The sequence below is a fragment of the Tamandua tetradactyla genome, chromosome 5 (assembly GCF_023851605.1).
Source record: "Tamandua tetradactyla isolate mTamTet1 chromosome 5, mTamTet1.pri, whole genome shotgun sequence".
Taxonomy (NCBI): domain Eukaryota; kingdom Metazoa; phylum Chordata; class Mammalia; order Pilosa; family Myrmecophagidae; genus Tamandua; species Tamandua tetradactyla.
This window is the reverse complement of record NC_135331.1, coordinates 97,255,487-97,831,339: the sequence shown is the minus strand read 5'-3', so window position 1 is coordinate 97,831,339 and position 575,853 is coordinate 97,255,487. Positions and strand designations below refer to the sequence as shown.

The 575,853-nt window shown below is 43.5% G+C and overlaps 2 protein-coding genes, 5 long non-coding RNA genes and 1 pseudogene across 17 annotated transcripts; 5 read left to right on the top strand and 3 right to left on the bottom strand.

Annotated features, from left to right (window-relative positions):
- Positions 1–4,869: 4,869 nt before the first annotated feature.
- Positions 4,870–8,317, bottom strand: LOC143684613 (uncharacterized). Of its 2 annotated transcripts, XR_013176108.1 has the most exons (4): positions 8,136–8,317; positions 7,759–7,895; positions 7,056–7,355; positions 4,870–6,911 (listed from the first exon to the last, which is right to left on the bottom strand). It is a non-coding gene; the product is annotated as an uncharacterized LOC143684613 (long non-coding RNA). The 2 variants fall into 2 exon arrangements; XR_013176107.1 differs by having other exon boundaries at positions 4,870–7,355; positions 8,136–8,307.
- Positions 8,217–63,959, top strand: LOC143684614 (uncharacterized). 2 transcript variants are annotated; one of them, XR_013176110.1, is made up of 5 exons: positions 8,217–8,447; positions 56,293–56,461; positions 57,418–57,512; positions 63,098–63,171; positions 63,315–63,959. It is a non-coding gene; the product is annotated as an uncharacterized LOC143684614 (long non-coding RNA). The 2 variants fall into 2 exon arrangements; XR_013176109.1 differs by lacking the exon at positions 56,293–56,461.
- A 169,139-nt stretch (positions 63,960–233,098) lies between these two features.
- On the bottom strand, positions 233,099–234,513 carry LOC143683252 (tubulin alpha-1 chain pseudogene; annotated as a pseudogene).
- Positions 234,514–318,113: 83,600 nt separating this feature from the next.
- Positions 318,114–327,017, top strand: LOC143682638 (uncharacterized). Its single transcript, XR_013175204.1, has 4 exons — positions 318,114–318,227; positions 318,932–319,073; positions 322,238–322,303; positions 326,632–327,017. It is a non-coding gene; the product is annotated as an uncharacterized LOC143682638 (long non-coding RNA).
- Positions 327,018–328,807: 1,790 nt separating this feature from the next.
- LOC143682637 (uncharacterized) lies at positions 328,808–373,714 on the top strand. Its single transcript, XR_013175203.1, has 3 exons — positions 328,808–328,900; positions 373,043–373,100; positions 373,502–373,714. It is a non-coding gene; the product is annotated as an uncharacterized LOC143682637 (long non-coding RNA).
- A 23,716-nt stretch (positions 373,715–397,430) lies between these two features.
- Positions 397,431–435,791, top strand: MOCS1 (molybdenum cofactor synthesis 1). 3 transcript variants are annotated; one of them, XM_077161716.1, is made up of 11 exons: positions 397,431–397,607; positions 404,467–404,593; positions 406,091–406,258; positions 420,023–420,187; positions 422,747–422,808; positions 423,137–423,248; positions 423,706–423,818; positions 424,331–424,441; positions 429,471–429,591; positions 430,117–430,164; positions 432,332–435,791. In XM_077161716.1, the coding sequence occupies exons 1-11, from the start codon at positions 397,485–397,487 to the stop codon at positions 433,081–433,083; spliced, it is 1,902 nt and encodes a 633-aa protein (XP_077017831.1). In that variant the 5' UTR covers positions 397,431–397,484; the 3' UTR covers positions 433,084–435,791. The 3 variants fall into 3 exon arrangements, with proteins under 3 accessions (XP_077017831.1, XP_077017833.1, XP_077017832.1); XM_077161718.1 differs by having other exon boundaries at positions 430,117–430,179; positions 432,332–432,443; XM_077161717.1 differs by lacking the exon at positions 430,117–430,164.
- On the bottom strand, positions 428,481–574,968 carry DAAM2 (dishevelled associated activator of morphogenesis 2). 7 transcript variants are annotated; one of them, XM_077161710.1, is made up of 27 exons: positions 574,862–574,952; positions 497,643–497,777; positions 494,463–494,691; positions 490,596–490,685; positions 488,480–488,554; positions 487,894–487,988; positions 484,843–485,176; positions 483,664–483,774; positions 482,239–482,342; positions 480,829–480,895; positions 479,635–479,752; positions 477,538–477,676; positions 474,578–474,636; positions 474,252–474,436; positions 473,355–473,654; positions 469,132–469,239; positions 466,700–466,723; positions 465,552–465,658; positions 464,276–464,360; positions 462,594–462,700; positions 462,343–462,431; positions 441,322–441,490; positions 441,027–441,134; positions 440,028–440,088; positions 438,831–438,962; positions 437,804–437,974; positions 428,482–437,444 (listed from the first exon to the last, which is right to left on the bottom strand). In XM_077161710.1, exons 3-27 carry the CDS (start codon positions 494,628–494,630, stop codon positions 437,223–437,225), a joined length of 3,228 nt encoding a protein of 1,075 aa, XP_077017825.1. In that variant the 5' UTR covers positions 494,631–494,691; positions 497,643–497,777; positions 574,862–574,952; the 3' UTR covers positions 428,482–437,222. The 7 variants fall into 7 exon arrangements, with proteins under 7 accessions (XP_077017828.1, XP_077017825.1, XP_077017826.1 ...); XM_077161711.1 differs by lacking the exon at positions 574,862–574,952 and adding an exon at positions 522,747–523,510; XM_077161713.1 differs by lacking the exon at positions 497,643–497,777 and having other exon boundaries at positions 428,481–437,444; positions 488,480–488,548; positions 574,862–574,968.
- Positions 515,526–517,386, top strand: LOC143682636 (uncharacterized). The gene is made up of 3 exons (XR_013175202.1): positions 515,526–515,857; positions 515,946–516,050; positions 516,506–517,386. It is a non-coding gene; the product is annotated as an uncharacterized LOC143682636 (long non-coding RNA).
- Positions 574,969–575,853: the final 885 nt, after the last annotated feature.

The following is a 575,853-nucleotide window of genomic DNA, read 5'->3' as shown; positions in this document are numbered from 1 at the left end:
GCATATCCTGTTCCCGCAGCCCTCATTACCTTTGTTAACTTACCTTCCTGACACTGTTACTGCTTTTTCAGGAAGTAAAACTCAGAACCCCACTCCCGTCCCCTCCACCCCCGATTCCACATCCCTGCTAACAGGCAAGTATCTTGCTCACCTTTTGAGAAAGAAAATCGTCAAGAAGAAGGGATTTAAGTTCTCTGTTCCATCCACTAGTCCTGAATATTTCCCCCACCCCAGGTTCTGGTTCATGTGCTTCCCACCAATTCCTTAGGGAGTCTCTTGTGGACATGATTCTGCCTGTCCTCCAAGGCTGGGCTGGTTGCCTTACCTACCCAGACTAAGTTATGGGTATTTCTTATCCTTTCACTAGGTTAACACAAGGTTGGCATTTTTCAAATGGATACCGAAGTTGCAAAATTAAATTGATAACCACAGCTGATGTTTATTGAGAGTTTCCTATGTACCAGGCACTGTGGTAAGAGCTTTGAATAGAGTATCTCACTTGCTTGTCCATACAACCTAATGGAACAGGTAGGTACTATCATTACCCTCATCCTTTTTTGAGGAAGCTAAAGTAGGAAGGGGCTAAGCATCTTGCCCAAGAGCAGTGGAGTTGGGCAAACACTCAAGAAATGGATTTGCTTTGAGGTTACCTGAAGTGCTGCAAAGATGATAAAAATGCAGAGTGGTCTGGGTTATATGTCAAAGGCCTGACTTCTGACATGTGAGCCTTGGCTTTTAGAAGACCGAATTGGGCAGAAAAAGTGAAAGAGGTGGAGAAATCAGTGCCACACTCACTGAGCATGCATTTGCAGACCTGCCAGGTCCACTGATGGGTCTGCTGAAGAGAAGGAAAACAAAACGGGGGGAGGACATTCTGCCTGCCCTTAAGAGCCTTATACATCTCCCTGAGGGGAAAAGCTTGTTTGTAGGTCTCTAAGCTTACAAAGATAGGTGAGTTTTCACTCATCTCAAGCTTATCTATGCCTCTGGGGAGCCCATTCTGCAGGAAAAGATGGAGGGATGGATCAGCTAAAAGCTACATAGCTCAAGGTGGCACCTTTGGCTGGAAGAATTCACTGGGTTTTAAATTCCAAAGGGGTCTTGACCATTTTACAGAGGAGAAAATGAAAACCTGGGATGGGGAAGTGACTGGCTTTGTGTTAAACGGAGTCCAGTTAGGACTGGAAACCTGTACATGAACAAGCAGGGATTGAAGGAGACAACTCTAGGCATACCAGCAGTTTCTGAAGTGGGAGTGGTGGTGGGGGTATGGACCAGGCAGGCCTGGGAAAGGGGCAGCTGCAGAGAAACGGAGGGTCCTGAGTAACCCAAAGCAAGTGCAGTTGCTCCTAGGGTTGAGGGGCTGTAGGAGAAGTTGGATGAGAACCTGTTTTGCAGTCTCAGTTTACTTTTTGGTAAAGTATCAGTGGTTAAGTATTGAATTCAGTAAGAACACCTGTGGAGTATTATGTAGTTACACGGATCACATATCAGATTGGAAATGGCAGAGTGATAACATCTATTATTATTAATGATATGCATCATTGATAATGTTGTTATAAATGATACCATATTAATGATAATATTGGGTATGTCAGGCTCTTAGAATATCAGAGCTGCCAAAAGATTTCTGAGGTCATCTATTCTAGCCTCTCTCAAATGGTATTAGAATTCCCTGTTCAATATCCATGAAAAGTGTTATTAATTTTATTACAAGCAAAATTGTACATGATGAATTTCAGAATTCACCCAAGGCAGGAAGTGGCTCTCTGTGCTCCTTTTAGATTAAGGCTTGCTGGTTATGGCTCCATATTCTTGGTGGAGCTTTATGAATCTATATAATTCCTGCCTTTACAGGAATCCACAGCTCAGACAGAAAGCAGTTCCCAGAGCCTGCTGAGGTCAAAACAGGGTTAGAAAACTAAGCACAGAGCCAGGGCGCTGGCTGGGAAAATCTCAGGGATGTCTATTCTTCCCTACAAATCAGCTTTAGTCTCCATAACACTGAGAGAAGGGAGGAGGCTGGAAAGGGGCAGAAAGTACATGATCACCTCTGCAGCCCACAATACTCCTTTGTGTTCTAGGATCCACTTATCCAGCAAAAGCTAGAAGGACTTGGAAATTCCAGGTTTCACCTGTGGGATACAGTGAAGTCAACCAGAAGACATTAATACTCTTCTATTTACACACACATAATCTAGCGAGGATGGTCATTATGCCCTTCAGTTATCTGTTCCCGAGTCCCTGCTCAGCTGCCACCTTTGTTCCGGATCTGGCAGGATAGCCAAAATATTACAAACGAGACTCTGGAATGACCCAAACACTGCCACCAAAACCCTCACACTGGCTTCCTTCATTCTTTTGGGTTAAGGTACTTTGTTCCCACTTGAGACAGGGGATGAGCACCTCCCAAAGGGGGTGTGGGATGATTTTGGGCAGCTCTCCCTGCTTCCCTGTAATGCCCATTCTCTTCTAGCCCAAACACCATCCACTTGCTTGAGGACAGTAGATTAAAATTGGCTTCTAGTATGGTCTTCCCAACATAAAGGAGGGAAGAATGTCAGAAAGACCTTTTCTCCCCATCTTGAGGTCAGAGAGTATTTGCTGGAATATGCATGGCTGGACAGGCCCCATACACCTTATGGGTGGAAGCTAGCATGTCAGAGATTTCCTCAGGGTAGCACCAAGCTGCAATAGGACATGCTGCTGAGGGTTAAGGCGACCCAGGTACATGAAGAACCTGGCTTCCATGGTGGAGGTAAATGGTGAAGACTGTGGGTCACCCATGAAATCTGGAGGAGGATGGGAAGGGCCTCAACAGTGATCAAATGAAGGGGCCCAATTCTTTCCTGGTCTTCACTGCCTTTTAGAGCCCAGGCAAGATTATACCTTCCAAGGAATCATGTAAACAGTTTTTAATTAGTTGAGCCTTGAATTGTGAGAGAATCAGAGGCTGAAGCTTCTCTTGGGATTTTGCTCTTCAAACCTAGGCCCTTCCACCCTCCCTCAGGTTTATGGATAATGGGGATCTGTGGCAGGCTGGAGAAAATGACAGCAGGATGCCACCTACTTTCTACCTCAAACTAAAGATGGAGGGGGCTTGGGCGAGAGGGCCTGATTCCAGGGGTGCTCAAACAGTGTCCTTGCCCTAGACGCCACCTTGTCTGTAGAATGTTGGGCTCTCATTGTTTAAGGGGAAGAAACATAATTGGAGACATTGGATATATACAAATTCAGCAGCTAAGGCAGCAAGATTGTATGGCATCTCACTGCTCCCCCCAAAATTCTTTCACATGAATTATCATTTCAATCATTCCCCCCAATTCTGATTCACACATTCTTGCTTTCCTTATTTATATTATGTCCTTAGTGCTGCTGAAACAAATAACCACAAACTGGGTGCCTTAAAACAACAAAATGTCATTCTCTCACAGTTCTGGAGCCTCGAAGTCTGAAATCAAGGTGTCGGCAGGGTCTTGGGCCTTCTGAAAGTTTAAGGGAACTTGCCACAATCTCTGCCTGCATCATCATATGATCTTCTTCTCTGTGTGTCTTCTTCTCTTCTTATAAGGACACTGGTCATCGGGTTCATGATCCACCCCAATCCAGTACAATCTATCTTTACTTAACTAATTATATCTGCAGAAGACCTATTTTCAAATAAGATCATATTCTGAGTTTCTGGGTAGACGTGAATTTTGTGGGCCACTACTGAACTTACTACATCATTCAGCAGGTTTTCCAAACTGAGTTTCAGTCAGTTATTTACTCTTTTGAAGCTCTTATAGACCTTAGGGAGCAGGACTGGGTCACAAACTTTAAATCTTTTAACCCCAGAACTGGAGTTCCATTCATATCACACCCTCCATACTTAACCATTACAGCAACAGCTGGGTACATCAGGAAAGAGGACAGGCATTGAGGCTGAGATGGCAGCCCAGAGGTAGGAAAGAAAATATCCATACCAGGGAGAGGAGAATCAGGTCTGAGAGAGGTGAATAGAGTGTACAGACCCTGAAGACTTTGGAGATGGGGCTGAGAAGGGCATCTCTGCTGGGGATTTACCACAGACACAGGATCTCTCAGCTCTCCGTGGCCAGTTCAGGTAGGACTGTGGTCAGAGACCGTCTTTCAGTTGGGCTATCCAGAAAAGGGAAATGACAGAGGTCTAGTCAAGGACAAGCAGGGAAGGGGAGGGGTGGAAACAAAGGAGTCTGGTTGGGAAAACACAAGCTGTCCAGGTTGAGGATGTGGGTCTAGCCCACCCATTGTCCATAGCTAAAGTTGGGGGGAAAGGAGCAGAGTACTGGGGTAGGCTCTGCCTGGAGTGCCCTTGTGGTGAAGTAAAGAGGTGATCAGGGTTCATCCAAGAGCACCGGTCATTCTCAGGATGACGGTGTTTGTCCTTGGAGGCTTTATTTCCTCACTGTGGGAGGGCAAAGACTCCCAACCCCATGTACAGAGAGAGGTATGCGGGAAAATCATAGTTGCGTCTGCTGCATTTCAAGGCCTTGTAGAGGAAGGGCTGCTTCTCCACGTACACTGGACGCTTCAGGGCACAGCCCCACCCATCACGACCCAGCACCACTGATCTATTCCAGGTCTGAGGAGATGGCTGAAGAATGGCTGAAGGTAATAAGACATGGGTCTTCCCATTCCAGAAGTTCTAGGGCACATTAATATGCCATATCCAGTCTCTTGGTGTGAAGACTGTTGCTTAAAAGGATAAGGTCTTTCAGAAAGTTTCCTGGAACCTGGATTGGCCTTGAACTGCCACCAGCACTAGACTCAAGACTCTTTTCCCTTTCCGTTGTAAGGCACGATGAGTAGGAATACTCTTGGCAGAAGAAAAAGGACAGTCCAAGCAGGGAAGAGGGAACTTACTTTAATTACCAAGCAGTGTAGTAAGCACCCACTCATATTTCACAAATATATTCACATATATTTCACATGAGTTATTTCTCATACTGTTCACCAATTTCTATCATGCAGGGGTCAGAGCACCCATTTTACAGCTGAGAAAACAGACACAGGGAGAATAAGTAAGTTGCTGAAAGTCAAACAACTAGTTAAGAGGAGAGTTGGATAATTACTTAATAACTAGATTTGCCATGAAGTCACTTAAAGAACAGCAAGAGACATTAGAATGTCAGTGAATTTTCTGGAAGGAATAACAACATGTGAGCAATGAGGGTTAAAAGAGTGAACCTAACATAAGAAAGAAGACATGGGAAAACCCATTGAACAAATAGGCATTTCTCTGTGTCTGTCCTACCTCATATGGTGAGGAATAAAAGGTCCTTAAAATGTGTATCCACAAACCAGGCATTAAATAGTTCCTGGGTCACTTTTGTTCATGTTAAGTGTGGGGGTTGGAAGTGGGGGGGTTAGGAAGCAGACCCTGAGAGAGTACACCTGAGGAGGCGCCCTCTCCCAACCACAGCAAGTAGACTGCATACCCCCTGCCCCTTCAAGGGGGTTGAGAGTCTTTTTCCTGGCTTAGGAATCTTCATCTGTAAAATGGCCATGGTAGGTATCTATTGCAAAGGATTTCTGTATTGGAAAATTACAGAGATCAAGATAGCTACACATAAACACCTCAGGATTTGAGAAGCCACTGACTCAAGATGACTAATGTAATGGATCAATGATAACACTGTTATAAATTACAGACATCAATGATTATTATATATGTATTAGGACCATAGAGTCTCAGGGATGGAAAAAACGAGAGGTCTTCAAATACCCCCCTCCTCTCATCAATATCCCTGTCAAGTGGTATTATTCTGATTACAAATGATTCCATAGTTTTAATCCTCAATTCCCCCAAGGAAGAGAACACATTTAAGAGGCCTGTGAGGTCAGTGCACCATGGTGGTTCAGGTTGTTACAGACTCCACCACTTCTGCTTCTTTGAAGATGGCAGAGCCATGACAGAAGACAACTCTCACAATTTTCTATAGCTACTACTGGGATAAAAAAAGAAAGAAAAAGCCAGGGACCCAGCTTGGAAGTTCTCTCAGCAAATCAGCTACAGCCTTCTCAGCACAAAATACAAAGCAAGAAAGAAAGGTGGGCAGGAGCTCTGAGCAAACTCTGAGGCCCCATTTGATTTGGGTTCTGCTATGACTTTTCACTAACAACTGTTAAGTTCTGGAAAGTTCCCCACCAATTCACTAGTGTACAGTGTAGGCTAACGATGGGATATCAATGTTCTTGTATTCACACTCTGAGGGCTAGAACCCCCTACCACCAGTATTGTGTTCCCTAACAAGTCTCCCTTTTATCCTCATTCAAGAACCAGGAAAAAGTGATAAAACAAATAATATTCCAGAACCTCAATATGACTATCTATCCCCTTCAAAGCAACCTGGCATGCTCATGGACAAATTTATTCCTTTAGTTTTCACCCTACTATAACAAAAACACTCAGAGAAAATTGTCAGACATCTAGTAAACTAACCAGGTTCAGAGTGTGGGCCAGACATCTCTCCCTGAGCTAGAGAGGAGCACTGCTCAAAAGGGGCAAGGGTGGGGTGGTGGGGGTGGTAGGTGGGGGGCGGTGGGGCAGGGTAACTCTTTTAACAGTGCTCTCACCCTCCCCTCTTGGCCCATCTTCCTCTAGCACACAGTCCACCTTGTTTGGGTAGAAAGGAAAAATAGGATCAAGATTTTCCTGAATCATCACACCATATACAATTTGGAGCTGAGAAGAATGACATAAAGCCCTTCAATAAAGAAAATTTCCACTATGAAGCATAACAGGCTTTACTGGGACCCCACAGACCTCTTTCATAGACATGCAGTTTTGAGGAATAAGATGATGCACAAAAGACGGGAGCATACCCACATGAAGAGCCAAGTTTCTACGTTGATGGTAAGTGGAAAAGCTTTGGAGTCAGAGCTGTGGTCTGAGACAAAAATAGAAAAGAAGAGTGATGAAGGGAAGGGATCCACTTTCTCTTTACTGATTATAGAGCCCAAAGTGAGATACCCGCTCTCAGTCCAGCCCTCTCTACTGGGGCTGTGGACTTTGACCTGTGAGGGGACATCACCTGTGAGGCTTTTCTCTTGGAGCTTAAAACTTCATTTTCTCCCTAAAGGTAGAGTACTGGATATTCTGAGGAGGAAAAAGGGTGGGGTGCAAGAACAAAAGTTCCAGGTGCTACTAGCAGATCCTTTTCCAGGTGGCTAGAGCTCAGCAAAGGCTGGAAAGGAGGGTAGGCAGGGCTCCCAGTGCTATGGGCGCTTCTGAAAGGTGGCCCCCCAGTTCCTAGAAAATAGCAGTGTGGACCAGTAGATTGACTCGTTGCTCTGTGTTATACTTGAATGATAATTCCAGGCAGGGCCCATTCCTGTAAAAGAAAGAAACAAAGCAAAAAAGAAATCAAAAGCTTGATATATAGAACAGCAGCAGCAGGGAAAGCCCACAAACGAAGCAAAAGTAATTTGTAGCACAGCTGTTTCCAAGACATTCACATAATCACTTCCCCTTCTGAATTAGGCATTATTATTTTGTTCATTTTTCAGATGAGAAGACTGATGCTCACAAAACGGTCAGGTGTATCTGCCATGATTATACAGAGCTTAGATGGAAAACAATGGACTTAAAAGCCAGGTTTTCTGGTCCCAGGCCCGGAGTTCCATCCATCCACAAACCCCAGCCCTTCACCAACCACAAAAACACGCAATGAACAAAGTAGGAACGGAGGTGAGACATGGGATTGAGAAGAAAGCGTGCGCCAAGTAGGAAAATACCTGCGAACTCCGAAGACGAATCAGGCCTGCGAGAGGCAAGCAAGGGGCACAGATCCCGGAGACCTCCAAAGTGGGCTGGAGAGGGCAGCTTTGCCAGGCTTGTTCTTGTCCTCGCAGTCCCCAGCTCTTTCACTGAGCTGAAATGGAATGGGAGAATGGAATACTTCTTCCATGAAAGAACAATTTTAAAGGTAAAGGCTGAAATGCTAGGGGTGAGGCCCCGGACAAGAGGGGAGGGGGCTTGGGGGGCGGGACTGGGGTGGCTCCTGCAAATGGCTCATCTCCTGCTTGGGTGGGCAGGACCCACGCTCCACACCTCGAGGAGGGGATGGGTGGTGGCCCTGGGGGTTGCTCCGGCTGTAACTTCCATAACCAACCTGGGGAGTTTGCCTAGCCTCAGGAGTGTCCTTACAAGCAGCTCTTGTCATCCTTGGCAGAGTCCCTATGATGGCATTTACCAACTGGAACCATTGCTCAGAGCCTTGTCACAGAAAGAAGCAGAACTGCACCGTCCCCAAAATAACCGCCAACGGGCGGCTACCGTTGGCCCCGCCCCCCACCCCCCTCACAGGCTTCCTCCAATCAGAGACCTGCTCTTCCTCCGCCCACTCAGGGGAGAAAAGCCCGGGCTCTCTAGAATGTTCCAGAGCCACGGCATGGACCGAGGCCGCCAGCCTTTTTGGCAGGAGGTGGGTGGGGGTGGGGGGCGGGGATCTTGGAGAAGAGGGAGAAATGAGTTAGTCTGATAGAGCCCTGCTTGTTGGGAAGCTGGTGGAGCGGCCTGGGGTATGGGGTGGTCGTGGTCCTCGGGCTGCAGGCTTGGGATGTGAGCCCCCAGGTCTTTCAGAATATACGTCAGCCGTTGGCCTGGCCTCTTGAGGGGAGAGGCCTGAGTGCGGGCATCATACTTTATATTTACCAAGCCACCGAATCACAGGAACCTAGGATCCTGGGATCCCATTTTACCCTAGAAGCAAGCAGGGTATGGAAAGCATTTGGCCTGAGGCCAAGAGTTAGGGGCGGACTGTAGTCTCTACGTCTGCCCTTCCTTTTCCTACCAACCAAAGCCCTTTAACTAGAGTGAAAGACTTGAAGGAATGCATTCAGCTCGTAGACACGACCCAGGCTCCTCAAGGAGCGTCTGCCCCACCTCACCCCGCCTTCTTCCTGTCCTTGCTGCAGGAACTGGAGACGCCAGTCGTCATCCAAGGATGCAGCCAATGGGAAAGAACTGCGGGGCCGGGGCGGGAGGCCGCTGACCAATGAGAAGAGGAGGATGTCTTCAGGGCCAGTTAGGGGAAGCCTGTGCTTTAATATTTGTTGTCTTGACTTTAAATACATCATCATATCTAAGCCACTATTTTTAATTGACATAAAGTTCACATAAAGTGAAATTTACCATTTTAACCATTTGGAAGTTTACAATTCAGTGGTTTTTTAGTACATTCAGGATGTTCTGCAACCATCACACATTAATTACAGAACATTTTCACAACCCCAAAAGAAAGCCCATGCCCATTAAGCAGTCACTCTCATTACCCTCTTCCTCAGCCCCTGACAGTCTCTAGCCTGTTGCCTGTCTCTATGGATTTGACTGTTCTGGATACTTAATGAAATGGAATCATTTAATATTTAGCTTTTTGTGTCTGACTGCTTTCACTTAGCATAATGTTTTCAAAGTTCATCCTTTTATGGCTAAATAATATCCCATGTGTCTCTATAGCATATTTTGTTAATCCGTTCATTTATTGATGGACATTTGGATTATTTCTACTTTTTGGTTACTAGGAATAATGCTGCTATAAACATTCATGTACAAGTTTTTGTTTGTTCTTTTGGATTTGCTGGGTTGTATGATAATTTTGTGTTTAACTTTTTGTGGATTGTCAAACTGCTTTCCACAGTGGCTCCACCATGTTACATTCCCATTAGTGATGTATGAAGGTCCCAGTTTTTCCGCATCTTTTCCAATACTTGTTTTCAGTCTTTTGATTCTAGAGATCCTAGAAAGTGGTGAGTATATCTCTTTGTGGTTTTGATTTGCATTCTCCTAATGACTAATTATGTAGAGCATCTTTACGTATGCTTATTGGGCTATTTATATATCTTCTTTGGAAAAATATCTATTCAAGCCCTTTGCTCATTTTTAAATTAGGGTGTCTTTTGTTGTTAAGTTGTAAGATTTCTTTATATATTCTGGATATTAAATCATTATCAGATACACTATGTGCCAATATTTTCTCCCATTCTGTGGATTGCCTTTTCATTCCCTTGATTTAGTCCTTTGTTGTACAAAAGTTTTTAATTCAGATAAAGTTCAATTCATCTATTTTATATTTTGTTGATTGTATTTTTGGTGTCATATTTAAGAAACAGTTGTCTTATTCAAAGTTATGAAGATTTACACCTATGCTTCCTTCTAAGAGTTACTAGTCTTAGTTCTTAGATTCTTTTTTTTTTTTTTTTTACATGAACAGGCACTGGGAATCGAACCTGGGTCTCCGGCCTGGAAGAACTCTGCCTGCTGAGCCACTGTGGCAAAGCCATTTGATCCATTTTGAATTAAGTTTTTTTTTTTTTGTATATAGTGTGAGGTATGGGTCCAAATTCATTATTTTGCATATGGATATTCAGTTATCCCAGTACCATTTGTTGAAAAGATGATCCTTTGTCCATTGAATGGCCTTGGTGTCCTTGTTAAAAATTAACTGATTGTGGATGTATGGGTTATTTCTTGACTCTCAGTTTTCATTCACTGATCCACATGCCTATCCTTATATCAATACCACACTGTTTTGATTACTGTAGTTTGTAGTAAGTTTTGAAATTGGGAAATGTGCATCTTCCAACTTTCTTCTTCTTTAATATCTTTTTGGCTTTTCAGAATAACTTGTAATTCCTTAAAACTTCTAGGATCTCCTTGTCCATTTCTGCAAAAAAGGCAGTTGGGATTTTTATAGATATTGCATTGAATCGGAAGATCCATTTTGGAAGTATTGTCATCCTAACAACATTAAATCTTCTGATGTGTGAAAATGAGATTTCTGTCTATTTACTTGTCTACATTAATTTCTATCAACTGTGTTTTGTAGTTTTCAGTGTACAAGTCTTGTACCTTCTTGGTTAAATTTATTTGTAATTATTTTATTTGTTTATGTTATCATAAATGGGATTATGATGTTATCTTTTATGCCTGGGATAAACCACACCTGGTTATATTGTATAATCCTTTTACTACTATGCTAGATTCAATTTTCTAGAATTTTGTTGAGGATTTTTACATCTATATTACCAGGGATATTGATCTGTAGTTGTCTTTTCTTGTGATGTTTTTGTCTGGTTTTTGTATCAGAATAATACTGGCATCATAGAATGACTTGCAAAGAGTTCTCTCTTTTACTTTTTTGGAAGAGTTTAAGATGGATTGGTATTAATTCTTGAAATGTTTGGTAGAATTCACCAGTGAAGCCATATTTTCATGAACTTTTTTGTTGGAAGTTTTTTTGATTGCTGATTTAATCTCTTTACTTGTTAGAAGTCTATTCAGGTATTCTATTTCTTCTGGAGTCAGTCTTGGTAATTTGTGTGTTTCTAGGAATCTGTCTTTTCATCTAGATTATCTAATTTATTGGCATACAATTGTTGATAGAATTCTCTTAAAATCCTTTTTATTTCTATATCATTGGTAGTGATGTCCCCACTTCTTTTTCTGTTTTCTTAAAGTGGAAGGTTATTGATTTGAGATTTTTCTTTTTTTTAAATATAAGTATTTTCAAGTATAAATTTTCCTCTGAACATTGCTTCCACTACATCATATATCTTGTGTGTTTTTGCGTCCACTTTTATCAAAGTACTGTTTAACTTACCTTTTTATTTATTCTTTGATCAATTGATTGTTTAAGAGGGTGTGGCCTAATTTTCATATATTTTTGAATTTTCCTTACTTTCTCCTATTAGTAACTTTGAATTTCATTCCATTATAGTTCAAGAAGATACTTTGTATGATATCCATCATTTTAAATTTAATGAAACTTGTTTTGTGGTCTTACATATAGTCTCTTCTGAAGAATGTGTCATATGCACTTGAGAAAAATGTATGTTCTGCTATTCTGGAGGAGTGTTCTACTTAAGTTTCTTGGGTCTAGTTGTTTATAATATTGTTCACATCTTCAGTTTCCCTGTTCATCTTCTGTTTAACTGTTGTAATCCATCACTGAAAATAGGAATCTTGATGCCTATTATTGAATTATCTATTTCTCCCTTCAATCTGTCAGCTTCGTATATTTTGGGGCACTTTGTTAGGTGCATATATATTTATAATTGATACATATTCATGATGGTTTGGCTTTTTAATCATTACACAATGTCCTTATTTGTCTTTCAACTATTTTTGTCCATTTTGTCTGATGTTAGTATAATCATGTCAGCTCTTATTTCATTACCATTTGCATCAAATATTTTTTTCAATCCTTTCATATTGATTCTATTTTTTTAATCTAAAATGAGTCTCTTATAGTCAGTATATGGTGTCATCATTTTTAAAAATCCATTCTATCTCTGCTTTTAATTGGAGATTTTAATCCATTTATACTTAATGTAATTAGTGATAAGTAACAACTTCAGCATTTTGCTGTTTTTTCTGTCATATAAATTTTGTTTATTTACTTATCTTACTTTTTTTTCTGAATCCTCTGATAGTTGCATTACATCCAGCTTTTTAACCTTTCATGTATTTCCTAAGAATAAGGACAGTCTCTTACATAAACACAGGATAATTATCAATTCAGCAAGTTAACATCTATGCAATGCTCATATCTAACCAACAGTTCATAATCTAATTTTCTCCACTGTTCCAGTAGTATCCTTCTATAGCAATTAAGTTTTGTAGTTTAGGACTCAATCCAGCATCATACCTTGAATTTAATTGTCATGTCTCTTCAATCTCAAACAGTTTCCTCATTCTTCCTTTGTATTGCATAACATTGGCATTTTTAAAGACTATAAGCAAACTGTTTTTAAGACTGTGCCACAATTTTAACCAGCCTGATGTCTCCTGTGAATTAGATTCAGTTAATGCATTCTTGGAAGAGACACTACTGTTTTGATTTGCTAAAGCTGCTGGAATGCAATATGCCAGAAATGAGTTGGTTTTTACAATGCAGATTTATAAGCTTACAAATTTCCAGTTCTAAGGCCATGAAAATGTCCCAATTAAGGTATCAACAGGACAGTATCTTCTCTGAAGACCAGTTACCCAAGCTTTGGCTCCTCTGTCAGATAGCAAGGCATGTATGTCTGCTGGTCCTTCTGTCCCAGATTTCATTGTTCAGCTTCTAGTTTCTCCGTTTTTGGCTTTTTCTCTAAACTTCTCTGGGTGTTTCTCTGAATTTCATCTCTTAGTTTTTGTGTCTCTTAGCTTCTGTCTTTAATCCTCTTAAAAAGAACTCCAGTAAGAGGACTAAGATACACCCTGGGGCAGGCCTCAACTGAAATAACCTAATCAGAAGGTCCCATCTACAATTGGTCCTTACCCCCAGGAATGGATTAAAAGAATACAGCCTTTTCTGGGGCACATAACAGCTTCAAGCTACCACAACTACTTAAATAATTTTTGTCTTTCTCATTGTATTACTGACATGATGTTGTTTTGTCCCATTATTGGTGACAACTTTTATCACCTCATTAAGATGTTTCAAACAGATTTCTCCATTGTAATTTTTTGGTAAGTGATCTTTTTAGAAGATGCTTAGAAATGATGTAAATATTCTTTCTCTCATGTTGATTCAGTTTTGTTATTTGAATGTGTAAAATTTTACCATGATTTCAAATGTCAAACTATACAAAAATGTGTAATTAGTGCACTTTCATTCATCTTTTACTCCTTTCACCTAGTTTATTTTATAGAGATGTGGAATGTAGTCTTATATCCTCTATGTTGATAGTTAATTTCTTCTTTGTCAATTCTTATTATGTGTATTCATGTTTTCTTATTTTTCTGAATTGCTAGCTACTTTTTTTGTCTATACTGTTATTTTTTTCTATAACAAACTAGTTTTTAGTTCACCATGTAGAGTTACTATTTTCCTGTTCTCTATTTCATTTACTTATGTATTTAGATTTATTATTTCCATTTTTGTATACTTTTTCATAAAATGTATGTATTTTTTCAGTTTTTGAGGTAAAAATTTAATTCAGTTATTTCTTTCTTCCATTTTTAGAGATATGTATATATGACCATGAATTTTCCTCTCATCACTGCTTTAAATATATCTTATAGATGGAATATTTAAGGATTTTATCATGTTTTTTTTCTGAATTCTCTGATTCCTATTCGTCTCTTCATTAAAACCCAAGACTTTTAAAATAGATTGTTTTAAAATCCCAGTTGGAAGGTCTTCTTTAAAATTTTTATTTTTATTTGAAAGTCCTTTAAACAGATTTTTTTGGGGGGAGGGGGGTGCATGGTCCGGGAATTGAACCCAGGTTTCCCACATGGAAGGTGGGCATTCTAACCACTAAACTACCCATGTACCCTTTAAACAGCTTTTTGAAATATAATGTATGTATAATGAACTGCAAATATTTTTAAAACGCATGATGTGATAAATTCTGAATTTATAAATACCAGCAAAACTATCACCACAATTAAGATGGTGAACATATCAATAACCCCCAAAAGTTTCTTTGTGCTCTTTTGTGATCTCTCCCTCTCGCCCCTATTCTTCTGCAAGCAACCATTGACCTGTTTGCTGTCACTGTAGGTTGGTTTGCATTTCCTCAAGTTTTATGTGAATGAAATCATACAGTATTTCTTTTTTTTTTTTTTTTGCCAGACTTCTTTCACTTGGTGTAGTTATTTTGAGATTTATTTATGTTTTGGTGTTTGTATTAGTCAGGGTTCTCTAGAGAAACAGAACCAACAGGACATATCTGTAAATATGAGATTTCCAGTGTCTCATGAAACCATGGGAATGGAAGAGACCAGAATCCACAGGGCAGGCTGTGAAGCTGGCAGCTCCAATGAAGGATCTGGACAGACTCCATAGGAGAGGGTTGCTGGCTGAAGAAGCAATAAAAAAGTCTCTCTTCTTCCTTAAAAACCTTCAACTGATCGAATTACATCTAGTTGGTGGTAGATATGCCTTAGTTGATTGCAGATGCAATCAGCAACAGATGCAGTCAACTGACTGATGATTTAATACACCAGCCTTCCAGTTTATCAACCAGCCATGAAATATCCCTGCAGCAATGGTCAGGCCAGTGCTTGTCTGACCAGACAACTGGGCATCATTGACACCAGAACCTAGCCATCACATTGTTCCATTTTTTATTGCTGAATAGTGTTCCATAGTGTTGATGTACACCATTTATCTCTTTACCTGATCATGGACATTTGGGGTGTTTCCAGGTTTTGTTGATTCAGTATAGTTGTTATGAGCATTGGTGCACATTTGTGAGGGCACCTGCTTTCATTCTTTTGGCTAAATATCTAGGAATAGGCTGGCTGTATCATATGGTATATAGGTATATGATTAACCTTAAGAAATTGCCAAGCTTCTTTCCAAAGTGATTATACCATTTTACATTTTGAAGAGCAGTATATGTGAATTTCATTTTCTTCCCATCCTCTCCAACACTTAATATACTCAATCTTTCTAAAATTTATCCATTCTAAAAGGTAAGTAGGGGCATCGCATTGTGGTTTTAATTTGCATTTCTCTTAATGATTACTGATGTCAAGCATCTTTTCATATGCCTATTTAACATCTGTATATCTTCTTTGGTGAAGAATTGGTCCAGTTATTTTGCCCATTTTCTTATTGAGTTGTATGGCTTGTTGTTATTGAGTTCTTATATGATCTGGACACAAATCCCTTCCGAGGAGTGTGATTAACAAGTAATTTCTCTCAGCTTGTAGCTTGTCTTTTCATTCTTTTTTTTTTTTACATGGGCAGGCACCGGGAATCGAACCCGGGTCCTCGGGCTTGGCAGGCAAGCATTCTTACCTGCTGAGCCACCGTGGCCCACCCTCTTTTCATTCTTTTAACAGTATACTTTGAAAAACAGAAGATTGTAGTTTTGACGAAGTTCAGTTTATCAGTTTGTTCACTTATGGGTGATGATTTTTGTGTTGTTTCTAATAAATTTTTACCTAACCCAGATTGCAAATGCTTTCTCCTGTATTTTTAAAGAAGTCCTATATTTTTAGGTTTTACATTTATGCCTCAAATCTATTTTCAGTTAATTTTTATATGGTGCATGGTATGGATAGTGTCCCAGTTTGAAAGGATTACATACCCTAGAAAAGCCATGTTTTAATTCTGATCCATCTTGTAGAGGCAACTGTCTATTTTAATCCCTATTCAGTATTGTAGGCTGGAAACTTGATTAGTTATCTCCACAAAGATGTGATACACCCAATTGTGGGTATTAACCTTTGATTAGAGGGTGATGTTTCCTCTTTTAAAGGATTCCAGTAAACTAATCAAGACCCACCTGTAATGGATGGAGTCACATTTTGGAGAGACCCATGAGAGCCCATGCAGCCAGAGACCTTTGTAGATGAAGAAGCAATATGCCCCTGGGGGAGCCTCATGAAACAAGGAGCCCAGAGAGGAAGCTAGCAGATATTTCCATGCTTGCCACATGCCCTTCCAGTTGAGAGAGAAACCCTGAACTTCATCAGTCTTTCATGAGTGAAGGTACTCTCTTGTTGGTTCCTTAATTTGGACATTTTTATAGACTTGCTTTAATTGGGACATTTTCAGGATCTTAGAACTGTAAACTTACAACTTAATAAATTCCCCTTTTTAAAAACCATTCCTTTTCTGGTATATAGCATTCCTGCAGCTTGTAAACTAGAACAGATGGAAATTCAAATTTTGAATGTTGATATCCAATTATTCCAGGCCCATTTTCAAAAAGGCTATTGTCTGTCCTCTGAATTTTATTTACACCTTTGTGGCTATTCAGTCATCTGTATATGCATGGACCTATTTCTAGACTATATTTTATTCTTTTGATTTATTTGCCTCTCTTTATGCCACACTGTTTTGATTACTTTAGCTTTATTGTAAGTCTTGAAATCAGGTAGCATTAATCCTTTGGTTTTGTTCTTTTTCAAAATCATTTTGGGGTATTCCAGGTCCTTTGATTTCAATATGAATTTTAAGTTCAGCCTCTCAATTTTTATAAAAATTAAGCTGCTGAAATTTTTGTTAGGATACATGGACTCTATAGGCAAATTTGAGGAGAATTCACATCTTAACAATATTGAGTTTTTAAAATCATGAACATGATATACCTCTCTATTTGTTTAGGTCTTCTTTAATTTCTTTCAGCAGTGATTTTTAGTTTTCATTGTACAGATCTTGCATCTCTTTTGTCAGATTTATCACTAGTATTTTATATTTTTCATGCTATTATAAAATTTTTAGTTTTCATTGTACAGATCTTGCATATCTTATGTCAGATTTATCACTAGTATTTTATATTTTTGATCCTATTGTAAATAGTATCTATTTAACTTCAATTTCTGATTGTTTACTATTATCTTAGTTTCCCAAGCTGCTGTGACAAACACCACAATAGGTAGGCATAAATGACAAGAATTTATTGGCTCAGGGTTTTAGAGGCCAGATGTCCAAACCCAGGTGTCAGTTGGACTGTTTTATTCTGGGGTTGGTAGCATTCTGGAGATAGCAGTCCTCCATAACATGGCAATATCCTTGGTCTCTGTGGTAGTTTGGAGGTGGTAAGTACCTGAGAAAGTATCATGTTCTTTTTTTGTGTATGTACATGGCTGGAAATCGAATGGGGTCTCCCACTTGGAAGGCAAGCATTCTACCACTGAACCAACCATGCACCCAGGATCATGTTCTTTTAATCCATTCTTGTGGGTGAAAATCTCTTGTAGGTGGGACCTTTTGATTAGGTTATTTCAGTTGAGACCTGCCCCAGAATGGGTCTTAGGCCTTTTACTGGAATTCTTTTTGTGGTAGTTAGATTCAGTTGTCAACTTGGCCAGGTGAAGGCACCTAGTTTTGTTGCTGTGGACATAAGCCAATGGTACATGAACCTCATCTCTTGTTAATTACATCTGCAGTCAGTTAGGAGGCGTGTCTGCTGCAATGAGTGATGTTTGACTTAATTGGCTGGTGCTTAAATGAGAGAGCACAAAGTAGCACAGCTAAGCAGCTCGGCATTCCTCATCTCAGCACTTGCAACTCGGCCCAGGCCTTTGGAGATGCAGAAAGAAGTCACCCCAGGGAAAGTTGTTGGAACCCAGGGGCCTGGAGAGAAGACCAGCAGAGACCATCCTGTGCCTTCCATATAAGAAAGAACCTCAGTGGAAAGTTAGCTGCCTTTCCTCTGAAGAACGAACAAAATGAATCCCCTTTTATTAAAAGCTAGTCCGTCTCTGGTGTGTTGCATTCCGGCAGCAAGCAAACTAGAACATTTTTAAGAGGACTAAAGACAGGAAAATCCCAGAGAAGTTTAGAGAAAAGCTCTGGAGAAGCTAAGAAAGACCCACAGAAAACAGAGAGGAAACCACTGAAGCCAGAAGCTGAAAGCAACAAAACTTGGGAGAGAAGGACAGCAGACACTGGCCATGTGCCTTCCATGTGGCAGAGGGGTCCTGGATGCTTGTGGCCTTTCTTCAGAGTCCAATTATCATCCTGTAGATGCCTTGAGTTGCACATTTCCACAGCCTAAGAACTATAAATTCTAAGTTAATAAATCCCTATTGTTAAAAGACAACTGTATTAGTTAGGGTTCTCTAGAGAAACAGAATCAACAGGAAACACTCGCAAATATAAAATTTATAAAAGTGTCTCACATACCCGTGGGAATGCAGAGTCCAAAATCTGCAGGGCAGAATGTGAAACCAACAATTCTGATGGAGGGTCTGGATGAATTCCACAGGAGACCCTCACCAGCTGAGGCAGGAAGGAAGCCTGTCTCTTCTGAATCCTCCTTAAAAGGCTTCCGGTGATTAGATTAAGCATCACTCATTGCAGAAGACACTCCCCTTGGTTGATTACAATTGGAATCAGCTGTGAATGCAGATGACATGATCATGATTTAACTCTATGAAATGTCCTCATCGCAACAGACAGGCCAGTACTTGCCCAACCAGACAAACAGGTACCACCACTTGGCCAAGTTGACACATGAACCTGACCATAAAAGTCCACCCCTTGTCAACTTGGCAGTTATACATAACACCTTAAACCATACCTAATTTCTAAATAAAAAGCAATAAAACACAGATTTTTTTCTTTCACCTAACGATACTCAACTGCCCTGCATATGACTGGAAACACATTAAATCTCTCCAGATTAGGCTGCAAGTCCTTGGGTAATATTTGTTCTTGAACTTGATATCTTACAACTTAAATAGTATAACATGAACAAAACAGCATTACAGTCCTCATTTCTGTGACTGATCACGTGGTCATAGTTCATATTTATCACTGCCTTCTCCCACTACCCATTCCGTGTTCCCTTTACCCTCAGCAAACACTTCACCTGGCCGTGGTTCTTTGCTTGGTGGGGTGAACCAAACCTTCATTCCTGAAGTTTCAGAGCCATTGGTAGTCCTGCCTGGATTGGGTTGTTGCAGTTTTCCATTGATTTTAATCACAGGGCATGGTAGTACTAAAAGACACCCTAGGGGATCGCCTATATTCTAAGAAAACTCTTCTTTACCTCCATTGTGTAGTTGCAGTCCTATTTCCCCCTGATAGTCAGAGTCAATCACCCAGCCAATAATGTAATCTCCTTCTTGGCTTGCTGATCCAGGGGCATGAGTAGCCCAAAGTGACCAGGTGGCAGTCTTAGATTCCATTTCAGTAGACTCATTGTTGTTTCTCCTGGTGGAAGCACTCCCCCTTTTGGAACTAAAACCTGTAGACCAGCAGAGCTCAGGGTCGCAGGGACAGGAAGCAGAAATTTTCCTAGTGGATCACTAGGGATAATAGTGAGTGGTACCACTCCCATTTCCACTCCTTGGTTCCTGGACCCATGGAGCCTGGCTATAGGAGAAGTAATGCCATACGGCAGATGCTGATTCAGAGCATATACAGCTTCCTAGAGAACATTACCCCAGCCTTTCAAGGTATTGCCACCTAATTGGCACCATAATTGAGTTTTCAAAAGGCCATTACACCATTCTGTCAATCGAGCTGCTTCTGGATGATGGGGAACATGGTAAGACCAGAGAATTCCATAAGCATATGCCCATTCCCGCACTTAATTTGCTGTGAAGTGTGTTCCTTGATCAGAAGCAATGCTGTGTGGAATACCATGACAATGGCTAAGGCACTCTGTAAGCCCAAGGATAGTAGTTTTGGCAGAAGCATTGCTTGCAGGGAAAGCAAACCCATATCCAGAGTATGTGTTTATTCCAGTTAGAACAAATCGTTGCCCTTTCATGAAGGGAGTTGCCCAATGTAATCAACCTGCCACCACATAGCTGGCTGGTCACCTCGGGGAATGGTGCCATATTGGGGGCTGAGTGTGGGTCTCTGCTGCTGGCAGATTGGGCACTCAGCAGTGGCTGTAGCCAAGTCAGCCTTGGTGAATGGAATGCATGTTGCTGAGCCCATGCATAAGCTCCATCATTACCACCATGACCACTTTGTTCATGAGCCCATTGGGCAATGACAGGAGTTGCTGGTGAAAGAGGCTGACTGGTATCTACAGAATGGGTCATCTTATCCACTTGATTATTAAAACCTTCCTCTGTTGAAATCACCCTCTAGTGCACATACACATGGGACACAAATACGTTCATGTTTTTAGCCCACTTAAAAGGGCTATCCACATATTTCTTCCCCAGACCTCTTTGTCACCAGTTTTCCAATGATGGTCTTTCCAAGTCCCTGACCATTCAGCCAAACCATTACCAACAGCCCATGAGTCACTATGCAAATGCACCTCTGGCCAGTTTTCCTTCCAAGCAAAATGAACAATCAGGTGCACTGCTCGAAGTTCTGCCTACTGGGAGGATTTCCCCTCACCACTGTCCTTCAAGGACACCTCAGAAAGGGGTTGTAGTGCTACAGCTGTCTACTTTCGGGTGGTACCTGCTTATTGTGCTGAACCATCTGTAAACCAGGCCTGAGTTTTCTCTTCCTCAGCCAATTCACTGTAAGGAACTCCCCAGGAGGCCATAGCTCTGGTCTGGGAAAGAAAGGTCATGTGGCAGGAGTGGAGACCATGGGTATTTGGGCCCCTTCCTCATGTAACTTACTTTTGCCTTCAGAACCTGCTCTGGCCCTATCTCGTATATACCATTTCCATTTTACAATAGAGTGCTGCTGTACACACCCAACTTTGTGGCTTGGTGGGTCAGACAACACCCAGCTCATGATAGGCAACTCAGGTCTCATGGTAACTTGGTGGCCTGTGGTTAAGTGTTCAGTCTCTACTAAGGCCCAGTAGCAGGTCAAAAGCTGTTTCTCTAAAGGAGAGTAGTTATCTGCAGCAGATGGTAAGGTTTTGCTCCAAAATCCTAAGGGTCTGCATTGTGATTCTCCTATAGGAGCCTGCCAAAGGTTCCAGACAGCATCTCTATTTGCCACTGACACTTCCAGCACCATTGGATCTGCTAGATCATATGGCCCAAGTGGCAGAGCAGCTTGTACAGCAGCCTGGACCTGTCACAGAACCTCCTCTTGTTCAGGTCCCCACTCAAAATTAGCAGCTTTCCTGGTCATTCAATAAATGGGCTGGAGTAGCACACCCAAATGAGAATATGGTGTCACCAAAATCCAAAGAGACCAACTAGGCATTGTGCCTAATCATAGGAGGGTCCAGATGCAGCAACTTATCCTTCACCTTAGAAGGGATATCTTGACATGCCCCATACCACTGGACACCTAGAAATTTTACTGAGGTGGAAGGCCCTGTATTTTGGTTGGATTTATCTCCCATCTGCTGACACGCAATTCTAGAGTAGTAATTACTTCTAGTAGTAATTCTAGAGTAGTTGCTACTTCTTGCTCACTAGGCCCAATCAACATGATATCATCAATATAATGGATGAGTGTGATGTCTTGTGGGAGGGAGAAACAATCAACGCCCCTGCAGACAAGATTATGACATAGGGCTGGAGAGCTGATATACCCCTGAGGTAGGGCCATGAAAGTATATTGCTGACCTTGCCAGTTGAAAGCAAACTGTTTCTGGTGGTCCTTACTAACAGCTATTGAGAAAAAAGCATTTGCCACATCAGTAGCTGCATACCAGGTACCAGGGGATGTATTGATTTGATTAAGCAATGATACCACATCTGGAGCAGCAGCTGCAATTGGAATTGCCACCTGGTTGAGCTTATGATAATCCACTGTCATCCTCTAAAACCATCTGTCTTCTGCATAGGCCAAATATGAGAGTTGAATGGGGACGTGGTGGGAATCACCACCCCTGTATCCTTCAAGTCCTTAAGAGTGACAATAATTTCTGCAATCCCTCCATGAATCTGGTATTGCTTCTGATTTACTATTTTCCTAGGTAGGTGAAGTTCTAGTGGCTTCCACTTGGCCTTTCCCACCATGGTAGCCCTCACTTCACGAGGTAGAGAGGCAATCTGGGGATTCTGCCAGTTGCTCAGTATGTCTATTCCAATTATACATTCTGGAACTGGGGAAATAACTACAGAATGGGTCTGGGGGCCCACTGGACCCACTATGAGATGGACCTGAGCTAAAACTCCATTGATCACCTCGTCCCCATAAGCCCCCACTCTGACTGGTGGACCAGAGTGATGTTTTGGGTCCTGTGGAATTTATGTCACTTCTAAACCAATGTCTGATAATCCCCGAAATATCTGATCATTTCCTTTTCCCCAGTGCACAGTTACCCTGGTAAAAGGACGTTGGTTTCCTTGGGGAAGGCTTGGAAGAAGATTAACAGTATAAATTTGTGGCAGTATAACAGGGTTCTCCCTGAAAGGGACCTGGCTTCCCCTTCATTCAGGGGGCTCTAGGTCTGTAAACTATCTCAAGTCTGGAAATTGATTAAGGGGCCGTGACTCTGTGTTTTTGTAATTCAGGTTAGACTTCTGTTCACTTGACCTAGAACTCTTTTGTTTATATAGCTTGAACAAGAATTTAGTAGACTGCCCATCTATTGTATTCTAGGTACCCCATGATTTACTAGCCAATGCCACAAATCTCTGTGAGTCATATAATTTTGATTCTTGCTTTGATTTTGCTGTCTATTATAATAGCCCCATTTACCCTATCTTTGGCGATTAAGTTCTGCCACCTGGCTTCTGCCAACTCGGGATCCAGTCATCCCCATTGTGTTTAAGGATTCCAGCTCAGTGACAGCAGTTCCTACAGTAATATCTGACCTACAGAGAAGTGCAACTACAGAGCTCTTCAGGGGTGATGGCGCTAGTCTCACAAATTTATACCTCACTCTTCTGGTATAAGGTGCATCCTCTGGATAGTCCTGGGGTGTAAGAGCAGGCTTTGCATGATAAGCCTCTGGATCCCCTCATCTACGTTATACCAGGGCAGTTCTGGCATTTCAATCTCAGGTGATGTCGGCCACCTTTTGATCCATACTTCAAACAACCATCCAAGAAAACTGTTAATACCTTTTCTAACCCCTCAAGCTATAACATTGAATGTAGAATCTCTGCTTAGTGGGCCCATATCAATAAATTCAGCTTGATCCAGCCTTATATTCCTCCCACCATTATCTCACACCCTTAAAATCCATTGCCACACATATTCTCCTGATTTCTGTCTATATAAGTTGGAAAAATCACACAGTTCTTTTGGAGTAAAATGTACCTCCTTATGTGTGATACTTTGTACATCACCTTTAGGGGCCTGTTGGGACTTTAGCCTATTATAGGTCTGGAAGAAATGAGGGGTGATGGGGATGGGTCATGAAAAGAATTAGAAATATCTTCCAAGCCATTTGCTTCAGGGTATTCATTTGCAGTTTCATCTGGTGAAACAGGATTAATAACTCTAGGGCTAATCCCTTCAGGAGGAGGTTGGGTGGTCAACTCCTCAAGGCTGGCTGGAGGTGGGGCAGCAATGTCCTCAGGGCAGACTTACAGGGTTATCTAGAGAAGACTCAACATGACCTAGGGTTTCAACCTCACCCCTGACATCCTTATCAATCCCGTTCTTCAGGGTCCCACTCCTTTCTAATCAATGCCCTCACTGTAATGGCAGACACCACGCAACATTGAGATTTCAGTTTACATTGTAAAGTTGCTACTCTAACAGTAAGATTCTGAGTCTGATTTTCAGAGGTCTCAAGTCTACAGCTACAGGAAATAAGATTTTCCTTCAGGATACTCATAGAAACTTCTACATCTGTCAGATGGCACGTAGGCTTCTCATTTGAAGCCTTAAGCCCATCCCTTTCACTCCTTAATGTATCCAGTGTATCTAACAACCAGCCAACAGATCTATATCTTTTATTTCCACAAAACTCCATAAAGGTGTCAAAAACATTATCCCCCAGAGCCTGGCTTTGTACAAGCCAAGCCTTAGGAGAATCTAATGGTGATATTTTTACTATCTCTTTTGCCAACTCACTCCATGGATTGGGAGTGTTATTCTGATTATGGGAATCAGAGTCCTTAGTGCCTTTGAGTCCAGTCAGAGTAGAAAACCATTCATAAAAACCCATTTTTGAGATTCTATTTCTTAAGAACCACTCCTGGTACCAAGTTGTATTAGTTAGGGTTCTCTAGAGAAATAGAATCAACAGGAAACACTTGCAAATATAAAATTTATAAAAGTGTCTCATGTAACCATGGGAATGCAGAGTCCAAACTCCACAGGGCAGCCTGTGAAGCTGAAGATTCTGATGGAGGGTCTGGACGAATTCTGTAGGAGAGGCTCACTGGCCAAAGCAGGAAGGAAGCCTATCTTTTCTGAATCCTCCTTAAAAGGCCTCCAGTGATTAGATTAAGCATCCCTCATTGCAGAAGACACTTCCCTTGGCTGATTACAAATGGAATCAGTTGTTGATGCAACTGACGTGATCATGATTTAATTCTATGAAATGTCCTCATCACAACAGACAGGCTCAACCAGACAAACAGGTACTACCACTTGGCCAAGTTGACGCATGAACCTGACCATGACACCAACTCATTTCTGGTATATTGCATTCTGGCAACTTTATCAAACCAAATAGATTTTGGCACTGAGAAGTGAAGTGCTGTGATTTGCAAATACCAGAAATGCTAGGACATTTTTATAAGTGGATGTAAGGGGAAGATTCTGGAAGAACTGTGAGGAGCTTGATAGAAAAGGCCTACATTGCTTTGAAGAGTTTGTTGGTAGGAATATGGACACTAATGGTACTTCCAGAGGTACTATCATTTAGACAAAAGTGATTAAAGTGTCATTACTACCTGGAAGAAAGTTGACCCTTGTTTTAAAGTGGCAGAGAACTTGGCAAAATTAAGTCCTGATGTCAGATGGAAGGTAGAATTTGAAAATGATGAACTTGTATATTTAGCTGAAGATATTTCCTGATTAAATGTAGAAATTTCAGCCTGGCTTCTCTTTGCAGTGTATAGTAAAATGCAAGAGGAAAGGGAAAGCTGAGAACTGAACTCATGGGTAAGAAGAAATCAGAAATTGATGGTTTGGAAGATTCTGAGTTTCTGGAAAGCAAGTCCCCAGAGAATTGAGCCCTGGGAGAGGATTAAACTGAAGTCAGCCATTTCAGTGCAAGTCAGAATTGGAAATGAAGGTATCCAAAAAGGATTCGTGGAAAATCCTATTGTCTGATGGTTGGTTTTGCATGTGCTGCATGCAAAAATGTTGAGTTTTTTGTGATATCTGTGTGAACAGAACCACTGCCAGCCTGGACTAAAAGACATAAAAGGGGCAGTTTGAAGGAAAAATGACTTCAAAGGCAGTACCATGGAAGCTGAGGTTGGGATGAAAATACCTTGGGCCAGGAGAGCAGACCCATTCACGTACATGGAAAGGGTGAGTTTGACCTAGAGCTTATAAATGGCAGGTCTTCTGCCTGTGTTGCTCAAGAAGAATATTACTGCCCCAGGATTCTCAGATGCCTAGAGGATTGAGGAGAGCTTTGCCACCTGGTTATTTAGGAAGAGTACTGCTACCCCAGGCTTCAGAGAGGGTGGAGCACATTTCTGGAGATTGGGGAGTGTCTGGTCACCATCCCACTGTTCTGAGGGTGTTGAGTCTATGCCCCAGAGATTGGTTAGAGTCTGACTGCCACCTCAGTGTTCTGAGATGGTTGACCCTGTGCCCTGGAAATGACAGTGCCCAGCTGCCATCTCAGTGCTTAAGGAGTGTGAGACCTAGAGTTCACCTCCCTCCATGATGCTTGAAAAGAGTGGAATCAAGAGCATGGCCCTCTCCCCAAAGCTTGGAGATGTTGGAGCCCTCACCCCAGTGTTTGGAGAGCAGGGCCCTTGGAAACAGTGGGGCTGCTGCCTTATCAACCCCTGAGGAGAAAAGCATCTAGCTTCACTATGAAATGTTTTATTGTTTGTAAGTATTTCAAAGATATTCTTCATCAGATTGAGGAAGGTCCCTTCCATTGCTAGTTTGCTGAAAGTTTTTATCAGGAACGGATGTCAAATTATTTCCAAGTGATTTCTCTGCATCTATACAGAGGACAATATGGTTTTCCGTCCTCTGTTTCTTAACATAGTAAACTATATTGATATTTTTAAAGGTTAAGCCATCCTTGAATTCCCAGGATAAATCCTACCTGGTCATTATATATTATGTCTTTATTATTTTGTTGGTCTTTATAAAATTGTGTTAAGAATTTTTGCATCTGTGTTTACAAGGGATATTGTTTTGCAGGTTTCTTTTCTTGCAATGCCTTTGACTGGTTTTGTGTTAGGGTAATGCTGGGCTCAGTAAATGAGTTGGGAAGTATTCCTTGCTTTTCAATATTCTGAAAAGTTTTGAGTTGAATTGGTGTTATTTGTTATTTCTTCCTTACATGTTTTGTAGAGTTCACCAATGAAGTCATTTGGTTCAGAAGTTTTCTTTGTTTGGAGGTTTCTAAGTATAAGTTAAATTTCTTTAATAAGTATAGGGTATTCAGGTTATCTATTTATTTGCACATGGTTTGTAAGTTTATGTCTTTCAAGTAATTTATCATTTCATCCAAGGTGTCAAATTTATTGGCCTGAAATTGTTCAAAATAGTCTCTTATTATCCTTTTGAGATCTGTAGAATCTGTAACCTTTCTTGTTCCTGATATTGATAATTTATGTTTTCTCCTTTTGTCCTGATCTGTTTGGAGTCTTATTGATTTGAGATTAATTTTCTCTTTTAATATGGGTTTCTAGAGCTATAAGATTTCCTCTGCATAATGCTTTAGCATATTTTACAAATTTAAATAATTTTCGCTGTCATTTTCATTTAGTTCAAAATACTTTCTAATTTATTTATTTTTTTAAATTTCTTCCTTGGCTTACTTAGAAGTGTTTTTCTTTTCTTATTTTTCAAATATATGGAGATTTTCAGTGATCTTTCTGCTATTGATTTCTTCTCTAATTCTACTGTGACCAGAGAATATACTTTGACTTGAATCTTTTAAATGGTATTTTAAAAGTCTCAACATGAGACTGGTATTGTGGCTCAAATTACCTGGTAAATGTAAATTTCAAATTCTAGTACAATATTGAAAGAGAAACAAATCTTTAAAGACATATAAAGAATAAGGGGAAAACATATATTTCTTCATATAGTTACAAATTCCAGTCTCTTTATTCCTTTGTGTAGTATTATAGGTCTATCTGGTATCATTTTCCTGTTACTGAATGGCTTCCTTTAGCATTTTTTTCTAGTATGGTTCTGCTGAGCATAATTCTTTCAGTCGTTACATGTGTAAACAGTATTTGCATTGGTTTTTGAAAAATATTTTCACTGGGCTTAGAAGTCTAGATTGACAGTTTACTTCTTACAGTAGTTTAAAGATGTTACTCTGTGATCTTTTTGTTTTATGCTGTTTGGTGGGGGTCACATTTCATTCTCTTTCCATGTGACTATCCCATTATTGCAGCACCATTTGTTAATTTTTTTGTGTGTGGTGGGGGGACAGAAGTTCATGGGCTGGGAATCAAACTGGTGTCTCCCACATGGCAGGTGAGAATTCTACCACTGAACGACCCTTGCACCCCAGTGCTGTCTTTTCATTTACATTTTTTTCTGACTAGAAATCTGCTATCATCATTGTCTTTGTTCTTCTTTATGTGAAGTATTTCCCCCTCTGGTTGTTTTTAAAGTTTCTTCTTTATCATTGGTGTTGAGTAATTTGATTATGATATGACTTGATATTGTTTTCTTTGTGATTTGTGTGCTTGGGATTTGCCAAGCTTCTTGTATCTGTGGAGTAATGCTTTTCATCAAATTTAAAGTATTTTGAACCATTATTTCAATGTCAGATAGTGTGCCAGTACTCCTACTTTCTTCTTCTTCAATACTATGTTGGCTATTCTAGGTCTTTTTCATTTCCATACAAACTTTAGAAACAATTTAATGATATACATAAGGTAACTTGCTGGTGTTTTGATTGAGATTGCATTGAATCTATAGGTCAAGATGTGAAGAACTGACACCTTAACAATATTGGGTCTTCCTATCGAAGAACATGGGATATCTATCCATTTATTTAGATCTCCTTTGATTTCTTTCATCAGAGTTTTGTAATTTTCATCATTTAAATCTTGTACATATTTATAGCTTTGTCTGCCTGCCTGCCTGCCTGCCTTCCCTTCTCCCTTTCTTCCTCCTTCCCTCCCTCCCTTCCTCCTTCCTTCTTTTTTTTTTGGGTGCTAATGTAGATAGTGTTGTGGTTTTAATTTCTAATTCCAGTTGTTCATTGCTGGAATATAAGAAATCAATTGAAATTTTTATATTAACCTTATACCTTGCTATAATCATTTTTTTGGTCTAGGAGTTTTTTATTTATTTATTTATTTATTTAGGTCAGTTCTTTGGAATTTTCTACATAGACATTTGTGTTAGTTAGATTCAGTTGTCAACTTGGCCAGGTGAGCATACCTAGTCTTGTTGCTGCAGACTTAAGCCAGCGATACGTGAACCTCATCTGTTGCCAATTACATCTGCAGTCAGCTAGGAGGCATGTCTGCTGCAATGAGTGATGTTTGACTTAATTGGCTGGTGCTTAAATGAGAGATTGCAACGTAGCACTGCAAGCAGCTTGGCATTCCTCATCTCAGCGCTAGCAGCTCAGCCCAGGCCTTTGGAGATGCAGAAAGAAGTCACCCCGGGGAAAGTTGTTGGAACCCGGGGGCCTGGAAAGAAGACCGGCAGAGACCATCTTGTGCCTTCCACGTAAGAAAGAACCTCAGTGGAAAGTTAGCTGCCTTTCCTCTGAAGAACCAACAAAAATAAATCCCCTTTTATTAAAATCCAATCCGTTTCTGGTGTGTTGCATTCCAGCAGCTAGCAAACTAGAACAACATTCATCTCATTTGTAAAAAAAGATAGTTTCATTTCTACCTTCCCAGTGTGTATCCTTTTACTTCTTTTCCTTGTCTTATTGTATTAGCTAGGACTTACAGTATGATGTTAAATAGGAGATGTAAGAGGAGCTATCCTTGCTTTGTTCCTCATCATAGGGAGAAGGTATCTAGTTTCTTATCATTAAATATTATTATTACCTATAGGTTTATTGTAGATATTCTTTATCAGGTTGAAGAAGTTCCTCTCTATTCCTAGTTGCTGAGAGGCTTTATCATGAATGGATGCTGGATTTTGTCAGATGCATTTTCTGCATCTATTGATATGATCACACAATTTTTCTCCTTTAGCCTGATGATGGGATGGATTATTTTAATGTTTTTGAATGTTGAACCAGCCTTGTATATCTGGAATAAATCCCATGTGGTCGTGATGTATAATTCTTTTTTACACACTGTTGGAGTTAGTGTATTAATATTTTACTTAGGATTTTTTATCTATGTTTGTAAGTTTTCCTTTCTTGTAATATTTTTGGGTTTGATATTAAGGTAATTCCAGCATCATAGAATGAGTTAGGAAATATTTCCTCTGTTTCTATTTTCTAGAACAGATTGTGGAGATTAGTATCATTTATCCTTTAAATGTTTGATAGAATTCACTAGTGACGACATCTACGCCTGGCGCTTTCTGGTTTGGAACATTATTCATTATTGATCCATTTTCTTTAATAGATATAGCACTATTAAGATAATCTATTTCTCTTTGTATGTGTTTTGGTCGATTGTGTCTCTCAAGGAATTGATTTATTTCATTTAAGTCACCAAGTTTGTGAGTAACATTCATGGTATTCACTTATAATACTTTCTTTTATATTATATTTATATATATCTATAATATAGAAATATATTATTCTATAATGTCAATAGTAGTGTCCCAACTTTCATTCCTGATTTTAGTAATTTGCCTTTTCTATTTTTTCCTTAGTCAGTCTAGCTAAATGGTTGTCAATTTTATTGATTTTTTTTCAAAGAAAAAGTTTTTGGTTTTGTTGATTTTCTCTATTGTTTTGCTACTTTCAGTTTCATTGCTTTATGTCCTAATTTTTATTATTTTTTCTTCTGCTTATTTTGGATTTAATTTGCTATTCTACTAATTTCCTAAAAGTTAGCTTAGATTTGATTTTAGACTTATTTTCTTTTCTAATATATACATGCAAAGCTGTTGGTCTTCCTCTAAACATAGCTTTCACTGCATCCCACAAATTTTGATAAGTTGTATTTTCATTTTCATTTAGCTCAAAAAAAAATTTTTTTAATTTCTCTTTAGAGTTTTTCTTTGACTGATGTACTATTTTGAACTGTGTTGGTTAATCTCAAAATATTTTGGGATTTCCCAGCTATCTTTCTGTTATTGATAACTAGCTTAATTCCATTGTAGTTTGAGAACATATTTTGTATGATTTCTATTCTTTTAAATTTGCCATGGTGTGTTTTAGGGTCCAGAATGGGGTCTAGCTTGGTGGATAGTACATATGAGCTTGAGAAGAATGTGTATTCTGCTGTTGTTGTATGAAGTATTCTGTAAACATCAAATATATATAATGGGTTGATGGTATTGTTCAACCATATACTTACAGATCTTCTGGCTATGTAAATTACTGATAAAGGGGTATTAAAATCTCCAGATATAATAGTGGATTTTTGTTTTTCTCCGTGTAGCTCTATCAGTTTTTGTCTCATGTATGTTGATACTCTGTTGTTAGATACACACACAACAAGAATTGTGTGTTCTTGGAGAACTAACCCTTTTATTATTATGTAATTCCTTTCTTTATCCCTGACAGTTTCCCTTGCTCTGAAGTCTGCTTTGCCTGGAATTAATATGACTGCTTCAGTTTTCTTTTGATTAGCTTAGCATACTAGATTTTTCTCTATCCCTTTACTTTTATTCTCTCTTTATATTTATAGTTAAAGTAAATATATACTTTAATATATTTACATATATTTAAAGTATGCTTCTTGTAGACAACTTACAGTTGGGTCATATTTTATCCACTCTGTCAGTCTCTATCTTTTGATTGGAATGTTTATACCATTTACATTTAAGTGATTATTGATATCTACCATATTTATAACTGTTTTCTAGTTGCTGCCTTTTATTTCTTTTATCTTACCTTCCACTCCTTTTTTGGTTTCATCTGAGCATTTTAAATGATTCTGTTTTCTCTCTTAGCATGTCAATTATATTTTTAATTTTAATTTCTTCCTCTAGGGTCTGCAATATACATTTACAACCAACCTACATCCACTTCAAATAACACTATACTGCTTCATGGGTAGTGTCAGTAGCTTATTAACAGAGTATTCTCAGTTCCTGCCTCCTGTACCTTATGACATTGCTGTCATTCACTTCACTTATTCACATGCTATAGTAACCCAATATGCTGTTATTATTTTGAATAAACTGTTATCTATTAGATTATTTAAAATAAGAAAAATATAAGGATGTATTTTACCTTCATTATCCTTTCTTTAATGAATGGTCTTCCTTTCTTTGTGTATGATCTCAGTTTCTGACCTTCATAATTTTTTTCTCTCTGAAGAATTTCTTTTAACATTTCTCACAAGGCAGTTCTATTGGCAACAAATTCCCTTAATTTTTGTTTGTCTGAGAAAATCTTTATTTCTCTTTCACTTATAAGAATAATTTCACTGAATACAGAATCCTAGGTTGTTGATTTCTTTTTTCTTTCAACATTTAAAATACTTCACTCTCCTCTCTTTGTGCTTGCAAGGTTTCTGATGTAATTCTTATTGTTGTTGTTCTATAGGTAAGATGGTTTTTCCTCTGGCTTCTTTCAAGATTTTCTCTTTGTTGATTTCTGCAGTTTGAATATGATATGCCTAGGTGTAGATTTAACCTGTCCAATATTATCTGAGCTCCCTAGTCTGTGGTTTTGTCTCTGTCATTACTTTTGAAAAACCTCAGCTATTATCACTTCAAATATTTTTTTTCTGTTTCCTTCTCTTCTTCTCATCTTTCAGGTATTTCCATTGCATGTATGTTATACCTTTAGTATATGTCTCAGAGCCAGAATGCTTAGATATTCTGTTCCATTTTTAAAAATTCTTTTTTTATCCTTGATTTCCAATCTGGGAAGTTTCTATTGACATATCTTCAAGGTCTAGAATTCTTTCCTGGGTGGTGTCCAGTTTACTGATGAGACAGTCAGAGGCATTCTTCATATCTACTGATTGTATTTTTTTTTTATTTCTAGCAATTTCCTTTCGATTACTTGTTTGAGTTTCCATCCCTCTACTTACATTACTCACGTGTTTAAGTTTCTTAGGCTGCTCAAAGCAAATACCATGACATGGATTGGGTTAAAAAATAGGAATTTATTCACTAATGGTTTTGAGACCAAGAAAATGTCCAAATCAAGGCATCATCAAGGCAATGCTTTCTTCCCAAAGACTGGCTGCAGTGTCCCTGGCTCCTTTGTCACATGGAAAGGCACATGGCAGTATTTGCTGGTCTCTCCCTTCTGTTCCAAGTTTCACTGATTTCAGCTTCTTGCTTCTGTGGCTCTCTCTCTCTCTCTCTCTCTCTGTCTGAATTTCATTATTTTATAAATAACTCCAGTAATAGGGTTAAGACCCATCCTGATTGAGGTGGGTCACACCCTAACTGAAGTAACAGAAGGTCCTGTTACTTACAATGTGTTCACATTCACAGGAATCAATTAGATTTAAGAACATGTTTATCTGGGGTACATAGTTTCAAACCACCATACTCCACCTTCTGGACCCCAAAAAGACATATTCTTTTTATGTGAAAGATGCATTCATCTCATCATAGTATTCCAAAAACCGTAAGTAATTTCAGAAACAATGCTTTGTACAAAGTCTCATCAAAATCACCTGTGGGTGTGGTCTGTCCTTAGACATAATTCCCCTCTGTCTGTGGACCTGTGAAACCTAGGGAAGTTATATGCCTTTATTATACCAAGGAGGGACAGGCTTAAGATAAACATCAGCATTCCAGAAGATGTTTGCTTGTTTATTTATTTTAAAACAGTGGATAGGGTTCCAAACAATTCTGAAACCCAGCAGAGTTTCAGAGTCTAAACATTAAATTTCAAGGTCTGTGAGTCTTCTATGGAACAATGTTTTGTCCTTGGGCCTCATGAAGCAGCAGCCCCAACTCTTTTAAGCACTTGCACAAAGTGGCCATGTTCTTCTGAAGGCTCTACCCTCTCAAAGCTTGGGATTAAGATAAGACTCTCCATGATCCCCAGGGCATAGGCTCAGACCCTCTCAGAGCACAGGGGTCACAGCATTCCTTATGAACATTTGGGCAGAAGGCCTCCCCTCTCTAAGCAATGGGGCAAACTTACCCTTTCTTCACATGTGTGTGGGCCCACTCTCTTGGTCCAAGAAGATGTCAAATGTCTTGGCACAGACCTCATCTTCCATGGTTCTGCCCTTGATGTGATTTTTCCTTCATTTTTTTTCTTCTCTACCCTCTTAGTGCAGGCTGGCCAGTCATTTCATTCAACAGCTCTCACAAAAATCTTGGCAGTTTTGCGTACCAGGGGTCCAAACCATCAGACAAAGAACTTTCCACAGATACTTCCCAAACAACTACATTTCCAATCCTGACTTGCCCTGAAATGAATGACTGGATCTATGTCCAGTTAAATCTTCACATGGAGCACTCTTTCTTGTGGACTCATTTTCTGGAAATTCAGAATTTTCAAACCCATCAATTTCTGATTTCTTTATGCCCAGGAGTTCAGTTCTCAGCTTATTCTTTTCCTCTTATATTCTACTATAAGCTGCAAGGAGAAACCAGGTTTCACTTTCTCTCTTATCTTTAAAATCTCCTCAGGTAAATATCCAAGATCATCACTCTCAAGTTCTGCCTTCTACCTGACATCAGAACTCAATTTTGACAAGTTCTCTGCTATTTTAAAACAAGTGTTCTTGCCTTTTCTCCAGTTTTCAATAACACATTCATCATTTCTGTCTAAGCCCTCCTTGGAAGTACCTTTAGCATCCATAGTTCTACATATAATATCTTCGAGGCAATCCAGGCCTTTTCTATCAAGTGCCTCACAGTTTTCCAACCTCTACCCATTTTCTAAATTCTAAAGCCATTTTCATATTTTGGCATTTGCAATAGCAGCTCCCCACTCTCATGGTTCGAAGATCTGTTTTAGTTTCCTAGGCTGCTCAAAGTAAATACCATGAAATGGGGTGGTTTAAACAATGGGAATGTATCCACTCACTGTTTTGAGGTTGGAAAAATGTCCAAATCAAGGCATCATTAAGGCAATGTTTTCTTCCCAAAGACTGGCTGCTGGACATCCTTGGCTTCTCTGTTACATGGTAAGGCACATGGCAGCATCTGCTGTTTTCCCCCTTCTCTTCCTAGTTTCATTGATTTCAGCTTCTTGCTTCTGTGGCTTTCTCTGTCTCTCTGATTATAAAGGATTTCTGATTGAAATGGGTCACACACTAACTGAAGTCACTTCATCAAAAGTTGCTACTTACAATGGGTTTATACCCACAGAAATCAATTACATTAACAACATGTTTCTCTGGGTTATACACAGCTTCAAACCAACATGCTATCTATTCTTGCATGTTACCCACTTTTCCTATTACAGCCTTTAGCATATTAACCATTGTTATTTTAAATCTCATCTGATAATTCAAAAATGTTTGCCAAATATGGATCTGGTTCTGATGCTTGTTTGTCTCTTCAGACTATTTTTTTAGCATGCATTTTAATTTTTGTTGAAAGTGGGACATGAATCAAGTACAAGGAATTACTTTAGGAAAGGAATTGAATAGGCCTCTAATGTGAAATTTTATGTTCATCTGGCCGAGAATTAGGCTGTGTTTACTGTGTGCTGTCACAGTGGTGGGAAAAGCTAATCTTCTATTTGTTTGCCATGTTGTCTTTGGGTTTATCCTAGAGACTCCTTCTTAAATAGGATCTGAAGCTTGCAGTTCTTTCATCCATAATCCCATTATTTATTATAGAGAAGCTCTACTTATATTTTAAGTTATAGGGAGTGGGGATGCATTATGTAATCCTATGATTATGTCTCAGTCGTTTAGTAAGTCTATGTCCCTGGGCTGTGGCTTTCACAGGTGCTTCTCAGATTGTTCCTCCCCTTTTAGTGAAACAGGAAAGGTAGAGGAGGCTGGAGTTGGGTATTTCTCTTCCCTCACATCAAAGGCTTGAGTGGACTAAAGTTGAGTATTTCTCTTCCAGCAGATCAGTTAGGCTCTGGTAAATTGTCTCCCTTGAGAGCAGGCTGTTTTTAAAGAGAAGAGTGCACTGGCCATATTTCCCCTCCTTCATCAGAAGCATGAGGGGATTTTTCTCCAGTCTTCACCCTGAAAACTTGGTGTGGCTCCTGGAGGTAAAATTCATGAAAGCATGGGACCTCCTCCCCACCGTGACTGGGTCCTCAAGAGTTTTTATCCCTCAGGGTAGCCTTCATTCAGTCTCCAGAAGTTAGTTAATAATCCTTTAAATGTTCCTACCAGGCTCCATATGCAGCTTCTCCTCATAGTGAACTCTGATTCTCTGTTTTCATCGGTCTCTCCAGTTTCTGGTGTGGCAATGTTTTGGTTTGGTAAAGCTGATGAAATGCATTTACCAGAAATGGGTTGGCTTTTACAACGGGGATTTATTAGCTTATGTGTTTATAGTTCTTAGCTTGTGAAAATGTTCCATTTAAGGCATCAGCAGGACAATACCTTCTCTGAAGATCAGTTAGCAGCAAGCTTGGGCTCCTTTGTCACATAGCAAGGTGTATGGTGACGTCTGTTAGTCCTTCTCTCCCGGGTTTCATTGCTTCAGCTTCTGGCTTCAGAGGCTTCCTCTCATATTCTTTGGGGCTTTTTCTGTGAGCCTCTCTTAATTTCATCTCTTAGCTTCTTTATGTATTTTATTTTCTTATAAAGAACTGAAAGAGGATTAAGACATACCTTAAATGAGGTGGGCCACATCTCAACTGCAATAACCTAATCAATAGGTGCCACCCACAGGAATGTATTAAAAAGAACATTATCCTTTCTGGGGTACATACAGCCTCCAAACTACCACAGGCAGTATGCCCTATGACCTTGATGTTCTGATGGATATGAGAAGGGTTGTTGATTGTCAGTTTGTTCAGCTTTTTTCTTTTCGTGAGGATAGTTGCAATAGCTTTCAAGCTTTTTCCATGTCAGATGGGAAGTACAAACTGTTTAATACTCTTTGCTTTAAATTTTACATTGTCTTTTAACAGGATTGATAATCCTGCTTTGTATTTGTTCCCATTTGTCTGGCATAACTTTTCCCATTTCTTTATTTCTGTTTTTTTATCCTTTTAAAAAATCACTTTGTTTTAAATGTCTCCTTCATGTAGAATAGGTTTGGGTTTGTTTTAAAATATATTTTCTTTTACTGTCCAAGTTTAGTGTATTCACATTTATTCGTATGACTAATATATTTCATCTTAACTCCCTATGTCATTTCATATTGTAATTATTCTATATTGTGTTATGTTACTGTGTTTCTCTATATGATGCATATTGTTGGGTCTTTAATTTTTTTGATATATACAAACATGCACATTTTTGTTCTAGTGCTTACCTTTGCATTAGTACCTTCTAATATGCCCTTATTCTCCTTTTTACTCAATCCTTTACTTAGCTTTTTAAACTTAAACTCTTTCTTACTTACCATCAATTTTAAGTAGTATCATTTGAGGCCTACCTATTTCCTATGCACCAGTGAACTCATTCCCATTTTCTCTTTTTGTCTCTGTTCTAGTTTGCTACCTGCCAGAATGCACATACCAGGGACGGATTGGCATTTAATAAAAGGGGATTTATTTTGTTAGTTCTTCAGAGGAAAGGCAGCTAACTTTCAGCTGAGATTCTTTCTTATGTGGGAAGGCACAGGATGGTCTCTGCTGGCCTTCTCTCCAGGCCTGTGGGTTCCAACAGCTTTCCCCGGGGTGATTTTCCTTCTTCATCTCCAAAAGTCACTGGCTGGTGGACTCTCTGCTTTGTGGTGCTGCAACATTCTCTGCTCTCTCTGAATCTCTTTCTTTCTCCAAAATGTTTCCTCTTTTATAGGACTCCAAAAAACCAATCAAGACCCACCCAAATGGGTGGAGACATGTTGTCACCTAATCCAGTTTAACAAACACTCTTGACTAAATCACATCATCCAGGGAGAGGATCTGATTACAGTTTCAAACATACAGTATTGAATAGGGATTATTCTACTTTTATGAAATGGGATTTTGATTAAAACATGGCTTTTCTAGGGGGCATACATCCTTTCAAACCAGCGCTTTCCACCCGCTGACCCCTAAAAAAGACATGTTTTTCCCATATACAAAATGCATTAATTTCATAACAATATCAGAAATCCTTAAACCATTTCAGTAGCAGTACAAATGAAATACAAAGTTAGAAACAGTATAGACTCCTATCAAAGTTAGTTACTGGCATGGTCTGTTCTAAGGCAAAGTTCTCTGCATACAAAGGAGGACTAGTCATGGGATACATATACACATTTCCATAGGGAGGAAAGAGCACAGGGTCACTGGACCCATACAGTTTCGAAAACCTGCAGGGCAAAGTCCATTAGATTCACAGCCTGAGAATCATTTATCTTCAGGGCTTTAGAAAGCGGCAGTCCCTCCCTTTCTAAGGGCCTACGCAGAGGCCTGCCTCTCTCCGAACGCAACCTTAGAGGACACTGGGGAGACCACCTATTTCTTGGCTCCACCCTCTCCAAGCATTGGGGCTACACCTGGGCTCTCTGCCATCTCCGGGGCACATACTCAACCCCGCCATGTGGTGGCAGCCAGGCTCTCCTCAAACCCCAAGGAATGTACTTCACCCTCTCCAAGACCTGAAGCGGCATGACTCTTCTACTGCAATGAGTTGGAAGGTCCATCCTCTGCCTTTGGGGCAAATTCACCCTCTCAACGGGCTTGGGTGGATCCGCTCTCCTGGTCTGAGGTTTCTTGACTTCAGACCTCAGCCTCCATGGTTTTGCCTCTGAAGTTATTTTTCCTCCAATGTGTCCCTTCTCTGAAGCCCTCTGTCCAGACTGGCAGCAGCTCTGTTTATGCAGGTCCCATAGCACTCTTGTTGGCTTTCTATGCAGTAGCCTTGGATCATGCCCATCAGATATAAGGAGTTTCCACAAATCCTTCCTGGATAACTCCATGTCCGATCCTGGCCGTCTCTGAAATGGCTGACTGGTTCCACATTTGGTTAAGTTCTCATGTGGCACACTGTTCTCTGGTGTCTCCCTTCCAGGAAGCCCAGAATTCTCCAGAACATCAACTTCTGGTTTCTTTGTACCCAAAAGTTCAGCTTATCTCTTTCCTGTCGCATTTCCCTATAAACTGTGAGGAGAAACCAGTCTGCATTTTCCACATTTAATTTGGAGATCTCTTATGCTAAATATCCAAGTTCATGGCTTTTAAAATCTGCCTTCTACCCAAAGCCACTAGTCAGTTTTGTCAGATCATCTTCCATTTTAAAACAAGGCTCATCTTCCTTCTAGTCTGAAATAATACATGCCTCATTTCTGCTAAGTCTTTATCAGAATAGTCTTTAGAGTCCACATTTCTACCAACAATCTCTTCAAAGCATTCTAGGCCTTCTCTATCAGGCTTCTCACAACTCTTCCAGAATCCTCCCCTTATCCATTTGAAAAGCTTTGGTATTTGCAAACCTCAGCAGCACCCAGCTCTCGGTACCAAAATCTGTTTCCTCTATTATAGGACTGCAGTAAACCAATCAAGATTCACCCAAATGGGTGGAGACATGTTGTCACCTAATCCAGTTTAACAACCACTCTTGACTGAGTCACATCATCCAGGGAGATGATCTGATTGTAATTTCAAACATACAGTATTGAATAGGGATTATTCTACTTTTATGAAATAGGATTTTGATTAAAACATGGCTTTTTTAGGGGGCATACATCCTTTAAACCAGCACTGTCCCCCTTCTCCTCTCAAATATTAAGCTACATTTTTCTTCATCAGACATATGACATTCATGTTATTTTTTACCCTTGTCTTTGATTCTTGTTTAAATCTTAAATTATCCTTAACTACAGTATAGAGTCTCATCATTTCCTTTGCCAGTTTCCACAGACAGGTTTTGGTTGGATGGAATTCATCCTTTAGATTATCCAGGAAGGGTCTGTGTGTACAAAATTAGCTTATATCTGCACATATAATTTGTTGTCCTATAGCCTTGATAATTGAATGATGGCTTTGCTTCATATAAAGTCCTTGGCTCATACAAAGATTTGCTTTCCTGTGGTACTTGAAAATAATACTCCATTCTTGCTTTGCTTTGCATGTTGCTCTTAAGTATCCTGATACCAATGTAATTTTAATAGCCTTGTAGGTATGATGGGTGTTGTGCATGGCGGCCTTTAGTATGCTTCTTTGTCTTTAAAGTTTTATAGACTATGTCTCAGAGTTGGTCACTCTCAGTCAATTTTACCAGGTCCATGGTTAACCCTTATATAAATTTAGTGTTTTTTCTTATTTCAAAAAGTTTTTTAGATTGCATTTTAAAAATGTTCTATTCAATTAAAAATATTAACTCTATTCCATTGTTCCTCATATTTTTTTGGGAGCACTAATGTTCCTGACTATGATAGAAGGTATGGAATGTAGTAGACAAGTATTTGAACTGGCTTTAGTAGGAGCACAGATACTTCATTTATGGGCAGTAAAGCAGTGAGTGTGTACAAATGGAGATAGGTGGGAAGACATGGAGGAGGTTGTCGAAGGAAGTGCTCTTCTAATTGCTTTGTTTTTTCAGTGATAGGGAAGCAAGATCTAAGCTGACTTTCAACATCTCCCCACATGTACAAAGGATTCACATTAGTGCATTTGCCAAATGTAAATCACTTACCAAATTCCTTAAACAGTTTTCTAGAAGGAGCTCAGGGTACAATTAGTACCTCTTCCTTCTACTTAGTAAAAGACCCCTAGCTACTTCCTCCTGAGATTTGTTAATGTCTAGAGGTACTAAAATCAGCATTGGTGGGAAATGTGAATTGAAAAGGAGACGAGATACTGGGAAAACCTTGGAAACCTATCTCTTTTTTCTCGGGAATCTGAAAGATTGCCTCATAGAAAGTGGTGGAGACCTGATCTGTATTGCTTTAGGAACAGTAAGATAGAGATGCAGGAAGGTGAATTTTGAGTATGTATAAAAAAGAACTTTAAAGGACCGTGTACTGGTTTGAAATGATGTATGTACCCTAGAAAAGCCATGTTTTAATCCTAATTCCATTTTGTAAAGGCAGTCGTTTCATCTAATCCCTATTCAGTATTGTGTTTGAAACTGTAATTAGATCATCTCCCTGGAGATGTGATTTAATCAAGAGTGGTTGTTAAACTGGATTAGGTAGAGGCTTGTCTCCACCCTTTTGGGAATATTCATTAAGTGACTGGATGTCATGATGCCAGGAATGTGGGGAGGGGATTCCTGGTTCAGCCAGGTGATTGCCAGATGATCTCCATGGTAACTCCATGTTGACTCTTCACCTTTTTTCTCTACCCAGACCTACTCTGTAAACACATCTTGTTCTCTGTACCTTTCAACATATATTCAGAAACCAACCACTTCTAACTTCCCCCACTTGAATCATTCTGGACCAATACATAGTTTTCTCTCATGAATTATCTCAATAGCTTCTCATATGACTTCTTGGTGGATCCTATTCTCCTACTCCAGTCTATTCTTGAAACAGCAGTCGATTGATCCTGCTAAATTGAATGACAACAGTCCTCTGTGCCAAACTCCACATTGGTTCCCAAAGTCAGAGTGAAAGCCAAAATCCTGACAAAGTCATATGTGATCTGCCTCCCTGACTTCATCCTTAACTACACTTTCCTTGCACCTATTATCTATGCTTTCTCTGGCCTCCTGGCTGTTCCTCAGATATGCCAGCATGTTCTATGTTTTGAAATTTTGAAAATTCAAAGGGCTTGTCTTTTGAGAAGGCCTTTGAAATTTCATATTCCTAGAATGCTTCTGGTTCAGATATTTGGAGAACTCACTTTTTCTCTTTCTACCTTAGATGCTGTTTTGGTTTGCTAAAGCTGCTGGAATGCAATATATCAGAAGTGGAACAGCTTTTAAAAAGGGAATTTTATTAAGTTGCAAGCTTTACAGTTCTAAGCCTATAATAATGTCCAAACTCAGGCATCCAGGGAAAGATGCTATGACTCAAGAAAGGCCAGTGGGTCCAGAACATCTTAGTCAGCTAGGAAGGCAAATGACAACATCTGCTAGCTTTCCTTCCTGGTTTCTCCTTTCAAATGGCTTCCCAGGGGCCATTTTCCTTCTGTATCTCCAAAGGTCTCTTGTCTGTGTCAGCTCTGAAGCTTTTTCCAAAATGGTTCCCCCCTAAATGACTCTAGTAAACAACCCATCTTGAATGAGTGGAGACATACTACCATGGAAACCACCTAATCAAATGGTCCCACCTACAATTGGATGGGTCACATCTACATGGAAACAACTTCATCAGTAAGATCCCACCCAATAATATTGAATAAGGGTTAAAGAGCATGGCTTTTCTGGGGGTACACAACAGTTCAAACCAGCAGAGATACCATTATCTATTCTAAATATCTATGCCTTTCTACCACTTATTAAAAAGCACTTCTATCCTTTTACTTTTCTTAATTTTTCACGATAGCATGTATCACTACAAATTATATATTTAATTATTCATCTGTATTTTGAGCATCCTATCTGACAGTGACCTTGTCTTTTATTTACTTGCTGTATCTTTAATGTCTAGAAGAGGCCTAGCACAAAAGAGGAACTCAAAAAAATATTTCTTGAATGAGTAAATGAATGTGTGTGGTTGGATTTTTATGGGAATAGAGGGCAATGTGACAATAAGCCAAGATTTGTCTCCTTCTCTTGATAGGGAGAGTTTTAGAACTTGATAGGGCTTTAAAATCTTATAGTATTCTGATTCCAAATAAGATGAGGCAAATGCATGTGACTATAAAATATAGACAGAGGCATAATGCAGTTCTTTGAAGTATCTGAGCAGTAAAAACTAGGTGGATTGGGGGAGAAAATCAGAATTCCAAATACCACCAAACTGGCCGTGACTCTACCATATATCTTTCTCCAGTAATCTCCAGTCTGAACTCAATGCAGTCCCAAACCCAGTAGTGATCAGAGACAGAAAGAGATATAGGAGAAACTCTCTATGGCTCAAGGAGTGAAAAAGGAAGCTCCTGAAAGTCCAAGACAGTGAGGAGAAGCTTCCATTCTTTTCTTTCCTATTTTCCATCTCTCCTGCTCCAGCCACCACGGAAACCTTGATGGGAGCAGCAACAGCAGCAAAAGTGGTTGGCAACAAAAAAAAAAAATTCAAGAGCCAAAACTCTAATGGACACAAACTTTACTCTCTTTTTGGTGGAGCGGTGGCCCCAAGAGTGCAGGTCCAAACCCCATTGCTTTTATTCCCCTCTGTTCTCTTGTGGTTCAATCATGGAAGTGGCAGTTTCTAAAGGATAAGGTTTAGGGTACCAGAGAGGGCCTGCAAGATAGCCAGAAAGGGATACCTCAGGATAGCAATCACATAAAGCTGTTCATAAACATGTGAGATCACTCCTGACCTGTGCAAGTGTGGATCTGATTCTAATTAGCGTGCCAGACACCTTAACAATAGATGACCTCTGCTCAGATCCCAGATTGACCACTGGGTGGGGCACTTGCTGAACAGAACTGAAAAGCATTACAAAGACGCTGATGGGAGATCCAGGTTCAAGTCTCAGCCAGCACTTTCGAAAACAAATAAAAGAAACCAACAAAAACCAACAAACAACAAGAGCAAAAATTCAACAAATGGTGCTGCAATAATAGGATACTTACATGGAAAAAGAATGAAATATAAACCCGCCATACAGCATCCAAAAAACAAACAAAACAAAAAAACTGAACTGACATTGGAACCACAGCCTATACTAGATGGGTTAGAACTTGCAGCATGAACATAACCAGGTCAAGTGCCAGCTAAAATAAAACATATAATCATTACCCATAAAATTTTTTAAAGTCCAAGAGTCTCACAACATAATACTTTAAATGTCCAAGATACATTCCAAAATTAATTTGCCTACAAGGAACCACAGAAATTTTAGCTCACATGGGAATAGACAATCAGCAGATGCCAATGACAGATGTTGGAATTACCTGACAAAGATATTAAGCAGGTTTTATGAAAGTGCTTAACAAATAATCATGAACAATTTGAAACCAATTTTTTAAAATAGAAAATCTCAACAAATAAATAGAGGATATAAAGAAGAACCAAATGGAAGTTTTAGAATTGAAAAATACAATAACCAAAACTAAAAACTCACTGAATGGGCTCAGTAGCATAATGGAGATAACAGAAGAAAGAATCAATAAACATGAATAGAGATAAATAAAAATTATTCCTGAACAACAGAGAGAGAGAGAGAATGAACTGAAACAATAAGCAGACCTTCAAGAACCTATACAATAACAAAAATCTAATGTTTATGTCATTGGAATCCCAAAAGGAGAGGAGAAATAAAATGATGCTGGAACAATATTTAAAGAAATAATAGCTGCTACTTCCCACCTTTAGCAAAAGACACAAACCTACAGATTCAAGAAGCTGAGGGAACCCCAAAATAGAATAAACCCAAATTACCTATGCCTAGAGACATCATAATCAAACTGTTGAAAACTAAAAAATAAAAATTCCTAAAAGTATCTAGATACAAATGATACCTTACATACAGGAATATAATGATTCAAATAATAGCAGACTTCTCATTAGAAATCATGAAGGCTGAAAGGAATGGCACAAAAATTTTAAATTGCTAAATAAAAAAATTTTCAACTCAGAATTCTCTATCCAACAACAATAATCTTATAAGAAATGAAGGTGCAATAGAGATATACTCAGGTGAAGGAAATTAAGAGAATGTGTAGCCGGTAGACTTGTTCTAAAAGAATTGTTAAAGGAAGTTCTTCATATAAAAAGGAAATTATAACAGAAGGTGTTCTAGTTTGCTAGCTGCCAGAATGCAACACACCAGAGACGGATTGGCTTTTAATAAAAGGGGATTTATTTAATTAGTTCTTCAGAGGAAAGGCAGCTAACTTTCATCTGAGGTTCTTTTTTTTTGTGGGAAGGCACAGGGTGATCTCTGCTGGCCTTCTCTCCAGGCCTCTGGGTTCCAACAACTTTCCCCAGGGTGATTCCTTTCTGCATCTCCAAAGGTCTGGGCTTAGCTGCGAGTGCTGAGATGAGGTATGATGAGCTGCTTGGGCTGTGTTACATTGCAGTCTCTCATTTAAGCACCAGCCAATTAAGTCAAATGTCATTCACTGCAGCAGGTACGCCTCCTAGCCGACTGCAGATGTAATCAGCAACAGATGAAGTTCATGTACCATTGGCTCATGTCCACAGAGCCAATTGGCTCATGTCCACCTAGCAACAGAACTAGGTGCCTTCACCTGGCCAAGTTGACAACTGAATTTAACTACCACAGAGGGAAACTTAGAACATCAGAAATAAAAGAACAGAAGGAGGCAAATAGATAGGTAAATATAATAGAGTATTAGTCTCTAGAAATTTTTAAAATATATTTGATGATTAAAAGCAAAATGTATAACATTGATAGGGTTTTCAGTGTTTGCAGATATAATAAAGACAACTATAACATTAATATAAATAAACATAAATAAGACAACTATAGCATAAAAGAGGAAAGTCAAAGGGATCTATATGCTGGTAAGATTTCTGCATTCCATTTGAAGTAGTAAAATATTGACTTTAAATATACTGTTAAAAACTAAGCACGTATTTTGTAATCCTTAGTGCAGTCGTTTTTTAAAAAAAACATAACAAAGCCGTACAATGTGCTTGTGGCTCTCTGTACTCTGGGTCTCCCAGGAAGTGACATGTAATGAAAGCCCCTTTTCCTGAACAGAAACCTGAAAATCAGGGATAAGAAGAAAACTAGGACATTGAAGAATTGTAGCCCAGGGTTGGCTTTTAAAGGAAGATTTCCTTCTTCCTTTGGTGACTTGACCTGCCCACCAATGCATGTGGGGAAGGGGTCTAGGAAAGAGGGTCCCAGGTAAGATTCACCTCAGATGGCCCGTGGTACAGGTAGAAAGTTCTGGTCTATATTCTCGCCTCAGTGTACACTTTTTCTTCCTGTTTTGGGATCATATCCAACTCCTGGATACTCCAGTCCCTATTGCTCCTGACCCCTATTGCTCGTACCAGTTACTTTTGTCCTATGATCAGTGCATGTAGGGGTGCATATGGCCCATACTCTTGAGTGTACAGCAGTTGTCATATCTGAGCCTAGGTCAAAACATCTGTGGCTTTAGACCCCTCTATAGCTACCCTGCAGCCAAGCCTGCCCATCACCCTACTCAGGTGCTAGCTTTCTCAAATAAGGAGCTGATCCCAGCCCACTAGGCCAAAATGGACAATAAGGGAGCAGTGAGCCACCAGCCTTCTAGAAACTGTTATGGTCCCTGGGTCAGCCATTACACCCCCCAGCTGTGAGGCATGGAATAAAGCTGGAGCTCAGAGGAGTTGGGGTCAGTCTGGGGGAGGGGAGCAGAGGAAGGGCTCTGAGATGTGGCCTTATAGATTGTTCCAAGAGAACTGGCTGAGCCAAGCCATGGCCCCTATGAAGAAAGAGCTATCTATCTACCTGTTTCTGTTCTTTTCCCTTTATTTCTGATGTTCTATGTTTCCTTCTGGTATAATTTCCCTTTTGTATGGAGAACTTCCTTTAGCAGTTCTTGTAGAGAAGATCTAATGGCTACACATTCTCTTAGTAGGCCAGTGGGTGGGGCCCCTGCTAATTTTACTTGAGTATTCTGGGGTTCCATGAAGAGGAAGGTTCTTAGCAAAGTAGAAAGGGCTTTATATGTAGGGAAGGGGAAATATGATGTTTATTTAAAAAGTTTCTGCTAAGAGCTTCATATATATTATGCTAATTAATCTTCACTAAGCCCTGTGACAAGAAGGGTAGGGTACCCATTTTTCAGATAAGCAAGCTTAGATATAGAGTTTAAACAGTGTCCAAGGCCCCACTCCTGGTAAGTGACAAGGCTTGAATAAACACATTTGTCTGCATGGAGTTGATATGAGACCCAGAAAATTCCTTAATTCCTCAAATCTTGAATCCTAATGTGGGCCATGAGCTTTACAAAGGAAGTGCAAAAGGGGACCTTCAACACAAACCTAAGCAAAAATAAAACCTTAGATGAGTGAAGGAAACTAACTTGCAAAACAACCTCATCTTGATAATCAAATGCCCCAAATGCAACAGAAAATCACAAAGTACTTGAAGATTCAGGAAGATACGGCCCAGCTGAATGATCAGATTAAAACACCAGAGGGGACATAGGATTTGTATCAACTAATCAAGGATGTTCATAAGGACACAAAGGAGATCAGAAGACACTGGAAGAGTATAAAGAATTTGAAAGAATAAATTAAAAAATGGCAGATATCACAGAGATGAATGATACTGTAGAACAAATTAAAAATATAATAGAGACAACAGCAGATTTAAAGAGACAGAAGAAAGAATAAGTGAGCTAGAAGATAGGACAATTGAACTTGAGTGAAAAAAAGAACAAATAGCAAGAAAGATGGAAAAATGGAACAGGATTTGAGGGAAATGACAACACAAAGAGCACAAATATGAATCATTGGTGTCCCAGAAAAAGAAGAGAAGAGTAAAGGGCTAGGAAGATTATTGAAAAGATAATTTTCTAACTTTTATAAAAAACAAATATGCAAATTGAAGGACCCCAAGAACCGCAAATAGAATAAATCCAAATAGGCCTACTCCAAGACACATACTAATCTGATTGTCAAATGTTGATGAGAAGCAGAAAGTCCTGAAAGCAGCAAGAAAAAAAGTGATTCAATGATTATAAGGGGAACCACATAAGACTGAATTCAGGCTACTCAGCAGGCACCATGGAGATGAAAAGGCAGTGGTATGATATATTTAAGAACCTGGATGAGAAAATCTTCCAGTCAAGAATTCTGTATCCAGCCAAACTGTCCTTCAAAACTGAGGGAGAGATTAAAATTTTCTCAGACAAAGGCTAAGAGGATTTGTCAACAAGATGCCTGCCCTACAAGAAAAGCTAAAGGAAGTTCTGTTTGTTGAAAAAGAGACAGGAAAGGGAGGTCTGGAGGAGAGCACAGAATGAAGAATATCAGTAAGGGTGATTTGAAGAATAAAAAGAGAGAGGGAAAAGAATATATAAATCTCACAAAAACTAAAGGGTAAGATGGTAGACTCAAGAACTGCTCTTACAATAATCACTTTGAATGTGAACAGACTAAACTCACCAACTAAAAGATACAGATTGGCACAATGGATTAAAGACATAATCATCTGTACGCTGCTTATAAGAGACTCATCCTAGACTCAAGGATACAAATAGATCGAAACTGAAAGGATGGAAAAAGAGCTATAACCAAAAGAAAGCAGGGGTAGCTATACTAATATCAGCTGTAACAGATGTTAAATGCAAAGACATCATAAGAGACAAGGAAGGACACTACATATTAATAAAAGGGTCAGTTCACCAAAGGAAATAACAATCATAAATGTAAACATTTATTGCTTCCAATCATGGAGCTCCATAGTACATGAGGCAAATATTGGCAAAACTGAAGGAATGATAGATGTTTCTACTCATAGAACAACCAGACAGAGGGTCAACAATAAAATAGAGAACCTAAACAATGTGGTAAAAGAATTCATTCTACTAGGCATATGTAGATTGTTACACCCACCAAACACTAGGATATACATTCTCCTCTAGTACACATGGAATGTTCTCCAGAATACATCATATGCTGGGACACAAATTAGGTCTTTATAAATTTAATAAAATTGAAATTATTCTAAGTACTTTCTCTGGCCACAATGGAATGAAGCTGGAAATTAATAACCACCAAAGAACCAGAAGTTTCACACAATACATGGAGATTAAACAACATACTCTGAATTCGGACTACATGAAGGCACCATGGAGGTAAGAAGGCAGTGGTATGATATATTTAAGATCCTCAATGAAAAGGCTTCCAACCAAGAATTCTTTGTCCAGCCAAGTTATCCTTCAAAATTGAAAGAAAGATTAAAATCTTCAAAGACAAAGACTGAGAGAGTTAGTACTTTGTTATTTCTCTTCTTCTATAGTACTGTACTATAACAAACCAGTACTATAAGAAATACTAAAGGGAGTCCTGTCAGCTGAAAAGAAAAAAAAGACAAGAGAGGGGGGTCTGGAGCAGGGCACAGATTTGAAGAGTACCAGTAAGGATAATTTAAAGAATAAAAAGAGAGAAGGAAAAGAATGTATAGATCTGACAAATAAAGGATAAGATGGTAGATTCAAGAACTTCTTTTACAGTGATAACTTTGAATGTTAGTGGACTAAACTCATCAATTAAAATATATAGATGGGCAGAATGGATTAAGAAATATAATACATGTATGTACTGTTTACAAGAGATGCATCTTAGACCCAGAGACACATATAGATTGAAAATGAAAGGATGGAAAAGGATATTCTATGCAAATTGTAACCAAAAGAAAGCAGGAGTAACTATACCAATAACAGGTAAAATAGAGTTTAAATGTAGAGATGTCATAAGGGACAAAAAAGGATACTACATATTAATAAAAGGGACAATTTACCAAGAAGAAATAACAATCATAAATGTTTGTATGCCCAATCAAGGAGCTCCAAAGTACATGAAGCAAACATTGGCAAAACTGAAGGGAGCTATAAACATTTCAACAGTAATAGTTGGAGACATCAATACACTATTCTCCACTATAGATAGAATAACCAGTCAGAGGATCAACAAGGAAATAGAGAAACTAAACAATTTAATGAATGAATGAAACGTAATAGATATATATAGATCATTACACCTCCAAAACACCAGGATATGCATTGTTCTCTAGTGCACATGGAATGTTCTCTAGGATAGATCATATTCTGAGACACAAAATCAGTATTTATAAATTTAATAAGATTGAAATTATCCAAAGCACTTTCTTTAACCACAACAGAATCAAGTTGGATATTAATAATCACCAAAGAACCAGAGCTTTCACAAATATATGGAGATTAAACAACACTCATAAATAAAATCAGTGGGTCAAAGAAGAAATTGCTAGAGAAATTTGTAAATACCTGGAGATGAATGAAAATGAGAATACAACATATCAGAACTTATGGGATGTGGCAAAGGCAGTGCTGAGAGGGAAATTTGTTGCCCTAAATGCCTATATTAAAAAAGAAGAATGAGCACAAATCAAGGACTTAACTGCTCACCTGGGGAACTAGAGAAAGAACAGCAAACTAATCCCAAAGCAAATAGAAGAAGAGAAATAACAAAGATTAAAGCAGAAATAAATGAACTGGAGAACAAAAAAACAATGGAAAGAGTCAACAAAATAAAAAATTAGTTCCTTGAGAAAATCAGTAAAACGATGGACCCCTTACTTGAAAGAGAGAGGATGCAAATAAATGAAATCAGAAATGGGATTGGAGGGTCATTACCATGAATCCTGAAGAGATTTTAAAAATCATAAAAGGATACTATAAGCAACTATATGCCAATAAACTAAACAACTTAGATGAAATGGACAAATTCCTAGAAACACATGAACAACCTTCACTGACTGGAGAAGAAATAGAAGATTTCAACAAACCAATTACAAGTAAAGAGATTCAATCAGTCATCAAAAATATTCCTACAAACAGAAGCCCAGGGCCAGATGGCTTCACAGGGGAATTTTATCAAACATTCCAAAAAGCATTAATACCAATCCAAAAAACTGAGGAAAAAGGAATGCTATCTAACATTTTATGAAGCTAACATCACTCTAATCCCAAAACCAGATAAAGACGCTACAGAAAAGGAAAACTATAGACTAATCTACCTAATGAACATAGATGCAAAATTTTTCAACGAAATACTAGCAAATTGAATCCAACAACACATAAAAATAATTAGACATCATGACCAAATGGGGTTTATACCAGGAATGAAAGGGTAGTTCACCCCAAGATAATCAATCAATGTAATACAGCATAGTAACAAAAGGGAAAAATCACATGATCATATTAATTGATACTAAAAAAGCATTCAACCAAATTCAGCATCCTTTTCTAATAAAAAATACTTCAAAAGGTGGAAATCAAGGGAAACTTCCTCAATATCATGAACAGCATATATGAAAAGCCATATCCAGCATCATACTTAAAACACTGAGAGATAGAAAACCTTCCCCTAAGATCAGGAATGAGAAAAGAATACATTGTCACCACTATTCAACATTGTACTAGAAGTTCTAATTAGCGTGATCAGGCAAGAGAAAGGAATAAAAAGCATCCGTATAGGAAAGGAAGAAGTAAAACTTTCATTATTTGCAGTTGACATGATTCTATACTTGGAAAATCCTGAGAAATCTATGACAGAGCTACTTGAGCTAATAAACAAATTCAGCAAAATCGCAAATGGTTCTATACTCAAGTAATGACCTATCTGAGGAGACAATTAAGGAAAAAATTCCATTCAAAATAGCAACTAAAAGAATCAAGTAGCTAGGAGTAAACTTAATCAGGGAGGTTAAGGACCTATACATAGAAAACTATAAAACATTGCTTAAAGACATCAAAGAAGATCTAAATAGGTGGAAAGACATTCTCTGCTTGTATATGGGAAGTTGAATGTTGTTAAGATGCCAAATTGATCTATAGATTCAATGAAATACCAATCAAAATCCCAATAGCCTATTTTGAAGACTTGGAAAAGCTAGTTATTATATTTATTTGGAAGGGAAAGAGCCCTCAAATAGCTAAAACTATCCTTTAAAAAAAAGTGAAGTGAATGGACTAATACTTCCTGACTTTAAAGCTTATTATAAACCACAGTGGTCAAAACAGCATGGTACTGGCACAGAAATAGTGACCAACAGAATTGAATCAAGAGTGCAGAGATAGACCACCAAATTTATAGTCAATTGATCTTTGACAAGGCTCCCAATCCATTGAACTGAGACAAAATAATCTTTTCAATAAATGAGCATGGGAGAGCTGCATATCAATAACCAAAAGAATGAAAGAGGAGTCCTATCTTACACTCTATACAAAAATCAATTCAAAATGATCAAAGGCCTAAATATAAGGGCAGCCATAAAAATCCTAGAAGAAAATAGAGGTACATATCTTCAAGAGTTAGTAATGGGGGTAGCTTCTTAAACTTTATACCTAAAGCATAAACAATGAAAAAAAAATAGATAAATGGGTGCTCCTCAAAATCAAAAGCTTTTGTGCTTCAAAGGACTTTATCAAAAAGGCGAAGAGGCCATCACCTGAGTGGGAGAAAATATTTGGAAACCATGTATCAAAGGTTTGCTATCCTGTGTACATAAAGAAATTATACAACTCAACCACAAAAGAACAGCCCAATTATAAAATTGGCAAAGGATATGGATAGACATTTTTTTTCCAAAGAGCAAATACAAATGATTAAAGAGCATGTGAAAAGATGCTCGTCTTCATTAGCTATAAGGGAAATGCAAATCAAGACTACAATGAGATATCATCTCATACCTATGAGAATAACTGTTATTAAACAAATAGAAAATTACAAATGTCGGAGAATATATGGAGAAATTGGAACACTTATTATTGCTGGTGGGAAAGTATAATGAATGTACATCTGCTGTGGAAGACTGCTTGGCAAATTCCCCAGAAAACTAAATGTAGATTTGCCCTATGACCCGGCAGTACTAATACTTGGCATAAACCCAAGAAAGCTGAAAGCAATGACACGAGTAGACATTTGCACATTGATGTTCATGGCGCTGCTACTTACAATTGACCAAAAGATGGAAAAAATTTAAGTATGCATCAACATATGAGTGGATAAGCAAAATGTGGTATGTACATACAATGGAATATTATGCAGCAATAATGAAATGAGGTCCTGAAACATATGAGAACATGAATAAGCTTTAATGATTATAGTGCTGTACAAAATGAGCCAGACACAAAAGGATAGATACTGTATGATTTCGCTATTATGACTTTGGTAAAAAACTCATAAGCTTACAGTGTAGATTATAGGGGACTTAGAGGTACACAGAAGCTAGAGATGGATGGGTGGTAACCCCAGAAGTTGAACTTAAATTTAAGGGTGGTTAGAAGTGAAGGTAGCTCATTAGTGGGGTCAATGTTAGCATTGTTATATTGAGGGTGAATAAGATTGAAAGGGGTCATAGAGTCATGTATCCCACCAATTAACTCTACAATTATAAATAAGTTCTTGTGCAAACTATTTCAAAGGCTTTATCTTATACGAAGAGTTAACAACAGAAGGGTATAGGGGAAAACTAATATTGCATTCTATGGCCTGTATTTAACAGGAAGACATCAATTGTACTATAGCAAAACTGGGGGTAAATAATTGGGGTGGAGGGGCAAATAAGAAGGGGAGATTTAGATTTAATATTTGGTGAGGCTGTGTTTATCAATTCTTTATCTCTTTGGATCAGTGTAAATTGTCTAAAATTGAGAGTGCTGGTGATTGCACAACTAAGTGTGGATACTGTAAGATATGGACTGTTTAATTTTGGCATCCATGCCAAAATGATGCCAAAATGATGCCCAATAGGCAGAGGGGACTGAGAAGCAGAATGGTGAACTGTGGCATATACATACGATGGACTGTTGTGTGGCTACAAAAGGAATGAAGTCATGAGGCATGCAACAAAGTGAATGAACCTTGGGAACATCGTCTTGTGAAAAATAAGCCAGAAACGAAAGCACAAATATGGCATGGTCTTCAGTAGAAAATTGGAGCCTAGATTGTAAGCTTTTCTAGAAGTTGCACTAAGTCCAGAGTTATAAGTGTATTTTCAGATTCTGAGATGCTGTGCCATATGTATATAAGCTCATACTTCCCTGGAACCTTGGGTACCTCTGTGACAACTAAGACTCAGAGACGGATTTCTGTAGCTCTGAAAGTCAGCATTGCTACATACAACAACTGTTAAAGTAAACGAAAAAGAGGCCAGGCTTCAATTAGAGATAAAAATGAAGTTGATTTGGTTGGGGTTAAATTAAATCAAAATACAGGACAAAGGATGGTAATGTATGTATTCTAGAATTTCATCTATTATATGAGACCAAAGGCAGAGATGTTTATTATGTGTAGAGCCTAAATCTTCTGTAATACACAACCTAAATCAACTTGCCTAGATAGGTCATTTAAACAACTGAAACATATGGAGCCCAGAACGGGAACAAAGCCTGGTAATTCTCTATAGTTTAATACCTGGATACAACCCAGGCTATGGTGGACTGGTAATTAAAAAGTATTGGTAGGGTCCCATAAGAGAGTAGAGAAAAGATATGGAACTGCTAAACTTTTCTACCTGGGAAATCCCTGGTATTCTCTCAAATATTAGGGACTCCCAAGAAGATAGACCAAGCCCTTGATTTTGAAATTATTATTTTTATTAATAAATTTATTATGAAATTTATTTTTGTAGCAGAGAAGCTGAGACTACTTATAATTATGCCTAAGAGTTGCTTCCCGGAAACCACTTTTGTTGTTCAAATGCGGCCTCTGTCTCTGTAAACCCAACTCTTCAAGAATAATCATTGCCCTCCCCCTATGTGGGATGAAAATCTCCCTGACAATGTGGAGCATGACTCCCAGGAATGAGCCTGGTCCTGGCACTGTAGGATCGACATTGCCTTCTGGACCAAAAAGGGGGGAAAAAAGTAACACAGTAAGGTATCAGTAGCTAAAAGAGTTCAAATGAAGTTGAGAGGCTGTTCTAGAGACTACTCTTATGAAAGCTTAAGCTAGATATTGCTAATTGTCACAGTTTGCCAAACCCCAACCAACATCATTCCTGTTAACCCTAAAGAATACCCAGGGCTCTATCTGAGATCCTACAAAAGTTTCATTCACTAAGTTTACTTTTCAGAATCCTACAATCTCCAGACAAGTTCTTAGGCAGGTAAATCCTGAAACCCAGATGGGTCATTCTCTCCGAGAACATCACTCAGTTCCATCTACTTATCCCATATTGTTGACAACCCCTTTTCAACATGAAAAAATTTGAATGGACATAGCCCAAATATCCCTAAAGATTGAGAGATAGGAGGAGTTACAACAGAGAAGTTAGGACTTGTATTAGTTAGGGTTCTGTAGAGAAACAGAATCAACAGGAAACACTCACAAATATAAAATTTTTAAAAGTGTCTCACATGTGGGAATGCAGAGTCCAAAATCCGCAGGGTAGGCTGTGAAGCTGACGATTGCGATGGAGGGTCTGGATGAACTCTACAGGAGAGGCTTGCCAGCTGAAGCAGGAAGACAACCTGTCTCTTCTGAATCCTCCTTAAAAGGCTTCCAGTGATTAGATTAAGCATCCCTCATTGCAGAAGACACGCCCCTTGGCTGATTACAAATGGAATCAGCTGTGGATGAAGCTGACGTGATCATGATTTAATTCTATGAAATGTCCTCATTGCAACAGACAGGCCAGCACTTGCTCAACCAGACAAACAGGTACCACAATTTGACCAAGTTGACACATGAACCTGACCATGACAGGACTTAGCAGTTGTGTATGACTGCTGACTCATTATATTGATATTTCCTTTTAGTCTTCAGAGTCTTGGAGCAGCCAGAAGGAAAAACCTGAAATTGTATCATTGTGTCCCATACGAAATTTTGAAATCTGTTCTATAACTACTTGTTAAAATGTACTTTAAAATTTACTGCTTTATATATATATATGTTATATCTCATAATAAAAAATGTTTTAAAAAATTGCCAAAATAGGGGGTACAAGGGTAGCTCAGGGGTAGAATCCACGCCTGCCATGCAGGAGACCAGAGTTCAATTCCAATGTACTATTCCTTCACCCCCACTCCCCCCAAAAAAGAATTCAACCAGTGGTGCTGTAATAACAGGATAGCCACATGGAAAAAGAGTGAAATGTGACCCCCATCACACAGCATATAAAACAAATAGCTGAAATGGCAATGGAGAAAGCTCTCACTTAAAGTGCTGCATATTTGTTTACTGAGAAGTACTTAATAACTAAATGCATGACACAAAGAACCATAGAAGTGTAACTGCTGAGTCTCCACTATACTAATTGTGTACATCATGAAGCACCTTGTAATCAATTACAGAATATTAAGAATAGAATTAGAAATATTGGGTTCTAGAAGTACTGGGCTGGTCACCCAGCCAGTCTCCCTCATCTGATGTTAGAATTCTCTGTTCACTATCTGTGCCAAGGAGTACTGATCTTGTCCCACATAATAATGGGCATGTTAAATTTCAGAATTTATCCATGGACTGGAATAGGGGGTTCTCATGCTCAGGATAAACCAGGTTTCTTGTTTTCCCCCTTGAATCCCTGAGTACAGACAGATTTGATATCCAGACAGGCTGTGGCCACTATCTGAATAGGAAAACCATCTTTGGGTCGGGGCCTGCACTGGAAAAAATTTCTGTGATGTCTACTCTGATCTTACCCCACACCAAGAGAAGAACAGAAAGGAGTATGGGCACAGGGGGCAGAGGCAGCTGCTAAATTCCCCAAGCCCAGAAGGAAACTGTGCTCCACTATCTCAATAAGCTAAAATGCCCCTACAGAGCTCTGAGTTGTGCTCCAGAGATACTGGTCCGAGGACAGGGTCCCGATTCCCTGAAAACAACACTTCCCATCAACACGAGGACACTTGCCTTTTACCTGGGAGTCATCCTCTTCACCATTGTAGGCACAGTCACCAAGAAGTTACACCAGTGAACAGCACTGCCCTACTCCTACCCCAGCCTCACCCAGTACCTGACACTGGTGGACAGGCCCATTTCTTTGTGTTAATAGAACCTCTTCCACAAAATGTAATCACTGGAAGATTTTCCGTATCCCCTCAAGTGTGTTGTGTGTCTGCTCTGAGCACTGAGGGCACCAGGAAGTGACCACTACTCAAGAAGGAAGAAAAAGTCCTCCTGGGCCAGGACCTCTTCCCATAGTGCCTGTCTCCCTTCTTAAGGTAGGAAATAGAAATAGACTTCTGCCATAATCTTCATCACTTCTAGCACAACCCCATTGCAGTAAGAAGTAAGATATTAAAATACTTCTTCAAAGAAACCTTTGCACCCCAGCCTGATGCAAGAGGAACTCCGTTGGACCCTGGGTGCTGGCCGGGCCTCCTGGGGATAGGTGAAGCAGGCATTCCAGGGTCAGCCTCCAGCAGGACTGGGGAGCATCTGGACCTTCTCTGAGGAACGTGACTTCCATGCGGATATAAGTAGAGTCATAGCTGGGCTCCGGAACAGGGAAGGGAAGAAGAGGAATAGCACTGAAGGGAGGGGCCCACCTGCTTCTCACTCTGGGCTACCAGCTAACAGCCCAGCACCCCCTTCTGAGAAATCAGGTGAGCCCTCACCTGAGAGCTGGGTTGTTCTCTGGGTGCCCGGGCTGCCCTCCTTGCTGAAGTTGGGGGCTGGCGCTGTGAGGTAGTGGTGGAACCTTTCCTGAATAGCTGGGGCTTAGAAGGTGCAGGGCATGAAGAAACCTGGGAAGAGTCAGGGAGGGCTATGCACTCCTGGAGGTGGGGCTCCCCAGACCTTAGATAATGTCTGCATTCATCTCTTTGTATTCATCCCTTTATTTATTTTTCCTGCATTCATCTGTAGCATGCAGTGGTCTCCTGCTCCATGTTCTCACTGGACTGATAATCATGGGCTTTGATTCCCATGAAAGAAAAGGAAAATCAGGAGACACTTGATAGCAAGACAGCAGCAGGGAGAGCAGACAGAGATGAGGTATCTGGGACAGTCACAGTCCATCTTACTGTACCCTGGTTAGGCAATCACATGGATTATCACTCACAAAAACACAGAATTAGGGAATTAGACATTGTTAGGGAATTAGAAATCATTAAGTTGTGATCAACTTAAAGGAGAGGATAATGTGACTTAGAGAGGTTTGGGTGTTTTGCTTCAGGTCACACAGAGCTTAGATGGCAGAACAAGAACAAGGAATCAGCTCTTTTGAACCCAGGCCCACCCCTACCCCTTCACCCATCATAGTCAAAGCAGGTAAGCACACAGGAGAGAAGGTAAGGAGGAGACCCTGAGACAAGGAGGAACATACTTGCAAACTCTGAAGGAGGTGGTCAAGGGCATAACCCTGGAGACTTTAAAATCAGCTGGGAAGGATGGCTCTGCCAGGCACATACTTGTTCTCTGAGTCCCTGACTCTTTCATGGCACTGAAATGGAATGGGAGAATGGAATCCTTCTTCTGTAACAGAAAAATTAAAGAAGTAAATGGAGAAAAGAGGAGAGAAATGAAAGTGGTGAGGCCTGAGACAAGTGGGAGATGGGGTCCTGGAGGGACCCTGGGTGGGTGGGGGGTGCTCTTGCAAATCATTCCATCCCCTGCCTGGGTGGGAAAGAGCCAAGGTCTGGTTCACAGGTAGGAGAGGATGATGAAGAGGGTCGCTGAGGAGGCTCCCCTCCCCATGGGTGAACCACATAGGGCAAAGGTAGGGTACCCCAGTTCCCATGGGCATTAATCAGCCGTGTCCTGGCCTGTGAAGGGGTGCTGGTGTCAGAGTCTGGGGCTGTTGCACTAGACAAAGTATACTGAAGGCAGCTGCCTTGGGGCACTTTGAGCAAGTAGGGAGCAATAGTAACATACATGGACACATATCCTTCCAATAGGAATGCCAACTCACATTTTTCAAAGAGGGCAAAGAGAAAGAGATAAGGATTTATGGCAAATGTTCAAAGTACTGTTTTGGTTGATACACTGGCCTGTGGGCTTTACTTTTGTTTCTCATTTCATCCTCAACAACTCTCTGAGGAGGGTGTTATTATTCTCATTTTCCCAGAGGTCCCCGATCTTAGGGACCAGGGTTGGGCTGGACCACAGGCATCTGGCCCAAGCTGGTTATTGATGCTCTGCTACTGGGCAGAGAATCTCAGGTCACAAGAGTGGGTGTTCCCTAGACTATCCCTGCTGCCAACTTCTCACCTCTAGCCAGGGCTTTCTGGTGTGCTGAGAAAATAGGGCATGGCCGGGGGACATTCCCTGAGGATAGGAAAGAGGTTTGGGGAACCGGAAGCTCCAAAGGCTGAGACTGACCAAAGGACAAGAACGTAGGGCTTAGCCAAATGTCTTGGGGGCCTGAGCTCTGCGTGCCCTCTGCTCTAGAGAACTTGGCCCAGTCCCTGTGGCCAGTATGTGATTCTGAGAATATTTCTACTTGGAAATAGAGGCTTTGGAGAGTTGTCAGGCCAGTGAGGACCAATCTGCCCCATGTTCATTAGTGACACTTGTGTGTGCTCCCACCTGTGCCCCAAGCCTGTGCCCTGTGTCACCATCATATATGTAACTTCTTGACCTTTAACCAGGCTGGGGGTGGGTGGGTAGAGTACAGTTGATTACTCCTACTGTCTGAATCACCCCCTTCACTGCCACGCGTACAAGCAAGAGGGCTTTAGCAGCAATGGAATTGATAAGCCCTGAATGTAATAGAATAAGGGCTACATCTGCTTGAGTTTTGCTGTACTTGGATCACCAGAGAACACACAGTGCATGATCCTGTACTTCCCGAACACCAGCCATCTAGAATGTAATGCCCTGGTTTGGGTCAGGCACTGGGTCCGGACATCTATAAGCTTAAATACCTGCTGCCCCTCTCCCTCTGTCTTCTTCTCAAGGACTGGTGCTCTCCTTCTAATCTTATTCCCCCAGACTAGGTCTGAAAGTGGTAAGGTGGGGAGAATGGAGCCAGGATGGGGGAGCCCCTCCACCCTATCTGATTTCAGACATGCCTCCTCAGTTCCCTGCACCTGGCCCAGCTATTTTTGTGAGCTCAACTCAGTAAGTGCAGCACCTGGACCACCCCACTTCTGTCCTTCCTAGGATTCTGGAGAGGTAGGTTTCTCATACCTTTTAATCAAATCTTCTATTTCTTCAAGCAACTGACACAAAAGGCCTGGACCAATTGGTAGAGATACTCGGTCTCCCACACAGGGGTTCTGTTTTCTGTTCTGCGTTCTTCCAGGCTAGATAATTATGAATCCATCCTCAGCAGAATTCTGTTTCTTCACATTGGCTATTAGAAAGCCCATTTATGTCAAGCTGGTCTTTTCACTTCTCTCTGTTGTTAAACAACAGCATACTATGTCACAAAACAGCATGCATCGGTGGCCTGATGTCAGCGTGTTTGAGCATACACACCAGTGTATGCAGTGTGTATGTGTGTGTGTGTGTGTTGGAGTGAATAGAGCACTCATTGATCAACAAATCTATGTGTGCCAGGCTGAGGTGTGCTGGGTACAGGGCACACTGCAGTGAGGTAGAGGGGTGAGATTGCTGCATGCATGGAGTTTATATTCTAATGGTGGAGAGAAATAGTAAACAATAGACCATGGGTTCTGGGGCCAGATTACCTAGACTCACTCACTAGCTGGGTGACCTTGGGCAAGTTACTTAACCTCTCTGGGACTCTGAGTGTAATGACAGTAACTTCAGAAGAGAGTTGTGAGGATTGAATGAATTAACACATATAAAGGGTTTAGAACATTGCCCAGCACATAGTAGGTGTATTATAAATGTCAGCTATTGTTATTCATAAGTACTGTTTTTATCAGTAGGATTAGTATCAGAAGAAAGGAGTGGAGATTTTAAGAGTTGTGAGTGTGTCTGCTGGGACAAGTTCTAAATGGAAATTAGGAGAGATCTGAATTTTACCCCCTATTCTATCATCAAATCCATGGGTGTCCAATCTCTTTAAGGGGCACCAGACAGTCCTGTGGGGCCTCAGCTAAATGACTGACATTGAAGTTGGGTTCTAAGGATGGGGTCTTAACCAGAGGATGAAATTATTACCCATGGATTGAGTTCAAATCTTGCTCAAGAGAGTGTCATGGGCAAATTAAAGCTCAAAGAACATAACTGAGCCCTGGGTGTGTGGTAGTCCTGGGGATTAAATGCTTGTTGGAGATGAAGGAGATAGTATCAGTGTCTGTGGTCAGAGGCCTGCCCTATGACCAGGCCTCTTAGATGGGCAGCCAACCAGCTCTGGGGAAGACATCCATCTGAAAAGCCCAGCCCCACTCCAAAAAACTAGATAAAGAGAGGTGCTGACAAGTTTTGCATAGTTACAAACACATACCTCTACCACTAAAATGTGTGGGCTTCTGGAAATTTACAGGCAAATCATACTTTTACAAATCAAACTCCATTTTCAATGCACTTTGGTTTCTTGGCATTTAAAGGAACCCTGTTATGGAAGACATCAGCAATATCACAGCACCACCAGGGACAATTGCTTGGGGGGAAGGAGGGGTAGTTTTGATTTGATGTTTGTTGACGCTGTGTTTGTCAGTTCTTTGTTTCTACGGACCAGTGAAAATTGTCTAAAACTGAGAGTGCTGCTGATTGTACAACCAAATGAGGACACTGTAAGACACAGATTGTTTATTTTGGACATTATCCATGATGCCCAATAGATGAAGGGAGCCAAAAGGGTACAATGACAGAAGCAGAATGGCAACTGTGATACATTTATATGATGGAATATGATGTGGCTACAAGAAAGGAAGGATATCAAGAGGCACGCAACAAAGTGAATAAATCTTGGGAACAATGTGTTGTGCAAAGTAAGCCAGAAACAAAAGAACAAATATGCTAAGGTCACTTTCAGAAAATACTTATAAGAAAATTGGAGCCAAGATTGTAAGCACTTACAGCAACCACACTTAATCTAAAATTGTAAAGGTAACTCTAGATTCTGAGACACTGAGCTATATATGTGTATCGGGTGGTATTTCCCTGAAACTTTGAGTATTCTGTAACACCTAAGACCCAGAAATGGAGTTCCACAGCCCTGAAAGTTAGCATAGCTATGTGCAATAACAGCTAAAGTAATGGAAAAAGAGATCAGATTTCAGTTAGAGATAAAAAAGAAGCCAGTCTGCTGGGGCTAAGGTATATCAGAATGCAGGGTCGAAGATGATGATGTGTGTGCTCTAGACCTTCCCCTATTCTATGAGACCAAAGGCAGAGAGGGTTATTTTGTCTAGAACCTAATTTTTCTGTAACACACAATCTAAATCTACCTGTCTGGATAGCACATTTAAACAACCCAAATTCCTGGAGTCCAAATGGGAATGAGGCCTTGTAATTCCACACAGCTTAGTATAATATTCATCTCAGACTATCGTGGGCTGATAATTAAAAGTATTGGTAGAGTTCCTTGAGGATCCGAAGGGGAAAAAGAAAAAGGAACTATTAAACTTTCCCATTTGGTAAACTCTGAGCACCCTTTCAACCACTAGGGACTCCCAAGAAAATAGGCTAAGCCCTTGATTTTGAGCCTTGCCCATATGAAACTTATTTCTGTAGTGAGGTAACTATGACTACTTATAATGAGGCCTAAGAGTCACTTCAAGGAAACCTCTTGTTGCTCAGATGTGGCCTAGCTCTCTTCTAATACAACTCTGCAAGGAAAATCATACTCTTCCCCTACATGGAACATGGCATTTGGGGATGAAAGTCTCCCTGACAACATGGGGCATGACTCCCAGGAATGAGTCTGGCCCTGGCACTGTGTGACTGACAATGCCTTCCTGACCAAAAGGGGGAAAGGAAGTGTAATAAAATAAGGCATCAGTGGCTAAGAGAGATCAAATAGAGTCAACAGACTATTCTGGAGGCTATTTTTATGCAAACTAGATAGTGCTAATTGCCATGGTTTGCTAAATCCAAACCAATATCACACCTTAACTCTTATGAACACCTAATCTTGAAGACAATTGTATAAAAATATAACTTTTACATTGTCACTGTGTGATTGTGAAAACTTTGTGTCCGATGACTCTTTTATCCAGGGTGTGGACAGATGAGTAAAAAAAATATATGGATAAAAATAAATAATAGGGGGGATAAGGGGTAAAATAAATTGGGTAGATGGAAATACTAGTTGTCAATGAGAGGAAGGGGTAAAGGGTATGCAATGTATGATTTTTTTCTTTTTTCTTTTTATTCCTTTTTCTGGAGTGATACAATGTTCTAAAAAATGATCATGGTGATGAATACATAACTATGTAATGATTGTGAGGCACTGATTGTATACCATTATAGACATTATGTGTATGAAGATTTGTCGATTAAAATATAAAAAAAAAAGAAAGAAAGAAAAAGAAGCTAAGAACACCTAAGGCTCAAACTTAGTCTCGATAAAAGTTTCATGTACTAAAGTTTGCTTTCCTGGAATCTATAATTTCCAGAGGGTTCCTAGGCCAGATAAATCCTGAAACCCAGAGGGACCTCCTATCCAAGATTATCAGCTAATTCCATCCCCCTATCCTTTAGTGTCAATACCCCTTCTCAGCATGAGAAGGTCAGAACGGGCTTTGCCAAAAGATCCCTGTAGATTGGGAGAAGGATCGAAGGAGAAGGAGGAGTTATAACGGAGAAAATGGGATTTAACACATATCAGTATATTGATATTTCCTTTAGCCTCTAGTGTTTTGGAGCAACTAGAAGGAAAAATCTGAACTAGTGGAATAGTAACCCATAACAAACTCTGAAATCTATTCTCTTATTGAAGTGTACTTTGAAAATTATTGCTTCTTCCCACTTTTTTATGTATATATGTTTTATTTCAGAATAAAAAAAAGTTTTTTAGGAAAGAAGCCCTGTTACAATTCCGTTTGTGAAGCAATGTTTCTCCCCCATAAATGTAAGTGTTCATATTTAGGCCTTCAAAGTGTGGCAGCAGCTGTCTGTTCGTGTGTGTGTGTGTGTGTGTGTGTGTGTGGTGTGCATTTGCATGAACTCTGGCACATAAAAGGATCCATGGACATTTTTTTCTTTCTTTCCCAGGCGCCACTCCTCGAGCTTTACAGTTGCCTGTTGTGAGAGGTTGCTGGAAAAAGACAAGCAAAGGGCAGACCCTGAGAGGCTCAGAACTCTGAGTGTGCCACTCATTCTTCCTGGCAGCTGAGGGCTGCTCTCCGTGGGCACCATCCAGCCAAGGAACCTCTGGAAAGGCTCTTATTTATCATTTATTAAGATTCCCTGGCCTTGTCCCTGAAATAATGAGGGTCGGGATATTTTCATGTCATGCAGTTGACTGCCATCATTACCTAACAAGTCAGGGCACTGGGTAGTGATCTGGTGGCCAGACAAGGACCGTGGGGATGGGACGTGAGTCATGGTGTTGGCTGCCACTGCCTGGGGGTGGGCGATGTGGGAGGTGCCAGGGGCTTGCGCTAGGCCACCTCATCCCTCATGTTCACAAGGCAAGTGCTAAGAGCCAGCTTCTCCTCTGGGAGGAGGAGAGTGAGACTAATTCCTGGCAGAAAGCGAGGTTCTCACAATAGACACCCACTGGATGCCCCTGGGACTGTCTCAGGCTTATCCAGATCTGTGATCAGAAGCCCTGAGTTGTAGCCCTTTGTTTCTGGTTCCCTTGCTGCAGAGTCAGAGATGGGCATTCTTGTGTGTGTGGTTGGTGGAGGCAGTGCTCTCAGGGGAAACTGTGAGGCTGTAAGGGAAGCAGGAGTGGGTGGGGAGCTGGAACTTTGCAGTGTTGTCAAAGATGTCACTTCAGGTGAAGTAAGCCTCAGCCTGATTCTGCAAGGAATTCCGGAGTGTCACTGGCATCATGGAGTTTGTTCCTCCTTAAGATAAGGGGGCACAGGGGCTATTGGCTATCAGAAAGGGATCTGGATAAAGGAGGCAGATCAAAGTCCACCAAAATGATGGGGGACAGCAGCATGAAGGAGAAGAAAGAGGGAAGTACACAGGTAAAGGAACTGAGTCAACAAAAGTTCGGTGGCAGGAAGGAGAGAGGGTGGCCTGGCTGGGAGAAAAGATTTCCTTGGGGAATGATCATCCTTCTTATCAGTACCTACTATGTGCCAGGCACCATTCTTGGAGCTTATTTACATATTGACTCATGTTATACTCACCACAACCCACTGAGGTTACAGAGGAAGAAACAGGCCCAGAAAGGCTAAGTAACATGCACAAGGTCACACAGCCAATGAGTGGCAGAACCAGTGCCTCTACTAACCAATATACCTCTATACAAGCCAGCATACACTGAGCACTTACCAGTATCAGGTGCCATTCTGAGTCCCCTATTCAATGATTCTTCATTATTAAGCCCAATTTACTGATAAGAAAACACAGACATAGAAAAGTTAGGTAAATTACTCAAGGTCCCACAGAGAGTAACTGTATTAGTTTCCTGTGGTTGCTGTAACAAACTACCACAAGCCTGTTGGCTTAAAACACTAGAAATGTATTCTCTCACAGTTTTAGAGGCCACAAGTTCAAAATAAGTTTCACTGGGCTGAAATCAAGGTGTCAGCAGAGCCATACTCCCTTGGTGTGCTGTAGGGGAGAATCCTTCCTTGCCTCTTTCAACTTCTGGTGGCTGCCAGCACCTCTTGGCTTGTAGCCCCATCACTCCATTTTCTGCCTCCATGGCCAGCTTGCCTTTCCTGTATGTGTGTGTCTGCAGCCCAATCTCCCTCTACTTTCTTTTCATAAGGATATATATGATGATGTTGAGAGTCCACCCTGATAATCCACGCTAATCTTACCATCTCAAGAGTCTTAATTCCATCACAGCTGCAAAGCCTTTGCCACATAAAGTAACATTTACAGGTTCCTGATTTTAGGACCTGATGCCCTGGAGAGTCACTATTTAGCCAGCATGTGATTCCCTCCAATAAGGCACTTGGAGTCCTTAATGACCATTGCCATGTGGCCTGGGAGGGGGAGGTAAGAGGGGTGGGTGAAGGCTTTGGACATCATACTCAGGTACTAGGAGCTCTGGTGGGCTTTGATGGACAAGAGGGAGCTAAGAATGCGCCAAGGGGCTGCTCATTATGTGCAGGCTGGAGACACAGCCCAGAGATGAGCTTATTAACAGAAAGTGAAGCCTCTTCTGGAGACCCCATTCACTCAGACTCTCTCCTCTCTCCTCTAACTCAGGCTTCACTCCCTGGGAGCTATCTGAGGCTGGGGCCGGGGGTAGGGCCTGCCTTCTCTGTGAATCCTGTGGCCTATTTTCCAGGCAGCTGTCAGGTACTGGGGCCTGGCAGGCCAGTTATAAATATCTCCGATTGACAGCAAGGCCTCTGCTCTGACGCTGATGTGGATTAAGCTGGATGTGCAGCCTCAAGGCTGCTGGCTTCAGTGTTGCTGTGGATGCTCTGGAAGGGGTCTGGTTGAAAGGGGATGTAATGAGGAGATGGCAGAAGTGCCCGATCCTCAGCATGGAGGTCCAGCCCAGCTCAGGTCATGGCTGCTCCTCATATGTCATCCAAGTTCTTTACTTCTGACCTGTCTGCCAAGAGTTTCTCTCCAAATTCCTCACCCCCACCCTCCTCTTCCTTCCCCCTACCCTGTCCTCGGAAGGCTTCCTCAGCCCACTCAGGGCCTGAAGAACTTCAAGCACTTGGGGGGAGGGGATGGGTCATCAGATGGGGCAGTTTCTGGCCTCTCTTAACTCCTGCTTCGGCCACACCCCCTCCCCCAGCAGCTGTCTTCAACCCCCCCCCCCCCCTTCCAGAGCTGAGTTGCACATTGACTTCAAATTGACCCGTAAGGCTATGCCCAGCTCCCTGGGGACCAGCCATGTTTTTTTTTGTTTGTGTGTGCGTGTGTGTGTGTGCATGCACGTGTGTGCATGTGTGTGACCACATCCACTCTCCTTAGAAAAAAGATATTTAGAAGTCTGAGTCTCACCACTAGATATGACCTAAGGGAAGGAATTAGTCTGAAATTGAGGCTCAGAGAGGGCACTTGATGTATATATAACTAATGCCCAGGATTTCTGAGCTTTCTGATCCCCAGGCCAGTGCTTTCTCTGCAGTAACAGCCCTGTTGGATTGGTTTCATGCCTTAGGAGTCTCAGGCAGGCCCAGGCACCTAGGCTGGAGTTGGGTGGACCTAGGCTTAAGGAGATGGCTATAGGTGGGGAAAGGATGGGACTGGGGCTTCATACTGGCTAAGTGACAGTGGCTACTGGGACCCATGCAGCAGAGGCAGGACATTTGGACAGGAGTCTGGGTAATAACCACTGCCTTGGGTAGGTCTAATACCAGGCTTGGATGGAGGCCCAACTGGAGGCTGAGGAATTCTGGATATTGTCCATCAGCACTGGGCATCCATGTCCAACCCCTTTTTCATTCTCTCTGTATAGAGAGCCTAAAAGCGTAAAAATGACATTTCCCAGAGTTCCTTGGTGCTAGAATTCTGACTGTAATTTGGGTTATGCCAACGAGATGCATCCATGTGAGATTTGGAAGGTGGCAGGGAGGGGAGGCAGAGACCATTTCCTCTGCGGAGGTGTGGGATGGTGAGTGGGCTCACCCAGCGTGAAGGTTCCCAGCAGTGGGTACATGCATGGTCTTATCACCAGCTTCCGGGGTGTGGGACAGCTGTGGCTGCATGAATGGTCATAGCAGTGGCAGCCACTGTCTCCTCGTTACTGGCTCACAGCCAGGGAGATGCGGTCTTAAGCCAAAAGTCCAGCAGTGGTCCCTGGCCTCTGGGATGATGTTGTAAGCCTTATTAAATTAATTTGCCTTATAAAATCCCTTTCTGTTTGTAAAGTTCAGGTTTCTATACTGAACACGGACACATGGGATATGTCTGGTTCAAGTGGACGCTGGGCTAGACAAGATGCTTGCCTGCACTGGGGCCTGTCTCAGAGGCCACGGTAGATGCTGAGCCGGGCACATCAGTGTGGAGGTGATATGCTTGAGAAGAAATGTGAGCTGCAGGTATATGGTGAACTAGGGAGGGACCGCAAACTTGGCTTCAGAGACATGATACGGACACTGCAGGAGATGGACAGAGATCACAGCAGGGCCTTTCAAAGACAGCTTAGCCTTGCCCTTGTTCAGAGACCAGCACGTGCTCTGGCAGCCCTTCCTCCTGAGACTTGAAGGGGATGGGAAAACAAATCCAGGCCGCATGTCCCCAGAGCCTGGGAGCCAGTCGGGTCAGGCTGGGGAGACAATTCTGGTACACCCAAGGGAGGACGAGTGGCCCTCTTCGAGATCGACTGAGTGGCCAAATGCACAGACGGTCAAGAATATTTCCTGGAGAAATTGCCAGGCTGCGTGGGCCCTCTATGACTCATCTCCACCCTCTTCTGGACTCCAGGCAACCCAGAGAGCAGGTCAGCCAGGAAAGAGAAGGAGCTGCAGCAGCTCCAGCAGCTTAATGGTGAGGGTCAGGCCTGGCACACCTGCCCAACTGAGGCCTGCACCCAAGAGGAAGGAGAGGCTGAGGCTGCCCCAGGAAGTGCCAGCTTTCTGCCAGACCCACATCTGAGCTCTTCACATATCTCCAAAGAAAAATAAAAAACAAAAGAATGTGAGAGGATCAAATGACTTGGATGATAGAGTTAGGTGTGAGCTATGCTGTACCTAGCAATGTATGAAATTGGCATGGATGCCCTTCAAGCATGCAGTGCTCCCTCCATGTTGGACTGAAGAGCCCCCCATGCAGCCCACCTGGTTCCAAGCCTGAGCCCCCCAGCTCTGAGTCTGCTTACACCCCTTGTGCTTTACAAAAGGGGGTAATAGACCTACCACCCAGGGTGGAACTGAGGAATAAATCTGAGGATTAAAGGTTAAATGCTTAGAACAGCACCTGGCCGTAGCAAATGCCTAATAAACGTAAGCAGCCAATATTACTACTAATGTTATTAATTGAGCCAATTAATCAGATGATTGCCCTAACTCTCCATTATCCCTGATCAGTGAAGTTACAGTATTTGAACATTCTCTGGCTTTCTCTCCACAGGAGATCAAACCTCGAATCAGAGATCCAAGGTAAAGACTTAGTATCCTCACCATGCATTGCGCCACCCATTGCTGGGCATGTCCAGTTGGACCCTTGCCAATAGCAGTGTCCTTGTAGTGGGTAGAAATCAGAGATATTACTTGTTGAGAGCTTACCACCTGCCAAGTGACCTAAGGTACCATGCCACTCAGTCCTAAATGAGTGTACAGAAGAGGAGACTGAGGCTCAGGGAAAAGTTTACAAAGGTCACAGAACTAGTGAGCTGGGATTTGACCATGTGTGGTCTGGACACCCAGGCATAACCACTTGGCTGTACTGCTAAACAGAGCAGGGTCTTCTGGGTGCCTGCATGAGAGTCTGTGAGCTCGTGTCAGCACCTCCTCCTGACCTCTCTGCCGCCACCTCCCTTCCCCTGCCATTTTCTTCCCAGACGCCTTCCAGCCTGTGCAGAGCAGGTGAGAAGTGACTGTGGAAAGGGAATGCTTTGCTCTTCCCTTCTGGCCTAGCTTGGAGGAAACTGAGTCACTTTTTTGTTTTGTTTTCTCTTCCCTCCTCTCTTCTCTCCTCTTCTTTCCCCTTTCCCCTTTCCTCTCCTCTCTCCTCTCCCATCTCTCTCTTCTTTCCTCTTTCTTTCTCTCCTCTCTCTCTCAGCTGGTAACTATCATGCCACTCTGATATCATCTGCTGACATTTAAGTCCCAAGTCTAGTTTCTAAATATGGAAAGTCAGGGGACTGGGCTCGGCTTGTGCTGGGGGAGATGGCTACCAGCCAAAGCTGGCTGCAGCCTGCCTGGATTCCCTTTGAGAAGAGCAGGGGAAGAAAGAGGAGGCCGCAAGGAGTCAGCTTTTTATATGCTGGTTTGGGAGATTTGGAGCTGTCCTAGCCTGATCTGAAGGTGGAGGCAGGTGCTGCTACCCACCCAAGCTCATCCCACAGCCCAGACTTCTGGCACTCTAGCCTCCCATGGTCTCAGGGATAACAAATGGGAGGCTCATAGCCAGAGATTTATTTGGGCCATTATAGTGTTTAAAACATCAGAATGTGAATGCATGTGATCTCTAATTATCTCTGATCTTCTTCACCCCTTGCTGCCCTACTTCTATAAGTGCCCACCTTGTACATAGTAACATCTCCAAAGTTCTTTCTTGTAAATGCAGGTATACCTGGGAGCAGCAGAACATGTTAAGTCTCATAAATTAGACTGTGTGGGGACTAATTAATTAGCAGCCACCCTCTGACAACTCCAGTTGACTAGGGTCTGTGGTTTGGTCATCTGGAGCCTGGGGCACTGCCTGGTGTGGAGCATGGGGTACAGGAAGGAAGGAGTGGGACCTGGGCAGGGAGAAGTGGGAGACTCCGGGCCACCTTTGCCATATTTCCAGGCTCTCAGTGGGTTCTCTGCCACCCGTTTTTAAGCACACACCATGGGCACTTCAGAGGCTTCATCTAAGCTGATTCTCAGAGGTAGGGTATCTTCACCCTATGGATGGACAACTGAGGCACAGAAAGGAGGAGCCACTTGTTCAAATCCCACTGAGCCCGTGCTCGCCATCACCAAGCCCCTGCACCCCGCATGGCGTCTCTGGGATGCATCATCGTCCACACAGCAGTGTCTCTCTCACTGAGCCATCAGAGTGGGTTGACTGTCTGCCCCTTGCCAGGAGCCAGGCTGGATACAGTGGCTGCCCCTGACCAGTGCCCAAGCTGACAGGAGAGGCAAGATGGGCAGGCAAGAACATCCCAGCCCCAGGAGGTGGATGCTGGACTTTCCTCTGTGTCCACAACTGCCAGCATTTCCTGAGGGCTCTCCGTCCATGTGCCTCGCTGTCCTAGGGCTTTGTACGGACTAACTCGCTTAATCCTCTCACCACCAGGGAGGTACTGATACCATCTCTGTTTTCAAGGGAGCTGAAAGAGTCTCAGAGAGGTTCAGTCATTTGCCCACCACCACACAACTAATAAGTGGCAGGCCCAGGATTTGAGCACAGGTCCTTAACCGCTATGCTACCTGACAGAGGTAGTCACCTAACACAGTGCAGGAGATAGAGCAACTGCACAGCAAATCCCCCAGTGGAAAGATGAACTAACCAAGACCCGGAACAGGTAAATGGTTGGGTTTTCAACTCAGTTCTTCTGTCCGGAAGACCTTGTCCATCCCTTTACTTGGAAGGACTCGTTGGCCCTCAGGGAGGAGGACGTGAAGTGCTACCAAACAGAGGTGCTTCTAGAAATTCTCAGCTCTGCTGTCTGTAGGGAAGGTTCCCATAATTGGGTTTATGACGTGCTGGGCATGCCGACCACAGTCTGTTGCAGGGGGCTTTTGCGGCAGCCTCCGTCCCTGGTTTGAGATGTGCAGCCTGCCTCTGACTCATGCCGCCTGAGCCTCTCAATCCCCAAGAGTGATTCCGTCTCATGGATGAGAGCCTCCGACATCTGTATCTGGCGGGCAACAAATCCGGACGCACACTGCCTGTCTGGTTAGAGATGCATCAGGTCTGATTAGGCCGGCGAACCTGCCTGCTGCTCACGGATCCCTTCAACTGAAAGCCGCAGAGATAAATGAAGATCGGGAGCAATTCATGCTGGGAAGTTGTCAGGTGATGTGTTGTGAAGGGTCTAGTTTTGGGGACATGAAAGTTGGGGGTGGTAAAAGGACACCGCCAGTGTGAAGCTGGGGTGGAGTGAATGATAGACCGCACAGTGCAATGCAAGGGGGCCCTGCACCCCAAACCCCCAGGCCCCACTGTGTGCCTGAAATCCCGGCATTGGTATCTTCCACCTCTGGTGAGTCCGCTAGAGACTGTGCTTGTCTTTTATGGCCCTGCTCTCAATTTAGCCAGGAGGACCTGCCAGGAAAATAGGCAGCTTGAGCAGAAGCACCTTAGGAGAGAAATCTGGTGACATGTGCCACAGCCACCCTGCCCTGCTTCAGTCCTTTAATCCATGGATTCCATGCCCTCAGTTTGCATCCCCCCCTTTTATTTGGGTGTGTGAGCATGGGCTAGGAATTAAACCTCGGTATCCCACATGGCAGGTGAGCATTCTACCACTGAACCCTTCGTACATCCCTGGCTCCCTTTTTAACCAGCCAGTGCTCTTAGGGACAGCCCTGCCACTCTCTTCCCTTTGCCCCTCTTCTCCAGGACTGCCCAGCTCCCTGCAGAAGGTAAGATGCAAGTGGAAGGATGCCAAGGGTGAATGTTACCTGCTTCTCAGTGGCACACAGGGCTATGCTGCATTCAGCCCGCCTTGTTCTCACTGGGTAACCCTGAACTGCCTCAGCAGTGCCCTCATCCTGCCTGATGGCAGGAGCCCTCAGCTTCCCCTAGTGATATGTTAATATGTGCACTACAGCAGCTGCCAATGATGGAGGCACTTCCAGTCTATTCTACAAAGCAGCCCTTTTCCTGAGTGCAGGAAGCCTGCCTAATATACCTGGTCTGCACTCTCTGTACAAAGGGCTGGAATAAGTGAGGGAAGGGGATTGGTTCAGTGGGTGATGGCTTTGCTAAATGCTGTTCCCAGTCTGCTCCCACACCCTACAGTAGGCAGGGAGCCCCTTGCTACCTGTAGAGGACATCTGGCTTGCTTTCTGGCCACCCATATCTGTTGAATGCCCTTCCTCTGCTTGGAACTCCCCCCCTCTGTGAGCTCTGCCTCTTGAAGCAAGGACTCTCTTTGCTGGCCTCTCTTGCAGCCAGGCCTGGATAGAAAGTCTGCCAGTAGAACCCACCTAAGGAGTGTGAAGCCACACTCATGGAGCCTGTTTTCCGGCAGGAGAGGAGGCACAGGCGGCTGACCCTGGGGCCACGTGATGGAGGTTCCAGCTGTGATGTGTGTGCCCAACAGCTGTAGCAGTAAGGTCTCTAGGAGCAGAACCAAGGGGTGATTTGGGTGTCATTCCTGACCGTGCAGCGCCATCCCTGAGTCTGGTTGCCCAAAAGGTTGAATGTATTCATTTTCTGCTTAAACTAGCCAGAGTAGATTTGCAAACTCCCCAAGTGATAGAACATGTCCCTCCCTTCCATCTCCCCCACCCCCACCATGGTGGGTCTGGGATCTCGTCGATAGAAAGTGTGTGGGGCCGCAGAGATGAGTGAGCTACAACCCCCTGGGAACTGCAGGCAGCAAAAAGGTAATGGTGATGATGATGATGATGATGAAGATGATAAGAATAGCGAAACTGTCTTGATGAGAAGGAAGAATAGAGCAGGAGGAGGCAAAAGAATATGGCCTAATATCAGCAAGAAAGAACTCTGCAGCTCTCTGCTCCAGGCAAACCGGACAGCGGCCCATCTGGAAATGAGAGGGAGAAGTGAGCATGTCAGAGGTGGAGCAAGATGGGCACACGGGGGTATGGGGCACACTGGTTGCCCTACCCAGCTGGACATGTTCCCACCAGCGAACTCCTCGCCCTGCTCCCCAGGTCTGGACCTCTCTGACACAGCCACCCTCCTGCCTGCAGAGCTGCTCTCCCAAGCTCTCTAAGGTCCACCTTCTTAGAAGGGAACTGAGCTGGAAGCTTCTGGTGGAGGTTTAGCTTATGGGACCGCCCGGCCCAGGAAACTGGATGTTCTGGAAACATGACTGCCATCCCCACGGAGACACCTCCACTCAGTAAGGCTGCAGGGGCAGTGGCTGTTGCTGGACAGAGTCCCCTCAATGGCCTCTCCCTTAAGCACTAGAATTGCCCAGGGGCTCTACTGGCTCTGAAACATGGATCTGGAGAGGCAGCTCTGGGTCTCTCTCACCTTCTCCTCTTCCCTTTGCCCCACCCCCACCTCAGGGTCTCCCATCTCTCTCCCTCTGGCATTCCCTCTTCATCTCCCTCTCTCTCACCTTCCCCTCATCTATCCCACATCAGCCCTCTCAGACCTCCTTCTCCCTTCCCTTTCCTTCTCTCCCTTCCCTGTCCCCACGTACTTTAGCCTCTTCTCTGCCGCTGACTTTCCTCTCGGCCCCAGTCCCAGATATCCCTCCTTTTCCCTCCCCAGCTATTTCTTCAACATGCCAAGTGACGGTTCTCAGAGGACACAGCTAATCTCTACCATTCCCTGGGGAACGGGACAAGGATTTTGGCAGAAAGAATGTAAGATAAGCATTAAGATAGAAGGAAGAACAGTGCAGACTGGGAGATGCAATTCAGAGAGCTGTGCCTCAGGAGAGCCCTCTTCCCCCCTAAACAGGCAAAAGGGGATTCCTGCAGTGGGAGGGCTGGGAAGGCTTGTGGGGAAAAGCCTCTCAAGCTTTGCTAAGGGGTCATTTGCATGTCTCTCTCTCTCTCTCTCTTTCCATCTCACTATTTACTGCTTCCGTTTATCTCCGTCTTAGGCTTTCTCTGTGTCTAATTCCATCTCTTGGCCTCTTTCGGTCTCTGTCTCTGCACTGGGAAAGGGTGAGCCGGAATAACACCAGTATTAACCACCGCTTCTGTGCAGGGAGTGTTATCTTAATTGAGTCTCAGCTTGTTCACAGACACTCAACTGCCATAAATAATGGATGTCCAAATGAACTGTAAACCCGAAGGGCTGAGCAATGCCACACGATGAAATCGCCACTGGCTTCAGCCTTCTGCAAGGAGCCCAGCCTCCCTCTTAATTATGCATGCTCCAAGCCCAAAACGCCAGGAGGCACCCAGAGATTCCCAATTAGGAGCCTTGTTACACTAGGGACCAAAGTGAAACTGGGGGAAAGAATCGGGATCTGTGCCCACCCACCTATGATTTTAGGATGAGGGCAGTGAGACCCCCAAGGATAGGTTTTGATGTCACAGGATAGGTGTTCTGGGCAAAACGACCCTGCTGGCAATGCCACTTGGCAAAGAGCTGACCCTCCTATGTGCATTGGCAGATGGCCTTTTGGTGTGTGGCTTAATCCTGGGGCACAAATACTACAGCCTTCTGCTCACCAGGTCCCTGATGACTGCACCGTTTTCTGTGTATAGAACAAGCTTCTGTTCAGAGAGTCTGAAACTACTGAATACATATGTGCTGTTTGCAGAGCCTCCCTCTGTTTGTAGAGCTTGCTGATGATTGCAGAAGAGCACTGTTTGCAGTCTCTGATGCTGTCTGTTACCTCTGCCCCCTGGGATTTTCACAGTTGATTCCTTTGATCACATGCCTCGAGGGTTCCTGTGCCCCTGTATCCCAGTTCCTGCTTGGTTCTCCCCCTCCTGGCCCAGGGTCTTCAACTCTGACCCATCAACTACTCATATGAAAGGATCCCCCACACACCACCTCCACTACGGCTGGACTCAGAGATGTCCTCTGACAGTGGCTCCTGAATGTGTGCCTTGAGCCTGAGGTTTTCTGGGGGTGAAGGTGCTCAACAGTGCCCGTGTGGCTGGTACTCTAATGCCGGGGGGCTTGCTTTAAAAACTGCGAAAACACAAGAGATTAATAAATCTCAGTATCCACTTTATCCTAACCTGCTTCTGTTAGTTTTGTTTTGGATGCCTGTGGGGTGAGTGATGGGAAGCAAGCTGTGGTTGTTTAGTGGTTTTTAATGTTAATAGCTTTGGTAATGTAGCTGAAGTCTGTTCAACCTCTACTGTTACTGGTAACCGCATGCTTCAGGCGTATCATTTCGGGGTCACGTGGTGTGGTAGTTAGATTCAGTTGTCAACTTGGCCAGGTGAAGGCACCTAGTTTTGTTGCTGCAGACATAAGCCAATGGTACGTGAACCTCATCTGTTGCTAATTACATCTGCAATCGGTTAGGAGGCGGGCCTGCGGCAATGAATGATGTTTGACTTAATTGGCTGGTGCTTAAATGAGAGACTGCAATGTAGCACAGCCCAAGCAGCTTGGCATACCTCATCTCAGCACTCGCAGCTCAGCCCAGACCTTTGAAGATGCAGAAAGGAATCACCCCAGGGAAAGTTGTTAGAACCCAGAGGCCTGGAGAAAAGGCCAATAGAAATTACCCTGAGCCTTCCCATGTAAGAAAGAACCTCAGATGAAAGTTAGCTTCCTTTCCTCTGAAGAACTAACAAAATAAATCCCCTTTTATTAAAAGCCAATCCATCTCTAGTGTGTTGCATTCTGGCCGCTAGCAAACTAGAACACCTGGTTATCTCTCTAACTGTCCAGGCTTAAAGTTCCAAGACCCTTGGGTTATTTGAAGTCCTGCGAGGGGCCGGGCAATCTTCTCTGTGGCTGGAGTGAACGGGATCGCTTCCTTCTCCTGGGATAACCTTCCTTTAATATTGTCTCAGCATCCATGGACTCATTTTGTCACATTCAGATTTGAGATTGTCAATATAGTGGCTAATGGTGCTACTAATAACAACTAGCTTTCATATAGGACTTTACAGGTAACAACCTTTTCACAAACATTACTATATTGGCTGTTCATGAAACAGGTGAGGGAAAGAAGCTGCATGGATGTTTGGTTACTTCTCCAAGGGGCAAGTCTACCTAAACTCCAAATTAAATGTTCTTTTTCTGTACCAGGGCTTCTTAACTTGGGTTGCAAAGAGAACTCAGCTTTTGCAGGCGTTTCTGTGAACTCCCTGACATTGTTTGCATTGAATACAGAATACTGCACTGAGGAAGAGGGATGCTCAGAAAGGTGCAGAAACGTTTGGGACCAGTGGTGCATATCAGGCTTTGTCTCCTTCATCATGAAAGTGGTGCCACTCTGATGCTCATTAAGTCATTCAACAAACGTTTATAGAGAGTCCACTTGGTGCCAGGCACTATTTTTGGCACTGGGGGCCCAGAGATGAGCCTCTACCATCATGGAGTTTTCATACTAATTGGGGAGGAGAAAGACAAGCCAGTTATAATAAATGAAAGGGGAGATAACTGGTTGTGAGAAGTTCTATGGAGGCAATAAATAGGACAGAGTGACAGGAGGAGGGTGGGGTCAGGAAAGTTTCTTCAGGGAGGTGATGTGAGAGGATATCCCTCCTCCATCAGACTGGGGGTCCTTGAGGGTCAGTGCTATGTCTCCCTCATCGGAGGATAGACTGGGAGATCTGGAGTTGGGTCTAGTAGGGAATAAGGGAGGGAGCCTCAGTCATCTGTCATCTGGAAATCTTGAAGGATCTGAAAATGTTCTTTAATTTGGGGTTGGTTAACGCAGTGATTTAACAGAGGCCTTCCCAGTATTGCCATCTCTGACCTCAAAACCCTGATCTTTCCCTCCCTTTGAAAAAAGGTTACATCCTTTTCAGTCCTTCCAGTTTCTCTCCCAGCATCACATTCTAAGAATAAAGATATATGGGCTTGAGCTGACCAGCGCCTCCAGCTCTCTGCCCTCCAATATATCTGTCCCTCATCCCAGTACCTCACCCTCTCACCCATTTTAGACAGCTGCAGCATCCTGGCCCATTCCCCCTTTACTGCCTGAGCATGTAACCAAAATTGGCTGCTGTGATGGCAGACTAAACGATGCCCTAATACCTAGGTCAGTTTTCCTGTGAAGTAACTCATTATTCAGGCTCCAATTGCAGGGGATGGAGTTAAGACCGGAACAGCTGGACGAGGATCTACAGCCCCAGGCAGCTTAGGGACATGCAGGCTGAGGCTCAGGAGACAAGGACAGAGAGGGAGAGGCTGGGTCTCCGGGAGAATCACAGGCGGGGCTCTGAGGAGGGCAGTCAGCTAGAGACATTTCCCCTTTCCTAGAGGGAAGAGGAGGTCGGGATGGGGTGCTCCCTTTGCAGTACTAACAGGCAGAGCCAGCAACAAGCTAAAGGGTTCCAAACACGGATCACTTGGTTTCAGGCAGCCGTGCCGAGTGCCAGCTGCCAGTGGAGAAGGCCAGGACACGCGGCTCTGAGATGACAGCGGGCCACACAGCCAAGGGCCCAGGCCATCACTTTGTACGAATCAACTTTAGTCTCTGAGAATGGGCTTCGCAGAGGACAATGGAAATGGCCTTTATACTCATGGAGCAGATGGAGGAAGAGAGAACACTGACTCCTCCAGCTTCCAGGGAAGTGGCCACAGGCAAGGCTATCAGTGCTGACCTCAGCAGTGGAGAAAGGCCTCACTGAGGACCCACAGGCAGGAAGGGTTTACCCTCCTCACACCTGCCCCCTCCTTTCACAGTGGTCACAAGGGACTTGAGAAAAAGAGATATGAGGTTGCTTAGGCGACTCTCCCTCCCAAAAGCTTCATACAAAAAATATTTATTGGTCTGCTATGTTTCTACCAGCCTGCCTCAGGGGATGCTGTAATGAAAAGAACATGAAACTGAGCTGGGGAGCCCAGGTTCTCATCCTAGCACTTTGACCTTGAGACAATCTCCTCTGTCTCCTGGACCTTGGTCTTCTTGTCTTAAAAGCAAGGAGGCTGGAATAGAGCAGGGGCTGCAAGGGGCCCATCTGGTCCTGATGCTTGAGTGTCCCCAAGGCTGAGCCTGGAGGCCACCTGGAAGCACGAAGCCTTGACATGTGTTTGGAGCAGATGGGGGTGGCCATGCTTCAGGGAAGAGGCAGCCAGGGGAAATAGTGCATGTGTCAGTTTGAAGGCTTGAGCAGGGAAAGGGATTGAAAGAGAGTGGGTGAAATAAAAAAAGAGAGGAAGACAGCGGGAGGGGAAAGAAGTAGAATAAATGCCACTGAGAGAGGCTGCTCATGTGCAGATGAGGAAACAATTCAGTTCTACCCAGCTCTAGTCAGCATCACTAATCGGGCCCCTACCACGCACCATGCGCCGTTCTAAGCACTAGGGAGCAAAGGCAAATAAGACAGTGGCTTCCGGCCACCACGGAACTCAGGATCATATGACAAAGCAGACAATGAGCAAAATAAAAAAAAATCATCCATGACAGAGCTTCTATTGCCAGGGGGTCCTCACCTAGAATCCATGGAAAGTAGTAATTACTAATTTAGTCTAGTTTAATCTTCACAGCAACCCTGTGAGATAGGTATAATTATTATGTATTTTATAGAGCGGAAACTGAGGCATGGAGAGGTTAAGCAAGTTTTCCAAAGTTACACAGATAATAATCAGTGGAACCAGGATTCAAACCGGAGCAGACTGTTTTCAGAGCCTCTGCTTAACCACTACCCTCTACCCTTTCAGGCAAGGAAGTGGGTCTGGGAAAATGGAAGCCTCCCTCCCTTCAAAGATAGGCAAATTGGAAACACCTCACCTCCTACCAGGCAGCTTCACCCCAAAGGGGATTGATTCTTTCCCCTGCATTTACTTTGTATGATAATGAGAAGTCTGGTGCTTTACAAGTAAATGCACCTCAGAAGAGAAGGAGAAAAGAACAGAGCTTTAAGACAGACTCTGATTCCTACAGTCAAGACTAGCTCTTGGAAAGACTAGAAAATTATGTTGGGATTTTTCTCTAATGTTCTCCAAAGCTCTCTCTAAGCAATAGTGGAACAGTGGGTAGAGGCAGATAAATCTGGCATCAAATCCTGGATTTTCCACTTTTTGGTTCTGTGACTATGAACTAATAATTTATTCTCTCTGACACTCAGTGGCCTGTCTATAAAGTGAACAGAGAAGACTAGATCCATACTCTCTTAATCCTGTGTTCCAGGCCCCTCTTTCCCTCTCTTGTGCCCCTGTCCTTCATTCTCATTTGGTGCCAGATCCATAAATGTTGCATTAGAAACTGGTTCAGGCAGAGGGCTTGGCAGGCAAGTAGCTCTCATTAGGCAGATCAAGAAAGAGGTAAATGGCTGGGTGTACATCAGTTAGGAATCAATTTGGTTGCCTGTATCTGAAAAACACAAAATAACAGTGGCTAAAACAAAACAGAAGCTTACTACTCACTTAGGTAAAAGAAATTCAGAGGTGGACCAGCCATGCAGACAGATAGATCCTTAGTGTCAGGGACCCAGGCTTCTTCTCTCTTGTGTCTCTCTCAACCTCAGCATGTAGTTTCTATCTCATGGTCTAAGATGACTGCTGGAGTTCCAGCTTTTTCATCCATATTCCAGCTAGTAGGTAAGACGAAAGGGATTAAAGTGCCTTCTCCCTGTTAGAAAGACTTCCCAGAAATCCCACCCAACACTTCCAATTAGCTCTCATTAGCCGTTTGTCATTTGGTATAGCTAGCTGTGAGACGGAGGCTGGGAAACATAGCTTTATAGGTAAGCTGTGCTCAGTTATAACACGGCTGCTTTGCTGCCTGCCTAGAACTTTTCAACTTCCTGTGCCACAAGCAGGAGCAGACCCACCTGGGGTTTAGGGGGTCTAAAAGGCCCAGCTGTGGGGGGTTGGGAGCCAGGGGACAGGGAGCCAGGCAGCTAATTACCCTGGGCTCGTGGCCTGGGAGAAAAGGAGAGTGAACAAATGAAAATGTCAGGTGCTTGGATCAAGGACCGAAAAGCCTGGCCTCCTTGTCAGGAGCTGACTCACAGCCTGCGGGCAGTTTCCCACGGAGGACAGAGCTGGACCACTTCTGGGGAACAGGCACAAGAGGGTCCCAGAAGCTGGCTAATGGCAAGCTCCCCCTCCCCACACACAATGGAAATGGTATTCTAAACAGGAGAATAAAGATTGGGAGGCAAAACAAAGCTATTCCAGTGAATAAATGCTCTGCATTAAAGCAGCGAGGAAAGCGATGAATTAAACATCAGGTCTGAATGAAGGGAAAATGCCATGATTTATAATTGCTTCAGGCGGGAGGCAGGTTGGGAAGAAAGATTGAGGCTCCATGGGGCCTGTTTTCCCCACCCAGCGAAGAAGCCCCCAGAGGAGATAGGATAGGATGGAGGAGACAGGATGGAGTCCACTAGAAGAGGGGGCACATGGGGAGACGGGAAGGACGTGCTGAAGCAGACAGGAGTCCTAGCTGCCGGTCTTAGCTCCGTGTGACCTGAGCTAAGTCACTCGGTGTCTCAGGCTTCCTCTCTTCCATCGGGTGGGGAGAATAATACCTACCAACCTCATCTTACTTCATTCTTGGGAGAATGAAGGGAGATAAATGGATGATAAAGAGTTTTTCAAATGGAATGTGCAGCTGTTACTTTCCGGTCTCAACGCCGCTGGGAAAGCAGTGGTGCCACTAACACTTGAGTTCTCGCTGCTTCTCTAGGGTGAGCCCACTTTGGGGAGGCAGAAGGCAGGGGGTGAAGCGAGCAGTACTGGCGTGTTGTGCTCGGCAATGCCACTCTGGAAATGTCTGACAGCTCTCCGCCAAGCAAGACGGTCTCCCTGCAGGGGTAGTGTGGTGCAGTGGTTAAGACCTGGGGGCCTGGATTTGAATCCCAGCTCACCTGTGCGTTGGATGCAAGCTCGGTCATGTTAGTTAACTTCTCTGCACCTAGGTTTCTTCACCTGTAAAATCAGTAAGGTAATGCTAACTCATCTCATCGTGTCCTTGTAAGGATCAAATGAGTGAGCACAAGTAAAGCACTTGCGATGCTGCCTGGCACACAGCAGATTCCCAGAAACTGCCAGATCTTAGTAAGTTTGTAATACTGCGTACATTAACTAAATGTCTAGAAAAGAAGTCGCACCCTGGCACTCTAGGCCCTAAGTACTGCCAAGGCCTTGCTACTCATAGTTTATATGCAGATGTATGCCCTTGGGAGCTTGTTAAAATGTGGATTATGATTCAGTAGGTCTGGGCTGGGGGCTGAGAGGCTTCCTTTCTAACCAGCTCTCGGGTGATGCTGGGACCACACAATTGAGTGGCGAGCCTAAAGCAAGCTACTGGTTGGATCCTGGCGGCACCTGCCTCCCTTGGCCCAGATGTTTGGCTATTTCAGGTGGCTGTTGGGTCAGCAGATCTGGGCTCCTGCACTCCGCCCCCACCCCCCACCCCCAAGGAGCTGCTCTGCAAAGCCTCCTTCCTGAAGAATGAGCCTTCTCTATACCAGAGGGATGAGCCCAGGTTTTAAACTGACAGGACTTTATCAGCCTACAGAAATCCACCCAAAAGGCTCGGGCAATCTGTCTTGCTGAGATATTCTGATCTATTACAAATGACACAGAAATCCATTCCTAAAAATTCCAGGCAGCTGATGATGGTGCGAAGGCTGCTGGGAGGAAAGTGGTGAGTGGGAGGGTGTAAGTGTGGGCAGCTCCCCACTGGCTGCCCCAGATCCTGGTGGACTGACCTCAGCTCAAGTTCTGACTCTGCCCTTTGTGAGCGGCATGGCCTGGGGGAGGTCACCTTCCCTGAGTCTGGCTTTCTCCGTGATCAGTGGGGTTTGCAAAGAGACTCTGCCTTAAAAATCAAAGCGTATGGATATAAAATTGCCCAAGATTGTCACAGATTGGACTAAGTGAAGAAAACAAGTTGCAGAAAAGCTCAGTTCCAGTTTTTAAAAATGTACAATAATAAAAAAAAAAAGTGCAATCATGGAAAGCCTGAAGCTTATATGCCAAACTGTTAGTGCTAGTTATCTTGGGGAGGGAGAGGTAGGCTTATGGGCGGGCTTTCTTTTACTTTCAATATGGTGAATTTCTATGTCGTCGATTTTTAAAAAATGAGCGTGAATTTCTTTTGTCATCAGAAAACCACCAGTTAGAGAATCTTCTTGAGAGTGACTGTGCTAGCTTTTAGACCATCGTGTGGGACTGCCCAGGGCCTCACTGCTGGCCAGCACCAGGGCACAGGGTCTGGGGTTCAAAGGCCTGGATTTGAGCCCCAGCTCACTAGCCGTGTGACCTCGGGCAGGTCACTAAACCTCAATGAGCCCCAGGTTCCTTCTCAGCAAAACGGGAATCACAGTGAAATCTAAACCAAGGGGTCAGCTTCCAGGCAGCACCAGTGAAGAGGAGTGAGGGCCTGGGGCCCACCCAGAGAGAGGAAAGGGCAGGGCTGTGGGAGGACCTGGACTGACGAGGTTTTTTAGAGCTATCAGGTTCTGCTTGAAATCTCACAGACCAGCAGAGGAGTGGATCAGGGTGTTGCCCAGCCTGTGCTGAAGTTTTCAATGACCCTACGCTCCCGTGGAAACCTCTCATGCCTTTGTGCCTCATCCTGACGCTGCTGCTCCCTGGAATGACCTTCCCTCCTTTGTCTGCCCGCTTCCTCCTCACCCTTCAAAACTTGGCTCCGGGGCTACTTCCTCTAGGGATCTTCCCTGAGCACCCAGCCAGCTACGTCTCTCTCCATCCCCGGGCTCACCACAGTGTACAATAATGACCTGGTTCCTGGTCTCTCCCCATTGAGACTGAGAAGCAGGCAGGTAGGTTCTGGTCTCATTCACCCTGTAATCCCCGGCATCTGACACAGAGCGGGTCATGCATTGTTACCTCTATTGTGACTTTGGTGCACCGTTTAATGAAGCCCCTTAGAATACCCCTGGCTTTCCTAGTCTGTTCCTTTCTGCCAAGTTGAATCTGGCTAGTTTGTGAGTGGGGGGAAGTAGAAGAGGGCTGGAAGCCTGGGGAGGTGGTGAGGGCATGGCGCCCTCTACTGGCCAGGTGTAGGGGCCTGCAGCTTTCCTGCTGGGAAAAGAGAGCAGCAGCCCCATAAACTGAGCCGTTCCTAGGAACTAACAAATGAGTGGATGAGTGGAGGGGTTGATGAATTTGCCATTTCTCCAGCATAGTTGGGAGTGGTTCTCTTCCAGGGATCCATGTGGGCCTTGGCTTCCCTCAAGGCCCCAGGAAAGCTGGAAGAAGCCCAAAGACTGCCCCTGGTGGAGGGCAGGATGTAGCCCCGTGGGCAAGAGGATGGACGTGGAGCTCTGAGGGGTGAGGGTGCCAGTAGAGGGACACGGCACATGTCTTCTGCTCATGCACTGATGTGGTCCAAGAGCTGGGAGGCCCTTCAGCTGGATGGATGAAGCCAGCTTTCTCCTGCACAGATATTGTATTTGAAAGCCCCTTGCTCCTCTCTCTCTCTGCCCCACTGCTCCCAAGATCAGGCCTTCAGCATGGGGGGATCCTTTTGTGGCTTTGAGATGCTGGCCAGAGACCTCATCAAGGTCCAGGCACCCTCTGGGCTGTATACATGTCTTCAGGCAGCACCGCCAGGGCACCTGTTCCCATCACAGCCCATTTGCACAGTCCAGAATCCAACTTTTTGTGATTCCTGCAGTTAACTGGGGAAAGGGCCAGTTGGAAATGTCAAGAGAAGGGATGGAATCCGGGAGATGGATGCAGATGCAGCCCTCCAGCTTGGAAGGTGCCGGCCTCAACAGAGGCCCCTACCGGGGGAGCCCCCCTCTCAGCAGCCGTGCCCAGACATCCTGCCTTCTGCCCGCACTTCTCTTCAGAACAACAGAAAACCTTGCCTGGCTCCACCACTCAGCCCAAGAGAGCAAGAGGCTTTCTTCTGCCCTCTCTTTCCTGCCCCTTCATTGTGTCCAACCCTAATACCCCTTTTCCAGGCTGCCATCCTCCATTCTCTTTCTCCTGCCCCTGGCTTGCACCCCCAACCCTGGTCCCCTAGCTCTCAGTTTGAGGTTCAAACTTAGGGTGGCAGGAGGAGCATGGGGTCAGAAGTCCAGACATCTGGGTTTTCCTGCTGATTTCGCCACTGTTTGCATAATTCTGGAAAGTAATATCAATCTCAGGGGCTCAGTGTTTTCATCTTCAAATGAGGGTTTGGATTAGATCAACCACCAGCATCCTTTCTGCTCTGACATCCTGCTGTGCATTAGGCTCTCCTGCTCCTCTGTGGCCAAGAGCCCATCCTGGGGTCAAAGCTACAACATATCCGCTTGCTTTTTTCCCAGTCCCCTTGAGGAATCCCACAGAAGTCATCTGATCCAGCCCCCTGCCTCAGGCCCATCAACCAGAGCTGGCAGACCATGGGCCAGGCTCCTCTCCTTTCTTGTCACCTCACTCCAGTGACATTATCAGGTTTCTCCTGCCTTTACACAGCTCTAGGACCTCACATGCATCATCATCCCTTATGCCTGGTCCAGGCAGAGTGGACCAGAGAGGGGCCCAGAAGGGCCTCCTGAGAAGAGGGGCAGAGGGGCAGGTAAGAGAAGTGTTTACTTCACCAGAAGTCAGACCTGCCTCCTCCAATGTTAGCACTCCCTTCAACCAAGGCTCACTTCCTGGAGTCTGACTTAAATCTTTCTTGCTGCAATGTAAACCTACGTCCCCTGGAACTAGAAGGCAGCTTGTTAGCATCCACCTTCCTCCTTCAGCCCCATTTAACTCCCACTCCCCTAAGCTTTTCCTACAGGTTCTATTTTTCCAATCTTTCTTCATTTCTCCTATTGGCTCTGGCCGCTCTCCAGAACCTCCAAATCCCTCTTAAATGTGACAGTTAAAATTAGATGCTGGGAGAAGGCCAGGTGTGGTGGGATGAGCACACCCTGGCTTGTATGTGTCGCTTCCTTCTTTCTGGGGCTTGTCCCAGCGTGTTAGAGGCTGGCCCTTCCCTGAGAATCTTATTCTGCCTCTGGTCCCCTCTGATCGGGGTCTCCTCAGTTCCCCTCCCCTCCCCACCCCACCCCCCGCTGCCTCCTCTGGGATTGGTGGGGCTCGTGTTTCACTGCTGAAAGATTTGCCTGGGCTTTCACCCATCCTGAAAGGATTACTTTCTAATCTGTCAAGGTTCTCCCAAAATTATATTCCTGCTTCTTCAGACTGGTTGTTTTCCTTCCGGTCCTCCAATATAAGCCAGAATTTGGTCTAAGGTGCTCTAGCCACTCTGGGTTTACTCATTTGTTCATTCATTCATTCATTCACGTAGTCCACAGCGGTTGATTGAGTCCCTCCGTGGTGCTGGCTGCTGTGCTAGGCTTGGAGATCTGCCATGAGTCAGCCGGTCCCTGGCCTCCGTGGAGATTTCATTCTTAGCAAGGAAAACTGTAATTGAACAAGGGCTTCCCACGGTCCTCAGGGAAATGAGAAGGCCTTGTGGTTTTCCTGAGATTCACGATAGCAAACAGCATTTTGGTAATGCCAGGCTATATGCTGTGATAAAAAAATTAACCTTCAAATCTCAGTGGCATAACACAATAAAGATTGGTTTCTCACAATGCAAATTCTGGTGCAGGTCGTGGGACTCTCCAGGGCAGCCATCCTCTCTCTGGGATCCAGGCGCTTCTGTGTGGTGACGCATCAGCACATGGCTCTCAGCTTCCTGTGGCAGCGAAGGGAGAACTGGGGAACTGGCACCTGCCTTGAGTGCCTTGGACGGGCGGAGGTCCTGGTCACCACTGCGCCATCCCATGGGCCACAGATGGTTGCATGACCCCGAGTTACCCTCACGGGGGCCAGGAAATCTAACCTTCCTGCGCACTCAGCAAGAGGAAATAGGTGGTGAGTCCATAGCTTTGTGTGTGCCACAGCAACTGGCATGACGGAGCCCCAGAAAGAAGAGGTCAGTGGGTTACACCATCGCTGCCCAAGCTGTGAAGAGGATGGAAAGAGTCAGGGGACAAGGGTTGGGAAGGGCAGGGGAGAAGGGGCACTGTCGCCACAGCCTCAGCCCCCCACACCATGCTGACTGGTTGCGGGAGCCACCTTGGGGCTCTATAATCAGCAGCCCGGGGCAACACATCTCTCTCCTGCCATCTATCCCAGAGCAGAGCTCTTGGTCCTAAAGAAGAGAGCCAGGGACAGAAGGCCTGATATGTCCTACCCCAAGGAATGCCATCCTGGGGTCGCATCCTTGGCAGTGAGGTCTTGGTTCTAATTAGCTGTAAGAGCTCAAATGAGGAGCTTCAAAATCTTAGTACGAGGTGGTCCAGCCACACCCAATGCATCGGTTTTGGGCTGTTGAGCCTCAAATCCATTCCTTGCCCTTCGCTGGCTCTGTATCTCAGGGCATCTGACCCCTGCCTTCCACAGACTCTTGTGTAGGCCAAATTCAGTCTCCCTGGTGGAAGGGAGCAGGAGAATTGAGAAACAGCAGCAAGGTATTGGCCCCCACCCTCCCTGCCGGGGTTTGTGGGGCTTCTCTAGCAGTGGCTGAGTCTCCTCCTTGGCCTTAGTTCCTGCTCCAGAAGCTTGCTATGGTTATAGCTCCCACCTGGTGACCCCCAGATCCCAGGCTCTCTTAATACCCCCTCTTTCCTCTAGCTCTCCAGCCTTAGAACTGGCCTAGCTTCCCGAGGCTGCTTATTTCTAAGTCACTTCATCTCTGTGACCGGGTCCTACATTGCATTCCCTGCATTGTAAACCTGAATTGATTTCTGTTTTCCTGCTTAGACCCTGACGAATACATCATTTACTTGGTGGGACCCTGGGGTGAGTGTGGGTGTGGGTGGGAGTGGATGCTAAGTGGGGTAGAGAAGATGAAAAATATAAATCAGGCGCAAATGGTTGTCTCCTTCCCATCCCCTCTTGGTGGAACAGCACATATATTCCCCTCTCCAAGGGCTGTGTCCTCCAGATTGGTCCTTCGCCATAGCAGGGTGGGATAAGTACACAGCAGGACAAGTTCTGGCTGCTATCTTCCTGGGTTTAAACCCAGGGAAATGGTAAAATAACCAGAATTGACCCCTCCAAGGTAGAACAGCATTTTTCTGGAGCCTCCTGTAGGCAAGCCCTGTGTTGTCCCAACCATTAATAACGCCGTGTTGGGAAGCTTGTGGGGAGATATTTTGGTGCAGGCAAGGCCTTGCTGCATCACATAAATCACCCCCAGGAAGGCACCCGGCTTCTCAGCCAGCATGATGGGCTAACTCTGCCCATCCGTCCAAGCTCAGCTCACGGCAGCCCTAGCACTGCAGGCAGCAGACAGCCTGTGTTCTCTGTGTGCAGAGGAACAGCCTGAGACTGGGAAATAAATAAAATCAGAAACCATAAATAAACCTGCTGGCCTCACACGGGGCAAGCAAGCAGCCCCCTGGGGAGCTGGGCTCTACTCCTAAGGAAGTGATTAAATTCCAGACCAACCCAGCCCTATCCACTGGAAAGGGAGAGCCAGGGCTCAGGGGCTGAGGAGAGAAATAGCATCATAAATATTAGAAAAACAAGGGATTTCGGAGTGATGATCAGAACTTCTAAAATTGTAAGGAACATTGCCAGGGGCTCTCTACCTTGACTGCGTATTGGAATCATCTGAGCTGCTTTTTTGAAAACTAGAAAATCCAGCTGCCTCCCTCTCCAGTCCCTGAAGATGCCAATTCAGTAAAACTGGCCAGGAAGGAGGGGAAGTGGGGGTGGGTGCTGAGCGTTTGTTTTTTTCTTACAGCTCCTCAGATGATTTTAATATTCAGCCAGGGCAGAGAGCCACTGGTGAGGTCCCTTGCAATTTAAAACTTTTGATCTAAACTCCAGTCCAGCAGGAGACCCAGGTTCGATTCCTGGACCATGTACCACCACCCCCCCAAAAAGGAAAAAAAACCCTCCAGTCCAGAAGTTCCAGTCTCCACTGCTAAGTAACTCAAAGGTTCTGAGAGCAGGGCCAAGGGGTTCTTCCATTAAAATCAAATCTTGCCACGCTTTCCCCAATTCATAGAAGAATCAAGTTAATGAATAGAATGTTCTCTATTTAAAGATTCCCTATCATAATTTTTTTTGGTCTTCTTTTGGCAACTACTCCTGCATGCCTGTCAGTAATGGGTCAGAAACCTACATGAGCAGGAAATCTCAGAAGCTGTAGATCATGTCTGCTTTGACAGCTGTATATATATATATATATATAGGTGAGCCCATGTGCTTGAGCTTGTGTTTTTCTACCACATATTTAATTAAAGGTAGCATTTCTAGAAGAGAGCAGTGCCCCCCCCTCCCCGCCCATCCTCTTTAGAACAAAGTAAATGCATAAGTCTCTATCTCTCGGTGAGTCCCTAGGAGCCCCCAGGAGCCCTGGCTTCCAGGTGGGTGGTCCACACCGGCAGAGGCCCAGCCTGGCATGCTCTGCAAGACCACAGCCCAGGTGAGGACAGCTCCACGGCTAATGAGGCTCATGTGACCTTGAATAAAGCTAACTGACCTTCCTGTGCCATGATTTCCCCACATGTAGACCGGTGATAATAAATGGCATCCACCTCACTTGGCTGTTAACTATATGTACGTCTATATAGCTAAAGCTCTTTAAACAGCACCTGGCTCTTTAAATGCTATTGGCTAAACACATCTGAGGACTCAGTGGGGATATGGGATAGCAGAGTTTGTATCTTCAAACAGGAGGCTTTAATCAAAGGAATAATTTCTCCCCATTATTTTTAAATCACCCAATAATCCATGAATCATTCTCATTTAGAAAAATCCAACAATATAGCAGTATATAGAATTAAAGAGTACCATTCCCTGCCTGAAGCTAGCCTATCCCAATCCTCTTTCTTTCCAGAGAGGCACAACTGCTGTGTGTGTCCTGTCTTTTCTCAGTTCATTTACGACCTGCCCTGGGCCCTGGGAATCCACAGGTAACTCGTGAGGGACTGACCATCTGGTGCAGTTCATGTGCGAGGAGATAAGACATTTACCACACAGAGTGATGCCTGGGGAGGAGACATCTGAGATGAGGAAGTGGGTGTATTCCAATATTCCCTGTGAGGAGGGGAAGCAGAGGGGATTCTGGTGCCGGGTGATTCTGGAGATCAGTTGTTCTCGAAGTGTGGTCCTTGGACCAGTAGCCTGCCCTAATGAATCAAAAACTGTCAGGGTGGGGCAGCCTGAGTTTTGACAAGCCCATCAGGGGATCAGAATGTGCTCTGCAGTTTGAGAACCACTGTCCTAGAGAAACTAATGCCATCCAAAGTCATTCCCTGAGACCCCCTGTTCTCCACCCATAAAGCAAGAAGAAAGAAGAACGAAATGGCTGTGGAGCAGCCCATGGAAGGGGTACAGTCACTTAAGTCATTTCCCTTGCAGACCTGACCTTTTCCTGGGAGCCGTGTCTCAGCCCCTTCCCTTTGCTTAAGGAACGTGTGGCTGCAAACTGCTTATCCGACTTCTCTAGAGGACTCAGCAAAGTGCACACACCATCCATAATGAATGAGCCCATTTCCTGTGCAAATCAGGTGGGAGTCAGGACAGATTAGCCCTGGTAATGGAGTTAAAGTCAAGCTCATTTGTTTGCAAGATTATTGGGAAGTCAGAGTCCCTTTGTGCAGCTCTATCTGTTCCAAGTAGAGACGAGGAGGAGGTAGGAGGTTGTTTCCTTGGCTGGGAATGTGTTTTGCATGCCTGTGTGCTTAGATTCATCAATGCATGCATATGTGTATTTTTCCTAAAGACATTTTTAGAAGAGAAAGAAGAATATGAATGCCTTATTCCAGAGTCTGAGACCCTGACTTGATACACTCATCTCTGGGAACCTGAGACCCTTTGGCTTCCACCCCTGTCTCTCCCAGGACCCAGTTCTGGCCCTGACCCCCAGCCCAATTGGAATGAATTGCTTTTTCTTTCAAGAGTCACCAATTTTTGGATTCTCACATGTTAAGACCACAAAAGAACCATCATCTCCCATTAAAGAAAGTTTGGCTCCTCTAAAGAAACCCATCTCCTGGGAGGGGCTGTGAGACCTGAAGCCCCTGCCCTAGTCCCCAGCGTCATTTTCCTTTTGTGCTTTCCCAGTAATTGGCACTGTCACCACTTGACTAGCCTCGGGACACTGTGGCTCCAAGACTCTGCCCCCATCAGACTACCTTTCGCTTCATTCCCACCTAAGCTGAAACAGTTAAACAAGGAATTATTGGAAACTCAGGGATACAAAAAGAAGAAGAAAAATATACAGGGAGTGATGCGCAACCAGCCAGTCTAGCTCAGAGGGTTCTCCCTCTCTGGGTCAGCTTGACCCCTCTCCATCTCCACTTCCTGCCTGCCTCCTTGTGTTAGGCACCATCTCAGTACCCAGCAGTCAGAGTGTCTGCCTGAACAACAGCCCCGTGCAGTCTCGATGCAGGAAGACAAGGCCCAAACTCAAACAGAACCTGGTCCAGATTTGGGGTGGACTTACTCAGCCAACAGTATCAGCCAGGGCCCCCCCACCCCAAGGCCAGGTCCCAAGGAAGAGGGTCCAGGGGTTCAGAGCCCTGCTGTTCCTTCCTGGGGGAGCCCAGGTTTCAGGTGAACACATCCTGTTGATCACTGGGGAAGTTTCTTCCTGCTTAGGCTTAAAATCCTCTATGGCTCCCAACGCCTGCTTTAGATAAAGCTCAGACAGCTCAGCATGGCCCACAGTCCTTTTAGACTCTTGTCTATCCATTGGTAAAGCCACACCTCTAAGCTGGAGCCCTATCCCCTAAGCCATACCCACGCCACCCTCCACCTGCTGAACTCTCATCCATCCTACAAGACCTCTGTGCCCAGGAGGGGTTCTTCACTCTTTCCTGTACTGTCTCCCCACACCCACAGTTCCCTCATCAGCACAAGGCTTTTCTCACGCTTTGGTAATGACTTATCTACAAGCCTGACTCCCGCGTTGTGGCCCCTGGGGAGGTTTTAATAAATCCTTGTCTCCCTAACGCCCACACAGTGGGGGGCACACAGGGCAGGTGCCGAATGAAAAGGAACAGAATGAGGCTCAGCTAGCGCCCTGACCAGAAAAGCCCATGAGCTCCAGAGATCTTGGAATACCCAGGGACCCAGTACCTTGCAATGGCAGCTAAGTTTTTTTTACCTAGCTGAACCCACTTTCATCACCAGAGTTCCATTTCCTCCCAAAATGCTCAAGTAGAACCTGTGGGCAAAGGAAAAGCCTAGAAGCCCAATAGATGACTTTCCTTATTGTCTGTAAGTCAGGCTGCCCCGGAGGGGTCAGAGCCCACACTCTCCCCCTCCCACCTGCCAGATGGCGCCTTCCAAACAAGCAGGTCTAATTTTATAGCCAGAGGGAGGCTGCAAGGATGGAAAACTCCTGCTTCCGGGACTTTAATACCCTTGCATCTTACAGTATCAAGCACTGTGCTGGTTTTGAAAGTGTTGAGAAAAGCCATGCCCTTTAATCCTGATATAATATCGTAGGGTGGAAACCCTTTTGATTAGATTATCTCCACAGAAATGTCAAGCTCCCAGATGCGGGTGTGCCCTTTTGATGCAATTACCTTCATTCACAAAGATGAAATATGCCCATTTGTGAGTGTGGCCTTTTCGTTAGATGGAGATGTGACTCTACCAATAGGTGGGTCTTGGCTAGTTTACTGGAGTCCTTTTAAAGGGGAAACGTTTTGAAGAAACCTTAGATGCAGACGCTTGGAGCTCAGTTTCTTTAGAGCTGACAGAGACACAGATGTTTGGAGTTGCTTTGAGTGCTGACCGAGATAGCAAATGCCTAGACACGGGCAGAGCCCAGGAGATATTGCCATGTGTCTTCCTATGAAATGCTAAGTAAGCTGGAACCCAGAGCTGTGTCTTGGAGGAACTAAGTGAAGGCCCACAGATGCTTAGACAGGAAACCACTAGCATCAGAAGTTGGAAGCAATGGATCAGTGAACAGGGACCAGTAGATGTCAGCCATGTGCCTTCCCAGCTGACAGAGGTGTTCCATATGACATCAGCCTTTCTTGAGTGAAGGTAACTTCTTGTTGATGCCTCAGTTTGGACATTTTCATGGTCTTAGAACTGTAATCTTGTAACTTTTTAAATTCCCTTTTAAAAGGCTGTTCCATTTCTGGTATATTGCATTCCAGCAGCTTTAGCAACCCAATACAAACACCTTGCTGAGAGGGAGTCCTCAGAGTCCAGTGCCACGGCCACCTTCAGGAGAGGGTAGAGAAGGCTGTTGCCTAAGCAGTGGGATAAGGGAGGGGGGAGTCTTTTTCACAGAGTGGCATCACTTTTCCAAATCCCTTAAATACATCTACCCTCACTGACTATAGTGCTGCTCAAAGGCTTAATTAGCATTTCTTACTTTTGGAGCTTGGGTTTGGATAGCCTCTGGAATTCAAATATCCCTGGGAGAGATAACAATTTAAACAATTATCAGTAAATCCTTCAGGGGATATTATTCTAATAGATGATGAGAACAATGTCCTGCAAGAATAAAGGAACTAACCAAAGTCTCCTGGCCAGAATAATAAAGCAAACAAACCATCTATGTTTGCACAGTGCCTAAAATCCTGCAAACAGGGACATGTGTACTGTTGTTCAGGTTGTATACTGCATAACTCTAGTCATTGCCAGTTGTATCAGAGACCTTGTAGATTTAACAGCTTATTATGACCATTTTATGGCAGATGGCAGTGATGTGTCTTATTCTAGGAAAATCAGTATATTATAACAGATGTCCAATGGGTGGTAGTAAAGTGTCTTGAGAAAGTGTCTTTTTTTCTAATCCACACAAAAGTGCTATAGAAGCTAGATTAGCCCTTCTGCAAACTCCCCTTTTGGCGTTCTAACTCAAAATAGCCCAATAAGTAGGTCCTTTGGGTGCATTTTACAAGTGAGGAAGTTGATGTGGGCAGGCTCAAGCTTGCTCAGAAGATAAGAAACTAACTATCCTGTGATGCCCAAGACAGAATTGCCTTTCCACTACATTCTAGCCACTGCAGAAACACCCTAGACACAGCCTTGTGACTGATTCCACCCCTACTATGAAGATGTGTCTACTGTTGGTGCTGCTTCAGGAAATGCTATGCAGGGACTGGTCTCTCTACATCCTGCCTCTGCCAGGATCTGCTCCTCAGCTCAACCCAAGGAACTTCCAGCTCCTCCGGGCCATGCAGGAGGTATGGTGTGCTGAGATCTGGCACCCCTAACATTGACTGACTGATGGTCGAGCCCAGAAAAGGAGGCACCTCCTTTGGAACTTGGGGTTTGTTTTGTTGGGGTTGTGGGGCTGGGGTGAGGGGGTGGGGAGAACCCTTGAGTGGTGTCTCAAGTGAGGTCTCACTAAAGCAATGGTAGGGAGATACACCAAGAAATGGAGAGGGACTCCTATGTTGAACTGAGAAGGAGAATCCCTAGATTCTGTTTGGAAAATAAAATAAAATAAAGAATAACAAAACTTTGAAGTATCTGAAACTTCAGTCAATAAACTTGCAAATAAATAATTCTTGTTTTGCATTTATAAAATTAGGTATAGTATACATGCAATAAAGTACACAAAGCGTAAGGTGTACAGCTTATGACTTCTTATCTATATATATGCCTGTGTAACTGCTACCCGTATTGAGATAGAGCTTTCCAGCACCCCCACCCCTATCCCACAGGCTACCTAGTGCCCCTTCCCAGTCTCTAGCTCACCCCAGAGGTCACCACTCTTCTCATCTCTTTCACCAAAATTAGTTTCACCTATGCTTGAACTTCATATAAATGAACTCATATGGTATTTTCTCCTTTGTGTCACTTTGCTAACTCAACAAAATATCCATGAGATTCGTCCAGGTTGTTGCATGTAACAAAAGTTCTTCATTTTCTTTGCCATTTGGTATTCCATGGGTGAATGTGCCTCAAATTATTAGTCTACTCTATTGTTGATAGACATTTGGGATGTTTGGGGCCATTATGAATAAAGTTGCTATGAAAATTCTTATGCATGCTGTCTGGTGGACATATGCCCTCATTTCTCTAGGGAATATTCTTAGGAGTGGAATTGCTGGGTCTCAGAGAAGTTTTGACAGTATGGTTAGACTATTTTTGTGTGAAGGTTCAGAGAGACTTCGTCCAAGCACTGCCTGCCATACTGTGTGACTGTGGGTAACTCACTTGCCCTCTCTGAGTCTTAGTATTCTTCATCTGTAAAATGGGGCCAATAACACTTTGCTTAGGTGGTTAATATAAAGCTTAAAAGAGATAATATTTGTTAAGCACCTTGTATAGTGCCTGACACAATTAACAAAATGCTTGTTCCTTCCCACTTCCCTCTTCCATTCATGTTTCATTAACTCAGCACAGTATCCCTCCAGAAAAAGGGTGGCTTAGAAGTCATCTCTGTGCTCATCCTAACCATCCTCAGTTAGGTCTGTGGCTGAGGTACTACCACTACTTTCAGAGCTGTCCCTTGTGCTAGAAAATTTCTGTCCTGTGTGGTGAACACACACTATTCGTCCTGCCCAGAAAAGTATTTTCAGTTTTCTGGGGAAATATTGGGATGCAATATACCAGAAATGGATTGACTTTTATAAAGGGGACTCATTAAGTTACAAGTTACAATTCTAAGGCTATGAAAATGTCCCCATTAAGGCACCAATAAGAGGATACCTTCTCAGAGGAAAGGCAGCTGGCATCTGGGGTTACTCTGTTACCTGGGAAGGTATATTGCTTCGGATTTCAAAGGGCTCTCTCAGCTTCTGGCATTTCCTAGGGAATTTTCCTTCTGTATCTCCAAACATCTGTGTTCTCTCCAAAATGCCCCTCTCTTAAAGGACTACAGTGAGCAGATTAAGACCCACCTTGAATGGGCAGGGTCACATCTCCATGGAACAACCTAATCAAAAGGTCCCACCCAACAATGGGTCAGCCCCCACAAGATTGGATTGAAGGAAAATGGCTTTTATGGGTTACATAACAGTTTCAAACCAGCACACCCCCATGAGCAGTGTGTTTCTGATGAGGGCTACTAAGCAGGCTCCCTCTCCCAATTGCCACCACCAGGCTGGGATTGACCACCAGCCAACTAGATTCCCTCCCTAGGATTTTCAAACATGAGCTAGGAAGAGTGGGCACTTTTCTCTCTGGTTATAAAGTTTCCAGAAGGGTGTGAGTTCAGAACTGGTCATTGAGCAGTTCCTCCAGTCCCCACACCTCTAGCTACAGCATGAACAACATCAGTCCGTGAGATTAGAATTTACATAGAGAAAAGCTGAGAAGCAGAGGAGAGAGTGGGAAGGAGACAGAGCTGCCGACAGTCATGTCTTTGGTTCCAGGTGTTATTCCTGAGGGCAGCTTCTTTGCTGGCCTTCGTTACTTGGTCACATGAGATAATAAATTCTCTAGCTACCGTGAGCTGGGTTCCTGTCACTTTCTTGCATGAGAGTTCTGATAAATATGCTCTATACCAAAGGTTCAGACCAAAGGTCCTTGAGAATCTTCTCATTTTTCTGACCTGGCTCTATTCCTTACACAAAAACTCTATAAGTGGGCTTTCTGCTCAAGGCGTAACCAGGAGTCAAGGCCAGTAGTCACTTATTTTTTTTTTTTTTTTTTTTTTTTTAAAGAGAGAGGGAGGAAGGGAAGGAAAGACAGAGAAGGAAGGAAGGATGGAAGGAAGGAAGGGAGGAAGAAAGGGAAACATCTTTAAACATTTTCTTGTTTTATTATATTTTGTTTGTTTGTTTGTTTTTTACATGGGCTGGGGCCGGGAATCGAACCGGGGTCCTCCGGCACGGCAGGCAAGCACTCTTGCCCGCTGAGCCACCGCGGCCCAGTAGTCACTTATTAATCCCATATCTGGAGTGTGCTTGGGTGCCTGGAAGGCAAGTAGAAACCTGGCCCCTGACCTTGAGCTTTTCAATGGCCTTGCACAATTTCTCATAACTGCTCTCTGTATACCCTTTTCTTTGGCTTGGTATTGACTAATGGAAGACTTCATAGGTTCTCTACAGGTCATCTAATTAAGGTGTCCTTTATTAATGCAAGAAAGAAATGGTTAGATATTAAATGATCAAACTCCAGCCGCATTTAATTTTCAGCCAAATGTTCAAAGGCCTGAGTAGCTGCCCTGGCCTGAGTTGAATGATGGACTCATTGACCCAAGATTGACCCTGCCTTACTGCTGCCTTCCTAGTTGGTCTCTGAAAACTCTAAAATTGTGTTACTACCAGTTTAAACCAGGATCAGGCGCATTGTGAGCAAATCAGATACCTTGATTCTGATGCCAAGGACCAAACTAAGAAAGGAAGGAGGAGAAGTCTGCCCATCCTATTCCAGTGTTCAAAGGATACACTGAGGGCCACTAGTCCAGCTGCCTGACCATGCCACCTGTAAAAGGGATAACTGGACACCAGCAGTGGTAGATTGCATCATTGGGCCCCAATTCTTTACCCCTCCTGTATTCACAAACTTTGCCATGTAATTTGTTGAGCCCTTGCACTTGGGAGGGGTCGTCTGCCTCATCCCTCGTCTCTGAGCTTGCCATGTGATTTGCTTTGGCCAAGGAGATACTGTGGAAGAGACAGAGGCTGGAAAAGAACCTTCTTGCACCTCTGCCCTTGCCATGAGAATATGCCCAGGCTAGTCTGCTAGAGGTCAAGAGAGCGTGAGCCAAGACCCCCAGACCTTCTAGCCACAAGGCCAGCTTATACTAGCCAATAACCAATAAACCTTTAGCCGTGTAAGTGAATCCAGCTGAGCCCATCCTAAACCATTGATGCACCATTTAAACGTTTGTGGGTTAAAACCATTGAGTTTGAGATGGTTAATTCAGTAAAATTATTGTGGTAATAGGCAAATAATCCACCACCTTAAATGTGAAATGACACATGGATAGGCAAACCAGGTAGAAAATGATGTTAAACTCTGGAAGATCGGAGTTAGTTAAGATTTTTGAGAATTGCCACTTAGGACTTGTGATGCTTGTAGCTACGTACTGCAGAAAAACATATTCTTAAATTAATCCATTCCTGTGGGTGTGAACCCATTGTAAATAGGACCATTTGATAAGGTCACAGCAGTGAGAGTGTGTCCCAGCTGAATGAAGATGGGTCTCAATTCTATTACTGAAGGCCTTATACTTATAGGGAAAATCAGAGAGAGAGAGAAAAAGCCACAGGGAGCGGCCAGAAGCTGGAAGTCAGCGGGGACCCAAAGAAACCAGGGCAGGCCATCCTGTGTATTGCCACGTCACATAAAAAACAAGGACCAAGGATTGCTGGCAGCCAGCCCCAGAATGCCAGTCTTCTGGAAGAAAGCATTGTCTTGATGGCATCTTGATTTTTGGACTTCTTCTAGACTCAAAACCATGACTCCGTGGCCAAAACCACAAAAACAGGGCTTATAATAATTGAGGCAAGTGCTAACCAATTAAAAAGTTGAAGAGCCTACTTGAAGAAGAAGATAAAATTCCATTGCAATTAGCTTATTTTTATAGCCATGATAACTGCTAAATAATTTGGGAGACAGCTTTAGATATATTTTTCTTGCAATAAATACAAACCTAGGTGCAATTTTTTTTCATAAAATCTTTATATTTTGTTTGCTTTCGTGCATGTACTTTCCTTTTTTTAATGTTTACTCCTCTGTTCTAGTGACCCCTTTCCCTCTACAGCTACCCAGTGACCTAATGCTGCCTTGGATACTTCCAGTAAGAAACAGAGCAGTTAGGAAAACTAACAAAGGCTAAAATGTGGTGGACTTGTAAACATTGGGAAACAAATCAGAGTGGAGCAAGTTTTCTTTCCAAAATGCCTCTAACAGTGGAGGAGAGCGCAAAGTGGACTTTGGGGAACCTGGGGAAAACCTAATGTGGCCATGGTGTTGTGTCCTTCAAGATTCATATTTAATATAATAAATCCATGGAACTTTGTCAGTGATTCTGGACTGGTAGTGCTCCCAGGAGCTGGAGAGAAACACAAACCTTTTCTGAGGAACACACTTTAAATACAGATCTCAAAGGATTTCCATTGATAGTAATTGTGAAGAGCATGAGCTCACCATGTGAAATTACCAGACCCACAAGGAAACAAGTCACCATGAGCAAGGATTATTGGAAACAACAAAATGCAGGATCAGATCATCAAAAACAGCAACTACTGAAACAGATACCTGGTACAAAATAGGTATGTTTAATTCGCTAGAAGAGCTAAAGCAGGATTGAAAGTATGGCAAAGCACTTAAAAACGATCAGCATGGACCAGTTTGCAAAAGAACCAAGAATAATGTCTAGAAATGAAAAAAAAATAACCGAAGTGAAAAACACAGTAGAAGGGGTAAACAGCAGGTTTGGGCAAACTGAAGAGAGAATTTATGTACTGGAAGGCAGATTGGAATTGATCCCATAGCCTAGGAAACCAGGTCCTTGGCTTTCAGAACCTAGATTCCAGACGCATGGGAGGGTAGATGGATGGCAGCTGGGCCTCAGCCAAGGAGGACCCATTTCCTTCAGTGAGACGGGCAGATGAAGAAGAGACAGGAATTGTGGGGATGGAGAAGCTGGGGAGAAGTCTGGTCTAGTCTGGTAGACAAGCCAGTGTCCAGAGAGGATAAAGCAGACAGTAGTAAGACAGGCTGCACATCCAGAGTCAAGGGATGTCTCACGAGGCAGGCACAGAAAGTTCCTGCAGAGCAAACCACCCCAAAACTTAAGGGCTTAAAACAACATTTATTTTGCTAGGACTTGGTGAGGACAGCTTGCGTTGGCTCCATGTCAGCATCTACTAGGGTGGCTCATCCAAAAGCTGGAATGTCCACTTTTGAAGTGGCTCACTTGGCTGGCAAGATGGTGCTCCTGGTCAGCTAGGAGCTTGCTGGGGCCTCTTTTCCTCCTGGGAGGGGTCTCTTCAGAGGCTACATGCACTTCCTCAAAACAGACTGGCTGGGTTCTAAGTGCAGTATTACCAAAGAGAAAGACAGATGTGCATGGCATTTTTATGACCTAGCCTTGGGAATTATACAGTGTCACTTCTGCTATACTCTGCTGGTTGAGTCAGTCACCAGGGTCTGCCCAGGTCCCAGGAGGAGGTGGAAAGGGAAGGTTCTAGAAGATAATCATGGAATGGGAGATATTATTCTCCCATCTTTGGAAAATGAAATCTTCCACAGGTGATGCAAATCTAGGATCAAGTGAGGTTGGAGACCTAGACAGGTAACTAATTAAGCTGTCATCACTGGGACTGGAATTCAGTGGCAGAATTGAGTCCTTGAAAGGGCATTGGATAAGAGAAAGGCCAAGTTTGGAACCAGATTTTTAGCAGATGGTATAAAATAGTGGCTAATAGTAAAGATTCTGGAGTCAGACTGCCTGAGTTTGAATCCTGGCTTCGTCAATTAATAATCTTTGGTCAAGGAACTTAATCCCTCTTTGCCTCAGTTTCCCCATCTATTAAATGGGGGTAACAACAGTATTTATCTCATAGTGTTGTTGTGAAGATTAAGCAAGTTAATCTATGTAAAGAGCTTAGAACAGTGTCTGGCTCAGGGCAAGTGCTATGTGAAGATAAGCTAATATAATTAATAGGCTGTTTTTATAGAAAAGGACTAGGCACAGAAGAGGGAACAGAACTGTCAAATGGTGCATATCAGGACTCAGAAGTGAGGCAAAAGTCCAGTCATGAGAACTGGGGCACACTGCCTGGGCCCCTCAAAGCTCCCCTCCCTCCTATCAGGGTGGATCCCAGCCTGGGGCATCCTGAGCCCCTTGGGGGAGAGACGGCTACAGAGGCAGGAGGAGGCTCTGCAGGGAGCATGGAGTTCTGGGGAAGCAGAGACAGGGGCCCTTGGAGCAGCTGGAGGTCCTGCCAGCTCACAGGCAATACCAAGTTCAAACACTATAAAATTCTCTGCACTGTTGTTGCAGCAATAAAAATAGTGAGGAGTCCTGAGGCTACTTAGAAATAGAACAACTGCTTTCTCCTTAATGAGCCTCCGTATGCAGCATTTAATTAAAGCCATAGGAGCACCCCCGAACCCTGACTGAAGGCGTGGGGAGGGTTGTGGTTACATCTAGTTGTTTTTATTTTGGGGGGGTACTCCTTGGAGACGGGGCTCGGCCCCATCCTCTCTTCTCCCACCCCTTTCACGCAGGCCCCTGTGCCCCATGAAATGTCATAATCATCTTTACCCTCCTGCAGGAGGGCATCTGGTGAAGAGTCACTCCACTTGCTGCAAATATGTGTGAGGCAACACGGAACGAAATGATTCTACCTCTCTGGGCCTCAGTTTCCCCTTCCAGAAAATGAGGGTACTGTTTCCTCTGCCACAGGACTGTTGTGAAGCTCGGAAGAGAAACAGTGGATTCCCCTCCTCTGCAGTGGGTGTGTTCTATACAGTCACCAAGAGCATTGAATTAGCAACGGCAGGACCATTTCTCTGAGGGGAAAAAGATATATAGCTTAAGTTCCCATGAGCCTCTGATCCTCAACATTTTCACCAACCCACCAATGCAAAATCTTGCTTTGCAAGTGTTTCTGTTTAAAGACACCTTATTTAGTCTCTAGGGTGGATTCATTAACCTTGAACTCACAGCCGACAGCACTGTATTTTTCATGCCTAAATGAAGTGTGTCCCGACACGTGCGTTTTCTCCATAAGGCACGTGCAGCCTCCATGCAATTGGGAACACTAGACAGCACTGTAGCACTATACTTGGGGGCCATTTTGAACAGCGAAATCCCTGACAAAAAGCACAAAAATGCAAACAAGGCAGTATTAAATATTCCATGGGAAGGACTCTTGTTTACAGTATGACAGCAGGAAAAAAGGCAGCAGAATGTCATTTTGTTCCACCTCAGCTGGGAACAGGTGTGTAGGGAGACTCAATTTTTTTGTTGCTCTTTGCACGTCTGAGAATGGCTGTAAGTGCTTCTTTTTTTTGGCATGTGCAAGCTCCGGCAATCGAACCCAGGTCTCCTGCATGGCAGGCGAGAATTCTACCCCTGGGCTATCCTTGAATTGCCCTTGTAAGTGCTGTTAGTATTGATTTCGGGGTTTCAAATAAATTTTAGCAAGAAGGTGAATTCACAAATTACAAATCTGAGAATGACAAGGATCAACTGTACCTTAGGAGGGGCTGACATCAGCCCCCTCCCACCCCTCAGGCAGAACGACAGAGGCTGTAATCCATGCTTTGCCAGCCATTGTTTTCTTAGCCACTTCCTGTGAGATGCTCTTGTGAAAGGGGTTCCAAAGTCACATGAGTTTGGGAAATGACATGGTCCATATATACCCCTCCCCACTTGGAGTGTTGCAATGCTCATAGACATTTAAAAGCCTCTGAGAAGTTCTGCTTTGTTTAACCCAGTGTTTACCAACATTTCTGATGGTAGAAACTGTTTCATAGTGTTTTAGTTTTTAAGTTGCCTGAATGCAATATACCAGAAATGGAACGGCTTTAAAAAAGGAATTTACTGAGTTGCAAGTTTACAGTTCTAAAGCCATGAAAATGTCCAAATTAAGGCACCAACACGAGGTTACTTCACTCAAGAAAGGCTGATGCTGTCCAGAACACCTGTCCTTTGGGAAGGCTTGTGGCTGGCATCTTCTGGAAGCTTTGGCTTCTGGTCACCTCTCTCAGCTGGGAAAGCACATGGTGACATCTGCTAGCTTTCTCTCCTCATTTCATAAGTCTTCCCTGGGGTCACTTTCCTCCTGCATCTCCATAGGTCTCCGGCTGTGTGGGCTCTGTTGGTTCTCTGGGCTTTTTTCAAAACAGTTCCCTCTTAAGGGGCTCCAGTAAGCAACCCCACCTTGAATGGGTGGAGACACATCTCCATGGAAACCATCTAATCAAAAGACCCCATCCACAATTGGGTAGATCATATCTCCCTGGAAATAATAAAAAAAGATCCCACCCAGCAATACTGAATGAGGATTAAAGAACGTGACTTTTCCGGGGTCCACAACAGATTCAAATCAGCACACATAATGCATAAGATCAGTTAGCACCATGGGGGATTGTCTCTGGAAAACCTCGGGTGGTAGAAATCCCTTGTACAAATTGCTTAATCTCTCTTAACTTGTTTCTTGTCCATAAAAGGTTATGGTGACTTATAAACCTAGGGTGCAGATGCTAAAGGTAAGAACCGAGGCAGGCCCAGATTGTGAAGTTGGCCTGGGAGCAGCTGCAGGCCAGTGAACTTGAGGCCTAGGGATCCTTCAGCTCATGAGCCAGCCTTGGGATTGTTCCCAGCACTAGGACCAAAGTTGGGCCTGTGAGAGAGGGACATGCAGCCTTGCTGGGGGCTGGGAGGACTCCTGGGCACAGCGGCAGGGAGGGCGGTCATTTGTCATCTCCTGCTGGCCACAAATATTTGCTGAGAACCGACTACATGCCAGGCGCTCTTAGTCACATCAAGTGTCTGCCCTCCCTTCTTACACTGTAAACAAACAAATTAATGATTTATTAGGTGGTAAATGCAACAAAAAATAAAGCGGAAGAAAGGAGCAGAGAGTTTTGGAGGATTTTATTTTAAATAGGGTGGCCAGGGAAGGACTCTTTGAGGAGGTAGCATGAACCAAGAGTAGATAGAGGCAAGTGATTAGAGACTCACTGAATCATCATCATCATCACCATCCATATCACCACCTCTAAACACCTTATGCCTCCTTATCCACTTAGGACCGCAGAGGGCTACAGCGCCTCTCAGTACTTACCTTCCCCTGGATGCAGTTCCAGCAGTGGACACAAGGTGGAGCAGAGATCCTAGCCGGGTCCAGGGGCTTTGTTAATGAACCTGGAAGATTTGAATTCAAAGCCCGTGCATCTAGAATCCTCTACAAGGTTGAAGGCATTAACCTAGGGCTGTGTATAGCCACAGGAATCCCATAAAATTGGGTTGTAAGTATGCCCACCTATGGAGTGGGGATCTTTGGCTCTCTACCATCCAGTAATGGGTGCTGTTAGTATTGATTTCGGGGTTTCAAATAAATTTTAGCAAGAAGGTGAATTCACAGATTACAAATCTGAGAATGACAAGGATCAACTGTACCTTAGGAGGGGCTGACATCAGCCTAAGGGGATGGAGGAAGGAGACCTCCAAAGAACTTGCAGGCAAGTGGACCCAGGGAAGGCAGAGAGACCCCACAGCACAGGACGCAGGGAGACCAGAACTGCAGTTGGCGTGGCTGCCAGGAGAGCAGGCGGGACTCACACTTGTCTCTGTGATTGGCAGGACTTGATTCTGTCTCTAGCTGTGAGGAAAGCAGGTGAGAAAGCAGGACATGGAGAGGGAATTGGCTATAAATGCCTGAGCTGCGTGTGTAGCAGAGCCAGGCTGCAGGTGTAGCAGCCTATTGGTGTTTGGTTTATGTCCTGCTAACTGCTCCTGTATACTTGCTTGAGTACTGGAGGTGGGCAGCTATGAGCTTGCCAAGCGCCAAGGATTCTGGGAGAAGGGGACTGCCCCCAGGTCCCTGTCACCTTCCTCGCCTGTATGGGGGCTACGGTGTGGTTCCTGGTGGCAAAGCCAGCCCAGATCCCCTGTTTGGGGCCTTCCCCGAGTATCTACCAAAAAGGTCCCTTCCGCAGCCATGCCCGCTCACTACTCCTTCTTCCAGGCAAGGGATTGAGGATCTCCCAGACTCATTGCAGGGAGACGCCATTGCAATTTCCAATTTTCCTGCATCTTGCTCCCCAGCAGCATGTGGACTGATACTACAGGGTTCTCTCTGTGGATTCCAGGGAGAGAGGGCAAAGCCTTTACTCTGGAAGGAGAAAATCCATTTTGCGTTGCTCTGTGATTTCACTAACTTGTAAAGTGTAGAGTGGAAGGCAGATTTAAGGTCTAATTCCACCCCTGCCTGCCCTGGCTTGTCTCATCTGCAAATGGAGCGAATAATACATACCTTATAGGGTCATTACGAGGACTCAATAGGATAATACTCAAGCATCTGGCACCGAGTCAGGCTCAATAAATGGTAACTACTTTGATGTTTAGTAACGGCCAGGTACATTTTCACTCTGTGATCTCATTTACTCCACCACTCTTGGAGCCCTACTTTGTGCTTTTATGACACCTTTCCAATTGCATTCCTCCTTTTATTTAAAATTTATTAAATGTTTTTCACAAGAAACATCTGAATACATTCTCACTGTAATAGAATCAAACACAACATCAGTATTTGCAGTACAATATGCATGTCCTTCCTTACCAACCCCCAACAGACCCCACTCCACCCCCCCACAGGTACACACACACACACACACACTGCAGAGGTGACTACAGGCTTCGGTTTGGTATATTTCTTTCCAGACTGTATGTGTGTGTGTATACACACACACACACACACACACACACACATATATATATATGTATTTTTTTACCAATACATTTATTTGAGCTGTGAATTTGTTTCACATCAGAGAGAGTTAAAGATTATGCTTTGAATAAACTCACTGGGGAATTTGTAGACCCAATCGTTTCTCTCCAGCAGCATTTAGTTTCATATCAAAGCACAATGTGTTAATTGCAAGTGAGCTTTATTAAAATAGGCCCCCAGAAATGGACTTGGCAACAACTTGTAAACAATTAGTGTTAAGAACCAGAAAGTCATGGACACACTTGCGGGCGATCGTCTAACTCAGTTTTCTACTAAATGCTGTCGGCCCCTTCTCCACGCTTCCACTGGAGGGACGTGCCTACAGATCCTCCGGACGTGACTCTCCAGGCCCATTTTCCAACAGAATGAGGACCCAAACAGAGGGGAAATGCCTGGATGCGCGAAGCCAGGCCAAGGCACCCGACCCAGGAGCCTCGGTGCTGGGTTTTGAGCTCCGTTTGGGAAGGAAGGACAGTGCTCCATGGATCCAGGCATGTGTGTGTGTGGGGGGCGGGTGTCAAAGACCCGAAGCAGGCGACCCCCCAGCCCCCAGCCTGCCCACCGTCCCAGGTACCCGCACTTGCTGAGTGAGCATAGTTGGGTGGGTGCAGAGGGTGTTTGTCACGGGGCCGAACATGACATGCACGTTCTCTCACCCACTCCTCATGCCAACATTAGAAGATGGATACAGTTACTGGTAATCCCCTTTCTGGGTGACGAAACTAAGGTTGGCTGAGAACACACGGCGAGAAAGCCAAGGAAAGCTGTTGCCTCTGGAGCCTGCTCAAATTCCCACTTCCAACAGGGCGTTTGTCCTTCTGTTTTCTTTCCCTTTTTTGGGACACAAATGATAGGGGCACATGCTGATTATATGTAAAATAGTAATAAAACTATTTATTTCTTCACCCCCCAGTGGTCTCACTCCCTTCGCAACGGTAACCACCATTATTGATTCAGTGTGTCATTCCAGATTTCTGTCTCTATTCTCTGACACACACACACACACACACACACACACACACGGCTGCTGTTCTAAAAATATAAAAGAGATCGTATTATGTACACATTTCTTTGAGTTTTTTTTTTCTTAGCAATGTGTTTGGACATCTTTTCTCGATCCATGTATCTTTTTGTCTATATATATTTTTGTCCTATTAATGGCTGCACAGTGTTGCATAGAATGCCAACTCCATAACTTCTCTCTGCCCCTATTCATGATCAGTTTACTCATCTGTGAAATGGGGATAATAATAGAGCCCACCACAGAGAATTATCATGATAGGAAGTGAGAGGATACATGCAAATTGTTCAGAATCAACCCTGACATCCTTGACCTAACTGTTTGGCTGTCATGGGCTTTATGGCACCACTATTATTATTGATAGGCATTGATGATGTTTCCCAATTTTTTCCCTATTATAAACAATGCTACCATGAAGATGTTTCTACTCATATTTTTGTGTGCATGTGTGAGTTTTCCTATGGAATTGATTTCCGGAATCCAAACTGGGAGTTTGGAGGGCGGGAGGGGAGAGAGAGGTCAGGGTATTTCTTCTCTGGTGCGGGCTGCATGTCCCAGAACCACAGCTCCCACTGACTCAGGTATATCTATCATTTTGGTAGTCTCTAAATTGCCAATTCCTCTCCTATCCTTTGCTCATTTTCTATGGGAAATAACCATATTTGTATTTTATGTATCATATTTTCTCTTAGTGTTAGCTTAAAGTGTTTTGTAAATATAATTCATACTTTGGCTAAAAAGAAAGAAAGGAAATATGAACAGTACAGAAGGGTATAAAATGACCACAGATGTCCCCTGCCCCTGGAAGGAGCATCAGAGTCAAAGTGATTAGCTGAAAGACTGTCCACAGCACAACTGTGTGCCCAGCTGCTTCCAGCCTCATGCAAGTGGGTGATGGCAACTGGTATTTACTGCTGGGCTAAAACAGGGAAGTATTCTCTATATATACTGATTACAGAAGGCAAGGGTGGGTGTCAGCCTCACAGGCTGGACTTCAAGGAAAGAAGCCCTTCCTCGCCCCTGCAATCCTAGTGAGGTCTGGGTGGGAGGGAAGTGGGGGTCCCTCTGCTTGGAGTTCTCCACTGGTCTCACCCAGTCACTTTCTGTTCTCTTCTCAGAATCTCTGGCCCATTGTTGGCTCCCTCCTGTCTCTGAAAGTTATTTACTGCCATTTCAATGGGATTTGGAGGAGAGAAGGAGGTAAATGGATATGCTTAGTCCTCTGTTCTGAACAGTAAGCCTACTGACTCGAACCACACAAAACACAGAAACATTGGTGGCCCACGTAATAGCCAGTGTCTTCTCCATACTTATCCACTAGTCCCTTCCCAATGGCCACCTCCCCAGCACAGGCACTCAATCCCATCCTGCCTGTTGAGTTCCACCTCAGGCCTCTCCAATACCTGCAGGTTGGACCCTCTGCCTCCTACTGGAAATCATCCAGGCTCAGGGAGTTGGCATCATACTGTCTCCACTGTCTCTATGTGAAGGGGGTTTGACCAGTGCCAAGCTGCCATCCTGGCTTCTCTGTCACTGATGCCCACCTTGGACTCCTTCCCATCTCATGCTCTCTGCTTGAAGCCAGCACCCATCCTTCCCCCCTGAGATGCCTCCTTTCCAGGTTCCTTAACTCAAATGCTCTAAGCCAGGGATCTGCTTACTACAGCTCATGCCCAAATTCAGTCCAGCTCCTGTTTCTGTAAATCAAGTTTTCTTTGTTGTCTATTGTGACTTTCATGCTACAAGGGCAAAGTAGTTATGACAGAGACCTTAAGGCCCCCAAAACCTAAAATATTTACTCTCTGGCCATTTACAGAAGAACTTTGCCAATTGTACCTCCAGACACTCTACTCTGCAGTGTTGGAAAGGGAGAGAAACCATTTGGATCTCCTGTCCTTGGCTTTTTGACCTGGTCAATGGTTCCACCAGGAGAAGGAGGGAGGAGGCTGCTGACCCCAGCTCTGAGGTTGCAGTGACCTGAAGCCTTGGAGGCTATCCTCTGAGGACACAGACAGCCTGGGACCAGCTAACACACACCCCACTATAGGCCTCACCCTCACCCATTTAGGTCCTCCCTGCAGTGAAGCCCTATCACCCTGGTCCTCGGCCCTGACCTTTAGGACCTGAGAAAGCTCACCCTGTAGGCATTGCTGTCCAAAGAGGAAAGCAAGCAAGGTCAGTTCAGGAAGAGGGCTGGGGCTCTCGTTCCAGCTACACTGGCCTTGGGCAGGGGAGGGGGTGTGGAAGGGAGAGGTGGACGGTTCAGGGGAGGTCTCAGGAGGTGGGTAGCATCTCAGCAACTCTGGACGCTTAGCAATCCTTCTGTGAACGCTTGGACTCCCCCCATGTCCAGTGAACCTTTCCTGAGACATCAGAACATCACAAGCTTAGTCTTCATCCTGGCTCAGCCTGTATCTAATTCCTGATACCCTCACTCCATCCCTGTGGCTCCCCCAATGCCTCCTCCTTCACCCCTGCCCACTCTGACCCTGAGGTACCTATGAGGTAAATGCCTGGGGAACTTCCAGTTCCATTGCCCGTGGAAGCTGATCTTTTCAAGATCACTATTTACCTCCAGTTTGCTGAATCCAATTGGTCAGTGATCTTTCTTCACCCTGTTGGAGCTTTATTCATTGTTTGGCATGTGTTTTAATTCTCTTAATTCTTTTAAGAATCTCTCTTCTCTTGGCTTCCATGACCTCACTCGTGGCTCTCCCTCTGCCTCAGGGTACCTTCTTGTCCGCTCTTTGGCTGGAGCTTCCATGTCAGCTCTCCTTCAAATGTGTGGCTCTGACCGGGCTCCTCACTTTTCTATGGCCCCCTTTGGTCTCCTTTGGTCCCTGGCTCTAAATACCACCTTTGTGCCACCCCAATTTATGTCTCCAGCCCCACCTTCTCCTCTGGGATCCAGACTCCGATATAGACCCATCCACTTGACAACACTGCTGGGGGGCCGATGGCCTCTCAAACTCAGCAGATCCCAGAACAGAAATCTTGATCTCTATACCTCAGACCTATTTCTCTTATTGTCCTCTCAACCTCTACTGGAATAACCTCCCACCCTTTATTTATGACCCCGGAGGTAGGAGACAGTCCAGGTTCTTCCTTTCTCTCACCCTCACAACCACATAAACAATAAATCCAGTTCGAAGCACCACCTCAATCTCTGCTCTGACCTACATCTCTGCAGCCCCCACTCCACTCCAAGCCACCCATCATTGCTTGTAGGGACAATGGCAGGAGTCTCCTACCTGCTTTCTGCTTCTTCTCTTTTGCTTATAGGGTGATTTTGGGTTTTATACATGAATCACGGCAGTCATGACATGATGTGCAATGACTACCCATACTACTTAAAATAGCATCCATCCTCCTTGGTGTGGTCCATGAGCCTCACAGTCATGCCCATCTCTGTGCCCTCATGCTCCCACTCTTTGTCCCCAGCAGAGCATGACACATGGTCCCCCCTCTTTGCCTCGGATGTTCTCCTCCTGGGCAGACCCCTAGCTGGTTCTTCTCATCTTTCTTGTCTCAGGCCAGAAAGTGTCTCCTCTGGAGGTCTTCCTTGTCCATCCCAGCCAGGTGACCCCCCTCCCCTCGCTGCTATCACATCACACTCACGTTTTCTTCGTAGCAATTAGCACTACCTGAAATTACCTCAGTCACTGGTGTGTTGAGAGTTGAAGAGCTTAGATTCTGGAGCCAGACTCCCTGGGTGCAAATCTCAGCTTTGCCATTTTGAGTTCTGCAACCTCTGGCAAGCTCTAGAATCTCTCTGTGCCTCAGTTTCCACATCTGGGGGCTGGGGATAATATAAATCAGGGGTTGCCAAGCTATGGCCTGTGAGTCAAAATGACCTACTGCTTGTTTTTCCTCAACATGTGAGTTAAGATGGGCTTTACGTTTCTTAATGGTTGAACAAATTCTAGAGCAGAATGTTATGAGATGTGAAATTTATATAAAAGTAAAATTTTCCATTTCTGTAAGTCATCTTATTGGAACCCCATTGGAGGTCTCATGGGAGTGCCTGCTCATTCGTGTATTGTCTGTGATGCTTTCTTGCTGCAGCAGCTGAGTGGGGAGACTGCCTGGCTGACAGAGCCAAAAAATATATTTGCTATCTGGGCCTTTGCAGCAAAAAAATATTGCTGAACTCTGATATAAATAGCCACCATCTAGGATTGGTATAAATAAGTTAATATACGTAGAGTTCTTAGAACGATGCCTTGTCTGTATATTAGAAATATCAGCTATTGATGTTTGACATCTGCCTTTCCCTCTTCCAGCCTGTCCACTAGAATGAGGGAGATCTGCAAAGGGGGAGGGCTTAGTTGATGGAAATGTTCTCTATCTGTGCTGTCTAATGCAATCGCTATTAGCACCATAGGACTATTATTGTTGAGTACTTGAAATGTGGCTAATGTGCTTGAGGAATGAACTTTTCATTTTAGTTAATTTTAATTAAATTGAATTTGAATTTACAATGCTGCAGGGGGCAAGTGCGGCTGTCATATTGGACAGTGCTGCTCTAAAGCAAAAGTCCCATGGAAAATGAGCCCCTGGCATATGGGAGTTGCTCAGTGGACGTCAGCTATAGCAGCTTCTTCCCTTCTCTTCTCCCAATCACTCTTCTCCGATTCCCCTCTCTGCTCTCATCACCCTGTGCTTTTCCTTCCCTCCTTCCCCAACTTGCCCACTTGCTGTCCTCCCAACCCCACCCCAACCCCAGGCACCTACTCTCTCTCCTCCCCTCCTGCCCTCCCTCCCTCCCTTGCTCTAAACCTTCCCCCTTTGCAGACTTCCCTCCTTCAGACAGTGCCTGTTGGCATCCACATCCCATCTTCCATTGATTTAGCTGTAAATCAGCTCCGCTAAATCGCCATCTGGTCCCAGCCATTAGCAGAGAGCAGAGGGAGCCAGGCGGGTTCTGGCTGGAGGTGAGGTGGGTAGCCAGGCCCCTCGGTGCTGCGCCAGGGAAGCTCCATCATTTCAAAGCCTGGCGTGGCACTCCTGCAGCACCCGGTGCCAGACATCCGTGCCAGGTCTGAGTGGGGCCACCAATCACAGAGGATCCAGGGGCTGAGGAGGGTGTAGAGTGGCCGGGAGCCTGAGTGCAGGTGCCACGAGCAGGCAGCAGATGGATGGCTCAGAGGCAGTGGCAGTGAGAGGGCTGCTGGCAGCTTACCCGGGAACCTCATGTTCGGTACTTTAGAGTCTTGTTACCATCACTGCAGCTGCGAGGCCTTCAAGTCAGCTGCAGGAAAGGACATTGGGGAAGTGCTGTTGGAAAGCGAGTTCCCTTCCAGGACAGCCTGAGCCAGGCCGTCTTGCAGCCCTCAGCCCTTCCATCACACAGAGCCTTTGGCGACACATGACCCTGCTCCCCCAATCCAGTGGGGCGGGGATGCATGGGGATGGGCCTCGGCTCCTGTAGGACGACTCAAGGGTATAGAATATAAAGGGGTGACAAAGGCCTAGAGCTCAAAGAAGGCATTTAAATATTTTTTGATTAATGAGTGCATGGATATTGAATCATCTCAATCTTTTTTGTGTTTTGGAATGAGCAAATATGATGTCTTGGGAAATTTGAGTTCCAATCCTAGCTTAACCTCTCAGAATTAGCTGTGTGTTTCTGGATAAATCACTTTTTTTTTTTTTTGTGGGGCGGGGGGTGTCTCAATTCCTTCATCTGGAAAATGAATGGGGTTGGAGTAGATCAGTGGCTCTTAACTAAGGGGTGATTAGAAATGTGGGAGGGAGGGCACTTTTGGTTATGATGGACTAGGAAGACAGCCAACAATGCCAATATCTTACAAAGATCGACTGTCTCACACAAGAAATATTGTTCTTCCAAAATGCCAGTAGCCCCCGACTGCGACGATGGTTTCTGATCCCTCCAGCCAGGACATTCAATGTGTCTGTGGCAGCTGCTCTTGGTGCCCCACCCACATGCCCCTGCCTGGACCATTTTAGTGCATGTCCAGCTTAATTTTCAACTGGCAGTGTCAGCATTTCTTGGCCTGCAGACTTTGTCTGGCAGTTGGATCCCATTCTGCCTGCCTGTGTAGCAGCCAGAATGGTGGGGAATTAATACCCCTGGGAGCAGCCCCAGTCCCTTATCTCTTAGGTAGGTGACTCCTGGGACATGTTCTATGCAGTGTCCCAGAGGACCCCAGTGGGATCAAGCCTCAGTTTGCCCACAGTGCTACTGGGAATGATAATGCCTTGTGATGTATGGCTTGAAATTAAGACTCAATATTAAGTGCTGCCTAGACATTTGATAAATCAGGGAGGCCTCAAATAGCCTAATTGCAAGTTCTGCCCCCCCCCCCACTCCCACGAATGAGGTCCCTTTATCCCTGAGTAGTGGGCTTCAGTTCCCTACTAACCACAGAAGTATTAAAAAAAAAAACCAATTTTATCCTCGTGCAGGAACCAAGGGTCACCCTACCCTCTGGTCACTGCAAAGCCTGCCTCTTCCAGCTCCCCCCTAGCCCCAGGTCACTCTGCTCACGAGCACAACCCCACAGGGCCCTGCATGGCTTGCGCTGTTCTCCTCTCTTGGACTGTGAGTGTATGTGGGTAATAAACTGCTGATAATTTTATCTGCCTAGTGTCAGGAGTTATGAGTTCAGCCACCCCCATTACCCCAGGGTGAGGAGGCAAATAAAATACACACCCTCTGGATTTCCTTCCCTTCCTACCTCTTCTGCCTTCATCTCCCAGATAAACCGATTTCACTTGAATCCTTGTCGCAGGGTCAGCTTCCTAGACTGAGAAAATGACCATGAGAATACCCTTCTCGAGATAGCCAGGGAAGCTGGGAAGAAATATGCCTGCCCCACCTGGAAGCTGGAGAAAGCCTGAACAACCACTCAGGACTATGAATTTAGCTGAAGCCCACAAATCGATGGCTGCTATGTCAGGAGGTGGGGACGGTGGGAACCCCTGGACCTCCTGGTCTCCCAGTGGCCATAGACGACATGGGAACAGCTATGGGGCCTGAGATTCCATTTCTCTCAGTGACACAATTTTCTAGGCCCATCAACTGGCAAAATCACCCACTGGCCAGAGGAGGGGGACAAAGACATCATTTACCCTTGTGCCTGGTGTTGGGTCACAACTGAAATCAGATAGGGCTTGCTTCATTTGTACCCTGGGACTCCCCTTCTTTCAAAGGGGAGAGAAAAGTGAAGGGAAAAATGGAGTAGCTCATGGTTGTTTTCCATGCCACCTCCTCTGACTGGTCTCAGTGGAAATGCTCAGCATTCATCGGAAATGATTCCAATGACAAGGGCCACTCAAAGCCAGTGATATGGCATTGGAAGGAGAAAAAGCCACCTAATGGATAAAGGAGCCCTAGCTGTGTGGCCCCAGCACCAGTCAGAGGTTCTGAGTGATCATAGTTCTGACCAAATCTGCTGGAGGGTTTCTGGGAACAGTTTTTGCTGACTGATAAAGATGTCGCCCCCTCTACCACGCTTCTACCTTCCTCCTGCCGGAAATGCAAATATGGTGGTTAGAAACTGCAGCAGCCATCTGTACTCATCACTGAAAGACTCTGACTTTGGCACTGATGACATCCTTGAACCTGTGCCAGTAGCTGCCTACCTCTGGATTTTTTATCATGGGAGAAAAATAAACCTCTTTCTTTTTTGGGCACTGGAGCTGGGTTTTCTGATTACTCTGCTGAACATATTTCTAATTGATACAGTTGGCCATGCTTTCTTGCCCTTTCATGACTCAGTCCTCTAAGGATTCACAACCTCTCAGTCTAACTTCTCTTTCCAACCATTGCTATGGGAACCAGGTACGCATGGGTCCTCTGACAGCACCTTGCCTCAACTCTACTGTTTCTCTCTCTACCACGCTGATGGCAGCCTAGAGGAAACTGCCCAGCCATAGGCACAAGTCTGGAAGTGAAAGGATGCCAGTACCCCATTGTCATGGATTAGCCATTGCCCAAAGGTGGCCAGGAACTAAAGGATTAAAAGTCCCCTTTCCCCACTTTGGGTGGACATTTCTGAAAGCTTCAGAGGGCCCTAGTGCAATGGAACCCAAGCTGCCCGTGGCAGTGGCCAGCTTGATAAGGCATATTTGCATTGGCTTCATTGGCTTATTTTCCTTCATGTTTCACTCTTCCCAGACCCCTGGTTTGTTCCTTGAGAGCACTTTCCAAAATACTCCATTTCCATCCAAGACTTTGTCTCAGGTTTGGCTTTTGGGGGGACTCAGGCTTAGACTATTGTTAATCAGTGGGTGGTCTTAGGAAGCCTGCTCACCTTCTCTGGGTTTCAATCTTCCCCTCTGCACAGTGGGCAGAGAGTTGGTCCTGCTGCTCTCCCGCTGTGCATACCACTGCCCTGTCCTTGCCTCTAGGCTGGTGCTTTAGTCCCTTCTGAGGACTCTTTGGGTAAGGCCCACTCATCGGCCTGCGCGGGTTACTCAGTCCAGCCCAATCCACCATCATATGCAGTCAGTGGAGGAGTGAAGAGAACAGCCAGAGGAAAGTGTTAAATACAACATGAAGCTTATCAGAAAGGAAGAAAGAAAGAAAAAAAACCCCTCAGGCTTAAAGCTAAATCATGGAAGGAAGAGGCAAGGGAGGTTGCCAAGAGAGTGCTGAGCCCATTAAATGGGAATGAGCAGGGAGTGATGTGCGCCAGCCAGGGGCAGGGGTCAAGCACACAGCTGGGTGCTAATTAGTTGCAGTGGCTTTGGTCACAGGTCACTGAGAACAGGAAAAAGCTCAGTCCTGCCAGGACATTGCTGAGGGAGCTGGGGGCTGCGGGTGTGGGCAGGCAGAGAGCAGATGACTGAAGGGATGAGGGGAATGGGCTGGAGTTGAAAGACTGGAGTCTGTGGCTGGCACTGAGCTCTCCCATCTTTTTAAAGCCAGCCCTGGGCCCCCAAACTCTGGCCCCCAACTCTCAGCCGATCTTGTGGCTATTCAGAGGTAATTCAATGAGTCTTCCCTGCGCACCCACACATGCCAGCCTCCAAGATGGAAGGGACGCATCCCTGACCTTGCAGAGGCTACAAAGAGCTACTAGATGGGACGAGCATGATGTCTTGGGATCACCCACTCTGGGTGGGGCTTCAATAAGTTTCCATAAGAAGTGTTCTTTTTGGATTGTGGGAAACGATCCAGGCCAGCAGAATAGGTGGTGATAGGGGAGAGGGGAGAACATACGAGGCAGAAGTCACTGCATGTACAAAGGCCAGCAGGCAAGACAGAGAATGGCAGGTTCAGGAGCTGGTGGAAGTTTTGGATGACTCTCAGGCAAGTGCAGCAAGCCCTGCTCACTGGGGCATGTGCCTCTGGAGGGCCCCCCCATCTAAGCCCACAGCTTCCACCTCCCCCAGGCCTCCAGGTTACCCGAACAGAAAGGTGCAGGCTATTGGCCCACTCTAGGCCTCCAGCTTAGGATTCTATTGGGTCCTCTCTAAATAGGACCAGAAGGGTTAGGCTGTTAGGTCACCTCTCCAGGGGTCAGATGAGAATGAGGGTGTGTCATTCATTCATTTATTCAACAAACATTAAATGCCTACCAAATGAAAATCTGTGCTGGGTTCAGGAGCCACAAAGGTAAATGTCTTGTCAGTTCTCTGTCCCCCACCCCCACCCTGAGTCCCCAGCAGTGGAAAGACCGACACAGAAAATTATAGTAAACCCTAAACAACAGTGGTTTAAGCAAGACAGAAGTTTATTTCTGGCTTACGCTGATCTGTTGCAGCGGTGGGCAGCCTAGAGCTGGCATGGCAGCTCCATGCTTCTCTGCACCCCTTCCCCCTATTCTGTTCCTCCACACAGCTCACCACATCGCTTCTACCGTGCCGGGGCTCCAGCTCCCTCATCCACATTCCAGCCAGCAAAATGGAAGGAATGGGGAAGAAAAGGGTGCTCTTTCTTCCTTTAAGGACACTTCCCAAGAGTTGCCCACACCACTTCTGCTTATGTTCTATTGGCAAAATTTTATTCATATAACCACACTTAGCTGCAAGATGGGGTGGAAATATAGACTTTATTTCAGAAGCCCATGTGTCCAGCTAAAAACTGGGCATCTTGTCATTAAGGAAGATAGGGGAAATAGCTACTGGGGGCAGCTACTAGGCTCTGCCACAATTCAGAACCTCTCCTAGAAAAGAAGGGCAGAATTCTGAGCTAGGAGCTCCCACCACTGCATCTGTTTTGAGCCAAGGGGCCTCTGACATGTGAGCTTCATTGCAAAACCTTCAATTGCTGTTCAGGCCTAGTAGACCAGCTCCTTGCAGACTCTAGGTCTCAAAGCAGAGCATCCAGCCTGCTTTCTCCCTTTCCTCTTTCCAAGGGTTACTTCCAATGGGTCTTTCGCTTTCCTAATATTATCCAGCCTCTGCCTTGCAGAGAGTCTGATAGCAGAGGGGCCAGAAAACTCTGTGTGCGTGCATCACTTTAAATTGCTTGGCTCCGCCTCCCCCCTCCCCCCAGGCACAGCTATAGGTCCCACACAGGTGGGACCAGCTCCACACAGGTGCAACCCCATAGCACCTCATCCTTGCCTGTGCCAGCAACTCTCACTTCCTGCCCAGGGCTTCTGTGATACCACAACGTGGGACTCCCCTGGGTACCTGTTCAGTGTTCAGGCACCTGCAATGAGGAAATGTAGGCCACTGCCTAACTCTTATTTCAGAGTGAACTGGTTTATGACACAGGAAGTATAAAGGGGTCTTGCCCTCTCTCTGTTCCACTTCTTCCTACAGAACAGGAACCAAGGAGCACTTGGCCTGAATTCAGAAAACCCAGGTTCAAATCCTGGTCCTAGAGATTTTAGCTCAGAAAGCAAAACTCATTCCTCCCATCTGAGCTCTAGAACTAGGAAAAGGGAAAAGGCTGTAGCTTCCTAGGCTGGCATGCTCATTAGCAGTGTACAAAGAGTAAAGCTTTCTCCCAATTAAACACTACCAAGAGAAATTCAATTTCTTAATTGTCATGCTCTTACCAACAACAAAAAAAAATAGTGGTAATTTATTGCCCTGGCCATCAGAAAAATAATACTAACATCTCTCAAGGAAATAACTGGGCTGACATGGCAGCCAAAGCTGAAGCCCAGTCAATCAACCCCCTTCTAAGCGTCATTCCTGTACTCTTAACCTGGCACATGCACCCTCTTATTAATGTGCAGAAAAAAGCTGCCCAGCTCAGAGTCACTCTTGGACCTGAAAGATGGTCATTTCCTCCTCTTTTCCTGAGTCTCTCTTGGCTAAAGTCTCTCCTAAGCCTGCTCATTTTTATTCTTCTCTTGTATTAATTGACCCTTGCACCTTTAAACTTCTCACCAAATTTATTTCTTCCAGATTAGAAGCCTTCCATACCAACCCACTACTGATGAAAGAATTTTCAGCTGTTCCAACTACCCCTCTGGATCTCTCCCTTCTCAAATCAAACAAAACAGTCAGAAAGTTCAGAAAGTTCTTACACTCCCTGACAAGCCAGAAGCAGCTACAGAAGACAGACCATCATCCCTTAGCACCCGTTAAGATTAAGGATGAGAACTCGCTGAGGGGGAATGTGAGGCATGCTAGAACAGGGAGAGAAGGGAGAGAGAACACCGTGAAGGAGCCGTTGAGCAAGGATGTTCATCAAGGTCAGGAGGGCCTGGCACAGACACCCTGCCTGGGGGGCTTCCCACTACCAGAGACATACAGACCCATGAGAAGTCAAATGTCCTCCACATGAGTGAGTCATCTATGCAGAAGGGTGAAGCCAACCGACCTACCCAAATGCACCATCTACCCCCCTGGACTGCCCTGGAGAGACGGGGCGGGGGGGGGGGGGGCAGAAGAAAAAGCTCTGAACAAGGAAGCGGGTGGAGGATGGGGAGGGGACTGAATAAAAGCAATCTATAAAAGCAAATGGCCCCATGTTGCCTATTGCCTCTCACCTTCCTCATCTCTATCTTTAAGAGAGTGCCTGCTTTCCCCTTATGTGTGTTCTCAACAAATTTTCTGCCTGCTTACTCTGGAAAAAAAAAGAAAAATCCTGGCCCTGCCACTTTCGGGCTGTGACTCCTTGAGCTTAGCCCCCTGTGCAGCCTTAACCTTGTCTGTTGGTTGGGGCTAGGCACGCGCTCGCCCTGGCCCAGTGAGCTGCACTGTCCTCGTTGGGTTCTGTGTGGAGCTGTGCAGTGTAGGCCCTGCACACACTGCAGGGTAAATGGGAGCATGCAGGTGACAGTGCAGCAGGCTGCTTCGCACACAGTAGGCGCTTAGTGGGTTTTAGTTCCCTTCCTTCAGCCATTAGCCTGAGAGCTCCCTGAGATGGATGGATTATCAGACTGAGAGCTTTCTGGGGGCAGGTGCTGTGTCTCCCCTCAGACTGGGAGCAGGGAGGCTGAGAATAGATGTTAGTAGCTTTCTTTTTCCTTCTTCCAGCTTGTCAGCCTGTCTGCTTCCCTCTTCCTCCACCCGCTCCTGGGTCCTGTCTCAGATTCCTTTCTGCCAGGGCAGATCACTGCTCTCCTCCAGGCAGGACATGCCTTTCCCTGGTCTCTGCTTATAACGCTGCTCTGGCAGGGTCAGGTACTCCGCTCGTCCTGCTTTTTCTGCTCATCTCTGCCCTCCTGCCTGTGGGTATGAGGATTCACAGGCTGCACTATGCTAACTGTGAGTTTACCCTTTGGTAATTAAGAGGAACATCATGCTTCAGGCAGAGTAATCCTAATTAGAACCTGGAAATGAGTGCTTTTCACCAGGAGACAAGCAAGGACATTCTTTTTTATTTTCTAAGCCCAGTTGGTATGCAAAGCCAGCATAGACTTCCAGGAGGCCGGGTGGATGGAGGTCTCCGGTGAAGTTCCCAGGTCCCCTCTAGTCCACCTTAAGCTGACACAGAAACGTGGGGAGAAGAATATTCTTTGCACCGAGGAAATGAAACTCCTTGGTACACCAGGCTCCTTAACAGGCCTCGTGACCCAGAACCACCACCCTTTTCCCTGGGCAGGCACAGCGCCTGGGAGGAGCAGCATCCCAGGCCTCAGACTGAAGCAGGGGGGAGGTTCACAGAACCCCAGCAGGGCAGCAGCCCTGTTCACCTCACCCCTGACTCATCCCTGCAGGCCACCTCCACCCCCACAATGGCCAAGCTAAGGACCTGCCTTTCCACTGCCATTCAAGAGCCATATGGAACCCAGTGCCAGCGCTCTGCGGCTTTCCAGCCCACAGCTCCACTTTTTACATCCGTTTGCTCTCTCCCCACTCCCTCCACTGTTAAGCACCAACTTTACGCAGTGCTCAGGCCTGGGGGTGGTACAGGGAATAAGGAAGTTGGGATCTCCCCTCATGGAGCTTTTATTCTAAAAGAAGGGGCATGCATTAAACCAACAATTATTTACAATATCAATTAATATGATTGTGATGAGTATTACAAGGGGGAAAATACAGGCTTCCTCCCCTCATCTGGGATTAAAATCTTACATAATAAAGCTAGAGTTGTGCCGTTCATTCACTCATTCATTATTTATTGAGCTTCTACTGCCTGAGTGGCAAGGTCGCCAATAAGGAGCCTGCGCTCATGGAGCTCACCTCTAGCAGGGAGACAGCAGTAAATACCTTAAAATGTTAACTGGTTAAGATAATACCGAGTAGCAGTCTTGGTGCCGGGTTTTATATACTTGATGGACTTGATTCCTTGTGACAATCCTGGGAGACGTTCTTCTCAACTTCCCGATGAGGAACCTGTGCTTGCCACGAAGGCACGCAGTGTCTTTTAGATCTCTGTGCTGCCCAGAGCACTTGGAATAAAGAGAATAATAAATTCCACTAGGTCAAAACCAAATCTGACCCTTTGCTGGGGCAGGGAGTCACACATACGGCTGTTCAGTGTCGGTCTCTCCTGCTCCACTGCCCCTGGATAACCACGGCAGCGTGAATGGAGGAAAGAGGGTCTGCAGATCTGCAGGCACATATGCCCTCATGCATTTGCAGGCTCGCAGAGAGGCCCGGTTCTTTACTTGATAGCCACAGTTTCCAAGGCCTTCGGGGGAAATAATTTTAAATGCAATGATTTATTTTTACATATGTCTATTGACTTTTCTCTACGTTCCATTGGCGTTTTCCAGTAGTTAACCAACAGAACAGCCCTTTACACTAAGTCCAAGCAAACGAGGGTGTACATAGTCATCATGTCCATCTCTCTGCTCCAGCCTGGCAGGGTTCTACCTTGAAGCCAGCATCCTTTCTCAGGTGCAACACCCCGGCATTTCCTTCTCCTGCCTCCAGACCTTGCTTTGGGGGTAGTTCCTTGCTCCTGAGACCCCCAGTCAGGGTGGGAGGAGAAGGTACATAAACAGGACTCAACTCACATATGACTGTTGTGCTTCTCAAAGTCAAGGCAGATGAGTCAAGCCATTGAGTCAACTGAAGCCATTGAGTCAACTGAAGACTTCCTCTCATCCTTGAATTGAAATAACCCATGTTCAAATGTGTTAGGACTTGGGGAAGTGCATGGAACGAGGCTGCAGAGGTTAATTCTCAAGCCAGGGGCATGGAGAAGAAGGAACATCACCAGGTGTACCCAGGTTATTTCAGATCTTCAAGCACTCACTCCCCTGGGCCCACTTGTTTTCATGTCTGAGCCCAAGATGAGGATCCCTGTCCTCTTTGCATATCTAGATGGTCAGTGGCCATATGGGACACTATAGGGGCCCCACCCCTATCTCTCAAATACATACCATCTTCTTCCAACTGCCCGTATCTACATCTTCTTACCTGATGGCATTTCCTGGTTTCTGGTAGCCTGTAAGAGCTGGGGAATAAGCAGCCCCAGCAGCAATTCTCAACTAATGACTAATGGGAGTGTGTGTGTAAATACCCAGCTCCTTCACCCCCAGTAGAGGGGGCATAACTCCCAGGCTCCTGTCCTCCACTGGCCCTACAGCTCCTAGTGGGATGGAACTCCAGTTGCAGTGGGGGTAATTTGCTCTTTAATTATGCATATTGTATTGCCTTCCTTTCCTTTCCTTCCCTATCCTACATCCTACCCTCTTCCAGTGTTTCCTGGGTTCACCTGCTAAATAAACTACTTGCATTCAAATTCTCTTTAGGGTCTGTTTTCAGGGAGAACCCAAGAGAAGACTCACATTGTTAATTATGTGAGTTCAGTCCAAGTTCTGCCACTCAGACCTTGGGTCAGTCACTTCAGCTCTCTCTGCCTCAGTTACCTCACTTGTAAAATAGCAGATTTTACCTCGTAGAGTTATTCTGACAATGAGTTGGGTTAATACATGTAATACCTTTCAAAAGTAGCTGGCCTATACTGAATGCTCAGATGCTAGCCATGACCGAGCCACAAGCCCTGCAATATCAGGTATGTTACCAGCCTTGTGTACTCTGTTTGCTATTAGCTGTTTCTGGCCATAGGAGAGTGCTTGGTAAGCATTTACTGAATTGAATTCTTGGTCTGTCTCAGAACCTAGGTGTTCTGGTTACTTGACTTAGAGAACTTAATTTCTCCTTCATTTCTGGTTGCACATTCTATTGCTGAGTCTAAATCCCAGACCCTCACCTCTGTTACCCTCAATGCCCTGCTGTCTTTGCTCAAGTCAATCATTGTTGTTGGGCAAGGGTGTCTCAGACCATTGCCAGGTGACCCCACCCTCTGAAGGCACGCATCCAGGCTGGGGAGGAAAGCCTGTGGCCAGACCTGGTGGGCTTCGGGTGGAGATGTCTTCCTATTACATGAGGCCTATTCTCTGGCTTCCATTCCCTTCATCCCAGGTGGGCATGCTGGCAAGACGCCCAGGGCAGCTTCCCTCAGGACTGTGATTTCTAATTAGCCTCTGCTCTTCACAAAGAGTAAAATGCTACACCAATGTAAGCTGTTAATAAAAACAATTAATCTTGCTGGGGTTGAGGATAGATGGCAGGGCCTCTCTTCCTTCTTGGAGGAGGCAGCACATTTGAAAGCAGGACTAGAAGAAGGTGGACTGGAGTCCAGTCCCAGCCTGTTCCTAATCTTCTCCATGACCTTGGACAAGCCATGACCTTGGACAAGCCGTGTCCTCCCACTGGGCTTCAGTGTCCTCTCTCCCCATCTCTGATTACAGGGACATCTTACTGTGGGGGGCAGGGACACAGATACTTAACACCTATTTATGTGCCAGAGAATTTTCGCCCATGGACTAATAAGAGCTACACAGCAATCCTGTTATATAAGGGTTGCCTCCTGTTTTATAGATGAGGACACCAAGGTTGCAAGAAATTGCCCAACCTATCAATTGTCATGGAGTTAATGATGGAGGAGCTGGACTGTGGTCCCTTCTACTACAGCAGCTTCTCTCCCATCACCCCTGGCCATGGGGGGAAGAGTCCTCGTTTCCTCCCTGAAACTCACTCAAGGGATCACTAAGAATGAGCATGGGCTGGAAGGAGTCATTGTCAGTGAGTATATCCACATGCACGTGTGTTTGTGTGCTTTGTATATGTGGGTAAATGTGTTTGAGCGTTTACACATGCACCTGTGTGTGTGTGTATGCACACACAGGTGTGGCATCAGTGCCAATCTTCTTTTGGGATGCCTGGGCTGGCGGGCACCCCTCATCCAGTTCTTTCTTCCTCCTGCTGCCTCCTCTCTCTCCTTTCTTCTCTCCCTCCTTCCTTGAATCTCTGGGCAGAACCACCCGAAATGGTTTTCTTTGGCAAGGAAAATAAAGTCTGCATTTTCCAAATTCCAAATGCTTTTACCTGCTGGAAAAATTCATAACAATTAACCTGATCTGCTCCTTCTCCCACTGGAAAGAGAAACCGTGATAGCTCTGGCCAAAGTGGGGTGTTCTCCAGCACTGGAGAAAACTTTCATTAGGAGCACTGGCATATAACATGAGGCGCATTCTCCTACTAAACAGTTTTAGTGGGCCACAACTCAATTTGAACTGAAAGAATCCCTCCCCCACCCCATGACTCCTTATAAAGTTTTCTGAGCCCGGTGAATATAGAAGGGGCTGGTGAGGAGCAGCTATTGATTAGCTGTCTTTACCAATGAGCATGACAAGCCAAGGGGCTGGAGGGGAGTTGGGTGCAATGCTACATGGGTGGCCCCTGGTAAAATCAGCATCTGTGGATGGCTGTGCTGCTCCCCACATCCTAACAAAGGACGGCTGAAGCAGGGCCTGGGAGTGCATCAAATTCATTGGAACCCACTGTGGACAAATGAACCCAGCGTCCCCTCTCTCATCAGGCGGCACATAATAAGGGACCCAGAAGCCAAGTCTCCAGTAATTTTAAACCAGAATATCCTGGGGCATGAAATAAGGTCTGATCTTCTAAGAATTGAAGATTCATTGTGTTCTAACCAGTTTAGCCACCCAAGAAAAGAGAGAAGTTACTCCAATACTACACTTATCCTTTTGCCACTGATTTGGCAACCTCGGTTATATAAGAATATAAAAAGGACTCCAGAGTAAGAAAAAAATGGCTTCCAGGCATTAAAAAACTCTTCATGACTAAGTCTATGCACTGAAATAAATGAACTATTCAAGGAAGAGCAATTCAGAGCCTCACTCAGAACCTGCGAACACTTGCTTTATACACAGTTCTAATAAACTTGAAATTTCTGGACTCACATGCCATTTGGGGGCTAGTAAATAACAAATAGGATTTAAGTAGCTAAAAAATAGCTCTGTTAAAGGTAGCAACTTTGCCAATAGCAAGAGGTAATAGCTGACTGAAAAGGCTAAGCAGAGAAACTGTAAAACCAAAGTTTTGAACATTAAAATTTGAAATCATTCGGATCGAGGGCAAACCGTTCATATTCTTGATTCCCCAAGATGAGCAATGCCTAATGTGGTACAACAATTGAAGTTCATGAAGGTTATCAAGAGCAGCTTAAATCATATACAGTTATTTCTCTTTAATAAGTCAGGGAAATAAGGGATGCATATGATAAAGATTTCCCTTTACAGGGAAAGTGATACTTGCGAAAATATTAGGTTTTAAGGGAGCAAAACCTCAAGGGGATGTGTGGTACCCCAGTCTGGTGACAGTGTGGATGTCACACCCCTCTGCCTGAAGCCAGGTTACCCGGGTGCTGAGACAGAGAAGACCATGAGGGCAGGGCTGCCGACAAGAGTTAATCTCAACTCAAGGGAGATAGGAAGATAAACTGCACGCTCTCTCCACCCTCCCTCCCTCCAGGCTCCTTCAGGGGCTCCCCAGTTGATAAACCCAACCAGAAACCAGAAATCAAGGGAGCCCCTGGTTTGACTGCATGTTATAGGAGGCTAGAGAGTGGACACAGAAGAGGAAATTGAAGATGCCCTGGTGTCTTGCCTTTTCCAAGGTGCCCCTGGCACTGGGACAAGTCATCCAGTTCATTCCATCTCTTGGCAGGTACAGGGGCTGGAGACAATTAGCTCCTTTCCTGAACTCTGCCTCCTCCCAGCTCTGGCATTGATCGATTCCCTCATCTTTCACAAAGCAAGGGGAGAACTCACCTGAAGTGTTTCCCCAGCTCCAGCCCACAGTGTCCCATGATCAAACAGGGACATGCATGTCCCCTTCTTCAAAAAGAAGAGAAACTCATTTCACGCCATAAGGTGTTGCAGAAATGGAGCCCCATCGTTTCCCCAGGCCCCCGCTCAACCTGAGCTGGGGGTCCTGAGCTGCTGCCCCTGTGAGTGCTGAAAAGAACAGAACCGGCTTCCCCACACCTGCACCAACTGATTTGCACCAAACCGCTCTAATTAGCACATTGAAAGCTATGATTAGGCTTCCAGAGGAAGCATGCCAAATGCCATTAATTATGGATGTGATCTTAAATTATTCACTTGGAATGTTTTTTTCCTTTTCCTTGATATGCCCCTTTCATCTCCCACTAACTTTATGTTGCATCCAAGAATAGATCCAATTAAGCCTCCAAACACGGAAGTTTGTTATGTTATAGAAAAGTAAACTGAAAATTAATCTCCCTTTTTCCCCCAATAGCGGAGTTGGTGATGATCAGGAAGCAGCCAAAAGAAGGACAGAGGTATGCTTTTCTTCCCATTTCTCTCCACAGATCCATAATGGCCCCATTTTGGTCCATCGATTGCCATCTTTCTCATTTCTGATGGCAGCCTGGATGGGGGATCTCAAGCCAGTTCCCCGGAAGCAGACCCTGGAGTGAGGCTTCATGGGCAAGTGATTTAGGACACAGGAGGGAGCAGGGAAGCAGGACAGCAAGGTTTGATGTCAGGCAACATCCCCGCCTCCCCGATCCTGGAGAGAGTTCTGGAGGGTAAACCACACTCAGGGTGTGTGAGCCGGAGGAGCTGGGCTCCCCTACTCCTGCCCATTGCCATTGACTCTGCCGGCTGAGGATGGGAGGGGCTGTAACCTCCCAGACACTTGCCTGCTAACTGCAAGTGTGGGCTAAAGTGGTTCAGTCACCCAGAGCAGGTTTTGGAGGAGAGTTGCAGGTATGAGCCTTTAGAGGCAGAGTACACAGAAGCTGGGGAGCTGGCACATAGATACCATAAAAGAATCCTAAGGGATTTGGGCCAAGAACCCACAGTCTCCATTGCAGGGGGCTCAGTAACGAGAATGGAGAGCAATTCTGTTTCAGGCCCCCAAACATCAGTGTGACCGAGGTTGGCCCCGCACAGGGCCATGTGCCGTGGCAGAGTTCCGTGGAAATCCTGTGGACTTATACTCTAATTTCATAAGCTGGTCTAGCTAGCATAAATGAAAAAATAAAAGCCCTGTGGTTGAGTTAAAACTGCTAGGTGAGGTCATAAAAGTGGTGTTGGGCATTGCTGGAGTGGGCAGAGAGTTTCCTAGAAGGGCTGGGCTCAGAAGGATGTAAAGTGAAAATAACGATTTCTTACATATAATGTTTCATACTTCACACAATGCACCCTCCCATTTATTTGACTCTTGAAATAATGATATAATGTCTCCATTTTACAAATGAGAAAAACCTGAAACTCAGGTTATGGGACTGACTTGCCCACGTTGCACGAGTGCTTTGTGGTGAAGCCACACCTGTAACTCATGTCATCGGACTCGAAGGCCTCTGTCCTTTCCCTACATCCCACTGTTTCCCAGGAAGTAGGAGCTGGAAGGGCTTTCTGAGCAGGGGAAACACAGGAGCAAAGGCTCGGAGCCTGAAATGGACACATAAAGACCATGAGGAAATGAACCTTAGATTCATCCTGAGGAGGCAGGGTTGTAGCTAAGCTGCCCCACTGCTTTAACTGGCCCCTACCATTCAATATGGAGAAGGTTTTTCTCTCCCTAGAAGAAAGGGTCACTGGAGCTTCTCAGTGGAAGTGGCCTCCCCACTCCCCAGGCCTCTGTAGAGCAAGCAGGAGAAGGCTGGGCCATGGAGGAGGGTCTCTGCCCAAAGGGCGGCCGGCCGGCACTGCAGAGGAAACAGGGTGGGTGCCAGCAGTGTGCCAGGGGCAGGAAGGACACCTTCATCAGAGAGCCAAACCAGGGAAGTCTGAGAAAGGCCAAACCAGGGAAGTCTGAGAAAGGCCAGTACCCAAGCGCAGCCTGGAAGAGCTGGAGATGCCCAAGGGGAATACTGAGGTCTCCTGGCATTAGGTAAAGAGGGGCTGGCAGTACAATTTGACAAACATTTATTAAGCATCTACTACATACCGGACACTGGCATCAGCATGAGGATCCAGCAGCAGAGGGGAGAGTAACAGGTAAGCCCTGCCCTTAGGACCACACACCCAGTCTCCCCAAACCAGACACATATATGATGGCTGTGGCATCTTTAAATATGTCCACAGAACCACTGTCATATTTCCCTTTAAGGGAGCCCAATTCCCTTGAATGTGGGCCAGCTTTAGTGATCTGCTTCTTGTCCGTAGAAGGTGGCAGAGTTGACCATCTGTGTCTTCCAAAGCTAGGTTCTGAAAGTCACTGCTGCTTCCATCTCATTTGTTCTCTCAAATGGCTAATCTAGGGTGGGCTAGCCAGCATGCTGGGAAGACACTCATGCAACCCTGGAGGAGGCTGGGGTGAGGCGGAGCTGTAATCTCCCCCCAATGGCCGGCACCCAGCTGCCAGCCACGGGAGGGCACCATCTTGGATGACAGCGATCTTATGAGAGACTCAGAACCAGAACCACCCAGCCAAGCCACACCCAAATTCCTCACCCAGTAACCATGAGAGACAGTACTTGTCTTAAGCCACTAAGTTTTAAGATAATTTGTTACACAGCAATACATAATTGATACAATGACAGTTCAGAGTCTCAGTGACCCCAGTGAAAACGAGCCTTTGGATTCCACCTAAGGCACATATCCACACAGTGTCATGAGAAAAATAACCAAAAACCTGACTGCAAATGCTTTTGAAAATAATGGGCAGCTGTGCTGAAGGTTCTCTGGGTGGGGGAAGGGGGACTGAGGTGGGAATTATGTCTCACAGCAGAGAGCAAAACTTCCGGAAAATCTTTCCTCCCTCTTTCGGAAAATGCCCTCTATCTGCTTTTCCCACAGCCCCAGGCCACCTGGTTCTCGACCTCACACCTCTCGGATGTGTCCACCAGATGCATCTGTCCCGGTGCTCCTCCCCGACCGCTTACCCATGGCAGACATGAATCACCAAGCAGCACCAACACCCAGGGAGGGGAAGATGGTCATGATCCTTTCATGAATTGGGCCTTGTCACAACAGTAAGAGTGGCAATGGGCAAACATGCCAGGTCAGAGTCCAGAGGTGGTTACAGAAGCCTCTCAGAGGAAGAGCTCATGCGCTGAGATGTGAAGGGCGCTAGCAAGAGAAGAGGGCATTCTTGGCTGAGACTGCAGCCGGTACAAAGGTTAGCCAGGGCGGTATTTGAGGCCTGGTGCCTGGAGGAGGGAGCTCCAGGGTACAGAGGGTCCAGGCTGGCCCATCTGGCATGGATTGGCATTCTCAAAGCAACGTGAGCGTGCCCTAAACTTGGGGTGTTCTTCCCTTATTAGTAAACATCCTCTGTTTGGGGTTCAGCCTGGTCACTAAAGAGTGGTAAGTCCTTGCCTAGTGAGTTTTCCTTGCTGGGCTTCAGTTTTCTCCCCTGTAATAAAGGAGGCTATATGCCCAGTCATGGCCTCAAATGTTAAAGAGATGAGAATTACCAGGAGAACTAGCTGAACTGCTGATTCCTGAACCCCACCCCCAGAGGTTCTGAGGCCTCAGAGTCAAGACAGGGCCTAGGAATCCGCACTTCAACAAAGGTCTCAGGTGCTTTGGCTGCAGGTGGCCCTCAGTAGCTTCCTAAACTGTTTTGATCCTAAGAATCATCTGAGGGCCTGTGTAAAACAGACTGCAGATGCCTGCCCTGAGATTCCGGTTCAGCGAGGGGCCTTCCTTAGAGCAGGACCTGCAGCATCGGTGGCATCTGGGGATTCGGGACACGTGCAAATTCTCAGCCCCCCACCCCGGATCTGCTGAATCTGGAGCTCTGCTGGAGTGGCCCAGCTGTTTGTTTTAAGAAGCTCTCCAGGTGATTGTGATACCTGCTAAGGTAAGAACCCCCTGGCCTAGCATTTGTTTTGCAAACCCTTTGCTCTCTGAGAGTGATTCCTATCACCAGCAAAGATTGGGAAACTTTGTAATCACCAAAGACCCTTCCAGCTCTTGGTGCCTAAGGTTCCGGGAAGACCTGGATTCTCCCCAGCTTGCCCCTGGACCTCTCCAGCCAAAGCTGTTCCGGGGACATCCAGGGTCTCCCTCCATAAGCAATCATCTTCAGAAAAACGTAGGACTAGGTCATGAATTCCCCGATCTCACGACACGCAGCGCATCCAACCCTCTGCCCTTGGCCTCCAGGTGTTCCCCCAAGAAGCAGAGGCTGTAGAGAAACTTCCCAAACCTTAGATTTACTGCAAATGAGGGCAGGTCAGCAGGGTCCACTTCCTTTTATTAATTTACTCCCACCACCTGACATTGCATTTTCTGGAAGGCGACCCATGGAGCCTGGTTCCCTGCACCCCCCACAGCTCACCTTCTCCCTCTCTCCCTACTCCCAGGTGAGAGAATCCCTCTAAGAATAACAAGATCAGAGCAGACCGCTGGGCTCACCAGTCCTCAGAGAAATGAAACTGTTCTCTCTGCTCCTCTTCCAACGCATTGCTTTATTCTCCTGTATAGCCATTATCTCAAGGCTGAGTCAGGGAAGAGAGGCTCCTGGCCTCTTGCTCTTGTACTCCGCCAGATTGTGGCTTCTTCTCTTTTATAGGGGTACCTAAAATTCCACCAATAGTGCTGCATTCTTTCCATCCTCCTTCATCCACACACACCCACTCTTCATTTATTTATTCATTAATTCAACATTTATTTATCAAGCACATCTTTATGCTCTGCTAGGAGCAGAGGATGCCTGACATGGCATACGACCCTGAAAAGAAAATATTTCAAACCTTGGCAGACAAATCTTGACCCCAGTAATGTCGTCAGATCTTTCCAAAAGCTGACATTTTTGGCGGATGAAAGGAATGGAGCTTTGGGTGATTGGAGGAAGAGAGGGAGTTAGGGCATTGCAGAAAACTCATCTGACTTCAGCTTAGGATTGAGCAGTTGATGTGTTCCGGGAGCTTCACTCGGGACTCACACAGAGGCAAGGCCTAGTTTAATGTTCAGGTCTGTGTATCACCCCATGGAGTTCTTAGTTCTATGAGCAACTTCCCAGTACTGGGGGAAGGGCCCTGGTTTAGCAGCCAAAAGAATTGAATACTAGTTCAGGTCCTCTGGCTTCCTGTGGTCCTGAGAAGTTGCTTTAGCCTTTAAGCCTCAGAGATTCTTGGGTGGGGGTGGAGGAGAGGGGAGGGTTGTCCATAAAGTGGGGGGCATCATAGCTGCCCTGCCAAGAGCACAGCAGGTAACAGTCGTGGTTGCCCTTTGCAGTCCGCAGGGAGCTGTAGTTATTTATTCATTCTACAAATACTTAGCACCTACTATGTGCCAGACCCACTTTAGGCATTGGAGATGTGAGAACACAATGGACAGAATCTCTGCCTACATGGAGCTTTCATCCAGGGGCGGGAGCTGGACAATAAGCAAACACCCCTATAGCATGCCTGCTGGCCTTAAAGGCTCTGGTAAAAGCAAAGCAGAGTCGGGGTTAGGAAGCACCCAGGGGAAGGGGTGCTGCTGTTTTATATAGGTTGGCCAGAGAAGTCCCAATAACAAGTAGCAATGTGATATTTGAGCAGGAAGGAAGTGGGGAGGGAGTTACATGATTATCTGGAGAACGGACATGCCTGGCACAGGGGACTGCAGTGTAAAAGCTCCAAGGTGGAATTGTGCTTCAAAGAGAGGGAAGGTTACTGATGATGTGAGAGCTGATTGCTAAAGCTTCAGGAATTGTGTCAGCTGCTTGTTAAATGCAGCCGTTATTAAAAATTATACTATGTGAACTTACAATTCAATATACTCACATAAAGATAATAAATCCTAAAAATTCATCATCTCTAGTTGTTTAGCTACATGTTACTAATACCCATACTCTTGAGGTTATTTGCATCCAGTGCAGTACCTGGTGGAAATTCTGTCTAATGGGGCGCTTCTGTGCATCACCTCAATCCTGCATTTAGTGATGTCATGCTGGTAGCTTGAAGTCAACCATGGTTGGTGTATTTATACCATGAAAATTGGCAAACACTGCAAATCTCAATTGCTTCTCCTTTTCCCTAGAGATCCAATGGTTAAAAATTTCCAGCCCACCATTGCCTGAGTGGATGAGACTTGATGGGTCCTGGGGTCAGGCTGCGTGGGCTTCAAATCCGGGCTCTACCACCTCATAGCTGTGTGACTTGGGAAAGCTACTTTTCATCTGTAAAATGGTGTCACCATCGTACCTACCTAAGGAGGTTATTGCTCTGGTTATCTGCTGCTGTATGACACAGTAGAACAGACATTGTAATAGATCTCACAGTTCTGCAGTTCAGTTGAACAGGTAGGGCTTAGCTGGGTGATGCTTCTGCTCCACAGGGTATCAGGCGATGTCACTCAATATCCAGCTGGCCTGGAGGGTCCCAGATGGCATCATTCCCATGTCTGGTACCTTGGCTGGAAGGCTGGACCCAGCTGGGGGTTGTTGACCAGAGCCCTTACACATGGTCTCTCCAGCATGGCAGTCTCAGGCTGGTCCTGCATCATGCATGCAGCCCAGGGCTCCCAAAGAGAGAGTTTCAAGAGATGGGAGTTTGGTCCAGAAACTGCACAGTGTCACTTCCACCACCTTCTGTTAGTCAAGGCAGATACACGACCTGCCCAAATTCAGGGCGAGAGGACTTAAACCCCCTTCTCTCCATGGGAAAAGGAAAAGCATTTGTGGCCATTCTTTAACCACAGCTACACAAAGATTAAATGGGTTAATGCATGCAAAGCAGTTAAGCAGAAACTGGCAGCATGAGGGCCATGCAAGTGTTTGTTATTAGCACGCTTGAGCTGAGCCTTAAAAGACAGGCTTGGAGCTCCAGGAACAGGGAAGTGAACTGTTCCAGGTAGATGCTATGTCTTGTGCACACTCACATACTCACACAAGTTGTTTTACTGCCAACTTTATGAAAGTCCTGATCTTTGCTAATTTGAAGTGGATGATTTGATCAACATATGTAAAACATGTTAAGTTCCTGATAAGTAAGGGGTCTCAAATTCCTCCTGGGGATGTCCAGGAGCCCAGCCTGGTGGGAGATATGGGGGACCGAGTGTCACATGGAGGCCCCTCCCCCCACCCTAGCTCAAGGTGGGTCGGCTCTGAGCGTGGGTGGCTCCATGGGCTCGCAAGTCCCCGAACACGCACTCGCACGTGAGCAGAGACAGCGTTGGGCTGCCTGCCCGGGCTCTCCCTCCCAGAGTCGGCTTCCTAATTGGAAAGAGCCATTTCAACATCTTAGCAGAAAATGGAGTTTTTCTTTCCTTGATGCTGTGATTTGACTGGGAGTTAGTAAGGCATCAATAGAATCCTAAACATCTACTTTAAAACATCCAGCCTTCATCTCGGCCTGGCATGGGGCTCCCGCTCTCCCATTGTGGGAGGAAGATAAAACGCCTTCATGCGTGTCCTCCTGCCTGCAAAATCGGGCTGGTTAAACATCCCTGGTAATGGCTGAGCTCTGCCAAGGATTTTATCTCTTCCTAGTAACGGTTCCTGCCTTTAAACGGCTTTCGCAGGGAAAAGCTGTAAAGCACGTGCAGACACAAGCCAGAGAAAGGCTTCTCGGAGGAGGGGATTTCAGGGGGATGAGAATAGCCATAGTGTGGGCCTGAGGGCTGGTGCTGGGTCTGAAGGTGCTGTCCCTGTCTCCCCTTCCTTTGCTCTGGATGCAGATGTCTGCCAGTCCTGCACAGTAAGTGAGGCTATCCCTGCCAGTGCCACTGCCCTTCCTACAGCCCCCACTGGACAGTGCTCCATGAATGCCCTGCCCTTCCCCACACTGGTAATTACAGATTTGTTTCCCAGAGCTGCTCATTTCCTGCTCCTTGGCAAAATCTTAGTCAAGCCAGTTAGGAGAAGACCTCCCTGACCGGGGCTTGGATAGCAAACAGGGCGCCTCAGAAGTATGCTGCGGGACCGACTCTGGCAGACATGGCCCTCAATTCCTGACCGTCTCCCCACCCGGCCTTCATCTCCAGAAGCCCAGGCCACTTTCCTGCCTCCTCTCTACCCCCAAAGCACAGAGAACTTATAACAGACATTAACAAGTCAGGCCCCTCACAGATGGGCTGCTGAGAGGCCAGGCTGTGAAGTTACAATGACCTGTCATTGAACCTCAGCAACTTATTTAACCTCTCAGGTCCTCAGTCTTCCTCATCTGTAAAATGGGTATAATAATGGCCTGTACGTTGCAGGATTGCCATGAGGGTGAATTTAGGTAATAAATACATGAGAGGGAGCTCCATACAACATAATGGGTAACACTCTATGTCCTGTGTGCCAGGCGCTGTGCTTTTCTAAGCAATCTCTCATTTATTCCACATAAGTCAATGAGGAAGGCACATTATCATCCCCATTTCTCAAATGAGAAACCGAAGCACAGAGAGGACACACAGCTCTCCAGGAAGGCTACTGGGTAGTGGTTCTCAGCCAGGGATCATGCTGTCCGTCCACCAGGGAAAGGTTCGCGAAGCTTCCTGCAATGCCTGGAAGCATCCTCCACACAGAAAGCCTGGCAACCCCAGTGTCCACAGCGCCTGCCTGGAGAAGCACCAATTCCAGCACAGCACCTCCTGAGCAGTTGAGGGCTGCTTCCCGGGAAACACGGCGATGCGCCCAGGCCCACCTGGTGCATCGGGGCAAAGCCAGGGGCATGGTCTTCACCTTGACCCCCACAGCTGCCCACGCAGTGCCCAAGCCAGGGTGTGAACCACCCACAGGGGCAGGCCAGCTGCGAGCGCTGGTTCATGCTTCCCTTCAAAAAAATAAAAACACTGGGTTATAGGCCTGCGACTCCCCACTTTCCAGCTTAAGGAATGCCACCCCTACTCCCAGCCCATCCAGCCATCCAATCCGGCTTGAAAGGTGAACCCTGGGATCTTCTGCCAGGTTCTCAGATTTCGATTTCCCCACAATCATCTCCCAAAAAGAGAAGGTGTTGATAATCACATTTTTGCTCTCCATAAACTATAATTAATAATTGAGATTAATCTGGCACACTTAGTCAAATAACACAGGGCCTAATTGGCTGCCTCACCTTTCTCCTTCTGATTGAGACAATCCGTGTTCTGCAGCCAGCTGTGGTTAACTCAGCGGTACCTGTCAACTCTGCTGCATGGCAATTTGCATGACATTTAGGGAGGCAGAACTGAGCAAAGGGGTGGGGGAGCTGTGCCTTCTGATTTGGGAGCAGAGGAGCAAACAGTAAGAGTTCTGGGTCTTGGGCAGGATGTTAAAAAAATACCTATTTAACCCTTGATGCGTCCTGCAAGGCAGAGCACCTCCAGGTTTATCCTGGTGCCCGATGCAGAGGCCCCTACAGCTCCCTTCTCTTCTTGCCCCAGAGGGTAGCAGCTGGAAAGCAGCCACATAAGCCTGGGTTGGTTTTCCTGCACGGTGTGAAAACCACCACTGTAACCTTAGTTTTCGTCTAACCATGTCTGTTTGGTTATCTCTCTTAGGCCACAGGAGGATCCTAAAGGATGGAGGTCTGGATTGGGGAGCATACCCCTACCCCCAAATTCTTCTTGAGAGCTTGCCATTTATGGTGCCTGAAATTCTACCTTTGGGATATGGTAAGGGTTCTTAGTTTTTTTAATTTCCCATTTGTATCAGTGTTTTAGTTTCCTAGGCTACTTCAGCAAATACCACAAAATGGTTTGGCTTAAACAATGGGAATTTATTAACTTAAAGTTTTTAGACTGGGAAAATATCCAAATCAGGGCATCATTAAGGCAATGCCTTTTTTCCCAAAGACTGGCTGTTGCAATCCTTGACTCTTCTGCAGTATGGAAGGGCACATGGCAGCATCTGTTGGTCTCTCCCTTCTCTTCCAGGTTTCACTGATTTCAGCATCTTGCTTCCATGGCTTTCTCTCTTTTTGTCTGAGTTTCATTCTCCTAAAAAATATCTCATCCTGAATGAGATGGGTCATATTCATAAACAGCCTCATCAAAAAGTCCTACTTACAATGGGTTTATACCTGTTGGAATGGATTACATGTACGAATATGCCTTTTTGGGGGGTAACATTCAGCTCCAAATCACCACAATAAGATAGAATTCTTTTTGTTGTAAATGACAGAACATTTGGCTTGGTCTTAGGTATGCTGGTTTGAAATGATGTGTGGACCCTAGAAAAGCCATGCTTTAATCCTAATCCCATTGTGTAAAGGCAGCCATTTCTTCTAATCCGCATTTAGTATTGTACATTTGAAACCATAATTAGATCATCTCCCTGGAGATGTGGTTTGATCAAGAGTGGTTGTTAAGCTGGATTAGGTGGAGGCATGTCTCCATCCACCTGGGTGGGTCTTGATTAGTTTCTCAAGTCCTATAAAAGAGGAAACAGTTTGGAGAATGAAGGAGATTCTGAGAGAGCAGAATGACAATAGTCACTAGAAGCAGAGAGCCCACCAGCCAGCAACCTTTGGAAACGAAGAAGGAAAATGTCTGCCTGGGAGCTTCATGAAATGAAGCCAGGAGAGAAAGCTAGCAGATGATGCCATGTCTGCCACATGCCTCTCCAGATGAGAGAGAAACCCTGACCCTGTTCGCCATGTGCCTTCTCACTTGAGAGAGAGAGACCCCGAATTTCAGGCATCTTCTTAAACCGAGGCATCTTTCCCTGGATACCTTTGATTAGACATTTCCATAACTTGTTTTAATTGGGACATTATCTTGGCCTTAGAACTGTAAACTAGCAACTTATTAAATTCCCCTTTTTAAAAGCTGTTCTGTTTCTAGTATATTGCATTCCAGCAGCTAGCAAACTAGAACATTAGGTAAAATAACAACATATTACCTTTGTAATTGAGAAGTTCGGAGAGAGTGTAGCTTCAGGCATGGTTTGATGTAGAGGTTCCAGTTGTCTGCAGGGCTCTGGCCCCATTTCTCTGTGATTCCCCTGGTTCTGCACTACCTCTGGGTCAGTTTTCTCTTTTGGCCATCCTCCTCCACCATCATGGTAACAATAGTGGCTACAGCACCATCCAGAGATATACAGCTTCTCTCTTAGAGGTTCCTACAGAAGAAGTCCCCAGCAAACATCTGCTTACAACTTGTTGACCCAAACTGGGTTAAGTGTTCCCTCCACTTCCTTTTTCCAATATATCACAGTAGTATAGGGATGGGATGGGCTAACTCTCTCAGTCCCCTCAAAGCCCTACATAAGTTCCATCACACCCAAACCATATGGGAGATAAGGGAAGGAGCAGTGCCCCCAAAGGAAAGTCAAAATGCCATTTGTTAGGAGGGCAAGGAAAAGTATGTGGTAAAGCCACTAGCCAATGTCCTCAGTGGTATTATATTCATTTCATAGAACAGGCCTAAAGACATATTTTTGTAGACAGTTTTATTGGAACACAGCCACACTCATTTCTTTGTGGATTGTCTATGTCTGCTTCTGTGCTAAAAGAGTGGTTAGATAATTGCGAGAGACCAAAACTTAAAATATTTACTGTCTAGCCTTTTAGGGAAAGAGTTTGCAAATCTCAGCAAAGAATGTCAGAGCTAGAAGGAGAATTAGACATTATCTAACTCTGTACCGTTCCTCTCACAGGAAGCACCTGATGCCAGGAACTTAGAGCCTGGGCCCAGCGTGAGGATGTGGTCTGCTGCTGAGGCAGAATTGGGGTTAGAACTCTCCAGTTCTTACATGAACCAAAATCTTGGCTGAGAGTCACCAGAAGGGGCTGAGGACTTAGGTGGGACAGGCAAGTGGCAGAGGGTGTCCAGGAGAGGAGAGTGCAAAGGCACCAAGGGCAGCCTTTGCCTACTTCATAACCTTCCCCAGAGGGATCTGGGCCTTCACCAGGCCACAGCTGATGCTCAGGCTTCAGCCCATGCGGTGCCCAGGTGGTGGGGACGCTGCTGACTCTCAGGATCTGCCCCCCAGGAAAGAGACAGCCTCTGCTCAGCCCTGGCCCCCAGGGGATCTATAGCCAGACCCCAGTCCCTGCCCTCTGTCAGCTCCCCCAGTCACTGCTCAGGAAAGGAGAGAAGTTGAGTCTTGTGACCTTATCTCAATTGCATCCAGCAGTGTGCAGAACGATCCCAGGACTACAGTCTTGCTGAGTTCCTTTACTTCGGTGTAGGATCCCCTTCAACTGAAATCCATGAGCAAAGCAGGACTCCTCAGTGATAATATTGGCTTCCATGTACTGCGTGCTTACCTGTGCCCAGGTGCTGTTCTAGCCCTTTCATGGTTTTTTTTACTCCTTACAACCACCCTGGGAGACAGTTACAGCCATACACCCCAATTTACAGATAAGGAAAATGAAGGCTGGAAAGCTTAAACACCTCACCCAAGGTCATCTAGCTTGGATCATTTGGAAAGTAGACACTGAGATTTATTGGGGTTCATAGTTTTTTAGTTAATTCCTTTGAAAAATAAAAAAGGGAAAGGAAGCAGGATTGGACAGGAATAGCCTTCCGACTATAATGCAGATCTGAAACTGTGAAAGGGAAGGAGGCAGGGACAGCCTCCGTCCACCATACAGCTCTGACAGTGTGAGCCAGCCCAAGGCGGAGCCCGGGAACAAAGACAACCTGTCAGCAGCATCCTGCTTTGGGCACAAATGGCTGGGGCAATGGACCAGTATCCAAACTCCAGCAGGCTGGAGCCAGATGCCTGGGCTTACCCCTCTTTGCTTTAACCCTTGGCAGGCAGTGCAGGGGAGTATAAGGAGTCAGTACTAGTCCTGGATCTGCCACCACCAACTATGTGTGTGTGGGCAAGCCACTTCATTCATTCATTCAAACACTTACCGAGTGTTTGCTGGGTGCCAAGTCCTGTGCTAAACCTGGAAATGAAAATGCGGGCCACAATCTCCCAGTGCACTTCATGCAGGTAAGGAGGAACATAACAGCAATGCTGAACAATATAATAAGAACAGGTGAAGGACCCTTAGGGCATAACAGAGTACAGAGATGGGAACTATTGTGGGCCTCACTACTTTACCTGAAAAAGAAGCAGTTGAACTTGAGGATCTTAAAGGCCCATTTTTAATCTATAAAATCAGGTGCAGGTCAGATTTCCCAGGTCGGAGTTTGGGGAATCACTTGTCTGTTCCAGTAGATAAAGGGCCTGGGACTAAGGTGCAGGCCCAGCCAGGGAACCAGGCTGGGCTTATGCAAGGCCGGCAGAGCCACCGCTGCTCCATCCTGCTTCCTGCCCTGGTGGTCTGATCCACGCCCAAGCTGCCTCTGCTGTGAACACCCTCTGAATAAGTGACCTTGGGGTAGTGTTGATGGCCTCGGGGCCTGGATAAAATGCCTTTGGCACTCCAGTCTCCAGAGAGGGCCTCCATCTTTGCCTTTATCCAGGTACGACAGATCCAGGAGTACAGGCTGTGAGCCAGGTCTGCCAACCAGGAACCATCAGTTAAACAACAGACCTTCATCGACTGATGGACACATCCTGAAGAAGCCAGCAAACCCATTTAAAAAGCCAACAGGCCAGAATTTTCCCGAGTCCCTTTTCTTACATGGTTATGAGCCATACTCAGCCACATAACCTTGAGGAGCTCCCTTATTTTACTGCAAATTATTGCCAGGAAAATCTATGGCCAATTAAACAGGTAAATGTTCCTCTTGCACTTTTTACTTTCGCTCTCTTAAATAAGCACTGGCCTGACCTATGAAACAAGACACTAGACTTGCCTATTTTCTTCATCAGACTAAACGTCTTCCCCTATGGCACTGACTCCAGGGCTTTCTTAGTAAATCAGCAAAACCCGAATGTTCCCAAGATAAGCTCCTGATGATGCGATAATAGCAAATACCCTGGAGAGTTCCAATGGGTGCAAATCACCAGGGGAAATGTCAGCAGTGGCTAAAACAATTGAACAGGTAATTGGCTGGCTTATCACTCAGACAGTAAAACACGAAGGCAACAGGACTCTAGTGGCCGGTGGAAAGGCACAGAGAGTAGAAAATCCTTTTTGAAAACACTGAGACTCCCTGTTCTATAACCATCCTCTACTCTACCACTTTAGTCATTGTTTCCCAGTGTTAAGGAATATACGGACAGGGAAGGCTAAATTTCTTTTTCCCTAAAATTAACCAGATTCCCCTGCCCCACCATGCCCAGTAGGACAGGCATTTGATACTTCCCACTCCTCGTTGTACCCCCATCTTTCAAATATATGTGTTTGTTTCTCTGCTCTTCTCTTTCAGTCCCTGCCTTTCTCTCTTTCTCTCTCCCTTTCCCACACTGGGTCCTCTATGACTTGCCCTTCAATCCATGTGCCCTGTCACCCTCATGTCAGGAAGTTCTTCTTAAACCATCACCTAAGCCAGATTTGTGGGTGTCACATTTTCTCTCCCCACCCCTCAAAAATCCTCTCTTCTCTCTGGTGATCTCGGTCTGGGTCTAGGCCATGGTCAAGCTCCCCTAGGGGATGAATCTAGAGCATGGCCCAGAGTTGCTGCTCGCCCATGAAGCAGCTTTGTGAACATTAGAGAAAGGTGCCCCTTCCTTGGGGCAGATGCAGGTTCCATGTCAGGGTGCATGACCTGGTGGAGGTCACCCCCTCGCCCCTCGGGCCCGGCACCCTCGTGCTCAGTGGATGGAAGGCGGGCCTGGCAGGACCTATTTCCAATTCAGGCCGGAGAGGAGCACTCAGGTTCTGGAAGCTGCAGCTCTGGGGAGGGCAACCCAGAGGGGACGGCTGTGGGCTAAAAGGGAGCCCCCACTGGCACAGAGGCAAGGCCTCAAGTGCCCATTATCAAACTTTAGTGGGTATTTTTTTATATAAATATCAATTCAAAATGGATCAAACACCTTAATATAAGAGCCAGAACTATCAAACTCCTAGAAGAAAATATAGGGAAGCTTTTTTCAGGCAATGGTTCTTAGACTTTGCAACCAAAGCACAAGCAACAAAAGGAAAAACCAGATAAATGGCAACTCATAAAAATTAAAAACTTTTATGGATCAAAGGACTTTATCTTGAGAGTAAAGCAACAATATATACAATGGGGGAAAATATTTGGAAACTGGATACCTGATAAAGGTTTAATATCCAGAACATATAAAGAAGTTAAACCATGGACCATAGTTAATAGTACAATTTTTAAAATATGCTATCCTCAATTGTAACAAATGTTCCACACTGTGGTAGTTAGATTCAGTTGTCAACTTGGCTAGGTGAAGGTGCCTAGTTCTGTTGCTGTGGACATGAGCCAATGGTAAGTGAACCTCATCTGTTGCTGATTACATCTGCAGTCGGCTAGGAGGCATGCCTGCTGCAATGAATGATGTTTGACTTAATTGGATGGTGCTTAAATGAGAGAGTGCAATGTAGCACACACAGCCCAAGCAGCTCAGCATACCTCATCTCAGCACTTGTAGCTCAGTCTAGGCATTTAGAGAAGCAGAAAGAAATCACCCCGGGGAAAGTTGTTGGAACCCAGAAGCCTGGAGAGAAGGCCGGCAGAGACCATCCTGTGTCTTCCCACGTAAGAACGAACCTCAGTGGAAAGTTAGCTGCCTTTCTTCTGAAGAACTAACAAAATAAATCCCCTTTTATTAAAAGCCAATCCATCTCTGGTGTGTTGCATTCCAGCAGCTAGCAAACTAGAACATACACCAACCCAAAATGTTAATAATAGGGTGGTATGTGGGAACCCCATATTTCATGCATGCACTCATAACTTCTCTAATAAGGAAACAAAGAAAAACTTTAGTGGACAAAGACTTACCTGGTGAGCTTGTTTAACATGCAGATTCCTGGACCCCACCCCCAGGGAATCTTCCCCAGCAGGTTTGGCCTGGAGCCCCCGAGTCAAGCCCCCCAGATGATTCTGTTGCAGAACTCGCTGAAAATCCCTGGTTGCTCAGAGAAGTGCTCTAGAAACTTTTCTGATGTATACTCCAATGATAAGCATATTTTAGCTCTCACCACACGTACGGTTGGGTTCTGCTGTCAACTTGGCCAAGGGATGATGCCCAGTTGTCTGGTCAGGCAAGCACTGGCCTGATCGTTGCTGCAAGGGTATTTCATGGCTGGCCAATAAACTGGGGGGCTGGTGTATTAAATCATTGGTCAGTTGACTGCATCTGTGGCTGATTACATCTGCGGTCAACTAAGACATTTCTCCAATCAGCAGAAGACTTTTGAGAAAGAAGGGATTTGTCCAGTGCTTTTTCAGCCAGTGAGCCTCTCCTGTGGACTTCATCCAGAACCTTCATCAGAGCCTCTAACTTCACAGCCTGCCTATGGATTTTGGACTCTTTCATTCCCACAGTTGAGTGAGACACCTTTATAAATCTCATATTTACAGATATCTCCCTCCTGTTGTTTCCGCTTCTCTAGAGAACTGTGACTAATACAGCCCAAATTTAAGTAAATTGATTTGTAAGATTATATATGTAGTATTGAGAGTGAGAATATTAAGTAATAGAAGGAAAATTTTTTTATTAAAAATAGAAAAAAATATATGGAAGTTGCAGTATTTTCTTCTTGTCCCTTCCACCCACCCCATTTTCTGCCTTATAATTCTCAGACTATGTGTTCCCTACTTTGGAGACCATGGCCCCAGGGACTGGAAAGAAGCTTTAGGCAGTGGGAACATGAAGCAATCACTCCATTTTTGGGCCTTACCTGGTTCCACCCTCTACCTTCCTAGCCCCAATAAGCAATGCTGATTCTCAGGTGGAACACCTGCCCCTTATGATCAGGATGCAACCTCCAGCAGCCCTTCTCTCTGCTGTGAATTGCTCATGATTTCATCTCCTTCATAGGGTGATGGGTGCTCGGGAGGGTCATGGCCTGGCCCCTCTTGACTTTCGGGGTGTGCCCTTAAGGTGAATGCTGCAGATCTAGGCTCTCTGATTTTACCTTTTGCTGGAGGAGTGTTTGGAAGGTTCTCTCTGTAATGTTCAGCTTTGGCCAATGCACTGTGAATCAGGCCTGCATCAATTTAGTGGCCAGTCGTATTTCTGGCAACGTGTTTCCTCATCTGTAAAATGAGAGGGTTGGACTAATGATTGCTGAGGCCCCTTCCAGTTCCAATAAGCAAGGCTTCTGGAGAACCTGGCAACACCACCTGTGACAGAAGAGTAAGTGGCAGCACTTGGAAAAGACCAGGAAAAGGGGTGGGGGGAAGCCGATTAGTAAAGAGATAATCATCTTTCAGCCAATTCTCAGGGAGCGTCAGGGTCCCTGAAGAAAGGGTGGAGTGGGTCCTAGCCCTCTGTGAGCAGGACCAGTAGCGCCTGACCGGGTTCTGTGCAGACTCGATCTGAAACAATTGTCTTGGAGCAATTACTTATTTTCTTAACCTCAATTTCTTTTACGAAAAACAGGATTGGCCTAGAGGATCACTGTGATCTATGACCCTTTCATAGATGTGATCTAAAATAGTTGTTTTTTTTTTTAATAAAACAAGGGTCATGAAATACATTTTGCTGTTTGGTGACCAGTAATTTTATTTGAATGGTAGAGCATGGGATGGAGTAGAAGAGGACAGGATACAGCATAGGATGGAGTAGAAGAGGGCAGGATAGGGTATAGGAAGAATAGGAAGTTTTCTTGAAGCATTTGTTTCAGTTGTGTGTGTGTATGTGTGTGTGTATTTCTGTGTGTGTGCTTGTCACTGTACCAATTAGGTCCCAAGAAGAAATAGAAGGCACACTTATATTGGGATAACTTCAGAAGGGTTCAGTGGAGATACTAAACTCAAACCTAGAGGATACTGGTATCTAGTAACTAAACTAAGGGAGCCATTGGTACAGGATCCAGGATTAATGGCAGCAGAACTGTTACTACCTCTAGGGCAGAAAAAAACACAGGGAGGGAGTCCTTTCCAGAACTCAAAAGGAGAGATGTGTAGAAAAGACCACCTTGAGGGAAGTGATGAATTTAAGTTGAGGGGTAGCCAGACTACCACAACCCAGCAGGCAGAAAGCTGGGGGAGGAAACACTGCAGCCTCTCTGTCTTCTCCCACTTCCATTTCCTGCTGGAGTTCCCCACTGGCAGAGCCTCCCCAAAGCCAGAGGGCAAGAGAGCCATGGGTGCAGTGCCCCACTGCTCAGCCTACTGGTGCAGAGGGCAGTGGGTCCAGAGGGACAAAGGGATGACTCCAGGCACAGAGGAGATATAACATTAATTTCTACCATAGACTGCAGTAACAAATGCTGGCAAGTCATTGTCCATAAAGACACCCCGTAGCATTTAGAGCCAGCATGGTAGCATTTACAGTCAGCCAAAAGGAGGCTTGAATCCTGGGTCTGCTGCTTGCAAGCTGTGTGACCTGGGATAGGCTACTTAGCCCATCTGAGCCTCAGCTCCCACACATATATGAAGTGGCACAATAATGCCAACTGTATGGGCTTATCAAGTGCATTAGAAATACTAATTGAGAAAGGGCTGGCAAATGGGGATACTCAGTAGCGACAGCTATTAATCCTGTGCTCTAAGTCTAGTAATTATTTTCTGGGAATGAGCAGCCCCTTCAGAGCACTAGGGTTTGGAGTGAGGTTTGGTCAGCTTTGTTTCTTTAAACATCACCGTCATATTTGATGTACCTGCTTTCCTCTCTACCCTTTCTACCCAGCCCTTGGTTACTTTTCTTCTTCTGCAGGCAATTATTGATGAAATGATTTATAAATTAGGAAATGTTTATTGCTGCTGGAAAAGCACAAGCCAGTTGTTAGCAGAATTTACTGAGAAATTAAGTGGTAAGAGAGCCCAAGGAAGGAACTAGAGGAGTAGTAGCTTATCTGGGAAACCTGAGGTTGGTGCATATAATTTTCCATGTCATTCCATATGCAGTGGCAGATACTAAAAGCAAGAGGTCTGTTTAGTCTCAGAGGGGAGACAGCCAGGCATTCTCCTCAGTGCCTGTAGCCACAGCTCAGGCCCAACTGTGTTCTCCCCTGGCCCCTGTTTGGGGACCCTGGCCCTCAGGTTCCTATCTGGGGTCCCAGATTGTGGTAGAAAGTCACTCTTTAACAAATACTGGGTTTTTCCCTTGTCCTAATAAATTAAGCCAGACCTCTCAGGCTTCCCTTAATTGGCCACAAGATACTGGAGCCTCAGTTTCCTCATCTGGGAAATGGAGGTAACTCCTGCCTCAAGGGATTGCTGTGACGTCAGGAAAGAATATATGTGAAGGCCTGGGCCAAGTCAGTGAGTGGTAATTTCTGGTCTGGCTGGCCCTGGGTGAAGGTCATAGACAACAGTTCTGACCATCCTTTCCAAGCAGGCTTGATTTTTCCTCTGTAAGCAGGTCAGCCTGGTTTGCAGGAGTTTTCCCTGTTGTTATTAGAGCTGTTGATGCCAGGAAAGGCTTCCCGTGGCTCTGCTGAAAGACACTGATAATTATGCTTGGTGCTTGGCCTCGGGAACTCTGGAAAGGCAGGGGGAGAAGACTGCGCTGCTGAGCTTACAGTCCTGCTCTCATTTGCATGAAAATCATGGGCTTCACTCACATTCCAGTCACACCACGTGCACGCACACGCATGTGACACACACACACACATGCACACATGCATGTGTACAAGAGACTCCCTGGCTGCAGATCGGATTTGTAGTTGGGGCTTTGGTAACAGATGGAGAGGGTCGGGCATGTGACCCATACAGCATCTCCTACCTGACCGAGGACTGGCCCTGGCCCTCTACCCCCCGGCATCCCTCTCCACAACTCTGAGCTTTGTCTGCCATAGCCGTGAATACTGCCTGCCCCCAAGTCCATTTTGTTTTGAAAAAAAGAGCAGGTATCAGGATATTTTCACCAAATTTGCATACAAGCCCCTGGCATTTAACCACCTTTGCCCCCAACCATATATAATCTATAGAACAGTTACCATCAGTGTGGACAAATTCGAGTGAACTTCTGGCCAGTCTTGCTGTCTGGCACAACGGCTCACCCTGCTGTTCAATGCCTCTTTCTTTGGAATCACAACTGGCCCCACTGCACGGCAGTTTGGGGCAGTCCAGGCGCGGTCTCCTCCTGCTTCTTCTTTTGGGTGAGTCCTGCTTCTGGTTCAGCGGGACACCGCAGTCAGGGGAGCAAGCCAGGGGCACCGCCTTGGCGAGAATTACAACGCGGCGGCTGCAAGACCCCGGAGGGAAAGGATGAGGCGCCGGCGGAGAGCAGGGTTCTCCAACCAGACTACCTCGGCTCGACTCCGTACTCTACCACTTCCCAGCTGGAGAACCTGAGATAATATATTTAGCCTCTCTGGGCCTTTTTTTTTTTTTTCAGTTGAAAGTGGAGATAGAAATGCCTACCTCAAAGGGTTGTGATGGAACAACATAAATCAATACATGTTAAGGGCCTAGATTAAGGCCTGGCACATGGTAAGCGAGAGTTCCTTGTGTTTTAGCTTTCTCCCTTCCTCCTCTCCGTTCATCAGCAGCAGCATTATGTTCCTCATCTTCATCGTCTCCCTAAGACAAGGCAGCCTGGCGAGAGGCGGCATGTTTCACTCACTTCTCCTTTTTCTAAATGTATCATTCCAAGTAGGATTTGAGACACGTTATAAACATTCTTACACTTCACCAAAACAAACAAGTGTAAAGCACACGAGGGAACGTGGGTGAGGGGAAGTAAGGGTGTTCTAGTTTGCTAGCTGCCGGAATGCAACACACCAGAGATGGATTGGCTTTTAATAAAAGGGGATTTATTTTGTTGGTTCTTCAGAGGAAAGGCAGCTAACTTTCCACTGAGGTTCTTTCTTACGTGGAAGGCACAGGGTGATCTCTGCTGGTCTTCTCTCCAGGCCCCTGGGTTCCAACAACTTTCCCTGGGGTGACTTCTTTCTGCATCTCCAAAGGCCTGGGCTGAGCTGCTAGTGCTGAGAAGAGGAATGCCAAGCTGCTTAGCAGTGCTACGTTGTAATCTCTCATTTAGGCACCAGCCAATGAAGTCAAATGTCACTCATTGCAGCAGACACGCCTCCTAGCTGACTGCAGATGTAATTGGCAACAGATGAGGTTCATGTACCGTTGGCTTATGTCCACAGCAACAAGACTAGGTATGCTCACCTGGCCAAGTTGACAACTGAATCTAACTAACACAAAGGGCAAGGGAAGTGTGCAGAAAACCTCTCACGCGGCCCTGTGCAGTGTCTGGAGGGGCCGTAGTTTAACTCTGAGCTACACAGAAATATGATCAGTTGCAAAATTCCCAGACGAGTGTAAATCAGTTGCAAGATGGATGAACTTCCCAAACATAAGGTTGAGGGAAAGAGTCAGACATAAAAGAAGACATTCTTCCTGGGTTGAATGGGGGGGTCTCAAAATCTATGTCCCCATCAAATCCCTGGAACCTGTGAATTGACCTTATTTGGAAAACGGGTTTCTGTAGATATAATGAAGTTAAAGATTTTGAGATGAAGGGGTCGTCCTGGATTACCTGGGTGGACCCTAAACTTAGTGACAAGCGTCTTCCTAAGAGGTACACTGAGGAGATTTGTCAGGAGAGGAGAAGGTAACATGAGGACAGAGAAGAGACTGGAGTGATGTGGCCACAAGCCAGGGAAGAGAGTGCCACCGGCCAGCGGAAGCTACAGAGGCAAGGAGGGCCCCTTCCTTGAGGCTCTAGAGGGAGCACAGCGCTGCCAACACTTGGAGTCAGAATTCTGGACTCCAGAACTATAGGAGAACACATTTCTGTTATTTTAAGCCACCCAGTTGTGGTCATTCATTAAAGCCCTGGGAACCCTATACACTGGTGATTCCATTTATATAAAGTATAAAACAAGTAAAAGTCAGCCATGCTGTTAAACGTCAAGGGGCTTGTCATCCTCGGGGGTGGGACAGTGACTGGGAGGAGAGCTGGGTGCTCCTGGGACTGCCGGCCATGCTCTGTCTCTAGATTTGGGTGCAGATGACCTGGGTGTATTCCGTTTGCGAGAATTCATCAGTTGAACATTTAACACACATATTCCTTGAAAATTAAAATAAAAGCCAATTGCTTGGCAAAGATGTAGCTTTTCAGTACGCTGAGAAATTACTGAAAAACACTTTTCATTTTCTGAACTAAGCAGCATTTATTGTTAAGGACAGAAATAAATAGCTCACCTTTATTGGCAGCATGCTCTGCACTGAGTACTCTGCTGATGTGAGTGTTTGGGTACCCAGTCACGTCCCTGGACCCCCAGATCCCATGGTGATAGAACACACTGACTCCCGTCTGAGCCAACCCCCCACCCTGCAACCCCGATAGTGAACACCTTGAGGACACAGCACAGATGCCGGCATACAGCTGGTGCTCAATAGAAAAAATGCTCAAGGGAGGGAGAGAGGAAGGCATGTCACTGCATTGTCACCAGTCCCTCAGTCTTGACATTCTGAAATCCTTCTTGTCTCCCCTCTAATTCCTATTGCACTTCCAGGCAGCACAAACGGCGTCTAATTGCTTCCTGTTTCCAGGCCTAAAATATTCTGTCAATCAGGCCTGTGCCTCCCAGCTACACGATTTTCAGCGAGATTGAGGAATGAAGAAATACACTGCGGCTCCCACAGAGAACATCCTGATGGCAAGGGGCGGGGGAGTGGGGGAGAAGCCAAATAAGGAGGTGGTGTGGGGAAAGTCTGGGCTCCCTCCCACCTATCCAAACCCTTAGTTCTTATTAACACCTAGAAGTGAAAGTGAGTGAATACCTCCAAAATAGAGGCATTTCCTCCCAACAACCCCCCTTTCCCCCATCCCAGGGCCTTGGGGCTGTCCCTATACTGTCCCGTGGGCCTTTTCCCACCCTGCTGGATTCTTTGTCTGAAATAAAGCCAAAGGATACCCCAATTCATGGCCAGTTCACCACGGACCCTGCCTGTCCACGGTCCCTGCCCCAAAGTCCGATTCTTCTGAGGAGACTTAAGTCAGCACCAAAATCTCCAGAGTCCTGGAGAGACATCGGCTTCTTTTGATCCTGGAAACTCTTTTATGTTTCCTCTGGAATTGTCAGAGACATGCTTTCTGACCCTTTGGGAGTGTCGTGTCTTTCTGCCACTATTTGTGTTACAGTGAGTCAACATTCGATGAATAATGAATTATAATAATAACTTGAGGAAATTTATGCCCTAGCATAAAGGTCCAGAACGAAAAGGGAAAACGCACTGTAAATTATACCTTGGGACTAGCAAATGAATAACGTAGGCGTCTTTCCCCAGAGGCCTCCAGATCAACTCATTTAAATTAATAAATCCATCTTTCCTCTACGACTGGATAATGGGCTTATTTATGTCTTCGAATTGGCCAAAATATCCGAATGAGGAAACAGACCGTTTAGAGTTTCCTGCATTACACAGAGAGATTTTGAGACACTGTCTAAGCTTGCTAGCTCTTATTTTAGCTGAAAGTAGGAAAGGGGGAAAAAAAAAACATTGAATTGAATCTGACAAACGGATTGCTTCTAAATCTACATGGTACCAAGTAAACCAATTGACTGAATTTTTCACTTTCAAGTCATTTCTTTTGCATTTTCTGGGTACAGGCCTAAAACTCTGATGCAGACCACGAGACTGGAAATGTGGTTGTGTATTCTGACAGGTCCACATACAGAGACTTGGTGCAATCGGGGCTGAAATTAAAAGTATTTAACAAACTGGAGGGCTGGCACTGCCCAATCAGAATGAACAGGGCAGTGGTGGCCTGTAGGTTCCTGCTGTGCCAGCATTAACTCTTTAGTTTCTGGATCTCAGGGTGGTCAGTGTTGGGGAGGGTTCTGGGGGAGAGTCAGGGCAGTGTAACTGGAGACCCCAGGGTAGCAGCTCTTTACCAATGGGAATGGATATATATTAACATATTTTAACAGCTCATATGGCTGAATATCAGGCTTGGTCCCATCAGTACTCTGAACAGCCAGGATGCGAGAGAGATTCTAATCTGCTCTCTCTGCTCTGACCTTGATCTTGTCAGACTATCCCTAATTCGTCACCCCCTCTGTTTTAGTTTGCAAGCTGCCGGAATGTGATATACCAGAAACAGAATGGCTTTTAAGAAGGGAAATTTATTAAGTTACAAGTTTACGTGTTCTAAGGCTGTGAAAATGTCCACATTAAAGCAAGTCTATAGAAATGCCCAATCTAAGGCATCCAGGGAAAGATACCTTGGTTCAAGAAGGCCGATGAAGTTTAGGGTTTCTCTCTTAAATGGAAAGGCACATGGCAAACATGGTGACATCTGCTAGCTTTCTCTCCAGGCTTCTTGTTACATGAAGCTCCCCTGGGGGCATGTTCCTTCTTCATCTCCAAAGGTCTCTGGCTGTGTGGGTGGTATAGTTTTTTCCAAAATTGTTTCCTCTTAAAGGGCCCCAGCAAGCAACCCCACCTTGAATAGGTAGAGATACATCTCCATGGAACCCATCTAATCAAAAGTTACCACTCACAATTGGGTGGGTCACATTTCCATGGATAATCAAAAAGCTCCCACCCAGCAATATTGAATGAGAATTAAAGAACTTGGCTTTTCTGGGGTCCACAAGATTTAAACTGGCACATTCTCCGAGCTCACACATCTATGGTTTAAATGAACATACTTTAGCTGAGCCCTAAATTATGTATCCTGTAAGTCTGTCTTAGAATACAATCTGTGTGTGGGTGTGCATACACACACACACACACACACACACAGGGAGGTATCTGAGACAGTGGAAATAGTAAAGACTAAATGATGAATTAGAAAGAGTCTGTGATTAGAAGTTGAGTACTGAGTTTAAGTTCTAGTTGGGATGGAATGCTTTCATCAGGCAAGGCATGGACAGTGGTGGATCTGCCACCAAAAACAAGTGTGGGTCCTTAGGAAGAGTTTGGCCCCAAGCTGGAGGATAGAAGGACTGAGAAGGTCAGGGGTTGGAAGGAATTGGGGACAGGGAACATAGATAAGGACATCTTATGGGGAATGGAATATCAGAGTTGGAAGAGGCCTTTTCATCCAGTGTTTTGTGTGTAAATGTGTGTGTGTGTCTGTGTACACACTTGTGAACATGTGTGAAGGTGAAAGAGAAAGACAATTTCAGTTGGCAACACCCTCTAGAGGTAGAAGGCCACTTCCTAGGATATGAACTGAACCAATAGTTGATAAATGTTTCCCCTTCCATCCTCTCCCCAGTAAACCATTTAGAGATTTTGTGCTTCCTGGCTTTATCACCAGATTTCCAAGGAGGGAATACACTTCTACCAGAGGACACTGAAATTGAAGTTATGACCCAAAAATGGTCTCTTTGGGATCCTCCTGCTAGTGAACCAGTAGACAAACAGAGGAGTTACTCTGCAGGTTGGGGCAATTGACCCTGATCACCACGAGGAGCTGGGATTGCTGCTAATAGCTGAGGCAGGGATGAGATGATCATGTCTAGGAATTCAGAGCTGCCTCCTGGGCTTTCATGCCTGGGCATAATGGTAAAGACAACTGCTGCAGTCACAGCCTGATGAGGGCAAGGCAGCTAAGAGCTTGGAACCCTTGGGATGAGGCTGGACTCCACCTCAGCAAACACCCAGACCAGCTGGAATGCTGGAGAAGGGAGAGGCAAATCTAAGATGTGCATACAAGGAGGGAGATGATAAATATTAATTAAGGTCTCTGGACCAGTTGCAATCACCAGGACCATGGCTAGTTCCCACTAAGCTTCCTGTATTAAGTTTTGTCAGAGATTGCAGGTGAACACCACCCTAAAGGAAACTATGATGGATTAGACTTATTGGAGGGCCCAAGAAAGTTTGGGTGATTCAAGAAGTGGATGTATCAGCCACATTTTGTATACTACATTGTTCCCTCTTGACCCCATTTATTACTCCAGCCACTGCTAGGACAACCAGATCAGTGCAGACTTCCATCAGCTTCATTCTGGTTATACTTTAACAGCATCCTACCTAAACCCATGTCACGTGTCTCTGGCTTCTGGTGCTGGGAATTTTTAGACACTAAGGCCTGGACAATGGCAGGGGCCCACTCAGCATGTATACATGAGCAACCCAGATGTGTGTGGGGCCATGCTTGACCAGCGAGGGAAGGAAATCAGTGGAATGTACCTTCTATTTTCTTTCTTTCTCAGAGAGTTCTGAGATGTAGTTCATAAAGCTCCTCAATTTCAAACCCCAGTTGTGTGCCCTGTGATCAACCCATTAATGCATTCTCCTTTTATTTTTTTCCTCCTTCCAATTCCACTTCACCATGACTCACTCTTGCTTCCTGAGATCACATCCCAAATAAACCACCTGCATGCACGCCTATGTCTTGGGTTCAGGTTTTGGAGATAATACAGTCTAAGGCACTCCTCCTACTCTCTGCTCTCCATGCCTCAGCTAGAATGAGCCTTTAAAAAGGTGAGTCAGATCATGAAGCCTCTGCTCAGAGCCCTGCATTCATTCTTGAGTTCTACATATGCTTCTTCCTGCCCACACCACGTAGCAGCAACCCAAGCTCCTCAGGATAACTAGGGCCCGCCAGCCCCATCTGTATAGAAACTCCCCGCTTCCTCACAGTAGAAGCAAAAGCTGCGTGATTTGACTCCCCATTGCTACTTGGATCCTACTGCTGCCCCTCTCAGTTACTTCCCTCCAGCCACACTGGCCTCTTTGCTGTTCCTTGAACAGAGTTAAACTCTCACCTTTGGGTTTTGTACTGACTATCTCCTCTGCCTGGAGTGTACTTCCTCCAGATATCTGCATGGACCCCTGCCTCACTCTTTCCAGTCTCCCTTCCAGTAGCATCTCAATGTAGGGAGACTAGCCATTCTGGTGTTTGCCTGCAACTCAGAGGTTTTCTGGAATATGGGACTTTAGAAAGACTTTCTCTTTCTAAAACAGAGACTTACTAGGGCAAACAGAACCGATTGCTCACTCTATTTCAATGAGGCCTGACTCTTCTATTTAAAATTTCAACCCCTTCTCTTTCCCCACATTGCTAGTTCCCATTTATTCTGTGCTTATTTTTCTCTACTTTCTAAGCACTTATCACCTCTAACCTACTATATATTTATGTATTACATTTATTGCTTATAATATTCCCTGCTGTATCTCTAGCAACTAAATTGAGTACAGGGGTTCTCACAGCAGGGTCCCCAGATCAGAAACATCAGCATCACCAGGGAACCTGTTAGACCTACAAATTCTTGGGTTTCACCCCAGGTTTACTGGATCAGGAGTTCTGTCTGTGGGCCCCAGCCATCTGTGCATTAACAAGTCCTCCAAGGGATTCTGAGGCACACTCCAGTGAAGAAATTCTGCCCTGGGACATAGGCGATACTCAGCAAATGTTTGTTGAGAGAATGAATGACTCCCACGGGGCAAATCTTCATCCGATCGTGGAAACAGGTTCTTGGTGGGTTCTTTCTCAAATAGGACCTCTTCTGTATTGAAGGCATGTCACTTTTAGCCAAAGAGGAGTTTTTCTTCTAGGTTTTGAGACCCAGCAGGAAAGCCTTGGGTTCATCTTAATTAACCCAACTCAGGCTGCCGGTGTGCAGTGAAAGATATTTTTGTGCTTATTGTCTCAAAATGTAGATGGTGTTCAGAGAAATAGAAGTGCTCTCATATTTTCACATAACAACAGAGCTACTTTTCTCTTCTCTGACCAGGGAACCTCAATCAGCAATATTATGGAGACTTATTGCAAGGGGTCAGAAGAGGCTAGAACCAAAGAGAAGCATCTGATCTCCATCCTTACTGAGAAATAAAGCATATTCTTGAACTGCGCCAAGAGAAATTAAGGTATGGCCTCAGGAAGGACTTTCTGAAAGCCAGGGGAGCAAATTATAGGTAAGCGATAGGGACCTGAGGAAATAATGAAACTTATCTCATAAACACCCGAGTTGGGGTTGATCCTATCTGGGACAGAGGAATTGGCCACATGTCCTTTCAGAACTTGGGACTGAACTGAGGGGTGGCTGCCTTTCAATGAGGAGTCAGAGGGGGAGGTTTGTGCTTCCACTCATCAGCCATGTGGACCTGAATCTGCTTTTTTTTTTTTTTTTGGTGGTGGTGGTATGTGTGTGTGTTTGTGTGTGCATGGAGTTGAACCCGGGTCTCCCACATGGAAGGCAAACATTCTACCACTGAACCACCCGTGCACACTTGAATCTTCCTTCCCCTCAGTATCTCTACCTCCGCATTTCGCGACTGCAGCTGGATTGGCATATTGGACTGGAGAATTCTTTGTTGTGGAGGCTGAACTTCACATTGTGGGATGTTTAGTAGCACCCTTGGCCTCTACCCTCTAGATGCCAGTTATAACTGCCCCCGGACTCTGAGCTGTGACTATGAGAAATACCTTCAGACATTGCCAAATCTCCCCTGGGGGAATAATCACCCCCTGTTGAGAAGCACTACTCTACTTGTACAGCGAGTCCAGGAGGATCTGTGAGGTGCTACCAGCACTGATATCCCAGGTTCTATCAGATGGAGCAGACACCACTCCAAAGTGTATGGGGCAGTAGAAGAATTCTGGCAGGCCCTGAACCCTAGAGGTTCAGGTATGTGGCCACCATGTCCTATGCTCTGGGGCCCCCACGAGAGTTCTTATCTTCCAGACCAGCATCAGGGTCTTCAATATCCACCTAGTCTTGGGGATTTCAAATGTTTAGCTGGGCTGCTGGTGGAAGGGCCTGAAGCCACGCACTGGAACCACCATTCCCATTTGAAAACCACACTGTAGGCCAGAACCTCTCAGAAAACCAAGGACACAAGGTCACAGCTAACAAATGGAAGTATTGCCATCAGATTCACAATCATGTTATTTTTGAGATGGTCTCTCTAAAAGGTCTCGTTAGAATGAGGCAGGTGAGGCTGAATGGAGCAAGTTCAGGGTCCGTTTCTATTCTCATTTACGATTTTGATGATTTGCTCCATCATGGATATTCTGGCATTAATTTTGATTTTTGAAAAATTTACATTAAAATTATATTTGGTTACTGAGATTTTGGTGCCCCCTTCAATTTTGCACCCTAGGCAGGTGTCTCACTCGCCTCACCCTAGTCCTGGCCCTAAGGATTGGGGCTGTACGATGTGGAACAGCAGCCCCAGGGCTGAAAAGCTTGGCAAAGGGAGCAACCAAGGCCTAATCTGAAGGGCCCAGATACCTGGTGTTGCAGAAGCTCCCTGAAAGGGCTTCGCAGCATGAATGCACTGAACATAAACTGAACAGAGCCCCCCTAGCCCTAATTCTCAGTGAATGGATGGTTCCAGGATACCACACATCACCCATTTATTTATTCACAAGTCATCCCCCAAGGACTGGTTCTGGAGCAGATGTTGGAGAAAGCAATGGGATGGCACTCATTTCTCAGGAAGGAAGTATGGCTTGTAAACAAACTAAGCCTGTGATAAGGACTGTACAAAACACTAGGGGAGCCCGGGGAGAGCAGTGATTCATTTGATCTAATCTGCAGGCACCAAACCCAAATGCAAGATTCATTTTCGACCCAAGAGAGATTTTGTCAACCACGGGTCATTTTCCAAGTTTGCTAATAAGGCTGCCAGAGTCACAGTGGTGAGATATGAAATGGGGATTTACCTAGCTTCATTTCCTTCAGTCACTTAGGTAACAGTCTAGGGACTTTCTGCCCCCCTTCACATAGCCCAGGTTCAGTTAGTAGAAGCAATTAATGAAATTGTCCCCACATAATTAGAGGGCTTAATTGATGAAAAGTCAGAGTTTGGTGTTTTGCTGTCTACTCTCTTTGTTTTGTAGAGTAGAGAGAGAATATGTTTCAGAGAGGAAACAGAGAGAAAATAACACACTCATGACTAAAGGTCCAACTCCCCATTTTTCAGATGAAGAAACTGAGTCCCAGAGAAGACAAGTGATCTGTTCAGAGTCCCAGCCTTAAAAGAGAACTTAATTGCACAGGCCCTCACTTAAGAGTTGGTTGCTTCCTTTGCAAAGCTTCTCACCCCAGAGGCTGTGGGGAAAATGAGGGGAGGGCACTGTTTGCCTCTACTTCCCTAGTTGTGCAAGGGACCGGCTTTTTTCATTGAGAGATGAATTAAGCAATAGCTAATCCCTACAACAGTGAGAAATGGTGCTCATAACCAAGCGTTTGGTTTGTCACAGGGGATGGGACCATTTATGGCTGGTGTTCCACGCTCTGGAGAGGTGGATCTGGGGTTGCCCTGGGAATGGAGGCACTTCCAGGCCCCCTCCCCAGCCGGTGCATGTGCCCCTTGCTGTCTCTAAGTTCCCGCTGCTGAGGCACCTACTCTCTTTTATCTTACTCTCTTTTCCCGGAAAGGGGGAGGACAGGGAACACAATCAGTTCCATTTTATGAATGCGGACAATGACATTCAGCTGTGTTCTGTGGTTTGCCACGGGCATAGAGCAAATCCCTGGAACATCCTGCCTTGGAGCCCGGACCACTGTACTATCTGGCCCTCCTGGACACTCTCCCCCCATCCCACGGGTGGTTCCATTCTGGGCATATGCAGGGAGACCCTCTCCACCATTCAGTGAGGTGATGTCATCTCTACCATATGACCACCCACGCTCTATGGAGCTCTGCCGGTGCCCAGTGCTGGGGATTTCATTTGCTCTGGAGACCACACAATCTCTCTTTGGTCCCTTTTAGAAAGCTCTTTTGTGTAGTTTCCTTGGTTTATGTATAGAGAGAGACATAGCCCATCTCCTCTCCAAGGCTTCCTGCAATAAGAGCAAGCCTTTCCTCCCTGTTATCCAGGTGCCTAGGACATCACCAAGCTGAGTGGGTGTTTGGAAATGTTTGTTCCCTTCTCCTGCCCTTGCAATGCTGACCCTTGTAATACTCACTCTCAGGGATGATCAGTCTGGGATTTTCTGATTATCCACTGTATAGAAGTTCCATTTGGTGGAAGCTGCAATGGAAGGGCTTTCAGTTCTGAATGAGGATGTTGCAAAATCTATGCACGATATGTTAGGGAGAGCCACCTAAAGGAGAGAAGCCAGTCTGGTGGGACTTAGGGACCCTCCAGCACATGCCCCCACTAAGTGGGCAGCTCAACTCAGCTCAGTCCATGGTGCTCTCAGGAAGCTATGGCCCAATGCTGCAGAATTTTGGAGTTCTTTGTGAAAATCCCTGATTCGTTGGTGTGGGACAAATCACAAAGACGCTGTATGATCAGGTCAAACTATGATTTTAATCGATTTTTTTGTCCTAAGGCTGAAAAGCCCACAAAGAGAGGTAGGGTGGGTAGGGGTCTGCTGGAAAAAGACTCATGACATCTCCCCATTGTACAGGGGGAGCAGAGACAGAACCTGGCACCCTATACCCTGCATTGTCCTTTAGGTGCCCTGTATCCTAAACCACTACCTCCTGCCCTCATTTTTGGAGTCTCTCTCTCCTCTACCACACCACACTCCTTCCTGACTCATGGGTAAATGAGAGGAAAAACGATCAAGCCTGTGCTTTCCATGCTGGCAGTGTTCATATCAAATGTCTTCTCAGCAAAGCTCTGTGTTTTCAATTATCCACTAACACACCTCCAGGGAGCCCAGCCAAGCGGGAGGATTAGCAGAATAATGAGTTTAAATTATTGAGGTTTTTTTTTCTCCCTGTCTTTATTCCATGGCAATATTGAATATAATCTAGGTCCAGATGCATTGGATGATACATGACAGGTTAAGGCTAATAACTGATATTATTTTCAAATTAATATGCAAATTCTCATCAGGTTTGAGGAATGAAAGAAGCACATCGGGGGCAGCAGGTAAGAGAGGAAAGTAGGCAGGAAAGGAGCAAAGAAAAGAGACTACCTTTTCCCTTTTTTCCAAAAGTCTAATCTGAATTTTCATATGTGAGATAGGGAAAAGTAGATTTGGTAGCATGGAAAAATCTTTGATCAAGAGTGCCCAAATGACCTAGAATAGGGAATGGGATCTTATTATTTCTCTACAGGTTAATGTAATACCTGGATACATTCCAGAGTATTTTGAACAGAAAATAAGAAAGTATTTGCAAAGTTCCCTTGAGAGACTGGGGAAAAATGTGGATCTATTATACTTCCCCACCTGGGGAAATCCTGATATTCTCTCAGGCATTACGGACATGCAATTTAATAAGCCAAATTGAAGCTTGCCCTTATGAAATTTATTTCTGCAATGGTGAGGCTAGGCCTAAAAGGTAATTACACCTAAAAGTCACCCCCAGAGAGCCTCTTTGGTTGCTCAGATGTTGCCTCTCTCTTTAAGTCAACTATACAAATAAACTCACTACCTCCCCCCACCCCCAGCTACATGGGACATGACTCACGGGGATGAGTCTGGCCTTGGTATCATTCATGAGATTGAGAATGACCAAAATGGGGGGAGGGGGAGAACAAAATAAAATTACAGTGGCTCAGCGATTTCAAATAGAGTCAAGAGGTCATTCTGGAGGTTACTTTTATGAATGCTTTAGCCAGATATTTCAAACTACCACAGTAGGCCATGCCCCAACAAACAGCATTCCTGAAAACCTTAGGGAGTGCCCTGGGCTATCCATCTAAGTCTTTATAATAGTTTTTCTTAGTAAGTTTATTTTCTCAGGCCTCCAAGTTGATCTTAGGCCAGATAAGTCCTGAAACCCAGAGGCAACAGTCTCTCCCAGAACAACAACCAGGTTCTTCCTCTACTCCAAAAAGTCAACCCTCTTTCCAGAATGAAGAAGTTACAATGCTCACTGCCCAGATATCCCTGAAGATTGAGAGGAAGACTAAGTGAGAGGGAGGAGGTGTAACTGAAAAAGTAGGATTTAACAAGTGACTGTGACTACTGACTCATTATATAGATATTTCTTTTTAGAGTCTAGTGTTTTAGAATAGCCAGAAGGAAATACTTCAAGTTGTTCAACTGTAATCCAGTAGCCCTAATCTTTGATAATGATCATATAACTGTATTGCAAAAAAATAAAAAGTAGTTGGCCATGTTTGTATGGATCTACCTCTGGATGTTTTGTTTTGTTCCACTGATATATGTAGTTATCTGTCAATACTATACTGTCATTGTTAACCTACCTCTATTGTAAGTCTTCAAATTGGATAGATTGCAATACTAGTGGTCAATAAGAGGGAGGGGCAAGGGGTATGGGATGTGGGGATTTTCTTTTTTCTTTTAATTTCATTTCCTTGAGTTCTGCAAGTGTTCTAAAAATGATCATGGTAGGGCAGGCTATGGTGGCTCAGCAGGCAGAGTTCTCCCCTGCCATGTCGGAGACCTGGGTTGGATTCCCAGTGCCTGCCCATGCCAAAAAAAAAAAATCATATTATGGATATACAACTATCTGTGTGATGACATTGTGAACCTTGATTGTATATTTTGGATGGATTGTATAATGTGTGATGATAACTCAATAAAAATATACAAAAATTTAAAAAAAAAGGAGATCCTAAAAGTACTCACATCTCCCTCTACAGCAAGGCTGTAGGATCTTAAAATCTCAGAGCTAGAGAGGAATCCATCCCCATTTCACAGAGAAAGAAAGTGAGACCTGAGAATGCACAGTGTGCTGGGAGCAAAGCTATGGCCACAATCCAGAATACTGAGGACCATGCACCAGCAGGAAGGCAAATGAGAAGAACAGTCTTCTGAAGAGAGGGAAGCAGGAGAAATGGGACTCTTTCCACTTCCAGCTCTCCAGAGGTCCTGCTTTCTATTGACACCATTTACTCTCTTCTATCGAAATGTCTCATTTCCTCCCTCGTATCTGCCCCAGTCTTATGGATCCATCCAGGCCAACTTCAAGAAGACTTGCTCCACCAGGAAACCTACCTCAATTAATATGTTCAGCTGCACACATTTGGGACTTCTCAGCCCTCTACCCAATCGCCCACAGTAGGTCATGAATTAATGTGTATTTTTAGATTTTTACATATCTGAAAATCCTTCCCTTTGAGTTCCATAAGCAGGTTTTCTCTTTTAAGGGATTCTCTGTAAGGCTGTACACAGTACTCAGTGGGAGTGCCAACCATTCCTGATAATGACTGTTTGGATGACTGAATTAATCAAGGAAGTCATCAATATGGGCACATTATTGAGCATGTGCTATGTGCTAGTCATTATGCTAAGCACTAGTGAGAGGCATTTGTACTACATGTTAGTATAATCACCAACTCCAGGCAACAAGTGAGGAAACTGAGTCCCAACAAGATGTAATGACCTACCCAGAGGCAGAGATTTAATATCCAGGTGGAGTTAGATTCTGATGCTCCCCGGTCCTGTCCTAGCATTAGCTCTGTCTCACAGGCCAGCTCTTTGCTTTCAGGCGGGGAGCCCAAGGACATAGTTGCATCCAGCCTGTATTCCCCCAGCCTATTTTGATAAGGTTTATGGAAAAATGAGCCTCCATCTTCTCAGCATGCATCTCTCCCTGGGAGAAGGGTTCTTGGGAGGTATGGAGACAACAGCTGAAGATGACCCATGGCTAGTAAAGAGAAAGTAGCTGGCCTCTGGCTGGGAGCTGGGCCTGAGCTGGAGCTTCCTGGCCCAAAGATGTTGACAACAATGATGCTTCATTAGGCAGAATTGTCTCAGTACAAGCCCTGTTCCCTTAATCACTTGGTCTTCATGTTCGGTTCTTCAATGCATATTTACCTTGCTATCTTCTCCCATCTCTGGGATGCAGTCTGCGCCATCATTATAGCTGCATCTTAGCATCCTGAGCTGTTGAATGGTGGAGAAGGACAGAAGCTGCCAGGAAGGAAGATTGCTGGGGAGGCCAGTTCCTAGGGACCCATGGAGCTCTACCTGGTCATCTTTCTCAAACTCAGGGTCTTCTGTGGAAAGTAATGATTCAAGGGCCAGATTCCCAAAGGGAAGCCAGGAAGGAGGGAGTATTCTCAGACTGACCAATACAATATTGGTTGGCTACATGTGGCTATTTACATTTAAATTAATTAAAAATTTGACAAAATTAAAAGTTCAATTCCTTGATCACACTAGCACAATTCAAGTGTTCAGTAGCCACATGTAGAATGGCTATTATATGAGACAACAGCATTAGAACATTTCCATCATCACAGTAATCTCTAGTGGGCAGCACTGTTGTAAGGTCTTTTTCATGATTTAAGCATCTGATTCCCAGGTGTGTCTTCCTGGTCTTTCATCACCTGCAACACCCATTTCAGAGCTCTGGCCATGGGGTGCTTAGTTCATGGCTCCCCATTGCCTGAAACCAGAAGAGGGGCCAAGGTGAACCCCTTTATTCATCCTAGGGTCAAGCCATTTATAGTTAAATAAGAATAACCTACACATTATGAGCCAGTACAAGTTACAACTCTTCCATTGATTTCACATCTGACCCTGGGGGGGGGGGAGTGGAGGGTCCATCTGACTTGGGGAGAGAAACCGAGAACAACAAAAATGAGATGATGTTGAGTTTCCAGGGGGGTGAGGGCTGTTTCCTGTTGGTTCTTAGTTTCCTAAAGTATAGGACCACCTCATATAGGAAACTATACTTTCAGATGGGCTTCTCTAAGCAGCACCAAGGAGGAAGGAGGAGGAAAGAAAGAAAGAAAGGGAGGGAGGGAGGGTCGTGACAAGCATAAAGCCCCTTACACGTAGATGGCTTTGAAAGACCTCACAGTTTCAATAGTCACTTTAATCATCTTGTGCGGAGTTTATGTTGAGTCAGAAGGACTTAGTCATGTGGAATATGCAAATAAGGAAATCAAGGCTTGGAGGTCTTAAGAGGCTTGGCTGGATGAGCCTCCTCTGGCCCTAATAAGTGGTTCTCCTCTTGTGCCTCAAGGGTCTCCTTGTTAAAAACCATGGGAGAGCCTGTGAGCCTGAGAAGGCCCAGCTCCAGTGCAGCGGGTGGCGGCAAGTAGCAGTATCTGTGTGTGGACCATGAAGGAACAGGAGTTTTTTGCCAGTTGAAAGCAAAAAATCATTTAGCAGTAGAGAAGCATATGAGACTGCAGGAAAGGGGAGCTACAGAAAGTGGAGAGCAGAATGAAGAGCATGGACGCACGAGCTCAACAAAGAAGGAGGCCAGGGGGAAGAGGGGATTTCTGCAGCCAGTGGCAGCCAGGTCTGAAGGAGGGGCACACTTGCAGGCTGATTCTGGGTCCCCTGCAATGCCTGGGCATAGGCAATGGACTCTGACTTGAGGCAGTGCCTTGATGAGCCCTGCCTGGAGTGCCCTCAACTCCCAGGGGGTGGGCAGTGGCCTGCTGGCAGATGGACTGTGAACCAATGACTGGGTAGTGAGGAATGGGGCTGTTGAGTAACTTCCGGTATAAATTCATCTCCTGGTCATTAAGTTATTCTCAATCAAATTCCTTTTTGTCAAAGTTTTATAGTGGGGTGGTTATCAATGGTCTCTCCACTCTAAATAAAGGCTGATGATCTTGGTTAGTATTCCTCAAACATTTTTTAGCTGTGATCCAAGTAAGAAATTCACTTTACTTTGTGACCCAGTATGCACACACACACACACACACACACAGAGCAATAATCTGAAACAGTCATTTCACAAAACAGTGCTCTTTTTAAGACGCACTTTCACATTTTCTCTTTTCTTCTTGTCTAGTCTCATTTCTTCCCTTTCCTTTCATTCTATTTCATTTGGACAAATGCTGGTCACAGCCCACTAAATTCATTTTGCACCTCACTGGTGGATCTTGACCTGCAGTTTAAAAATCACTGAGCCTCATGAATTGTATAAAAACATCTTGCCACCCTTCTCTCTTCCTATGCTACCTGGGTGAACCTTCTGTTATGAAAATGCAATCTCGGGTAACGTGCTGCATTGAACACAGGTGAGGGTCTAGGCGGTTTCCCTGAAACGTTAGAGAAAAATTCTCACCACTTCTCCCTCTCAATACAATGATGCTATTGATATTTATCCAAGGGACAGTCCATTCCTTGGCATGGTAATTGGCTATTCACGCTAAATATATTAACAAGGAAAATGGTGAGAGCCATTAGAGCCCCAGCTGTATTTGTGCCGGGCACCCTGCCAGGCCGCTTAAGGTTTATCTCGTTTGGTCTTTGCAACCCTGTGAGGTTGGAGTGATTAGTTCTGTTTATAGTTGAAGAAAACAAAAAAACCCTGAGCTCACAGAAAACACCACTGTGTGGTCTAGAGTCACACAGTGACAGAGCTGGAATTCAAACCTAGCTTTGGCTATATCCAAAGCTTTGATTATCTTGGGAACATTAAATTGTTTGAAAAGCTCAACATCAGCATTGTTCTGTAAAACAAAAATGCTAGTGTCTTGTGATATTCCTTTCTCTCTCTCACTCTCACTCTCTCACTCACATGCACATGCACATGCACATACACACACACACCCCTGATATCCAGGAAATCAAGCCTTCATATAATTTAGTGCCCAATTGGTCATGACGTGGGTACAAGACATATTGTACCCAGCTGTCCTGGGTCTCCGTGTCCCTTCTGAGAGGAGATTGGGAAGGTGTTAGAGGATTGGTGATGCCCAAGGGAGATTTTTCACAGGCCAGCAGCCTCTGAGCCCTGGAGGAAGGTTTACTGTAGTAGGCTCTGTGGATTATGTTGTGTACTCCCTATTCTGCCCTACTTCTAGGGTGACTTCCTGTATGAAAAGGCAAGAAAGCTGAAAACTACATTACTCATACTTCTCCGTAGCTATTATTCTGCATGTGAATTAAGTTCCTCCAATGAATTGTGTTTTAGAAGACAGAAGCAAGGTGGAAGCCACCTACCTGAGCTCTTTGGCTATTTTTCTGCTGGAAATCAAGGTTGTAGAGACATAGCTTTTTTTTTTCTTCTGCAGCAGCTTCTTAGGTTGTTGAGAAGCAATTGTGGTGGATACAGGAGCCGAAAGCCACATTCCAGACCCATACGCCAGCTCTGACAGTAGTTTGACAGTTGCAGGACCCAGCTGAAGGCCTGGTTTCCTGATTCTGGATTCTGCACCCTGCATCATGGCTATGGACGTGTTGAATTTCGTAACCCTGTAGCAACTCCCCAGGGAGGGAGTCAGGGGAAGAAATACCGCCCTTTCTCCCCACTCCCGCCCGCTGACCTCCAACTAGTGGCTCACATTGGCTGAAAGCAACAGAAGCTAGGGCAAAGGAGCCAAGTGATACTGGGCATACGGAGTTATCCTCTTAGGCATACAGTGGAGTAGATGGTGGATTTGGTGGGCAAATAAGGATATATAACCTGTGCTGGTTTGAATTTGTGGACACCTGAAAAGCCATGTCCTTTAATCCTTATTCAGCATTGCTGGGTGGGAGTATTTAAACTATCCATGGAGAAGTGACTCACCCAATGGTGGTGGTAACTTTGGATTAGATGATTTTCATGGAGGTGTGTCTCCACCCATTCACGGTGGGGTTGCTTACTGGATCCCTTTAAGAGGGAACCATTTTGGAAAGAGCTACAGAGCCCATGCAGCCAGAGAGCTTTGGAGATGAAGAAAGAAAATGCCCCTGGGGGACCTTCATGAAACAAGAAGCCTAGAGAGAAAGCTAACAGATGCCCTACATTCACCATGTGCCTTTCTAGTTGAGAGAAAACCCTGAACATCATTGGCCTACTTGAACCAAGGTATCTTTTCCTGGATGCCTTAGACTGGACATTTCTATAGCCTTGCTTTAGATGGGACATTTTCATAGCCTTAGAATTGTGGACTTGCAACTTAATAAATTCCCCCCTTTAAAAAGCTGTTCTGTTTCTGATATGTCACATTCTGGCAGCTAGCAAACCAGAATACAATCCAAAGAGGTCCTTGGCCTTGGGGAAAAGGAGAGAACCCACTATCCAGATCCTTGGGGGAGGATGGGCGGTGGGTTCAGGACCTGGTTCCACTGTGGGGGTGGGGGATCCTGGGAGGTGATCTGGGACAAAAAGCAACCCTCCAAGGGTTCCCCTGAAGTGTTTAGATTGGGGTTCAGAGTACCCTTCAGGCCAGATGACCGGTAGAATTGCCATTCATAAAAGTCAGGAGCCACCATCTGGAATTGGAAAGATGGAAGGGAATGTAATCAGCTGCTGTAGTGTGCCTGGTTATTTTTATACAATGTGGGAGATTTCAGGACACCAACCATGCAAAATAGAGATAAGTTAACAAGTATGAAGTATCACCTCACCCAGGTGACTTAGCACCAATTAAGACAGTAAGTGGGCTTGTCTCAACTGTGCCAATTTCCAGGGTCCTCTCAGTTGCTGGCTCTTTTCCTCCCTCTGTCTTTGGGACTGTCCTCCCCCTGCCTCCTCTGGTTGGACCATCTTCCTCCTGTCCTTGATCAGGAAGAGCCTCCTTTCTCCCCAAGTACCTGGTGAAGCATGGCCCCTTTCTCTCTGGACACCAATCCCACCTCCTCAACCTTAGCTCAAAATGCACATATCACAGCTATAGCATTGATTGGAAACAGATGCCAGATGGAATTAAATGTGCAGAGGTTTTAGCAGGAGAAACATCTGTTTGACAAAATGAGGAGGGATCCAGGAGAGGTGAGATAACCATCAGATTGCAATGTGATTCTGACCCTGACCAATGGACTAGAAAGAAGGAAATTGGGTGTAAGCCTCCCAGAACATTATGTGGCTGCAGGAAAGTGGCAGGATTGTCGGGGAACCCTCAAGCCAATGTCATTTGTACAAGGAGAACCAAGTCTCCCAGAAAAAGACTTGCCATAATGTCTCTTCTGTGCTCCATCACCTGGCTGGGAGCAGCCCGTGGGAAGCGTAGCCTCGGTGCACACGTGATGATAGGTTTCAGAGCTCAGGAGCTGGGTCCTTGGACAATGATGCTGACTGTTGTGGGAGGTCTTCAAGGTGCATTTTCAGGGCTGCCACAGACACTCGCCCCACTTCCGCCAGCTCACACTGTTCTCCCCCACCAGCCCTCACTCTCTGCCTTGCTTCATGTCTCTGGCAAAGTCTTCCATCTCGATCAACATGGTCTTGGTTTCCCTCAACTCTTCTCTTGCATACTATTTTTTTTCTTGCTGTGCTTTTACTCCTTCTCTAGCTCTTTCATTATTCATCAGCTCTTCTGGATATTTTTCATCTCATTGAATCCAAAGTTTTTCCTGGATGTCTCATTATTTCCTCTTGAAGGTCCAGTCCATCATAATGAAATCTAGTTCACCCATGTTAGGCAGATAACTTTCCTCCTCCCCACTGACCTGCGACCTGCGTTGTCCAGCTACTTAATGGTCTTTCATCAGCAACAATTACAGTATTTTCATACCAAAGCCTCTCATTTGCATAATATCCTGTCTTAGTTTGGGTTCTCCTGAAAGAACCTTTGGACTTGGTTGCCAAAGATTTGTTTCTGAAATGGTATCAGGATGCAGCTGTGAGGGTGTAAAGAGAGAAAAACTAGGGAGGAGGGAAAGCTAATAAAGAGTGCATTATTGAGCTGGGGGCCACTGTAAAAATTGGGGTTCAATCCTGCCAGGAATATCCTAGAGAATCATATAGCTATGCCTCCGGATTGTCTCTTCAAAGGACAGAAGACTGGGGCACTTGCCATTGGCTCCTGTCCCCCATTATTTGAGGGTTGCCTTGGGGTTGTTCATTCTCAGTATTTCCTGGCTGTGCCTGTGTGGACCAAGCCTGGACGCAGAAAAGCAGAATTGCCTGGAGGCCCACCATACTTGTGCTGAAACCAGAATTATGAAGCACAGCACACTTCTGCCTCATGTCTTACCCTCCCCCCAGTCTGGGAGCCCCCCCCCCCCCCCAATCTCTAGCATCCTTTCAAAGGAAGAAGTGGGTGGTTTCATCATCAAGAACTTTGCACATTCTCAGATCTCATGAAGACAACTGGAGGCTTTCACCTCACTGGGGGGTCAGTCCAGGGTTCCCTGAGCAGCAGCCTCAGAGTGTGTCATCAGGGTGACATCGCTGTGCATGGAGGCTGTCCATCTGAAATCCAGCCTGCCAGGACCCTAGGGTCCTGGTCTCTCAGGCCCCATAACTCCTCAGTTTTCTCTCACTTCCAAACACTGCATCCCAGAAGTCCAGTAAGAAAATAAGCCTCCTCAGAAATGGCTTTCTAGAAAGTGGAGCTCATTATGGGATCTCCATATGGGAAGATAAGCAAGACCCTCCAAGATTCCCCTTCCAGGGCCAGGACACCTTGAGGACAAACCTTGGTATAAGTGCACATACTAGGGTGACAGGGAACAGAGAGAAAAGTTTTTAAATTTGGCTCCCTTTGAAAAGCAACATTACCATCATAAATAAGTGTTTTGAGGTGACAGAACTGATAAGACAAACCATCTCCTGGGCCTGGGCTAGTAGGAAAGAAACAGAGTAGGAGAGGTCAGTATGCCTAAACCCCCACCTTGCTGTGCAACCCAAGCTCACCTCTTCCTGTCTCTGGACTTCGGTTCTTCCAGGTGAAAAATGCAGAAGTTAAGCAAGATGGCCTCTGTGGTGCTTTCTACCTCTGTCTTTCTTTAATCACAGGACCGTCATCTATATCTGTCCTGGGGCAGTTAGAAGTGTCCTGAGGCTGAATCTTCCTTTGCTGAAATTTGGCAGACATTAGTTTTTATCCTTATTCTCTCCATTGAGTAATATTGACTAATACTGACTACAGACATTCTGTGCCGAGAGCGGGGCCCTGACCCCTGGAGGTTCCTGTCTTCAACAAAAGAGATGGATGCATGTGGGGTATGCATCCTCTTGCGGAATTAAGTCAGAGCACCGTGTATGCAGTTTGGGTATGGGTGGATTTAGTAGTAGAAAGGACTTGTCACAAAATGATAAAAAATTTTGTTAAAAGTTGCATGGAATGTCAGAAAGTAGTAGTGTTTGCAATTAGACAGAAGTAGATTTAAATCCTGGTTTTGCTTCTTACTAGTTTTATGTTTTTGAGAAAATTACTCAAAGCCTCACTTTCCTGATTTGTACAGTGGGAATAACCCTAGCATGCAGAGTTTATTAACAACAGTATATTTAAGTACCTGACAAGTCGCAGATGTTCAATAACTAGAAGATATCATTATTTGGGTCTCGGGGCTGTAGTAGTTCAGATCATTTTAGTTGTAAGCAACAGATGCAAGAAACCAACCAGATAAATTAATGAAAAAGGAACTTCATCTAAAGAATACTGGGATATTCACTAGAATCAAAGGAATAGCCATATACCCAGGATTTGGGCAAAATAGCAGGACCGTTCCAGAGATCAGCAGCATAAATTGACTTTCTCCCTAAGAAGGCATTTTTGAAGGAAGTCAGCTTCAAATATTCCTGGCCTCTTGAGTGAGTTTTAAATTCCACAGAGAGAGGGACCCTCTCAGTTTCCCACTGCTATGAGAAATACAGCACAATGGATTAGCTTAACAATAGGGATTTATTAGATGATGATTTCAGAGGCTAGAAGACTTTCTTTCTACTGGGGTGAGTAGCATTCTGGCTGGCCAGCAATGCTAGGTTTCCTTGGTGTTTCTATCACCTGGAGATATCCTCTCCTTTCTCTTCTGGGTTCCATTAACTTCCACTTCTGGCTCCTTCCCATGGCTTTCTCATCATAAAGCCTCCATTAATGGGATCATGGCCCACCCGATTCAGTTGGCACATAACAAGAAACGACATCTTCTAAAGGTCTTCTTTACAGTGGGATCACAACCACAGAAATGGGGTTAAGATTAAGAACTTGTTTCTTCTGGAGTTCATAATTCAGCCTATCACAGGGAGGAAGGAGGAAGGAAGAGAGGCAGAGAAGAAAGAAAGAAGGGAAGTGGGGAGAGAGACAGAGAAACATAAGGAAAGAGAGAAAAAGAGAAAGAGATAGAGAGCCATAGAGGGAGAGAGGGAGGCAGAGAAAGAGAATGATGGGTAAGGATAGAAGGGGAGTGGGGAATGAAGTAGGAAGGGGGAAAGCGAGAAGGGGGAAGGGGGAGAGAGAGAGAGAGGAGACAGGAAGGGGAAGGGAGGGAAGGAAGGGGAGGCAAGGAATAGGAAGAGAGACAGGGGAGGGAGGCAGGCAGGGAGAAGAACAGAGGGAAGGAGGAAGACAGGGAGAAGGAGAGACAGACAGAGATAGATGGAGTCAGTGAGAGAGAGAGAGAGACCAACTCCGAGAGAGGGACTGATTGGCCCAGCTTGGCTCAGGGGACTGACCTTGGATCAGTCACTTATAGTCAGGAGGACAAAATCACAGAGCACAGACATGACTGCGAAGGCCCGTCTCCCACTGGCTGTCAGGGCTGTTTCCAGAGATTGGAGAGTCCTTTGAAGCCAGACTCCTCCATTAATTAGTGTCCACTAGAGGAACAATGTCTTTAATGATGACCAGGTGTGGGCTCAACCTTTGCTTCTGAAGGGTTGTGCACAATGGAAATTTCAACTGCGAGGTTCTGACAAGCCAGAGCTGCCAACACATACACCTTCAAGAAGCCAGAAGATGATTAATAGATGTCACATCTGCTATTTATCACTAGAAACATAGTCACAAATTACAGGCATGGTTGATAAACGATTGGGATCTCTACTTTGCGTTCAATAATTTCCACAAGCCTCTATTATGCATGGTACTGATCTTCATAGATAATTGGCATCACAGATATTCTTGTTTTGTGCCTTTGTATGTTTCCTATTCCTTTAATATCTCAAAGAACAGAAAACCTGTCAACATGATGTCCAACTTTTTCAAAGAGGTATCATAGAATCCCAAGCATCAGCACTGAATAAACCCCAGAGACCACCTTGGTTCTCGCTCCTCATTATATGTTAGAATTTTGTAGAATATTTAGAAAAATTACTGATGTCCGGGCTCACCTTTAGAAATTCTGAATTAGTTGATGTGTGTTAGGGCGCAGGAGTCAGCAGTCTTTAAAAAATTGCCATGTGGTTCTCATGTGCCGTCAGAGTTGGGAGCGACTGATTTGGTCCAAGCCTTATTCACAGACAGCAAAGCAAAGTTATTTGATAAACTGAGACTTGAACCAAATTCAAGTGTTCTTTCTCCTTGGATAACTGATTATTCTTATCCCGTTAGAAGCTGGAAGCTTCAAGGAGGAGCTAGGCATCAGTTTTGGCATGTAGTGGGGAGAGGAGGCTTAGGCTGAGGAAACCAAGATGAGGGCCAGCCACCCAGGGACTCTGGACATGTAGAGCTACCAATGAGACTTTAAATGGGAAACATACACTGTAAACTATCAAATATCATTAAAAAGTCAGTTTCTGTGATGACAAGGAGCATAAGTGTGAGTAAGCACTTACTAGGTTGTTTTTCCCACATCTGCAGTTAGGTGAAAGAATAAAGTTAATATTCAATATCTGGAACAAAAAAACCTATAACCAAGAGACTTCATTCCTTGGTTTCCCCTAGGAGCCTTCATCTAACAGAGGACATGTTGCCCTTTCCTTACACAGCTAGGTTTGGTGTCTGCTACTGAGTTTAGGGATACATACATAGGCAGTAGAAAGTAAAAATAAGCAATGATTAAAACAAAACAGCATAATGCTTGCCTCTGGGGGTGCAGGAGTGTGCAATTGGGGAGGATCACACAGGGGCTTGCTTCATTACTTGCGTAAGTAAAGAAGAGATATGCTGGTTAGGCACACTCTCTGCAAGCAAAGTAGGATACTGGACTTACTTATATAGAGTGTTAGGGCCAGGGATTATTTTGGAATTGTGGTAGTTTTAGATATGAGAGCACTCTGATGTTGGCCTTCAAAGTGCACTTATTTTGGCAAAATCTCGCTGGAATGGGTCAATTGCTGACTGACTAATTTTCAAAGCATGAGGCTATAGTTGATTGGTTGGCTTTCAGAAGTGTGTTCAATGAAGCAAGTTATCATTGATGGATCAGACTGAGGCACATCAACATTGATTGATCTAACAGGTTTAAAACCTGTTCTATAAAATAATTGGTCTTCTTCTAGGAGCATAGAGACTCTCTTTTTATTTTCACTTGATGGTTCAAAATTACAATTTAAGGATTTGTATTTCCAAAATGAAATTACCAACTGAATGCCAAGTACAACGGCTCAAAACAGACCCAGGATGAGGTATATTATTTTGACATTTCAGAACATTACGAACAGAAAGATTACAAAAACTTCTAGAGAGAATCACAAACAACTTGCAAATGATCACAAATCAAAATGACTTTGACTTAACAATTGGAAGGTAGAAGGCAATGAAGCAATGCCTTAAAAATGCAGAGGGAAAATTATCTTCAGCCTAGAATTTTATACCCAGACAATCTATAACCACAAGGTAAGAATACAATAAGACATCTTCAAATATGCAGAGTCTCAAAAAATGTACTGCCTACACACTTCCTTAAGAAATTTGGGGTTTGTGAGTCTCTCATTCACCAAAAATGAGAGACTAAACCAAGAAAGAGGAAGATATGAGATATAAGGAAAAGAAGATCTATCATAGTCAAAAGGCAAAGATGAGAAAGGAAGATCCCAGGGTGACAACTGTCCAACAGGCATAGAGGGCAATTAGTCCAGATGTGTGTGGTTCAGGCCATGTTTAAGACTCACAAATGAGAATCCCAGCTACAATCTTATCTTCTTTTTGATCTAAGGATGGAATTCTCTGATGAGATTGGCCCAGATTCTTATCTTTCCCAGGCTTACAGGCTCCCCTGGGAGCCTTCATTTAACAGGAGTTATCTTGCCCTTTCCTAGGTTTATGGATACACACATAGGTAGTTAAAAATAAATATAAAGAAAGATCCAATTGGGGAGCAACACAAAGAGACCTCTTAGGAACTGGTATTTCTTAACCTTAAATAAAATCATAATTTTGTTCATAGTGTAACTGTTTTACATACTCTTCTTTATGTATGATATACTTCACAATTTAAAAAATCTGAATCATTTGATATAAATAAACCAGCAGTGATGCTTACTAAGGTTCTTTCTGAAGGTGAATTGTTCTTTATACTAAAAAAAGCTCCCTGAAAACTCCAAGTGGTTAAGATGAATAGTTTCACTGTTCTCTTCCTCCTGCAGCAAGATATTTTTTAAAAATAAACTGGTTTCTATCTGTTTTGAAACCTAAACACAATGAAAGCTTTTTAATTTTGTTTAGTATCTTCTATACTTTTAATGGCGAAACAAGTGTCCATTCACCATTCCCTCTCTGAAAGAGGACTGCCTAATAACTATTCAATTGGTGAAGATGGCATAGCCTCCTACACTTTATCATGTTTAGACCTGAAAGTTCCCTTTTGGTATCTGACGCATAATGGGAGCAGGAAGGGAAGGAGAAGGGTATACTCAGTCTAAGTTGTGGAGGGCTGGGAGGGTAAGAGAATGCACCCCACATGCTCTCTGAAAGTGACACTACTCATCAGAAGAACTGTGACCAAAGGTTGTCAATGCTCACCCATCAGCTTGGAAATTTAAGACTGACTTGTAAGATTGCTTGAGACACCATATTTTCAAAGAAAACATGTTGAACCTATTGGGTCAATAAGTTAGGTCCATTACCCTGAAACCAACTTATATGGTATATTAGTTAGGGTTCTCTAGAGAAACAGAATCAACAGGAAATATTCATAAATATAAATTTATAAAAGTGTCTCATGTAACCGCAGGAACATAGAGTCCAAAATCTGAAGGGCAGACTGTGAAGCTGACGATTCCGATACAGGCTCTGGATGAACTCCATGGGAGAGGCTCACCAGCCAAAGAAGGAAGAGAGCCTGTCTCTTCTGAATCCTTAAAAGGCTTCCAGTGATTAGATTTCATATCACTCATTGCAGAAGACACTCCGCTTGGCTGATTACAAAGGGAATCAGCTGTGGATGCAGCTGACATGCTCATGATTTAATTCTATGAAATGTCCTCATAGCAACAGACAGGACAGCACTTGCCCAACCAGACAAACAGATATCACCACTTGGCCAAGTTGACACATGAACCTGACCATGACATATGGTAAGGTAGTTTGAAGCTGTATGTACCACCAAAAAAACATGTTCTTAAACTTACTCCATTCCTGTGGATGTGAACTCATTATAAGTACTTTTTGATGAGGTTACTTCAGTTAAGAAGGTGTGACCCACCTCAATCAGCCTGGGTTTTAATCCTATACTGGATTCCTTTATAAGTGGAGTACAATTCACACAGAGAAAAGGTCACAGGGACTAGCCAGAAGCTGAAATTAAATGGAACCCAGAAGAGAATGGAGAGGTTAGGAGAAGCCCCTATGTGTACTGCCATGTGACAAGAGTTGCCAAGGACCATCTGTTGCCATCAGAATGCCAGAGTCTCTCTTTTTGGGAGAAAGCATTTGCCTTGGTGATGCTTTGATTTGTACTGTCCTTTAGCCTCAAGACCAGGAGCTAGTAAATTCCCATTGTTTACACCAACCCATTGCATGGCATTTGACTTGTGAGATGGCTTGAGATACCTAGGAAACTAAAATATGTGGGATGAAGCTGCTTAATGTCATCCCAACACTAAGGTGTCTTGGAAAATCTATTGAGAATTCCCTTTATGGAAACCAGCAGGAAGAATCAGCCCCTGGCTCCCGTCTCAGGGAGAAATTTGCTGGGTTGTAAAAGGGAGGTATGATGATATGCATCAGTCAGGATTCAAAGAAACAGATCCACCTATATGGACTTTCAGATAGTAAGCATCTGAGGTAGTGAAATGACTACTGCTTCACTGCCACCTTCCAAATCACAAATCTCAAATCTCTCTTGTGGCCAGTTCTAACTTGAAGCTATCTATCCTAGGAAATTCCTTATCAAGTTGATATCCACACATGTCTCTTTAAACTATATCTAACTTTCAAATATAGAGACTAGCAAAGTCATGCTCTGACTAATATGATGCAACTCTATCCTTCATGCAACCAAAAACATACCCACCCTCTCCTCACAAGAGGATACAGTGTTCTTTTATCCATCTTTGGGTTATGTTCATTTCTCTTCTAGCTGAGTCACACACACCTCTGTAATATTCTATAACTTAAATACTGATAAAAAGTTAACTATAAGATTAACACAACTTATCTTAGATGGTAAGATGATAGGAAATGGAGGAATAATGGGTTAATATATACACAAATAGTAATATGAAACTAGGAAAGAAATATTCATCACTACTAGTCTTCCTTTCTGCAACGGGTCATGTGGTCAAGGCTGGCATTTATAATTACCTCCTGCCATTGCCCATCGACCCACTTCACATTCCCTTTGCCCTTCGCAAGCACTCAACTGGTTGTGTTGTTTTGTTTTTTGGTTTTTTTTTTGCCTGGTGGGGTGACCCAAACCTTTATTCCTCAAGAATGTGGACCATGCAGTCCTGCCTAAATTGTGTTGTTGTACTAGTCACAGGACATGGGAGTATTAGGGGGAACTCCAGGGTGCAAGATGACCCATATGCCATATATACTCTTCTTACCCCCTTGTGTAGTAATGATTCAATTTCCCCTTGTTAATCAGAATTAATCACCCCAGGTAACCCCTGTTCTTTGCTGATTCACTAACATGAGGAATATAAAGTGGCCAGGTGACAGTCCCAACTTTTGGTTTAATGGAAAGTTGTGTTCCTTGGTGGAAACATACCTCCCTTGGCAACAGAGCTGAAAGTCACAGGGATGGGAAATGAAAACTTCACTCACAGCTCAATAGAGGTAAAAGGAGAGGTAGCAGAGGTAATAGAAGACACTCTCATTTCTACCCCTTGTTTCCTGGCCTCATAAATCCCAGCCTGACCATCTCCTAATCAGCCAGTTGTTCTGGACTTTTGCTTTGCAGGTTTTCACTTCTCCAGGCCTTACCTTGATACCTGAGTTCTGGCCCTGCCCATCAGATTTCTGGCCCTGCCCATCAGGTTGGTGCCCTGCTGTTGGGCACACTTTCTGCCTTTGGCCTTGCTTTCTTGTCATTGACCTCTAGCTTCTCCGTGTGACCTGAAAGACACTCAGTTGCTGTAGCCCTATGGACTCCACCCAAACAGGTCTTATGTTCACTGACCTCAACCTAGAGGGAAAGGGAAAGTAGGAAATTAATTCATACAAGAAATTAATTCATGCAAATGAGCAATAATATTGATGATGATGCAGATGGTAAATCTTCCAGCAACTCAAATTTTGGCTTTCAGATTTCTTTCTTTATCTGTGCTAAGTCTGGAGCAGTTAGAATGAATCATATTGCTTGGAAGCTGCTCAGAGGAACCTCTGAGTAATAGACCCCCAAGTGAGTTATGGTTAAGAAAATCCGGTAGCAGTTGGAGACCTAATGCGAAAATAGCACACTCCCACCTCCCTAAAATGATTTGTTTGGTTTTGCTCATTAAATGTGTATAATTACACCTCAAAGTTGTTTTCATTTACATTTCTTTAATTGATATTATGAATGCCTTTTTCCCTGAGATGATTTACCATCTAAATTTCCTTGAGTTAGCACTTTCTTCCCATTTCTTTCAATTTCTTATTTGTGATAACTGGATATGACCTTATATATTTTATCAAGTTTTTGTATATGTGGTACAGTAAATTTTTCTGATTATATTCATTAAATATCTCTCCCTTTTCTGCTGCTTTGCTTCTGATATTTATTTTATTGCTTTTTCTTGTGTGGAAATCCTTGGTTTTATGGATTTAAACACATCCATCTTGTTCCCGATGAGGTCTTCCATTTTTAATATTCATAAATTTATTTCCTTCCAGAACTGAGATAAATATTCTGTTCTTTTTTCTTCTAGATATCATTCTATGGATTGAATTTTTATTTTTCTCTCTGATCCAACTTGAGCCTTTCAAGAATAGCAGTTAAGAGCCTGGGCTTTGGTGTCCAAAGGATATGAGTTCAAATTCCGTCTTTTTTCCTTATTAGCCATGTGAACTTGAAAAGAAAAGCCTTCCCTGGAATTATTTTCTTAGATTAGTCCACCACATTAGCTTTCTCTTTTCTAAATATTTTAATATTGAAATATAGAACAAAGAAATGCATAAAACATAAATGCACACCTTATTATATTTCCTAAATTATTTCCTTATCATTTATTCTTCCAATTGGATTCCCTTCTGAGGTGTCCCATGGAAGTTTTAATTCAAATTGCATTCTCTCCCATTTAAAATGTCCAAGTACACTGGAAGCTATTGCTGGCTGAAGGCGCTACTCAAGGAGGAGGTGTTTGGAGACTAACCAAATAGCACAGTCACCAGTGGTTGATATGGTCAATGGAATAGCTCACCAAGAAGGGGACTCCAAAAATGGGCAAGCCAGACAAATAAGTGAAAACTGGGGGCCTGACATTCAATGATTGGGAGTAGAAGTAGAAAAGTTGGACAGAAGTGGTGAGGAAGAAATGAGCTGGGCAAAACTGGGAATTGTGTCCACAATACTGGGTATCAAAAAGGTGTTCTTTTGGGAAGAGCTTTGATGCACCTTGGTAGATAAGGAGAAAGCATTTAAGGAGCTGAGGTAGGCCAAAAAAATAGAGGGTGTCCTTTCGTTCTACTGCATTTGATATTCCTAGGCAGGAGGTTGTTCTCTCTTCCCAGTCATAATGTCTCTTTTTTGCTATTGCATTTTTATAATACTATTCTGAATAAATTTCTTACGGTGCATGTTGATATTCAAATTTTTATTGCCGTAAATGGGTCTATGCTTTCATTATGTTTTCTAACATTATACTACTAGTATATAACAACACAATTGATTTTTGAGGCTGCAATATATTTCATAACTCTTGTAGATCCATTTAGTACCTCTAATAATTTTTTGGTTGATTTCTTTTGATTTTCTAGGTCACCAATAAACAGCAATATTTTTATTCCTTTCCTTCATTTGTTTATGCTTTTACTGTCTTCCTTCTATAGTTATTGCAGGCTCCTCTGGTCCTGTATTAAATAGGCATGGGGAAGAAGGCCTCTTTGTTTTGCTCCTGTTTGGTGTGTGTGTGTGTGTGTGTGTGTGTGTGAGAGAGAGAGAGAGAGAGAGAGAGAGAGAGTATTTAAGGAAATTAATCCAACATTTCTCCAATATGTATAATGTTTCTTGCATCTAACTTGTATTCAATATATGTGTAAGTTGATGAATAATTGATTTTAAACAATCAGTTTAAATTATTTAGCAAAAGAAACTATCTATCTCATCTTAAGGAAATGTACATAAAAATGGACTTTTTAGTATGCTAAAGGTATTGCTAGCACATATTAAGATAATATTATGACACCATTTTGTTTTTCTACCAAGACAATTAATTACATTGAGGCTCTTAATTTCTGATGATAGCTTTGAATTCCACAATTAAACCTGATTTGGGTCTAGTGAATAATTCTCTTAAGATGCTCTATTTTATTTCCTAAGTTTTATTTTGGATTTTTGCATCTAGTTTTCAAAGTGAATTCCTTTGCTGTACTTTCATGGTTGATATCTTTCAGATTTTAGAATTGACTTGTATTTGCGTCAAAATACGTTAACGACCATTCCATCTTTTTTTTTAATTTTCTTAGAGACTATAACAAACTCAAGTATCCTTGATTTCTGAAAGTTAAGAAACCATCTAAAGAATCCATCCAGATAATCACATGGGAAAATAATGAAATGTGATGTCACCATACAGCATACAAAAAAAAGAATCCATTCAGCATAGCCCCCTTGTGTGAAATAAATCTTTAATAACTATGCTTACCATTTCTTTTTCTGTTATTAACCATTATTCTTTTTCTTTTTGTGTTAGTTCTTGGAATTTAAACACATATATAAAGGATAATGCATTTTCAGTTAGATATCAATTTTATTATGATATACAGAAAATAATTCTCCTCCTAAATTATAATACAAACAAAAGAAAGATGTATTTCCTTTGTTTACAGATCTTGTCTCATTGGCAGTGTGGACTCTGCCATGTTTATCTGTTTTCCCACAGCATTTTCTAGTGCAGTATCTATCATGGTTGGCACTCAGCACCACGGAAAGAGCAATTTAAAGGGTGGAGCCCTTTTCTTTGTGGGATTTAAGTTCAGTTTTTAAAGTTGTCACTCTCCTATTTCATTTCTATTCATGTCTCATCTTCATATTTTGAAAGTCTGAACTACTTTATGAAATAATATATCTTTTTTAATGATTTATGCTTTACCTGATCCCCCAAAAAGTGGATTGAAATATAATATACAAATACACTATAAACTATTACAATTTTGAAGATAATAAAAAAATAATACGTAGGAAAGCAGGTGTGGCAGGCACTGAGAAGGATTATCTATTAACAGAAAAAATAGTTTTTTAATTAATATTTAGACCCTGTAGTCTCTTACAGTGCATGTTTAATTTTCTGATAGTTTTCCATGACTAAGTGATATGGCCTAAATTCAGATCTACTTGCCTCTTCTAAAGTCTCTGTTCTTTTCCCCTCTTATTTTAGTGGGTTCCGTGCTCCTGGCTCTCCATTGCTTCCTGTAATGGTCTTCCCACCTGCAGCCTCAGGTGGTTTCACAAAGACCCGGAGAATGGACATTCTGAGCCCCAGAGTTTGTGAAGAGCATCAGCAGTCTTCACTGGACTTCGAGTGATTCTGGGTTTAAGGACGACACACAGATTTAACAAATGCCATCAAGACATTTGTTGAGAACTAGTTCTTCATGTGTTGAATCCAGACAGTAGAAAGCCTGAAAAACTTGGACCTTTCTCTAAAGAGATGGGCAGGAAAAAAAGAGCGACTCCAGAACAGAACAAAGCTGCCAAGAGCCTCAGCACCTGCCTTTGCATCTCTTGCAAGTGTGGACCCACGGGGGGCTGCGAGCCGAACGCCTGACCAAGTGCATGCGTTGTCAACCTCAGGTCTATGATACCTGGTCAGAGCTTGCTTGAGTCAATTAGCCAGCATACTGGTCCCCTGAATCTCTTATATTTTTAGCAGGTCTTTCTTCTTGATCCAGCAATAATTCTCTTGTGCTTTTCCTATCTGTGGGCCGGGCACTGTCGCAGATTGGTGTCCTGGAAAGGGCAGCAGGCTCTGAGAGGGAAGGTAGCATGCAGGCTGTTTATTCAAGGGAACCCTGGGGTCGCAGCTGTGGTTGGGGAGTCAGGAGCAGGACTGGCAGAGGGGGATGGTAACCACTTTGCAGGTCAGTGACCACCAGGCCCACCCCCGGGGAGCTCTTAGAGCTAGAGGAGCACCTTGGGGTGGTTTTCCCACTTTCCTGTGAGTCATACACTAAGGTGTAGACTCCCTGGGAGGGAGCATGACCTTGAGCAGGTGGCTCTCTGCAGCTTTCACAATCCCCGAAGAAGTGGAGAGGTGGGGGCCACCATCTGATGTTCTCCCAGCTTCTGGGCAAAGGGTCTTTCGTTGAAGGGGGACCCAGGAGGGAAATCACAGGGCCCCATTGTCTACCACGCACACTGGTCTAGTGCCTGAGCTCAGCAGGTTGAAAAGGCCCAGTCTCTGCTTTCAAAGAGCGCGTTCACAGTGTAGCATGGACCAGGGAAGGACACAAGCCATCCTCGTAATACAATAAAGTAATTGCTATAATTGAAGTAGGTTTAAAATATCAGCATGGGTTTTGGTGTGTGCATGCAGAAAAGACTGTTTACAGCTACTTGGGTTTCATATTAATTTTTGAAAGCAAAATGTTTTGAAATCTGATTGTTCTAAGTCTTTACACTCAATTATAACTCTTGTTAATCTATTTACAAATCTAGTACATTTTAAAGAAAAATGAAATGATCATTTTCAATGAAGCTTTTCAATAATTACATTTGTTCTATCAATTCAAGTTGAGCACACTAAAGTCTTTTGGAAAATTAGTCTAATTTATACACGTGGCTAAACTTATTAAATATCTTAAGTTATATTTGTTCATAGAATATATTTTATTTTCTCTTTAAGGCCTTCAAATTCCTTGGTGGCTTGGAGTTATCAACCCCAGAAAAACATGTTCTTAATCTTACTTCATTCCTATAGGTGTAAGACAATTGTAAATAGGAACTTTTAAAAAAGATGCTTTTGTATGATGTATGGTGGGGGTCACATTTCGTTCTTTTTCCACGTGTGCGTCCCATTATTGCAGGACCATTTGTTGAATTTTTGTTTGGTTGCTTTTTGTTTGTTTGATTTAGGGGGTGCATGGGCTGGGAATTGAGTCTGGGTCTTACCACATGGCAGGGGAGAATTCTACCACTAAGCTATCCTTATGGCCCTGTAAGTGGGGTTTTCACAATTTCTAAATGTCAAGCCGGGTGTGTTGGGGGGGTAGGACCAAGGTGAGAGTGAAAAGATGAGACTAAACAAACAGGGAAGGCAGGGGCCAGCCATTGTGAAGGGAGGGCCTCATGTGCAGGCAGAGAAAGAGCTAGATTTATCACAAAGGTATTCAGGGAGTTATTGAAGAATTTTGGCCCCAGGAGATTGACATGTTAGAAAATCTATCCTAGCAGCTGCACAGAGGATGGACTGGGGATCACGACCAGAAGGAGGTTTTTACCAGTAAGGAGATTATTTGAGTAATAAAGATACACAAATACCTGGAGTGGGACAATCACCATAGTAATGGTAGGAGAAGACACTGATAAGGTAAATGTTTGCTGGCTGATATGTGTATGTATTTGCAATCTATCTTGTCACTGAAAGGATTTAAGAAATTTCAGGTAAATGCAGAACACAAACAAAAATAAAATCTTAAATAACTGCAAAACGAAAGAGAATAGAAAAAACATGAAAGATAAGAGGAGGCCATGAATGAGGTTTGCATTGGAACGTTTGCCAGAAACAGGCCATGAATTAGGCTGTTTACTTTCTAAAAGTCCAAAAAAAAGGGAGGCTCAATCCTTCACTTCATCCTCAGGGTCCATAAGATAAAATCACTTCAACTTCTTGGAAGAGACAGGTTGGCTCTGAAAATGGAGAAATTTATCCCATGGAGCCTCAGAAAGAGAATCATGGGTTCACGTAAGTAACAAAACTTTTAACGTCTTAGGGCGAGGAGATCTTGTTTCTCTAAGTAATGATCTCTGGGTGAAGATTCAAGAAGTCTTTCTGAAAGAGCAATAACTTGGTCATGTTCTTTCCACTCATCAGCTGCTAGGCCATGCTGACTTATTAGCAAATATCTGTCTTGTGAAAGAAGAAGTGAACGTCTTCACAGAAACAAAGCTATAACAGTCAACAGCACGGGAGCTCTGAAAGAGGACTAATAGTAGCCAAGCTGTTATCTGAAGACTTCCTAGGTATGCTTAAGGATAAGAGGTTGAACGAAGTACTTGGTGCCTCCTGGTCTGGACAACAAGGGTTTAGTTAGGAAATAAGACCACCGCTGAGGTGTCCTACTTAGGTCCTCAGGTTGGACACTTATGCATGAGACTAGAGAATAAAGCAGGAGGAGAAGGAGTAGTTTTGGGGGTAGGATGATGGTGAGCAAAAGTGTGAGTTCATTTGGGGGCCACATTAAGTGTGATATGCTGGGGGACATCCATGTGGCTGTTTCCTACTTTTTGATGGTTGAGTTTGAGTTTTAATTGACTGTTGGTTCCTCCAACATCATACCTTGGCTTACCTACAAGGTCACCTGTAGACAGTTCTCCTGGAAATGCATGATCTCCAGCATCTCTCTAACCAATAGCATTTTCTTTTTTGGAGCCAGTTGGGTTGGAAGTGAGTAGGAGTTAATATCCCAGGAATGACCCTCAACCAAAGAGGCACAGGAGTTGGTAGAGTAATAACCCAGTTTCTTGCCCCTCCAATGGGGCAATTCTGAGAGGTATTCCCCACAGTATCTCAGAGGATCCCTAGCAGGATTGAGTCCCCCAAAGGGTAACCTGCTTATTAACATACTCCTTACTGGTTTCATCCCATCCCTACCTCATTTCCCCACTCCCAATGGGAACTTCCTGGGATCACTCTCCAATAACCCACTTGCACTCAAATCCTCACCTTAGGGCATCTCATCAGATCACTTGTTCTGGTGCCCACAGATTACTCCCTCTCTCAGATCAGGTTACTTAGAAGCAGAGCTGAGATGGGGATTCTTGTTCAAGTGGCTTTCTGGGGTAGTGCTCCTAGAAGAGGAATAACCAAAGCAGGGGATATAAAGCTACATAAGGATGTGATCTTAGGTAGAGATTTACTCCATCCTGATCCCGCAGAAAGTTCTGAAGCAGAGATTGCACCACAGAGCTGATCCCACCATAAGGCAAGGAGGCCAGTCCCTGGTATTCTCGTCAGTCTTTGGCGAAGGACTGGGGAAGTGGGAATGGGGAGAAGGGGAGGGAACAGACTTTTCTGCCCAAGGCCTTTCTGGGCAACCTCCAGGTCCCTCTCCTAGGTGAGGATCCCTTTGGCTTGGAGGCGATTGCCACTTCTCATCCATACACACTCTCAGGCACCAGCAGCTCCCTCTACAGGCTTTCTATAGCATTACAAGTTTGGTGCATTGATTTTCTGACAACAGTTTTCTCTTTAACATTCATTTCAGTGAACTCTGTCAGGTGGTATGGGGAGAAGGATTTAGATAAAGTCTGATTCCTGAACTCAAGGACCAGAAGGGGAAAACAATTATCAAGGTAACAAAGAAATTCACACCGTGCTATGGGAGCTTAAACAATGCAAAGAAGAGATAATTTCCACTGGGGGAATAATCATATAAGGCTTGATAAGGAGGCAGCATCCCAGCAAGATCTTAAATATCATCTTTAAGGAATTTTCTGATGTTAAAGTATGCCTTAGACTGGTTTTTGAAAACTCAGACTGCTGCTAGTTTCAGTCACCAGGAGTGAACATTACCTTCTCCTCCACGGACACAGCGTGATCCTACCTACATCAGTAATCAGAGAAACAGATCTAAAAGGATATGTGCACATGCATATATTATAGAAAGACAACTCAGAGTCAGGTTTGCAGATTTTAGCATTTTATTCAGGACACCAAAATTTTGCTGCTACAAAAGCTGAAGCAGTGATAGGGTTTAAGTATTTGCAAACAATTTTTATAGACATAAAGAAGGAATTTAGCCTGAGTCCTATTGATTGGCCAAGGATTTATCTATTTCTTTTAGTGGAGGGGGTTGGGCATGCAGGGCTTTATTTTGCATTGGGCCAGGTGTAACTAACGAATGTTTGATTTAAGGAGAACACGTGTTGGTTCTGACAAAACCCAGGAGCTCTTTATGATTATGCTTATCAATATGCAGAAAACAATTTATTTTAAGGAATTGGCTCACATGATTGTAGGAATTGGCAAGTCCAAAATCTTTAGGGGAGGCCCCAAGCTGGAAACTCAGTCAGTCTAGAGGCAGAATTTCTTCTTCTCCAGGAGACCTCAGTTTTTGCTCTTAAGGCCTTTACTGATTGGATAAGGCTCACCACATTTTTTGAAGATAATCTTCTTTACTTAAGGTGCACTGATTGCAGCTATGGACCAAATTTACAAAATACCTTCCCAGAAACACAAATTAGTTTGATTAAATAATCATGCATATAGTTCCCCAAGTTGATACACAAGCCTGAACCATCACATACCATTTAATGTTAGAAAATCAGGCATTTTAGGTGAGAGGCTTTTTACAGTTTCATTTAGTTTTCTTTTTCTTTGTAAAATGCGAGGTCATTGTTATCAGACTTTGTTCCTATCTTCCTCATGTGCTTTTGAGGTTTCTGTCATTGTTCTCCCCTTAACTATCCTCTGCTAGGTCCCCTCCATGACCGGGCGTGTCCATCTCCCCCCCAGGACCCATTCGCACACCTGCTGTGTTCCCCACAGCTCCGCAGCCTGGGTGGGTGAAGACTCCTTCTCTCCTGGGAGGTGGAGAGGCGGTGGGTTACAGTCTGCCGGGACCCGGGCCTCTGTTCTGCTCTCAAGAGGGAGAACCACAAAGCGCTTTTCTCCCTGCCTCTGCCCTGTACGGTTTTAAACAGTCGCATTCCCCAAGACACAGAGTAGTAGATATCCCCGTCAGTGTTCGCTCCCAATTTCTGTCTGGCCATGAGCCACCCTCCCCAGCCCTTAATAAGGTGCACATTTTACTTCAAGCCAGTGCTGTGGGTGATGCAGGCAGTCTGGGAATCTATTAATAGAAATGGAGCTCTTTCACTGTCCTTGCTGGACCCGCGCTGCTGACCCTCCCAGCCCCTAGCCCCTGGGGAGAACGTGCCTCTGGCAGGAATGAGGGGCTGGGAGTTCCAGGAAAGCACATTTTCCTTGGGGAAGGGAGCCATAGATTCAATCTCTGAATTGAATCTAGAGGTGAGAGCACCTCTCCATTTACTTAATCTTTCACTCTACCAGCCCCTAGCAGACTAGCTCCACAGACCACAGAAAAATGATATTTCCTCTTGAGTGAATCATTCATTTCACACAACCCTGTTGCTGCCTCAGAGCCTTTCCGGAGGTGTCACGGTCTTTAAGCAACTCCCCGCCCCTGCCCAGGCTCCCAGACTTCCCCGGAGAATACAGGTTCCCGCTGTCATCTACCTCCTTGTACCACCCTGCTCAGCCCTCTACCTTAATTACACAAGTGGCAATGAGCTAGGAACTTGGAGACATGTGGAAAATGGGGAATCCATAGGCTTTGCCTTCAGGTGACTGACGCAATGGGAGGGTGGTAGGACGTGAGGGATGTTTCTCACTTAAGAAGCATTGGAAGGAGAGTAGATGGTGCCCCAGGCCCTCTCCCTGGGCAGTCGTCCCTGCTGTTGCCTCAAAGGACCAACAAAGAGGAATGGAAGGGTCTAGCATTTTCCACATGCCCGGCACAAGTAATGACTATTTTATAGATGTTCGATCATTTAATCCTCTATATTATTCTTCATTTTTTCTGATGAGGAAACTGAAGTTGAGAGAAGTTGTCCCGGGCGACACAGCTGGGATTAAAGACAATAAATGTCTGGATCCAAACGCTGTGGTCCTTCCACTTCACCTCACTGACCATATGAATGGAGGTTTGTTATGCAAATATTGTAAAAATTTCACCCCCAAAGCTGGCACCCATCCTACACTGGCTCAGACCCCTGATGCCCCGGCAGCTCTGTTCCCTATTGCCCCCCACTCACCCCAAGCCTGGTGTCATCTCTTGCCATCTTCTCTCTGACAAGATGAAGGTGCCAGGTGCCAAAGAGAGGCAGGGGTGGACATTGCACTGCCTGATGCAAGGTTGCATTTTCCAAGTGTATGCTGGATATAGAGATGGATACATGTGGTAACGGGACTCCAAATGCCAGGCAGCAGATCTCTTTCCCACCCTTGCCATGACCTTCTCCAGGATGGCCGTCACACAGCTTCCAAATTGCTGCATCCCATGGACATTTCCATCAGTCTACAGAAACAGGACTTCCCCCACCTCTCCACCCAAAGTTCCTGACCCACACCCCACCCATGCTGCTTCCCGCCTTCCCTGCTGCAAAGGGCCCATCGTCCATCCCCCACTCCTCCCTTCCCCTAGGGCCAACTGGGCACTGAGGGCCTGACCTTTAGCCCTCGGCTTGTTTTTTATAACATGAGCATGACAAATGGCTTCAGAAATTAGATGTGGTTGTCAAAACCCCAAAAACCCATGTTGCAAACTGGCCATGCAAACTGATTAGCCTGTAAGAAGAGCATGTGGGAGCGGCTCGGGCTGACAGATGCAGCCTTGGCACCTGCTCCCTGAGCAGAAACTGGACCCATCTGCAGCCTGAAATGGCTTCTTGTAACCTTTGGGCTTTGCCACTCCCCTCAGACTAGGGCTCCCTGAGGACAGGGCTGTCCTCTCCGTCTCAGGCTCCTGAGGGGAGGAGCCTGCCCACAGTCCAGATCTCCCTGTACCTCTTCCTTGAGCACTCTGTCCAGGACTCTGCCTCTCTAAGCATTCCATCCCCCATGACTGACAAACCAACTGACCTGAACAAAGCATGGTTTCTACCTGAGAGATGCCAAAGCCTATGCCTCCTAACTTTATTCAGCAGATGTCTCCTGAGTACCTACTGTGTGCCTGGTCTAGACCTTGGGTAAGGATTTTGCAGTGAGGCATCTCTCTGAGACACAGCCTGTATGGTGTACACAGGCTAACAATGACAGACTTTGAACACATAATTACAAGTGTGTTCAGTATTATGAAAGGGGAGTATGGGTCCCATGTGGGTATGGGATGGGAAGCCTAAAGACAGGGCCAGTTAGGTAGGTGCTCTGTCATTTTATCTGGGTAAAACTGGCTAAGGTTCTCCATTGGAACAGAATCACTGTGTTTTGACTCGGAGGAAAATGAAGCCATTGAGTTCAGGGTCTACGGAACTGCTCTCCCCCAGTCCCCTCACTCTTCCACACACTTCTTCCTGACCCCAGGTAGCCCCATTCCTAGGGACATCCTCCTCAAACAGTTTAGCCACAAACCACTGGGCAGTTCAAAGGCCCAGGACCCACCAGAAAATGCCTAATGTACATTTTCTGTTTGCTTCCTTCATCACTCCTTGGAACGCTGGGGTTTTCTTCCAAAGACCTTGGGAATTCTTCCCTTTATTTCCCTAATGTATGTCCTCTCCATAGTGGGGTCATCAGTCATTCCCAGCCCAAACTGTTCCTAGCCACAAGGAACATGCAAGATGCACATTAGCTGCTGTGGTTGGAAGCTGTGTGTACCCCAGAAAATCATGTTCTTGAAGCCATTCCTGTGGGTATGAACCCATGTAAGTAGGATCTTTTGATGCAGCCACTTAAGTTAAGGCATGACCTATCTCATTCAGGGTAGGTCTTAATCCTCCTACTGAGCCCTTTATAAGAGAATGAAATTTAGACTCACAGAGAGAAAGCTAGGGAAGCAAGAAGCTAAAACCAATGAAACCCAGAAGAAAAGGGAGAGAACTGCAGATGCCACCATGCACCTTGCCATGTGACAGAAGAATTCAGGATAACCCCGCAGCCGGTCTTAAGGAAGAAAGCATTGTCTTGATGGATCCTTTATTTGGACATTTTTCTCAGCCTCTAAACTGTAAGCTCATAAGCTAATAAATTCCCATTGTTAAAGCCAACACATTTCATGGTATCTGCTTTCAGCAGCTTAGCAAACTAGAACATAGCTATGAGGCAGTTTCAGGGGAATAGATGAGTCATTGAATCCAACTTCACTCACATTATGCAGGCCCTGGTGATTCTCTTTCACTTCCTAGTTCCAGTCCTTCTATCTCCTGTCTAAGCCAAAGCCTTATTTCTAGTTTCCCTGACTCCTGGAGAAGCAAATTCATATCAGATTTCATCTCTAGGAAACTTCAGGCTCCATCAGACCTAACCCCTGACACTCTGTATAGAAAATACTTACCTGCTGACCATGCTCAAAAATATCCTTGAAATAACTGCTCATTCCCTGGCAATCATCTTACTCTAACTCTCTAAGTAATGCTTAAAGAACCTTTCTGGACCAAGTCACTTTTCTTTGTCTTAACTTCTGTTAATACATTTTGTAAAAGTCAAGGTCCCTGGCCATTAAGAGATGGCAGGCTTAAATGGGTGATTCATGAAGGCTCTATTTACAAATCCTTGGTTAGGGATAAGGGAAAGAATAAGGAATGCTGTAATATCTTGTGCTAGCAACAGCAGGGAGTGGTTATCTACCCTGGGCCTAATGGGACAGGGGGACAGAATGACTCCAGGACTGCAAACAGCAGTTATAGGGCTTGCCAGGGATGGGAGCTCTTGTCTTTGGTAGACTTAATCCACCAACCCACTTGGCCTGGCAAGGAGGGATTCCAGGTCATAAATACCCCATCTCACTTTACCCCTGTTCTCTGATTTCCTGCTGGTACTACCCAGCGGCCAATCCAATTAGAAGCCAGAAGGTAAGGCTGTCCATTGATGTAGTTTCTTCAGGTCAGCCTCTCTGGGGAAGAGCAGGGTAGAGAAGGTCAGAGAGTGGACCTGGAGAGGCACAATGGAAGAGATACTGAGCAGGTTTCTTTTCTCCCCATTTGTCCTTAGTTTCTGGCCCACCAAGGTGTGGGGCTCTCTCTGACCAGCTTTATTAAATGAATTCTTTTCTGTATGCTGACTGTAGCAGTGCAATCCCCATCTACCAAGCCCTATGGTAGACCTTAGTGCATAAAGATTAAAACCCAATCCTGCTCTCCTGGAACACGGAGTAATTTTCTTCCCATCACAGGCTCCAGCCGCAGGACTTGCTAAATGAGGGGTAGAAAGGAAAATTAACTTATGGACTCAAATCTTCTAACCATAACCCAGATCAGCACATTGCTACATGCTTTTTCGTCTATTACTTCATTTACTCTTCAGGGTGACTTCATAATCACCACTTCCATCATTCTGCAGATGAGGACACAGGCTCAAAAGAGGCTACATGATTTGCTCACAATCGCACAGCTGGTAAACAGCAGAATCTCCAAAGTCAAACAGCGCTCTCTCCTCTGAGTTGCCTCAACCCACCACCTGCCATTTGTGGGGCCCACCTCACTTTCTGCCTTGCCCTGCAGTGATTTTGTGCTCATGTTTTACCATTCACCTAGCAGACTGTGTATGACTGACTTATTTTTTAATGCCCCACCATGCCCAGAACACAGCACAGAGTCTAAAAGACCTCAGATATCCTGAGCCCTTCAGAGAACGCACAGTGAAAACTAAGGTCGAGCTTAACATGTGAAACCAAGAAACAATAAGAAGAGTCATCTGATTTGTGTGGATAGAACTTAGTTTTTTAGTAATGATTGTATTACTAACTACTGTGTACTGCATGGGCAGTCCCCAGGCTTGGTGGTTTTCAAAGTCCCAAGATCTTTGTATCCTCCTTGTATGGATGTGGAAAGGAGGCTCCAAGCAAATAACCTAACAAGCATCAGGATTTGAACCCCTGACCACATAGTTCCCAAGCCCTGACTCTTTCCATGCCACACCGCCTCCCCTTGGTGGGAGTAGGTCTCTTCCATCTAGGTGAGGAAGCATGGTCAAGTGGTCCATTAAAATCATTCCCTTTGCCTGGTTATCCAACTCTCTACCATGCCTACCCCACGCCACTTTACCTATCCAATATCCAGCAGACTCCAGTGGGCCTAGTTTTGTTGGAGAAGAAGATACAGAAAAGTGCCAGGAGAAAACACCAAGAAGAAATTCTGCAGAATCCAGAAAATGAAACATGTGCTGCACCCATCTCCCCTCCTTTCTGCCAGATTTTCCTGTATTCTGAATGTGAACAAGTTCTCATGGTAGACCTCAGGGACTGAGGCTGATTCCTTAAAGGCATTATCCTCTTGTGCTCTGGTGGACAAAGGAAAAAGTCCATTCATATTTCATTTTGCTTGAGAAAATGGAAAATGCCAAGGAGATGCTTTGAGGGCACGTTCTCCTGGAATTTTTGCCTGACCCGACCAACTCTCTATGTCCCTACAAATTACTCTACAGTTGCTCATTTTCCTTCCCTCACCTGGTTCAGAGCACCTGTGAACATACACCTACACATATCTACACACAGCTCTCTATTTCACCCACACACCAGAATCAACAGAACACAATAGATACATGGAGGTGACTTGTTACATCCTAGTACCTTGGTCTGGCTTCTAGGCAACCATTTCTAATCAGATCTTCAAGCCTTGAGCGAGGCATAGCTATAAAAGAAGAAGGGAAGCCATTCATTTATACTATGCCGAGTTTCAATTTTTCAGAGGTTTCCACACAATCATCTTTTATGAGCTATAGTAAAACCGCATGTTTATACAGTTTCTCTCCCTAAGTCCCAAACATTTTAGCAACATTATCTTATGTAGCACCTGGGATTTAAGAAACAGGGACTGAACAGCCATACATTGCTTATGCAAATAGTTTTGAATTTTCCAGATGTATCCATTTCCCTTCAAGTTAGCAGAAAGCTTATTAGGAAGATATCGCCTCTCTCCCTGCCCACCATCCCCAATCTTTTCCCCTCCACCTGCAGGGAATATTTGCTTCCCAAAAGAATCTCTGACTTTGCAGTAACATGGAAGCAATTTTTTCTGATTTGTTTTGCAATTCCTGATGAATGTCTTTATCTATAGCTCTGTTATAGAGCAGCAGGCAACTGCCTAAAATTAAATCACAAAGTTACTGCTTTTCTCCCTGCTACCCATGCTTAGATCTGTGATCCATTTTTAACTCTTTTGACTCCCTCATTTCCTTTATTTAAGTACAAAGGGATTTTTGCATCCTTCTTCATTTCCTAATGCTGCCATCCTACTCTGGACTTGTAAATTCACAGTTGGGGGCTCTTCCATCCGGCTCCCAAACAAGTCTCCCATTCCTATCCATCCTTTCCATTATATCCTCACTGTGCACGGCTGCCCATTGTCTGCAGCAGGAGTTGGCAAACGAGAACCTGGGGGCCAAATCTAGCACACAGTCTATTTTGTCAATAAAGTTTTTCTGGAATACAGATACACCCATTCTTTGCATTGTCTTTGACTGCTTTCATGATATAATGGCAGAGTTAGAAGCCTAAAACATTTGACATCTGGTACTTTACAGACAAATTTTACCAACCCTAGGCCTATGGGATGAAGTTTGTTTCCCTTAGCCTGGCATCTAGGGTCAATATGACCTGGTCTCTACCAGCCTTTTCCACCTATTCACTTCCATAGCCTCACTCAGCTTCTGCCATAAATGGACGCCCCATTAACCAGCCTGTTTCATGCATCTCTACCACTACACCTGCTGTTTTCTCTGACTGGAGTTCTCTTCCTGGCTCTCAAACTCCCTGCAAACACCAAATCAGTCACTCAAGTTTCAGCTCAAGGAAGGGCTCTTCAATGATGTCATTTCTGCACCACCCCTGCACCTCCCTCCCTATTGAATCAGATGCTTCCATTTTTGTGCCACCACTGAACTCTTACAAATATTTTCTGTAACTTCTGCATGCATATATGTTTCTCTCTATTTAGCCTATAAGCCCCTGGAAGACAAATGTACCTTTAATACTTTTTTGTATTCCCAGAGCCTGATATAATGTCTGGAATATAGTGGATACTCAATATATGTTGAATGAATGAATGAATAAAAAAAACAACCCGTAACTTCCCATCTTGTTCTCTCATCTCCCTCCACAGACTCTCAGGCATAGGCTCTAACACAGAACGTTGACTCCAGCTCTGAGCTTGTTCTTTCCAATTCCTTCTGTGCTCCAGCCCCTTCTCCTACAGAGGCCCCCCTTGCCTGCTGCTGCTCACACTCATTTCCCTTGCCTATGAACTGCAGTGCCCCAGGTCTTCATGGCTTTCAGTGAGCCTCATATCCTGCCATGCTGTGCAACTGAACTGATTGATGCCTGCGGGCATTTCCTGCCTGACTAGTGTGTACAAGTACTGCAACTGGGGAGACCTGCATCAAAATTCAGGCTCTCATTTTCCAGGTGAATGACTCTTAGACAATCAGTGCCTGTACTCAGGTTTCCTCATCAATAAAATGGCAGTGATAAAATGCACTTTACCAGGTTGACATGATGATGAGAGAAAATATGAAAACTTCTATCATTAATCCTGGCCCTTTGATACATACACATTTGTTCATTCATTCAACAAATATTTATTGATCGCCATTATGTGCCAGGCAGTGAGCAAGAGACAAAAAGCAAGAGAGAAAGAAAATCTGCTACCCTCATGGGGCTTATTTTCTTATGGATGAGACAGACAATAAGCAAGACAACTATAGTAGGCAAGAAGGTGATTAGTGCTTAGAGACTGATAAAGCAGGAAAGAAGGTAGGGATTGCAATTTTAACTAGATGTTGATTTATTTGAAAGGACTTTCAATCTGAACCTGAAAGTTTCTTTCTTATGGCAGTTGGGAGTCCCCTTGCAATGCTGCTTTAATGCTTTAAAATGTTGGCGGAGGGGTAAGCATTAAGTAAAATAAAATGGCCACTTCTATTGGGCATCACCAGGAGAAACTCCTTCCCAAGAAAAGATTTTCCCCAAGACCAAAACCAATTGCCCTGCAGGGGTTTTCCAAGAAAATGAATCAATGGAATACACTCTACAGAACAGCACATAAGTGACTTCTGGTAATAAACCAGTTTTGTTTCAGTAGAGATAGCTTATCAGAATGGACATAGTGATATTGTAGTAATCAATTTACATATGCTCTCCACTTTGTAAGACACCCCCCCCATGTAAAATGAAACCAGCACCAGCCAATCAGAACATTGCCTTACTTCCTTCCTTGTTTGCCCTATATCACTACCCCCTCTTTACCCCCTTGGGGGAGCTCCTTTCCACATGTGACTTGAATGCTACCTGATTCATGAATCATAAACTGCTCACATAAACTCCCATAAATAATGTTTTGTCTAATATTTTAATAGCATTTAATAAAAATATTAGTTGATCGAACAAAGGAAGGAATGAAGGAGGAGAAATAATGCCCTTTATCATTCCTTTAGCAAAAGCTTTCTAAGCATTTGTAACACCAGACTGGGGAGGGCTGCATGCAAAGTACTCTTCCAGGAAGATTAACGTGGCAGTTGTAGTCATGTGAGGTAGATTGGAGAAGAAGAAACTGAATTTGGATAAACCAGAAGTAAGGAGGTTTATCCAAACATTGAGCCTGAACCAGGGAGGCAGCTGTGGAACCAAGAGGACTTGGTGAGATTGCATTTCATGGAAGGACTTGGGGATTAAATCTCGAGGTCCTTCCATGTGGAGACTGAGATTTCTCTACCCTTCACTGGTCACCATAGTTACAGGGAGAATTTTGGAGGTGGCAGGTGGTGGTGTTGACAAGAACCACGGGTTCTCTGCCTGATGCACACTGAAATCAATATAGTGACCTGGTGCTTCAGAGAGAGAAAGGGCTTTATTTCATGACTTCCAGGAAAGGAGACAGGCATAAAAAAATCTCAAATCTGTCTCTATGAGTCTAGAGAGCTTAGGGATTTTATGGATTCTGTAAGGGGAGGTGGAGTTGTCACTATAACAATAACAAGTAATTAAGCTAAAATAGCTATTGTAATAACAAGCATAAACGACTATTATATCATAGTCCCGTAGGATGGGACTAAGTTGCAGTACCCATTACAATAAAAAACTGTAGTCAGCGGTTACAAATCCCTCCTTAATTTTGTTCATTCCTCAATCTTGAAGTTTGAATGATGAGTGCTTCGGCTTCTTCAGGATGAAAAGGAGTGATATCATTAGTGGGTAGAGCAAAGAAATATTTCTGCCTGTGCTTGAAGATATTCATGAGTTCCTGGCTGCAGTTCTTGGAGAGAATGATACTGAGTTTCAGGGCTTATTTGGCATTGGAACGACATGGAGGTTTTAAGTCTGAGAAACAAACTTAAATTGAAAATTATAGGTTTAAAAAGAAGAAAGATCACGATTAGGGGACTTAAAAGTGAATGTAACTATGTCACTTAGGGAAATGGCTTCTCATAGATTCCCAAAGAGAAGCCCAGGATATTGATTTTATGGAGCCACGTGGCTTATTTATAGTGTCCAGACGTCCCCAGGATTTTCAGGAACGTTGTTGGTAGGGGCTTTGATGGTGTGGTAGTTTGCAATATCTGGCTGAGAGCTGCATAAGAATGACCTCCAAATGACCTCCTGACGCTATTTGAAATCTCTTAGCCATAGAAATCTTCTTATTTCTTTTCCTGCTTTTGATCGAGATATTTCTCTGAAAGCACCAAATACTAATTTGGTTTTAGTCCCTCAGAGCAAGGGAGGCTCATCCCTGGGAGTCATGTCCCATGTAGGGGGGCGGGCAGTGAGTTTGTTTGCAGAGACTGTATCTGAGCAATAAGGAGGTTTTCAGGGAGTGACTTTTTTTTTTAATCCTGTCTAATACTTTATTTTAACAGAGGCAATACATAAAATTCAGAATATTACTGGGAAAAAAAATAGGATCCATCTACAGACAACCTCCAGCCAGGGCTAGGCTTTGGAGTCCACCCGAGCAGCCCTGAATTTCCCCCCACAGCCTCACCCAACAACAGGGGCCAGCGTGGGGTCCCATAACACCAAGTTGAACAAGGCAACACCAGTGGCCATGGCCTGGGTCTCCTCTGGCTGTCACTTTGAGGCTTCCTTCCCAGCCTTACTCTCCAGGCAGTGTCAGCCTTTCCATTTAGTTGTTCTGACTGGCTGGAAGGAAAAGCCCGCCTGTCTTTGTGATGGCCTTTTCATGCTGCAGGTGACAAGTCATTGCTACACCCTCTTTTGTAGTTCACCAGAGGCCCATGCCGAGTGCCTTTGTCAGGGACCAGAGGTGTTTGCTATTATGTTGCCTCTGTTTCAGCTGCATTTATTTGGTTTTGGTCTCTGGCCAGACCCAGGGTCCTGTGAAGCGACTCAAAAATCCCCTCAGGCCCTACCCACCCACAAAACTGAGGTCTGTCTTTCGCTAGGCAGAATCCCAGAGACGCAGGCAGGCTAGCAGAAATGTCAGAAGGGACATTTCTGACCACCAGTAGGACACACAGATGGTTTAGCAGAGCATTCAAGCATACCCAGGTGGCTGCATAAGTTTTGCCACAGGTCCTATCGAGTGGGCAGCATGGAGCAAGCTACTTCAGGGAGTGATTCTTAGGCAATAAGGTAATAAGGCTTTGTTTCATTGTTACAGAAAATAAGTTTCACAAGTGCAAGCTTCAAGGTCAAGGGCTTAGCATATTTCCTTCTATTAGACAGAGCTCATATATTCTTGGTCTAGTTTGCTAGCTGCCAGAATGCAACACATCAAGGACAGACTGGCTTTCAATAAAAGGGGATTTATTTCGTTAATGTGTAGTTCTTCAGAGGAAAAGCAGCTAACTTTCAACTGAGGTTCTTTCTTACGTGGGAAGGCACAGGCAGATCTCTGCTGGCCTTCTCTCCAGGCCTCTGGGTTCCAACAACTTTCCCCAGGGTGATTCCTTTCTGCATCTCCTAAAGCCTGGACTGAGCTGCAAGTGCTGAGATGAGGTGTGCCGAGCTGCTTGGGCTGTGCTACCTTGACCTCTCTCATTTAAGTTTCCAGACAATGAAATCAAACATCATTCATTGTAGCAGGCATGCCTCTTAGCCGACTGCAGATGTAATCAGCAACAGATGAGGTTCACTTACCATTGACTCATGTCCACAGCAACAGAACTAAGCACCTTCACCTAGCCGAGTTGACACCTGAACCTAACTACCACAATTCTAGAGTTTATTTTCATGGTTTTCCCTGATATAAGTTCAAATGGGGATAATTTATGTTTTCTAAAAGGAATGGATCTTAGATTTAGACTTTGCAATGTTCTGTGATTATAATTTCAGTAAATTGGGAGTCGATATTGCTTGAAAGAATAGCAGGAATTCCCCGGGTGGGGCTGTTTACAGTCTGATGCTTTCCTTCCCTGTCCTGAAGGGACCTTATAACTTTTCATTTCATGTCCAATATACTCTGAAAAGTATCAGGGTATTTATTACATTAACCTATATGGAATACCAGGATCTCATTCCTTATTCTAGGTTTCAAGTCAGATAAAGCTGAGTTAGTTGTCTAAATAAACTGACTAAGTAGGTTAAATCAGATAGTGTGTCCAAAAAAGTTCACATTTTTGGACAAAATAAAACTCTCCTCTTCTGGCCTCACACAGCAATTAAAGTCCCAAGGTACAGATAATATCACCCTTTACCCCATATTCTGACTCACCTTAGTCCTAACCAGATCAATCCCATTGAAGTCTGATCCTGCCCTCAGATTCTTTAACAGTTGCTGTATATAGTTGTCTTATAGAAATAGTTCTGCTCCTGCAGTACCGCCAGAGCTTGAGAACTCCAACTCTGGGTATCAGGTGTCACACAGACACCCAAATTTCCAGTCAGCTACCCCGTTTACATGCAAAGAGCAAACATGCAAAGCATGTAAAGAGCAGAGTTGTTAGAAATAACAGCTAAAGCCCAGGAACAAATGTAACCGCTCACAGGCTTACAATCTAGGCTCTAATTTCATTCTGAGCATTTTCTAAATGAAGCCACTTCCAGAAATAAAAACATATGATAATTAGCTTTATATTATTATCAACCATAGCCATCAACCACAGACCATAGCAGAAGATTTTTCCTGTCTCACATTTGCACCTTTCCAGTTAAAGCATAAAAGTAGAACTATGTGTTACTGTTGTACCTCATTGTTAACAGGCAGAACATAATTTATATATTTGTGTTGTTTCTCTTTTTTTTTTCTTTGAGGTGATAGCCTTACTTTATTTTAATATTTTATTTTTTTATTGTATAATATAACATATATACAAAATTAAAAAAAGATAAAAGTAATAGTTTTCAAAGCGCTCTTCAACAAGTAGTTACAGGACAGATCCCAGAGTTTGTCATGGGCAACCATGCCATCATCTCAGGTTTTTCCTTCTAGCTCCAGAATATAGGAGGCTAGAAGGAATATATATTTTTATCATCACAATTAACTTTTTCTTTTTTGTGAAAAATGGCATATATACAAAAAAGCAATAAATTTCAAAGCACAGCACAACAATTAATTGTAGAACAGATTTCAAAGTTTCGTGTAGGTTACAATTTCACAGTTTTTGCTTCTAGCTGCTCTAAGATAGTGGAGACTAAAAGAAGTATCAATTTAGTGATTCAGCAATCATATTCATTTGCTAAACCCCACCTTCTCTGTATAACTCCACCATCACCTTTGATCTTCCTATCCCTCTCTTTATGGGTATTTGGGCTATGACCATTCTAAGTTTTTCATGTTGGAAGGGGTTGTCAATAATTTGGGGTAGGCAGATGGAACTAGCTGATGTTCTAGAGAGGCTGGGCCCTCTAGGTTATCTGGTCCAGGCACCCATCTGGAGGTTGTAGGTTTCTGGAAAGCTACCCTAGTATATGGAACCTTTGTAGAATCTTATATATTGCCCTAGGTTTCTTTAGGAATGGTTTTGGTTTGGGGTTTGGCAAGCTATGATAGGTAGCAACGTCTAACTGAAGCTTGAGTAAAAGTGACCTCCAGAGTAGCCTCTAGACTCTATTTGAAATACTCTCTCAGATCCTGACATAATATTAGTTCCACTTCATTTCCTGTTTTGGTTGGGATGGAATTGTTGATCCCATGGTGCCAGGGCTGAACTCCCTGGGAGTCATGTCCCAAGCTGCCAGGGAGACTTTCATCCCTAGATGTCATGTCCCACGTAGGAGCTGGGAGTAATGATTTCACTTACAGGATTGGGTTTAGAGAGAGTGAGGCCACATCTGAGCAACAAAAGAAGTAACTCTTAGGCATACCTATAGGTAAGTTAAATGTCTCTGCTACCTACATAAACTTCACAACAGTAAGCCTCAAGATCAAGGGCTTGTCCTATTGATTTGGGTGTCACTAATGTTTGACACAGTATCAGGGGATTCCCTGATGGTAAAGTGTAATAGTTCCATATTTTTTCTCTCATCCCTCAAGGCACTTGGCCAATACTTTTTGATTACCTGCTTATTATATTCTTGAATGTATCCAGGCACTACATTATGCTATACAAGATTAAAGACCCTCATTCTTATTCTGGGCTCCCTGTGTTTCAATTGTTCAACTGAGCTGGGCAGACAGGTTGAGTTAGATTATGTGTTACAAGAAATTTAGGTTCTGGACAAAATAAAACTTTCTTCCTTTGGTCTCAGAGGGTAGGTGTGGTTCTAAAATAAAGACAATGTCTTCTTTACCCCTATGTTCTGAATTATCTTAATCCCGACCTGGTCAAAATACCAGGTCATCCACAAAGGATAGGTCAAGTCTACTTAAAATCTAGGCCTAAGAGTAACCCCCAAGAGAGCCTCTTTTGTTGCTCAGATGTGGCCTCTCTCTCCAGCCAACACGATGAGCAGTCTCACCAACCTCCCCCTCTCTGCGTGGGACATGACTCCCAGGGGTGTGGACCTTCCTGGCAATGTGGGACAGAGATCCTGGAATGAGCTGAGACTCAGCATCAAGGGATTGAGAAAAACCCTAGAATGAGCTGAGAATTAACATCAAGGGATTGAGAGAACCTTCTCGACCAAAAGGGGGAAGAGTGAAATGAGACAAAGTGTCAATGGCTGAGAGATTCCAAACAGAGTAGAGAGGTTATCCTGGAGGTTATTCTTACGCATTAAGTAGATATCACGTTGTTGTTCAAGATGTAGTGGAGAGGCTGGAGGGAACTGCCTGAAAATGTAGAGCTGTGTTCCTGTAGCCATGTTTCTTGATGATGATTGAACAATGATACAGCTTTCACAATGTGACTCTGTGAATGTGAAAACCTTGTGTCTGATGCTCCTTTTATCTACCATATCAGCAGACGAGTAGAACATATGGAATAAAAATAAATAATAGGGGGAACAAATGTTAAAATAAATTTCATTTGAAATGCTAGTGATAAATGAAAGTGAGGGGTAAGGGGTATGGTATGTATAATCTTTTTTTTCTGTTATCATTTTATTTCTTTTTCTGTTGTCTTTTTATTTCTTTTTCTAAATCGATGCAAATGTTCTAAGAAATGATGAATATGCAACTATGTGATGATATTGAGAATTGCTGATTGTATATGTAGAATGGAATGATATGTTAATATTTTTGTTTGTTGTCAATTTTTTTAATTAATAAAAAAGAAAAAAAAATACCAGGTTATACATATATGAAACAACCTCTTAAAATCCAGAAATAATAATTATCACTCCGGACTAAATGTGTCTGCTATAAAAGCTTACAACCTAGGCCCCTGTTTTCTTGTAAGCATCTTCTAAAGATCATACCATTGTTGTTCCTTTGTTTCTGGCTTATTTTGCCTCACCAAATGTCCCATACGTTCATTCGCATCGTTGCTTGCCTCACAAATCTGTTTCTTTTTTGTAGCAGCACAATATTCATTCATAAGTATACACTAACGTTCACCAATCTACTTCTCAGTCAGTGCGTCCTTCAGCCACCTGCATTCATCAAGCATCATGGATACTGCCCAAAGTCCACAGTCCATCAACACTCTTAATTTTAGATAATTTCACTGTTCCCAAGAGAACAATGACCAATAAACACACCCTCACCAAATAGGAAATCTAAACTTCCCTTTAACTCTTGTCTCTCCCCCCCTTTATTTACTGCTGCTCGTTGCTGTGGTACTACTGATATTTTCCTGTTAAACATAACCCATAGCATACAATGGCAGTCTTTATGCTGTACCCTGGACTTAAACAGTTTTATTACATGAATCATACCTTTGAAGTAGTTCTTGCAAGAACTTATTTCTATTTCTAGTGTTAATGAGTGGGACACATAAGTCTATACAACCCCTTTCAATTATGTTCACTTTCAATATGATAAAATTACTTATAGACCCACTAGAGAAACTGCCTTCACTTCCATCTATTCCCTTACATTTGAGCTCAACCTGATTAGCTAACCATTTACCCATCTCTAGCTTCTATGTATCTCTAAATCCCCTATATTCTGTATTATAAGCCCCTGATTTTACCTTTATGCTGGTCATAAAAGTGGAATCACACAGTATCTATCCTTTTGAGTCTGGCTTATTTCACTCACCATTATGTCCTCAAGTCTCATCCATCTTGTCATGTGGTCCAGGACATTATTTTGTCTTACTGCTGCATAATATTCCATCGTATGTATATACCACACTTTGTTAATCCACCTGTCTGTTGATGGTCTTACTTCTCTTTTCAAATCCCTTTCTGATGAGGATGAAATTGTAACCTATAGCTCACCACATGCACTTCCAGAGAAGCACCAGAGTAAAACAATGAAACCAATAAAGAAATTTGGTTGTTTCTGTGACATATAACATTTTAAAAATGAACCTAACTATTTCTAGCACCTCTCTTTTTATGAGGTGAAAGAACAAATCCTTTGTGACAGTTTGAAATAAAAAGATATACTTAAGGGTTTGATTTGGGGAAGGCAAAATGTCAAAAGTTGTCAGGTTTGAATATATTATATTAAACAGGAAAATGCATTACTGTGAAACAATATTTGGTTCCCTATTTAACTACAGTGACAACAAAAGAGAAAAATAGGAGTTAACGTGATTGTAAGAAAAAGATTTAGTTCTTTTAAAAGTGAGAGGATGAGTCTTCCATAACAGTAAAGGATAACATCAACATAAACATTGACGATATTCTGATATGACATAGAATCTCAGATGGTTAAAGAAAACTTCTTATAACCTTCTATTAAGAGCAGACCAATAATCTGAGAAAAATCTCATTATTTTAACAGAGAGAAAACCAAACTCTAGTTTTTCAAGAATATACAGTTTGATATGAAAACTCTTGAAAAATATTACAAACAAGCTTATGAAATCCTATTCAACATTGACCATGACAAGTAAAATTTGTTTCCACAAACCTTCCACAACTTTCCATATTCACCCAGGCTTTGTCCTGACCATTTTTGGTTTTCATTCTATGAAAACCAGTCAATCTCAACTCCTTTCTTTAACAAAGCACATCCTCTTTCCCTTCATACCTGCAAACCTTAAGTTATCAAGAAGATATTTGATACTGTCTTTAAACATCCTACAAAACATAATTATTCTTGAAATTTGGCAAAATAATAACTTAATTTCATTAAAAACAAACTTACATATTTCACTAATTTAAAGATCTAATAGATATAATGCTAGCTTATTTTGTCAGTAAACTTGAATAAATCTAGGGATAATATACCCAAGTAGAATATTACACTTAACAGTGATATTTCAGAGAACATAGCCGTTTTTCCAGGATGATTTCCAGAAATATTGCATTCTTCAGTTTATTATCAGAATTCCATTCAGCACACACACATATATAAATGTATTTGATTTATTATAAATAATTTCTGGAGGCAAGTAGGGAAGGCTAGTTTAAAGCCATGATTTAATTGCAGACTCAAAAGCAGCCAACATTTTTCCATTCTTTAAAAATATTTACAATAGACTTGTTTGGTTCAAAAGTTATCATAGCAACAGGAATAGAACTAGACTTTGTCCATTCATTTTTTTGCAGCTGTATTTGCCTCATGGTTACCAGTATTGTCATCTGTATTTGCCTAAGAATGACCCAGGAATTTTAATTATAGCCCAAACCAAAACCTTTCACCATTCAGCAATTTCTTAACATAGGAAAGGTTTTTATCCACTGATTGGATGTTAAAAAATCTCTTTTTATAATATTCTAAAATTATGAACAACTTCAAAAGCATACTGACTAGCAAGCTCTGGAAAATATACTATAGCTGTTTAATTTGTTCTATGCATAATCCAGAAAAACCTTTCCATAACTCTCAAGGACATTTTCTTTTTACCTATTGGACCTTTTGAAATTTGGCAATTGTATTTTATTCATTTACCCTCATTCCGAGGCTTTAAATGTTTTAATAATGATTTGTCTACTGCGGGTACTGCCACAGTAGTATTATTTGGAAAAAAATATGTTTTTTAATTTTTTATTGCATAATATAACATATATACAAAGCGAAAAAAGATAAAAAGCAATATTTTTCAGAGTGCTCTTTAACAAGTAGTTACAGGACAGATCCCAGAGTTTGACATGGGCTATCAGACCATCATCTCAAATTTTTCCTTCCAACTGTTCCAGAATATAGGCTAGAAGGAATAGATATCTTTTTTATCATCACACTTGACTTTTTCTTTTTTGTGAAAAATAAAATATATACAAAAAAGTAATAAATTTCAAAGCACAGCACAACAATAAGTTGTAGAACAGATTTCAGAGTTTGGGCATGGGTTATAATTCCGCAATTATAGGTTTTTACTTCTAGTTACTCTAAGATCCTGGAGACTAAAAGAAATATCAACTTAATGATTCAGCAATCATATCGTTTGTTAACCCTACCTTCTCTGCATAACTCCACCATCACCTTTAATCTTTCTCCCACTCTTTAGGACTATTTGGGCTAAGGCCATTCTGAGTTTTTCATGTTGGAAGGGTTTATCACTAATATGGTGTGGGGAGATGAAACTAGCTGATGTTCGGGAGAGGCTGGGCCCTCTAGGTTTTAGGGCTTATCTGGACCAGGGACCCATCTGGAAGTTGTAGGTTTCTGGAAAGTTACCCTAGTGTATGGAAACTTTGTAGAATCTTATATATTGCCCGCGGTGTTCTTTAGGAGTGGCTGGAATGGTTTTGGTTTGGGGTTTGGCAAGTTATGCCAGGTGAAAAAAAAAAGTGTTTTGTTTTGTTTTTTTAAATTGGGGAATGGTCTCAAAACAAACACCCAGTGTTTTCTCCAGGGAGTGTCACACCTGGCTACTTCACATGAACCACCATGCCCTGGACCCAGTCTGATCATGCTCCTTCAGTCTCTCAAAAAGTAGTGACTCTGGAGGGCCAGGCCCTGTGCCAGCCTCTTTAGTTTTCAACAACACAGAAAGAAGGGGAGAAAAAACAGGCACATCTGTGAATGAGTGGCATGTTAAGGCAGCGTGGCAAGTGGAAAGGACCAGACAGAACCAATCAAACACTGCTCTGAGATTCAAGATCCGTGACTTTGGGCAAGGCTTCTCTTAATTTCCTGATAAGTAGTCTTAAAGGATAACTTTCTTAAAAGGTAATTGTGACTCATAGAAACATAAAGCAACTGCATCAAATATTTAGCTTATCAATTAATGAGGGAACTAGTAAGATGTGCCAACAGATGAAGGAAGAATTCAAAGAAAATACATGAACAGGCAATCTTGAATGCTGAGATACATGTATAAATATCTGCAAACTGGACAATAACCACTGAGGAACACTCAACAGCACCTCCACCAGACACAATCATTTACCTCTCTAAGGACAAGAATCATTTGCATAACTATCAGTTTTCTAAACTCACAGTGTTGCAAAATAGCCCAAAGAAAAACAGACCCCAAAAGAATCAATCTGGAGGATTGATCTGAAAAGAAACCCAGCAGTGATTTTTTTTTATCCATTTCAAAGTCTTTTACAAATTTTCCTAATAGAAATATGGGGGCATTACATGGAATAGTATATTTAAAACACCCAGCACAATTTTTGGCATATCCTGGTCACTCAATATCTGCATTCCCTTCCCTTTGAGTCAAATGCTGCTAGGGAAGTATGTAACAAAGACTTCAGGGTTTAGAGGTGAGACTTTTCACATCTGGCTCAGAAAGTTTTCTGAGGGATCCCATGTTTCTCATCAGTCACCTACCTCTTTCCCTGGCTGCACTTGTCAAAGAGAAAATATTGAGGTCACAATACACAGGCCATAGTTCTCAGTTATTTTATAGCGTGGCCACTATGGCCGTCACAGTACCTCGTGTTCCTCACAACTCACTGAGGTAGACTTCCCAGGAATGTAATCATTTCCATTTTTCAGAGGACGTAAGAGGTTCAGAGAGATTAAATCACTTACTAAGGACACATGGCTAGTAAATAGCAAAGTCAATATTGAACAGGGTCCCTTTTTTTTTTTTTTTCAGAAAACTTGGATAAGGGAAAAGATTTACATCTGAGAACCCTCCCCTGTCCTCAAGCCCTGAGTTTATTGCTCTGTCTCCCTGCTTCTAGAAGTCTGTGAATCAAATTTGGTTTTTCTTGAACAGACAGGTTTAAGTAAGTAATAAGTTTTATATTGCAGGCTGTTAATCTATTACAGCAACTTCATTGTGAGAATAACTGTCTATTTAATGTAAGTTTCATGGCTCTCTCTTCAAATCAAATCCACAGGCATCCCGTGGGTGCTGGGTGACCCTCATATTAAGTTGCCCCAGAATACACAAGGAACAGTCCCAGGGTATGACTCCAGGGAAACTAGAACTGTTTGCTGAGTACCAGAGGTACATGACTACGGATGGTCATGCAGAACACATCGTAAGCAGGGGGCAAAGCAGGGACAGTTGTCAGCAGCTCCCAGGCCCAACCCTTTCCATTCTCTGCCCTGTGCCAGACCCTCCATGTCCTCATCCTCCACTGTCCCCTGGGGCCTCTTCTTGACCCACTGGAACAAAGCATCTCATACTCAGACAAATTCCCAACAATAGCCTCCCAAAGGGGCCTCTATGCTTCTCCCGATGGCTCCCTTCAGTTCCAGCCTGTTACCACGTTAAGTTAGACCATGTCACTTCTCTGCTCAGAAAAATCCAATGCCTGCTTGTTGCAGGTTGAGTTCTCTGGAAGCAGGCTGGGCAGGGCAGCTTCGTGTGCAGGATGTTTATGAGAGAGGGTCTTCGGGATGAACATCTTTGTTGAATGAGGACCATGAGATTGAGCACGGTTAGAAGCTGAGCTGAAATGCAGGCCCCACCACTGACCCCCTTGGCCAGCACCATGAGGACTCTGGACCGTTTCCTTCAAGGACGTTCCATGTTTCTACATCATCTTCCAGCCACTTCCACCTCCATGATCTCAAACAAGGAGGAAACAAGGGGTTTCCCTTTGCCGATACCCTTCCTTCTTCTCATTATCCCAGGGCGGGGGTCACACTAACAGGATGATGTGGCTGTTGCCTCATTAATTCTCTGATTTCATATCTCCATCTCACCTAAATGTTTCCATATTCCTATTCAACAGTTTGAGGAAAAATATTAATTCAATGTATTAAGAGGAAAGTAATTAAATATTTGTTCTGGGGTAATTGTATACAAATTGCATGACAATTGTACTGGTGATACAATTAGTAAATCTTAATTGGAGCCCCTTTTACAATCAATGTTTAATTTACTAACAACTGTTTTGACTTAAGTGCAAATTAAATGTTTGTCATTAGCTGTCCAAGCCCATGCAGTGTAAAGCCAGCCCATGCCATGTATAGCCAGCCAGCCCACTTATTAGCTGTAGCAGTGAAAACTTCTCTACTGCCAGCCAGCTACGTGGCTCGCTCTACATGGCATGGACGTGCCCACTCTCTCAGATACTCAAAATCTGCAAAACCTACAAAAATGGGAACATTGCATAGGACTGTTAACAAGCGTGTCCTGAGCACCTACTATGAGTTGGGAACTGCTCCAAGCATATGGGCAACTTGTTCCTAGTGGTGAACACAGTTAGTCCCAACAAAACCCTGTAGTTAGGTACTGTTGTTTTCTACAAAATTGGAACAGTTGTATGTTTACAGAAAAATAATAAAGTACAGTGTTCTCATATACCCCACTCATACTGTTTTCCCTAATATTAACATTTTGCATTAGTGTAATACTTTTGTTACAACTGATGAAACAATATTATTATAATTATACTGGTACCTATAGTCCATAGTTTACATTAGGGCTCACTGTCTGTGTTGTGCAGTTCTGTAGGGTTTTTGTTGTCTTTTTCTGGCTTCATATATGCAACCTAAAATTTTTCATTTTATCCACTTTCAAATATACAACTCAACGGTGTTGCTTACATTCAATGTCGTGCCACCATCGCCACCATCCATAACCAAAACTGTTCCATCTCTCCATTTCCCTTGCCCCTTGGTAACTTATATCCTAGTTTCTGACTTTATGAATTTGCATACTCTAATTATTTCATTTATGTGAGATCATACAATATTGTCCTTTTGTGTCTGCTTATTTCATTCAACATGATGTCTTAGGGGTCCTTCCATGTTGTAGCACATATCAGAATTTCACTCCTTTTATTGGCTGAATAAAATTCCATTGTATGGATATATCACATTTTGTTTACCCATTCATCTGTCTGGGCACTTTGGTTGCTTCCATCCTTTGGCAATTGTAGATAATGCCACTATGAACATCCGTGTGCTAATATCTATTCAAGTCCCTGCTTTTAGTTCTTTGGGGTGTATACCAAGAAGTGGGATTGCTGAATCTGAATTCTATACTTAACCTTATGAAGAAGCACAGAACTGTTTTCCATAGTGACAGCCAGATACTGTTTTTATTACCTTCGTTTTACAGAAGAGGAAACTGAGGCACAGAGTAACTCATCTAAGGTTATACAATGGTGAGTAGAGGAAAAGTCACTTGGCTCCAGAGCCCACCCTGTTGACAGGTAAGGCCTATGGTCTCTCACTGTAATTTTAGTTTCTCTTCTAGCTCAAAGGGTCTGTATGCCTACATTCCAGACACTCAAATCCTTCCAACACGTTATTATTATTTTCGCCCTCCCCGTCACATAGTCTTTTGTAGAGTTGAATTCTTGGCTTTGACCCTTCCTGTTTAGTCCTCGATACCAGTAATGTCTTGCCCCACTAGCTTCCACAGCCTTCCCGTCATTCAGGATGGGCTAGATTACGGTGTGGTAACAAACAGTCCCCAAATATAAATGACTTACAAAAACCAGGTTTGTTGTGACTCATGTTCCATGTCCAGTATGGTCATTTGAAGGACTTATAAACAAATAAGTCCTTTTTTGTTCTATACTCTGGACTTCCAACTGGCCATTTGTGGCTCTGCTCCAGGTCATCTTCTCTTGAGGACCTTGCCTGATATGGAAGACCTACATTATAGGTCTCACGGTAAAAAAGAAAAATAGCAAATTGAGAGTTTAATCTTAAAGCTTCCACTTGGATGTAACAGGAGACTACTACTCACATTTTACTGGCTTAAGCAAGTCACCTGTCTATGCGAGTTCAACAGATTGAGGATTTTGATCCTTCTGCAGAGCAAGACACCCAAAACAACATAACCAAGTCTATCAATGAGGGTGTGGAAAGCATAATTCTCCCACTGGGAGGGGCATCAAAATGCTGAACAATAATATTACCAATCACACACCCCTTCACTTTGCAGCCTTGCTTTCTGTCTTGAGTTCAGTCCTTCTCATCCTGCCAACAGACTCCTACAGTGCAGCTCAGGCAATTTCAGAGCTTGTCTTGCCTACTGCTATAGCCCGTCACCCAGCCTGGCACATAGTTTCAAGAACAATCACTGTTTCTTGGATAAATGAATATCTGAATGAATGAATGGATGGATGGATGGAGTTTCTTCTAAAAGGCTCTCCAAGAACCCTCTCAGCTCTAAGATTCCAACTTCCAGAATCTTTTGGGACAGATAGGACAGAGATACCAACTCAAATAACAGTAAAGGTGCAGGTGATTTTATACTTAATTGACAAACTAAATGTAAATATATCACTAGCACCAGATGGCACTCACCTGGCAATAGTGAAGGAGCTCAAGGATAAAATTGTAGAATTGTTAGCCAAAACATGAAAATGCTCATGACAAAGGGCTGCAGTGCCAGAGAGCTGATAGAGGGTGACTGTGCCTCTACAAAGTACCTGGAAATTGCTGAACAGTGACACTGGATGTGAAACCAGGAGAGCTAGTCAAATTCACAATAATTTATAGCATCACTAGCAAGTGCAACATGTCAGGGAGGAAAGCTATGTGATTCTGAAAGGATAACTCATTCTTGGCTAAATTTTCTAGAATTATGTGTGGAGACACATACGGAGAGCATAGCAAAGGTGGGGGGGGCGGTCAGTAGGGAAAATGAATTTAGGCTCTCAGAACTACATGCTGAAATTTATAAAAAATGCGAAACAAACCACATCACCAAAGATCAGATGTTTTAGGAGAAATTCTTAGGAAATGTGTGGGGCTAATAATAATCATGAAGTTTTGTTTCAACTTCTCAAAGTTACTTATTCTTGGAAATTTGATCCTTATAACAATCTTATGAAATTGGTAAAAAAAAGTATTAGTTATTATTTGAAGAAGTGACAGAGAAAATAAGTGACTCCAAAGTCATATAGTCAGAAGGTACAGGGCAGGGCAATGGTGGCTCAGTAGGTAGAATTCTTGCCTGCCATGCCAGAGACCTGGGTTCTGCCCATTGATTCCCAGTGCCTGCCCATCGATTCCCAGTGCCTGCCCATGTTAAAAAGAAAAATAAAAGTCAATGGGTAGAAGATCTCAAAGCTGTTAGTCAGTTTCCTAGCAACCAATTACATGTTATCTTTTAGAAAAGACACATAATAAATTTATACCCAGAGATCATTTTGTTATACATTTTTATTTATAACAAAGAAGAGGCTGTATCAGTCATCCATTGCTACAATAATGCTGTATAATAAACAACCTTAAAAACTTAGTTGCATAGAACAAATATTAATTGCTCATATAATAAATGGTCTCAGCTCAGGCTTGCTGCTTTGATCACATTTCTGGGGGTCAGCTGGAGATCAACTAATCTAGGCTAGGTTCAGCTGTTTCAGCTCTACTTTTCCCCACGTGACTCTTATCCTCTTCCTGGAACCAGCAGGCTGGCCTTGACATGTTCTCAAGGTGACAGCAGAGCTACAAAGAACATATATGGAAATACACAAAGATTCTTGAGGTCTGCATTTAGAACTAATACACCATCACTTCTGCCACATTCTATTAGCCAAAGCATGCCATATAGTCAACCTCAGAGACAAAGGGTGGACAGGTTATCATGCCCATGGAGGGAAGTCATGACAAAATTATTTGACAAATGCTGGGGACTCAGGGCATTACTGCATCAACCACAGGGGGCAATTCTAGTATTATCTCTGAGTTTGTGAGTGGTGCTACACTATTGGTAGTGTAAATGCTAAAGAAACAGGCATACTCTGCATGATGGGTACACCTGTCCAAATGGCTAGAGCAGGGACAGAAAACTTTCATGTGGGTGTAGCTGATAGGATTAAGCTCAGCTGAAAGTACTAGAACAACCCTAAATAACTGGTTTAAACAAGAGATCATTTTAGTTTTCCCTCACGTAGTCATAGAGAGAAAATTTCTAGGACTGGTGTGGTCCCTCTCCTACATGAGTTATTTAGGATTCTTCAGTTTTGTGCCTACCATCCCTAGGATGTAGAATGCTGGTACAAAAATACTTACATTTCTACAAACATACTTTCCATTTGAAACAGACAACCAAGATAGCAAAAAAAAAAAAAAAAAGTCTCTATTCCATTGCCACCTTCCAAATCTCACATGAGAGCATCTAGTGGGAGGGACTTAACTTGCATCCAGAATCCTAGCTGCAAGAGAGTCTGGAAAAAGTAGTTTAAAGCTTTCTAAATTTTGCAGTAAAGGAAAATACTAGAAGTTGAGTATGAACATGGAAGGCCAATTAATTGTATGCACTATACTTTATAAAGAAGGAAGAGGCATTCCAAGAGGTGAAACAGTAATTGAAAAGGGTGTGGCTATAAAAGAGTATCATGGATTTGAAGAAACACCTTCCTTCGGAAAGACTATAAAGTGCCAAGGACTTAGGCAACTGCTGCTTTCTCTGTCCCTTCTATGTCCGCATCTCCTTTGTTGTAAACCTTAACAAGGAGGCTTTGTTCCTTTGAGAGGTGAGAGTGAGGAGCGATTTCTTATGACCAGGTCATCTATCATTCACGCTTAGGATCAAGAGAGAGCAGATTGGACTATGGAAGGGAAGAGCAAGGAGATGCAGTGAGTCACTGTGATCTTCTCTAACCCTCCCACGTGAGGTTTTCTGCACCTCAAGCAAGGAACAAATAAATACAGAAGCACAAACATTAAGTGTAATTACATTGTTACTTATAGGTTCAATTAAATACTCTGGACATTTTTATAACGTAATTTGAGGTGTGATGCATTTAGCAACAGCATTAACCTTTAATCATAGTTCCTTTCCTTGGAAAGTCAGTAACAACCCTATTAATTAGTAATGAAATGATTAAATAGAAATAGAAGATATCAGATCATGATTCCTTTCACTTGGTCTTCTCTCTAAATTTAAATTTGGCCTTTTGACCCTCTTCTCCAAAGAAATCATCTCTCAGGTTGTGGGTGTGTATGAGAGGGGGTTTGCTGAATTTTCTGCAGTCTTTCCTCTCCCAGGAGAACAGGGTTAAAGAATGGATAGGGTGAGCACTGGGTAGACTGGGATATGCAGGATTTAATATTAGGATGTTCATTTGCTTCTTTGGGATACTGATAATTGTCCCAATCTTTGGGTTACTGATAATTGTCCTTTTGGGTATTGGTATTAGGGGAAGTAGAGTGAGATGAACTATACAGTTCTGAACAGCCCTAGGGCCATGCTAAGACCAGCTCAACCCCTGACCATTTTCTTCTTCAACTCATTGCCTGGTCCAACCTCCCAACTCCCCCCACCTGAATTCCAATGGGCTTTTAGTCAATTCACTCATCACCCATTTCCTGCATTGTTTGAGGCACAAATACAGTGCTTCCGCATCATATAATCATTCATCCATGCTCCCCTCTGGTTTTTTCCACCCAGGTTTATTGTGCTCTCACTGTGTGTCAAGAACCATCAGAAGTGCTAAAGGGATGAAGGCAAATATTGCTGTCTGTAGGAAACCTTGTCAAAGTTGGTTATAAAGTATTTCAACAATGGGTTGATGAACACTACAAGGGAAAGAATAACAGGGTCTAGGGAAGACTCAGAGGAGGGACATCTAACTTAGTCTATGGTGGTGGTGGTGGAGGTGGTGTCATGGAGGGCTTCCTGGAGTAGGTGATGCCAAAGCTAAGTCTTTTAAGATAAGTGAGGTTTACCTCTGAATCTATTCCCTCATGTGTACAGTACAGTTAGGTGCTATAGTTGCACAGATTGCTAATCCTATTCAAAATGTAGATACCAGAGTGTCTTGCCCAAAGCAGCTACTCTATCAATGGTTCCTGAGAGATAGGCTTTGAACACAAAAGTATTGAAAGTTCCAGGATTTTTCAATGTTTGACTGGGGTTAAGAGGAAGAAATGTTTGAAGTTAGTACCCTCTGGGACTCCAAAATATATGGTCCTGCTGTAACATTTTATTTGCTCAAATAAGTACCTGTTGAGTGCTATGCCGCTCCAGGCACAGGGAATGTAATGGCAAGCCAGGCAGATAAAGTCCTTTGCCTTCTGGAAATTAATCTATTGTGGGAGGAGTTATTAATCAATAACCCCTTATATAAACAAATAAACAAACAATCACAAACTAATGAGTGTTATGAAGGTGCAATTCAAGAGCCATGGGATGGGGCTTAGAAGAAGCTAGGCTTATCTGGGGTAAAAAGAGGAGTTTCCCAGAGGAAGCGACTTGGGGACTGAGACCTGAGGTTCCTGAGTTGAACTTAGCAGGTGAAGGGGCCATGGGGAGGAAAAGAGGAAGGCATTCCAGGAAGGAGGGCAAAGTCAGGGTTTTTATCTCCACCTAAGGTGGAGCTTGGTAAAAGAAGCAAAGCTCTGGAGCTGGGGACATGAGTAGAGGCCAGTTCCTGAAGTGCTTTGATCTTAAATGTGGAGGGAAACCATTGAAGAAGTTTACTGCTTGTAAAAGATCACTTTGGGTTGAATGAGGAAAAAGACAAAGAAGATAGTGGGGTACAGCAACATTTTGTAAAGCCCAGAGCAAGACAATTTTTTTGCCTCTCCAGATTCACTCTCGACTCTACTCTTTGCCCTAGGAAGCAGAACAGGATTTACCACACCAAGGGGCTCCTGTGCCCTCTGGCTTCTGGTTGGGTTTGGCCAATGAGAAGCACCAGCAGGAGGGATATTTATCCCTCACCCAAGTTGCTTCAAGCAGACTGTGTCACTTGTTCACTTCACCTAAGGTCACAGTTTGGGATTACAGCTTTGTAAATTGTCCCTTTTTGTTAACCTCTTATCAAATTCCCCAATCTGGTTGTGCTATCTGGGTCCTGCTAAGACTTTAACTTGATGATGTTAGCTTGAACCAAGGTAGCAACTGTGGGGTTGGAGAGAAGTGGATAGGGTCAAGAGATTATCTAAGAAGTACAACCAGCAGAGGTTTGTGACTTCTGTTGTTCAGTTGGCTGTCATTTCATTTTTTTAATTTCATCTTTGTTCTTTTGTCAATTCAGGTCCTCTGGGAATCAGACACCAAGATAAAATTAGAAATGAAAAGGATGTATTGAGGGAAATTCCTGGGAAGATAAGGGGAGAGGGCTCAGGAGTAGACAGGGAAAGCCTTAGACTGTGGTGCTGGTCCGATACCTGAGAAAGGAGAGAGTGAAGGAAGGAAGCTTGTGTAGGAAGAGCTTGTCTGCATTGCAGCCCTAAGAAAATCTCAGCCAGGCAATGGAGAGTCCCAGAGCCTCCCTACTAGAGAATTCCCAGACTGGGCAGAAATGGCCTGACCCTAGGACATTTGCCATGCTCAGTCATTGGCTGGGAGCAGCCCAGCGAGAGTGTGGCCTCGGCATAAATCCTGCCACAAATCCCAAAGGCAGAGTCTCACATCAGGATCTCTTGGAGGGTGACCTGAGCAGTACACTTCCAAGGCTGACACAGTTCTCCAACAAGACTGTATGCTCCTTGAGGGCCGACAATAGTACTGGGCACATCACGGGGACTCAGGATGCCCTTGAATGAACTCAGGAATGAATACCTCTGGACATACCTTAAGCAAGGAATGTCCTGTAAAAGACAGTTTGTGGTGGTGGTACCTCCAAATCCTGCCATGGATGGACAGAAATTGGTTGGAGCTGGCTGGTTTCTCCACTGAGGCCCAGCACCAGTTTATAAGGACTGTCCCTGTGGGTTGAGGCTCAGCCCCTGGGGAGCAGGCCTTGTCACACTTGGTAACAGTGGGGATCAGCCAAACCACAGTTTAAATTTCAATTTCACTATTGACTAGCTGTGAGGTCTTGGGCAAAGCTAACCCCTCTCAGCCTCAGATTCCTTGTTACAAAATTTATTTATTGAGCTCCTACAACGTGTAAAACAATAGTCCATTCTAGAAGTGTTATTTGCCTTATAGAGTTAACCCTTATTTTACAGATGAGAAAACAGGTTCAGAGAGGTTGATTTGCTAAAAGTCACACAGCCCATAAAAGATAGGATCAGGCTCAAACCCAGGTCTGCTGGATGAGAAATTCCATTCTCTGTACCTCTCTTTTATTCCTATATTCAAGAGGAACACCAGAATCCAACACTAGGAACCTCTCTACGGATACTCAACATCATTCCCTGAACTTGTTTGTTGAACTGTTTTCATCCTTCATCTTTAAAAATGTGCCCAGTACATGAAAGGGACATAGTGAATGCAGCTCTCTCCTCCATTCTCTTCTCTTGCCTCCTCACTTTCCATAACTCTTTCACCTGTGGTTTCTGCCGCCTCTGCTCACCTACTCATAAAAATCTTCATTTCTTCGCCTGCCCTTATCCTGCAGTTTCCTTAACTCCTTCACATCCTTTCTCCCAATTTTTGCCCCCTCCCTTAGTTCTTCCCCTTGCTAGGCCACACTCTTCAGACATCTCATTAAAGTAATTGTTGACCTGAATTCCTTATGCCAATGCATCTATAATTATGCTCCACAGTAACCCTAGGGGATTAAAAAAGACTCTTAATCTATTCCACATGAATCAAAAACAACTCCCAAGAAAGCACTTTAATAGCCACGATTAATGGAATGCTGCTCGGCCATCCATGGGAGCAGTTTCCAGCCCAGCAGTGCCCACCTCCCTGGTATTAGTAGTTAGAAACATCAAAGGTCCCCTCAAAAATGAATGGGGCTTTAGGGTTTAATTTAGTTTTACCTGTTAATTAACTGCATGGGAAGATAGCTGGTAAATTTTGTGGAAAGGGTTCCTGTGTTCTTTCTTTCCCTCTCCTCTGGGCTTGAGGATTGACTTCATTCAAGTCTTTAAAACTCAGTTTGCCTCTGATCCCAGTGCTGAAGTCAGTTCTGTTCATCAGCACAGGCCACATATTTTTGTGTATGTTGTACAGATAACTCTCCCTTCCCCTTTTCACTCCATCTCCTTTCTATCTACCAATCTCAAGAAATCGCCCCTTCCCCTTTTACAGACCATATGATGCGTACCATAAGGCCTCCTGTCATGTATACTGGGAGCTAGAATTGCAGTCACGCTCCATCATCAGAGTGAATGACTCAGGCATTTGTTCTACCAGAAGGTTCCAGAAAGCTGTGGATGCCCACACTCTGCCAGCCACCCCCTATGCAAAGCACTCTTTCAGATTTCACCTGGATGAGGGCTTCACCAGATAATCCCTTGTGAAAGCCTCTCCAGCCTGGGGTTCTTTGCTGGTTGAATACTATTTTTCTAGAAACCCATCTGTCTTTTCAATGAGAATAGCTCAGGTATAGTTTCTAATGGTGGTTCTTCAACTTGAGCATGCACTAGCATCACCTGGGGAGCTTGTTAAAATAAGTTTTTGAGTCAGTAGGTCTGAAGTAGGGCCTGAAAATTTACATTTCTAACCTGTTCCCGGCTATCACCTGGAAACAGTTAGAAATGCAGAACTTCAGGGCCCACCCCAAAGTGGTTCTAATGAACCAGAATCCGCATTTTAACAAGATCCCCAGATCACTTGTGTGCACAGTAGTGTGAGAAGCAGTAGTTGAGAGAAATGTGCTTGAGGTTCCAGATAGGAATGGCGTTGAAGGCAGGCAGAGAAGGACCACCATCTCCATCTGGCCAGGGTCAGAGTTGAAGAAGTCATTCTACCTTCTTTCCAGGAGCTTACACTACAGAGATGTAGACAAATGTATTACCAAATTTTACTATAAGGCAAAGAGAAAAGACATCCATATAGTATATTTTAACTGTGATACAGCAAAGCATAGGGCAATTTATTGATTAGGGTATGAGATTCTCTAGGAAAAAGATGATTTCTAAGCCACTCCAATTCCCTAAGCACCAGCACCTTAGAAAATACTTAGCTAGCCTGGTGAGCAGGTGGGTTCCAACTAGAAAATCAGGGAAGGCTTTCACAAAAACTTAGCATCTCAACCTTGTCTCAGATAATAGCTAGAATTTCAACTTGTGGAGATGAGGGAAAGGACATTTCTGGCTGGGAGAAGAGTGGGAGTAAAGACAGGAAGTGAAGAAAATGAAGGGCCCGTTGCAAGAAGGAGGAAATCAACAGTTATTTTGTTTAGGAAACAAGTGATATTTACAGAATCAACTTTCAGACAGTTACCATAAAAAAAAATGCTGAATTTAATGTCTCTTTTCTAAGAGTGTTTCTGATCTCAGAGTATTTTAAATTAAGTTCACTTACCACAGTGCGCACACAGGAAAACACTTTCTTGCCAAATGTATGTCTTTCTCACCATCTTCTGTCCTGTCCTTCATAGATCTAAAACTTCCATATTTCAAATCCTGTTTTCCCCTCAGAAGACCTCTTTCCCTACCCTATCACCTCATGCGGAGTCTAGAGTGAGACCTGCAGCTAATCTCATAAATGAATCCAGGTCAACTGGTTTTAAACAGATGACCAGCTAGCTACAGCTGGGGCTCATTCCTTAAGGGGTGAGCAAGGCGAAAAACAACATTAGGCCTCTCCTTCTTAAAACTCTGTATTTTTCTTTTATTCCCCAGAAACAAAACTTATTTGGGGGAGCCTAAAGGAGGAATTAAGAGGGAATATAAGCATAACCATAACAAGTTAACAGAAGCAATTTCTTAAAAGGAAACTTTTGAATATTGCCTCTCAGTTTTACTGCAACTTCCCTAAAAACACAAATCCTAGGGATGCTTATTAAAACTCCTGCTTGTTCACCAAATCAGAATTTCCAGAGAAGAAGTGTGATAACTCAGGATTTTCAAGCACTTCAGGTAATTCTTAGCAAGGTGAACACACAAGATAATTACATATTCTGCCCCAGAAGAGACTGATCCTCGTTTTCTAATCAAGGTCACTGCTAGAGGTGGGAAGTTACTTTTTTTTACAGGGGCTAAATGCAGCCTTGAATTTAAAAGCTAGCCCCTTTCTTTCGCTGCTATTGGTGATTTACAGCCCAGGAGCTATCCTTGAGCCAATGAGAAACCAGAGCAGCAGCTGCCCACCCAGAGTGCTTTGGGGCAGGGAGTGGGGCTGAGGCTCCGCACCATATAAAATCCAAGTAGGCGGTGCCTAGCTGTTTGGGTTTTAGAAGCAAGGAAGTATCTTTGAGGCAAGGCTGGGAAGAGCTTCTGACTAGTAGAAGCCCAGAAAGCAATTGGGGATTGTCTGGGTTGGCGTGAGGGAATCTGAAAGTCAGGAGGAAGGTGTGGTGCAAAGCTTTTCTCCTAGAAGTGAAAGAATTCTGGGTTGGAGGGGTGGGTGGGGGTATAGAAGTCTCCAAAACCCAGCCTCTCTTCCCGTGTTCTTTTGCAAAGCTTTTTTTCATTCCTTTTTCTCTTTGTGGGAGGCCGCAGTTCACCAAGACTCCTGCCTTGAGTGCGACTTGTGGGGTCCCAGCTGTCAGTTGGCTAATTACAGAAGTATAGTCCTATTGCAACCAATAGAAATCCTGGGCTTCTAAGAACATAGTTTCCTATCCATCTCCAGGTTTTTGCTGAACTTGGTGAGTTCTCTTTTAAAATCTCCTGCTGGTAGCCACAGCAAAGCCACAGTATCTTTGTTATTTAGGAAGAGTTTCCCTCTTCCCAGGAATAACTCTTTTCTAGAAGCTGGTAGCTCCAGCAATAAAGTGCCCCCATTTGTGGCCTTAGAACAGACATAAGAGGGATTCTTTTGTTGAACGTTTCTACTACAAAAACCTTGACAAACTGGGGGCTTGAAGTGGAGTGTACAGATCTGAGGAGATAACTTGTCTCACTCCTAGAACCCAAAACCAAGTCATGGGTGGAAGCCACTTCCCCTTGGCCCTCTCACTTTTAAGGTAACAAACTTAAGGCTTCTCTGCTTCTATCAGTCAAAGTTTCTCTGCCCTGTGTAGACCTATGGCTTTTCTTTTGTGGCCAGGACTTGGAGAGGGTGGCCTTTCTTACTCCTCTTGATTTTTTTTTTTTTAGCTTTCTAATGCTAACTTCTGGGAATAAGCTGCAATAATGCTTCTCCCAAAAAATGGGAGCAGGTGTGCTACTGAAAAGGACAAGATTGCTGTGAATCTGAATCTGGCAAAGCCTTTTAAGTGAGCTTCAAAACAAGCAATATTTTTTCTGAATTGGGCAGCAGATGGTAGTAATGCCATCAGTCCTTGAAGATGAAGGTTTTCTCCTTGGAGTTTCACTGATAGAATCAGATAAACCACTCCTGGAAGCTCCCAGCTGGCCTGTCATCTACTTCATCTAAGGAGTAGCAGCGGTAGCAGTGGCATGGGGAGCCCACACTACAGCTGTGGCTGTTTCACATAAAGCACCATGGGTGTCTAGCCCGTCTCAATCACCTCCTGCACCTTCCTCTACCCAGGTGGGTGCTACTTGGTCAGGAGCTGTAAGTGGCTGCTTCCGGGAGTGGGTTCCTACATGCAGGCCCAATGAAGTGTGGTGGCACAGACAAATCCAGGTGTGCAGTCGGGTCTAGAGTTTTTCTAGTCTGGAAGGATCCAGTACAAAGGTCAACTCAAACAGGCTTAACAAGGCTCTGAAAAAGCAAATGAAGCTCAAACGTACACGAGGGAAACCCAAGGGAGTCGGCAAGCAACTGATCACTTAATGACTTGTCTGAGAAGCGGGAGAAACCAAGGCTTGGAGGAGGCCCAACGTGTTAACCTGGGAAATTGAGTAAAAGGCACTGACCTTACTAAAAAGCAGGCAAGGCTAGTTGTTGGGGAGACTGCCTGGCTGAGCCAGTTCTGAACCAAACTTGATAAGGGTGCTTAAATCCAAATTTGTGAGGTATCTCCTCTGAAGATCACTTGCATCAGCATTCTAGAAACTGTTAATTTTGTTCAAACTGGAGGTGGGAGTGCAAAGTTATGGAGTTCTGGTTCAAGACTAGCAGGAGCTGATTCACTCTTGCAGTGGAGCCACTGACTTGGTGTATCACTTGCCCATACCCTATGTGGAAATGTCCTCATAGTAGAGTAGGTGACCAGGCTTGAGACTATATATAGGCTTGAGCTTGCCTGGTTTCCACTTGTTGCTGTGTTATTTATTAACTTTGAACTTGGGCAAGTTACTAAACCTGAAACTGGCTTCATCTGGGGCCTTGAGAGTTTAGATGAGACTGGATATAGACCATGACCATAGCATGGTATGTGCTCAGTAAATGTTAGCTACTAGCTGGTAGCATACCCCCACCCTGCTATGAGCTCATGTGGTTCTGTGTGCTAGGTACTTGTTTTACTTGGCACCTAAACTCTTACTACAGAATGAATCTTCTGTTGTTTGGTCCACAGTTGTCACTTGAACTTCAGTTTTCACTTCCCTGTAACATGGCAGACATCTAAGTCTAGCATGGTACCTCATCAGTACTTGGTTCCGTCACCTGTCTGGGAAGATGTTGCACCTGGGACTGTGTGAACCTGGTCTCTCTTGACCAGTTACTAGACTGTATACTCCAAGGCGTGGGTCAAAAGCTGCTTAACTGCTCAGGGCCCAAAATATGGCAGCAAAAAAACTTTAGAGGGTCAGGTCTGGGCCAGGAATCTAGAAGCATTCACTTTAAGCTGTTTCAGCTGCCTTAAATGAGGCTGAAACATGGGTAATAGAGTCTCGAGAGTTGGGAATTTGCCAGTTTTAGTGTAGTCTACAGGTGCTACTTGCTACATTGGATTTCCTGATCTCACAGTTATGTGGCTATAGAGTACTTGTCCTGAAGTTAAGGGCTATATCAGTATATTCAGGAACTCATGCAGGCATTCAGCTCTCACACTCAGTTTGGCAGCAAGAATTCCTGGGTACAGATAGGGGCAGACAGTGAGGTGGTGAGCATGTGGCAGTAACTTAAACCCAAATCTAGCATTTATGTCTGCAAGCTTGTTAAGCCCTATCTGAAAGGGCCTCGGAACTAACTGGTCTGAGCTACCACTTGGAACCAGCATCACTTGGGTGACATCATGTTCTTTCCAGCTAAGTGTGAAACTCCCATAATCGAGTTATGATACTAAAGGTGTCCCAGTCTGTTCAGCTGGTAGCCAGGTAAAAGCATGCTGAATTCAGAAGTAAGCCTAGGCAATGAGGGCCAACTTGAGGCTGCCAATTGTTGCTGGGCTGGTTCAGTCTGACGGCTTATTTGGGCTTTCAGTATCCTATTTGCACCAGGAGAATGTCTGTCCGGGTGACCTAGTCAGTAGGACCAGATTTAGGCAGAATCCAGACTCTCGATTTTCTGCAGGGAAGCTACTCAAGACAGAGTTCAGTTCCCATGCTCTTTCTAAGAATCTCCATGGTAGAAAAATGATGAGCTCTTCAGCCTAAGGGCAGAGGACACAGACTTCAGGGCAAGACTGTATTCAGCATGGGGCTACCTATATCTAGTATCTTGGGCAAGTGGTTTAAACTGAGTATTTGGCATTTATAAAATAGGTAAAACAAAGACTGCATTGCGAGGCTCTGGTGGTCGTATAGAAGTTGGCATACTGCCAATCCTGTAAGTAAACCATTGTTTAAAAGTCCCTATATTCCCCTTTCTGGGTCACTTGGACTCTCTCAGGTGTGCTTAAAGGAGGTCCCTAGCCTCTACGTAGCCCTATCTGAGTCTAAGCTCCCTCAATCCTTATCTGGTTAGCATCTCCCTCCTCTAGACTAGCTACTAGTGTCACCTCTTGGATTGGCCCATAGCATGTCTGGCCTGATGGCCTTTCCCAAAGATGGCAGCACCTGGTACTCTAGGATCTTGAGGTGACTGAAGATAGCATGGGGCTTTCCATAAAACCTCAGAGTAGCTTAAGAGTTCAGGGGGAGAAATGGCCTCTTCCATACTTTTTCTCTGGAAAAGTCCTTCTGCAAGAGATCTGAGAAAAAGGACAAACCCTGTTCTAACAGCCTTGGGTTCTTGTTTCAGAATCAGACTGAATGTTACTTTTTGGGTCTATCCCTTAGTGATGTCCCAGAATGAACTCCCTTAGTTCCCTGGCCAAGGCAGGATAGAGAGAACTGATGTCTATTCCTCAACCACTTCCTAAGATTCCAAGTTCTTACCACTAGACATGTGGCTTCTTTCTGGGCTAGACTTCCAGGTCCCCACAATATGCCATGTATATCTTAACTTGACAGTATCTCTGCACCTTGGGTTCCCTTTTTGGGAAATCATAATCAGCTGAGAAAAACCTAAGCATGAGTGGTTTCTGCTTCTGTCTTTTACAATATAAGACTCCCAGAGATGTTTGAGATTCTGTAGGTCTGTCTATAGTAATTTTCAAAACTAGTTCACACTCTTACTAACTCTTAAATGTCAGTACAAGTCTCCCCAGATCCTCTTGTTTGGAACAATTTGTATTAAGGATGTTGCAGACTTTCTACAGATCTTAACTTTTGCTGACCTTTTAGATCAGTTTCATACACAATCTCAGTGCCTTTCTTCATTGCTCCTGATATTTCTCTCACATAGGAAGGTCTTCTTTGCTTCAATCATAGAAATATGGGGCCACTTTAGACTTCCGTCTTAAATATAATGGTAGTCTAGCTTGTTCTGAAAAGACTACAAAGCTTTAATGACACTTCTAGATTTTCCCTTTTTTTTTTTTTGCTGACTTAAAAATGCTCTTATCCTAAGTTAGCCTAATTGGATTTCAGTTTCACCTGGGGTACAAAGAGTTGTGAAGTCATCACTCCTGTCTCCACAAGAAAAACAAACAACTCTTCTTAGATCCATCAGAATTAAGATCACTGGACAAATCTCTGCCCCCAAACTGGAGAGATGAGAGAATACAGAGAATCACAGGCTTCTTAGACTAGAGGTTTCTGGAGCTGGTAGGAATACTTAAATGGCAATTGACAGATAACTGGAGGCTCAGCATAAGCCAGCTTGGGAGTTAAACTTGGGGTCCCAGTCTTAGGAAGGGATTCCTCATTTTCATGAGGTTTGTTTCTAGACGCTCCACCATGTTCTCATGGCAAAGATGAAAGAAGTTCCTTCCAGCTTCTGGCAGAGGGGAGAGGAAAAGTAGCCATCTTAAAATGTACTGGGTATTCTTTTCTCCACAGGAGCCCCCTTCAAGTGTCACTCTATGCCAGAGCTTTATCTGACCTGAGGGAAAGTGTAACTGGAGAACTTGAGCTGCCTCTAGCCACTCTACACCTATATCAAATCAAGCGTCATGACATTGACCTGCCTGAAGCATATCCTACCAGAGCTGTCATTCCTGGATGAGCTTCCTTTGAAAGTTCTTCAAAATGACTGGTCTGCCATACTGGAATAGGACCCCTAACTGGCACTGGTCACGAAGAATGACATGCCACCCAGTATAGATACTTGGTCAGCATAGGTCCAAGGGAAAGTACTGGAGCAAAACTGATCCTGAGACCTCACCTAGTAGAGCCTGGAAGACTCCAGAGGTTATAGAACACTGTCACTTGAACTTTAGGTCTATCACAAAGACTCCCAGGTGTATGTGGAAGAGCCCGCTCATGTTTTTGACTGGTATACTTGGTGAAGGAACAGATAAGCGTCCAGGGTCTCTAAAGGACTCCACCTGAGAGATTGGAACAGCCTTTTGGAGGAGATCCCCCTTGATGAGGAAGAAAGACAGTAAATCCAAGCATTGCTCTGAGGAAGGAAGGATAGTGTGTCACCTTGAAGATCCACAAAATTCATCTGGTATCTCTATGCCAGCACTGCATTTAGAGTGGGATGGGGAATTGGATTTGTGAGGGGCACTACAGGAATCGCCCTGTTCTAAAAGCTGCTTTAGAATGCTGTATACTTCCCAACAGGGCTCCTTCCCTCTTGTACCCTGTTTGAACAGTCCAAACAGTCTCTAACCAGTGTGTTTCCTTGCTCTCTCATTTCTTGTAGCATTTGGAAAGCAGAGCTGAAGTTTCTGGCCAAGTGCAGTTGTCTTATGTTGCTAGAGTTATCTCTCAGATGCCTACTCATCGGTTGTCTAGCATTTGCAACAAAAGCGTGCAGGGCATGAGTTTTCAGTGCTTAGAAATGAAAGCCCTTCAAAACTCTTCAGGACCAGGTTCTCCCTTCTGGCTCACAAGTTACAACTCAACGGGAAGCTGTATATTACCTGAGCCAGTCATTTATGTAGACTTGAGCCCTCCAGGGAGAAAACATGGTCTTTCTAAATCTAGTCCACTGGTACCTTGCCATGAATGAACTTCTGATTAGCATGTGTGCTTTTTGCCTTTTAAAACAAATATTGGCTGATTCCTGCCCTAGTTGCTCTACTTGAGCTTGCTCTTCCAGCAGTTCATGGAAAGGGACTTTAATTGAGGATCTCAGCTAAGGGAAAGATGCCCCAGCCCACCCAACTCAAATTCCCTTGTATTATTTGCTTAATGGGATAGGTACGTGGGGGTAGTTGAAGAGCCTGCTGTTCTATGAACTTGTGTCCAACTCTTGGAACATATAAATCTCCTATTCCTAAGCTGCCACTTCAAACCTTCCCTCTTAGACAAGGTCCATAGACCTCTGATACTTAAGGGCTCTCTTCCACCACTGGCCAGGAATGCCTCATGTCACTAGCTAGGCAAGGGTCACAAATAGCTGACCAGCAGACTAAACAAGGACCCAAAAGGAGAAATTCTGCCTTTGCCTGTCTACCATGGTGCTATACATCCCTTGTTCAAGTTAAGTTGAAGTCGTCTTACTTCAAGGCCAGGGGGTGGGGAGAATCGGATCTTCTAGGAGATGACTGCTTCCCTAATGGAAAACTCTATGGGGACATAAAAATACAAAACAAGTCAGGTGCTAAAGCCATCCTCTCTGCTCCCATCGATAAGACGGGGTAAGACCTTGTGATACTATGTCACAGAGTGTTTACAGAAGAGGTACTCGGCTAAAGTCCATATTTCTCAGTGTATAAGACTATCTCTTACCCATGAGCACAGGTCAGAGTTGTCCTAACTTTTCTTGAAGTTTCTGTGGTGGTCATGCTTGGGGACTTAACTGGAGCAGGGAATAAGAGTTATGCTCCTCAGAATCGGACACAAGTTTCCTGGACCTTAGTTTTCATACAGACTTCATAACACTCTTACTACTCCAGAAAAGAGGAATCTCTTTGCTCAAGAGAACATGATTGCTGTATTCCTTAGCTCATAGTGCATTTGGTCCATGCAGGGCCTGTGTCCAGTTTATTCCACTTCCTTACCATAAGCAAATATTTTGACTTGTATATTCCACATACAAGGTTGGATGCACATTTAATTAAGTCGAATTCTGTGTTAGACTTTGTTTGGACATCTCCCTATTTATATGCTTCCTTCGTGATGAATACCTAGGATGCTTTCTCTATTGTGACAGGTAATGCAATGATGAACTTGAGTGGAGAGATTTCCCTTCTCAGGCCATTATGGTATCCTCACTTGAGGCTTAGCTTTCTCTGAGTTGACCCAGGACTAAATTTCTGTCTTGAGTATCACTATCACATGAGGGCTTGATATGAACATGCCCACAGGAGTGGGATCTACTTATCCTCACTGCTAGGGCCCAGAATCAGGCACTAAAGTGAGCTGTGATTGGACACACAAACTCTGCAACTCCCTTTGAAGAACTACATCTGGATACTCCCCAAACCAAGGTTGGAGATTCCTGTTCCTTGTGCTGTGCTTTATACTCAGCTGGAAAAATTAGTTAGCTCTGTTCCAGCAAGCTCTTCCTCTGGCTTAGTTACCCACACCTTTTACATAAACACTTGAAAATGAGGATACAATCTAAGAGGCAAGTGTGCATGCTGACGGCAGAAGTATGACAGACCCACCCACTGGGCTATCTTGTTAAGTGGGCAGAGGATACCACCTGGGGGGTTTGGGTGAGCACTAGGGAAGACAGCCATACAGGCATGTATGAGACTAAAGGGACAAATATGAATTGTCCAAGTTACGAGGCATGTCCCCTCCAAAGGAGCAGTACCAGGTACAGGAGGCAAAACAGATTTGTAAATGGGAAAGTGAATCAGATCAGAAGCAAAGGTGTCCGTGTCTCCTCGCTCAACGTCGGGCCCCCGGCCGGCGGAGGATACGACAAGAAAAGGGGGAGAGAGAAAGAGACGCAGACAAACCGGTCCTGGTGGTAGAAAACGAGTCCAGAATACGCAGCAGTTGTAAGTACAAATCTTTACTGGGTCTAAGCTTGCATTATCTATAACTTTCCCCGACCGGGTGAATACATCCCGCGGGGGAGCGACCTCTGTGCGGACGTCAGGCACGGCTCCTTGTGGGTCGTCCTCCCCACCTCATCCGGGTAACATCTTATATACATAATCGGGGTCCAATGGGCTGACGCCACGTATACAGTGGTGATAGGTGGGCACGGTTGGCGGATATGTACGTCATACACGGAAGCAGGATGTGAGCGCCATCTTGGCTCACTCGATGGGCGGGGGGAACTCTGGAGCAGGCTGCAGCGCGTCCACTAGGCCTGACCCGGGTGGCGGCTCTCCACATCTCCCCCTTTTTTACTTATTTTGACCCGGTGTCTCCATTGATGAGTGAGCTCCCGTGGGCCGGAACAGCCCACTACATGTTTTGGTGCTTTGGGGAGTCTGGACTAGGCTTGCTAGGCACCAACCAGAATGCCTCCTCATATAGAGACCGGAGGGCCCGTGAACCGGAAACCACGTGACCCTCCCTGCAGTGCTTCGCCTCGCAACCGGGTTATGAGGGGGGCAGGAGAGCGGCAACCAGAGTCGAGAGTGTCGTAGGTGTCTCTGTGCAATGGCTTAAGTCTAGTCTGGCCAGGACCGCGACTTTGCCTAGAGACCCTCTTTCGACCAAAATTATGACTTCTGGTGCCGCCACTTATACCTGGGATACAGCCATGGGCTTTGCGGCAGACCTTACTTTCGAGCGTCCCGCCTTGAGTGGCCGTGACGGGCCACGCAGTGGGGGGGAGGACAGGGCTACGGTGCGGGTGTCGCCAGGGGCATCAGGGGCAAGTGACATAGCCAACATAGTGGTGACGCGTAGCTGTTGCTGCGTCTGGAACAAGCGTTCTAACAAACATTTAACAATGAGCAGAGTTACTAAGAGTCCCACTGCTAAAAGAATCCAAGTGGTCAACCTGGGCCAAGAGAACCATGAGGTGACTTGGTCCCACAGTAGCTCGTAGTGGGAAAAGTGGGGTTAAAGCTAGTTTCTCTTCTACTCGGTCGGAGGGTCACTTGCACTGTTGTTGTCATCTTTTCGGTCGTCGCCATCATCAGTAGGGCTGGAGACCGGGCCTGATGGTTCAGGTCGAAAGCTTGCTGACTTGTCGGGCAGCAGTTTCTCGGCGCCCCCGGGCGGTGTCACGGTTCTCACCAGTCTCTCCGGAATCCACACCGGCTGGCGTCCTGGTTCCTGGGGAAAGACACAAACAGAGCCTCTGGCCCAGCTGAGCACCGGGTCAGGGCCTTGCCACAGTCCTGACAGGACATCTTTCCATCGGACCAAACCTCTATGTGATGGGTTTGGAGTGGTATGCTGGAGGGCAGGTGTCATTCCTTGTGAGTTTTCATTTAGAAAATTATATGTAAATAAAGCCACAGATAGTTGAGCTTTTGGAGACAGGCCATGGCTTATTCCCTCCTTCTGTTTTTTAAGGAAGGTTTTGAGGGACCTATGTGCTCTTTCAATGATTCCCTGCCCTTGGGGGTTATACGGGATGCCATGCTTCAGCTGTACTTCCATATTTTCACAAAATTTTTGGAAGGTTTTGCTGGTGTAAGCAGGTCCGTTATCTGTCTTTAATATTTTTGGCTTGCCCCAAGCCGCCCAAGCGGCGAGGCAATGAGCAATAACCTGGTGGACTTTCTCTCCTGTTTCAGCAGATGCGAATATAATTTGAGAACATGTGTCTATTGACACATGTAGATATTTGGCTTTGCCATACTCTGGATGATGAGTGACATCCATCTGCCAAATGTCCCCCGGGATGAGGCCCTTGGGGTTAACTCCAACTGAAGGGACTACCCTCTGTTCTGCACAATTATTGCAGGCTCTGACTATATCTCTGGCAGCTGCACGCGGTATGTGAAACCGTCTAGCTAAGGTGCTTGCATTGACATGAAATTTAGTATGAAACTCTTGGGCCTGTTGATACGGTGTCAGCGCAGGGAAGATATGTGGCTGTCGAGTGGCCACATCCACTACGTGATTTCCCTGCGCCATGGGGCCTGGCAGGCCTGTGTGGGCTCTAATATGGGTTATGAAGAAAGGACATCGTCTGGCATATATTGTCTCTTGAAGTTTGAGAAAGAATGGTCTGACTGAGGAGGAGTGGTTTATAATTCCCACCGTTTCTAAAATTGCTACAGAGTTCACTACATAAAGGGAATCGGATACAATGTTTAGGGGGTCGGTAAGTTCTTTCAGGACTGTGATAACAACTTGCAGCTCTACCCATTGAGGTCTCTGTGGTTGGAAGAACACAGTTTTAGGAGAACCTCCTTCTACGCAATATGCTCCTGAACCGGAGCTGGAACCGTCTGTGTACACAGTGAGAGCGTTCGCTAGTGGCTTAGATGAAGTCACCTTAGGAAAGATTACTGGGTGACGGGTGACGAATTGTAAGAGGGGATCTTTTGGGTATTGGTTATCAATTTCTCCCCAAAAGGTACATCGGAGGATGGCCCATTGATCTATAGCTCCAGTAAGTATTTCAAGTTGTTGGGTAGAGTAAGGTACTCTGAGGTTTTTTGGTTGTTGGCCAAAATGCTGCACGGCTTTTTTGACGGTCTCTAATGCCAGCCCTGCAATCGCTGTGGGATAGTGCTCTAAACTCTTTTTAGGTGAAATTCCAGGGTGGATCCAGAGTAAAGGCCCCTGTTGCCATAGCACTGCCGTGGGCTGGAATTCTGTCGGCAACAAGCAGGCTTCGAAGGGCTTTTGGGGGTCTATTCTTTTTAAAGCAGCGCTACTGAGTGCCTGTTCTACCTGGCTAAGCGCTTGTCTCGCCTCTAGAGTGAGGCACCGGGGCGAGGTTATGTTCGAATCTCCTTTCAGCAAGTTAAATAGGGGCGCTAGTCTGGCATTGGGCAGCTTTAGGTACGGGCGGACCCAATTGATATCTCCTAAAAGTTTTTGCAGATCGTTAAGGGTATGTATGTTATCTAGCCTGAGAGACACTTTCTGAGGGGAGAGATGAGTAGGCGTGATTTTTGCTCCTAGGAAGGTGGAAACTTCTGCCATCTGAATTTTTTCAGGGGCTACTTCTAGGTTGGCTTTTCTAAGTGTGAGGACTAAATGTGATAGAGCTGTCTTGAGAATGTCAGTGTTTTTATGGGTAAGCAGAATATCATCCATATAGTGAATGATTTTTACTTGGGGGAACTGTTGTCGAGTGTTGGCCAGCTTTGCAGCAACATATAGCTGGCACATGGTGGGACTATTAGTCATGCCCTGGGGCAGGACTGTCCACTCGACGCGGTGGCATGGCTCCTCATGGTTAAGAGAGGGCACAGTAAACGCAAATTTTGGAGTGTCTTCGGGATGAAGTGGAATGGAGAAGAAACAGTCCTTAAGATCTAAGATAAAAACAGGCCAGTGTTTTGGCAGGGCCGAGAGGAGTGGCAACCCCATTTGAACAGGTCCTAAGGACTCCATGCAGTTGTTGATGGTTCTTAAATCATGCAACAGTCTCCATTTACCTGATTTCTTTTTTATGACAAATACGGGAGTGTTCCAAGGTGATGTGGAAGGAATGACGTGGCCCTTTTTTAGCTGTTCTGATACTAGAGCGTAGAGTGCTGAAAGTTTTTCCTTTGGTAAGGGCCACTGAGGCACCCACACCGGAGTATTGGTTTTCCACCTGAGTCTTATAGGTGTGGGTGGGAGTCTCCCCTCAGTGGCCCCTAGGAAAAACCCAGGCCTCGTCTATCAGAATTGGGGGCAGCCTGTATGGGCGCTGTATGCCCTTGCAATGAGACTCCCAATCCTTTGCCAGGGACGTATCCCATTCCTTTTAACAGACTTTTTGAGGTTGGAGAACAGTTACTGGTCAAGGTAACGTCCATTTTTGCTAGAATATCTCTTCCCCATAGGGACACGGGCAAGGCTAGTACATAGGGTTGAAAATTACCTTGATGTCCCTCTTCATCTGCCCAATGAAGGGCAGTTGCACTCAGCATGGGTGCTGAGACATGGCCTATTCCTCTAATGGTTTCTTCCGCCTTGCACGTCGGCCAGGCAGGGGGCCATTCTTGCTGTCTTATAATCGACCGATCGGCCCCGGTATCTAGCAGGCCTAAGAAGGGTCGGCCTTGCACTTTAAGAGTCAACATGGGTCGATTCTCTAAGGACATATGAAGGCCTTCAAAAATCCCCTCGGTAGATTTTTGTTCCTTTTCCGTTTTCCTCCTGTTTTTGCTCGGAAGGAGCGCGTGTAAGCTGGGAAGGAGTAAAAGTTGTGCTATTTTATCACCCTCTTCAATAACCAGGGTGCCTCGCATAGATTGAACCATGATCTGGACAGTATTTGTGGAGTTAGGGTTGATAACACCTGGCACAACTGCCAATCCTTTCAGGGTTGTGGACGCTCTTCCTAACAGGAGCCCCACAGTGCCTGGTGGCAGAGGTCCTTTAAAGGAGGTTTCTACCAACCGAACTCCTTCAGATGGGGTCAGTATGAGTGTGGAGGTGGCACAGAGGTCCAGTCCTGCTGACTCATGGGAGGCACGGACTTGGACTGGTGTTGCATCATTGTATTGCCAGCAAGGGGGTCCACCGGAAAGGCGGACCCCCTCTGCCCGTTTTTTGGCGCCTGCTCCGGGCGGCCAGAGAGGCGCTTGCCGTTTGCATCGAAGGCTGATCTACAGTCCTCCGCGCGATGGGGTCCCTTACGGCAACGGCCACAGAGCTTGGCCACCTGTTGAGTGTGGGTTAGCTGGCTCATATTAGGACAATTTCTTTTAATGTGTCCTGGTTTTCCACATTGGAAACATCCTTTCTGCCTCGCTCCTGCGTTCTTAGCTTGTTCTGCATTTACTCGCAGTGAGCTAGCCAGCATGGCAGCTAGAGTTGTACTAGTTAGTGGGCTGCCAGCGTCCCTGCATAAACGAACCCAATCGGTTAGGCTTTTACCCTTGTTCTGCACTAGGATTACCTTGCAGTCTTTGTTGCATTGTTCAAATATCATTTGTTTGACTACAGTTTCTGCTATCCCTGGGTCGGTGAAAATCCTTTCTGCTGTGTTTTGCATCCTAGCTACGAACTCGACAAATGGTTCAGTGGGGCCCTGGTGTATGTTACTGAGAGATGCTTGAGCTTCTCCCTGGCTCGTTAATTTCTTCCAGGCGCCTATGAAGCAGCGGAAGATCTGCCCATAGACTTCTATAGGGAACCCTGTTTGATTTTGGGAGTGGGGCCCTTTCCCTAGGAGCATGTCCGCATTCCAGGCGCCACGTTTTTCGCGGCTTGCTCTTCAGCTAGCTCTTCAAACCAGGCCTTCCAGTCTATATACCGACCCGGTGGCAAACAAGCACGGGCTAGCTGGTATATATCTGCGGGCGTGTGGTTTAGGGTGGCAAGATTTTCAACTAAATTTAACGTAAAAGGAGCATTGGGGCCATATTGATGGACGGCTTGCCTCAATTCCCTCAGAACTTTATAATCATAGGATTCATGCTGATTACCACCTTGGGGATTGAGAATAACCGGATACATTTCTGAGTCTGGTTCTGATTTAAGCGGCTGGTATCCGCCTAGAACTCCGAAAGGTCTAAAGGTAAATGAAGGGGTCCATTTCCAGAAATGCCTTTTACCACTGCTTAATGAGATGGAGTCCTGAGGGCCTGCATACGCAGGTGGGGGATACAGCTGTGGCTGCCCCTCCCCTACCCAGCTTCCAGGGAACTCTGGGCTGTGCAAGGGCGGGCCAGTGCAGCCCGATTCGGCCACCAGGGGGAGCCCTCGGTGAGGTTTTTTGGCGGGGTCGCCGTGACCACTCGCCGAAAACCACCGCGTACTCATTGGCGGGGCAGAGGGCTGCGTGGGTGAGGCAGGGGGCTTCTCCCAATCGATCAGCGGAGGTTCGTCTACACCCTCATACTGATCATCATCCGACTCAGAGTCAGAGGTGTCTGAACTATCGCTGGACTCTGGCCGTTTACGGATTGGCGGCTCCCCTTTACAGGAGCCATCCGCAGACAAAACTGATTGAGTTTCCCGAAGCGCGCCCCGTGCCTGCTGCAGGACGAGGGACGGGCCGAGGCCCGTGGCAGCCTCTGCCTCAAGACAAGCGCGAACAGTTTCCCAAACGGGAACTAGGATTGGGTCCAGACATCGGCCCGTCCGGCGCGCTCGGTCTATGTCGTGGCCAAGCTTTAGCCAGGAGGGCAAACTAAGGCTCCCAGTCTGGGCGAACCAGGGGGCAAAAACTGTAACATCATCAAGGAACCTTAGGAGAGAACTTTTCTTAACTGAGAGGCCCCGCTGTTTCAAGAGGGTCATTAGCGGAGCTAACAGGGGTGAGCTTTCAGACTGCCCCATGATTGCAGTCGGCGCTGTCTCTTAACCACTCGGGGAGCTCTCCCGAGTCACCGGGGCTGCCTGAAAACCCGCGGCCCTTAGTTTCCACGTAAAGAAAAAGTACTTACCTCTCCGCGATGATCAGGCGCGGAAAGACAACCACAGACTCCGGAGGCACGTCCTCATCAGCTCGCGGATGCAAAGGGAGGTTCCCCGTACGGGCCACCACTTGTCCGTGTCTCCTCGCTCAACGTCGGGCCCCCGGCCGGCGGAGGGTACGACAAGAAAAGGGGGAGAGAGAAAGAGACGCAGACAAACCGGTCCTGGCGGTAGAAAACGAGTCCAGAATACGCAGCAGTTGTAAGTACAAATCTTTACTGGGTCTAAGCTTGCATTATCTATAACTTTCCCCGACCGGGTGAATACATCCCGCGGGGGAGCGACCTCTGTGCGGCCGTCAGGCACGGCTCCTTGTGGGTCGTCCTCCCCACCTCATCCGGGTAACATCTTATATACATAATCGGGGTCCAATGGGCTGACGCCACGTATACAGTGGTGATAGGTGGGCACGGTTGGCGGATATGTACGTCATACACGGAAGCAGGATGTGAGCGCCATCTTTGCTCACTCGATGGGCGGGGGGAACTCTGGAGCAGGCTGCAGCGCGTCCACTAGGCCTGACCCGGGTGGCGGCTCTCCACACAAAGGAGCTGTACAGGTCAATGTGGCTGAGAGATCAGGATAAATGCTTCCACAGAGACTCACAACCCAAGGCTTAGAAGCACTGCCCCATGGTACTGGCAGTGTGGTGGAATGATGGTTTTAAAGGATCCTACTAAATAAGGAATGCAGGAGATACACTTGGGAAATTCCTAGATTGATGAAACTAATTCAGATGCCATGACGCAAGGTCCAGACCCTACCACTTTCTTTTTAGAGGAACATTGCCAGAGAACCAGAAAGAACTAGCAGTAACACTACTTAAAGATGACTTAAGACTCTTTCATGAAAAATACCTCGAAACCATCTGTATAAAAGAATCTAGATGTCTTTTTTTTTCTTAGTTAACTATCTTGTATGAGTTCCCTCAAACTGGATATCCTTGAATTTTTAGCCTTTGGCATGTTCCTTGAAATGGCTCATAGCAAAATGTCCCATCCTCTGAGTACCTTCTAAACTTTGCTATTCTGAACTCTTATCAGAAGAAGGCGTATATGTACGTTTAATGCATACTTACCAGTACCCCCAGCTTCAAGATAACTAAGTGGTAACTTAACAGATCTAGATTATGATCTAACTATGAATGAACCTTATGGCTGAAGCATGAACTCTCATCTGAAACGAACTTTCAGGGGAGGATTGAATCTTGCTCCAGTGTATTCAAAAGCTTAAAATTGCATAAGAGCTGGATAATGCTAATGCCTACCCATCATGCTCTCAAGACTTCACACAGAACTATGTATAGAGAAGGTTACTAAACATTCATCAGCTGTTTGGTCATGTGAGTTTCCAAAGTCTTATTGTTAATGAAACTTTGAAGGATGGGATTTTAAGGCGATGGTAGCATGTAGACTGGCGTTCAGAGACTTGAAAATTCCATGTTGAAATGAAGATGCCACAGTGTATTGTCACTTGGAGTTTAATTTCTCCAGTGTCACAAAGTGAACTTTGAGGGAATCTCAGTATCCTCATGTGTATAATGTGTTTCTTAAGCCATCACCCTGAAGTGTCCAGTGGCCTCAGGCCATCTTCTGTATTTGCCCACCACCACTGATGCCACCTGCTTCAAAATATACCTTTCTAGGATCTTTGTAAGGGCATGTGTTTATCATTCCCAAGAAGTTGGCATCCTTCCCTCCTGCCCATCCCACTCTTAAGTTCTGGCAGGGCTTCCTAATGGAAGTAGGAAAAGGTCTCGGGCCTGCAAAAGAGGAGACGTGGGGAATCTACTTGGTGGTCAATAACCAAGTAACAAAGAATGTGTGGGGAGAAGCCAGGGAAGATTGGAGAGGGGTGCCTAAATTGTCTATCTTCTCATCCTTGAAGAGCTAGAAATGACTGGCTTATGACAATGTCCTCCTAGAACTTTCTCCTCCTTATACGTTAGGGTGAAGGTGATTTATTGTGTGATGGGTGCCTGGGTGGTAATAGGAAGCTATTGGCTGACTAAAAGTTGAGGTGAATATCTTGTTACTTTCTTGCCTAGGGCAAGCAGTGTGTGATGGTTAAGACTGAAACTCTGATTCTCAACCTATCTGACTCTGTACTTCAAACCTATTCAACTGACTCGGGCTTGATTGGTACTTCGTTTGGTTGGATGTGAACTCTTAGCCTGGGTTTTCCTAAATAGAGCCTGACACAAGTACTCACTTTCATGGGTAGCTTGAGATGTCCTGGGAAGCAGAGGAGGAGACAAAAGGAAGAAAAAGTATCATCAGTGTCCCTGTTGTGGCTAACAGGTTTAATTCTTGCTGAGACCTCCCAAAATGTATTAAAATGCCTCTAGAAATTGCCTGATAAAGGAAAGGAGCCAGGCACGTCTATCCATCGAGGAAGCCTTTGTGCTTCTTTAAAGTAAAACAAGCTCCTGCCTGTATCCATGGCACTAGATTCCACTGGAGTTGGAAAGTGAAGATGGGAGGAACTTGCTCCAGGGAAAGAAACTGTCAGCATAGAAGTGTCCATGCTAGATAATGTTTAGCTGAAACTTCTTAAAACTAGAAACTGTGACACATGATGCCTCCATAAGCCACATTCCTCTTTCCTTCCTTATTGGTCAACTTCAAAAGTGTTAACATTATGCTTAAGTATTAACATTCACGATGCTCAAAGCTTTCAAACCTCAGCACTGTGCTAAACTAAGCAAGTTGAAGGGTGTCACTTCGGAACTTTTCTTAATAAACTTTAAGTAGAGAACAATTCCTAAAGCAATGACGTCTCAATGCAGCAGTTTTTCAGAACTAAGACTCGGTACTCTCTCTAACAGGAGGATAATGACTCCTTAACCAGAATTGATTTGTCTAATCTAACGCCATTGGAAAATGGAGGTAGCTGACCTCCCTGGTAATAAGACTAAGAAAACAAGATAAATCTTGTTTACAGCAAGGATGTATGAGAACTGCACCAAGCCTGGAAGCCACATGCTGGGAACGCTGTAGCTGGAAGAGTCTCCAGCTCTGAGAGCTCCATACTTGGCAAGGATTTAAACCTTTGTTGGTTACCCAGCGACAGTCAATTAAGGCCTTTAACAGGTGCTTATACTTTCACTTCTGAAAAGCAAGTTGTAAACTTATTACAAGCTAATGAGTTTTTTAATCTCAGCTTGACCAGATATGAAACAACCTAAACCTTTAAAGGTGTAATGAAAGGCTTTAAAGAAAACTGTCACTATCAAAAATATCTAGGCAAAAATAACCCCCTTCTGCATAAATATAGATGGTCTTAGTCATTTAGTCAATGGGCAAAAGGCAAACACTTAAGTTCTTCAGCACCAATCTTCATTTCTTGCTGGAATTTCATATTTCTTATTGGTGACTAAGCCAGATGATGATGATGATGAGATGGCAGGCCAGCATTTACTCGGCCCTGCCCTGTTGGCTAACACCATATGTATACATACACATTTTTACCTATACCTCTTTTTCCCCTATTCTTATTATAGGCTTTGAAAAGTCATAAGAGTTCTCATGGCCCACCCTATTAACACCTTGCATTGGTATGGTACTTGTTACAATTCACTTTTATTAAACATACTAACATACACATGCATTCTTACCATATGATCATTCCATTCTACATATATAATCACAATTCACTTTTATAACTGTACCTAACTATAGTCTGTCATTTATAGTAGGCTGAGTTGTACAGTCCTACGTCTTGTTTCATTTTAGTAACATACCTAAAACTTCCCCTCTTAACTACACTCTGATAAAATTCAGTGGTGTTGAGTTCTGTGTTGCTACCATCACCACCATTACCAGAAACACTTCCATCAACTCAAAACTCTGTGCAACTTAAGCATTAACTCACTTCCTACCACCACTCCAGCCTTTGATAACTTTTATTCTAGTTTAACTCTATGAATTTGCCTACTCTAATTTATATCTGACTTCATATCAGTGAAATCATAAGCCAAGCGTTATTTCACTCAACATGTCTTCAAGGTTCATTAACGTTGCTATGTGTATCAGAACTTCATTCTTTACTACTGAACAATCCACTATATGTATGCATTGCATTTGTCCTTTCATCTGATGGACACCTGGGTTGTTCCCATCTCTTGACAACTGTGAATAAGGCCACTATGAATGCTGGTGTGTCAGTAACTCAGTGCCTGCTTTCAAATCTTTTTCCAAATCTCACCTTCAAATTGGATTGCTGAATCACATGTTAATTCTGTACTCACTGAGGAACTGTCAAATTGTCTTCCACAGTGGCTATGCCACTTTACATTCCCATCAACAACAAATGTGTTTCTATTTCTTCACATTCTCTCCATCACTTGTAGATCTGTTTGTCTACTATCAAGAGAAAACTCTAGTGGGTGTGACACGGTATTTCATTCTGGTTTTGACTTAAATTTCCCTAATAGCTAGAGATGTTGACCATCTTCTGTGCTTCTTGGTTATCTGTATATCTTCTTTGGAGAAATGCCTTTTAAATCTTTTGCCCATTCTTAAATTGGGTTGTCTCTGAGTTGAATTTCTTTATTCTAGAAACTAAACCTTTAGTTGTGGCCTCCAAATAGCTTCCATCATGTATGTTGCTGCTTTTTCACAATAAACTTTTTGCACAATAGCTTAACTCTGAGGCCCCATCTGATATTTCTTTTGTTGACTAAGTCTAAGAAAGCATTGCCTACAACAAGGTCCTAAAGATGCTATCTGTTTTCTTCTAGGAACTCTACAGTTCTGGTTCTTATACTCGGTCTCTGACTAACTTTGAATTAATCTTTGATATGATGTGAGGCAGGGAATTTCATTCTCTTGCGGGTGGATATCCAGTTTTCCCAGCACCATTTGTTGAGGCTATTCTTTCCTGACTAAATGAACTTGGCATCTTGTCAAATCTGTTTTCCATAAATATAAGGGTTTATTTCTGAATTCTCAACTTATCCCATTAGTCCACATGTACGCCCTTATGCTAGGCCTGTGCTGTCTTGACTATCGTGGCATTGTAATAAGTCTTAAGATTAGAAAGTGTGAATCTATTCTTTTCAAGATGACTCTGGCTCAAGATAGCTTTGGCTGTTGGGGTGTGTGCTGGTTTGAAACTCATGTACTCCAAAAGTCATGTTCTCTAGTCCTGATTTGATACTGTAGGGTGGGATCTTCTGATTCAGTTTATTTCCATGGAGATGTGATCCTCCCAATTGTGCATTTGACCTCTGATTAGATGGACTTGATTTCACCTGTTCAAGGTGGGTCTTGATTAGTTTGCTAGAGCCCTTTAAAAGGGGAAATGCTTCAGAGAAACATCAGGTACAGATATTTGGAGAATAGTTGCTTCAGAGCTGACAGACGTGGATGTTTGGAAATGCATAGAGTGAGAATAGAGCAGAGGCCTGGATGCGGGCAGAGCCCAGCAGATGTCACCACATGCCTTCCCATGTGATAGACACTACCTAGCCTTTCCTTCAGACAAGGTATCTCTCTTCCTAGATGCCTTCGTTTGAACACTTTCTCTTGTCACTTGTGACAGACTATTTGTAGAGGGGTGAGGAAAACAGTGCAATGAGAGATACAAGACTGGGGAGACAGGGCGCTGCAGGTGCCAGGACCCCCTGGAACTCCTCACTCTCATCCTTGCTGTCCAGACTCGGAGTCCACTTCTTCACAATCCTTCTCCCAGAGCAGCCAGATCCTCTTGAGCCTCGGAATTCCCCTTGCTCCACGCCTTCACCCACATATCAATGTATGAAAGCCCTCTTGGCATACATGAGGTCAAACTTATGGTCAAGGAGGGCTCAGGCATTGACAATGGCCATGGTATTGCTTAGTATGCAGACTGCCCACTGTGCCTTGTCCAGGTCCTCCCAAGAACCAATGCAGGGGGCTGGTAGTTGATGCCAATCTTGAAACCTGTGGAACATCAACCACAAACTAGATGGTGCACTTCTTGATCATGGCGATGGCAACATTCACATCCTCGGGTACCCCATCTCCATGGTAGAGCATGCAGCAAGCCATGTACTTGCTATACAAGGATCACACTTGGCCATCTGATTGGAGGGTTCAAAGCAGGCATTGGTGATCTCTGCTAGTGAGAGCCACTCCTGGTATGCCTCTTGGGATGAGATAATGGATGAGTAGTCACCAGGGGGAAGTGGATGTGGGGGTAGGGCATTAGATTGGTCTGGAACTCGGTGAGATCCATGTTGAGGGCCCCATCAAAGCACAGGGAGGCAGTGATGGAGGACACAACCTGGCCAATGAGCCAGTTGAGGTTGGTGTAGGTAGGGTGCTTGATGCCCAGGTTACAGCAACAGATCTCCCAGATAGCCTCATTGTCTACTATGAAGGCACAATCCGAGTACTCCAGGGTGGTATGGGTGGTCAATACTGAGTTGTAGGGTTCCATCACTGCTGTGAATACTTGGGGGGCTGGGTAGATGGCAAACTCCAACTTGGACTTCTTGCGGTAGTCAAAAGAAAGCTGTTCCATCAGTAGAGAGGTAAAGCCTGAGCCCATGCCACCTCCATAACTATGGAACATCAGGAAGCCCTGAAGCCTGGTGCACTGGTCCATCAGCTTTCAGATTCGCTCTACCACCAGATTGATGATCTCTTCCCCTACAGTGTAGTGGCCACGGGCATGTTGTTGGCAGCATCTTCCTTGCTAGATATAAGCTGCTTGGGATGAAAGGCCTATAAATGCCAGTTCTTACCCCATCTATACCAACAGGCTGCAGGTCCACAAAGACTGCTTGGGACACATGCTTGCCAGTCCCTGTCTCACTGAAGGGGTTGAAGGAGTCATCACCACACTCTCCAGGGGCTTGTTGCTGCGTATGGTGCCATTGGGCTGGATGCTGTGCTCCAAGCAATAGAGCTCCCAGCAGGCATTGCCCATCTGTACCCCAGCCTGACCCACATGGATGGAGATACACTCACACATGGTTATTCTAATAGACAAACCTTCTGTAGGGTCGTTGGCAGCAGACACATTACAATTCTCCAATAAATGCCATGAATCCTCCAGTTTGGACATTATTCAGGTCTTAGAACTGTAAATTTGTTGGAGTGGCTGTGAAGAATGGCAGTGGAGTTACTAAGGCTACAAAGAAACCATTACAGTTACATAGGGGAAGCTGATAACTGGCAAGAAATATGGAACAAAAGGAACCAAGAGCCCAGCATTCAAAACTAATGAGGTATACATACATTTTATACAAATTTAGATCCTATACTCAGGCCAACATTCTGCACTTGCAGCTAACTACATCCTACTACCCTAGTCAAGCAGAGAAGCTGGATTCCATCAGTTGCAGCACAGGCATAAAAGCCCCAAAACTGTCTTTAAAGTGACCGCTGCCTTATTAGTGTAGTAAGACACACACAAAAGTGAAGACTCCATTTTTAACGTGCAATGTATGAAATAGTATGTAGCCAACATAGGATTATATAGCCTAGGAACATGCTCATTAAACAGTCAACAAATAACTAAAGATGCAAATAGCACTTGACTTAAGTAAAATACATGTTCCCAAGCTGCACAACTATATAAGCCCAAAAAAGGAAAGCTTATGGATTCTGACTCCTGGACAAGGGTCAGATCCTTGTCTCTGCAGATGCAACTAAACTCTTTGAATTGCCTACTTAACATTATGGTTCGTCTAACTTAAAGCAGTTGCCGTTGATTTTCCTAAGACGCTGGTGACTTCTAAACCTAGCAAACTTATAATAAATTCACTTTATAAAAGCCATTCCATTTCTGATATATTGCATTCTGGCAGCGTTAACAAACCAGACAGGGTCCCTTACCCTTCCACACAAATCTGATTGGCTTTTCTTTTACTGCAAAGGAGGTTGTTGGAACTTTGGGATTGTGTTGAATCTGTCGATTGCTTTGGCTAGAACTGACAACTTGACACTTATTTTCCGGTCCATGAACACAGACTGTCCTTCCACTTATTAGGTTGCCTTTGACTTCTTTTAGCAATGTCCTGCAGTTCTGTGTACAAGTCCTGTACATTCTTGGTTAGCTTTATTCTGAGGTACTTGATTCTTAGTTGCTATTGTACATGAATTCCTTATTGACTGCCAACTTAGTTACTAGCTAGCTACTAGACACTACTGATTTTTGCAGGTTGGCCTTGTACCCTGCTACTTTGAACGTTTTAGTTCCAGTAGCTTTTGTATATTTTTTCAGGATTTTTAATATTTAGGATCATATTTGCAAATAGGAATGGCTTTGCATATTTCCAATTTGGATGCCTTCTGTTTTTGTGTATTTGCTCAGCTAGCATGTCCAGTACAGTGTTTACTAGCACTGTTGATAGTGGGCATCCTGTCTTGTTCCTAATCTTAGAGGGGGATTTTTCATATGTCCTTTTATCATGTTGATGTTTCCTCCTATTTCTAGTCTAAGCTTTTATTGAGAAGGGGTGCTGGGAATGTCTTCTTAAAAAAAAAAATGACCATGATGATGAATACACAACTATGATATTGTGATCTATTGATTATTCACCATGTATGGAATATTTGTATGTCAAGAATGTATGTTAAGCTTTTACAACAAATATTTTTTTAAGGAAAAGGGGTTCTGGATTTTGTCAAATGCCTGGTCTGTATCAACTGAGATTGTGATTCTTCTCCCTCACTCCCCATTCTGTAAATGTGAAATATTAACTAATTTACTTGTCAAGCCTCTCTTGTGTACATGATATAAATCCCACCTGATGTATAATTCTTATGTGTGATTGGATTTGGTTTGCTAGTGTTTTTAGGACTTCTGCATCTCTATTCATAAGTCTTCTTGGATCTATATCTGGTTTCGGTATGAAGATGATGTTGACCTTAGAATGAATTGGGGAGTGTTCCCTTCTCTTTAGTATCTTGGAGTTTGAGCAGTACTGGCCTTAGTTCTTGGAAAATCTGGTAAAATTCTCCTATGAAGCTGTCTAGTCCTGGGAGGTTTTAGGTAAAACTTCTTTGGGAGGTTTTAGGTAACTGATTCAGTCTACTTACTGGTTGGATCATCAGGCTGACGTTAAAAAGGTGTGGGTGCTTCTTTCTAACTCTCTGCTGGGGAACCATGTCTGGGGCAGTAGTTATGTCCTTCAGGCTCACTGCTCCTTCCAAGAGGGACCTTCTATCATAGCTCTTTACACTGGGCTGAGACAACTTTTTCCTCACCTTGTATCTTTTTTTTAAACTTTTAATTGTATAATAACACATATACAAAGCAAAGAAAGAAAAAAGCAATGGCTTTCAAAGTACTCTTCCAGTCGTTACAGGACAAATCCCAGAGTTCTTCATGGGCTACCATACCATCATCTCAGATTTTTCCTTCTAGCTGCTCCAGAACACTGGAGGTTAAAAGGAATATATATTTATCACTTTCTTTTGTGAGAAATAACATATACAAAAAAGCAATAAATCACAGTGCAACAACTAGTTGTAGAACAGATTTCAGAGTTTAGTATGGGTTATAATTCCATAATTGAGTTTTTACTTCCAGCTACTCTAGGACATTGGAATGTAAAAAGTATCAATATAATGATTCAGCAGTTATACTTGTTTGTTAAACCCTACCTTCTCTGTATAACTCCACCATCACCTTTGATCTTTCTCCCACTCTTTAGGGGTATTTGGTCTACGCCCAGTCTACCCTTTCATGTTGGAAGGGCTGTCAATAATAAGGGGTAGAGAGATGGAATTAACTGATATTCTGGAAAGGCTGCTCCCTCTAGGTTTCAGGACTTATCTGGTCCAGGAACCCATCTGGAGATTGTAGGTTTCTGGAAGTTACCCTAATGCATGGAACCTTTGTAGAATCTTATATATTGCCCTAGGTGTTCTTTAGGATTGGCTGGAATGGTGCTGGTTAGGATTTGGCAGGCTATGATAGGTAGTAATGTCTAACTGAAGCTTGTGTTAAGAGTAACCTCTAGAGTAGCTTCTCAACTCTATAACTCTCGTAGCCACTGAAACCTTATTTGTTATACTTTCCCCCTTTTGGTCAGAATGGCATTGTTGATCCCATGTTGCCAGGGCCAGACTCATCCCTGGGAGTAATCTCCCATACTGCCAGGGAGACTTTCACCCCTGGATATCTTGTCCTACCTAGGGGGTAGGGCAATGACTTCACATGCAGAGTTGGGCTTAGAGTGAGGCCACATCTGAGCATCAAGAGGTCCTCTGGAGATGACTGTTTAGCCTACCTATAGGTGTGCTTAGCTTTTCAGCTACCTACATAAGCTTCACAAGTGCAAGCCTCAAAATCAAGGGCTCAGCCTATTGATCTGGGTGTCCCTAATGTCTGACACTGGGTTTCTCCAGTGGTAAAGCTTAATAGTTTCATATTTCTTTTTCTCCTATACCCAAAGGGGCCTTTGCCAATATTTTTTGATATCTGCTTAACATATTCTGGCATATATCCAGGCATTACATTAAACTATACAGGATTAAAGGCCCTTATTTTTATTCTGGATTGCCTGTGTTTTGATAATTTAAATGAGCTATCTAGACAGGCTAAGTTAGATTATGTGCTACAGAAAATTTAGTTTCTGGACAAAGTAAACCTTTCTTCTTTATCCCTGTATTCTGAATTACCTTAAACCTGACCTGACTGCCTTCATTCTGTTCTTATCTCTGAATACCACTTACCTTGTATCTTTGACTCTCCAGGTGGCAATGGATTCCCATCATTCTTAGGTCATTTTGTTTCCTTATTCCTGCCTACCCCATTAAGGTTTTTCTTAATGTATGCCTCACTCAAACTAGCCAAATTGAATATCATTTCCTACTGGGATCCTGGCTGACTTGGAAGAAATTCTATCTTATCTTGGAGGGGAACATAACCCCCTAATGTCCTGTTGCTCTTCTGTGACTTGGGAGAAGTGGAACTCTCTGGTTCTTTAACCCATGCTACCATGAACATCTCTCTGAGACTTTGACTCTTCCTATACTCAAGAAATCTCCCTTGTTTACTGCAGGTTGTTGTGTTGTTGCTCAAAACCATGATTTCCAGCAGCATGTTCAGATTGATTCTAAGCATCCTGCTGAGATGTCAAATCCTGAGTCATAGGAAGGTGTTCCTGAACAGTAAACTCTTCTCCACATAGCTTCATATTCTGCCCTTCCCAGGGGTGTTCTCCCAGTTTCTCCTTGTGTGTTAGACAAGTGCTTAAGTTCTTTCAGGGAATAATTTTACTTCCACTGCTGAGGAGAGACTAATCTCTAGGCCATGCTGGACCTGACCCCTTTAAGTAGAAGTGCCACTTGACTTAGTTCAAGTGTTCAAGTAATTAATCCTGAATGTTCAGGTAGTATGAAGTAACACATTATCTCTCTATTCATTGGATGGGAACATGCATTCCTTGAATAATCATATGAACATCTCCATCACAATCCATGAAGTCAGTGACCTTGATTTCATGGAAGAAGGGTCCCAGATATGGGGAAGTAGGGATGGGGGGAACATGCAGAAATTCTGTCCTTATGTTCAAGGTGAGTGGCTGCCTTCAGAAGGAGGCCAAAACGAATGGGGAAGTCTGATTTCTTAGCAGGCTCTGGGCTTCTAGAACCTTGTAACTGAGGCTGGTCTTAATTCCCATAGTTGACCATGGGAATTTCTGGACTCATCCAAGTCGAGTAAAAGCCCTGGTCATATGAAGAGGAAAAAAAAAAAGCAAGTGACACTGAAGTTGAAATGGTCCCTTCAAATAAGTCCAGATGGGACCTAGAAACAGGATTAGCCTTGGTACTTCTAGGGAAGTTTGCTTGCCCCCATTCCTGATCTGAGAAGCTATGACTCACTTGCATAAGAGAATAATGAAAAAATGTTAAGCTTTAGGGACAGGTCCTGTGAGGGGATGCTATCTTACATAAGTCTGTAATGGCAGGGCTGCTGGAGGCAGAGCACGTGGGACTGATTGCCACTGTGACTCAGGAAGCCTAACAAGTAGTCCTTCAAGATTTGGCAAAAATGAGTGTGGAGGAGAGTAACAAGGGGCATGATTAGTTACCAAGAGAAGCTGAAGGACTTCTAGATTGTAGTTCTTACCAGATACCATTCAATGGCTAGGGCTAATGGTGTCAAGCGGATTGGGAAAAGCTACCAGGGTAGATACTAAATCCTAAATACCCAGGCATAAGCAAGTGGCCAGGGAAGGGAATAGGTTTGATGTGCCAAAGAGGAGAAGAAGGAAGGAAGACCAGCTGGAAGAACAAGCTGGAGATCACAGAAGAAACTATCCAGTCATCAGGGTGAGAACCCAGTAAGTCTTTCCTATCAGCTTGCAACCTAGGCTTGGAACCTGGCCAGATCTGGACAAATGCTGCTTGCTGTTACCTAACTAGTGTGGGGTTGGATCTAAGTTAGAGTTGGGAGTCGTGAAATAGGTGTTTTCAGGGGTGGAGTGAAGGAGCAAGGGCCCAGGATTTATTTGAGGTGATGGAAAAGATACTTTGGAAGGCCTTTGGAATATTTGTAGCTGGAGGTGCAAGTAGGGGTACATATACATGTTTAAGAGGCTTGCAACATAATATGTAGCTGTAGGAAATGAGTCATTTTGCTGGTGGGTTGAATAGCAAAGGATAGTCACTCTGAAACTTGGTTGTGTTAAGATAAAGTCAGATAGCCCTTTATTTCAAGGGCTGAGGGTAGAATTTCTTAAACCATAAGACTAAGGACAGCAAATAACACCTACCTATAAAATTTAGGGATGAATAATTCTAGTATATAACTTTAGCCATGGTCTGGGGTAGGGTGCGGAGGGGCTGTGAGATTTAATATAACACCTTGAAAAGAGGCAGCCACCTCCAGGATGGCATCCAGCTATGTGGAGTGCTCATAGCATGGTATACAAGCACTCTTCCAAAACTCTTACTAGGAAGTTAATGACAACTTGTTGCTAACTAATTAAATCTAATCTTAGGCCCTGAAAGTCTTCTGAATAGAACTTCTTACCACATCTATCTCCTAACAACTACTGAGTTGCCAGAATCCAAAATAGGAACCTTAGTTTAGGAATTTGACCATTTTGAAGTTTAAGTAACTTGACAGAAACTTTTGAAGTGGCTAATTTTTTTTATCCTGCTCATAAGTTGGTTTAAACAACTGAAGGCCAACTCCTAAAAGTTAGGTTTTAGTTAAAAGAAGTTGAGGGAGCTCTGATACTAAAACGAGCTCCCTTGCCAGAGCAGAGAACCATCCAACGTCTTGACCAAACTGGAGCAGACTTAGTTCAACCATGAAGCAGGACAAGAACGTAAACATGGTGCAGTCCTAGAGGCAGATCCTCTAAGCAGCAGCTGAAGTTGGTTCAAGGCAAGAGCAAAGCTTGAAAGGGGAGATGTTAAAGCTGATCACCAGGAGTCAGAGTGGAAAATCCTAAAGGTTGATTTGGAACAGCAAGAGAGTGAAAAAAGCCCCAACTCCTCTTGGTCATTTTACTGTGCCCTACCTCGGCTATAGCCAGGGTAAAACATGAGAATTGAGTTAGAGGGTGGGGCAGTAAAATATTACCACTTGGTGCTGTCGATATTTCTTCTAGCTTTTTACACATGCAACTTTGACTTTTTTCCTTATAGGAAAAAAAAATTCTATTCAAAGGGCTCTGGCTTCTGCAGCTTCTTCTAGTTAAAATGGGAATGTCTCTGGCCATAAATTCATGTGTGGGAAGCACAAAAGAAAAAAGGGTGAGTGAAAAGGTGGAAAATAACCTCTACAAAATCCTATGACCTAGATCCGTGATAACTGAAACCTATAGGATTAACCACCCTGGAGGCACTTGGAATTCCCAGCTTGCTCCTGTGTGGTAGATGTCAATAGCCTTCACTAGACGAGTCCAGGGCTGGGCCAATGGCAAGAACCTATTCCCCCAGTTAGTGATCAGACAGAGATGCTGATAAAGGCAAGTATGATGATATATTTCCTCCCTGTTTTGTTATCTGCTCACATACAAACATACTCATATCTCTTTTTCCTCTTATCACATGACAAGTTTTATTCATGTTATGGTACCTAAATTATAGGATATCAAGTTAAAGTGAATGTCACCTAAGGATTTGTGTCCTATTCTGGAGAGATGTAGTGCATTTCTAGCTATACATAGGACAGTTATGTTTTGCCTGACAATACTCGTCTGTGTCCTACTTGGAAATTAATCATGTTTCAAGGTTATGTATAGCTGCCAAGTTGACAAGGGGTGGACTGTGACAGTTTTGCTTATGTGTCACCTTGGCCATGTGATGTGCCCAGTTGTCTGGTCAGACAAGCACTTGCCTGACTGTTGCTGCAAGGGTATTTCATGGCTGGTTGATAAACCAAAAGTCTCGTTTATTAAATCAGTCAGTTGACTGCAGCTGTGGCCAACTATATCTCCAATCAAGTAAGGCCATGTCACCCAGAAGTGAGATAATCCAATCAGTTGAAGGCTTAAGGAAAGAGATGTTCTTCAACTGCTTTATTTCAGTCAGTGAGCCTCTTGGGAGTTTGTCAAGACTCTTCATCAGGGCCGCCAGCTTCATAGCCTACAGCGTTTGGACTCTTCCACTCTCATGGTTGCATGAGACACCTTTGTAATTCTCACTTTTACAAGTGTCTCCTGGGTTCTGTTTCTCTAGAGAATGCTGACTAATGCAGCAAGTGAAAGTGAGCTGGGACTTCTGGTTTTGTTTTTTTTTGTTGTTGTTGTTTTTGTTTTTTCTTCTTTACCTAAGATATATGATTCTGTGACTTGGATTATGTCATAAGGAGCAGAGGCCAGCAGGGATTATGGCCACTGGCCTGTCTAGCTCAGAACTCTGTAGTAGAGAAGTCCAGATTGGGCTTCCAATACAGGGAAGTTAGGGGCTGTTCTAGTTTGCTAGCTGTCAGAACATGATATACTAGAACAGAAAAGCTTTTAAAAGGGGGAATTTATTAAGTTGCAAGTTTACAGTTCTAAGGCTATGAAAATGTCCCAATTAAGCAAGTGTATAAAACTATCCAAATTAAGGCACCAATAAGAGGTTACCTCAACTCAAAGATCAATGAAGTTCAGGGTTTCTCTCTCAACTGGAAAAGTACATGCTAGCTTTCTCTCCAGGCTTATTTCATGAAGCTCCCCCAAGGCCATTTCCTTCATCTCCAAAGCTCTCTGGCTGCATGGGCTCTCGTGGTTCTGCTGCTTTCCAAAATGCTTCCTCCTTTAAAGGATTCCAGTAAACTAATTAAAATCCACGTGGAATGGGTGGAGTCACATCTCCCTCTAATCAAAGGTTAATACCCACAATTGGCAGAGTCATATCTCAGGGAGATAATCAAGCTTCCAACCTAAAGTACTGAATAGGGATTAGGAGAAATGGCTGTTTCCACAAGACAAATAAGTGTTAAACCATGGCTTTTCTAGGGCATATAAATCTTTCAAATTGGCATAGGGGCCAAGTAGCAGTAAGCAGTAGGGACTGAGAGCTTGTGAGCACAGGGCCTCCATTGGTAGTGCATCTGGCTGGGGTGGATCTCATTTCCTTGGCCCAGTGGGCATGGATTCCAACCTCTACTTCTTGACTTTCTCCACTTAACCCTGTGGTTCTTAAACCAAATATCCACTGTGTTAAATAGACTTTTGATGCTAGCTATTCTGAAAAGTAGAATAACCTGGGAACTGTTAAATAACCTGGAAATGTTCAAACTAAACAGAACTTGCATCTCAGCCTTCTAACTGGTGATGTATGTGGTGCATGTCCAGGTTCTCATTTGGGTTGGTGTCTGGGCTGCCACTTCTGTTTGCCTAGTTAGGAGGCTCTCTGTTGGCCTGCTGTTTGTTGTGCAGGTTCTCTGGAGAAACCAATAACTATTGCATCAAGTGCTTAGGGGTTCACAGAAGCTCAGTGAACTGATGGAGAGGATGTGTCTTAGGACTTCTCGGTTTCTAGGAATCCATCAGAATAGTTCCAGAAAATATTCTAAGGTGTTCCAAGCAATAACAATGAAAAAGGCTTGAATATTGTGATAGTAGGACACTTACATTTAGAAAATAACATGTTGGCTTAATTGAATTGTGGGCTGTCAGCCTGGCCCTGCAGACAAATAAAGTAAACTCCGAGGAGATATTTTGCTTGTTTTCACCATCCTGTTTCTAGTACTAAGGACAGCATTTTCTTCATTTCTCATATCAGCTCTTTCTTCTAAGATCACTTTTATGCCCGATAGTGATTGCTGCTGAGGATCTTCCTCCTGTAAATGTTGCATCTTGCTGTCATTTTGAAAAGTATTAATGCTACATATGTAGAACTACATCTTCCTATAGTACACTGAAAATATCATCGTATTTATTTTGGTTTGTTAACGCTGGTAGGAATGGGTTGGCTTTTACAATGGTGACTGCCTACAAATTTATAGCTCTAAGGTCATGAAAATGTTGCAGTTAAGGCATCAACAGGATGAAACCTTCTCTGAAGAAAGGCTGCTGGCATCTGGAGTTTCTCCATCAGATAGCAGGGCACATGTCCAGCATCTGCTGGTCCTTTCCTCCCTGTTTGATTGATTTCAGCTCCTGGTTCCAGTGGCTGCCTCTCTCAGCACCTGTGGGTACTCTTTTGGCATCTCCAGGGCTTTTCCCTATGAGCTCTTTTCAAGCGTTTCTCTGAGCTCCCTAGGTTTTGTCTCTTATCCTCAAAGGACTTCAGTAAAGGATAAAAGCCCTCCTTGAAATGGGTGGGTCACACCTCAACTGAAACAACCTAATCAAAAGCTCCAGCCATAATAGATCTGTTTCCTCAGGAATGGATTAAAAGAACATGACATCTTCTGGGATATATAATGACTTCAAACCAGCACTCCGGTTTTATTCTCATAACTTTGATTATTTATTGGAAGTCTCACTCAGTCTAGTTAAGCCATCCAGTCCTAAAGGCATGGATATGTCCCTTTCATCTAGTTTGATCTGTTTTGTCTTATTTGTGGCTCATCCTTACTATCTTCTCTCATCTTCCTCTAGACAATAGCTCTGGGATAGGGTTTTTGTTTCTGTTTTTAAAATTTTATTCACACGCCATAAAATGGAACGGGTTTTTGAGGGGACTAGAGATATCTGCTTGGGGAATTTGTTCCTGTTTTAGCTGTAATCTGTTTTAGCTCAATATCTCCTATGCAAACTAAGGATAACAAACTCTAGCTTGTATGTTGCTCACGGCTATATGTCAGTTTATCCTAGATGAATTCAAATGGTATTTCTGAAAAAATGTTCAGGCCGTTTCTTATCTCTTCCAAGGAGGCTTGGAATCTCTGTTCTGGATGAACCTGGCATGTGATATATTGGTAAGGTACTTCCTTAAGAATCCTCTTATGCAGCTAAGTATTGGATACAGCAGTCTCTTCAAAAATGAACTATGGGTGGCTTGTAGAACGGCTCATTCAAGTGGCTGATAATGCCCACTCATTCCATAATGGGTGGGAACTCAGACCTCTGGATTCATGGAGTTTCTGAGGCTTTTTAGGATAAATAATAAACCTGGAAACTGAACACTGAGGTGTGGGGATGGTTTATGGCTGAGAGGTGGGGGTGTAACCATGGAGTAGCACCTGAAAGAAAGTTCCCCTATGGGGCATGATACATCCTTAATTGGCTTTCCAGAAATGAGTATGGTCAGCTAGAATACCATTGTACCCTGCATATCCCAGAAGCAAACTGGAGTTTCAGTTTCAGAAACAATAGCTGGATCACCCAATCCAATCAAAATCAAAAGGCAGAGGTTAGCCAGGAAACCATGGTTAATTACTACAGTCGGAATGGAAGAAACGAGAATGGCAAATGACATGTAGACCAGACCCTGAAGACAGATCTAATTTTGACTTCCAACAAATTCTAAAGCCTTGGATACCAGCTGACCAGCTCAAATCTCTCTTATCTCTTGGAGCTAGCACTTAAACAGGAAGCTTCAGTCCACTGGCACTTGTGAATTTGACCTATAGCTCTTACTGAAAGCAAAGTAACAGATCATTGATACTTCACTTATGGCTAGACTAGTTATACACTTTCACTTACTATAACTTTGTAATCTGTTAGGATATACCCCCATTTTAAAACACTTTTGCTCAGGAAGCAAAACTTCAAACTTACCAATTTCTGTCCACTAAAATTATGGCAACAGTATCTGCAATATTTCTTAGGATTAATTTAAGGTTTTATGTAAGGATAGTATAATCCTGTGAACACATCAAGGGTAATAGACTCACATAGAGTTTGGCAGTCTTATGGAGAAATGTTCAAGCTTCCCGGTAAGGTACTAGCTTAATCAAATTAAGTAGGCTCCCACTAATCTTATTTTTAACAAAGCATTTGTGTCATCTCTACAGAGTTCAGGAGGGCCTTTCAAGCCTCAGTGTTGGTGTGAATTGCCATTGCTTTCAATGGTTGCTGTTATTAACAGGCAATCCTTTAACCCACCTTGAAATTTTTCCCAAATGGAGGGAGTGGGGTTATGTCCAGGTTTTGTATGGGGCAGCACTTTGTGTCTTAGCAGAAATGTTCCTCTGTATCATTTACTATTTCGTTGTTTCCTTTTTAAATTATGCACAAAACTTGTATGTTTGGGGCATGTGTGTGCACATGTGAAATCAGTCTTAATTAACTTGAGGAAATAAAACTAGGCAACAGTCAGCCTCATCCAACTCCACCCACTGGGCTTGGCGAGTTCCAACCTAGACCCTCCTCCTCACAGGAGACCCCAGGCTGTGGTCTGGACAGATGCTGAATTTGTAGTGGATCGTGTTGCAGCCGGTACAGACTATGTTGGGGCACAGCATGCTCTGGGACCTCGGCACATGGGCAGATAGAATAGTTCATCATTAGGCTAAGCATTGCCAGAACCACCTTCAGAGGTGGCTGCTCTGTCCCCCAGAGCTGCCTCAGGAGCTTGGAAATCCTACTCACCCCAACTGATAACCCAAATGCTGTTACCCAAGGCAGGAGGAACTGGGGCTGGTGGAGAAATGGAGCTCCATGTCTCAGCAGCTTCCCTCACCTACCCCTCCTCTCCTGACCCAGCCCAGCTCTCCCCCAATCACCTCTGCTATCCATAACTGGGCTGATGAAGAAGCTGCCTGGCCGCCTTTTCCCACTGGCTCCATAGCCTTCTCTTTGGGGCTACCATGGAACCAGAAGGCACAGGGTGTTCCTTCTAGAGCCTCTGTATGTCTAAGCCCCCAGGGCATGTCTGTGCTTGGGGAACCCCACACAGTAATTCAGGAGCATCCCCACCTGGGCTGATGCCTTATCCTGGAGGCTAAGTGCCCTTTGCAATAACATTATGTCTTATTTAGTGGAGTGAATATCCTGTATGTGAGCAATCGGATGTTTATGGTGATGAAATTAAAGTTTCTTTTTTCAAAAAATGGATGTTATCCTCCACACCACACTGCCTCTGTCAGCAACTCATTGATGGAGAAAGCAAACAAATTTCTGTCCTCCTTGTGGTAGTGTGCCAGGAAGCAGACTGCATACCAGGAGCAAGGCTGCCACTAGGTGCAGTAGCCACTCACAGGTCTCTGGGCTGGCCGTGGCTGCCGACTCAGGCACACAGCAAAGGCAGAGCCTGAAGCAATGGATCTCACAGGCCCCATCTTCTTTTCACAGAAGGTAGGGCTTGGCTGTGAGCACCAGGGAGAACGAGGAGCCAGTCAGACCCCCCACTTGGGATCTTAACATGCCAGTTCTTAGGCTGTGATGGCATCCCCAAGTGCTGGCTGGATTTCTTATAAGACTCTGAGCTCTAGAGGGTTCTTGGAAGCCTCAAAGCTTGCCCACTCAACTGCTTTCGTTACACACAACACCTGTCACCCAAACTCACCGTTATTGTCAGCAATTGGATAAGGTTTGTGATCTTGGGACTCGCTGTCCCCCATGGATAAGACCTTCTATCTGAGTAAGCAATAGATTCCGAAGTCTTCGTTTGAATTTCTGGAAGGTAGTCTCATTATAGCAGCTGAGAATGGCATCCTACCAAAGGTAAAAAAATAATAACTTAAAGGGGATCCTTATTTCTCTTAACTGCCCAAATGTGGGCCTGGGGGTTAAACAATACTTCTTTTCATGGCAAAACTTGGGCGCAGACAGCATGGACAACTCAACTAAGTGCTCGCAGTCATCCCTAGGGAGTTGCAGTGATTCAGTGACACTGGGCACGAGTAAGAAGGGCTCACCCTCCCTGATGCAAGTCATCTGATAAACCCTCCTATCCTATGTGGAGCATAGGCTTCACTCATACTTAAAATGAAAATCTGACTTACACCACACCCACCCTATCCTCATGACCTTTATATATCCATCAGGATAAAGTCCAATTTTCAAGCGAGGGACCTAAGATGTCTACAAAGAAATCGAGACACCCTAAACCTTACTGCCGAGATGTATCATGGCCTCTTAGAAACCATAGAGGAAGATCTGCTGTTTTATTGGCCCATAACCCTTTATAAGAACTGATAAAGGATAAGTCTGGGCCACTTGAAACCTGGATAGCTACATGGGGGGCTTCAAGCCATGGCATTTCCCCACAACATATTTGAATCTTGAATCAATGCTGTATGCTACTTTGAAACAAAAGAAGGATGATGCTAAAACAGCATCAAGAAGCTCCTCCTGGGTCCTGGTTGTGTACAGTACTGGTATGAACTGGTTATTAAATGGTCAACAGTACTTATAACATAGGCATTAAACACTTGACAGCTTGCAGTTGGCTATGGTGTAGGTATTGGTGCTATGGAAGTCAAGAAGAGATATCATGGCGTATTTTCAGAGATCTGGGTTACTACCCCACCACTGCCACAGACCCTTGAACTCTAAGATCATCTCCTCCCCAAAAGACCTCAGAACCTGGTTTCTTTCTAGCCTTTGGCATTCTCTTGAGATGCTACTAATCTCTACCATCCATTTATATTCATATTGAACATGGTTATATGAAGAAAATAGGTTATTTTAAATTGAACATGAATACTTTAAGATAACATGGTTTTGAAACCATAATACTTAGCAATTTTCTGTAAATATATGTATTAAAAGACAAGTATGCAAAATCTTCAAATCGCAAAAATAATTATACACCAAAACTCATATCTCCAGAGAGATTAATTGCTAGCCTAAGTCACAACTCTCATTCAAGGACAGATCCCTGTTCAAAGCTTGAAAACCTGCAGATTTGCTTATCCTCAGTCTTGCCGTTTTACCCATGCATGTCACAAAGGACATAGAAACAACCTATGCACACAACCTGAGGCCCTCTGTCCAAGATCAACACTATTGGTCTCACAGCGGGTGACAGGGGCATTTATATTGTTACTATGAATTCAAAGTACCCTATGAGATTATATGATCTTCACTTTTTCTTTTATGAAACCAACTGTTCTAGTTTGCTAGCTGCCGGAATGCAACACACCAGAGATGGATTGGCTTTTAATAAAAGGGGATTTATTTTGTTGGCTCTTCAGAGGAAAGGCAGCTAACTTTCCACTGAGGTTCTTTCTTACGTGGAAGGTACAGGATGGTTTCTGCTGGTCTTCTCTCCAGGCCCCTGGGTTCCAACAACTTTCCCCAGGGTGACTTCTTTCTGCATCTCCAAAGGCCTGGGCTGAGCTGCTAGTGCTGAGATGAGGAATGCCGAGCTGCTTAGGCTGTGCTACGTTGCAATCTCTCATTTAAGCACCAGCCAATTAAGTCAAACATCACTCATTGCAGCAGACACGCCTCCTAGCTGGCTGCAGATGTAATTGGCAACAGATGAGGTTCACATACCATTGGCTTATGTCCGCAGCAACAAGACTAGGTATGCTCACCTGGCCAAGTTGACAACTGAATCTAACTAACACACAAGCTTTCATTAGGATGCATATGACTCAATAGAAACCACAAAACATATAATTAGTGGAACTGTTTCAAATTCTTGTCTGTGTGGCCCAAAAGCCTGGGCCATAACCACAGTTTTCAATAAGTTATGTCCTCTCAGTGCTCAAAATACCCCTGAACATAGGAACCCCAGTAGGATGACTATTTGGCAGGAAAGGGAATAAATAAAATGACACAAGGTATGTAGGGAGGAGTGGTTCTGATTCGTGTTGTGGCATCACTTCTACTAGTCAGTGTTTGACTCTTCACTAAACTAGTTTCTCATTAGAGTATCCTTTCTTACAAACACTCCATTCCCCTAGTATGGATATAGATGTGCAAGAAGTTGAGGGTTTGAAGTCTGGGCACTTGAGGTAAAACTCTTCACTGGTGGAAGGACCATTTAGTTCCAAATGTTGCAGTGAATCCATCCTTTCTAGTTGAGAGAATCCTTGGTTGTGAGTCCATTCTCACTGATAGTGCGCTTTGGTAGCTTCTGAAGATGCTGGCCCATTGCTTGTAGGAGTACCTTCGCTTAGAAGGAACAGTTCACCAGTTTTAGGTTGTAGAGGTCCTTGATTTCAGAGAGGGTTATCATGAGCCCCTCATTGGGTACTAGAGGAAGGTCCACCAGCACTAGGGAGCACTGTGCCTACAGCCTGACAGGCCTCTAACTGCCATCAAATGCAGGACAAAATCCAGGGCAAGGTGTTATCATCGATGTCAGGTCCACATGTCTCTATCATGAAAAGTCCACCACAAGCATCTTCCAAACTTGCAAACTGGAAATTCAAATCTCTTGGAATACACAGGAAGAATATCTTCAGCATCAATAGGCAAGTAGTATCAAGGTGGTTACCAAATCCTGCTCTTCACCCATGGTGTACATGGCTTATGATGAAGAATTTGGATCTTTCACTTTCTAGGTGTGTTGAAGGGTCTGAGGAACTGGAGAGATGCTTGTGGCTTAGGGATGGATCAACTGGTCTGGACGTTGTTTCCTTCTCTGAGGCACTGTGGCCAGAGAAGTCAACAGGTCCAGGGATGACTGGAGGTCATGGTGAGGACTGAGGACTTCCTGGTATCTGTGGGGCAAGTGCTACCAGTGCACTCCAGCCCCTCCCCAGTGAGTAAAGGCCAGGTGGGCCCATGTGGACCAGTAGCAGCTGCTGTACCACTGGGAAACACTCAGTGCCAGAGGCCAGGCCAACCACCCACTTCCACCAGCTGAGAGAGGCCCACAGGAAAGGCAGGTTCACATGAGAGTTATAGTCACCGTTGCCATCCTGCACTCATCACGGCTACCTTTGCGAAACCCAGGCTGCTGCTCCCTCTGCGATCTCAATGCAATCTCTTACGCGTTCTTGAGATAGCCAGAGCGATTATTTTAAGCTCTTACCTGACAGTTACAGTCTACCACACTTGGAGAAAACAGAAAAAGGCATGTATCTCTAAGGGCATGACCTGAAACTGATACGTTTCACTTCTAATCATTTCATTAACCAGTGCCTAGTTATGTGACCATAGGTAATTGGAAGAAAGAATCTTCAGCTCTGTGGTTGTGTGCCTAGTGTGAAGCTTTTACTACTATAAAGGGAAAAGCAAATACTGAGGGGACAACTAGCAGTTTCTGTCATGGTTTGATCCTGACTTCAAGAGTGTCCCTGCCTTCTCAGGGGATGTGGTATTAATCCATTTGAGCTCCTCTAGTGAACAAACAACTCGGCGTGAGATGTAAGGGATGGAAGCAAAGATTGAATTCAAGACCAATGTAGGATATTTGAAAATGTCACTAACAAGTCACTGACCTGAGCTTGAATCCTAAAGCAAGGACTGACTTCAGTTACTTGGTCTAAAAAGTGTCTCAAGAAGTTCGAATCAGCAAAGAAGCAAAGATATATCCATGTCTTATTTGCTGGCTCTACTTGTGATTTGGGATCTCCTGGGTTTGTGGGATTTACCAGGTTTTGACTCTTTTGGTGAAGGTATAAGGAAAAAGCAAGATCTTGCTAGAAATTGATTTGCCACTAATTAATGGCAGATTAATACTGATGAGGGAACAGTAAAAGTGCTAACGTCATGATCAAAGACATGAAAGGGCCAGGTGTCTAGAAATGACATGCTGTGACAAGGACTACAAATTTCTTGAATCCTTTGAACCAACAATTCTACTGCTTGGTAGCCACCTGAAGGCAACCTATGGGAAAGCTTATATAAAGAAAGTGACTCTAATGGTAAAGACAACGTCTAATCCGATCACAATCTGTTCCTAAAGCACGGCGGTAGCCTGTCTAGAGAGAATGTCACAGGTCTCATTGTGAATAACTTGATTGAAGTCAGGTCACAAAACTACACATGCTCTATATTCTTGTTTCCGTATAGTGATTTGTAACCAGATCTATGTGACTGTGGCTTATTAACTTTCAAAAGGCAGCCATGAAGACAAATCCATGGACTTTTCTTAAATTTGTTTCTGACATTACTATAACAACACTGTTCTAGTCTGCCAAAGCTGACAGAATGCAACACATCAGATATGGATTGGCTTTTAATAAAAGGGGATTTATTTCATTAAAAACCTAGTTCTTCAGAGGAAAAGCAGCTAATTTTCATCTGAGGTTCTCCTTTACAAAGGAAGGCACAGGGCAATCTCTGCTGGCCTTCTCCCCAGACTTCTGGGTTCCAACAGCTTTTCTTGGAGTGATTCTTTTCTGTATCTCCAAAGGCCTGGGCTGAGCTGCGAGTGCTGAGGTGAGGTATGCTGAGCTGCTTGGGCTGTGCTACGTTGAGCTCTCTCTCATTTTAGCTTCCAGCCAATTCAGTCAAACATCATTCATTGCAGCAGGCACACCTCCTAGCCGACTGCAGATGTAATCAATAACAGATGAGGTTCACATGCCTATGCCTCACGTCTCAGCAATAGAACTAGGCACCTTCACCTGGCCAAGTTGACACCTGAACCTAACTACCACAAACACGAAATCCTGAGATTCATTTCACTGCTCTGTCCTTTCACCCTATATCCTGAGAGAAGCAGAAATGCCTTAACATTTTTAACAGGAAGGTTATTGAGATGACCTACAGTCCCTGTTGCTAAAGATTGTCCTGAGGTGATAAAATCTTCTTGTATCACCTGCTGCACTCTTGTTGGTCTGGGTTGCTTTTCTATTGGGATAGCCCAGGACCACCTTTCAATAAGGGGATCGACTTCCTGGCTAAAAGTCTCTGTTGCACCATGGTTAATGCAAGTTTTGAATAACTGAATAGGCAATGTTGGCACTGAGAAGCTTACCGGTAAATCCTCTGTTCCCAGCAAGTTTATTTTTCCCATTACACAGAAGCAATTTTCTCCTCTCAAAAAAGTTCAGTTTAATTCTATCATTTGCCTGCTGGGTCTGCTGACATGGGCTCAGATTTATCCTTTTCTTTGCCCCCTTAGAAGCAGTGCTCTTCCACTGCCTCTCCCAGAGAAACAGAACCTCGAGTCTAGCAGAGCCCAAAAATGTAGGGAAAAGAAACAAATACCTCAGGTGGGTCTAGGATGACAGAAAAAAAAAAAAGCCACCATTTGCTTTCCAAACCAGACTCGAGCTCTTGGGGACAGAGTACCACCTAATAGCCAGTGTTACAGGACTTCATGTCCAAACTGGTGCTTATGTGCAAAAGAGGCAAGCCTAGACTCAGGATGCATATTTCAAGTAAGGATGAATCACTGACCTCTCCAGTATAGAACTAGTCCAGTATTCAACTTGCCTCCAAGTGTCTGGTCAGCCTCCTTGAGGGATAGTACTATGTGGAGAACTTGTTATCATTCTCAAGATGCCAGTCTGAGTTCTGGGAAAATGGCAGAATGGGATGGATCAAGTTCCACCCTGCTCCAAGGGACAGGAGGGAGACTGAGATGGCAATTCCAGGGTATAAGTGACCTTGAAGAGTCTTCTGTGCCACATAAGGAGGCCCTGGTTGCAAAAGCCAAGGAAGTGAGTGAAAAGCAGAGAACCGGAGACCCTCCAACTGGTGCAAACAGCCTAATGCAGAAGCCTGGAGCCCTCAAGGATGCACAGACCAGCAGTCAGGGGCTAGGAAGTAAAGCCAAGCTGCGTTCCTTGAATGTGGCTAGCCTCACCAGTACAACCCCACAATCCGTGGTTCACACCACACTCCACACACCTGAACACCATCGCCTGCCCCCCTCCCACTCATGCTCCAAGTGCCCCAGCTCCACAAACCCCTCTGGCACGTACCTGCCCCACACCCTACCCTAAGCACGTGCATGCCTGCCCCAGCCCCATCTACCTCTCCTGCACAAGTGCAGTCTCGCCCCGCCCCTCCTGAGCCCTACCTTCCAGTCTCTGCCCCCTGCAGGTAGTTGGCAGCTCATAAAGGCTGCAGGCACTTACCTCCATACCTAGCCTAGATCTGCCCCCAGCCCCCTGACCTCTGCGCATGGGTACATCAGTTTACAACCCTCCCAGATCTGCACATGTTCACAGTCCCCAGTCACGTCTCCCAGCTCTGGGAAAGTGCTGACCTGTGTAGCTGGGCCATATCTACCCTAGTCCACATAGGCACAAGACCTCAAGCACAACACCAACCCACTGCCCTTGTCCTGTGTAGGTGCATGAAGGGCCCCATGCCCTAGACCAGCCCACGCCAGGGCCCTGCCCCCCAGACCCCTGCACTGTACAGCCACATCCTCGTTGCCAGGCACCAGTGCAGCATTCCCAACTGGGCCTATACCTGCCGTGCAAGGCATCATCTCACTGCTGCGCCCACACCATGTCCTGCATCCTCTTACACATCCATCCCGGAAATGCAAGGCTTTAGAATAATAAAGGAAACCAACTTCTAAAGCAAACCAATCAAGGTATCTACATGCCTCAGAGACAGCAGAAGATCACTAAACATATCATGACACAGACAGATATAGCCCAGCCTAACGGCCAAATTAAAAAACACTGGAGGAGACGGATGTTGGAAAAACTAATCACAGATGTTCATATAACACTACTAAATAAAATCAGTGGGATGGTTAATGAAATAAAGGAGATAAAGACACTAGAAAAGCATGAAGAGAAATTTGAAAGAATAAATAGAAAAATAGCAGCTAATACAGGCTAAAGATGCTGTAGATCAAATAAACATACTAGAGACGACAGCAAATTTGAAGAGGCAGAAGAAAGAATAAATGAACTAGAGGATAGGACAGCTGATTTCGAACACGCAAAACAGCATGACAAAAAAAGGAAAAATTTGAATTGGATCTATAGGGAAATGATGAACAAAGCAAAGTGCACAAATATAAAAATCACTGGTGTCCTGAGATGAGTAAAGGGCTAAGAAGATTAGTTGAGGATACAATGGGGGGAAAAATTCCCAACCCTTATAAAGGACATACATATGTAAGTCAAAGAAGGTCAACCAACTCCAAATAGAATAAATCTAAATAGACCTTCCCCAAGACACATACAAATCATGCTGTCAAATGTTAAAGAGAAGCAGAAAATCCTGAAAGCACGAAGAGAAAAACAATCTACTATATACATGGAAAACCAAATAAGACTGAGGTCAGACTACTCAACTGGCATTATGGATGCAAGAAGGCAGCAGTAGGGTATATTTAAGATCCTGAAAGAGAAAGACTTCCAGCCAAGAATTCTGTACCCAGCCAAATTGTCCCTCAAAATTGAGGGAGAGTCAGTGATTGAGAGATTTTAGAGTCAAGAGGTTATCCTGGAGGTTATTATTATGTATTAAATAGATATCACCTTTTTAGTTAAGGCGTAATGGAGTGACTGGAGGGAACTGCCTGAAAATGTAGAGCTGTGTTCCAGTAGCCACATCTCTTGAAGATGATTTTATAATGATATAGCTTTCATAATGTAACTGTGATTATGAAAACCTTGTGTCTGAGGCTCCTTTTATCTATGATATGGACAGAGGAGTAAAAAATATGTTTAAGAAATAAACAAGGGGAACAAAGGTTAAAAAGATTGAGTATATTGAAATATTAGTGCTCAGTGAGAGGGAGGGGTAAGGGGTATGGCATGCATGAGTCTTTTTTCATTTTCTTTCTTTTGCTGGAGAGATGCAAAAGTTCAACAAATGATCATGGTGATGAATACTATGCGATATTGTGAGCCATTGATTATGACAATGTCAAGAATGTTTGTTCATAACAAATTTAAAAAAAGAGGGAGAGATTAAAATTTTCACAGAAAAACAAATCCTGAAAGAATATCAGCAAAAGACTGGCCCTATAAGAAATACTAAAGGAGTTCTGCCATTTGAAGAAGGGTGGGGGGGGAAGAGAGACAGGAGATGAGGTCTGGAGGAGGGCACAGAATTGAACAGTACCAGTAAGGATAACTTCAAGGATAAAAAGAGGAACAGGGAAAAGAACATATAGATCTGACAAAATCCAAAAGATAAGATGGATTCAAGAAATGCCTTTCCAGTTATAAGTTTGAATGTTAATGGACTAAACTTGCCAATTAGAAGATACAGATGGGCAGAATGGATTAAGAAATATAATCCAGGTATATGCTGCTTACAAGAGGCTGATCTTACACACAAGGATACAAATAGATTGAAAGAAAAGGATGTTACACGCAAGTTGTAACCAAGAGAAAGCAGGAATACCTATACTAATATCAAAAAAAATAGACATGTAAAAACATCAAAAGAGACAAAGGACACTATATATTAAAAGGGGCAACTCACCAAAAGGAAATAAGTCATAAATGTTTATGCTCCCAACCAAGGAGCACCAAAGTACAAGACAGACATTGACAAAACTGAAGGGAGTAATAGATGTATGAAACAATAATAGTCGGAGACTTCAACACACCATTCTCCTCTATAGATAGAACAACCAGACAGAAGATCAACAAGGAAATAGAGATGTTAAACAACTTGATAAATGAATTAGACCTAACAGACATATCTAGGTCAATACACACCAAAACACCAGAATGTACATTCTTCGCTAGTGCTCATGGAACATTCTCCAGGACAGATCATATGCTGGGGCACAAAATGGGTCTTTATAAATTTAAAAACACTGAAATTATTCAAAGAACTTTTTCTGATCACAATGGAATGAACCTGGATCTCAATAACCACCAAAGAACATTCACACATATATGGACTTTAAATAACATTCTTAAACATGAGTTGGTCAAGGGGAAATTGCTAGTGAAATCAGTAGCTATCTGGAGATGAATGAAAATGAGAATACAACTTATCAGAACTTATGGGATGTGACAAACGCTGTTCTGAGAGGGAATTTATTGCCCTAAATGCCTATATTAAACAAGAAAGCAAAAATTGACATCTTACCTGCTCACCTGGAGGCTCACCTGGAGGAACTTGAGAAAGAACAGCAAACCAACCCCAAAGCAAATAGAAGAAAAATAACAAAGATTAAAGCAGAGATAAATGAATGGAAGCACAAAAGAACAATAGAAAGAATCAATAAAACCAAAAGTTGGCTCTTTGAGAAAATCTAACAAATTTATGGGCCACTACCAAGACTGACAAAGAAAAAAGAGAATGCAAATAAACAAAATCAGAAATGAGAAGGGGTGTGTTAACAGAGACCTTGAAGAAATAAAAAATCATAAGAGGATACAATGAAGAACTAGATGCCAACAAACTAGACAACTGAGATGAAATGGACAAATTCCTGGAAACACACAAACAAGTTACACTGACTCGGGAAGAAATAGAAGATCTCACAAGCCAATCACAAGTATAAAAGATACAATTAGTCTTCAAAAATCTTCCTATAAAGAAAAGCCCAGGGTCAGATGGCTTCACAGGGGAATTTTATCAAATATTCCAAAAAGAACACCAATCCTGCTCAAATTTTTCCAAAAAATTAAGGAATTTTTTGGAAAAAAAATTCTACCTAACTCATTTTATGAGGCTATTATCATTTTAATGCCAAAACTAGATAAAGATGCTATAAGAAAGGGAAATCGACAGGCCAATCTCCCTAATGAACAGAGATGCAAAAATTCTCAACAAAATGCTAACAGATCAAATCCAACACTACATTAAAAGAATTATACACCATGACCAAGTGAGGTTTATACCAGGAATGCAAGGACTGTTCAGCCCAAGAAAATCAATGAATGTAATACAGCACATTAACAGATTGAAAGGGAAAAATCACATGATCATATCAATTGATGATGAAAAAGGATTTAACAAAATTCAATGTCCTTTTATGATAAAAACACTTCAAAAGATAGAAATCAAAGGTAACTTCTTCAATATGATAAAGGACATATATGAAAAAATGATAGCCAGCATCAAACTCAATGGAGAGAGATTGAAAACCTTCTCCCTAAGATCGGGAACAGACAAAGATGCCCACTGTCACCGCTGTCATTCAACATTGTGCTAGAAGATCTAGCTAGAGACAAATATAAAAATGACAAATAATGAAGGCATCCAAATTGGAAAAGAAGTAAAACTTTCATTATTTGCTGATGACATGATACTGTATGTAGAAAATTCTGAGAAATCTACAACAAACTTACTTGAGCTAATAAACGCATTCAGCAAGGTGGCAGGTTATAAAATTAATGTGCAAAAAATCAGTAGCATTTCTATGCACAAGCAATGACCTAACTGAGGAGTCACTTAAGGAAAAAACTCCATTCAAGATAGCAACTAAAAGAACCAAGTACTTAGAAATTAACTTAACTAGGGATGTAAAGGACTTATACACAGAAAACTACATAATATTGCTAAAAGAAATCAAAGAAGATCTAAATAGGTGAAAAGTCATTCCCTGCTCATGGATAGGAAGGTTAAATATAGTTAAGATGTCAGTTCTACCCAAATTGATCTACAGATTCAATACAGTATCAATCAAAATTCCAATAATCTACTCTGAAGATTGGAAAAGCTAGTTACCAAATTCATCTAGAAGGTAAAGAGACCCCAAATAGCTAAAAGCATCCAAAAAAAGAATGAAATGGAAGGATTAACACTTCCTGACTTTAAAACTTATTACAAAGCCACAGTGGTCAAAATAGCATGGTACTGGCACAAAGATAGAACTACTGACCAATGGAATTGAATCAAGAGTACAGAAATAGACCACTAAATCTATGGCCAGCAGATTTTTGACAAGGACCCTAAGTCCACTGAACTAGGACAAAAGTCTTTTCAATAAATGGGCATGGAAGAACTAGATATCAATAACCAAAAGAATGAAAGAGGATCCTTAGCTTACACCCTATATAAAACTAACTCAGAGTGGATCAAACACCTAAATAAAAGAACTAGCACCATAAAGATTCTAGAAGAAAATGTAAGGAAACATCTTGAAGACCTAGTAAACAGGAGGTAGCTTCCTAAACTTTACACCCAAAGCACAAGCAACAAAAGAAAAAAATAGATAAAATGGGAACTCCTCAAAATCAGATGCCTGTGCAACGCAAAAGACTGCCAAAAAAAGGTGAAGAGGCAGCCAACTCAATGTACAAAGAAATCATACAACTCAACAACAAAAGAACAAACAACCCAATTATAAAATGGGCTAAAGATATGAATAGGCATTTTTCTGAAGAGTAAATACAGATGGCTCAAAATCACATGAAGAGATGCTCATTTTCTTTGGCTATAAAGGCAATGCAGATCAAGACTACAATGAGATACCACCTCACATCTATAAGAATGGCTGCTATTAAACAGGAAACTGTAAATGTTGGAGAGGATGTGGAGAAATAGAAACACTTATGCAGTGCTGATGGGAATGTATAATGGTACAGCCGCTATGGAAGACAGTTTAGCGGTTCCTTAGGAAACTAAATATCAAATTGCCCTGTGATGCAGCAATAGTTCTTCTTGGCATATATCCTGAAGGGCTGAAAGCAGTGACACAGACATTTGCACACCAATGTTCAGAGCAGCACTATTCACAATTGCCAAAAGATGGAAACAATCCAAATGCCCATCAACAGACGAGTGGATTAACAAAATGTGGTAAATACATATGATGAAATATTATGCAGCAGTTAAGATGAAACGATATCCTAAAGCACATGACAAGATGGATGAGCCTTGAGGACGTAATGCTGTGTGAAATAAGCCAGATACAAGAATATCATATGATTCCAGATACTGTATGATTTCACTTCTATGAACATGGTAAAGGTAAAATCAGAGGCTTATAATATAGAATATAGGGGACTTAGAGATATAAGGGAATAGATAGAAGTGAAGGTGGTTCTCTAGTTGGTCTATAAGTAACATTACCATATTAAAGGTGAACAAGATTGAAAGGTGTTGTATAGACCCATGTGTCCCACTGATTCACACTAGAAATATCAACGGGTTCTTGCAGAAAGTGCTTCGAAGGTGTGATTGTGTACAGCGGGGCAGGGTTGGGGCTGTTGTTGCATGCTATGGGCTGTGTCTAGCAGGAAAACATCAGTGTGTTTTCCCCAGCAATGTCAGGGGTAAATAACGGGGGGGGGGGGGACAAGAGTTAAGGGGAGGTTTGAGTTCCTATTCGGTGAGGGTGTGTTTATTGGTTATCTTATTCTTGGAAACAATGAAATTATCTAAGATTGGGAGTGTTGATGGACTGTGGAGTTTGGGCATTATACATGATGCCTAATGAATGCATGTGGCTAAAGGATGCACTGACTGAGAAGTAGAATGGTGAACGATGGTGTATACATATGATCGAATATTGTGCTGTACAAAAAGGAACAAAGTTGTGAGGCATGCTACGACGTGAATGAACCTGTGGGATATTAGACAAGGCAAAATAAGTCAGAAATAAAAGAATAATTATTGTATGGTCTCATCTAGAAATGCTTATAAGAACAGGGGCCTAGATTGTAAGCTCTGATAGCAGACACATTTAGTCTGGAGTGGTAATTATTATTTCCAGATGTTGAGACTGTTTTATCTATAACCTGGCATTTAGAGATAAGAACTAAAGCTAGTCAGGTTGGGATTAAGGTATCTGAAAATACCGGGGTAAGGAAGACATTGTCTGCATTTTTAGAACCACACCTACTAAGACCAAAGGAAGAAAGTTTATTTTGACTGAAACCTAAAATTTCTGTAGCACATAATCTAACTCAACCTGTCTGGATAGCTCATTGAACAATTGAGACACAGGGAGCCAGGAATAAGAATGAAGGCCTTTAATCCTGTATAGTTTAATGTAATACCTGGATACATCCTAGAATATAGTGAACAGATAATCAAAAGGTATTGGCAAAGTCCCTTGAAGGATGGGGAAAAAAATATGGAACTATTAAATTTTACCATCAGGGAATCCTCTGATACTGTGTCAAACATTGGGGATACCTAAGTCAATAGGCCCAGCCCTTGATTTGAGACTTACTCTTGTGAAGCTTATGTAGGTAGCAGGAAGCTAACCTACCTATAGGTATGACTGAGAGTAACTTCTAGAGAACCTCTTTTGTTTCTCAGATGTGGCCTCACTCTCTCTCTCTAAACCCAATCCTGTAAGTGAAATTATTGCTCCCCCCTCCTAAATGGGACATGATATCCAGGGGTGAAAGTCTCCCTGGCAGTGTGTGAGATGACTCCCAGGGATGAGTCCGGCCCTGGCACCATGGGATGAACAGCTCCATCCTGACCAAAAGGGGAAAAGAAGTGTAAATATAAAGTGTCAGTGGCTGAGAGAGTTCAAATAGAGTTGTGAGGCTACTCATTCTTACACAACTTCAGTTAGACATTGCTACCTATGATATCTTTTTTTTTTATTAATTAAAAAAAAGAATTAACAAAACAATTAGAAATCATTCAAATCTACATGTACAATCAGTAATTCTTAATAACATCACATAGTTGCATATTCATCCTTTCTTAGTACATTTGCATCGATTTAGAAAAAGAAATAAAAAGACAACAGAATAAGAATTAAAACAATAATAGAAAGAAAAAAAAAAAACCTATACCTCACATGCAGCTTCATTCAGTGTTTTAACATAATTGCATTACAATTGGGTACTATTGTGCTGTCCATTTCTGAGTTTTTATATCCAGTCCCGTTGTACAGTCTGTATCCCTTCAGCTCCAATTATCCCTTCTCTTTTTTTTTTTTTAATTAACGGAAAAACAAGAAATTAACCCAACATTTAGAGATCATACCATTCTACATATGCAATCATTAATTCTTAACATCATCACATAGATGCATGATCATCATTTCTTAGTACATATGCATTGGTTTAGAAGAACTAGCAACATAACCGAAAAAGATACAGAATGTTAATATAGAGAAAAAAATAAGAGTAATAACAGTAAAATCAAAACAAAACAAAACAAAACAAAACAAAAACCTATAGCTCAGATGCAGCTTCATTCAGTGTTTTAACATGATTACTTTACAATTAGGTATTATTGTGCTGTCCATTTTTGAGTTTTTGTATCTAGTCCTGTTACACCGTCTGTATCCCTTCAACTCCACTTGGCCATTATCTTACCCTGTTTCTACCCCCTGCTGGACTCTGTTATCAAGGACATATTCCAAATTTATTCTCGAATGTCTGTTCACATCAGTGGGACCATACAGTATTTGTCCTTTAGTTTTTGGCTAGACTCACTTAGCATAATGTTCTCTAGGTCCATCCATGTTATTACATGCTTCATAAGTTTATCCTGTCTTAAAGCTGCATAGTATTCCATCGTATGTATATACCACAGTTTGTTTAGCCACTCTTCTGTTGATGGAGATTTCGGCTGTTTCCATCTCTTTGCAATTGTAAATAACGCTGCTATAAACATTGGTGTGCAAATGTCTGTTTGTGTCTTTGCCCTTAAGTCCTTTGAGTATATTCCCAGCAATGGTATTGCTGGGTCGTATGGCAATTCTATTTTCAGCTTTTTGAGGAACCGCCAAACTGCCTTCCACAGTGGTTGCACCATTTGACATTCCCACCAACAGTGGATAAGTGTGCCTCTTTCCCCGCATCCTCTCCAGCACTTGTCATTTTCTGTTTTGTTGATAATGGCCATTCTGGTGGGTGTGAGATGATATCTCATTGTGGTTTTGATTTGCATTTCTCTAATGGCCAGGGACATTGAGCATCTCTTCATGTGCCTTTTGGCCATTTGTATTTCCTCTTCTGATAGGTGTCTGTTCAATTCTTTTTCCCATTTTGTAATTGGGTTGGCTGTCTTTTTGTTGTTGAGATGAACAATCTCTTTATAAATTCTGGATACTAGACCTTTATCTGATATATCATTTCCAAATATTGTCTCCCATTGTGAAGGCTGTCTTTCTACTTTCTTGATGAAGTTCTTTGATGCACAAAAGTGTTTAATTTTGAGGAGTTCCCATTTATTTATTTCCTTCTTCAGTGCTCTTGCTTTAGGTTTAAGGTCCATAAAACCACCTCCAGTTGTAAGATCCATAAGATATCTCCCAACATTTTCCTCTAACTGTTTTATGGTCTTAGACCTAATGTTTAGATCTTTGATCCATTTTGAGTTAACTTTTGTATAGGGTGTGAGAGATGGGTCTTCTTTCATTCTTTTGCATATGGATATCCAGTTCTCTAGGCACCATTTATTGAAGAGACTGCTCTGTCCCAGGTGAGTTGGCTTGACTGCCTTATCAAAGATCAAATGTCCATAGATGAGAGGGTCTATATCTGAGCACTCTATTCGATTCCATTGGTCGATATATCTATCTTTATGCCAATACCATGCTGTTTTGACCACTGTGGCTTCATAATATGCCTTAAAGTCAGGCAGCGTGAGACCTCCAGCTTCGTTTTTTTTCCTCAAGATGTTTTTAGCAATTCGGGGCACCCTGCCCTTCCAGATAAATTTGCTTATTGGTTTTTCTATTTCTGAAAAATAAGTTGTTGGGATTTTGATTGGTATTGCATTGAATCTGTAAATCAATTTAGGTAGGATTGACATCTTAACTATATTTAGTCTTCCGATCCATGAACACGGTAGGCCCTTCCATCTATTTAGGTCTTCTGTGATTTCTTTTAGCAGTTTTTTGTAGTTTTCTTTATATAGGTTTTTTGTCTCTTTAGTTAAATTTATTCCTAGGTATTTTATTCTTTTAGCTGCAATTGTAAATGGGATTCATTTCTTGATTTCCCCCTCAGCTTGTTCATTACTAGTGTATAGAAATGCTACAGATTTTTGAATGTTGATCTTGTAACCTGCTACTTTGCTGTACTCATTTATTAGCTCTAGTAGTTTTGTTGTGGATTTTTCCGGGTTTTCGACGTATAGTATCATATCGTCTGCAAACAGTGATAGTTTTACTTCTTCCTTTCCAATTTTGATGCCTTGTATTTCTTTTTCTTGTTTAATTGCTCTGGCTAGAACCTCCAACACAATGTTGAATAATAGTGGTGATAGTGGACATCCTTGTCTTGTTCCTGATCTTAGGGGGAAAGTTTTCAATTTTTCCCCATTGAGGATGATATTAGCTGTGGGTTTTTCATATATTCCCTCTATCATTTTAAGGAAGTTCCCTTGTATTCCTATCTTTTGAAGTGTTTTCAGCAGGAAAGGATGTTGACTCTTGTCAAATGCCTTCTCTGCATCAATTGAGATGATCATGTGATTTTTCTGCTTTGATTTGTTGATATGGTGTATTACATTAATTGATTTTCTTATGTTGAACCATCCTTGCATACCTGGGATGAATCCTACTTGGTCATGATGTATAATTCTTTTAATGTGTTGTTGGATACGATTTGCTAGAATTTTATTGAGGATTTTTGCATCTGTATTCATTAGAGAGATTGGTCTGTAGTTTTCTTTTTTTGTAATATCTTTGCCTGGTTTTGGTAAGAGGGTGAAGTTGGCTTCATAGAATGAATTAGGCAGTTTTCCCTCCACTTCGATTTTTTGGAAAAGTTTGAGGAGAATTGGTACTAATTCTTTCTGGAACGTTTGGTAGAATTCACATGTGAAGCCATCTGGTCCTGGACTTTTCTTTTTAGGAAGCTTTTGAATGACTAATTCAATTTCTTTACTTGTGATTGGTTTGTTGAGGTCATCTATGTCTTCTTGAGTCAAAGTTGGTTGTTCATGTCTTTCCAGGAACCCGTCCATTTCATCTAAATTGTTGTATTTATTAGCGTAAAGTTGTTCATAGTATCCTGTTATTACCTCCTTTATTTCTGTGAGGTCAGTAGTTATGTCTCCTTTTCCATTTCTGATCTTATTTATTTGCATCCTCTCTCTTCTTCTTTTTGTCAGTCTTGCTAAGGGCCCATGAATCTTATTGATTTTCTCATAGAACCAACTTCTGGTCTTATTGATTTTCTCTATTGTTTAAATATTTTCAATTTCATTTATTTCTGCTCTGATCTTTGTTATTTCTTTCCTTTTGCTTGCTTTGGGTTTAGTTTGCTGTTCTTTCTCCAGTTCTTCCATTGAACAGTTAATTCCTGCATTTTTACCTTTTCTTCTTTTCTGATAAATGCATTTAGGGCAATAAATTTCCCTCTTAGCACTGCCTTTGCTGCATCCCATAAGTTTTGATATGTTGTGTGTTCATTTTCATTTGCCTCGAGGTATTTACTAATTTCTCTTGCAATTTCTTCTTTGACCAACTCGTTGTTTAAGAGTGTGTTGCTGAGCCTCCAGGTATTTGTGAATTTTCTGGCATTCCGCCTATTATTGATTTCCAACTTCATTCCTTTATGATCCGAGAAAGTGTTGTGTATGATTTCAATCTTTTTAAATTTGTTAAGACTTGCTTTGTGACCCAGCATATGGTCTATCTTTGAGAATGATCCATGAGCACTTGAGAAAAAGGTGTATCCTGCTGTTGTGGGATGTAATGTCCTATAAATGTCTGTTAAGTCTAGCTCCTTTATAGTAATATTCAGATTCTCTATTTCTTTATTGATCCTCTGTCTAGATGTTCTGTCCATTGATGAGAGTGGGGAATGAAATCTCCAACTATTATGGTATTTGTGTCTATTTCCCTTTTCAGTGTTTGCAGTGTATTCCTCACGTATTTTGGGGCATTCTGGTTCGGTGCATAAATATTTATGATTGTTATGTCTTCTTGTTTAATTGTTCCTTTTATTAGTAGATAGTGTCCTTCTTTGTCTCTTTGAACTGTTTTACATTTGAAGTCTAACTTGTTGGATATTAGTATAGCCACTCCTGCTATTTTCTGGTTGTTATTTGCATGAAATATCTTTTCCCAACCTTTCACTTTCAACCTATGTTTATCTTTGGGTCTAAGATATGTTTCCTGTAGACAGCATATAGAAGGATCCTGTTTTTTAATCCATTCTGCCAATCTATGTCTTTTGATTGGGGAATTCAGTCCATTAACATTTAGTGTTATTACTCTTTGGATAATATTTTTCTCTGCCATTTTGCCTTTTGTATTATATATATATCATATCTGACTTTCCTTCTTTCTACACTCTTCTCCATACCTCTCTCTTCTGTCTTTTCATATCTGACTCTAGTGCTCCCTTTAGTATTTCTTTCAGAGCTGGTCTCTTGGTCACAAATTCTCTCAGTGACTTTTTGTCTGAGAATGTTTTAATTTCTCCCTCATTTTTGAAGGACAATTTTGCTGGATATAGGAGTCTTGGTTGGCAGTTTTTCTCTTTTAGTAATTTAAATATATCATCCCACTGTCTTCTAGCCTCCATGGTTTCTGCTGAGAAATCTACACATAGTCTTATTGGGTTTCCCTTGTATGTGATGGATTGTTTTTCTCTTGCTGCTTTCAAGATCCTCTCTTTCTCTTTGACCTCTGACATTCTAACTAGTAAGTGTCTTGGAGAACGCCTATTTGGGTCTAATCTCTTTGGGGTGCGCTGCACTTCTTGGATCTGTAATTTTAGGTCTTTCATAAGAGTTGGGAAATTTTCATTGAAAATTTCTTCCATTAGTTTTTCTCCTCCTTTTCCCTTCTCTTCTCCTTCTGGGACACCCACAACATGTATATTTGTGCAGTTCATATTGTCCTTGAGTTCCCTGATACCCTGTTCAAATTTTTCCATTCTTTTCCCGATAGTTTCTGTTTGTTTTTGGAATTCAGATGTTGTATCCTCCAAATCACTAGTTCTATCTTCTGTCTCTTTGAATCTATCATTGTAGGTATCCACTGTTTTTTCTATCTTTTCTACTTTGTCCTTCACTTCCATAAGTTCTGTGATTTGTTTTTTCAGTTTTTCTATTTCTTCTTTATGTTCAGCCCATGTCTTCTTCATGTCCTCCCTCAATTTATCGATTTCGTTTTTGAAGAGGTTTTCCATTTCTGTTCGTATATTTAGCATTAGTTGTCTCAGCTCCTGTATCTCATTTGAACTATTGGTTTGTTCCTTTGACTGGGCCATATTTTCAATTATTTGAGCGTGATCCGTTATCTTCTGTTGGCGTCTGCGCATTTAAACAGATTTCCCTGGGTATTGGATCCAAAAGTTTGGAGGATTTTTCTGTGAAATCTCTGGGTTCTGTTTTTCTTATCCTGCCCAGTAGGTGGCGCTCGTGGCACACGTTTGTCTGCGGGTCCCACCAGTAAAAGGTGCTGTGGGACCTTAAGCTTTGGAAAACTCTCGCCATCCGGGGGGTTCGCTAGCCGAAGCGGCTTGAGCCGGCCCGGGGTCCGAACGCAGGGAGGGTTGCTGGTCGCCGCAGCCCGGGAAAGAGCCTGTCTGAATTTCCTAGTCGGCCCTGGGCGACAAGCGTGGTGGGAGGGCGCCAGCGGCAGCGGCCCGCCCGAGAGAGTGCACGTTCCCCGGGGAGTCACGGGTTTGGAATGGGCCTCCCCCACCCGTCACCGTTCTCCGCGGCCTGGGGGTTTCCGATCCAATTCTCTCAGTTGGTCCGGGGGGCCGCGCGTGGTGTGGGCGCCAGCCGCCTTGGTTTCAGGGGACCGCCTCTCCAATTCTCCCAGCCGGCCCGGGAAGGGGGAAGGGAGTAACTCCGGCCGCTTGCCACCCCGCCAAGTGAGGCCCGCGCGCCTCGGCGATCTCACCCGAGCTGCTTCTCTCAGCCAGCCAGCCGTTCCAGGATGGGGTACGCTGTCTTTTTTATCTCTGTTGTGGCTTTGGGCGCTTTCTGTATCGTTTCTACTCCCCTAGTAGCTGTCCTGGAGAAGAAACTAAGATCCGCGTGTCTTACTAAGCCGCCATCTTCCAGGAAGTCTATGATATCTTGCTGAACCCCAACCAAAACCATTCCAGCCAATCCCAAAGAACAGCTAGGGTGATATATAAGATTCTACAAAGGTTCCATGCATTAAAGTAACCTTCTAGAAACCTCCAAACTCCAGGTGGGTTCCTGGACCAGATAAGCACTGAAACTTCGAGGGCCCAGCCTCTCTAGAATATAAGATAATTCTATCTCCGTACCCCATAGGATTGACAGACTCTTCCAACATGAAAGAGTTAGAATGGCCATAGCCCAAATACCCCTAAGATAGAAAGATCAAAGGTGATGGTGGAGTTATACAGAGAAAGTAGGGTTTAGCAAATGAATATGACTGCCAAATCATTAAATTGATACTTCTTTTAATCTCCAGTATCTTAGAGCGGCTAGAAGTAAAAACCTAAAATTGTGAAATTGTAACCCATACTAAACTCTGAAATCTATTCAACTAATTATTGTACAGTGCTTTGAAATTTATTGCTTTTTGTATATATGTTATCACAAAAAAAATCAATTGTAATGATTAAAAAATATATATTCCTTCTAGTCTCCTATATTCTGGAGCAGCTAGAAGAAAAATTCTGAGAGGATGGTATGGTAGCCCGTGACAAACTCTGGGTTTCTGTCCTTAGCTACTTCCTCTGGGGATGTCCTGACATGTATCAGATGGCTAGAATCTGAAGTCTTCACAAATGTAGAAATACACTGGCTCTGTATGGGGTTTATCTCTTGCCATGACATCTCCGACTTTCTAGGACATCCAGATGACTTGACACTCCTTTTACACTTGGTCCAACTAGCATGAAATCAATATAAAAGATCAGTATAGTGTGTTGTATGTCAAAGTAATTAAAACCCCTGTGGCCTACAGTGACACAGACCTCAGCAGAGCTGTGAGGCATACCACTATCCCTCTCATGGAAGTGTAAGCCGCTCTTAATAGTCTCAATGGGGATTGAAAAGAACACATCTGCCAGATTCATAAGGCATATCAAGTACATGTTGTTGTGATGTTGTCAAAGATAGCACATGTAGTAAAAAAGTAGCCCTTGGGAATACCACATGCGGAACTACACAACCTTAATCATTTGCCACAATGTGTCATGTCTGTATACAGGCCATAAATGTGACAGAGGATGCAGTGATGGTGGTCTCCACCTTAAGTCTTTGGTACCATTTCTCTGCAATTCCACCCCAAGATTCAGTATTGTTTGGGAACAATATGTTAGGAAGGAGTAAATCCAAGCCCCTGAAAGTGTCCCTCCCTGTGCTCTACAACTTGGGCCAAGGAATCAATTGAGAGTTCTGGCAGATTCTAAGCTTTTATCTAAGGCTCTTAGCTGGCCTGTGTAAGCTCCTGCTCTGAGGAACCATAATGACATTAAGTCTCTCAGTCTTTCGTGTGTCCCAAATACACAATTCTAACAAAATGGCCATAGAATCCTTTGGGAAGATGTTGAAATTATACTTCAGTGCTATTCGAGAGTTATCCCTTATTGGGATTCAGTTTCCTAACTTTAAGCCATTGTCTCTAGGTCTGAGGACTCACTTAGATGTGGAAACTGGGTAAGGGATTATGACTTTACATGGCTGTGGGTGACACCAGCCTTCTTACTAACTCTTGACTACTCGTCCACAAGTCAATCTCTCCATCTTGTTGCCCATCTTTCTCAACCCCTAGGAAGGGAATGGTGAATTAATCATGGTCGTAGATCCATGCTGGTCAGCATACCCTGGTGGCTATACCAGATCTCCTGCCTGTTATAATTACATTCCCCTTGCTTCTAATGGTTAAGTGCTAGACTTGCTCTCTAACATTCCCCCCTACAGTTAGAGACTGTTTCATGGTAGAATATCCTGTTCATCAATCATGGCCTATACAGGACAGGCAGCACTAAGCTTATACTCCCCTCAAATGTATTCCTTATTGCCTTAGTGAAGGGTATGTCTGCTGAGGTCATCCAGAGAGAACATAGTCAGCTGGTGGCTTCTCTGTAAGAATGTACCTATTATGTAAGACCATTCCCCACTTCACTGACCCTCTGAACCTTCCTTTTTACTCTGCTGATAAAGTTCTGGAACTTCTACTTCACTAACTAGCGCCATTACAATGTTCAAGCTTCAAGGAAAGAGCTCAGCAGTGCAATAACACTGGTTTCAGGTGTCATTCCCAGAATGTTAAATCCTGAATCATGGGAGACTACCATTCAAGTTATCCCTTATCCAGCCTTACATTCAGCCCACCTTCTTTCTAACACACTCAAGATCTGCTTCCCAGTTCCTGTTGGTATATGTTAGGTCATACAGACCTCTCAGTGAATACATTACATCTACCTGTTCAAGCCATGCTATGTCAAAGAACAACATTAGACAGTAGTTAAAATGTCAAGATAGGTGTCACTCAGGCTGCTGGAACAGCAGGGGAAAAAAATCATCAGCTGTTTCAACTCTGATTAGTACTAAGATAGGGTTTGTAAGAAGTATAGGAGGAGAATTGAGAAAAAAGAAAATTACTGAAATAGTCTGGGGAAGGGGGTCTGGCCAAAGGCTTATGGAAGGTCAGATAGGTATGCTGCATTTCCAAAACCAGGACTGTTGTGTAGTCACGAACGAGTGTGGTGGATCCTGCAGTTGGTGGTTTAGCAATATTGTACTATCTTGGGTAAGAACTCGGCATGGGGTCAGGGCTCCACCCAGGGACGGTCTAGCATCAAAAGTACACTCTAAAGTCTAGACAAATCTCTGAAGCTAGACTTGGACAAGTACAGAGGGGACAGCAAAATAGTCTGTAAGAATTCACAGCTGAGAGCTGACTGTATTTCCCTAGTTGCAACTAGAAAAATCTTGACAAGCACCATCTTGTAAGTTATCTACCTTAAGTGAGGTTTTAGCATGATCTTTAGGCAATGGATGGTGGGTTTTTTCTTTCAGGGGATAAAAGCCCCTCCTTCTGCCATCCTAGAGGTTTCAGGGGAATCTCAGGATTCAATATTCTTGGGCTCCATCACCTAAGACAAATCTGATCCAGATCCCAGGATTCTATTCCTTACTGAGTCTTTAGCTTTAGTATAGGAAACCTGCCAGCACTATGTACTTTTTAAGTTTTGTGGCTTTGTCACTCTAAAATCAAGATCTGGTTATTACAGCCCTTCAGCTGTAGGACATGACAGTCTCTTTCTAGGTTGTCATGGGGGCCTGAGTTGCTGACTTATCGCAGTGTGCCCTAAGTTGACTGATGGCTGTTATGAGTCTGTTCTTGCTTTCAGACTTCATAGCAGATAGCATTTTCTAGCCAACTCCACAAATCTCATAATTTCCCTTCTCCCTATGTTGTTCAAGTGCCAGAACTATCTAATAACCCAAATGTTTCCCTTTTAATCTGTGCCTCACTCAAATATAGCACAGTGACTCTTTGTAATTGTGGTACTTCAGCAAACTGGGAGTCATCACCAACCCACTTAGTAGCAGGTCATCAACAGTATTTGAGGACCTGTGCTATTAGAAAGCAGACTGTCAAGATAGAAGTCTGGAACTAAAATGCTAACCTAAGTCCTCTGTTGCTACTGTCTTAAAGTCTGCCTCCTTGAAAGCAGAGCTTGAGTCAAAGACTTCAATGTAGATGATTTACTTGGGAATTAGTTGGAAAGATCAGGAGTGAGGAAGACATTTTTGAGGTTTCTGCCATGGGCCATGGGAGCTTTCTCTATCTGAGCTTCCATGAAGCCACCCATTGTAACTATAGCTGAAATCCGGGATGGGCAAAGGGGATATGGCAACAGATGCTGGAAGCATCTGCTGCAACTTTATAAGTATTTTAGTCAAACATAAATTTAAGTAAAACACACCTCCAGGTTTTACCCTTATTATTTATGCATGATCTTTACTATGATAGCACTGAATAAGAATGTTCTCACTCATGAAGAAGATGTAAGCTACTCACAGAAAATACTGAGTTTATTAGACAACACAGTAAACATTATAACTGGAAGTGTTGAAAACCAAGAGCTTCAATTTTAGTGTAAATGGAGACCAGAGACTTCACCAAAACTGATCATCTAGGAAACAGGGCAGCATTACTGATTAATGAGGTCAACATTACTAGAATGTGTCCAATCTCGATTTAATTGAGGCATATTTATAGACATCTTTAAATACATGGACTCTAGACAGCTCACCCTGTCTGCACCAGGAGTGGGGGATTACCTACTGAACAATGTAGGGAATGGAAGAACTCAGGGGGGCCAGTGTCTAAGGTTGGGCAATCTCTTCTTTGGTGGAGGGGAGTCCATTACTAATAGATTGGACTCTATTAGTAATAGAGTTACTAATAGGGGTTCGCTCCACTGAGACTTAATATAGGAAGGGAGAGGCTGTGAGTCTCAGGGTTTCCCCAATTCTGCTCTTAAGGCCACACTTAAAAGCTTTCCTTGATTAGGCATTGTGGTCGGAAGATTTATTGCTTATTCCCTCAGTGAACTTATAGTTTAGGGAAATGACAACTTAGGGAGGTGTTAAGGGAAGCATTCGGGGATTCTAGGGGTTTTGATGTGACCCTTCCCAGCATACCTGCTCTGGGAGGGGGGTGGAACCTTGGTGCCAGTAGTCAGGGCAGGGGTGTACCCCCCCACACACACACATCTGTGGAGCTGACCCAAACAGAATAAAGAGGGACCAGAGGGCTATGCTGGGAAGAACACCCCATCACTATGTCCCCTGGCTCTCACCACTTCATTTTCTGCTCCAAGCTCCATCTACATCTTAGCCTTATTCACCCTCAGGCAGTGTAACTTGGACTCAGTAGAACAGCTACCACAATGTAAAGTATCCTCTCCCAACTTGTCAAATATGTGGTTACATGAGGACGATAGCTGGTAGGTTCCTGTAGATATTCATATCAGGTTGGGGTCAATCTAGTCACAGTTTGAGCCATTATAAAAATTGGCATTCAGTTTTGTCATGCTCTTCCTGCATCACAATTTCTCATATGATCATATAATTTTCTCTGATTCCATTAACATGGTGAATTACTGATTTTACATTTAGCTGATATTCCTGGAATAAATTTCACACAGTCATGATGATTTTTCATTTATATTTTGACTGAATTTGGTTTGCTAAATGGTTAAGGACTTCTGCAGCTTCTGTTCATGAGGAATATTGGCCTATGGTGCTATTTTCTTGTAATACTTTTTAAAAATTTATCTTCAACTCAAAACAAACTGGGAAGTTCTTTTTCTGAAATTGCTCATGTAAGATCACTTCCTTCCTTAAGTCTCTGATACATTGTGAATTCTATAGACTTAAGGGGTGTGCCAGACCAGGTCCTTCAAGAAGAAGATGCCAAGACTGGATTAAACATGGAAGAAACGCCGGCAAAAGAAAATAGGGAGGTGACAGAAGAGGCTGGGAGAGGCATCCGATTGCAATGCAGGTCTAACTCTGAGTTAAGAAAAAGGAGGAAAAAGGAAGAAGAACTTGATAGAAGCATTTTAGCCTGCAGTGCAGTTGTAAGAGTTTAGCAAGACTACCAAGGAGTCCTCAAGTCAAAACCCCTTGTCAGGGCAGCTCCACATCTCCCAGGCACAGACACATCTAGTATCCTTGCCATGTTCCATTATTACCTGAGAGTAGCCTGTGAGAAGGGTCACCTCAACACAAACTTGGTGTTGGATTTTAGAGCCCAACAGTTGAGGACCATGGTTGGTCACATTTCCTGCAGTCAGATCTGTGCTTACCATGAGAATGCCTCTCAGAAGACTAAACCATTCATGTCTTTTGCCATGACCTAAGAGTTGGTGGAGGGCAAGCCCAGCAGGGTGGTAGGCTGTTAGTGCTCTAGACCACCTCTTCCAGCTCTAACCAGTGAGCTAGAGCAGGTGCTTGGGAAGTGAGACAGAATTCCATGAGCACACTGTGTTCTCTAGCACCAACTTGTGATTCATACCACAGCTGCCACAGCTCTGGTACAGTAGATATATAGGGTTCTAGGAAGTTCGTGTGGAACCCATGATCAGGGCTGGAAACTTGTAGTGATCTGGCAGCAAGGACGAGAGAGCAAAGATGATGATGGCAGTCTGGGACAATTCTTGATCCTTGGCAATGGGTGTGTAGGCCTGGACAATGTTGGCATTGATTGGAAACTCAGGCTCTGGGGCCTGCTTATACTTGGCCTTGATGGCCATCTGCCAAAGCCCCTCCAACACACAGGGCATTTAGCTTTTGATTCTGATGCCAGCTTGTTTCTTGGTGTTCAGGAGCATGATTTGTAGATAGCCTCTGTCTGGCCTCAACTGAGATGACAGGTCTGGTTCATGATGTGCACCAGATGTACAGTTGGCTCTCTATAGTGCAGAAAAATACAACATCCACAGCTCTGCTTACCTCCCTTCAGCTGGCTGTCTGACTTCATGTATCTTAGTTGTAGTGTATCCATGAGAAAGAAGAATTTTTATCCCTCTTTCTGGCTTCCTCTGCCATGATCTTGTGGTCCCTCTAGTATTGGCCACCCAAGGCCTCTTGCTAGCTCTGCTTGGCTGATGTTGGATTTAAACACAGTGAAAGGCTTGCCACAATCCTGCTCTGTCAGGAGTTGGCTTAGCTTGTCTCTTACCTTGAAAGAGAGGTAGAATCCTTTGTAGTTGCAAGTTGGATCTGAGGATCTGAATTCTTCACCCCACTTCAGGCCTTGGTCCTGATCTTGAATAAAATGACATGTTGACAGTAAAGTGATGGTCAGAATATCTACTGGTTTTCCTTATAGACTTCATCAATCCTTAGTGCCAGGTGCATAACTACCATACTGTCTGCCCCTGACTTGACCTTGCTGATGAGGTAGTAGAATTGAGAGGCACTTCTAGTGCATTCATCATGCACTTCCAGGCTCAAGATATAGTTCAGGGACTTGAGTACCAAATGAGCTCCTCTCCAAATCCATACAGCTGAATTGACTCCTGCACTGATATTCTGTGTATTAGCTCTCCTTTGTGTACTAGAGGAAGGTGTTCACCTCCAGTATAGAGCTGGGATCTTTTTCTTATGGTCTTAGCTGGTGGAAAGGATGAGCCTCATTTCTATATGTTTGTTCTCAAAGCTGTACTGATTTGCATCACAGGAGTCACCTTGGTGGTCCCCAGGGGTTTGAAGCTCCCAAGTGCCAATGCTTAATAGTGATGGAGGCAAAACTTATGCCAGCTGGTTTAGAAACTGAAGGAGTACTCAGAATGATCTCTGGTCCCATCAGCATGTCTTGCCAAAATGGATAGATAGCTTGGTTGGAATTCCCAGGCAGGTCAAGTTTGGAGGGGAAATCCTGAACTGAGGCCTTTTGAGATAATCACCATGAGCTTCTGCTTCCTGCTTTGAATTGTTCCTTTGTCTTCAAGTTGTTGTGATCAGAAGCCCCACTTGACTTTCAGCTCAAAGATGATTATCAAGCTTGGGCATGATGCAGTAACCTTTCATCCTAGTTATTGGTGGTGGGGGGAGTGATGGGAGAGACTATCAGCTTGCCCTAGAAGTATCTAGGACCTCAGGAGCCTGCCAAGCTCCCGAAGGAGGAGAATGAAGCTGAACCTGGATTCTGCAGACTTAACCACTAGCTCAGCACTTTGTGGGGGGGGGGGGGGTGAGGAAGAGCTTATATCACCCTTCACACATTCTTTATGACATGGGCTGCAAATCATGTTTTCCTTATCCTACCAGCAAGGTAAACTGTCATACCAGTTCATATTTCTAGCTTTCAAAGCAAAGATATTAAAGTGAAAAAAATCCCAGACAAACAGAAACCCCATTATAATAGTGAGAGACACTAGTAGGGTCCGAAGATGTCTAGGATGAAATTGTTGATGAATCTCAAGTTGAATGGCACCTTCTAGCTCCCAAGCAAGCCCACCTGGCTGGTACATCTGTATGCATTGGTTAGTGCTACACTCCACTTTGTGTGTCCCACAGGGATGGACACTCGCAAACCAACTGTCTCAACATCTCTACCTCTAAACCAATGGTAGAAACATGTTACAGACAAAATAACTTCAAGATTGTCAAGATACTCTATTCTAAAACAAAATGTCCTTGTTCTTTTCTGCCTAGACAGTAAGATCTTAATAGCAAGACTGAGAAATTCTGGAAAAACTACATCTTGGGTTGCTGACGTTCCCCTACTTCATGTGTACTTGAGCTAACAGGACTAGGAAAGCATCCAGGCTCCAGAGAGGATGTTTATTAAACAAGAGGGATGATGAGGCACTGAGTCTAACCTGCACTTATGCAGCAATATTTCTGTATTTTTCAATGATGTACCAGCAACTCTTTAATTCAAGAGGACACATGAGAAGCGGGAAATGGCTCCATTTCTCCTTTGGGAGCTAGAACTGCCTCAGCCAGGTACTGATCTAAATGGCAGTGACTTGATTTTGGAGAAACAAGGGCAGGCTTGAAGCTCTTAGTGGCAATAGGAGGTCTGAGAACTACAGAGGCAATCACAAAATAAGAGAAAGTTAAAGCTCAAATGCTGCAGTGTGTGCCTAGGAACTCCATCCAGAGGTATTATAAGTAGAACCTGAGAGGTTCCCTTAAGTCATTTTGGCCCACCCAGCCCACATCTTATGGCCTGGCAGGTGACTACTGTGTGAGTACTTTGCCCAGCTAAAAAGCCAGCGTCCTGTGATGACAAACTGGGTAACTTCCTGTTAGGGAGATCTTTAGTACTGCTTTTCTGGCCAATGTTCCCTTAAGAGTCGAGACTTGGTTATGGTTGTGGGATCAGCAAGAATCACATTAGTTTTCCTACTATGTTTCTTGCTTCCCCATCTTAGTGTCTGATTGATCAGGGCAAAATGACTATTTTACATCTGTGAAAACTCTATCCATCCAAGAAGCAGATTTCTCTTCTCCCTTTCCTCCTGGGCCCTGATAACTTCTGTTTCTACGAATTTGCTGTTTTTAGATATTTCACACAATTGACATCATACAGTATTTGCCCTTATGTTCTTGCTTATATCACTCAGCATAATGTTTTCAATATTCATCCATGTTACATGTGTTTATTTAATTCCTTATGTCAGAATAGTTTTCCATTGTATGGAGATGTTTTTAATTACATCCGTGTACAACTTATCTTCCAGACCCTGCAATATCCAGTACAAGCACATACTCTTTACTCCTAATGTTCGTATCTAGCCTGGAAACTCTGAATAGTTTTCTATCAACCCTTAACAAAATATCCACATAAGAGATGAAGTCCTCTGCCTTTTTTTTAGCATCAAGTACAATTTACTCAAATATTTGAATATCTGCCATGTGCCAGAAGACATTGTACAAGGTACTGGCTAGGTACCAAATGTATTGGTTGAATTCTCTGGAACTTCCTCTGGAGGCAGAATTGAAAGTATAAGAGAACTATTTGGGATATATCTGGAAAGATAAAGGAGAGAGGGAGCAAATACTACACAGAGAAGGGTAGACTACAAATGCAAGTCTGACACCTGTTAAAGGAAAGGGAAGAGCAAGGAGGCTTGGACAGAAATGGGCTCAGACCACAAGGGGATTTTCTGTAGAAGAGCACAGTTGGCAAGGATCCCTGCTGTTCTGCTGGGAATTGTTTGAGGAGAGGGTGTCCCCTGTGCTCTGTGCTATGGGGTCCAAGCTGGAGACTATCAGCTAATTCTGTACAGGTATCAAGCTAGCTCTTCAAGAAAAATCTGGGTGGCACATCTATGACTGTCACGGCCCTCCCTTGTACCATGAGAATCTAGCTTTCTGTTTTCAGGAAATGGGTCCTCCAGAGTTACAAAATGGGCCTCTTATTAAGGGAAACTTTAGTAGGATGAACTATAGCCCCCCATTACTGCAATCAGTCTCAGGGCCCTAATTGGTACACTTCACTTATTTTTCCTTGTTGTATTTTAATTTTTCTTCCACCCCAACTATCAACTCTGTTTCCATGGCTTACCTTGTATGACTTAAACTCTTATTCCTAAGGGGTCTAGAGCTACCCCAGTCTGATAAGCGTGTGATTCCCAGGGGCTCACTTCTTCATTCACCATCACAATTGATCAAAGCGGCACCAAAAGGCACTTAAATGCATTGCATGAATTCCACACATGCCTCCCTACCCCAGTGAGTAACTAGGGCTCTACCACCTCCTGCTAAAGATTAGTGAGTTCTCTCTTGCCTGTTGTTCCCTGTATGCAAGTTGTCCAAAATGCCCAGGAAGCAGCTGTAGCTTATGGTACATAAGAATCTTTGCTGTGTCCCCTGGCAAATGTGTATCACCTTCAAGAACCAGGACCTCTAAAACTGAAGAGCATAGATTTATGGAGATGCAAATCTCCCCAGTGGATCATCGGGATTGATGCTCCCACTTGTACCATTTCTGCTTGGTACCCTTGGTTCCTAGATCCATGAAGTACAGTTATTGGGGATACAGAGCTATACTGAGATCTTTGATTCATGCGTATAATGAATCCTAGGAGATGGCATCCCATCTTCAGAGTATTGCCTCTGAACTGGCTTATCAGCTGTACCTTTGGCAGGCCATTCTAACACTATTGGGCAGGTAGCCTCCAGATAGTGTGGTATTTATTATAACCAGTGTAACACATAATCATGGGTTCTTTCTTACACCACCTTTACTATATAGTAGTTCCTCTGGTCAGATGCTATGTTGTATGGAATTCCAAGGCTATGGATCAGGCATTCTGGATGAGTTGTTGTCTGAGGCTCTGTGAGCAGGACAGGCAAAACCATACCTGGAATAGGTGACTACTCCTGTAAGAATTAACTGTTGGCCCTTCTAGGATGGAGGGGGCCTAATGCAGTTAATTTGGCTTTCTTGAGCAATAGGGAAATATTGGAAGTTCAGGATTGGCCTGTTGCTGGCAGGATGGGCATTCATAGGTGATAGTAAATTGAATTTGGTAAGTGGGAGCCCATGCTTTAGGCTCTTGCACAGTTGCCATCTTTGCCATTGTGTCCATACATGTTTGGCCATTGTAGCAGTTCTTGGAAAACCAATGATGAAGTCTGGCTAAAATCAGTGGGTCGAGTCACTTTGTCTTGTCGTTTGAATGAATGCATGCTGGAGGGATTTAAAATGCGAGGTAAACATCTTCATGCTATGTCTACTCCTATATATTCTTCCACACACCTCTACCCCAGACCTTTCCTTCTGATCTTTTAATCCTTTTCTTCCCTGACTAGCTGACCAGGCTGTTTACCACTGTCCAGTAGTCTGTATGCATTCTCACTTCAGTCTACTTCTTTTCCTATAGTGTACTGTCTAAACTTGTACCCATTGGGAAGATTTTCCCCTGCCATGGCATTTTAAAGCCACCCTGAATGTATTTATCATGAAGCTGTTGTCCAGTTCAGCTTGCAACCCACACCAGGCCAATCCATCTTTAAATCAAGCCTACATTTTCCATCCTCCTTCAGCTAATCATATTGGATACCAATATGACCATAGTTGTGAGAAAAGGTGGTACCTTTTGTAATTGATATAGGTAATAAGTGGGATATGGACTACTTGCTTATATACCTTATTTGTGCCCTCCGCTATTACCTGTGTTCAATTCTGTTTTACCACTGTCATCTTTTGATGAACTGCAGGGCCTGTCAACTTCATGATCTGGTGTGTCCAACTGAACCTAGAATATTTGGTGCTGTGGTTAGCAGGCTGGTAGCAAACAAACCTGAAAGATGCATCTCCTGAAAATGGCTCACCCTCGTTCCTGAGCTCCAGGAGACTGACAAGCTCTAATAGGAGAATCACAATGCAAAGTCTATACTGCACCTTTTTCCACTACTGATAATTTTAACACCATAGGGTTTGCCAGAACCCTTTCTTGCTCTGCATTTGGAGCTGACAGCCTTTTGTTTCATCTGCTCTACGGGTCAACGCAGTATTCCTAGGTTTGCGATGTGTTTCTTCCAGCTCAGGGTCTACCAGGCATTGCACTTCCTTTTTCTTTCTTTTTTTTATTTCTGTATCCTACATCCTCTACCACAATTTTTTCTCACTTTGAGGGTTTGTCACAATATTTGCCTTAACCCTGGACCTGAGGTCTTTCCTGAAGTGGCAATCTTCATAAGGTTTAGTTTCCTTCCTCTGAAAAGTGTGTGTCTTACCAAGGCCTCCAGTGTTTTTGCTTTCTCTTGCTTGTTTTGCACAGTCATGATGACCCCATCTGTATTAATCAGAGTTCACCAGAGAAACAGAACCAACAGGATATATGCATAAACATCAAGAGACTTATTATAGTAATTGGGGTTGGTAAGTCTGAGTTCAGTAGGCAAAAGCAGCAAGTTGGAAATTTGAAGGCAATGTTGAATTTCCCAGAAGAAGCTGGCTGACTGAAGTGGAGATAGAATTTCTTCTGACTACTTAAGTCCTCAGTTCTCCCTTTAGGATCTCTAAAATTGGATGAGGAGACTCCTCTCATTGCTGAAGGCTTTGATTCACATCATCTATGAAATAGCCTCAATCAGCTGATTTTATCTACAGTCAGGCCACTGCTTGCTCGACTAAAATCTAGCCATGTTGACCCATGAAAGGAACCATCACATCATCTATAATTAATATGTTATGTGGGATGACCAAATGGCACAAGTTCTGTTTATAGTCTGAGAGTTAACATAGCCCTGAGGTAAAGCTCTAAACATATTGTTAGCTTGCATTCATGTAAAATTAACTCTCTGATCTTATTGTGGTTGGAATAGGACTCTTTTTACTTATTACTGACCACAAACATATACCTGAGATCTTATTAATCTGCTCCCTGACAGCAACATGGGCTAGTACTTGATTGGGTTTGTAGGAATAGTCATATACCCCTACAATGACATGTATAGTTTAACCAGTCTGTCTGGGTTCTTCATAGGCCAGATTGATGAATTAAATGGAGTTGTGATAGAATGCACCAGCTTGAAACCTTAAGGTCTTTAAAGGTGGTACTAACAGGTGCCATTTCCCTTACCCCAAAATGCAATAATATTTTGCTTCACTATTTTAGCCAGAGCGTTAAGCAATTTCAAAGGCTTTCACTTGTTCTTCTCTGTTATAATAGCACTTACCCAACACTTTGGAATCTTGGACTGAGGAATATGTCAATACCAACAATACATTAAGTGACCGGAGGAATGGTGAGTGGGAAGGTATGGGAAGCCAGCAAACACACTGCACCTCATACTTGCGCCATAAATCCATTTATTACCAAGACTCTCATAGGCCCACTAACAGGGAGACCAAAATGAAGCTTTGGGTCTCCATGTAAACATGCCAAACTATATCCTCTGTCCAAAAACTTAAAAGTGTCTGGATATGCATACCCCTTTTTCCCAGTGTACAGCCCCCTGAGTAAATGGCTGAAGTTATCTTTGGGGAAGGACCAAAGGCATGCTTGCTGTGGTGTTGCAGGACTTTTTGGGGGGTCTTTGCCACTTCTTTAGTCAACAGGTTCCAGGTCTAAGCTCTCAGGTCTAGAAACTGGGTAAATGATTGTAACTTTGAGGCAACTTTCCTCAGCCTGCTGCTTATCCATTTTTTGCTTTCTTTTGATTTTATAAGCTAAGCACCACCTTTCTTGGCTGCAGTTCTATTTTGCCTCAGGGATGTCATGTTTTGTTAATCATCTCTACAACTTCCCCTGGGTCAAGCCCCTTCCGCTATCCCTCCAACCTTGCCAACTGAAATGGTAATTGAAGCACCTTGACTTCTGGTGGTGAAGTGCTGCCACCTGGCCTTGATTGCATTGAGGCTCTATTGCTTTCACTATGATTGAGCCCAGCTCTGGGACTGCCTCTCCTGACTTCAGCCTTGGCCTACAGACAGGAGATACCACAGAACTTCTTAGTGATGCTACAGACCCTCTCACAACCACTTTCTTGATGAGCTTGGTTGAGGATGTGTTCACTTTCCTTGGCTCGCTCATGAAACATAATCTAGTGTTTTCTGTTATTTTTTTATGGCCTCACATAATTCATCCATTTCAGCATAGCCACCACTTCCTGAGACTTCTAATGCTTTCCTCTCTGCCATGCCAACTCAGAAGTCTGAAGAGAGGTCAACTCTTAGCAAAACTGAGCAAAGTGCATGACATCCACTGCAGCAGCAAGTTTGCCTACTCCTGGTGTCCTTATCAGGGTTAAATACAGTGTTGAGAGGGTGCTCCTAAGCCTTATACTATAGTCCTTTAAATAAACATCCTAAAAATCCAGTCCCGGAAGTACTCACTGGGCTGATGCTGGTACTGGCTAGCTAGTTCTTACAGCATCTTGGAATATAACCACTTTCCTCCCTTGCTCAGGGAGCCAAGGCCAGCTGGGTTATCCTGGGATATACTGGGATTTAACCTTAGTTGCCATTCTGGCAGCAAGGAGAGGATGCTTCCTTATTGAGAAACCTATTTCCTTGTGGAATAAGGACCTTTGCAGGGACCTATTAGGCCAATTCCCAATAGGGAGTGGTAGGTCAGCTCTAAAGGCTATGGGGGTGTTTGAGGCTGACTAAAAAGCCACAATCCTTAGGGGATCCCCACAAATGACCCTAATACTATGTTTCACAGTCACCAGGTTGTTCTAGCCAGAGCTCTGACACTGGAGCTCTCCTGCCTTGACTAGAGCATTCAACTGTCTTTTCTGCTTGGTGACACTCTAAAACAGCTAAGGAACAAACTCAGGATCAGATATTCTTCCACTGCAGAAGATAAGGGCCTCCTGTAAGCCAATTACCAAAGAGGCACTGTGGCTCTCTTACTTGGCCTTAAGTAGTTAAAAGTCCTCAGTTTCTCATATTCAGCTGGAAAACATCAATGCAACTTCATAATAATTAGCCAATTCAATTTCTCCTGTACTTAAATGTCTGAATCATTGCAATGGCCAGAGGACGACCCCTCTTGTGGGGATGTTCTCTTAAGTCACCATTAATGAAATTTCCAACAATTGATTTTTGGCAATTTTTCTCTCTAGATAATGAGTGATCCAGTCCCCAAAACCCACCTTATCACTTGCTAACTCAAGTCACTTGTTATCAATTCTGTTGACAACAACTGTTTCCTCTGGAATGCAGATGCCAAGAATATGTTAGAAGTATGTGTCTTATTGGGGGTAGTACCAGTGAAAGTTAAATGGGAGAGGGAGCAGGCATAATCAAGGAGAGCTTTAAAGGCCACAAAACTGATCTGATACCTGTAAAAACAGAAGGAAGGAAGATTGGGTAGGAAGAACATTAGACAGAAGTGCACATCTGAGAAAGTCTTAATACCAACAGGAAGTTCTGTTGCAAAGAATGCCTGTAGAGAAGTGCCACAGAACTGTCCTGGTACCCTCACTATACTGACACTGGCTGAGGACTATACAGAAAGCATGTGGCCTAAACTTAGATGGTGTGCTGGATCCCACGGGTGCTGTAGATGGAGACTGTCAGCTAACTTTGTGCTCTTTGCTGCCCAAAGACAACAGCCTACCGAAGAGAGATCCAAGCAGGATGCCTCTGTGCATGAAAATCAATATGGTCAGAGGTGGTCTATGGGGAAAGTATCTTATTCTCCTATGGGAGTGACAGGTAAGAATCAGACAAGGTGTTTTGGGTTAGTGATAAGTGCTATGAGGAAACAGAGTGGAAAGTATAATTTGGCAGAAATTGTGGAGGTGGTGATTAGGTCTGTTAAGGAAAGGCACTAGACAGTAGTTAAAATGTCAAGATAGACTTTATTTTGTGCTAATCGGAGTTGAGACCAGCTGTTGGGTTTTCTTTTCCACTGCTATAGCAGCCAAAGATAGGATTTTTAAGGGGCACAAGAGGGAAGGGGAACTGGAAAACTACTGAGAGTTTGACAATGGGTTCATAGATGTGGGCTGGGTAGTTGCGCCTTCTTTCCCAAATCAGTACCTTCTGCAGTTGGCATATTGCTCTGTTAGGTAAGAGCTCAGCATGAGATCAGGGGTCTGCCAAGGGCCATGGACTAGCATTAGGGTAATCCAGATTAAAGTTTCGACAAGTTTAGAAAAAGTTGAGACAAGTGTGCGGGACCTAGAAGAGCCTCTTGTTCACAGGTGATCAAGAATTTTTCTGAGATGTCATTTACATTGGACCTTTATCTCTTAGGCTTTAAATCATTTGAGATGGAGAGAATGACAAAGTCCAGAGGCATAAGCACTTTGGCATGTCTGAAGGATTAAAATAAAGCAATGTGGCTAACATTTAATAAACGAGGGGGGAGAGGGAAGAGCTGCATCTTGCACTGCCTCAAAGTCTGTGATGAGGACAATGGATTTTATCCTATAGCTAATGAGAAGCCACTAGGAAAGTTTTAAGCAGTGAAGTGACATGCCTTTTTTTCTTCTTAATTATTTTGTATCCACTATTCCACTATAATCTGCTCAAAGAGCAGGCATCCATTTATTGCTATGACTAAGATGGGACAGTAGAAATGAGAAAGTGGATAGGTTCAAATTATGTTTTAGGAATGGAGTCAACAGGTCTTGCTGAGAGATTAGGCATAAGATAAAGAAGAATCTAGAAAAACTCCTGCCTTATCTGATGGGTAGAGATCTTGGCATCAATAAGATGGGAAGGAGTTTTGCCCAAAGTTTTGGGCAACTTGATGTTCTGCTCATGATAAACTTGAGGTGCTTGTTAGGCTCCACATGGGAATGTCATGTAGATCCCTGGTTATGTATTCAGTTTAGATATAAATATTGATAATAATTCAAGGCAAGGGATAAATTTGGGTGTAAATGTTTAATGTTCTCCATGGCTATGTGACAGAGAGGTCTTGGAGCTGCAGATTGACTCCAGCTCCCAACAGATGTTGGTAGATTTGCAAATGATGAATACCAGTTTAATTGCCAATTTGAGGACAAAGCCAGTGGCACTGCTTGAGAATAACAGGTGGCAATTACACAGTTGAATCAAAATCTTGATTTGGGGGGAAGCAAAACTTCTCACTGCAAGAAACAGAAGATCAGGGATTCTTTTGAAGCTGAGACAAGGGCAGGGAACGTTTTCCTGAGAGGCAAGAGGATGTACTCAGGGCTAAAGGAGTACACACAACCCTGAAAAATAAGTGTCTAGATATGTGTATCAAGCTACCTGCTTCTCTAAACCAGAGGTTGACTTGTGATAGAGCCAAGAAGCTGGTGGCTACAACAAGGTGAAAACAGTTTGGATCAACAACCATATCTCTTATGACAGTTTCAGAGTTAGACCTCAGGGTTTGGACAAACACAGTAAGAAGTTTCTTTTTAAAATAGAGTATGCTCAAACATAGCATAGAAACAGTTCTTCAAAGAAGAACTATTCTGAGAGTGACAGGTGGAAAAGCTTAGGTCAGGAAATGGTCCACAGGGTAAGACTGAGAGAAGGGGCTTTGATTTGTGAGACAGGACAAGTTGTATTTCTCTTTGTGCCTCTGCTTCTTTATAAAAATGTCCATGTTGATGCCCCATCTCCCTGGTGTTACCCTTCCTACCTGTACAGCAGGTTGTATGGTTGTGTGGGTTTTGGTAAAGACAGTCGAAGAGACTGTTGTTGTTGTTTTTTTTTTTTTTTTTGAGGTAAGCATCAGTGTCCCAAACACTTTCATTCCTGGTCTTGGGCTAATACAACCATCAAAGCATCCTGTGAGCTCCATACCCAGAGCTCTTCTTAATTTTTCCACCCACTATTGTCTGTCTAGGTGTAGGGTAGAGTTAGAAAGTACTGAAGATAATGAATGGGTAAAATTAAAGGCTTTGAGTTAAGGATACATTCATTGTATTAATTGATAAGCAACATTTCACCTGACTTCTTGGGCAGGTGGAATAGAGATGGTGGTTACATCTTAGCCTTCTGGAGCAGGGCTCCCCTGGAGCTCTGCTAGTCGTTTGTACTAGAGCCTAGTCTTTTGGAAGATGGTCTGAGGAGAAATCTAGTGTATTCAGAGCTTAATAATTGAAAACCTTTGTGCCTAAACTGGGAATTAAATTGATGTCTAAGACTTTTGAAAGACTGCTGGAGAAAGTTACCCATAGCAATGAAAAAAATAAACTCTGCTTCTGCCAGCTGATTTTGACTCGTATGACTTGTTTATTCCCTTGTCAGGGAATTAAATCTTGTTGCTTTGTACATCTAATTAATACAGATCAACTTGCTTCAAGTTTGCTTCTAGACACATTGTTCTGTTTATAATTAATGGTTCATGTATGAAGATGCCTCTAAATATCCTGTGCCCTAAACATTAACCCATGCCAACTGAAAGAAATGGCAGTTTAATAACTTATTCTTGAAATAAATCAACTGTAACAGTCAGGGTTATTGCAGGAAATCAGAGCCAGGCTAAGTAGTTCAATTGAGGGGATTTAATGTGGGCAACAATCCACAGAGCTATTGCAAGCTGAAAGCCAAATGGGAAATGGTAAAGAAATTCCGACTAGCAGGGGGAAGCAGCTCTTACCCTTAGGGCTGAAGGGGCAGAGGGAAGGAGTGGTGTTACCACAGCCCAGTAGTGGAGGCTGTCCAGAGGATTCTGGAGCCACATAGACTGCTTAGAGGAAACTGGGAGGACAGAGAAGAGCTATCCTAGAGCAGTAGAAGAGAAATAGCCACTGATGACAATGCTACTGAAGTTGGAGTACAGAGTTCTACCTGCTATCCAATCTCCTACCATGCATTCCATCGGCCAAACCAAGCTGGAAGCCTGATGGCAAGAGAGCCTGGGAAACAGTTTGCTCAGTTTCATTTTGCTTTCTTCTGTTGCTATGCAGTGGTCATCTATACTGTGCTATAAAACAAAGACAAATAGGTGCCACAGGATCCTAAATACTTATGTAAACATTCCCTCATCTAGAATGTCCTCCCTAGTATTTATCAAATTAGCATGCTCTGACTTCTTGCTTCCCCTGATTCCCTCATTGATAAGAATTTAGATAAATTGATATTTGAACACATGTCAAATGTATTATTCATGAGATAGTGTGATACAATGGTCAAAGTTCATGTTGGAAATATCAGGTACACAATATATTCATAGGAAAGGAGCTATTTTTTAAAAAACAGGGTACTAAATAAACAGGACAATAAAACTTGAATTTTTTTATTCCTGCCATTCAATTTATATCGACAGATCCAGTACACAATACTGTGACCCAATTGGCTTTATCTGGCTGTGACAAGTAAGGAGGCTGAGTAGTTCAGTTCTGAGAGGAAAATCAGGAGCCCCTAGAAACCATAGCTCTAGAAACAAGTACTTCTATGTGATCCGGTAACCTGTGGCACTGGGGCAATATTCTTAAAAGGGTAGTCCTAACAACTAATGGAGCAATGTAAGGTAAAATATAAAAGATTTAAATCTTCTTAAATTTGCATGGCTCTACCTGTGAGTGTTAAATACTACCATCTCCCATCCTCCTGCCTTTATTTCTGTTATTTCTTGCCAAGATAAGTAAATCACACCAATTGCTGCCTCCTCCTCCAACCATCAACCCTGGAGAAACTATAGAAGGAAATATAGCACCTGGGAACAGCCCCTAGGCAGAATGAAGGCTGCTGACTTGATCTTAGTTGAGTGGGTATGTGTGTGCATGCCTACATGCCTGCACATAATTACTGGGTCAGTTGAGGTCTTTCAGGAAGCAGGAAAGAGGATGGGTAAGAAAGTGTTAGAGCCTCAACCAATGTAAGGGGGACCGCTGATGCAAAGACTGCCCACAGAGGAATGCCACATTGGACAGAACTGGCCAGGCCCTAGTGTACCATGCTCTGTCCAGTCACAGATGGGGAGCTGTCTGGGAAAAGAGTGTCTTTGGGTCTGACATCGTTGCAGATCCCAGCAATGCCGCAACTGGAGGTTAACTTCACTCCCCAGTACACATCTCCACGGCTGCTACTGTGATCATAATCTTTTGTTCAAACCAGGATACTCTTGAGAATAGAATGGGCAATAATTATAACCACTCTAGGACAGTGGGCATAAACTGGAACTGTTTGGGCATTTTGGCACACATGGTCCCCTGGGGGTAAAAGAGACTGTGACCTGGGACAAAGGGTAGCTGGAAAGCTGAGGGTGTTACAGAAAAGTGACTTCAGTCCTGCTCTTACCTCTTCTATGTCATTGCTTTGAGATAACCATTGCTTGTTGTCAGACATAAATCAGTGGCAAAAATTACACATTGGTACAGATGCTCACAGGGTGAAATCAGAGTAAAGCAAAAATCCTTTTGAGGCGAGAGATCAGTGAAAGCAGGTAGGGGCGATCAGGCTTGGGTATTTGTTCCATCTTGCCTCATCTTGGGGCTGGCAGATTTCAGTCCAGGGAGACTGAGTCCTTCCAGTGCTGCTAATGCTTGGGAGGTTGAAAATGAAACCACGACACAGAGTTACTTCTTGGAAACTATAAAGCACAACTCTAGGACTCCTCTGCTCCCTTCTCGTTGAATTTACCAGGCTGAAATGAACTAGATCCTGGCCTTTGATCTGTTCCCGATATGGTATCCCTAAACAAATCCCATTCCCCTGAAGGCATGAATATTCTCACAGGCCAAAGCAAGGCACCAGAGGGATAAGACTGCTTCAAATGGAAAACCAACAACCTGTTTTGCTGGTGGCAGAGACAGTTTAACCCTCAGATTGAGAACATAAAATAAGCATAGCAAATAACATCTGAAATAAAGACATAAGCTTAAGAAATGAGAACAAAAATCAAAGAACCAGGTAGTAGGACTGAAAACACAGTTGACAGAACACCATGCAAATGAACAGGGAGATGAATACAACTAAAGAACAAATCAGTGAGTTCAAATTAGGGGGTTGGATGGTCAGATTGTGGGTCTCTCTCAGAAGGAAGAAAATGAAATAGAAAACATAAGATATGAAAGATAGAAAAGTATTAACATCTAGGTAGTTTCAAAAGAAGAAAATAGTTGAAATAACAGAGAGAAATTTGCCAGAAAGAATGAGTGCCTTCTGGGAAAGTTTTCGTAAAGTACATAAAGAAGGGGGGAAAAAGCACAACTAGACCCAATATACTAAACTTTAAAAATCAATTATGTTCCGGTGCCTGTCCATGCAAAAAAAAAAAAAAAAAAAAAAAAAAATCATGAGAGCTCCCTGAGATTGATTCTTGTTCTTTAATAGATGATCTCATGAGACTCATGAAAAATATTGGATAGAAAATAGTACAGTTCTTAAAGAATTGAAGAAAATTCTATGCTTTTATGGAAGTTTTGAACATACATAAAGAATAGCATAATGAACTGCGCACTCATTATTTGGGTTCAACAACACAACATTTTTCCAGCCTTGTTTCACTTTTCCCCCTACATTTTTTGCCCTGTTTTGCTTTGCTTCATTTTTTTTTTCAACAAAAACCAGGCAGCATATACTTTTACCCACAAAGACTGATTGATAGTCGTGTATGTATATGTATAACTACTGTCATGCATTTTACAAAATTGACAATCCCCTGTATCTGGTATTCAGTCTTGTCAAATTTTACTGCTTGCCTCAAATATCCTATAGCTTAGCATATTCATATCAGGCTCCAAACAAGTCCACCCATTGCATTTAGTGGTCTTCACCCAGGTTCCCTGGAAAATAGAACTGAAGACTTAATTGCAAATGCTTGATTGGGAGGTATCCAAAGCAACAAGAATGAGGAAAAAGAAATGCAAACTAGGGAAGAATCAGATATACAAGCACATGCATTACTAAGCTAGCCATTGCTTCACAGAGATCACTGCTGATTGCTCAACCTCATAAGTCATTTACAAACACAATATAGAGTGGGGAGGAGGAATCCAACTGTGGGCTCCCTTCCATTTTTTAGCACTCATTGCTCAAGTTTATCTTTCACAGACTAAACACCCCAACTCTTCCAGATGGTTACCTGGACCATTTGGCAGCTGGAGAGAATGCAAGTCCCATCCATGCAATGTGGCATTTCGTCAGAGCCCAGTAGCACTGGGAGGACTCAGCAGCTCCAGGCATGCAGCCAAGCAGTGTAAGGTATGGCTCAATATGGTGTTGGTCCAGTGTCCATGACTAAGGGTCTGGAAGACAGGTGATGCCAAGAAATTGAAGGGATGAATAAGATGTCTACTAGTATTTAGGTTCCCCCTGAAATAGCCCCCTAGCCCCTGATGTCATTAATATGTTTAGAGAAACTGGGTCTCTTGTCTTGTAGAATTCCCTGGATTCTAGCTTTGGCTGGTTTAACAAGTGTTTAATTCCTGTTCCCTGTACCTACAATAAACTGGTAATCCCAGGGCCTTATTAGATCTTCTTTGTTGGCAAAAAGTCTTAATAGGTATGTGTACCTTTATATTGTGTCACATCAGGAGGTACAGTGCCTTTTCTAATGTAAGTATTGGTAAACAAAAGTTGAACATATTTTGCTCTTTTGGAGTCTGTAAAAACAAACAAAAAAGCTACATAAAATATAGTAGCAGAGACCAATGAAATAAAAGCCAATAATGCAATAGGGAGGGTTGAAAATACTAAGCGCTGATTCTTTGGAAAGTCTACGGAGATAGACAAACTTGGGAAGGTGGGCGTGGTGGGCTCTGGCACCCACCCATGTCCTTCAGGCCTTATCACATCAGTGGGCATAGGCTGGTTCCCAAATGCCACTGTCCCGTGTCTCCCTGAGGGCTTTCCCCGAAGCCACAGATGACCCCTCTGCCTTTGCTTAATATAGACCTGAAGTCTGGGAACTAACACCTCCTAGGAACATAAGGCCTCAACCAACTACCAACTGGAGTGAGTAGACAAATGCCTCAGTTTCCTTGCCCCTCGGGGTGGGGAACCTTCAGAACTTCCACATGACATCAGGCTCCAGTCAGTCCAAGAATATATGGCTTCATTACATATCCTCTACTGACTGACTTCCCCTTTCCGACTCACTTCCCCATCGTACCTACTGGTATTTCTCAAATATCCTACTTGCACTCAAATTCTTGTCTCAGGTCTGCCTTTGGAAAAACCCAAAATAACTGTCAAAGAGAAAAGCCATAAGTAAACACTATTTGGATTTAGAAAAGGATGTATAACTATAGATGTAAAATGATGTTATGCTACTTTATGCCAAAAACTTTGAAAATTTGGATGAAATGAACAAACTTCTAAAACAGAACTTACCAAAATCAGAAAATAACTCCCATACATAACTCTGTAGCCATTAGAGCAATTAGGTCAGGCCCAGACTGTTTCATAATTGAGCACTCTCAGATGTGGAAGATTAGTTAACTCCAATCATACCCAGTCTTATAGAGAACAGAAAAAAATGGTATTTCTTGTTTTGAAGCCCAAATCCCTCATTTACAAAACAAAGCATGGTGCAAGAAGAAACTTTGACTTGACACTCATGAACATAGATATATAAGTCTGAAATAAAAGACTGGCAAGTCTGACCTAGATATATACATATGTAAAATAAGAATACAGTCAGGAAAATTCCTTTGTTTGAAATTATCCAGGGGAGTTTTTAATACAGAAAATGGATTTAAATGGGTGATGGAAATCCAAGAAGCTAAGCGGGATGGTGAAGCAACTTAGAGATTAGCAACAAAGGTTTGTATGTTATGATTGCATTCATATGGCATTCTAGAACAGCCAAGACTAATCTATAATGAGAAATAGAATTAGCTGTTTCCTGGGACAGGAGGGTACTTTTTCTGGTGATGGAAATGTTCTGTACTTTGCTTAGGAAGGCAGTTACATAGGTGTAAGCATGTCAAAACATTGTATTGTACACTTAAAGTAAATGCATTTTATTGTGTGTACTTATATTAATGAATATGGCCTATTTAAAAAGCCTATAGTTGAAGAATAAAGTAAACTTTATGGACACTGAAACTTGAATTTCATAAGCCATGAAATCCTTTTTTTTTTTACTGCTTAAAATTGTAAGAACCGTTCTTAGCTTGTAGTCTACACAAAAACGGGCAGCAGGTTGCCTTTGTCCTGCAGGTCACAGTTTGCTGACCCTGCTGACAGTGTCACAGGTCTCTGTGACAGAAAAAGATGCTGTGTGGAATTTATGAAGGCTCCAATGAGAGAGATTGACCTGTAGGGTTTTGGAGCTAAGTCATGCCATCGGCTGAGGAGCATTAACATACCTTTTGAAAAACAACTCCCCGGTTGCCCTGGTAGAAACAGAGCACTTGACCATGGGGATGAGGAGAATGAGCTGAGTTTTGTTGAACCCAAAAAGTTATGAGGCCAGGTGGGCGTAGGAAAAATGCCATTATAATAAGGAAGTGGTTCGTTTAGGATTGAGTATGAGCTAAACACGAGGACACAAGCAAGCTGTATAAGCAGGTGGCCTGGATGGTTTTACCTATTTCTATATCACAGCTCATACCTATGGCCAGATGAGAGATTGCTTACAACCCACTGACAGAGGAGGAAAAAGTCTGAGGTTGGTGTGGGGAGACAATTCTCTATAATTTCTCATGTCTACACAGCCTGCATTCCTTTGAGTAAAGGTGTTTTGGCTAAGTTAAGAATGTTTGTTTATGGTGACATTTAAGGATAATAGAAAGACTTCGACAGAGAAGAATTAGTTTCATAGATATCATAAAAACAGAAGGGCCAAAAGAGATCACTGTGTAACCCAGAGACTGGAAGCAGTGGACAGCCACTCCTAGGAGAAAGGGAGGATGCGCTCTTACCCGAGCCCACCTGGTGTTTGCTGAATCCAAATGAAAGTGCTTTCTCCTGACATAACAGCCATCGTGGTTATGTAGCCACTGAGATGTGGTGCTCTAAGGTACTTGAGCTTCTCTAGTTCTCTTCCATACAATCCTCCGTCAGTACATGCCATTTGTCAAAGCTAGTCAGAAGCTTATTAGCAGGTGCATTAGTTATGTATTGCTGTACAATCCTACTAACACGCAGTTTAAAATAACACACATTTATAATCTGTTCCTGCTAGTCAAGGGTCTGGGCACCAGCTTAACTGATTCCTCTGCTTCAGGGGTCTCACAAGGCTGCAATCAACTTATTAGTCAGGCTGCATTCTCATCTGGAGACTCAACTGGGGAAGAATCTATTTCCAAGCTCAGGTTGTTATAGAATTCATTTCCTTCTGGTTGAGCTGGCTATTGGCTGGAGGCCACCCACAGCCCCTAGAAGTTAGGCTTCTCTAACTTCTTTGTCATGCAGGTCTACCCAATATAACTGCATATTTCACTAAAGCCAGCAAAGGGCCACCAGCAAGATGGTCACACTTCTATGTAATGTAATCAAGGAAATGACATCCCATCATCACTGTCATGTTTTCTTGGCTTGAAGCAAGGCACAGATCCCACCCAAATTCAGACAGTCTCTAAGATGGCCTGAATGATCCCAGCCTTCTGGGATTCACATCCACCCCTAAGCCAGCAGGGGAGCCCAGGAAGCATAAATTACAGGGTAAGTGAGGCAGAGGATATCAGAATAAAACAACAGACTTGCATGAACATGATCTTTTAGGAACCAAATACCTAGTGATATAAAACAGAACTGTTTCAACCTTCTCTATTTTCTCTCCTTATGAGTGATTTTTACTCTCATTCCCTCCTTCCCCAGAGCCAGACACTCAAATGTGTTCTAAGCACCTAAAAATATTGAACATATTACCAAGTGATATAAAATGTTAGGTGTGTCTTTAATTTACATAAGTTATGTCTTGCTATAGGTCTCCCTCTCTTGTTTTTTTTTTTTTGTTGTTGTTGTTTGTTTGTTAGTTACACTTAATGCTCCAAGATTATTGGTAGTTTATTACACTACATGTGGTTCATGGTTTCTAACTGCTGTAATTTTTTTCATTGCCTTTATTGCCACTAATGAACATCTACTTTCTTTCCCAACTTTCCTTAACCACACATACCAAAAGGAATAATCTACAATATTCACCTTATGAATCTATACGAGAACTACTCTCAGATATACTCAAGAATGCGAATGCTGGAACAAATGGATCCATTTCTTTTGTTCTTCTCCTACCTAGTTTTCTTAGAATAGAAAAAAATTGAGCTACATGGTAAATTGATAATTACGCATTGAACTTTATATCCTATTTACAGTACACATTTTCTAGCATCCATGGAAAACTAATAAAAATAGATTCTATACCAAGCCAAAGAACATTAAATTTAAAAAAAAAGAAGAAATTACATTGACACAGGAGAATATAACCTATGCAATTTAAAATAAAACAAATTCCTGTACCCTTCTGATCTAAAATGTTCTGCCTTATAACTACTGGGTCAAAGAATAAATCAAATGCCCAGAGGTAAACTCATAACCTTAAACACTTATAAAAAGCAATTTATTTTGGATATAACAACATTCAAGTGTAACTATAGTTCTAGCCAAATCCCACAGACTACTTTTTTTTTCTGTTAAGACTATTAAAGAATAAGAAAAGTAACAAGAGCAGAAATTAATGAATTAAAATACAGAGCTGATAAATAACAGCTGGCCCTTCTCTAAGGTCTGGGGTGAATGGGAAATAGACTTTCACTAGCCTTTTATATTTTAATTTTAATTTTAATATATTTATTTTTGTCATTGAGTAGAATGTGTTGACTAAAAATTAATGGAACTTAGATCAGGAGACCTGGCCCTTAACTAGTCCTCTAGCCATGGAGAAACTGCTTCTTTCCTGTTGGGTTAAGATTACCATCTCCAAAACGAGATTGGGGGTGGGAGAAGAGAGGAAGGGGTTTGGCTACACAAAGTCTAAGTAAATCCTACCGCTAATTCTGCCTTCCTAACTAATGAACCAGTGCAGGGTATCTGAACTCATGTCTGAGCAACTGAGTAACTTGGGTCATATCAGCTGTCCTACAGTCCCAACCTCTGCGCAGGGACCACAGGAAGTTATCCTTGTACTCTTTCCCAAGGAGGTGGAGGTGGGAGATATCACGGGAAGTGTTGTCTTAAGCAGAGGATCCAGTCATGTCTCCCATCATGACCAGAGTTCACATCCCAGAGGTCCTGCCCCGAGCACTGTCTGAAGTCCAGCACCTTTTTTGGCCTCACCTTAAGCATGGCTACACTGCAGTACATAAACCTCTTCTGTTTCTAACACAATGGCACACAAGATGAGGCATGATGGAAGGTTTTCAGCACGTGTTCGATTTACCTTCTTGAACTTGAAATCTGATCATAGCTACTTTTATTTTTTTCTCCTCTTCTAATATTAGCCTTACTTTTTGTTTTAGTTTCCTAGGCTGCTCACAACAGAGACTATGAAATGGTTTGTTTAAACAATGGGAACGTATTAGCTTAATTTCCAGGAAAATGTCCAATTCAAGGTATCTTCCCAAAGGCAATCTTTGGCCTCTCTGCAACATAGCAAAGCACACAGTGGTATTTGTTGTTCTTTCCCTTCTCTTCCAGGATTTGTTGCATTCAGCTTCTTGCAACCATGGCTTTCTCTCTGTGTGTTAGTCCTTTTACTGGAGTCCTTTATAGATGGAATTAAGACCCATCCTAATTGAGGTGGGGCACACTTCACTGAAGTAGCTTCATCAAAAGGTTCTACTTACAATGGGTTCACACCCACAGGAATGGACTAATGTTAAAAACGTGTTTTGCTGGGGTACATACACCTTCAAACCACCCTACTTTTCTTATTTAATTTGCTAGGACAATATTACAATGGTGAAAGATAGCACTAATAGTTATTTGTCATTTTTCTAACTCAAGAATACTTCTAATGATTCACTGTTGAACACGATATTTGCTGTAAGCCTGTGAAGGATTCCCTGTATCAATTTTGTAGAAGTTTCCCTTTATTCATTGCTTGACAAAATTCATCCATCCTTTGACTTTAAAAATTCACAAATGTTTTTTTTGAGGGCTGAGATAATGTGGTTTTTCTATTTTAACATGCTAATTCAGTGAGTTATTGATCATTCCCTCCTACCCCTGATATTGATCTATCCTTGCATTTCTGAGACAAATTCTACTTGGTTGCAATATATTATTCTTTTAATATGCTGCTCCATTTGACTTTCCAATATCTTCAAACTCCTTATATCTATGTTAATTAATGATGTTGACATAGCTAGCTCTTCTTGTTCTGTCTGGTTATGGTATCAGAATTATATTAGCTTCAAAAAATGGATTAGGTAACCTCTTTTATTTTGTCATTTTCTTTATACAATGTATCCTCTTTCGCTAGTCATGGTTTTGGTTTTTAAAGCAGGAAAACAGAAAGCACTTCAAAGAGAATTTAATCCAGGCAATTAGTCTACTTCCTCACCACGCATCCCTGCTTTTTTTCCTCCAGCCCCTCCATTCTCAGAGTAACAAACAGCCTCGGGAACCATGGCTTCTGAGCTGGAGAGACAAAAGAGGAAGGCAATGTTACCAAAACCTAATATGGGGCATCTGGAAAAGCATAAACCAGGGTGGGCCTGAGTCCCACAGATGCTGCCTGGGCCTGAGAGGAAGTGGAAGGACTATCTTCATCTCTTCTTTTTCTCCTGCCCTCCTGTCCCCTTCCACGGCCTCCTGCTGAGCAAACCTAGTTAGGTGCCACTGAATGAGGCACCGGGGAAATGTACCCTGCAAGTGTAGGGTCAGCCCCCTGTGGCTCCCTGAGCAGAGCAGGAGGGCAAAGACAAACTGAGAGCAAATGTCAAGATACATTTGGCTTTGCTTCAGGCTTTTGCTATCCAAACAATGCTGCGATGAGCATTCTGAATGCCTTCTGGTGCATAAAGTTGAGATTCTTGATGGTTAAATGTCCAGGAGTTGTTGAGTATATGAACCTTGTATCTTAATTAGAAACCCCCGAATATTTCTAGTTGAACATTTTACATTCCACCAGCTAAGTATGAAAGCTCTTGTTGCATCGCATCCCCACCAAATCCAGAGAGCCAGGCATCTTCTGTTTTCTGCCCCTCTCTGCACCCTGGTCTGTGCTGCTAGAGGCTGGCCTGAACAGACGTCATCACCCAGCCTCATGGGCCCCCTGCTCTCTTGTTGGCTCCCACCAGTGGGTAACTCTGGCAAGAAATCTGAAGGAGGGAGAGAGGAGTAAGACCAGGGTATTCATTTCTCTGGCTTTTCCTTCTAATTTGTGTTCCTTCACCAAAGATTCCTGCTTTCCTCAAAGCAGTCTCCTCTGTAAACTTTCTGAGTAATTGCCCCTCCCCCTTGTCCCTTTGGGGTAGGGAATAACCTCTCCCCTGGATTACTACATCAACCCACGTGCTTCTCCTGCAAACTGCCAACACGATGGTGAAAGATCCCTTTGCCAATAAACCCTCTCCAGCCTTGCCTAATCTGATTGACCCATTTTCTTTCCCTTTGGACTCGTACCTATAGTCAAGCATTTTCTCTCACTGTTGCCAATCTTGTGTTACTGTAATCTGTGTTTTAATTTCTATTTCTCTGATTACTTACTAGTATTATCGAACATCATCTGGTTTGCTGGTTATTTTTGTTATTATGTGAAATATCTGTTCATGGGGCTTACCTATTTTCTTTGATTTATTCAGAGTTCATTATAATCTAAATTTTTTTTTTTTGGTTAATGTGACAAATAATTTCTCCAGTTTATAATTTCTTTTCCCTCCTTTGATAAACAGATTTCTATATTTTAATAAAGCAAAGATTAGCATATATATTTTTTGCTTTTTAAATGTTCTGAATTTTGGATGCAGTTTTTTTTTTTGGATGTCAAGTTCATTAATCATGGTGATCAAATCATCAATAGCCTGACTGACTTGTCTACTTTTCTATCAATCACCAAGGGAGGCATATTCATCTTCAAACTTACTTAGGGATTTGCTTTTCACTTTATGCGAACTACACATTTTGGTTTATATATATAATATAAATATTTTGGTTTATATACATATAAACCAAATAATTCACCCCCAGCTGGACAGCAACAAGACCAGATTGCAGGTAATGCCTAGAGGGACAATTACTCCCAAGTTTCAGAGCCGTGATTCTCATGTTTTTTTTTTTTGCACAGGTAGGCATCGGAAATCGAACCCGGGTCTCTGGCATGGCAGGTGAGAACTCTGCCACTGGCCCATGGTCACTCTGCCCTAGTTTATATGCTTTTAAAGTCAAGTTATATATTGAAATTGAACCATTTATCATTTTGAAGTGACTATCTCATAATGCTTTTCTTTGTATCCAGTTTGCTTTGTCTGACATATTAACACAGCTATACTAGTTTTCTTTGGGATTAGTTTGGCATGTTTATCTTATATTCAATTTTTCTGTGTTATGTTTAGGATTTCTTGTGTGTGTGTGTGTGTGTGTATAGTTAAATTTTCTGTGTGGTCTGACAATGTCTTAACTGAAACATTTAGTCATTTATATTGGATACTTTTACTAAAATTTGGAGTTAAGATTTATTTTCTATTTGTTCCACATAGTATGTGATTCTTTTTCTCTCCTTTCCTTTTAAGCTGTTCAAATTTATTTACTTGCTATATTTATGTTCTTTTGATAGTTATGCTAAAAATTACAATGTAAAATCACCTATCAAAGTCTTATAGTGATCAATACCTTCACTCTGCACTTAAGTAATTTAAAAATATTTAGAGCATTTCAATCTATTGAAGTTATAATCTTTATTGATGTACAAATTATTCTGTCTGACCAGTGGGAGTCTCTACAAATGGACAAGATTCTGGAATTGGATAATTCACAGAATTGTTTATTTCTGGAAAATAATTGTTTCCAGCTAATTATTCCAATTAGCTGGAAACAAGACCAGATTGCAGGTAGTGCCTGGAGGGGCAATTACTCCCAAGCTTCAGAGCCGTGATACTCACGTTTTAGTGAGTATCAGAATCACCTGGAGAACTGGTAAATGTATGGATGCCCAGGTCATTTCCTACTTCAGTGAGCCTTGGACTCTGCTGTTTACTAACTATTCTAGTCTGCAAGCTGCTGGAATGCAATATGCCAGAAACAGAGCTGTAAACTTGTACCTTAATAAATTCCCCTTTTTAAAAGCCATTCTAAGGCTGTAAAAATGTCCAAATTAAAGCTAGTCTATAGAAATGTCCATTCTAAGGTATCCAAGGAAAGGTACCTTGGTTCAAGAAGGCTGATGATGTTCAGAGTTTCTCTCTCAACTGGAAAGGTACATGGCAAACATGGAGATGCCAGCTAGCTTTCTCTCCAGGCTTCTTGTTTCATGAAGCTCCCCCTGGGGCATTTTTCTTTATCTCCAAAGGTCTCTGGCTGTTTGGGCTCTCTTGGCTCTAAAGCTTTTTCCAAAATGGTTCCCTCTTAAAGGGCTCCAGTAAGCAACCTTACCTTGAAAGGGTGGAGACACATCTCCCTGGAACCCATCTAATCAAAACTTACCACCTACAATGGGGTGGGTCGCATCTCCATGGAAACAATCAAAAAGCACCCACCCAGCAATATTGAATGAGGATTAAAGGACATCATTTCTCTGGGGTGCACAAGAGTCAAACTGGCACACTAACCTTCCAGGTGACTCTGATACAGCTTGACAGCCTCTGTGTTACAGCATCAGAACTGCCAAGACTTCTTCTTGTGGTGAACGGGGATGGAGGTGGAAGTCAGGACACACTAGCTTATGCAACCTCTAGGCAATAATAATTACAGGCACTGAGAAGTTGGTTGTTAACTGCCAGAGTAGCACTGAAGAAAGAACATGGAAGACGGGTCAGCTAGCTACCAACTATGGCATCAAAAACATTCTCATCTCTTATTGTTGAAGTACAGACATTGCTGAGAATCAGGCCCAGGATATTACAAGAATGGCAGAGTAATGAGGAAAGTTTGTTTCTCAGCCTGACAAGTCTCCTACACTAAAGTCAGGCTGTGAGAGGGAAGGAGTAGGATATAGGGATAGGAACACCTGGGTAGATGAGCTTAAACCTTGAACCTACAAATTCCCCAGAAGCCTCTGGATCTTGCCCCCTGCTAAAGGACAGCCGCCTCTCCTGCTTAAGGATAATGCTAAGACCTCACAACATATTTGGTCTAGAAGCTGCGAGCGATATGGGGGTACATCTTAGGAGCAATTATTGGGTCAACCCTGACCTGAGGAAGTCTGCCCCTGCTACAAGAGGTGAGATTATCCTACAAAGTTGGCTTCTCTGGGTCAGTAAGAGCTGAAAGAAGAGGCCTAGGATTGGATCTTGAAGATGCTGGAATGAGGAGGCCTGGCGAGGAGAGAGTTCACTGTTATGGGACACTCTTATAGGACTAAGTATTTAATGTCCTGGTAGGAGAATTTGGAGCCAATCCTTAATATACTGCTAGTGTAGCTATGAGAAGCTAGAGGAAAAATGGCCTAAAGCAGCAGTCTTTAAACATTGGTGCACATTCAAATCAAGTGGGTGACTGTTTGTTTTTAAATCCTGATTCTTCAAGCTTTCCCCAATCATTTTCCAAACAAATCAGACTCTTTGGAGGTGGCCCAAATATCAGTTTGTGTGTTGCTGTTGTTGTTTTTTAAAGAACTCTCCAGTGATTTAAGTATCCAACCAAGTTTGAATACCACTGACCTACAGTAAATGAGGTGGAGATGGCAGAGCTGCATCTCAGAGTTGAGGAAAAGGGTCAGACATCTCAGCAGTGGGCCTGCTAAAAGAGATTTATTGTTGATGACCACAAAAGCTACCAGCTGAGTATATTCCCCAGGATGCATCAGAGTTCACTTCTTTCTCTAAAGCAAAAAGGAAAGACTTAGCAAGGAGGGGCCAACCTCACTGAGAAACTCGGTGCTGGCTGTGCTATTAGGCCAGGGTTGATGGTAGGGGAGGTTGTTGTAGAACGGGGCTTCTTGGTGTCTGGACGGAATGGTAGGATTCTGAAATAGCAGAGGCTAGGCCCTTAACCATCCGGTGCAAGGTAGATGAATTATATCATAAAGAACCAAAAGTCAGAATGAAAACCAGGAGCTGTGGATGCCCCCAGGGTTCTTTGTCAATGGCTACTAGACCATGATATATTTAGTAGTGAGAAAGATGGGTGCCAAAAAAGTATTTCTTGACCTACTTAACCCAAAGTGATCAAAACAGAGTGAGAAGACTGACATCAGCTACCCGAAGGGAAAGTCACTAACCTTAGCCAGGATTAGCTCAGCTATGAGAACTGAGCAAAGTCTCCTTCAGGAAGGACCTCACAACTTCATAGCAAGCACCCATAGTAATAATTCCTCTAGTTGCTCCCGACTACCCACCCCCAGCCCCTAAAGAATCTTATTATCATTCACCTGGCCGTTTGGAAACCCCCCACTTTAGTCTCAGAAGCTGTGGAATAAAAGTCATAATGGCGAGAAAGACCAAGGGGGAAGCCCATGAAACTGCCATTCCATCCAAAATACGGTATTGATTCTGACTTGCTGTCTTGGCCAGGAGGTAGAGGCTAATGTTCCCTACAAGTCTCATGAGGATGTAGGAGTGGTGGTCCCCATCAGTCATACCCCTGTTCAGTTTACCTATGTGGTCTCTGTAAAAATCAGATGGACTCATGGTAGATAGTATAACAATGGACCCAGGACCACGGGATCTATTGATTCAGCCATATACTGCATGGCCCAGATGCCACCAGCCTGATAGAACCTAGATATATGTTCTTGTCCAAAGCTGGTTGTACCAGCAATACCTTAAACATGCTACTGTCTTGAGAAATGAGTATGTACTATGAAGTAACAGCAACAGCCATTACCTGACACTTTAACATGTAGAATACGTGGGTCTAGAACCATGAGGTGGAAATAAGAATGGCCAATATCACCATCCCCTCTAGGGACCTACTTGGGATACTCCCCTTTGTCACGCTTTAGCCTCTGTTGCCCTGGAAATTCTATTTCCTTGAGAAACAGGAAGTTGGGACATCTTTTTACCAAGGGACACAACATGAATTCCATTAAATTTAAAGTTATGGATACTGCCAGGTCATTTTGGATCAGCAGGCAAAGAAAACTACTATATAGTTTACTCTGGCCATCATGAAGAGTCAGAACTGATATTGTATAGAGGCATGCTAATTAGAGAATATGTCTGAGATTCACTGGGCACCTCTCAGTGCTACCATACCTGGTGATGATTAGGAAAGGGCAATTTCAGCAACTATGGCTGGACAATTTCATGATAAAAAGGGTCTCAGACACCCTAGAGCTGAATGTTTGTGTTCCTTCTGGGCAAGCTACCCAGCCTATAGAAATGTGGGTCGAGGGTGAGGGAAATCTAGACAAGGGTTAAGGGAGAGATGCAATGAATATTAAGTGACCCATCTCAGGTTCAGTCTTCCAAAAACAGGTGTCAATATAGTTTGGGGCATAAGGTGTTTATTAGGGATCAATACCTCTGAAAGGAATGAGGAGGAAAAGAGGACTATCCAGATGGGAAGTCAAGCAGTCATGCAAGCTTCAACTGACCCAATGGGGAGCTCTGGTGAAAATATAGCTTATCAGTGTCCCTATTTCTCTTAATTTAGTCATTCAGTATGGGATACCCCAGGAAGAATGTCATCTTTAGAAAGGAGATTCTGACTAATATAGACCCTGTAGGAGGTGGTGGATTTGCAGCTTCCAATTTCAGGCAGGTGGCAGGTTAACACAGCCAAGTCTTCTGAGATAGGTGTGCAAAGGTGAGGCAAAGGCATGTGAGAAGCCTGAGGGGAATGTAAACCACAGCAGCAACCTTGGACAATGTTCTCGCATATCCCTATTGCCTGTCTTCCTGCCTGTCCAATGTGACCTTCTTTCCCCTGGGGCTGTCAAGGCTGTCCAGCTGCTTCTGTGCTTTCTTTCTTTTTGTTTAGTGCTTCAAACCAGACCTTTACAAGCATTGTGCCCTGTGGAGAATTAGGTCACCTCCTGCCTCTTCTTGAAGTTTGGGTATTTGTTTTTCTCATTTCTCCAGCTCATTTTGTTTTACAGTGTGATTTGCCTCCTATTGCTCCCTCTTCACATGGTAGTAGAGATGCATTTCTATCCCAGAATTGGTTCACTCCGGGGCCCAGTGTTAGAATTCTTGAGCCCCAGTTGCTTTGGGGCAATCCTGAGTCTTGCGGTGGGAGGAGAGCTGATAGGTGGCCTGAATAGTTTGGATAAGTGAGACTAGGATGCCCACTCCCTTCTAGGTGCACTGAAAATTGAGGAGCAGCTATCAGTCCTGGCAGCCTCACGTCTGGAAAGGCTGAGATAAACAATGAAAATGAACTACAAGCATAGTCAACAACGTGGATGAACCTCACAAAGACTGATCAGAAACTTAGTGCACTGCAAACGAAACCATGGTTCTAGGCAATAATAGTCGATGTCTTTTGACCTCAGAAAAGGAGACACAACTAGATATGATGGGCTTTCTGATGGAAGTCCACAGCACAGAGGTGTCAGACTCGGAGCCACTACAGCCAGAACTCAGAACAGGGAGTCTAGCATGGCACATACACTAACAGTGGTTTGTATTCCTGCAATATGGGGAGAAACTTTGCTCCTACCTCTTCTACTGCCACAGACCAAGGGAATTGGAAGGACTGTGACAGGAGTCCTCAGGTTGCTTGTGGGCTAGCCCAATGCCTCAAGACCCCCTGAGTCCACCCAGGCATGCCAAATGTGTGTAAGAGTAAACAACCTCCCCTAGAGCAAACTTTGACCCTGTACCAAGAAAAGCTTATTTTCCTTCCTCACTCAGAAGGATTGTTGGAGAGAGGACTTCTGTTTTAATTTGCTAAGCTGCTTGAGCAGATACCATGACATGTGTTGGTGTTAACTATGGGAGTTTATTAGCTTATTAATTTACAGTTTTGAAGCTATAAAGATGTCCAAATCTAGGCATCATCAAGAAGATACTTTCTTCCTGCATACCAGCTACTGGAGAGTCTGGACTCCTCTGTCACATTGCAAGGCACATGGCAGCATCTACTGGTCCCTACATTCTCCTCTGAGTTTTGCTGCTTTCAGCTTTTTACTTCTGTGTCTTGTTCTCTCTCTCTCTGTATTCATCCCATTTATAAAGAACTCCAGCGAGAGGATTAAGATCCACCTCAGGACATACCTTAATTGAAATAGCCTCATTAAAAAGTCCTACTCACAATGGGTTCACACCCACAGGAATGGATTAGCTTTAAGAACATGACTTTCTTTGGCACATACAGTTTCAAACCACGTCACCTTCCTTGGACCTGTTTAAGACATCTGGACAGCTGAGCAATTCAGAAGCTCATGTTAGCTCTCCCTCCTTCCTGTTTCCCCCTCCCTTTACAAACCCCACTTCTGTTTGGAGGGAATTACATATTTTAGAATAAAGTGTCAGCAAGTATTTTTATAGGCCTCAGGCTCTATGTCCTAAGACATCATTTGGCCTAAAACTGTCAGTTACTAACTGTTCTTGCCAAAATATAGAATTTGAGTCTGATCATACTTATAGAACTAGTTTTTGACTTATAGAATATATAAGGGACAAGAACCTGTTAAATGATACCACATGAATAAAATCTGAAAATCTAGACTCTGAAACCATTTTCAAAGCGGATGACCTAACTTCAAAGGGCAATAAATCTTAAAACTTCATTGGTTTGGATTTGGATCCTGATTGAAAAGCAGGGGCTTCGAAGGCATAGGCCAAACTCCATTTCTTGAGATGCGTTGGCGATGCACACAGGTGTTTGTATAATTCTTTAAAATTATGTATGTTAAATATTGTATTTCATAAGAAATATAAAAGTACTTAACATCGACTTGGGATGAACAAAATTAAAGATGGGATTTTACAATATTTTAATAGGGCAATTCAAACTAAGCCATCAATGGTAGGGGAATATACCAAATTGATACATTGAGGCTGTAAAGAATCATCAAAGGTCCCTAGAATGGTGCTCAGCTCAGATGATGGTGCCTCTCACTGAAATAAGGAACTGAGAAGGGGCAAGTTGATAGATAGAAAATTCATTCTTTGGTGCTTGAGATTCCTGTGGATCATTCAGATAGAAATAGCCATTGGCCATTAGAAGCTGGACAGACATCTGGGTGGAGAATGTGGACTGCAGTTACTGAGATGCAAGCAGTTAGTGATGGTACTTACGCAGTTTCTCTGTCTCAGCTTTGCTTTTGGAGGAATCCAGGATGAAGGTGATGTACAGGTGTCCGAAAACCCTTCAGCAATGGCTCAAGGAAGAGGCACAGCCAAAGGATTTGTGATGCACTGAAGTTTCCAAGGAAAGCATTTTGAGAAATAAATACCATTGGACCCCTTGGGGACACAGACCTTTAAGGGACAGGTGAGATCAAATGTCTGAAGGAATAATTTGAAATTATGGGAATAAGAAAAGTTGTCAGACCCAAGAGAGGAACATTTTGAAGAATGAGGGATTAGAAAAGTGGTATCAAATAAGGTGAATTGTGACCATTAATTTCTTTTGTATGCTATATGGTGGGGTCACATTTCATTATTTTTACATGTGAGTATCCTGTTATTGCAGCACCAGTTGTTGAATTTTTGTTTGTTTGCTTTTTGGGGAAGTGCATGGACCAGGAATCAAACCTGGGTTTCCTGCACAGCAGGCAAGAATTCTACCACTGAACTGCCCTTGCACCCCCTTACCATTAAATTTTGTAGGAAGTTTCAAGTCTGGTTCCTGGAATGAAAAAATGAAAGCAAGGCTGAAACACACTAAGCAGTAAGTGGATCACAGTCCACTTACTGTAGAACAGTGAACATTAATATATCTGTATACTTCTATCGTGTGTACACTGTTAATGTAGTATACACATTCTTCATGCCATTTTATTGAGACAAATTCACATTCATATAATAATCCAAAGTAATAATCAGTGGTTCACAGTATCATCATATAGTTGTGCATTTTTCACCACAATCAATTTTAGAACATTTTCATGACTCCAAAAATAAAATAAACCCACAAAATAGTCCATAGCTCTTATTTCCACCTATTATTTCTTTATTTGTCTTTATTTTCTTATACAACTGCCCATACCCAGCGGCCCTCCAGAAGTAGCTCTTAGGCTTACCTATAGGTAGGCTAAGCTTCTCAGCTACATATATAAGCTTGACAAGACCATGTCTCAAGATCAAGGGTTTGGCCTATTGATTTGAGTATCCCTAATGTTTGACACAGTATCAGGGGTTTCCCCAGTGGTAAAGTTTAATAGTTCCATATTATTCTCCCTTATTTTTGAAAGACAGTTTTGCTGGATATAGAGTTCTTTGTTGGCAGTTTTGCTCTTTCAGTATCTTAAATATGTCATAGCACTGCCTTCTCACCTCCATGATTTCTGCTGAGAAATCCACATATTGTCAGGCTTCCCCTGTATGTAAAATGTCAAAGACAAACAAAGCAGCAAAAGATAAATGATCCATCACAATCTGATTAGTAAGGATCTTGGAGTAGATCTATTCTGTCTGGGGTATGCTAAGCTTCTTGGATCTGTAATTTTATGTCTTTCATAAGAGCTGAGAAATTTTTAGTGATTATTTCCTCCATTCTTTCTGTCCCCTTTCCATTCTCTTATCTCTCTGGAACACCCATAACATGTATATTTGTGCACTTCATGTTGTCATTCAAATCCCTGAGATGCTACTCATATTTTTCCACTCTTTTTCCTATCTGTCCTTTTGTGTGTAGGATTTCAGATGTCCTGTTCTCTAGTTGAATAACTCTTCCTTCAGCCTCTTCAAATCTGCTGTTATATGTCTCCATTGAGTTTTTCATCTCTTCTATTGTGCCTTTCATTCCCATATGTTCTGCCATTTGTTTTTTCAAACTCTCAAGTTCTTTTTTATTGTTAACCAATGTCTTCTTTATAGCCTACATCTCTTTTGCCATATCTTCCTTCAACTCATTGATTTGATTTAGATTTGCTTGAACACCTTTTAATTTTTAATTCTGAAAAATAATACATATACAAAAAAAAGCAAATTTCAAAGCACACTGCCACAGTTAGTTATAGTACAGATATCAGAGTTTTGTATGAGTTACAGTTTCACATTTTTAGGTTTTTACTTCTAGCTGCTCTAAGACAGTAGAGAATAAAGAAAATGTCAATGTAATGATTCAGCAGTCATACTCATCTGTTAAGTCCTATCTCCTCTGCTATAATTCTACCTTCCCCTTTGATCTTTCTCTAATCTTTAAGGGTATTTAGGCTATGCCTATTCTGACTTTTTCATGTTGGAAAGGGTAGCCAATAATATGTGAGAAAGGAATGGGACTAGTTGATGTTCTGGAGAGGCTGGCCCCTCTGGGTTTCAGGACTATCTGGCCTAGAAATCCATCTTGAGGTTATAGGTTTCTGGAAAGATCATAGTGCATGGACCCCTTGTAGAAGAGCCCTAGGTGTTCTTTCTCTCTCTCTCTTTTTTTTTTTTTTTTTTTGACTTTTTAAATTGTATAATATAACATATATATAAGAAATAAAAAAGCAATATTTTAAAAGCACTCTTTAACAAGTGGTTACAGGACAGATCCCAGAGTTTGTCATGGGTTACCACATGATCCTCTCATATTTTTTCTTCTAGTTGCTTCAGAATATAGAAAACTAGAGGGTTTAAATTTTTTTTTATCATCACAATCGACTTTTTTCCTTCTTTTTTTTGTGAAAAATAACATATTTACAAAAAAGCTATAAAATTCAAAGCACAGCACCACAATTAGTTGTAGAACATATTTCAGACTTGACATGGGTTACGTTTCACAATTTTAGGTTTTTACTTCTGTTTTAAAATACCAGAGACCAAAAGAGATATCAATTTAATGGTTCAGCATTCATATTCATTTGTTAAATCCTATTTTTATATGTATACTTCCACCATCACCTTTGATCTTTCCATACCTTTCTTTAGGGTTGTTTGGGCTATGGCAATTTTAAATTTTTTTTATATTGGAGGTGTCTTTCACTAATATGGGGTAGGGAGATGGAACTCTGATGTTCTAAAGAGGCTGGGCTAGGTTTGAGGACTTATGGGACTGGACTAGGGACCCATCTGGAGGTTGTAGGTTTCTGGCAAGTTACTCTAGTGCCTGGAACCCTTGTGGAATCTTATATATTACCCTAGGTGTTCTTTAGGCTTGGCTGGAATGGTCCTGGTTGGGGGTTGGCAGGTTATGATAGGTGAAGGTTTACATCAGAACAACCTCCAGAGTAGCCTCTCAACTCTATTTGAACTCTCTCTGCTACTGATACTTTATAATGACACTTCTTTTCCCCCTTTGGTCAGGATGGAATTGTTGATCCCATGATGCCAGGTCTGGATTCATCCATGGAAGTCATCAGGATGACTCCCCACATCGCCAGGGAGGCTTTCACCTCTGGGTATCATGTCCCATGTAGTGGGGAGGGCAATTATTTCATTTGCAGAGTTAGGTTTGTAGTAACTGAGGTCACATCTGAACAACAACAAAGTCCTCCAGAAGTGACTCTTAGGCATGCCTATAGGTAGTCAAAGCTTCTCCATTACCTACATAAGCCTCACAAGAGTAAGCCTCATGATCAAGGGCATGGCCTATTGATTTAGGTTTCCCTAAAGTTTGACACAGCATCAGGGGATTCCCTGATGGTAAAGTTTAATAGTTCCATAGTCTTTCTTCCATCCCTCAGGGGACTTTGCCAACACTTTTTTATTATCTGCTTAATATACTCTAAGATGTTTCCAGGCATTACAGTGATCTATGCAGAATTAAAGGAACTTTTTTCTTATTCTGTGCTTCCTGTACTTCAATTGTTCTAATTCAACCTATCTGTATAGCTCATTTGATTATGCACTACAGAAAACTTCAGTTCCAGACCAAATAATCCTTTCTTCCATTGGTCTCAAAGAGTATGTGTAGTTCTAAAATATAGACACTGTCTTTCTCTCCCCTATGTTCTGAATTACTTTAACTCCAGCCTGTTCGGCTTCATTCTTATCTCTAAATATCAGGTTATATATATAAAACAGCCTCTCAAAATTTAGAAATAATAATCACCACTCCGGACTTAATGTGTCTGCTCTAAGAACTTACAATCTAGGCCCCTGTTTCCTTATAAGCATTTTCTAAACGTGACCATACCATTGTCATTTTTTTGTTTCTGGCTTATTTTGTCTCACCAAATGTCCCATATGTTCATTCACATCGTTACATGCCTCATGACTTTGTTACTTTTTGTAGCACCACAACCTTCATTCATAAGTATACCCCATCGTTCACCAATCTACTTCTCTGCCAGTGCATCCTTCAGCCACCTGCATTCATCAGACATCATGTAGAAGGCCCAAATTCCACAGTCCATCAACACCCTCAATTCCAGATAATTTCATTGTTCCCAAGAGAAAGAGAATCAAACACAACCTTGCCAAATAGGAAATATAAACCTCCTCTTAACTCCTGTCCCTCACCCCATCATCCACCTCCACTGTTGCTGTGGTAGTGCTGATGGTTTCCTTTTGAACATAGCTCATAGCATGCAATAGTAGTCCTCCCTCTGCACCCTGGACCCAAACCCTCTTTATACGAGAATCATATCTTTGAAGTAATTCTTACAAGAACTCTTACATATTTCTAGTGTGAATCAATGGGACACATAGGTCTATACAACCCCTTTCAATCTTGTTCATCTTCAATATGGTAATATTACTTCTAGACCCACTACAGAATCACCTTCACTCTTATCCATTCCCTCACATTGGAGTTCAACCTCATTAGCTAATGGTTCACTCTTCTCTGGCTTCTGTGTATCTCTATGTCCCCTATATTCTGTATTATAAGCCTCCGATTATACCTTTATGCTTGTCATAAAAGTGGAATCATACAGTATCTGTCCTTTTGTGTTTGGCTAATTTTGCTCAGGATTATGTCCTCAAAGCTCATCCATCTTGTCATGTGCATCAGGATGTCATCTTGTCTTACTACTGCATAATATTCCATTGTATGTATATACCACATTTTGTTGATCCACTCATCTGTTGATGGGCATTTGGTTTGTTTCCATCTTTTGGTGACTGTGAATAATGCTGCTATCAACATTGGTGTGCAAATGTCTGTGTCGTTGCTTTCAGCTCTTCTGGGTATATACCAAGTAGTGCTATTGCTGGGTCATAGGACAATTTGATATTTAGTTTCCTAAGGAACCGCCAAACTGTCTTCCATAGTGGCTGCACCAATATACATTCCCACCAGTGGTGCTAGTTCTTATATTTAGGTGTTTGATCCACTTTGAGTTAATTTTTGTGTAGGGTGTAAGATAGGGGTCCTCTTTCATTCTCTTGGCTATTGATATCCAGTCCTTCCATGCCCAATTATTGAAAAGTCTATTTTGTGCCAGTCCAGAGGATTTGGGGGCCTTGTAAAAAATCAGTTGACCATAGATTTGGTGGTCTATTTCTGTACTCTTGATTCAATTCCAATGGTCAATGCTTCTGTCTTTGTGCCAGTACCATGCTGTTTTGAGAACTGTGGCTTTATAATAGGCTTTAAAGTTGGAGTGTTAATCCTCCTACTTCTTCTTTTAGCTATTCATGGTCTCTTTCCCTTCCAGATGAATTTGGTAGTTAGCTTTTCCAAATCTTCAAAGTAGGTTGTTGGAATTTTGATTGGTACTGTGTTGAATCTGTAGATCAACTGGGGGAAAATTGACATCTTAACTATGTTTAGCCTTCCTATCCATGAGCAGGGAATGTCTTTCCACCTATTTAGATCTCCTTTGATTTCTTTTAGCAATGTTACGTAGTTTTCTGTGTACAAGTCCTTTACGTCCAAGCCCTAGGTGTTCTTTAGGGTTAGCAGGAATGGTTTTGGTTGGGGTTTGGCAAACCGTGGCAAAATAGTAGTATCTAGCTGAAGCTTGCATAAGAGTAGCCTCCAGAATGACTTCTCAACTCTATTTAAACTCTCTCAGCCACTGATACCTTATTTTGTTACAATTCTTTTCCCCCTTTTGGTCATGAAGACATTGTCAAACCCACAATGCCAGGGTCAGGCTCCTCCCTGGGTGTCATATTTCATGTTGCCAGGGAAGCTTTCACCCAGGATGTTATGTCCTACATTGTGGGGGGAGGGGGTGGCAAGTAAACGATTTTCCTTGCAGAGTTGGGCTTAGAGAGAGGGGCCACATCTGAGCAAAAAAAGAGGTCCTCTTGAAGTAACTCTCAGGCATAATTGTAGGTAGGCTTAGCTTCTCTGCTATATAAATAGGCTTCAGAAGAGCAAGCCTCATGATCTAAGGGCTTTGCCTATTGACTTGGGAGTCCCTAAAGTTTGAGACACTGTCAATGGTTTCCTAAGTGGGAAAGTTTAATAGTTCCATATTTTTTCTCCCATCCCTCAAGGGACTTTGACAATACTTTTCATCTGCTCAACATACTCTGGGATGTATCTGGGCATTACATTAAGCTGTACAGAATTGAACATCATTTAACCCGTTGTTTCAATGCCTGTATCTCATTTGAATGTTAGTTTGTTCCTTTGACTGGACCATATCTTTGTGCTTCCTAGTATGACTTATGATTTTTTCTTGGTGTCCAGGGATCTAATTTCCTTGTTAGTTTATTCTGGATGTCATTTTCTCTCTTCTACCTAGGGTTTTCTTGCTAGTTGGCTTTGTTCTCTATCTGTTCTTTCACATTAAGTTCAAATTATCCTCAACTTCTAGCAGAGCTTCTGTCTAGCTGACCAAAATTTTTCAGCTATTGTTTTTCTAGTTCTTGCCCTATCTAAATGGAACCTTTTCTTGAGGATGGCCTTCCCAAATATGATCAGCTCCAATTAAATTTTCCCAAACAAGGCAGGCCCAGGTCTCAGAAGAGTGTGAACAGGGAAACTTGATACTGAGGATGAGACCCAGCAGGTTGCCAGTCTTTCCTATGAAGACACTTGGCTCTAGGCTATCTTGCCCAGCAGGTGGCGCTTGTCTCCTGCAGCACCTCATTGGTGTAGAGTGGTGCAGTGCATTTAATTCTCAACAGACTCCGTTCCTGTCGGGGGCATGGTTGAGACAGAGGCTGAGGTAGAAACTGGGCTTAAGCTGTTCCTGTTTTCCAGCTCGTGGGATCTGGATTCTCTGAGAGTCACCACTTGTGCTAAGCCCTGTCCTGCTCCTTTTCTTAGGGAAAAATAAGCCCTTCAGGGAATTATCTCCTTTACCTGACTAGTTACTTTGCCACTTCACTGATGAATACCCAGGGGGCTGGGAACCAGCTCTGAAAAGAAAAAAAAATTAACCTTTAGCAGCCCATTAAAGAAAGTCTTAGGCATTTTCATTTGTGAGTACTGACCCAGGCAAGGGTGGAGTTAAGGTTATGCTTGAGAGACAAAGTTTGTACCTGGTTCTATGTGCCCCTTTCCTTGGGGAACGGCTCTCTTCCAGTATTTGAGCTCAGCCCACTCCAAAAGGCTGTTTTTTGTTGTTGGTTTTTGTTGTTGTTGTTTTCCTGTCAGCTCTACCTCCTCCCTGCAGGGAGAGACCTTAGGGTTCTTTTTTTGCTTGCTTCAGGTTTATCTGTGCTCAGAGCTTGTATTCAACAGTCTGAATTTAATTAAAACCACAATTGTAGCTTGGTCGAGCTACCTTTTCTTGCTCCTAGTAGAAACTGCTTTTACAATGGGGTCTCTAAAACAGCCTGCTGTACCATTGAGGGAGGAGTGCCAGCCCCTGCAGTTTGGGATATTTACAGTTCTGTGCTGTAACCTCAGCCCTTACACCTGTTCTGGACAGGTGTACAATGTGTGTCCAGTCACAGATGTCCTCCAGACAGTTCTAGACAGCTCTTGGCTATTTAGCAGCTGCCCTAGAAGGTGAAGTGAAATCCACACCATCCTATGCCACCATGTTACCTCATCTCTCTCTAGTGTATACATTTTTAAACAGTCTCAAAAGAAATGAGTCATAAAATACTTAACTCTAATAATACAAAAGCTTTTCACTAAAATGAAAATATTTCATTTTAGTTAGTAATATGAGTAAAAGTGTGTCAAAAACAAACCTTAGAAAATAATACAAAGATCTACTTCTAAGCTTAGTCTGAGTCTTGTTTTTGAAGAGTTGTTATGGCTGACATATTTTGTGAAAATTGGTAGCTACCATTGTTGACTATTCTTAAATTGTGAAACTCATTTCTATCCACTAATAATGTTAACTTTTATTGTTCAGACAGTTGTGTAAAATTCCCATCTTCTGTGTCAGCTTCTACAAACCAGTTGAAAGGTGCTGTCTTTCTACATTGTTCAAAAACAAATTTGGAAGAATTTTTAACACGTTAATAAATTCTAACTATGCCAACGCGAGATCTTAGACTCCTTATTCTGGAACAAAATCTTAACTTTGGAAACATGTCCAAAAGTCTGCTTTTACAATATTCTCTCCATAGCATGAGTTTCTTCTGCAAAAGCAGTTTCTCTTCATCATTGTTAACAACTTCACTTTTACCTCAAAAGGACGGATTTTCTCCAAGACAGCATATGACTGACATGGTCAGTACCTGTGCAACATTTGACATTTTGAAAAGACAAATATGTATCTCTTTAGGTTCAACGTTTTTTTTCCCATTTTAATGAAATAGGGAGAGGTGACAATTTTTTTGTTCATACCTAAGAGACATTTGCTAGCCCTTATTGCAAAATATTGTAAAGACTCTGCTGTGCTTTAAAAGTCTTGTTTCCATGACATCTTTTAGCACTGTGTGCACTCTTGTTTTCAACCTTCCTCCTAACAACTATCGCCTGTGAATGTGGTGGATGAATTGCACATGCGGTATCTGTTAACTTACCCTGGTGTCATCAGTGGTTATGCTTGCATTTTCCACAAAGGGGTCATTTAATGTTGAATTGTGGCTCACAAAAGTAATTCTAGGTGTATGTCACTTTTGAAATAAAATCTAGCAGATACTTCAATCTGAGACATGTTCAAAACATTTATACTTTATATAACTTATAGCAACCACCTACACTATGTAATGTGTTCTATACCTTATTTCTTCATATCTTCAGCAGTGTTTTCTATGCCATCTGTCATCTGACAACAGTATTTGGTGATAAAGGAATGCATTTGCTTTGTTTCAGTATTTCTGGAGTATTTTAGCAATTTCTATCATGGTAGGAGGAATCAGGTGTTTTCCCAATGGTAAGTGGGTGTTTATCTTTCATTCCTAAATACTTATCAAGTTTAAAGAGATCTGGTGGAGTAATGGAATGAGTATTGCATAACCCTACAGAGCACTGAAAGAATTGCAGGGGTTTTATATATTTTCTGTTTAGTATGAATTTATCAGAATTAGCAAAACTTCAAAAAAATCACTAATGTATCAAGGCATTGTTTAAATTTAGGGAAAAGGGGATTTATATAGTATTGTTAGTGATAAACTTAATCCCAATAATTTCAACAACAAAATCTTTTGGCAGATTATTTTGGGAGAATGGATTATAATTGTTTTAACTCATAATGTGGCTATCAAAGAGTCATTGTAGTGGAATTACCTTTGTGATTCTCTCATTCTCAGGTGTTTGTATTATATCAGTCTATAGTTTAATTGCAGTAGTCTCTATACACACATATTGTTAGGATTAGTTTAGTTAAATGCAATATCTGTGATGGATAAAACGGCATCTCTCCAAAAAGATATATTGACGTCCAACTCCCCAGTACCTCAAATGCAACCTTATTTGGAAATAGGGTCATTGAAGATGGAGTTAGGAAAGTTAAAATGAGACCATACTGGAGTATGCACTATGACCAGTGTCTTTGTAAGGGGAAATTTGAATGTAGACAGATAAGGGGAGAAGGCAATGTGCTGATTGAGGCAGAAGCCACTGTGGACTGGCCAGCAACCCCCTGCCAGTGGGGTGAGGCATGGATCACCTTTTCCCCTGCAGACTTAGAGGAGCATGGCCCTGCCGACATCTTGATTTCAGACTTCTAGCCTCTAGAACTGTGAGTACATTTCTGTTTAAGCCTCCCAGTTTGTGGTACTTTGTATCATTGAAAGGGACTGTTTTTCTCTCTCTGACTAATCTACTAGCTTTATACCTCATGTTCCCCTCCCCAATCCTATCTACCTTGAAACTATCCTTGAAGCTATAGGACTGCAGAAAAGAACTCTGACAGTAGTTTAAAAAAATAAACACAACTTCAGATCCCAACTATTCTAAATATCACTCTGTCCCTGGAGGACCTGGGTTAACTTTGAAGCTGTACTCCTATCACTTCAGCTCTGTGCACTTGACATAGATGCTTTGAGTCCTCTAGAGCTCTGCAGGGCAGACTGTCAAGAGAGAAATCTGAGGTTCAGAAGCCAACCTGCCCCAGATTATTGCTCAGTTGCAGCTCACCATGTAAAACGCATTCCCTAGATTGTCTCAAGCCTTGAGACGATGGTTCTTTTAACCCTTATCAGATTACACCTTATCTCTTCAGGCAAAGAAGTGAACTGGCATAAATGCCATTTCAGGGAAATAATGGTGAATGTCTCAAAATGGTGAAGTGTATTGGAGAGAATTTTTTAAAAGACCAATTAGGACAAGGACGGAATACCTGTCCTTCTCTAGTAGACTAGAGTCATGGCTGGATGTGAGGCCTTAGAGAAGAGGTGAGGTTTAACACAGATGTTCTGCTGTAGCTTACATTATGCAGAAGGGAAGAGGCTGAGTGTTTAGTGGAAGTTTAATTGGCAGAGAATCCAAGGGAACGTGGTGTCCCAGAACTTGGTGTCTTGGGGTTGTGGAATGTCTTCCCTGAGAGACACCAAGATGGTCCCACACGCCAGTAAGGGGCTCAGTGCCCTTGTGTGCTGGAGTTGGGGTTATCTGGCCAGCCTGTGGTGGAACAAATTGCAATACTGAATTTTGTGTGCTTATGTAACTCAAAACTAAACATAAAACACGTCTTATCAGTGAATTCCTCTAATATATATTTTTCATCTGGAAATCCAGTAGCTACCTCTTGGGCCTCGCCTCCAATTATCCGAGAGTCCTGGGGATTTGTTTGGCCCCGTGAGGCAAGGTCAGTTCTTTCTGACTTGGCCACTACGGCAATGTTGCTTCATGTCCACAGAGCAGTGCCCTTGATCCAGATGCCTTTCTACTTTGCTGATCCAGACCTGGTCAAACCTGCAGATTCCATGTTGGAATACAAAACTTATAGCTTTTAAAACCTTGTGTTCCTGTACTCAATTGCTGTTTCAGCTTCATGTTCTGTGCCCATCCAGTATCAATCAACTATCAGCCTGAACTTCCTTTTTCTCTACAAAATCCTATTTCAGGGACCTCATTGTCCTTTCCCAAGACCCCTCTTTATATCTAAAGGAGAAGCAGTAGGGACATTGTGTGAGGGGTCCAGAGATGTTAATGGGAAGTTCCAAAGAGAGCTCCTCACCCTGATCTCCGACACCTGATCCCAGGCCAACGTTAAGCGAGAGCAGCTCTTTGCTAAGTCCCCATTGCAGGAGGTCATATTGCAAGTGAATCCCAGGATAACTGATGATTTGTCCTCATTTCTTAATCATGAAAGACTCTTCACAGGACCTTTCACCGGGAAAAGGTCTTTCGTAAGGCTAATGGACAGTCAGTGCTCTATGCAGATCCGCCCCCTGCCTTGGGTCCCTTTGGCTACTTCCAGGCATCTCGCCCCAGCTTTGAGGAGCTCTGGCCTCCAAAGCCAACAAATCTACTTCTTCTTTTTTTGGAGCGCTGGCCTCGGGCTACTGGAATCACCTTAGCCATAGGTGCAGAGAGCCAGAAGAGCCTGAGAATTTGTCTCCCTGAGATAGCCCTGAAGCAATGACTCTCTCAACCTGAGACAAAGGAGTCACGTTTTCGGGTCTCTGTACCCATCAAACTCAGAGGCACAATGTACACTCCAGAGTTTCCCTGTGAGATCAGGCTGTCGCTGTTCCCCAGCTTGACTTTGTTCCCTTCCAGCTTTCTCCGTGACTCCCGTCGGCCTCACCTTAATAAGTCAAGGACATATCCTCTTCTCAGCCTGTCTCTAGGGAATGTAACCTAAGAGCTAAAGTATATCTCACATTTCTCCCTATGTGAATGGCAGCTTATAGCTCCTCAAGATTTAAAAAACAACCTGTACTCCATTATACATGAAAGTCACACAGTAGTATAAAAAAAAAAATGTTCCTTAACCATCTGCCTGAATTATAGAGGCTCAAGGATATCCCATAGGAAGGAAAGCCAGGGGAGAAGAAGGAGAAAAACCCCTTAATGACCCTCTGGTCAGGTTCTGGCAGGAAACAGATGGTATACTTAAGGGGTTTAAAGAGTGTTCTAATAAAGGGGCTGGTTAAGCAGGTGGAGACTGTGTTAAGGGAATGAACAAAGAATGGTAAAGCACCCAGGGACTAGCAGCAGAGGAGAGCTGTTGCAGCCACCCCGCCTGAAGGCATGAAGGAAGGAAGCTATTCCTGCCCCCCCAACCCCCGGCCCAGGCTGAACAGCAGCGGTGAGCAGGGGTCAGCTAGCAGGAGCCGTGGCTTTTGAGATGCAGCCGCTGCCAAATAGAGCACGTCAGGACGGAGGCAAGGAGGACCCTCTTTCCTCCCACCTTCTGGCCTCTTATGGCTGCCTCTCATTGGCTGAACCCAACTAAAAGCCAGAGGGAATGTGGAAGACACAGATGTGCCTCCCAGTCCCCTCTTCAGGGAGAGGCTTGCTGCCCAGCTGCAGAGAGCCCCTCACCCAAGGTCCAGCGACCAGGCCAGGTAGAGGAATGAAGGCGCAGCGGTGTTGCCCCAGCACAGACACCAGGTGGACAATGCTTGCTTCAGAGCTCCCAGCCATGTGGTCCAAAGCTGTGCTAGGCCGGCACTGCAGTGTGATTTCCTCCTCAATCTAATCCTGCTTCCTGCCCTTCTTTCATGGCATTGTACCTCACGAACATCTTGTATCTCAGACCCTGTCTCAATGTCTCCATCTAAAGAAAGCAACCTGTGATAGCAGCAGGGGAGCTGGGTGACACAGTCCACATGGGGCAGCCTCCTGCATGCAGAGGGAGACTGAATAACTCTGAAGGATAAATGCCAAGTGACCAAATCATCTTCATTTACTTCCCACTCTTGGACTCTAAACTGCTCTATCTCTTCCCCTAGAATGTGAGTCAAAGCAAACCTGATGCCCTTTGATCTGGGGAGGTTGAGATGGTTTGGTTAGAATCTGGGGAGCTAAAACAAAATGGTGTGGCCCTCCTCCCCCTCCCCTTTCCCCACCTCTCCCCTCCCCTTTCCCCCTCCTCTCCCCTCCCCTTTCTCCCTCCTCTTCCGTCCCCTCCCCATTCCCCCCTCCTCTCCCGTCCCCTCCCCATTCCCCCCTCCTCTCCCCATCCCCTCCCCATTCCCCCCTCCTCTCCCCATCCCCTCCCCATTCCCCCCTCCTCTCCCTGTCCCCTCCCCTTTCCCCTTCCTCTCCCGGTCCCCTTTTCCCCTCCTACCACTTCTCCCTCCCTCTTTCCCCCCACCCGGTGTGCTGAGTAGCGGTACTGGTTGTCAGTGTGTCTCTGGAGGCACGCGTGCACATCAGCCCTATGCGCAAACCCCCTTTGTGCTGTCAGGGAAAACGCCATGATGATGCTAAATGATGCAGCTCTAAGTGAAGTGATTAAACAGTTCAGTGACAGGAGTACCCTCCCAGGGAGAGAAGCAACAGGAGGAGGCTCGTGAGGCCATGCCTGAGTGACTCAGAACAGGGTTCTGGTGAAGGAAGCTGGCTGCTGGCCCAGGCAAGGTGTCAGCCCCCTGCCCTGGGGAGCGCAATGACCTGGCCCTGTCTGGGAGCAGTCCCCTCCACACTGAGGGGAACAGGCTATGTCCAGACTAGAAGCTGGGTGGGGACCCACCTCCCCCACCCCCCACCGCCGCTGCTGTGTGTCTCTTACCAAAGGTGGGGAACTTTGGGGTTGATGCAGCCTGGAGGCACAGAACAAATGTCATGGCATGAACACTGAGGCCCCTCTGGCCCTTTGTGTAATCCTGCATGCCACCCAGACCTTCTTGCCATTAAACAGTTTTGGTTCGTTTTTTTTTTTTTTTAATTCTGCTCAGAATCCCGTCTCCATTAGACAGAAAGCCCTAAGGATGGGGCATATGGCCTTTACACATCAAGTGTCCTCCTGCCACGGGGAGTTCAGGGAGATGTTGGGACAGTTTGGGGATGCAAAGTATTCATTAGGGATCAAGACCTGTAAAGGAAGAGGCAGAGAGAGAAGCTCAACCGTGATGCAGACCCGACCATGCCTCGGCCAGCCTGTCAGGGAGCTCCAAAGCCTCTGCGGTCAACAGTGTCCTGGGTTGGGTCAAGATGGCCAGGCCTTCACACTTCCTCCACAGTCCAGGGCAGACAAGGTCCCAGGGTCTTCTGTGGAGGGTGACAGGCCTCAGTCTGACACTCTCTCCTGCCTCCCTCCCAAATGTGGCTCTGGTGGCCTGTAGGGGCAGCTCTTTGCCAAATGCATTCTGACTCCAGGGGATGAGGAGGAAGGATGACGGCGCCCAAATCCCTGAGCAGGGAATGTTGGGAGATGATGGGATCCTGCAATGATTGCTAGCTCCCGCTCCGCCTGGGCTCTGTGTGGTGTGTATTGAGATGCGACCTGAACTGGTCTTGAGGGGATTAAATGAGACCAAACTCACAGGCTCCTTTGCACGTCCACTGCTGTCATCACCTCCCAGGAACAGCCAGATGCAGAGAGATGGCAGGACAGAGGCCCATGGGCCTCCTCCTTGGGCAGACAGCTAGTGATTTTACTAAAACCCTAGATAATTAATTAACACCAGTAATTAGTTGACAGCAAAGCTGCAGCATTTCCTGCTGGGGAGAATGCTTTCCCTTTCTTGGTTACTTTTTTTTTTTCCCTTTATGATTATCTGGAACTTACTCTAGGGTTCTGGGAATGGAGCTGCTGAGGATGCCAGCTGCTCCTTCATCCACAAGCTGGTCCAAGGGGATTCCTCCTCTCACCTGATCCCTCAGCTCCACTTGATTCCACCATAAAGGGACATCAAGGACCAGGGGAACCACTTCTACCCTGCTGGATGCAGGGGGATGTCCGATCTGGGTGCAGGGCAGCAGGCACATCGGGATTCCTACAGGCATGGGCTGACTGTCTCCGCCAGTGAGCTCTTGATTTAAGACTGCACTGGGCCAGGGCTAGGCTCCAGGCCCATCAGCCCCTCCCCTGTTTCAGCTACTTAATTGCCCTCTGACTTGTCTCCTCAAGATGCAGTCAGATGGGTGAAGCTTCCATTGCCCAGCTCTAGTGGGGAAGGCAAGTGAAGGCTTGCCTGGGAGATTAGACAAATGCGAACCTAGCAAAGGACCTAGCAAAGCCAGTCCCCATAGGCCCTGGGACCAGACTCCACCAGAGTCTCAGCCCACCTGCCTGAGGATTCCAAGGCTCTGTGGCCTACTCTGCCTCTGAGTCTCTCTGGTCTCAGGGCCTGCAGTTTGCTGTGCCATCTACCACCTTTTGGGGTATGTCCCACTGGCAGGGCCTTCCTGGTTGGCCTTCTTACCAGAATAAGGTGACAAAACTGATGCTAGAAAATGTTAAGACTACTCCCATTTTACTGCCAAAGACCTGTCAAATTGAGACCCACTCCCAAATCCCCCTGCTTCTGTTGGAATGAGAAGCTACCTGCCAGGTGATACTGCTGATGCTGAGTCCAACAGAGCCCAGCAGTATCTCACCTCTCTGGACCTATGGCAGTGGGGTCCCAATGAGAAACAGCTTGCATGCCCAAATTTGGATCATTCAAAGAGGATTTATTTCCAAAGGAGCTAATTTCAAAGTTGTAAGTATGGCATAGGGAATTATAAGAAATGGTCAATGACAAGAAGCACCCTTGGGCGTAAGGCAATGAGGAGAAGAGATGGTTCCCTAAGGAGCAGATCCCAAGGAGCACAGGAAATCTTGAGAGGAGTAGTGACCCTTTTTCAAGGGTCACAGCTTGCTTGAAGTAACTTCTCTCCCTTCCCCTACTCTGATCTCCTGCCCAGTGACTGAATTCAATGAGAAACCAGAGGGTAGGGGCACCTTGCTAATACCATCTATGCAGTTCAGCCTCCCAGGGCAGGTGGGGAGGGGAGAGAAAGCATATTTAGAGATAAATAGAATATACCTGATACAGAGTTCTCTTAATTTCCTCTTGGTTTAACAAGTATGGGTCCCCATTAAAGTTTATTCCCAAGGGTTGACTGAAAGACTGGTTCATTATTATATGCTTGTATTAGTTGTCTATTGTTGTATAACAGATTACCCAAAAATTTAGCAGCTTAAAACAATCATTTATCTCAGTTTCTATAGGTCAAAAGTCTGGGAGTAGCTAAGGTGGGTGGTTCTGGGTCTAATCTCTGGATATCTCATGAGGTTGCAATCATCTGAAGGCTTGACTGGGGCTGGAGGCCCTGCTTCCATGGTGGCTCACTCACATATGCTTAGCTAGAGTGACATCTCACCCGGTTTGCCCAGGACTGTTAGCATATTGCCTGTGGCTGCTGCCATACGCTACAATGGAAGAGTTGAATAGTTCAGACAGTGCCGAAATGGCCCACAGAGTTTAAAATATTTAGTATCTGACCCTTCACAGAAAAGCTTGCCAACACCTGACATAGGCCCATGGAGAAAATCAACTTGACAGGAGACATGAAGCCTTTCAACTTCCACATCTGTAGCAGATGGTGTTGGTGGCCAGTCCACATGTCTTTCCATTACCACCTCCATACACTCTAGCTCAACTTTCAGCTGAAGCACCTACAGTTCTCCACCAGAGGGTTTTCTCTGCCTACTGAAGATTAACTGCCTGCACAATGGCAGGGCAGAAGGGCCAGGGAATTAATGTCACTGGGAGCAAACCTTCGACTGATGACTAGCAGAAGTTGATGTATAAACACCCCAGCTCCATCACATCTCAAGTGGATTCACTGTAAGGAATGTGTCTCCCAGAGCTCTCCAGTGGGACTGTGCTCCAATTGCCCCCACTGGTGACAGTCTTGGTAATACACCATTTATTGGCTTATCTTCCTTGTCTCAATTCTCCCCTCATAATTATTTTCCTGAGTTCACCTCCAAAATAAATGATGCACATACAGATCCTTACCTTGGGGCTGCTTCTGTCAGAACCCAGCCTAAGACACTGGGCAATTCAACCTGACATGGCCTTTAAAAGCCCTGTAGTTGGGCCAGATAGTAGATTCCGATGCCTGACTCTGCTACTTGCCACAGTGGCTTAAAAACAAAATGATTTTGCCTAATTTTCATCTATAAAATAGCAATGCCACATCCTGAAATCCTGACTGAAAGTGACTAATCAGATACCTCCAAGAGCTCATCTGACGTGAATCTCCCACATCTGTGCCCTCTGCTGTCACCCCTACTGTGGAGATAATAATCACCACCCTTTTATCTTCTCTTATTGATGCTATGGTCAAGAGTGCTGTCCTGTGGATATTAAATAGATCAGGCAAGAGAGGACAGTACTGAAAAAAAAATAGCTCCTGAAAGTTTCCTTCTCTCTAAGGAGCCTCAGCAAGTGGGGCTGAGACATAGGCTTGTCCTACCTCTACTTGAGCATGTAATAGGGACTGGCTTTCCAAAATGGCACATCCAGTACCTCTCAAACATATCAGTGGGCTCAAGTAAAGGTCCTTTGGGAATCCAAATCTGGGGGCAGGTTCAGTTGCAAAATCTGTAATCAGTTTTCCATGTGTGGTGATACCGAATCTGTGTTCTCTCATAGCAGGGACGAGGCATGGGGAAAGGTTCTCCACGGAATTTTAGAAAACAGCAGCACAGGAATTTATTGGTATGTATGGAATATAATGTACCTTGACTGAATTATCAAATTGTGGAGATCTTCACTGCATCTACCAATCCACAATACATGCTAATTTTATTCTTATAGATCTATAAAATTGCTCTGTAACTTGTAGTTTGATAGGAACAACCACACAATGTCTTTCCAGCTCTGAATATAATATCCCATCCCAAGAGCTAGGGTGAGAGCCACAGGGAGAAGGGGGTGGGAGATAATGGTCTCCAATGGCAAGGAATATCAAAGCTAATTAGGGAGATAGGCTAGTACTTTCAAAGGTGGTTGAAAAAGTAACAGATCAGATGAAGAGAATTAGTCAACATATAGTCCAAGAAAAGATTTCTCAAGGGGAAGAATATTGAACAAGCCTGGACTGATGAAAGGTATGGGATTGAGAGAGAAAGACGGGTAGAAACAGGAGTATGGCAAAAGGGCTTATGAGAAAGTATTTAAGAACCTGAGAAGAGAAAACTGAATGATCTTGTAAGGAGGTTGGCCTTCAAAATCAGCCTTGGGTTTGGATCTGGCCAAACCACTTACAAGCTGAGAGTGCTTGGGAAATGTTCATGATTTCCTCTCTGAGCATCAGTTTTCTGATATATAAAAGGGGAATTTGTAGCAACTTCCTAGGGATGTTTTGAGGATGACAACAGCCAACATGGGCAAATGGTCCAGCATGGTGCTTGGAACATAGTAAATGGTCAGCAATTGGTGATGACTGCTTTTAATAATCCAAAGTATGAAGGCTGGCCTGCGGAGGTGGAGTGACATTTGTGCTATATGGCCTTTTGAGAGAAGTTCCAGGGAGACACCCCAGTGTTTGGATTTAGAAGGAGATCCCTGGCCTTTGGGGCTGTCTAAATTATAGAGTATCTTCCTCTGGGAGTCAGGAGACACTTCTGTATTTGAACTGTGGCTGATGAAATCTCCCTTTTGGCTTGGCTGCTAGTTAAAGGGCTTTGACATGTTCTTGGTTGTCAGGTCAGGAGACTGAGATCTCTCCACACCCTGTGAGAGATGTGTGCTAATCTTGTTTCTCAAACTTGCTAGACTGTGTTTGACCCAAAGCTCTGAAAACAATTTTGTTTCTAAATCTTTCCTTTTAAAGCCTTGTTGTATCTCATTGCTTGATCATGGATTTTCATTAGAAGAAGTGAGCTGGATAATAGGTATGAAAAATGTTTTGACCTTTTTCTTTAAATCTAAGAACAAATTACATCTCAGCAAATGTACACAAATTGGTATTCTATGCATAGTTGGGCATACCTTAGACATGTTCTTGAACCTGTGCAAATTGAATCATTTTAAATGCACTGAGAGAGCTTGCTATTTAAGACATATTGGAGGAAGAGTCTCATATAAAATAATGCATAATAAGCTGGATTAGATTTATTTAAAGTGACTAATGAATATCAATGTATTAGCTTGCTAAATGCTGCTGGAATGCAATACACCAAAACAGTCTTTTAAAAGGGAATTTATTATGTTACAAATTTAAAATTCTACGGCCATGAAAAGTCCAAATTAAGGCACCAGCAAGAGGTTATCTTCACTCAAGAAAGACTGATGTCTGTCACATGGGAAGATACATGGCTAGTATCTGCTGATCCTTATTCCCGGATCCATTGCTTCCAGCTTCTGATGCCAACCTTTCTAAGTGTCTGTGGGCTTTCACTTAGCTCCTCTGGGACACAACTGTGAGTTCTGGATTGCTTAGCACCTTGTGGGAAGACACATAGCAATATTTGCTGGTCTCTGCATTTCCAAATGTCTGGGTCTCATGTTGCTCTGTTAAATCCGTTTTCCAAGCATCTTCATCTGAGGTTTCTCCTTTTAAAGACTCTAGTAAACTGATCAAAACCCATTTTGAATGGGGAGAACCACACTCCATCTAATCAAAAGTTCACACCCACAAATGAAAGTAATCTAACCAAAGGTCACACCCACAACTGAGTGTGTCACATCTTCATGGAAACAATCCAATCAAAGTTTCCCACCCCAAACAATAGGTCTGGCCCCACAAGATCAGTTGTGCCAGATAGAAACTATTGTGTACCCCAGAAAAGCCATGTTTTAACCCTGATCCGATTTCCACATACTTCCTATTATAAAAATAGAGCTGAATTCTTAGAAGAGGGATTTCTAGGATCATTGGCCAAGAGCGGGAAAAGGAATTGGGAAGAGGCATATGCAAGGAGTGACTAGCTTTTTGCCTCTGTGCATTCCTGATTTTGCCATAGAAGGTTTTGCTCAAAACATCCCTAGGAAGTAGCTACAAATTCCTCTTTTATATATCAGAAAACTGATGCTCAGAGAAGAAATCATGAACATTTCCCAATGTTAGAGACCTTCCAGTCAGGAATACTTGACTTGTTATCATCAAAGGGGCTGTTAGTGTACCTCTCATGTCCCTCAGACCTTTAGAGTACTCAGCACTGACTGCCACCTATCAGTACCTGCATCCCTGTGCCTGATGGCTTTTTCTGAAACTGTGGAGAAATTAACATTTCCTGAGATCTGCCCTCAAGCAATGATGAGCAGGAGTGGGTGTATACGTACCCAGTTCCCTTGTGTGCTCCCTCCATCACACCTGAGTGGGATATTTCTAAGACATTTGTTTTGTTCCAACACCCAGTATCTCCAGGTGGGATTGAGTTCCAGTTGCTCTCTGTAGCTTATTGGCTTCCTTTCCTTCCTTGTATCACTTCCCTATCCCATATAAGCTGCTTACATGGAATCTTTCTCTCAGGGTTTGTTTCTCAAGGAATGTAAATTAAAACCCAAACTTTGTCAATGCCTTACTAGTCATATATGGGTTTAGTGATGTGTGTGCACAGACGTGCATTTTCTATCTCAAGTCTATGACGAGGAGAAATGCCATAGCATGGAGTCCAGGGTGCCACTCTCAGCTGTGCCATGGAATATGCCAGCTCTTGAACTGTGCCATGGTAGAATCGTAGGGGTTGGAGAAGTCCTGAAGTTCCAAGGGCTGTTCTCAGGGGAAGCAGCCAAGAGTCCAATTGACTATTCACTGAAGTCTCACCAGTATATAGATTGATGCAGAAGAACAAGATATTAACTGTTGCCTTTCCCTGAAAAAATGTCCACCTGTTAATCAGTCTCAGAAAGGCATAAGGATTATTCTAGGGCTTTAATGTGAGTCTTTAGCATCTGTGCCCTTGGGCAGTCCATCTGAGAGGGGCCTTAGTGTGGATATCAGCCACTTCCCACTTCCAGATTGTGTTTCTGGTTTCTGGACAGTCCTGCCTCTCCTTATATCCACAGAGTTGTGGGGAGGGGGCACTTTTATTCTCAGTGACTGAAGGATTAACAGAGTTCTACTTAGCTTTAAATACATTCTTTCTCCCAAGATAAGGTAAACTGAGGCAGCTTCACTTTTGTGCATAGAGGTACTTATAAATGAAGAGGTGAGTAGACATAAGGTGTTTTTATAAAGTGCACATTTGTTGATTCTGTTCATCATTATTACTGTCAACAAACTTAGTAATGAAACCTCTTGTTTAAAACCCAGAAAGCATGTTGGCTGCTTCCATCTCAACAGAAGTAAAACTCAATTCAGTGGCAAAGTCACAGTTTCTTCTGGGTAGGGATGAATTTCAAGTAGAAGAGTCCAGGACGTCTCACTACTGCTCAGGCTGGGACCCGGGCCTTGATGGATTTCTTCAAGTTCCCTTGTCCCTCACACTTCCCACCATGAATAACTGTAGAGCCCCTGGGAATTTTTAAAATTTCAATTTTTTTGAAGAAGAGAAAGCAAAGGTGCAGTTGATGTAATGGGTCTGTCTTGAAGGGCTCCTCCTCCTGCTCTGTGCTTAACCACTTGTATAGGAGGCACAGTAGTTTTGCAATACGAAGCTACTGAAAAAAGGAGAATCAAGAGGTGATCTTCAGAAGGGAAACTCTGAATTGCTGATTTGAACACAGTATCGGTCCTTTGCAGGCAAATAGGATTTATAAGGAATTTACCACCAATGTATTAAATTGAATTCAGTCATACTGTTCTATTCATTGGTAGCTCTGGCTCTCTGTTTTCACGGATACTTTGGAGTAGCCTTCATTTTCCTTACTGTGGGTCTGGGAAACTTCTAAGAGGAGGTGAAAGTTCAGGTGACATCATGGAGGGAAAGGGAGCAAGGAGGATGGTGAGACGGGTAAGTGACCGAGAAGGGCTGCTGACAATGCACTAGGGATGCCAATACTTAGAGTCCTTAGGATAGCTCCCCTAACTTCCCCACCTGGATAACCAGGCTCCTATGACTTCTGTATTTTTAATTTTCTCTCAATTGAAATAACTTCAGAGCAAGAGTTATCATGGGAGTGAGAGAAAAGATCAATTTTGCTGAAGATACATGTGTCTGGATATGAGCGTAACTAAGGACAAAGAGTTTACCATTTGTTCCCAGAATGGTATTTGGACAACTTACAAGGCAAGTGTTTAGTATACATGCCTTCACGTGGTCTGCTTAGGGGACTCTAGAAGCCTAACCTCCGATGACCAAATCCTGATAGAAGAGCAAACTACAAAGCTGGTACAGGCTGCAAACTTCTGTGTAAGACTGTAAGCTGCCTCAAGGAAGGCAGGACTGACTTGTTCGTCTTTATTCTTTTGTGACCAGCAAGATGCTTGGATAAACTTGATAAATATTTGTGCTCAGAAAATGCATGTTTGAAGGAATAAAGGCGCTCCTGGGGGAATGTCTGGGCTGTTTGAGGCCAGCTCAGAGAACTGGGCTCAGTAAATGTCAGGGTCCTTGGAGGGAAGAAGTAATTACAGGCCTGACATTTGGAACATGAGGCAGAGCTCAGGAAAGTTCCTGGCTGGTGAACTCTGTTGGGAGCTACCAAGTAGAGTGGGCAGCCGGGTTGTATGGGGAAGGCGGGTCTCTTCTGTTTGTTTCCCTGTTTATGCTCCCATCCTTCCCAGTGAGCTTTCAGCTCTGGTTGTCTTTGTGATCTTCAGTGTACCTCAAGTTAGACAGGAACTGATACTCGTGCATCCTTGGTCCTTGTGTTCAGTTCTAAGTCAGTATTTCCCATTCTTTATCATGGCAGGGAACACTGAAAATGACAGTTGTGCTGAGCTCACTAGCCTGGGAGCTCTGGTTGCTTGGACACCACCCAAGTGTCCCAAAGGGTAAGGGATCTCTAGTTCAACTCCCTGGTAACCCATTCCAGGCCTCTATTGGAAAGCTCACCTTTAAGTAATCGTCATCTCACGTAGTTCCTATAACATCCTTGTTTCCATGAAAAACTTAGAGGGAGGGTGATCACTTTCTCAGCAGATTCTGATGCAGTAACTTCAAAGCTCATTCATTCCACAAATGTACTGGGCATTTTTATGAATGAAGTGTTGTGAAGGCAGTGGGGATTAACCAGTAAAGCAGATGGACATAAACAAGCTCTCATGAAACTTAAGCCAGTGATAAGTAAACAAGCAGGCACAAAATAGTGTGAAAGAAAGTGAAAGATGCATGCAGGGGGCTGCAAACAATCTTGGGGATGTCAAAGAAGGGTTTAAAGAGCTTCAGGAGAAAGTCAGGTGTGTGCAAAAGAAAAACTCCATCCCTTGAGTTTGCTCTAAACCAGCTGTCAGACAATGTTTTCTTAAATGGCCAGTTGGTCTGTCACAACTACTTAAACCTGCTATTGTAGCCCAAACCTAGCCATAGATAATTGATAAGAGTGTTGCTGTGTTCCTATAAATTTTCTTTACAACAACAGGTAAACGGTCCTCACCAAATATTCCGTGGGCTTCCTAACCCTACCCCCACCCCTGCCATAATTAATTTGGGACTATTTCTGGCCAATAGAATGAATGGATATAACTTGTATCATTTTAGGGGTGAAGCTAAGAAGTTTTATTTTTCCTCCATCGATTCTTCTCCTGTAGGGATCTTGAAGGCCATGGGTTTCATGGCATAGCTGCAAGATTTAGAGGGGTAACCCAATCCACATTGCACTTTGCCCGAACAACAGTTAAACTCTAAAATCCCAGTTACTTAAGACATTAAGGTTTCTTCTGTGTTTTAATTTAGTAGTGGTACTTTGGGAGATTAAAGAAAAAGGCATACCTAGGCAATGCAAGATAGAGACAACTGCAGCCACAAGAAGTAAGTCATTGAGAGTTGCTGACATCTAAATTAGGCTATTTGGAGCCTAATCCCAGGTATTCAGATACGGGATACACTAGATAAGATGTGTTAACAAATATCTCAAAAAATCGCAGGGTCGTGGAACAACATAAGTTTATTTTTGACTCCTTTAAAGCCCACTTTGGGGCTCAGTGACTCTCGAGGGCAGCTGTCTTCCATGTGACACCATGACTCCATCTCTCTCTTCCCCTGAACCTCTGTAATCATGGATGAAAGCCCTGTGTGGAGTCAGTCATAGGCACTTAAATATTTCTACACAATTGTGACATCACAATCCATTGGCCAAATCACGTCACACAGTCATATGTCAAGGGAGTAGGACAGTACAGTCCCTCTTCACTCTGAAAGATATCAGTGAACGGTGGTAATGCCTGCCCCATAGTCCCTGCTATAGAATCTTCCAGAACTCCTGAAGGTATTAAACTGGTGAACTTAAATAAGACTTGAAGGATGAGTAGCAGTTGGCCAAGGAAAGAAGAGTAGGGGAAAGAGGGAAAAGTGTTTTTGTAGAAAAGTAATATGTTTGCAGAGAAAAGAGCAGATTGACTTCAAGGAGCCTAGATCATTCAACGTGGTGTTGGGAGAAGCAACCTAGGAGAGAATAGGGATATTTACTGTACATTTAAATAACTGTGTAAGACAATTTAAGTCAAAGCTCTATTCTGAAGGAGCTTACACCATAAAATGAGGATTTGGAAATAAGCATGCTTAATGGTTATTTGTCCTGTACTTATTCTGTCCTAACCATATTGGCCCCTGCCTACAGCAAAGATAGAGTACCTAGCCAGAGAAAGTCCAGAGCACTCAACATCCCCCCACCCCAAACTTTTCTGTTTGTGAGGATGGATATTTTTTAGTATTTTCCTCCAAGCTATACTTGGATGATTTACTAGATCCCTGAGCTGACTGAACTCCTCTAGGAACTTATTTAGAACACTCAACCTCCTCAATGAGAGGCAACTAGATAAGTCTCCACCATGATATATCCCCAGTGGCTGCTTTATTTTCCTGAACCACTTTTACAACAGGAGAGAATGGGCTGAAGTTGTAGCAAGAGGAAACATAATACTTCAGACCCCAGGACCCTGAGTTTGGTTCAGAAAATAGGGACAATTGTGAAATGATCTGACAGCTAGGATTCCATGACATATCCCAACCTTATCAGCCTGAATGCCTGATGCCTATGATACTATGATGTTTATGGGGATCATGAAATAACTTGTAGGCAAGACTCCATCTGAAACTAAGGTAATCAAATATTCTACATTTTATAAGACCATCCTCAAGATGGAAGAGATTGTAGTCTTTTATAACCAGAGCCTCTCTTGCATACCTGCTAGAGAGCACGGTGGGATGGAGGAGGGAATGCAGAAGCATCACTACTTATTCAAATTTCATTTATAAATCACAAGGCAAGAAAATAATGCATCCTTAAAATACCTAAGATTTTGTATACTGCAGCACTTTTTCATAGTATTTTTGTTTTTATTGGGGATTGGGGGTCACATGCTATTAATTAGGGCTTCACCCAAGCCATTTCTTAAATACCATATGACTCCCAATATTTTACGGTCGTCCTTGTCTTCATTTGTCCCGTTTTTTTTATCTCTACCACCCAAGTTCTGCTATGTGGGTTCTATGGCTAAATCAAAACTTACTGCAGAAATGTTCCTTGGAGGGGTAGATCATTAGCCAGAACATTCTAGATATGCCTTTAGTCCATAGGAACCAACTGTAAAGTAGGGAAATGGGGCATGATCTAGGTGTAAATGTAAATGTATGCGAGGTAGAGGGTGTTGAAGATGTCTTTCTCTTTGGGCTCCTGGCTCCTTTAGGATTGGAAGTCATAATTTCTTTCTATCCCCAGTACCTGGCATATAAAAACCTAAATATTTGAATGAAATCTTATAGCATAACTGACTTTCTGTCTGCTACTGCTGACCATAAACGTGGTTGGTTAAAAATGGATGAGGCCTCTGAAAGTCCCTTTCCTAACTGAACTCCCTGCTTTCCTGCCCCTCACTGCCCATGGCATGAGGTCCACCGGATCCAATCTTGCTGACTCACTGAGGAGGAAGAGCTATGACTGTGTTCATTCGAATACTACGGTCTATTAAAAGCATCAGTTCATCAAAGTCCATGATGTTAATTTGCTGGGAAAGAGTCCCATTGGATTAGACTTTTAATTGGTATGAAATGCAGCCCAGAAAACAGGGGTCTTGGGGAAATTTCATTCTATAGCTTGGCAGTAATTAACCAACCTCCTCCAGAGTTACTGACCCCTGGAGTTTTGGAATTGTTAAATTACCAGGCAGGGGAAATTGTATCATACAGAAGCCCAATCCTTATATATTCCCAGTTTTCTCCTCCCTTCCCTCTCTGCCTTTCTATGCAAGAAGTTGTAACTGAGACCTCTCTGACCCAAAGCTTCCAAGGGCTCTCAGGGACCTTTATAGAACTCTGTGACCATGAGCAACTCACTGTTCCCTTTGGTCTTAAATCATCTCCAACTTTTTATTTTCAGGGGCAAAAACATGGAGGTCCTTAAAACCCTTACATTCCAGGAGTCTTACAACATTTCCCAGTGTTTCCTCTCTAAATCAGGATTATGGGGCAGTGGTGCAAATTCTGGCATATTATACAATGCATAAAAATATATAATATACATTCAACAGAAGGGAAAATGGATTTTCATACAATAGAATAAAAGCAATACATACAATGAAAAGTAATAAAAATGTACATATGTAAAAATAGTAAAAAATACATTGATACATGCAATAATTTGAATGAATCTCAGAAATGTTAGCTTCAGTGAGGAAGCCAGACACACCAGAAACTGTATGATTCCATGTACACAAAGTTCAAGGACAGGGAAAAATTAATCAGTGGTGATAGAATCAGAGCAGGATTTGCCTGTGGGGAGTTGGGATAAGGATTTACTACTAAGGGCACAAGGGATTCTTAAGTGTATGACTCGATGCATTTTGGCAAAGGCCTATACTTGTGTAACCACCATCCGCTCAAGTTACAAACCATTTCCATTACCTAAGATCTTTAAGATCTATGCATTTCTCTATGTAAATTTTTACTTCAATAAAAGAAATAAGGATTGAAGGGGAAAAATATACATACTGTCTTTGGCCCAGTAATTTCCACTCTAAGAATGTCTTAAACTACTAGACAAGCATATAAAAAGCAGTCATTGCAGTGCTTGTAATAGGAAAAAACAGAAATGCAATTTCAATGATCAACAATGTGATTAAATTATGGTGGTGATATACAATAATATGTTCTATCCATGAAAAAGTAACGTTGGATTGTACATTGACATGGAAAACTGCAAAGTGTGACAAATTAAACATTAGAGTGCAATCCCATGTTTGCAAAACCAAATATAACTTGTGGCTTCTTTTTCAGTACGGCAACACTTAAGCTTTTTCTGAGTTTTATGAAGTATACGGTAGCATATGAATCCATAGCCGGTGTATACAGCTTTAATAGTTCCTGGCTGTTTGGTTCCTCATTGTTAATTAGATTTGGGACAGCACCATTGGGGTGCCTAGTGCCCAGCCCACCGATATATGTAGCCTGTTCTTTCTTCATTTCTTTCCCTTCTATCCAGGCCCTCAATCATGTACATTTCCTTTCTCTCTGGACAAAATCTGGGAACCTTATATTCTTATCTCATTAATATGCTGCACCATTTTATCTAGAAGAGGATACCATTTTTCTTTGTTTTGGGCTTGAAAACTGAGCATTCTATCAGATTTGCCGTCCCACCCACAGCCATCCTTCCCATGGCTGACCTGTGCACTCTACCCTTCCAGGAGGGTACAGAGGGACCTGATGGGATCTATTTACTACTGAGACCTTTACTTTAAGGGCCAGCTTGCTGGGGGCTCCCTCCTGCTTGCAGGCCCTGTTCTCAAGTTCTACTATGAGGTGCCTCCACACTGGCCCATGGGGCTGCTTCTCAGCCTCTGGTTCTGTCACATTGGCACAACCAATGTCGTCTGCCTCTCCTCCCTCCACACCGTCTCTTGGCCTGCCTCCTATTCTAAATTTAGCATGGACTTGTTTCAGATCCTGATATTCTCAGGTCAAGGTGCCTGGAGGTCTGTCTCCATCTTTGTGCCAAAGGGGTATTAATTAGCAAACCATCTCCCATCCTCACCATGCAATGACCAGGTGGAAGAAGGAAATGTTGTGATGGTCTTAGCTTGAAAGAGAGAGAAATCAAAATGTGGACAGGGGCTTGTGGGCAGGTAACACATTTTGAGAAGTGATTCCAGGAAATCCAATGAAGAACCAGAAGAGTGAAATAGGAAAGGGGAGAGGGGAAATCCAGCAAGCACGTGTTATCAAGCTGGTCACCATGGTAGACAGTGGAGGCACAGTCCAACTGGGGCTCTGAGGAGCTGTAGCAAAGCCCCCAGAATTGTCCATCCAAGGGAAGGAAGAACAGAATATTTAACTCCTGACTTCCTTCCCCTGTCGATAGACAGTTGTCCCTTTGGACATTAACTGCCCCAGGGCCATGCCTCCAGCTGTGCATGCAGGAGTCAGAAGTAAGAGAAGCCACTGAGCAGAGTGAGACACTGCAGCTGCCCAGTTTGCTGTGTGTGCAGTGGTTGGAGAAAAAGTTGGGCTGAGAGGACACAGGACAGATGCAAAAGGCATCAGATGCCATGGTATTGAGAAAAAAAAAGTCACCAGACTTAGATTAAGGTACCAGCTCTGACTTTGGGCAAGTTCTCTCAAAACTGAGCCCATTTAATTTCTAAATGATAATCTGACCTCAAGTCTGTCAAGAGTTCAATAAGAATGATCTGAAAGGATTTTGTTAACTGTGAAACACTAATACTTGTCAATCTGGTACTCCCCCAATTAGTTGAAATTACCTACAGTTCAATTTTTCCACAATCTCAGCTCTGTTCTCCAACCACAACATCCCCTCTCCACTCCCTTCATCCCAGTGTATGGCCCACCCCTTCTGAAGCGGTCCTTTCACATCCCTGTCGGACCTCACAACATCTCCTCGGCCCCATTTCCCAGCCTGAGGGAGAACTAAAGGCTCACAGAAGATGTCGCACCATGTAAGGAAGAGGAAGGGAGGCTAGTGTTCCAGATACAGAAAGAACTTGGTGTCCTCAGAAGCATCATTTCCTATAAAATCTAATTGCATCTTCCCTGCTGTTGTGGAAAATGAAGTTTAAATATTTAACAGGATGTCAGTACCATTTTGGAGGCTGTGGTTCCCTCACAGATGAGACTGGAGGGAAGACACCTGCCTGGAGCCTGCACAGTTGGCGACTAAGAGCAGGCACAAGTGCCCAGGGGTGGGGGCGGGAGGGGGCCTTGGGATCCATGGCTGGGCCTGGCTGCTGCTTAGCTCCCTTGACACACAGGACCTGAGTGGGGCTGCCTGCCCCACAGCTGGCCAGAAGATGGGCCAGGTCCTGGCAGGTGCCCGGCTCTTCCATCAAGCTACAGGGACTGGGTACAGCTTGGACCCATGCTTAGCAGGTTCTGGAACAAGATGCTAACACTCCTACTCGTAGCTTCAGAAATGGTACTGCTGGTACCACGGGGTGGGAGGTGAGCGTCCTCTAAAAGACCAACTGGCTTTTTATTTTCCAGCTTTCCACATTCTCTGTTATGCCACATCTGACTTTAGGCCCCCCAATATGTTAATTTCCAGAAGAAATATTTTATAAATACAGTTATAAGATATTAAACTATATGTATAAAATATAAGAAAACTATTTATATTCATATTTACCTATGTATAAAATATATTTGTTCTGTTTATAATATATATATGTAAACAAATACATCATAAATATATCTCTGAGGGTTCCAATGGACACACATGGCCCACTTGTATTAGGAGAATTGAAGGAGAGTTTATTTAAGGAGGCACATCAGCCAAGCGAGGGAGAAGTATAAGGGAATCACAAAGAAAATGTGATGACCTATGATGAGTAACAGTAGAGCTGTCACCATCACTAGGACTACTGCAATGAGGAAAGGAACTCTGAAAAAGAGTTTTATGATACTAGTAGCCCAGAGAAATGTCCTATGAGCAAACTTAAGGATTGTTTCCATGCAGCGCACTAGGTTAGAGTTGAATGAAGTTTTTCTTGCTTCCGAGGAACTGTTCAGAAAGGGAGGCCCTTACAGAAGGCCCTGTGGCGTTGGTATGTAGAAAGCATTAGGAGGTAGAGCACCTAACTCTAGCAGATAGGACATGCTTGGGAAGAGGTCAGAAGAGTAAGGTGTTACTGGAAGGCTTCAGAGATGATTGAACTGGACTTAACAGGAGAAGGAAGCATTACTTAGATCAAGTGGGGAAGGGAATTTTAGATACAGGGGAAGTTTCTGGGGATAGCTCTTCCTATTGGGGTTTGGCTATGTGATACATGGTGGAGATGTTTGGAGTTTTGACATGGCTGCCAAAGAGTTGGGAACTGAAGATGTCACATTCAATGACAAACATCCAAAACTGATCTTCCTCTCCTCGCTACCCAGTTCAATCAGAATCAGTGTTTTTAGTGAAGAGAGTGACTGGTACAACCCTGTGTGGTTGCACGCCCCATGCAGCTGATGGCAGATGCAAATCTGAATTAACTGTTCCAGGAGGCAGTTTAATGTCCATCCCTCCTTCCTGCTTCCCTTTCTGGGTCTCTGAGGCCAGGAGTATAGTCAGACACGAAAAGACTGAAGGTTTGTGCAATATAAGCACAAGTAGTCCTGAGGCTTTAGTAGATTGGGAACCCTGTCTTCTCTGAAGTTCTTGTCCTTGCTCAGATCCATGAGTTCCCTCCCCAATTTCCCAGCACTGTGCTAAAGGCCCCAAAAGCCTTTTCTGCTCACTCCGATTTCTAGGTTGACTCTCTCATGTCTCTGTAGGAATCATCCTGATCAGAGAAAATATCCAGGCCTAAAATTTAACTGCTCCAAGGTACCTGCTGTCTATTTAGGCCAAAGCTTTCTAACCCTTATGGAATTATAAGCTCTTTTAACACACTAAGAGAGAAAATGAAAGAATTAGCAATTTGAAAGAAGAACAAGGAAATACCAAAAAGTGCAAGGAGTAGCATCAGTCATGAAAACTATAATAGTTGAGATGATAATACTAACAGCTGAGTCACAAACACATTGGTATAAACACAACAGGTACATTTAAAAGCAGAATGGATACAGCTGAGGAGTGATTTAGCAAATTTGAAGACCAGACTGAGGAAATAGGAGAAAGAAAAAAATAGAATTTTTTTTCAAAACTATAAGATAAAGAGGAAAGAAATAGAGGTATTATCATTCATAGCATAGGAATCCAAGAAAAAGTTCAGTGAAAAGAAATATTGGAAGAAATGGTGGAGATAAATTGCTCAGAATTAAAGAAAACAATACTTCAGATTGAAAGGACTTATAAAGTGCCAAAGAAGAGAGAGAAGGAAAAAAAACCCATGCCCATATACTTTATAATGAATGAGAACTTAAGAGAGGACAGAAAACTCTAAAGCTTCCAGAGACAAAGATATAATTTTATTCTTTCATTCAGCTTTTTCTCTTGAAAAAAAATTAGCGTCAAAGTATTAAAGGAAAAATAACATTTTGAACATAGTTCCAGTCAAGATAACATACATTTCAATTATTCTCAAGTGATCAAGACTTCAGAAACTTGCCATAAAAGACCCACACTAAAAACAGTTTTGGATGAAGCATTTACACAGAAAAAAGATGCATATAGGAGATGTTACAAGAGAAATGAAATAAAGATAATCAAACGCCTTTGGTATTGGCTATTTTTAAGACAACTAAACCCTTAAAGTAAAAGGGAAAAAATTCTACAATAACCCAGAATTAAGTCTATAGCATTAAAATAATAGGTGTGGAGTGGAGAAACAAGAGATCTTAGGATGTGCAAAAGCTCTCACTGTATAATGAGGAAGATATAGGTGTTAACTTCATAAAAAGTAAAAAAGGATTTAAAAGACAGAAAAAAGGGCAGGCCACAGTGGCTCAGCAGGCAGAGTTCCTGCCTGCCATGCTAGAGACCTGGGTTCGATTCCTGGTGCCTGCCCATGCAAGAAAAAAAAAAAGAAAGAAAAAATTAGGAAAAACTGGAGTCTGTTAAAGATGATAGAAATCAGAATACTATCAATATCACTATATATAAATAAATGTACAAAACTCATCCACTAAGACTAATATTGACAGGCTTTTAAATTATTAATGAAATTCAGATGTATGCCATTTGTAAAAGAAACATCTGCCACATTAGGATAAAGGCATAAAGTAAAAAGAAATATATATAAGGCAAAAACCTAAAAGCCAGTGTAGCTATCTTCACAGCAAGTAAAATAGACTGACAGATGTATAATTAAGGATGGGGAAGAGACTGTAATCTTAAAAAATTATAGCTTCTTGATGACTTTAAACCCTCATCCCTGTGTTAAAATAGTTTTTAAAATGGAAGAATTTTCTTCCATATTTTAAATAATAGCATTATGGGAAGGAGTTGATTAATCAAATATGGTGGAAGATTTCAATATAGCTCTTCAATCATTGAGATAAGTCAAACAGAAACTACGCAAAGGTGTGGAAGACCCGAACAACACAAGGATTAGGTAACACCAATTTTTTTCAACCATAGAGGGAAATACTCAAAAGAATGATCATGCACTAGGGTGTAAAATTAGTATAAAATTTAAAGGATTAATTTCATAAAGTCCATGATGTCTGATCATGTAAAAATACCTGGAAATGAGGGCGGGCCATGGTGGCTCAGTCCAGGTTTGGATGATATTACAGATGAATTCTATCAATTTGAAGGAACAAGTCATCCTATTTCATATTCAAGGCAATATAAAAAAAAAGGATAGTATTCCCCAATTCATTCTAAAAGACAGCCCTATGCCCAAACTAGTAAAATACATGATGAACAAAGAAAACGACAAGCTCAGATTGAGGCATGGATGACCTTTGTGCCAGACTTTCCAAGAATCATTATATAGAAAATAGCCTTGAAAGATATAGTGCCCCCTGAAACATATGGCAGCTTTTTAATTTTTTACTGGTCAGTATAATAAACATAATGTCTCATTTTAGGGCAAATGGTGGATAGGTTTGCTTGCATAACAACTTACAAGATCCAGGTCCCCGAAGCTTGAGCTCCCTTAGCGGTGATGAAAATCCACTGCATTAGAAGCACCTGCGTTTGCTGCTCTGTGCTCCCATGGAGGCTGGGAGGCAGGCTGACTTGCTAGCTTTCAGGTAGTGTAAAATCTCAGACCCTTCACAGTTCCTGAAAGTTGCCATCTCAAAATGTGCATGATAAAGCGTTTGATGATAATCCACAACCATTTATGATAAGGATATAGGGAAGTATCAGAAGCATTCATTGTAAAATCAGAAACGAAAGCAGAATTTTCACTTATTCAATATTGCATTGAAGGCTCCATTCAGGGCAATAAAACAAGAAAAATAAAGGCATAAGTATTGGAAAGGAAGAAATAAACTATAATTATTTGAAGAAGGTAAACACAAAAGAATCTACAGACAAGTTATTAGAAATACCGTCAAGATGGCTGGAGATAAGATTAGTATGTCCAATAGATGTATTGAAATTTGATTACATTTTCATATGCCAGCAGCAGACAATAAGGAAATATAATTAAAGAGAAGACACTATTTACAATGATATCAGAGAATAGCAAAGATTTAAGAATAAATCCAACAAGTGTGTAAAATTTTTATAGGGAAATTAAACTTTCAGAAATATTTTAAAAGATCTGAACAGAATTATAGCATGTTTATTGATAGAACTCATTAAGATGAGTTAAATTTTATGTGAATAGTAAATGGCCAAGAGTATTTTCCAAAAAAAAGAAGTAAGGAGGGAGAATTTCTGTATCTGCGATTCTATTTTAAACTGGGTGCTATTGACATGATAGAAAATTGCCAAATAGAATAGAATGGGTAGCCCCCAAAGAGGCCATGATAGTAGGATATCATATCATGCATAAAGGAAGGATTCCTCAATGAATACAGCTGAAAACTTTCAGCCATACAGAATAAAATGATGAAATTGGATCCCTACCTCATACCAAGCACACACATGTTCTAACTTCACATGAATTAAAGAATTCACCTATATTTTTCACTGAGAGTTTTAGAGTTTTGTTTTTGGGGCCCTGGGGTTGGGAAGAATTTCTTAATACACAAATTTTTAACATATTTCTGATGAAAGTGGAAATTGGTGCAATCACCTTGACAGTATTAGTAAGTCCCACAAGGTGCAAAAGTCTTTGTGTGTTTTCCTAGGAGGGGTGTTGCTGGGTTATGAAGAATTAAGCATGATCTCCTAAAGCTGAATATCAAACTCTTTCACAAATATTTCTGTACATTTTACATTCTGGCCCCTTGTGGTTGGGTGGGGCCATGGGTCTAGTTGTGGCCAATGAGTTCACCAGCAATAAAATGCTGATGCAAGATCCTTTTGGGCGCTCTCTTTCCTCTGGCACAGCTGCTGTCAACCTTTGAAGTTGTAACTATTTTGTCAGCCTAGGTCTCTGAATAATTATAACAAACACAGAGCCCTTCCTGCGGAATGCAAAATAAACCTTTATTTGTTTTTCCTTTATTAGAGAAGTTGTGAGTTTATAGAACAGTCATTCACCAAGTACAGGACTCTCATATGCTACCCTACTATTAACACCCTGCACAGGTGTGGAGCATTTGTTACAATTTATACTTTTAACCATAGTCCATGGTTTAACTTAGGGTATACTATTTGTGTAGGGCAGTTCCATGAATTTTTAAAAATTTTTACTGTTACCATGTATTCAACCTAACATTTCCTTTTTTAATCACATTCAGATATAAATTTCTGGGCTCTTAATTGTATTCACAGTGCTGTGCTACCATCACTGCCAGCCACTGCCAAAACATATCCATGTTTCCAAAGAAGAATCCTGTACATTTTAAGTCTTAACATCCCATTCCCTATCCCCACCTTGGTTCTAAGCTGCTGTAATTTTGAGGGTTGTTTGTAACTGCAGCATATTCTAACCAATTCTAACAACCACATATATATTAGGAGATATGTACTTGGCTGCTCATAACCTCGGAAATAACCCAAATGCCTGGTTCCTGGGGGAGGTTAAATAAGCTGTGATATACTGACTCAATGGGAGGTTATTCAGCAGTGGGAATAAAATAACCACAAAGACATAACCACCGTATGTACAAGGTTTAACAAGAAAATTTTCTCCTGACATTTAAATTCCTAGATGAAGTTGAATAAGGCAGTGCTCTGCCTTTTTCTTTCAGTTCCCATACAGTGAACTGTGTTCTTCATGATATATTTAGTGTTGTGTTTAGGTTTTTCATGTTTCTTTTTTTTTGCATTTTCATGCTTTTTGTTGGTGATTTCATGTTTAAACTGGCCCCCAAGCATGGTGCTGAAGTGTTGCCTAGTGTTCCTAAGCACAAGGAGGCTGTGATATGTCCTATGAAGAATATGCGTGCTAGATAAGCTTCATTCAGGCATGAGTTTTAGTGCTATTGACCATGAGTTCAATGTTAATGAATCAACAGTATATATATTAAATAAAGCATCAAACAGAAACACACATAAAACAAGGTTATGAATTGATCAGTTGACAAAAACATTATGACCAGAGGCTTGTAGAAAACTAACTCTGTACTTCCCCCTAAGAGCAAACAATGGTTCAATATTTGCTAATTCAATGTTCACAGTGACTTAAATCTTACGAAATCTGTTTGTGGTTCAGATCCAAGCAACATTCTCCAATCTACCACTCCTGGCAATGAAGCAAACAGTGTGATCTCCAGTGTGCTGCTATGATACTGACCTCTCAAATAACTCTGAGATCAGAGACAATTTAGAGAATTCATGACATTCCCAAAGTCTCTAGGGTTTGCTGCATATTTTCCAAATAGGGGCTTCTGACTGAAGTTGTCAGGAGTTCATTATTAAACCAGATAATGTTCACTAATGTCCTGTACAGGAGGTGGCACTTTTAGATAGTGCTCAGTCAGGAAATTGTCTTTTTACCCAGAATGGAGAGCCTAGTATAGAGACACTGACAGGGCTGCCAAACGAGTAGCTGCCACTCATTTTACAAAGTATATTGAAGGAAAGTAAAGTGTTATGTGAGGTTTGGAGTGGCATATCATGGATCCCTAGAGCTATAAAAACATATCTGATGGAAGCTCTGAAAATTATATATTTTTCATTTAAAATCATTGGCATGTGAAAAGTTTACCCGTGCCAGCTTTCTGTACTGCAACAGAGAGGATCTGACACAAACTTTTAGGGGGTATGGAAGAGGATTGGCCCAGAGGATCAGACCAGTATGGAAAAGGAGAGGACATGGGATTCATCGATTTCCTAGTACAAAGAATTGGCAATGCCTTTTGATTCATGCATCCTTAACCTGAAATGTGTATAAACTTAAGCTTAATATAATAACCTACTAGCCTCTTTATACTTGTTCATGTCTATTTGTTATAAAAATGATTGGGTGACTATGCATGTCATAAAATTATTTGCAATTTGTAAACCCATCCTCTTGTTTTATATAAAGTCTAAAGGTCAAGAACCTCTGATTTTTATAGACAATTACAGGTGTTTAGTTCAGATATTTGACGGAACCTTCTCTGTAACCATGGATAATGCTTATTTCTATCCAAGAGCATCACATTTAAATATGCAGAAGTAACTGAGCTATAAACATGAAGGATTAGTTACAAGCTGGCAATCCCAATGTCTTTGTCTTAGCATCTGTTTGTGGAGGAGCCCAATTTAAGATTTGACTGCAAGTAGTTTATTTTGGATGTGATCCCAGGGAACATTGGTTGGGGAGCAGGCGTGTAAGAAAAGAAGGGAAACAGCTGATAGAGAGTGCATTGCTTATCATTATGGGTCCCTGAAACTTAGCCCCTACTGGGGAATTCTGGGAGCTGGTATATGACATGCCTCTCAGCTTTATCTCACCCAAGAGGGAAAGGAGCAAAGGTACTTATGCATCAACTCCCAGCAGTCATTAATTGAAGCTGTTTGGGAGTGGGAGTAGGATGGGAACTTGTATAGTTGCATTGGAGGATAGAGGGAGAGGAAGCCCTCAGACAATGAGGGTAGATGTTGGCAGGTGGAAATTGGTCTAACCCCTACTGAAATGATAGGAGCTGGACAAAGCACCAACAGTACCTCCTACACCCAATCAGACACCCTTGGTTCTCCCTACAGTCATTTAAAGATCCCCAGATAGAATGAGTGTCCTGGGTGACAGGAGGGCACTGGGTGAGTATATTGGACTAGGCCAACAAGAGAGCACAGCCCATTGAGTTGTGTGACACTGGGACATAGGGTTTACTTCAGGGTGTCACCAAGTACCTCAGCTATGTCCAAAACTGTGAGAACCTAGGGTCATGAAGAAGGAACAGGTGGTTTGAGCCCCAGACACTGATCTATGGCCTGGTATCCTGTGGCCATGTCTAAACAGTTCAGATCTGGGTCTCTATTTTGACAAGGGGTGGGGAGTGCATGTATTTGGAGGGATTCTCCCACTCTATCTTTAGCTTATTGTCTTAGCAGCATCTTGATTTTTCTCAGGTGAACCTCAATCCATAATAATGGCAATGAATGCCCTCTTGCCCCCATACTCTCTTTTCACTCTCTCCTGATTTCCCAAAGCTTGAACCTGATCTAGAGGAGGTGTTCTTTATGGTTTAGATAAGTAACAACAGCCTTAAATGAGTACTCAAGAATTGTCATCTGAAACAGTGCTTCTCAAAATTTGATCCTGAGAATCCCTGCACCAAGTGCTGGGTTGAGGTATTAAAAAATGTAGATTTCCAGGTTCCAGTCCATGCCTGTTTGAACTTGAATCTCTGAGCCTGAAAGTAGGATATCTGCACCTTTATTAAGCAATCTAACTGATTTTAGTACATGACTAGACTATTTTTGCTGAACATTAGAATCATCTGGGGAGCATCTGAAACTCTCATTGTTTAAATCAGAATTGGGAGTGGGATCTGGGCATCAGGATGTTTTAAGTCTCCCTAGGGCATTCTAATATGTAGTCAAGCTTGAGAACTAATGACCGGACCTATCACTAATAGAGATAGAAGTGTTAAATGGTTAAGAAGTTGGGGTTCCTAATCCTTAAAGAGTTTTTAAAAATAGGTCCTTCCTTCCTTCCACATGGCTTTAAAAGTCTTATCCAAAATTCTCATATAGATGAAGAAACTAAACCCTAAAAGTAAAAATTCAGCCGCCAAACAGCTGATTGAATGCAGATTTCTTTCTAGTCCTTCAATAAAAAAACACATTCTTGGATCCTCAGCACCAATATCCACTCAATGTTTAATAATTCACTGTCTGATGGGTCATCAGATGTTGTGACCGAACATACCAGGCATCCCTATCTTCTGATTTAGAGTTCTTTTTTACTTAACTGTGTACTTTTTCTCTAATTTATAATCATATTTCATAATTCCAATGTCCTCATCAGCCTCATTGTAAACAGAAAAAGGAATCTTTTTGGCAAAAAAATATTTTTAAAAAAAATCCCCAGACAAGAATTAAGTCCTCCGTATACTTAAAACCACAACTCTTGGCAGGACCCATGGAGGAGATGCCTATGGCTCTTGGACTACTCAGTCCATGCCCATGGGTTTCCATTTTCCTCATCATTGTGTAAAAGAAGATATATAAACATGAACAAAACCTATAGAGGCACCTCTGAAGGACCCATAATGCACCTCTGAAGGACTCTACTTATCAGGGAGACAGAGATGTTGTGATGGGGTAGGAAGCTGGCAGGAGGACTGGAATTGTCCTGGAGCACTTTCAGTCCAGAAACTACCCATGAGCCCACACTACTGAGTCTGGACTATGACTAATTTTTTCTACAGCAAATACTTTTATTTGTATAGACAGCACTTATGCTCATATCCTGAAAGAATACTGGAAAATTGCAAGTCCTGTTAGAAGTGAAGAGTAGCAGGGACCTTCTTCCTATGAATACTCTAGAATACTTGTGAAGTATAAAATCCACAAAAGAAGGATACTACTGGAAAAAGATATGAAGGTTAAAGAACTGATGACACTATCAACTGCTGCAAAGGAGAATCCTTGTTGAAAATGGTCTGTTTTCTAGAGGGAGAGAGAAGCCCTGAGCACTGAAATGTGGTGAAAGCATCATTAGTAAGTCTTACTTTGTTCACCTAGTGTTTATCTGGTTCTGAGTGAAAACCTAAAAAAGGAAGACAGTTCTCAGCTGAGCTGTTGACAATACAACCACTGGAGTTATTGAACTTGAAAGATGTTGTCATGACTTCATCCAGGAAGAGTGGTCCCTGTTGGACACATCCAAGAGAAAGTTGTCCAGAGATGTAATGCTGGAAAATGTCAGTCACCTGGTCTCAGTGGGACATCAGGTCTTTAAATCAGATGTAGGTTCCCACTTGGAGCAAGGAGTAAAACTGTGGAGAGAAGGAAGTGGATTTTTCCTATTCCAGAATTCAGATGCAGAATTTTCATGCACAAAAGAATGGCATTACATGTAGTGAATTACCATAAGATTTCACTCATGGTTCCAGAGTAACTCAACATGTGTTAGCTCACAAGGGATAGAAACCTTACTTCGGCATCTATTTGGAAAAGCGTTCAGTGTGCAGTCAACTTTTAATCAACAAAAGCAAATTTGCACTTGAAGTAAATCATATGAATGTCATCTAATTGGTAAATCATTTATTCAAAGCTTTGGCCTTACACATTGCAATGGAAGTCATACAGTAGAGAAACCATATGAATGTCATCTATGTGGGAAAGCCTTCACTCAGTGTTCTTCCCTGAAATAACATGAAAGAACTCACAGTGGAGAGAACTATATGATGCCATCTATGTGAGAAAGGCTTCAGTAGGATTTCTAACCTTAAAATATTGAGTGATTGCTTTCCCACACAGATGACACTGTGAATTCTCTCATATAGACTCAGTTGAGACATAATGAGATAGCTTACACTGGGGAGAAACCTTATGATGGCCATCCATGTGGGAAAGTCTTCACCCATTGTTCTGGCTTTAGAAAATATGAGCACACTCACCCTAGAGAGATACCATGTGAATACCTTCTATGTAAACTATTGTTTATTTCTGTAACCTTAGAAAACATGAGGGACCTCAAACTGGAGACAAACCCTATAAATGGCATATATGTGAAAGGCTCCAGTCAATGTTCAGACATTACATGAGAGAACTCATACTATGATTATTTTGAATATGGAAGAGATTTCTGCCCGTGAGTTAACTTTAAACATACTAGAGAACCCACAAACTGAAGAAGGACTGTTCGTAATCAATCTGGTAGAGCCTTTAGTCATCCTGACCACTTCATCAATCTAAGCCAATTCATACTGGAAAGAATCAATGTCACCTGAGTGACATCTTTAGTAAGATGGTCTGATGATATACAATGTAGAGAACTCATGATATAAGTGTAATGAAATGGAAGCGTCTTCATCCACTGCCCTATCTGAAAGACAATTTTTTCCCAGAGGGTGAAACCTCTTGAGGGAGTTCAGATAACTCATGCTGGAGATATCATTTAGAAAAATCACACAAAATCATTGATTCATATAGAAACACTTGTAGGGCAAGTAGGAATTCACACTATATAAAACTTATCAGTGTAATGAATGAAAGCATATCTTCAGCGATCACTCATTACTTTAGCATTAATATTCTTATGCTAATAAAACAGCAATCCTAAAGTCAATTTAGGAAAATCTTCAGCTGGATTTCACATCAGAAAATGCATAGTGGAAAATGAAATACTTTATATGGACCCTTTTGCACATAATTCAGCCGAGTGAAGATTTTGAACAAAACTTACTGCTGAAAATATGTAGTTTAACAATGTGGAAGTGTTAAATAACATGGTATATTGAATGCTGAAAAAACACACGGCTCTTAATAATGAGTGAAATAACAAACAAAAGTTTGCTTTGAATATACAAACTTAGTAAAAGACTGAAGTACTTTTGACTTGTCTCAACATTTGCAAGGGTGAATCTCAAGAACTGCTTTGTTCATTCCCAGGATATTTTGCTTTGCAGAAAATTGCTTAAGTAAGTGTAACAAACCAGCTCTTGACTTTAGTGCACCCCATCTTATCTTCCACTGAAGACAGTCTCACTCGCAGGAAAGTATGAGGCCGCCTCCCCCGATAGCCAGCACAAACCTGGTCCTCAGCCTGAGCAATGTGGTCGCACGAGAAATCCAAAAGGATCCATTTTATCCAGTCAAATGTACTGAGGGACCATAAATGGGCTTGGTATTGGTAACAATTTTTAACTTCAAATTAAAAAAAATATATGATGGGGAAGGAAGAATAAAACTGTCTTCAAAAGGAAAATTCTGGGCTTCCCATAAGGGCTGTTTGATTTTGGTACAATTGGATCACCTTTATAACTTAGCAGAGTATGCTTAGTTTGATTTTTTTCCTGGAGCCAAGACTCATTTGCTTCATGTGTTATATATTCTTATTTTTAAATTTATGCTTTAAAACCCCTAGTATAAAATGTTAAATATTCAAGGTACTAGAGTTTGTATTTTTTTCATACCACATAGGTTTGTGACATTACTTGAAGTAATCCCTAAGCAGGTAGCACACAGGGCACTTTGAAAGTGTTCAGTTATGCCTGAAGTGACTCCTTTCTGGAAACTGCTCCTGTCTCTGGCTCCTTTACTCTGCCCAGCAATGAGAGAGCTGATCTGTCGGGCCTGCATGGACAGCCTGGAGCACGCTGTGCTGCAGACTCGGGCAGGTGGCAGGAGGCCCGGCTTGTGCCTCTATGTGCTTCTGGTAAGGTTCAAGAATTGCTCAAAATTTTTTTGCCACTTTGTTCTGGAAGCTTGTGTTTATTCTCTCTATCTCCTTCCTCTTCCTCCTCTTCTGATTTCCTAGATGATGAGTCTGTGTCAATAACGGCCCGGTCAGGGCGGGCCACGGTGGCTCAGCAGGTAAGAACGCTTGCCTGCCATGCCAGAGGACCTGGGTTTAATTCCCGGTGCCTGCCCATGTAAAAACATAAAAAATAAATAAAAAATGGGAACATTTAAAAAAAATAATAAAAAAATAAAAAAAATAATAACAGCCCAGTCAGGAAAACAGAAACCACTGCAGATATTTCACACAGGGGGACTTAGCATAGGTCAGGTCTCGGCTGCTCAGTTTCTGGTGATTTGACCCAGCCTGGCCCTATGATCCATCTCTGTCCTGAGGGGCAGGGGGCACACCTCCTCCTGAGGCATATGCCCAGGGCATGCATCCTGAGTTTCTTGTATAAGAGATGCCATAATTCTGACAGAAAGAGGGAGAAAAGCTTCCTCCCCAACCCCAGAGCAGTTCTCCTTGGGCCCAGAGCAGTCTCTCTATGGCAGTCTCTTGTGAAGAGCACATCTAACCTCTCATTCTAACTTCTGGGGCCAGGCAGGTGTTAGACTTCTCAATAACTTTACGTCCACCCTCTGAATCTTCCTTCTTCAACTGAAACTGCTTCCCCAAATGACAAAGCAAAAACTCTCATCCTGTATCTATGCATTTAGACAGGTATGGTTGGGAGAAACAGAATGGTTATGCAATGAGCCAGGTTCAGCACAGCCAAGAAAAAACATTACAGATAATTAATAACATTATTATTATAAGTAAGTATAAAGTGAATAAAAATGTCAAACCCACTGTTTTAATTTGTAAGCTGCCAGAACGTGATGTACCAGAAATGGAATGGATTTTAAAAGGGGGAATTTAAATTCCAAGTTTACATTTCTAAGGCCGTGAAAATGTCCAAATTAAGGCAAGGTTATAAAAATGTCCAAATTAAGACACCAACGAGAGGTTACCTTCACTCAAGAAAGGCCAGTGATACTCGGGATATCTCTCTCAGCTGGAATTCTGTGGGCTCTGTCAATTCTGGTGGCTCTAAAATTTTTTCCAAAATGGTTTCTTCTTAAAGAGTTCCTGTAAACAACCCCAACTTGAATGGGTGGAGACACATCTCCATGGTAACAATGTCATCAAGAGTTATTGACGATTGGGTGGGTCACATCTCCATGGAAAAAATGAAAAAACTTCCACCCAGCAATATTGAATGGGGATTAAAGGACATGGCTCTTCTGGGGCCCACAATAGATTCATACCAGCACACTTTCCCCCTTTCCCTATTGTAGATCTGTTTGTCTGCTCATTCCCTATCTGTGCCCTTGACCCGCCTTCAGAAGAATCAAGAGTTGATAAGTAGGCCTTGTTGATAAGTACTCGGGGCTATGCCCCTCAACCCCAAAATGCATAACCAGGAGGCTGGATATAGTTTTGAGTTCCAATACAATACACGCCATTGGGAAGGTCCCAGGATATAGGGAATCATGGGCCTTTTGTTGGTTATCTATTGCTATGTAACAAAGTACTCTAAAACTTACCAGGCTAGAACAACACATGCTTATCTCCTTTAGTTTCTAAGAGTCAGGAATCCAGGACCAACTCAGCTTGGTGCTCCTGCCTCAGAGACTGTCATGCAGTGGCAATCAAGTTGCTGACTAGAGCCACAGTTGACTGGGGCTGGACTATCTGCTTCCAAGCCAAGGTAGTCTAGGCAGGCTGCGATCCCTTATAGGCGATTGGTATGAGGGCCTCAGTTCACCATGTGGACCTCTCCAGGGGGCTGTACTTGAGAGTCCTAAGTACATGGCAGCTGGCTTTTCCCAGAGCATATGATCCAAGAGAGAGAACCCAAGCCAGAAGCTGCAATATCTTTTATAACCTAATCTCAGAAGTGATGTGCCATCACTTCTGCCATATGCTTTTGTTAACACAGCTCAAACCTGATTCAAAATGGGAAAGGATTATGCAAGAATATGAATACCAGTAAGTATGGATCATTGGACCACCAGGGGAGGTCCTGGTGCAGATAACTTATCCAGTAGTAACTGCTTTTAAATTCAACTACCATTGTTTGTGCGTCTCCCAGGGAGCCCATGAACTGGAGGTAATGCTGACATTCAGGGGAATCCCACAGAAATACTATCTAATGCCTCCATTTCTACTCATAATACCTGGATAACCACGGCAGATCAGTGGAGCACATTCACAGCATTTGAGAGCCCAACACTATGTTGGAAGATTGAGGTCTCTGGTGTTCAGCTAGTCTAGAATCTTAAAATGAATGAGTGTATATCTTGTCTTGGCCTGCATTATAAATATTTTTCTTAGGGTAAGCGGAAACTCACTCTTAGAATGTGGAAATGGCTGCACACATAATGAGTCCCTGCTGGATAACCTCACTCCCCCAATGGAGAGGGTAGGGCCCTTGCGTGGACCACAGTAAGTACAATTCAAAACAAGACCTTTAATCTTTGGTGGGTGGAATGGCTTTTCACTATCACAACTCCCTGACCCTCATCTAAAAAATAAAATGTTCTCAAATGCTGCTCAAGAAGTTTTCATTTCTATGGGGCAAAGAGAGTTCTGATGCTGTCGGAACATTGTTAGAGGAAAGGAATTTTGTTGCTGCCTTTGGGGTAGTGAAATCAGCCAAGGCCTAGGGAATCCAAAGGCTGAAGTAACAAGATTTTAGAAAGTGTGCGGGGCAGAGGTCCTTCTGCATTTCTCTGTGTGTTTGAAGTATCATTTAAGGACAGGATCCGTGGTTGTTGAAGTGGGGCTTCTGCAAGGCTTGGGATAGAAGCAAATGCAAAGGTCGTTGAATTCATTGGTTTTCTATTGTTACAAAATATTTTCCATCAGTCAGAATGAGAATAGGCTAGATTGTACCGTAGAAGCACATGATCCTCAAATTTGGCACCTTAAAGATTTCTTTCTCTCACTCCATACCCATAATGGGTTGGCTTGGGTGTTCTGCTTATTGTAGTAACTAAGAGACCCAGGCTGGTGAAGCAGCTATCTTCTTGAACTTGGCAGGTAGTGATGCTAGAAGGAGAGAGTGAGCTGAATGGTCTTGCACCAAGAATGAAATGCTTGGCTCAGAATACACATGTCACTTCCAATACTTTCCACTCATAATCCATTGGTTGAATTAATGACATGGCCCACCCAACAACAAGGACTGGGAAATGCTGTTCTTTTATATTCCTGGAATACAGGAAATGGGTATTTGGTGACTACATGGTTGACAACCACAGCTGGCATCCTGTGGTAGTTGAAACTTAGGTTTTCTTTTCTCTTTTGCTTTCTTGTCTACCTTAATCCCCCGAGATGGTGCTTCATTTCTGTTAGCATCAATTGATGACAATAGCACTGTGAGTCTAGAGACTATAATAAGAGCTGTGTTCTGAAAACATCACCTTGTTTAGGAAATGCTATTGTAACTAGGTTGTATGAGTCTAGATTTGGTGCTATACATCTGTATGTCCTGTTTGTTCTTTGGAACTCTGGAAAAGTTTATCAGATGAGATTTGATGTTGGAATTACTTCAGCAGTACAGGTGCAGGGATGATTCCATCCACTGTGGTGGAAGACATCCCAGAAGACTGCTGTTGGAGAAGGGCTCACTCTAGAAAGTCTACCTGTGCCAGGTACTTGGTGAATGTATCAGTCAAGGTCCCGTCAGGAACCAGAATACAATTCAGATGGTTCAAAGAGGAGGCCTTAATGAAAGGACCTTCAGAGGGTGGGAATCAATGGGGTTGTGGAGGCTCCCATGGCTGGTAACAGTTGGAAATTGGTGAAGTCATTAGGGATAAGAGAGGAGAAGATATAGCGAGAGCTGGAGAGAAGGGGCTAGTGGCCAGGATTTCTAGTTGTTCAAGTGTGCAGCCATTGCCAGAAGTGTGACCCTAAGCATAGGGAGAACTGGAAGATATGCCTCAATCTCTCTCCTCTTCCACCTGCCAGCATCCTTTAGCTGCTGTCTTGGCTGAACCTAATCAGAAACCAGTTAGCAAGGGAGCTCCAGTGACGCAGTTCTCAGGAACCAGCTTCCCAGGGCAGAGAGAAGTGCAGGAAAGGGTTTGAGATGGATTGTGTGCCAGGGAGTGTGGGGAGGGACAGAAAAAGCTCAGCAATACTGACTGTAAGCTGGGGCTGGGCAAATAAGAAACCTAGAGTGAAACTTCTAGACTTTAATTTATCTGGGACTTTAATTTCACAAAGGGAAGAGAAATTTTATTTCCTCCATAGCAACAAAGGAAAGGGAGAGTTAGTTACCCAAACTTAAATATCTCTGAGGAAGTTTATTAAAGGGAAGGGGTTCATAAGGTTTATCTTTGGGGCATTTTAATATTGTAGACATTGTACGTGTGTCACTCAGTTGCTTACTGTTCTAGCAAACCAGGTTGTAAAAGGCTAAGAATTATTTGAGTTGAGAACTCAAACAGGGAGTCAATGCTTAGTGATTCTATGACCTTAGACTAAGTGTCTTGTTTATCCATCTCAGAGGCTTCTAGAGCTAACCTCAGAACTGCCCATTCTTCTGGTCCCAGGAATTTATAAAAATTAGTAATAAATGTTATGGGGCAGCCTCAGGGGTTCTATTTGATTTCTAGTCTCCCTACTAACGGGGATTGTCTCCTCCAGACGAGATACTGGAGGGAGAAGCTCAGTGAGCTACCAGAAAACGATATTGGTGAAAGTGGAGGACGCACTTCCAGTTAACTCCCAACCCCCCTGCCCCTCCCCTTCCTAACACCTACTCTCTGCCCAGGGAGGACTTGCTGTCAGATAGCTGAGATGTTCGTTGGGCCTGATTTACTAGTTGGGCAAAGCTGGACCTGCTAGGGAATTCTGGGTGCAGTTCACTGACTCTGTAAATTGGGTTGAAGGGAGTGCAAGGAAGTTGTATAGTCTTTAAGTGTGAGTGATTTTACCTAGTTCCTTCCCCCTTGCAGTTTGAAGCTCTGCTCTCTCTTTACCGAAGAACGTTGGTTACTGATCTATGATTTCTGAGTTAAGGGAGTAGATAAGAAGCATTGCTTAAGCTTCAAGCCCAAGCCTTTTGCTTAATTCAAAGCTCTGTGATGAGGGTGGAATGGCACTCACCTACTCGTGATAAAGAGCCACTTTGAGTTTAATTCTGCTTTCAATTTTTGTAACTGTGTCCTACAGGTCAGGGGAATGGGAGAAGGTATAGTAGGCTCCCATGTTGCCTGTTCAGCATTCCCCCAACCCCCAGTGGACACTTTCTTCTGGTAAGAGCACTTCTCTTTTGAAAAATTCTAGTCCCCATTCCATCCATGCAGTTTTAGTGTGAGGATATCACTCATGGGTTTTAGTGTAGGCGCATGACCCAACATGGACCAATCAGAACATCAGTCCCACTGACAAAAGTAAACGACTGGGGAGGGTGCAAGGGGAGTTCAGTGGTAGAATTCTCTTCTGCCACACGGGAGAACCGGCTTCTGTTCCCGGCCCATACACTTCCCAAACAAACAAACGAAAAACCAAATAAACAAAAATTCAGCAAGTGGCGCTGCAATAAGTGGATACTCACATGGAAAAAGAATGAAATGAATGAAAAAGAACCCCCACTATACAGCATACAAAAAAATAAAAGAAAGAAAATGATTGGCCCTGCTTTGATCTTATGTCCACCATTTGTCACTGTCACTCTTTGTTGTTGTTTAACTGAAACTTGGGTGGAAAGAGCCTTTTCCTTTCCAGTGGTGAAGTTGGTAGGAGATGAGCATAAAACAGCCAGGATCCATGTCCACCTCCACGTGAGGGAAATCAGTCTTCCATGGGAGAGAATGAATTTGACATACATCAAGTACCTTCCAGAGAGATCATCTCCAATCTTCCCCAGTTGTACCCATGCACCTTTCTAGAGCCAATAACATTTCCTTTTTGTCTAGGGTAGACTGAATTGGATTTTGGGCACACCCTGGAGAACACTGATTTAGTTGGGGTGTTACGGGAGGCAGGCATTTCTGGGTCCTTGGCCATCATACCACCTCCAACTTAAACCCTGAACAGTATAACTTAGATAAAATAATGGAAAAAAGTCAACAGTGATCAAATCTCCCTAATGGATCAGGGGAAAGTTTAAGGAGCTTCAAGAAACCGAGACTATGTAAGAGAATGCAGCATGGGAAACATCTCACAAGATGTGCTACAGCATTTGAAATCTGTGCCACAGGCGATGGGAAGGCTCAGTGTATCTGCCACTCAAGACTTCCAAATTCTCTATTCAATTAATGCAACTCATCTCCCTTGGGCTGGCATTTTTTGTTCTAGGTTGTAGATTTAGGGGAGATTATGTTTAAAAAAGCAAACAAAAAAAATCACTTCGTTCTGGGAGCAGAACCCAAGAAGTCCGAGGTAAGGGAGGATGGGACTGTGCTGGTCATTAGTGACCTTGGACCAACTTACCCTGCCTCCCTGGGCCTCTATCTTCTCATCTGTGAAATTAGTTTCTACTCAGCCAATGCTTCCTTTCTTGAGAAACCATTGTAGGCTCATGTGCTAACTGACACCGCCATCTAGTGGGAACTTCTGGAAATCATCTCCCAGGATCATCCCAGCTTCTTCAGTACTTTATCAATCTGGGTTGGTAAACTCAGTTCTTTGCCTCTAGTTTTCCCACCACCATACATATGAACACCATTTTCTACACAGGGATAAAGCTGTAATGACATTCAAGCTATGCTCACTTACCAGTCAAAGTCATATAACCCCTGCTTCCTGGGTGCAATCCATCCACTTGGGAGGAATGTAGGATAGCAATGCTATCAGAAAATGGTATCTGGCATTTCTTTGACCCCTTCACTGTCTATTTTGAATGACCTTCAACCTCCTCATATTCTTCCCCATTAATTCTTGGAATTGTCAGCACTAGTTGACCCTCCAGTCATCTTGGTGACTGTAATGTTTGCCATGGTTTTTGTGTTTGTTTTTGGTTTTTGGTTTTTACCATTTTAGCTCAGGAGGCTGATGTGTCGTTTTGCACACATCATCTTCGTGGTTACCACAGCCCCATGCGTGATGAGCTATGAAGCGCATGAGTTTTGGCTTGCTAAATCTTCCAGAATGCAATATACCAGAAATGGATTGGCTTTTATAAAGGGAATTTATTAAGTTACAAGTTACAATTCCAAGGCTGTGCAAATATCCAAATTAAGGCATCAACAAGACCTTCACTCAAGAGAGGCCAACCATGTCCGGGGTTTCTCTGTCACATGGGAAGGCACATGGCGATGTCTGTTGTCCTTTTCTCTTGGCTTCAAGTTGCAAACACGTCTCTCAGCTTCTGGAGTCTCCTGGGGCACTTCCTTCCACATCTCCAAACGTCTGTGTCTTGGTTTCATGTCTCTGCTCTCTGTGTTGGCTCTGAGCTCTCTGTTTTCTGACTTTCCGTCTCTTCATAGAGGACTCCAGGAAAAGGATCAAGACCTACCTTGAATGGGCAGGGTCACATCTCCATGGAAACAACCCAATCCAAAGTTCCCACCCACAATTGAATGGGTCACATCTCTGTGGAAATAACCTACTCAGAAGGTCCTACCCACAAAAGATCTGCCCCTAAAAGGTTGGATTAAAAGAACATGGCTTTTCTGGGGTAACATAACAGTTTTGAACCAGCACACCGTGCGAGGGCTGTTCATGTTAGATGCTGGGGGCACGACCATCTATGCTGAAAGGGCCTCACCACCAGGTGCCCTCAAGGACATTGGCTATGTTAAAGGTGCTATTACCAGGACACCATTCCTCAGGTCTCCTTAGCAGCAGCAGTCGGCATCAATGGCGCTCTTACATACCCAGTGAACAACAAAGATAGCGGAAGACAAAGTTTTGCTCTACGGTCAAAATTCTATCAAAATATTACTATTAGAGAAAATTAACCCCATTTCTGTCTGCTCACTTTTGAACCCAAACTTCTACTCATTTCTCTTTTCTACCCTGGACCAAGAATAACACCTACATTAGCAACTCTGGACACAGTTCTATCAAAAGTAAGTTGTGGCGTCCATGAGTGGTTCAGTGTGAGAATGCTCGCCTTTTATGCAGTTCGATTTCCAGACCATGCACCCCCACCCCCCAAAAAAGGAAAAAGTAAATTGTGATCTTTTTCTTCCCTAATACTTAAATCTGAATCGTGGCCAGGTCTACAACTGGGCAGAAGGACAATTGTAGAGCCATCATTGGTTGGTCTGTTCCTCCTCTTGGGAAAAAGGCAGATAATTAGGATCCGTTGATTGGACGTCAGCTTAAGCCTGACACATGCCAATCTTGATGATGGATTTTTAAAGCCAGGAAACTTCTTGCACATCATCTACTTGCTGCATACAATGTCCAGCCTGGATCCTGATTGAAGGAAGAGGGTGGGAGGGAAGGGAAAGATTGTTAGGAGTGAGAAGGAGAATAGGAACCAGGAGGACACAGTGAAATCTCCAGGAGAAAAAGTAGAAAGTATCCATGTTTTCAGTGATTTGGTGGTCTCTTAACATGTCTGCTGCCTTTCACTTAAAGTGGCATTAAAGTTGTGGAAATTTACTGAATTTGTCTCCATTCAGTTCTGCTAGCAGTGAAACAGTTTGACAGGGTGTTTTTTGTTTTGTTTTCTGTCCGTTTGGTAATGCATTTTGCAATGTTGCTGTTGTCAGCATTTTGCAACATTGCTGTTTTCAGCATAAGTCCTAAGATTATGTTTATTCTTTCTGTCGGCTCAAGACTCCACCCTGCTTTTGTGAGAAACTGTGTCTGCATCCTCCACCCATCACCTGGAAAAGAACATGAAAAGAGGAAAGAGTTAAAAGGCTTCCACATGTAAAAAAAAAAACAAAAAAACAAAAAAAAAATTAGGAAAAAAAAGGCATTATGACAGTGGCTCAGTGGCAGAATTCTCTCCTGTCATGCCAGGGACCCAGGTTCAATTCCCAGTGCCTGCCCATGTGAATAAAAAAAGACCAACATAAAAGGCTTCCAACGAGATGGAGCTTGAACTGCCTGAAAGGAGGTAAATAACCCAAATATACAAAGAAGGCCCTGGCTTTCAGACCTCCTCTCCCATCACAGTTCCTGGGTTGAACCCTTTCAGTTGCAACCAGCAAACACTTACTGCATGCCTACTGTGTGTCAGGGCCTGGGCAAAACATCCACAACTCAGCAGGGAGTGTTGCAGCAATGCAGAATACCTAGAAGGTGAATCTGGATGCAGTATACAGAACAGGAGAACGAGGGAGGAAGCTATTCAGTACTTGAGGGAAGAGATAGATTGGAAAAGTAGCAATTAGAAAAGGCAAATACAAAAATCACGCTCCAAAGACATTTAGAACTAGCATGAGTCTGAAGTCCTATATTAGAAATTGAGGAGAGTTTAGGGAATACCTAGTTGAACCTATTCATTGTGCCAATGAGAAGTCTGAATCTTGATTCTGCCACCAATTAGACTAACATCAGGCAAATTTTCCACCTCTAACCCAGCTTGCCTAATTTACATTGCTCCAAGTTCCTATAAGAAGAAGAGAGGTGTCCACATGACAACAAAGGTAGGAATCCTGGATTATAAGATATAAATATGGAACAAGAATATGTTGTCATTGCAGCATTTGGAAAATACAGGGAACCAGAATAAAATTGTACACCCAATCGAGCCTGGAAATTGGGTTCTTTCATCTGATTTGGGCTCTCTCAACTGATGGTTGATTATCTGGTATTTGCCAAACTCTACATTGGGCACAAAAGAGAGAAAAATGAGGAAAATTTAGTTTCTGAATTTTGAGAAAAATTCACAATTACTCAATTTACTCACACATTCTTTTCTCCTTCATACTGAACCCTGGCATTCCTTTTGATTACCAGCTCCTTTCTTCCACTCCTCCCAATGAACCCACTCACTGATTCCTGGGCCATCCCTACCACTCCATTGCCCAGATTACCCAGCCTCTCCTGACCTTTTTCATCTCCATATCCATCTTGGAATCCATGACCAACCATGCCATCTATATTCTCACCAATTCCCTCAAATCCCTAATACCCTTGTCCTTTGATGGTCCCAGGGTTGTCAGGATGGAAATGGTGTCTAAAGCCATGAGCTGGGTAGGACCACCTGAAGAGAGGGTGTAAATAGAGAAGAGGTCTCAAGATTGATCCCTGGTGATGCCCTGACCTTAAGGAGTCTGGAAGTATGGAAGCACCAACTAAGGAGACTGAGACAAAGTAGCTGGAGGGGTAAAAGGGAAACTGAATGAGCATGATATTCTGGAAGCTGAAGGAAAGGATGTCAGAAAGGAGGCCTTTGACTTTCTCCACACCTACTTCCTAGCCACCAACATCTAGTGCCGACCTGCAGAACCCAAATTTTCATGCTTTCCTGCCCCAAATCAGGCCTTAAAACCCCTGATTCTCCTCTCAGTCTTCACTGGGTAGTTTTCCTCACTGGACATCATGATATTTCTTCTACTTTCTCCATCCCTGAACCCTTCACATCCCACCAACAGACTCTTTTATCTCCAGAAAAGAAGAAACTCCCTTTTCTTCACTTTGAAATGACTCCCATCCTTCTCTTCTGTCAGAAAAACAAAGATAATATACTCCTAGAGCCCTTGTGAACCCCTTCCCTGCACCTTCCCAAGTTTGTCACCTTGATTCTAAGGTGACAGATTCCCAGACTTCCCCTTACTCTAAACTATCTTCCAGCAGCAGCATAGTTATAAAACTCAGATCTGGTGATCATAGTGTCCCCCTGTTCAAAAACCTTCAGGGGGATTTTCAGGAGAAAGACCACATTGATTAGAGGGCATTCAACTATGTCCCTGCTGCAGTCAGATCCCCCAATCCTCCCTCCCAACTCCATCTCCTGATGCACAGCCCCATCCCATTATATCAGATGGTGTAGCCCTCCCCAGAGTTACCACATACACTCTTGACCAGAGGGCAAATTTAATCTCTCTACCTGGATTTTATCACAAAGCTTTAAATGCCAGCTCAGATATAACCTTTGTTAGCTATACCATCTCCATCCTGCCCCCATCCCTGTACCAATCAGAATTCATTGCTGCCTCCTCCGTTTACATGGACTTTGTTTCTCTATTGTTACACCTGCTATTGCAGTGGCCTTGTGCCTGTCACTCCCACCAGACTTTTTTTTTTTTTCACTAATGGGCTTTCTAACTTTTGCTAACCCTGCAGCACCTGGGCCTTAGGAGGGGTTCAAAACTGATTTGGAGGTGGGTGTTACAAAGAGGGGGAGGGCTTTTAAGGAAAAAACTCAAGCTAAAGCCTGAGGCAGGAATGAGTTTGGTGTGTTTGGCAAACAATGGGCAGGCCAGTCTGACAGAAACCTAGCTTTCAGATGAGGGTAGGAAGGATGAGTTGTTGAGGTAGATCAGAAAGAACATTGTTAGTCTCAAGGGACTAGATGTCATCATTTAGACAGTGCCCTGTGTTTCCCTGAGTCCTCCAGATTTCAAACGTCTTGTCCTCTAGACAGGCTATGCATCTTAACCTCTATCCAGACACTGTGGTTGCTGTAGCAATGCAATATCTGAGGGAGGTTGTGAGATGTAGAAAGGGGTATTTGGGACAGCCTGCATGCCGCAACCAGATCAGAGCCCTGGAGGCAGATGAAGATGGACGAGCAGCAGGGAAGCCATCAGTGAAAGGGAGGGGAGACAAGAAGCTCTGGACCAGGGAATCTGAAAGTGGGAACAGCTGGCCCTTTGAAATCTTGTGATAGCATAGGTGGAAGGGAAAGTCAGGTCCGTCTACCCTTAGCAGGCAAATGAGAAGTCTGACATCGCAGGGAAGCAAGTTGCCTACTTTAAAATTAGAGCATGGGCTTCATAACTCTCAATTCCGTGCTCCTTTCCACCACCGTGAGTTGACTTTCAAAGGTGATGAGTGAAGATGACATTGGCGCAGGTGATACAAATTGAATCCCAAGAATTATTTTCACAGTTCCCAATGACATCTGCAAAATTACTTCTAAAATACACCCAGACCATACATGCTATTTGATTTTGCCTCTTGTATCTCAAATAGGGATCACCTATCATACTACACCCCAACCCCACTCCAGTCAGATCTTTTCTGAGCTGATTATTCCCTGACATGCACCCTTTTCTTTGCCAGAGCAGGCAGCCTATACTGTATAGTGGGGAAAATTCACTATTTAAAAGCCACCATGCCTGTCCCTTTTCAGGACCCAACAGGCATGAGCTCTGGAGCAATTACATATTGCTATTACCGTAAATTTTGAAAACAAAGACAATTTATTGAAACTACTTGTAGCCCCATAACGATCATAACCGTAAGGGGTTTCCTGCATGCCTCTAAGCACATAGTCTCACCAGGTGAGACTCCAAAGCCATACACACCTGGCCTGGTGTCTGCTTTCCTGTAGTTCCCTCAAGACTTCTCCACCTAGGGAAACCCTGTTTTAGTTCCACAGTTTGGTCTGGGCTTCTCCTAGTCCTACAACCAACTATAACAAAAATAAAATAAAGCCCAACTCTTTCCCCAAACACATGTGGATTGAGAACACCCATAATTCTCAGGAGTTTAAAACTGATGTAAGAGTTTTAATAGAATTCTCAGAAGAACAGAATAAAGGATAGGAGAAGAAAGGAAACAATTGGGAAAATAATAGCTAAGAAAATATCTTTCAATTTAAAAAGCCCAACAAATATTAATCAGAAAGAATTTCTAAAAAAAACATGCATACCTAGATATATAACAGTGGCATTTCTGTATTCCAAGGATAAAGAGAAAATCCAAAAGCAATTGGAGAAGAGCTTTTTTTTTTTTCTATTAAAAAAACAAGAATCAAAGACATCAGACCTCGTCAGCAATTCTAGATGCTAAAGGACAATGGATGAATACTTTCAAATCTGAGAGAAAATGGCTGGGAATAGAATTCTACATGCAAAATGTGAAATCAAATGTGAGAACAAAAAGATGTGCAAGTCCAGGTTCTCTGAGAAGCAGATGCCAAAACAAGACTACTGGTGTAAGAAATTTATTAGTGCAAATGCCTGTAATAGACAATAGAACCGGGAGAGTTTGGAATGCTGTTAGCCTGTAATGCAGATCTGAACTCAAAGAAAAAAAAAAGAGAAGAAAGTTGAGGTGGAAATGTCTTAGACTGCAATGCAATTTTGAGAGTTTGTAAAGGTTTGCAAAGAATCCTCAAGCCCAAGATGCCCATCAGAGGAGCCCTGTCTCCCTGTGCTCTTAGTTGTTGGGGGGCTGGGTGGGTGGCAGTGAGTGTACAGCTGTGAGGAGCCTCACCGTGAATGTAGAGATGGCTTTCAGAGGCAGCAACTGGGGCTGGGGTTCAGTTATATTCCTTGCTCTTGGGTATCTGAGCAGCACATCCTAATGGCAGCCACAAAAGAAATCTGATGTGCAAGGATTCAGAAAATTTACCACCCACTAACTTTGTTACTGTTGAAGGACAAATTTTAGAAAAAGGAAACCAAGAAAGAGGAGAGCAATATAAGAAACAGTAGAAGCTGAATACATCTAAGAACCAGCAAAGAGAGCTGAAAGTTATGGAAAGAAAGTGCATGTAACCTCGTGGCCGGAATAGTCTCCTTCAAGTGGCACAGGCATCCGAGCATGGTCCCTCTCTCTACTAAGGAGTTCAGTGACACTACTTGGGATTCTGCTACGAATAAAAACTAAGTAATCAGAATTTGTACATTCATTGGGCTTCCATTTTTAGATTCAATCTGTAGAGAAAGCACAGAAGTGATTTTAGTGAAACAGAACAGAATATTTTATACCTTGACAAAGTAAAAATATAAGAAATATATGTATATTAAAAATAAAAGAAATATATACAAAAACATATATATATAGCAAGTATATAGTTTACATTTTTTTTTACCTCTCTTCTCCCCTTTCTGAGAAGGAGAAGGGGAGAAGAGAGGTAAAAAATGTATAAGGTCACTAATTTTGTTACCTTTCCTAACAGGAATGTCAAATAAACTTACGAATCTATTCTTGATTGCTCATATTTAAAGTGTTATAAAACTAAAATCAGAAATAAAAGTGGTTCTTCTTGGGGTATAGGCCCAGGGAGAGAGAGATTTAATTTGTTTTGTTTTATACTGCTTGGGCCATGTACATGGATTAATATTATGTTAAGATTTTAAGTATCCTTCTAGAGATAAAAAAGAGCTATTTAAGAAAAGTATCAGAACAGAACTTTGTTACTTAAACATGAAACAAGAACCCATCTGTTATTCTTAAGAAAAAAAAATGTGAAGTCACCCTTAACTTGAATGTAGACGTTTTGGTCTGAGACAGAGTTAGGGTTTGATTTACTAATGCTCGCCGGGTTTATCTTTAGCAAGGTTGTGCCCTTAATGCCATTCAAATAGATGCTTATTATGGACTGAATTATGTCCCCAACAAAGACATGCTTAAGTCTTCACCTCCAGTCCTGTGGATGTGAACTCATTTGTAAATAGGATCTTTGAAGTTCCTATTAAGATGAGCCAAAATGAATCAGGGCAATTTTTAGCCTAATATGACTAGAGTCCTTATAAGCAGAGAAAATTTGGACATAATAAGGTACGGGGTGGTGGGGGGGTAGGAGACAGATCTCCATGTACAATGGCAGACTGGCTAATGATTGCTGTGAGCCACCACCGAAGGAGGCATGGCCTGCCAATAACTTGATTTTGGACTTCCAGTCTCCAAAACTGGGAGACCAGAAGGTCCTGATGTTTAAGCCAAACCTCCTGCACTTGGAGGTAGGGGCAGTTGGGTCCAAACCACAGAGAATAAACTGAGAAGAGGGAAGTAATGAATGGCCAAAGCTAGAAGGAGACCCCTTAAGAAAGGATACCGACTTCAGATTCTAGGAGCAGTGATATCCAGGATCCAGTTTCAATATTTCCTTTTCTATCTTGAGTAATTATCTTCAGTTACTCTAAAACTTTCAGTGACATTTCGACAAACACGACAGTCTAAACTTAATTGTGAGGAGTTCAGGGAAGGATTCAGAGTTTGTCCTTGACCAAAACTAAAAGTGTGATGAGAGCAGCAGCAGCTGGTAGAAACCATCTATAGACAGCAGGAAGTGCTTTAAAGAATTTTGGAATCACATCATCCTATTACAGGGATTCTCAAAGTTTTGTTGAGATAACTTGAGTAGAATAATGGACTTCCCATGGCCCATCGAAGAGTTTCCAAACTCTTGGTATTAAAGGGTAAATTGGCTCCTTAAGAGCAGAGGAATCGGGGATATCTGGATTAAAAAATTTTTTCTGGAAGTAACCATTAATTTTTGCATGCAAAAACTATTTCTTTAGGTTTTCTTGGGTTTTCAATGAGGGAAAAATCATATGCAGTTAGGTAAATTTTTGCTTTTATTTTTCTAATCATAATATTTTTTTTAATTCTAACCCACTGAAGTGACTAGGATTCCCAGTTCAAGGTTAAGGATAATTGGTACTATAGATGTACTTATCTTGTTCCTGATTTTAAAAGGATATTTATTATGAAGAATGATGTTTCCTGTAGATTTCTTTATTGGGTTAAGAAAGTACCCCTGTATTCCTTGTTGGCTAAGAATTTCATTTAATGCTTCTTTAAAAAAAAAAAATGTCCTGCGTCCCCGGAAATGATATCATTTATCCCTCTAATCTGTTATTATGGTGAGTCATTTTAGATTCTTCAATGTAAATCCATCCTTATAGTCCTAGGAAAAACATAACTTGGTCACGGGTTATTAAAGTCACTGAATTTTGATTATTAGTATTTATTTAGAATTTTGGCTTCTATAATTAACCTTCCAGGGCAGTGCAACAGTGGCTCAGTGGCAGAATTTTTGCCTGCCATGCCAGAAACCTGGGTTCAATTCCTGGAACCTACCCATGCCGAAAAAAAAAAAAGTTATAATTAACCTTCCAGATGTGTCTTTATCTTATATGCTGTGACTTAATAGACTAGGAGACTTATTTTTGTATATTCTTTGGGATTTCTACATAGACCATAATACCATCTGCAAAAAGGGCAGTTTTATTTCTTTTATTCTGATCAATATCCATCTTTTTTCCTATATTGACTAGTACCTCCAGCACTGTTAATTAGGAGTGGTAAGAGAAGATATTTTTACCTTATGTAAAGGGAAAAGGATTCAGGTTGTCATCACTAAATGCAGTGTTAATTTTAGGGATTTTTTTTTGGAGATAAAAAAATCAAGTTTAGGAATTTCTCTTCAATTTCTATTTTTCTGAGCGTTTTCAACATGTAATATAAAAACCTTCCCTTCCCTAATGTCCCTTTAATATCTCCCATTTATAACATAATTATCTTAAATATTTCTTTTATGAATCAATGTTATAATTTATGCTTCTACCATCAAACATAATTTAGAAAACTCAAAAGAAGAAAAATATAATCTACTAGTACATATTTTTACTCTTTTTATTCTTCTTTCTGGATATTCCAAGATTCCTTATTTTATCATTTCCTTTCTGTTTAGAGAATTTACTTTAGCCATTCTTTTAGGGTGTGTCTGTTGGTGACAAATACTCTTAAGATATTCTCAGAAGAAGGAAAATTTATTTTCCCCTTCATTCCTAAAGGATATTCTTACTGGTTATAGGATTCTGGACTGACAGTTTTCTCTTTCAGCACTTGAAAAATACTGTGATGCCTCTTTCTGGACTCCATAGTTTCTGATGAGAACTCACTGTTATTTGAATTGTTTTTCCCCTATAGAAAAGATGTCATTTCACTCTCACTGCATTCTAGATTATTTTATCCTTAGTTTTGAGTAGTCTGACTATGGTATGTCTTAGTGTGGATAGATTTCTTTGGGTTTACCCTGTTTGGGGTTAACTTACCTTCTTGAATCATAGTTTTCTCTCTATTGCCAAATTTGGGAAATTTTCAGCCATTATTATTATTTTTTTTTAGTACTTTTTTCAGTCCACCTACTTTTTCCTCTCCATATGGGACTCCAATGACACAAACATTAGCTCTTTTATTATAGTCCCACAGATTTCTGAGGCTCTGTCCATTTTTTAAGTCTATTTTCTCTGTGTGTTTTTCAGATTGGGTATTTTCTAATATTTTATTTTTAAGTTCATTGATGTCCTCTGCCCTTCAATTTTGCTATTGAACCTATCCCTTGAGTTCTTATTGTATTTTTCAGTTCTAAAATTTCCATTTAGTGATTTTGTATTCTATTTTATTGCTGAGGTTTCTAATTTTCATTTGTTTCAAGCATGTTCAGAATTGCTCATTGAAGTCTTCTTATGATGGCCTCTGTAAAATCCTTGTTAGATAATCCCAACATCGGTCATCTCAGTATTGGCATCTATTGATTGCCTTTTTTTTCCCCATTTAGTTTGAGAGCTTGTTTCTTTGTATGATGAGTGATTTTTCAAATGAAGGCTGGGTATTTGTGGTGTTATGGTATGAGACTGTGGATCTGATTTAATCCTTCTGTACTAGCTGGCTTCCCCTGACACTGCTCTGGTAAGGAAAGGGCGGCACCGCCTTGTTACTGCCAAGTGAGGGTAGAAGCTCAGTTTTTCCACTCAGCCTCATACCCAAGAGGGAAGTCTCCTTGTTATTGCCATGTGTGGGTGGGAGTTCCAGCTCCCCATTAGACCTCCACTGATACCTTCCCGATGTTAAGGACAGAATTGCCTCATGACTGCTTCCCATATGGCCTCTCTACTGTCACCATAGGAGTGGGATATAGCCTTGTTACCATTGTGTAATGGGAACTCTGACTCTCCTCCATGGCTTCCGATTCCACCCCAGTGGGGAGGGGGATGGGTGCTTCATTGTCCTCATTACTGCCGAGTGGGGGGGAGGGAGGGCCAGGGAGGAGGAAGTCCAGGCCCCTCATGGTGTCCACTGACACAGCAGGGTCAAGGGATAGGGCTTCTTAATGCTAAGCAAGGTGAATGTTCCCAGGTCCTGCTTGGCCTTCCCTGCCACCAGCATGGAAGAGGGGATTTGGGCTCCTCCTTACAGCTCTGCTCCCCACTCAGCCCCTGCTGGCAGGAGTAGGGCTGAGGTGTTTGGCTGGGGTAGAGTGGTTATTATCCAAAAGTTTTCTGTCTTACTAGACTGTCTCTTTCCTTGTCCGTGCTAGAGAAAGCTGGCTTTTGCTGGGGCCTTCAATCTGGGCCTGTGGTTGTTCCCAAGTTTCCAGTTTCTTTCAGCTCCAAATCTGGAATATAATGAACAAAAAGAAAATGCAGGGTACTCACCTGTGTTGTTCCTCAGAGAGGTCCCTAGGCAGTCTGCCTTCTTCTCTCCACCTTTCAGAGCCATCTTATGTTTGTTTTTATATATAATGTCAAGTGTTGTCAGTTGTACTTAAGAAGAAGGAATAGAGAAAAGTACAGCTACTCCTTCTTCATGGAAGCAGAAGTCTAAATTATTTTACTTTAAATATAGTTGTATAACTATCCGGGTTTTCTATTTTTTGTCAGGTTCAGTGTGTTTTTCTAAGAAAGTATCTACTTTATCTGAGTTTTCAGACTTATTGGCATAAAATGTTTGTAGCACTCTTTCATTTAAAAATACTCTGCTATATCTATAGTTAAGTCTCCTTTTCTATGCATAATTTGGTTGTTTGCTCTCACATTCTCTCTCTCTCTCGATTATGTTTGCCAAAGTTTTGACTATAGTTTTGTCTTTTCAGAAGGTCAGAATTTAGGTTTGGTGATGCTCTGCTATATCTTCTCTGTGAGTTAGCTATTGCTGCAGTAATACTGCATAACAAACTACCCCAAACTTAACACTTAAATTCTTAACTATCAAGCATTAGTCCTCGCTAAAAGATATGTGGATCAGCTGTATTCAGCTGTCCTAGGCTGAACACTGGGCTTCAGACTCTGAACACCAGATTTCAAATTTCAAATTATGTTCAGGTCTGCTTCAGAGTGTCTACTCCTTCTTGGGCCAGTAGCTATCTGGAGAAAGCTCTTCTTATAGTGAATGGCAGGTATGCAAGAGACCAAACTAAGTTGCTCCAGCATATTTAAATCCCCCATTCCCATCTAATTTAACATCCCATTGGTTGAAGGAAGGTTATGGCCAAACCCCTGGTCAATAGAGCATGAAAGTATATCCTGCCTGGTAACTTCGCAGTTTTCTGCCACTGTGGGTAAAGGTGATAGATGTATAATGCTATCACAGTAGAGTGAAAAACTTAGACTAATTCCAATCTACCACAAGTCGTGGCTGGTCTTACCTTTATTGCCTGCCCACCCACCATGTAATTGCTTTGGACTCTATCCTCTTTCTAATTTCTTGAGTTGGATGATTATAGCCTTATGTTCAGAGAAATCTGAAAATTAATGAGTTAAATTTCCCTAAAGATTCTGCTTTGGCTGCACCCCATCAGTTTGGTTTGTTGTTGTTGTTGTTGTTTTGCAAGGGCAGGTACCAGGAATCAAACCTGGGTCTCTGGCATGGCAGGTGAGAACTCTGCCACTGAGCCACCATCACCCACCTCCATCAGTTTTGATACATAGATTTTCATTATTGTTCAGTTGACCTATTTCTAATGTCACCTACAATACTGTATTGGCCCCAAAACTATTTGTGTTTTTAAATTTCCAAATTTACTTCATCTTATCTTTTTTGTTATTGCATTCTAACTTAATTGTACTGTAGTCCAATAATGTAATCTGTATGATTTTGATCCTTTTTGTGACCTAATATGTGGCTAATTTTGATAAAAGTTTCAAGTATGTTTAAGTAAAACATTTTTTTTAAATTTGGGGTGTAGGGTTCATTATATTATAGTTATTGTTAACTTCTTCTAAACCTTGAATTTTTCATTTGCTTGATCTATCAAAAGTAAGGTATGTTAAAATCGCCTTTGTTGTGGATTTGGCATTTTTCCTTACAATTGATTCAGTTTTTTGCTTTGCATATTTTGAGGCTACGTTTATGTGTATAATATTTAGAAATGCTCTATCTTCCTTATGAATTGAAATTTTAGCATTATGAAGTGACCTCTTTAAATAAATTGAGAGGAAATCTTTGACCCATTTTCAGATGGCTATGTTTTGGTTAATATTGCCTGATGTTATTTTCTTCTGTTCTTTTCTGTTTGAAGTATGTTTCTCAAAAATAGCATACGCCTAATTTTTAGAAAATATCCAATTTGACAATTTGATCTTTTAAATTATTTTAGCACTTTTACGTAATGATTATTTACATTTATTTCTAAAATATTACTGTGCTACCAAATTTCACCAATTTTAAGGCATATTTCCTCCCACATTTTAATATCTTGAAATCAGAATATTTCTTACAACTCATGTTGTAATTGGCATTTTTTTCTTTCTTAACACATAAAATGTAAGTACATCCTACAGCTGTTCTATCTTAGAGTCTATGAAATATGGCATTTGCTCTTTATTTTTCCTATGTTTTTCTTCCCCTCCCACCCCCACTTTCACAGTTTTATTGACTTAATTAAGGTTTTTATTTCCTTTTTTCCCCTTTACTTGTTTGGAAGTTGCATATTCTATCTTCATCATTTTGGTGATTGCCCTTAAAATTTTAACAGGCACACTTGAATTCACAAGTTCTAAAGCTAATCAAGTCTTAGGCTGGGTTTTTCCAAAAACTGCCCTTGAGACAAAAACTTTGGGTACAGGCATTTGGGAAGTAAACTCAGGAAAGGTAGATGAGGGAATTGGGAAAGTAGTCAGTGAAGGGAGAAAAATCAATATAGAGATGTTCATGAGCAGGTAACACTTACAGGCAATTGGGACTCAAACTCTGAACAACCAAGTAGAACATGCTTCAGTATTGTCCCACAGGGGACAAAGAGGCCGTGAAATTCATCTGCTGACTCCCTTATTGCCTGGAAGTTATACTTGGAATGATTAACTCCCCTGTACTTTCAAGTTGCACTTTCATAAGGCAGAGTAAGTTTCCATGGTGCAGGAGTAAACTATCAGGCATAGAGGAGGAGACATAGGTACTAGAGTGGGAGCTGTCAGCCTGTTAAATGTACTGTCTATTGCAGCTACAAATGAACTTAGATGGGTAGAAAGGATATGCAGGATGTATCAACAGTGTCTGCCATAATCAGTATTTCTAATCTCTGCCTGCTCATTACCTTTCTCATTCTGATCACCCTATTCTGCTTTACATGTTCTTCAGAATATGTTTTATTTCTGCCTTTCCTGTGTACCTCCCAAAATAGTAATTTAAAAAAAATATTTTAAGCAATCAATAAGCCATTTGGATTTAGCCCTATGTTTATCAATTCCCTTTCTCACCACTCCCTCTTGGGTCTCACTTCTTTTTTATGGGTTCATTTCCTTCTTTTAGTATAAGTTTTCTTTGCCATCTGAATTTTTGGCTCCTAGATTTGGAATAATGAGTTTGGACAATGAGTTTGGATAATGTGATTGAAAAATGTACCATTTCATGCGAACCTACTTTGTTCCTGAGTTTTGGGGAAGCAAATAGCAAGAGTTTATGCAGTGAGGGATATGTGTAGTTCAGACGTTTTTTCCAGCAAGCATCTGTGAATGAATTTAGTTTTTGTCTTTCTGAAAATGACTTTTGTTTCCTATTCCTAAATGATAATTTTTCTGGGTATAAAATTATAGGTTTATTTGTACTTTCAGCACTTCAAAGATGTTATTAAATTGTGATTTTTGGAAGTCTGTTGTCTGTACATTTATCATTCTACTTTGGTAATTTGGTAATCTGTCATTTCTTTGGTTTTTTGTTTTGTTTTTTAGATTTTTCTTTTTCTTTGCTGTTCTTCTGTACTTCAGTGTGTCTAAATGTGTATCTATTATTTATGCCATTCAAGGGTATTGTGATCTTAGACCAAAACCGAGAAAAGAGACAAGCAGAGTCTGCCTGGATTCTGTCAAAATCTTGTAGCCAAAGAGATTGAAAGAAAATGAAAATACTGAGGTTAGGAAGGCAGTGACAAGGGACATGAACAAAGTCAACAGCAAGCGGGGTGGAGATTGCATGGTTCAGATGATTCAAATCAGAAATCAACATTGAAATAAAGTACAAAGGAGTGGGTAAGACTATAATGGAACAAGGAGATATCAAATCCACCTGAAGGGACCATGGACTTGGAGTCTTCAGTAATCTAGAGACTATTAATACTGGGCTCAGTGTGTCTATATGTGATACGAGACATAGTTCCAGGTCTGGCAGATCTATCAGACCAATAAGCAACTCCAACTTGCCAAGAGTAATATGCATATTGTCATTATGTGTTATTGTCTCCGTAATCTCAAGTCACAGTTAAGCTTGGTGGGTCAAGTATACCAGCCCCAGAAATATAGAAACCATAATGTACATCCAACCCATGACATTAATCCATTTGTGTTACATTCAGAATAATCTCTGTTTGGAATTTAAAATGCTTGTAAAATGTAATTGCATTTGGCATAGTAAAGTAAATGGCAAATTAGCCTGAGATTCCAAATTAAATGTGTTTGATTTCAAGTTGAATGATATAAGAGGAAGTGACTTAGTTTATAAACAGTGTTAGAATGGTATTAGTAAACTTACTAATAAGTTGCTTACTAACTTGGGAAGAATTTGTTGGATTATAAGTTTGTTGCATTTACGCATTCTAATTTCTTAAAAATAAAAATTAAGATATTAAATGTATGAATGTTAATTACCATGTTTAAAGGAAATTAGCCTGTTTAACTCAAGTTTATTTAATATTAATCAAAATCAAATTCCCTTAAGCATTCAGTCCAATTTATTTTCAAGGTCCTATGAAAATGATTATTTTATATAAAATTTACTGGATATAAAATAATTTAGAAGATGAATTTAGAGGTTTAATGAAAACTAGACTTTTTACTTATGATTTCAGTAAATAAAATAATTCAAATCCAGATGAATGAAAGTAGTCTTCTCTGCACAAAAACTGCATTTGGACATCAAGGATCTCACATAGATTCATTTTCTAAGGATTTAGGTCCTCTAACAATATAGTCTCTGCCTCATTCTCTCTAATATCACACCCTGAAATTCTATTAGGTATAAATTGAACCTTCTCACTGTCTTTTACACCTCTCTCTCTTTTTTTTTCTATTTCTTTCCCCAGAATGTAGCACAGAGATATAATTTAAATTCTTTTCCAATTCCTAATTCTCTCTTCATCTGGATCTAACATGCTGATTAATCTGTCTCCTGGGAATTTTTTTTCTTACTTTCAGGCTCTATTTTTCATTTCACAACAGACACAAACCTGCATACCTCCTCAAATTCAAATTGCCTGCCTTACTCTCAAAATTCTTCATACTTCTAATAACTCTGCAGAGTGAGCCCCCTACATTAGCCTGGAGGCCAAGTTTTAAAGCCCTGAGGTTTCAGGGCCCTCACATGTCACGTCTCGCATTCCAAGTCCGTTGGTCTATCATGCTGCCCCCCCACTTCTAGACATAGGACCTGGTCTCCTGAATGACATCAAAAGATGAATAATGCAACATTTATGGGTTAGTTCTCCATGGGATGAAGTTTGAGTAATTGGAAATGGGAAAAAAGGAGCTGGACAGATTAATTCATTCCCCTTCTCTTTTCCCCCTGTTCTTTTAATTCATTATTGTAGGTATAAACCTATTACGGGTGGGATGTGACCCACCTCATTCAAGGTGGGTCTGATTCTTTTCCCTTTGAATCAGAAAGATCTATTTATTTATTTATTTATTTATTTTATTTTTGCATGGGCAGGCACCGGGAATCGAACCTGGGTCTCCGGCATGGCAGGCGAGAACTCTGCCTCCTGAGCCACCATGGCCCACCCAGAGATACTTCTTTTTGATGACTTTCCAGAATACCCCTATGCTAAGGAAATTTGCCCAATAAATGACTGGGTATATTTTTTTCATGGCTTCCCAAGAGTGGCCAGCACATCATATCACTTCACATTTTACCTTGTCCCATATTGGGGATGGAATCATGTCCCCCATGAAAGACATGTTCGTAATCTCTATCTATCCTCCTGTGAGTATGAAGCCATTTGTAAACAGGACATTTTAAAGATGTTATGTAAGTGTGAACAAATTGAAGCAGGGTGGGTCTTAATCCATATGATGACTGAAGGCCTTAAGAAGAGGAAATTCAGATGCAGTTAGAGAAGTCAGAAGTTACAAACAGCCATAGGAGGATCCAAGCATAGTGCAAGGTGTTTTGGTTTGTTAAAGCTAATGAAATGCAATGTGCCAGAACTGGATTGACTTTTCCAATGAGGATCTATAACTTAACAATATACAGTTCTTAGTCTTTGAAAAATGTCCAAATCAAGACATCAGATGGTATCTGGGTTCTTCTGTCACATGGTGATGTATCTGGCCATGTCTGCTGATTCTTCTCTCCCGGGTTTCATTGCTTCAGCCTCTGGCTTCAGTGGCTTCCTCTCTCAGCTTTGCATGTGTCCTTCTCTCCCAGCCTCTCTGGCTCTCTCGGTTTCTCTGGGTGTTTCTCTCTATCTTTGTGTGACTTTTATCCTCTCATAAAGGACTCCAGTAAGAAGATTAAGACCCACCTTGAATGAGGTGGGTCACATCCCACCCATAATAGGTTTATACCTACAGTAATGAATTAAAAGAACGTAATCTTTTCTGGGGTACATAACAGCTTTAAACTACCACACCAAGTGACAGAGGGAGAGATACAAGTCAACGAAACCCAAGAATTATGGCAAGCCAGCACCAGAATGCAACAGCCTCCACGACAAAGCACAGACTTGCCAGCACTGATTCGAGACTTCAGCCTCTGAAACCATGAGCTAGTAACTTGTTTATGCCAACATATTGCTTGATAAGCTCTGGCAAACCAAGATGGCCCACTTCCTCTTATATTCCTTGCTGTTACCTCATTTGGCTCACAACTTCCCCCAAAAAGTATCAGAATCTTAATCCTTGCCTCAGTCTCTGTTTTCTAGAGAAACTTAACCAGGAGTTTTCAAAACTTGTTTAGTAATTTTAAAGATCTTGATCTTTCTGCATGCTTTAAAACATTCTATTCTTTGATGTTATCAATATAACTTATCAGAAACAATAAAATGCTTATTTTATTAACTGTTAAATTATGGGGAGTCTAATCTTGTTCTTCATATCACTAGCTCTCACTTATGATGGACTATTTCTTCATATGTTCTGTAACTTTGTATTGTGAGGACATCCCCAGCAGGGCTATATCGAAAGGAACCTTGAGAGGCCTTAGCTGAGGATGTGTCCATCCAGAGAGAATTTGCATTTACTTTATCACATGTTAACCAGCTCAGGAGTTCTCAACCCCACAATTAGTATAAATGTCAAACTCTGCCTTTAGAAGAAGGTAGATCTCTTGACTTACCTTGGATACAAGTAAAGACTTAGCTTCCTTAATGTTCCTCTTTGCTGATGGGTTGATTTTATTTTTAATTCATACCCTTCTTCTAAGGCTATAGTAGCTCTTTGATAATTCTCAGCTTTACATGCAAAGACATCATCAAGGTCCGTGAGACCACCAAAACCCTCTAAGGACAGCTGCAGTATAAACTCAAGATTACTGCTGTATTGTTCAGTTTCCTCTTCATTTTAGCCACTGTGGTTTATTTTATTTTCATATAATCTCAGCTATGCATTTAGGAGGCCATTTGCTGTAATTTATCATAGTTTCAGTGTTTCACAATGGCAGATTTTCTTTTTATCTGCTATAATGCTAGAAATATAAGACAAGGTCTGTCAATATCTGAAATGGATTGAGTTATTACTGTTTGTGAAGCATTTTTCTAAGCATATTAAATGAATAAACTCATTTATCCTCTCACAAGTCTGTGAGGTAGGAACTATCCCCACTGTGTCAGTCCAGACCTTCCAAGAAGCAGACTCCAAGACAGGAATAAATGTGTAAGGATTTTTATTAAGGGAAATTCCTGTGTAAAAGGAAATGGGGTGTGGTGGTGGGGGGTGTTTGGAAAAGGCTAGAAGAGCCATCCAGCCATAACTCAAGTTCTAACCCAAGTGAAGGAGAAAGGGAGGGAAGGTTGCTGGAAGTTTGGCTGACAAAGGAGTCCGTGTCTCCCAGGAATAGGTCTGCCTTGGTGTATTGCCACACAGAGTGTGTTTGGATTTAAAATGGTATCTAGCATCTGCCTTAGTGTCCCTGCCATGCTCAGTCATCAGCAGGAAGTGGCGTGTGGGATGTCTGGCCTTGGCACAAATGCTGCTGTGGATTTTCAAGTGCAGCAGCTAGTGCCTTTGGTCAATTATGCTCCCTATTTATTAGAAGATCTGCCAAGTGCATTCTTACAGCTGCTGCACCCACTGTATGGATGAGGGAACAAACCCAAATAAGTCAATTAACTTGCTGAAATAACTTGCTCAGGGTATACGTAGTAGAACCAGGATCCAAACTACTCCAGGACAGAACTTCTTAACAACTATGCCATGCTTCTTTTTTTCAATAAGATTTTATTGCATTAGAAGTTCACCTTCTTTGTTTGTCAAGATTATAAAGCTAAACAGTTGTGCTTATATTTTCAGGGTGAGGTTTTTAAACTTTTTTTTTAATTTGATTCTATTAAGGTCTGTACAAGAGAAAAGAAAACACTTCCAAGATCTGCAAGGGCAGGGACTTTCAAGGGTAGGAGCCTATGAATTTAATAGCGATCTTTAAAATGTGACTAGTACAAGAAATTCAATGACTGATGTTTGTCCCATCTTTCCACAGACTGATTAGTCACAAAGTAATATTGTTTTCCTCTGATGGGATGTCTTTATCTTTGTCTCCATTTCCTCCTATCGCAGGGACATCTAGCTGCCTTTCCCATAGCCAGTCTTCCTGCTTCATTACTAGCTATCGACACACCTCTCAAAATAAACAAACACACAAACAATAAAATGCCACCTACATATTCCAGCCCTCCTTACAATAGGAATGGCCATTTAACTTCTAACTACAAGTAGGAATTTTGGGGTAGGGCTTTCAGGAAAGCTTATTAAAAGGCGCTGACTTGACTTGCCTGTGCCTTGTGTCATTCACAGCAGACTGGTCATCTGGTGACCTTGAGGAGACCTTGAAAATGGAAGCCACCTGCTAAGGCTAGTGGAACAGAAAGAAGCCTAAGCAGCAATGGCAAATGGAGAAGCCACATTGGCCCTGCAATGCCCATCCCTAGACTTCATTCATGTGAGAGAAACACAAACCCCCTCTTAAGTCACTGTTTTTTATATTGCTTATACTTGTAACTAAATACAATTCTCAGTGACATACATCTCTATTATTTGAATTTACATCTTCACTGCCCTTCCCCTAGACTGTTGTCTTTTTTTTTTTTTCTTAACTGACACAAGACCTTTTCTTCTTCCCACTTCTTCAGTATCTGCTTTGTTGCCAGGGTGATCTTTCCCATAAGCTCTGTCATTCAAAGTCCCAAGACAGTGGTTGCCTCTCAGGAAGGGAACTTGGTACAAAATTCAAAAGGTCAAACAGAATACTGTGAAAAGTAAGTCTCCTCTATCCCTTAGCCTTCAGATACTATGTACATGTTTCCTAAAATACTTGAAAAAATAGCTGCTTTGTGAAAAAAAATTGATTAATTTAAAATATTTCATCATATCACTGTCCACCTCAAGATTTTCAAAAGAGCATTTGAAGTCCAGGTTCTCCATGAAGACTTCTCCCGGTAATAGGTTTCATCAATTCAAAGGTGAACATTTGTTTCACACTTTATGATCTGTTCAGTTGACAGACTCTTACAATTGCTATTGGCAGGTGGCAGCTGTGATGTATTGTAATAAACTTAGATGTTATTCCTGATTCAGATATCCTTACAGAATTTGTTATTGAAATGCTGAGGAGCTGCAGTTGTCTTGCATGCCACCAGACGGAAGAGTCCTTGATGTTTTCTGAAAACTTTTTGTTCATATCTTTTAGAAAAGTCAATAAAGTGCCACCATCAAAGGTGGCATCAGCAACCTGGAAGAAAATCCTAGATGGTGGGACACACTTAAAGTATTGCCAGTGCACCTGATAATCAGAGGATGACTCAGTGTGGGAAACTGTGACAGCAAATCTTCACTGAAAAGTGATTCAGGGAAGTTGGGTTCCATGGGAAAAAAACACTTTTGGCCAATTTTTAAAAACTTGTCAGGTTTATTGAGGTATAATTTGTATATATTAAAATTTGTCCTCTTCAGAACAGTCTCTTCAATAAATGGTGCCTAGAGAACTGGATATCCATATGCAAAAGAATGAAAGAAGACCCGTATCTCACACCCTATACAAAAGTTAACTCAAAATGGATCAAAGATCTAAACATTAGGTCTAAGACCATAAAGCAGTTAGAGGAAAATGTTGGGAGATATCTTATGAAACTTACAATTGGAGGCGGTTTTATGGACCTTAAACCTAAAGCAAGAGCACTGAAGAAGGAAATAAATAAATGGGAGCTCCTCAAAATTAAACACTTTTGTGCATCAAAGAACTTCATCGAGAAAGTAGAAAGACAGTCTACACAATGGGAGACAATATTTGGAAATGACATATCAGATAAAGGTCTAGTATCCAGAATTTATAAAGAGATTGTTCAACTCAACAACAAAAAGACAGCCAACCCAATTACAAAATGGGAAAAAGACTTGAACAGACACTATCAGAAGAGGAAACACAAATGGCCAAAAGGCACATGAAGAGATGCTCAATGTCCCTGGCCATTAGAGAAATGCAAATCAAAACCACAATGAGATATCATCTCACACCCACCAGAATGGCCATTATCAACAAAACAGAAAATGACAAGTGCTGGAGAGGATGCGGAGAAAGAGGCACACTTATCCACTGTTGGTGGTAATGTCAAATGGTGCAACCACTGTGGAAGGCAGTTTGGCGGTTCCTCAAAAAGCTGAATATAGAATTGCCATACGACCCAGCAATACCATTGCTAGGTATCTACTCAAAGGACTTAAGGGCAAAGACACAAACGGACATTTGCACACCAATGTTTATAGCAGCGTTATTTACAATTGCAAAGAGATGGAAACAGCCAAAATGTCCATCAACAGACGAGTGGCTAAACAAACTGTAGTATATACATACGATGGAATATTATGCAGCTTTAAGACAGAATAAACTTATGAAGCATGTAATAACATGGATGGACCTAGAGAACATTATGCTGAGTGAGTCTAGCCAAAAACTAAAGGACAAATACTGTATGGTCCCACTGAGGTGAACCGACATTCGAGAATAAACTTGGAATATGTCATTGGTAACAGAGTCCAGCAGGAGTTAGAAACAAGGTAAGATAATGGGTAATTGGAGCTGAAGGGATACAGACTGTGCAACAGGACTAGATACAAAAACTCAAAAATGGACAGCACAATAATACCTAATTGTAAAGTAATCATGTTAAAACACTGAATGAAGCTGCATCTGAGCTATAGGTTTTTGGTTTTTTTGTTTGTTTGTTTTTGGTTTTTTTGTTTTTATCTGTCTGGTTATTTGTTTGTCTTTTTTTTTTTTACTATTGTTATTACTTTTATTTTTTTTCTCTGTATTAACATTCTATATCTTTTTCTGTTGTGTTGCTAGTTCTTCTAAACCAATGCAAATGTACTAAGAAACGAAGATCATGCATCTATGTGATGATGTTAAGAATTACTGATTGCATATGTAGAATGGTATGATTTCTAAATGTTGGGTTAATTTCTTTTTTTTCTTTTTTTTCCGTTAATTAATAAAAAAAAAAAATTTGTCCTCTTCAGATATATAGTCACATGAATTTTAAAAAATCTTTATAGTTGCAGGCCACCCAAATCAAGATCTAGAGTATTTTAAATTTCTGTATGCCCCTTTTTTGCATTTAATCTCTAAGCCATATTCCTAGTGGCTAGAAAACTCTGATCTGCTTGCTCTCTCTTGTTTTGCCTTTTCCATAATGCCAGGTGAAAAAAAAATAGTAAAACACAATAATGTGCAACCTTTTGAGTCTGGCTGATTTCAGTTTTGCATAATGTTGGATTTATCAGTAATTCATTCTTTTTTTTTTAGTAGTTCATTCTTTTTTATTGCTGAGTAGTATTCCACTGTATGGATAAACCATAAGTTGTTTATACACTCACCAGTGGAACATTTGGATTGTTTCTGGTTTTAGTAATTATAAATGAAGCTATAAGTATTTAGATGTAGGTTATTTTGTGTAGACATATATTTTCATTTCTCATGGATAAAATCTAAGAGTAGGATTGTTAGGTGATATGGTCAGTATATCCTTAATTTTATAGGAAATTGCCAAATTGTTTCCCAAAATGTTTTTACTATTTAGCATTCAAACCAGCAATAAATGAGATTGCAATTACTCTGCAAACTCACCAGCATTTAGTGTGATCAGCTTTTAAAGATTTTAGTTGTAATAATTTGTAGTGGTATTTTGTGGCTTTAATTTGCATTTTCCTAATAACTAATGATGTTGAGCATCTTTTCATGTGTTTGATTTGCTATTTGTATATATTTTTATGAACTGTCAATTCAAACTTTTTAAACTGAATTGTTTGTGTTCTTAATGAGTTATGAGAATTCTTTGTATATTCTGAATATCTTTTATAAGATGTGAGTTTCAAATATTTTCTCTGTCTATGGCTTATCTTTTCATTTTCCTAACAGTGTCCTTGGAATAACGGAATTTTTAATTTTTATGAAATTAAATTTCTCACATTTTCTTTTGCTTCATAGTTTTTGTGCACTGAGAAATCTTTGCCAAATCCAAGCCAAAAATATTTTTCTGCTCTTTAAATAGATGTTCCATAGTTTTTAGGTTTTGCATTTATTTCTATAACACATTTTGAGTAAATTTTTATAAGGTGCAATATATGAATCAATGTTCAGTTGTTTTAGCCCCATTTGTTGGAAAGAACCATATTCCTCCATTGAATTGCCTTTACACTCTTGTTGAAAATTGATTCACTATATATGTGGGCTATTTCTGGATTTTGTATTCTTTTTCACTTACATATCCATCTATCCGTTTGTCAATGTCACATTTTTTGTATTAGTGAAGCTTTATAGGAAATATTTAAATCAAGTAGTTTAAGTCCTTTGAGTTTGTTCTCATTTTAAATTTTGACTATTCCAGTTTCTTTCATTTTTCCTATGAGTTTTAGAAAAAGCTCTTTGCTTTCTATAAAGCCTGCTTGGATTTTGGTAGAATTTGTGTTGATTTTGTAGCTCAATTTGATGAGAATTGACATCATAACCGCACTGAATCTTCCTACTCTGAACATAATATATATCACTGGTTTTTAAGGTTTTAAAAATTTCTCTTAGCAATGTTTTAAAATTTTCAGCAAAAAAACTTTGTACATTTTGTACTTGATTTCTCTAAATACTTCACATTTATTCTATTATTTATGTACTCTTAAAATTTTAATTCATAACCCCTCATTTCCAGTGTATAGAAATACAACTGGTTTTTGTCTATTCACCTTGTATTCTACTATATTGATAAACACACTAATAGATTTTATTGTATTTAATAAATCTAATATTTTTGGAATTTTCCATGTAGATAATCACATCTGTAAATAGAGATAGTTATATTTCTTTCTTTCTGATTTTGTATATTATTTTTCTTACCTTATTGCATTGACTAGACCCTCCAGTATAATTTTGAATAGGAATAGTTATTTTTCTCATGTGTACATGATTTATATATGATAAATCTGTCTAAATAAGTATAAAAGAATTCCTTCAATAAATATAAAAAATTTAAAATAACCCAAAAGTATTTTGTTATAGTAGTTTAATGATCAGCAGCTTTATTTTTTTCCTCCTTTTTCAGTGACCATGATGTGAATAGTGCTTCTAACAGTGTACCATACGGTGGACCTGGTTTTAGGTTACATGTGCCTGAGGGCTTCCTCGTTAACAGTGCTACCAAACTCATTTCAATTAACTGAAGCATAAGGGTATCTCAAATTGAGCCAGAGTCATGTATACTATGTGGGGTCCCATAAAGCTAAAGATGGTTGGTGAACCAAGAGCATCTGCTACTTTGCATGTTTGATGAGGTAACTCTAAAATTCTGTGAAAGGCCGGAGATTTTAGCAGGCTAACAAGTTAGCCTGTTACAGTTTCATGGATGCTGTCAGAAGATATGAATTGCCTGGGTCAGAGACAAAGGACTTAATTACTCATAGCAGCATGAGCATCATGGTTTTATGGGTCTTCCTTGGCCCCCAAGCCCCATGGGGCAACGTAGGGCTGGGCCCAGGTGGATGCTGAGCATACAGTGGTTTTCTGTCATATCTAAGAAATGCTGAGCTTAGGAAATCCCAGTCTTTTAAAGGGAATGCACGCCAACCTACTAGCATTTTCCTTAGAGAAAGACATTATCTTTTTTATCCTGAGCATCAAAGAAATCTGCCCTCTATCTTTATTATTCAAGGCTGTTCACAGTAAAAACATCAGTGAAAAGAAAGCTCAGAGTACTGTCAGTGCCTCTGCTCATAAGACAAGGCTCAAAGAGAATTGTATCCCAGCATAATACAGCCTAAATTGTCAACTGGAAAAAGAAATTTTGGGTAGAGTAATATTTATAACTCAGATTTGTGCTCAGCTATGGCAGTCTATTTGTGGTTGATATGCAACTAACCTACCTCCTCTTCATCTAAGCTAGTGTTTGACTCCATTTCCCAACCTCTTTTGCATTCAAGTATGGCCACATGACTGAGCTGACCAATGAAATGCTGATGGAAGTGATGTTGCCATCTCCTAGCCTGGCCCATAAAGTCTCCCCACACTCTGCTTGATGCCCCTCTCTTTTCCCACCTCTCTCCTACTCTGACTGACTTCAGCAAAGGACAGAATCCTAAAAAACAATGGTAGAGTCGTGTGATGGAAGCAGATGAATCCTTCAATGATTGTGTGGAGCAGAGATTCTCCCCTTCCTGCTCCAGTCTTAATAAAACTGAAGAAAATGAAAAAATAAACCAAGCTCCTAGCAACTTGACAATAAAACTTTATCAGTTATAGTAGCTAGAATTATGTACTCTAAAACATTAGCCTTACCCCCATCCTACCCTCAATGTAAATTTCTCTTCTTATTACAACCAGGCTTAAGTGGATACTAGATTTGTGGGGACTCTTTTTCATAGCCTCACTATTAGATGTTAACAACATAAAGAGGAAAGCTTTCAACCCTGCTTGCTACCAACATGACATAATGTATTTGTCTTGAATTGCCACTGTCCTGTGCATTGACAGGAAGTGGTCAGTAGTACAGGGTAGGACTGGCAGGGCATCTAAACCTGAAGGCAGAAGCAGGGATGTGTGTGTTTTACTTGACAGAGCAGGCCCTGGCTTCTAAATCATGGGAGGGTGGGAAGATGAGCAGGGAAAAAAATAGTTGCATTTATTAGCATCTTTAAGACATGCACTGGACCTCCTAGAGATATCTTGGTGAGAGGCTTGTGCAGGGCCTGTACTCCTGCTTGGCTCACAGTGGTGAAGATTCCCATCAATGGCCAAAGCTAGGCTAGCGGGCCCCAAGGAAACACAGAATATATGATTCTCCCCCACAACCCTTTTTATAGTTCAGCGGGTTAAATCCTGCCTGCCATCTGTTTTAGTAAATAAAATTTTATTTGAATATAGATATGTTCATTTACTTAAGTAATGTCTATGACTGCTTTTACAGTAAAACAGAACTGACCAGTTTTAACAAAGGTGGTATGGTTCACCAAATCTAAAATACATACTATCCAGCCCTTTATAGAAAAAAAATTTGAACCCTGATATACAGACCATTATGGTACTCATTTTGCATATGTAGACACTGAGGATTTGTGGATTTAAATAATTCGACCTAATTCATGGGGCATGCCAGTGACTGAGCAGCCATTAGACGTAGGCCTTTTGATTCTTCCTGTGGTTTCTTTTTCCTGACTTTTCTTTAGAAATCCCACTATACTTATTTCCTTAGCACAGAGTAAGAGTTTAATTTAAAAAAAAAATCAGAACATACAGTGTGTCATACTCCTAGCATGCTACCTTTTCAATCTTTTCTGTCCTAAAAATCAAGTTGGCCTGACTTACACACACATGCAATTTTCAGCCCCTAGCTAAAGGAAAGCTGTGGTCTCAGGGTTTTAAACACTGTTTCCAAGGCAAGAGGATGGTCAGTAGCCCCCAATAGCCCTTCTGCCCAAAGAGTGCAGCTGGATTGACACTGAGGAAGAAATGATGCTAAGGCAGTGAAAGCAATGGGAACATATCTCAGATTTCTGAGGCTGGTGTGGGCTTTCAGACGGATGGTGTGTTGTCAAGCCCATTAGAACTCACCAAGCCATATGTCTTGATCTCTTCATTCAGAAAACAGAACCCAGGGATCCCCTTGCCAACATAGTCTCCCTTTACATTATAAATGTCAATATCTTACCCTTATCCTACATCTTCTCTCTCTCTCTCTCTCTATCTCATCTTCATTATATCTCACAGTTTCCTGTGTATGCTTGTGCCCTTCCCCTCCCAGGCCTCAATCCAACTTTCTCTGAGTCCATCTGAACTTTTATTCCCTGAAACACTCTATTTATCCTAATCTATCAGTACCCTTCCAAATTCCCTTCTTCTCTCATCCATCATTTCAAGTACTCTATTACCCTCGCTTGAATCTTGCCCACTTGCTCTTCCAGGACATGTACCTGGCAAATCTCCAACTTTGGATCAATCTAATCATTTACTTTCTCTGTTCCTACCATTAGCCCACTCACGGCTGCTGGAGTCAATCAGAAAACCATGCGACTTGGAGCTACTGAATTTCTCTTCTCCAAACACATCATAATAACTCAGCCCACTCATCCATTAACAAATCTTTCAACATTTGCCTCTCACATTTTCCTCAATTAAGTAACAATGGTGGACATTTGTTGCCTGCTTAGCATCCATTTCCCTGTTTGCCTACCAAGAGTGTCCAGATTTTGCTTTGAGGAGGTGCTTCTCCACTGTGCTCAGCTATGACTTCTGAGTGGATTTGACGTCATTCCTGTCTCTGGGAGAAGGCCCTGATTGGCTTAAGCTAAAGCTGTCCCATTTCTCTGAGCACACCACCCAATTTGGACCAATGAGACCAAGAGAAAATTGCAGGGGCTTCTGGGAAATGTTTCCCCTCTCTTCTGCAGGAGCCCCAGAGAAGACTCTTTCTTCCTCTGGGTATTGCAGTGTGGATGTGATATGACTACTAGGATGTGTGGAACAAAATAAGGACAAGAGAATCACAGGAACCAGGGTCCCTATGAGATCCAGAGCCACTGGGTCCTACTATGCCTACATGAAGCTCTGCCTTCAGATTTTCAGGTTATAGAAGTCAATACATCTCCTCCTCCTCCATGTTCTTTTTAAAGCTAGTTTATTTTGTGCTTTCCGTTGTTTACATCCTAACTAATGTACTATGTCAATTTTACCTCTACCCTCTAATCCTGTTTTACCTTCCTAGACTACTCAAAGCAATACCATGAAATGGGTCAGGTTAAATAATGGATATTTATCCATTCATGGTTTTGAGGCCAGAAAAAATGGCCCACTCAAGACATCATCAAAATAATGCTTTCTTCTCAAAGACCAGCTTCCAGCAATACTTGTGCCTTATCATGTGACAAAGGAGCCATGGTGATATCTGCTGGTCTCTCCCTTCTCTTAAGGATTTCATTGATTTCAGCTTCTTGCTTCCACAGCTTTCTCTTTGGCATGTCATTATTTTATAGAGGACTCTACAGTAAGAGGATTAAGACCCACCCTGAATGAGGAATGTCATACCTTAACTTAAGTAGCCTCATCAAAAGAGCCTACTTTCAATGAGTCTACACCCACAGGAATGGATAAGTTTTAAGAACATGCTTTTCTGGGATATATATAACTTCAAACCACCATATCTCATCCCTTCATCCTCCATCCACTACACCCTCAATATATGATCTTGCCTCCTAGTTTGAGGAGGAAATGGAAGACATCTAGCAAGAGCTAAAATCAACTTATTTCCCTGGCACCTTTCTTTTCTTTTTTTGGTGGTGGTGGGGGGGTTGTATGGTTCAGAATTGAACCCTGGTCTCCCACATGGAAGGCAGGCATTCTACCACTGAACCACACATACACCCCTCCCCTGGCACCTTTAAAATATATTTTAATCTAAATCTGTCTTCCTCTTTCCTTCTGCACTATGCTTTCCACCTTCTCAGATACTCAGCTTTTCATGTAGCTTTGACTTCTTGTTTTCCACCAGTTGTTGCCATTCCCATTTCATTCAAGTTACAGTGCTTCCCAGTTTAAACACAGTCATAACCTTTCCCAAACACATTGACTCACTTTCCTATCTCTCTTCTCGGTCAGACTTCTTGAGGAGAAAAATATCCTGCCAGAAAGACTTCAGTTTGAAGGTATGCTTGGCTGAAGATCCATGGAACATACAAGAGTTTTACTTGGTAGGCAGTCAAACAAATGAGGGGAACTCAGTGCAGAGGCCTGGGAAGGAGAGATTGTTTGGAGGTATCACTGGCATTAGTCATAATTGAAGTCACTGAAGTGGATACGATCTCCCAGTGGGTGTAAAGAGTGAGGATAGAACAGCAGTAAGGTAGAGCCTTGGGGTATATGGACATTTAAGAGGAAAGTAAAGAAAAGGGGGGCACCTTTGAATGAGATCACAACAGAGAGCTCAGTAATAGGAAGAAAACTAGTAGAGAATGCTATCACCAGAAGCCAAGAGAGAAACACATTTCAAGGAGAAAATGGTCAGTCAGTTGCTACCATGAGGTCAAGATAACAGGACAGAACTCACTGCATTTAACAAGATTGAGAGTTTCAGAGTGGGAGGGGAAAAAAAACAGCTTTCAGTGGGGTGGCAGAGTTAATAAAGAGGAGGGGAGAGCAGGTATAGACTATTTTTATCCTTTCCAATGGTCTTAGATTTAACCCAAAGCAGATGTGGGGTACTGCTAGTTTACTGGGAGAAAGCCCGTGGAAACACCTGAAAGTAAGGATGTAGAGTAAGGGAGTCCAGAAAGGGAGCAAATGGAGGGAAAGGGCATCATGGGGCAAGGCTGCTGTAGACAGTGCGGCCCTTCTGTGGCCCCTTGGAGGAACTGCAAGAACCAAGCCTTAGATGGTCCCTCTGGAGCATGTCTCCACTGACTGCCACACCCTGTTGGTTGAGGGTTGCCTCTGGAGGCATCTTCTTTACCAACGCCCAACCCTCACAATTGCCAAGCAAGTCATGGTATCGGAAAAAAACCCTCAGACCTGAGTGGGAAGTGTTCACTATACTGCAATTGTCAACTGCAGTGACTGGGGGAGGCCAAGGGAATAAGGGCAGGGCATCAGCCTCCTGTCTTCCACATCAGCTCCATGATAACTCCTTCACCCAGTCACATGGCTAAGGTTCCAGAAGGGGCCTATTGAAATGTAACTAAAGGTAGGCATGAGAGACTTTTAATTCAATAAGTGTCTAAGTTCTGCAGGGCTACTATGATTATACCACACAATGGGTTTCCTTAAACAACAGGAATTTATTGTCTTACGCTAATGGAGGCTAGAAATCCAACATCAAGGCAGGATTTGTTTTCTCCCAGAGTCTCTCATATTCCAGCAGTCCTCTGTCCCACAGTGATTGTACTCTCTCTCTCTTCTTCCGTCTGCTTCTCTGATTTCTGTTGGCTTCTGGCTTCTTCTCTGTCTAATTTCCTTTGCTTATAAGGACCTCAGACTCAGACCTAAGCTACACCCTTAGGAAGAGTGATCCCGTGGTGGCTGTGGAAAGTGAGCTGACTAATTGATTGGATGCCTGCAGTCTTGGGTCTGTACTGCAATACATTCACCCTCCAATAACTTTTCTGGACCACCCCCTTCACACATTTCTGGGAGTCTCTCATGTTTTCCATGCAAGTAGTAAAAAAGGGGGTGTGCGGATAAAACACATGGGGAAGATGCACATGTATTTATGAAGTTTCAAATGCTGGGGAGCAGGGCAGGAGAATTGTAAGCATTTAGAAGAGGTTAATCATAGAGTTGTTTTAGAAGCAGAGTAGAACCTTATGCCCTGTCCCTCATTAGAGGTGGAGATAGACATTTTTCTTATTGTCAAACTCTCAGGGCCATGACTAAGATGGTACCACTCACTGGTCAAGATCATGCTCCCCTCTCCCGGCACCTGGATTTCTCCCTGGAACATTGGTATCCCCTTGATGCAGATGCTCCCTTTGTGTCTTTTTCTAGCTCCACCTAAGCACATAATATCTGCTTCTTCTAGCTTTCTAAGTCCTCTGCCTTCCTTCCTGAAGAAAGTCAAACCAGTTCTAGGAAATTTTGACTATCTAGCAAAATGAGACAAGAATGTGAAAGTTGTATATTTACAGAACTGCAAATTCATTGTCATTTCTTCCCCCTTTCTAACTCCTCAGAACTAGAGAATCGTTTTCACTCCCTCCATGAACTCATTTGAGGTCTCTGTTATTTGTGCATGCATCTTAAATGGGAAACCCCCATTTTTATAACTTTCAGGAGCAACATTTCTGAGCTTTTCCCCTAGAGGCAGACTAGCCCTTCCTAGGTGCCCAGCTGCAAGTCAGATGGGTGTCAGTGAAAAGTCAGTGATGAAAGTCCAAAAACACTAAAGAGACAGATCAATGTCAAAGTCAGGGTGGCATGATTGAAAGGCTAGGGTCAGATGTATTTACAGAATACAAAGAGAAGTCAATGACCAGGACACACCAGAGAGAGGTCAACAGCCATCCCAAGAGAAGTGACTGACAAGCATTCCAATGTGCCAGACATGGCTCTAAGTAAGTACTTTATACTAACTCATTTGAACTTCAAATACTCCTAAGAAGTCAGTACTGTTATCCCCTTATAAAAATGAAGAAATTAAAGCATGGAGAGACATATTAACTTGCTGCAGGTCACACGGCTGGAAAGTGATGGGACAGGGTCTGACTCCAGGCAGTGTGGCTCCAGTACCCATGCTCATAGCCATTGTACTATACTGCCATAGCCATTGTACTGTATTGTCTTTTCATCTCAGAAGGGTAGCATGCTCCCTGAGCCACAATGTGTCACCAAGAGTGAGGAATATATCAGACCTTCTGGAAGCATGTGTTGTTCACTTCAAAGGCCCAGCCTCATATATATCATGCTATCTTTACACACATATAATCTATACATGTATTGGAGACCATATCTCCTGGACTAGGCATACTTATCTTTCTTGGTGCAATAAAATGTACAATACAGTGGTTGGGGACACTGCACAGATAAGACACTATCTCCAAGCTCTCAGGGATAGTACAGTCTGACCCCAATATTTTCCTGAACTCAGAACTATTGAAGCAGGACAAGGGTCAGTTTCCAGAGGTCTCTTGAAATCATGCCAACAAACCTTTGTTTGTGAAACCTTGTTCCAGAAAGTATTTGAAACACACCATGCACGGAATAGTCTCATTTGCACTGAGAAAGTGTGATGGTTAGATTCTGGTGTCAGCTTGGCCAGGCGATGACCCCCAGTTGTCCGGTTGGCAAGCACTGGCCTAACTGTTGCTGCAAAGACATTTTGTGGCTGGCTGATAAACTGGAAGGCTGGTTTATTTTTTGTTTGCTTTTTATTATTTATTTATTTATTTTATGTTTGTATGCTATATGGCTGGGATCACATTTCACTTTTTTTTTTATGTAAGTATCCCGTTATTGCAGCAACATTTGTAGAATTTTTGTTTGCTTGGTTTTTGTTTGTTTGCTTGCTTGCTTGTTTTTTATTTGGGGGAAGTGCATGGGCCAGGAATCAAATCCAGGTCTCCCGCATGGCAGGTGAGAATTCTATCACTGAACTACCCTTGCACCCCAAGGCTAGTTTATCAAATTATCCATCAGTTGATTGAATCTGTGGCTGATTACATCTGCGATCAACTAAGGGCATGTCTCCTGCAAATGTGATAATCCAATCAGTTGAAGACTTTTAAGGGACAAGGGAGATTTTTTCACTCCTTCTTCAGCCAGTGAGCTTCTCCTGTGGAGAGGTCCACGTTGCACAGAATGGTCCTGGAAACTCTTCATCGGAGCTGCTAGCTTCATAGCCTGCCCTATGAATGCCCTCTTCCATTGCCACGGTTGTGTAGGACATCTTTATGAATCTCATATTTGCAGATATCTCATGTTGTTTCTGTTTTTCTAGAGAACCCTAACTAATACAGAAATCTTACTTTATAATGCTTTTTCTATAAAATTACATTCTTTAATAAATAAATGATTTTTTAAATGATTCTATTTTCCAAATTAACTATAAGTTAAATGGTCATTTGAAAGCAGTATTTAAATAAGCAACATTTAACTCTTAGGCACAGATTCAACCATTTTCACTTTTTAATTTGTCTAGACTTTTGCACAGCTCAGTGTCTTGTCAGGACCCAGATGGCAAGCTCAAATTGGGAGAGTTTAATAAAGTGATAATTACAAAGGTGTGGGCTGGATGAAGGGAAAGCCATAAGGAAGGCAGTATCCTGGAGCTTGTTAACAGTGTGTGTATATGGGGGATGGAAGGGATATGACATTTCTAAGCCTGAAGGAGCAAGGAAAGGGGACAGATAATGGGCCCCAGAAAGGAGAGGAAGTCACATGGGGAGGACTACCTTGTCAGAAACTGTGGCTGTAATTGAGGGACATAGGCAACCCAAGGCAGCCATGCAGGAAAGAGGCAGGGGGTGGGGGGCAGTACACTGACACCACTTTCTGCTTCTCTCTGAGCTCCTACTTGGGTCCCACCACACCCCATGGACAAGCCCAGTCAGAAGCTAAAGGGCCAGGATAGTCCTTTCAGGTCATCCTGCTGAGGTCCACAGTAGGCTAGACAAGATGTAGAAGAGGTCTGAAGATGCAAACAGACGTTTCCTTACCCCAGAAGCAAATAGCTCTGCTTTCCTTCTTAGGATCAAAGTGTTTCATAACATAAAGACTGCCCCCAGTCCACTCAACTTCAAAGGGAAGACAGCTCTTTGATCCTGACCTGGGGAGGAAGGTCCTTTCCCCTAGCTGGATAATTGGAATTAGAAGAGAGAAGTGTGTTCTCTTCTCTCTGATGAAACAAATTAAGATAAATTATGCTTGACCTAATACTGGTCCATAATCCTTTATCCATGATTTTGAAATCCCAACCAGTTCTGAAAACAAAGTTTTTCCTTAATTCATCAGCAAAAACATGGCCTATGAATAAAACTATGACTATGATTCCACTTAGAATAAATATGTATGTGCATATATGTTTTGTTGCAGAAAAACCTTGTTTAATTACTGGAGGTTTCCTCATACCCTGTGTTTTGTAAAATACAGTATATGGCCTGTCACATACTTTTACAGACACATGGCGTATATGTGATATACATTGTGACTTTTCAAAGCTGAAATATTTCTAAATTCCAAAATCTATCTGGCTTCCTAGACCTCCAGATAGCCGATTTTGGAATTGTACTAGGATTTACTTCAGTTCCATAGGACTCTTTAGCAAATGGATAGGGAAAGTTGTGTTTTTCATTTATAATTAATAGAATTTCTTTCCCTAGACTTCTGTATTGATACAAAATATAAAGTTCTTTGAACTCAAACTTAATTTTGAAATACCACACACCCCTACCTTGTTAATGTTATACAGAATTGTGAAGTACCATACAGCATGGTACAGAATTTCAGGAGGAAAATGTTGGGATACCCAGAGGGGTACTAGAAGAGAATTTGCTGAAAGGACTATTAGCTGGGGTGTGGGCAAGGGAAGAGAAGATAGCATTAAAAGCATGGATTCTGGAGCCAGACTTCCAGGGTTCAAATCCCAGTTTCACCACCTACGACCTATGTAGTCTTGGGCTAGTTGCATGAGCTTAACCTTTTCGTGTCTCATCTTTTATTTTCATAATAAAGTAAATCTAATTTAGTGTTTTTATAACCGCCGCTCTGAAGTAGGTAAGTCAGGCAACTTTTCCTTGCTTGCGGAGGAGCTGACTGAAGTGATGTAATTGTTTTAGGGGATTAAAGGCTATCTTCTAGTTCAAAGGTAGAACCAAGCATGGTTGCTTTTTTTTCTATTGATCCTTAACTCTGAAAACTCCAACTCTGCAGGTAAGGGTAAATCAAAATCATGCATAATATCTTTTCTCTTAGGTCTCATGGGGAGGAAAGTGGAGTCAGAGGGGGTTAGATTTTCAGACATCTCTCTCCTTCTAACTCTATTTCCCTACAGTGCTTTCCTTTGATGGAAGCCAAGTGGAGGGGTGCATGGGTGGTTAGGTGGTAGAATGCTCGCCTTCCATGCGGGAGACCCAAGTTCGACTCCTGGACCATGCACCACCACCAACCGCCCAAAAAAACTCACACAAAAAAACAAAAACAAGTGGAAATATAAGGGAAAAGGAACCCAGATAGTGCAGTCCAATCAAATCAACCTCTTCAAGCTGAGAGTAGGGCAAAGATAGGTAGAGAATAGATCCTGGTGAGGCTGGGACAAATGGGGAACAAACAGCTCAGAATTCCACCAATGAAGATATCAAGGGCATCTCTTTCTTTTAACAGGGTCAGGCAATGTCTTTTTTAAAATAAAGTAACATACAATAGGAATCCACACATTTTCTGAGGGTCATGAATTCGGGAGTGGCTTAGCTGGGTGGTTCTGGCTCAGGGTTTCTCAGAGCTTGCAGTCAAGATACAAATAGGGGCTGAAGTTGTTTGAAGGTTTGATGGGTTAGGAGGATCCACTTTTACGATGGCTGCTGGCATGGGGCCTCAGTTCCTCACAGTGGCCTCTCCAGGGGACTGTCTGCATCCTGGCAGCGGGCTTCTCCAAGTGAGTGACCCAAGGCAGCCACAAGGAAGCCACAATGTTTTTATTAACTACGAATGGAAGTCCTACACTACCACTTCTGCCACATTCTATGTGTTAGAATTCAGCCTACATTTAAGGGCAGGGGAAATAGGTGCTATTTTTTGGGGTGAGAGGTATTTGAGAATTTGTGGGCCTATTTAAAATCACCCTGCACTCTGAAGGAGCTCATTAGGAGAAATAGTTCAGGGTAAATATCATAATGGGATGAGAAGTTTGCCCGCAAAAGATCTGGGAAGAAGTTTATCAGTAGTTTCTCACTCCCTTCTCTCTTCTCCCATATACCAAGGGTCTCAGAACTCTCTGGTAATTGAGACCCTGTTAGAACTCATTCTTCCTGCAGTCCCTGTGCCTTTGCAATCTTCCCAACTTCTTACTGTTATACCTACCCTGTTTCCCATTACTGATCTTGGGTACCTATTTTTGGAAAGCAGTCAGTTAAACTTATTTGACCCAAGATATTTGTGGTTCATAATGAACCCATGAATCCCTTATGGGGGTCACCTAATCCTAACAAAAACACTGGAGGCTCAGTGAACCAGGGGAACTAATTTCTTTAAGGTAGAATCTCATGCAGCGAAAGGATGGTTCCAATGACACTATAAGGCCGGCCTTGCCTCCAAACAATATCAGAAAAACAACAAATCACTTGCTTATGCAGGTGATTTAATTTTTACAAACTGAAGACCAGCATTATGATTTCTAGCTAATGGGGAAACTAAAAGCAGTAGAGAGACAGCAACTAAATGGCAAAGGCTGGGTGTGAGGGAGAGTGCCCTGATTGCGGTGTGGGGCATTTGAGCTGAACTTGGTCTGCCTAGGGAGACTGAAGCCATCATCCCACCATCATCCCACAGTATAAAAGGCAGTCCACTCTGGGACCCCAGTGACATCAGGTAGGAGGCATGAGTTTATTTTATCGTACTCTTTTTTCAAATGGATTCGGGAGGATGATGTGGGCACAGAGAATTTATAAAGCACTATATATATATAGAATGCCTCTAGGCCTCCAGAGAACGAGGGAGTATATTTTAAAGAAAGAATTCTTGAACATTTTGGTCTCAGGAACCCCTTACACTCTCAAAGACCACCAAAGAGCTTTTGTTGTTGTGCTATATCTATTTACTTAATCTATTTATATACTTTCTATGTACATATAAGAAACTAAGAAAATTTAGTCATTTGTTTTAAAATAAAAATGCCATTAATACTTAACTACATTCTAACATTACATTTTTATGAAAAGAACTTTATATTCCAAAAGAAAAATAATTTAGAGAAAGGAGTGTCTTTGTATTATACTTTTGCAAATTTCTTTAAGGCTGACTTAACATAATGCAGCTGAAGCCTCATATCTGCCTCTGTCTTCAATCTTTTGGGAAATCACACATCGGGTAGCCCATGGAAAATTCCTCTGTACACACAAGAGAATGAGCATAGAAAAGGCAAACAATATCTTAGTATTATTATAAAAATAGTGTTGGCCTCAGAAACCCACACTGTAAGAACCACTGAATTAAAGTGTTACAAACAAATTCTCCTTTTCTTAATTTTTACTGATGTCAAACTCTAAACAAGTGAGTGCTGGAGTCAGCCTCTTATGGCTCTGGAACTATGGTGCCATGTGATTCACAAAAGGCCAACAGGCTTGTTCCCAGTATGCAGTGGGAATGACAAGGATGAATAAATGAAAGTTGCCTAGGAGAATGGGAAAGCTTGGCCTTACATAAGAGCACAAGGGGAAATTTGTTCCTTTGGTAAGACCATTTTACTGTTCACCAATCTCTACTTCCCCTCTGTATTAGAGGACTAAGCCATTGTTGGGTAAGCAACAATGTTCTGTGTGGGTATTACCTGTCCCATTAGCCAGATACTCAGAGTAAGAACAACATGGATGAGAAAAAAGTCCTGAGCTAATCCTTGCGGGGTATACAGTACAAATAAGCCTTGAACATTTGTGATTTTTCAGCCATTGAGATGGCAAGATTGTTATCGCAGCACAATCTAACCCATCCTAGCCTCTGATATAGCCATCTTCTGGAAAGGCAAATTAAATAAATCTACCATTTAGTGCCCACTTATTGGGAGCCTATTATGAATTAAACACTGTTTAATTGAAATGATTGCATGATTGAAATCTGGCATCTGCCCTCCAAAGGCATATAAATATATTACTCTGATATAACTGCCACTATAAATGAGGTGACTATAGTGTACTATGAAACATAGAAGTCCTTGAATATTCCATCAGTCAGGCAATCAGCAGGAAACTGCACACTCAGCTGAGATTTTTGGAAGAGACATTTTACTAACGAGATGATTTTTGAGGTGTGAGCCATGTTTAAGGGATCAATGGAGATATTGAGGTATCCAGTGACCATCAATAAAGCCCAGCCTGAAGGGACACAGGTTAGAAATGGCAGTACTGGATCCTGGTGAGAACTGGAGTCATGGCAGAGGGGCTGTGCAACAGCAGCTATAGCTGTAGAAGGGCACAACCATGGCTAGAACTACAATGGAACGGGGAGGGAGCCAGAGGAATAATGACCTGACTTTTCTCTTCCTGCTCTCTGACCTGCTGCCCATGCCTTCCGTTGACCAGGTCCATCTGAATACCAGAAGCCAGGGGCACCTGGGTGATGCAGTTGGTAGAGGTCAACTTCCCAGGCCATAAAGCAGGATGGAGAAGGGAAGGAGTGGATCTGTAGAGGAAAATAGAGACTATCCTGACTAAGGTCCAAGGAAAAGAGAAATTATGGGAATAGTTGAAACAGTATTTTCTAAAACTTTTCATTTCTTTGCTTAATTAAAATGCTTACATTTGCACGGGGCGTCCACAGCTACTGGTGGAACTGGGGAGAGGTCAGAATGAGTGAAAAGGTCTGGATACTTGAGACTTCTACTAGGAGAGAGAAGCAAAGGGCATATGGCCAGATATCCCATCATGGATTTTTCTTTTTTGAGGGATGAGGCATAGAAAGTATGTGGGGAGATAATGAGTGATGAGTTAATAGGGAAGTATCTCCCAGTAGGCCAGAGATGGAATCACTAGAAGTATTTAAATTATAAGGTAGAAGTTGCATCACACTTTTCTGACCTACACTCAAAATTTATGCAGCATCACTTCTAACACATTCTATTGGTTATGTGCAAATTACAAATCCACCAACATTCAAGGAGAGGAGAACTAATTCTACCTCTTGATGCAGAAAGTGATATTTTGGAATAGCACTGAGCAATATAGAAGATATTAGCCACATGTGGCCATTTAGACTTACACTTAAATAAATTAAAAGTTAACAATTTAAAAAGTCAATGCCTCAGTCCCACTACCACATAAGAGTAGGGACACAAGGGAGGAACTTGGTCCAGCACGTACTTAGAACATTTCCTTCATTGCAGAAGTTCTACAGGAAAATGCTGTTCTAGAAGAACATGTAGGAGAAGAGAGATTGTTTGAACCATCATTCAAATTTACAATCTGCCACTGGGACATTAACAAACTAAATTGTGTTTGTGGAGATGAACTAAAATGGTGCAGTGACACATAATGCTGAATACAACGATTGGGCTTTGCTGCTGTTTACTATGAAAAGAAGAGAACTTGTATTAAAGCTTTCAAATGAAAGAGGGGGATAGATGTCTAGCCCTAAGGGCTAAAAAAGAGGGCCAATAGGAGAACATCATAGGAGGGGGATTTCTAGACCAGTATTCTCCATCTCTTTGAACATGTTGACACAGTCACCTCTCTCCAGAAAAAAAAAAAAAAGCATAAATACTACATCACGCATCTGATTTCAGGGGTCTACATATTCCCCCACATCCACCCAGGGACCGTCCAGGTCAGAGCCCCACTCTAGGCTGTGAGCTCCTGAAGGTATTTCTGCATTCTTAGTCCTTAGTGGAGTGTCTGTCTTGGTCGAGACTTTATGTTGAAAGAATAAGATACATTTTTGCTCTGTACAAGTAAGAATTTTAATATACAGGGAGGCATTTAAGCAGAACAGGCAACATCAAGAAGCCAGCAAGTTTCCTGTCATTAAAGACGTCCAGCTAGATTCATGATAATGTAGAGAGGCTTTTCACTTAAAAGCTAAACTAAGTAAGCTTTAAGGTTTTGCCCAGTTCTGGGTTTACAGAATTTTAGCACTGCATGGCTCATTGTGAATTTCTGTCTTCCAAAGTTGTAAAATAAATAAATGTCTGTCATTTTAAACTACCACTTTTTTTTTCCAAGAGAGGAAAAGTTTATTGCTAGGAGTGAAGCAGGATATCCAATGGTCTATTGACCCAAATTTGTGTCTACCTAAACTATAGCAATTCTGATAATTTTGAATTATTAAAAGATGGACAGGTCTTGGGATAATGAGCACAACAGCTCCAGATGATATAATTAGAGGTTATTTAATTATTGAGCATGCGCAGACTGGGTACATGCTTTGTCATAGAACATATTTAAGAAAATGGTGGACTTAATAGGAAAGGAGTGACTTTTAGTATTATAATGAAGTATGTGTGACTTATAGTTAAAGTCTAAGCTATTGTGTATATCAGGCAGGCCCATTTTGGTTAGATCCAATTTAGGTTATCAAGATAACTTTGGACTTGGGGTGGGTTAGTTCTGGGCTGACCTAAGATCCTTCATTAATAACCATTAGGGGCTGTCTTCAGTGACCATAAAATTCTAAAGTCAAAAAACTGGATAAAATGGGTACAAGCGAAGGTTAGCCATAAGGTTTTTACAATCACAAGGTCATAAGATAAAGGCTATACAATCATTATCAGAGATCAAGGCAGCTGGACTACAGAGATTTCAGAGATTTCCCTCTGACTACTGAAATTAACAGAAAGTAAAAGAAATATCTATATAATAACTCAGTAACCATAGTTCATCCCCTAAATCCTAACTTCTTTTTTAAAAATTTATTTATTTATTAATTTAAAAAAATTAGCAAGTGAACTAAAACATTAGCATGTGATCATTCCGTTCTACATATATAATCAGTAATCCACAATATCATCACTTGGTTGCATATTCATCATTTCTTAGAACATTTGCATCAATTCAGAAGAAGAAATAAAAAGACAACAGAAAAAGAAATAAAATGAAAACAGAAAAAAAAAAGGATTATACATACCATACCCCTTACCCCTCGTTTCATTGATCACTAGCATTTCAAACCAAATTTATTTTGACATTTGTTCCCCTATTATTTATTTTTATTCCATATGTTCTACTCATCTGTTGACAAGGTAGATACAAGGAGCATCAGACACAAGGTTTTCATAATCACACAGTCACACTGTGAAAGCTATATCATTTTTCAATCATCCTCAAGAAACATGGCTACTGGAACACAGCTCTACATTTTCAGGCGGTTCCCTCCAGCCTCTCCATTACATCTTGAATAACAAGGTGATATCTACTTAATGCATAAGAATAACCTCCAGGATAACCTCTCAACTCTGTCTGGAATCTCTCAGCCATTGACACTTTGTCTCATTTCACTCTTCCCCCTTTTTGGTCGAGAAGGTTTTTTCAATCCCTTGATGCTGAGTTTCAGCTCATTCTAGGGTTTTTCTCAATCCCTTGATGCTGAGTCTCAGCTCATTCTAGGATTTCTGTCCCACGTTGCCAGGAAGGTCCACACCCCTGGAAGTCATGTCCCACATAGACAGGGGGAGGGTGGTGAGTTTGCTTGTTGTGTTGGCTGGAGAGAGAGGCCACATCTGAGCAACAAAAGAGACACTCTTGGGGGTGACTCTTAGGCCTAAATTTTAAGTAGACTTGACCTATCCTTTGTGGGGTTAAGTTTCATATGAACAAACCCCAAGACTGGGGGCTCAGCCTATAGCTTTGGTTGTCCACACTGCTTGTGAGAATATCAAGAATTTAACTTGGGGAAGTTGAATTTCTTCCCGTTCTCACCATTCCCCGAAGGGGACTTTGCAAATATTTTTCCACTCACTGATCGAATCACTCTGGGATTCATCAGGGCATCACTCTGGACAAACCAACAAAATCTCATGTCCTACCTGAGATTCCAAGTACTTATGGTGTTCAGTCAAGCTATCTACGTAACTTATATTAGGAAATGCATTAGTCAAAGTATAAATTTTGTACCAAATAAACATTTTTTGCTTTAGTCTCACACATAAGGTGAGATTTTAAAATATTAATTACCATCTATTTTCAGCATCCTGAAGTAATGACATTCCTTTATTCTTCCTCATGCACAAACATTTTTAAAATTTGTACATTTAGTCACTATTATTATACACCCTAGGCATTCCTAGATTATACCATCTCAATCTTTGACGTCTATCTTTCTTTCTGATTTCATTTATGCCCCCAGCCCTCCTCCCTCTATCATTCTCACATGCAGCTTCATTCAGTTAAACTACCACTTTTGTGGTAATTTTTTACAACAGACATAGGAAACCGATATAGCTGGGGACAGAGCTGATTAAGAACCAACATATAGACTCAGAAACCCTACTTTCTCCAAACTCCAAGGACTTGCTACTGGGTGGAGTTCATCATGATAGGTGGCTTCCCCCCCTGAGGTTGAGACCTCTCCTGGAAGACTTTTCAGGTGTCCTCCTTGTAGAGCTTTTCATCTTCCTCAACCCTGCCTTCAGTTCCCCTGACATGTCCAGGCATATCTAAATTTAGCAGTAAACAGCTTGAACAGCCCTCAGTGGGTCCTCAAGCCCTCTGCAAATACATTCATCAGTCTTTTCTTATCAGTTTCGAACATAACCAGGCACACATTCAGCTCTTGCAACCTATTTACTGAACTTTGAATAACATCAGTAGAAACTCATCATGTGCCTAAAACTACAATCACCCCAGCTTTCATAATTGACTTTTTTGTAAAAGTCAATTATATTGAGTGACTTTTTCCCTGCCACCAACAAGTCTCTCAATTCTTCAAGTCCAGAAACTGTATCTCCATTTGCTAACATACACTTGGCAGCTAGTATGTTCTCATCAGTATTCCATTCTTGCAATTCCATGATGATAGGATTTTGGAAACAATGAACTGGCTGGTGGAGAATAATAAGACTTAGTAGACATAGATTCATTATTGAGTGTAAATTACCATGCAAAATCTTAGAAGACTCAGAGAAGCAAATAGAGACTCTACTCTCCATTCCCAAGACATTCAGAATCTTTTTTTTTCACATGGGCAGGCACCTGGAATTGAACCTGGGTCTCCAGTATGGCAGGTGAGAGCTCTGCCTGCTGAGCCACCCTGGCCCACCCCACATTCAGAATATTGAATGTATAATCGCAGAAGTCAGACTATCCTGATCTTGAATCTCAGTTTTATCACCTATCAGCTGTGTGACCTTCTGCAATTCATTTAGCTTCTCTAAGCCTCAGTTTCCTCCTGTGCAAAATGGAGTTGTCTATTAGTTGCAGGATTGTTGTAAGTACTGAATGATGTTTAGTGTAATGGTATGTTGGCAACATTAAAAAATGATATTCACTCATTTTACGACTTCTCCCCAAATACTCCTTTTTAAACTAGAGAGTCCAATATTGTTAATGTCCTTGGGGACACAACTGGACAAGTATAACTTGAAAGAGGTAGCTGACAGCCCTACAATCAGGGTCTGGATGAGGGTGAAGTGAATGAGAAAGAACCATGCAAGTGCAGGGTTGGAGCCTGTTTTCATTAAAATGTTGGTATTTTGTATATCATAGTTTTGTTTTGTTTTCTTTTAACAATAACTTTTCAGAATAGTGCATTAAAATGTTATTTATCTGGATAAACAAGATTTGGGCACCTTCTTAGATTTCGACCCTGTGTCTAGGGCCTGTCTGACCTAGCCCTAGTCCTGCTCTGCCTACAGCACTTTGTGCCAGTCACACCACCAAGTCTCAAATCCGATCAGCTAAAATCAGGAGGAAAAGACCGGGGGCTTTCCCCAAGAGTTGAAATGTAGGCCCCAGGAAAGGACGGAGAGAGTGGACTACATCTCCCAGAAGGCGGCGCGGCGAGGCGCCTCGCCGATTGGTTGCGCGGACTCCGCCCCCCGCCCCGCCCCCGCCCAGTTGATCCCCGGCGGCGAGTCTAGAAGCTCTCTGCCGGGCAGAGGTTCGCCTCCCGAAAGCAGGCTTCATGGCGGCGCGGCAGTTGTCCCAGATACTGTGGCGAGTCCTGAGGTCCGGCACCCGGAGCTGCAGCTCGGGAGCTCCGGTGACTCAACCCCTTCCCGGGGACACCTCCCGGTCCGCAGCGGAGGTGAGCCCTCCTCCCCTCACCTACACCTTACCGGGGAGGCGGCGGCCCAGGCCAGCAGCCCTTAGCGCCCCTGCCCAGCCCTTAGCGTCCTTGACGGCCGCTTCTGGGAGGGTCTTCTCAGTGCTTAATAAGGGGTGCATTGGAGGTGCAATGATGTTCTCTTGATAGACTGCCCAGCCTCACCCGCTACCCCAGCGGCACGGGCTCTGGAGTGTCGCTTAAGAACCTCCGTGCCCACCCAGCCGTGCAACCCCTTTCCAGGTTTGAGGGTCAACCAGGAATGGAGGATGGGATTAGGAGTTTAGGCCCAGTCAGGTGTATTATTCGTTTCCCCTCAACCCTGCCCCGCACGCACCCTCTTCCTTAAGCCTTCCGTCCTGAGTGGAGCTTGTGTGGGGGGTTTCCAGGGAGAGGGTGTGTGATCAGGTGTCCCAGTTACACCTTACTTCATAGTGTGATGTGGACTAGAAGTGTCACCTCTGTAGTCCCAGGGCTCTGTACCTTGTCCTTTGGTTTTCGTTTTTCTTTCATTGTTTCATTTTCCTTCAGAGAGGTTTCACCCTGATTCTGGAGCATAACAGCAGGACTTGAGCTCTACCAAGTAGAGATTCCTGTATCTCTTTAAAGTTTGGGGTAGACTCCCTCAGTCCTTGACAAGCTGCACTCAGAGTGTTTCATGTCATAACAAGTTTGTTATTCTTTTTCCCATGTGGCCAGGGAGTAATTTGAGGGAGGAGCATCGCTTCATTTGGATAAACCTCTTTTCATGCTCTTTGTACATTCTTTCCCCATCTCCCAGGTCCTGAGATCCGTCAGATCACTGGTTCCCCTCCAACACACACACACACGCACACACACACACACACACACACACACACACACACACACACACACACACACACACACACACACACACACACACTTGCTAAGTGCAGGCGAGAGCTTCAGCCTAACTTGCTTTCCTCAAACTTGAGTCCTTGGGGGTCTTCGGAGAAGCAAGCCCTATTGAATGGAGAAGTTTGTCTTTATCTTTGACCTCACATTCTTTGTGAGAAAATGGGAAAGCAAAGATTGCTGAGAGATCATTATTGCTGAGAGATCATTAAAGAATTCAATAAGAGAAGTTCCACCCCCGCCCCGACACACACACACTCACCTACACCTCCAGTTTACTTTTTGCCTTTCATGAGAGGACGTGTGCTAAGTGATTTCATATAGGGGCTCACTGAGTTGTCACAGTAAACTCTGTCAGTTAAGTATGGTCTGTATATTTTCAGGTGAGGAAAGTGAGGTTCATTGGAATTAAGTAACTTTCCTCAAGTCACAGAGCTATAACATGGGGAGGCAGAAGCTCAAATGCTAATTAATGCCTGTGCTTATACCTCTTCCCTGTGGGAAGAATAGCGAGAGACGCTGCTTCTACCTTTACAGTGTGGGATGAGGTATAACAGGTGAAGGCACTCATCGAGCAGAATCACAGCCCCACCATTTACTAGGTATGTAAAGTTAAGCAAGTGCTTTCACCTCACAATGCTTCAGTGTTCTCATCTGTAAAATGGGAGTATTAGTGCCTATTTCATAGTGTAGTTATAGGGAATAAAAAAGTTAATATACATAAAGTACTTAGAACAAAGCCCAGTGAGTTTAAGTGCTTTGTGATTATCTTTGCCACTGTTGGCACATAACTGTGTCCTATTAGTTCCCTCCCACCTGGACACTTAGTGCAGTCATTTCTTAACTCTTTGATCAGACAGCCCATCTTTGATATTCCCCATTTGGATTATTCTCAGCAGACTGTGAGCTCCTTCAGTTCTGGGTACTCCCCTGCCATTCCAGGCAATGGAGTCAGCACATATTTTTGGCTGTTTGAAATGCAACCAGTGAGGGGACACAGGGAGTAGCAGACAGAGCACTGACAAGGGAACCCAGGTGCCAGGTTTTCACCCTTTTACTGCCTCCAATTTCACCTGTTTTCTGCTGCAATCGCTTCTCGTCTTTTTATATCTATAAACCAGAGGGTTGGATTGGCCTGTCTTTATGTGCTGGGGCAGAGTGCAGAAGTTAATCTTTCAGAGAAATCTCGGAGGGAAGATGAATACGGAGATATCTGATTAGCAGATCCACAGAGCCTGACTATATTCAGAGCAGGGTCGGGGAGGGGGGCATCTGGAACCCCCTGCCCCCGATTCCTTCCCTGTAGGGTCCCTCTCTCCCATGCTCCACAGAGGGCTCTGGTGGTCTGGCTTGGAGAGGCAGAAGAGAAAGCCACTGAATGTTACATGCTTGTGTATTAGGGTGTGCGTGTGGGAGAGAGACATGAGGTATGTAGTGGGAGCCAACTGTTGGGACAGTGGAAAGGGGTCTTGGGCCTTGAGCAACTTTAGCAGGTGGAAAGGGAAGGTGGTAGCATATAGGTATGTGGACAGGTGGGTAGGGGAGAGATAGTGACCCGATGGCCTGATTGGGGTGGCCTGGATGATCTCTGAAGGGATTATTGCAACCTGGGAGCGCTGCATCCCTTTTCCTATCTCTGGCACCATGCTGGTTTTATCAGGGTGATAAGACCTCTAGAGCTGCCCGGAGGTCCTGTGCCTGCTGCCTTTGGGGCAGGGGAGAAAGTGGTTCTGGGGAAGGAAAAGGCACCTAGGAACTCAGAAAGAACCAACACTAAAGAGGGACTTATGCAGGAAGGAAGTGGGTGTGGGAGAGGGAGAACCAAGACCTGACATGGGGAAGTGACATACAGAGGGAAAGGAGACTTTTGGAAGCTCATCTTAACTTCCAGTTTGCACAACTTCTTGGCAGGAGCTACATAGGTATAAAGAGCTCACACATATGGTGGGGATGGAGGTAGCAGGGAGAAGAACCAGCGGCTAGACACTGCTGAGTCCTCTCATTTTATAGGGATTCTAGTATACGTCATCCCAAATAGCAGGTAAATTGAGGCACTGAGTTTGAAATGTACTCTTTTCCTGCTGGCTAACCCTGCTACTCTATCTAGATGCTAAAGCTATTTGGAGGCTGGCCTTTACCATTTAGTTGATGACTAAATACTATGGGATTGTCCTTTGAGGGCAGGTCCTTCCCTTAACTAACTCCTCTGTACCACCCCTTCCCACCCCACTTTACCCCATCCTGGGTCAAGTAGACAAGAGATAACCAATAGCATATGGCAGGCTTCCTAGTGCCTGGTATATAGCTCTAGTACTCATGCTCTTGGGAAAGCTTCGAGTCCCCTTGTCTGGCTCTGGGTGGTGTGACAGCAGGTCATAATGTCTGAACCATAATGTTTCAGAGTAGGAAAACTAGTCATGGCACACCCCACCAGTGTGCCTCCATGAATATTTGTATAGTGAATGAATATATGTATCCTGGAACTATGTTAAGAGAACGGCAGCAATCGTTTATTTGTTAGGAACTGTATTCTCTCATCTTCATCTCCGAAAGAGTCAAGTAGAATTATCTCCACTTTATAGCTGAAGAAACTGAGGCTTAGAGAGTTTAGCTAGTTAGTAACAGAACCAGACTCAGGCTCAGCTACTCCAAAGCCTGTGCTCATAATCTCAACATATACCCCTGGATTAAAATAGCACCTGATACTGGTGATACCAGGCCAGTAGTTCTCAGCTCTGGTGGTGCAGTAGAAAGCTGAAGCACTTAAAAAGAAAATACCAAGGCCTGTGCCCCATCCCAGAATAACTGCCTCAGAATCTTTCTGGTGGGCTTCTGGCATCAGTAACTTCTTAAAACTTCTTTGGGTAATGTTAATATTCAGGCAGGGTCAACAACCATCATATTAGTTGAGCTATTCTGATCGTGAATGATTACCTGGAAATGAATGAATACCCCAGTGTAGCTGGGTTTTGCACACACTCTTTATCTTTAGATTAGGGACTGGCCTGTTTTTTCATTTGACAGTGGTTTGACACTTGTTACCTACATACTGTGCCAAACACCAGAGATGCTGAGTTAGGCAGGAGGGTTTCCCACACAGAAGGAACAGCCAGATCCAGGCTGTGAGCCTGGAAATATGAGTAGCTAAATGTGTTGTACTACTTCTGGCATGGCCCGACCCCTTCTCTTTCCCCTTCCCCCTGCTGAAAACTTCCTGGGTGAAAGAGGTCACTGTCTGAAAACTGAAACTCCTTGTGGTTTCTAAGCTCCTTTGACTGATATTTTTTTTCCTCCAGGAGATATAAGGGAGAGGAGAAAGAAATGGAAGGATGAAAGTAGGACACTTAATGTTGAAGGAGGAGGGGTGGGATAAGGCTTGTTAATACTCAGTGGTAAGTTTGTATACCTGGCAGGGTGAGGTTGGCTGTATGCTGTGTGTGTGTGTGTGTGTGTGTGTGTGTATGTGTGTGTGTGTCTAGAAGGCTAGATCTAGTACTGATGGTACAGAGTCTGAATGAATCTGGATGCAGTCACCTGAGTGGTGTGCCTAATGCTGTTCTCACTTGCGCTTTGGTTTCTGCTGAGTCATATTCCTTGGGCCCCTTCCCAGCTCCAACTTCCAGGATTTACTATGCCTTCTCCCTGACCCCCCAATCTGTTAAATTTGGCATGAAGGGGGCACCTTTTACTCCATAAAAGGAGTTTATGGGGTAAGTAACCTATTATTGAATTATAAATATCTTTTGATGGAGAAGTTTCAGCTCTGCCAAGATCCAGATTCCTAGTTAGTTTATACCCTGGAGTCAGGTTAGCCATTGAAATTTTTTGATTATGGAGCTTCCCTTACCCCTAGCTTCCCTTCTAGTTGGGGATGTTTGAGATTTCATAGTCACGTTGCAGGGAGGGAGAGAGTGACTGTTAGGATTATAGCAGACTGCAGTTCAGAAAAGTAGCTGCTGCTCACTTGCCTTGGGATTGTGAGCAAGCTTTCTCAGTGGAGATGGGAATCTGTTGCTCTTGGGGTTTGTAGAAGGAGGGTAAGTTTTATTGACCTAGGAAAATTATGGAAACAGTTTTTTGGTCTTTCCTCCCTCCCCACCCCTTCAAACCCAACCCCAACCCCAACCAACCACTTTGACTCTTACTGCTTCTGCTAGTGATTCTCAATCTTGGCTGCATATTAGAATCACCGGGGGAGAGTAAGAAACCTCACCACCTGGGCTCCAATCCTAGAGATTCTGATTCACTTGGTCTCCAGTGGAATTTTTCTCTTAAGCACCCCAGATGGTTCTAACATGGCAGCCAACACTGAGGAGCTCATGGAAGTAAATGTTTCTTCCTGCTACTGTGTAGTGTGCAGTTACCCTGGACTTCAGGCAGGCCCTCTGTTCTCTTAGGACACAAGATCATGATAGTCTGAGGTGTTTACCTACCAACTTCCTGCCTACCCCTTTTTGCCGTAGCAGGACTCCTTAACCTATTCCTCTCTTCTTATTTTTAACTGGAAACCAGAATTGGAGAAGTTAAGGGACTTTTCCGGCATATCAGGTCATACTGTCCCCAACCCAGAGCCCTGTCCACAGACCTCATGGATGACCAGCACAGTCATAATTTCTTTGTTCTAAGGATTCTAGAGCAGTGACTGTGCCTTACCTCAATCATCTTCCTGAGGGCTCTCTTGCACCCTTCTTATATAATTAGAGGAAAGATTTTCGACCTTTGGCTCACAAGCCTTAGAGTTGGGTCATGGTTCTGCCAAGGGTGTTCTTGGATCCTCTCTGAAGTTGTAATAATCCCTTTCTGGGTGGGTGTGGGAATTGAGCAAGAGAGTATGTCTTTGGAAACTTAAAAATGCTTTGCAAATGTTACTTCTATGGGACAATTATCTCATCAACATCTGTCAAGACCCAGAGTTCTGCTCTTGGAGAGAGATGGATCAGACTGGATCAGACGTGGGGAAAGGGTGAGGCTAACTCGCCCTAGGACAAGTTTAGACCTTACAAGGAGTCTCCAGTAATCTGCTTAGTTTTAGGCCCTGAACAAAAGGTATATAATCCTTCCATTTGGCACTGAGCACAGTGAAGAATACAGATTCAAATACTGTCTGTGGAATACTCATCTTGACCCCTCCATTCCTCCTTCCCTGGGGCTGGGCTATTGCCTCCTTCCTCCTGTGGGTCTCCTTCGTTGGGTTAGTCTTGTCCCTTCCCATGAGCACCAGCCTTTCCAAATGGGTATAGTGCCCCACCTCTCCTGATGGCTTGACCTTATTGGTTCCTCCTGGCAGGCAGAAGACTGCAAGGAACCCAGACAGCTGGAGATAGTTATGGGGGAGGCAGCTTGTATGACATTCCCCAGCCCCCTGCAGTTGGTGGGTTTGCTTTTAGCTCATTGTGTCCCCATGGTAAAGGTAAGGAATGTGCTGTTATCACCCTCCCCTCTTTTCTGGAAATGTTCCTGCTCCGGTGGTTGCCAGCTGCTGAAGTGGTATATTCTCTCCTAGTGACCCTGTCCACCTAGAGTTGTTGGAAATGTTTGTTTATTCCTAGACAGACTTCCTTTGAAGGAGGGGGTGGGCAATAGGATGGGGGCAGGGAGGAAGATGACACCCTGGGATGGGTTTCATGCCCTGCCCTCTATCTGGCTGCCCAACTAGCAAGCAAGCTCCATGCCCTGCAGAGGTGTAGTACCCTGCCGGGGTGAGTGTTGGGGCCACAGGTGAGGGTGGGGTGGGAGCCTTCTGCTCTGGCCTGTTTCCTAATCTATAAATGAGAAGGATAGTCCCTTCTCCCCCAGTGGGGCCCAAATGTATGGAGATGTTAGTCATGCCGTATAAATGTTGGATGAGAGAGGTATAGCACATTCTGGGGCTCATCTGAGTCCTCCCCAGGTGTGTCCTTCTTGCTCTTTTCCACCAGCCTGCGATCAGATAGCCACACTTTCTTCCCTCCCTGTGTCTTTGCAGGAGCTGTCCAGGCGGAAGCATTTCCTGGGGGAGCCTATGACCCCCTTCTCCACCTTCCTCACTGACAGTTTTGGCCGGAGACATAACTACCTGCGAATCTCCCTCACGGAGAAGTGCAACCTCAGATGTGAGTCACCTCTCTCACCCAGTTCTGGGCTCCTGTAGCTGTCCTTTGAAGTGGCTTCTGAAACCTTCCCACATCCAGGAATTCCTCTCTAGCCTCTTAATCCTTCTTTCTAACTTCCCCACCCACCACCCTTTGCCTCTCAGGCCAAGTAGAGTTCAGGGATGAGAGAGAACTCTTGAAACTGGGTTCTACTAGGACTTAGATTTAAGAACAGAATTGCTCTTATGATTAGGATTAAGATTGGGTCTAGGGTCTCTCACTCTTTCAAGGTTCTTTACTGTTTATTTCCCCTACAGTTCGCAAATATCAGGACATGGTGATGGGGATGGTGGTAGACATGTGAAATCATAGGAGGGCCCATGGCTAAAAGTACCTACTTTGGGGACACCTCAGTCCCCTGATAGAAGTCAGGGCTGTGGCCAGGCTGACATGCAGAATACTCATTTCATAAGCCCACATGAAGGACTCTAGGTAGTATGTCCACTGCTGGAGGGAACTTCCAAAGTTGACTGAATTTTCTTCCTTCTTCCCCTCCCCTTCTCTCTCTACCCCCATCCCATCACTTTCCGTTCCTCTCCCTTCTCGCTCTCTTCCTCTCTACTATAATAAAAAATACATTTACTTCATGACCCAATAAATATGTTCATATGCGTGTATGTGCGTATATAGTGTTTGACCGAATAATACTCTTAGTACATTCTGATTTTTCTGTTCTGTCCTATCTTATCTTGAAGAACCAATTCCAGACTCAAGTCACTAATTTGACTTCATGACCCTCTAAACAGATCTTGACCTAGTCCTTATAAAACCGGCTATAGGAACTGATGGCTTAGGAGATGATGGCACCCCTCACCCACCATGGCTCATTACATTTGCCCCATTCTGCCATCTCACCCTGAACAAGTAGTACCTCAGCTTTCCCACCTATAAAATAGGGCCAGTGATGACCTGACAGAGATAGGATGGATGTGAGAACACTTTTAGTTGCAGAGGAGAGCAGCTTCTACCAGGCCTGTGAATATTTTTCAGCCTCTTTCACATCACATCACAGCACACACAGAGGGAATAGTTGTATACCAAACCGGATGAAATGAGGGAGGGTGAACATTCCAGATGGAATGGGCCCAGGGCCCTTCCATTCCAGGTGTACTTTGCCTAGCCACTACTTGGACTGAAGGAATCAGCATTTTGGCAACCCCCTACCTCAAGCCAGGCTCTACTCTCAACCTAGTTTATCATCTTTATCCTATACCCTCAGCTCCCCAATTGAGTGATATTGAGGCCAGATGGGGAGGGGGGTGTTAGCATTTTATGAATGAGAAAAATAAGATCTGGAGAGAATCTGGTCTAGGGTTTGAAGATATGGTGAGACCTCTTCTCATTGTCCCCATGGGGTTCTGGAGAACCAGGCCTGATGGTGGAATTGGGAAGTGGGGATATCCTGGGCCTGATTTCTGTACTTATTTCCTAACTCCACATCTCCTCCCTGCCCCTTAGGTCAATACTGCATGCCCGAGGAGGGTATCCCACTGACCCCCAAGGCTGACCTGCTGACCACAGAGGAGATCCTGGCCCTTGCACGGCTCTTTGTGAAGGAAGGCATAGACAAGATCCGGCTCACGGGCGGAGAGCCTCTTATCCGGCCTGACGTTGTCAACATCGTGGGTGAGTTATGACAAAAGTTGTCACTGCTTCTCCCAGCTCGTGCCTCATCCAACTGGACCTGACATATTGGGGATGAATCCAGTACTTGCTGATCATTGGGAGCTTGTAAGACATCTTCATGGAGGGTCATCTCGATAACTGAGCTGCCACTCGCAAACCCACTTGGTAGTTTTAGTTGCACCCTTGCCTCTCACCACTTTCACTGTTGCCAGCTTAGCCAGGCACCATCACCTCCCCACTTGGATTCCTGAAATTGCCTGTCTGAACCCCACTTGCCTCCCTAGAGCCCTCTCTCCTTGCAGCAGCTGGAGTGACCCTGTTAAAAATAAAATTCAGAGCAGATCACTCTAATATTGATAACTGCAAATAAGATTCATTTAGACGTTCACCACATACCTTATACACATTAGCTCATTTAATCCTACAATACCTCCCTGACACAGGTACAGGTATTTCCATTTTAATGAGAAAGTGAGACCAAAGTTCAAAGTCACAGATCTAGTACGTGTCAGAGGCTAGTGGTCTCTGAAGGGCTCAGAGGCTCCTCCTCAGCAGGCTCCTGCTAACCTCTGTGACCTCTTGCCTGCCACTCTACCTTACTCTTTCCATCCTAGTTATACTGCAGGGCCTTTGCACTAGCTGCCTGACCTCATATAGGTCACTACTCAGATGTCATCTCCTTAGCAAGGCCTTCTTTGGCCACTCTGTTTAAAGTGCATCCATACATAAATGCCCCAACCCTGTGCATCCTATGAATTGGCAGCAATTTGCTGTATAGCATGCAAAATGAAAATGATTTTTATATTTCTAAGCAGTTGAAAAGAATTCAAAAGAAGAAAAACACATGACATATGATTTTTGTGATACCTGAAAACTACATGAATTTATTTCAGTGTCCACAAATATAGTTTTATTGAAACATGGCCATCCTGTTCATTTATCTATTGTCTGTGGCTGGTTTTCATCAGAGTTGAATAGTTGTGACAAAGACTGTATGCCTCACAAATTTTTCTGGCGTTTTACAGAAAAAGTGTGCCAACCCTTGCTCTCTTCTCTCACCTTACCTTACTTTTCTTCATAGCATGTTTCTTTATAACATAATTTTTAATTTTCTGCCTCCTCCATTAGCTCACATGAGAGCTCTCTGGGAGCTAAGGTGAGTTTTGTTGCCAGCTGTGTGTCTAACTGCTAGAACCATGCCTGATATGCATAGCCAGTGGTTACTGATATTTGCTGAATGAATGGTAACATATCCATGTGCTTGAATCTCAACTGTGCCTCTTACTAGTACTGTACCTTTGGGCAATTTAAAAATCCATTTTAAGGCTCAGAGCTAGTACATCTCCTATAAGATCGAGCTGAGGATGAAATGAGAAAAATCGAAAGTGCTTTATAAGGAGTAAACTGTCAGAACCTTTTGCCAAATGCTGCTCCTAGGCCCCAAGGTCAGAGAGAGACCTTTGCCCATGTAATTATAGATGATGAAATCAGAAGAAAATAGTTTCATGCTCTTGACTGCTCTCCCACCCCCACCCATACCCTAGCTGTCAGCTTTCTGCCTCATTCAGGTATTCAGTAAAAGTCTTCTTGAATGCCTTCTTATGTGCCTGGTACTGTGCTGGTGATACAAAGATGAATGAGCCATAGTCCCCATTTCAGGAACCTATGGCCCTTGGAGGACACAGCCAGGGGAGCAGGATTGACCTGCCTTCTGATAAGATCTGAGCAAGGGGAGCCCAGTGCCCTTCCTGATAGTCCTCTCTTCTGTCCTTCCCTGTGGCCAATTCCCTGCCCCCACTGGTCACTTGAACAGAGATCCTGCTGTTATCCCTGTGCTGGACAAGCCAAGCCAGCCCTGGGGAGCTGACTCCTTCCCCACCTCCCTGCTCCAGTTGGCTCCTTAGAGCTAGAAAGAAGGCTCGGTTCCAGGAAAGTGCTGAACCTTGTGAAATGTATTGGCTGCCAGGTCCAGCCCCCTCATTCTAGCCACTTTCTCTCCCTCCTGCCCTCTGGCATGGGCTTCACTTACATTTCTGTGTCCTATACCAGGACTTGTGAGAGACCACAGGGGATGAGCATCACAGGGGCACAAGATGCCTGGGCCAGAAGCGGCCACAGAGGTCACCAGTTTGTGTGGTGGGAAGAGTGGAAAATCTGTTTTCATTCTGCCACTCCCTGGCCATGTGAACATGTGCAGGTTCCTTCTCTACCCCGAGCTTCAGCTTCCTCATCTGTGGACTAGTCTTTCTGCTCTGATGTTTCATGCTTGTTAATCCTGGTTGACAGCATGGAATGAGTAAATATTCATCACCACACTCATATTGGGTTTGACATGGACACAGTGGCAGAGACATGCTCTGAGGATTTACTTCCTGCTGCCAAGGTTGATGGGGGAAAAAATTTCACCACTCCCACTCCCTCTCAAGTGTGGCCACCATGCCTTGGACTCCTGTGGTGCTGTATCTGCTAACACTGGCACCTGTCAAACTACCTCCTTTGACCTTACCCAGAGGTATTTCTTAGGAGCAAACAGCCGTAAAAAGCAGGGCAAGTGGGTGCTAGTGGGAGAAGAAGGGCTGAGATGAAGGGTGGGAACAGACTCTCCCAGACTGTCCTGGGACACAGGTGTTACCCTCTTCGAGCACTGAGGTGGTGGCTAGGCTCTCAGGATGTTGAACCACAGGCCCCACCTTCCCCAAGCATTGGAGTTTTAATGTTGTTCCTAACCAGTAGGGTACAAGGCCTGCCCCCTCCAAGTGTTATGGTGAATCTCCTCTTTCTACACACGTGGGAGAGCCTGCTCTCTGGTGTGAGATCTCTTTGATTCAAACCTCAGTTTCCATGGTTCTGCCCTTGAAGTCATTCTTCCTTCAATTCATCCCTTCTGTGTCCTTTTCAGTCCAGGATGGCACTGGTTCTGCTCATACAGATTTTACAAAGACCTTGTCAGCTTTCCATGTAGTTCACAGTGATCCAAACCATCAGAGAGAAGGACTTTCCACAGATCCTTCCTGTGTAACTGCATTTCCAATCCTGACTTCCACTGAAATGCCTGATCAGATCCACGTCAATTAAACCGTCACATGGAACTCTATTCTCCAGGGACTTGCTTTCCAGAACCTCCAGAAGTTAGAGGCAGGATGGTATCAAATACTTGTCCAGGTAAGGGATTTGAGGCATCCTTCCCCTGCCCAGTGAAGGGATTGCAGGTTTCATTGGTAGAGCCTGCCTGTTCACTTTGAGTCCCTGCCTAAAGCCCTGTCAGCCTTGAGCCTTATGCCACTTGCAGAGCTCCCCACAGGAATGGTTCAGGCAGCTCAGCTCTCTCTACAATGATTTGTGATCCCCTCTGTCCACCCTTTCCCTCTAGCACTTTTCCATCCCAGCTTGTGTATAAGCAAATTCTTCTGCTCCTTCTTTCAGTTGAGATAGTTTTAAAGCATTGCTGTCCAACAGAACTTTGAGGTGATGGAAATATTTCATATCTGTGTTATTGGATACTAGAGCTACCAGCCACATTTATCTCTTGAGCACTTTACATATAGTGTGACTGAGGAGCTCCGTTTATAACTTTATTGTCTTTTCATTCATTTAAATAGCCACATGTGGTTAACAGCTACAATACTGGACAGTAAGGGTTTGGATGTTTCCAAAAGAAATAAAGGAAGAAGGCAACTAAATACATAAGTTCTGTGATAGTGTTGGAGAAGTTTGTGGAGCTCATGTTTTAGATCCTAACTTCAAGGACAAAGTGTCATTGTTACGTGTGCTTGGCATAGTGTGAGAATTATACAGTCCCACAGACTTTTTCTTTTTTGTTTTGTTTCAGTCTTAAATTAAGTAGAATAAATAAATAAATAGGAAGTAGCTAGATTTAATGGGCTTAAAGTCCAGGAGAGGGCTAAGTTCAATAGGGAGCCATTGAAGGCTTTTGAAGAGGGACAAGAGTTTTTGAGTTCTGCTTTATTTTTGATGGCCTCCAATCTCATAGAATTAGATGAAATCATAACCCCTGGTTCATGAGATATTGTCTTCCTCAGTCTGGGCTTAACCTGCTCTGCTTTATTTGTATTAATTTATTTATGTTTTAGTAATGTTATAAATTCCTAAGGAAACCCACTATCCCACCAACTTAATTTTAGAATAAGAATACTAGCAATAACTTATAACTACTTGTGTGGCCTTCTCTGTCCTGTACTCCACCTCCCCTCCATGAACTAAACACTCTTATATTTTGCATTTATCATTCTCTTGCTATTTTTTTAAATTTTTTATTGTATAGTATAACATACATACAAAGCAAAGAAATAAGAAAGCAATAGTTTTCAAAGCACTCTTCAACGTGGTTACAGGACAGATTCCAGAGTTTGTCATGGGCTACCATACGATCCTCTCATATACTTCCTTCTAGTGCTCCAGAGTATAGGAGGCTAGAGGGCTTAAATACTTTTTTATCATCACAATCAACTTTTTTTTCCTTCTGTTTTTTGTGAACAATAACATATATACAAAACTATAAATTTCAAAGCACAGCACCGCAATTAAAATTGTGGTCTGTAAAATATATTTCAGACTTTGACATGAGTTACAATTTCACAATTTCAGGTTTTTACTTCTAACTGCTCTAAAATACTGGAGACTAAAAGAGATATCAATTTAATGATTCAGCATATATATGTTAAATCCTATCTTTTATGTATAATTCCTCCATCACCTTTGATCCTTCCATACCTCTCTTTGGGGTTGTTTGGGCTATGGCCATTCTACATTTTTACTATTGGAAGGGTCTGTCACTAATATGTAGGGAGATGAAACTATCTGATATTCTGGAGAGGCTGGGGTAGGTTTCAGGACATATTTGAACCAGGGACCCATCTGGAGGTTGTAGGTTTCTGGAAAATTAGTCTAGTACCTGGAACCTTTGTGGAATCTTATAAACTGCCCTAGGTGTTCTTTAGGATTGACTGGAATGGTCCTGGTTGGGGGTTGGCAAGTTATGATAGGTAGCAACGTCTACCTGAAGCTTGTGTAAGAGCAATCTCCAGAGTAGCCTCTCAACTCTATTTGAACTCTCTCTGCCACTGATACTTCATTCTCTTGCTTTTAAAAAAATCAGATTTATCTTGCTTTTTAAACATTAGATACAGTGTTTTTGAACTTTATAAGTATTATGCATCTGTGGTCTTCTGGGGCTTTCCTTTTGACTCAACTGAAACTGATACACACCATCCAGAGCTTACCTCATTCCTTTTCTCTGCTAGCTAAAGTTCCATTATATGAATATACCATACATTTTCCTGCCAGTGAGCATTTAGATTATTTCCAGTTTTTTCTCTGATATAAATCGTTTTGCTTTGAACATTCTTATTTTCATTCATGTATTTCTGTGTATAGTTGCAGGATCATAGGATGTTTAACTTTGGAAAACAATTTAGCATTATCTTGTTGAGTGGTTGTACCAATTCATACTCTACCTACAGTAATATGTAAGAGATCTTGTTGAACTTACCGCAGTTAAGCAAGTTTAAGTGGCATTTCATTGTGAGCTTGATTTGTCAAGCTTTCTCTTTCTTCTGGATTTTATTACATTTGAATGCGAGTAGATGGTTTTTACAGATCTCATTCTTTTCATTCTTTTGTATACAGTTCAGGGAGAATTACTTTGCTCAGTTTTCCAGCTTGCTCATTTGCTCTTCATGTGTGTCTACTCTACTTTCCCATGCATTGTTTTATTATTAGAAAATTTTCATTATAGTTTTTAAGTGGCGAAATGATACAGATATTTAAATATAATCTTATAATTAACATGAATAGCTATAAAAATCCAATCTAAATCTATATTCATATTAATGATCTTTGAAAACTTTTTGAAGAGTAATGACAGTGAATCTCGCTGAGTGGTATGTATATACATGACTTGACTTTTCTCTTGTTAAGTTTTTCCAGAAAAATTTAGTGTTCCTACTTTTGAGCCCAGTAATTCCATCACTGGAAATCTCCTAGTGTTCCATTTTTTCCTATAGAAGTTGTGAGATTCTTTAAATGATACAAATGTACTTAATTTGCTGCTTAAATCAGAGTCTGCAAAGTTTATATTTTTTATGAGAATTCATAGGATGGTTGCATTTACATGTGTGACACAATCATTAACAATTTCTAGTGTTCAAGCTTTAAATCTGTTCCCTATAATCAGCTCTTAATCTTGCTCTTCCATCCCCCCCACCACATAACACATATAAATATCAGTATATCATAAACTATATTATTTTAGGGTGACCTTTTTGTCTATGCTACAATTTCCTTGTTTTTAATAACTTTTTTTTTTTTTTTTTGCATGAGCAGGCACCAGGAATCGAACCCGGGTTTATGGATGGTTAATAACTTTTAAAAAATTAAAAGTAATTCCTTAAAAAGAACTTTAGGGCGGGCCGCGGTGGCTCAGCGGGCAAAGTGCTTGCCTGCTATGCCGGAGGACCTCGGTTCGATTCCCGGCCCCAGCCCATGTAACGAAAACGGAGAAACAAAATACAATAAAAAACAAGAAAATGTTTAAAAGATGTTTCCCTTTCTTCCTCTCTTCCTTCCTTCTATCCTTCCTTCCTTCTCTCTGTCTTTCCTTTAAAAAAAAAAAAAAAAAAAAAAAAAAAAAAAAAAAAAAAGAACTTTAATGTTTGTGTATAGAAGTTGTAAGTTACATTAGTGTGATATGACTTTGTCAAAGTCCATAACATTTGCATCCATGGAGTTTTATTCTTTGTATAACTATGCTATTTACTTTCAAGCCTTCTAGTCAGTTCTTTTTCTTGTTTTCAAGATGTAGTTTTAGCACTCTGAGGGTATTAGCCCAGCATTTTAAAAGAATTGTCTTCTTTTATCTCAGTTCCTTCTCCTTCTTCCTTCATTCTTCTGTTCATGGAATTTGGTCATTTTCTTTCACAGCAAATCTTAAATGTTTGGTGATTCTTGATTGTCGAGAAAAAAACTTAACGACTATTTTAGTTTCCTTGTTGCTAAGGCAAATATCATGCAATGGGTTGGCTTAAACCATGGGAATTTATTGGCTCATCGTTTTGCAACTAGGAGAAATCCAAAGCAAGGCATTATCAAAGCAATTCTTCCTGAAGAAGGGGACTGGCTGTCAGTGATCCTTGGTCTTTGGCTCTTCTGTCACATGGCAATACATGTGAACCTCTCCTGGCCTCTCCCTTCTGTTTTGAATTCCATTGACTTGCTGCTTCTTGCCTCCTATGGCTTTCTCTCAATCTGTCTGAATTTCATTTTGCTTATAAAGGATTCCAGAAATAGGATTAAGACCCATCCTAATCAAGTGGGCCATATTTCAAATGAAGTATCTCATCAAAAGCTCCTACTTAAAATGGATTCACACCCCTAGGAATGGATTAAGTTTATGAACAAGTTTTTCTGGAGTACATGGTGTTCTAGTTTGCAAGCTTCCAGAATGCAATACACCAGAAATGGAACAGCTTTTTAAAAATGGAATTTATTAAGTTGCATGTTTACAGTTCAAAGGCCATGAAAATGTCCAAATTAAGGCAAGACTATGAAAATGTCCAAATTAAGCCACCAACAAGAGGTTACCTTCACTCAAGAAAGGCCAATGAAGTTCAGGGTATCTCTCTCAAGTGAAAAGGCACATGGTGAACATGATGCATGATGATGTCTGCTAGCTTTCTCTCCAGACTTCTTGTTTCATGAAGCTCCTCCAGGGGTGTCTTCCTTCTTCATCTCCAAAAGTCTCTAGCTGCCTGGGCTCTCATGGTTCTAAAGCTTTTTCCAAAATGGTTCCCTCTTAAAAGACTCCAGTAAGCAACCCCACCTTGAATAGGTAGAGATACAACTCAATGGAAACCATCTTATCAGAAGTTACCACCCACAATTAGTTGGGTCATATCTCCACGGACACAATCAAAAAGATTCCACCCAGCAATATTGAATGAGGATTAAAGGATATGGCTTTTCTGGGGTCCACAAATTCAAACCGGCATACATGGTCACAAACCACCATAGTCCAACCTCTGGACCCTTAAAAGACATGTTCATTCCACCTGCAAAATGCATTCATTCCAGCAACATATCAAAAAATCTTAAGAAATTTCAGAAACAGTGCTAAATAAAAAGTCTCATGAAAATAGATTTTGGTTGTGTGGTCTGTCCTGGGCACAGTTCTTCTCTGTCTGGGACATTCCTATTCCAGAAGGGAGAAATTGGAAGGAAGACAGGGGTCATAGGCTGTTCTAGTTTGCTAGCTGCCAGAAAGCAATATACCAGAAATGGAATGACTTTTAGAAGGGGGAGTTTAATAAGTTGCAAGTTTACAGTTCTAAGGCCGTAAAAATGTCCCAATTAGAGCAAGTCTATAAAAATGTCCAAATTAAGGCAACAAGAGGTTACCTTCACTCAAGAAAAGCCGATGAAGTTCAAAGTTTTTCTTTCAACTGGAAAGGCACATGGTGGACATGGCGACGTCTCCTAATTTCCTCTCTAGGCCTCTTGCATCATGAAGTTCCCTGGGGGTGTTCTCCTTCATCTTCAGATGTCACTGCCTGGTGGACTCTTTGGTTCTCTTGTCATTCTGTCATCATTCTCTGCTCTCTCAGAATCTCAAACCTTTTCCAAAATGCTTCCTCTTTTTAAGGATTCCAGTAAAGTAATCAAGAACCACGTGGAATACGTGGAGGCATGTCTCCATCTAATCAAGTTTAATACCTACTCTTGATTGAATTACATCTCCATGAAGATAACCTAATTAAGTTCCCAACCGATAGTACTGGATAGGGATTGGAAGAAACAGTTGCTCCCACAAGATTGATTAGGATTAAATGATGACTTTTCTAGGGTATATAAATCCTTTCAAACCAGCACATAGGCCCTTAACAATTCTAAAACCCAGCATTAGATTTCTAAAAACACCATTAGATTTCAAGGTCTTAGGGTCATGTATGGATTGATATTTTGTCCTCCGATCCTGATGGAGCAAACCCACCCTTCCAAGTGCATGGGCAGTGGTCATGCTTTCCCCAAACACTGGGGTGAAGGCTCTACCCTCTGTGAGTATCTGGATGGTAGCCAGACTCTCCTGGGACACAGGTGTTACCCTCTTCGAGCACTGAGGTGGTGGCTAGGCTCTCTGGATGCTGAACCACAGGCCCCACCTTCCCCAAGCATTGGAGTTTTAATGTTGTTCCTGACTAGTAGGGTACAAGGCCTGCCCCCTCCAAGTGCTATGGTGAATCTGCTCTTTCTACACACATGGCATGGCCTGCTCTCTGGTGTGAGATCTCTTTGATCCAAACCTCAGTTTCCATAGTTCTAAGTCATTCTTCCTTCAATTCATCCCTTCTGTGTCCTTTTCAGTCCAGGATGGCACTGGTTCTGCTCATACAGATTTTACAAAGACCTTGTCAGCTTTCCATGTAGTTCACAGTGATCCAAACCATCAAAGAGAAGGACTTTCCACAGATCCTTCCTGCATAACTGCATTTCCAATCCTGACTTCCACTGAAATGCCTAATTAGATCCACGTCAATTAAACCCTCGCATGGAACCCTGTTCTCCAGGGACTTGCTTTCCAGAAGCTCAGAAAGGTCCCTGATAGAACTGCTTCTGAACCTAGTCTCAGCACACACTCTCTGGATAGGCTCAGAATTTTCCAAACCATCAATTTCTGCTTTCTTTGTGCTTAAAGGTTCAGTTTTCAGCTTATCTCTTTCCTCTCACATTTTATTATATGCTTCAGGAATAAACTAGGCTGTGCTTTCCATGCTTCGTTTGGAAATCTCAGCTAAATATCCTGGTTCATCACTTTCTAGTTCTGCCTTCCATCTGACATCAGCACTTAATTTTGCCACGTTCTCTGCCACTTTAAAACAGGATCATTGTTCCTCCAGTTTCCAAATAATGCATTCATCATTTCCTTCTAAGGCTTTATCAGAAGTAACCTTAGCATCTGTGATGGTTAGGCTCTGGCATCAACTTGGCCAAATGATTATGCTTAGTTGTCTGGTCAGGCAAACATTGGCCTGACCTTTGCTGCAAGGGTATTTCATGACTGGTTAATAAGCTAGAAGACTGGTGTATTAAATATTAAGTCAGTTGATTGCATCTGTGGCTGATACATCTGTGATCAACTAAGGCATGTCTTCCACAATGAGATAATTCAATCAGATGAGGCTTTTAAGAAAGAAGAGAGATGCTTTGACTGCTTCTTCAGACAGCAAGCCTCTCCTGTGGAGTTTGTCCAGATCCTTCATTAGAGCTGCCAGCTTCACAGCCTGCCCTACAGATTTTGGACTTTTCCATTCCCACTCTTGTGAGACACCTTTATAAATCTCATATTTACAGATCTCTCCTTTTGATTCTGTTTCTCCAGAGAATCCTGACTAATACAGTCCCTTAAACACTGCTTACACTTCAAAAATCATCTCTTTAGTAAAATGCCCCTTTCAAAAATCCCAGCTGAGTGTGCAGTTTCCTACTGATTGCCTGACTGATATAAAATTCAAGGACTTCTACCTTCCGTAGTACACTAGATTCACCTCATTTAGAGTGGCAGTTATATCAGAGTAATATATTTATATGCCTTTTGAGGGCTGGTACCAAATCTAAATCATCGTACCTAGCATGGTGTTTAACTCATATAGGCTCCCAATAAATGTGCATTAAAATGGTAGATTTATTATCTGTGATTTGCCTTTCCAAAGAGTGGCTGTATCAGATTCAGGATGGGTTAGATTGTGCCGTGATAACAGTCCTGCCATCTCAATGGCTGAAAATCACAAATGTCCATTGTTTATTTGCGCTGCATATCCAGCAAGGATTAGCTCAGGACTTTGTTTCTCATATGTGTTGTTCTTACTGTGTACCTGCCTGATGGGACAGGTGACACCTACATAGAATATTGTTGGTTACCAAGATGGAAAAATGTGTGCAAAGAGCCAACTTCTTCACAGCTCTTCTTGGAAGTTTCCTCCTGATGGTTCTGTTTCTCTAGAGAACCTTGACTAACACAGCATCCATATGTCTACCAACAGTCTCTTCAAAGCAATCAGTGTTTTTTCTGTGAAGCACCTCACAGTTATACCAGCACTACTCATTTTCCAAAGCCATTTCTACATTTTTTTTGGTTTCACAATAGTAGTACCCTACTTTCCTGGTTCCAGAATCTGTTTTAATTTCCTTGTTACAAAGCAAATACCATGCATTGAGGTGGCTTAAACAATGGGAATTTTTTGGCTCATGGTTTTGAGGCTAGGAGGAAGCTGAATTAAAGCATCAAGACAATGCTTTCTTCTTAAAGACTTGGACATTCTGTGGCTTACTGCCATGATCCTTGGTCCTTTGGCTTTTGTGCTAGTTTGAAAGGATTGTGTATCCTAGAAAAGCCATGTTTTAATCCTGATCCATCTTGTGGACGCAGCCATATCTTTTAATCTCTATTCAGTACAGTAAATTGGAAGTTTGATTAGATTGTTTCAATGGAGATGTGACACACCTAGTTGTGGATATTAACCTTTGATTAGAGGGAGATGTGACTCCACCCATTCCAGGTTAGTCTTGATTCATTTACTGGAATCCTTTAAGAGAGGAAACATTTTGGAAAAAGCTTCAGAGCCCCAAGAGCCAGGAGAGAGCCCACACAGCCAGAGACCTTTGGAGATGAAGAAGGAAAATGTCCCTGGGGAAGCTTCATGAAAAAAGAAACTTGGAGAAAAAGCTATCAGACTTCATCATGTTTGGCATGTGCCCTTTCCAATTGAGGGAGAAACTCTGAACTTCATCAACCTTTCTTGAGTGAAGATAAGCTCTTGTTGGTGCCTTAATTTGGACATTTTCATGGCCTTAGAACTGTAAACTTGCAACTTTTATAAATTGCCCCCTTTTAATAGCCATTCTGTTTGTGATATGTTGCATTCCAGCAGCTTGCAAACTAGAACAGCTCCCCTGTCACAAAAATGTACCTGGCAGCTTCTCTTTTTGCTTCCAGGTTCCATTGACTTTCAGCTTCTTGCTTATAAAGCACTTCAGTAATAGAATTAAGACCCATCCTAATTGCAGTAGGTCATACTTTACCTGAAATAACCTCATCAGAAGATCCTACTTACAATGGTTTGCATCCATAGGAATGGATTAAGTGTAAGAACATGTTTTTCTGGCCCTAAACCACCACAGCGACTAAAGTCTTCTTAGCCTGTCTGTACATGCTGTTTCTATTTCTACTTGTTGCCCCAAGATTGTGCAGTGGGTTGTGGAGGTGCTGCTGGGCTTTAGGGCATGCCCGGTCTTAAGTGCTTGCACTCATGCTCTAGCCTTGGAGTAAGTGTCTCTGCTGCCTTCCCCTGTACACAGCAAGGGAGGCCAACTTTGCTCAGCTTGTCAAATACAGTTCCCTAGCCAGGTGATCTCCTGGGACTGCTCCTGCCTCTGCTGTAAGTGATGCTAAGCTTGGTGCATAGTAGCCATCCTCCCTCCACTTACAGCACCTTCTCCCATGTACATTTTGGGTTGTGGTCTCCTCTACTCACCTGATCCCATCTGCTGTCTATCTTTCAGTGTTTCTCCATCTTTTCTGGGCCACTGACAGCATTCCTTCTTGCCTCTCAATATTATTATGGATTTTTAAAAGTCCTTCTACCATTTCTTGGGATAAACTGGAGAAGAGAGTTTGGCACTTGATCCAAACACTTTTTTTTTCCTCTATTTTATGTGGCACAGGACCTGTCTAGTTAGTCATTAAGAGCATGTAGTCCTTGAGTTGGGTACACCTGGATTTGAATCCCAGCTATTCTTACTAGCTATGTGACTTTGAGCATTTTTCTTAATCTCTCAGAGGCTCCTGATCTCTGCAATGGGGATAATCCTTGTCCTGAGGCTTCAATGAGCTAACGTACACATAGACTCAACAGAGTATCTAGCATGGAGTGGGCACTCAGTATTTAATCTTTTGGTTATTTTTATCATTGTTTTACTGTTATATTTCTTATTAAGATCAGCCTGGTATTCTAGTTTGCTAGCTGCTAGAATGCAATATATCAGAAATGGAACAGCTTTTAGAAAGGGGAATTTAATAAGTTACTAGTTTATAGTTCTAAAGCCAAGAAAATATCCCAGTTAAGGCAAGTCTATAAAAATGTCCAAATTAAGGCACCAACAAGAAGTTACTGTCACTCAAGAAAGACCAATGAAGTTCAGGGTTTCTCTCTCAACTGGAAAGGCATATGGTGAACATGGCAAAGTCTATTAGCTTCCTCTCCAGGCTTCTTGCTTCCTGAAGTTCCCTGGGGGTGTTTTCCTCCATCTCCCCGGGTCACTGGCTGGTGGACTCTGTGGTTCTCTCATCATTCTCATGACTCTGTTGCTCTCCTTTCATTCTCAAGCTTTCTCCAAAATGCTTCCTCTTCTAAAGGAGTCCAGTAAAATAATCAAGACCCATGTAGAATGGGTGGAGTCATATCTCCCTCTATCCAAAAGTTAATACCCACAGTTGGGTGAGTCACATCTCAGTGTAGATAACCCGATCAAGTTTCCAACCTACATTATTGAATAGGTATTAAGAGAAACGTTGTTCCCACAAGATTAATTAGGATTAAATCATGGCTTTTTTAGGGTACATACATCTTTCGAACAGCACACCTGGTTAATCAAAGTCCATAGAGAACCCCTCCCCTTTTCACCCACCTGGTTTGGACTAAGCATTTTACCTTCTCTCCTTCCCCTGGCCTAACAATCTTCCTGTTCCCTCTGCAGCCCAGCTTCACCAGTTGGAAGGACTGAGGACCATCGGAATCACTACCAATGGCATCAGTCTAGCCCGGCTGCTGCCCCAGCTTCAGAAAGCTGGTCTCAGTGCCATCAACATCAGCCTAGACACCCTGGTGCCAGCCAAGTTTGAATTCATCGTCCGCAGGAAAGGTGATCTCCCAGTGCTGGGGAGTGGATGGGTACTGCTAGGCAGGGGCCTGGTATCTCTCTCTTTAAAGAAGCTGCACTGTCCCCCCTGGAGGCACTAATGTATTTTATGAAGGCATCAGTTCAATCACTACAGTCGTCTTCCTTCCCTCAGACGAATACCCTCCTCTGAAAAGCAAAACCAAACCAAAAGGGCCATCCTATAAAACCAGAATGAGACTTAGCAATGCTGACAGGCTCTTGCCCCTGAAAGGGTCCACAGTCATGGGTGAGATGATTGCCGCAAGGGGGCTTTGAGCCACAGCAATTCTTTTATTTAATTCTCTAAAATTCACTTCCTTGCTCACAGCATTTTCTTTTTTGACAGAAAGAGGTTAGTCTTAGCTGAGACTGCAGTCTGTAGTCTAAGATAGAGCCTCTCTCAGCCTCTAATAAGGCTAACAGCTACTTGTTATTGGCATGGAGCTGATCAAAAATGCTATCCATAAAGTGCAAATAATCCCCTGGTGCCTGCTGCTCTGTGCCCCCAAAATGAACCAAGGAAATACCCTGAGGAAAGAAGGGAGAGGGACAAGGTGTTTATAAACGTAGGCATTTATTTCTCACTCCTTGTTCTTACATAGAAATCCTTTGTCTCTATAGCCACATTCTTTTTGGGATCAGGATGCTAATGAGTTAGGATTAACCCAACTGCCCCTTTGTTTGCCCAGGACCGAGGGTATTCCTAGAACATGGGACTTTTAGTTTTAAAACTAAGACAGTCCCTGAAGAAATGTGGGAAGGCCCGGGCCTCTGTGGTTCTCCCTGGGCCTATCCTGATGTAAGCCTCTTTTCTTTACCCTCTGCTGCAGCGAGCAAACCCATACAATCCTCTCCTTTGGCTTCTTTAGCGAGGGCAGAGTTGGAGAACTCAAGTCCCAGGACTCATTGGGCCTGCTGCCTTTCTTCTCTTAGGCCATGAACCTCATGTTGAAGTGAGAGGCTCTCCCAAGGGTTGGCACCATATGATTGAGGGTTGTGGGGGGTGAGGTATACTGCTAAGAACTCTGGAGGATCAGAGAGATGCCAGGGACCCCCAGCTCCCTTTCCCTGTCTTTGGAAACAGCTTCAAGATCTCTACCACCACCCTTTCCCCTTCCCCTCTTCCACAGTGTGTCTGTACCCTTCCTGTCTCCCTGTCTGTACCCTTCCTTGTGTTGAAGGGTTACTCCAGATGCAGGGAACCAAAGACACACAAGATTTTGCCTACCCTGTAGTCTACTATGGGCCAAACAGTATAATATCCCCAAACCACCTTTGCTTGTCTTGTGGTATTGACTGCAATTCCATAGGGAAGCAAAGAGAACGTCTAGTTGGGGAGAACCAGGTAGTCTTTTAGGATGATGCTTTTATGCTGGGCCTTGAGGAATGGGGAAGAGTCACTTCAAGGAAGCTTGCTCTGAAGGGGACTGTCAGTCACAGAATCTACTGATGCGGGGAAGTGGCAAGTGTCATGCAGGCACTTCCTTCCTCCTTGTCTGCCCTTCCCTGGACTGAGGCCTAAGTGATAGTTATCCTCATGTCACATCTTCTTTCCCGCTCACGCTCCTGTGTCCATGTCTCATTTAGTGGGGAGTGCTTCACAGAGAGGAACACCTCCAGCTCTTGGTGATGCTAACACCATCTTCTCTGAGATCTGCATGTTTCTCCCTCTGCCTTCCCCCACTGAGTTTTCCAAAAATGCTGTAGGAAAACTACGGAGCCCATTACAAGGCGACCCTCCCTCAGAGTGATGCCCCAGGTTTGACTCACACTTGACCACCCAAGGGGCCAGCATGCAGTGGGTGCTCGAATTCTGGGATGCACGAGGGAGCTGGGGTCATGCTCACCATGGGTTAACTACAGAGATAGGTGAGGACACGGATAATAATTGTGTAGCATCCCTAGAATAGGACCTGCATGTAGTAGGTGTTGAGTGAGCGAATGACCGGAAGGTTGAGGAGCAGGTGCTCACAGGGAGACAGGAAATCTGCATTCTAAAAGATGGATTGGAGGGCCTCAAGCAGGCCCCTGCCTCTCTCTCCCTCTGGCCCTCACTTTCCTCATCTAGACTATGAGAAGATTTGACCACAGACCAAATCTGGCCCCCTGCCTGTTTTTGTACAGCCCACAAATGGGGAATGGATTTTACACATGAACATTTGTGGTTAACTTGATGATAGGAAACACTAACTTTAAAGCAAAATCAATTAAGCAAAATCTTGTCCTCCCCCAAAAAAGGATTCCATTCTCTCCATTTTATACCTGTATTGATGAAAAGTTGTACTCAATTGTTATCACAATCTGAGTTTTGTCATGAAGAAACTTTTGACATACCTGCATAATATACACTTTTGCCTTTTGGCCTGCAAAGCCTAAAATATTCACTTTGTGGTCCTTTACAGAAAATACTTGCCACTAGCCCCTCCCTCACCCCCAGACTAGGCTCCTCCTAGTCCTGGTGCCTCCCTGTGGGGGTGAGGGATGGGCTGAGGGTGGAGGGAGGCAGTTGCTGTACTCTTCTTTCTCTGTTCCCCATCACAGGCTTCCACAAGGTCATGGAGGGCATCCACAAGGCCATTGAGCTGGGTTACAATCCAGTGAAGGTGAAGATGTGCAGTTGCTGCTAATTCCTGATTGTCTGCTCCCTCTGGTTTGACCTTCCACTCCCAGTTCCTGGCTCATTTGACAGCTCCCTACCCTGGCCAGATCGTACCTCCCCGCCCCTTCCTGGCCAGCCCTATCCAGCCCTTATTCCCTCTTCCCAGCTCCAGCAAGGAGGGGAGAAAATCAGTCACCCATGGTACTCCCCAACTTAAGAACTTGGGAGAAAGGCAAGAAATGGGTGCTGTGGTAGAGGGCCAGACCCTAAAGGGGATCCTCACAGAAGAATGTGGGTGTTTGGCCCTCACGGTCCCATCGTCCCTCGGCTAGGTGAACTGCGTGGTGATGCGAGGCCTGAACGAGGATGAGCTTCTGGACTTTGTGGCCTTGACCAAGGGACTTCCCCTGGATGTGCGCTTCATAGAGTATATGCCCTTTGATGGTCAGTGCCATGGGTGTGGGGTGGGCTGGGCTAAGAGAGTGGCAGGGCTGACTGCCACATGGCCTTGGCTCCTGCTGAGGATGACAGGAAGGGGTGAGAGGGCAGGCAAGGTCTTGCTCACCCTATGGGTGCTACTGACCTGGAAGCTTTGTTGTGTGTATGGTTGGGAGGAGTGAAGGGCAGGAAAGGAGGGGTGCTTTGTGATAGTGGGAGGGGATTGGGCAGACCCTAGGTCTAGGGCTGTGATGGGGCATTGGAGGCATCTCACAGTCATGTGTGGGTATGATCTGATCTACCCATTTTAGGTAGGGTCCTTCTGGCCTCCCATCAGAGTCTGCAGAACATGGGGAGATCAGTCTATCTGGATTGCTGTGTGCTGTGTGGGAGGATGGACTTGAAGACTGAGGCCCCTTCAACCCTGTGATTCAGTAGTGCCCACCCCCCAACTCAAATACAGGCAACAAGTGGAACTTCAAGAAGATGGTCAGCTACAAAGAGATGCTGGACACAGTCCGGCAGCAGTGGCCAGAGCTGGAGAAGCTACCAGAGGAGGAATCCAGCACAGCTAAGGTTGGAGAACAGGAGCAGTGCCAGGCGGGGAAGAAGGGCTATGCCTCCACCGTGGGGAAGGGGAGAGCCAGCAGGGGACTGAATTGAAGTCACCATGTAATGATGGGAGACATACAAATTAAGCATGTAGTATTAAAATGCTACCACATTAACCTCCCATTTCATGGATGAAGAAACAAACTTGGAAGGGTTAGGAAACACATTGTAGGATATACTCTTGTAAGTGCAGAGGAGATTTCTCATCCTGGTCTCCCAGGTGGCCTTCTCTGGACAGGTTGCCTATGGGCCCTCATAATCTCTAAGACCTCCACGCACAGGCAGGTATCACCGCCCACTTCAGAGAGCTCATTGGTCATTGTTGGCAGAGTCTTGGGTTTTCTGAAGGGCCTTAGGCACTATCTGTAGGCACTTGTCTGGAGTGAGGGTTCTGACGACAAAGAGCTGAGAGCTTAGACTCAGTTGGCCATCCCTGTTCCCCCCATTGCCTTTCTTTTCCTCTCCTTTCCCCCTAGGCCTTTAAGATCCCTGGTTTCTGTGGCCAAATCAGCTTCATCACATCCATGTCTGAGCATTTCTGTGGGACGTGCAACCGGCTACGGATCACAGCTGATGGGAACCTTAAGGTGAGTATCCTCTTTTCCACGAGGCCCCCCTAAATATCTTCTACCACCTGTGCTTCTGATAAGAGGGGAGACCAGCAGGGCACAACGGGTTAATGGTATAATAGTGTCAGATTTGGTGGTATCAAGGGAGCAGCAGGAAAGTTTAAATGGATGGTGTTTTAGTTTGTTAAGGCTGCTGTAATGCAATGTACCAGAAATGGAACAGCTTTTAAAATGGGAATGTGTTAAATTGCAAGTTTACAGTTCTAAGGCAATAAAAAATGTCCAAACTAAGGCATCCATTTGGTTCAAGAAAGGCCAATGGGCCCAGAATACCTCTGTTGGCTGGGAAGGCACGTGGCTGGCATCTGCTGGGGTCTCTCTCTCCTTGTTTCAAACATCTTCCTCAAGGGCATTGTCTTTTTTCATTTCCAAAGGTCTCTGACTTTGTTGGGCTTCGTCAATACTGAAGCTTTTTCCAAAATGGGCTCTTAAAGGGCTCCAGTAAGCAACTTCACCTTAAATAGGTGGAGACACATCTCTATGGAAATAATCAGAAATACCCCATCCAGCAATATTGAATGAAGATTAAAGAACATGGCTTTTCTCAGTACACAACAATTTCAAGCCAGCACATACCACCCTTTGGATCCCAAGAAGACATGTTCTTTCCATTTGCAAAATACATTCATTCCATCACAATATCACAAAACCTTAAACCATTTCAATAAAAATACAAATACATTACAAAGTCAGAAACAGTAGAAAATCTCATCAAAGACAGCTACAGCCATGGTCTGTCCTAAGACAAAATTCTCCTCTGGCTATGGACCTGTAAAGCTCAGAGCAAATTATCTGCTACCAATATACAAAGGAGAGAGAATCATATAATATATATTTCCATTTCCTCAGGGAGAAATTGGAAGGGACACAGGGATCACCAGACCCAAAAGTCCTGAAACCTGTAGGAAAAACTCCATTAGATTTCGGAGTCTGAGAGTCATTCATCCTTGGGCTTTCTAAAGCCATCCTTGGGCTTTAGAAAGTGTCAGTCCTACCCTTTCCAAGGGCCTGTACAGTGACCTGGCTCTCTATAAATGTAACCTTGGGAGACATTGAGAAGACATCTTTTTCTCGGCTCTACCCTCTCCAAACATTGGGGCCATACCCAGGCTCTCTGCCATCTCCTGCTCAACCCCTCCAGAATAATTTGGGGTGGCAGCTGGGCTCTTCAAAATCCCCAAGGAATGTGCTCCACCCTCTCCAAGGTCTGGGGCACAACTCTTCCTGAGCATCTAGGTAGAAGGCCCACCTTCTGCCTACTGGGCAGTATCACCCTCTCCAAATGCATTGGTGGGTCTGCTCTCCTGATCCCAGGTTTCTTGGCTATAGACCTTAACTTCCATGGTTCTGCCTTTGAAGGTATTTTTTCTTCAATTTGTCCTTTTTCTGTCCCTTTTAAGTCCCGATTAGCAGTGGTTCCATCTATACAGATCCCACAACATTCTTCCCTTGGTTTTCTATATAGAATGCAGGAATCATAACCATCAGACAATAGAACTTTCTACAAATCCTTCCTGGGTAACTCTATCGCTAATCCTGGATTCTTCTGAAATGGCTGACTGTTTCCACCTTTGGTTAAATCCTCATGTGGGACACTATTCTCTGGGGCTTCTCTTTCTGAAAGCCCAGAATTTTCCAGACCATCAATTTCTGACTTCTTTGTACCCAAGAGTTCAGTTCTCAGTTTATCTCTTTCTGTCGCATTTCACTATAAACTGCAAGGAGAAACCAGGCTGTACTTTCCACATTTAATTTAGAAATCTCTTCAGTTAAGTATCCCAGCTTGTGGCTTTAAAAATTTGCCTTCCATCTAAAACCAGTATCAATTTTGCCAGATTATCTACCATTTTAAAACAAGACTTATTTTCCTTCCAGTTTGCAATGACACATTCATCATTTCTGTCTAAGGCCTTATCAGAAGTATCTTCAGAGTCCACATTTCTGCCAACAGTCTCTTCAAAACATTCTAGGCCTTCTCTATCAAGTGCCTCGAAACTCTTCCAGAATCTTTTCCTTATCCATTTAAAAAACCATTCTAACATGTTTGGTATTTACAAGCTACAGCACCCCACCTCTCTGGTACCAAAATCTGTTTTAGTTTGTTAAAGCTGCCAGAATGCAATACACCAGAAATGCAGTGGACTTTAAAAACAGAATTTAAGTTGCAAATTTGCAGTTCTAAGGCTATAAAAATGACCAAACTAAGGCATCCAGATAAAAATACCTTGGTTCAAGAGAGGCTGATAGGTCAGGAATACGTCTGTTAAGTGAGAAGGTACTTGGCTGGCATCTATTGGGGTCTCTGGTTTCTTGTCTTAAACATCTTCCCAAGGGACATTGTCTTTCTTCCTCTCCAAAGATCTTTGGCTGTGTGGGCTCTGTCAGCACTGAAGCTTTTTCCAAAATGGTTCCCTCTTAAAGGGCTCCAGTAAGCGATGCCACCATGAATGAGTGGAGATACATCTCCATGGAAACGATAAAAAAAATCCCACCCAGCAATTTTGAATGTGGATTAAAGAACATGGCTTTATTGGGTACACAGAAAAAGTTTAATAGTTTCAAACTGGCACAGATGGCCTCAGTGGGCCTGTTACCCCGATTCCTTCCACCACTTCCCAGCACTTGATATCACCAGAAGAGAGGGGTGGGGGTAAAGCATCACTGAGCACTTTGTTCATGTTTTCCACACTGGCTGGCCCTTGCTGCTAGACCAGCATCCGTTACTCACTCTCATATCTAATAAGCATTTATTGTGGAGGCTGTAGGGGAAGCATAAGACAGCCATTCCCTTAAGAGCATAAATACTCATTGGCAAGACTGAGCAGTGAGAATTCATGGCAGCATGTGACTCTTTACCGAACAAGCAGCTAGATAGGCAGTAGGGGCCATGGCCATGAGGATGAGCCTTGTGGGCCTTGAGGAGCCTTGAAGAATGGATTAGGAAAGTGAGGGGAGACAAGGATACATATTTGGCTTTCAAACTAAAATGGTTAGGGCAGGTAGAGTCAGATATAGTGAGGTAGAGGGCTTTGAATTACTCAGGTACGAGGCACAGAATGTTGTCCTTTTGACAGTGGGTGCCATGGAAGGGTTCTAAATAAGGTAGAAACATCCATCCTCCATCCATGTTTTAGGAAGAATAACCTACATATTGGATTTGGAGGTAGGAAGCCCCATTAGATGGCTGCTTAGCAGTGCTCCAAATGTGTGAGAGACTAGGGAGCATAGGAAGGGAGAATCAAAGCTCTAGGTGAAGTATGTGGAAAGCGCATAGGAAGGTGTCTAGATGGCTGGTAGGCCTGGGGACCTATTTAGGGTTGGGAGGGCAATGGTGGGTTGGGTTTAGGTGTATCAAATTTGACATCCAAATGGAACTGTCCAACAGCTTGTTGAAAAGATAGGAGATTGTTTCTGGGCCAGAGATGTAGAATTGACTTGTTCCCCATTAGGAAATGGAAGGTGGGATTCTGAAGAGAATGTAATGAAGAGGCTATTTATAGAGCACGGTTAAGGAAACCAACAAGGGATGCTGGCACTAGAGTTGAGTGACAGCAAATAGCTGTTCCCATCCCTAGACCAGAGGCAAGGGGAGGAAGTAATATCCTTGAAGCCCAGTGAGAGCTGGACCCTCAGAAGAGAGACCACCCAGTTGGAGCTGTAGTTGTAGAGGAAAGCAGCCATTGCCAGAGATGTTGGAGCAAGGGATGAGATAGCCCGACCTTTCCCTTGCACCCTCTGATCTCCCATTGGTCAAACCCAGGCAGAAAGCATCTGGAAGGGAGCCTACAAGGCAGAGCCCACAGTGGAAGGCTTCTGGTTGCAGAAAAGAGCAGAGAAGGAAACCTGAGGTCTGATGGGAGAGTGAGGAACTGAGAATAACCAGTAGAGTGAACTAGTATACCTTCTGCCTTAGATTTCATTTGTTTCTTTCCTAATGGTCTATGCCCTCAAGGGTTTCTCAAATCAAAATATATGGTTTTAGTTTCCCAGGGCTGCTGTATCAAAGCACCACAAACTGGATGGATTAAAACAATAGAATTTTATTGTCTCTCAGTTCTGGAGGCTAGAAGTCCGAAATCAAGGTGTCAGCAGAGCCATGCTCCCTCTGAAACCTGTAAGGGGGAATCCTTCCTTACCTCTTCCTAGCTTCTGGTGGTTGCCGGCAATCCTTGGTGTTCCTTAGCTTGTAGATGCATCACTCTAGTCTCTCTCTTCACATGGGCTTTCCCCCACTGCCATCTCTGTGTCCTCAGTGCCTTGTACAGAGCTGGCACATAGTAGGTGTTTTCTAAGGATGGCAGTCCCCTTGATTTTGAGACTGGCTCACCCTCCCCGAGTCCCCCATAGCACACAGCCTCTCACTCAAAGAGCACTCAGTGACCTCAAGATGTTATCTCCACCAACCCTCTGTTGTTAAGCTCCAAATTGGGAATCAAACTCAACTGTGGGGGACAGGCAGGTATATAGGAGTGAGGTAATACACATGAGTGAACAGACCAGGATGGGGTTGAGGTGTGATGGAAAGTGCCTGCCAGGTCTAGAGGAGACTGCCAGGACCCAGCTCTAACCAACTAGGAAATAAAGAAGCCATTCCATTGAATGTCTCAGGAGATGGTACAAATTTGAGGGCAACCCACCATTGCCCTCCCAACACAAATTCTATGTGCAGTCTCAGTGAGCAGCTATTGAATTTGGTAAAGTACATTCCACAAGACAAATGAAACATGGCCATAAGTCAGATACAGGCACTAAGATGCCAGTTATGCTTCTTGCCCTTCCAGACTCTGACTCTCCAACTCTCCATCCAGCACTTTCTGTCCCTCACAGCCAACAGTTCTACCTTGAGTATGAGCCCTGCCTGCAGCTGCCACAGAGGCCTCTGCACCCTTGCTCAGTCCACAGGGGACTCCAGGGAGGTGATGTGGGAGACCAAGGCTCAGGGATGCAGGAGGCTCTGTTGTCTTCACCCCCATGTTGACTCTTGCAGGTCTGCCTTTTTGGGAACTCAGAGGTATCTCTACGGGATCACCTACGGGCAGGGGCCTCTGAGGAGGAGCTACTGAGGATCATTGGGGCTGCCGTGGGCAGGAAGAAGCAGCAACATGCAGGTATGGGGCAGGAGTGGGAAAGGCTGGTCTGGGCGGTGAGTGGACCATTGTTAGCAGGAGAGAGGTCCATCTTTATAGGATAAAAAATGAGAGACCACCTGGGAGGCAGGAAGTGGTAACTCAGTGTTGTCCTCACTGCCAGTCATTCTTCTTGAACCTCTAGGTTTGGGGTGCGGTGATGGTTCTCCTTCTTTGGGGAAGTTGGCATAGAAGCAACTACACAGAAGAGGGAAGCCTGAAATCTCTTGGGTAGCAAGGAGAGAAGTGTCATTGCATCTTGCTCATGCCATACCTACCTTGCCTTCTGCTTAGGGAGGGCTGTGTCCTGGGCACCCATGGGCGACCTTACAGTATACATGTGGGAGCTTTTTGTCAGGGTGTGTAAGGTGAATATATGTACATGGGTGGTTGTCATGCCACTTATGTCCATCTGTTCGTTGGCAGTGAACTCTCCTTTCCCTACCTCCTTTCTCTTCCTCCCCCTCCCCTGCTTTTCTCTCCCTCCCCATCTTTCCCTTATCCCAGGCATGTTCAATATTTCCCAGATGAAGAACCGGCCCATGATCCTCATCGGTGGGTGACCCATCAGTACGTAACCACTCACCCTTATCATTTGGGATCCTGTGGGTTAGGGCCCTACCATAAGGCACCCTCAGCTCTTACATTTCATTCCAATATTCTCACTCTCTTTTTCCTTCTAGTCCTCCATTTTTTTCTTACCCTTTCAAGCCTTTACTGTTTCTCGTCTTCCCTGTCCATGGCTTCCTCTCACTACACATTCCAGCAAAATAATCACTATCTCATCAGAAATGGGAGAGGGAGGTCCTCCAGATTTAATGATCACTGTTAGTTGTTCTCTAAAAATTGAGTTCTTGGTTAAAGTAGAGACTTTTCCTCAGCTCTAGAATCTCCTTTCTTGGATATAATTACAGCCCTCACTTCCCCTCTGAACTGTAGACCAACCCATGAGAGTATACCTGAACAGTTAGCCACCATTGATTGATGCATTGTTATGCTTCTGTGCCAGGCAGAGCTTGAGGCAGCAAGTTAATTATGCTCCTCACCTTTTCATGGAGGAGATGGCCAGATTTCAACTTAATTCCTTAACTCTTGGGAACTTATGTAGACTTATCTCATATGCATAGATGTTTCAAGAAAAGATGCCTTTTTTTATAAAGCCATATGCAGTCTCCTACCCTGGGGTACTGGGCCAGTCCACAGTGAATGTTAGGATTTCTGTTGCCTCTCTGACATTATACCCAGCTTAGAGGCAGGTGAGGCCTTGTTCCCTTGGCCACACCCAGATCTGGGTCCCTGCATTTTGCACTAGGTAAGAGAAAGTGAGAAAAACTAGGGAAAGGATTCTTTTCTCCAGAGGTTGAAGCCAAGTGAACCTGGTGGCACAAAAGAAAGCAGGTTGGTGTGTGCCAGAGACAGTCCAAAGATCACCTTTGTACAGAAGCCAGGCAGAGTAGGAACTGCAGCTCACCAAAACATTTCATTAAGAAGAAAACCATCATTCTCCTTCTCTTCCCACATAGTCCTCTTGTTGGCCCTTGCCCCATGCAGATGCACCTTTATGGCAGGGAGGGGGGAGGGTACGTGACAGTGGCAAGGTTGGAAGCCCAGAGTAAATGGAAAGGTCAGAAGTTGGGAGACCTGTTTGCTTCATAAACAGTTTTTTGCAGTCAAGAATCTAGAGGAACTAGAGTGGCTTGGTTTCTATAAAACCAAAAGTTGCCTAGAATGGGGCTTCTCTTTTAACATGCATATGAATCATTTGGGGGGCTTGTTATTTCAGTATCTGATTCAGGGGGTCTGTGGTGGAATTCTGTATCTCTTAACAAATTCTCAGATTATGCTGGTGCTGTTCATCCATGGACCAGCCTTTGAGTAACAAGAATTTGCCAGGTTCCTAAAGGGTGAGGCCCTAAAGATCGCTTGACTCAGCCATGGTTTGTGTGCAGAAAGACACCTCTGATGTGCTTGTGAAGACTTGAAAGATGTTATTAAGAAACAGTAAATATTTCCCTTAGTATCTTATCTGTGGACTAAGTGATCCCTATTAACTCTTAGAGAATATGAAGATGAAAGTCCCTGTAATTTGCAATTCAACCTGACCTAGCTATAGTTTTCCTTTTAAAAATGAAGGGACGGGATGCGAGGGTAGTTCAGTGGTAGAATTCTCACCTGCCATATGGGAGACATGGGTTTGATTCCTGGCCCATGTACTTCCCCAAAGAAATAAGCAGACAGAGAAAAAAAAATTCAACAAATGGTGCTGCGATAATGGGATACTCACATGGAAAAAGATTGAAATGTGATCCCTGTCATATAGCATACAAAAAAAAAAAAAGAAGGGACATTGAGAGGTCATCTGATCCAGGCTTCAGCCTCCATACCTCAGGCATTTCTTAAGAGAATTTTGGAAACAAGAATATTTTTTGTGAGGAGGGGAGCCTAAGAGCACCCACTCCCACCCGCATTACACAAAAGAAATTGGCAAGGCCATTTCCCTGTGTGTCACGTGGTGAGAAGAGCTGGAAGCATGTAAGATGGGGACCCTATATCTGTGTGTCTTCTATTTTATCTCTTCTCACTATGCTTTTTGTCCTTCATCCCTCTTTCCCCAATTTGAAAGAGGGCTCTGGGTGGCCTAAGGGGTTGGGAATAAGAGATGGGGAAAAAAAGAATTGCCCTTTGGACTTATTATTTCTTCTCTTTCCCTCTTGCTTTCTAGAGTTATTTTTGATGGTCCAAGATTTCCCACCCGCCATCTTCTCCTGGGCTCCCCTCTGTGTTCAGGGTCTGAGATCCAGCCAGAGTTTCTCCAGCCAGATGGCAACTTTGTGGAAAGGATGCAGAGTCCCCCAGGCTCCTTCCCCAGCCCAGCAGTGGCTGGGGGCTGGCTCCCCGCAGAGACACTCCAGTTCCCACCTACTCTCAGACACCAACCCACAGTGCCTTAGCCCAGAGTCTCAGGCTCCTGCCACCCCCTCAGGACCCCTGTCACCCTCAGACCAACTAACCCATGTGGACACAGAAGGACGGGCAGCTATGGTAGATGTAGGCGGGAAGCCAGATACTGAGCGGGCGGCCATGGCCTCAGCCGTGGTCCTCCTCGGGCCCGTGGCCTTCAAGCTCGTCCAGCAAAACCAGCTAAAGAAGGGAGATGCCCTGGTGGTGGCCCAGCTGGCTGGAGTCCAGGCAGCCAAGCTGACCAGCCAGCTGATTCCTCTGTGCCACCACGTGACTCTGAGCCATGTCCAAGTACGGCTGGAGCTGGACAGTACCCGCCATGCTGTGGTGATCAGGGCATCTTGCCGTGCTCGGGGCCCCACAGGGGTAGAGATGGAGGCCCTGACCTCAGCTGCTGTGGCTGCCCTCACCCTGTATGACATGTGCAAGGCTGTCAGTAGGGACATTGTGCTGGAGGAGATCAAGCTCCTTAGCAAGACAGGGGGTCAGCGGGGAGACTTTCATCAGACTTAAAGCTCCTGCCCCCTCTCACCAATGGCCCAGCCACATTAACAGGCAGGGTGCAGTTTGAGCTGCAGAAAAGATATCACATTCCTTAAACCGATCATTATTTACCTTCACCAGGAGGAGCCTGAGCTTAACCCACTGCTTTACTGCTAGATGATCTATAATTCTGTGACTTGGAAGGTATCTCCTTTATACCGAGAGGAAACAGACAAGTCCCATGAGCCTTCCAAGACATTAAAGTCATGGGAGTGGATTGCAATGAGCAATTCTAGATAACTGAGAAATCACACTGAGTTATTTATAGATTTCAGATGTTCTATTTCAGATAGTCTAGTCCATAACTCCCAGTTCTCATTCTGGGTTTTCTCTTCTTCTGTTTCCCTGAGGAAGGAATAAGGGCTTATTAAGCAGAGGGACCCTTTTTGAGAAGGGAAAAGCACAAGCTTGGATAAAGAATGTATCAAGACTTCTCTTCAGCAGTTTTGCCTTCCCAGCTTTGTGAGAAGCTACAGCCCCCACCCTTTCCCTACTTCTCTACCATCCCTCTTTTGGGAGAGCCAATTATTCACTTCCTTTGCCAGAGTTTGTCCCTATCCGACTTCCAGGATTTTGGCTTAACATTTTTATTGTCCTGCCAGCTCCCTTTTCTTGGTCCCTTGTGCTCTTAAACAGATTCTACACACGTGAGCTATGGCTCCTATGGCTCGGAGCGACCACATGCCACACAGCTGGCCCTGCTCACTGCCATTCTGCACCTCTTTATTCTGGAACATATCAGGGAAACAAGAGAGCTGAAAATTGTCATCATCCTCACTATGCACCTCAAAGCCACGATGCAAGAATGAGGAACAAGTCTTTACAGAGGTTCCAAGCTGCTGCAATTTCTCCCCTCAACTCCATCCCAAGATCCACTCTCTTGGGAGAAAAGGACAAAGAAAGAGACCCTGGAAGGGCCTATGGGACATCTTCTCTATATAGTTGCCTTCCCCTGTAGGAGAATGTACAAGTGGAGTAGGAGGTATGAAAATCACCATCTAACCTAAATGTCGTCAAGTGGAGGTGTAAGCTCATAACTTATATCACTGGCTCTAAGAGATGAGGAGAGTGCAATTAAAGGCTCCTGGTTTTCACATCCCCACACACACTGGACTGCCCTGCTGGGTTCTCTAGCATGGATAAGCTTCTTTGGGTCTGCCTGAGTGGCACCTCCTGACTGCCTCCCTCTCCTCACCTGTATGCTGACACATACTGGTGAAGGCTGTCCAGAAAAAAGAAGGAAGGTCATTTCTGCGGTATAAATACTCCCACCTGATTTCAAACTACTGATGTGATGTCAACTGATGGGCAAAATTCCTGAAAATTTGACAGTGAGCTCTTGAAATGGGGACAAGCTGGCTCCAGCACAGCATGGCTATGCCTGCTCCCAGACCTCCCCGAATCTCCTCCTGGGAAGAAGGCACACGTTTCAAGGCAGACTGAATGGGGATGATATGGATTTAATATTTTTTAGTATTACAATATATTCTTATAAAAAAGGTGCAGATAAAAAGGGCACTGCCGATTTTGTACATTAGACTCATTTGTCATCTGAAAGAGCTGGTGAGAGCAGCATTGGCATGAGCGCCTCACAGGCTGGGGTGGAGGTGGGGAAGGGGCACAGGAAGGGTACAGACCAGACCCTTCCCCATCCACCCAGATGAGTTTTCCCACTGTTCTAAATACTCTATCACAGGGGATGGGGAGTGGGTGCTACTGCTGAGCAGGTCCAGGTTGTATGAAGTTGGCTATGAATTTTACACCAGATATAAGATTAGACAGCTGCCAAAGGTGGCAGGAAGGGCCCTGGGGAAAGTAAGTCCAAGGGACAAATATAATAGGCTTAAACATTTAGCATGTCAGGGACCAGCTCAGCCACCTCTGTGGGTCACCAGCCCCTTCTTGCTGAGTCATCCACAGAGGTCCACAGTCCAAGGCACTGGAGGAGAACTAGCCACAATGGCTTCTGTTGCCAGAGCCACTGGCCAGAACTAGAAAATAATAAATAGAGAAGGAGACAACATTTGGGGTGAGAGGCCTGGGCCCTAGAACTATGTCTGTGCTCTCTGTAAACAGCTAAACCAAACTGTGCTTTTCCACAGATTGAATGTGTGTGAACAGCTTCCATATTCCTTATCTTTCCTGGTACTTAGCCATTTTTTGCTAGGAAATGCTTGCTGGACAGAAGCGGAGCCTTCCTCTGCTCCCTGGCAGGTTAGGTTTCCCTTGGGCCAGCCAGTGGAGAGAGGACCTTAAGAGGCCCCACCTACAACCTTCCCATCAGCCCAATGCCTGCTGTTGCAGCAGGGAGGTGGCAGAAAGGCAGTTCTGGGTGTGCTGAAGGTGGAACAAAGCTCTCTGCAGCTGTTCTTCCTGGGAGCCTTTCTGTTGCCCTCACCTAGATTCCACAATGGCCTTTTCACACCTCTCCCAGCCAAGACTGCACTTGCTCGGATCCCTCCTACCAGAACACACAGGCACACCCAATTCAAACCAACACATGTGCTGGGCTCACCCAGTTTTTCTTCAACTGCAACTACTAAGGTCTCACCCCCAGGAATCTGATGTGGGGAAAAGGCAGAAGATAGGCAGCTGAAGAATCGGTTGAACCCACCGGTCTGTGTGCTGGTAGGAACCCTGAGCCAAAGGAATGGGTCAGAAGGTGAGATACAAAGGGAAGGGTGGGGTGGGGTGGGGGTCAAGTAGGGCAGGTCTATGACACAGAGGTAAAAATGTATAGAAAGTGAAAGCCTTGATGGAATTAACCTCACCTTTTAGGAGACAGGATTTGTCTAGCTGTCATCCTATATCCTAAACACAGCTCAAGAGGGACAAAATGGAAGGTGGAAATAGAGGAAGGCCAACGTGGTTGGGGAACACACTGCTTACAGAAGGCAGAGCGGGGCCCTGTCCTACATCCCTGGTACCTGATCTGGTTCTCCCATTTATCTCCTCAGCTTTCCCTGCCTGTTTTCTCAGCCCCAATGCCTCAGAAGGCAACACCTTTAGTACAACATGTAAATACAGATTGGCAACTCTGTCCCTTGGAATCCTCTCCAGGAAGGCCAGCCTCAGTAGGGTACATGGGGCTCAAAATAATCTCTTGCAGGCTGGTCAGAGTGGGAGGTCACTGACCTGTGCCTGAGAAAAAGCAGGGTTCTGTATAGCATTAAAGTGGCTGACCAGGGAGCTCCGGGGTGGAGCTAGGCATTCAAGTGCTGCCTTCCCACAAGGGGGCTATCAGGAACTCCTAGGCAATGTGTTGAGGTGACTGGTTGCATGACAACATTTAGATTTGGGGGAGGTGAGGAGAGTTTTGTTCCCTGATCCCTATGCCTAACGCTTGAGTTGTACTGATGGAATCTTTCTTGAACCCCCTTTTATACCAGATACATTATTATTGTTGGAACTCAGCAGTGAGTCTTCTGGAATTCTGGATTAGTAGATAGAATGACGATGGGGGGAAGGAAGGAAGGGAGACAAACTTAAGACATGCAGGAAAAAGGCACTGGTATTCTCTGTCCTTACGGCTTTAGTCCCTGGTCATCCACCCAACTTTTTTTTTTTTTTACAGGAACGTAGTAGAGCTACATTATACAATGACTCTTCCTTTTCTACCCAAGAGGATCCCGCAGCTATAGAGTTTAGTTCAAAGTTCCAAGCTTTTGAGGGATGGGAACTTTGATTCCCTCTCTTGTTCTCCCCCCTTGCCCATGGAATCTGGACAAGGTACATGGATTCCTGGGGTCTGGAAGATCTGGAACAATTCTGTGCCTATATGTGTGTCCCACGGTGTGGGGGATGGGGGCAGGGCCCCCTTATCCTGTAGTTACCTGGCCCAAGGCCTAGGCATGCGATTTCCATGCCAGCCTCAGAGATTGAACCCTAGGGGGCAGATGCAGAAAGAATAACATGAAGGGGAGATGAGAAGAACCCCTAAAAGTAAGTGTGAGGAGACACCTGGTCCAGCCACACGCAACCCCTACCCTAGGACCCAGCCCAGGGCTCTAAACCAAGCACCAAATTGTTTAAGCATCACTGCCTCCTCTCCTATGCCCCTCTTGGGCCCTGGCCCTGTCTCCTACCCTTCTCTGTGGCCAGTCCTCAGGTCAATAATTTAGCCTGTTTATTGCCCGTTCCCGGGTTGCTTCAAGGGCCTGGCTCCCTGATCGTTTGCGGCTGCGTTTGAGTTTGCACAAGTCCTTGTCGAAAACTTCCCCCGAGCGCAGGGCTGACACCAGGTCATCAAACTCTCCTCCTTCCTCCAGTGAGCTGCCTGGGATGGCCTTCCGCTGCCGCTGCCACCGCTCCCGCTCCCTCTGCTCCTTCAGCTGGAAAGGTAGGGGAATAGGGGGAAAGACTGAAGTCACAGCAGCTGTCCAAAGCAACTGCCTCCCAACCAGGGGTAATCCCTAGCTCGTGTACCATGATGCTTGCCCATCACTGGGCCCCATTTTCCTCTTTGCCCAAATACCCCCTGCTTCCCCACCTCACACCGCTCTCATCTAGGCCTGCCCTTGGCCCTCTCCTTCAGGCAAGGAAGGGGTTCCTCTCTCCTTCTGGGGCTGACATCAGCACCCACAATGTTCTTCTGTCCCTGGTCTCTTCATACACACCTCAACTGGACACTCCCCAGATAGCACTGGCATAGCCAGTTTCTCTCTCCCCAGGCCCTGCCCAGCCCACTCACCATGGTTTCCATCCGCGCCCGCCGCTCCTCTTCCTCCTTCCTTCTCCTCATAGCCTCCAGGTCCTGCCGGGCCTCCAAGAAGGCCTGCAGGAAGGTGTCAAAGATGCCAAAGAATTCATCCGGCTGCATCTTGTTCTCATGCTCCCCAAAGTGCGCCAGGGCCTTGGCAAACTGTGGAAGGACAGGGGTTGATGGAGAGCCACCCCAAGCATGGTGGGCTCAGCCCTGTGTGGTGAGCTGAGTTGCAGCTAGAACAAGGCTAGAGGGTATGGCAGACCTCCATTATGATGATGGGGAAGGGGGAAGGCTTGAGGCTGATACCCTGGAAAGGTGGAGAATCTGAGCCTGCTGACAGATCCTGAGCTGTACCTCAGTTTCCTCATCCTTAAGGAGCTAATAATAGAACCTACTTCATAATTTTGCTGTGGGGATTAAATAAGTTAATAGATAGAAGGTACTAGCTGTAATTTTATGGGCCAGGCACTGATTTTTACTGACTATTATCTCAAGTTCAACCCACTTAATGTCTTCCAGAAAGACTACCTCCTCAGTGTGGCCCAATGGCATGGGAACTTGTTAGAAATGCCAAATCTCAGGCCCCACCACAGACCTCCTGAATCAGAACCTGCATTTTACTAAGAACCCCCCAGTGTATCTGTGTTTGGGTGTGAGAAGCAGTAAAAGGCATATGGACCCCAAAATTGAGCTCTCAGGTCAGGATTCTCACCCGGGTCTGTATCACATCTAGTTGAGCAACCTTGGACAAGATTCTTAACCCCCTTGAATCTCTGTAGGGTAAGTGTGAGATAAATCCCTGACATCTGACACATGGACCATGACCTTTGTAGCAGGGTTGTCACTGCTTTTCACGTAGGAGTGAGGAAAGTGGGTTTTCCTCAAAGTTCTGTGATTCTGGATTTATCCTTTTTGGGATTTGTCCTTTTGGGACCATCTGTGGTAGAGATAAGTGAAGGAGCTGTGCCAAGAGGAGGAGTGGGGGTCAGACTGAGGGTTTGGGTGCCCTTACCTTGTCCCTGGCTTCGTTTAGCTGGTCCTCCAGCTCTGAGAAGCTGAAGCTAGAAACTGTGATGAAGTCACTCATGACTGGGACAAACTTGTCATTCGTTTCCCGCATCTGGCGCTTCTGATATTCCAGCTCCTGAGGAAGAAGGGTGATGTCCTCATTAGGTGCTTGGATAAGAGTCAGGAATTCAGGGGCTCACCGCCACCCTTCCTGTCACAGCACACTGAGCCTGTCTTTGGAACCTCAGTTTTAAAGGTGGAAGAGATTATTAGAGATCACCTCCTCCACTCTGCCCTACCCTTGCCTCACCCACCATGACCAACATTCCCTAGAGCCTTGAGCGTGGTCCAAGCAAGGATCAGCAGCATCAGCCTCACCTGGGAACTTCTGAGAAATGCAGAACTCAGGCCCCAGGCAGAATCTACATTTTAACAAAATGCCCAGGTGAGTCATGTGCAATTCTAGGGCTTCCAGCCTTGCTACACACTGCGTAGTAATTCTTGAGAGCATTATAAAATTGGAACTCTCCACCTCTGTTCTTCCCCTGCCCCAGCCATAATGGCAGGGAAAGGTTTTCTCCCCTATTTAACCTCATTGTCTCAGTCCATGACCCTCTCCCACACAGTGAAGATGAGAACAGTCTCCGGTTTTTCAGTATGGGGGGTCCGGTGATAGTATACTAAAGCCAGATATTATACTGACTGAGAAGCCATCAAAGCAGAAATGGTGGGGATCAGAGACCTGGATCTCCAGCAAAGAATATAGTCAAAAGAAGAGGTAAAGAGACATAAGGAAGGACCTTCTGGAAGCAGCAGTCTCCACTGTCACACCCTGGGCTAGTTGCCCCTAGCTAGTTTCAAAGGCAGGTGGAGTCCTTTTCCCATCCATTAAATCAAGCTTAAGCCTGTGGCAGATTTGTGGTTCTTTCCACTCCACTGTCAAATCAACATCATGTTTGATGATGACAAGGGTAACAGTCTCAAGATGGATGTCCCCCATTTGTTGGTAGAGTCCTAATCGTAAGCTCCAGAAAATCCAATCACCCTTTCTGAGGTTAGAGGCCCTCTGTACCCACTGAGTCAGTTGTTTTATCACCCCAGGCAAGGGCTTCAGATCACAGAAATCAGAGGTCACAGGCAGTGTGAGCAGTCTCTGATGGCAAACCTCTCAAACCCAGGTGGGCAGACAAGATGCACTCACCACCTCGACAGCTCTGAGGCCTCTCTTCAGGTTGCCCACTTCCTTCTCCAGCTCTGCCAGGCTGTGGGAAAGGAAGATCATCAGCTCCAGACTTGAGGAGGCTGAGGGTGGCTCAGGGGGATGTGGTGCAAAACACAAGGGCCCAGGGGTCAGTGGAACTGTGTTCCAGCTCTGCTATGGTCCGGATGTGCAGCCTCAGCAAATCACATCCTCCCCTCCTGTCACTCCGTCTGTGCTGCTATGGAATAACAGGGGTGAAACTTATGTTCTATAGATCTTCCAGTTCATAAACACCTTGCTGTATGTCAGAAAGCTTCTAATACATGGCCTCAGGCTTATAAATAGATTTATGTCTATTGTCAGTAGACAATGCTTATAAGCTCTTCACATGGCATCTTTGCATGCATTAAGCATTTGATACACGCTAACCATCTGCTACTGCACTTCTGGTTCTATTGGAGATGACTTCTATCAGGCTATATGTTCAGGCCTGATTCCTTGTTCACAGTGGATGCCTCTGTTGCCCCATTCATATCTCCTTGAACCACTCCACTGTGGTGCAGGGCCCTGACATCAAACTGGGTGAGCACTTTTTCTGGGGGCCCATAAGCCCATTCTGCCTGTACCCATGGCACACCAGAGAGTTATACCTCCCAGAACTCTTCAACCAACAATGACTTCAGGAGTTATCCCATGGGTGAGATGGCTAAACAGGAGTTCTATGTGGAACGGAGATCTCTGAGGGATTAAATTCCAGTTGCTCATGGTAGTAACTGGCTTAATAATGCTGCTGTTACTGGCATTCTTCCCCCACTCCCTCTCCTCCTGCTATTTCTTGGGATCATCTCTGAAATAAGGATTTAAGGACAGACAGTCTTCATTCGGTTCCCCCAGAAGCAGGTCCTGAGACAAGACCCATTCCTAGTTAGCCCAGAATAGGCCGTGAGGAAGGAAAGACAATTGATCACAGGGAGAAGGAAGTCTTAGGAGATTCCTCACTTGACTTTGGCAGCTTCTGGAAGATGCTGCAGCTCTGAGGGCATATTCAGGATGTCAGGGAAATGCTTCTCCAGGATCATGATCAAGTAATGGAGCAGAGAAATGTTTCTGTGGATGAAAGTCAGGGGTAAGGAACTGAGTGAACTGGGACTGAGGGTCAGGAGGAAAGCAGGATAGGGTGTTGGGGAATGGGGAAAGGATAAGGGAGAGGCCAGGATGGGGTGAGATGGGCACTAAGGAAGAGGGAGGCCAGAGTGGGGTGAGATGTATGAGAAAGCAGGAGGTGCCCCCTCACCTGTCAATGCTGGATTTGGTATCAGCAATCTTGTTGAGGCTGGCCACCCGGAACCCATAGGCACCCCCACGCTGTCCCTTGTTCATGAAGTTGCCAATGGCCAGGACGATCTCCAGCATCTGCTTTAGACGTTTGCTGCGGATCAGCTCCCGGGAGGCCAGCAGGATTGCTGGGAAGAAGAGGGACACGTCAGAGCCCCTTTTCCTGCTAGGATGATTCTACCACAAAACTCAGGAAAGAGGCTGTCTAGTGTCTCCAACTCTCACAGAAGCAAAGATTATACCCATTCCTCAGGAGACCAACTTGTACTGAATCACCACATCCATCTGCCTTGAAGGGAAGCAGACCAAGTCACCAAAAGCCAATTTGCCAAATAACCAATTCTCTAAATGTATCAATTCTTCCAAAGAATATATTTGAAAGTTTCTTTCCTTGCATATATGTAAAGGTTGTTAATAGATTTCTATGAGTACATGTATGAATATAATAACTTTTACTTTTCTAATCCTAGCAGTTAAAATTGAAGTCTAAAATTTAAATTACAGTCTTTTATATATTATAGGAAGGTTTTCACCGGTTTTGAAGGGCAATATTTTATTGGCTTCTGGAAAGAAAAAAATTCTTGATTAATTTACATATATTTTTTGTTCTATAAGGCAGTGATAAACTTTGTAGTTGATGATGTCTCTGATTTGATTAAATAGGTTACTTGACATTCTATTGAATATTATTTTTAATTTTTGCAATCTCTAGGCATTTTGACCATTTTCTCCCAATTCCTTAAAGGATACATCTAGAAATACAAATTCATGTCAACAGTAACTAATATTTCAGTATCTCATTCTGAAGTGTTGCTCTGGCCTTCCTTGACTATTATGCATTTGTGGTAGACACATGGAATTCAAATGCACATCCTACTCTGAAATCTTGGCTACTAGCTGTGGAGTAAACTTTTTAGAAATTAAATATGGTATTAAGCAGACCAACTTAATGCTATGCCTTTTGGCTTATGCCAAACTAAACGTTCCTAAAAATGCTATAAAGATGAAATGAAAACCAGTTGACTAAAAGTTACATAAATCTCAAAAGCAGTTAAAAATAATCAATAAATAGGGTTGGCTGTATCTCATAAATTTGAACATATAGTAACCTTGTGCCCCAACCATCCCACTCTAGGTGTCACCCAGCATAACTAAACACAAATGTGCACCAAAAACCATGGCTCTTGATGGTTGCTTTCAGTTTTCTGAAAATTGTAAATAGATGATGGTATAGTCATACAATGGAATAAAAGACAACACTGATCTCTTTTTTTGGTTAATTTAACTGTTATTATATATAGCTAAGCTAACTCTCAGGGCTGCAGCACTCCATTTGTGGGTCTTAGATGTCACAGACTTACTCAAAGTTCCAGGGAATTACCAGCTGCTACACATATAACTCAGTGTCTCAGAATCTAGAAATACATTTACAATTTTAGTCTAAGTGGGGCTGCTATGAGGACTTACAATCTAGGCTCCCATTATCTTAATAAGTATTTTCTGAGAGAGATCTTAGCATATTTGTTCTTTTGTTCCTGCCTTATTTTGCACAACACATTGTCCCAAAGGTTTATTCAGTTCATTGTGTGCCTCTCAATATTGTTCCTTTTTTGTAGCCACACCAAATTCTGTCATATAAATGCATCACAGTTCGCTATTCTGCCTCCCAGTCATTGCACACTTCAGCTCCCTCCATCTATTGGGTATCATGAATAATGTCCAAAATAAACAAACCTTGCCCTACAGTATCATCACTTGGTTGTATAAACAGCTTTCTCAATTTAAGACAATTTTCATTGGTCCATGATGACAAAGAACCAACAAACACAACAGTCACCGACTATCAGATCAAAACTATTCCTTATTACTTGTTCCTCCATCCCTCCAATTATTTCTCCTGGGAGGGCTGTGGTACTGTTGATGTCTTCCTGTTAACTACTGACCATAGTACACATTTTTAGTTTTCCCTTGATGCCCCTCTACTATTGACTCAGATCAGGCCTAATTAGAGTCTAAAATGAAGTCAATCTGGCTGGGTCTTAGGTAAATCAGAACACAGGGTAAAAGATGATGTTATGTTCTGTAGACCCTCACCTACTCTTGAGGCCAAAGGCAGAGAGGTCTGTTATGTCTAGACCCTGGTTTTTCTGTAACGTAATATAAATCCATCTCTCTGGATAACTCATTTGGACAGCCCAAACTCCTGGAGTCCAGAACAGGAATGAGGCCTTGTAGTTTTGTATAGCTTAATATAATACAAGGATACATCTCAGAGTATGGTGGGCTGATAATTAAAAAGTATTCGTAGAGTCTCTTGAGGGTCAGAAGCAGGAGGTAAGGGGATTATATATATGAAACTATTCCCATCTGGGAAACCCAAACACCCTCTCAGCCACTGAGGACTCCCAAGAAAATAGGCCAAGCCCTGGATTTTGAGGCTTGCCCTTATGAAATTTCTGTAGGGGAGAAGCTGAGACCACCCAAAACGAGGCCTAAGAGTTGCTTCCAGGAAGCTCCTTTTGTTCAGATGTGGCTTCTCTCTTTCGAAGCTCTGCAAGGAAAATCACTGCCTGCCCCCCCCAACACACACACATGGGACATGACATTCAGGGGTGAAAGGAATCTGGCCCTGGCACTGCAGGATCGGCCAAGTCTTCTGGACCGAAAGGGGAAGAGAGGTATAATAAGGTATCGGGGCCAAGGAGATCAAATGGAAACAAGAGGCTATTCCAGAGGTTACTCTTAGGCAAGTTTCAGTTAGACAGTACTAATTGCTATGGTTTGCTAAACAACACTCCTGTTCACTCTTAAGAACACCCAGGGCCTGAATTGAGACTCTATAAAGGTTTCATGCAGTAAGTTTGCCTTCTTGGAACCTATAATTCCTGGAGGGTTCCTAGGTCAGATAAATCCTGAAACTCAGGGGGACCAGTCTCTCCAAGATTATCAATTAATTACCTTCCCCTATCCTTTAGTGTTGACACCCTTTCTCAACATGAAAATGTCAGAACGGGCATTGCCCAAAGATCCCTATGGATTTAGAGAAGGATTAAAGGACAAGGAGGAGTTGATAACAGAGAAAATAGGATTCAACAAATGAGTATGACTGCTGAATCACTATATTAATATTCCTTTTAGCCTCCAGAGTTTTGGGGTAGCTAGAAGGAAAAATCTGAGATGGTGAAATGGCAGCCCATGACAAACTCTGGGATCTGTTCTGTAACTATTTGTTGAAGTGTGCTTTGAAAACTACTGCTTTTTTTCTTTCTTTGCTTTGCATACATGCTATATTTTACAATAAAAACACATTAAAAAATAAAAATAAATTAAAATGCAGATTCTGGGAAGATGGGGGAATAGGTTAGGTTGAGTTCAAGAAACAGCTAGAGAAATGACAGAAAACTGATTGGGAGAGCGATTCCAGGGTGTAAGTGCCCTGGGAGGGTCTTTTATACCACCTTCTTCTGGTTGAAAAAGCATAAGAATTGGGACACAGAGAACCATCCAGCTAGTGCAATCAGCCTAACCTGCGCCTTTCCAAATGGAGGCCCAGAGCACTCAGGTGGGCATGGACAGGGAGATGGGAACCAGGAAGTAAACTAAGCTGCATTTCCAGAAAGCACTACCCTCATGTGCACGGCTCCCACCCCATGACCCGGGACTCCCCCCACACCCCACACACCTGAACCCCATCACCCACCTTCCCACTGTGCTCCAAGTACACCTGCCTCGATGCCCCTCACCACACATCCCTGCCCCACAGCCCAGGCCCCACATGGGTGCAAGCCTGTCCCAGCCTGACCTACCTCTCCCACACAAGCACACAGTCTCGGCCCACCGCAGGCAGTCGCCTGCACATCTGGGCTGCAGGCGCTCACCTTCATACCTGGGCCACACCCACACCATACAGTGGCTCAACCCCACCCGCTATCCTTTCCCCCCCTCCCCTGCACACACACACACCGCCACCATGAGCTCTGCCCCCACACGCATCAGCATCTGACCCACCAGATATGTGCATGTGCATGCATCCACTCATGCCATGCCCCCTCAGCTCTAGGCAAGCTCTGAACTGCACATCTGGGCCACATCTGCCCCCAGCCCATGTAGATGCAATTCCCGCCCCTCTGTCCCTGAGCTCTGCACACATACACACCAGGGCCCTGCCCCTAGACCCATACACCAGCACAACCACATCCTCCCCACTGGGCACCCACATATCTGTGCAGTGACCTCTTGACCCCTGCATCCCAACCCCTCTGACCTGCACACCTGCATACCCTTGCCACACCCCACAGTACAAGTGCTCTTCCCCCACAACTGGCAGGTGCTCTTGTGCACATCTGTGCCATATAGCCTCTGCCCTGCACAAGCATGCATGATTACCCCACCCCCACCCCTGTGTACTCATGCCAGGGTCCTGCCCACCCATTATCACCCACCACTGACACACGTCCCTCAACCTCCATGACCTGTGCCCTGCCCCTATACACTCTGGCATTCAAATCCTGGCCCCTCTGAACCCTTCCCCTGTGCAAGGACATACCCACACCCTATCCTCCCTGTGTCCTGAATTCTGTGCCCCATACCCCATACCCCGATGCCCATGACCCATACACTCCATGCACCTACCTGCATCTTGCCCATGTACCAGCCCGCAGCACATCTGCTGCGCTCTACCATCCACCTCCCACTGCGCCCTACATCTGTGTTCCCCATGTTGCACGCTTCTCCTGCATTCCAAAGCCTGCCCGAGCTGCACATCATCCCCATGGCCTCCACACCACGTGACCACAACCCCATGACTAGCACCCCACACTCAGGCACTAGCATAGAGTCCCTGACCCATGCATATACCTGCACTGCAACCCATCACCCCACCATTGTGCCACGCATCCTGCTCCACACCTGTCCTGCAAATAACAAAGCTTTAGACTACTGAAGGAAATCAATTTCCAAGGTAAACCAATCAAGATGTTTACATGCCATAAAGACAACAGAAGATCACTAACAATATGAAGATGCAGACAGATACAGCCCAGTTCAATGACCAAATTAGAACACCAGAGGAGACACAGATGTTGGAACAACTAATCAAAGATGTTCATATCAATTCACTAAATAAAATCAGTGGGATGGCTAATGACATAAAGGAGATCAAGAAGACACTAGAAGAGCATAAAGAAGAATTTGAAAGAATAACTAGAAAAATAGCAGCCATCACAGATCTTGAAGATGCTGTAGACTAAATAAAAAATATACTAGAGATACACAACAGCAGATTTGGAGAGGCAGAAGAAAGAATAAGCAAACTAGAGGGCAGGACAACTGATTGTGAACACACAAAGGAGCAAATCACAGAAAAGATGGAAAAAGTTTAATTGGATTTCAGGGAAATGATGGACAAAACAAAGCATTCAAATATAAGAATCATTGGTGTTCCAGAAGGAGAAGAGAAGAGTAAAGGCTAGGAAGATTAGTGGAGGATATAATAGGGGAAAACTTCCCAAACTTTATAAAAGACATAAATATGGGGGGGTGGGGTGCAAGGGTAGTTCAGTGGTAGTTCAGTGGCAGAATTCTTGCTTGCCATGCAGGAGACCTGGGTTCAATTCCTGGTCCATGCACTTCCCAAAAATCAAACAAAAAAGCAAAAACAAGCGAACAAAAAATTCAACAAATGGTGCTGCAATAATGAGATACTCACATGGAAAAATAATGAAATATGACCCACCATACAGCAAACAAAGGAAGAAAAAGATATAAATATGCAATTCAAAGATATTCAATAAACTCTAAATAGAATAATTCCAAATAGGCCTACCCCAAGACACATACTGTCAAATATTGAAGAGAAGCAGAAAATCTTATAAGCAGCAAAAGAAAAATAATCTACCACATGCAAGGGAGACCACATAAGACTAAGTTCAGACTACTCAATTGACACTATGGAGGCAAGAAGGCAGTGGTATGATATATTTAAGATCCTGAAAGAGAAACAATTCCAGCCAAGATTTTTGTACTCAGTCAAAGGGTCTTTCAAAACTGAGGTACAGATTAAAATTATCACAGACAAAGGCTGAGAGAATATGTATACAAGAGACCAATTGTACAAGAAATACTAAAGGAGCTGAAAAAAAAAAAAAAGACAGGAGAGGGAGGTCTGGAGGAGGCACAGAACTGAAGAGTACCAGTAAAGGTAACTTAAAGGATAAGAAGAGAAAGAGGGAAAAGAATATACAGATCTGACAAATAACATCCAAAGGATAAAATGGTAGATTCAAGAAATGCCTTTACAGTAATAACTTTGAATGGAAATGGACTCAACTTTCCAATTAAAAGATAGAGATTGGCAGAATGGATTAAGAAATTAACCCAGCCATATGCTGCTTACAAAAGACTCATCTGAGACACAAGAATACAAATAGATTGAAAGTGAAAGGATGGAAAAAGTTGTTCTATGCAAGCTGTAACCAAAAGAAAGCAGGAGTAGCTACGCTAATAGCCGAAAAAATAGACTTTAAATGTAAAGGCATCATAAGAGACAAAGAAGATCACTATATATTAGTCAAAGGAATATTTAACTGAAAAGAAATAACAACTGTAAGTGCCTACGCTCCCAATCAAGGAGCTCCAAAGTATATGAAACAGACACTGGAAAAACTGAAGGGAGCAATAGATGTTTCAACAAGAATAGTAGGAGACTTCAATAGTACCACTCTTCTCTATGGATAGAACAACTAGGCAGAGGAGCAACAAGGAAATAGAGAATTTAAACACTTTGATAATTGAATTAGACCTAATAGACATATATAGGACGTTACATTCCAAAACACCAGATATATATTCTTCTCTAGTGCTCTTAGAACATTCTCCATGATGATCATATGCTGGGGCACAAAATATGTCTTTATAAATTTAAAAACAATGAAATTATTTGAAGCACTTTTTCTGATCACAATGTAGTGAAGCTGGAAATCAATAACCACCAAAGAATGAGAACTTTCAAAAATACATGGAAATTAAATAGGACACTCTTAAACAATGAGTGGGTGAAAGAAGAAATTGCTAGAGAAATCGGTAGCTATCTGGAGACAAATGAAAATGAGAATACAACTTATCAGAACTTATGGGATGCAGCAAAAGCTATGCTGAGAGAGAAATTTATTGCCCTAAATGCCTATATTAAAAAAGAAAAAAGAATTTCCAGATCAATGCAAACCTCCCCCTCAAAAGAAGAAGAAAGAGTAAAAATTGAGGACTTAACTGTTCACCTAGAGGAACTTGAGAAAGAATAGCAAACTAACCACAAGCAAATAGAAGAAGAGAAATAACAAAGATTAAAGCAGAGTTAAATGAATAGGAGAACAAAGAACAGTGGAAATAATCAATAAAACCAAAAGTTATTTCTTTGAGAAAATTAATAAAATCAGTGGACTACTAGCAAGTCTGACAAAGAAAAAAAGAGAGAGGATGCAAATAAACAAAATCAGAAATGAGAGGGGGATCATAACAGACCCTGAAAAAATAAAAGAAATCATAAGAAGATACTATGAAAAACTACATGCCACCATATTAGACAACTTAGATGAAATGGACAAATTCCTGGAAACACACAAAAAAGCAACACTAACTCAGGAAGAAATAGAAGATCTCAACAAACTAATCACAAGTAAAGAGTTTCAATCAGTCATCAAAAATCTTCCTACAAAGAAAAGCCCAGAGACAATGGCTTCACAGGAGAATTTTATCAAACATTCCAAAAAGAACTAATGTTAATCCTGCTCAAAATTTTCCAAAAAAATTGAGGAAAAAGGAACACCATCTGATTTATTTTATGAAGCTAGCATCACTTTAATACCAAAATCAGGTAAAGATGCTACAAGAAAGGAAAATTATAGACCAATCTCCCTAATGAACACAGATGAAAAAATTCTCAAAATATTAGCAAATTGAATCCAATAGCACATTAAAAGAATTGTATACCACAACCAAGTGGGGTTCATATCAGGACTGCAATGATGGTTCAACACAAGAAAATCAATTAATGTAATACAGCACATTAACAAGTCGAAAGGAAAAAATCATATGATCATCTTGATTGATGCTGAAATACGATTTGACAAAATTCAGTATCCTTTCCTGATAAAAACACTTCAAAATGTAGAAGTCAAAGATAACTTCCTCAATATGATAAAAGGCATATATAAAAAAAAATAGCCAGCATCGTACTCAATGGTGAGAGGCTATAAGTTTTCCCCCTAAGCTCAGGAATGAGACTAGGATGCCCACTGTCACTCCTATTATTCAACATTGTACTAGAAGTTCTAGCTAGAGCAATCTGGCATGAAAAAGAAATAAAAGGCATCCAAATTGGAAAGGAAGAAGTAAAACTCTCATTATTTGCATATGACAGGATACAATACTTGGTAAACTCTGAGAAATCTATAGCAAAGTTACTGGAACTAATAAATTCAGCAAGGTGGCAGGTTAAAAAGTTAATGTGCAAAAATCAGTAATGTTTCTATACACAAGCAATGACCTAACCAAGGAGACAATTAAGGAAAAAATTCCATTCAAAATAGCAACTAAAATAATCAAGTACCTAGGAATGGCCGTAACTAGAGATTAAAGGACTTGTACACAGTGAACTATATAACATTGTTAAAAGAAGTCGAAGGAGCAACTTCCAGAGAAGCTGGCGACTTGGTAAGACACACGGGTCTTAGTTCTTCCTCCAGAACAGCTACTAAAGAAACAGAAACGGTACAGAACAGCTCCCGGAGCCACGACAGAGACCAAAAAGACAGCGTACCCCATTCTGGAATGGCTGAACCGGCTGGGAGAATCCACTGCGGTGAGATCGCCAAGGGGCGCGCGCTTCTCCGGGCCGTGGCGGCTGGCGGCCGAAGCCCCTCCATCCCTCCTTTCCGGGCCGGCTGGGAGATTTGGACAGGTGGTCCCCTCAAGCCATGGCGACTGGCGCCCCACCCCCACGCGCGGCCTCCCGGGCCGGCTGGGAGATTTGGATCGGCACTCCCCAAAGCCGCGGAGGCCAGTGCCCCCCCTCCAATGCGCGGATTCCCGGGCCAGCTGGGAGATTTGAATTGGCACTCCCCCAAACCGCGGTGGCCTGCACCCCTCCCTCCCTCCTTCCCGGGCCGGTTGGGAGATTTGGATCGGCACTCCCCCAAGCCGCTTCAGCTGGTGACCCTCCCCCACAACGAGAGTCTTCCAAAGTTAAAGGAGCCACAGCATCTTTTACTGGTGGGACCCGCAGACAGACAAGCGTCACATACTGGGCAGGATAAGAAAAACAGAGCCCAGAGATTTCAGAGGAAAATCTTTCAACCTGCTGGGTCCCACACCCAGGGAAATCTGATTAAATACCCAGACGCCAGCAAAAAATAACGGATCATGCCAGGAAAATTGAAGATATGGCCCAGTCAAAGGAACAAACCAATAGTTCAAATGAGATACAGGAGCTGAGACAACTAATTCTGAATATACGAACAGAAATGGAAAACCTCTTCAAAAACCAAATCAATAAATTGAGGGAGGACATGAAGAAGACATGGGCTGAACAAAAAGAAGAAATAGAAAGTCTGAAAACACAAATCACAGAATTTATGGGATTGAAGGTCAAAGTAGAAAAGATAGAAAAAACAATGGATACCTACAATGGTAGATTTAAAGAGACAGAGGCTAGAATTAGTGAACTGGAGGATGGAACATCTGAATTCCAAAAAGAAACAGAAACTATCGGGAAAAGAATGGAAAAATTTGAGCAGGGGATCAGGGAACTGAATGATAATATGAAGCACACAAATATACGTGTTGTGGGTGTCCCAGAAGGAGAAGAGAAGGAAAAAGGAGGAGAAAAACTAATGGAAGAAATTATCACTGAAAATTTCCCAACTCTTATGAAAGACCTAAAATTACAGATCCAAGAAGTGCAGCACACCCCAAAGAGAATAGACCCAAATAGGCGTTCTCCAAGACACTGACTAGTTAGAATGTCAGAGGACAAAGAGAAAGAGAGGATCTTGAAAGCAGCAAGAGAAAAACAATCCATCACATACAAGGGAAACCCAAGAAGACTATGTGTAGATTTCTCAGCAGAAACCATGGAAGCCAGAAGACAGTGGGATGATATATTTAAATTACTAAAAGAGAAAAACTGCCAACCAAGACTTCTATACCCAGCAAAATTGTCCTTCAAAAATGAGGGAGAAATTAAAACATTCTCAGACAAAAAGTCACTGAGAGAATTAGTGACCAAGAAACCAGCTCTGCAAGAAATACTAAAGGGAGCACTAGAGTCAGATACGAAAAGACAGAAGAGAGAGGTATGGAGAAGAGTGTAGAAAGAAGGAAAATCAGATATGACATATATAATACAAAAGGCAAAATGGTAGAGGAAAATATTATCCAAACAGTAATAACACTAAATGTTAATGGACTGAATTCCCTAATCAAAAGACATAGACTGGCAGAATGGATTAAAAAACAGGATCCTTCTATATGCTGTCTACAGGAAGCACATCTTAGACCCAAAGATAAACATAGGTTGAAAGTGAAAGGTTGGGAAAAGATATTTCATGCAAATAACAACCAGAAAAGAGCAGGAGTAGCTATACTAATATCCAACAAATTAGACTTCAAATGCAAAACAGTTAAAAGAGACAAAGAAGGATACTATCTACTAATAAAAGGAACAATTAAACAAGAAGACATAACAATCATAAATATTTATGCACCGAACCAGAATGCCCCAAAATACATGAGGAATACACTGCAATCACTGAAAAGGGAAATAGACACATCTACCATAATAGTTGGAGACTTCAATTCACCACTGTCATCAATGGACAGAACATCTAGACAGAGGATCAATAGAGAAATAGAGAATCTGAATATTACAATAAATGAGCTAGACTTAACAGACATTTATAGGACATTACATCCCACAACAGCAGGATACACCTTTTTCTCAAGTGCTCATGGATCATTCTCAAAGATAGACCATATGCTGGGTCACAAAGTAAGTCTTAACAAATTTAAAAAGATTGAAATCATACACAACACTTTCTCGGATCATAAAGGAATGAAGTTGGAAATCAATAATAGGCGGAGTGCCAGAAAATTCACAAATATGTGGAGGCTCAACAACACACTCTTAAACAACGAGTGGGTCAAGGAAGAAATTGCAAGAGAAATTAGTAAATATGTCGAGGCAAATGAAAATGAAAACACAACATATCAAAACGTATGGGATGCAGCAAAGGCAGTACTAAGAGGGAAATTTATTGCCCTAAATGCCTATATCAGAAAAGAAGAAAAGGCAAAAATTCAGGAATTAACTGTCCACTTGGAAGAACTGGAGAAAGAACAGCAAACTAACCCCAAAGCAAGCAAAAGGAAAGAAATAACAAAGATTAGAGCAGAAATAAATGAAATTGAGAATATGAAAACAATAGAGAAAATCAATAAGACCAGAAGTTGGTTCTATGAGAAAATCAATAAGATTGATGGGCCCTTATCAAGATTGACAAAAAGAAGAAGAGAGAGGATGCAAATAAATAAGATGAGAAATGGAAGAGGAGACATAACCACTGACCTCATAGAAATAAAAGAGGTAATAACAGGATACTATGAACAACTTTACGCTAATAAATACAACAATTTAGATGAAATGGAGGGTTCCTGGAAAGACATGAACAACCAACTTTGACTCAAGAAGAAATAGATGACCTCAACAAACCAATCACAAGTAAAGAAATTGAATCAGTCATTCAAAAGCTTCCCAAAAAGAAAAGTCCAGGACCAGACGACTTCACATGTGAATTCTACCAAACATTCCAGAAAGAATTAGTACCAACTCTCCTCAAAGTCTTCAAAAAAAATCGAAGTGGAGGGAAAGCTACCTAATTCATTCTATGAAGCCAACATCACCCCCATACCAAAACCAGGCAAAGATATTACAAAAAAAGAAAACTACAGACCAATCTCTCTAATGAATATAGATGCAAAATTCCTCAACAAAATTCTAGCAAATCAAATCTAACAACACATTAAAAGAATTATACATCATGACTAAGTAGGATTCATCCCAGGTATGCAAGGATGGTTCAACATAAGAAAATCAATTAATGTAATACACCATATCAACAAATCAAAGCAGAAAAATCACATGATCATCTCAATTGATGCAGAGAAGGCATTTGACAAGATTCAACATCCTTTCCTGTTGAAAACACTTCAAAAGATAGGAATACAAGGGAACTTCCTTAAAATGATAGAGGGAATATATGAAAAACCCACAGCTAATATCATCCTCAATGGGGAAAAATTGAAAACTTTCCCCCTAAGATCAGGAACAAGACAAGGATGTCCATTATCACCACTATTATTCAACATCGTGTTGGAGGTTCTAGCCAGAGCAATTACACAAGAAAAAGAAATACAAGGCATCAAAATTGGAAAGGAAGAAGTAAAACTATCACTGTTTGCAGACGATATGATACTATACGTCAAAAACCTGGAAAAATCCACAACAAAACTACTAGAGCTAATAAATGAGTACAGCAAAGTAGCAGGTTACAAGATCAACATTCAAAAATCTGTAGTGTTTCTATACACTAGCAATGAGCAAGCTGAGGGAGAAATCAAGAAACGAATTCCATTTACAATTGCAACTAAAAGAATAAAATACCTAGGAATAAATTTAACTAAAGAGACCAAAAAACCTATACAAAGAAAACTACAAAAAACTGTTAAAAGAAATCACAGAAGACCTAAATAGATGGAAGGGCATACCGTGTTCATGGATTGGAAGACTAAATATAATTAAGATGTCAATCCTACCTAAATTGATTTACAGATTCAGTGCAATACCAATCAAAATCCCAATAACTTATTTTTCAGAAATAGAAAAACCAATAAGCAAATTTATCTGGAAGGGCAGGGTGCCCCGAATTGCTAAAAGTATCTTGAGGAAAAAAAACGAAGCTGGAGGTCTCACGCTGCCGGACTTTAAGGCATATTATGAAGCCACAGTGGTCAAAACAGCATGGTATTGGCATAAAGATAGATATATCGACCAATGGAATTGAATACAGTGCTCAGATATAGACCCTCTCATCTATGGACATTTGATCTTTGATAAGGCAGTCAAGCCAACTCACCTGGGACAGAACAGTCTCTTCAATAAATGGTGCCTAGAGAACTGGATATCCATATGCAAAAGAATGAAAGAGGACCCGTATCTCACACCCTATACAAAAGTTAACTCAAAATGGATCAAAGATCTAAACATTAGGTCTAAGACCATAAAACAGTTAGAGGAAAATGTAGGGAGATATCTTATGAAACTTACAATTGGAGGCGGTTTTATGGACCTTAAACCTAAAGCAAGAGCACTGAAGATGGAAATAAATAAATGGGAGCTCCTCAAAATTAAACACTTTTGTGCATCAAAGAACTTCATCAAGAAAGTAGAAAGACAGCCTACACAATGGGAGACAATATTTGGAAATGATATATCAGATAAAGGTCTAGTATCCAGAATTTATAAAGAGATTGTTCATCTCAACAACAAAAAGACAGCCAACCCAATTACAAAATGGGAAAAAGACTTGAACAGACACCTATCAGAAGAGGAAATACAAATGGCCAAAAGGCACATGAAGAGATGCTCAATGTCCCTGGCCATTAGAGAAATGCAAATCAAAACCACAATGAGATATCATCTCACACCCACCAGAATGGCCATTATCAACAAAACAGAAAATGACAAGTGCTGGAGAGGATGCGGAGAAAGAGGCACACTTATCCACTGTTGGTGGGAATGTCAAAGGGTGCAACCACTGTGGAAGGCAGTTTGGCGGTTCCTGAAAAAGCTGAATATAGAATTGCCATACGACCCAGCAATACCATTGCTGGGAATCTACTCAAAGGACTTAAGGGCAAAGACACAAACGGACATTTGCACACCAATGTTTATAGCAGCGTTATTTACAATTGCAAAGAGATGGAAACAGCCGAAATCTCCATCAACAGAAGAGTGGCTAAACAAACTGTGGTATATACATACAATGGAATACTATGCAGCTTTAAGACAGGATAAACTTATGAAGCATGTAATAACATGGATGGACCTAGAGAACATTATGCTGAGTGAGTCTAGCCAAAAACTAAAAGACAAATACTGTATGGTCCCACTGATGTGAACCGACATTCGAGAATAAACTTGGAATATGTCATTGGTAACAGAGATCAGCAGGAGTTAGAAACAGGGTAAGATAATGGGTAATTGGAGCTGAAGGGATACAGACTGTGCAATAGGACTAGATACAAAATCTCAAAAATGGACAGCACAATACTACCTAATTGTAATGTAATTATGTTAAAACACTGAATGAAAAAAAAAAGAAGTCGAAGGAGATCTAAAAAGATCTAGAAAGACATTCCTTGCTCATGGATAAGAAGGTTCAATGTAGTTAAGATGTCAGTTCTCTCCAAATTCATCTACAGATTCAACACAGTACCAATCAAAATTTCAACAACCTACTTTAAAGATTTGGAAAAACTAGTTACCAAATTCATCTAGAAGGGAAAGAGACCTTGAATAGCTAAAAGCATCCTAAAAAAGAAGAACGAAGTTGGAGGATTAACTCTCCCTGATTTTTTTTCTTTTTTTTTTTTCTCTTGCATGGGTAGGCACTGGGAACCAAACCCGGGTCTCCAGCATGGCAGGCGATAACTCTGCCTGCTGAGCCACCGTGGCCTGCCCAAAATTCCCTGATTTTAAAACTTATTATAAAGCCACAGTGATCAAAACAGTATGGTACTGGCACAAAGATATAAGTAGTGACCAATGAATCAAATCAAGAACACAGAAATAGACCACCAAAGCTCTGGTAAACTGATATTTGACAAGGCCCCCAAATCCACTGAAGTGGGACAAAATAGTCTTCTCAATATATGGGCATGGGAGAACTGGATATCAATCGCTAGAAGAATGAAAGAGGACTCTTATTTTACACCTTATAAAAAATTAACTCAAAGTGTATCAAACACCTAAATATAAGAACTAGCACCATAAAGCTCCTAGAAGAAAATGTAGGGAAACATCTTCAAGACTAGTAATAGGAGGTAGCTTCCTAAACTTTACACCCAAAGCAACAAAAGAAAAAATATTAGGTAAAGGGGAACTCCTAAAATCAAATACTTTTGTGCCTCAAAAGACTTTGCCAAGAAGGTGAAGAGGCAGCCAACTCGATGGGAGAAATTATTTGGAGATCACCCATCAGATAAAGGTTTAATATCCTATATACATGAAGAAATCATACAATGCAACAATTAAAAAAACAACCCAATTATAAAATGGGCTAAAGATATGAACAGACATTTTTCTGAAAAGCAAATACTGATGTCTAAAAAGCACATGAAGAGATGCTCATTTTCATTAGCTATAAGGGAAATGCAGATCAAGATTACAATAAGATATCATTTCACATCTATAGGAATGGCCACAATTAAACAAACAGGAAACTACAAATGTTGGAGAGGATGTGGAGAAATTGGGAGACTTATGCACTTCTGGTGGGAATGTATAAATGTATAGCCACTATGGAAGACAGTTTGGTGGTTCCTCAGAAAGCTAAATATCAAGTTGCTTTATGCCAGCAAAACCACATGTGGTATATACCTAGAAGAGGTGAAAGCAGTGACACAAACAAACATCTGCATACCAATGTTCATAGCAGCATTATTCACAATCACCAAAAGATGGAAACAATCTAAGTGCCCATCAACAGATGAGTGGATTAACAAAATGTGGTATATACGTACGATGGAATATTATGCAGTAGTGAAATGAAATAATGACCTGAAGCACATGATAAGATGAATGCACCTTGAGAACATAATGCTGAGTGAAATAAGCCAGACACAAAAGGATATTTACCATATGATTCCACTTTCATGACCATGGTAAGGGCAAAATCAGAGGCTTATAATACAGAATATACGGGACCTAGAGCTATGCAGAAGCTTGAGATGGGTGAACAATTTGCTAATGAGGTTAAATTTAACTGTAAGGGAATAGAAGCGAAGGAAATTCACTAATGGGTCTATAAATAATATTACCATATTGAAGGTGAGCATGATTGAAAGGGGTTGTATAGACTCATGTGTCCCACTGATTAACACTACAAATATAAATAAATTCTTGCATGAACTACTGAAAAGGTATGACTTTTGTACAAAACGTATACAATTTCAGGATATGGGGGGAAAATGCAATTGTAAGCTATGGACTATGTTTAACAGGAAAACATCAACAGTACCACAGCAACGCCAGGGGTACACAATGGGGTAGGGACAAGAGTTAGGGGGAGGTTTGGATTTTCTATTTGGTGAAGGTGCATTTATTGGCTTCTCTTGGGAACAATGAAATTATACAAAATTGAGAGTGGTTGATGGACTGTCAACTTTGGATGTTATGCATGAGCCTCAGTAGATGGAGGTGGCTGAAGGATGCACTGACTGAGAAGTAGATTGGTGATCAATGGTGTACACATTTAATTGAACAACGTGCTGCTACAAAAAGGGAGCAAAGTTGTGAGGCATGCAACACTGTGAATGAAACTATGGGACATTTGGTGAGGCAAAATAAGGCACAAACAAAAGAGCAAATATTGTATGATCTCATTTAGAAAATGTATAAGAAAACTGGGGCCTTGACTGTAAGCTCTTACAGCAGTCACATTTAGTTCAAAGCAGTAATTGTTATTTCTGGATTTTGAGGAGCTGTTTTATATATGAATAACCTGGTATTCAGAGATAAGAACAAAGCCGATCAGGTCAGGATTAAGGTAATTCAGAATAGAGGGGAAAGGAAGACATTGTCTGTATCTTGGAACTTCACCTACTCTTTAAGACAAAAAGAAAAAAAGATCTAATTTCTCCAGAACCTAAATTTTCTGTAGCACATAATCTAACTCAACCTGTCTGGATAGATCAGTTAAACAATCCAAACACAGGGAGCCCAGAATAAGAATGAGCGTTTAATCCTGTATAGCTTAATTTAATGCCTGGATACATCCTAGAGTACATTAAACAGATAATCAAAAAGTATTGGCAAAGTCCCTTAAGGGATGGTAGAAAAAATATGGAACTATTGAACTTTACCACCGGGGAATCCCCGGATACTGTGTCAAACATGAGGGACACCCAAATCTACAGGCCAAGCCTTGATCTTGAGGCTTGCTCTTATGAAGCTTATGTAGGTAGCAGAGGAGCTTGGCCTACCTATAAGTATGCCTAAAAGTCACCTCCAGAGAACCTCTTCTTTGCTCAGATGTGGCCTCTCTCTCTCTCTCTCTAAGCCCAACTCTGCAAGTGAAATCACTGCCCTCCCCACTACGTGGGACATGACAACCAGGGGTGAAAGACTCCTTGGCCGCGTGGGAGAGGACTCCCAGGGATGAGTCTGGCCCCCACACCGTGGGATCAACAATTCCATTCTGACAAAAAGGGGGAAAAGTAGTATAACAACTAAGGTATCTGGCTGAGAGAGTTCAAATAGAGCGGAGATGCTACTCTGAAGGTCACTCTTAAGCAAGCTTTAGTTAGACATTGCTAGCTATCTTAGCTTGCCAAACCCCAACCAAAATCATTCATGCCAATCCTAAAGAATTGGATTATATATATTATTCTAGGGTAATATATAATATTCTACAAAGGTTCCACGAACTAGGATAACTCCCAAGAAACCTACTACCTCCAGATGGGTCCCTGGACCAGATAAGTCCTGAAATGCAGAGAGGCCAGCCTTTCCAGAACATCAGCTAGTTCCATCCCCCTATCCCATATTATCAACAGCCCCCTCCAACATGAAAAAGTTAGAATGGGCACAGTTCAAATACCCCTAAGGAATGGGAGAAAGATCAAAGATAATAGTGGAGTTATACAGAGAAGGTAGGTTTAACAAATGAGTATGAGTGCTGAATCATTTTATTGGTATTTCTTTTAGACTCTGATACCTTACGACAGCTAGAAGTAAAAACCTAAGACCTAAAATTTTGGAATCTGTTCTATAACTGATTGTTGTGCTGCACTTTGAAATGTATTGCTTTTTTGTATATATGTTATTTTTCACAAAAAAGAAAAAAAGAGAAAAAGGAGTACAACAGAGAAGAAAGGATTTAACAAGTGAGTATGACTGCTGAGTCATCATATTTCTTTCAGTCTCCAGTGTCTTAGAGGAGCTAGAGGGAAAAATGAAAAATTGTGGAACTGTAACCCATACCAAACTTTAAAATCTGTTCTATAACTATTTGTTAAAATGTATTTGGAATTTTATTGCTTTTTTATATCTATGCTATATTTCACAATTAAAAAAACATTAAAATGCAGCACTGAGAGTAAATAAACCATTGCTACAGGAAATATAGGAATAACTCAGAACCATAATGCTGAGCAAAAGAAACCAGCATAAAAAATCATACTGGATTACTCCATTTATGAAGTTCAAAAATAGACAAAACTAATGTAGATGTCAAGATAGCTGTTACCTTTACTGAGGAAGGGGGTAATTGTTGAGATGCTATTTGAAAAATGTACAAAGAACTCCTAAAAATGCCAAAATGTTGGCAAAACGGAAAATGACAAGTTCAAAGACAATGAGTATGCGGGGAAAATCCTATATGAAATGCTGACATTTTCATTATATACATGGGAGTAATATATTCATGAATATTTTCATTAGAATATGTTTACATTTGTAACCGTATTCATCTTGAATATAGGCAGTGAAAGTATTCATAATGAGATTCGGTAAATTTGGTATATTCACAAGAAGATAATCAAGAAAAATATGTTCATGAATTTATTCATAAAAGAAGTAGTAAATTTGTCAATGTTGGTAAAGTTTGCTGTTGGCAAACTGACTCAGAGCCCCTGCTAGTGGAGGAGAGTGTCAACAGCCCATCAGTCAGCTTGATGAGACTAAATCTTGGCTTTTCCAGAAATATTTTCTAGATAAACTAGAAGGAAGATTATAAATCCCAATCCCTGCACATTCTTTTCATCTCAACCCCCAGTCAAGCACACTTATGTGATTCTATGAAATAAAACTTACAGCCACTTCTCACCTACTCAACTTCTGGAGAGAAGATACCTCTGGACCATTCAAGGACAACACCCGTTATTATGGCAGAGCGATTTAACTTTTCCCAGCAAGATTTGCTATCCCACACATACCACCTTGCTCTGATATTGCTTGATATTAAACGGAGACTCTTTCCTGAACATCCATTGACTGACGCATAAGAAGAGCTTACGTGTAGGACCATGGAATCAGCTGAGATGAAACCTTCCTGGTGGCTAAGTTACACAAATTCCATAGCACCAAATAACGATTGCTCATATTTGTTCAGCTGACCAGATACACAAATAATTGAGCTCATATATCTTGGGTTGGACCCTTTATCTAAGCTGCATGTGCCAAACCCAGTTTGCAGCAGAATGAAAGAAAGCTGTGACGAAGATAAGGATTCAACCATCACCAGGCAGGAGATGCCACCAGAACCTGAAACTTCTGAGTCAGTGCTGACATCTTTCCTTCTCCCCCAGGCCAAATAGGATCATGACCTGCAGCTCCCTTGTACATGTATACACATGCGTATGTGATGAGGAAGCTGGACTCAGATTACAGAAAATACCTGGGTCTACCTTTGTCATGTTCCTGTCTTGTCCTACCCTTCTCCAGAATCCTCCCAGAAACAGCTCCCTGGATTTCAGGAAGGGCCAGGGCTGTTCTCTGGACTGAGCTTTTCAAGAAGAGCTACTGAGTCCTGGTGTCTAATAGACAGGATTCATGCTCTACCCTGCCCCAGCCTGTACATAACTTGCACATAACCTCTCTTTTTCCAATCTTTTGCTTCTGTCCTCACCACTAAATGAACATCACAGCCTCTCCCACTTTTGCCCACCCAGGTCTGCACATCCTGCCCACTTACCCTGACCACCTGCCTTTCCCTGAACTCTGTACCACTCCCTCCTCTCCTATTTCTGCAGATAGTTCCAGGTAGATGCCCTCTTTGAGCCAAAGAGGGCAACTTATCTTACAGGGTAAGAGTAAAGAGAATGAATTTTGAAGAACGACATTTGTTTTCCTATCCTGGCTCCACAACCTATCTACCAATAGTGTGGTCTTGGACACCCAACAAATACCCATTCTAGAGATTTAAGAAACTTAGGCACCCAGAGGTTAATAATAGCACCCACCTATAGGATCTCTCTGAGGACCAAATAAGATCATCCACATGGTATTTCACACAGTGCTTGGCACATAGTTCTTATATAATCACAAACTTTTCATCTGGAAAAGGCGCCTGTGTTAGAGTGAATTCCCCAACAGAAAATCAGATGCCTTTGGGAATCACCTAGCCCAATGACTTGCTTACCAAATAGCTCACACTTTGAAATAATGTGCCTAGAGATGGTCTATGAACTTTACATGGATTAACTCACTTAGTACCTTTCACATAGGGTGGATGATTAATGAGCACAATACATATGAAGCACTGTCGTAGGTGCCTGCTAAATCATTACCTCAGCATTTGTCTCATTCTGGGAACAACCTAAATGTTCATCAGTAGGAAAATGAATAAATAGACTTGTTATATCCCTACAATAAAACACTACTCAGCAATAAATAAAGATGAATGGATTCCCCACTTTGGAGAGTTCTCATGTTGAGGCAGAGGGGACATGTCACATAGTTGGCACATGTGCTAATGCATTTATTTACAGTAATGATAGTTTTATTGACTTTGTCCTTGACTTTGGTTTTCCTTTTGGGCCAAGAATAAAGACAGAGATTTCCCTGTCTCTGCTCATTGACCCCCCACCCTCCTGGCTTTCACAGATACTTTCTCCACCCTAGGCCTCCTCCATGCCTCAGCCCTACCTTCCACTTTGGGCTTGGCCTCAGCCAGACGCTCCTGGAACTTCTTCTTGAAGAAGAGGGCCTGCAGTCGCTGCTGGTAGTGGTCAATCCTGTGGACAGGGCAAGACACATCGTGAGATAGCCCCCTTGAGCCCCAGCTCCAGGAGCGTGCTCCAGCCTCCTGCTGAGCCTACCTCCTCTGTTCCCTTCCCCTTGGGCAGAAGTCTGCCTGCCCCAAGCCCAATCCCTCCAGCCACATCTGCTGCTCTAACCTGCTCATTTCATAGAGGAAGCGGTCAGCACGGGCCATCCGCTCAATTTCATGCTTATGCTCCTCAAGGAGGTCAATGTCACTCTTTTCCGGGATGAACTTGAGAAGCTGCAAAGAGCAGGAAAAGGTCAGACAGGAAAATGGTGAGATGCTGAGGAGAGCACAGTGCAAGAGAAGCCCAGAATTTGACCCTGCTTATTATGGGGGTGGGGGGCCTTAAAAGTCAGAAACGTCCTCCAGGTACACTGGGTTTTTTTCATCTGCCTGGAAGGGGTGATCAGGGTACTGGGCTCTAGATGTCTTAATTTTTCGTTTTCTGTTTTTCCATACTTTTTAAAATTGAGATGTTACTTACACACAGTAATAGGGACTTTTAAGTGTACAGCTCAGTGATTTTTCTTTTTAAATCAACTTTATTGAAGTATTATTTACATGCAATAAAATATACCTATTTAAAACCTACAGTTCAATGAGTTTTGACAAAGTTACCTACACATTAAACCACCATCCAGATTAAGAAACAGAATATTTCCATCTCCCCAGAAAGTTCCCCTGTGCCATTTCCCAGTTAATATGCCAACCTGACCCCTCCCCCAAGGTATCCTCTCAACTGGCTTCTATCACCTTCGATTAGATCTGCCTGTTCTTGAGCATCGTATGAATGGACTCGTGCTGTGTCTTCTCTTTCGTGTCTGGCTTCTTCCACTCAGTGTAATGTCTATGAGATGTATCAGTGCTGCATTAGTGGTGTGTTCTTTATTTATCACTGAGTAGTACTTTGTCGTGGGGATATGACAGTCTTCATTTTCCTACTGATGAACATTGGGGTTGTTCATCGTTTGAGAGTTGCTATAAATATTCTTGAATATGTCTTTCAGCCAGTGTTTGTATGTGTTTCTTTTGAATATCTAGGAGTCAGATTGCTGGGCCATAGGAGAGGCATGTGCTTAGCTTTCGTATGCACTGCCAAATAGTTTTCCCAAGTGAGAATTCCACTTGCCTCACTTTGCCAATGCTTGGCATTTTCAGTTCCAACGTTTTAGCCATTCTGGTGGGTGTGTGGTGCCATTTCGTCCTGGTCTTGCTGCATTTCTCTGGCGACTAATAATACTGAGCACTTTTCCATATGCTCCTCGGCCATTAGGAAGTCCTCTTTTATGAAGGCCTGTCTAAGTCTGGTGTTGATTTTTAAGTTAGGCTCTTTGTTGACTTGTAGAGTTTTTTATTCTGGATATGAGATCTTTGCTATATATCTATAAAACATCTTCTTTCAGTGTTTGCTTATTTTTTTACTCTAGAAATAGTGCCCTAATTTAATGAATGCAATTGGTGGCATTTTTGTTTGGTGGTTTTTCAGTTTCTCTTGAAGGATACAACAAATCAAAAAGGAGAGATTTGGGAAAGATAAGGGTATGGATCACCCTGACTTTGCCTTGAGACCCATGGAGGGGAATATCTCTTTCCAGGGACCTCAAGGACCCCTGGTCAAGATACGACCTTTTTAGCCTCCTTCCAGAAAGGCTGGCCCAGGGAAGTTTCCATATACCTTCTCCCTGCCTCCCCCCAGAATACAGCCTGATTTCTCCTTGACCTAAGAGTTTCAGCCTGTCATGGGGCTGTTGGGAAAGGCAACGACTGACCCTCAGTTTCAGTTCTCCTTTCCTTCCCACCGAGGGTTCTCACCTGCTCCAACATGTCCTTAGCGAGGTCCTCCTGCTCATCCATCCTCAAGATGGCCTGCCGGATCTCCTCATTAGAAAGCTTCAACCTAGGACAAAACCCCACCCTCTGAACAGCCTGGTCCTTTGTTCAGAACTGACCTTAAGCCTTCCTTCACCAGAAGGTACAGCCCCAGCTTCTCTCCTAAACATTAATTCGGGAGTACATTTGATGGTGAACTAAACAGAAGCCTCATCTCTTCTAAGAAGGCTGCTGAGACTAAATTAATAGGATTCACTCCATACAACCTCTGTAATGAACTATTTTAGTCTCTAAATTGAGACTTGGGTCTTGAGTCTCTCAAGTCTCTTGCTTGAGTCTTTGTCAGAGCTGACGGGAGTAAAAAGGTCTTCAGTGTAGACTGAGACAGGGCAAAGAGTTTCTGATCTTTTCCTCCTTCTAATGCCTAAAAAGTCTCCAGCATCCTCCATGGGGAGATGGGAACATCAGCAGGGAACAAATTGCAGGGGCAATTTCTTGCTTCTTTCCTTCTGGGAAGATAGAAGAGCCCTTAGCCTTCTGCAGCGCCCCAGCTCCTGCACAGCTGTTCTCATCAGTCTTGCTGTCTTGGAGAGGAAGAAGCTTTCCCCACTCCCCCACCAAAGCCCTCCAGATGCACATTTATTGTGAACCCCTGCAATGGGGAACCCTTCCCCATATACCAAGTGGGACAAACTGAGGCCTGGGGTTTGGGGAGAGAAAGGGAGGGGGGATGTCCCATAGACAGCTGGAGGCAGAGCTAAGAATAGTAGAGGAGGCTATGACCTCTGACCCAGGCCTGGGTGGAAGGCCCTGCACAGAAGCTGTGCTGTTAGTGCGGATACTGCCCTGCTTGTTCTGGGGGCCGCGGGAAATGCTTAGGGGCTGAGATCATGCTGTTCTGCGGCCCGAGCCGAGTAGGGCCCTCCGTGGGCTTAGAGCAACCTTGGCTGCCAGACACTGACCAGGCGGCTGAGGGGCCTCTGGGTGGGGTGGCTTCCCGTCTGCCGAGATACACGGAACGTGGGCTCGGAGGAGACATTCTAGATCAGGGGCCTCCTCCCCCGCTCCCCCAAGATGGCAGAGAGGGGAGGCGAGAAGCACCATCACCCCATTCCTCTGCCACCTCTCTCCCCCAGGTATGCCGTTCAACCATCTTCTTTGGCTTGAGCTCTATCCGAGGCCTCTGCTCCCAGCAGGCCCCATTCCACCCACCAGGAACTTATCATGGGGCAAGGCTGCAGAGGCAGGGCGAGCCTACTTGGAGAGAAGGATGATGCAGTTCTGGGCCCTCCGGCCATCAATGACTGACAGCTCTTTGACTTTGCGGGAAGCCAGGTAGATGTCCTCAGTGGAGCCCAACTCTTTCTGCAACCAATAAGCCAAGTGGAAAGGTTGAGGTGTCTGTTTGCCCTGGTCTTCTTTTGGTGTCCCCCACCCACCACGAACCCCCCCGCCCTGCCCAGGAACTTGGGAATCTCCTGGTGAGACAAAAAGAGAAAGAGGGAGAGGAAAAGACAGGAGACAGAGCTAAGAGGGTGGCTAACTGACCCTAACAGGAATTCTCTGTGACCTTACCCAGGGTTAGGATGAGATGGGGGGCACTGGGGAACCCCACCTTTTAGAGATGATCCTTTCTAGAGAATCTAGAATCTAGGGAAGAGTATGTTCTGATAGGGAGGGTGACTGATCCCTGTGGCTCTGGGTAATGTGCTATCATCTACAGCTTCCCCCTCAGAATCAACCCCTATTCCCATTGCCCACCGACCAAGCTTCCCCAAGCTTATTATGAGATGTTGCCTCCAAGCACCATCTTGGACTCCTGAGCACTTCAGGGCAGAGTCCAACATGCCCCAAGGAAGGGACCTCCACAACTTCAGTGGTGGGGAAACTGAGGCAGAACTCCATACAGAATTCTCTTCTCTGGGGTTTTATCAGGTAGATCCCCCAAGAACTCAGGAACGCCCCCTCTTCTCTTGGACCCCTGGTGAGGTAGGCAGAGGGTGGGTTCCTATGCTGGAAGGTCCCTCCAAGCACACGATGCATGTTGTGCAAGTCCAGGAGCCACCACACACATCATTACCCTTGTGATGGTGCTCCTGGGATTGTGCAGTACTCAGCCTTACAGGGAAGCCTTGCCTTGGGCCTAGTGGATGCAACAATATACCTAGAAGTTTTCTCCTCCCTCCAGTAGACATTTTCCTCCATCACTGGGAAGGATCTGCAGGCAATAACTCCCTCTCTAACATTTCTTCTCTATTTTGGGAGCCCTCCCCCATGATGCCCTGGAAGAATGGTTAAGAAGGCAGTAGATGGAACCGAAAGCCCACTCTTTAGGGTACTGAATGGGGCAGCAGCCCAGGAAAGCAGTTAAAAGTTGGGATGTCCAGAGCCCCAAGAGTGACTCACCTGCTGAGGATTAGTTATCAGCTCCTAGGCAGGTAGCAGCCACAGCCAACAGAGAATTAAACATGCACAATGTTAGCTGCGGAGTTCAGGGACCCAGGAACAGCAGGACAGATAGGGAATCCCTCAGCATCCATCTTGTCCACCCATCCCACTGAGCCCCCCATGCTGGAGACAGGGTCTGGGATGTTGCACTGAAAGAGACTACCCCTGGCAGGCATGCACTCAGAAAGAAGCCAAACAATGTGAACAATAGGCAGCTCTTCCTGTCCTGCCCTGTGCAAGGGTCACTATTCCCTGGCCACAGCAGATCAGGCCCTGAGCCCCCCCTCCCCCAGGTCTGGCTGCCTGCTCTTCCCCCTCCTCTGCTGGGAATCTGCTGAGAAGATAGAGGATATCTTCTTCAACCATGAGTGAGTTCATCTTTCCAAACAAGGGAAGAGACACAAATGATACGAAACTTGTGTTCACTGAGGCAGAGAAAAGCAAGCGTCTCTGGCTTTTGTTTCTTGTCCTTTGCCTCTGACTGAAAGGGAGTGGAGAAGGGGTAGAATCAACGTCCCTATCCTTCCATCTTCAAGGGGGGCCAGGAAGCTGAACCCCACCTATGCCTTCTCTTTCTGACACTAGTGAGCTGAAGTCACCAACTCAGGGCCTGCAGAGGGCACAGGAGGAAGACATGGCTCACAGACCACCCACTCACCCCCAACCCTCCCCAGGGTCCCAGGACAGAGTGAGATAACAAGGATCTGAAAATCCAGACCCAGAGACCAGGTAATCCACTGAACAACAGCGTCTGGGTAAGCCTAGCCCCAAAACAGGAGGCTGGACTAAGTGGGCTCAGAGAAGTGAGAGGGGACAGAACAGGGGGCTTTCAGTCTCAGATCTTCTCAGTTCATCAAAATGGGAGGCCCCAGATTCAATTTGCTCTAAACTTCATAATCCCTTTTTCCCCACTGGCCCCAAGGTCCTGGAGACTGGGTGGGCAGGGCTAGAGTCCTGACCTGGAGAAAGACTCTCCAACTAGGTGGAAGGAAGTGACTGGCTCTGAGGGGTGGGCCATGCCTGATATGCCCTTTGTGCACACTCCCTCTGTCACCAGCCCAGCCCTGCACTCCTGGAGCCTGATTCACGGGAGCAGCAAAAGCCCAGAAGCACTCCACTCAGCCCCAGCTGCTACCTGTGGCCGCACCGACCTGCTGTGGGTACGGGGCTAAAAAAATGTTTCCTGGAATTGGGGACAGAGTATCAGATGCCTTGGGTCCCCACACTTCAAATATATAAACAAGTCTCCATTTTTTCAGAATCCTAAGACAGGGCCAGAGCCCAGTCTCCACGTGGCCTGTCTCCTAGGAGCGGTAGGATGTTCCCTCAGTCCTGTCTGCTCTTGGTCATCAGGGAACCACACCACAGCATCCAGGTGTACCCCAGGAGGACACACACCCCTTTCATTCATCGATGCCAGTGCATGTACCCAAGCCTGGAACCCTAGGCTGAGCAGAGAAGACAAAGAAGAAAATAATACGACCCAGAGAGGAAACAGCCACTCTGAGGCAGGTCAGAGAGAAGGCCAGTACCCCGGGGCCTCTAGGCTGGTCATGCTCAAATTGGACTTAGAGGAAAAGCTTTGGGTGTTCTGGTTACAATGCATATTCCTGGGCCCCATTTCCCCAGAAGCACTCTCAGTGGAGGACGAGATCCGACAATCCCCTATTTTGGCAATCTCACAGATCCTTAGACAGTTGGAGACCCTGCTCCTGATGCCCTGCCTGCTGCCACCGACCCCTCTCCCCACCTCCTCTGAGGCTGGAAGACGGGACTTGCTGGCCAGATCTCTGCTCTTAGGGCCTACGAAGCAAAGCCCACAGCCCAGGCTTAACCCCTTGAAGTGACTTGGAGTGGCGACTCCTTCTAGGAACCTAAACATCCTCTGCTCAGCCGACTCATGGGAGTGTTGGGAGATGAGTACTGTGAAGAAAGTGGCTTAAAAAGTTGTTAGGCCTTCTAGGGCAGGCCACGGTGGCTCAGCAGCCAGAGATCTTGCCTGCCATGCTGGAGACCCGGGTTTGATTCCCAGAGCCTGCCTATGCAAAAAAAAAATGTTATAAGGTCTTCTAGATAAAGTCTCGAAATTCCAAGGCCAAAGAAAGGGCAGGGGTCAACAGTGACCAGGCTCTGCAACAACCCCCATGCTCCAGGACAAAAGAGAAATGAACAAAATGCTACTTTGTTACTTGACATGCAAATGCAAACTGGAATACAACAGGATGTCCACCCCCAGGCCCTGGACTGCACACCTAATTCATATCTCTGTCTTGAGCAAGAAACATGAGGAGTGGAGGGGCTGAGGTTTACATTCAAGAAGTGTGTGTGTCAAGACAGGAAAAGAGGGTAGCATAAGTCCCCAGAAAGGCCCGAGGGGAGTGGGGTCTTACCTGATGCCTCTGATAGGCTGAAAACATTTTTTCAAAATCTTCTAGGTCCAGAATCCGAAATATCTGCATGTCATCAATTTCATTCCATACAGTGCCAGGAACACGCTCCTAAGATTCAGGCAGGGAGAAGACCCGACAGTGACCCAACTCCTCCGGAGGCGGCGGGAGGGGGGCTGCCAAACGCCTCCCTAGCCCCGTCTGCGCCCCGGCTGCATAGGCTACAATGGCCCAACCTTTAGATATCCAGAAGGGAGTTGATTCCTCCCTTCCCTCAGACCTCCACCCCGCTTCAATATTTCCTCCAGGGTGAAGGCCAGAGACAATCTCCTTCTCCTCCCTTTTACGTGGGTGGATATCCCAGAAATCAATGGGAGAGAAGGAACGAGGGACAGGCAAGTATGAAAGGGGGGTGAACTGCACTCTTTTGGAACAAACAAACAAACTGCTCTCCGGGCACAGGGCCCACTCCCCCAAAGGATGGATCACTGGAAGGAATGGTGCCTACACATATTTGGGATACTCATGGCAGACTGTATTTCTGTTATCTGAGATCACCGTTTCCTCTCCCAAGGGTGTTCCTCCCACTCTCCCAGATTCCCAGAACGTGGGCAAACACCAAAGGCCAGGACCTCCCGACTCCTGCAGTAATGCAGCTCAGACCTGCAAGGCTTTGCCACAATCTCACACTGGTCAGGCCCATGAAGCTCCTGTGTCCTCTATGGTTGGATGGGCCCTGGGCTTTACTTTCTGAGCTGCTCAGCCCAGGCACTGCTCCGTCTCCGTGTAGGAGACTCAGACCGAATGTCACTCCGGGGATCTGGGAGGAGCTGAGAGTCCCAGTAGACTTGCAACATCCCGATAATGGCTCAGAGGCTCCTCACCTCATCCAGAGCTTTGCTATCCTTCAAGACAGAATCTCCTGGCCCTTCCCTGCATGGAGGGCAGCCAGGGAACCTTCTTAACGCTCCTCCTCCTTCTCCTCCTCCTCTGGACGTCCCTCCCTCACAGAGCTTGGGGAGAGAAACATACCTTACACTCACTTTTATTTTCTTAAACTCTGGAAAGGGGAGCCTAGGCCAGAGTGGGGGTGGGGACATTCCTGTGGCCTTCCGAAGGCCAGGGACCCTCTGATGGAATGCCGGGCCGGGAAGCTCGGAGCAGCAAGGGATGCAGGCAACTGGCCAAACCCAACACAGACGCATTCTTTTCATGGCAGAAATAACCACTGTGTGTGTCTTTGTGTACACACACACAGGAGCAAGTGTGGGGTAGGGGAAGGGGGTTGGGGAGGGGGGCCAGGCTCCTGGAAAGGGGTACATGGAGGCAGAGCAGATGGAATCAGAGAGGGCCAAAGCTGTGAGGGGTGCTGAGTGACCCAGAGCCTGCTTTGCAAGGAAACTTCCAACTCATTCACCATCTAAATCCAAGCCTGGGTGGGGTGGGGTGAGAAAGCCCCCAGGGGGAAAGCTCCCCAGTACTCTTTATCCTCAGCAGAGCCGGGACAAGAAGGAAGGGGCTGGGGTGAGAAAGATGGATGATCAGCACTGGGAAGAATTTGACAAGCCAACAGAGTTAGCATCCAGATTTTCCTTCACTTCTTCCCCAGAGTCCTCATAGATGCCAGAGGGAAACAAGGCCCTTTGTGGAGATATAACTGAGGCCTGGAGCCAGAGAGAGGTACATCTGTCCTACTGTTCTGCACACTCCAACATTCACCAAGTCACCTTGACATGCCCACCCTGGATAATAATTTTCGAATTTAATTTTTGCATCACTCTGGGAGAGACCTCATCACTTCCAGCACAGATTCTTGGGACTTCTTCCCCTCTACAGACATCCTTGTATGCCAGGATATAAGGCCAGACAGACCTCACTCCGTTGGACTCCCACCCCACCACTATGTGGGCACATGGAGTGATGCTACTTGTTTCCCATTTCCCATTGTGATGGTCAGATTCATGTGTCAACCTGGCCAGGTGATAGTGCCCAGTTGTCTGGTCAAGCAAGCACTGGCCTATCTGTTATTGCGAGGACATTTCATGGACTTAAATCATGAGTACGTTGGCTGCATCCATGGCTGACTACATCTGCAGTCAGCTAAGGGGAGTGTCTTCTGCAATGAACAAAACTTAATCTAATCACAAGGAGGCTTTTAAGGAGGATTCCGAGGAGACAATCACTCTTCCTACTTCAGCCAGCCAGCCTCTCCTGAAAGTTTGTTGAGGATCTTCAATGGGGATGCCAGCTTGCAGCCTGCCCTACAGATTTGGGACTCTTACATCTCACATCCCCAGGGTTGCATGAAACACTTTATAAATCTCATATTTACAGATATCTCCTGTTGGTTCTGTTTCTCTAGGGTTCTAGAGAACCCTAATTAATAGACACATAAAAGGAAGCTGAGTCTCAATGATTCTCACCTTGCTGCACTGTGATGCAAGGATTAAATGAAATAACATAGTTAAGGCACACTGTGGTGAAACCAATAATAATTAATTTAATACTATCACTAAGGCTTTCTAAGTGTCAGTCCTTCTTCCAAGTACTTTACATGTATTAAGTTGATTAAACCTCAAGTCAGTCCAATGGGATGGATATTATTAGCATCCTCACTTTACAGATCAGGAATCTGAAGCCCTAAATAATCTGCCTGGTCATACAGTAAAAAGTTTAGGACTGGAAGAATAAGTTCTCAAGTATTATTTCATGCCCTTCCACCCACCCCTGCCAAGAAATATCCACAACCCCCCTCAAATGCTCCCCCACTGCCTATTCCATCAAACCAACACTTTCCAGTCTAGTAGTGAAACTGTGGCTTGTGCTGGGTCCCTGGGGAATTTATATAGGCCACATTATTACTGGACCCTACAGAAAATCTATTAAGCACAAATTTTCATACTGTGAAATGTTACCAAAAAAAATCTGTTACCTTGTCTGTCTCTAATTATTGGTATGCTTAATCAATGTTCCACACAGTTTTTAAACCTTAAATTGTGAGCACAGGAGCAAAATATTATTTCTGATCCTGAACATCTCAGCACAGCCTGTGGGCTCTGATTCTACAGAGCCATGCACCTGCTCATATGCAGCAGGCCTTGCTTACTGTCCTTGTGACTATGTACAGGACAGTCTCCACAACTCATCATCTGGCTTCAAAATGCTACAGTCAGACTGGAAATGTAAGAAGCCCAGGAGACTATGGATGACTATATCCATGCCTTATCTTACTCACCCAAGGTGGTAGGCATCTTAGAGATCATCTTGAAGATGAGCAAAATGAGGTACAGACAAAAAGAGTGAGTGATTTGTGCAGCTCACAGAGTGGGTTAGGGCCAAACATGGTTTGGATAGAGATTAGAACCTCCCCCTGAACCCATCCCCAAGGTTACCACCATTAATTTACTTGAACATGCTTCCTAACTTGCTAGATCCTAAACTCTTAAGGGCAATGTTATGTCTCACCTGTTATAATTACTCATCACAGTAAGGGCTTTACAAAAAGCAGACCTCCCTCAGACTGTAGGCTAGCTGGTCCTGCTGTTAGGAAAAGGAGCCCAATAAAGAGTTGACCCCCTATTTTATTAGCAATCTTGAGTCTCTTCCACTTGAGTCTCCATTTGAGCTCCTTTCAAGTCAAACACAATGTAGTTAGGTTAGGAATTTCCCAAAAGTTAGTCCAACAGGCCCATATAAGAAGGTCAGCGAAATGACTGCATCTTGATATCAAACTTTTCATTGCCAGGGCTTCAGCACCCCTGCCTTGCTACCCCTGACATGGCCTCCTCACTTCTGAATTCTGCACACATTGCCTTGGTCCTTACCATCTCTGGATCTTAGCCCAAGCTCTTTACCATACATTTTCCACTCTCTAACCCCCCATCAACCTTGTCCTAGAAGGTCTAGGATTGATTGCTAGCTTCATCCCCTTCTCTGATGTCTAGATTATACTACTGACCCAGAGAACACAGATTCCACTGGTAGATAGCTTTGCCAATGGTCTCACAAGTGAGAATTCCCACTTCCTTCCAGTGGTGTTGTTCTCCCCAAAGGGGAGTGAGCTGCCTTGCATCAGCCACCTCATTCTTGGACTTCACTGTGTCTATCCTTACCCACCAAAGAAAGAGCCCAGGTGGATGTCTGCAAACAATGGACAGTCAATTCATGGGGATGAGTGCCGCTGGCTGTAGGAGAATGGACTCTCAGACTCCTTCCCAGTTGCTCACCTCATTCAGCTTGACCCAGTTGAAGGACTTCAGTGGGTGGGAAGGCTGGGGCACATGCTTCTTCCTGAGTGGGGTATTGCTGCTAGGGAAGGGGTCTGGAGGGAGAGGCAGGCCCATGCTGAAGCAAGGAGGGGCACCTGGGGGAGTGGGAGGTCCACTGGGTGGAAGGGGTGGTGGTGGCGGAGGGGGGCAGCAGGGGAAGGGTAAAGGCGGAGGGATTGGAGGCAGGTCATTGGATGTCATCAAGGAAGATGAGGTGAGTGGGCCTCCGGGGGGAGGTGGGGTAGATACAGGGCCTCTCTGTGGAAAGACAGAAAATTCAAAAGGGCAAAACCATTAGCAATGATGCCCTTCAGATCCCTCACCACTATTCTTTGCTTACTCTTTTCTCCTTCTATACTAGATTCCAAATCCTGCTGTCACCTCCCACACATATTTAGTCCCCCCACTTTCTCTGCAACCCAACCTCCAATATACATACAGACACAACTACAAATACACACAACACTGGACAATTGGTCACAGCTATCACAACGTAATAGCAGGGCTGATACATACAGTTGTGTAAGTTGCTGACTGCACAAGGGCATCCAGCTGAGAGAGGGAGGGGGAGCCAAAATCCCACCTGTGCTCTGCTTTCCAAGGTGTGCATCCTGGAACAGTGTCACCCAGAGCAAGGCACGTTACTTTTCTAATTAATACAAAGGTGCCATCTAGGCAAGTGGTGGGCACTGTCAGCCCTTACAGCCTCGAGGGTCCCCTCTATGCCGGCCTGAGATCCCCTTCTCTCTCCTACCTCACCCTAAAACCTTTTGCCCCTCCCATACCTGCTATCTCTGCCCTGAAGCCCAGGGTCTCAGCTCAACTGTGTGAAAGGGAGAAATCTTGCCTACATACTGAGATTTCATTGAGTTGAGCCACCAGCTCTGCCACTTGGCCCCGAGCCTGGCGCAACTCCTGGGACTCTCGGGCCAGCTTGTCCTTCATCTTGTTCAGTGTCCGCATCATCTCCTCTTTCTCCAGCGTCTTGGTTTCACATTCTCGCTCCTTCCTCTCTAGCCGACTCACCAGCTCCATGTGTTCTGGGATGGAGGTGGGAGAGGAGAGAGGACAGGAAGAGAGAATATGTAGGAGTCCCCCTCCATAGGAGGAGATGGGGCCCTTAGGCTGGATGGGGAGGAGGGCAGATGGAGCATGCAGTAGGTTTAGGCAGATCCCCTTACCCTTTCGGAACTTCTCAGCCTGGTCTCGCCACTGTTTCACTTCATTCTCATTAATGAGCCTAGCGGGTAGGGGGAGAGGGGCAATGTGATTGTTAGCTGACCACCCTTCAGCTTCCCATTAGACCTGTCACCTCCTCATTCCCTATGGTGGTACCTGATCTCCAATGCATCCAGCCCAACCTAGAACACTAGGATTTTCACTGCACAACAGTCTCTCCATGTTTTCGTTGCTGCCCGGTTCTCAAACATGTCTCTCTGTGAACCCTGAGAGCTGAAAGGACCCTTAGGTCCAATCCCTTGGTGATAACAGTTGAAGCTACTGAGGCACCAAGACCAGAGACGGGCACACTGGCTAATTAATGGTAGAACTAGGACTAAGTTCCAGATTTCCCTTAGGTGTATAATGACTTATACCCCTTTGTAAAAGCAGATTTTTGCATCTGAAAGAGATCAAAATATGGGTCCTACCATGCTTCAGGCTTCCAACAGGGTGTTAAAATTAAGCTTGTACTTAGACATCGAGGTATGAGAGGTGAAATCCCACAGTGAGACCCCAACAAATATTTCCTTTGTAAATTTTAAAATACTTAAGAGCTAGATTCCAGAACATTTGCCCTCCTTAACCAGATCAAGATTTTAAAAAGGGGATGGAAAATAAAGAGGGGGGATATTTTAAAAAGAGAATTCTTTGGAGAGATTCATTCATCTCCAGAGGATACTGCCTCAGAGGCCACAGTTGCAGTGAAGGGGCCTGTTTGGGCCCACCTGGAGAGTTCTGGTCCATTTCACTGACATTTGGAGGAAGGCGTGGTGGACTGTGATCTGACTTGAGACCAGGCAAATCCAGAGGGCAAGGAAAGATTAACCAGGAGAGCACTTCTGTGCTCCCAGGCTTTGTTGGGAGAAGAGATTGCATGAGGATTTCCCACAGACCAGACATAAGGCTGGTGGAGGAACTGGGCTGAAGATACTGTGAGTCTTGCCCAAGAGCTCCACCTGGAAGAAAACTGGAGACATCAACAGTATAAGCCTGTGTGCAATGGACTGGCAGTGAACCAGGGACTGACTGGAAGGATGGAAGCACCCAGTCAGTCAATTGTACAAAGAAAAACAACCCCTATAGTAGAATTCTCGCCTGCCATTTGGGAGACCCAAGTTCAATTCCTGGCCCATGCACTTCCCAAAACAAAACAAAGAAACCAACAAAAACAAACAAACAAAACATGCAACAAATGGTGCTACAATAATGGGATACTCACATGGAAAAAGAACGAAATGTGATCCCACCATATAGCATTAAAAAAAAATAAAACCCATAAACCTGCATAGCCAGTGACCTGAGTTTTATGGGGTGGGTCACCCAGCACAGAACCTCTGTGGCACTCAAGAACACAATCACATGTCTTTTCCCATGTGCCAAATCCAGCAAGCATGTACCTGTTAGCGAAGTAACTGTCCAAATAAGACCTTTTTGCTGTCCCTCACTTCAACTTATCGCCCCCATCCCTCTTCTGAAGGGGCCAGAAACTGGTTAAATAGTGGGAAGGGGGAGAGAGGTAGAAGGGGTTAGAGGAGAAACAGAGAAAAGAAGCCAACCAGAGCATAACCTCCCCTCCCCACTCATCCCACTGTAGCCTCCAAGCCTCAGCTCAGGGAGGAGAGAGATTCAGGGTTAAATCAAATCTAGATTGTTGATATGCATCTGGGAGTAGTCCTTTAGTTATGGATTTGAGATTGTGTTGGTGGCTTAAAGTGACCTTAAGACTTCCATTACCTAAGGCAGACCAAAAACTTCACTGGGCCTGAGGAATTTTCATCTTTTGGCAGAGGAAAAACTTCCCCACTAAAGAGTGTAAAAAATTAGTGGGAAACAAAAATAAACTGAGCTTTGATTTCTTTACTAGTTGCACTTGTCCAACATACCAGCTAGGATTTTAACTAAATCAAAAGCAGTTATTTGTGATAATGAGAACAGTACCGTGAATAGTGAAAACTTGATTTCTATTTGGCTTTGGAATGCAATATAATGAATCATTTAGAACCAACTTATCTCCTTAGGGGGAGCTGGCTCAGGTTCATAGTGCAAGTTACATAAAAGTCTAAAATCAAAGGTTAATGTGTTAACGTAAGTTCTGACTATTAATTGATGTGCATTAAAATGTTTCTCTGTGTTCCCCTCTACTCAAGGTCAGAAGGTCTTAGGCTGTCCAGACGCCTCGTTGTCAAATGGTCAAGGGTTAGTGGTCAGCTTTCTGTAAAGGACCAGAGAGTAAATGTTTTAGGCTTTGCAGACCACACACAGTCTCTGTTGCAAATTCTTGTTTGTTTCTTTTTATCAGCCCTTAAAAAAGGTAAAAAACATTCTTAGTTTATGGGTTGTACAAAAACAAGCTAGCGAGGGCGGGCCACGGTGGCTCAGCAGGCAGAGATCTTGCCTCCAGAGACCTGGGTTCGATTCCTGGTGCCTGCCCATCCTTCCCCCCCCAAAAAAGAAAAGAAAACAAAAACAAGCTAGTGGCTCAGATTTAGCCCACAGGGCATGGTTTACTGACCCCTGCTTTTTGTTAATGCATTTAAATCCCCCCCTGCATCCAATGCACGCCGTGGAATCACTGAGAACCTGTAAACCTGTGCTGTCCAATATGGTAGTCGCTAGCTACATGTCACATGGCTGTTTACACGTAAACTCATTAAAATGAAATACAGTTAAAAATCCAGTCCCTCGGCTGCACAAGCCGTGTGCCAAGGGCTCAGTAGCCCTGTGTGGTTAGTGGCTGCCACACTGGGCAGCATAGATGTGGAACAATGCCATTATCTCAGAGAGCTCTATTGGACAGCGCTGCTCAAGATCCATTGAGGGTGTCTGGTTTCAGAGAGAAAGCTGGAGCTTTACTGGTCAGACCTAAAGGAGAAGAGACACGGGGAAGGAAGCGGCAGGGTGAAGGCTGGCCGCGGCTCACATGTTGACGATGTTCTTGACATTGAAGTTGTCCAGTGGAGCCAGGTCAGGGTCCACGCCCCGCTCATCCTGGAGGACGATCTGCTGGAGGATACGGTCTAGAAGCTGCCACTGCTGGATGTAGCCGCCATTCCACTTGTCTGCGGGATGACAGGCATTTATCTGTCCTGACCCCTGGGATTCCCTGGAGCCCCACCCTAAAGTCACTGCCCGGGCCCCTGGTGCTGGGCTGTGCCCTTCCCTGCCCTTGGCAAGCTCCCAGTCTGATGGGGGAGACCATGCAGCTGCCAGTAATGGAGATTCACAAATCTAGCCGCCTCTCGAGGATCTGAGTACACTGTGTCAGCCCTCTCAATGCATTTCCCCACTCCCCAGAATGTTTCCGGGCTGCCTTTTCTCCCCATACGGACCCTCGGGATTCTGTGTTCTGGGAATGCAAACTGCTTTCTACATTATGTAAGAAAAAAAAAAAAAGGAAAAAAAGGTACTTTTAGAAGAGTAAGTCTGCTCTAAAATATTATATGCTGAATAATGAAGTCCCTAAGGAAATAAAAAAAGATTTTAGGATTATCTGGGCTATTACTCTACAGTGGAGGATGAATGGAAAATAATTGCAGGTATGGACTGAAAGGGAGTCAGACTGGGTTAGAGTAATGATTAATGGAGTCCAAAAAGATCTCTTGGTAGAGGTGACCTTGAACTACGAAGGCAAAGGTGTCATGTGTTGGGTCTGATCCCAAAGGGCCCCACTCCTGTCCCCCTTCAGTCATAGCCTGGCAGGTCGTGGGCTTCATTTCCACCTGACAGCCATGTGCTCTCATTCCTTGGTCTGTATGCCAAGCACATCATCTCAACTGACCATGGAAATCTTAACAACAAAGTCAAACCGGAATGACTAAAAGATGGAAGGTCACGTGGGGCAAAATAGAGGCACCTAATCACAGTGCCCCAGAGAACACCAGACACAGAAAATGCTGAGAGCTAAAGAAATCAGACTTCCCAGGCACCGGGAGGTCCTCCATGAAGACCATCTGGGTTTTGGAGAAGAACTGACAGCTTCCTGGTCTAGGTCACTGTATCTATTCTCCTTTCACCGTTCCATCTCACACAGGTATTGCAAAGTGGCAATGTTTCCCTATTTGCCTTTCAGCCAGAGAAAAAAGAGGGGAAAGCCAGGTCACTGGCTTGCAGAAAGAGAACACGCTTCATCTGGATCTTTGATCCCAAAGAAATGAAAACTTCTTCAAGGCTGAAAAAGAACTCTCTCAGCCATTCACTGTAAATAGAGAAAATAACACACACCCTATAAGTCATTATGAGGTTTAGGAACGAGGTGGTAAGGGACCTTGCATCATGCCTGGCCCAGAGCTGGCATTCAATAAATTGCAGTTATTGACACCTTCATCATAATTACCAACCCCACAATCATCACCATTAAAGAGAGTCTTTTCAGGTTGATCATTAACCATGGATCCAATATCCTATTTTGTGATGAGCTTAAATACCAAATGGCGCCATTAAAGCTCATGTATTTGGGGTGGTTATTAGTCATTATCTACAATGTATTCCATTGCAGCATACACTTGGATCTTAAGAACATAGCCATCTGGTTTTATAAATGCTGATATTTGTTCTCCGTAGAGAGAAGCAATGGGTAAGGGAGTTAGGTGGTGAGTCAGCAAGGACTCGATGGAAGAATTGATAAAACCCTAAAAGTGGCATGCTCAATCCATACCTGAGTTGCTCCCCCAAGCACAAAACTTCTTTTTTGGAATTCCCCAAAAGGACCAATTACTTCCCTGCCATGAGCAGAGAGCGAGAGCTTTTGATTTTGAAAACACAAGACTAAGTAAGCACTGTTTGTTAGACTTGGAAGTTGGAGTTGCTCAGAGCCACCTCCCCAGCTCCTCTCCTGGGGGACAGTGGAAGCTGCTCTATTTCTCTGATGCCAAAGAGGGAGGGAAGAGCAGAGGCTTGCCTCCTGTGGCCTCCTGAGGGGGTATGCAGGTGTGCAGAGGCTGCTATGGGCAGGCTTACCAGCCCTGGCATGTCCTGCAGCCTTGATTGGCCGAGGGAAGGGGCAAATGCAGATACTTACAGGGCATCTGCAGGCAGTGGTAGAGCACAGAGAGCAAGCAGGGGTAGGCCTCTGTGTGCTTGAGCTTCTTGAGGATGAGCTCGAACATCTGGGAAGCACTCTTGGTGTCAATGTGGACCTGGATGAGTAGATGGGGGTGGGGGACAGTGAATGGGGAGCAAGGGAGGCAGTAGAAGGAAAGGACAGGAGAGAGAAGACCCAGTTCCATCCACTGAGTCCCATCTCCCAGGAGAGCATTCCTTCTCCTTCCTGCCTCTGGCCCAAGCGTAACAAGAGAGCGACAGAGAAAAGGAAAAAGGAGATGTTAATTACATAAATCAGGGTTTCTCACCTCAGCACTACTGGCATTCAGGACTGGATAATTCTGTCATGAGGGGCCGTCCTGTGCATTGTAGGATGTTTAACAGCAGCCCCGGCCTCTACCCACCAGATGCCAGTAGCATTCCCACCAGATACACCAGTTGTGACGACTAAAAATGTCTCCATACATTACCAAAGGTCCCATGGGGGACAAACTCATCCCTGGTTGAGAACTCCTGATCCAGACCAAGGGAAAGAAGCAGGGGCATAGACGGTTCAAAGCGGTATGCAGCACAGGTAGAGAGATACTTTATACAAGGCCCAGAAAGCTGGGTTCAAATCCCAGATCTACTCTCTAGCTGTCTGATAACAGGCAAGCTTCTTGCCTTTTCTAAACTCCAGGCCTTTTGTGAGGATAATGGGATAGTGCTTGGCGACTATGAAGCACTACTCTGAAGTGGATTTTATTTGGATGAGGATGTTATAATACAATTTTAGGCAGCAGGGCTGTGTGCTTTCCGTTTCTAAGGTTAAAATAAAAATACAGTTTGGCTTGCTGAGCATGGACTGGTGAGCCATGGGGAGAGGTGAATCAGGATATTTCTGGAAGGCAGGGATAAGTAGGCCCAGGAGAAGCATTTGAGGCTGATCATGTACAAGCACTGGCTCCTTCTCCTTTGGAGCTGTGGTCTCCATTCCTTGGGGAGAGGATGTGGAGGCCACAGAAGCCCACCAGTTGAGCCTGCCAGAGTTCCTGAAGCAGGGCTTGGCCATGGCACTGAGCAGGTGAACCAGTCAGCACCCGACCCATCCACCCACCATAGCACAGGGTCTTGGAGGCCCCGTGGGCCCCTGGAACATGCTGCAATCACCCCACCCCGTCAGGCTTCTCACCATGTCAAACCTCCTGGCCAGCTCCAGGTCATCCTCATTCCGGACCATCTCAAAGAAGTCCAAATGCCTAGAGAGTATGAGGGGATGGAGAGAATGGACATTACAGCCAGGACAGTACATCCTGGTGGAGGGTGATGGCTCCTTCAAGCCCCAGTGGTCAACTCTGAAAGCTTCTTTCAGGTAAGGGGGCCCCTTCTTCTCAAGTCCAGCCTTGCCTAGCAGGGCACGCTACAGAGGTCCATTTCCAAATGGACTTAGAGGTAAGCACTTCACTCCTTCTGGGAAAGACACACTGATGGGGAAAATGACTGAGGAGGGGCTAGAGGACCAAGGAGGAAGAGAAGGCAATGGGGGTGGATAATGCACATAGCCTCTTCACCTCATCACCCCTGCCCCCAGCTCCATCAAGACAAAACCAGAAAGAAGCTACCTGTTTTTAGGCTAATGCTCTTCTCCTTTATGGAATCCCATGCTCCTCCCTCAGAAGGCCATCCAAGCTCCCATCAACTTTACTAGGCTTTGTCAACCTTACCACTATGGACATTTTAGGCTGGATAATTCTCTGGTTGTGGGCAGATGCCTTGTGCATTGTAGAATATTTACCAGCATCCCTAGCCTCTACCCACTAGATGCCAGTCACAGCTAGCCCCTTCCAGCTGAGGCAACCCAAAATGCCTCCAGATATTGCCACATGTCTCCTGAGGGCTAAAATCCACCCCCCCTCCCCAGTTGAGAACCACTGTCCCGCATGTATCATTTCCAGTGTTTTCACTCTGTTCCCATGTCATCCTTCAAAGCTAATCTCTCTCATTTTTTGCCTCTATCCACCCACTCCACCCCAAAAGGATCCATCTTCTCTCCCTTAAGACTACTATAATCAAATAGCCTGTACTAACAGATAGAACCAGAAGGGGTTCCGTAGTAATGCCAAGGAATTTACTTGTGCCCTTTAATCAACAAAGGCTTTTACAGTTTGCATTTTGGGTGGGACATTTCTTTGTTGCAAGAATTCATTCAGCATTCTTGCCCGCCAATGACCAATAGTGTTCCCCACCAGCCATTTCCCCAGTGGGGAAACCAAAGAATACCCCCCCTTCCTCACACACGTACACATATTTCAAAATGCCCCCTAGGGGGCAGTACTGCCAGGTTGAAGACTATGGCATTCACCTTTCGCATCAGAGATGAGACAAGCAGGTCAGCAAAGAGGACAGGCAGGGGCACAGGTAAAAAGTGGGATAAGGTGTAGGGAGAGCTATCCACCTCCTCCCACTCAGAGTTGATTCCAATCTATGCCAGAGTATGGCAGGTAGTCTCCAGTGGGAGAGGCAAACTCAAGGAAGTCCTGACGATCCCAAACCAAAGCACTGCCGAGAGATTTGCTATGGGGGTGGGGGGCTTGGGCCACACCTGTCCAGGATGGCATTCTCGTGTTGCCGGAGTTTGTCAATGACAGGCTGTATTCCCAGCATCAGAAACTCGTACCGTAGATGTAGGCGGAACTCCAGATTGTCCTAGGGATCACCAAGGGAGGACCAGGCTCATTGATTGGATTTCCACAAGAGTCCCAGTAGACTTTTTACACCTCCCTGCCTGCCTCCCCCAACAATTACCCCACAACACCTCTTGCAGCAAACTTACAGGGAGCTGCTTAAAGCCCCAAAGCTTAAAGAATGGGAGGAGACATCCTTTGACCTTCTTATATCTCTTAAGAAGGCCTGCTCCTCAGCTCCTTTTAATTCTCCAGCATCACTTCCTTCAATGCCCTTACTAGTTTTCTCTCAGCTTTGGCATCAAGGAGCAGTATTGCATGATGACAAAGAGCAGAAGCTTTGGAATCAGACAGATCTTGTTTCAAATCCTTGCTCTGCCATTTCCTAGTTTTTTACCCAGGGAAAGCTTTAGTTTCTTCAACTGTAAAATGGGGATAAAATTATTTACCTACAAGGATGATAGCCATAAAAATTATCTGGTATGGCATGGTTACCAAATAATCAGAACAGATGCCTTCCATAAATAGAAGGTACTGGCAAAGGTAACATTGACATCTCGGGGACAGGCAATTCCCCCACCCCACTTTAGCCAACCCAGTCTTATCAGACTGGAAGAAAAAGTAAAGATCTTTAAATTACCCCTTTTATCCTTCAACAGTTGACCTTGATTAGGGTATCTGATTGCCTTAGAATATGGGACATTCCCCTGTTCTTCAAGTTCTTTTAATATCACTATTTCAATGGACTGAGGATGCCATTCTCAGCTCCCAGAAGCCACACCTCCTGACAGAGGATGCTAGAAGATCATGACCAGAAACGGAACAGCTGAGCTCCAGGAAGAAGGACTAACATTTGCCTTCGTCCTATACGTGATCCCCCACCACCCTGAGCCACCATCAGCCGGCCAAGCTGGGGGCTTGTCTACTCTCTTTGTCCATCAAGCAATGCCTGATGTTACATATACAGGAAACTTCCTGTGAGGGCTCCCAGGTTTAGGTAAAACCCAGAAGGATTTGGAGGAAGTAAAATCAGAATTAGTTCTCACCACATCTTTCAAGAGCCAAAAAGCTAAGCTGTGGGTTACATGCAATCCAGGTCTGGCTGACACTGTATTGCTCTCTATGACAACAAGGTGGATGACACACTATTCTCTTTCTTAATCCCAAATGAAGGAGGTAAGAAGTTATAACAATAATTTGAAGACACTGATGGTAGTGGCAGTCACACCAAGAAGATGCTTCAGTCCCTTCCCTGTGTCACCTCTCCATGAGGCACTCACGCACTTTATCCAGCCTAGGTCCAGGGAGTCAGGGGGGAAAAGGACAAGGAGGAGGCACCTCACCTCTCCAGCTCCAGCGTTGAGGACAGCATTGATAAAGGACATGATGGCTGTTTTCAGGTTCACTTCATCCCGGTATTGGCCCAAACTTCGATCTAGTTCATTTAACAGCGTCTGAGGGGAAAGGCAGGACAGATAAAGAGAGAAGGGCTCAGGATCCCACAAGTCCAGCCTCTGTGCAGTGACTCCTGCCATTTCAATGACCTAAATGCCCCGTCCATTCTCTCTGTCCAACCACGTCTATCAACATATCTTAGATCTCCTCCCCCAGTCCCTGAAAGCTTACTACTGCCAAAAAAAAAAAATTTTTTTTTTTTTGTCTCTTCAGACCCCAGCCTTGGTACTGTCTTATTTCCTCTCCATTCAGCTTTTGAGGGTTTGGTTTATACGGCTGGGCAGAGCTGGAGTGGGGCTTTATAATTGTCTTCCAGTTGTTTATGGCTCATGTGTATTCTCTGCTCAGCTCTTTGTGCAGACACTGCCTTTACCCCTCTTGCATCTTTTGCAAAGGGTCAGGACCACTTTCAGCACAAGTGTATGTGCTCAAAAATGTTGGATAACAGAATAAACAATTAGCCTGTACTAGAGGGTAAACCACAGAACTTGGAATGACAGCTCACATCTATTGGTACTTGCTATATACCAGACACTGTGCTAAGACACTTTATATTTGTTATCCATCCCACTGATATTTTTCAGAGGCAGGTCAGGGAGAAGACAAGAGACTACTAGCATGGTCTGAGCTCCCAGGATTAGTCCTTGGAACTACTCCACGGGAGATACCAACCCAGGCACATGGCTTTAATCTTGACCCCAGCCACTGCACTCTGCTCACAATTTTTAACTGAGACCCTAAAAGGGCCTAGGCAAGGAGCGGGGCTCAGAGATGCAGAAGGCACAAAAATGAAGCAGACCAACATTCCAACTTCAAGTAGCTCACGGTCGGTCTAGTGAGGGAGACAAGCTTGACCCAGACAAATCCTTTAAGAGGGTTCTAGGTCATAAGGCCCCTCATGTCTTTTCATATAAACCCGCTGGGTCCCACCTCTCTGCCAGATATCTGCTAAGAACCCTCACGTGGTCCATATTACTTCCCTTCTTCCTCCACCACCATTTTCTGCTACAGGGACTCCCTAGTCCATCAGCCCCAGCGTGCGAGGTGTTCGCTGCCAGGCCCCCCACCTGGAAGCGCGTCCGCTCAGCTGCGTACACCTGGTAGTGCAGCATGGCCTGCAGCACCTTCCTGTGGCCGCCCGGCACGAGGCACACAGCGCCCAGGATCTCGAGCACGGCCACCTTGGTCTTGCTGTTCTCTGTGCGGAGACTCTGTGCGATGGTGCTGATGGCTTCGGGCTGGGCCAGCACATGCGCCCGGCCCTGGGAGTTGTTCATCAGTGCCTTGATGCAGCCGATGAGGGAGGTGTGGATGCGGCTCTCACAGGTGGCGTGGTCCATACTCCGGAGGAAATTCAGGAGGCAGGTCAAGCCTTCCATCTCGATGAAGCGAGTCACAAACCTACCATGGCCAAAATCGTTAGCAGAAAAGGCATTGAGTTTGCATAGGAATCCACATACAATTTTGGGAAGCTAATCCATTACCTATACATCGCCACACACCTGTGCCTCACTTTGTATGAAGTCTCACTTATGGCTTGGTTCATTCATTAAGTTTTTCTAAAGCACTGAAATCCTATTACACCCACAGATGACTCACATCTCATCTGCATTTTAAATCCTTGTAATTTGCATATCATTGACTGTCAATTGAATAGCTTTGATAGTCTGTATGTGAAAGGGGATGATGATAATTACTATGCTGTTAAACCGAAATCCACCTCCAGGAATTCTAAAGACTCATCTCCATTAAGAACGGGAATTAGGAGAATTACAGTCTGATAGCAAGGAGGACTTTCAGACAGTGGGACACTGGAGTCACTAGAGTCAAGGGCCCAAGGCTGCGGAATCTACCCTTTAGTGGATCCTTAGGGAAACAGCTAGATAGTTTCTTTACTGTCAACAGAAAAGCAGAAAACACTAAAAACCATGTAATGCAGGGGTTCTTAACCTGAAGTCTGTTCCCCTTCAGAGTCTATGGATGGAATTTAGGGGTACATGACTTGGATGGGAAAAGAAAATTACATTCTTATATTTGCTAACTTCTAATTGAAATTTAGCGCTTCCTTCACTGACAAATATAGGCCATAAATGGCAATGGTATTAGCAGAACCTGTGACTTTCACAGCAAAAGAAATCACAGCTATTTTCACATTAAATTACAGTAGTTGCAGAAATGTCAAAATATCATTTACACTCATCAGTACTTCAAAATTATGGTGGTTATCATACCTGCTGCTAGCTTTGCTATTTAAAGCACAAAGAAGCACAACTGTTGCTATCTTACACAATTTTAACCGTATTTCAATTCAATTGGTTTATTTTTAAATCCTATCTATTTCATTTTATTATTTTAAAACATTATTATGATAAGCAGCTCAGGTGTCACTCAGGTACCAAAGACATTCGTGGCACAAACAGACAAAAGGTGGAATCCTTGATTTAGTAGAATGCTGGCTAATGACCTAGGGAAATGGTCACAAATGGAGTTGAAGGCGCCACTATATTTAAAAATCCACCATGATCCCAACTGCAATCGTGCTTATTTCTATATTGTAAAACTATGCCCAGAAAAACAGAAGGATACACTCAAGTTATTAAGAATAGATTTTTTTCTTTTACTTTCTTCTATTATATGCTTTTCTGTATTTCACAAAATTTCCACAATTACTATGTATAACTTTTGTAATCAGAATTTTATAAAAGGAAAGAAAAATAAATTAAGGTAGGAGGCGAACCTGGCAACCTCAAGAGTGTGTGTGCAGGTGAGTGCCTTGGTCAGAGAACCATGTGCAAATATGTTGGTGTGACACACCCTGTGACCCTGCTCACCCCTGGTATATCATAGTGCTGGAGGAAACATGAAAGCAGAGGCTGTGGAAACACCCCTCCATTTTCTACTTCAACCTTTTCCTGAATCCCCTTCTATGCCAGACTCCCACTCCTACCAGAGGATGAAAGGAGGACAGGATGTGCCTGTTTCTCTAGAGGCTGTTTCGAGGCTCCTGAGGCAGAGGGCTCAGTCCAGACAACACACACATGTACGCACACAGGCACACACGTACACACGTGACAAGCTGGTGGATTGCTGGTAAATGTTCAACAACTGGCTCTCGGGGAAAAATAAAAGCCCTGATTGTAGTATCTGCTGATTTCCATGCTATCATACTCCCTGCATAGCCAATTTCAAGCTACCAATGTGACACTGGTGAACGTGGAGTTGAGACAAGATGTGCAGAGGCACACCATTATACAGAATTTCCACAAGGCAGACACAGTGGGTTACATCAATGCAAGAGCACAGATTATAGCAAAATGTAGTAAACTAATTAAGGCAGGATATATTTTGAATATTTATTACTTTTGTGCTTTATACAATTTATTTAACTGTAAGTTTGCGTAATTTAATTCTCAATCACAACGATATTTAACAAGTGGCTTGCATAATTCCTAAAAATTGACCAGTGGGCTCTCGCCTGCTGGTATAAGTCTGTTCCAGCACACCTCTGGGCCCACCCGGACACAAGGAGAGGCCCTGTGGCTCCTGAGTCTTCTCTGGTCCCCAGTAAGGTCTGAGAAGAGGGGTGTTCTTTGTTGGCCTTTTTAGGATGGCCATCCTCTCTTCCTTGCCTTAGACCAGACTGCGTGGCTTCCCCTCAAGATGGTGAAATCTCTTCCATAGACAGCTTGTGTCCCCCTAGTGGGTGGCTGACTTTACCAGCCGCGCCTGCCTCTCTCCTGGCTGCGACCCTCAGCCCGCCCTCCTCCTTCGCAGGGATCGCTTCCTCTTTCTCCCACATCGTGTCTGCCCTGCCACCCTCCTGGTCTACCCTCCCCCCCCAAGGAAAACGAATACCTGCCTTCGATTTCCCTTCCAGCAGCTCTTCAGGACCTGGGCGTACCCCATTTTCCTGCGTAAGTCCCCACTCCCCCCGGGCACGCCCATTCCGCCAGCCCTCCGGCTCCCTCTGACCGCCAGCAGCAGTGGGTGCCGGGAGGTGATGGGGACGAAATGAACTCTAGGGCCGAGGGGACCGGGCTGGGAGCAAGCCCTGCGAGAAGCTTCTCAAAGTGGGTGAAGGGAGCAGAGGAAGCGAGGGCAGGGGAGACAGTGGTCACCTCAGGGGCTGCGTCCGGAGAGCCGTCTTCAGGCCTTCCACGGCTTGGTGCCTCATCTCCATCTCCTCCTCGTCAAGGGAACACAGACTCTGCATCTGGGGGCCCAGCAGGGAGGAGGGGGTGGAGGTCACCCCGGGCTCCCCATCTCCCAGCTCTCCTGGATCCCCCAGCCCAGGTGGGACCCACCCTCGCTGCAAGCAGGATGAGGCCCCAGGGAGTAGTTTATCTAGACACACTGAGTGATCTCGTGGAAGAGTGTCAGACTCTGAGAAGACCCAGGTTCTGCAACTGGACTTCAGCTTCTTCATCTGTAAAATGGGAGCATTATTGGCCCAGACTGTTTCCCAAGCCCCTGTGATGTCCGAATGGGTTAATTACTGTTGAAGTGGATGTGAGACTCTAACATCCTACAGAAGGGGATGAGACCATGGAGGACAAGATCTCGGGGATAACTGGGAAGCGACTGAGCTCCAGTGAGCAGGGCAGGAGGTGCAGGAAGGGATGAGAAGTGGGAGGGGACCATGTTTCAAGGTCACTCTGCCCTCAGCCTCTCCGGGTGGGGCAGGGCAGGGGAGGGGCCGCTCACCGCAGCCATGGAGTTGATGCGGTCAATGTAGTAGTCAGGCCAGCTCGTGGCCAGCTTGTTGGGATCCTCCTGCTCCTGGAACAAGAAGTTCATTAGGAACCAACAGGCCACACAGGCCCACGGCTTACGGCCCAGAGCTTCATCCGGTGTTACGGAGATAATGATTCCCAGCCATCCACCCCGCCGCCCCCGGACATGGTGACGTCAGGGAGGTTACCAGGCTCCCATCTCTTCCTCGCTAAACTGGGGATAATGAAATCAGAGACAATAACAATGACATTGGAAGAAACTATGCGGGCATATATGCACTTTCAGTGAGCACTGGGTACGATTAAAAATATAGATCTTCTTTTCCCTCACACTGTCTTTGTTCTGTATATTCAATTTGTTTTGTATATTTAATAAAATACAATTTTGTGTCCATTGAATCTAATAAAACTATAGATTCAAAATATTTTGTATGAGCAGAGCATCTAACACAGAAGGAGTGGGGTCAGAGTGGTCTGAGCAGACTGGGCTGCATTATTTATTTACTTTTTTCTGCATGGGCAAGCACCAGGAAATGAACCTGGATCTCCGGCATGGCAGGTGAGAACTCTGCCACTGAACCATTGCCTGCCCTATTTTCTAAGATTAAGAGGTGTCACTCAAGCTAAAACAGGTGGGGAGGGTATTCTAGACAAAGGAAGTGTCATGCTGGAAGGCAGCAGGGTATGAAAGTTTGTGGGGAGAGTACACACAATTTGGTTTGGAAGGTAGTGAGATATGTCTTCACATTTTAATAAAGATTTTACTGTAGCTGTACAGAGATTAATTTAAAAGAATACCATAATAATCAATTCAGAAAGTGAAGACTCATGAGAGAAGAGTATTTCCGGAATTTCCCTACCCTCCTCCTTCGTGCTTCCTTATTTCCTTCCTTCCTTTTATGACTTGAGTTTTAAGGTCTGTTTTTCTAAAAATGAGATTCCTTTTGCTGGCATAGTATGCTGTAGGTGCCTAATAAATGTGCACAGAGTATAGCAGACAATGGCTTAGAATCTGTGCAGCCCATGTACCTTGTCACAAGCAGTAAGATTCCACAACTTTTCTGGGTTCTAGCGATGGCGCAGCCAGCTGCCATACAGGTTGTGAGGCCGCTGACTCTGTGGGCCTCCCTGGCTTCAATTGTGGAATAAAGGACTAGATATTATTGTTCCTCAGGCCCCTCCCAAATCTAAAAGGGTGTACGATTCTAGTCCTCCAATGCTGAAAGGAGCATGGAGCTCTAGATGGGTCAAATGTCCTGACCAGGAAGAGGAGGAGAAGAGCTGGGAATGAGAACAGCGAGCATGAAGGAGGAACAGCGCACAGCCCACCCCACACCTGCCTGGTTAGGAACAACCAGGTCCTAATCCCCAAATACCAGGGCTCCGGGGTCAGAGGGACAGCTGCCACCCACGTCTGAAAAATGGGAAGGCGAAGGGGAGGCCGAGGAAAGAAAAATGGAAAATAGAAGAAACAGAAAAACTAAAACAGAGACAGAGACACAAAGAGGAAGAAATGCACAAAAGAGACTTCAGGAGAGAGAAAGCGAGAAGAAAGCTCAGCCAGTGGAAAAGCAGAGGTGGAGGAGATAAAACCCAGGTAAGGCCTGACTGGAGCCCAGCACGCTTCTCCGAGGGAGGATCGTGATCAGGAGAGAAACAACATCTTCTAATGGACAAGAGAGGAAGAGTGTGGGGGCCACGAGGGCTGGTGTACAACTCTCACGTGTCTGTGGCCCTGCTGAGTCTTAGCCTGGGGTAGCACAGAGACTCAAGGATCCAAAAGAAGACAATTTCTCCTCCCCAAAGAAAGCTGCCCCCCAGGCACAGGGAGCAGCACAAGCTGGGAGTCAAGACTTTTCATCTTTGAAAAGTCAGAATCCTGTTTTCCTGAGTGTGAAAACCAGAATCCTGTTTTCCTGAGTGTGAGCTCCACAAGGGCAGGGATTTCTTTCTTTCTCTTTAGTGTTATTCACTGTTGTCCCTCCAACACCCAGAACAGTGCTGGCACATAATACATATCTGTGGAGTGAATGAGCAAGCACGGAGACTCTCGTCCACATTGTAGGGGAAGGGGTCAGAGACGGTACCTTCTTTTTGCTGCAGTAGATCTGCCACTTCTTCTCCGGGGGCAGTGCAAACACAGCCTCCCGGTTTTTGTCGGTGAGATCCAATTCATCCTGCAAAGAGAAAAAGAAAAATGTCTGAAAACTGGAGATGGGTGAGATGACAACAGTCAGCCCCACGGGACACTACAATTCCCCCCTCAACCTCACTATCTTCATCCCAAAGAACATCCAGGATACGGCAGAGCGATTCCCTTTTCTACTAGAAACACAAATCCAATCCCTTTGCCTTAACCCAAACCTGTGCTTCTTCTCTCAGCGCTTCCCTTACTTGCTGTGTACGGTACCCCCCTCCACACGCACACCTTGCCTCTGCAAATCCACCCTGCATTCCATGTCCACCTGATCCCAGTCCTTCTCCTGCATTGCTTCGCTAGCCCCTACTCTTCTTGCTCAGCATTTTTTGTCTTCCTTTCCTTTTCAGCCCAAGATGGTCAACCCCAGAAGTCAAGCCCCAAGAAAGGAAGTCGTCAGGCTAAAGATCAGGTCTGCCCCACTCTCATATCCTGTTCCCACCCTTGAAGTCTCCCCCAGCAATTCTCAGCCTCCCCCAACCTTTGAGTGCATCCCTGGGCAGACCAGGGAAAACTGCTGAGGACAAGGCGCTCAGCAGCAGAGGAAGGTCAAACAATACCAAGGGAGGCATCAGTCTGCTTCCCATGGAGATCTGGGACTGCCTGAGACAGCCCTCCTGAACACAGAACCACCAAAACCATGGCTGTACACAGCCTGAGCACAAGACTCCACCAGGCTGGTCCACAAGCTCCAAGGATAACGGGGAAGATACTGAGGACACCAAGCTAGTGCTCTATAGCTTATTTGCCCTTACAATTAAAGACTTCTGCTAATTTAATGTCAAACAAAGGTTCTTGCCTAGACGTACTCTCTCCATATCCCAGAAATGTCCTTAGCCAAAATTCTCAGAACCCTGCTTGAGGCTTCTGCAGCATTTCCTTTCCATGATCAAAATCAGAAACAAAAGCAAATCTAGAGTTACGCACACCATCCATCCGTCTCCCAGCACAAACTTCGACCTCTTTAATCTCTGTGCCTCTGACTATGCAATTAGTTCTACCTCTCCATCCTTTCCTACTTACCCACCCTCAGCACCCTGATCTAATTTCCATGGCTCAAAGTTGGTTTCCTCCACAAGCCTTCCATAAACCTTCCCAGAAAAGAACCATCTCTCCCTTCCTGAACTCCATATAGCAGTTTATTGGTTGTATTCTGGTTATTTATGCACCTGACTTTCTTAGCCAGTGGTCTTTCATCACTAAAACAGTGAACATAGCTCAGCAATTTTGTTCGGCCCGGGCAGCATATAACTCTTCTAGCCATTCCCTTCTTTTTGAATCCCTCTTCCCTGGTTTCGTCAAGAATCATATCTCCAAGAGTCTCTCCTGCTTTGCTCTGGGTTTGCTGTTGAGTTCCTTGAAGATTTCTTCTCTTCTATCCCACCTTTAAATGTTGGCATGCATAGGACTCCATTCTGGGTCCTTTTCTCCCCTCCCTGTGCTGCTTCTCCCTAGGTGAAGGCTTCTCACCCATTCTAAGGACTTAGTTATTATCTCAGACTTTCTCAAAGCTATACCTCCATCCCACTAGTTTCCTGAGCTCCAGACCCTCAGACCCAATTGTATCCTATACCTATTCACTTTGATGCCTCTGGGGTACCTCATACTCTTCTGCAGTATTATTATGTGCCTGAACTGTGATTAATATTTATTTGTTTAAAATGTACAACAACCCATTTTACAGATGAGGAAAACTGAGGCACAGAGAGATTATGCAAATTAAATTCATCAACCCAGCCTACCAAATCTGAGTCTTCTCCAGCATCCCTATCCTATACAGAGTACCACTATCTACCCAAGTTCTCAAGCCAGAAACCTGAGCCTACTTTTATTCCTACTTACTCACCAGTCCCACCAAGTCCTATCCTCTTGCCTCTTAAATAGCTCTTGAATCCGTCTGCCTGAGCCTATCCTCACAGCTAACATTCTAGTTCAAGCCACCATGCTCTCTAGACTGGACTGATGCACCAGCCTCCTAGTACCTCTTTTCAACAGAGCACCCTAAATGGTCTTTTAGAAAAGCAGACTGGGCACTTTGAACTCCTGCTTAAAGCTTCCAGTAGCTTCCAATTACCCTTATGATTAAATCCAAAATCTTTAATTATTCTGGCCTCCAAGGAGTTCCTAAAAGGTCCCAGATCTTTTCTGATGTTTCTTCTGCAGGGGACCCTCTGCCATTATTCCACACCCCTATTTACCTATCTAAGCATCACTCTGCCTTCAGTCTTTAGTGGAAATGTTTCTGCTTCAGAAAAGCCATCCCTCCCCCAGTGTACTAGACAGTCCCACAGCCCCCACCCCACCCCACATGTTCTCTTTCCTAACACTCACCACACTTACTACTGTTTAAGATCAGTGGCCCTGCTAGACTTCAAGTTCTTAGAGGCAGAAACCATATCTGAATGTTCATCTCTAAATCTAAAGCCCCACAGGGGCCAGCACATAATCTGTCAGAAATATTTTTCATTTGTTTGACTGATACCTAACACTTGTCTCCTTGCTGGCAACATGCTTCTGATTCATTCCTGCTTTTGACAAAGTGTTTTGCAAGGAGCCTTACCCACTAAAGATGCTCAATAAATATTTGTCGACTAAAAGGTCCAAAGCACAGCTCTTGTCATGTCTTTCTTTCAAACCTCATGAAGTTTTTCAAGAAAATGCCCAGACTAGCACCAATCAGGCTAGTAGAGTTATTCCACACTATTAAACACTTCATTCTGCTCCCATTCTAAGACAAGGCATAAATCAAGACAGCAATGAGATTTCCTAAGCCAGAGGCGACAAGGAAGCAACTTTTCACACAACCTGCATGGTTTATCTTTTCACCTTACAGTGGTTTCCCAAGTATGAAGCCACATTTCAAACCACATGACACTGCTGCCCTACTGGATGGTCTGCAGCCCTCAACAAGAATCAATAACTAAGAGCTAATGGCTGATGAACTTGTGCTTATCACTTTACACCAGTGTTCATGCCTCAATCCTGGGTATGAGTCCTGAATTCCTGGCCTGGAAACTTCCTTTGTGTGTAGACCTTGTTTTCCTCCTCAGACCTCCAAAGAGTAGAGTCATGATTTTCTCCTATTCTGTCTCTTATGGTCAGAGTATGAAGCTTCAAAGATGTAGCAATGCCTCCTCTGGACGGGCATCTCCAAGAGTTAGGAAGAGCTGGTACTCATATAAATTACAGAACTTCCACCTCACCCTAGCTAGCTAGACACAGGACATAATCATTCTGGACCAGAACCATGTCCCAGATGTGGTATTTGCATCTCTACCTCCACACTTCCGTCTAACCATTCCTGCTCACAGGTGCTCAGTGTGTCCCTAAACAATCCCACTCTGTCTCTTCTTTCTGTCCATGGGATGAAAGATCCAGGGAAATTCCAGAAAGCAGAAGAGATAAAGGTGCCCAAGTTCTGATTTGAAGCTCCTCACTTTATCTCACAAAAGCCAAGTGGATCTGCCTCTTTCTATGGTGGTCTAACTGCTGTACCATGAGGTCTAGAATTCAATGGACATGTGAGATAGGTCCATTCTTTCAGAGATACAAACATTTTTTATGGTTTGCAGCCCAGTGAGTGGCTCTGTTTCTCTCACACAGTTTAGTTTTCCTGGAGGACCCACCTCAGTCCCAAGCAGAGTTCCAAGAAATAGAGATCCCAGGACATGGATGCCTTCCCTCTGTCCTGCTCTGCCTGATCCACCCACCCTCCTCCCCATTGTCAGCACCCTCCCTTCCCTGTCCCTTTACTGACCACCAGCTCTGCAAAGCGGACATTAAGCTCTTCTGGGTTGGGGATAGGGCTGGAGAATTCCATGAACTGCAGAGGGTGACTGTCCCGGAGATTGATCTCAGGGAGGTCACTGCTCCCAAAGCAGCACAGGAAGCCCAGGCCATGGCGGCTCCTCTTGCGGGGGGCCATGGTCACTGTAGGCAGGAAGGGTCTGTAGGCAGGTGTCCTAGGTCCTCATCGTGGTCTGCACCTGAGAAGAGAAAGCACAGAGTGGTCAGCAAAGGCAGCTTGGCCATGTGGGAGCAGCAGTTCCTCTGCTATCAAACCTCTTTGCCACCCAGACTGGCAAAAGCCCTCAACCTAATATTCAAGGACTCCCTCTCTCTCCCACATTTTCTGTCTGTTCCCTTCAACTCCTTCAACATGTTCTCCCTACCATACCCTCCCGTTGTCTCTTGCCACAACACTTCAGATTCAGATTCTCCTTCTTTGCCTCTAGGAAGGGGCAAGTCACAGATGGTGAACTGCAGGTAGTCAGAGCAGGTGTCCATCATACCCTCCCCATGAGGTCACGGCTCACTTAATCACATCATCCTGTCAGGCTCTACGGATATCCAACTTAAAGGCATGCTCCAGTGTAGAGGGAAGGGTTGATGTAGACTGACAAAGGAGACAACAGACTGATTATATCGCCTGGCTCCTAGAGTGGGTGTCCCTAGAGGAGTAGAGGACTAAAGGCTTCAGAGACACAGCATTTTCTGCCCAGTTTATTGTACTAAGACTTGTTGGGTAAGTGCAAAATAACAACAGCACCCTGGTTCACCCATCCATTTAGGAAAAGGATTGCCTTCACAGGATCACCCAAGAGTCATTAGACTGAACTTCTGGACAGGAAAACAGATGACCACTGGAATGGTGGCCAATGTACTGAAGGAAATTTGCTAAAATTTGATCAACATACCAACTGAGAAAAGAAGACCATGCTCAGGCCAGATATATGAACTGAAGGACAGCCAAAGGCTGGGTGGTCATCGGAACATAAGGGGGTAAGTCTGTGACTTGACAATGAGCCTAGTTCAAAGCTGAATAGCTCAAAGAGAACACTGGCTCCAGTCATTAATGCCATGTAGTCACTAGATAGATTAAATTAAGTACAGCTGTCTGTACACAGGCTTCCCAAAGGAACAGAACCATGGTTCGGAGACTTGCTTTTAGGCAACCCAGGCAGTTCACTAGAGGACTTTAGCTCATACACCAAACAGCTGCCCAAACAGAGTCTCCTCACTCCATGCTTATACACCTTAATTGTCAGGATATAAACATAGGATTCTGCCTTTACTCCTGCTGAATATTCTGTCATTGGTTTGGGATAAGGATTTTCTGAGTCTTGACTTTCAGCTGTTACTTCTAGATCTGGTTTTTGACAGAAAAATCAGAATGCCTTCACATCATTGCTAAAAATGTTGACCACAACAAGGACATAGATAAACTTCAGTAATACATATCCCCTCTTGGAATACCAGAGAACTATTTATCAACATTTTCAAGGGACAGTCTTTCAACCAGTTCTGAATCCATGTAACCATGAACTTATCTAGTCCTTCTTTCTATGAAGACACCATATGAAATTATATCTTGAGCCTGTGGAACTGATGTTATGCCAAACCTAAAGCATTCCCTTGAACCAAACTCTAGAACCTTGTTTAAACAACAAAAAAGAGAAAATATTTTGGAAACAGAAAACACCAGGCCTAAATGATCTTACTGGTGAATTATATCAGACATTTAAGAAATGATACCAATTCTCTACAAAATTCTCGACTACAATCTCTTCCAGAAAAACAGAAGCAGAGGGAATATTTCTTAGGTCATTCTATGGGAACAACATTGCTCTAATATCAAAACCAAACAAAGATGTACAAGAAAACTACAGACCAACATCTCTTATGACACTGATACAAAAATCTCCTGACCCATTCCAGAAGGAGTAGGGTGGCCCCTGTGTGCACACCATGGTGCATGTATGTCAGTGCCAACCTACCAGGTGGAAGTCTGAGAGCTGAGCTTGGGAACACGTCTCTGCCCCACCCTCCCAGAGTTTGCTGAGGGCAGAAAAGGTGCTTTCAGACAGCTGGGAGAGTGTGAGAAACGATTAAATTGAAGCAGCCTGGGACAAAGGACTACCTGCATTAAGTCACTCAAGAGAACACTCAGGAGGAGGGTGAAAGTCTATTTCGAAGTGAGTAGGAGGAGTGTTCATGCATACTCCTGTAAACTATAAACAGGGAATTCCTAAGGCCTCTGGTAAGCACAAGCCAAGGAAGAGAAACAGGATCCAATGCTTTACATAGGCTCAGGTAACACTGAGAGGACCCTACACTCTGCATTCGACTTGAGGTGATTTTGATAGGAGGGCTAGGCTCTGAAGGAGACCACCAGCCCAAACTGAGCCAGTTGGAAAAGACAGTTAAAGATGCTTTTTTGCTTTGGTTTGTTTTGATTAGCTCCTGGCATTCAAGAGACTCTTTGTCATATCACAAAATGGTTATAAAAGTAAGGAACAGACAGCTCAGGGACTATATCCCAGAGTTAACTCTTAAACATATTAAAATGTACGGTGTGCAACAAAATATTATGAGACAAACAGAAACAGGAAAAGATGGCCCATCTGAAGGAATAAGATAAAAAATCTAGAAAACACCAATGAAAGGAACCAAATGTACTTACCAGAGACTTAAAAAAAAAAAAAATCCTCAATATGCTCGAGGAGATAGAGGAAAACACAGAAAAGAACGAATGGATATGAGAAAAATAACGAATGAACAATATAGAAACCACTTTCAGATTCTCAGTAGGAACTAAACAGAAATAGTGGAGGTGAAGAACACAATAACTGAAATGAAAAATTCCTTACATGGTTTCAACAGCAGACCCGAGGGCAGAAGAAAGAATCAATGATCTCAAAGGCAAGACAATTGAAATGATCTAGGCTGAGGAGCAAAAATAAAAAGAATGAACAGAGCCTAAGAGACCTGTGAGATACCATCATGTATACCTACATATGCATTATGGGAGTCCCACCCAGAAAAAAAAAAGAGAGAAAGGCACAGCAGGTTTATTCAAAGAAGTAAGGGCAGAAAACTTCCCACAAGAAGATGTATATCTAAGAACCCACACAAGATAACTCAAAGTGAACCCTACCTAGACACACTGTGGTAGTTAGATTCAGTTGTCAACTTGGCCAGGTGAAGGCACCTTGTTCTGTTGCTGTGGACATGAGCCAATGGTGAACCTCATCTGTTGCTCATTTCATCTGCAGCTGGCTAGGAGGCATGCCTGTGGCAATGAAATGATGTTTGATTTAATTGGCTGGTGCTTAAATGAGAGAGCACAAGGTAGCACAGCCCAGGAAGCTTAGCATACCTCATCTCAGCACTCGCAGCTCAGCCCAGGTCTTTGGAGATGCAGAAAGAAATCACCCTGGGGAAAGTTGTTGGAACCCAGAGGCCTGGAAAGAAGGCCAACAGAGATTACCCTGAGCCTTCCCACAAAAGAAAGAACCTCAGATGAAAGTTAGTTGCCTTTCCTCTGAAAAACTAACAAAATAAATTGTCTTTTATTAAAAGCCAATCCATCTCTGATGTGTTGCGTTCTGGCAGCTAGCAAACTAGAACAGACTTAGTACCAGATGTGGGTTGCTGCAGCTGTCTGCAAATACCAAACATGTCGGAACAGCTTTTTAAATGGATAAGGGGAAGATTTTGGAGGAACCGTGAAGAGAATGATGGAGAAGTCCTGGAGTGCTTGAAGAGACTATTGGTGTAAATGGAACTACTGTCAATCTGAACAAAGGGGGACAAAAAAGGGACAAATTGGAGTTTGCAGAGTGAGAACCATAGCAGCTTGGGTCTGAAGCCAAGAAATCTTGGCCAGGAGAGTGGACCCACCCATATACATGGAGAGGGTGGGTTTACCCTGAAGGGCAAGGATGAGTTTCCCACCTCATGGAAGTGGAAGAGTTGTGCAGCCTCAGGCCTTGGAGAAGGTACAGCACGCTCCTTGGGGGACTGGGGAGAGCCTGGCTGCCACCACATGGAGAGGGTGAGTGTGTGCCCCGGAAATGACAGAGAGCCCAGGGGTGGCCCTGATGCCTGGAGAGAGGGGAGTCGAGAAAAAGGTGGTCTCCTCAATGTTCCCCGAGGTTGATTTGGAAAGAGGCGGGCCACTGCATAGGTCCTTGGAAAGGGTGGGACTGCCACTTTCTAAAGCTGAAGGATAAATGACTTTCAGACTTTGAAATCCAGTGGTGTTTGCCCTGCAGGTTTTCTCCCAATTTCTCCCTATGGATCCTATGACTGTCCCTCCTTTGCATATTGGTACCAGACAACTTGTTTTGAGAGTCACAGGTCCACAGCCAGAAGAGAACTTTTTTTTCACCTAAATATTGTTTAAGGTGATGTGTGTAGTTGCCAGATTGACAAGGGGTGGACATGTGGTAGTTAGATTCAGTTGTCAACTTGGCCAAGTGAAGACACCTAGTTCTGTTGCTGCAGACATGAGCCAATGGTACATGAACCTCATCTGTTGCTGATTACATCTGCAGTTGGCTAGGAGGCGTGCCTGCTGCATGAACGACATTTGACTTAATTGTCTGGTGCTTAAATGAGAGAGCACAATATAGCACAGCCCAAGCAGCTCGGCATACCTCTTCTCAGTACTCGCAGCTCAGCCCAGGTCTTTGGAGATGCAGAAAGGAATCACCCAGGGAAAATTGTTGGAACCCAGAGGCCTGGAAAGAAGGCCAGCAGAGATTACGCCGAGTCTTCCCATGTAAAAAAGAACCTCAGATGAAAGTTAGCTGCCTTTCCTCTGAAGAACTAACAAAATAAATTGTCTTTTATTAAAAGCCAATCCATCTCTGGTGTGTTGTATTCTGGCAGCTAGCAAACTAGAACAAGTAACCAAACTGTCTAATGCTAAGGACAAGGACAAAGTTCTGTAATCAGCAAAAGAACAGCAATGAGTTAAGTACAAGGGAATCCTGATAAGATTAATGCCTATTTCTCATCAGAAACTATGTAGGGAAGAAGGGAGAGTGGCAAAATATTTAAAGTGCTGAAAGAAAGCAATTTCCAACAAAGAATTTCATATTCAGCAAGACTTAGTTTTAGAAAATAAATAGATTTAGACATCACAGATAAATAAAAGCTCAAGGAGTTCATTAACACCGCACTTGCTCTACAAGAAAACTATATAGGGAGATCTTCGAAATGAAAGGAAAGGACTTGAGACAATGGATCAAAGTGGGATAAAGAAGTAAAGAACTCCAATAAACATAACCATGTGGTAATTATAAATGCCTGTACTATTTTATTTTAGTTTTGGGTATGTAACTGCACTTCTTACTTCTTATCGGTGCTGCAATGTATAAAAATTAATGATAAATTTATGGTTTTGGACATACAATGTACAAAGTTGAAAATTATAATAAATACAACAAAAAGATAAAGGAATGGAAGGGTTTCAGAACAGCGTATTTACATATCATTGAACATAAGTTGGTATCAAATCAGATATGATTGCTATAACTTGAGAATGTTAAATTTTAACCTCATAGTGACCACAAGAAACTACACGAAAAATGTATTCAGAAAATAATGACAAGGGACTCAAAATAATTGCACACACATTAGTGGGAAAAACTGAGGGTCAAAAAAGGTATGAATTTCAAAGACAAAATAGCAAAACGGCAGAAGAAAATACCACATTATCAGTAGCGTTAAATGTAAAACGTATTAAATTCTCTAGTCAAAAGGCAGGTTGGCAGAATGGGTTAAAAAAAAAGCATGAGCCAATCATATGGTATTTACAAAAGACTCACTTTAACTTTGCAGACACAATAGGTTGAAAATGAAAGGATGGAAAAATGCCAAGTAAGTAGTAACCAAAAGAGAGCTGTGACAGATTTATTAATATCAGATAAAATAAACTTTAAATAAAAAGCTTTTACAAAGGACCAAGAAAGTCACTAAAACTGAAAAAGGGGCCAATTCAACAAGAACACATACCAATATAAATATATATGCACCTAAGAACAGAGCCCCAAAATATAATGACAGATTTGAAGGGAGAAATAGGTGATTCTAAATTAATAGTAGGAGATTTCAATATATCACCTTCAAAACAGAATATTTAGATAGAAGATTAACTAGGAAATAGAAGACTTGAAGGATACTCCAAACCAGCTAGGCCTCACAGCCATCTACAGAACACTTCTCCCAACAGCAACAGGATACACGTTCTTCTCTAGTGCACATGGACCATCCTAGAGTACATCACACGGCGGATCACAAAACAAGTCTCAATAAATGAAAAATATTGAAATCATACAATGTATCCTCTCTGACCCCAGCAGAATGAAGTTAGAAATCAATAACAGAGGGAGAAATGCAAAATTCACAAATATGTGGAAATTTTTTTAAGCCACAGAAGAGATCATAAGCACAATTAGGAAGTATCTTGAGGTGAACAAAAATGAAAATACAACATACAAAAACTGACAGATGCAGCAAAGTCAGTACTGAGAGGAAAATTCATAACTCTAAATACTTACATTTAAAAAAGAAAGATTTCAAATCAGAGCTCAAACCTCAAAACTGGAGGATTTAGTCAAAGAAGAGCAAACTAAACCCAAAGGAAGCAGAAAGAAGGACATAAAGATTAGAGAAGTGAAAAGTGAAATAGGGAATAATGAAACAATAGACTCAACAAAACCAAAAGTTAGTTCTTTGAAAAGATCAATAAAATTAACAAACCTTTAGCTAGGAAGGTGAAAATAACTAAGTTCAGAAAGGAAAAGGGGGACATTACTATCAACATCACAGAAATAAAAAGGACAGTAAGAGGATGCTATGAACAACTGTACATTAACAAATTAGATAACCTAGATGGAATGGAAAAATTCCTAGAAACAAAAAAACTACCTATGCTGACTCAAGAAGAGATAGAATATCTCAACAAACCAATAACTAGTCAAGACATTCAATGACAACCAACACAATGGGAGAAAACCTGATAAAGGCTTAATATCCAGAAAATGAATAAATCCTACAACTCAACAACAAAAGGACCAACAGGGGGCAGTGCAACAGTGATTCAGTGGCAGAATTCTTGTCTGCTGTGCTGGAAACCCAGGTTAGATTCCCAGAGCCTGCCCATGTGAGAAAAAAAAAAAGGACCAACAGGGCAATTTTAAAAATAGGCAAAAGAACTGAAAAACAGGCATTTATCTAAAGAAGATAAACAAACGGCCAAAAAAAGCACATTAAAAGATGCTCAACATCATTAGCTATTAGAGAAATACAAACCAAAACCACAATGAGATACTATTTCATACCTACTAGAATGGCTCAAAACCATTAAAACAATAGAAAATTACAAGTTTTGGAGAGAAGGTGGAGAAATGGGAAACTCATTCATTGCTGGTGGGAATGTGAAATGGTGCAGCTGCTGTGGAAGACAGGTAAGAAAGTTAAGGATAGAATTTCCATCTGACCCATCAATCCCACTTCTAGGTATACACCCCAAAGGTCTGAAAGCTCTCAAATTGCTATTTGCACATTAATGTTCATGGTGACATTATCACAATTTCTAAAAGATGTAAGCAACCCAAGTGCCCATGAATAGATAAACAAAATGCGGTCTATACATACAAAGGTAAGGAATAAAGTACTGATACATGCTGCATCATGGATGAACTTGAAGACATCAGGTTGAGTGAAAAAAGCTAAAAACACAGGGACAAATATTATATAATTTCACTGATATGAAATAATTAGAACAAGCAAATTCATAGAGTCAGAAAGTATAGTGTAGATTATCAGTGACCAGGGCAAGGTAGGGAATGGGGAGTCTATGCTCAAATTGTACAGAAATTTTCCTTGGATTGATGAAAAGGGTTTGATATGGATGGTGGTGATGATAGCACACCCTTGTGAACATAATAAACAGCACTGAATTATACCTTTGAATGTGGTTAAAAGGGGAAATTTTTAAATATATATATATATTACTAAAACAAGCTGTTTTAAAGCAGAAAACCATACACATAGTGAACCCTAATGTAAACCATGGACTATAGTTAATACTACAATTATATAAGTGCATATTTATAAATATGTATGGTAGATATTCTACCAAATAAATACCAAAAATATTTATAAATATACAAAGTAATATAAATTTTCTTTCATCAACTGTAACAAACACATTAACACTAATGCAAGATATTAATAATAGATTGGTATACTGGAACTCTGTATTTCACGCGTGATTTTTCTGTAAACCTATAACTTCTTTAATAAAAAATCAATTAATACAATCTATCACAATAGGCTATAGAGGAAACATCATATGATCATCTCAATAGATGCAGAACAGCATTTGACATAATACAACACCCATTCATAATAAAAACTGTGAGCAAACTAGGAAGGATAGAAACTTCCTCAACTTTGATAAGAATATCTACCAAAAATATCCTATGGGGTGGGCAATGGTGTCTCCAGGGCAGAGTTCTTGCCTGCCATGCTGGAGACCCAGGTTTGATTTCCAGTGCCTGCCTAGGTTAAAAAAAAAAAAATTCCTATGGGTAGCATTCATACTTAATGGAGAAAAACTAGAAGTTTTCCCTCTAATAAAAGAACAAAACAAAGTTTTTGTTCTCTCCCCACTCTTATTCAACTAATTATAATTACAGCTAATACAATAAGACAAGGAGATTAAATAAAAAGTGAAAAGATTGGTAAGGAAGAAATAAAAGTGTTTTTGCTCATAAATGATATAATTGTTTATATAGGAAATCCCAAAGAATCAACAAAATTAACAAGCAATTATAGCAAGGTTGCAATATACAAGGTTGATATATAAATGTCAATTGCCGCTTATGTCTGCAGCAACAAGATTAGGTATGAAAAAAAAAATAAAAAAATAAAAAATAATAAATGTCAGTTGCCAGCAATGGACAACTGGAATTTGAAATTAAAAAACACAACACCATTTATATTAGTGCCACAAAAATGAAATACTTAAGTATAAATCTAACAACATATGTATAATACCTATATGAGGATATTACAAAACTCTGATGAAAGTAGTCAAAGAAGATCCAAATAAATGGAAAGATATTCCATGTTCATGAATAGGAAGACTCAATACTGCTAACATGTCAGTTCTTCCCAACTTTATTTATGAATTCAACACAAGCCCAATCAAAACACCAGCAAGTTATTTTACTGACTTGACAAACCGTATGAATCTAACATTTATATGGAAAAGCAAGACCCAGACTAACCAACACACTGTTAAAGAGGAGTGACAATACCCACCTTCAAGACTTACTACAAAGTTGCAATAATCAAGACAGTGCGGTAGTGATGAAAGAATAGGCAAATTGATTAACAGAATAGACAGCCCCCAAACAGACCCACACAAATTTTGCCAACTTTTATCTGACAAGGGAGCAAAGGCAATTCTAAAAAGAAAGGCTGGCCTTTTCAAAAAATGATTCTAAAATAACTAGACACACACATGTAAAAATGTGAATCTAGACAATGGCCTTACACCTTTCACAAAAACTAATTCAAAATGGATCATAAACCTAAAAGTAAAATGCAAATTTACATAACTTCTAGAAGTTAATGTGAGAGTGATCCAGATAACCTTGAGTTTGACAGTGAGTTTTAGATACATCTCCAAAAGCGCAGGCCATGAAAGAAAAACATCAATGTTGAACTTCATTAAAATGAAAATCTGGAGATCCAAGATGGCGGCTTAGTAAGGTACATGCGTCTTAGTTTCTCCGACTCCAAATCAACTAATAGGTGAACAGAAACAGTACAGAATAGCTCCCGGGGCTACAGCAGGGAATGGACACAGCGTAACCCAGTCTGGACTGGCTAGTCTGACTGCGAGACTCGGCTGCGGTGAGACCCCCGAGCGGCGCGCGATTTCCCGAGCAGCCGCAGCTGTGGCGGTCCAAGCTAATCCCTCCCTCCTTCCCGGGCCGGCTGAGAGTCTCGGAGAGGCAAGCTTCCCAGCCAAGGCGGCCGGCGCCACACTTTTGCGGGTGGCTTCGAGTCTCAGATTCGAGTCCGCGGCTACGAGCCTCGGATCAGAGGGCTATCCAAAGTCTGAGCTGGCTAGTCTGACTGCGAGACTCGGCTGCGGTGAGACCCCCGAGCGGCACGCGATTTCCCGAGCAGCCGCAGCTGCGGCAGTCCGAGCTACTCCCTCCCTCCTTCCCGGGCCGGCTGAGAGTATCGGAGAAGCAAGTTTCTCAAGCCGAGGCAGGCGGCGCCCCTCTTTTGCGGGCGGCTTCGAGTCTCGGCTTTGAGTCCGCGGCTACAAATCTCGGATCAGAGGGCTATCCAAAGTCTGGGCTGGCTAGTCTGACTGCGAGACTCGGCTGCGGTGAGACCCCCGAGCGGCGCACGATTTCCCGATCAGCGGCAGCTGCGGCGGTCCGAGCTACTCCCTCCCTCCTTCCCGGGCCGGCTGAGAGTCTCGGAGAGGCAAGTTTCCCAAGCCGAGGCGGCCGGCGCCCCTCTTTTGCGGGCGGCTTCGAGTCTCGGCTTTGAGTCCGCGGATATGAGTCTCGGATCGGAGGGCTATCCAAGCCGCGGTGGCCCCCCCACCGCGGGAGGCTTCCTGGTCCGGTGGGGAATCCCCCAGGCCCACTGCAGCCCATGACGAGCCACAGGGTCCCCTCAAGCCGCGGCAGCTGACGCCCCCACTACGCGCGGCCCCTGAACCAACGGAGAGAATTGGATCCGAAATACCCAGGCCGCGGAGATCGGTGATTGGGGGAGACCCATTCCAAACACTTGAGACAAACGTGTGCCACGTGCGCCACCTATTGGGCAAAATAAGAAAAACAGATCCCAGAGATTTCACAGAAAAATCTTACAACCTTGCTGGGTCTGACACCCAGAGAAAGCTGAATAAATGCCCAGACGCCAGCAGCAGAAGATAACTGTCCACGCTCAAAAGATTGAGAATATGGCCCAGTCAAAGGAACAAACCAATAGCTCAAATGAGATACAAGAGCTGAGACAACTAATGCTGAATATACGAACAGAAATGGAAAACCTCTTCACAAATGAAATCGATAAATTGAGGGAGGACATGAAGAGGACATGGGCTGAACATAAAGAAGAAATAGAAAAACTGAAAAAACAAATCGCAGAACTTATGGAAGTGAAGGATAAAGTAGCAAAGATGGAAAAAATAATGGATACCTACAATGATAGATTTAAAGAGACAGAAGATAGAATTAGTGATTTGGAGGATGGAACATCGGAATTCCAAAAAGAAACAGAAACTATCGGGAAAAGAATGGAAAAATTTGAACAGGGTATCAGGGAACTCAAGGACAATATGAACCGCACAAATATACGTGTTGTGGGTGTCCCAGAAGGAGAAGAGAAGGAAAAAGGAGGAGAAAAACTAATGGAAGAAATTATCACTGAAAATTTCCCAACTCTTATGAAAGACCTAAAATTACAGATCCAAGAAGTGCAGTGCACCCCAAAGAGATTAGACCCAAATAGGCATTCTCCAAGACACTTACTAGTTAGAATGTCAGAGGTCAAAGAGAAAGAGAGGATCTTGAAAGCAGCAAGAGAAAAACAATCCATCACATACAAGGGAAACCCAATAAGACTATGTGTAGATTTCTCAGCAGAAACCACGGAAGCTAGAAGACAGTGGGATGATATATTTAAAATACTAAAAGAGAAAAACTGCCAACAAAGACTCCTACATCCAGCAAAATTATCCTTCAAAAATGAGGGAGAAATTAAAACATTCTCATACAAAAAGTCACTGAAAGAATTTGTGACCAAGAGACCAGCTCTGCAAGAAATACTAAAGGGAGCACTAGAGTCAGATACAAAAAGACAGAAGAGAGAGGTATGGAGAAGAGTGTAGAAAGAAGGAAAATCAGATATGATATATATAATACAAAAGGCAAAATGTTAGAGGAAAATATTATCCAAACAGTAATAACACTAAATGTCAATGGACTGAATTCCCCAATCAAAAGACATAGATTGGCAGAATGGATTAAAAAACAGGATCCTTCTACATGCTGTCTACAGGAAACACATCTTAGACCCAAAGATAAACATAGGTTGAAAGTGAAAGGTTGGGAAAAGATATTTCATGCAAATAACAACCAGAAAAGAGCAGGAGTGGCTATACTAATATCCAACAAGTTAGACTTCAAATGTAAAACAGTTAAAAGAGACAAAGAAGGACACTATATACTAATAAAAGGAACAATTAAAAAAGAAGACATAACAATCATAAATATTTACGCACCAAACCAGAATGCCCCAAAATACGTGAGGAATACACTGCAAACACTGAAAAGGGAAATAGACTCATATACCATAATAGTTGGAGACTTCAACTCACCACTCTCATCAATGGACAGAACATCTAGACAGAGGATCAACAAAGAAATAGAGAATCTGAATATTACTATAAATGAACTAGACTTAATAGACATTTATAGGACATTACATAAAACAACAGCAGGATACACCTTTTTCTCAAGTGCTCATGGATCATTCTCAAAGATAGACCATATGCTGGGCCACAAAGCAAGTCTTAACAAATTTAAAAAGATTGAAATCATACACAACACTTTCTCAGACCATAAAGGAATGATGTTGGAAATCAATAATAGGCAGAGTGCCAGAAAATTCACAAATACGTGGAGGCTCAACAACACACTCCTAAACAACGAGTGGGTCAAAGAAGAAATTGCTAGAGAAATTAGCAAATACCTCGAGGCGAATGAAAATGAAAACACATCATATCAAAACTTAGGGGACGCAGCAAAGGCAGTGCTAAGAGGGAAATTTATTGCTCTAAATGCCTATATCAGAAAAGAAGAAAAGGCAAAAACTTCAGGAATTAACTATCCATTTGGAAGAACTGGAGAAAGAACAGCAAGCTAACCCCAAAGCAAGCAAAAGGAAAGAAATAACAAAGATTAGAGCACAAATAAATAAAATTGAAAACATGAAATCAATAGAGAAAATCAATAAGGCCAGAAGTTGGTTCTATGAGAAAATCAATAAGATTGATGGGCCCTTAGCAAGATTGACAAAAAGAAGAAGAGAGAGGATGCAAATAAATAAGATCAGAAATGGAAGAGGAGACATAACTACTGACCTCACAGAAATAAAGGAGGTAATAACAGGATACTATGAACAACTTTACGCTAATAAATACAACAATTTAGAGGAAATGGACGGGTTCCTGGAAAGACATGAGCAACCAACTTTGACTCAAGAAGACATAGATGACCTCAAAAAACCAATCACAAGTAAAGAAATTGAATTAGTCATTCAAAAGCTTCCTAAAAAGAAAAGTCCAGGACCAGACGGCTTCACATGTGAATTCTATCAAACATTCCAGAAAGAATTAGTACCAACTCTCCTCAAACTCTTCAAAAAAATCGAAGTGGAGGGAAAACTACCTAATTCATTCTATGAAGCCAACATCACCCTCATACCAAAACCAGGCAAAGATATTACAAAAAAAGAAAACTACAGGCCAATCTCTCTAATGAATGTAGATGCAAAAATCCTCAATAAAATTCTAGCAAATCGTATCCAACAACACATTAAAAGAATTATACATCATGACCAAGTAGGATTCATCCCAGGTATGCAAGGATGGTTCAACATAAGAAAATCAATTAATGTAATACACCATATCAACAAATCAAAGCAGAAAAATCACATGATCATCTCAATTGATGCAGAGAAGGCATTTGACAAGATTCAACATCCTTTCCTGTTGAAAACACTTCAAAGGATAGGAATACAAGGGAACTTCCTTAAAATGATAGAGGGCATATATGAAAAACCCACAGCTAATATCATCCTCAATGGGGAAAAATTGAAAACTTTCCCCCTAAGATCAGGAACAAGACAAGGATGTCCACTATCACCACTATTATTCAACATCATGTTGGAGGTTCTAGCCAGAGCAATTAGACAAGAAAAAGAAATACAAGGCATCAAAATTGGAAAGGAAGAAGTAAAACTATCACTGTTTGCAGACGATATGATACTATACGTCGAAAACCCGGAAAAATCCACAACAAAACTACTAGAGCTAATAAATGAGTACAGCAAAGTAGCAGGTTACAAGATCAACACTCAAAAATCTGTAGCATTTCTATACACTAGCAATGAACAAGCAGAGGGGGAAATCAAGAAACGAATCCCATTTACAATTGCAACTAAAAGAATAAAATACCTAGGAATAAATTTAACTAAAGAGACAAAAAACCTATATAAAGAAAACTACAAAAAACTGCTAAAAGAAATCACAGAAGACCTAAACAGATGGAAGGGCATACCGTGTTCATGGATTGGAAGACTAAATATAGTTAAGATGTCAATCCTACCTAAATTGATTTACAGATTCAATGCAATACCAATCAAAATCCCTACAACTTATTTTTCAGAAATAGAAAAACCAATAAGCAAATTTATCTGGAAGGGCAGGGTGCCCTGAATTGCTAAAAACATCTTGAGGAAAAAAAACGAAGCTGGAGGTCTTGCACTGCCTGACTTTAAGGCATATTATGAAGCCACAGTGGTCAAAACAGCATGGTATTGGCATAAAGATAGATATATCGACCAATGGAATCGAATAGAGTGCTCAGATATAGACCCTCTCATCTATGGACATTTGATCTTTGATAAGGCAGTCAAGCCAATTCACTTGGGACAGAACAGTCTCTTCAATAAATGGTGCCTAGAGAACTGGATATCCATATGCAAAAGAATGAAAGAAGACCCATATCTCACACCGTACACAAAAGTTAACTCAAAATGGATCAAAGATCTAAACATTAGGTCTAAGACCATAGAACAGTTAGAGGAAAATGTAGTGAGATATCTTATGAATCTTACAATTGGAGGCGGTTTTATGGACCTTACACCTAAAGCAAGAGCACTGAAGAAGGAAATAAATAAATGAGAACTCCTCAAAATTAAACACTTTTGTGCATCAAAGAACTTCATCAAGAAAGTAGAAAGACAGCCTACACAATGGGAATCAATATTTGGAAATGACATATCAGATAAAGGTCTAGTATCCAGAATTTATAATGAGATTGTTCAACTCAACAACAAAAAGATAGCCAACCCAATTACAAAATGGGAAAAAGACTTGAATAGACACCTCTCAGAGGAGAAAATACAAATGGCCAAAAGACACATGAAGAGATGCTCAATGTCCCTGGCCATTAGAGAAATGCAAATCAAAACCACAATGAGATATCATCTCACACCCACCAGAATGGCCATTATCAACAAAACAGAAAATGACAAGTGCTGGAGAGGATGCGGTGAAAGAGGCACACTTATCCACTGTTGGTGGGAATGTCAAATGGTGCAACCACTGTGGAAGGCAGTTTGGCGGTTCTTCAAAAAGCTGAATATAGAATTGCCATACGACCCAGCAATACCATTGCTGGGAATCTACTCAAAGGAATTAAGGGCAAAAACTCAAACGGACATTTGCACACCAATGTTTATAGCAGCGTTATTTACAATTGCAAAGAGATGGAAACAGCCAAAATGTCCATCAACAGATGAGTGGCTAAACAAACTGTTGTATATACATACGATGGAATATTATGCAGCTTTAAGGCAGGATAAACTTATGAAGCATGTAATAACATGGATGGACCTAGAGAACATTATGCTGAGTGAGTCTAGCCAAAAACTAAAAGACAAATACTGTATGGTCCCAATGATGTGAATTGACAGTCGAGAATAAACTTGGAATATGTCATTGGTAACAGAGTTCAGCAGGAGTTAGAAACAGGGTAAGATAATGGGTAATTGGAGCTGATGGAATACAGACTGCGCAATAGGACTAGATACAAAAACTCAAAAATGGACAGCACAATAATACCTAAGTGTAAAGTAATCATGTTAAAACACTGAATGAAGCTGCATCTGAGCTATAGGTTTTTTTTTTTTTGCTTTGTTTTTTGTTTTTTTTTACTATTATTATTACTTTTATTTCTTTTCTCTATATTAACATTCTATATCTTTTTCGGTTATATTGCTAGTTCCTCTAAACCGATGCAAATGTACTAAGAAACGATGATCATGCATCTATGTGATGATGTTAAGAATTACTGATTGCATATGTAGAATGGTATGATTTCTAAAAAAAAAAAAAAAAAAAAGGTCAGCACAATACTGCCTAATTGTAATGTAATTATGTTGGAACGCTGAATGAAGCTGCATCTGAGCTATAGTTTTTTTTTTCTCTTATATATTTTTGTACTTTTTATTTTTATTTTTGTTTTCTCTCTGTGTTATCACTTTATTTCTTTTTCTGTTGTCTTGCTATTTCTTTCTCTAAATCGATGCATATATACTGTGAAATGATGACCATACACCTATGTGATGATATTAAGAATTAATGATTGCATATGTAGAATGGAATGATTTCTAAATGTTGTGTTAGTTAATTTTTTTTAATTAATAAAAAATAAAATAAAAAAAAGAAAATCTTCTGCTCTGCAAAAGACACTATTAAGAGAATAAAAAGACAAGTTACAAACTGGAAGCAAATATTTTCAAAAATACACATCTGGTAAAGGACTTGTATGTAAAACATACTAAGAACTTTTAAAACTCAACATAAGAGAACAAACAACCCAATTAAAAAGTAGGCAGAAGATCTCAACAGACATCTCAGCAGAGAAGACGGTAAATAGGCATATGAAGAGATGCTCAGTATCATGTCGTTAGAACTACGAATTTAAAACAATGAGATACCCCTACAGCAATCAGAATGGCTAAAATCCAAAACACTGACAACACCAAATGCTTACGACGATATGAAGCAAGAACTCTCCTTAGTCGTTGGTGGGAATAAAATGGTGCAATCATTTTGGAAGATAGTCTGGCAGTTCCTTACAAAGCTAAACATAGTCTTAACATACAATTCAGCGATTATGCTCCTTGGTTTTTACCCAAATAAGCTGAAAACTTATGGCCACACAAAAACCTGCACAAGAATGTTTACAGCAGCTATATGCGTAATTGCTAGAACTTGGAACCTACCAATTCAGTAGGTGAATGGATAAACAAACTGGTACATCCATACAATGGAATATAATTCAATGATAAAAATAAGTGAGATATCAAGCAGTGAGAAGACACACTAGGTAAAAGAAGCCAGCTGAAAATCTACATGCTATACGATTCCAACTATATGAGACCCTGAAAAAGACAAAAACTATAGAGAAAGTTGTAAGAAAATTAAGTTTAGCTTTCACACAAGATGGTGCAGGAAAGGGCTGCAGAATAATTCAAACTGATTTTCCAGGAAGGCAAGGAAAGCACCCCTGACATAAGCCTAGAAATGGCACAAAATAGATGAAAACAAAGTTTAAGTAAGTAACAGCCAGGGTCATTGAAATATAAAGCGTAATCAAAAGCAGGAACCTTCCATGGGAAATTTGAATTAGTTAGACTATCCAGACAGGATAATCTGGAGTATCCAATCAGCGGAGAAACAGGGGAGGGTCCTGCGTGCTAAGCTTAGGATATAAATACCTGTGGCATTTTATTGTTTGGCATGCTAGCCACCATTTTTCGGGTGAGCGCCCGTTCTTGCAAGATCATGAATAAACTCTTTTCTCCTTCACAATTGGGTAAGCAGTTATTCTCTTTCAAATATAGTGTTCTTTCTAACAACAGTAAAAAGACTGCCAGGAGTTTGGGGGGATGAGAGGAGGGAGGGATGAATAGGGGAGTGCAGGGCATTTTTAGGACAGAGATGCTGTGATGGTGGATATATGACATTTTGTATTTGTCAAACTCATATAAACTCTATAACAAAAGTAAACCCCTAATGTAAACTATGAACATTAGTAATAATGATGTATCAATATTGGTTCATCAAATTTAACAATCCCAATCAAAATTATGATATGATGCAGTGTACCACACTAATGCAAGATGTTAATATGAGGAGAAACTGTGTGTGTGGCGGCGGGTGGACTACGGGAACTCTATTTTCTGTACAATTTTTCTATAAACCCCAAATTGCTGCTAAAATCCAAAGCCTATCAACTTAAAAAAAGAATACAAGATAGATTTGGCATAACTTGTTCCTAATGAGCCCAAGGTAAGTTCTGGATAAAACTGCTTTATTTCCTAAACCCTAACATTCTAGCTAATGATTTAATTTGGCTTCACATATAAGCCACGATCCATTTTAATTGCGATTCTAGAGCTACTTTTTCCAGCTCCTTTTTATCCTTCTTTATAAACCTTGTGACAATTCGCCCAGGATAGCCTTTGCTTAAAACAGCATGGGGAACTCGGAGAGGCTGGGGGAGGCTGGGCTGAGAACAGGATGGAACTCTAGGGAGGGACGGGCTCATGTCTGGGAAATCCTGAGAATCCAGCATCATGCCTTTACCTCCCCAACTTCTCCCTCCTCCAGGCTCTCTCCTTATCTTTGTTCTTTGTTCATCAGCTCCTAAACCAGTAACCAGGGGTAGGAACAGGCCTGGCATACAGCTGGCACACACTGATACAGTCTTAGACCAGCTGCTTAGAGCTGTGACTGCGCTGATCACCAATGGGTGAGTGCCCAGGCCAGGGAAAAGTGGACACAGATCCTCCAAACAGGAAGTGTCCTCCCCACAGAGGGTGGTGAGAACCCAGGGGAGTGCTGCACATTTGCCTTTTAAGGAACTGCCTGTTTGACAGCTCCTGAGCATGTTAATGCTCTTGAGGATACCCTCTCTCCCAAAAACCCCTCTGGAGTCTGTTCCTGGGGCCGTAAGATAGACTAAAACCACAGGCTTGCAGCAGGAAGGAGCCTCAAAAGTCATGCAGCCTTATGTAGAGCTCAGAACATTGAGGATCCAAGATGGGAAATATCTTATCTAGGTCACACAACTAGAGACAGGGCAGGGATCAAAATCCAAGACTCCAGCTTCCAGGCTGAGGTCCAGCCACACCCCCACCAGAGCTCATCCCCCCCACTTTGATGAGTTTCTTCCCCTATCTTGCCCCAGGTTCCCCAGTAACATCCCTTTGCTAGAGGAGACCAATCTCTACAGCCGAGTTTCAAAATAGCTCCAGTCTCAAAGATTCCTTCTAGCCCTGAAGAGCTTGCAGAAGATTCCAACCACAGCCAGACTCCCCTTCTGTGGGAGGTGCCTCACCTCCAGACTTATTCTAATGCCTCCTTCACTCTAGCTTCCTGGTGGCAAAGAGGCAGCTGCAGAGGCTTTGAAATTAGACACCCTGGGATCTGATGCCTGGCTTTGCCTTCCCAGCTGACTGATCCTGGGCATGTTTCTTAACCTCTCAAGAGATTCAGGCTCCTCATCTATAACACTGAGATAATAACAGCATCTTCCTCATTGGATTTCAGGAAGGGGTAAGTCGAGTAATATAAATAAAATACCTGAAGCCAAGTAGTCACTGACTACATGAAGGTCAACACTGCTAATGTGGTTTCATTGTCATCACCAGCAAGGTGAGAGCTGCCCTGCTCAGAGCCTGCAGCCATCTGCTCTCCTAGAGGCCCAGATGAGGCAAGGGAGAATTGCAGTGATGGGGATTTGCCTAGATTTTAAAAGGCCCCTAGCTTTGCTTTCGGTATCTGGGGAATCTAGACAAGGGAAGCTGGGCTTTTCCTTGGGCTCTGAGCTATCTCTAGTTGGAAAGGTAAACTCTCATCACTGACCCTGGGCCAGAAGGATAAAAATGGGAGGGGCCCACAACAATTCATTTCTGCAAAAGCCCTACAAAAAGAAGAGCAATGGAGCGTCCCGACTTGGAGGAGAACTGGGAAGCAGTATGTGAAAGCAGGAAGCACAGAGGGATGTCTGCCACCAGACACACAGCCCTTTTCTCCCTGGGTAACTTCCCCAAGGCTGACAATTCCATGCCCTCCTCACCCCCTCCCATGCAAGCTCTCCTCATGGGAGAGCTTCCTAAACACAGAACAGGCTCAAACCATCAATCTGTCGGGTCACAACTTTTTGGTCAACATGTCCTGTGAGGGCTCCAAGACCCCCTCCCTCAAAGGGGTCCCCTCCCACCCTCTGGCGCCTGTCGGATTTTATTTCCTTACTGTCAGAGACCTTCACATTGTAGAGCAAACACACAGCCTTAATTCAGAAGACCAGGGTTGGTCCCAGCTCTGTCGCCACCCACTGTGGGTCAGTCCCTCTGAGCCCCAGCTTCCTCTCTGTGAAACGGCAGGGTTCAGCACAGACCTCCAAGGGCCCCGTCAGCCCTGATCTACCACATGGCCTGGCTCAAGCCCATTCCCAGCTATGTCCACAGGGACTCGCAGCCTGCACGCAGCAGGCTCCCACATTCCACCCCCAAGCCAGGAAGTACTTCCTATTTTTTAAATTCACTCCTCCTCTGTTTGGTCTGCAAGGCTTAAAAATCCTAACCTCACGCCCCAAACCCTGACCCCTAACTTCTCTACACACCAGCTTTTGCATTAATTAGGAACTCCAAAAGCCCCAAATAATTCCTTGTCTGTTTCTAAGCCTTAAGGAAAGGTAGAATAATATTAATACTTGAGACTTGGCCATGTGCCGGACAGTGGACTTTGTCTATATTTTATTCCTACAACAATTCTCTGAAATAGATGGCTTCATTTTAGAGAAGTAAAAAAAAAAAAAGGAGTGGTTAAATAACTTGACTAAGGACACACAACTAGTTTGGACCATAACTGGGGATTCAAACCCAGGACTGTCTGACTCTGAAGTTGTAAACCACTAAAGCATAGAGCACATTTCTAAGGGATGTCCTAAGCTGAAACTGCTCAGAACTTTCTCAAATACTCTACACATTCAGATTCAATAACTCATGATTCAGCATTTCCTGTGAGCTGAGCCAGATGTTTTTATGGCTCTGAGATCTCCTTTTGGCCTCACAATGACATTGTGAGGTGGCAGTTTTCAATATCACTCTTTTCAGATGATGATATTGAGGTTTCAGTAACCCTCACATGACTTGATTCATGACATCCAGCTGTAAGAGACAGGGCTGGACTCCCAAGCCCCTTCTATAGCTCTTGTGATCAGTATACTTTCGGTATTTAAAGTGCCCTACCCTACTCCCTCTGCTGTATCCCTCCATACTCAGGGGTCATACAGCATGGACATGCTATTGTCCATCTCTCCTTGGCCACTTTCCAAATGCCTACTGGGAGTCAGCTCTGCTGAGGATTTTATGCATTACCCAATTTAATACCCCCCATATCCCTGTAAGTAGGTATCACTGACCCTCCTGCTAATGATTACATTAAGACTCCCACAGGTAAGTTGCCCAAAGAAATGTCCTTTAAGCAAAGGGGCTGGATTTTGAGGGCAGAGATGTCTCACTCTAATCCACTGTTTTTAATCAGGTTTCTAGATCACATCCTGAACACAGAGTTGGTTGATGAGAAGACAGGAGTGAACAAGGCATGATCCCTTTCCTTGAAGAGGTCACCATCTAGTTGGGGGAAAAGGTGAGTTAAGGCCGTGACAACACAGAAGGGGTAGAGAGAAAGGTGTTTGGGCAGCACTAGTTCAGCTGGAGAGGTATGGGGGAGACACGAAGAAGTCAGGAAAGGCTTCCAGGAGGAGGTGACAATGAGTCAGTAATGAAAGAATTAAAGAAAGAAAAGGCATTCAGGGAAGGGGAACAGCACAAGCAAAGGCATGGAGGGGAGCAGGGCATGTGTAAGACCAGAGTCCTGTTCAGTGGCATTATCCCTGTGTGGATAAAGTAATAGGCAAAGGGAACTGATGGGATATATAAATACCCTGATTTGACAGCAGAGCTGCAGGCATCCTGGGGAAAATGCTCCTTTGCCCTCCTCTCCCCGCCAGGTCCCCTGGGGCTTAACTCTGGGAATGGGCCCAGAGCTCCCCAGAGCTGCTGCACAGAACAGAGGAATGTAAACAATTTCCTGCTCCACAGGCTGGAGGCTCCTCCCCATGAGCTCATGGGCTGCTGTGGGGTCACCAGAGGCCTGGCTACCAGGGAGGGATCTACACTTTCCCATCCCAGACCGAAGGCGCAGGCCTCTAGCCCACCTTTGCCGAGCCCGCGCCCACCCCGGGCCTCTGAAGACCAGCCCTTCATGCTGCTGTGGACAGCAAGAGGACCCAAGCCCCTCCCAACCCTGTCTACACCAGCTCCTTCCCTAGGTCTAGGCCCAGCCCTGCTCCACAGCCCCGTAAGTACCTGGTTACAGACCAGGTTTGCTTTGACTGTCATCGTCTCTAACTAAGGGACCTGGGAGAAGTAACTTAGCATCTCGGTCTCAATTTCCTCATCCATAAAATGGGGATGAAATCATGGCACACACTTCATAGCTCTGTCAGGAGGATGAAATCAGTTCATATTTATAAAGCACTTGCAACCATGCTTAGCATAGCAAACACTCGTACTCTCTCTTTGGATAAGCTAATCACTATCAGTAGGAAGATATCTGGATGTTGAATGCATGTATTACAGAAAGTTTCTTCTCTTTATGTGAATCATACATATTATTACAGAGAGTGGCCTGTGTACACGGTTTTACTGGAATACAGCCACGCCCATTCTTTTAAGCACTGTCCCTGGCTGCTTTCGCAAGACCATAGGGTCTTTTGGCAAGACCCACAATGCCAGATTTATAATATGACCCTTTACAGAAAAAGTTTGCCAACCCCTATATTATTAGGTTGAATTACATGAAATTATCAATATTCAATTATTCTTAACCTACAAAAACATCAGTTTCGCATGGTTCAACTTAATATGATCATACTAGCGCATGTCCTGTCTTATCCATTAAATCTGCTCTAAATACCGACTCTCACATAATAAAGTTATAATTATCATTTATTGAGCACTTACCACATTTAAGGTTTATCTCAAACCCTCACCACACCCCTGTGGGGTAAATGTCATCACCTCCTTCTACAGATGAGGAAATTCCAGGCTCAGAAAGAAGGTAAGTGTGAGCCAAGTATTCAAACCCAGCCCCCAGACCCCACATCTGATCTGAAGTGCTGTCTCCACTCCAGGCTCTTTGTGAGGCTGCTGGGGGTGAGAGCCTCCTCTGATTAGGACAAAAAGTTGAGAGCGTGGAGACCTCCCACCCCACTTCTCTGTGGTTCCAGCTCCCTGGGAGCAAGGTTTGGCCCCCAGATGGGGCTACGATGCTATGATGAGCTAGTTTTGTGGTTTCCCAGCCTTGGGCAGGTTCTGAACAATACATCTTGCGGTGTCAGCCTCAGGCATGGCTTCCAGGGGCGGGGGGAGGGGTGGGTACTTCAAAAATTAAGAACACTCTCTTTCCAGGACCAGGGAAGCTATTTTCAGCTGCTACCTAAATTATGGCTTTCCCACTGCTCTGGAAAGGCAAAGAAAGCAAAAGTAAACTCTTCGAGCCCCAGAGTCTCCCATCGGCCCTCATGAGAGCCCCAGACAGGAGTTCCTGAGACCTGGGGAAAAGGGGAAGGGGAGAATGAGGCAGCTTGCTGGGAAAAGTGAAATAGAAAATTTCCCAAACTGTCAGTTCTCTGACTTGAAGGGAATGAATGGGGGTGGGGGTGGAAGTTTTGGATTTTCCCATTAGTCTTCTCATTTTGAGAAATTATAAAGAAAATCCAAGTTTCTTGTCTCATTAGGGGAGGGAACTAGCTGATAGTAGCTCTCCAAAGCCATAGTCATTCATTCATTTGTTCATTCATCCATTCTCTGAGTGACTACCACAGCAAACCAATTTTTGGGGTGTTTTAAATGAGCCAGACATCAAATGCTATCCTCACTGAATTTACAGTCTTATTGGGGAGGACAGCATGTGCATAAATACCCAGGTGCAAGGGAGTGGGGTGGGTACAGCTCTCGGCCCTGGGACTGTGGGAAGAGAAAAATGATTTCTGGTTTGGGTGATCTGGAACATTCTCCAGAGGAAGTGGCCTTGAAGCTGAGTCTTGGAGAAAGGAAAGATGTTGCCACATGTCTGTGGGGGTCCAAGAAAGTATTCTCAGCAATAGCTGTGCCAGAGTGAGGACCTGACATCCTTGAGCGAGACACCAAAGGAAGTTTCTCTATTAGGCTGGAACATAAATCCAGTTCAGAGAGGTGCAGTGGAAAAAAAGATCGGGACCAGATAAAACAAGACCTTGAATGCCAGGCTAAGGAAGAGGAAACCATCTAAGGTTGTTTTGGTTGGTAGATTGTTTATTGGCTGATTAGCTGGTTGGCTTGTAGAAGAAGATAGAGTTTGTGAGACCTGATCAGAGCTGGGATTCAGACAGGCAATTCTGGAGGCCCTGGATGGGGTGGGTTACAGAGGAAGATGAATGTTGGAGAAGAATTAGGAGACAACTCTGTCTGAGTAAAAGTTAATGAGGTCCTGAACTTCGAGAATGGAGTGGATGCTGGTGGTATCAAGGGCAAGAGGGTTGGGAGGGTGGGAGATGTGCATGCCAGCTTGAGCGCATGAGCAGATGAGAGGACTTTGGTAAACCATGGGCAGGACACATAAAAGCAAGGATTTGGGCTGGGAATGATGGGGGTAGGGTGGAATCTTTGGGCAACAGCTGTGAAGTAAAAGAGAAGAAGGAATTTCAACAACCCAAGTCTCTGCTACCCATTAGAGCCAGAGGTCTGGGGATCGTGGCCAAAGGGAAAACACTCTATGCATTATAGCCAATGCCTCAACCCCTTCTTCCAGGAAGCCAAGCCCCTCCTCCGGTTCACACAGCTGGGGCTGTTTTTATTGAAAGGGTGCATGGGAAAATGGCCTACACCTTCTTCTTCTTCTCTGCTCCCTGGTCTCCTATCAGAGAAACCTGCCATTCTGAGAATTAAGCACCATTCTAGGCAACCGAGGGCTGAGAAAATCTCCCAATAGGCCCTTCCTCCTGGTCCTGTTCTCCTGAGCTCTTACAGCAAAAGCTATTCTACTACCCTGAGGACTGTCTGTCAGGCTAAGCCCTCCCTGGGACCCCTGCCCACCCCCAAGCTGCACCTGTGAACATGGTCCTACTCAGGACCCCTTGGCTGATTCTTCTCTAGCACATGACATCTTCCTGAAAATCCAAATAGTCACTTTCCACATCCTGCTTTCACACCAGAAAAGGTCCTGCACGTGCCTCAGAGCTTGGCTCCACATAAATCCCAGACTGCAGGAACATTCCATCTCCATGACCCAGGCTGCATGGGACAGGGCAGGAACTGGGGATGGGTGACAGTTGGGAGTTGGACTGACTCCTGAGAGGCAAATGTGGTTGAAATGCAAACCTGGGATGACCCCTCACCTGCCCCTGAATCTTGTTCATACAGTTTCATCTGCTCATGCATTCATTCAAGCAAACACTTGTTGAGCATCCAAGCTCCCTGCTAAGAGCTGGAAAAATACAGTGGTGAACAAGACAGAACTAGCCCCTATATTGATAAGGGGCTCCATCAGCATCCCTTAATGGTTCTCAGTCCAAACTGACAGCCACCTGCTTCTTTGGGCCTCAGCCATTTGGGGACACGCAGAAATCCCACACACCAACCAAGCCTCACCATAAGATCTGCAGGCTAAGTGCTGGAGACGATGAAGATGTTGTAGAGGAACTGAATTCTCAAATGCTGCTATTGGGAATATAAAATGGTACCAGTCATGCTGGGAAACAGTATGGCAATTTTTGTAAAAAGTTAAACATAAAAAAAATGGAAAAAAAAAGTTAAACATACATACCCAGGAGAAATAAAAGCATATGCTTATAAAGTCTTGAACATGAATATTCAGCAGCTCTATATGTAATAGCTCCAAACTGGAGACAACCCAAAAGTCCATCAACAGGTGAAAGGATACATAAGGTGTGGTGTATTTATATAAGGAATACTACCTAGCAATAAAAAGGTATGAACTATCAATACAATCCACAACACAGATGAATTTCAAAATAATTGCTTTAAGTCAAAGAAGCCAGAGAAAAAAGAGTAGATATTTGTATGATTTCATTTATAGAAAATGCAAACTAATCTATAGCAACTAAAAGCAAATCAGTGGTTGCCTAGGGAAGGGGCAAAGATTAAGTGAAATGAGAAGATTGCAGGGGGGCAAGGGAACTTTTGGGGATGATGGACATCTTCACTCTCTTGACTGTATGATGTTTCAAGGGTGTATAAACATATGAAAACTTGTCAAAGTATATACTTTAATTGTGTGCACTTTGCTGCATCTCAGTTATACCTCAATAAAACTGCTAAAAGCAAACCAACAGATCAGGTCTATTCATGGCCTCAAGGTATCAAACCACCAGGGCCTTAGGCCGCTGCAGCTGGCTGCCCTCTAGAAAAGTACTAATATTATAAACCGCTCTACAGATTCTGAAAATACTCTAAAGTCTAGGGGTGGAGAGATGGGGCATAGGTCATCCCTGTCCAGGCTCAGCCTCAGCCTGCCTGTCTTTTCAAGCTAAGTTACTTAGTATCTGTGCGCCCATGACCTTTACCCCAACACCGCAGTGAGCAAGGCTACCTCCCAGCGCCACCGTGAGCCCCAAAGGAAGAGGATGTATACAGTGGTCAACACAGAGCTGGGTGGGTCGCAGGCCCCTGGGCGGAGCTCCTTTCCCTCTCCCTGGCCCCAGGTTCTTCACAGCTGTAGCTAAGGTTCAAGGCTCAGTCTACAAAAGTACGGAGAAAAACTGAGAGGGTTTGCAGGAGCTGATTGAGAAGGGAGATCAACAGGCAGAAACTGGTGCCATGTGGATGCTTTGGGGTATAGGGCTGAACTGACAGCAGCCCAAGCCTCTGGGCCCTCAGAGGGCAGTACCAGCCTGGTTTGCAGTCTGAGACTGTGTTACAGGTGGATGAGATGCAAGGGGCACTGAGAACAGCAGCTGTGAAATGGGGCCTTCAGGACTAGGCAGGAACACAGAATCCTGACAAAGTATCATGAAGGATATGAACCAAGTGTGCAGGGGGAGGTATCTGACCCTTGAACACTGGGCAAGAAAGTATAGGACTTTGTAAATGACTAAAGAAGAAAGAGAGGGAGGGAGGGTATTATTGCATCATAGCATGTGAGAAGATTTAAATCTATAGGCGCAGAGGTGTGTGTGTGCATGTGTGTGTGTATTCATCTCTAGGAAATAAATGCACATGATTCTACTGACTTTCAATTCTGAGGAGAAAGAAGAGCCAGTCATCTCCCCAAAGTATATGAGCAGAGGAGACAGTAATGTCAATTACAATCGACCCCCATGCCAATTTCTAATCAGCCCACCCCTAGTTTATAAAGTAGCTGCCTAAGCATACTTGGGGAATGTTATGTTGAAAACGTGGTCTTTTCCTCCATTTCTCCACGGACCAAACTATGGTCTGTGAGCAGAGATCCACTCAAAGGATCTTCTACCTGCTGTGGGCCAGAGACTAAGCCTTCACATACAGCGTCTCATTTAATCTCACAACAGCTCAGTGCGCTCAGGGTTTTTGACCGGTGGGAACACTGGGTTTCAAAACCACAGATGATGCCAAAAATGAGGGCTCATTCCCATAACTCACCATCTCATTTCAGCCCAGTTTCCAATCAGCCTTGGGGTGTGTGTGTGGACATATGTGCACGGATGTGTGTACACACGTGCATGTGTCTCCATCAAGGTGAACGGGTTGCCCGCAGACATACATTAGAACAGGACGTACAACCCCTCTGCCTCTGCTATTTGCAGTTAGAGTGCTATATTTTAGCTGTGTCCTTAGAAAGCTTGAGATGGACGACACAAATTGCTGACAATAACTATCCCCTAAATAGTCTAGACTCTACACTTTAAAATAGATGTATGTGAAAAACATAAAAAAGAACACAAAAAAATAAATAAAAATAAAATATAGGTATGTCATAATATTTCCGAAAAGAAGGATACAAACATTTGCATTGTGCTAGACTAGGTTCAAACTTTTACATTTATTATTTAATTATCCTAAAACCCCAAAGAAGGTATTGTTATCTCCTTTTTTTTTTCTGCATGGGCAGGCTCCGGGAAACAAACCCGTGTCTTCGGCATGGCAGGCGAGAAACTCCGCCACTGAACTACGGCTGCTCGCCCATTATCTCCATTCTTACAGGTGGGGATATTAAGGTTTAGAGAAAATAAGTAGCTTGCCCTATTTGTCAAGTCCACAAAACACTGAACCCATTCTGAATGATTTCAAAGCTCAGACATACCTTCCCACTGCAAGGAGAAAGCAGCATTAAATGGCAGTATCATGGTCAACAGTCAGTGCCCCAGGTCCACGGTGGCCGTCTGTAGAGCTGATGCTCTCTCCCATCAAGCATGTCCCCAGCCCAGCTCTCAGGGAAGAATTCGGCATGTGCACAGAAGAAACCTCATCCGCCAACCACAGATAGCAATCCAGCCCCCTCATCTCCTGAGCGCGCTTTTAGTCACAGAAAGGTCCGTGAAGTCCCCACCTCAGGGTCAGCTCCTATGCAGTCGTACAGAGCCCCATGCTCAGAAGGGTCCTGTGCTTGGTTTAATGCTCTGAAATTCTGAATCATATTTGAACAAGAAGCCCTGCATGTTCACTTTGCCCTAGTTGTTCCTTCCTATCTGCTCCATCAGCCAGCCCAGATGGTCCTTCTCAGGAAGAGCAGCACAACCAACCACTCCTTGGGTGTTTTCCAAAGCATTGCCACAGTCTCTGAATGGTCAGGTCTGAACAGGGACAAGTTACTTTAATTTGGAGCAGTTTCCTGTCTGATTGGCCTTGATTTACAAATTTGCAACTTAGTAACCGATGGGCTGCTCCCAACTTAATCTCTGGTCCTTACATACTATTCTGACCACTCGGTGCTGCTCTCACTATTGCTAAAAGGGTAGCAGTTTTCAGAGGGTACTGACACTTCTGAGTTCTCTCTGCTAGACAGCAGGAACTTATTAAGAGTGGATGAACTGAGTTGCACAACACCTGAATTCTTGATCTCATCAGTTATAAGACATCATCAATATTATAACATTGTACGTCCTACCATAATTAGGTGAATTAGACAAAGTAGGGGAAGATTTTCTAAGATTTGAAATGTAATTTAAAAATGGCTCTGTTCATTCTGCATTTGCATTCTGATGTCATCTGCCATTTCTGCTTCCTGCTCCTCTCCATCCCATCCAACCCCTAGGCATCCTTCAAGACCAAGCTCAAGGTTCTATACGCTCCACCAGCTTTTCCGGACCCTCGATCTACACGAATTGTCACAAACTCAGAGCTCTTTTTGTCTGCTCTTCACAATCTGTTTCACTGCATACCCCTTTGTGACACTTCATGTTATTTGGATTTCTTGGATTAGCTTATCTTTTTTAGATGAATGAGCTTTTCCGTAATCTAGACTGTGAACCCCATGAGAAGAGCTTCCTAGCACAGAGCCATGAGCACAGCAGGTTCTCAGGACTCAGTAAGCTCTTCCTGAACAAATGGAATCCAATGGCAGCATGTGGAGGGAGAAAAGGAGGGGACCGCTATCAACTTTCCCGAAACAAATCTTCATGACAATCCCAATGAACTCATATTATTCAGCCCATTCTCTACTCCAGAATCCAATGAGGGTAAAAGGCATCCAGACTCTGACTCTTAAGATGCATCGCAAGTGACCCTTATTCAGCAAGAAGCAAAGGAATTCTTCTGTGTAGAGCTGCATGGTTAAGACAGATCTTGGAATTCCCAGATAAAAACAAGGATATTTTAATTTTTTAAAAAATGACCACTCCACCTTATTGACAAATGGCATCTTGTATATAAAAGGCATAAGAGACCGTTCTCCTTTCTGCATATGAAGGGATGGGATGCTTACTCCAAAGGAAAAGAGACATGGCTCCAGGACTTCAGGATAAAGAAGCTGATATTTCCTCTAAGAACTCAGGCCAGCCCCTGGAGATGTCACCTCAGAAGCAGTCCTTGCACAGGGTTCCCCCATTTTCTAAATCACCTTTCTTGGATGCTGATGTCCCTGTATGGGTGCCTGTTCTCAGTCTGCCTGGTCCAACACAGGCTTCACTTGGGTGAGACTGGATGGGCGGACTATGGTGGAATCTTACACCAGGACCCCTGAAATTCTTCAGAGTCCAGGCATAACAAAGTCAGACGGCTGGCTGAGGAGTTCACAACTACGTGGAATGGATCACAGTTGACCACCTCCCCACCCCTGAGAGCTGCTGCAGGCCAAGCACCTCCCACAGCTGCTAGGATCTGGGCTCCTGCATAGCCATGCCTGCTGCCACCACCACTGCACGCTGAGGTCATGGCAACCCCGATGTGCTACTAAGTGTTGGCATCAAACAGGTTCTCCCCGAGCCAGAGGCGGAAGTAGGATGCTGCTCCCACCCAGGGGTTCTCCTGGGTGGCCCCCAGCCCAGGTGGCCTGGGCCAGTAGAGCAGGGGCTATGGTGTCAGCACCCAGAGGAAGACAGGCTCCCAAGTGCCTGGCATAGCTGCTGGAATGTAATAAACATAGGGTGGTATCTTAAAAAACATTCTTTCCACTGAAGGGACTTCATTCACCCAGCATTTCCTCCCCTTCTTCTCTTTCTCCAATGCCCAGCAATTAGGACTCATGACCTACCTCATGTCAGAGATGCACTTCTACACATCTCTTTTTTGGCCCTGCCACCCCTTCAGAGGCCCTTTTTCTCAACTCTTTCTCTTCCTGGTCTTACTGAACAACGTGAAATCTGATCCACCTGTCCCAAATACTCTAAGCTCTCTCCAGCCTTTCTGACTTCAAACAGCTGTTTCCCTGGAACAGTCTCTCCCTGCTCTTCCCCACTCTGCTGGCCACTCACCTGCCAAGCCTCTTTTCTTGCTGGAAGCCATTCCTGATGCTCTCCTACCCCCTCCTTAGCATCTGCATTTTTCCCATCATCAACCTCAGGCAGATCTACTACTGCCTCCTGAATTGCAGTCACCCACACTGGGCGGTGGCCCTCCCCAGGCCAAGGACATGGCTTCACAAGCTTCACAGGAACCCTTGGCACCCATCATGGAGCTTGGCACATAGTAGATGCCTAAACTCATACCTCAAATCTCTGCCCTTCCTCCCTGATCCTTTCTTCTTCCAGAACACACTATCTCCTTATTTCTAATAGAGGAACAGTCACTACAAAATCCCTTTCCCCTGATCTTCAGCTCCAAATTTCCAAGTACCTATAGTTCTACTCACCACTCCCATCAATTTACCCCAAAACTCCTTTCGTCTCCTTTCCTTTCCCCTTCAGGCCACCCCGAGCCTTCTGTGAATAGCACCACAGCTCTGAAGTTCAAGACTGCAGAATCATCACTAACCCGTCCTTTGTCTTGAATGGTTCCAGGCAGTGTCTTACCAGGCGTGTTATATATCTCACCTCATTCAATTCTCACCACAAACCCATAAAAGTGGGGATGAGCATCCTAATAGCATAGATGAGGAAACCGAGGCTCAGAGAAGTGACGGTCCAAAGTCACCAACTAAGCTGGGGTTAAACGCAGGTTTTGACAGGTTGCCCAAAGTTCCTGTTCTCCCTTGCCCCTTGTCTCTTCTTTGTTTTATAAATCATTTAATAAATCTCCATGCCCAGTTGATCCTCCACAGAAATGCTTCCTACATCAACTCTGCTCTCCCATGTGGACACTCAGGTCGTCATGGTGTCACAGAGGCTAATGTGCAGAAGTTCTGTATGTTTGGGGGGCACAATTGGCATACTCACCCCACTCAGAAACTTGGTATGGGCTATAAGCCTGGAACTGTTTCTTCGAGGAACTGTTCCTTCCCTTCTTTCTGGTTTGGTTGACCTTAAAGCCCAAATGAGGCTGACCCCCTTTCTTTTGGACACCAGCTGCACCCTTCTACTTGCCCCTTGGCCTCAGATAAAAAAAATACTCAATTTTTTGAGTATTTTTTTTGAGTACCTGGATCATATCCTGGATTTTCCAGCTCCCATATCTCAATTTAATTATTATTCCCCACTCTTCAGTCTCAAACTTGAATGCATTCTGAGTTACCTAGAAGGCTAATCAAAGATGCAGATTCCAAGGCACTTCTCTCAGAGTATCTAAGTCAGCAGGTCTAGGTGAGGACCCAGGAATCTCCATTTAAGAAAGCCTGCCCAAGTTATTTTGATGCAGATAGTTTAATCACTGTATGTTCTCATCTCCCCTATCACTGGCATTTCCCTTTACTGATCATTTTTCAAAATTCACACCGTTTCCCTTATTTCCAGATTTGTGAGCAAATTCCTCAGATTCTCATGTTGGCTGCAGTTACCATCAACTGGGAATTTTGAAAAATACCGATTCCTGGACTTCAACCCAGACCAGTTTAAACAGAATCTCTGGGGAGGCACTAGGGTGACCAACTTGCAAAGGTTTGATTGGGACAGTCTTGATTTTAAAACAGAAAGTTCTGTGTCCCAGAAAACCCCTCAGTCCTGGGCAGTGGGATTTATAAAGTCTCCCGAGGTGATTCTACTTTGCAGCCAAGATTGTGAAGCCATGGACTACATCCAGGTCAGGAGATGCCTCTACCAGCCAGTTGGCTCTCCCCAGGGAGTGCCCTGGAGCCGGAGTTCACCTGCTTTTCCTTTTCATTGAGCTCAGACAATCTCACAATGAGGTCCCAGGGCCAGCAGCATCAGCTTCACCTGGGAATTTGTTAGAAGTGAAACTTTTCAGGGTCTACCTCATACCTACTAGATCAGAAACTCTGGTGGGTGGGACCCAGTTACTCTCCATTTTAACAAATCCTCCAGGGAATACTGATACCATCAAAGCTGGAGAACCACAGGTTTAGCTTACGTGGCTCCAACCTGGCTGCAAACCTCCCAATCCAACCTAAATCTGAGGTAGGCTTGTTTGTTCATTGCTATTACTACACTGTTTACTTGTTCTGGGCATCGGGTAAAATGCTCAAATTTCCTGAAAACTTGTTTCCTCAGCTGTAAAATAGAAACAATCCCAACCCTTAGGGAGAGAGTTTCCTGGTTTCTTGTTTCCATGAGAAGGACCTTCCATAAATGGTTACTGACTCCAGGCAGCACCTGAGCATCATCTGGAGTGTCAGGGTGGGGGTGGGGGGGACTTTAACAAAATATTAATACCCAGCTCCCTTCCCAGAGCAATTAAACCAGAATAATGGGGTGGGATCAGGGCCTCCGTATCTTACAGCCTTTCAAGTGGTTCTAATGTTCATCGAGGCTGAAGGAACTTGGTACCAACTTGCAGTCTTCTTCCTCCTCCCTCATTTCCCTAAGGAAGAGGCGAGGGTCTCTGATGGGGGCCTCTGGGAGAAGTTCTGAGCTCGGCCTGCTCCCCTCTCTGGGCCCCATGGGGTGGGTGTGTTCTGGCCAGCTCTCCCTGGTGAGCTAAGGAGTCTGCTTCCATGCAGGTGGGGTGGGGTAGGGTGGTATGTCCACGGTCGCCCTCCTGGCCAAAGCCTGGATGTCAGCTGGCCTTCTTCGTGAGCCACACATTAGGAACAGTGTTTGATCAAAGATATAAAGCCACACACTCCCCTCCGCTTCATCGGAAACATGCTGTTTTGACCTCATCTGTCTGCTTCATGTATCTATTTCTCAGTTGGTCCTGAACTTGACCCCACAAAACCCCAACGCCACATACTTTACAAAGTTATTGTTGAATTTAATGAGACAATACATGAAAATCAGCTAATTAGTCAGTGGTCAGGAACTCTTTGCTGTATCCGAAAAAACCAGCCCCTCTGATACCCACTATGCCCTGCCTGACCCAACTCCCAGCCTCGAGCCCCCTCCACCACAAAGCTCAAGACCAACAATTAACTCCTTAATTTCCGCTTCTCTGAAGATGGCTTCTCATAGGGGTTCACAAAGGAATTCTGAAAAGAGAAGAGTTAGGCCTATCTAGGTTATAGCCATCGCTTTGCCACTCACAGTATGACCTTGCCTGATGCCCTTAACCTTTCTAGGCTTGGTTTCTTCATCTGTCCAGTATGGCTCACAGTGTCAATGACCTCACGTGTTACTTGTGAGTGGCATGACGACACGGACAGCACTTAGGGCACTACATGGCAGATAGTACAAACTTGAAAAATTGTAGGTGTTTTGTATTATTTCTGTTCTTACTGTTTAGGATGGCTTCTTTGAAAGGATGAGTATTGGGGCGAGGTTTTAGATACAGGCAAGAATACAAATAGACGGAACACCGAGCAGACAATGAGCCAAGTCTTAAAGGATGAGGCAGCATAAGCCAGAAACAAGTGTACATTAGTGGGGATGAGTGGATTAGGTTGCAGGGAATGGGGGTCTGCTGTAGATCTGGCCAGCAGAGGGGCTGGGAGGCAGGGTCACCCAAAATAGAACTACTCTCTCTCCAAGCTCCCAACTTACTTTCTCCCTCCACCCCTCTCTCTGGGCCACACTCCACATGTCTCTGTCCAGACTCATTTGTTAGAACTGCCCCCATCCCACCCCCATCCTTGCCCAAGGGACTCTAGGAATCTTAGCAATGTCTCCAATTCTAAGTGCTGGAGGAAAAGAAGCAAAACCAAAATAAAAGGAGGAAGAAACCCTCCCTCCAGGCCTGTGCCTTTGTATGACTTCCCACAGCCCCACAGTCTCCCCCAGGAGATGGCCATTCCTAGTCCGCACCAACCTGGCCATCGGGACAGAAAGATTCATGCCAAGAGAAGCTCTAATAGCCTCCCTCCCATCCCCCATCCCCAAGGCCTCTCTGCCATCTTTGCCAGCCCATGCCTCTTTCCTCTTTCATAAGTTTGATTCAATGCTTATCATCTTGAAGTCATCCCTGATGGACCTGCTTTGATTGCATGTTCATCCATCCTTCCAACTGCCCACCCATCCATCATTCCACCAACAGTCACCTACTCTGTGACCAGGCATATTGCTGGGCTCAATATTAAAAAGACAGTCCCTGACCTCTTGAAGGCCAATGCCTGGGGGAAGAGAGCACTGGAGTCAGAAGACAGGCACTCACAGCCACAAGGAGAAAACCAGGCCCCTCCTCAAGCTCTTCAGGTTTTCTCTTCTTTCCTAACATGATCCCAGTTGCTGACAAGCTGAGACCAAATCCTCTACCTCTGTCTCTCTCTTACACACACAACACACAAAAGAAAACACCCTTATCAGATGGGGATAACACACTTCCCAGCTCCATGCTGCTTTGTATCCAGTGGACTTGAGACATTTCTCAGGCTCGGTGCACCCCATTTTCCCCCACCACCTCTACCCCTATGCCTGGCATCTTAGTTTATTACCCACCTAAGTCAGTGTTCTCTGACCTGCTTGCACATACCAGGCACTGGAAATTCAAAAGGGACCAGCTGTTTCCTGAGCTCAGGGAGTTCTTGGTGTCATGGGAGAGCTGTGCACATAAAAGATATGTACAATACAATGTGGGAAACGCACAGTGATGGGCTAAGGCATTGCAATGTAAATAAAGACAGACATCCAATACAACCTAGCTGAGGGGAGCACATCAGCGAAGCCTTCCTCAAAGAGGTAATACCAGCATTCAGTCTTAAAGAGGAGAAGAAATAAATCTGAAATCGAGCCTGTGCTTTGCCTTGGCTCCTGCCATTATAGGCCACCTTAATCACTTGTCACTGACTTTGCTCCTTTCTGCCGCTCCATTCAGAATGCCCAGGGCATTTGGGGCTTTCAGATGAATGAACCCATGTTTGTGCAGCCTGATTGTGGGGGAATTTTTCCCTTCCTTTTATTTAGACTTAACGTTATAATACCAATAGCATGATGCAGATTGTATAATAAAAGCTAAAAATATGAAGCAGGATTTTATTTCCCCTATTTTTAGGTGGTGTCCGGATACCCCCTTGGCCTTTCAATCTCAGGGCAACCGAAGGGTGGCAGCTGAGTTTTCAAATGTTGCAGCATGACTCTCAATGGCTGCAAAACAGCTACTGGCAGACAGAAAAGGGCAGGGCAGGGGAGAGGTAGGGCTGTCCCAGGCTCAGCATACAGCCGCTGTGAGTCAAAGGCCTCTCAAATCGGGGGGTCAAGTAGGAAAACAGTTGTCATATCACACTCCTTGTCACGCACGGTCATACACACAGATAGTGAAAACCCATGTTTGTGTCAGAATTGAGCAGGGAAAGAAAGATCTATGTATTCACGCACATAGGAAGGGGAGAAAATCTGAAGGCCAATAAGCCCGTTTCTTACAGGGAATCAGACTCCCCATGACATAAAGTTATTCACTGATATTTTTCCCCCGGTCGAGTCCATTAAAATCAAAACTCCTTTGTCTAGGAGTTTCATTCATTCTCCAAGGGGATACGTTTTGTGGGTCACTGAGGGCTAGCTGAACAACCTGCCCCCCAGAGTGCTTTCTGAGAAGCAGGAAAAGCTTCAAAAATACAATGGGGTTGGAATCTAGAATTTTACATTCTAAACTTGGCTCTGCCACTAACTAGATGGAGGACCTTTGGGAAAACACTTCACTTCTTTAAACCACACTATCTTCATCTGTAAAAAAAAAAAAAAAAGAGGATATGATAGGACATGTTCGCAATGCTGTCATGAGGAGTAAATGAGAATCCAGGAGAAACGCTTTCAAGTCTGCTACAGAGATTTTGCAAGGATAATATATATGTAAAATGTTTCCCGATATATTTTGCCTCTGGAAAATCCAGACTATTTTTTTCCTACCCTTTCTCTGGAACCCTTCTAATACCAGAGCTAAGCAATGGCTTTATTGTCCCAGGGGGAAAAGAAACTGAAAGTCCCCAGAAATATAAAGTCTGTAGAGTGGGAAACAGCTGATGGGAGGTGATTTTGTTTCCTCCAACAGAAGAGGGAAGAGAAAACTTTTCAGTACTAGGAAGAAAAGGAAGCAAATGTCCAGATTTCATTCCCCTCCCAACCTCAGGGTAGGCAGAAGGGAAAGGTAAGGGATCATTAGAAACAACCCAACGACTTGGAGAATTCCAGAAGGTGCAGGTCTGGGAAAATGTCCAGAAGCCCGGCCTTTAGCACGACTCAGAGCAGCCTGGCTCTGCCAGAGGTAGGTGAGAATCTTACCACTGCTGGGGCGACCACCCGGGGGTTGCCCTCAGGCTCACCCACCCAGAGCTCTCACATCCCAGAGGCGACAGCTGGATGTCGGGACTCTCCCAGGGTTACTACTTCTATGTCCGGGGTGAGTCAGGGCACCAGAGGAGGCCACGAACTTCAGCAATAGGCAGCAGTTCCACACTCCAAAGTCTCAGGGACCAGTCCAGGCCTGCATCCCTTCGGTGGGGTTCAGCACAGGTGCCCAAGTGGCGGAGAGCACTCGCATGGCCGCAAGGCCCTTCCAGGCCTCCTTGAGAAAACGCCATTGTTCCAGCCATCAGACCACATGGGGAGGTGGCATCCGGGAAAGGGGACCTCACAGGAAATCTGAACTTTGACTTGACCAGATCCTTGTTCACAGAGACCGTCTCAAATCAGAAGAGACTAAAAAGTACCTTTACTTACCAAGTTAAGTTTTGTTCTGTACGTTATCAGATTATAGGCTATTATTGCTTTTTCCTGCACATCTGAGATGTATAATCCTTCACTGCCTATTTCCATAAGTCGTCAATGACACTGGCTGCTATCGTGACCATCATCATCATGACCATCAGAACAAGCACTTCTCAGATTCACACGGAGGGAGGGAAGACGAGGACACATGAAGAAACAGATGCACCTGTTTTAGATCCGAGACCCAGTAGGGTTCAGGAAGGCCGGCTGGGAAGGAAGGGGACAGCCTGTGGTCTCCTCCCCGCCGAGAGATTTCTGTCTTTCATAGAGTCTCTCAGCAAACAGGGAGCAGTAGTTAACCCTTCAGCGAAACAACAGGAGAGTAATGGGGCTTGTCCTAGTCAGTATCAGGTGGAATGCAGGTCTCCCAAACCTAATCAAACCCTCCCCTTTCACCCTGGTTTAATTATAACTAACCCATCTGCTCCCTGCCCTCTCCTCACTTAAGGGGCTACAGAAGAGGAAGCACCAGTACACCAACCCATCACAGCACATGCTGGACCTGCTCAGGCCAGGTCCTGCAGGCCTCCCCACCTCCCCACCCACTCCTTTTTGGCCTCCGCAGTACAGTCTATTGGTTAAAAGCAGAACTCTGGAGCTTAGTCTGCCTGGGTGCAAATCCCAGCATTGCTTCTTATCTGCTATGCCATCTTTATTAAATTACTTAATCTCCCTGTGTTTCAGTTTCTCCATTTGAAAATGGAGTAATGATAGGGGCTTCCTCATAAGATAGTCGTGAGGATGAAATCAATGGGTGAGCTCACACACGGTGATCAGGGCGGTGCCTGGCCACTGTGTACGTGCCAAGGATTGCACACCCTCTGAATGAGGTCTCCCGTGACCTCTATTGAAAATAGCAAGACTTCCGCCAGCACCTCCTGCTTCTCATCACCCTGCCCTTCGTCATTCCATATGGATGTATCACCATCTGACATGATAAAAACTTTATTTATTATCCATCCCACCCACTAGACTAAGCTCCATGGGGCATTTCTGTCCATCAATCACTGCTGTATTTACAGTCTAGAATTACTGTTTGGCATGTAGGAAGTCCTCATAATAAAAAAATGAATGCAGGAATCTGCTTATTAACTATATAACCTTGGGCTGTATAACCTTAACTTGCCTCCATGTCCTCATCTGGAAAATGGGGTTGATGCCTCGATCCCCCAAATGTTGTGAGGATTAAGTGAAATAACATTTGTGAATGTGCCCAGGCCAGCTTTCAGTATGCGGCAGATAGAGGCTGGCTGGGTGTGGGAGGACCAGTCTCAGCCTGACTCAGGCAAGGCCTGAAATGGTTAGTTCTTGACTCTCCTTCCCTGCACAAAGCAAGGCTCTGCCGCAGCACCACTGGCAGCTGGCCAGGTAGAAGGTGAATGTCAGAGGTAGGCGCCTGTGGAGCTGGTGTGGTCTAGACCTGGGCAGCTGCAGCCTCTCCACCCTTCCCCCCCCAACCCCCACTCCCCACCCCTCCTGCTGAGAGATGCAGCCCAGGCCTGGAGAATTCAGGAGCACAGCAGCTGAGCGGTGGGAACCTCCGCCTGTGCGGGTCCCACGCCATATCCCAGCCTTGGGGGAGGTGGACCCAAGAGCTGGACTTGCTTCCCAACCATTCCCAGGCGGCCTGTTCTCCTGCTCATGCAGCTGGGCTGACAGAGCCAGAGGCTGCAGGGAGGGCTGTCCCTCAGTGCCGCCTTGCCCCAGACCAGAAGGAGGAAAATGCAGGCCTCAGCTCAGCTCAGTTCAGCAGCAGGAGCCTGAAGCCCACTGGCCTTCCTGGCCTGGGGGAGAGAGCTTGGACAAAGGCAAACGAACTTTCTGAGGCCAAGTCACGGAGAGGGCACGCACACTGGGGAGCCACCACTCTAACAGGGGTCTTCTCGCATGTCTCCAATTTCTCACAATTCTCCAGCTTATCAGCAACTTCCCCAAGAGCCCATGTCTTCCTATGAATGATCCCAGAGGAGATGGAAACAGGTGGACACACAGGCTTCAGTAAGGATGGGGAAGAATAAATTCATGAAAGCATGGGTTTGCCCCTTGGACACTTTCACATACATTCTAGGGATACAGCTGTGAACGGAGCATTGTCATCTGGGGAAGGGTGAGCCCTCTGGGGAGGCCGGGGAGGGGCAGCAGGGCACCGTAGAGACCCTGCTTCCATTTGCTAAAGCTGCCAGAACACAATACACCCCAAATGTTTCAGCTTTTATAAAGGGAATTTATTAAGTTACAAGTCTAAGGTCACGAAAATGTCCAAATTAAGGAACCAACAACGTATTCTCTCAATAAAAGCTGACCAGGTCCAGGGTTTCTCTGTCACAGGGGAAGGCACATGGTGACATCTACTGTCCTACTCTCCCAGCTTCTGGGTTCAAACAGCTCTCAGCTCCCTCTGCACCTCCAGAAGTCTGTGTCCACTTTAAGCTCTCTCTCTGTTTCCTGTCTTTTATATTCTTCACAGAGGGCTCCAGTAAAAGGATTAAGACCCACCTTGAATTGGGTGGGTCACATCTCCATGGAAACAATCCCAACCACAACTGGGAATTTCCATGGAACAACCTAATCCAAAAATCCCTTCCATCATAAATCTGTCCCCACAAGCCTGGATTAAAAGAGCAAGGATTTTCTGGGATACATAGCGGTTTCAAACCAGTACAGACCCCTAGAGAGGCACAGGGCAAAGGGAGTACAGACAAAGCTTGGGGAATAGGGAGGGCAAGAAATCAAGGAGATACCAGGATGCTTCTGGCAGGCAGTGGGAGAGATAACAGGAGCTAATAAATGGAGAAATCACAGGACTGATTCAGAATCACTCCAGGGCCAACCTGACTTCAGCCCCCAGAGCTCAATCTTAAGGGACTGTCACTGGAGAGTAAGCCCTCTGCAGGAAGGGACATGGTTTAACCTGCATCCTCAGTGTTCAGAATGGTGACTGGCATGTATGTGGCTGAAGCTCAATAAATATACCTGAATGAACCAATGAATAAAAGAAACACCCAGGAGATACTGATGCACCCTGAAGGTAAAATCACTACTAACTCTGAACAGTGTTTTTCCTCCTTGTTCTTTTTTTATTACACTGGCATTCACGAAAATTTCCACATCCCCATTTCCTCTGGCAAACTATAAAAAGCTTCGCACATTCTAACATTCTAACCAGTGCCAAACAAGGTATCGGCCTCCAACACTGGCCGTCCTTGATGGGAACAGTGGGGTTCTGTCCATCTCCCACAGAACTGCCAGTTTCCCCACACAGAGTCACATTCCTTCTGGAAACCCTGGGAACAGCCATGAGAATCACAGACAATGGCAGACAATGACGAGAAAGAACCAGCAGCTGAGGTCAATGTTTGTGCCTCGGTATCTACAGGAGAACGGGACCATGTCTGCTGCCTACAACCAGTCACGGGCACACCCACGGGCCCACCCGCATGCCCCATGTGGAATTCACAGTCCCCTCCCTACACCCCTGACGTGGAGAATAGAAGGAAAGGAAGAGATACAGATTAGAAGGGCCTGTTCAGGCACCATCCCAAGAAGCTGGCCCCTGGGTGAACCATGCAAATGCTGACCACTCCTGCTTCCTTCTCAGTGGAAATCTGTAAGGAACGTAGGTTCGTCTCACATTTCTGGAATTCATTCACAGCCAATACTTAATGAGGATCTACTATGTGTCCCTGGGACTAGGAATGCAAAGTTGCATGTGTCAGAATCCTTGCATTCTAGAAGCTTACAGTCTAAAGAGAGGCAGACAGGGCACTGCTTTCCAAGCACTGTGCTAAGTGCTGCCTCAGAGGTTGGTCTGTGGGGGCAGCGATGAGGGAGACCCTCACCTACCTGAAACTGGGGCAGAGGAAGGGTTAGAGAAACTTTACAGAATTGGGTTTTGAAGGATGGCTAGACATTCATCAGGTATGAACGTACAGGTGGAGAGAAGGGAAAAGAGTTAAGATGTAGGCTGTTAAGATATCCCTGAAGGTGAACTCACCACTGACGCCGAGGCACCCTGTTTTCCTCTCATCCGACAGGCATTCACAAAAATTTCCACAGCTCAGCGTGGACAGAGTACAAGAAATCAGACTTGAGGAGTAGCCTGGGGCTCAGTCATGAAGAGGGGATACCTTCCATGGATTCTGAACTGGGTTTGAGATTTTCCAAATGCCTCTTTGGTCCATTAAGAGAATCCATTCTCAGACCAAAGCAGTCAGGAGAAAGCAAAATGTACCCAGAGTCGGAGATCCTGTAGAGCAGTCCAAGCAAGGGGACCCCAAGGAAAGGAGCTGAGGAGCATCATTTAGCTGCTGTCTCTGAAGCCCACACCCACCCATCCCACCTGGCACAGGAGTCCCTCAGAGGCCCCCTTCATGGAGAGCCAAGGCATGAGGGCTGCCCTTCTTTGGGACAACAGAGTGCCAGTCTACAAACTCGGACCCAATCACTGGACTTTGAAAAGACCAGCCCCTCCAGCACCTGGGTGAGCTGTGCCTCCCCTCTTCCTTCCTGTGCCGTGAATAAACTCACCTCCTCCCACAGGAGGCGTAGGACATTAAGAGTGGAGGTGACTATCGTTATTGAGACCAATTTACAGGAGAGGAAAGCGAGGCCCACGAAGCAATGCCACTTGTCCTAGGACCCACAGAAACTCATGCCAAAGCCAGGTCTAGATCCTGGTCTGAATCCACAGCTCAAAGTTCTTTCCCACTCTAGATCAGTGTCAGACAAATCTTGGTTTGGTTCTGGGCTTTGCCTTAAATAGTTCCTTCTGAAGACAGTGCACAGAGTAGAAACAACAGCCAGAAAAATACAATAAAAAAAAAAAACGTTCAAAAATCTAAGCCAAGATTCATTAGTGGCTATTTCCACTAATTATTGTGAGCCCTGCCAGGACCCAACCTATTCCGCCTCCCTCTTTGGATAATGTTCCCTAATATTCCAGGAACAAATTCACAACTTCTCCTGGTTCTTATTCCAAATTTTCTCTTTGAAGCCTGAAGAGTACTTAGAAACCTTTTTAAAATCATGACTGCCCCCAAGAGTCATTCTAAATTGTTCTAACTTGCCAAGTTGAAACTACAGAAACCCGTGACTGCATATTATTATTATAACTATTATTAGCCTACCATTAATATGCTTTCTCGCCTTTCACAGCTGATATTTACATATATTTTCCTTAATCTTTGTGTGCAAATGGTCTTAAGATGAAGTGAGAAAAAAATGAGCCTCAGAAGCAGAAAACAAACGAACCAGTTTGGTCTTCAGGGGCTTTGAACATTTTTGGAGGACCAGGTGACATTTTGGATATATTCTTCAACTATACAACCAAACATTTGAGGATTCTTTTGGAAAATAAGAGATAGAGTTGAGACTCCCAAAAAACCCCAAGGGACTTCTCTCCAGCTTTAGAATGCAGTAGCAAGGCTCACCTTTCAACTGTCTTGCTTTTCAGAAGTGGCTGCTCACTAACCGGGGACACTGACTTATACAAGGAAGAGAACCCCAGATAAGGGAGATAAGGGAAAAGCCCTTGAAAGTTAAAAAAAAAAATTCGGATACCAACTCTAAGTGATTCGGATTAGTCGTGCCAGATACTAAGAGCTGGCTGCGCAACCACGTCTTCCCCAGGCCACCCCCTTTTGCCCCCACCATATGTGCCCGTTATATTATTCCACTATCTTCCTTTTTTTTTTTTCACTTTTAAACAGTTTATTCACACATCATATAATTCACCCTAGGTAAAAAAAAAAAAAAAAAATTAATGGGTCCCAGTACAATTGCATAGCCATACCTTCACCACAATCTATATGAGGACATTTCCTTTTATTCTGCAAAGAATCCCACACCCTCCCCCATATCCCCTGCTTATTGACATTTAGTTTTTTGCCCCACTATCTTCTAAGGCAGCCAGATTCATAGCTGGCAGGCAGAAGCTGAGCCAAGATAGATGTCTGATGGGGACGAAAACCAGATTCCCTGAGTACTATGTACCAAGCATGGTACATGCCTTATCTAATGTCTACCAGTACACCTACATTTTCCAGATCACATATAAAAAGTGGGTGCCATCACCATTTCCCATTAGAAGATAGAGTTTCACAAATGCCAAACAACTTACTCTGGGCCATTTAGTAGTGGTAGAGCAGGACTGGTCTCTCTCCTACCTCATTCTGCCCAAGAGGCATCAGCATCACCATAGGCAGGGTTCATGTTGTGAACTGAAGAGAATCCCATGTCCAAGGGCATACATAAATCCACTCCTTGCGTGTAGGACACACATACCTGGCTGGCATTCAAGGCAGGCACCTATATGTAGTGGGGCCCATCCCACCTGCGCTCCTAGAGGTTCTTTCCCCTCTTGCCTACCTGCAACTTCCAGAGGCCCAATTGCCACCTGCCAATGAAACCCATGGTGGGGGAGCAGTGTTGGTGGAGGTCTGATATCTTCTCCCTGGCATCCAGACAGTGTGTGAGCAGATGAGAAGGTGGGCATGTAAGTGAATGGTTGGCCAGGCTCATGAAAGTGCCCTTGGGCCACGCTGGGCTGCTTCTACAATGATATGGTTAATTCTAAATTCTCACAAAGGCTGTGCATGGCCCACATCCCTGACCAGGGCTTCCCTTGGAGAAGGCAGGAAAGCTACGGGCCCCACCTGAAGCCTTTCCAGATCACATCTCATCACTCTCCTTCTGTAGCCTGTTCTAGAACCTGGTTCTGGAAAGAAGACTGGCAAGTTCCAGGAAAGTCTCTTGAAGTCCTATCTCTAGTATCACTAGCTGGGCTTTCTCTATAGTCTACTGGTTCAAAGAAGACTGCAGGAGGGGGAAAGAGAAGCAGAAATTCTGAGCTCTGGGCTGGAGCTTGTTCCCCAATGATGCTCCTTCCGCAGCACCTTCTCTTGTTGAGAAGTGGGTCCTCTTTGGCTCACATGTTCTCCTTCTTTAGCCCATCCTACCTGCAGGAGCTTGGTGGGCTCTCATGTGTGCTCACACAAACTGCAATCTGCAGAACCAGCTCTCTCAGGGATTTGGAGTTTGTTTTCTTAATTAACTGAAAACACAACATGGGAGCCCAGGTGCTGGAAGGGGCCTGACCTTCAGAGGCTGCTCGAGAAAATTCTTGCTTTGAAATCTGGATCTCTCCTGCATTCTCACCACCCCCTTCGTGCCCTGCACAGGATGTCAAAACAAACAGGGACACCAGATCGCGGGGTATGGGAGTAGGGGCACTCTCAGGTTGCAGGGTTAGTGATGGCTTTAGCTGTGGGATGCTAAATCTGTAATCTGCAGAACCATCTCTCTCAGGATGCTTCTGTGCCCAAGGTCCTGATTTCCCAAAATGACATGGTTAGACCCTCAGAAACCTCCTGCTACGGCACCAGTGCAAGAGGAAAAGGAAAGAGGCTGTAGCGATTTATGTTAAGAATACTTCCAGAGTGCCTTCTGCCTGGAAGACACTGAGCCAGGGGGTGGGGGAAGACAGGCAAGCCTTAGTGATTCCTGACCTTGAGAAGATAAAGTTATGAACAAATTATTAAAGTGTAGCATTAAAACGATGATCCCTGACATTGTACAAAGTGATGGGAACAAAGAGGAAAGGAAGGACTCACTGTGTTGGTAATGACTGAGGGGTGGAAAGTTATGTAAGTCAAAAGAAGGAACACTTGACTTGAAGAAGGAATTGAAGTCTAAGGACTGGACAGGAAGCATGAGTGGGGATGTGGACAAAAGCCATTCCAGATGGAGTGGACTGCACGGGCAATGGCCAGGAGTCACTGAAGATTAGAGCATGTACAAGGAACAGCAGCCAGGGCAGTGAGGCTGGAGACTGAGGTTTATGGGAGCAGAAGGGGAAGGAATCAGTACAGAAGAAGTAATATAGATGTAATGTACCAGGGGTCAGTTCCATCGTGCTAGAGTCAAACAGGCCACGGGGAACTATCAAATGTTTTTAAGCAGAGGCTGACTCAATCATTAGTGTAGACCAAGGGTTAGCAAACTATGGCCTGTGGGCCAAATCCAGTCTCCTCACTGCCTATTTTTATAAATAGTTTTATTGGCACACAGCCCTGCCCATTCATTTACCTATCTGGCTGCCTTTCTACAGCAGCAGCAGAGTTGAATAGTTACGACAGGGACTGTATGGCCAACAAAGCCGAAAGGTGCCATCTGGACCTTTACAGAAAAAAGTGTGCCAACTTCTAATGTAGAAGATGGACAAGGGTAGAGAAGACTTTAGAGAAGGAAGAGCAAGATGACTGCAAGAATCCAGGTGAGAGGCAATAGTCAGAGAGTGGAGATACATTGGTGCACCACTCAAAAGTAGGTATGACCATAAGCTTCCTCATGGCAAGACCCAAAGCCTTAGCAAGAAGAGGAGAAAAAGAGATGGAAGAGGAAGAAGAGTAGATGCAGGTTCTCAGTCATCCCTCAGGGTGGTGGGGCCGGAGTCACATGTACAGCTCCCTACATCTGGGATTGCACTAGGGCCTTTTCACCCAACAGCTGGGCCCCCAGAGAGGCCGCAAATCTGGAATGACCGGAGACCATCCCTCTTTGAGAGGAAGTCACACAATGTTCCAGGCAGACCTCACACCACCCCTTCCAGCCTCAGCATAAGTTGTCCCATTTGTGAAGGCCCAGAAAGGAGCAAGGGTTTGCTGACAGTCAGAAAGCAGAGATGCTGTGTTGAAAGCAGGCTCCAGGCTCCTGATTTAGGGGCCCTTCCTCTCTGGGTCTCTGGGCTGGGACATCCTGGGCTTGGAGACCAGGAGACTGGATGATTCACGACTCCCAACTTGATTTGACCCAGCTGAGTCCTGTTCACCTTGCCCCAAGGAGAGGGGGATGTGAAACTTACTTCCTCTGCTTGGGACACACCTCTCCTTCCTCACAGTAGAATCAGGGTAGCCTTTCTTAGTATTTAGCACTTTGGGGCTTCCAAGAATACAATGCAGAGCCCAGTTAGGAAGCAAAGCATTTAAAGTTAAACACTATCATTTTCAGAGACCCTTTGGTGCCAACTTGCACAGAAATAAACACTGGAACGAAAATCTCATGCCAGTAGTAGGTTATACAGTTATTCATATGACTCAGAATGGATGTATTTGAGTTTTAGATTATTAAAATGAAACACTTCTAAAGGAAAAAAACATACTCAAGCTGAGCTGTCAGAACTTGGGTAGAACATTCACACATGCCCCATCCCCCATCTCTGAGTCCCAGGATGAAAGAGCCTGGTGAAGGGCTGGGGAGTTAGAATGGCCTGGGATTTTTCTTCTGTCTTAAACCTTTCACTCCGAAACATTTTCAAACTTACAAGATAGTTGCAAAAATAATACAAAGCCCATACAGAGAGCTCCAACATACTTTCCTCCCTGAGATACCCAGGGCCACCAATTTTAATATTTTTTTGGCCTGGTATTCTCAGTCTTATTTTCCCTGCTCTATCTTCAATATCCACTACAGCATCTTGCCCATTGTATAGGACAAGAGTTTGACTTTGTTGGACAAATGAATGAATGAATAGGTTTGAGATCTGGCTCCTCGATTCTGTGTCATTAGGCACCATCCTTACCCTGTCTGAGCTTCAGTTTCTTCATCTGTAAAATCTATTAAATTATTCATAATTCAGAGAATTACTGTGAGATTAAATAAAATGGTACCAGTAAAGGCCAGGTGTAGCTACTGGTACTTTAAAGTTACTGGATAAATGGTGGCCATTATTGTTACTTTTCAAATAGCTTCAATTCTATATCAAAAATGTCTTTCCAGGTCCTCACGCCCTCCCAATTTCATCATGAACATTTTCTCATTTTGTCTCATAATCCAGTTTTTTGTTTCTATAAACCTCCAGCACCGAGCCTGGCACAAGTAGGAACCCAGAAAAGGCCTACTGAGGCAGATTTTAGCTGAGAGCTACTTTGACTGAGGACCCTTGGCCTGGGTGGGAAATTGCTGGGCACTGGAGTCTACCCTGCCCTCCCCATAGGATGTCGCTCCTTGGACATAAATACCAGCCCACCAAATTCTACCTGGGAATTAAAGGCCAGGGGCTCACCTGTGTCCATGCCACTGAAAAAAGGAGCTGGGAGACCATCTGCTCTGCAGAGGGTAAGGGGTGCTGGCCCAGTGCCTCTGCCACATTTTCCTCTCCCACCAAACTCTGGGCAGTGTGGGCCTCCCCCAGGCAGTTTTCCCAGGCTTCAGCAACAACAGGCCCTCCATTCTTCCCTGCCCCTTGGCAGGCCGTCTGCCTCCCACTGCGGCACCCACTGCTTCCCATGGGCAGCTGCCTCCAGGCTAAGGGGACAATGCAGGCCTCTTTGGGGTCTGCAGAACAAGGCCAGGGCCTGGTCTGTTCCCTCACTCCACAGAAAAGGAATTGGCCTGAGTCCCCTACTTGATACGTGAATCCAGGGTCACCCATATCACCTGCAGGCAGCAAACATCATTTGATCTTAGGCATTTTTGCCAACAGCCCCCACTGACCACATTTCGTTTTCTCCAAATGAGGGAGGAATCTGTCATGGGTCCCTCCCTGATCTTCAACCCTAGGGCAAGGTCTCTGGCTCCAGGTATTTCCAGATGGCAACCCCCTATTCTCTGCCTTGAAGGTGAAAAACAACAGAATGAGGGTTTGGGGGGGCATCAACACATGAATCTCTGTCCCCCCAAATCTGAGGGTTGCCACTTTCTGGGCAGCCCAGCCCCACTACAGTCTCCTTCTTCCCACATGTGCCTATCAGACTCCATCCAGCAAAAATTACCGGAACTTAACCCAAAATCTGAACTCTGCAATCCAAGCAGGAGATGCAATGCTTGCTTCTTTCACTTACCAAATTTATCCAGTTATTTTTCCAATTTTCTTTTTAGGGATCCTGAGCTCAGTCCTCAAGAATGATCTTCGTATGTCCCAGAGCCTGGGCTGTGAGGTGGGGGCCTGGGGCTGCAGATTGGGGCTGCAGACAGAGAGTTCTTCCACGGGCATGGATGCATGGGGCTGTATACTTGATTAGAAGCAAATCCCCTCCTCTGGTGGCTCCAGCACTCAAATCCAGCCCAGGAGGGAGCCAGCTGCAGCCCCGGGCAGCACGCAGCAGAGAGGCCTGGCAGCTGTGGGGCTGCCTTTCTTAAAAGGACAGACTTTCTCAAGAGGCCCAGAAGCCACAGGGGTGGAAACATGAGATAGGACAGACGGAAGAACCAGCATTCTCTAGGGAGCTGCTCAGAACAAGCACCAGGACCCTGGCTCAGTGCTCATCTAATCTTGAGGACCGACGTGTGGCACCCTTCTCCAGAGGCAGTTTCCCCCTGCAGCAACTCCAACAGGGATGGACTCACCCAGAGGGCAGTGCAATAACTGAAAACAATTACTAAGCACTCACTGCATGCAAGGCACTTTTTTAAGCGTTTTGCACAAAGGAATCCATCCTGTCCTTTCATCAACTTTAGGAGACAGGTATTTTCATTACTACTGTTGTCATTAATGTTGTTATATAGTTGTTGCTATGCCCATGTTACAGATGAAAAACCTAAGGTCTAGACAGATTAAGTACATTGCCAAGGTACCACAGCTAATTGGTAGAGAAGTTAGGATTTGGACATAAGTGGTTCCACTAGACCTTGACCACTGAGGTTTTCCTGAAAGGGTTCAAAGAAACCTCTCAATGTCAATCTGCAACTGCAGGTAGAATACCTACTGGGACAAGACACAAGACAAGGCACCTACCCTCAAGATAGTAACTGGAAGACAATATATTCCCGAAAGTTAACATTAAACTTGTTTGGGTGGGGGGCATGGAATTACGTGCCCTTTTTTACTTCCAGTCTTTACAGTTTTCTTATATTTCTGTATTTTCCAAAATAAATGATTTTTCCTTTTATAAAGAAAAAAAAATTAACATTCCATCCACTATCTCCCACTCAAGTACTTCAAAAGACCAAGACTAGAGCAGGAAGATTCATGTATTCTCTGTGGAAATTCTAAGAGTAAGACAAACAGCAAAATTTACAGGGCTAATGGCAATGCCGTGGTTAAATCTATTTGAGTTGAGCTTTGCCTGTTATAGAGTAAATCTATAGGCAAATTTTATGCAAAATTTAAAGCAATTGCTTTCTTTTTCCACTGAAACTGAAAGAAAAAGTTGTTTAAGGCCTGCTGGTTAACAAACCAAAAAAAACCAACCACCCTTAGCAGTTAAATCCAAACATCTCATATGTTAGTCAAGATCCTTCCTAATTTGATCACCAGCAGCCCTCCCTGGCTTCCCCTCACACTGTCTCACCCACCCCACCCAGCAGCCACACCAGACTACCAGAGGTTTCCATAAGTTTTTCCAGCACTCTTAACATTTGCTCACGCAGTGCCTTCTGCCGGGGATGCCCTTTCTTGCTTGCTGTTAAATCTCTGGCATTCTTCAAGACCCAGCTGGACTGTCACTGCTTCTATGGCACCTTCCCACCCTGGGGCAGAATGGATTGCACTGTTCTCTGAGTTCCCACAAGCTTTGCCTACCCAGGACACGCTCCTAGAACTGGGATCACATTATATTCTAATCAATTCAGTGTCTTTAGTTATTTTTTCTAACCCCAGCATCTAGCAACAAAACTATCTGTGGAGTAAAGTGGCACATGATAATGATAATAATTACTGTTCGAAAGCATCATAGTTTCCCTAGCACTTGCTCATGCATGATCACATCTGAACTTCATAACAACTGTCAGGGTGGGTATTAGAGGTGTCAAATGCAAGTATTGGAGAGAGGAACGTAGTGGCTGAAGACCCTTGCAGCTCTGCCTCTGGAAGGTAGATTTGCCTGGAAGGTAGATTTGCCCAGAGAGGCTTAGAAGGGCTAGCCAGCCACCCCAACCCCATTTCCAGCAGGGCCAGATTACTCTTATTTCCTGTCCCTGCCCCTCTACATGCTTCTCAGTGCCTTAGCCCAACATATTCTTGTGTTCAGTGTCCCCTGCAACCAGGTAGGAAGACCCCAGAGGGCCGGTGGGCACTGAGATGACATTTTCCAGCTGGTGTGTATCGCATACTTTGTGGGCAAGTGAACTCGGCATGGCCAGGGAACTAATGAGGCCACCAAATGGAGTTAAAGCCCCACGACCCTCCCAGGTGTATGGAGGAAAACCAGTCACACTGCCCCAGCCGACCCAACCTAGCATCCAGTTCACAAGCCCTGCGCCTGGGGGTGGGCTGGGAGAGGGCATGAACCAGAAGGGCAGAGTGTGTCAGGTGCACATGGAACCTTATAGATCCCATTGCTCAATGCCCCAGCAGTTGGCTGGAAAAATGGAGGGCTCAGACCGGAGAGGGGCTCGTCTGAACCACAGAGCAAAGACAGTTGCAAAATGAGGGCCTACTCCTTTGCCCTTTCCAATTAATCTGATCTGGGCAAGAAAAAGGTAAGTATAAAGAGTTTGTATTAAAAGGAAGCAAAAAAAAACAAAAAGAAAAAATTATTCTGCAAGGCATTCTGAAAATATACAGCATACAAATCATTCTTGTTTGTAACTCCATACACAGAGTAAAACATAAAGAAAACAAATTACGGAGGGGAAGCTGATCGGTATCACTCTTGAAATGTCATCGTACCTGGAAGCAAGGCGATACCACGACACCTCTAAGATGCAGCCTAAGCCCATTTCTGTACTGACTCAGCAGAATTCACTGAATTAGGGATACCACAGATTGGTACTTTCTTTCATTCCCAGGTAAAACAGTAGCGATTATTACATGTGCTTAGTTCATATATTTTTGGTCCCTCCATCCAACCCCCCACAAAGGTCCCCACTCCAGGCACAGAGATTGTACCTCCTGGCCACTCATGTTTGGGTGGCACCATGTCACTGATTCTGGAGCCCATGAAAGGAGTAGAAGTCGAATGCTGTTCCTGATCTGGAAAATTTAATTGCCAGAACCAGACTCTTTCCCAGTAACTGTTAACATCTAAGGTGGTGCCTGTTCTACCAACCTGGCTCCCTGAGTGCCTACAATGGACGCGCTATCGACAAACAGCACAAGTAACAAATGAACCTCAATCATTTATGCCACTGAAACTTGGAGAGTGTTTGTTACCACAGTGCAACTTAACTTATACTGACAAACACTGGCCGTTCGTCTTAGATTTGAGATGCTAGGGGGTGAAGAGAGAGAAGCCAGGAAAGTAATGGAACCATAGAAAGGATTGTTATCCTGGCCTCACACTGAGAGTTCCAGACACATCTCTTCCTCCAGCTGCCCAGCTTCTCCTGTCGTCTGACCTGGGATTCTGGGATGGCTTAAGCGCAGAATCCAACCACCTTCATGCGAATGCATCAAAGGTACAATCTCACTGGTGAAAGAAACTTCCCTAGAAAATGTTCTGAGTTCTGCTGAGGAATCTGACCCTGGGCCTGGAATGGGAAGCTTTCCAAAGGACAAAAGTTTCCACTACGGCAACAAGAATGTTAAACACGATAAAAAAAATTCTCAGTAGGAAAATGAGAGCACGGGTACTTATAAGCCAAAAACCAAAGACATTCTCTGGTTCCTGTGATGTTTTCTGCTAGAAGGGGAGAGTCAAGAGGATTAGAGAGGGTACTAGAAACAGAGCTGGATGTCCTTGGCTCAAATGCAGATGGGTAAAGTATGAAGCCTTTGAGGAAATGTAATTACAAAGTGTTGATGATTCTCCTTTGAAACCAAGGGTGATCCAGAGGCTGCCGGAACGCTAGGTCTTTCTTTTCAATGGATAAATTCAGTCCCTGACCTTTAATACTCTGCGGGGATAGAGCTTGGGACAGAATAAGATGTGATGCATTTAAACCATCACAAGAGGAATTTAGTTTAGCCCAGTGGTTTTGCACACACATACACACACACACGCACACAGGAGACATTTGGTAATGTCTAGAGACATTTTTAATTGTTGTAACGGGGGGATGTTACTGGCATTTTGTGGGTAGAGGCCAGGGCTGCTGCTAAACATCCTACAATGCACAGGATCCAACAAAGAATTATCCAGGCAATGTCGAGGCTGAGAAACACTGGTTCGACTAAACCCTCAGTTGTGAGGTATGAAGGGTTAGAATGGAGAACTGGAAAGCACCTTTCCAGAGCAACATGTTTCAAAGGAAAAATAGATACAGATACAGGTATTTAGACACACAGATCATTCCAGACTGACTGACTCACTAAAGCATTCTGAGAGGTAGCACAGTTCCTATCCCAAGGGAAATCAGTCTCCTCACTACTCTCTGCTCCCTGGTGAGGAAATGACAGCATGAGAATCAGAGTAGAAGTCTCCAGACTTGCAAAGTGAGGCAGGGAGCAACATTTAGGACAGGGGCTAAAGAATAAAGATAGAGGAACCACTCAGCATCATAAATAGAGGGAATGGTTTGTTTGAGTTGTTGGTGAGCATCGAAAGGGGAGGGGACTCAAACAACATAGCTTTTGGCCAAGCAATCATTTTCAGGAAAGGCTGGCCAATACTCCATATCAAGTCATTTGCATTGTCATGATGTAAATACCTTCGGTCTCCCCAAACCTCCTAAAAGCCAGCAATGCTTACAAACGGCTTACATAAAACGTTAGTGTATGCGTGTAAATCTGGGTCAGCATGGTGCAAAAGAGAGTCTGCCTACACGAAAGCAATAAGAGTTAATAGTGCAGGCTTACTATGGGGCGGCTCCCTTTCAAGGACGGCCCATGCACTCTCTCATGCAATGCTTACAACTGCCCCTTGGGGGATAGCGTTGTTACCCCATATTATGGAAAAGAAATTTGAGGCAGAGGGAATTTGAGTCACTCACCCAGGGACACACAGTGAGTGAGCAGTAGTAGCAGAATTCACACCCAGTGGTCTGGCTCTGACCTCCATGTTCTTAATTTCCGGTCCATCCTGCTTTTGACCAAGGGGAAATAAATAGTCTTAACCATTTGAGTGGAAATAGCAACTCAGAGTGCAGAGCTGTCACCTCTTTCTTTTCAACCTCCAGACCAGTGGTTCTCAGAATTTGGACAGATAGTCGCAACCCCTGGAGGGCCTGATAAAACACAGATTGTTGGCGCCACCCCCAGAGTTTCTGATAGATGGGTCTAGGGTAGGGCCTGAGAATTAGCATTTCTAACAAACTCCCAAGCAATGCTGATGGTGCCAGTTCAAGGACCCATACTTTGAGAACTACTGTACTTTTGGAGGGATACAGCCCACTCACTTGTGGGGACAGGATTACACTAATTTATTCCAAATCTCAGGGTACCTCAGGTGACATCTGGTCACAATATCAACCCCAGAGTATCTCTGAACTGAAGAAGGCTAATACTGAAGAGCATGGAGGAAGAGAGGGATGAGTGTCACATCATCCTGGAGGGAGGAGTTTAAACAGGATCTGGAAGAAGGAACAAGACATTCCAAATTCAGGGAATGACTAGTGCAAGGCAGGACCGGGGTAAGAGTGTGAAAAGGGCTGATGAATTCACAGAGGTAGGTCACGGTGAGCACGAGGGAGTACTCTGGTGGCCAAGCACACAGGCCTGCTTCCTAGATGAGAAAATCCTACCACCATGGGAGCTACAAAGGCCGATCCTTGGGCACCCGGGCCCCTGGCAGCTCGGGAACTGCCAAATGACTTGAACTGAGCCAATCAGGCCTCCACTCGGTTCTCTGATTCTGGAACAAGTGACACAAGGAAACAGGCTACTGAGCATTCATTCTAGTGGGTGGCAGCAGAGGAGGCATCTGGCTTCCAGGGCAATGGTGGTAGCAGAGTCAAGACTTCTGTCATGTCGTGGTGACTGTCCAACGGCAGTGGACCATGGTGTGATCAGGCTGGCACCTGGCAGCTGGCTTCCTTTGGTTCCTGGCCACTTTTTGAACTTAGTTTTGATGCATCATATCAGCTACACAATGTAAACTCCATCTCCGCTTGAATTAACTTCCAGAATTGGTTTCTGTCTTTGGTAACAAACAATCCCAAATGGAACAGGGTGACTGAGATCAGAAGATCCAGTGTGAAGTCCATGCTTGCCACTTACAAGCATGTGACCTTAGCTGTGACAGTTTGAAAGGATTGTGTACCCTATAAAAGCCATGTTTTAATCCTGATTCATCATGTGGAGGCAGCCATTTCTTTCAATCCCTATTCAGCACTGTAGGTTGGAAACCTGATGAGATTATTGCCACAGAGATGTGGCATGCCCAATTGTAGGTATTAACCTTTGATTAGAGGGAAATGTGACTCCACCCATTCCAGATAGGTCTTGATTAGTTTACTGGAATCCTTTAAAAGAGGAAGCATTTTGGAAAATGCATCAGAGCCCCATGCAGCCAGAGACCTTTGGAGGTGACGAAGGAAAACATCCCCAGGGGACCTTCATGAAACAAGAAGCCTGGAGAAAAAGCTAGTAGACGTCACCATTCCCCATTTGCCTTTCCAGTTGAGGGAGAAACCCTGAACTTCATCAGCCTTTCTTAAGTGAATGTAACCTCTTGTTGGTGCCTTAATTTGGACATTTTTATAGACTTGCTTTAATTGGGACATTTTCAAAGCCTCAGAATTTAAACTTGCAAGTTAATAAATTCCCATTTTTAAAAGCCATTCCATTTCTGATATATCACGTTCCAGCAGCTAGCAAACTAGAACATTAGCCAAGACACTTAATCTGAACCTCAGTTTTCTCAACTGTAAACACAGGATGATAACACTTTTTTGGATCTGTCTTACAGGATTGCTATGAAAACCAAATGAGACAAATTAAAAAGGGCTTGGTAAAATAAAACTGCTACCGTTATAGTTAGTTATAATTATATAAAGTGTTAAGGGTGTAGTTGGTAGAAGGTCCTTGAAGACACAAGGAGTTTAGATTTGATCCAAGCAGTTTCTAGGGCTCCTCTAAGCATCTGCACTAGGCAATGAATACAAAAGAAATAAATGAAGAGCCAAGTGGTGAGAAGTGTCTCTGGAATTACTAATTTTTTTCAGATCTGCTGGATACACACTCAAGAGAGCAGGCCTCAGGCCATTTAAGTTCCTTTTCTTGGGGGAAAAACCTGATTAATTCTGGTAATCCACCCTGCCTGGAATTGCTGGAATTGCCTTATTCTCGGACAAATCCCATCCAGAAAGTCTTAGTAAGAAATGTATGATCAGGAGACACGCTCTTTCATGGAGTGGGAAGCTGTGAAGAATAGTGGTTAGCAGAGAGATGAACCTGAGCTTGCATCACAGCTGTACCCCCGTGTAGTGGTGGCCCCTGCTCAAGGTTCAAGCCTTAGTTTCCAAATCTGTAATACAGAGAAACTAGCAGCCTAAATCCTGGATTTGCAAAAATCAGTTGTATGTGGAATGTTCATTACAGTGCTCACCCTAGACCAAGCCTGGATATTGGCGTTACACCTATCATGGCCAGGGAAGCCAGGCCACTATCAAAAAGGCAGGACTTACTCTGAGATGCTACTCACAACCCACACAGGAGCTGGGAAATTGAATCTAGATCCTCCTTACCCTTCATGGTTCAAAAGAGCCTCCTCCCAATGGGTGTTTTAGGGCGCTTCACCTAGCCCTGAGCTTTCTCTCTGCCAAACCCGGCTCACAACCCCTTCCAACATCTAGCTCAAAACTCTTCTCATTTACAAAGGTCCTAATATTAAGTGGAGGATAAAACCAGAACACAATTCTGACTGCAGATACACCATGCGCACAGCCTTGCTTTAAAAATGTAAGCCCGGGGGTGCAAGGGTAGTTCAGTGTAGAATTCTCGCCTGCCATGCAGGAGACCCAGGTTCGATTCATGGCCCATGCGCTTCCCAAAACAAACAAAGAAAAAAACAAACAAACAAAAACTCAACAACATGTAATAATGGGGTACTCACATGGAAAAAAGGATGCAATGGGACCCCCACCATACAGCATACAAAAAATATGTAAGCCAGGTGATTCAGTGGTGGAATGTTTGCCTCCCATGTGGGAGACTTGAATCTGATTCCCAGACCACGCAGCACCCCCACCCCCACCCCACAAAAAATGTGAGCAAAGTAAAAGGACTGGAAATGTTAAAGGACAAGAGTTAACTGAACTGGGAAGGCAGCTTCTCCAGGCTGTGGTTTTGGGGTGGGGGGTAGGGAGAGTGAAGGGACAGTAAGATCCCAAGATCCACTCTCCTTTCAATCTCTTGGTGATGGACCTACACACTCATTTTACTACTGCCTTTCTGCTTCTATTTATTTCCTATAATGAACTTGCTTTTTTTTTCTTTTGCAATCAAAGAGGGCAAGCTTTTTTGTTTTTGCTTTTTTTAAGCCTTATAACCTTCCAAAACCTTTTCTTGATTATAACCCACTCCCCACCCACTCTGTTCAAGCCACTCACATGCTTCCTCTCGGCTTCGGTTCCCTGTTTCCAGCTTATTTATCTGCCTGTGTAGAAGCCGTGAAGGGTGGCTGCCCAGAAGTTCATGAGCAGATTTTCTACGATCTATCTTAGACCCTCTGGTAAGCTGAGCTGCCCTAAAGTCGGAAGAGATGTTTCCTCTGCACGGAAGAGCAGCCGGGCTCATGGCGGTGTTCCCTCTTCTGGGAACACCTCCACTCCAGCAAACTCACCCGAGGACTCTTCATAGACTGGGTGGCTCACACGGGGGGAACTGCACAGACAGTGGGCAAGAGGCAAAGAGAACTGTGTATGCACACACATGTGCACGTGCCCATCTGCCTCCTTGTGCCTTCCATATCTGCAGTAAAATGCGATCCATTTAGTGGCCTGAGATGAACTGGAAAGGCAACTTCCCCAGTTGTGGTTCAAGAGAGGGTGGGTCATTGTGGGACAGTAGCAGGGAGGGCCAATCCCCTTGCATCTGGCTCTGAAATCTGCTCTTATTTTCCTGGACAGGACTACCATCCCATTTCCCAATGTGAGGAGTCTCGCTCTCTCTGGGTGACAAACACTTTCCCCAAGAATGCCTGGCTTTTCAATGAGGAATTGTTGTATATTTGGGATTCTTGGAAACAGGACAAAGACTAATAAACTGCTGACTCTACCCTGGGTTTGGAAATTCTCTAGGACTCACAGGAGTGTGGGAGGATGGAAGCAGGAAAAGAGGGTGTGGGTGTGCTGGCTGCAGAGGGGAGGGTGGCAGACTGTTCCAGTTACAGGCATACCAGAGGCTATTCCAGGATCCCCAAATCAGAAGGCACCTTCCACTCTGTGAATAGAAGGTGGACACAGGCGGGTTGGGGAGGTGCTCAGCAATGCTCACTGAGGCTAGAGTTATAACAAAGTGGAAGTCATGTGCTTGATGGTTGAGTCCATCACAGACGGAGAAGGTTGGGAGCTACTGGCATGCGGAACAGAGAGGATGGGTATTGGAGTCAGGCATCCCTCATTTTGAATCCCCTCTGTGTCAATAGCCATGTGAGTTGAGGCAAGCTGCCTAAATGCCCACAAGTTTGATCTCCCTCAAAATGGGGTAATACCCATTTTGCAGGGCTGTTATGAGAATGAGATGCAATGAAATGTAGAAATGCCTAGCCCAGTGCCTGGCACACAATGGGCCCTCAATAAATGGCAGATGTTATCTGGAGATTTCGAATAGGATCCTTTGAAGTCCTTGGTGAAGTGGGCCTGCTGCAAAGGATCTGACAGCAGTGGGGTGGTCAGGAGGTGGGAAGGCAGCTTCCTGGGGTCACAGCAGGTGAGGGTAAGCTCCCCCCTTCCTAGGCGCCTCAGGGCCCCAGCTATTTTCTGGCTGGTTTGGGCAGCCGCCCTGACCATGTCCCAGTCCCAGATGCTCTGTGGCCTCAGGTGCTTAAATCCAAACTGAGTGAAGTGACAAAGGGTCTACATGGGTCCTGGACACCTGAGTCTCCTCAACATACACTGCCAGGAAGCACGCTGGCTTCTCAGTAAATATCGGGCAAACCACTCCCAACCTTGTTGTATAGAAAATTCTGAGTTCTTAAGTCATCCTGGAGAAAGCAGGGGCCTGAGTTACCACGTCTCCTCAACCCCCAGATCCCAACCATGAGCTCTAGTTACCTGGGCAAACAGACCCCTGGCCCCAGAGTGTACTCAGTCTAACCAGGAAAGCAATACACAGAAATAAAAGACTTGAGACAACAGAGAAACAAGAGGAAAAGAAAATAGTTTTCTTTCAAAAGAGCTGATATATGCAGAGGAATCGTGAGGTGACTTAAGGAGTACACATTCGGTAAGGTTAATCCGGGAAGACTTCCTGGAGAGGGTGGTGATGGGTGGGGTTGTGTCATCACCACGCTCCCCACCCCCCCACAAAAAGTCTGCTCTTAGACCCTGTGACCTAACTAAGAACAGGCGCCTTTGCTTGAAACAGTAAATTTACATAACCTCGCCATTGTAGCTATGCTCAGTGCAACTCTGGTTACAGCAACAAGAGTTTAAGAACTGGAGAGCTTGCAATGGCAAAGGCAGAGAGAGAAAACAAAACAAAGTCCACATGAGGTTTTAATTTTCTTCAGCCACGTGAGAATAGCCTTGTAGATCCAGCTATAAATACCCAGCTGCCATTGCCACAAGATGGAAAACACACACACACACACACACACACACACACACACACACCACATGACAAGTCCCTTCAAACAATTTGTGGGCTTAAGAATGCAGATCAGTGTTTCTAAGAATATCTGCTTTGTGAAGATGCAATGCTGGGTTCCCTTGCTGAGTGCATTTGTCCTGAGGCCTCATTGAACATATTTGATAGGATTTGGAATAAAATGATCCCACAGCCCCCACTGGGGAGGAATGTGGAGCTGCCCCCACAATGCCTAGGCCAAGTCAAAGTCCACCAGAGGCCACAAACAGGGGAAGGGTTTTATATAAAACAACTCTGAGGGGAACTAAAGAGTAGCCTGCTCTGATCCGTGATATCTGAGACTGTGTTCCTAGAAGGAGAGTTCCAGAGAAGGATGGGTGCACGTGTGATTTGCTGAGGCACTGCTCTCAGGAGAAACCAGCGGGGGAGTGAGAAAACCAGGATATGGCAAGGGAAGGATCTGAGCAAGAACATGGTTCTGGGGGAGGTCTAGCTTCAGTCTCATCCTGGGGGGAGCTCTGGAGGGTGAACTGCATTGCACATCTCTCCCCACCTGGGGCAACGGAAGGGGCTTTGCTCCCTCTTTCCCAGTCAGTCACCAACCTGTCCCACTTTACCAAGGACTTTACAAGATTCTATTCTTCAAATTCTCCAGGATTTGGGTGGAGAATTTCGGACGCAGGGGAGGAGCACTGCAGGCAGGGCATCATTCCCAGGCACCTCTGAGTGAGGGGCTTCGGCAATGCTGGGGCAACACCCACAGGTGTGAGCTCTTAGCTGGGTATCCACAGCACAGCTGGGGAGCTGAGCAGGGCACGAGCAGCATATTCTACACAGGTTCTGTCTGGGCTTGTTGTTCCCCATGTGTATTTTCTGCAATTTAAAAGGGTTTGTTGTTGTTGTTGCTTTGTTTCTGTTTTGTTTCGCCTGGGATGCTTTTAGAATCGACATGCAGAAGAGAGAAGCCAAGGTTTGACCATCATGGCACCCAATTTCCCGCCTAATATCTACTCTCTCCTTCTTCCATACTAACAGATCTCTGCTTTTGTTTGAGACAACATGGGCAGTTAAAAATTTTCCATCTTCTCCCTAGACTCAGTTAGGGGTATCAACTTAATAAAGTTTCGTTGGGTGGCCTTACAAAAAAGCTTGTTAAAGAGAGTAGAATTAGTTGGAATGTACTTTTGGTGCTTTGTTGAGCTCATCTTTCCTGCTTGGAATGCAAATGTGAAGTTAGAGGTGATACAGCCATCTTGCAACCATGAGCAAGCACAAAGATTCTAAAGACAGCTGGAGAAGAGAGAGAGAACCTGGGACTTTGATGGCACTGTGGAACCACTATGCCAACCTTTGACTGTCTCCACTATACTTTTTGTTATACAAGAAAAATTAAGAACACTGGATGACAGAGCCACTGTAGTTAAGTTTCTGTTCCATGTAGCTGAACACAACTTCGAACAGATACAAGTCTCAGAACACTAACTCTGTGGGATTTCCCATGAACAAAGACCTCTTTAAATAAATAAATTGGGGAAAAACTAGTTTAGACACTATGAAACCAATTTCTTAGTACAGTTCTCTGAGCACTGTGGCTCAGAGATAGGTAAGTTCATGTGTCAACCTGACTATGTTATGCTGTCAAGTTGTCTGATCAAGTAAGCACTGGCCTAATTGTTATTATGAGGGTATTTCGTGGATTTAAATCATTAGCCAGTTGACAGCATTTGTTATGGTCAGGTTCATGTGTCAACTTGGCCAGGTGCTGGTGCCCAGTCATCTCGTCAGGCAAGTGCTGGCCTGTCTGTTGCTATGAGGACAGTTCATGGACTTAAATCATAATTACGTTGGCTGTATCCACAGCTGAATGCATCTGTAATCAGCTAACGAGAGTGTCTTCTGCAATGAGTGATGCTTAATATAATCACCAGAAGGCTTTTAAGGAGGACTCAGAAGAGATAATCACTCTTTTTCCTGCTTCAGCTCCTGAGCCTCCCCTCTGAAGTTCATCCAGACCCTTCATTGGAATCGCCAGCTTCACAGCCTGCCCCAGAGATCTGGACCCTTCCATTTCCATAGTTGTCCAACTAGCCTCTCCTGAGAGTTCTTTGAGGAATGTCATCAGAGTTACCAGCTTGCGGCCTGACCTACAAACCTTGGACCCTTACATTCTCATGATTATGTGAGACACTTTTATCAATTTTATATCTACAGCTATCTCCTACTGATTCTGTCTCTCTAGAGAACATAGATGTTGTTAACTAATAACAGCATCTATGGCTGATTATATCTATGATCAACAAAGGAGATTGCCATCAGCAATAAGAGAAGTCTCATCCACTCAGCAAAAGGTCTTAAACGGAGGCATGATTATTTCAGCAGTCAAAAAGAAGAATTTCTATCAATACTTCAGTCAGCTAGCTTCTCCTAGGGAATTCTTCAAAATCTTCATCATAGTTCCAAACTTGCAGTCTGCCCTATGGAATTTGGACTGGCTAATTTCCACAGTCACATATAATGCATGTCAAATATTTACATAGGTAGGTCTATATATGTATATATGTCCTGTTTGGTTCTACTTCTCTGGAGAACCCTAATTCAGATTTTGGTACCAAAGCGTGGTTTCTTGGTACAGTTCTTCTCTGAGTATAGTAGCTCAGAGGGGAAGATGTCTCCACAGAGGAGACAGTAGGGGAGTCTCCAAAGGTAGGGCAGACAGAAGGGTGTTGCTTAAATTTCTTTAAATTCACAACTTCCTTTTCCTAGCATCATCATGAGAACCTGGTGTCCCATCAAACAGTTTGAGAATTGCTAGAATAGTGACCTCTTCAGATTTCCTTCCTCCCAATTCATGATTCCCCACCTACAATGGACCATGCATATAGCCTGGTTCCCAAGTAGTCTTGGGTATACACCTTTAATGAGATATGAGTGTAAGTCAAAGAATTAGGGCCTGTGAGGTTGGCTGGAAAATTAAGAGATTCAAGGAGGTGCCATCTCTTCTGGAATTTTGGAGCATTCACTCCTCTTTCCAAATATTCACTGACATTCACTTCCAGGAACAGTAATGATGTTGATAACAGCAAATATTTACTGAACACTTATTATGTGCTATGTACTCTGCTTCACATGGACAATCCCGTGCAATTCATGCAAATGCCTACTGAGGTATGTATGTCTATTTTGCTCACTTTGCTGATAAAGAACCTGAAGTCTATTGAAAGAGGTCAAGGTACTTATCCAAGGTTACACAACTATTATGTACTTTATGGACTTTATTGGTTCCAAGTACACATTTGGTTTATATGTGTGAATTTTCACTTGCTGATATGTTGTTTTATCTTTGGTGTATATGTCCCAATTCATTCACTGGATTAGAAATTCTTAAAGGCAGGTGCTATATCTCCATGAATTCAAAAATGCTATATTCTCTTTCCTAGGTGCCTTGCCACAGTGTTTAGAGACTGTGTCTCCACAATGCAGGGCCACTCAGTCAAGGTTGAGTCTCTTTAACATTAATCATGACCTCCTTAGGGGCTGAGATATGCCCAGGAGAGAGTTAGGTGATGATAACGAATGATGCCAATGAAGGTGAGGCTGGGAGCGGGGAAGGAACTCTGGTAAAATGAACTCCAGTGATGGGCAGCCTCAGCTTCACACAAGTATGCATCAGGGCACTCAAGGCCAATACAGTATGCATCCCTCGGATTGGGCTGCATCCAGGTCTCAAGTCCCCAAGCTGCCACTATAGACCATCAAGCTCGGTCCCTTCAAGTTTGATGTGTGGTTATCAGGGTTGCAAAATATTTAGTCCATGGTAAATAGTCCATCCCCAAGATACCATTCGAGGGTCTTCCTTTTAAAAGGACCCATAACCAAAAACGTCAGTTCCCTTTCTTCCCAAGGCCCCATCCTGAATTACTCCTCTTTGAGTCAACTAGTCCAAAAATATAGCCCAAATTTCCCAAAAGCTATTACAGGTTGAATCCAAGGGAACTCCTCATTATGCCCGTTTTTTGGTTGTTTTTGTTTTAATTGCACAGTGAATATACTTAGAAACATGCAAGGTCCTGGTTACCATGTGCCACTTGAAATCCACTCTCCACCCTTCTCTACCATGCTCATGGCCCAGAAGGCTGACTCTATAGAATGTGTCACCCCAATGCCTTGGTTTCCTGTACCTAAGGAGATTCAACCAATGGGAAGCAATTGCAGGGATGGAGGATAGGAGGAGGATGCCCCAGGGTACTCATTCCCCTATTCCCCTCCTGCTAAGCCATGAGTCTGGCAGTGGCTGGGCCCCTCTAGGGCTATGGCTCTGTCAAGCAGTCCCTCCTTCGTGGCTCCAGCTGGCACAGGGCTCTGATAACACTACTCCCCACCCTTTGCCCCTGCAGGCTCAGGAGTGTTAACAGCTTCCGGCTGTTGTTCATCCTGGAGTGCTTCCACATCTACTTTAGTCCCCTATCCCTCTGTAAATAGTCCTTTCATTGCATTCTTATCATATAAACCCTTTCAGGGGTGCCAACTGTTTCCTGCTCAGAGCCTGATATATACTACAGTGTATATTCTTAGAGCAACCATACACCCAGGATTTTCTCAAAAAAAAAGCCCCAACTTCATGTGATTCCCTTCCTTCCTTTTAAGGAAGGTGAATTATATGATGTATAAATAAACAAGATTGAGGGAGGAAAGCCTACCTGGCCTTAGTCCCCAGTGCAAGCACCATGAAAGCCAGATAAAGGGCTCCCTGCTACACAACTAACAGGTGAGGTTCACGGGCTCAGTCAAGGACAGAGGCTGCACAACAGGGGACAGGGGCACTTACGGCACACACAGTGTGTGCCACTTGGTTGGGCCTGGACCAGATTCCAAGGGAGAGGGGGCTGTAATAAAGAGCAAAGTACACAGAAGGGGTGAATCAACTGCATTTCAATTAGACACCCAGAGAGGAAGGAAGCATGGCTTCGTTGTCCAATAAAAGTAAGTAAAGCAATTCCCAGAGGCAGGTATTTTCCCATTCAGGGCATGGTGTTTTCAAGAGGAATACAGCAGTGCTGTATTAAAGAAAACAGGAAAGGACGGAGAGTTTCATTGAGGCCAGGGAGTTATATGGGGAAAGGGGCACTTTTTTTTTTCACCCTGTGGCAATGAGAAATCTTTGAAACTGTTGGCTTCGTGTCTTTATTAAAAGGGTGTCAGGATGCTGGCTGTGCTCACTTGCCAAAACCCCAAAGAAATCTCAGCTATCTCCAAGGAAGAGATGGGGTAGGAGGAGATGCTCTAGCAATTTGATATGGGGGGAATGAGCCAGAGAGTTCCTGTTTGGTTTCTATCACTGTGATCCTATCTTGCATCCCTACTAGTATAGCAAAATATGATTACTTGTAACCCAACAAATTCACAAATCAGAAAAAATAGGTCAAAATTTTTGGTTCAAAAATGGTGGTCACGGGTGGTACGATGGTGGCTTAGTGTCAGAGTTCTCGCCTGCCATGCTGGGGACCTGGGTTCAATGTCCAGTGTCAGCCCATGAAAAAACAAAACAAAACAAAACAAAAATGATGGTCACTTAGAAGATTCCACAAAGGTTCCAGGTGCTAGAGTAACTTTCCAGAAACCTACAACCTCCAGATGGGTCCCTGGTCCAGATAAGTCCTGAAACCTAGCCCAGCCTCTCCAGAACATCAGCTAGTTCCATCTCCCTACCCCATATTAGTGACAGACCCTTCCAATGGCAGAAGTTTAGAATTGTCATAGCCCAAACACCCCTAAAGAGAGGGATGGAAAGATCAAAGGTGATAGTGGAATTATACATAGAAGATAGGACTTAACAAATGAATATAAATGCTGAATCATTAATATCTCTTTTAATCTACAGTATTTTACAGCAGCTAGAAGTAAAAACCTAAAATTGTGAAATTGTAACCCATGTCAAAGTGTGATAGAAGTTTTACAACTAATTGCGGTGCTGTGCTTGGAAATTTATAGCTTTTTTGTATATATATTATTGTACACACACAAAAAAAGAAAAAAAGTCAATTGTGATGATAAAAATTTAAGCCCTCTAGCCTCCTATATTCTGGAGCAGCTAGAAGGAAAAATCTGAGAGGATCATACGGTAGCCCATGACAAACTCTGGAATCTGTCCTGTAACCACTGTTTGAAGAGTGCTTTGAAAACTATTGCTTTTTTATTGCTTTGCTTTGTATATACGTTATAGTATACAATAAAAAAAGTTAAAAAAAAAAATGGTGGTCACCATATCCAGATAGGGCCCAGTGTAGTCCATCGGAGAACATCTCACAGGGAGGTGGTCATATCTACCTAAAAATTCCCAGATAGACCCAGATAGACCTGGAACAAATGGAGAGCAGCTTCATATCTACCTCTCAACATATCTATTTGCCAACAGGCAGAAGAGACTGATAAGGAGTTTATGCCCATTTGAAAAATTTAACTTTAAAAAAACTAAGAAATATTTTAGATATTAAAAAATATATAGATGATAAAATGAACATCTGTGTACCCACAACCAGTATTAGTATGTATTCCTCTCCCTGGACCAATTCTTTTCCTTCCTGCCATCCCTAGAGGGAGCTACTTCTCTGAATTTAATGGTTATTCCCAAATAAGTTTGTTTGTTTTTTAATAATTTCATGGCACATGTAACTATTTGTATTCAAAAGAGAATGTTGGGTGGGCCACAGTGGCTCAGCAGGTAGAGTTCTCGCCTGCCATGCCTGAGACCCAGGTTTGGTTCCCAGTGCCTGCCTATGCGAAAAAAAAGAGAATATTATTGTGCCTGATTTTAAACTTAATAGCAAGGGCATCCTATTGCAACTTGCTTCTTTCTGCAACTTGCTTTTTCCACTTAATATTGTTTCTAAGATTATTCTTCACTTGTATATATCTATCTAGCTCCATTTTCCTCCAATACACTACTGGATTCCACAGTATTCCATTGTATGTATATGTAAAATTATTAGTTTTCTGATGATGGATAACTGGAAACCACACCGCAATGGACACTCCCATGTATTAGAGTTTCTCTAAACTTTCCTAGCAGTGAAATTGCTGGGTCAAGAGGCAAATACATCTTCAACTCTACTAGATATTACAAGTTGCTCTCTGAAGTTTCCATGCCAATTTATATTCCCACCAGCAGCAAATGTGAGTTATCTTTGGCTCTTCATCCTTTTCAATTTTTGCCAATCTGATGAGTGTGAAATGATGTCTCCTTGTGATTTTAATTTATGTATTTCCTTGGTCCCAAGTAAGATTGAGAATCCTTTTATATGCTTATTATTCTACAGTGTCATTTTTATGTTAGAATTATATTTGCATGATTTGAGAAACCAAAAGAATTTTTCTTGTAACTTATAAAAGTTTAAATGAGTTTAATATTTCATTAACTCTTCTTTGGGGAGGGAAACTGTAGATGGAGGCAGAGGGAAGATTTCCTTTCCCAAACTGGCTTTAAAATGGGAATTTTATAAATGATCTTTAATATTAGAAACAAAGCATTAGAGATGAAGCAGAAATTCCAACAATCCCCAGGCAATACGGGAAGCAAAGTTTTAGACCTTGTCAGCATTGTCAAGGAACAGTTCAGATTCCTCCTATTATGAAGGAATGCATAACTGAACTATGCATAACTGTGCAGAAATCACAAATGGATTGAAGAAAGCATAGGAACTATTTGTCCACCTTTCTGCTTCAGAAAGCACCATGCATTGACCATCCCAACAGATAGAATCTCTCCTTTAATAAGAGCAGAACCTGGAAGGAGATTCCACAGCTTCCTTACATTTCCAAACACTCTTAAATGGAATCTAAGCTTCTCATCCTTGAGCATATCCCTCTCACATGGAATAGTTTTCTTTACTACAAAATCCTTCCCCCACGAATAGTGTGAGTGGCTCGGGGATTCAGCCTTCTATCCCCCATCTGTAGCACAGGACTCAATAAAGGTTGGCAAGACAGCTGAACTAGTTTGGAAATGCACGAGGACTGGAGCCATGTCTTATTGAACTTCACAGTTCCAGGAAGAATATTTATTTATTAAGGGAAGGAATTTCTTCCACACGGAATCTTCTTCTCCAAGCTTAAGACTAGAGTAAACATGGAAATAAACAAGGTACTCTAACATGGGGAATAAAAGAAGCCTTAAAAAAAAACCTTGGGATGTATCTTTTCCATCAAGCCTTCCTTCATATCCCCCATGTATCAAAATGCTGCTTCCTTCTCTAACTATGTATTACATTCGCAACTTACACTAAACTTACACTGATACTCCCAGTGGAAGAATATGATTCGACAAATCACCATAATAAAGATGTACTTAGTACATACTATGTTCTAGGCACTGTTCCCATTTTACAAATGAGGAAATTGAGGCTCAGAGAGAATAAATTACTTGCCCAAGGCTGTATCCCTAGTTGGTGGCAGGACTTGAATTTGGACCATAGTAGCTTGACTCCAGAATCTACACCAGATGCCACTGTGCTTTATCAAAGCTACAGCTGGACACACACAGCCCTTAAACACCTCTTGCCATTGTTTTAGTGCAAACCCAGCAGTGGGCTTAATGAGAAACTAATTATCCTTTGCATCCTTATCTTTGATACCCATCAAATCCTTAAGGCCTTGAAGAATTTGCTGATCCCTTTTTTATTCATTAATAAAAGCTCCTAGGTGCTTGAGCTTGTCACTATACACTCATAACTCATTTTGAGAGACTAGAGGCCTTGGAGGCAGAAGTGAGTTTTGCTAACCAGGATTTGCTCCACAGAACCTGACTTGGCACATGAGGCCTTGTGCAGGGCAGCTTCTCAAATACTTGTTTTCAAGTCCTTCTGTTAACAACAAAGACTTCTACAGCACTTTGCAGTGTACCAAACACTTTCATATACCTTACGTCACACAGACCCACCTCAGACTTGTACTGCAAGTATTAATGCAGTTTCCACCTTACATATGACTAAAAACCAAGGCTCAGGAATGGCAAGTAGTTTATCTTAGATGGTTCAGCTAATTAGTAGAGGGCTGGATGAAATTCGAACTTAGACCCTGACACCAAATTCCACAAAAGAACATCTTTTGCAAATAATTAAGTTGACCTCTTATATCATCTGTCCTTTGTGCACTCTCACACACACACACACACAAGTGCAATCGGTATCTCCATTTCTAGACCAGTAGAATAGATTAGCTCTGAAAAAGAGGAAAGATTCTAAACTAAGTTCTTCTTTTCTGAACTATTAATGAATGGATGACATACTTGTTGTCAACAAGTGAACCCTCAGGGCTTACTCTGCCTATCACCAGGCTAAGTGTCACAGAGACATAGTGAATCAGGCACAAGCTGGCCTTCTGGGAGCAGTGTGTCTCTTGGCATGTGTATCTCAAGGGTAACTAGAGCTGTCAAAGGAAGCGCACCTTGCCATAGTCCCATTTGGACAGGGATAGATGTACGTGGGGGAGAAGAAAGCCAGACCCTGTTTTAGTATAAACAGAAGAGCCTAAAAGTACATCGAATTGGGACAAATTCCAGACAGTGTTCTGAAAGAGTTAAAAATAGCCTGTGCAGTCCCACTGACCAGGAGAGCTCTGCACACTCAGATTTTCCAAGGGTGAGGATAAATCCCAGGTGGCCTAGGACAGTCCTCATTCACGCCTCTTTTCCCAGTGTCTCTAGTTAGTGGCCCTTTCACTCTTGAAAGAATCCCGGTTTTAGACAGTAAATTACACGGTTGCCCTTGCCTTCCAGGAAATTCATGACTTTCTCCAATAGCCCCTGGGAAGGAAAACAATTTGGCTTTCCAAGGTCATTGAGTTGCCTTATTCCTGCTCCTTTGTGCAGAACTTCTCACAGCTACAGCCACTCAGCCAACAAAGGGGTACAGCAATTCTCTCCAGTGTTAACAAACTGAAGCCAAAACTACTTGCCATGGATCCCAGAATGCATGGGCTTTAGATTCAGATGTACCTGTTTTACATCCTGACTTTGACAGTTTCTTCTTTTGTGACCTCAGACACATCACCCAACCCCTCTGTGCCTCAGTTTGCTCATCTATAAAAGGGGTTGATGGCACCCATCTGCTGAGATTGTTTTCAGGATTTGGTGAAGTAGTGTAAGTGAAAAACCCTAGCACAGGGTTTGAAACAGAGGACACCCCTACCCCTGAGGAGGCTTTCTAGAACACAGGAGCCCCCATATAAAGGACATAGGGGGCATGAACATCTTGGGAACCCCAGGATCAATGCAGGTCTCAAGCCCCTGTACCACAAATGTTTGCACTGCTTCCTCATCTTTTAAAAAAATGGGAAATCATGGTACAATCACTTTGTAAAACTGTTTGGCAGTACCCCTTAAGGCTGAACCTCTGCATGCCCTCTGATCTAGCAATTCCACTCCCAGGTACATACCAACAGCAATGCAATGTGTCACCCAAGGACAAGGGCACAGATGCTCACAGCAGTGCTATTCATAATAGCCCCAAACTTGGAAATCACCTATATGTCCATCAACATAAGAATGGATAAAGTTGTGCTATATTCACTTGAAGGAATACTACACAGTAACGTGAATTTATGCTCCATGACACAAAATTATGCTGAGCAAAAGAATCCAGACTCAAATGCGTACACACTACTGGATAGTTCCATATATACAAAGTTCAAGATCTGGCAAAATAACCTATGATGTTAGAAATCAGGGTAGTGGAGGAATCATAACCAGAAGGGAGCACGAGGGAGCTTCACGGGGGTAAGCGGTCTGCAAGAAAGTTAAGTTCTTTGATCTGTTTGTAAAAGCCCATTGACCTATATGCTTATAAAGTCAGTACTTTTTTATTATATTGTACTTCAATAAAAAGTCAAAATAAAATCTAAAAAATGGAAAACAAGATTCTTTTCTTTGGTGAAATACTGCAAGACTAATTAGACAGTAGATACATAGCAAAAACCAGTGGGCTATTTTATTTTATAAATGTTGAGCCCCAGCCCTGTACCAGGCACTGTGTAAAATGTTGGGGAAACAGAGCTAACAGTGGGTCCATGGACTTAATCATTACTTCTATTATCTTCTTCCTCATCAGCATCATTGCTAACATTTCCTTGTACTTACTATGTACCCGGCATAGTTTTGAGAGCTGTTCATTCATTTATTTATTTTTATTTTTATCAAATCGTATGTGTGCTTTCTCCTCATAGCAGCCCACTTTACAGAAGAGGAAACCAAGGCATAGGGAGATGAAGTGGATTTGCACACAATGAACAAGAAGAGGAGGCAGAATTTGAACCCAGGCAACCTGAACCCAGTGCCTGTGCCTTGAACCACCGCTCTCTACTGCCTCTCACAGCAGAGAAATCTGATCGGGGCATTGGCTCCGATGGCCACAGCTTCCAGGGAGGCGGCCGCCGACATAAATAACATCACCTCTGTTCAGTGTGGCGGGGGTGGTAAGTTATCGGCCCTGTCTCAGAAAGGCAGAGGCAGTTCCTAATTCTGTCACTGGGCAGCTGCCAGCCCAAAACTACATGGTGGGGAAGAGATTGAAAATTATATTGCCGGAAACTTTTTTTAAAAAGAGAGCAAGTTAAAATGCTTTGGACCTTCTACTGCTCAAAGTCCATGGGAACTCTGAAAGGACTTCAAATACGGCTTCTGGCACCACTGGGATACTGCTGTGTCTCCCCCGCTGACCTGGAATCACTCCCTTCCCTTGCTGACCTGGTCAAGGGAACCTGAGGCTGGGGGAGGTGGTGTCTGGGAGGAAGCGAGGGTGGGAGTGTTGACACTGAGCTCCAGGAATGCGGTCAGATGCTGAGCTGCGGGTCTGGGTCTCTGCGCCTGCAGAGCGGTGCATCCATCACCCAGGGAAGCTTTGCTTTGGCACTCAGGCTGCGTGATGGGTGGACGTAACCTGAGTGGCAGAGCGTTCAACACACAGTGCCAAAGACCGCCTGTGTTTGGGACAGAAGAGGAAGAAACAGACACCGACGAGGAGGAATCAGATTTGGCAAGGACCCACACAGGCAGGAGGACGGCTCCCCGTGGGCTGGGTGGCCGGGGCCAGCAGGTGCCCCAGAGACCACCCCTTTTGAATTGCAGAAGTAGTTCTGAAGTGGAGGGCAATTCCCACAGGTCAACTTGTCCAGCCCCCTGTTTCCAGGCAGGATGGCAACAAAGCCATCTGATCACACTTCTTCTGCCCAGATACACCCACACTCTTTAGTCTAATTTGGCAATAAAAGTCAAAGCATTTGTTCAGCCTTCCCCAGATATGTCACAATTCTATTTGGAGAGGAAAAAGCCAGGTGACACCTGGACAACATGCAAACCAGGGCACAGAAAAAAAGCACCTTTAACATAGCCATCAACAATTACCAAAAATATAACGTCCTTCTCCAAAATACTGTGGTATAAAATAGTCACAACCGCTGGGGCTTTAACAGGTACTATTCCAGGGACTTTATGTGTACCACCCCACTTAAGTTACTTTAACTGTTCCAACAACCCTATGAGGTAGAGGATATCATCATCTTTGTTCCACAGATAAGAAAACTGAAGAACATACAAGTTTAGTCATTTGTTGGGCAAGTTATTAATTGGCAAAGCAAGCTGGGTCCTGCAGGAGGCAGACTCTGAGCTGGAGTAGAGCATGCAGGCAGTTTAGTAAGAAGGGTGCTTGGGATCACTTCCTGGATCACTTCCTGAGGGAGTGTGGAGAAGTAGAAGAGACAGCACTACACAGAGGGGGAAGCTGCGATGCAGTCAGTCAACCCCATGGAGAGGCTTGAGGCTGGGATGGCACCTTAGAACTGCGCCCATTGGAAGATGGAGCCAGGTCTTGATATTTCACTAACCACCAGATGCAGAGTGAGCCAGGAGGGGAGTCTGACTTGGGCAGGACACCTCTCTTTAGCTGGGAGTCAGTCCTGAAGGGTGGCCCAACCCAGGATCCACTGCTCAGGGATTTGAAGCCAGCCAGGCTTTCTGAATGCAGAGTCCACACTCTCGATGGTTATGCTACACTGCCCGATTTGCTCATCAGGAGTTTTCCCCTGTATAATTTGATGTTTCTTTGAGGTTTCCTGCTACCTATCCTGCACATTTAAAGATCAAGGAGACTCAAGGAGGGAAAGATACATCTGGGGAGGAGGGAGGGCAGCCACAGGGGCTGATGCTGGGCAATATCCCTAGAGCCAGGGGACAACTGGGAGCCACTGTGAATGCAGTCATGTCAGGAGGGTCACCAGGTTGTGGATGCCCATTGCTTGGCCTGAGTACCAGAGTGAAGTCTTCCTGTGCCATACTGCACGATACTCCTGACTCAGAGATCCAAACTGGTGACCATTCAAGACGAAACCATGCTTTATAACTGACTGCAGAAAATAATAAACATTCCAGCAAGAACAGCTGCATCTCAAATATGTAAAGCTGTGTGTGTGTGTCTTTTCATAAAGAAATCAGAAAGAGAGAGCAAGAGTGAGATTCATTGCAGGGATATACTTGACATATAGTCAAGGGGAAGGAAAGTACGCTGTTGAATAATGTGCAGAGTAAGATTCAATTTCTGTGAAAAACAGACACACAAGCAACAAGACTCCTCTTTACCTATAGATACACCTGAATGATCAAAGGAAAAGATGATAATGGATATATATTGACACTGATTTCCAGGGTGGAGGTGGAGACATGATCAGTTTTATCTTTATGTATCTTTGCATGAGATTGATTTATTTGCTTAAACAAGGAGGAGTTACCTTAATAATTTGGAAAAATCAAATAAAGAAAACATTTTAAAAATGGCCTGCAGAGAACATGTATGTAATGGGGGCCCATGTAAAAATACTATTTCATTCCCTCTCAGCCCATCCCTTTTAGGAAGCAGCTCCTAATTGTCCACTTGGAGATAATCAAAGCAAAGACTTAATTAGAGGCTAAGACTTTCCTGTGTCCTTTCCCTAATGATTAGAAAAGAACTTCATTTTAATGTTATTCCACATAAAATACATATCTGCCACCAAAGTAAATCTGCCACTATAAAAATTATGCAATACATTCTGTCACTGAATAGCAATGCTGAAATTATCTGCTGATATTATACATGACACTGCTTCTCTCCATTACCATGTTAATAAAAACTGACCACACTGAGCCAACTCCTGATTATCTTGGCACTTATACATGAAAAGCCTAGAGAAGCCAAAACCCAGCATTTCACCACATCTGCTGACAAGAAGTCAAAGAGTTGGTTTTAAGTTTCTTCCATCTTTCCCTGTCCCTGGCAACCTGTGAGAAGAGGTGTTCCAGAGGGCAGGAGTTATCACAGAGTAGTGGGACAAGGACACAAAGCATCTGTCCACACAGTCTATAAACCGAGTCATTCTTTTTCATCTGGTTGGTTATGGGTGTTTGCTCTCACAGTACCCATCAGCACCTGGGCAAGTCCTACTCATTCCTCAAGAGTTAGCTCAGGTTATTAGCACATTGAATCAAGGGCCTACTTGACACTGTTTGGTTAACAGGTGTGGATTCCACAATACAGTTTGACTTGTATGAACTCCAGATATATATCAGACATGGAGATTACTCAGCTGATCATTGACTGTTCTGCAGTATGTTAAATGTTATGACAGAGGTGTGTGCCAAAGTTGTAGGAGTGAGGAGGAAGGAATGACTGGGGGAGATTGGCAAGGGGAGTTTCAAAAAGAAGAGAGGACACAAGCTAAGCCTTACAGGGTCAATAGAAGTTAACTAGGAAGACAAAATATGTAAAAGGGTCCTCCAGTGGGAAAAAACTACCAAAAAGTATAGAGGGGTGGGACATGCTTGTGCCTAGATTCAACACAATAATACCTAAATTAACCCTGAGGAATGATGAGGGTTGCTGGACAACACTTTTACTTCACAGGAGCCTCAGCATCTCAGGTCCTGACCTGTGCTTCCTTAAAAGGACACCCCTTTCCCTCAGAAATTTCATGCCAGTCTTTCGTCATCATACCAGCTTATTGAATGCTTATTTTCCTGCCACATCCCTTGTTCTGTCTCATGATACTAGATTTAGATTTTGAGTTTAGTTTAGATAGTTTTTTTTCTGCTTGGTTAGTTGCCAGTAACAACAAAACCATCATAGCAACATCTGATATTTGTTGAGTACTTACTCTAGGCCAGGACAGACATCCTATGAGGAAGGTATTATCATCATCTTCATCTCCATTTTTCAAATTAGAAAACTGAAGAAGGTGAAATTATTTGCAAAGTCTTGCAACAGGTAATTGGTGGAGTAAGAATACAAACACAGGCTTGTCTGCTGCTAGGACCCATATTTATAACCACCATGCTGTCATTTACTCCCTAAGCTGTCCTTACTCAGATCATGTTCATGTTTGAGATCGGAGCAGGAATCGGCCAACCCTTTCTGTAAAGGGTCAGATGATAATATTTTCAGCTTTGCGCGTTATACAGTCTCTGTTGCAACATTCAACTCTGCCATTATAACATGAGAGCAGCCATATACACTACATAACCGAATGGACATGGCTGTGTTCTAACAAAACTCTATCTACAAAAACAAGTGGCAAGGGTGCACTGGTGGTTCAGTGGTAGAATGCTCATCTGTTTTCGGGGAGACCAGGATTCAATTCGTGGCCCATGCACCCAAAAAAAAAAAAGTGGCAAGTTGGATTTGGCCTGTACAAGTAGTTTGCTGACTCCTGATCTAGGGTAGTTTGGCTCATTATTCATTTAGCCAATGTTTATTGAGTATTTACTTTTTACCCAGCACTGTTCTGGGTTCTGGGGATACCACAAGAGCCACACAAAGTCTCCACCCTCACAAAACCTGAATCCTGGCAAAGGCTTGGCTGTTTTCTTTTGCCAATACCCAATACCCTGAGACCTGGCCTGACTCTCTTCATTTAGCTAAGTGGTTCTCAATTTTGACTATACTTTTAGATCACCTGGGGAGTTGCAGACGTATCAGTGCCGGGCCCTGCTCCCCAGGTGATTCCATTGTGCAGCCTGGGTTGAGATGCACACTGCTTGGATAGCTGTTTGCCTCCTGATTCCCTCCTCTTTCTTGGTGTATGAAATGGGGTAAGGTTTTTAAGACTTCGGAGTTTGGGCTGTAAAATGGGGTTACTACCAATCTCATAGAATTGTTATATTAAATGAGATCATATGTGCTTTTCAAATCGTACAGTGTTACAGAAACCTAAGACATTGTTATCATTTTGCCACTATTATTAGGTTTTAATACTTGGTACTGCCTGAATGATTTCTGTCCCCAGCTTTGACCTTGGTTTCTTAAACCAAATCAGTGCTTAGGATTTTTTTTTTTGTATGCTACATGGTAGGGGTCACATTTGATTATTTTTTCCATGTAACTATCCCATTATTGCAGCACCATTTGTTAAATTTTGTTGTTGTTTTTGGAAAGTGCATGGGCCAGGAATCAAACCCGGGTCTCCCACGTGGCAGGCGAGAATTCTACTACTGAACTACCCTTCCACCCCCAGTGCTTAGGATTATTCAAAACAAGCCTCATGGAGAATTGACAAGTAGGCCACGTTCCTGGGTAAGTGGGTTGGTGGCCTTTCCTTTATTCCAACCAAGACACTCTTGGGGCTGCCACTTGTTTGGCATGAGAGGAGCTGGTCTAGCTCCCTCTTTCGTATTGAAGGGCTCCATTCCCCAGTTGAAAAATCTGACCTTTAAACACTGTTGTTAAGTCTTGAATAAATGGCTTATTTACTTTGACTCATGGACAAATGTCCTAACCCATGTATTTTCATGAGCTTAGAACTGGAGAGGGGGAAAAGGCATTAACATTTTGCTGAGCACCTAGTAGCTTACTAAATCATTCCCATATATCATTTCATTCCATCTTCAGAACACCCCTGGAGAGTAAGGATAGTTATTCCCCATCGCACAGAAGAAGACTCAGAGAGGTTCAACAGCTGATGATCCAGTGAGGCCAAAAAGCAAACCTAAGTCTAATGGATTCCAAAGCTTGCATCACAGAGTTCCGGGGTGGCCTACAAACAATTCAGATCCTCTTAGGCCAGGATTTAAAGAGAAAAAAAAAACTGCCTAAAGTTCATTTTTTCCCACATTGGGAAACTGGAGACTCAGAAAGAAACCCACCACATTCACTGATGACTGTTGTCTGATAAACCTTTGACAGCATAAGTGCAGCAATGAACAAGTCCAAAGAGGAGGCACTTCCTCTCTCCAAAGCATCTTGACTGTCAAGTTTTAGATCCTTATACTTAAACAAAAAAGAAACAAACCAAAAAAATTGAGGAGAGAGTTGGAGAAATAGATGCAGCCAGAAGCAAGGAACTCACTGACCCCCAGTCTGGTCCATCTCAAAAGAAATTGGCCACTGGCTGAGCCTCTTAAAAGCTTAGAAGTCATCCCAGGCCATGGTTAAAGAATGAGCTTAAACAAAACAAAAACAAATGTGATCTTCAAAGTCTTAAATGTCAACTTGAAGGATAACTTAGAAGCTTTTGGATGGGCCAAGAGAACCTGCAGCTGCTCTCCTCAGCACGAGATGCTCCTTTCTTTTCTTTGGAGTACTCACTGCCCTCCACAATCTATCAATCAGGGTTCAAGGGGCAGCCTCCTCACCTCACACCCACTGGAGATGTTTATGGATAGACAAAGCTTTCCATTCTTTACAACCCCATCAGATCCTCCTCTTATTCCGACCTAAGCCCCCTTGAAAAGCAGTGGCTGCTCAACCAACCTCTCACCTCAGGCTTACCCTTAAGACTCAACCCATTCTTGACCTTTCTGCCCTGGCCCTCAAATTCCACCCCCATACCCCAACCACACGTACACCTGCAACCTGCTCTGCTGCTCTCCTCCCTCCCAAGAGAATTTAAACTCAGGAGTGGTTTTCAGGCCAGATAACCAGGATACCTCTTGACTCTCTCTGGTTGCCTCCCTCTACTCCTCAGGATAATGGACCAGGCGTGATCCTGGAGAATCTCCACTGACCGCCTTTCTTAGAGAGTTCATGAAGGAAAAGTGACCTGAGTCCTAGAAACTCTACCCACTGGCCTTCAATAATGGAAAATTCGTAGCTGGATTTTGGAAGAGGTCTTTTCCAGACAACATTAGCTCCTGAAGGCTGCAAAACTGAAAAAATAAAAATATGATATTCCTTACTAAACATTCCTGGCTCTGTTCTTAGTCCTTTTGCACAAATATCACTTTGTAGATATTATCCTCATTTTATAGATGAGGAAACTGAAGCTCAGAAGAAAAAAATAATTCACCCAAGGTTATTAACTTATATGTAAGTTTCAGTTCTCCTCCAGAGTAGTCTGATCTGAAGTCTGCACTCTTTCCATTGCTCTAGGCTGCATCTGAAATCCAGAGCCAAATGACACAAAGCCCCTGAACCCAGAAATCCTAGCTATGGAAACTTAGAGAGTCATCTGCTATCAATGTCAAGGATGTCCTCCAAGTTTTTCCTGTCAGGTGCATTTGCTCTTTGGACCTTCAGGAGAGTCCAAAGAATATATCCTCTCTAGTCATTTTGATCTTAGAGATAATCAGAGTGTTAGCCAGAAATTTGAACTGATAAGAAGGGACAGAGAGAAGGCTTCAATCTCAGCCCAAGTGTCAGTGGCATGGGAAGCAGTCCCAGGTCTGAGGATGGTGAAATGTCTGCCAGACCAAACCGAGAAGGGACAGGATTCCACTGATGACTTGTAAGACCCACACAACTGAAAGAGCTGAAAGCTGATTACTTTCCTCAGCCTAACTCTCCCTGATGAGTCCTAAGCTGGAGCAAAAGTATTTCTAGGAGTCTACCTCAGATGGGTCCTCTGTGCCCCTTAATATTTCTTTAGTTCTATTTGTAAATAGTGGGAATGAGTCAAAACACTTAAATTTGTGAATTCCACTGGCTTCACTGAAATTGAAGAAAGCCTCTGCTTCATTGATTGTCTCTGGCCTTCCCTATCACCAGCAATCAACAATTACCCTCATTCTTTACTCCTGCATTCAAGGCTTTTCAGTAACAGGTAGTTTAACCTGTTTTGTGTCATAAATTCTAGGAATAGGGAGTTGGGAACGAGGACTGGAGAGAGAACATATTGCCCTCACCCAAAGCAAAAACATTCACATGCCTTCCTTGTCATCCTGGCTTCACAGTCTCCACCTTCCTGAGCCCTTGAAGTTTTAACGCCTGGGAGAATTTTCTCTCCTCTCTTTGTCCTGATGGGGGCACGAGTATTCCCCCAGCATCCAAGGATCTGGTGGCAAGGCTCTGCAAACTCAGTTGGGAGTTATGAGCCAGTATATGCAAGACAATAACAGCACAGTCTTGTTTTCTTTGAAGGATGAAATGGGGGCTGGATGTCATTCCCAGCACAAATGAAGAACCGGGCAAGTTTGCGCTTCCGTGCCAGAAGCCACCGCCATCACACACAGTCATGTATGCGTAAACAAGCACATGCGTGTGCCTCCCTCAGGGACCCAGTGGCCCCTGTTTACCCCTGCTTTTGTTCACATCACCCATAGGATGCTTTCCCTGTTCTTCAGGACTTTCAGGTCTCCTCGGTACTCCTGAAGTTAAATGAGTCCATTTCTGACCTGGCTGTATCATGTTTTATGCCGCTTCCCTAGGGGCCAATATGCATAATTTCTAGAACTTTTCCCAAATCTGTACTTCCTGCGGGTCCGTTTTCATTACTGGAGCTCCTCCCCCATCCCTTAATTCTTTCATTTTTCTATGATGCAGGGAAAGTCCAGTCATCTTCCTCCCACCCAAACATTCTAAGTTGGCACTATTGCAAAACACAAAACCAGTGAGCCGGCTAGCGCAGAGCTGAAAGGCACTCGTCACGGTCACTTGTTTTGGGGGCCCAGCTAAGGAGCTCCCCGTGCCAGGCGTTGTGCAATCCAAGGCTCATTGGTCCACGAAGCCCTGACCCCGGCCTCTGCACTCTCAGGGACAGCAAGCTGCCCCTTCTGCCTCCTAGGGAAAATCCAGCCCCTTCTTCAGCCATGTCTTCAGAAAAGTCCCAGAAACTAATACCAAACTCACAACGGGGGAGAGAGGGGGACAAAACTAAACTTTTTAAATTTGGGAGGTTGTTTTCATTCCCAAGTGGGCTTCAAGGAAAACCTGCAGGGGAGTCTTTCCCAGCCTCCAAGTAACTGAAAGTAGCCAGGGCAGAGAGAGAAGAGTTAAATCAAGCCCAGACCTCAGCAATCTGTGTTCAATTTTGATAAAAATCTCTCTCCAGCTCCCCCACCACCTCCCTTCCTCCATCCCACCGCTCAGACATGTCTCTTTATGTTATGGGTTTACATCTTGTTTGGGGTGCCATGGCTGTCCCGGACAATCTGGTATGCATCACATCGTGGGCACATGTAACGGACGTTTCCATCCCTCCCCCGGGGCCAGGCTGGACAGAGAGACACAGTGACCAGGCCCCCACCTCCTCCCCGCCTTCCCAACAATTACCTGCCTCCAGACCAGATCCTACCTTTCTGGCTAGGTCAGGTTCCCACTGCGTCCCATGTCAGGGCCACAGCATGAGACTGGGCAGTGGCCGCAGGTGCTGAGGTTTGCAGGGTCCAGACCCTTTTCCTGTGATGCTGCTTCCCATGTCCCAGGTCCCTCTGCCCTGAGAGCAAAGACTCAGGGCTCCCTCTGTCTTGCCCCGCTGCCAGGCTTACAAGTGGGAGCCCCGGCTTGTAAAGTGTTAAATCCACCCGAAAGAAGGCACAAGCTGAACCAAGCAAAAGCTACCACCAAAAAGTTGTCAGTTTAGGGGTTAGGGTCTATATTTGTCTGCTGGGGACAACAGGGACTCAGATTTCAAAGCCACAAAAAAAAATTTTAAATGTTTTTCAAAGACATGTTCTGTATCCAGATGTGCCAATGCACATACCCACACACACACACTCTCTCTCTCTCTCTCTCTCTCTCTCTCACACACACACACACACACACACACACACACACACACACACAGGCCCTTAGAGCCCACTTAAGTGTCAGTGGCTCCTGAAATCACTTTGGAGAAACAAACAGCCAGCCTGTGAACTGCTACCTTTCCATTCCCCTTTTTTTAGCATTCTAAAGAAAGCAGAGGGAGGAAAGTGTAGCAGCGTCCTCAGACAAGCCCCTCCGCGGGCCCCCAGCCCCTACAACGTAAAGCCCAGAGGAGAGTAGCAGGGCCAGCTGCACTTACTCCGAGTACCCCATGGCGCGGCCGCCCCGCTCTCTGCAGCCTTATAATCCACCCGGAGCGCGGCCGCCGCTCCTCCGCTCTCGCTCACTCCTCTCTCCGCACTGCACTGTTTTCCCTCCAGGGCCCGCCTCTCTCTCCTCCCGCCCACCCCGCTCTGACGTCAGCCGTCTTGGAGCGGGATATTTATGGCAAGGATATTCTGAATTTTCCCTAGGTAGAGTTTTGATTGCAGTTCCTTGGGATTTGTAATTTTCACACTTTCAGACAGAAAAGCTCCACAAAGGAGGGGAGGGAGGAAAGGAGAGTGTAGCGGGCAGGGCGAGGCAGACAATGAGGGTAGCTGTTTCCCAGCTTTGGCAGGGCTCCCTCTGGTTTGGAAACATTTAAGGGTCATGGAGGTAAAAGTGGCGACCTGGGCAGGGGGTTTCTCCTCCACTCCTCCGTCTGGGCAACGAGCAAGAAAAAAACTGGTCTGAGCCCGTCGTGAGGTCAGGGGCTAGGAAATCCCCTTCCCTTCATCTAAGTGTCTTTTCATTGGAAAATGCTTTCAGGGAAGGTGCTCAGGCATGAGAGAGATAAATCGGGCAGGACAGAACAGCTAATTAGAAGCCCTGGTCCACGCCCTAACAACTTTTCCATTTCTTCTTTGGGAGTGTGTATATATATATGTAAAGTTTATTTTTATTAAATTATGTTCCACACTCGCTGCCTCTGTATAGCTTTTCCAACTCAGCACCAGTCAATTCATCTTACTTCATTGCTTACATACTAGTTTGTGCCATTTACAATAGCTCTTATTCATACTTTTAAATTTTGCTTTAAATTTTTTTTTTCATGTATTGTGGTCCATTTCCTTGACCGGACTGGAAATTGCCTTAGTCACTAGCAACTGTCACCTCCATGACTGGCAATGCCCTCTGGGTGAGTATATCATCTGCTCTGTTTTTCATCCACTCTCCCAGGGGTACCTCTGCAAGCAGATGGAGCCCACA

Coding starts and splice junctions, on each gene's coding strand:
- MOCS1 (XM_077161716.1), top strand. CDS start 397,485: ATGGCGGCGCGGCAGTTGTCCCAGATACTGTGGCGAGTCCTGAGGTCC. Junction 404,594..406,090: donor GGAGAAGTGCAACCTCAGAT/GTGAGTCACCTC, acceptor CCTGCCCCTTAG/GTCAATACTGCATGCCCGAG. Junction 420,188..422,746: donor ATTCATCGTCCGCAGGAAAG/GTGATCTCCCAG, acceptor TCCCCATCACAG/GCTTCCACAAGGTCATGGAG.
- DAAM2 (XM_077161708.1), bottom strand. CDS start 494,630: ATGGCCCCCCGCAAGAGGAGCCGCCATGGCCTGGGCTTCCTGTGCTGC. Junction 483,775..484,842: donor CTGAGCGGACGCGCTTCCAG/GTGGGGGGCCTG, acceptor CTTTCCCCTCAG/ACGCTGTTAAATGAACTAGA. Junction 469,240..473,354: donor ACTGGGTCAAGCTGAATGAG/GTGAGCAACTGG, acceptor CCTGAATCTTAG/GAGCGTGTTCCTGGCACTGT.